The sequence below is a fragment of the Elgaria multicarinata genome, chromosome 3, assembly GCF_023053635.1.
Source record: "Elgaria multicarinata webbii isolate HBS135686 ecotype San Diego chromosome 3, rElgMul1.1.pri, whole genome shotgun sequence".
Taxonomy (NCBI): domain Eukaryota; kingdom Metazoa; phylum Chordata; class Lepidosauria; order Squamata; family Anguidae; genus Elgaria; species Elgaria multicarinata.
Genome location: NC_086173.1, coordinates 121,808,567 through 122,302,492, shown reverse-complemented (window position 1 = coordinate 122,302,492; position 493,926 = coordinate 121,808,567). Strand labels below are relative to the sequence as shown.

Below are 493,926 nucleotides of genomic sequence, written 5' to 3'. Positions count from 1 at the left end.
CCTGGGCTTACAGCTTCTCTCCTCCAATGCCACCTGCTTGTTCATCCGCTCCCTCCCAGGACCAGATAATGCTGCTGGTGAGAAAGGGAGCTGTAGATGCCACTGCCTACTTGCTCACTGTCAGGGGCATTGCTAGGGCTGGGCTCAAGGCACCCTGGTCGAAATTTGTTTAGCAGGGGCCAGAATCGTTTATCCAGAGCCCTGATAACCCATTGTGCCGATGGAAGTTCCCCCTTCCCTCAGCTTAATTGCCATGCACAGGGGAGTTCAGCTGGGTATATTTATTTATTTATTTTTGCATTTATATCCCACCTTTTTTCCTCCAAGGAAACCAAGGCGGCGTACATAACCCCCCCCTCCTCCTCCTCTCCATTTTATCCTCATAACTGAGGAAGAGGGTGAGGAGCAAGAGCAGCTGGTGACAATGGTGGTGAGAAGGTGAACTCACTAAGGGAGGGAGGGCATTGAGAGCCAGTGTGGTGTAGTGGCTAAAGTGTTGGACTGGTAGTTGGGAGATCCGGGTTCTAGTCCCCACTCGGCCATGGAAACCCACTGGGTGACTTTGGGCCAGTCACAGACTCTCAGCCCAACCTACCTCACAGGGTGGTTGTTGTGATGATAGAAACGGAGAGGAGGAGGATTATGTACACTGCCTTGGGCTCCTTGGTGGGAAAAAGGCGGGCTATAAATGCAATAAAGGTCCTCCCAACATCTGGGGGCTGCCTCAATGCACGGAAAGCCCTGAGGTGGGTGGATGGTGCTGCTGCGTCAATTATGTGATGCAGCACCCACTGCTCACCCACCCAAGGCTTTCAGGTTCTTTGGGTGTAGTGAGCTGCAGCAGGCCAGGTTCCCTGGCTCCTTGTAGTACTTTCATGATTTATTTCATGATTTATTTATTTATTTATTTATTTATTACATTTATATACTGCCCCATAGCCGAAGCTCTCTGGATGGTTTATAAAAGTTTAAAACAGTGAACGTTAAAAACAAATTGACAAAAATTTAAAACCATCAAAAGCATAAAAACAATGGAGTAACTTGGCTTACGAGATACGCCATTCAACTAGTGGAGGCTGGTGGCACCAATTTCAGTGGGGCTGTGAATCCATTCTGGGTTTCTGTCAGAACCAACCAGAACTCTAAAGGAGCTATCCAAGGTGCTGAACCAATATTGGGGGTAGGATTTAGCATTTTGGATAGCTCCTTTAGAGTTCTGGCTAGTTCTGACTGAAACTCAGAACGGATTCACAGCCTCACCAAAATTGGCGCCGTCAGCCTCCACTTCCCCTGTATTCCTTCTACCATGTTGTTGACGTTTAATAAATGTATTAGGGCAATGTTAGTAGTTAAGGATGTAATCCTATGCATGTTTAGACAGAAAAAAGTCCTACATCCATAGGATTGCGCTCAAACAGTAAAATACTGTTTGTAGTCAAAGGTGCATTCCGCCTCCGAATCAGAAATGATAGTTCTTTGCAACCACTGGGAGGCAGCATCAGCCTAGATTTGACTTCTTTGCTTCGTTGTGTGTTTCCTATATCACCCAGCAGGCGCTCAAATGTAAACTGGCTCACAAACCAATGAAAACAGCAAAGTCTGTCAGAAAAAAGTTGCTAATAAAGGATTCTTCCCATCTAGCTAAGCCTATTTAGAGATGAGATGACTTGGGGGAAAAGCTCTTACATCTCTACCCATGTTTATTACCCTATTTCTTCGATTCTAAGACACACTTTTTCCCCATATAAACATCTCTAAAAATGGGGTGCGTTTTAGAATCACAGGTGTGTCTTAGGGTTTGTTTGTTTTTCTGTTGGTGGTACTGAAATTAGTGTGCATCTTACAATCGATGGCGTCTTACAATAGAAGAAATACGGTATCTCACTCTTGGCTTTCAGCTATATATAACCCTTTTTGATGTGCAAGATGTCTTAAAATCTAAGATCATTCTAGTTTTGATTCGCAAGAAGTAACGTAACATAAAGCACAATCATAATTATGTCCCATTGAGATCCATGAGGATTACTCAGTGGTAAGTGAGAATAAGATTGTAGCTATAATAACTTAACCTCATTCCCAATGATAACCATGGTTTAAGCAAAGGTAAATAATTTGCCCACATTCTTTTGTACCGACGCTTGTCTCTCCTTATGCTATTTTCCCCACTGCATGCTTTAAATTGTAAACCCCTGGGAGCCAGAGACCTATCTGTTCTGCATATGTTACTCTATAAGGCACCCCGTGTTGGCTTTCCTTAGTTTTATTTAGAGTACACCCATTGAAATCACATGGTGGTCAAGGTACTTAGGATCCAACTCACTATGTACAATGATTGTTCTGAATAAATAACTATGGTCTGGACTGGCAACTCTGCACATGGGACTGGTGAGAGAAGAGAACTGGGGGAGAGGGCTGTTCCATCATCCACAGGAGGCAGGTGAGCTGGTGCAACTCCTCTGACCCCTCCACAGTTGCTTTCAGTAAACGAGGGGGGTTGTGTGTGAACCCTTCCTACAGTTTGAATGAATGCTGGCTGGTTCTTATTTATTTATTTATTTATTTATTTATTTAGCCTGGCCTGCCCAAACCCTGAAAATTAAGGGTACGTAATAAATTAACACATAAAATATAAAATAATTTAAACTACACCGCTCGGAGCTCTTCTCCAAGCCTGGCATCCCTGCTTACCTGAGGGCCTTTGTTTGCATGGGGAGGATGGGTGCCTTGGTCGGAAAGAAGGTGGGGCTGGGTCATCAGGAGGGTGTGTGCTTGTGGTTCTGGGCCTGGGGGAAGGCCCAGCTGCAGGCGGCTGGGGAGGAAGTCTTCCCTCCAGTCCGCTCCAGAGCTATCAGGGCTCGTGGCCTGGCTCCCCTCCTGCGCACACAAATTGCTGTCACAGGCTTGCCCAACCTACCCTCCCTGTAAACAAGATTGGTTATTGCTGTGAACTTCAGTCAGCCGCCAATTGATGGGGCTGGTAAGGAATTTTACCTGTGGGAAGAATAGGCATCTCACAGGGTATGCGCCTTCCTCATAACAATAAAAGTTGGTTGTAAAGTAAGCTGCAAAACATCACTGTCACAACTTTTTAGTGCAGGGTTGATGCTTTGGGGGGAAGGGGTTGGTCCAGGAAAGGGAGGGTCCTGGGGCTGGTATGCTGGAACCAGTCCCAGGGGAGCAGGGAAGGAGACATGCGAACGGCACACACTGTGGCATGGTCAACACCCATGCTCCAGCCTAAGTCCCACCCCCCATGGAGCCTCCCAGCATGTGGGGCTGTGATGTGAATCGGCCAGCAGGCAGGCTGACCAATTAGGGGATCCGGCCATCATGCCATGTCAAACTCTAAGCTGTAACCAAAAAAGTTGTGGCCAACTTATAACCCAACACTGTTCCTGTGTAAATTATTGTTTGCCTTTCCTGAGAGGGCCACCCAATGAGTGCTCCAGGTGCAAGAAGTCAGTCCAAATAAGCTCTTGCAGTGCTATTGACAAAGGTTCAGCACTACAGTTGCCAGGTTGCAACCCAGAGATTGTACCTTTAATTTAAATCGCGTAGGTGCAGGAGAGGTTTCTGTCACTGTGCTGTGCCATCCACCCTTCTGTTCCTTCCAGAGTTCCATTGCTCATCCTCAAAAAACTTCTTGTGGAAGAAAGAGGAATTTAAATTTTGCCACATCCAGAGAGTCTGATGAGGTGGAAAATCCAGCCAACTGGACTAGTACTATATGTATGTATACTGTATATGTATATCGCAAATAAAATAAGAATCTGTGTTTCAGCCATGCCATCAAAGAAGCAGAAAACAGCTCCAAATCCCCAAAGAACCACGTTATATAACCTCTATAATTAGACAGTCTAATTACACTAGTTACTTTTTCTGATCAATTTGTGATTTTGGGATCTGTAATTAATCTGTCAGAGTGTCATATGGTTCACAGCACACATCTCCTTCTAATGCCGCACACTCCTACCAATACTGCATTTTGTCCTCTATTTACATTATTTTATTTTTATTTATTTATTACATTTTTATACCGCCCAATAGCCGAAGCTCTCTGGGCAGTTCACATTATTCAAAACTTGGTACTATTCTCTGTCTCATGTGGACCAATACCTCGTATTCAAAGAAAGGGCTGAGTCCCCTGTCCCCCCACCGTTGAAGACTGAAAAGAAAGACAGGATTCACATATGCTGACTCTTGTGCTGCATCATATAACTTCAGAGGAAACCTAGGACAGCATAATCCATGTTTAAATGGAGCCATAGGTTGGGTGTTAGGGATGTCAGGTGGGAAAATGTGTTGTCCCCATGCATATGTTTGGTCCAGAAAAGGATCAGGTCTTCCCAGCTATTCCTTTTCTATCAGATAATTGCTCCCAATAAACTGAGCATTTCAACAATCTCTAGTCAATAGAGATAAGTATAGTTTCCGTAGCACCCTCCGCCCCAACTAAGGCTACTTGAAATTCTATGGAATTTACACATTATTGTTACATGGTGTTCCCTCATTTGCAAAAATGCATTTTACAAGGCAGTAAAATCATTTTATAGAATGGGGGGGGGGATCTTAATAAAATCTATATGACTGCAAATAACTATTGCTGGCAGTGCCAAATTTCCAAAGTTGAGTTTTTCATATGGTGGGCAGTGCACCTCAAATGACCCTTTTCTTGTTAAAAGCATTAAGTAATTTAAATGTAATATCTAAGTATGTGATCCCCTTGAATCTAGTGCAAATATGTTGTGATCATGGGGAGTATCTGTTGTGGGCAATTGGGAATTTGATGATGTTTCTTTAGTCTGAAGATGTTCCTCCTCTGTAGCGGCATCCACCCTCTGGAAAACCCTCCTCTGTGCAGTTGGGGAGGCAGAAAAAGTGGCATTTTCAAACGCCTCCTAAAAACACACCTTTTTACACAGGCTTTCCCTGGGCTGTAATTGCTGTTGGGGTTTAGTTTGGTTTTACATGCTACTTTTAGGGAGCAATCTTATGTCCCCTAGGCAGTGTCTGGGTGAAAAACTGCACAAAAGCAAGGGAAACCGCCAAACTTCAGTGGTTGGGGGATGGAGAGTGGCCTTTTGGGAAACTCCAGAGGGCCAGATTGGAGCCCTTAGAGGGCTGGATTTAGCTCCTGGATCTGAGGTTCTACATTCTTGATTACACCATAGGCTGCTTAGCTGGTCTATTTAACAAACTAGAGTTTGTTTTAAACCAGAATTTCTCATTCATATGTACTAACAAGCCAGGATTCATAGAAACTGAAACTGAATCATTGTTAAGCCCCCTTCCAGGCCACATATAAAAGGAAAGGGGTGTTTGCAAGCCCAGGGCTTCACTCATGCTCACAGAAGTTCATCCACATAGTGCTAAATCATGGTTTAGCATTATGTGTGCACCAGATCAGAGAGGTAGATATACTGAAAGACAGAGAGAGCAAGAGAGAGAGAGCTGAAGACTGGAAGGCATTTTGAGGGTGACTATGGGGATCTAAGCAGAAGCGGTGGGTTTGCTGCTTGTTGGGGTACCTATGCCCTACTCATATATTTGTAAAGAAATCAAATATTTTAAAACTACTGCAAGTCTCAAGTGATTTCCCATTCTAAAGAAAGCCAAATACTGGTGGCAAATGATACCCCAGCAACTTCTCACTGCCTGGAGAAGTGGGGAGTGTGTAACACTATGTTTACTCAAATGGAAAAAGAGCCATTGACAATGAAAAGATAAAATATAGAAGAAGGGTCTTCGCTCCATTTCTTTTCTAAAGTCAAAAGGAAGGAAGTTCAGTAGAAAATAATTAGTAGAAGCACATAATTAAGGGAAGAAATGGTTTGCATGGGCTGCGATAATTGATAGCAAGACAAGAAAACAGCACAAATAATTGCTTGAGAAAGGAGACACAGAAATTAAAAAGCTGAGAAGGAATAGGCTCTACAAGTTGTGAAATTACCTTTGAGGTGGTTCATAAAGAACTTCTGTGTCTGTATTTACATTTCAAAGTTTCAGAATGATCATGCTCAAGAGCTGGTTTTTGGATGACCACATTCAGGTTAAATGGGGCAGCTGCACAGAGAATATTAATGAGCTGAAATTGTGTGATATCTGAGAGAACGTATGAAGAACAGTGTCAGCTGTGCTTGAATTCCTGGATCCAGAGAATCCTGGGCCTTCGTATATATAAAAGACAATTGGCTTGTTCCCCCCCCCCCCTCAGTGGTTTATTAAGATTTACCCAGGTAGGCTGGAGAACACATGATCACCTACGTCTCCTAGCATCCCTCATCTTTAGCTATTTTGACTAGGGCTAATACATATAGGCCAAAACATCTCGAGGGCCACGAGTTGCCCACCCCTGAACTAGAACCATAACAAACAATAATAAAAAGGAGGGGAAATTCTTATTGTACATACAGCATACACACTACTGTGATGTCCTCAGCTTTCTCAGCCGCTATCCCTGCTACTTCAGAATTCAGATCTTTGCCTACATCTGCTTGAGTGAGGGAGAGGTCAGCCCAAAATGCTCTTCCCTGGCTCTTCACAGACTTCCTTTCTATTGTTTCTGTCAGCCCCCCTGCTTTCTCCATTCCAGCTTTCCAGGTCTTTTCTTGCCTCTGTTCCTGCCTCATTTTTCCTTTCCCTCAGGCCACAGCTACCTTGATCATCTTTATTTTCCCAGCATTTCCTCCTAGCAGGGCTCACATGAACGCTTTTGCACTTTCAATGAACAGGCTCAGAACAGACACCTGCCCATCACCAGAACCATGTGCCTCCTCCAGGCAATTGTTCATAAGAAAGAGTTCCCTGCGCATACAGATGTAAATATGGAGAGGAGAGACTGTGATTGGCCAGCATCAAATAGCTGTTTGTTGGGGTGTGTGCGTGTGCTTCCGTGGTGGGTGGGGCGGTCCCATGAACCCCTTTGTGCATTCATTGAAGATATAAGATATATGAATGCATTACACTCCTTTAACAGATTGCTATTAGCTTGCTGGAGGCTGTTTTGAGAAAATTGATTTTGGTATATGTATTTTACTCTCTGCTCTTTTATTCTGCTGAGGTTTAATGTTTTTGTTGTTACTATAAGCTCCATCTAACGAGCGTTTTATTGCATGCTCATTATTGGGCACTCACAGAGTTTGCTCAGGTCCCTCACATGACGTCGTCTGCCTCCCTTGCACAAGGTCTTCCTTGTGCAACAAAACCCTCATTAAGTCCAATGTTTTTTTTAAACTTGGAATTGCTGCTCTCTCCTGCTGTGTGCAGGAGAAGTAGCGCCATTAGAGCAGTGGACTCAATGGGCCTCGTGCTTGTTCTGTACTTCCTCTTTTGAAAAGAGGAAGTAACTGAGGAATGAAAACACGGGCAGAGAAGTGCAGGTAGGGAGCGTGTTAACCCCCAGCGTGATGTGTTTTGAATTGCTGTTGTAATTTAGTTCTCGTTAGCTGTTTTGAGCATTGCTAAGGAAAGGCATGATATAAATGGTTTTACACACACACACACACACATACACACACACTATGGAGTTTCTACAGACAGAATTTGGTTTTCCTTGCTGGATATTTTGGGCTGGAATATACCATATTAAACATTGATAGTTTTTTTTTTTAAAAAAAAATCTATACCGCACTTTCATTCAAAAAGATGGATTTGAGGACAGTGTACATTAAATTTCAACCATTAATATACTAAGAACAAAAGAACATAAGTGCCATGCTGGATCAGACCAAGGGTCCATCTAGTCCAGCACTCTGTTCACACAGTGGCCAACCAGCCGTTGGCCGGGAACAACAAAGCAGGACATGGTGCAACAGCACCCTCTCACCCATGTTCCCCAGCAACTGGTGCACACAGGCTTACTTCCTCGAATACTGGAGAGAGCACCGAAATAACAAATTACACATAATAAACAATAATACAATAAAAAGAGAGACCATAAAAAGAAAACCGTTCAACCAGCTAAAAACAGACACAAGCAATTTAAGATGCCCAGGCAAATAAAGGTTAACATTTCCACCCCTTTCCAAAAGTGATTTACATCAATGACATCTCATTGCTAGTTTATCTTATTTTCACTCAGCAAATGGGAAATTGTGGCTCTTCTCGGGCATATAAATGGAGAGAGGGGGGAGCACTGCTCTGCTGGCTCTACCTTTTCAATTGCACTTTAATTATAGAAACCTGCCACGATCGAAGAGCATTTTAGTTTTCTCCTACGAAATCAGCTTACTTGCTCGGTAAACATCTTCTCGGTTTTGCATGTCTTTCAGGATGACATGGAGAGAAAATCTTGACGAGGAAACATGGAGGACCATGAGAAGTTGATAATGACTTTCATTATGGGCAGAGATTGGGCCCAGATCATGCTGAGTCCCAGCTGAGGCTCAAATGAAGTGGAGGCTCCTGGCAGCATACTCAGCTCTGTTGCGCACCATCCGTCCCTGTCCAGCTTGTCTCCCAAAGTTCTTGGCAAACAGCGGTTGGCCGGGAGGTGCTGAGGCATTGCAGAACGTGCATCATGGCAATGGCAGCAAAATGAGCCCTGAAAGATGAAAGCCATAGAGTTAGCAGGGCAATTGTGAGCGCAATTTATTTATACCAGAACCAGAGATCAATGGCAACTATGGTACTAAGTGGTATATTTATTCATTAACATTTATATACCAGCTTGTTTCTTAAAAAGCTATCAAGGCAGTGAGCAACAAATTAAAACAATCAAACCTTAGTATAATAAAAAGAAGGGGGAAATCCAAGAAGAATAAAAACTGTAATACTTTAAAACAACAATGCAATCTAAAAGATTAAATTGAAAAGTTGTGTCTAAGAGTCAAGGGAGTTGGGGGGGCAGTTGTAGTTCTGGAGGGAGCATATTCCATAGTTTAGGGGCAACACTGGAGAAAGCCCTTTCACATGTGGTATGGCATCCTCAAAAGGTCCTCTCCTGCATAGCTTAATACCCAGGAGGTTCAGATCTTAATACTCAGGCAGGTGGGCCCTTTTATAGCACGCTCGTTACTGGCCACTCACATTTTTCCACGGATCCTTTTGACGATGCCATCTGCCTCCTGCATGTCTCCTGTGCCTTCTGCTCTTTTTTCTGTCATAAAATAAGGCAGAGAAAATCCAATTTGGGGGGCTACAGGGAAACTTGCCACTATTTCCTGCTGTATGCAGAAGCAGCCCGATAAAAACGCCCGTTGAATGGGCCACGTGGTCGTTGCTTGCTTCCTCTTTCTTCCCCATGTGAAGAAAGAGGAAGCTGTTCATCTCTTTTGTGGGACAGCAGCAGGAGGCAAAGCGATGGTAAGGACACACTATTCCACCCCGCCCCCGCCCCCGTCTGATGATGCTCTGAGATAGCAAGACCCTAAGCCATTTAGGGCTTTAACGGTTAAGACCAACACCTTGAATTGAACCCAGAAAGCAATTGGCAACGAGTACAGGTCTTTCAAGACTGGTGTAATGTGGTCCTGATATGGTGCACCAGTTACCAGCCTAGCTGGTGCATTTTCTACTGACTAAAGCTTCTGGATTCTCTTTAGGAGGAGCCCCATGTAGAGTGCATTGCAGTAGTCTGGTGTAGGTTTTTCTCCACGCAGAACCCTTTTTGCAGTTAGGCAGTATCTGTATGGGGTTTTGTTACCTGTGGTTTTGCAACCTGTGATCCACACCAAGCACCTTTTTCTGAGTGGGCATTGTGGGATTTCGCATCCACGTGAGGGTGTGTGTGTCCACAAACGAATTTCCCTCTCCCCTTGCCCCCTCCCCTTGCTCTGTACCCCTTCCGGAGTACCTTTTCTCCATTCTGGGTAGGCATATTGGTGAGTGTAGCTTGCCTTATGCACATCACTTTTCTTTTCTTTTTTGGAGCATGCAACTGTTCGACATCTGCTAACTTCCTGCTTGGTTTCCCAATGAACGTTGCTGATAGAAAGCAACCCTACCGGCAGGCAACTTCGTGAGCAGATTTCCCTCATCCTGATATATGCCTCAGTGCCTCCCTTCATCACAATTGTATTTATTTTTATATATAGTGCTTGTGCAAGTTTGTTCTTCTAGAATACCACTCTCTCTCTCTCACACACATTTATAGAAAGATAGAAAGACTAATAACAGAGTATTTTTAAGCTAAACATTTCGGCTTCCACCCTCATCAGTAGCTATGCTGTTAAATTTAGAAATCCTGTAGATGAAACTTCCTAAGAAGAAAAAGCAGAGGTATGATTGGTATGATGCGTATGAATTGTCCTGCAGATTAAGGCCATTTGGATGAAGAGTTCTTAAAATAAACCCACTTTTTCTGGGAGTAAATGCAATACACCCCATCCCTCATACCTCATCTTGGGTGACATGTTTGTCCAAGTCTCCCCCTTCTCTCTCTCTCTCTCTTGCACACATGCATTTTGTGAACCACCCAGAGAGCTTCGGCTATTGGGCAGTATAAAAAAGTAATAAATAAATAAATAAATAAATATTTCTTTTGGGGTCACTTCCAGTCTCCCTCATGTACAGCAGGGGTATCCACCCCCATCCTATTGGTCCATGGAGGTATGATGACTTCACCTAGGAGTCATATGATTCCCATCCAGTGATCCCTCCTTCCAGGGCAGGACTCTGGAAGTGGGACTTCCAGGGATGGGACTGGACTTCCAGCAGGGGCAGAGTTAACCACCTCTCCCATTAAAATAAGGCACAGGGCTTCAAGTTTTATGCGACGTAGCCTTTTTCACTCCTCTGGTGCATGTTGTGCCCAGGGCTTGTGTGGGGTTAAGACCTCTCTCTGCCCCATTGCAGGCTCAATGAGCCATAGAGATGGTGTCCTGATGAGGCACCTTATGGGCACTGTAGACTTGCATCAGTACCCGAGACCCAGTGGAGGGTGGCACCACTGGCATGCAGACTCCCATCTTGCCCTGAGAGGAGAAGAAACAGAATCAGCTTCTCCAAGACAAAGAGTTGTTTGTCTTTTTTGATTGCACAATTTTATTGATTTCATTGCTTTAAAAATGTCATGTGAGGTCAGTCTACAAAGCAATATATAAAAACCTTTAATAAATCAATATCCAGTTGCTCATTGTGTGAATGAATTCATGGCTTTTTTGGCCCTCAGATTGAGAGTTTCTGGAAGGCCACTGTATCTGCAATAAGTCTGATGACTGGTTTTCCTCTCCAATGTAATCCCACATTTCCTAACTGCATCCCTGTGGGGTGGTGGAAATCATGAGATCTTGGTTCATACAGTAGTGAGATGGGTAAGGGAGGAACTTGCTGACCCTAAACCAGACTGCACAGCCCTTGTAGTTGAGGGGATGGCAGTTTTAGTGTGAGATATACCGTTATTTTTCTTTCAGAGATCTGAACATGTGGGATACAGCACGCCCACCTAGAAATATGCTTTGCCCCTTCTGTACCCCCCCCCTGATTTTTTTTTCTGGTGCCACCACTGCAAACACAGTGAGAGTCCAACCCCCTTGGTGTGGAAATTGGGGGTGGGTGGGTTGGAGGACAAAGCTCATTAAAAGAAAGGAATGATAAGCAAGTGACATGAAGGCACACAGAAGCATGTAGAAACCAATCAACGGTCAAAACACACATCTTGTCCAAGTGCAAAGCAATGAAAGTAAAGGGAAGAAACTCGGTGGGGGGTCACTGCTGGGAGGGAATTTCACCTCTGCTAAAAGAAAGCTGCAAGTGATAATGTATGAGGTGTGTTTTTATAATCTTTTATGTCATGTTTTCATCTTGTGCTATACTTTGTTCATAAGGATCATGGTACTTTATATTTGTCATGTTTTAATGTGCTGCAGTACTTTTTGTCATTAAATGTTACAAATACAACTTTGCATCCATTTATGGAGTAATTGTCCTGCTTAATTCTAAGAGGGAACTTCTGACCATGCACCAGGTTTTTCCATGAGTTTCCTGTAGGGTGGGAATTGTAGGGAAACATCTGAAACAGGGCCTGAGCATTTTAAAGTCCATTTCGCTGTAATTTAATTACACAGCTAAAATTAACTCCTACATTACATATCAATCTCCTTATTGAATTAGGATTATAGGACTGGTATATGGGGCTGTTCTATTTTAATGCTGAAAAAGCCTTTGATAGGCTTGAATTGCTAAGTTATTTATGAGAGTTTGATTCTGCAAAATACAATTTAAAATGGGGGCATGACAATAGGTTTAAATCTAAGTACTACAGTGTTGTTTAATGAATATATGTTGTACATCATAGTACGACACAGATGTGTCCCCTGTCAGTATTGCTGTTTCCTATCTCTCTGGAGACATTTGTAGAATAAATTAGGCAGAATAATGATATTACGGGAGGAAAGATGAAGACTCTAAAAGTACTTGATATGCCAGTTGTTACATGTAACAAATGTTCTTAAACTAAGTGTAGACTTAAATACATTGTTTAACATGTTTAATGATGTTGCCAAGTATAAAGCAATGGGAGACATAGACCACCACTGTGGGTAGGGGGAGAGGGAAAATTCTACTTAGAAAATTAGAAAGTTAAACTAGACTACACACAATGTATTCAGTATCTGACAAGATGTGTTATTACAAGAATTTATAAAATAATGTGAACTGCCCCATTAATTGTAAACTGCCCAGAGAGCCTTGGCTATGGGGCAGTATAAAAATATGATTAATAAATAATATAAAAGCCAATTGTAAAAATGACTTCTAATTTTTCAGAATTAAAACACACACACCCCATCTGCATTCTGATTCCTCTGCAATAATTAAGCATTAGAACAAAACCAATCCTATGTGATGTCTACTTATAAGCAAGTCCTGTTCAGTTCAATAGGTTCTTGTTCTCGGTTAATGAGTACAGAATTGCAGTTTAAATAAGCTAACATTTCAAAGTGAAGCAGTGACTTATTAGTAATTCTTTCCATTAACAATTACCTGTCCCCTCACTTTCTGTTCCAAGACCAAGAGAGCCCCCTTGCAGGATGAATCTAAATGTTGCATCCTCTTAGGTGTGAACATCATTTCCCATCTGCTTCTAAGTGAAAAAAAATATTTGCCTGCACTTCATTTCCATTGCAAATGGAGAAGACTATTATCAAAGCTAAGACAGGGAAATCAAAGAAAGTAAACCAGGCTCTTAGCAGATGAAAGAGAGGAAGGCAAGTACAAAAGAGCACACTGGGAAGTGGAAGAGACATTTGCTGGTTCTCTGATGTCTTGTTTGCTAGATAGCCTCTTTGCATGATAATTCTCAAGCTCCTTCCAACTACCCATTAATGCACCAATGGCACTTATTGATCCAGCGTAAGGTGTTAGGTTTTTTTTTTTTTAATGTAATAATTTGAAGATAACAAGCAGAAGGAAATGTTGAATAATTCCTACTGGAAGTGTACACTTGATAGTGATAAAATGCATATATTACAGGTAAGTATTGTTTCCTTTTCACAGAACCAGTTTACAATCATACATAATTCATGGATATAGCTGCAATGGAGAAATGACTGGTTTTTAAATTTGATTTTTTAAGTGCTAGTTGTTATTATGTTTACAGTCTAAATGACAGGATATTTAAAGCACCATCTCTTTCTCAAAGAGTCTGCCCGTCCACATAGATCATCAAAAGAAGGCCCACTTTTTTGTCCCATCACCATCAGATATACGATTGGTGGGAACAAATGTATACCTGTTGTAGTGCCCATTTTGCAGAACTGCCTTCCCAACCTGGTGCCCGCCAGAGGTTTTGGACTACAGCTCCCATCATCAGGCAATAGCTGGAGGAATTTGAGGAAGGCTGCTGTAGAAGATTCATGTGGCGCCTTCCTTACTGGAGCTGTTGTTTACCAGACTCCTTATTAGAGCAAATGTCCTCAACATTTATTTTTTGGTTTATTTTATTTTTCTACCGCCCAATAGCTGAAGCTCACTGAGACAAACCCAAAACAATACACCCACCCACCCACACCACCATCACCACCAATCAGTTGAGCTACAAATGAATCAAATTAGCACATACTATTTCAATTTTCAAATTAATAAAACGCCGGGGGGGGGGGAATTGAATCAATACATGCTCAAGTCTATATATATATATATATATATATATATATATATATATATATAATATCTAATTTGTCATTCTCTCTCCCTGCCACCTCCTGTTCAATAGTAGGACTTGTCTGAAATCTAGGGAAAGATGTGCTTCCAGAGATCCCAGGGACAACAAGATATCATATGGAACCATGGGCAGGAAAACAGCCATTGGTTGTGTTTCTATTTGCAAAGAACTTTACTTATCTAAATTAAATGCAGAGGTGTTAATGAAGAAATAATATTTATTACACACTTCATTACCCCTCTCTGGTTAAATATAATTGAATTATGAACTTTGGTTGTCACTAAAGCAGACTGGTGAAGAACGTCACAGAATTAGAGCGATTTTACCAGCCACGTCTGCCATGCAAAATGCACCAGCAGCAGTTAATTAGATAAACAGTTGGAAGCTGGTTTTTCTTGTTAACAAATATTAATTCCTGCATTAATTAAGACATGTTCCCACAGCAGGCTTAATTGAAATGATGGGATTGGTGCATGCATCTGAGTGTGCATGTGTTCAGAGGACATACAACAATGAGGTCCATAAAGCTGAGGAGATTTATCCATAGTTCAACACATTCAGCCCACTTAGTGCTGGTCATAGCTATTACCCATTGGAAACAAATAAACAAACAAACAAATGACAAACAAATGCTGGCCTCAGACAGGAAATGAACCTGGGACCTTCTGGTTTCAGACCGCCTGAAATTTTTATTGAATCTCAACACCTGTTGAGATTTATTTATTTATTTATTTATTTATTTTATTTATTACATTTTTATACCACCCAATTGCTGAAGCTCTCTGGGCAGTTCACAAAAATTAAAACCACGAGGAACATAATAAAATAACCAGCAATCTAAAAACCCAAATACAAAATACAATATAAAAAGCACAACCAGGATAAAAGACAAGGAAGGGTAAAGTGCATGCTTTGCATACAGCCCTCCCGCGCCCTGTCACATGTAACCCAGGAAGGGCTCTTGTCTTGATCTCCAAAGGCAGTGGGGCGGTGAATCCGCTCCAGGTTTCAGTCACAACTCTAAGGGATGTATCCAGGATGCTGAATCTAGGTTGGGGCTTGGATTCAGCACCTTGGATAACTCCTTTAGAGTTCTGATTGGTTCTGACTGAAACCTGGAGCGGATTCACCACCCCAAGTCACATCAGAGCCACCATACACTGCTCAGAGGGGACAAGCAGATGGAAAAGTTTCCTTCTGTGAACTTATATACTTAACTTCTCTTAGTATCCAAGCTATACCCATTTTAGAAATGTCAGTTAGGGCTTTATTTCATTATATGATTACTAGCTGTACCCTGCCACGCGTTGCTGTGGCTCAGTCTGGTTAAATTGAAAAGAAAGAAAAGACAAAGCTGCCTGCTAGATGGACGCCTCTGATCTCAGAGGTGTCCCAGTATCCTTTGCCCTGCTGGGCTGCTGCCCACAGAGTGGGAGGGACAACAGAAATGATGTTCACCTCCGCATCCTCTTTTGATCCCCCCCCCCCGATGGGCCTCTGAGCACTGCTGAGGGGGTAGTGGTGAAAAGGCCACAGGAAACAGTACATCCCTGCCTGTCCTCTCCCCTCTCTTCCCAACACAGCAGAATGCCCCCTTTGACCTCTATGAGGTCATCCGAGGTCCCTTTTGGAACCTCAGAGTGAAGATGCTGCAGTTCTTTCTGTGACACCAGTGAGGGGCAGGGGTCATGCAGAGTCACCCCCCAAGTCATAGGAATGTCTACAGCTTCAGGAGGGGAATTCTCACATCTCCTATGGCCCCTGGGATGCTCCCCCAGGGACCATAGGATTGCTCTGCCCTAGTATAAATTTCCTTCCTCACAACTCAAAATGCATTGATTACATTCTTAACCTTCCTCTAAAGAGCACGGGCTGTCATACAAGATCCTCCCTCTATTATAACTTCACAACAACCCTGTAAGTTGAGAGATAGCAAACCAGTTTGCATGATCACCATGGATTAAAGAAGCTATGGTGGTTTAAGTCACAGCATGTGCTGGCCCCCCTTTGTTGAATCACCTGCCTGGGCACAGCTTTTTGTGTCACCTGAACTTGGGTGGCACGGCTTATTGGGCAGAAACAGCCCCCAAATGCTCCGTGTGCTGTTGTTGTGTTATTTCAGGGTTGTTTCCACCTCCATCAAGACATGCCACCTGGGTTTTGATGACATGGCCCTGGTGGGTGATTAGGCAAGTGGCACCCAGCACGTGCTGCAGCTTAAACCAGCCCAGTCACTGGCTCAAATCCATCTATTGCACTTGAGAGGCTGAGAGGGGATTTGGACCTACATCTACCTGGCCTTCCTCCACACAACAAAGTGCAAGATATGAATCCCCTCTGCACTATAATTGGAATCAAAAGGATGATGGGTTCCCCAAGTGCGTGTTTTCTACATGGAACAGATTCCACATTTCGTCAAATGTGCGATCAAAACTGTGTTCCACTACGTGCTTGTAAAAATTAGGAAACCAGAGAGCATTGTTTTCAAACCTTGCAGAAGAAAAAGAGAGTAACTTTTAATTCAAAGATGTCTGATCTTCTCAGGATCTTCTAAGTGGCCATTGATTTTTGTATTTGCTAGAAGATGTGTGTGTGTGTGTCCTGCTCTTTAGTGAGAAGAAAATGTTCATTATGCATGTTTGTTTATAAGATGAGATGGGGCAGAATCAGTAAAATGTCTACTTCAAAAGGTCAGCACTGAGTTGATTAAAAGTATGTGGATGGGAGTTCAGATTCCCCTTTGATTCATTTCTGTCTCTTTTTCATTTGCTTCTTCTTTTCTTCTTTTATCCTTTTATAGCATTGCTTAATAGCACATCAGTCTGATTATGGAATTGTGAGGATGAAAAAGGGGTATGGTCTTGTTTTATAAATAGAGTTTTAATGGAGGCAATGGTATATGGTCTTCTAAAAGGTATTGAAAAAAATGGATAAAATCTTTCTGGTTAGATCCAGATTTAAATTGGATGAACTGCTTCAGCGGATGTGGACTTCTTCACCCCTTCCATCCCAGGGCAGCCCTGCCAGCCCTCCAAAAAAGGCTAAACAGAAAGTGAGGGGACCCTGCTGCATGGGTTGAACTGCAGTGTGTGGGAAGGAGGTGGATATCCCCCAAAATTGGGCAGAGGGGCCTTCTGCAAGTGGAGCCCTGGAAGCAGGTCCTGGAAGCAGCCCATTGTCATGGCCTCCATAGGCAGGGGGATGTCAAAGCTGCCATCTTCCATGCTGAGGACAACACAAGAAGGAGACAGGTAAGTATTGCTAAATTATTTATTAGGCCATTAGCTGAATCTTGCAAGGCAAAATGGGATGCAGGGTCTCACTTCAGCCTGAAACTGAGCCCAGAAGACAAGCTCCCTGGGGTTATGGACTGGGTGATAGTGACTCTTGTTCCTGGAGTTGGAGGCAGCTCATGGCAGGAGTGGTGTGACTCAGCTGATTGGTTCCCAGAGGCTTGTGAACCACCCAGAGAGCTTTGACTATTGGGTGGTATAGAAATGTAATAAACAAACAAACAAACAAACAACAGCCTAGAGAAAAAGGACCTCCCACAGCATCAGGCTGGATAGCTGATTGGTTTCAGTCATACAGGAAGAGTTCCACTGTCTCCAAGACTCACCAGCACCTATTATATGTGAATAATAATGTTAATCTACCTTACAGCGTTGTTGTAAGAATCACTTGTGTAATGTATGCACAGCACTTTGAGTACTCTTAACGTACTTCTATACAAATCCTGGGTATCATTATTTGGTTCTGTGATTTAAAGTTAAAAAAAAGAGGAAAGGAACCTCTCGTGTAAGCGCGTGAGTCATTGCTAACTCCTAGAGGGACGCCTGCTTTCGCTGATGTTTTCTTGGCAGACTTCGTAGCGGGATGGTTTGCCATTGCCTTCCCCAGTCGCAGTTACTTTTCCCCCAGCTAGCTGGGTACTCATTTTACCGACCTCGGAAGGATGGAAGGCTGAGTCGACCTGAGCCGGCTGCCTGAGAACCAGCTTCCACTGGGATTGAACTCCGGTCGTGGGGAGAGTTTCGGCTGCAGTAACTGCCGCTTACCACTCTGTGCCACACGAGGCTTTGATTTAAAGTTAATCTGTATGCAAACGAAAAAGAATCATTGGAAATGACTGGGGCGGTGCCAGACCCTTCCCCCCCAAAAGCCTAAAGCCCAAAGAAGGAAAAATCTTGTCAACATCAGACTGATATTTGGGCCACTGTTGTGAGAAAGGAACCTAAAATAAATAAATGCAATCAAGCACTGGCTTCTGATAAATGCAAACTCTTCTATCAAACAGAGTGAGTCGTCATTTCAAAAATGAAGGCATTTTCTCTCTTGGAAAGGCTGGGCTGTCCTGAAGTCTAAACTTGGCCATGTGCTTGAGTGACAACAGCACTTGGCTTTTAGCCTGCCTCAATTGCCTGCAAGTTCCATCATTGTTATTCCTTCCCGTCATGCTTCAGAATGTCAGAGGTTCACGTAATTGCTTGCTTGCTTGAGAACGCATTGACCAAATCATTTATTTACCAGAGAAGCACTTAGGCCTACATGATGAAAGATACAGTGCAAACCTGTTGCTCAAAGAAAGTAACGTCTTCAGTGATGCTCTGTCAGCCTTGGTTAAAATAAAAATAAAAATACAACACAGCAGCTGAATGAAAGGAGTCAAGAGTACTGGGGTGGTGGTGGCTGGAGCTGGCTAAGGCATGGATGTCCAGAAGGTAGATCTCCAGACGTTTTGGACTTCAGCATCCAACATTCCTAGTAAATACAAAATAAATGGACTTTAAGACCTGATATTTCTACTATACAGTCAAAATGTCAATGATTCCTGATATAATTTATTATTTATTATTGTAGAAGATGGTGAGAAGAATTTTCGCTTTTTGTTTTTGTGTTTTTGGCTTTTTTTGTAGATTTATTTATATTTATTTATAATCTCTTCATTGGCTTCCAATTCACTTCAGAATCCAATATAAACTTCTCCTGTTGACCTACAAAGCTTTACACTGTCTAGCTCCTTCCTATCTCTCCTCTCTCATCTCACACTATTGCCCCGCTCGTGCTCTTCGCTCCTCTGATGCCATGTTTCTCGCCTGCCCAAGCGCCTCTACTTCCCTTGCTCGGCTTCGTCCATCCTCTTCTGCTGCCCCTTACGCCTGGAACGCTCTTCCAGAACATTTGAGAACTACAAGTTCAACCGCAGCTTTTAAAGCTCAGCTAAAAACTTTTCTTTTTCCTAAAGCTTTTAAAACTCAAATTGTTCTGACTTTTATACTGCCTGTTTGGTGCATTCTCTTCCCCTCCTTATTGCTTTATTATGATTTTATTAGAATGTACGCCTATGCGGCAGGGTCTTGCTATTTATTGTTTTACTCTGTACAGCACCATGTACATTGATGGTGCTATATAAATAAATAAATAATAATAATAATAATAATAATAATAACAATAATTTATTTATTTAACCATTTGTCTCCTACCCTATATCACAAGGATATCAGGGCAGCATATAGGTAAAAACATAGAAACAATATAAAACAATAAATATACACTAATTAAACAATTAATAAGTTAAAACCAGTATAGAATTTAAAAACAGTAAAACCAATTAAAAGAATTAGAACTATGTACAGGCTTGGTGAATTTAGCCATCAAAGGCTTTGTTAAAAATCCATGACTTAACTTGGTGCCAAAATGAAGCCAGTGCTGGCACCAATCAGGCCTCCAAGGGGAGGGCATTCCACAGCCGGGGTGCCACAACAGAGAAAGCTCTCTCACAGATCCACCATAGCATATGTCTCACGTTGGTGGGATGTGGAGGAGGAGGGCTCCTCCAACGGATCTCAAGTCTAGGGCAGGCATATATAGGGAGAGGCACTCCCTCAGGTATTGAAGTCCAAAGCTGTTTAGGGCTTTAAATGTCATTACCAACATCTTGAATTCCAACCGGAAGTGTATAGACAACTAGTGCAATTCCTTTAAGACCGGTGTTATGTGGTCTCTGTAAGATGTACTGGTCCACAGTCTAGCTGCTGCATTCTGCACTAGTTGCAACTTCCGAATCGTCTTCAAGAGTAGCCCCAAGTAGAGTGCATAGCACTAGTCTAATCAGGAATTTATGAGTGTGTGAACTACTATGGCTAGGTTACCCTGTACAGGAAAGGCCATAGCTGGCCGATCAGCCAAAGCTGACCCCAAGTATTCCGGGCCACGGAGTCCACCTGGGCCTCCAGTGACAAGGATGGATCTTGCAGTACTCCCAAGCTATGCACCTGCTCCTTCTGAGGGAGTGCAGCCCCATCCAGAACAGGTCACCTACCCAATTCCTGGACTCAGGAACCACCAATCCACAGAGCTTCCATCTTATCAGGATTCAGCTTCAGTTCATTGGCCCTCATCCAGCCCATTAGAGCCTCCAGGCACTGGTCCAGCACCTTCACCGCCCCAGCTGACTCCCACGACAAGGAGAAGTAGAACTGAGTATCATCAGCATACTGATGACACCCAACCCCATAATGACCTCACCCAGTGGCTTCATATCAATGTTGTACAGGATGTGGGATAGAATAGAGCCCTACGGCACCCCCCCAGCTTAATAGCCATGGGGTGGAACAGGAATCTCCCAATACCACTCTCTGGAATCAGCCCTGCAAATAGGAGCGGAAACACTGTAACACGGTGCCTCATACTCCAATCTTGCAGAGCCTATCCAGTAAGATTCTATGTTCAAGGGTATCAAAAGCCATGGAGAGATCCAGGAAGTTCAACAGGGTAGCACTCCCCCCTGTCTTTCACCCGGAGAAGGTCATCAGTCAGAGCAACCAAGGCTGTTTCAGTGCTGTGCCCTGGCCTGAAACCAGACTGAAATGGGTCCAGATAATCCATTTCCTCCAAGAACATCTGAAGCTGCCCAGCCACCATATGCTTTGTCATTATGGCTGTTGTAGTTTGTTGTGTGTGAATTGAATAATTGAATTAAATAAAATTATTTTTTTAAAAAACAGAACATCTAGCATTCCTGACCATTGACCATGCTGGCAGGGGCTTCGAGGACTTGAAATCTCAAACATCTAGAGATTTACTTTCTGTCCACTTCTGGGCCAAGACAGTTAGACTTACAGCTAACTGGGGAAGTGCAGGTGGCAACAGTGGACAGGAGTAATTTTTTTTAAAAAAAATCAGGCTAAGCTGGTACACCAGTTGTGACCCCAATCTTGCCCCAGTTATTCATGCTCAGGTGACAGTCAGGCTGGACTACTATAATGTGCTCTATGCAGGGTTGCCTCTAAAGATAGTTCAGAAAATTCAGCTGGTGCACAATACAGCCACTTGGATATTGGTGGGAGCCGGAAAGTTGGCTCACATGACACTGATGCTACACCAGCTGCCAATGTATTTCTGAGCCTAGTTTAAAGGGTTGGTTTTAACCTTAGGCCCCAGTGACTTGAAAGACCACTTTCTCCTGTCCCAGCCTGCCTACGCTCTGAGGTCATCAAGAGGCCCTTCTCATTGCCAACTTCCATGGGCAGTTAGGCTAGAGAGTATAGTGAGGAGAGAGGGCCTTTTTGGCAGTGGCCCCCCACCTCTGGAATGAGCAGCCTGATGATGATGAAACCCTAACATAATCTCATTTGCTAACAAAATGTCTTGGCCCAGGAGTGGACAGAAAGCAAATCTCTAGGAGCACAGGAAGCTGCCTTTCATCAAGTCAGGGCATTGGTTCACTTTACTCAATATTGTCTTCAGTATAGTTTACAGCAGAGATTTCCTCTGGTAGTCGTTCCTCCAGGGGATAGGGCTTAGAGACCAAGTCCTGCAGCCCGGAGGAACCCCAGCAGCTCCATGGACTAGGTTGGGGACCCCATCAGGCTGAATTAGGCTTGCGAGTTGGGGGCCGTGCACACCTGTTGTACAGTGACTGCCAGCAGCTGTCCAGGATTTTGAGCAGGGGGTCATTCCCCGCTCTACCTAGAGATGCCTTGAAAGGAAAGAAAGAAGCCCCCAGCCCTCAAATGAGAGCTTTGGACTTTATGAAATGCTCCCCTCTGTCTGAAAGAGTTAACAGGCTTTTAAAGCATCCAACAACTGGATGGCTTTTCTGACTGAGACAAATGAAAGATACGCTGCTACCTTCTTTTTTTGTATTTCAGAGATAATCAGTCTGGGGGAACGTTTGGCATACACAGCTCCAGTTTTCTAATAACAAACTCCATGCTATCTCCTGTTCACCAAATCACCACCACCTGAGCCAGGTCTCAAGATGGAACAAATGTATGGGAAAGAGAGTGAAAGTGATGTTAGTAGCTCCACTTAAAGCTTTCTCAATTTATGTATTTGAGGAAATGAAGAGATCATTGCTCTCTCTCTCTCTCTCCTTCCACCTAAAGAAAATAATAAAAGATATTCAGAATTAAACAAAGGCTTACTCAGAATTATTATGGGGTGTTTTTAAAGGCTTTTGGAGGCACCAGAATATTATATCATTAATTTGTATCATATATTTAATGTGCAAAATGCTTTACAGCCCTTAACTCCTTCACTCATACAATAACCTGGAGCTCAAGTTCATGTGCCTATTTTGCAGATGGAAAACTGAGGTTGCAAAGTACCCATACAGTCGTGTGAAAAAGAAAGTATACCCTCTTGGAATTGTATGATTTTACATATCAGGACATAATAACAATCATCTGTTCCTTAGCAGGTCTAAAAATTAGGTAAATACAACCTCAGATGAACAACAACACATGACATATTACACCGTGTCATGATTTATTTAACAGAAATAAAGCCAAAATGGAGAAGCCATGTGTGAAAAAGTAAGTACACCTTATGATTCAATAGCTTGTAGAACCACCTTTAGCTGCAATAACTTGAAGTAATCGTTTTCTGTATGACTTTATCAGTCTCTCACATCGTTGTGGAGGAATTTTGGCCCATTCTTCTTTACAACGTTACTTCAGTTCATTGAGGTTTGAGGGCATTTGTTTATGCACAGCTCTCTTAAGGTGCCGCCACAGCATTTCAATCGGGTTGAGGTCTGGACTTTGACTGGGCCATTGCAACACCTTGATTCTTTTCTTTTTCAGCCATTCTGTTGTAGATTTGCTGGTGTGCTTGGGATCATTGTCCTGTTGCATGACCCAATTTCGGCCAAGCTTTAGCTGTCGAACAGATGGCCTCACATTTGACTCTAGAATACTTTGGTATACAGAGGAGTTCATGGTCGACTTACTGACTGCAAGGTTTCCAGTTCCTGTGGCTGCAAAACCAGCCCAAATCATCACCCCTCCACCACCATGCTTGACAGTTGGTATGGGGTGTTTGTGCTGATATGCTGTGTTTGGTTTTCGCCAAACGTGGCGCTGGGCATTATGGCCAAACATCTCCACTTTGGTCTCGTCTGCCCAAAGGACTTTGTTCCAGAAGTCTTGTGGTTTGTTCAGATGCAACTTTGCAAACCTAAGCCGCGCTGCCACGTTCTTTTTAGAGAGAAGAGGCTTTCTCCTGGCAACCCTTCCAAACAAACCATACTTGTTCAGTCTTTTTCTAATTGTACTGTCATGAACTTTAACATTTAACATGCTCACTGAGGCCTGTAGAGTCTGAGATGTAACTCTTGGGTTTTTTGCAATTTCTCTGAGCATTGCACGGTCTGACCTTGGGGTGATTTTGCTGGGACGTCCTCTCCTGGGAAGATTGGCAACTGTCTTGAATGTTTTCCACTTTTGAATCATCTTTCTCACTGTAGAATGATGGACTTTAAATTGTTTGGAAATGGCCTTATAACCCTTCCCAGATTGATGGGCAGTAGCAATTGCTTCTCTAAGATCATTGCTGATGTCTTTCCTCCTTGGCATTGTGTTAACACACACCTGGATGCTCCAGACCAGCAAACTGAAAAAAATGGCTTTTATAGAGGTGGTCATACTTGCTGATGATCAATTAATCACAGGCATTTGATTAGCAGCACCTGTCTGCTACTTAGCATCTTAATTCCTATGGAAGCAGTAAGGGTGTACTTACTTTTTCACACATTGCGTCTCCGTTTTGGCTTTATTTCTGTTAAATAAATCATGACACGGTGTAATATGTCATGTGTGTTCATCTGAGGTTGTATTTTCCTAATTTTTAGACCTGCTAAGGAACAGATGATTGTTATTATGTCCTGATATGTAAAATCATACAATTCCAAGAGGGTGTACTTTCTTTTTCACACGACTGTATGTGTGCAGGGCAGATGTTCTGTGGATTACCTGCTGGAAAAGGTGTTGTATTATTTGTGTCTGCTTTGTACCTAATTTTACAGAACAGAATAAAAGAAGACCATCATTCTTCAACATTATCTTTGGGTTTCTAGCCATACATTTGACTGTATTAGTGATTTGTCAGATTTCACATTTCCAGATTCCCCTCTTCACCCTTTTATAACTCAGTATATACTACATAAAATGCAGTGTACACATGGATAAGAGCCATCTATGTGAGGACTAATTCAATTAATGAGCAAGTCAGTGCATTTTCTAAATTAATTCTTTATGACTGAGTAGGTAATGCATGTTGTGCAGTGGACTAATGTGGCTCAGATATTTTCTAAGATGGAAGATTGTTGTTGTTGTTAACAGGAAACCTTTAGATACTTAGGGCTGAAGTTTCCAAGAAGGCCAAGTGTAAGATACAGATGGCTTATATAAAACTGACATACCCCTAAACATACCCTTTTCTATGAAAAAAGGAAATTGCAATACATGCAGAGGGAAATGTCCTTGTGCTTCTGCAGTTTCCCCTTCTTGTGGAATAAAATGAGTAATCCAGCACCTTATGGGCTACCATCAAAGAACATTGCACGCATGCACGCGCACACACACACACACACGCACACTCTTTTGGCCATTCCACTGAGGCCAAAAGAGACATTACTTTAAACACATGTCTAGCAACTATGCCCCTCCCCACCATTTTTACTTTAGTATAGGTGCAGAGCCCCCAAACTGGTTCAGTAACCTAGCTTTTCTGCTGGGAAGCAGGGGAGCTTTTGAGGTTAAGATCAGGGCCCTTGTACCTTCTGTAAAGGTTAAAAATAAACATAGCTTCAAGCTACAGATTTAAAGTCATGTCTGTTTTGGCCATGATAGAAGCCTTCTGTCAGTAATGGGAAATTAGTTGGATTCCTGCCAAAATTATACACACACACACACACACACACACACACACACACACCAACAGCAAGAATTAGTGGTTAAACAACTAGCACCTGCAGTTTCTGTACAAAAGCAGCAATAGCAGTTCTGCTTTTGGCTGCTATCCCTGATAGCCCAGTCTCAGAGATAGTCCATCCTCACAGTCTTGACTCTGATTACATTTATGCTGACTAAGATAGGATGGTTTATTGGATTTTTCTTTACCTTGCCCTATAGGCACAGATACTTGTTGCAACTGCTCTTTGCTGCTTAGCGGGAAGTTAAGACAATTTGTTTGGAATCTTTTGGTATGGAAGGGCAACTCTCCCTAAGGCAACTGGTGCCAAGGTCCCCTATGAGGTTTGATAACCACTACTGACATCTATGGAGCTACTGGTTTTCAATGGCCTTGTGATCATGCCATGCAACTCAGTGAGCTGGGCTTGTGTGTTGCCTCGTTAAAAACGATTGAGAATTCAGTGGGGGAAGCCCATATCATCCTGCCAAGGGGTAGGGTTTGATCACACATCAGGGGAGCTGGGTGGGTAAATGTGTGGTAAAATGGTTGTCTGTATCCATCTAGTGTCTGCTTTTCTGCTAAGTGTGAAAGAACAAGAAATAGAATTTCAGTTAAGTTTATTTCAACAACAGCACGTCGTGGCCAGAGCAACAGCCCCAATGCCCATGAGTCATCTTATCTATTAGTGTAACTTTTTGCTAGGAGTTCATCAATAACACTCCGTAGGGTGGTTGAGCTGGGTGGATAGTCCAAGTCTGAAGAATGGAGGGGGCTTGAGAGTGAGTCACAACTCTTGAATCATTAAGCAATGACCTTTGATAAAGGGATGCCTGGAAATATCTTTGCTTAAATCAAGGATGACCAACATCTTCAGCCTGGGGGATTGGATTACACAACTGTTTGGGGTCCAGCCGATCCCTTGTGATATTTAGGGTGCAATCCTATGAAGATGGCCATAAGCCTCTGAACCCAGAGGTTTACCACCATCCAATGCAGAGCAGGAGGAGCAGCGGAGGCAATCTTTGCCTCTGTGCTCCCCCCACTCTGCATGTTAGCTACATGGGCATTTTTGCCCATCTAGCTGAGGCATCAGAGAGGAGGAGGAAAGGAGGATAGGGAGGGCTGGGGATTATTTATATCCTGCTTCCCCAGTTCCCTTCCCTCCCTGCACATGGGAAAGCCACCTGTACCTTCCCTCCAAGCTTGCTTTTGCGATCTCTGAGAGGCAGCCAGCATGGTTCTCTCTGCACTAGCTGTGAGGAGGAAGAGGGTGGGGCGGAGTGAGAAGCTCAGAATATGAGCCAACAGTGCAATATGGCTGCAAGAAAGGCAAATGCTATTTTGGGCTGCATTAATAGAAGTATAACTTCCAAATCACGTGAGGTACTGGTTCCTCTCTATTCGGCCCTGGTTAGGCCTCATCTAGAGTATTGTGTCCAGTTCTGGGCTCCACAATTCAAGAAGGATGCAGACAAGCTGGAGCGTGTTCAGAAGAGGGCAACCAGGATGATCAGAGGTCTAGAAACAAAGCCCTACGAAGAGAGACTGAAAGAACTGGGCATGTTTAGCCTGGAGAAGAGAAGATTGAGGGGAGACATGATAGCACTCTTCAAATACTTAAAAGGTTGTCACACAGAGGAGGGCCAGGATCTCTTCTAGATCCTTCCAGAGTGTAGGACACGGAATAACAGGCTCAAGTTAAAGGAAGCCAGATTCCAGCTGGACATCAGGAAAAACTTCCTGACTGTTAGAGTAGTGCAACAATGGAATCAGTTACCTAGGGAGGTTGTGGGCTCTCCCACACTAGAGGCATTCAAGAGGCAGCTGGACAAGCATCTGTCAGGGATGCTTTAGGGTGGATTCCTGCATTGAGCAGGGGGTTGGACTCGATGGCCTTGTAGGCCCCTTCCAACTCTTCTATTCTATGATTCTATGAATCCTGGCTCCAAGATGTCCAAGGTGTCTCTGACCCCCAGATCTAGGAATCCAAAGTATCCTATTCTCCTCCCCCACCCAGGGCCATAGGATTGCTCTCTAATTGAATTATTAATAATACCATCTTCAGGGGCTTGGCCAGGAAGTCTAGAGCCCTTTGGCTCAAGAACCTGGTGAGCCTCTTCTCCTTGTGCTGGTGGCTACTCTGCCCATTAGAAAATGTGAAATTCTTTGCATGTCACCTGCTTTCATTCAAAGTATTACATTCTACTTTCCAGAATTGAGGTGGAGAATTGATATTGCTGCAACTACAGTTCCAGAAATGGATGGTGACCACTGCTGGATTATCAAGTTACTCGAGCCTGGTTCACACCAATATTCCTCTGGGGAATCCGATACACAGGAAAGATGATATGGTGCATAAGTACCTGATGTGTGAAGTGGCTCTCTGTGCAAGCCAGCTGTGGCTATGCCAAACATCTAACCTCGGGCTGGGGATGCCCAAATGGTGAGTGATGAGCTGAAACAGCCACCAATCCTTCCTGGGTCACCCTCCCACAAACAAATCCTGTAAGGTGAGAAGCACTTCTCTTTTCTGGCAGACGTGTGAGTGTTGGTTTTACACGTTGCAGAAGCAATCAGCACCCTGGACAATGCTTGTATCATTTTAAGGAGCACTACATGAAATTAGAAGGGGAGATTTTGAAGATGCCAGTTTTGTGATGCATGCTTCCTGGAGCAAAACTCAGAGGGGGAGGGGGAGAGACACTTGCCAAATCTTCTGATGTAACGCAACAAATTACAGGAATGGTTTCAGGTTACATTGGTCATACTTGAGCAAGACAAATTAATCCTTTAGACATCATCTGCACTTTTGAAAGGACACACACACTATTACTTAGCACCTATTATATATTTTGAGTCTATATAATCATAGAGCAGGGTCATGGTACCTACACTATGTCTAGGCAGAATTCCTTTCCTTGTAATGAGTATGAAAAGACCGTGGATTGGGCTGGATTGGGCTTTGCACGTTCCTGAAACTGCTGGGAAGTAGAGATGTCAGTCACCCACACATAGCAGGACCATGCGGGGGAAGTGACTAGGAGGCAGGCCTGGGAGACAACAGGCAGCTAGATAGCAGGGAGGTGGGCTAAACAGCTTTGAGACCCTAGAGAGCCACGTGCCAATTACAAGAGATCATCCTAGACATCAAGGGCCCAATTCAGTCTAAAGCAGCTTCACATGAACAGCTTTCTATCCATACAGTTTTATTGCTGCAGAGGTTCAATCTCTCTTTATACACTTTTTGAAGAGAAGTGTATATAATGTAATAATCAGACATTTCATCCAGCCACTAACCTTTCCTTTTATCAATATGACAGCCAGCTTCCCAAATAGACAGACCTGGCTATGCTCACCTTATTCCCATGCTGCCTCTTTTTGCTGCCCTTAAAGTGAACAGGACTGCTTATAAAAATTGAGGCTAAATGGTACCGAAGAAGGTAGGCAGCCTCCACTAGAATGAGATAAACATAAACAATAATAATGAAAGAGGGTGTGAGTGTCTGTCTGTCTGACTGACTGACTGACTGACTGACACTACCATAGCTCCAAGACTGTGAAAATGAAGTACCTGAAACTTTGTATGTTGCTATGGGATGTCTGTATGAAAAACCTCACATGGCATTGTGGAGGCTGCAATCATGAATTGTGGAGGCTGTGATCACGAATTAATGTGCACCACTGAGATTTACTCCACAGTTATGCTGGGTCAATCTGATCTGTGTCAAAAATGGCAAAAATTATTATAAATAGTAGAGTGCAAGCCATTTGTTCTGGTTTTAGGTGTTTGTTTTTAGTTTAATCCACTGACCACAATCCTAAAAGTCACTTTGAAATAAGAGAAGGCTGTCAACCATCTAATAAATGCCAAAATGAAACCATTTCTATAAAGGAAAAAGGGGGAAAGAGCCCTAGACAAAAATGTCTGTTGTATTCTATTTTTTTCTTCCCCTTGTAAAGATTGTATTATGGATGATTCACATGAAATAAAAACATACTGGGCAAGATCCATAGCATAGACTTAACTGTGAAAATCATCATGATATACCAGGCAAGACTAACACAGCTACATTTTTAAAGGCAACGGATATGTTCTTTTCTTAAAACTCTGCCCACGTGGTCTGCCAGGCCCAGTGCAGGCCTGCCCACTGCCAGAGGCAGGAAAACACGCAAAGGGAAGGAGCGGGAGCTGCCACACAAATGGAGCAGAGGAGGAGGTTCTACATCCCTTGCACCTCCTTCATTCTATGCATGAGTAATGGTTCCTTACAAGGTAATTTTTGGTATTTGGGTAGGAATGCTGAGCATGAAATAGTTGTGTGGTTTATCAAATACAAAGGGCATTCACATATATTTTTAGTCCCACAATCGGCCGTTGCTTGCCTCTCAAATGCAGTTGGAGGAATGGAGCCATTTTGGAGAACCTCTCAGAGGCCATATTTCAGTGGCGGGCACAGCTGAAGGCAGGAGGGGTGGGGTCAACCCCTCCCTCCCAAAAAACAGCATATTTAGCTTACAGCTCTTACTGCCAATAACTGAGCCTTAGGAGAGATCATTCAGTCGTTTAGAATGGGCCAGTCACCAGGAAACCACTAAATGATTGATTGATAGGAGAAAGGGGTGGGGCCAGGAAAGGGAGCATGGGTTTCTGGGGAACCCTGGAGGACTGGGTTGAGATGCCTGGAGGGCCAGACTTGGACCCCGGTCCTGAGGTTCTGCGCTCCTGCTCTAAGGTTTCCATGGCAGTGGGGCATGTGAAAGGCTGGACCCAGCAGATGTCCTCCAGCTATCTTGGACTACAATGCCCATCTGTTGGCCATGATGGAAGGGGATTATTTGTAGTCCAACAGCAGATTGGGGAAGTCTGGTTGATATGAATTTCTATATTTTGCATGGCACTTTGAGCACATTTAATGTAGAAAAGCAGGATAGGAATGAGATGAAACAGATCAATGTCAGACCTGTCATCTACTAGTCCCACCTTGTACGATACAGCATAAGTGGACAGAACAAAATAATTATTTTTCCTTCTGCTGTCTCTCTTTCTCTGTAACATTTGAAATGGCCATGGGCCACTCCTGATGATCTGAAATAAAGCAACAAAGGGTTTTGTTTAACTTTTGCTCCCTGCATTTTCCTGCCTACTTGAGATGGAGTTCATCAAATAACTTATGGTCCTTTAGTGGCAAAGCGCAGAGGAAAATTAGAACAAATGAAATGAAATTAAGGAATTGAAACTCATGCCAAAGCATCAATTTGAGTGTAGAGGAAAGACCCTCTAGAACTGGAGGCCAAGGGCTAATGATAAGTGATGTTAAACATTTGGATCAGACTCCCTTCGCACTTAATGGCACTTAATATGTAAGTGGATCAGTGTATGAATCTTTTGCCACCTCTGATCAGGAAACGGTTTGCAGTTACAAAATTGGCTGCGGAGGTCCCTCAACATGCTTGGCACATGAATCAGAAATGGTTCGATAATCTATTCCTTTCCATCAGTGTTAAACAAAATTCACTTTCTTTTGATTTGAGGCTGATCCCAGGATAAATTACATCCATAATTGAGTCTATTAGTGAGGTATGTACTGTGGAACGGAGTGAGGGTGCCAAGCCAAAAGATCTCTGGGATGCATCAGAGCAGACCTGCTAAAGTTTGCATTAGCACAATTCACAATCCTCCTGGGCAAGGTTGTGCTGTGTGAAACCTCAACACCACGTCCGTTCAGGCTCGGCAAACACCAACTGTACCTGGCATCCAGGGATGTCAGAGAAATCTGCAATGGAATCAAATTAATCTGGATTTCTATGAATCTGACTTGTGGGTTCTGCAGCAGACCGGGTTTCCCCAAGTTGCACAGATTCCACAGACTTGGAAACTTACTGGAATTTTATGCAAATTTAGTCATAGAAAAATACATAAAATAAAATTTTAAAAAACCCACTAGCAACATGGAACCCACAAGCACTAGGGCACCCTTGGAGACCTGCTTGGTGCCCAAGAAGGCACACTAACCCTCCCGATTTCACTCTTGTTTTAGATTTATTTATTTATTTATTTTTCTTTATGGCAACAGGGATTACTTTGAAGTGAAGTGAGGGGCTCCAACCACCACCATCTTAATTTCCCATGAATGCCTCTGGGCCCCATGTGGGACAGAGAGAAACATTCCTCAGAAATGAACTTGAGGGGTGGCTGCAGGCCAGAGCTTCACTTTGCAGTGTGCTCAGTCACCAAGAAAAAGAAGGGGGAAAGGTAAAATGACTCTGTCATGCCTGCCTGATGAGATGCAGGGGGGTTGAGTAAGTGGGGGGTAGGTAGGAAGGGTACAGGAAGTGAAGGGAGTGCATGTGTGGTTTTGTATCTCTGTGGGGGTTTTTTGGGTTTTTTTTAGTAGAGTGAGTGTCTTGTGTCTGTTTACTGTTTGGGGTGGGCAGTCATGTTATTTGCCTTTTAGCCCCACCAGTTTGAATTTCTGTGAAATGGGTGTCTTGTGATTGGCCATACCCATCAGAACAGCCATTTTGTGAATATGCATACCCCCAATGGCAGCCATTTTGTGATGATGCCCACAACACTTTTCAGTATTTCAAATGTGGACATTGGAATAAAAATATTGAGGAAGCCTGATCTATATTATTCAGAGGCAATATGATTTTTCTCAAACACCTCCATAGAATAAGATCCCACAAGCTCCTTGGGCTATTGATTTGAGTGCTAAAATATTCTTTTGGTTAGGATAGGTTTCCAGTCCTAAGTTATCCATGATATGCTGAATTTTCATGAGGTTCGATTTTAGGTATAGTTGTTTATGTACCCACCTCAGCCAATCAATCGATCAATCAAATGCTTTTCATTTAAACAATGGTGGTTTCTGGCAATATTCCACAACATGGCTTCATGCCACACATCGTTGTTGACTGGTTGGCAACAATGACTGTTATGACTGTTTCTAGTCCTACTAACTTTAAGGGGACTTGTTCCCAGGTAAGTGTGTATAGGATCTCAGCCTTACAGTGCAATTCTAGGCATGTCTACTCAGAAGTAAGGCTCACTGAGTTCAATGGGTCTTACTTCTAGGTAAGTTTGTATAGGATTGCAGCCTAAATGTGCTAGATCCACTCCTTTGCTGTGGGATCTAATATACAGACTTTTGAAGAGAGGGGAAAATAAGGGGCACACTATCTAATCCAGCCTTCCCCAATCTGGTGCCTACCAGTCAATGCCCATGCTACCTGTGGATGATGGAGTTGTAATCCAACATAACTGGAGGGTACCAGGTTGGGGAGGCTGATTCAATCACTGTTGAGGAAGATTGGCATTGATGCCTCCATCTAAGCTATTGTTTCTCTTAATAGGTTCACTTACTGTTTCCTGAAGTCCAGCATCCAAAAGTCCCTCAACTGAGCAGCGAAGCTTTCTGAACATTTTCAAATATATACCTACAGTGAACAGCAACACAGGGTTTCCTCAAAATGGCATGCCTTTTTTCACTCAGGGAAAAGGTAAGCCATGTGCTAACTTGCATTATAATTATTTTGACCTGAAAATGTGGCTGCCAGAAGTGACGAAGCCACTGGGAGCAATGGAAAGCCAGCTTTCCAATTCCATCTCGTTCAGCTGTGTGTAATCGCACACCGTGGAGTAGCAGATCAGCACTGTTAGCAATGGCTGGGATATTATGGGACGGAGGAACTGGCAGGAGAGGGGGGAAAGTAACACCTTTAAGAGGCAACTTGGCAATCAGCCATAAAATCTATCCCTGTTCCCATACTTGTGGGAGAAATATCTTCTTTTTTTAATGGAGCCTATAAAAAGAAGTGCATAAGATGCAAATCCAGAGTTTAGTATCTGTACACCTGCGGACGTCTGAACTCACATTTTATCAAGACCAATCATATAAGGCTGTTTTTGTAATGTCGGCAAGCAGATGCCATGGTTCTTTCTGCAGTGGCTGTGAAGGGGAAGGGTGGTGGAGGAAACAGATTGTGTAGTCCCCTCTCCTGATGCTGTAACTATGTCTATGGCTTCAGGAGGGGGAATCTGAAAAATACTATGGATGCTCACCGGGGATCATAGCATTGTTCTATCCATCAATCAAATCATGGAAGTATCACTTAAAATGAATAAACATACATATGTATCTAGGAGGCGATATCTAAAATCAGCCTGGTTTTAATGGCTTGTGGCTGCAAGGCCTGGGAACATAAAACTCTTCAATGAATGAATGTTAAAAAATCTAGGAGATCCTCTCTGGATTAGGATGGCCTCCAATTGAGGCTAGTGGTTCCAATTTCGGTGGGGCTGTGAATCCATTCTGGGTTTCAGTCAGAGCCAACGGCAGCTCTAAGGGAGCCATTCAAGTTACGGAACCTATTTCCAAGATTGGGTTCTGTACCTTAGATAGCTCCTTTGGAGTGTTGGCTAAAGCCAGGATGGATTCACAGCCCCACCAATGTAAGATCCACTCATGGCCACTTACACATCGCCAAATAAGAACATAAGAAGAGCCATGCTGAATCAGACCACAGGTCCATTTTATCCAGCAATCTGTTCACACAGGGGCCAACCAGCTGTGAACCAGGGACCCACAAGCAGGACATGAGTGCAACAGCACCCTCCCACCCATGTTTCCTGGCAACTGGTGTACATAGGCATACTGCCTCTGATACTGGAGGTAGCACATAACCATCAGGGCTAGTAGCCATTGATAGCCTTCTCCTCCATGAATTTATCCAACCCCCTTTTAAAGCCATCCAAATTAGTGATCATTACTACATCTTGTGGTAGTGTGAAGAAGTACTTCCTTTTATTTGTCCTGGATCTTCCACCAATCAGCTTCATGGGATGACCCATGAAGAAAATGCATCCTCAAATAAAGGGCACAAATTTCCATAACATTTTCATATGGTAATTTATAGGTATCACTGCAAATTTAATGTATAACCTCACATTTGTAGGAAAGACTTGTTGTCTTCATGCTTGCAACTGATGGGCAACATTAAGAACTCTGCTCTCCCTTCATAGTATACTTTATTTCTAAACTGGACGTTGACTGGGCAACCTTTAAAATGGAAGATGCCTTTAAACAGAGGATTGTCCTCTCTAAACTAGGACTCATGACCATCCTCTTGTTGGCCACTAATGAAAGTACCTTCATGCTGGTCCTATATAGTCTTGCTTTTGTCAATCATGGTAACTAAAGAAGGCCCTCATTTCTAGATATTGCTTTATGGGGAAGAAGGTAATATATGGAGAAGAAAGTCTGAGATTTCATTAATCATGAACTGTTTCCCCCCCATCCACTGTAGGGTCAGTAGAACATGATAACCAGTCTTGACTTATCCTTGTCACCAAACCTGCATTCCTATTATCAGATCTGAGAATTCCAAGCTGAGATCTCTAGAATAGTACCTCATATCAATCTCCTTGATAGGAAGTCAGAAATCTGTTCATTTTTCCAGGTCATCCAAAGAGACAGGGATTTCTCTAAAGCCAATTATTGCAATTATACTTCCACAGATTAAAATCTGTGGCCTTGAATTTGTCCCAAAAGGATCTGCCTAGGCTGAATTTCATGATGTTCCTTGCAGCTGGAATTCAATTATATATTCTGTTCTGCAAAAATAAATAAATAAATAAATAAATAAATAAATCCAAAGCTACTTGGCAAACCAAATTCGGCTTGGCTTATCCCACATGTCATGAAATTCGTACCTTGTACTGAGCAAATCAGTGACCACATTTGTAATGAGTAAAAGTACAATAAAGTAGTTCCACAGAAGAAGCTATGGAATGAGCATTATGCATATTCTGCTTCAGGTTGCTTACAAACCTTTTTAGGAGTTCCTCACTGAGAAGGTCAGTAGTGGTGGAGAAGCTTTTAGTCCAGGTCCAGGTCCGGGCCCGATTCAAAGTGCTGGTGTTAACATTTAAAGCCCTAAACGGCTTGGGGCCAGGCTATCTGAAGGAACGCCTCCTCCCATATGTACCTGCCCGGATCCTAAGGTCATCCTCAGGGGTCCTTCTCCGTGAGCCCCTGCCAAAGGAAGTGAGGTAGGTGGCTACCAGGAGGAGGGCCTTCTCTGCTGTGGCACCCTGGCTGTGGAATGAGCTCCCTAAGGAGGTTCGCTTGGCACCTACATTATATGCTTTTAGACGCCAGGTGAAGACCTTTTTATTCTCCCAGCATTTTAACAGTCTATAAATAAATTTTAATTTGGTGTTTTAAAGTTGTAATTTTGCATTGCTGCTGTTTTATCTGGTTGAGCTTTTATATTGTATTTTATATTATTGCTTTATACTGTTGTTTTATACTTTGAATGTTTTTAATTTTTGTGAACCGCCCAGAGAGCTTCGGCTATTGGGCGGTATAGAAATGTAATAAATAAATAAATAAAATAAATAAAATTTATAGATGATGGCTTGCACGTCACAACTAACCTTCCCTTGCAATGCTCAGTCACAGAGCATTGCTGGGTATGTTCAAAAGTACATATGCAGTTCTCAGAAGGTAAAGGTGAGATCCAACAGATCAAGTCAGAACCTAGGGTAAACTGAGTGTGAAGTGTGTGGACATGCCAAAGAATTACCTGCAAGATGCAGGGGGTTTGCGCCAGATGTTAATGCAGGTAGTGAACATGGGAAGCTGCCTTATAGTGAGATCAGACCGATCTACCTCGGCATGTCTAGTCTGAGTGGAATTGGCTCTCCAGGATTTCAGACAAGAGTCTTTCACCTCAAAATGCCAGGGATTGAAGCTGGGCCCTCCTGCATGCAAAACATTTCCTCCACCATTGAGCTATGGTTCTTCTTTTCAAAGATGTTAGGGTGGCCATGGGCCCTGCTTTACAAAGGATAGCCCTCTATTTGAAGGATTGTCAGTGGCTAGTCCTCTATTTACAAGCATTCCCTGTTTGAAGGGCTGCCTGGCCCAAATCCAATTTAAAGATATAAAACCGTAAGAAGAGAGGGAAAATGCCCATCAGCCATGGTCAGCACCTGGACAACAGACTGATTAGATACACAGCAGGTCACCTGGTTGGTCTTTCCCTCTGTGGTGAGAGGTATTGTATTTCAAATGAAGTTCTAGTGATGATTTTGAAATTTGCAACTATACATAAAAGTTAGCATATGGAAATGTTACGCAAATCTATGTCCTCTGTTTTGGTGACACATTTCCTCTTTGGGGGCAATGCATAAGTGGCCACCCTTTCCTGGCGATGGAAAATTTGAAAACTTCTGCTACAGTGGCTAAGCCTGGCTACATTTCATATGTCAGGAGCTGCCAGGGTAGGAGCCAGGAACATGTGGTTCAGTGTGCAGCTGCCTCATTTGGTGAGCTATCGCAACTGCAGCTTAGAATGTTCTCCTGTCAATCAAAGCTCTTGATTGGCCCCACTCCAGGTAGCCATTGGGCCCTCTTGAACAGGAATGGCTTTTACAGGTTTCCTGTTTGAGCTGGGACCTTACCTGAGCAACAAGGTCTTCATTTTTCTGGTGTGTCTCTGTATGTGTCTCAGGTCTGACTTCCTGGCTGAACTCCTGGCTCACCTCTGACAGCTCCTTATGGCTCACCTTCAACAGACTGCAGCCTTAGTAAATAATCTGGGGTACAGCTGGATGGACCATGTCTCTGTCGCGAACCTTGGCAGATCCAAGTTGCTGTGTCAAAAGAGAAAGCAAAGGACAGCTGTCGATATGCAGCAAAGTGTATTAAGCCATCATAGGAGTGCCTTACCAGATCGCTGGTTGTGCTTGGGGCTTCTTTCTGCAGATCTACTTGCTAGATATGGAGCAGCTGGACCTTCCTATAGATCCATCATCCTTTTTGTTGGCTGCACATGGGATGCTGTTACTGATCCGTTGGTGGGGCTTCTTCATCATTAATCATCATGGAGTCGCTTGGGAAGCTTGACGCCCTGGATTATGTTTTCCATTCCCTTGGCTGTGAACTCCTACTTTCTCATATGGTTTGTGCCAGACATCCCTTGAGGGCAAGTGATGTGGCATCTTTTCATCTGCTGCATTTTCCAGGCTCTCATGATGTGCTTTCACATTCCATACTCAGCCCTCACCGTGTTCATTAGCAGTGAGCAGATTGAGCAGGGTTCTGCCACTGGCTACCATTTGACGGTGGAAGTCCTTAAGACTCTCCTGGGAACAGCCATTCAAGGACAGATTGGGGGCAAAGTGGGCACACCGTGCATTCCAGACCCACACCTGTTGAACACTGGCAACTCTTCTTCAGTGGCCATGGAGGAGGTCAACATCACCCATCACTCACAGATACAAGAAATCCCTACATTATTGCTGCTGGTGTCATTATGGGATATACATTATTTGTGCTGTCATCTTGTCTGTGGGCACACGGGAAAGACAAAAAAAGTAAAAAAAAATCTGATAACTTTTCTTTGAGAAGGTGTATTTCCCCACATGATCCATGCTAGCCATTGTGAACTGAACAACTCTGGACAACTTTAAGGTGGATTCCTGCATTGAGCATGGGGTTTGACTCGATAGCCTTATAGGGCCCTTCCAACTCTACTATTCTATGATTCTATTCGGTTGTGAATTTCTTTCAATTTATGACCAATTTACCGTTAGAGAGATGAAAAATATATGAAGTCAGTGGGTGACAAACCTGCTCACTATACTGCTTCTCAGAGGTACATTCTTATAAAGCAAATTTTCTCCATCCCCTTTCTTTCAAAACATCTATCTTTCTGATAAAACACATAATGCATATCTCAAAATAAAAAATGGTTTAATGCCTGAGGCCTGTTATAGAACATCAATCTCAAACTGAATTGCATTGTCTTTCTGAGTAATTTCTGTGGAGATTTAGGAACTGAATTGCCTGTGTGTGTGTGTGTGTGTGTGTGTGTGTGTGTGAGAGAGAGAGAGAGAGAGAGAGAGAGAGAGAGAGAGAGAGAGAGAGAGAGAGAGAGAGAGAGAAATAAAATGCACTCACAGCAAAGAATAGACTGGTGTCTAGAGTCTATTAAGTAAAATGGAAGATATTTTAGTCAATACATGGTACATTGCTTTGAGACACACTGCAATTTCAGGTAATAGAGATGCCACATCCTGTGCACAGAAGTAATTTAGGCAGATATATACTTCCAACTCTACAGGTGTTGAGCACAGAGGCTGACATTTGGAGAAAGAGAAAAAAGAAAAGTACATTCACAAACATGCAAGTCAGACAAATATCTAGTGGTTGGTTTTTTTTACTTTATGCTTACTTTTATTTTGGCATGACTTCTGTGCTTGCGATGTTAAGTACCAGTACAGCACTTCAAAGGTGGGCGTTCACTGGAATTCTCCATAGACCTGAACTGCTAGCATTGCTAAAAAGTTTCCATTTAAACCACATTTACCTTTTTTGAGAAATAAGGGAAAAGAAATAACCACAATAGCACAATAAGAAGGCGCCTCTGCTGTGAAAATTGGGAGATGCAACAACCAATCTGTTCTCAGGTCCATTATCATGATTTGTCAGTGATCCTCAAATTGTATGAGCTGGTGTTGATTTGTCCAAATTATTCCCAGATGCCCCCCAATATGCTACTACCAGTGGAGGCTCGTGGCTTCATTTTCAGTGGTGCTTTGAATCCATTTGGGGTTTTAGTCAGGTCCAGCTGGAACTCTAAAGGAGCTGTCCAAAGTGCTGAAACATAGCTGCAAACTGGGTTCAGCACCATGGATAGCGCCTTTAGAGTTCCGGCTGATTCTGACTAAAACTTCAAATGGATTCAAAGCACCACTAAAAACAGAGCCTCCAGCCTCCTGCTGCATTATGGGACAAGGGTTTCAGTTGCAGAAATGAAATGTATTTCTATTCATTGGTCCATTCCGTTCCTCTCATTAATTGTAATAGTTTGAATGATTGGTTCATCCAAAGTTAAGCACTTTCAACTCCCATTAATAGTGGGGGAGTTGAACATGTACTAAAATTTCACCCTTTGAAATGGATGGTACCTGTACTTAATTTTGACTGAACTGTGCCCATTTTCCCTATTGCATTATGTTTCTTTGCTTTTAACTCTACCCCACAATATGGGGTCAAAAAGAAATGTAGGTTATTCTTTTATTAATTTGCTAATTCATTCATTTTTCTCCTGTCTTTCCTTCAAGGAACTCAGGATGGCATCTGTAGTTCTCTCCCACATTCATGCTCACAACAACCCTGTGAGGTAGGTTAGTGCCGTGCTCTTTGGGGACACATGTACTTTCCACATGTCTGAAACTAGTTTCTGTGTTCAGGAAGTAGGTCTCTCAGGAGGAACCTCTTCTGTCTGCAATTCCTGTCTCTCTTCCTGCTGCTGTCAGCCTGGTAAAACTGGCCCAGAAACTGGCACATTCACCAAACTAAAAAGCACAGCATGGGTAACTTAGAAACTTTAGTCTAGACAGCAGATCATCACTGTAAGGTTTCCAGCAGGGAAAAACAGAGTCAAGACAGCAGGACTCAATCTAAAAATCAAAGTTGTATTAGATAAGTGACAAAAGGAGCATCCATTATGAACATTATGAAACAAGAATTTAAGACTATCCCAGAAACGGAAGGAAAAGTGGACTGAGTCTGACAAAGGAGATAAAACAAAAAGGGATTGTGCGAATAGGCGTCCAAATGCCAAATGTGGTTCAGTATTAGCAAGTATAAAATGACGCATGTTGGGACCAAAAAATCTCAACTTCATATCTCTTCGCTGATGAGATCTGAGCTAGCATTGAGTTACCAAGACTTACTAGGCAGGGACAGCAGCAGCATTGACATTTAGGGAGAGGAGAAACTTAATAAATAGAATAATAATAATAATAATAATAATAATAATAATAATAATAATTGTTTTTATTCTTTTACTATGTACAGCACCATGTACATTGATGGAGCTATATTATTATTGGTAATAATAATAATAACAGCAGCAGCAGCAACAACTTTCTCTTCTCTTCTACTTGGCCAAAGGGTCGGGTGGCCCATGGGAGCTGTAGTTCTCCCAAGGGCTCTTGCTGCCACCCAATGAGTCCTTACAGGGATGTCTGCATATCGGGGAATAGTAGGGAGTGCATTTTAGGGACTGCAGAGGGGTGCCAGGACAGTGGTTTATTTTCCACACTTTGGTTTGGCTTGGAGGTTTGTTGTATTTGGAAACAATTCATCTAATTTCTGAGCCCCTTCAACATGAGCAGAGGCAATCTCACCCACCTCTACCAGGGACCTGACTCTGAGACACAGGTCTGCCACCGTCACATCTACTTTGGCCCCGACCTGCTTCTGTTTCTTTGAACTTGTACATCAAAGTTGTTACTGGGAATTCATTCACCTGTTATTGAATGACTTCAGCTGAAGGTCAGCATGTTCTAGCTTTATCAGCTCCTTTTGTAAAAATAATAATAATATCCAAAGTAACTTACAAAAGTTTTAAATAGTTAATGCTACTCTTAGTTGTTTTATATAATTAATCCCGTTTTAAAATATATTTTAGATTTTTGCACTTCTATGTATTTTGATCTTTGGGTCAGATCCAGATTTAATCTATATCCACTGAGCTGGTGGAAGTGGACTTCCTCGCCCCCTCCCTTCTACAGCAGCCCCTCCAGGCCCTTTAAAATGTTACACAGAGAGTCAGAGATCCTGCTGAATGGGTTCAGCTGTGGTGTGTGTGTGTGTAGGGGAGGGATAGTGATCCCCCCAAATTGGGCAGATGGGCTTACCATTGTGTTTTTATGGTGCATTCTTTGGAGTACTAATTGGGCAGTATCCAATGGAGCCATGGCACAAGAGGCCCCTCCTGCTGATTTCATTGCACAAGCAGGACCCATTGCTTGTTCAATGGAAATTTAATGCTTCTCATAGGAAGCCCCGAAATGAGTGGAAACACTAATTTCTGGATTGGGCCAGGTTGGCAAAGCTCTCTAATGCAAGTGCTGCTGACCTGCTGTGTTCCAGAAATGAATATTTCTGCTTGTTTTTGGTTGCTCCCAGAAACACTAAGGGCATCATCAGATGAGCGTTTATTGCACACTCATTACTGGGCACTGACAGATTTTTACAGCTCCCTCTCATAATGTCGTCTGCCTCCCACGTGCCTCCCACCCCTTCTAGCCTTCTTCTCACAACAAAAAAAGCCCCCGGAGCACCATCAGATGGGGCAAAGGAGGAGGGAATCATGCTTGCCTACCATCGCTTCTCTGACCCCGCATTTGTTGCTCGATACTTCCTCTGTCTCTCAGGGAAAGGAAAGAAAAAGTAAAAAGTGCACGTGGCCCATTCAGGGCCATCTTTATTGCAGGACTTCTCCAGCACACAGCAGGAGATAGCGGCAACTTTAAAAATTATATGGACTTACTGGGGTTTTTTTTTGTCATGCAAAGAAGGCTAGAAGGGGTAGGAGGTGCCCAGGAGGCAGACAACGTCATGAATAGGACCCGCAACAATCTCTGAGTGCAATAAAATGCTCGTCTGGTAAGTCCGTATTATTTTTAAAGATAGCTGCCGCTATCTCCTGCTGTGTACAGGAGAAGTGGCGCAATAAAGACGCTACTGAATGGGCCATGTGCACTTTTTTTTACCTCCTCTTTCCTTTCCCTGAGAGACAGAGGAAGTATCAAGCAACAAAAGTGGGAGAAATCATGATCCCCCCCATCTGATGGAGCTCTAAATCTCCATTGTGCAAGTGGTGTGTGTGTCTCTCTTGTGGAATGGAATTGTGGGGGCACAGTACCACATTGGATAATGTCCATTGAGAGGAGGGACAATTCAAAATGCATTGCAAATAATATAAAGTTATAACCGACAACAAAAATACATCAAAAATAGGCAATGCGTTGTTGTTGTTTACATACCACCCCATAGCTGAAGCTCTCTGGGCAGTTTAGAAAGATTAACACCCTGTGGACACATATGCTGGTTAGGAAAGAGAAGCTCCCAGATCCCTAAGCAAGCCGCTGTCCCTAAGACTCAGCCCCACATCTGAAACAGGCAGATAATAATTGTCTACCATACAGCTTGTTGCAATGATATATCTGGTGTCTTGGGCCCTTATGGAAAAGTGCTATATACTGTAAGTAATAAGTAATGTTTCATGGTATTTCGTATGTGAATGTTATGGATTTAACATCTTGGCTATTTTCACTGTAATTTTCTGTGTTGATGGTGACATTTGCTTCTGTGTTCATCTGACTAAATAATGTATTGCACTAAATAACAGGACGTTAAATTGTCAGATGTGAGAAACAGTGTTGTCAAATGCTATCGTACCTCTTCCTTTTCTTTGGCAATTCTTCTGACAGTTATTTTGTGTGTGCGTGTGATTGACAAATCTAAGCTGTGTAACAAACTGTGAATAGAACAGAAAAAAAACTGTAATAGGTTAGAGAGAAACTAGTTTGAATCTGAATAATGGCAATATATACAGGATGGACACCTTTATTTTTCTCATTGATTCCCCAGAACTATCATCATCACTACGGAAATATCAGTAATTAGCAATTCTACAATATTTAAGTTTCATTCTAGAATTGTAATTATAAATGGCGAAATGCATATTTGTAGGTCATTCAGACTAGAGCTCATTGAATCTTCTAATGGTAAGAACATAAGGAGACACAGGCTGCATCAGACCAAAGGCCTAGTCCAGCACCGTTTCCCACTTTAGTCACCTACATCCCTATAGGAAGCCCACAACCCATATATTACACTAGCACCCTCCTGTGCATTTTTCCTTGCCACTGGTACTGAAAAGTGTATTGCCAATGATCAGTGCCAGCTCCAGGTTTTTGAGGGCCCTGGGGCCAGGCACCTTCCACGGGGCCACTCCCTCAGAGAGTCTACCTTCTCACTGTCATTATCACCAGTTGCTGTTGCTTCTTCTCTTTCTCCTTGCTATCACTTGCTTGCTTCACAGACTGAGACCCAGGGAGAAAGTCGCCGGTGGCATTGGCTCCTCCTCCTTCTCACCTTCACTGTTACCTGGGCCAGAGCGAGAGGCAGGTGAGCAAGTAGGTGGCAACAGTGAAGACTCTTTTCAGCGGTCCCCTGCTGGGGTGTGGACTCTCGGCAGGTGCCCAACCATGCCTACTCTTGATGCTAACACTGCAAATGATACTGGAGGTAACATATAGCCAGTATTATAAGTGTGGGGAGATGTTTCCCCACACCAAGCAGAATTCATTACACCTTTATCATGTAAGCTGAAAAGTCCCAAATATAACTTCTCATGATAGGGGAGATCCTCTAGGCATTACAATATTGGCAGCACAAGAAATCAGTCCAAAGAGAAGCACGAACAAAGAAGCACAGTTTCAAGGTGCTGGGAGCTGAAATAAGATGTTCCAGCAAGGAGCAGGTCTGAAAATTTAAAAGCTGGAGCACAGCTGCAGCACATAAAAGTTCACTCATGAGGACAGTCTTCATCACAAAGAGGCCTATGCTTTTGAGGAGACCTCTTCAGGAATCAGGTACACCTTTGCTTGGCCACTATGCTTACCTGAATCTCTAGGCGCTGGCATTCTGGGACTTTCGGTGGTGTTTCAGCATCCTGCTCTGCCTCAGAAGTTGAGTTCTCTGCTTTTTGGGAAGGCATCACCCCTGAGACCCACCTTAGGGAGTCCCGGGGCTCTTTGAGGAGGCCTGTTCCCTAGGGACATCTGGCTCTGATGAAGAATCCCCTAGGTGAGGCGTGATAAATCTCTTCCATTGCGCAATGAGAGCTATCATTGGCTAAAAGGGAGTGTTGCCTGTTGTTGTTGCTGCTGCTGCTGCTGATAACAAAAATATTCATAAAAAGTGCTCTTCTTTTGATTCAGGCCTAGAATTTGGTGAAGAATAGAGTAAGGTAGAAGGATTGATTTAAGAATGGTCAGGTGTGAGCAGATATTTTAGCCACCTGGCTACAGCAGAAGGTTTTCAGTCTATCAACAATATTTTGTATGGCCATATAAAGACAGTCTGTCATCAAACATGGGCTATCCCCCTTCATTATTTGAACAGATATCATAGGTACAGAATATCCAATCTTAGAGGAGGCCTGATTCTGTCAGTGAACTCATACTGATTGACCAATTGAACAATGGCATGATTGACTGCATTTTTTTTATCCCCATCTTCTTTTAAATAACTTAGGATGGCATGTATGGTTCTCCTCCCCCCATATTATAAAATTAAAATATTTATAGATAATGGTTATGTTGCAGAAAGATAGCAGTGGGATTGGGGTGGCTGTCCTCTTTACCCAGAAAAAAAGCAAACAGCTTCCCTTGCACGACAATATATTCTGAAGTTACTCAAGCGATGCTCACAGGCTCCCCAAAGAGTTTCAGAAATTGCTTCTTCATCGGTGCTGAACACGTTTGCTCCCAAAGTCTATTATTTCAGGACTTTAATCAAAATCTAAATTTTATTTACTCTGGGTTATACAAAGCATGACCTTTATTACCTAAGAGGAAAACAAACAAGAAGATGAAGCATTTTGCTCCGAGTTGTTTGTTACTGCGTTGCTGTTGCATTTAGAGAGATGCTAAATGGTGGTCAGGCTAAGATAGGGAGAATGGGCAAATAAGAAGACCAAACCCACCCACCCTCCTCTAGCTGTTCTAATGAAAGAATATTATTTGAGGCATTGCATTTGGGTGCTGCTGCTGTCATTCATTGCCTTTTATTTCGCATGCATTTAAATAGTATGTGTTTCTTCGATGAAGCCGCTTTAGAGACTTTTGTACTATTACTCATGCATATTCTGATGCTAGATCAGGGTTATTAAAAAGGAAATGCAAAACACCTGCTTCAGTATACTTCTACTGCATCTTTCTTGTTAAGTTATCTGTTTACCCAGTTGGTGTTTTTTTTAACTCATGGGTGAAGTTTATATTAAGAATATAAGAAGAGCCATGCTGAATCAGACCACAGGTCTATTTTATTCAGCATTCTGTTCACACAGGGGCTAAGCAGCTGCCCATGGGAAACCCATAAGCAGGACATGAGTGCAACAGCATCCTCCCGCCCATGTTCCCCAGCAACTGGTGTACATAGGCATACTTCCTCTGATACTGGAGGTAGCACAGAGCCATTGGGACTAGTAGCCATTGGTACCCCTCTCCTCCAAGAATTTGTCTAACCCCCTTTTAAAGCCATCCAAACTGGGGGCCATCACAACATCTTGTGGAAGTGAATTCCATAGTTTGACTACAGTATGAGCTGTGTGAAGAAGTACTTCCTTTTATTTGTCCTGAATCTTCCACCAATCAGCTTCATGGGATGACCCCGGGTTCTATTTTGAGAGGTAGAAAAATGTCTCCCTATCCACTTTCTCCACACCATGCATAACTGTCTGTGTATCTGTTGCAACTGCCCTCAGAGTCTCTGATACTGCAATGGGAACCATACATCAGACATGGGCATCAAATGGCAGGAGTTATGTGTTCAGTATCCTGCTGCATACAGGGATCATAAAACCAGCCATGCTGGATCAGATCAAGGGTCTCTCTAGTCCAGCATTCTGTTCCAACCAGCTGCCTGTGAGAAACCCACAAATTGGACATGAGTGCAATAGCACCCTCCTACTTGTGTTTCCCAGCAACTGGTTAACAGGGGCATACTGCCTTTGATACGGATACTAGGACCCCATCCATGTAGGCCATTCACTTTTGTATAAGGCAAGACCCTAATGACTTAGGTTGATTTAAAATATGCCACGCATATAAGCACATTTCTTTTTTAGTGGTGTGTGGTTGAAATTGGTTCAACCCACATGGAAAGGGGTCTAATAGACAGACAGACAGACAGACAGACAGACAGACAGACAGACAGACAGACAGACAGACACACACACACACACACACACACACACACATATATATATACTTGGCAGGAACTATACTGACTGCTTGGGTGACATAAATCAGGCCTCAGTATGAATACAAAAACTGATCAAATAGTGTTAAGGGACTGCCTGTTTATTTTAAATGATATGATATGCCTCCAGAATTTGTACTTGTCTTCCTGATAAAAAAATTGCTGATAAATCCAAGATGTTAGTACCATAATTCCTTCTTCAGATCAGTCAGGATTTCAGTGGAGGTAATATAACATCCAGACTGGACATGAGTGGTTTTTAAACATGACTGATGCTCATGTAATGATGTGTTTCTATGTGCTGGATTATGTCTTCAGAGATTAATTTTCTTTGTAGGTTCTGACATCTTACCAGTTCCCTGGCTTTTCAAAGCCACCTGACATTTTGAAATAGTATGCTAATGTGCCTTTAGAAGCCAGAAACGAAAACTCACTGAGTTTTACTTTTGCCATTATCACCACAAAGAGCACATTTAAAATGAAAGGCAGGATCTTAAATGAGTCCTGGGCTTTCCTTTGTAGAGCTGAAGCAGGGAACACAGCAAAGGCAGATTAGGTATAGAGGCAGAGGAAGAAAAATAAGCAGGTGTGTGTGCATTTGTGGAAAATGTTTCCTGACTGATCTTTACAGCAACAGTCCTCACTGAGGCAACAGTGGTAAACTCGTCTGTCCCAATATGATTCCGCACAATGACCACTCCTGCCCCAATGTTGCAGCAAACAGTTTTCCATCCTTAAGAATGCCTCCTTCAATCTTCCCTGTCTTCATGAAATCTTAATTTGCCAACTTCCTTACAGCCTTTTCCCATTAAAAAAAAAAAAAAAAAGATTCTTCAAGTTCTCTATCTGCTAACATTCCCCTGGGAGTCTCATCATCTCTCTTCCTTGATATCAACAGGGGTCAAGACCTGGAGAGGAGACTGAAAACTGACTTCTTTCTGTCTATAAGCATCACCAGAGGAGCATTTTACAGCACACTCATTACTGGGCACTCATGGATTTTTGCGGGTCCTTTTCATGATGCTGTCTGCCTCCGATGCATCTCCTGCTTCTTCTGTGCATTTTCCTGTCACACAAAAAAAGACCTGGATAATCTGACTTTTTTTGGCTGTAATGAAAGGTGCCTCCATTTTCTGCTGTGTGCAGGAGAAACAGCAGGATAAAACTCCCACTGAATGGGCCATGTGGTCGTTGTTTGCTTCCTGTTTCTTCCCTGTGTGAAGAAAGAGGAAACTGTTCGTCCCTATTGTGGGACAGAAACGGGAGAGTAGGGAAACATGATTTCCCTTCATCTGATGACGCTTTATAAATTAAAAGTATTTATTGGAAGGTCCATTTGTCAAAACCCAGGCGTGGGTGTGCTCAGGGTCTTGCTTGACTTTAAGTAGGTTCATTCCCCATAAGTTTATATATATGAAATTCTCTATTTTCCACAAAGAGTGTTGTGCCACATTAGAGTTCCACACATTTATTCTGGCATAACCTTTCCTGAGCACTATCCACTTCATCAGATGCAAGTGTATCTGATGAAGTTTTGCCCTTCTCTGCAGTAGAAAAAGAGCCCTTCGTAACTGCCCTGTACTCAGGAATCTTCTTCTGGAGGTATTTAATGAGGGAGTTCTGGTGTCTCTGGTGGGGCTGTGAATCCATTCTGGGTTTCAGTCAAAACTAGCCAAAACTCTAAAGGAGCTAACCAAAGTGCTAAAATCGTCTTTTAGAGTTCTAGCTGTTTCTGAATGAAACCCAGAATGGATATACAGCCCCACCAAAATTGGAGCCACCAGCCTCTACAGCATTTAATACAGTTAGGTTGCAATCCTTTACCCATTTACTTGGAAATAAGCACCATTCAACTCAATGGCACTCTCATTTTAGTAGACATTTATAGGATTGCACTGTCAGATGTTATACTGGGCTGAGATGGATCATTTGTAGGACCCAATAAGTCTGTTCTTCTTCCGAGGAGATAGACTTCACTTTGGGGATTAATTTGGCTTTTTAGCATTCAAGGCACAAAAGGAACATGGTCTTCAACTTTATATGCACTACTGCTTCTTTCTACCTATACAGTTGTTTCTCTTAAAGTCCGCAGTCTAGTCAAGCAATTTCCCTCATACAAATTCATGGCTTTATGTTCTGTAATTTGCTATTTTACAATAGATCCATGGAAGAACTGTGTGTATAATATCTCAAGGGAGTCTTGTTTTTAACATTGGTAGCAGAATAATGAATCCTAAATCATATAAATCAGCAGCCATTGCTATTCACTGGGGGGAAAGGAGATTTCTTCAGCCCCGGGCTGTATTTTGTATGCTCTGGCACTTGGCCTTCTCAGAAGAGATTTGAATTTGTATTCTGCAAAGTATTTAATAATGAGTGCACGTGTCTTCTTCCTAGTGCAAAATGTAGCCTCTATGTTTCCTTTGCTTCATTCAAAGATTAGCATTCAATAAATTTTGCTAGGTCTGCAGAGTTCCCAGTTCAACCAGCCATCTCTCTGAGACACTTTTGCCTTAAAAATATAATTGCTGTGTTATAGCTGCTTGAATCCATATGGGATTTTTACAATCTGTCCCACATACCAACAAGCAAGCTGTGCTGATTTTACAACTCTTCTAGAGGATGGCCTTCAGATCTTTCCCCACCTGCTGAATGGCTAGGAGAACATTAAAACAATTTAACCCTGTGGACATACCCCATGGAATTCACCCACTTTCTCTACTCACAGTGCTGGAAGTTTTGGTATAAAAGATCAAGCTGATTGTGCCCAGCCAACCTGGATCTACACTACTGCTTTAAAGCGCTTTATAACAGTTTTATAGCGCTTTAAAGCAGTTAAAGCGCTTTATAACTGTTATAAAGTTCTTTAAAGCAGTAGTGTGGATCCTGCCCTGGATGGGTCATTAGAACAATCTCCTTCTCACAAATAAGCAGCACCCATATAGCTAGAAGAACAACCAAAAGAGTACCTCCAGGGGTGTAGTGGCATCAAGTCTCACACGTCCCAGCATCCTGTTATTAGTAGGGATACTGACATCATCCCCAAAATGTTCCTTCTGAGCTTAACTGCAATCCTCACATTACGCAGGTAGTGGAGAGGAATTTTCCCAGCAACAATATATTTTCCTTACTGTAATGCAAAGTATTTTAGGGTGGCTTAGCTTTACAAAAGACTGCTCCTTGTGGAGATGAAAATGGATAGAACTGGCTTATTGATATGGATCAACATAGTGGCCTGAACATCTGGACTCTCCTTGGGGTCATGGCTGTGGGGATTGCAATGATGAGTGCCTGCAAGAGAGATGATTAACTCTACATGCTATTTGGTTACCAGCATGGTGACTGAACTTTGAGGTGCAGGGCTATTAGAGTGTCTTAACCCATCCACTCTAAGAGCTTCTTCAGATGCACGGGGGTGGGGTGGGGTGGGGAGTTACATTCCCTTCCCGTCGCTTTGCCTCATGCTACTGTCCCACAATAGGGATGAGCAGCTTCCTCTTCCTTCACACACTAAAGAAAGAAAAAGTAAACAAAGACCATGTGGCCCATTCAGTGGACATTTTAATGCACTGCTTTCCCTGCACACAGCAGGAAATGGTGGCACATTTCACTGTAGGATGAAAAATAGGATTTTCTGGGGTCTGTTTTTTTTAATGGGAAAATGACCAGAAGGAACGGGAGGGGCACAGAAGGCAGATGGCGGTGTGAAAATGACCAGTGAAAATATGTGAGTGCCCAGTAATGAGCATTATCCCTTAAACCACAACCAATTGTTTAGAAGACAGATATGTCAGACCCATACAGCCATGAATTGCAGGGTGTGGGACGGGGAGGTAAGTGGGGTAAGAAACTTAATAGAAAGAAATGCACATCAAACAGTAAGAAAGAATCAAATCTTTCTGCAAAATAGCACATCTCATTTTCCACAGATGTTATTTGGATGGGGGTGGGGGAATAAGGAAACCTATAATTGAGTTTTTATAGCGAATTTCCTCTCTCAACTAGTCTTTTTATTTTATTTTTATTTTCATGATTCTCATAAATAATTGCCTCATATGATCCAAAACTTCAATATCAAAGAGAAATCATTACAGGGAAGACAGAGTTATTGCTGCCTCCAAAAAGTGCACAGCTAATTTTGAATGGACAATTGGATTTCTTCCAGCAGCGGACTAGAGATCATTTGTAATTCTAATGTCAAAAAGACAGTATGTACATCAAGCAATGTTAACACCCACCAGTGCAATCTGTTTACAATGTAATCCTCTGCATTTCCATAATTGCTCCATGCAATAACAGTTGTCGTCTACCATTTTGACTCACAGAAAGAAAGACCTGGAAAAAATATTGAGTCTTATTGCTAAGAACTCCCAGAAGTTATTTTAAAAACAGCCCATGACAACCTGCTCCTGATGATGGGATTTCTAGACCAATTGAGAAATATTGTGATTCATTACTTCCCATAAGTAGCTACAGAAATGGCAAGAAAGAAAGATTTAACACCTTTTTACCTATAACTTCATTTCCAGCACTTCTGGCAACTTAATAATATTAGCTTGCTTAGTATTGGCAGATAAAGTTCCAACTCTAAACATGCAAGACTTGGAAAAAGAGAGGCCCTGGGTGGCCCTACAAGTGGAAATATTCATGATTTGTCTGAATGCTGTAAAATTAGTTTTGTTTATATAAAAAGTCACAAAGGAGAGGAAATCAAGTTCTCCATGAAAACATATGCCGCATTATGTTATCTGTTGAACCTTGCCCCATGAATTCAGACGCCACATAGGTCTTGGTAGCACAATTGGTTTATAAATAGGGTTTTATACAACTCCCTGAAAAGGCTCTTAATTCAGGCCTGCAGCAGGATTTCTCTGCAAAGAGAGAAAGGAAGGGAGAGAGGGAGGGAGGAAGAAGGCTGGGATGTGCTTAAGGGGACAGTGCACATTTAATTCATTGCACTTGAGTACAACACACCATCCATTTTTGTTTCTAGGCATGCTGGCTTCATTCTCTTAAGCCTGCTTCTATTACTTTTAGCATAGCAGCGTTACAGTGTACTCCCCGAGTATAGATATTGGCTTAATGAAGCCACTAATTGTAAGCAAGGCTTTCCGATTCTAGCCCTATGGGGGTGTTTGTAATATTTTAGAAATGAAAGTGTTATTATAATTACAGCTCATAAAAAAAGACGGCAGGAGTAGCTTGAGTAGCTGTAGTTTTTTGTTCCTCAGGCCACACATAAATGAACAGTTTTCTCCCTGGGGCACAATGGAATATACTAGTTGATGGGGACAATTAAAGTTAAGTATGCCATGAGATGCCCAAAGGGTTCCTTAAACCGTCTTTGTCTCCAGTTACTTGGAATGTATAGATGTCCTCAGGAAGTCATACCTGCCTGTTGTGAGGGTGGGAGGACTAAATACACATTTCTGTTAGCAGTGGCTAAAGGCCACCTCAGATATGAGATAAGATATCCAAAGACGAGGACAAGAAAGCTGAGTATGTGGCTATCAGAATTAATTTAATACAAAGCACTGAGTCATTTTTGAGCTGGGGCACTCTTCATCTGGGGATATAAAGAACTTCATTTAAAAATGAATGTATTCAACAGAGAGATGAAAGTTTGTCTCCTCTTCACTTAGGCTTCTGCGATAACTATCTTAGCATGACTCCAGCAAATTATGTTTCCCAGATGTGACCACAGCATGGATGGCTTTTCTTCAACACTACTTCCCTCACCTCAAACGGCCGCATCGATGCCATACACTGCACTGCAGATATGACTTTGAATTGGGCTTAGAAACAAACAGGTAGCCAATAAAGTTAGAGGAAGTTCAGAGATCAATGCTTCTGGCTGCTGAATTTTGAATGAGTTGAAATTTCCAATGGTGTCCTCCAGATGTGTTTGATTACAACTCCCATGACCGGGGCATGGTGGAAATTGTAGTCAAACACATCTGGAAGGCACCAGGTTGGGGAAGAGTGACAGAGACCGTGATGCAGCAGTCTTCATATTTATTATTATTATTATTATTATTATTATTATTATTATTATTATTATTAATTTATTTATATAGCACCATCAATGTACATGGTGCTGTACAGATAACACAGTAAATAGCAAGACCCTGCCGCATAGGCTTACAATCTAATAAGTTGTAGTAAACAATAAAGAGGGAAGGAGAATGCAAACAGGCACAGGGAAGTGTAAACAGGCACCGTGTAGGGTGAAGCTAACGGTATAGAGTCAGAACAAACTCAATATTTGAAGGCTATAGGGAAAAGAAAAGTTTTTAGCTGAGTTTTAAAAGCAGTGATTGAGTTTGTAGTTCTCAAGTGTTCTGGAAGAGCGTTCCAGGCATAAGGGGTAGCAGAAGAAAAAGGACGGAGCTGAGTAAGGGAAGTGGAGGTCCTTGGGCAGGCGAGAAGCATGGCATCAGAGGAGCGGAGAGCACGAGCGGGGCGATAGTGTGAGATGAGAGAGGAGAGATAGGCAGGAGCTAGACCGTGAAGAGCTTTGAAGGTCAGCAGGAGAAGTTTATATTGGATTCTGGAGTGAATTGGAAGCCAATGAAGAGATTTCAGAAGTGGAGTGACATGGTCAGAGCGGCGGGCCAAGAAGATGATCTTAGCGGCAGAGTGGTGGTATGTCTGACAGTGGCCAGCTCTACTTTTTTCAACATAGAACAAAGCTGGTGAACTAGCCTAAACTGGGGAAAAACACTTCAGGCCGTAGCAGTCACCTGGGCATCCACAAACAGGGCTGGATGCAGGAGAACCCCTAGGCTACAAAACTGATTCTTCAGGGGGAGTATAACATACAAAATATGCTTTACAACTACACCTAGATCAACAGAGAGCTTTCTCTACACACAGGGAAAAAAAAGGAAAAATCCTGCGGCCTTACCATGGCTTTCATCCTCACAGTATTCCCTCCATCACCACATGCTCCTTCACACGCATCCACATGATTTGGAATTGAAAACCTCCCTTCTCAGGAAACCCCCATTAGACAACACAATCTAGTGGCAGAGAGATTCCGTGATATCCTGGATAATACCACATTATATCTGTGTTTTTTCAATGTGCAATTTCCAGGGGATAGTGCACGACATGTCCTGGCAGTTGATGATGTCATGTAATGGATCCTCATACTTCTATGTGTGGCCAGTCATGAGTGTGCAATAAATCACTCATTTAGAGAAGCTCAGAATCTCTGGCCATCAGTACCTCCATCTCATCTCAATTAAGTCTCAATTTGCTCACCCACATCCACTGGCTTGTAATGTCTACCACTTCCTTAGGATCCAATAGGAAAGAGAGGGGGGAGGGAGAGGGAGGGAGAGAGAGAGAGAGAGATGAATATTGTCAACCTATATTAAATCCAAATCTCTGGATAATCTTACCCAGATGTTTCATGTGGGTATTCAACAGCATGGGGGACAAATTTATACTGCCAGTGTATAGCTATCAGTGTCTTTTGGTCACATACCTCTTGGAAACAGAGCGTTTTAGAGTAGAATCCTATACATATTTAGACAGAAAAAAGTCCTACAACTTCCAGCATCCCTTCAGCCACCTATGCTGGTTGGAGCATCCTGGAAATCATAGGAAATTGTGCTCCTGTCTAAACATGCATAGAATTTCACCCTTAGCATTTTCTCTTCTAATCTGAAGTTAGAACACTTCTGATTTTCATCTTAATGGACTAAATCTACTTTCTGGGAACTCTGTCTCCAAAGCGCAACCTAATGAAGCTATCATTCCTGAAAGTTATCATTTTTCTTGGTGGGCTTCTCTAGCACCATGGGCTTGAAAATCCATACAAATGACCATGTATAAATACTACACAGTTAGACAGAATAAAGAATCATTTCAGTGAGATCTGCCAAGATCTTTAATTCTGAAACAAACAGTGAGTTAAGCTGACTTTTAAGCATACAATTAAGTGTGTCAAGTGCTGACTTCATAATATGCTGTTTACTACGGAAAAGTCTGTCAGGGAAGTGAAATGGAGGATTAATGCCACAGTATCTTGGTTATTCTTTCTCATTAAAACGTAAATCAGTTTAGCTTCCTTAAGTGACATGCCAGTGAATAAAGGCAGTTCCATTGACAGATGTTTCTCCCCCTCATCCCACCCACACATATAACAGCCTGTCCTGCACTTTGCATGGATGTAAACAGTTAAGCCAATTTATTTGTGCTCTGTGAGGAATTTGCTCTGTAATTCTATTAAGAGCTCCCTTGCTCATAAAATTAATACCCTCATCTCATTCACTACAGCCCTCCTATTTATTACAGGAGGCAGAATATCTACTGTCTTCGTAGATAAATTTTCTCAAAGGGGATCCTATTAGTTTCAAGAAACTCAAGATATTAAGGGATTTACACTTCTGTGTTTGCAAAGCTACTGAATTGGATTATTTACTGAACTGAACTATTGCTGCGATCTGCAAAGAGAACAGAGCTACAACAGAATGAGCCCCAAGGTTCAGAGCTGGGTGACTACTGCCAGTTTTATTTATTTATTTGCAGATAGATGTGAGATTCATATTTAAAGGCAGTGGAGGCTAGTGGCTCCAATGTCAGTGGAGATGTAAATCTGCTCCAGGTTTTAGTCAGAACCAGTCAGAACTCTAAAGGAGCTATCCAAGGTGCCTTGGAGCAGATTCACCACCCCACTGACATCAGAGGAACCAGTCTCCATTGGTTAAAGGAAAATTCAGTGCTAAGCAGTGTTGTTTGCCAACGTTGTTCCCTAACACAAAACTGAAACAACCTGAGGAAAATGTTTTGCTCCTGTTTTCTAAATGATTGATTTGTTCTTGCCCCATGCTGACTGGGATCAAGAAATACGTCAGAGGAACCAGAAAATGACATTAAGAGTGCCATCAGACAAGCGTTTTATAGCACATTCATTACTGGCCACTTATGGGTGTTTGCAGGTCCTTTTGATGACACCATCAGCCTCCCATGCATCTCCCACTCCTTCAGTTCTTTTTTTCTGTGACAAAATAAGACCCAGAAAATCCTATTTTTTGATTAAAGAGAAACTTGATGCAATTTCCTGCTGTGTGCAGGAGAAGCAGCTCGATAAAAATGCTCACTGAATGGGCCACTTGGTCATTCCTTCCTTCCTCTTTCTTCCCTGCATGAAGAAAGAGAGCTGCTTGTCCCTATTGTGGGACAGAAAAGTGACAGTAGGGAAACATGATTTTATTATTATTATTATTTATTTATATAGCACCATCAATGTACATGATTTCCCCCCCATCTGATGACGGTCGGAGAGTCCGAGGGTTCAGGGATATACCGAAGGCTATGAATGTCTTCACCCTCTCCAAAATAAAGTCTCACCACTCCCCTTAGTTGCCTCCTGCTCCTGGATCTTACCACTGTTGTCTCAAACTATTGTCTATAATTCTAAACTGCCAGATTCTGGATCCAGCGAAAGCCTGGTTGTCTTTTCTTGATAAACAAGGCTGCTAATTACGGGTCAGAGTGGAGAAAAAAGAGTCTTTCCTCCAGTTGTTAAATGCTGGATCTAAAGTAACTGACAGGTCTGACCGGAAAAAAGAAATGGTCTTCCCAGAAATGTCTTATGATGTGATCTTTACTTAGTGAGAAGAAAGGGTGGCACAGTAGTATTTATTGCCCTACATTTCTTTTGGTTAAGGTTCAGAAGTGGGTACCAGTCAGTTGAGCAATGCAGTGTTCTAGGGGGAAATAGTTTCTACAGGGAAATCATTTTTACATTTGGTGTAAATTTATTTATGGATCTATTTCCATGGATGTCAGAGTGAGTGTACTACCCACGATGCATAAATACAGTCTTCCACATTGTCTCCCTGATTAGCCCCATGCAAAGAGAAAATTAGTAGGAAGAATTAAATTACAATCCTCTTCACGGTGTCCTGGCACAGAGAGGAAGCCTCTCAAAACTCACGGTAATGCATACGTGTGAAGGAAGGCATCAAACTCATTTTACTGAATTGGTAAAATACCACTAAACAAATCAAACAGTTGTGACTATTCAAATGTGCACATGTGAAGTTCATTGACGGCAAATCAGTGTCATTGGTTCTGGTGGACAATGGCTTTCCAGGATCTTGGCTAGGTTTTCTTTTTCTTTTCTTTTTTTGAGCCCCCTCTTCAGACATCTTTGTCAAACTATAGGTTGCTCAGCTCCTGTGCACCGCCCCTCCCCCAGGTACCAAGAATGGCAACGACGAAGGTGGTGTGGAGAAGTTGTGACTACATGGCTCTGTATAGCTTGCTGGGCCCTGGATCCCCCTTTTTGGTTAGAAAAATGTACTTGGTGCATGGAGAGAGAAAGACACTTGGATTTTTACAACTGTCCCCAATACCGGGGAGGACTTTGCTGATGCTGATGGTGACTTTGGGGGATTCTACACATCGTACTGAGGGTGCTTGCATGCGCCCCCAGTGCGCCCCCAAACGATCGTGTAGCTTGCCTGTTTGAAGAGACGAGGAACAGGCGGAGCAAGAGGCGGCTGGGGAATCCGGCCGCGTCCTTGCTGCTGCCGCCCACCTCCCCGCCGGCCTCCTGCTGCCGGCGAAAGAGCCAGCCGGGTCGGAGAGCTTCTTCCGCTCTCCGCCCTGCCTTCTTCCACCGAGCTCTCCGACCCGGCCGGCGAGGAGGTAGGTGGGCGGCTGCGGCAAGGACGTGGCCGGATTCCCCAGCCGCCTCCTGCTCTGCCTCTTCCTCATCTCTTCGAACAGGCAAGCTACACGATCGCTTTGGGGGCGCACTGGGGGCGCATGCAAGCGCCCTCAGTACGACGTGTAGAATCCCCCTTCTTCTGTTAAATGCCATTACCCCAATGAGGCATCAGAAGTAGTACGGGACTGGGAAAACCAGTTAGAGCCTCCATGCATTTGGTGCTTTCGGATCTCCAAGAAAGGATGCCAGTGGTGGTGGGGATTCCAGACAGCTCTGCTGTAGTGGGCTGCTCCTTCCGAGTCACCATCCCAACAGACCTAATAGCTTCCAATGGAGAAGTTATCCAGCTTTCACTTTGAAAACTCAAGGAGTAGCAGATCTGCCACTATCTTGAACTAATTGATCAGCTTCATTCCCAAGTTTATGCCTTATTGTAAATCCTTATTTGTGGCATCTGTGACTTGATATGTGCCTCTGTTAAATTCACTCTTTATTCTCAACTGCTTTGAAGCTATGAATGTGTTTAATCTCTACACTCATGTGACATCCTAACCTTTTTTGAAGTCTGCCATGTTGAACTCTTCACATTTCTCTTTAGTGGTATTTTCTGAGTTTTTTTTTTTTAAGTGCAAGTATTAGAATGGGATTCACTATTTCAGTTTTGTTAGTAAGTTCACAGAAATTATTAGTCATAAACATTTCTAGTAGCCTATTTGCCCCCCAGACACCTGTTACAAATTTGGATTACATCAGTGGCATGAAAGGAAGAGAAAATACACAAGATGTCCTGGTTGTGCTTTTATGGTTGGACTCGATGGCCTTGTAGGCCCCTTCCAACTCTGCTATTCTGTGATTCTATGTTTTTTATACTGTTAGTTTTATACTTTGAATGGTTTTATTTTTTTGTGAACAGCCTAGGGTGCTTCAGCTATTGGGCGGTATAAAAATGCAATAAATAAATAAATAAACCCAGGTATTGAACCTGGCACCTTCTGCATACAAAATATGTACTCTGCCACGAGGATATGCCTCCTTACTATTTAAATCAATAACGGAAAACATTCACAAAATGTTGCAGTGTGGATTGCTCCTGTTCAGGGTTCCTGCCAGCCATGTCCTCTTACAAAATATTCTATTCCACCAGTGAAGGAATGATGTGGAATGATGAACCTGCTCTGGGTTTCAGTCAGAACCAGTCAGAATTCGGATAGCTCCTTTAGAATTCTAACTGGTTCTGACTGAAACCCAGAGCGGATTCATCACTCCACTGACAGCAGAGTCACCAACCAGTGCATTTCACTACCCAGTTTTCCACACCCTAACAGTCAATCAGCATTCCATGCCTCTGAGCATGTTCAGTGTTCTTTGGACTGTTTTAGATTTTTTTTAACTACATTTTTTTCTCTCATCTGCAAACCCTACTGATACTTCCCTCGTGTGTAGACAGTTCCATTCTGGCTATATGGCACTCAGAGAATTGAGTTCTCCATTAGTATATAGGACGATATTGAATGAGTACATTTTCATGTAGAAATCAAATGGATGCACAGTTCTATCCACATTACCACTATTGTGACCTGAATATGATTTGCAGGGCAAGGAGATGGCTGGTAGGCATTGCTTTACCAGGAAATATTCATTTTTGAGAAACAGACAGAATAGCAAGAGAATATACTCTTTTATTTACTTTTTCTTCTTTTTACAAAGGAAAATTCCACAGAATATTGGGCAAATTACTTAAACTCTCGGTAGAATGGAATAGGTTGCAATCATATCATTGTATGTGGCAACTTTTCTTGAAATTCTGAACTTCAAAAGAGAAAAAGTGCTTTCCAATTATGAAAAAGAGATGGTGCATTCTTAGAGCACCTTCTCAGATCAGAGTAAGCAGAGCAATCATCATACCCTCACCGGGCCATCTGAGAGGGGTTTGGATGGGATGGAGATCATCCTCTACCTGTGGAGAAGAGTTTCACTGATGGAAAGGGTGTCCATCACTTAAACCCCAATTATGCCTACACAGTGCTTTGTGGGTATACATCTCCCACTAGTGGAAGGCGGAGGACGGCCAGAAAATGGGATGTCATTGGGTGGGGCAGCCTCTTCCTGTGCTGTGGAAGCCCCCAGATCCAGTCCTCCTATGCCATCCTGAAGCTGGCATTACGAATTTTCCCTATTGGGCAGGGACATTTTTAAAACAAAACTGTGTGGCACCAAACAAGTGAGTCCTGCCCTGGCAGCACACACTGGCAGGGCTTTGAAAGTGATGGGCAATCTGTCACTTTATTTCCCCACAATATTAAGTAGGATTGCAATGTAAAACTTGTGTGTGTGTGTGTGTGTGTGTGTGTGTGTGTGTGTGTGTGTGAGAGAGAGAGAGAGAGAGAGAGAGAGAGAGAGAGAGAGAGAGAGAGAGAGAGAGAGAGAGAGAGAGAGAGAGAGAATCCTGTCCAGGGTCCCTTTAGGCTCACAGGGTAAGCTGCTAACAAGTTTAAGGCAAGAATACAGTTCAATGCAGAAAGAAAGTAGGAGCCTGGAGAGCTCCAAGTGGGTCCTGCTGGCTGGAATTTTCTCCTACTAGGACAATAGGAGGATATTGTCTCAGCAGGAAGTTAAAGCCAACTGAAACTTTATGTAGGTTGAGAAGACCTGAAATTTAGTCAGCTCCACCCTCCCTGGAGAAGCTGACTGAATTGTTAAAGGGCCATTTCTTGATTTTGAAGCCTGAGGTTTGGAAGATAGAGGTTCTGCCCATAACTCATCCTCTGACTTAGGGCTGTGTCCCCTGAATAAAGCCCAAGTGTCGTACTAATGAGAATGTAGCCTATGCCTTATCCTCATCAGAATCCTCTGGTGCACATGGGAATTGCTGAGGGCTGGGGGTCATGACAATAATCTGCCTAGAGGGAAATGTCATGTTAGAAGCATAAAGAGAGACTCATAGGAGCCACAATGGAAGAAACTCCAAGTACAACAATTGTGTACATAATTTAAAAACAATTACATTGCCACATATACATGCATACATACTGGTACTTATATTTCATATTGGCACTTATACTTCCACTCATTCACATTACATAATAAACTTCTGACTTTCTTCACTCCACCCTTTCAGTTTATTATTACATGAAACAAAATCAGTTTGTTCCTTTCATTTTTCCATGATTACTGCAATTGCAGCTATTTGTCTCCTAAGAAGCATTTCTCTCTCAAACTCATTAGTATGCTCTGTGTTAGATATATAACTTAACTGATCCTACCCTTCTGCATACTACCCTTTGTGATCTCACACAAAACCGCCACCCATTACCACAATATCATTTTAAAAAGAGAAACCACCACCTAAGAGCTTTAGCACAAGCTGTTTATGAAAAATTAGCCACAGACTGGGAAGTAAACGGAGTCTACTGTATCATTAGTAAAATAAAACTCTTGGAGACTTTTAAGTAGAAAATGAGAGAAAGTAATGAAATGGTGCGTAGGCTTTGTTATAAACTAGGGAATGCTGGAAGTTGTAGGACTTTTTTCTGTTTAAACTTGCATAGGATTGTGCCTCAAATGTTCCAACAAAAAGATTATAGCAGCTAACTCTTTATGATATCACCATCATTATTGCGGGAAATGTTATGGGCCATCATAAAGAGGAGAAAACCTAAACAGCCTTAAATATAAAGTTTTTAGAACCTTGGTGATGAGTGAAAGGAAAATTAGAGTAAATTACAAATCCATTCAGAATTACTGAAGCCGTCAAACGTGATAAAAACATCCTCCATTTTTTAAATTTAGATGACATGCTTGGTTTCATTAACTAATCAAGCAAACCTTGCTGGAAACTGCCAGTCAAACCACTAACAATTTAACCGACCCATCTTACTTTCTCAATGGAATTTTTATAGAAATACATCAGCTCACTGGTTCCCATCTCCTGATACCCACTTTCATTTAGTGCAGTGTAAAATTATTTCCCTCAGACTCCATTGTGCTGCTGTCACAAGATGCAGCATAATTGTCTTGACTCTAACTTGATCACATAATGGAAACTGAGCTCTCTGTGTGTTTGTAAGAAAATATCTGCTGCTGCTTGCCTGACATCAGTTACCACAAAGCTCAGATCAGGAGCTCAGCCAGTCAGGGCCTAGTTTTTCAACTTCCTGCACCCCTGGGGCCACTGGACAAAGAGAGTGGGGAGACTGACACCATTAATTGCTGAGAATACTCTTGGTCCTGGAAGTTAGATGATCCCAGAAAGCCAATCCCATACTAAAGCCTGCCAAATCCTGCCATCCTCTCAGACTTTGCAGCCTTTTGCTGAGTCACCAGGTTCCCCCTCCCCTGTGACTGACTGACCACTCCAGGCACTAGCCAGCATTCTGAATGGAGTGTTTGTCTGGGCCCTGTAAACCCCATGGTTTGAAGGAGGAACTGCCTTTGTTTGAATTATCTGTGGGGATAGGCACACACCTGGCCAAGCAACATGTGATCATGGACATGCCACACATGAATGCTGCACATCTGGGAGCTTTAAGGCAGTAGAAGCTGGGATAATTGTTTCCTGTTGGCCAAGATACACCCACCCCAGCAGTAACTTGCTCATTGGCTGTGCCCCCTCCTGCAGAACACATGTACAGTGTAATAGAGCACATGATTCCATGCAGAAGGTCAATGTATTCAACAAACGTATGGAGGAGAAAGTCAGAACCTTGAGTGAATGCAATATTGTTGGAGCTCCAGGAAAATTACTGAAATGATATTCGCTCACATCAGTTAAGGATCTGGCCCTATCCTTTTAGCTTGCTGTGCAATACTTATCTAGAAAGCCTGTGTGCTTGGTCACTATCCCATGGTAGCTTTTTACCATTTTCTATGATGCTATCGAGAACCCTTTGCAATGAGTAGATCAGCTCACCATGGAAAATGCTAGGCCTTCATTGCATGGCAAATTCTTCACGACCAGCCCATTCATTGGAGGGTGATGAATACGTCTCTTAAATGTTTACAGCACATTCTTAAAATGGCAGTATGGCTCTAGTCCCCAATACTGAAGAGTAGTTTCCACCTGAATTTATACTGTGTCAACACCTCCCTTGTTTCAGTGGGGTACTCTTCTTTCTTATTACTGTTCCGACAACGTAAAATAGCTTGCAGATGCCTCAATCCAATTTTCTAGCAATATGGACCCTGAGAGTCTAAGGTCCTGATATCTAATGTTGTAAACAATAGTGACAGAGACCTAGATGAAAGATGACAGCCTCCTTATAAAGTCGTGAAGCTGTCATGCTCCTATTTTCATCACCCTTCAGGTTTCCTTAGTTTAAAAAAGGGAGAAATGATTTGAATCTCTTTCAAAAGGCCAAAAAGCGCCCTTTGGTATGACAGCTTTAAAATCAATTCAACTCTTCAGTGTAAGTTTAATGCACACATGAAAACAAAGCAGCTGCTTGCCATCCGTGGCTATAATATAGGACTGTAATATAGGACTGTATAGGATTATATAGGACTGCAATGAAGAATTTGAAACACATTCATAGACATCAGATGGATTTTCCACTTCATTAATCAATATGTGGGGCATGTTTGCTCAGTAATTTAATGTAGCAACCCCATTTGCATAATGGCGCACTGTTTGCATGCACAACCTCCTTCCTAATCTGTATGACATTATGAGCGGTACAAAACAAATGGCTGATCCCACCTGTTCTTTAATCTCAAAAAAGTGGCGAAAGAAACTCCATTTTTAGATTCTTGGACACTCACATGTACAGCCCACACCAAATATGGAGGGGTCACTCACATTACTGATGCTCAGCTATAAATTTACAAGATGGCTGCATTGGTGAGTATGTAAACTAGCTCTTGATGACTTGCAGGCAAATGTATGAACTGCTTCTTTTAAAAAGTATTGTGTTTACAGTATCGTGAAACATCTATCTGTAATGTTTGGTCTGCAATGTGTTCAGACATGCTTGATCTTGCAGCTAATTATCAGGCAATGAACACCTGCATGTGAACATGGACTTAAAGTGCAGTTCCACTAAATATGTCCCTTGTAGGGCTGTCAGTTGGGAAAAAGGTAGAGAAAATAGAAACCCCAAATTCCACACCAAGAGAGACCACATTTTACTCTCTAGATAAATTATTCAACAATTTTGCTAATTTTATATTTTTGCAAGATCTACATACTTTGTTTAAAACCATAGTATTTGGTGGGGGCCATAGAATAGGGTGTTAGCAAAAGGAAAGTTTATTATATCTAGATATTTACCTCCAAAAGAACTAGAAGTCTGCAATGAAACAAAAAGAGAAATGGACATGACAGCCATCTTTCTGTGGCACATACTAATTTCTTTCTTTTGACACCCAAAGCCAACACTAGATCCTGAAGTAACAGTGTTTTAACCATCTCAAAATCAGCACATTGTCTAACTGAATTTAACAAAACAGCAGATACTTAATATAACTTTCTAATTAGAGCTTTAACAGAGATGGATGCAGAGTTTTATCGCATGATTTAAAACAGATCTGAGTTGCCATCCAGTCAACCTCCCAGGACCCGTACGCCAGTAGTGGAAATGACCAGAGCCTAAAGTGGGTGGGCCACCCTCTCTCTCATGCACACTATTCACACACACACACACACACATTTTGGACTGAAGACCTAATAACACTATCAACATTTGAACACATGGTATATAGGCACTACTTGCGAATGGATAAATATATGGCTTTCTGGTCTGCTTTTCTTGAAAATTACAAATAATCTTCTGCCTTTTTTAAAAATGCTGTACTTGATGGAACATTGATATTTATATGCATGTAATTTCTTGTTCTGTTTTCATTCTTCTTCATGATTTGTTTTCTGTTTTGTTTCATTAATATTCATAAAAGAAAAAGTTTTTTTAAAAATAAAAAGCATATGTTTTGGCATGAAAGTAGCAGCACCAATTTACACATGTATATAAAATATGCAGCTCTCTCGCTGTGTGTCTCATGTATATATGTGTGTGCATTTAAAAAACAAACTGCCCACTCCTCTCCTTTGTACAATACTAGACTGGGGTGGTGGTGCACTCCACATCGGGGAACTGTGGGCCACTGCTTAGTTACCCAGCGGCAATTTCACTTGCCACAGGTGACCAAGGCATTGAAAATGTGCAATAGAAATAAAAATCCTCCAACAGAAAAGCTGTAAACCAATTTTTTTTCTTATTTCACCTCTTACATCTCAAGATGTGCTTTGGGCTTGACTCATAACACTTCATTCTCCTCCCCCCCCCCCTCTCTCTGGACATAAACTCATTCACATTTTATGCTATTTTCTGAAAATATTTTTTCCAGCAACCTCTGGCATTGTGAGGTCAGCTCACATCTGTCAATATTTTAACATGCACAGAAATCTCAGATCACTGACATCATCAGAAGGGGGCAGGGGGAACACATCACATCACATACCACACCTCACTGCTATTTGCATAATGGGTCCAAAGGCAGCACCGTATAAGAAGCGAAGATGAACTAATCCACAGAAGAGGACTCCGTGGCAGTCCTATTGGATGTCTCAAGTGATTCAAAGGACGACGGGCAACTTGGAAGCTCAGACTTGCAACTAGCTGCAGAAACATTGTGAGCTGAAGCAACTGTTTGGAAACCTCAGCCAAGGAATAAAGCACCAGGGCAGAAGGTAATTTCCATTTCCATTTCATTGCCAGGTTACCTGCATTGAAGTTTCCCCTTCTTATAAAGAATAAAGACTAAAGCAACAGCTCACAAGTCTACATGCAAATATAGAGCTGCTATTTAGTTACTCTGTTCTTGGTGGTTAGAAAATCCTGCTATTTATTGCGAGGGAATTGCCTATTTTGAATTGGAGTGATTGCTTTGTCAACATTTAAACCAGAAGGTGTGCATTTCCTTTAGCAAGGCATCCCATTATAAGGAGGTGAACTCCAATTACTAATCAGCAAAATATCTCCAGATTGATTTGATGGAAATAGATGCCTTAAAATTTATAGTTGCTCACTTGCCTTATACCAGATCAGGATATATATGGCATTATATTAAAAGAATGTACAATTATGTTGCTATTCTCAGCCTAAAAATATAGCATTTAATGAAAGTTAAATGTTGTTTTAAATGGATACTGTTGTTGTTTTTATACTGTTTTTATGTTTTTTAAAATTTTTGTGTACTTTTAATGTTTACTATTTTTAATTGTTGTAAACCGCCCAGAGAGCTTCGGCTGGGGGGCGGTATATAAATGTAATAAAATAAATAAATAAATAAATAAAGTTAAACTTTGATGAAAGGTGTGTTTCTTTCATTTTAAAATGTCCTGAGAGCTTTAGAAACTTCTCAGTAAAAACACTAAATATAGTTTGATTTTCATGGAAGTTGAATAAATCTGTACTGATTTAAAACAGCCATTAAAGAATGGAATACATTTTATGTGAGCCTTAATGCAGGTGCTGTATTTATACACATGCATGTTTGGTTTTTGTTACTCACAATATGTGCAGTATGAAACAAAATCTGACTTGGTGTCTTGAAATGCAACTTCAAAAATATTAGATCTTTGGAAACTAAAAAGCTTCAGATCAGTACAAGTAGCCATTCATCTCTTGATTGATCAATAGATAGATACATAATTAAATGATGTGGAAACAACACCAGCACGTATTTTTATACTGACTGAGCCTTCAGCTATGCTCAAAGGCAAACATTCCAATTCATTTGAAGATCTTCATGCAAACTGAGTGCTTCCAGAAAATTAAAAGCGACAAGTAATCATTTCCCTGGGTAACTTCAGCAGAAGTGGATAACAGCAGAAGAGCTTCCACTTGGCTCCTGGGCATGTTTCTCTGCATTATTAGGAGTGTTGCATTTATTACCGTATATTTGTTCCATTCTCTGCCACCCTGTTTTGCCCACAGGACCTTCAGTCCTACAATGACATCGCCCCCACTGCTCCTGCTGTTCTTCTCCCTGGCTTTCACCAGTGTCTGTGTCAACCTGGGGCAGCCATTCCCAGAGGGAGGTGAGAATGAGGACAAGAGTCACCTAGACGACATTGTCCAAAGGGCGGAAAGTATCATCTTGAGGTCTATCTTCAAGAAGGTAGAAGATGACAATGAGGATTCCAACAAAGGTAATTGTGACTCCAGGTGGGGCTGGGGGGAAAGAGTCTGGCTGGGGAAGGCTGGGAGTTGTAGGACATTTTTCTATCTAAACATGCATAGGATTGAGCCATTGTATTTATTTAGGTCTCCCCCTTTTTGCCTCAAAGGTCAGGGAAATTAATGACAGCTGTTAGTATACAAGAGACACCTCTCTCAATTGCTGTTTGCTGAGATGGTCAAATCCCAGCTGTTATTCCTTAAAGCAAGTTTTGCATCCTTTCCCCTCTGAGTTCAATATTGGACTGGGCTCTCTAGCAAAAGACACCGTCTTCACTACTACTTTCATTAAGGGCATATTACAATCAAAAGGTCTCGGGTTCAGTCCCCGACATCTCCAGGTAGGGGCTGGGAAAGACTTGTATCTGAACCCCTGAACGGTTGTCTCCAATCAGGGTAGCCAATATTAGGCTAGATAGATCACTTGTCTGACATGGTATAACATAGCCTCCATTGCTCCTTAAAGCACATGGGTTAATCTGTGTATGAAAATCATAGAATTATACAGCTGGAAGAGATCTTGGAAGTCATCTGGTCCAATGCAGGATCTACCACGCAGGATACAACTAGAACATCCCCGAAAGATGGCCATCTGGCCACTGGATAAACACTTCCAGTGAAGGACTGATCATTTCTAGTTCTGTAACTTAATTATGGGTCGCTTGCTTCTGATTACAACTTTTCAAATATATCCTCTTGAAATATATCCTCAGCAGCTCAGCAAGTTAGAAAATTGTAGGCACTTTCTGCTTGACAATCTGCAAGGACAACAGAGGCTTCCCCCCCCTGTAGGTCTCAGAGGTTTCTTGCCATAACTTAGGGTCTGGTGCTCAGTCAGCCCAAAACATTTTGCTGCCTGAATTAAAGGGCCAGAAGATCTCTGCTCGATCATCCCAGAGTGCAGGACATGGAATAATGCGCTCAAGTTACAGGAAACCAGATTCCAGCTGGACATCAGGAAAAACTTCCTGACTGTTAGAGCAGTACAATGGAACCAGTTACCTAGGGAGGTTGTGGGCTCTCCCACACTAGAGGTATACAAGAGGCAGCTGGACAACCGTCTGTCAAGTATTCTTTAGGGTGGATTCCTGCATTTAGCAGGGGGTTGGACTCGATGGCCTTATAGGCCCCTTCCAACTCTGCTATTCTGATTCTATGATACCCCCCACATTCAAGGTACAGAAGCCAATTGACACTGGTAAGTGTCACACTGGCAAGTGATAGGCTACATCCTTCATTACACCTGAGGGCAACAGGTTAGGTTAGGTGCAGGGCAGGTTACTTGATTCACCCAGCTCTGTCCTCCAACACCTTGCTTCCACTCCCCATTGTTCAGCATCCACTGCTTGAGGCAACTGCCCTACTCTGTCTCATGGAAAGGCCGGTCTTGCCAATGCCCACAGTTTCTCACCTTTCCACCATTTTCTCACCTTTCCATCTCCAAGAGCAAACAATCCTTTTTGAAAAAAGAAATGAGAGCACCCATGGAGCCAGGGTGGGGCAAATGGTGCACTGCTCCCCCTAGAGACCCCCTTGAGATGTGCTCACACCAGGAATTTTTTTTGGGGGGGGGTATTTTTAATTTGTGACATGACAGTGACAGCCTCCATTAGAGAATGACAGCTTGTCTTAAGAACAGGAGGAATTTAAGGATAGGACCCTTTGAACAAGGACAGTTTACCTTCATTTTGGTAAGTGTTTTCATTACTTCTAGGAAAAACCAAAACTTTTCTACTTTATAATTTTTAGATGTTATGCATTTTTTGCTCTCTGCCAAGGTGTATTGTGAACCTACCATTCAGAAAGCTTTCTTGCATGTTTATCAAGCATTTTTATAAGTTTACAAAAGGAAGACATGATAGAGGTATACAAAATTATGCATGGTATGGAGAATGTGGGTAGGGAGACATTTTTCTCCCTCTCTCAAAATATTAGAACCTTGCGTCATCCCATGAAGCTGATTCGTGGGAGATTCAGGACAAATAAAAGGAAGTGCTTCTCCACACAGCTCATAGTTAAACTATGGAACTCACTACCACAACTTGTAGTGACGGCCACCAAATTGGATGGCTTTACAAGGGGATTGGATAAATTCCTGGAGGTGAAGGCTATCAATGGTTACTATCCCTGATGGTTGTGTGCTATCTCCAGTATTCGAGGTAGTAAGCCTGTGTGCACCAGTTGCTGGGGAACCTGGGTGGGAGGGTGCTGTTGCACCATGTCCTGCTTGTTCATCCCTGGCCAATGGTTGGTTGGCCACTGTGTGAACAGAGTGCTGGACTAGATGGACCGTTGGTCTGATCCAGCATCAGGGCACTTCTTATGTTCTTAAGTCTATTATGCAGTAAATATTTTACAAATTTAAGGACTCAGAGCCTTTCTACATGATGCTCTGACTGTGCACTCGTGACTGCTCACTCAATATAGTTTGTGGCCAGATCTACACAAAGCAGGATACGACACTTTGAAAATGGTTTGAAAACTGCCTATGGAGTGTGTCCTGGGCCCCAACAGTTGTCACTACTGTTATAAAGCATTTTAAAGCAGTAGTGTAGATCCTGCCTGTGAGTCATTTAAATGATGTTGGATTTGCAATCCTGTGCTTTGCAATCAGTGTCACAGGTTTTTTTCCCCCTAAAGAAAGTGTGATTCATTTTTCTGAATGGCCTCTAAAACACCATAGAAATCTTGTATAATTGCATAATTCCACTACACCATTGTGCCACCTAGTAGTTGTATAATGAAACATATAGAAAGACAGAGAAAAACTCTAGAAAACACAATGTGTAAAGGAGCTGATCTTAATCCCATAAAGAATCTGGATGCAGAAGCCTCAGAAAAGGTGCAGTTAAAAACTTCATGTAGAAAAGCCCATAATTTCATTGACTTCAACAAAAAAACCATGCATATTCTCTGGTGGAATTCCCTCTTCACCACAACAGTTAAAGCTGCAGGAGCCCTTTTGACTAAAGATTGCTTTAACTGTTGTGATGAAGAGGAAATTTCATCAGGTGCTGCATGCATACAAATGACATCTGCTGAAATTATTTTTTATATAACTCTTAAAGATACAGGAGGAGCCCTGTCATCCTTTCCATATGGTCCACCCTAAAGAACCAGAGTTTGCAAATAAAGATCTGACACAAATGAGAGAAAAGGTGCTTCCACACTAGGACTCTTCATGGAGTTGATGCACTCTGCTTCCACTATTAACTCAGAATAGAATTAAAATAGTGATTGGACATCACTATACAATTGGCTGTGCTGGCTAGAGCTGATGGGAGTTGTAGGACTACAAGTTGCCCACCCTGATGTATTGAATTCCAACAATACCTGGGGACTCAGCATTGGGAACCACTATTCTAACACAGGATTATGCAATCTTTTGGGCCCATGGGAACATTTGTCAATTTAAGAAACTCTCCTGGGCCCCACCAAAAATGGCTGCAAGGACAAGTAAGCTATCACCAAAACGGAGTGCAAGGCAGAGGTGGGGGCTCAGCACCAACTAGAGTGACCAACTGTCAGGATTTCCCCATATTTGTCCTGTTTTTTTTTCTATCCTTGGTATCGGGGGGGGGGATTTTCTGTAATTTTCTAAGATGTCTTAGAATGACATGCTTTCCCCTTTAAGGCCACCATTAGCATGGCAGGGGGGGAATGATGCGCTTTCTGGAGGCCCCAGAAAGCCTCTTTCCGGAGGCCCCAGAAAGCCTCTTTCCTGCTAACCCCTCCTTCACTGGGCATCCTCTTTTTTGGTTTACCAAATTTGGTCACCCTACCCAAACCGCTAAAGAATTCCTTTGAACCCACACTTTTTGACACCGATACAAACAGCAAAACGTGTTAATTTTTAAAAAGTGGGAGGGATAGGGCACCTTGGCAGGCACCAAAAAAATGTCTGGGAGTGCATTGATTCTCTATCGCATTGCCTACCAGTGTTCTAACATCTACCAATCAATTCAGAAACTCATACACACACACACACACACACACACACACACACACACACACACACACACACATATTCCCCTTGCCTTGTCCACAGTACTACTTGTTTAAAGCAGCAGTGTAGATTATTACTACATTACAGTAATAATGTAATCTCTAGGGTGTATTAATGCTGCACATTTTTTGGACAGAGCCAGGTGGTTCTCAGCTGGACTGGATCTCCAAAAGGCAGCATCCAGGGAAGAGATCTTTAAATGATCTAGAGAAGAGACAGCATCCTGGGAAAAGAGAGGAAGATGACCAATTTGATCACTACTCAGAACAGCAGAAGAGGCAACATCCAGGCAGAAGGTCCCTTTGGGAACAATACCTTGACATCCCTAGCAGTCAGCTAGCATCTCTGAATGAATTATCTAAAAGGCAACATCCTGGCAAGAGGTATCTGGGTTACAGCAAACGGCAACATCCTGGCAAGCGAAGTTGGGATGATGAGATAGATGAGGGTGAGCAGATCTTGGAGAAGCGACAGCATCCAGGCAAGAGGCTCCTGGCATCAGAGAGTCCAGACTACAGTGTTCCCTGTGACCCTCAGGATTCCTTCGAATGCAGCAAAAGCAGCTTGCTTTTGGAGTTGCTAGATAATGTGAGCAAAGATGAGAAGCAGCAACATCCTGGGAGAAGGTCTTCATTGGATGAGGAGGTGGAGGCCGAGGAGTGAGAAACGGCCTGTGTGTGTTTGTGTTTGTTCATTGTTTACATTCCTTTGAATGATCCCCAATCTATTCAAAGTTCCACTCATTTTCCCTTTTGACTCTCTGCTTGCTGACCTACTCTGCCAGTAATTCTTTACAGTATGTTCCTTCCTGGTGGGCCATGGTCCAGACTTAGCAATGCATTAACATCAGTGGTCTCCTTGAGGGGTACATTACCTGGCTCATCCACCTGCTTAAAATGAAGCACATTCATGAAGGATGATTGTGACATTTCTTTTCTCTACTGACACAAATTGAGCGAAAGAGATTCATGAGATGAAAATATCTAAAGATGGGTGTTGTCATAATGTGAGAATAGTCAGATATGAGTCTTGATAGTCCAGCTCCAAAGAGATTTGCTAATAGCATGCTTCATACCCCTGCCTGAATATTCTCCCACTACAAAGATATGTGTCTGTCTTTAAGTTTACATTTTTTCCCCAGCCATTTCCCACTATGGCCCTGTTTAGAAGACACCTTAAACCATGACTTTAACCATGGTGAATGCCAATTGTTTACCTTATTAACCGTGGTTAAAGCCGTGGTTTAAGGTATCTCCTGAACAGGGCCTATGTGGCTCCCGGTAGAGAAATAGGATGCCAGAATCAGCCACAGATTCGTTGCTGTATTAGAGTCTATAGTCTTAATCCCGGGGGATGGTAAGTGCTTCCAACAAAGCTATTGTCGGCTCAGTCCATGTGGAAGCTTCTCCCACCCTCAGTAAAATGGAAGTGTGTGAAATGGACAAAGGGCGGGTCGGTGGGAGGGCTTCAAGCATGGCTCTTGCCATACAAATGGCATGGCCTATCGGTTCCATGCCATCCACTATGGCTACCACCTGCATGATAGATGGGTAAGGTAAGGGACCGGCACAGGATGAAGCCATGGAGACATGTGGGAATTCAGAGGTTGGATGCTCACCACATTACTTGTCACACATGTCTACCCTTCAAATCCACCATGTGGACAGGCTCTCTCACAATTCCATCAGAGTATTTCTCTTGCTTCTTCTCCATGAGGCCTAAACAAAGAGCCAGTTTTAGAGGGTATACCCACCATGGAGATCACCAGCATCACCACACCTCTCTGGCTGTATTGTTCTAAACCAACCTGGGGTTGAAAGGATTGTAGTCCAAGGCCTAATCTTCACCAAGCAGGATATTACACTGTGAAAGTGGTATGAAAGTGTTATATGATATGTGTTATTGGGCCCCAACAGTTGTTAGTGCACTTCAATACCGCTATAAAGCAGTAGTGTGGCTCCTACCTTTTATGTACCGTTTTCATAGTGCAATACCCTGCTTGGTGTAGATTAGGGCCAAGACATCTGGATGGCACCAGGTTGTGGAAGGCTGGTTTAGAACAACTTGTTACACTATATGGAGCCACAAGATCATGAATTTCCTCACCTCCAGTTGGTAAGCACCATGAGCTGTTATCAACATTAGGGGTGGGTGGGTTGGAAACTCACAATAACTATGTTGATCACCATGGCAAGGTTAACATCTGGACCATCTCAGTTGCCGGAGACTTTCAGAAGAGGAAAAAAAGAAAAAGCTGGAATGAAGACAAAACGATGACTGTTTTGTAAATGGCGGCTTCTTGTAATCTCCTGTTTGGAGCTTGCTTATGAAGTGAACAAAATGGCTTTTCTTTTTAAAGATGCCTCCTTTTTTATGGGCTTTGGGCACAACTCCTGCCACGCAGGCAGCAAGGACCATGCTGGTCCAAGCACTGTTGCTGCTGCCTGCACTGTGGATGATCAAGGCCAGGCAGGGCGGCTTGCTCAACTGGGAACTGCACCCAGCACTCTTAAGTTTTATGGGGAATGAGCAGAAATGGAGCCAAGCCCATCACATTCCAAGTGGCAGATCCACTAGTATGAGTAACAGCAGTGCAGTGAGTAGGGGAAGACTTATGGCTGCTATTGTTATTTCCGTCATTACAGTTATATATAGTTATTCCATCAATATCCTCATGGAGTCCATGCAACCATGTCTCCTGGAACATTTTATGTGGGGCCTCTAGCTCAGCTTTCCCCAACCTCCTGCCCTCCAGATGCAATGGGCTACCACTCCCTTCACCCCCCAGCCACTAAAATGATGGGAGTGGTAGTCCCACACACCTGGAGGGCACCAGGCTGGAGAAGGCTGCATTAGCTATTCCCCATAGGGCAAAGCTATTTAAAAACTGTCTTGCTAATAGGGGATTGTGAATAACAGTGGACCAGGCTGCCATCCTGCTAATGAAGAGGGCTGATGCACATAGTGAATTGGACATGCTGATTTTAGCAAACCAGACATTTGCTGCTATCTTTTGCCTTGCAAGTGATTCATTGTAGTGCAAGATTTTGCTTGGAAAATCCACAGCCAAGAGTCCCAGTACTGCCCAGGTTTCAGTCAGCTGACTTGGAATCCGTGCCTCACTTTATTTCAAAACAATGATTGCTAACAATAATAATGTTGAACTACAGCAAGCAGACCACTTTGTTTCATTATGTGGATTTGAGTTTAAAATACGGAAATCTTGGCCTGTCAGCCCCAAAAGAGATGTCTTCACTTGCTGTAGGTGAAAGGTGTTTAACCAGTCATTAACCATCATTAACAGTGTCCCCAAATCAGTTGTCCTTTTTGATTGTACAAAAGCAAATAAATAATGTGCTAAATGGCCAGTGTCCTCTTGAATTTAAAAAGAAACAACAGCAACAACTCAACATGTGGAGGTGGGGAAAACCAATATTTTTCTAGTCAAAACTTGTGTATGGTGGTAACTACATGTTCGCATATAGCACTCATTTATTATCTGTGTGGAAGGCAGCATTGTGTAGAAACAGCAGAGTCTCTTTTGAAACCTTCTGCTTGTGTGAGATCAATAAAAAGCAGAATGCAACGTAAATCAACCAAATAGCATCCTCTTTGGGCAGTTTCATAGTAAACTTTGGCTCTTGGGTCCAAGCCTTTGAAGTCCATTTCTGTGTTGAGGTTTGCATTCCCTTAGGGCCAATCTGTGGCAGAGGGGGCACATGCCAGCAGAGGGTAGAAACAGAACCCCAAATGGGTAGGGTCAGAGCCAAAAGTGGGCAGGGATCGCAACATTGCAGGGTTATGTAGCTCTCCCTGTGTGCTCCCCATTCTCCCCTCCCTGCTACTCCATCTCTCTGCATCACCCCATTTCTATGAGCTGTATGCAGGGCAAGCCCAAGACATTTTTCTGCCTGAGGTGGAGGACAAGATGGCGCCAATCTCCAGTCTATGGACAGAAGCTGATTGGATTGGGGGTTTATCTTATTTCAACACTGGCAATGGTACAGCATCTTCTGTAGGCAACAGGCTAGTTTAGAGGATTTAGGGCAGCCTTTCTCAACCTGAGGCGCTCCAGATATGTTGGACTACAACTCCCAGAATGCCCCAGCCAGCTCTGCTGGCTGGGGCATTCTGGGAGATGCAGTCCAACACATCTGGAGCGCCCCAGGTTGAGAAAGGCTGATTTAGGGGAAATTGTTGTTGTGTGGCATATGCAACTCTGTCGTCCAAACGAGGGGAAGAGCTGGAGACTTAGTGGGAGCAGCCACTACTGCCCCTCAGCATCTGCTGCCTGAGGCAGTTGCCTCATTCTGTCTAATGGTGGGGCCGGCCCTGGCTGTATGAAATTTGGGACACATTAAATTAGTCTGAGAGCTGCACATGGACCTCTGGCCAAGGGTTCCCCACCCCACCTTTAAGGACCAGGGTGTGTACCTCAACTCAGACTACAGAAAAAGAATCCTATGTCTGCCCTTATAAAAACAGTACCTGGCACCTTTTGTGCAACTTGGTAAGAGGTTTCTGTGAGATGCAATAGAAGGAAAGAGACACATTCCTTTTACAGGCGTCTAGAAGAGAAATTTCAATATGTACAGCTTTTCGCCCCCTGTCGAGCATGATGGTATGACAAGCTGCAACCAGCTATTTTTTTCTATCTTGAAAAAAGAACGGAATGAAGCAACAGAAAGTTATAACTAAATAAATGTGTTATTTCTTTGGTGAATGCTAATGTCAAAGCCAGGTAAATCTGCATGGAATGTCTATGGACCACAACATAAACATTATAGGAACATAATGAACGGAAGTTGGATCTAGAAGCTGCCTACTGTGAGAGGAAGGGACTTCCCCCCCAAGAGAAAGGACTCTGCTCATGGAATGTCTCTCTGCCTGATCCCCACATCACAGCTCACCCCATTCATCAGGGTCTTTTGGCTCCCTATGTAGCATTTTCAGGGGGCTGGAGGGGCTGCCCGGGGAGGGAGGGAATAAGGAAGTCCACTTCCACCAGTGCAATTGCTCATGCCCAAATCTGGATCCAACCCCTGATGTATAACTAAACTCCCTTTCAAAAGACTCCTTCAGGCAGGGGAGGGTTGATCATTAAATGGAGATTAAAGGGTTTGTTTGTTTGGGATGTGTGACAGCCCAGATCTAAGATTCTGTACCCCTGATTTAAAGTGTTATAAGTATAACCCTCAAGAGTCAGCCTTGCAGTGTCTGTTGATTTTGATACATTATTTTATTTATTTATTTATTTATTTATTTATTTATTTATTTATATCCCGCCTTTCCTCCCTCTGTTAGGAACCCAAGGCAACATACATAATATTCCCCCACTCCCTTTTATCCTCACACCAAAAACCCTGTGAGGTAGGTTGGCCTGAGTGTCTGTGACTGGCCCAAAAATGCACCCAGTGAGCTTTAATGGCTAAGTGAAGAGTAGAACCCGGATCTCCTGACTCCTGGTCCAACACTCTAACCAGTACACCACACTGGCTCTCATAAAGTAACCTGCTTCCTTAGTCCATGTATCCTTAAATCTAGCTGAAAACAGATACATGAGTAATCGCTAGCTACTTCATACTCTGAAGTTTAGGTCATGTACTCATGCCTGGAACTCAGCCAGTGTTTCAAAAGAGGGCACCCATTTCTCTCAGGGTACTTGAATTAGGAGTAGATTTTAATACTGTGATGGGCAGTAAGCAGATAATAAAACAAATGAAAAAGAATTCACAATGGATGGACAAAGGGATAACAACAAAGAGAAACAAGCAATCTGAATGTTGTCTCCAATTGCTGGTACCATATATACTAATTATCTAAACTCATTCTCTGTGTATTGAGCTTTATTTAGCCAAAACAGGACTACCCATGCACAAGAGGGAGGTATCAACAGGCTGGGGGGGGGAGTCCTATAACTCCCAGCATCCCCCAGCCAGCCTCTGTTAACATGCATAGGATTGCATGCTAAGGAAAAAGGAAAGGAACCTCTCCTGCAAAGCACTTGAGTAATTGCTGACTCCTAGAGGGACGCCTGCTTTCGCTGACGTTTTCTTGGCAAACTTTGTAGCGGGGTGGTTTGCCATTGCCTTCCCCAGTCACAGTTACCTTTCCCCCAGCTAGCTGGGTACTCATTTTACCGACCTCGGAAGGCTGGAAGGCTGAGTCAACCTGAGCCAGCTGCCTGAGAACCAGCTTCCACTGGGATCAAACAGGCCGTGGGGAGAGTTTTGGCTGCAGTAACTACCGCTTACCACTCTGCGCCACACGGAAGTCCTACAACTCCCAGCATCCCCCAGCCAGCCTCTGTTAACATGCATAGGATTGCATGCTAAAGAAGGAGGGAAATCAAAACAGTCCAATAAGAACTGAGCATGCTCAGTGGTGACAGTATGCTAGCTGATTGTGTGGGGTGGGAGTGGACACAGAAAAACAGGAGGGAGAGGGAATGGAATGGAGTATCCTAGAAGAGGACCTGGCTGGCTACCTAGAACCCTGAACAGGAACACTCTCCTGCTACATTTTGTTGCAGGTCCCACTGGTGGAACTCTATTGAAAATCCTACTGGATCTTACCAGAAAGAAGATCCACATGCTGTTAAATAAAAAGTGCCATTTTGGAAGCTAGAAACTGTCTTGAGTGGAGAGATCCTACATGTTCTAGAAGTAAGATGCGTCCACACAGGGCTGATTGGAAAATGCACAAATTCAGCTCTTCCAATGTCCACTGGTTACAAATACTTGGAGATCAGCCTGGTGCAAGGAAGCTAAGACATCTTAGACATGTTTCCACAGGATGGCTGTTGCTTGTAAGCTTCCCCAAAATATCTGGCTGGCCACGTTTGGAGCCCCTCCAGCTCAAGTGCACCTCTGAGGAGTGGAAAGGCCACTGGGTCCAATCTCAGTGTTGCCAGGAAGAGGTAGCGAAAAAGAAGGATGGGAGAGGGTCAAAGAAAGTAGTTTCCACTGCTCTCACAATATATAATCTCTACTTGAGCGGGTCCTACGGGGCTTAATTAAAATAAAATGTGCAAAGATATAATTGAACACACACATCTTTAATAAGAATTATACAAAACATGAAACAATTTCCCAGTACAAATAAATGCAACAATTGGGCCTTCTGAGTCCAAACAAAAATATGGAGTCCTTGCTTGCATCTCTGCCGTGGGCCAGTCCCAGAGTGCCTTTGGTTCATTCAAGATGCTGGATACTTCAGTAACCCTTTTGTAGATATCTTAACGTTAGACCATAGAACAGTCCACAATTAGTAACTTATACACTGTAGTTCAAGGTATTATCCCTGCAATAATCTTATATATATAATTCAAAGTCAGGAATTTGTAGGTCATCCCTTTTTGACTGACTTCTCATGAAACACACTTCATTGGAAAGCTCTTGACACACAGGGCATGTCTACACCAGCCCTATATCCTGGGGTAGTCCCTGGATCATCCCTGTGCATCCAAATGATGCACAGGGGATCCCGGGGACAACCCAGGACGACCACGGACTTTCCCCAGGATATAGGGGAACATGGAAAACCCAACTTTTCCATGGTTTTAGGGCCATCCTGTGGAGTGCGGGCCTTGTGGCCGCTGCTCCTGGGTCCTCCCGTCCTCCCCACGAGTAGCCGGGCACTTGAAATGGGCACGGAACTGCACAGGGGCAGTTCATGCCCATCGGGGGGGAGGGGGTCATTTTTTAAAAAACTCGCTTTTCCAGAGGAGCGCAAGTGCACTCTTCTTATTTTTTTTTTAAAATGGCGGCTGCAACATCCTTCCGGGCCGTCAAGATGCCCAGGGAGGATCGTGGAAGCCAGTAAGTCTGCGATCCTCCCCCTCCCTCCCTCTAGAGTCTACACCCATAGGTGTAGACATGGCCACAGATACTTAGAAAAACAACAGTTTTCACTATTTATTTATTTATTTATTACATTTTTATACCGCCCAATAGCCGAAGCTCTCTGGGCGGTTCACAAAAATTAAAACCATCATAAAACAACCAACAGGTTAAAAGCACAAATACAAAATACAGTATAAAAAGCACAACCAGGATAAAACCACGCAGCAAAATTGATATAAGATTAAAATACAGAGTTAAAACAGTAAAAATTAAATTTAAGTTAAAATTAAGTGTTAAAATACTGAGTGAATAAAAAGGTCTTCAGATGGCGACGAAAGGAGTACAGTGTAGGCGCCAGGTGGACCTCTCTGGGGAGCTCATTCCACAACCGGGGTGCCACAGTGGAGAAGGCCCTCCTTCTGGTAGCCACCTGCCTCACTTCCTTTGGCAGGGGCTCACGGAGAAGGGCCCCTGTAGATGATCTTAAGGTCCGGGCAGGTACATATGGGAGGAGGTGTTCCTTCAAATAACCTGGCCCCAAACCGTTTAGGGCTTTAAACTTCAATACCAGCACTTTGAATCGGGCCCGGACCTGGACTGGCAGCCAATGAAGTTGTAAATGGACTGGCGTAATGTGATCTCGCCGACCAGTCCCTGTTAGTAAACGGGCTGCCCTGTTTTGTACCAGCTGAAGCTTCCGGACCATTTTCAAAGGCAGCCCCACGTATAACGCATTGCAGTAATCCAAACGAGAGGTTATCAGAGCATGGATAACTGTAGCTAGGCTATCTCTGTCCAGATAAGGGCGTAGTTGGTATATCAACCTAAGCTGATGAAAGATGCTCTTTGCCACTGAGTTCACCTGTGCCTCAAGTGACAGTTCTGGATCCAAGAGCACCTCCAAACTATGGACCCGATCCTTTAGGGAGAGTGCAACCCATCCAGGACAGGGCAAACATCACCTTACCGGACAGATGAACCACCCGCTAACAGTACCTCTGTCTTGTCTGGATTGAGTCTCAGTTTGTTAGCCCTCATCCAGTCCATTACCGTGCCCAGGCACTGGTTCAGAACAGTCACTGCCTCAACTGGGTTTGATGAAAAGGAAAAGTAGAGCTGGGTATCATCCGCATATTGATGACACCTCAGTCCACATCTCCGGATAACCTCCCCCAGCGGCTTCATGTATATGTTAAACAGCATAAGGGATAAAATAGAGCCCTGTGGAACCCCATGGCTTAGGAGCCACGGCACGGAGCAATAACCCCCCAGCACCACCTTCTGGAATCGGCCATCCAAGTAGGAGCGGAACCACTGCAATGCAGTACCTCCAACTCCCAGCTCAGACAACCTATCCAGAAGGATACCATGGTCGATGGTATCAAAGGCCGCTGAGAGGTCCAGGAGAACCAACAGGGTCACATTCCCCCGTCTCTCTCCCGACAGAGGTCATCCCACAGGGCGACCAAGGCAGTTTCCATTCCAAAACCAGGCCTGAAACCCGATTGAAATGGATCTAGATAATCCGTTTCATTCAAGAGTGCCTGGAGTTGTCCATATAATTCAAATAATTCAAATTTTGGAGTTTATGTCCATAAGGATTTTTTAAAAAAGAATTAGGCTAACTTCTATAACAATGTACTATAAAGTTTTATTTTAAATATTAAAAAAATGTCAAGTATAAATAAAGAAACATAATTAATTGCAAATTGGAGCCAAATGAAATATCAAAACAAAAAAGTCCTTGAAACCACAGGTGCAGGCTGAAGTACAATGATATGCCAGAGACATACAGCCTGTAAAGAAATCATGAAGTGATTGAGAGACACCTACAGTTAAAAGTGACCCAGTCAAAGTTTAGTTATTGCTCAAAAAGGAAGTCTCTAGCAGTTAAATCTAACAAAATAACATTTAAAAATCTCTGTACACGTTTATAAACACAGGAGCATGCCAAAGTACAATGATATGCCAGTAACGTATTGTATAGTCTGTAAACAAATCATGAAGGGATTAAGAGACACCTACAGTTAAAAGTGACCCAAAGTTGAGTTAAACCGTTCATTAGATTTGATTTTTCTCAATGAACTGTGTTTGTGGGTAATCAACTGGTAATAGAAATATAACAAATATCAAAGGTACAAAATGATTCCCCATCGCCTTGAAATTCTGCTATAAGAAATATCAGTTCAGTTTACCTTATACAAGGTGATAAGAGCCTATAATCATAAATCCATTTCTATCATTCAGCTTCTCAAGCAAAACAAACTTTTTGAATTATTTTCTCTCTCTCTTAGCCCTCGCTCTGAGTGAGGATTCTGCCCCACGGGACTAAACCATCTATTATATAGGGGTTACTAACGTTGTCCCTATCTTCAAAAAGGGAAAAAAGGAGGAACCTGGGAACTACAGACCAGTCAGTCTGACATCCATCCCTGGGAAAATTCTGGAGCAGATTATAAAGAAGTCAATCTGTAAACACCTTGAAATCAATGCGGTGATCACTAGAAGCCAACATGGGTTTGTCAAGAACAAGTCCTGTCAGACAAATTTGATCTCATTTTTTGATAAGGTAACCTCCCTTGTGGACCGTGGGAATGCTGTGGACGTCATATATCTTGACTTCAGCAAAGCTTTTGACAAAGTACCACATGACATTCTGATTAACAAACTAGCTAAAAGTGGGCTAGATGGAACAACTATTAGGTGGATTCACAGTTGGCTACAGAATCGGACTCAAAGAGTACTTATCAATGGAACCTTCTCAAACTGGGGAGAGGCAACGAGTGGGCTACCGCAGGGCTCAGTCCTGGGCCCAGTGCTCTTCAACATTTTTATTAATGATTTGGATGAGGTGCAGGGAATGCTTATCAAATTTGCAGATGACACAAAATTGGGTGGGATAGCTAATACCCTGGAAGACAGAAACAAACTTCAAAGTGATCTTGATAGGCTGGAGTGCTGGGCTGAAAACAACAGGATGAAATTTAATAGGGATAAATGCCAAGTTCTACATTTAGGAAATAGAAACCAAAGGCACAGTTACAAGATGGGGGATACTTGGCTCAGCAATACTACAAACGAGAAGGATCTTGGAATTGTTGTAGATCGCAAGCTGAATATGAGCCAACAGTGCAATATGGCTGCAAGAAAGGCAAATGCTATTTTGGGCTGCATTAATAGAAGTATAGCTTCCAAATCACGTGAGGTACTGGTTCCTCTCTAGATTATTAGGCCTCATCTAGATTATTGCATCCAGTTCTGGGCTCCACAATTCAAGAAGGATGCAGACAAGCTGGAGCGTGTTCAGAGGAGGGCAAACCAGGATGATCAGGGGTCTGGAAACAAAGCCCTATGAAGAGAGAGTGAAAGAACTGGGCATGTTTAGCCTGGAGAAGAAAAGATTGAGGGGAGACATGATAGCACTCTTCAAATACTTAAAAGGTTGTCACACAGAGGAGGGCCAGGATCTCTTCTCGATCCTCCCAGAGTGCAGGACACGGAATAACGGGCTCAAGTTAAAGGAAGCCAGATTCCGGCTGGACATCAGGAAAAACTTCCTGACTGTTAGAGCAGTGCGACAATGGAATCAGTTACCTAGGGAGGTTGTGGGCTCTCCCACACTAGAGGCATTCAAGAGGCAGCTGGACAACCATCTGTCAGGGATGCTTTAGGGTGGATTCCTGCATTGAGCAGGGGGTTGGACTTGATGGCCTTATAGGCCCCTTCCAACTCTGCTATTCTATGATTCTATATCTTTGAGACTCCCCTCCCCACTTCACATGCTACCTCCAGTATCAGAGGCAATATACCTAAGTACATCACCTGCTGGGGAACATGGGCAGGAAGGTGCAGTTGTACACATGTCCTGCTTGTGGGCTTCCTATGGGCAGCTGGTTGGCCACTGTGTGAACAGAATGCTGGTCGGGATGAACCCTTGGTCTGATCCAGCAGGGCTCTTCTTATGTTCTTATATAAAGGATATTATGGCATAGAAAGGACATAGAACCAACTCAACTGGAAGACATAGTTGGGGGAAGTCAAGAAGTTTGTTTCCAAAAAATGTTTCTTTTTTCAGTAATGCCAACAAATGAAGCATAAAATAGTTAGATTTCCTCACTATGACCTTTACAATTTTCTCCAGACTTGATTCCCCACCCCCACCCCACCAAATTTGGTTAATAAATGTATAAATAGCTGTATAATTAGCACCTCTTGCAATTCATTTGGATCCGAGCTCATCACAGAAATTGTGTAGCCCACACAAGAAGATGCCATTGGAAGTGCCCAGCCCTATGTTAAATCATTATAATTACCATGTGCTGCACCTTCTTTAGGGATGTGCGGCACTCAGTAACCCTTTATTATTATTTTTAATGACTCAGCATCTGAAGGAGTTCAGTAGGAATACCAACCAATCAATCCTAAAGTTTCCATTTCAGTGATTAATAGTGCAACCATATGCATGTTTACTTGGAAGTAAGTCCCACTGTGTTCAGTGGGATGTACTCCCTAGTAAGTGTGAGCGGGTACTAGGGATTGCAGTTCAACAGGGCAATTTTATGTGTCAGGGGAATCTGCAGCTGAGCGTTGACCACATCCATGGCCTTGCCAGCTTGCTGTGGCCAGGGTGCGAGGTGTCAGGGAGCAGTGGTTTTCTTCTTTTTCTCCTTGTTGTCCTGCAATGAGGATTAACTGTTCCCACCCTGCAACTGTGATGCTGCAGGTTTTTTTGTTTTAATTTCCTTTCCTATTGTCTGGAAACTATTGTATAGTTTCAGGCCTGACTTGTGGATGTGTCAGGAGAACAAGTGGCCTTTGGATCCTCTGGATCCAAACCTGTCCTGAACACACCCCTACAATGCCCTACATGGGTACATTTATGCCCATAGAGCCTCCGGGACGCAAGTGTTGAGCCGCCAGGCCAGGTGTCCTCTTCTACAGAGGACAATCCTCTTTTTGAAGGGCTGCCAGTGGACTGTCCTCCATTTGAAGGCATCCTCTGTTTGAAGGGCTGTCCAGCCCAAGTCCGGAGGGCTGTCTATACATCCTATTTACCCCAAGGCGGCTGTGCAGCGGTGCTGAATTGGTTACACAACACAGCAGCAAACTTGCAGCGACCACGGGGCTTTTCCCCAAAACTGTGCATTTAAAAAGTTGTTACTGTGACAAGGTTTTTAAAGATATCTTTGAATTTTGAGCCTTCAGGTGCACATTGTTGTCACATTGGTAGGGTTTTCTCTAAACCCAGGAAACTTTCTAAACAAGACCACAGCAGAGTATTATGAAATACAGGGCTTTTCTACATGGAAGCAAAAATCCCACCCCCATACCAGGGCTTCTTCCAGAGTCTGTGTGAGATTACAATCGGTACAATACACACACTTCCCCTCGTATTTTGGCCCTATCCTTTGGTCCATATGTTCCATTTATACAGCCAATAGATGGCGCTGTGATATTGCAGCATTCCAAAAATACACCACCTCTTTGATGGTGGTTTATATTTATTACTGCATTTCTGGCGATTTAAAAAATGGTGGAATAAAGCTTAAAAATGACAGGAGAGGCACTGGAAATAGATGACTTCGTGAAAAGGAGCTGCAAACTTCAGTGAATGAACAATCAATAGTGCATGATAAAAGCCTTATGTGAAGACCCTCACAGAATTTCTAACCTAGTGGCTGTGAAGTCCCCATGGGGCACAACTGTTCCCATGGACCTCTGCATGAATCCTTATAATTTTCAGTACTGGGGAAAGCAGCATATGTACAGTGGATGTGTTTCTGGAGAATTCCCTGACATCTAAGAGAATTTCATGTCCAGTTACTGTTCAACAATAGAGTGCCATGTTTTTATGGAACAAAATGCAAAGGAGGAGCTCTGTGGTTTGTCAGCTCCAACTAACAAAAAGCAGCTTCAATTATAGGAAATATCGCAATTACAGAACAGAACAACCCTATACCTCAGGCATTGATGTGGGGTGTCATGAAATGGCAGCAAATTGTTAGTACTTTAGTTTAATGTTATTGCAGTTTGACTGCCAGGGAAGGCACAAGGTGGCTGTGGGATTTCTGCTTGAAGTGCCGAGGAAACTTGCTTTGCCTTGAGTACTATGTACCTTGAGCGGTGGTGGGTGGTGGATCCATTTGCTGCTCTTCCTGAGGAAGAGAAATGTCTTCGGCAGGCTCTGCCAAGTGGAGCACTTTAGAGTTTGGTAGAGGTCTCCCTGGGTTAGAGGATCTTGGGAAGATAGCAGCTTGGAGACTCTGCCGGCGACATCTCTTGAGGAATGCCTTGGGAGAATGGTATCGCAGCAATATTGCCACCATGGGTGGAGGAGCCCACAATGGGATGTATATTGGGTGAAGAGTGCACTTTGTACAAATCCCAAACTCTCTCAGATCTTGCTCCTGACCCCTATGCTGGCATGACCAGTGAAAGGTGGGGGTAAGTTAAAGTGCTTCCATTGAACTCAGTTGAAAGCCAAAGTACAGTGCCCCCCCCCCCCCAATCCCTTCCTGCTTCATCTAATCTGCTGGTTCAGAGAATAGGGAGGGATCATAGTTCGGTGGTAGAACACCTGCTTTGCAGGCAGAAAGTCCCAGGTTCAATTCCTGGCATCTCCAGGGAGAGCAAGGAAAGAATCCTGCCTGAAACCCTGGAGAGCCAGTAGTGGCCTAATCTACACCAAACAGGATATTGTGGTATGAAAGTGGTATATGTGCCAATGGGCCCCAACAGTTGTCAGTGCACTTCAATACCACTATAAAGTAGTAGTGAAGATCCCGCCTCCTTATACTGCTTTCATACCACTTTCATAGTGCAATATCTGCATGGTGTAGATTAGGTCAGTGTTGATAAAACATGGCTGGCTGGGGAATGCTGGAAGTTGTTGGACTTTTTTCTGCCTAATATGCATAGGATTTCATCCTTAATTTTCTCTTCTACCTTCCCACCAAGAGGGCACCCAAGGCAGCTGGTATGGCGCTCAAGGAGGCCCTTGGATTGTGGCTTTAGCTAGACCTAAGGTTTATCCCAGGATCATCCCAGGATCATCCCAGGATCATCCCGGGATAGTCCCTGCCTGCTCCCAGGATATCCTGTGTGTCATTTACATGAACAGGGATGACCCCGGGATGATCCTGGGATAAACCTTAGGTCTAGCTAAGGCCTGTGACTGCAGTCCACACTCCTAAAGTTTCCAGCACAACATAGTCCCATACAAGGTTCAGCACTGGTTTAGAGATAGAATCCTCACCCCATTGGCCATGCTGGCAGGGGATGTTGGGAATTGCACTCCAAAACATCTGGAAGGTGCCAGGTTGAGAACAGCTGCCCTAGACTCTCCCATGACACCTTCCACAAATGGACCGTAGCCAGGGGTGTAGTGGTAAATTTTGAAATGCAGGCACTCATCATGGCAGTCCCCCTAACCACGCCCCCAAGGGGAGTCCAAAACGTCATGAAGCTGCATTGGTCCATATCAACTAATCAGTTCTAGCAGTTGTCATCTCCACCAGGAGCAGGTCTTTTGTAAAGCGAATGGGTCTTAATTGCCCATTTGAAACCAAGCCACCCCAGAATACTTTGCATTGCAACAGGGACAGCTCACAACAATATATTGTTGCTGGGGAAATCCTCCCCACAGCTACTGTGAGAATTGCACCTAAGCTTGGAGGGAACAGGGAAGTCTAGGTGTGTGTGTGGCAGATGATGTCAGTGCCCCTGCGAATCAAAAAGTCCCAGCACGTCTGCCCTGTGAGCCCTGGCTGCACGTCTGGGACTGGGCTCTTGGGCTGAGGGAACGAAGTGAGCCTGAATTTCTCCCAAGCTACGTGGGGGCTCCACACCAGAGCCATCAAACAGTGGAGGCGGCTGGATCCGATGTCAGTGGGGAGGTGAATCCAGTCCAGGTTTCAGACAGAACCACTCAGATCTCTAAAGGAGCTACCCAAGGTCTTAAGCAGAGTTTCTGACTGGAACCATACTTCTGACTGAAACCTGAAGCGGATTCACCATAGAATCATAGAATAGTAGAGTTGGAAGAGCCATGGAATCCAACCCCCTGCTCAATGCAGGAATCCATCTTAAAGCATCCCTGACAGATGGTTGTCCAGCTGCCTCTTGAATATGCCTCTAGTGTGGGGGAGCCCACAACCTCCTTAGGTAACTGGTTCCATTGTCGTACTGCTCTGTCAGGAAGTTTTTCCTGATGTCCAGCTGGAATCTAGCTTCCTGTAACTTGAGTCCATTATTCCTTGTCCTGCACTCTTGGATGATTGAGAAGAGATGTTAGCCCTCTTCTGTGTGACAAACTTTCAAGTACTTAAAGCATGCTATCATGTCTCCCTTGAGTCTTCTCTTTTCCAGGAGAAACATGCCCAGTTCTTTCAGTCTCTCGTCATAGGGCTTGTTTCCAGACCCCTGATTATTCTCGTTGCCCTTCTCTGAACCCCCTTCCACTGACATCAGAGCCACCAGCCTCTACTGCCCTCAGTGTATTTCTTTCAAAGCAGCATAGAATGGAAAGCTTGGCAAATGGCGCTCTAGAAGATTCAAGGCTTTTGAAATGTGTGTCCAGAAAAGCCATAAGAGCCAAACTTCTGTTATGATCCCAAGAAGTAGCAGAGGGTTTGAATGAGCTGCCCACTCCCCACTCACCATAACTCTGAAATGTCAAAAATCACTGTTGCAGTTAATAGACAAATAATTTGAAAAGCACTTGACAAGTGCTCATTTACAGTGCCTATACATCACCATGTCCTGTCATATTGACAGACGGGTCTGCAAACGAGATAGCTAAATCACAAGGGAGTCCTTTTGCCTCTGAAGGAGCAAATCCTTTTCAGGCATCAAAATATTCAATCTGAATGATTACTTCTGGGCAGATGCAGGTTTTTATTTAAAAGTTATAGGATTGCGAGACAAGCTGTTACTCTAGTAGGACATGTTGACACCAGATGTAACTCGTTGGCCAGGCGAGCTAGCATTTTATATGCCGGAAGCAGGGAGAATAAGATAATGTAGATAATGTAGACTATGTAGATATATAGATGTATGTAGATAATGGGTTGTATGCAATGGAAGCTTTACACTAGTGCAGGGGTGGGCAACACATTTCAAGCTAAATTTGCCTATTGCCACAATCCATAGCAATTTGCCACCAAAAATTGGCAGCAAATTGGTGGCTTTTTTTTTTTGCTGTGAAATTTCAAATTCTGCAGAGCAGCAGCAGTAGGAGTGCAGCCTGCAGAGGTGTGTGTGTGTGTGTGTGTGTGTGTGTGTGTGAAAATGGCCTCTGGTCCTGAAGTTGCCCACCACTTGCACTAGCAGAAAGTACGTCCACTTGCATATGGCCAGGCAGCCAATTTTCACCTCTTCACGCTTCCCATTTCAGCCCCAAAGCGATTTACAATTTAGAACATTAAACCAATTTAGAAATCTTTAAATATCACACATACAAAAACCAACCTTAAAACATCACGCGTGAAAAACGTAAGAATAGGAAAAAAGCAATCTTATAACAATGGAGAGTGGAGTGAATATAGTTAAAATCACTCCGAAGTTCGTTTTACGCAGGACGTAAAATGTTTTAAACATCCTGCCTAAAATGAAACAAAAAAGGGGCCAGTCTAACCTTTTTGGGGAGAGAGTTCCACAATCAGGGTGCCACCACAGAAAAGGACCTATGGCCTGTGGTGGCAGGATGTAGGTTGGGGTTAGGCTGGCTTAACGTAATGTGTATTTTGATACTAAGAGTTTCCAATCTGGAATGCAGAAGATGCTGGGTTCTTTTTCATGTACCATATAGCTGCTTGTTGCCTCTCTCCCTTTTCTTTTCCTGTCAAATCACATAGGTCATGATGCACCTCATACCAACACTCAAACATATCCATTTGCAAGTCTTTTACTGCCGCTCTCAGTCCAGTTCCCCAAAGCCCAGCTTACATCTCTGACAAGCTTGATTTGTCCCTTCTCTGGCATCCTGCTGCATGAGATGTAAGAGGGGGAAAAGTAGGTGCCAGAAAGGGGATGGGGTGACCCACCCACTTTTGACTCTGGTACTGCCCACCTCTGGGTTTGGCCCCACTCCCTTGTTGACGTTCCCCCCTCCCTCCCAACAGTTTACCCACGAGCAAATGTGGCCCTTGACAGAAAAAAAGTGGCTCACCCCTGCTTTATCAGTTCAGGATTGGTGGAGGTTCCTCAAACGTCTATCCAATTCCCTGGATAGCTTGCCTTGTTCCGACCTTCACATTTTTCTTTTTTTGGGAAGGATGACATCCCCCCACCATTTTCTAACTTTCATTAATCCCCCCCAAACAAACAAAAGTCGCTCCTCTCCAAGTGGTATGTTTTGTGAAGCATCTGGGATTGGTGGTTTTTTCCCCCCTTTTCTTTTTGTGTGTCAATCTTGAGTTTCCGCAGAAGGACTTTTTGACACTTCGGGTACTTCCAGATGGATGGCTCCTAGCACTACTAAACAAAACACATTGAGCACCTATTCTGTCTCCTCCTCATGAGCACATTATTTTATAGAATGAAAAAAGATGGAAGAAACAGTGGGAGAACTCAAGAGTTGCAAACTGTTTGCTGCCTTCCACCCCCACTCCCTGGGAAAAAAAATCTGTATTTGGGACAGGACAATTATCCAATAAAAATCTCGTCTGAAAGCATCCTCTAAAGTCATTCTTCGATGTTAAACAATTACTGGCAGATATTACTGGTGATTTGCTTGTGAGCTATGATATAACTCAGATGGTTATGCCAGCTACAAAAGCAAGGAACCCCTCTATTCGTATTTCCCATTCCTTTGCCATAGGTAACAGATAATGTCTGCGGTCTTCCTTCATATGTGCTGATGGCACCACCTAGTGGCAGTCTCAAATCACATCACCAAAGACAGCAACACCCTGACTTTGATAACCACCTTCTTCATTCTCGGCTGCAATCGGGATAATTACTTTCGCTCTATGATAATTACTTTCGCTCTATGCACCTGCGCCAAAAGAACACAGAGGACCTATAGAAGTTTATGATTGTTCGTTTCTTGTTGGGGGAAATTTTCAGACTGCTTTGTTGGTGGATTGCTGTCTTTCACTCTGAGAAATCAGAAGTTTTGCCTTCTCCTATTTCCCTTGTATTTCCTAGTCCAGGCATTGCTTGTCTATTAATTCCTGGTGTGTGTGTGTGTGTGTGTGTATCTAAAACCACATTTAAATTTAAAAAATGAGACACAACCAATTGCTGTTCATGTGTCTGCTTACACAATTTAAGAGTTACATAATTTCATGAAATTCTCCCACTAAGGAAAAGGGCTTTAAAACCATTACGTTGAGAAACTGAATATTCTGTTGAAACAATGTGTGCTTTACAAAAAAAGGGACTGAATTTACATAGAACATCATTTTACTTATTCAGTGACTCATACTGTGGATGAACGCTTTGTGCTGGTTAGAATGCATTTTAATAACAGCACTATTCGCCCCTTGGGAGAGTGACAATCAAACATCTACTTCAACAGAATATTTAAATTACATTTCCTTAATGCACAATCCACCCAGTTAAGTATTAACTTAAATTCCCAATTGTACAACAGCTACACAAATTTCATTAGTGTATTGTAAAGCTAATGCTGAATTAATTCATTGACTGAGGGATAGCTTCTGTTCTGACAACACAATAATCCATGGTTAGGCCGCTGACCCTTTTGCAGCAAGTGGTTAGAGAGCATGTTTAAACTGTGGTGATGTAGCCCCCATGATTAGGAATGGTTCACACGATATGCTAAGTCATGCTTCACACGGCACACTAAGCCATAATGTTTAGCTAAAAATGCTTAACTTCCATGGCTTAGCGTGTCATCTGAACAGGTTCATCATTTATTATTAAATTTATATCCTGCCTTTTTCCCCTCTTGCCAGGAGCCCAAGACAGCTTTCATGATCCTCTTCCTTTCCATTTTGTCCTCACAACAACCCTGTGAGGTGGGTTAGGCTGAGAGTCAGTGACTGGCCCGAAGTCACCCTGTGAGATCCATGGCCTAGTGGGATTAGAACCCGAATCTCCCAAGTCCCAGTCCAACACCTTAACCACTGCACCACACTGGCTTCTTCCTCTCACTTCAACCCCATGCCTGAGGGCCAAACTGGATACTATGTTTATTGCATTAACAATCCCTCCTGGGTGGTTCTTTTTCTTTCTTTCTTTCTTTTCATGTTAATACTTCGTGCATCTTGCCCTTAAATTTATTGGGCCCACAGCATGTAAGAAGTGGAAGTTGAACCTTTTCCTCCCCAGCTGCAATCCCAATGTCTTCCTTGCCCCACTGCCCATGTGTACTACCATTAGCGTTAGGGAAAAAACCACCTATTGGCACCAATGGAAGCTCCCCTCCACCACAATGCTAATTGCAACACGGCATGTGTGAGGATTTTGGCTGGGAAAAGAAGGGTTAAATTTCTCCTTCCCTCATGAATTAAAGAGCCCTGCACTTAGTATTAATTTTAGAAATAAATAAATGGAGTGCAATAAAAAAATTTAAACTAGTTTGGCTCTGAGGCTCACTTTTGTGCTCTTTAACTAGTTTTCTTGCATGAAGTTCCATAGCATGCATTGACTCATATATACCACACTGGGTTGTCTAGAGAGATAATAGCTTGTTTCTATAGAGAAATGTTGCTAAGTTTGTCCCATATCTATTGCTGTCAATATGAGACTCAACTCTTCTAGTTGTTTCATACACATGAAGTCCTGACTAGCAGAATAAGATTTTTAAAATGATTTGATTTGTACCCCACATTTCTACTATGAAAATGGCAGCCTTATGATCTGCTCCTGCACTTATGAAGGGCACAATCCTATGCATGTTTAGATAGAAAAAAGTCCTACAGCTCCCAGCATTCGTCAGCCATTTTAGCATAGAATTACACCCTAAACTACCCGCTATAGTATAGAACAAACCAGTCAGTCAAGAGAGAGACGTATGGAAATATGTCATAATGAATCGTTGATAGAATATCTTCAGTCACAAGTTCTGCATGTCTGCAGGTTAAGTTAGGATGACCATATGGAAAGGAGGACAGGGCTCTTGTATCTTTTAACAGTTGTATTGAAAAGGGAATTTCAGCAGGTGTCATTTGTATGGATGCAGCACCTGGTGAAATTCCCTCTTCATCACAACAGTTAAGCTGCAGGAGCCCTGTCCTCTTGACCAGATACAAAACAGGGCAGGGCTCCTGCAGCTTTAATTGTGGATTCAACATCGTCAGTTTTTACACCCCCACACCTTATTTTGCTTACCATCCAGCTAACATTTGGTTAACTCAAAATCTCACTAACTATTTTATTACATTTTTGTTGGCCCTAGCAAACTTTAATATGTAAAGGTAATGCCCAATTACGGATGCCATTTTATGGTGTTTTCCAGGTGTCAGTTGCACTAGTTTCTGTGAGTAAAACAAGGCTTTATTATATTGTACTATTTATAGGCAATCAATAAAGGTGTTTTTTATGAATAAAAATTATTCTCACTCCTTTTGATAAATGTGGTATTTGAATTAACAAAGAAAAAGAAACAAGCATACCTTTAGAAAACTGCTGAAAGGGTTATGATGACACAGTAAAAGTTGCAAATAACAAAGCATTGTTTATGGCAGGAGTTCTTTTTAACACCATTATGCTTCTTATCTACTTTTAACACTAATTTGTTCATAAACATGCACTTCCAATATTAAGAAAAAAGTGATCATGAAAAAGATATAGCCTGTGCTCAAATTATGGGGAGATGGTAGAGGGGCCTTAATGGAATCTACAAGTCTCACTTTCTATCTCTTTATAGTTTTACTGTTCTAAAAACAGTAGGTAAAGGGATATTACACAATGTAAGGGGCCTGTCCCCTCACTAGCCCCCTGTAATTCAAGTGCTGGATTTAACATGCTTTACACATCAGCTTGCTTTTTTACAGTTGACAGTAAACCAAGAATATGCTGTTTTGGAAAAGCAGAGACAGATGTTTGCAAATTGACACTTGTTATTTATTTTTAACATTCAGTTCTTAGGGCAGTAAAGTTCAAACTTTGATGTCTGTATGTGCTTTTATTAAACAACAAAAAATATCACAAGAAGGGCAAAATAGAACAAATGGGAGAGCTTAAGAAAAGGAGAGCAAAAATAATAGAAGAGGTTGAGTTGTCTTGCACCAGTTCACATGGGCTATCAGAGTACGAGCATGTCTTGGGCTTATATGTTCCTCCTTCACAGTATGTACTAGGGCGATGTAAATACAAGACCAAAAATACTGATAGAGGAACTTGTCCATGGTCTTACAAAATATATCTGGGGCTTTGTATATTTATTTTATTTAACTTATTACATTTATATCCCGCTTTTTCTTCTTGCAAGGAACCCAAGGTGGTTTAAACGGTCCTCCTCCTCTTCTCCATTTTATCCTCACAACAACCCTGTGAGGTAGGTTAGGCTGAGAGTCAGTGACTGGCTCAAAGTCACCCAGTGAGTTTCATGACCAAGTGGGGACCAGAACCCGGATCTCCTGAGTCCCAGTCCTGCTTTTATCTGTTAATGCTGTCCTCCAGTGCCTGTTTACCCTACCCTGTGCCTGTTTCCATTCTCTTCCCCTCATTGTTTTATTATGATTTTATTAGAATGTAAGCCTATGTGGCAGGGTCTTGCTATTTACTGTTTTACTCTGTACAGCACCATGTACATTGATGGTGCTATATAAATAAATAAATAAATAATAATAATAATAATAATAATAATTCTACTGGCCAGCAAGAAGTGCCTATAAACACATACAGAATGCCTTTCCATCCAGCAAATGGCAGCTTCATCCTCCCACAGAATTAAGAAAAAGAGCTACTAGCCCAGGTGACATTATCCCAATTAGACTGAGTCCCCTGCAAGTCTCCTTCTGAAAATTAAAATTGCCCCCGCTTCCCTGACCAGCAATCCACAGCACAAAACCCATTTTCAAAACCTTAAGAACATAGGAACATATGAAGAACCCTGCTGGATCAGACCAAGGGTCTATCTAGTACAGCTCTCTGTTCACACAGTGGCCAGCCAGCTGTCAACCCACAAGCAGGACATGGTGCAACAGCACCCTCCCACCTATGTTCCCCAGCAACTGGTGTATATAGGCTTACTGCTTCTGATACTGGAGGTAGCATGTAGCCATCAGGACTAGTAGCTCTGATAGGCTTCTCCTCCAGGAAAAGGCTAGGAAACAGCGCTTGAATCAAATCAAAAGCCTACCTAATCCAACACTGTTTCCCACAGCGACAAACCAGATGCAGGACATGCTTCCCAGAAAATGATATTCAGAGAAACATGGCCATAGAAAGCCGTATCCTCATGAATTTCTCTAATCCCCCTTTGAAGCTGTTGGTGGCCATCACTACATCTTGAGATTGCGAGTTCTACTGTTTAACTATGTGCAGCACTTCTTTTAGTCTGTTCTGAATCTCCCGTCATTCAGCTTCATGGGATGACCCCTTCGGGTTCTAGTATCATGAGGGAGCAAAACTTCTCTATCCACTTTCTCCTTGCCAATAATAATAATAACAACAACAACAACGTTATAAACCTGTATTTTTCAGATTCCCCAAAACGTTTCTAGCTTTTGCTCATGTGGAAGGTGCTTCAAACCCTTGATCATTTGAAACTACAAAGACATTTACTCTGGCATAAGCTTTCGCGGACTCACTTTATCCGATGCTGCAGTCCATGAAATTTGCTTAAGGTGCCACACCAGCCTTAATTCATAGAACTGAAAGGGGCCATTAAGACCACCAAGTCCAGCCCCCTGCTCAATGCAAGAATCAAATTTAAAGCATCCCTGAGAGCTGGCTGCCCAGTCTCTGCTTGAAAATCTCCACTGAGGGAGAGCCCACCACTTCCCCAAGCAGTTGGCTTCACTTGACTGACCCCCAGGAAATTCTTCCTGATGTTCCACTGAAACCTGACCATTATTTCTTGCCCTACAGCACTCGATGAGAAAAGTGCCACCTATTCCCCCCTCAGTCTTCTCTTCCCAAGGCTAAACATACCCATTTCTTTCCATCCTTCCTGGTAGGACTTACTTTCTAGCCCACCACCCCAATCATCTTTGTTGCTTTTGCTGCAATGGACCAAGAGGGCCACCCCTCGGGGAATTGATCCTTTTGGTTGCCCTTGCCTGCGCCTTATCCACCTCAATACCCTCCGTTCTTTCTTTCTGAAGCGGGACCAGATCCAGGCGAGGGATCTTCTGGCAGCAGTGCGCGACGTCGCAGCATCCTCCCCCTCGCCCGCTTCCCAGCGCCGCGTCTTTCCCTGTGGCAACCACCCACGTGGCCGCCGCCGCGGAGGCCACCGGGCAAGAGTTCCACGGCCCCGCCCTTTCTTCCCATCGATTGCTCGGCGGTCGTCTCCACCAGCTCTTCCCCCGCCCCTCAGTTAAAGGCCTCTCCCTCCCTCCGTGTGATCGGTGCTCGACTGGTTGCCGCCCGTGAGGAGGCCCTCTCGCTACCCTGCCACCCGCCCCTTGCCCCGCCGTTCGGGTCACCACCTCCCTGGGCAGTTGGGGCGGGATTCGGCCCCTCAGATGCCGTTGCTCGTCGCCTCCTGCTCGAGGCTGAGGTGAGAACCGCCTCTCTCTCCCTCCACCCCCCACCCCCCCCACACTCCCGGCCTCCTTGGCGCGGCTGTGCGGTGGGCTCGCTTGCGCCCACTCCTTCCCAGGGGAGCGCCCGTGTGGGCGGGTGAGCCGTGGCCCCGCCGCCTCCCTTTCTCCCTTCTCTTCCCCCGCCGACCCCACCGTCCCTTCTCTTGCTCACAGACGTCGGTAGCTTCGGGCTTGGTCTCCCTCCCATAGAAACGGCCCTTGTCAAGACTCCGGGCTCTGATACCTCCGGCCGGAATCCCTGGGCTTGCGGCTTGCGGGCGTCTGTGCTTGGGCACTTTGCGGGAGGAAGGCGCCCAGTGGGCAGCAGAGGGAGGGGGGAAGTCACCCACAGACCCCCGCTTCCAAGGATTTCCATTAAGATTGTGGGTGCCCCTCCCAATTCAAAACAGCTGCCGTCTCTCTCTCTCTCTCCTTGAAATCTGCGGTGAGATACCAGGGATGGCTGCCGGTTCCCAAAGGCTGCCACTCCTTTCCCTGAGAAGCCCTTGTGGTTTTGTGTTTGTCTTTTTAACAGCTGTGCCACGTACAGCGATTGAAAGGATAATAAAGCCCCCGTCGCTGCATTTCTGTTCAGGGGGAAATGGCATCTGTCAAATGCCTCGACTGCCCTGCAGCTGCTAACTATACAGGAATCTTGCCTGAACAAAAGGGAGGCAACCTACCTAGCCACCCTTTTGCCGAGTACCTGACTGAACTATCAGTATGGGTGGGTGTGGCCTGGTGGCTTTAATTCACACACTGAATCAGGAGAGAATCTCATCCGGGCCTGGTAGGCATGCAGCAAAATGAGGTGGTGATACAGAAATGGAATGTACCACTCCAAATTGTAAGCGGAGAATGACATTTGTGAATATTCCTGATGGGTCTTTCCAAATTGAAAACCAGTACAGTAAGCAAAGGGCTGCCCTAGAACTTTTCTCGCTGATGTGCTAGATTTTTATTTGCAAGGAGTTATTAAATTACCACATTCAATAGTAGTGAATCTGTGTGGAGATGTTATCCACCATCCATGGCAGCTTTGAGTACGTCTCTCTTAATTGATCCATCCTTGTCCCATAGGCCTTTTCTTGTAGTAAACCATGGTCTTTTCTATTCTGTTGTTCATGGCATGCTGTTAAAGTGTCAAAATAGAGGTTTTTCCCCAGGAATTAAGAATATGTAGGATCATGCTTTTGTGTGTATAGATAGGTGGGTGGAGTAGGTTAACTAGATCTTTTTGTCTCTTTCAGGCTTGCACTACTATAATTCCTCTAAAGTACTGAATTTGTTCTCTTAGTGTGCATACACAAGAGCATTCCTCTTTACTTTGAATTAATCAACCTGGAATGTTTTTGCACCCTGATCCTGTTCTCACAATCCCTAGTGTAAATCAGAAACTTCACTTCATGCATTCAGAATATCTGTTAAATGTAAAAATACAATTAATTGTCCTACTTATTGCCTGTTCTGGAAAAAAAACCTGTCAAGACCCTGTAGATACCATTGTGAAATATGTTTTGGATAGTGGGAAGTAAAACTTGATTCATATGCCAGCTCAACTGCTTCCTTTTCCTGACTTCTTCCTCTGAAATTTAGGAAATTCTAGTAAAATTCTGACTTATGTCTCCAAGTAAGCAGTAGCTGGCATTGAGCTATGGAACTTGAATTACACCATAAGGGCTTTGAAACTAGTTGCAAGTTGTCCAGCTACAGGTGTGATTGTAAAAAGAGTATGTAGCATGTCATAAGAATAGTGTGTCAGAGGAGAATAAGGATGAAAAAATTGTCTTGGCTAGCTCCAGTTAATGAGTTTGTGAAATGAGCACAACTGTCATAATTCATTTGAGCAATTTAGAGCACAATCCTATGCATGTTTAGACAGAAAAAAAGACTTACAACTCCCATGCATAGAATTGTAAATGTAAAAACATTGAGTTGGATCCAGACTTAATCATGCTTAGAGTAGACCCAATGAAATAGATTGGACTTAAGTTAGTTAACAACCCATTTTGTGGAAGAGTAAGGGGTGACCTAAACACAACCTAAACTTACAGAGTTGGAATATATTTATAGAAAAAAACAGTCAAATATTGTGCAAGGACATGGTTTTGGAGAACATCTAACAGGTTTGTTTGTCCTGTCTGGTAAACTGTCCAACTCTTCCTCTCCTTTGCAACTCTTTCCTATTGCCTGTGCCCAACTTCTCCACCTTAACAGGCTTGTTTGTCTTGTCTAGTCAGTGGCCTAGTTGGAGTAGTTAAAAAGTACCTGGATGTTTATTAGGCATGATGAAATGTTAACCTCATCCTAGGCATGTGTACAGAGCTTCACTTGGTTTATACACATGGATTGCTTTTAACAAGTGCGCCCCCCCCGCTCCCCATCCTTCTCTTTTTTTATACTGGAAGCAAAGTTTTTGCAATGTGTGATTGATTTACACTCTAAATCAACCAGAGTGATTGATTTAGAGTGTAACCCTGTATATATTTACTTGAAGGTAAGTCCCATTGGACTCAGTGGAACTTACTTCTCAGTAAACATGCATAGGATTGTGAACCGCCCAGAGAGTTTCTGCTACTGAGCGGTAATAAATAAATAAATAAATAAATAATAAATAAATAGTGTTAGAATTTCAGGAAGTTTGTAGAAATCCTTGTCATACAGGATTTTTGAAGTTTCTAAAAGCCCATAAAAGAACATACGAACACAAGATGTGCCATGCTGGATCAGACCAAAGGTCCATCTAGTCCAGCACCGTCCCACCCATGTTCCCCAGCAACTGGTGCACACAGGCTTACTGCCTCGAATACTGGAGATAGCACGCAACCATCAGGGCTAGTAGCCATTGATAGCCTTCACCTCCAGGAATCTATCCAACCCCCTTTTAAAGCCATCCAAATTAGTGGCCATCACTACATGTTGTGAGTTCTATAATTTAACTATGTGCTGTGTGAAGAAGTACTTACTCTTATTTGTCCTGGATCTTCCACCAATCAGCTTCATGGGATGTATTTTGAGAGAGGGAGAAAAATGTCTCCCTAGCTACATTCTCCATGCCATGTATAATTTTGTACACTTCTATCATGTTTCCCCTTATCCTCCTTTTTTCCAAGCTAAACAATTCCAGTTGATGTAACCTTCCCTCATAGGGGGGGAGATACTCTAGCCCCTTAATCATTTTAGTTGTCTGAATTGATTTGGGGTAATACAACGGAATAGGCCTTAATTGAAACGAATTCCATACCAGTAGTATAATCTTCTTGGTTTAATGGGGAGAAAAATGGGTTAAAGAATTATTGAATATTCATATGCATAAAGTTACTTAGTTATGTAAAGCTGTTTTCTGGATCTCTTTCAGGACAATGTTTTGTACAAACAACAAGAACAAAAGCTACTTCCTTGCTATTAGCCCAATCCTTTGATGCTACTGAATGGCATACTATCGCTCCACTGCTGCTGAGACGTGGAGTGTGTCAGTATCTGTGGAGCCCTTGGAACACTATGGCAACAAGCTACACACCTCCATTTGATGACCCTGGAGAAGTGAGAGAGGGCTTTCTATGCCCCCTGTGTCTGAAGGACCTGCAGTCATTTTATCAACTTCAGTCTCATTATGAAGAAGAACATTCAAGTGAAGACAAAGATGTCAAAGGACAACTGAAAAGTAAGAAAAGCCATAGCTGTTCTAACTCCTGTAGTGTAAAATATGAGATAATTATCATTGTTTAAGATTTGTTGTCATGCATAATTAGGAAGAACATACCTGCGTAGAAGATATAATTAGCCACACCTAGGAGGTGCCAAGTCACAATATTGACACCAGAATTGTCCCATGATGTCATCCTGCCCTACTGTGCAGACATGAGACAAGCCAATAGACCGCAGCTCCCTCACCAGTGGGAGTCAGCATAAGCGCTTTGGTATAGTTACATAAGTCCTTTAACAGACACACTTCAGGGATCCCTGCAGATTGAATCCCTTATAAATAAATAAGCTACAAGCAACCACTGTTTTAAAAGGCAAACACGTAGGGAACGAAGGATAGACATCTAGATTGTAATCCCCCTGGGTTAGGGGTCTGTCATACCTGTTCTTTGTAACATAGCATGTACATCAGGAGTAGGCAACTTGTGGCTCTCTAGGTGTGTGGGCCTATAAATCCCATGATTCTTCACCATTGGCTGTGCTGGCTAGAGCTGATGGGAGTTGTAGGACTACAAGTTGCCCACCCCGATGTATGTTATACTCTTTTCGAAGCCAGGTGACCTTTTTATTTCCCAGTATTTTAACCTTTTACCATCTTAGCTTCCAGGTATTCAAAGTCACTCTTGGGAAACACTCTCATGGCATAAAACACGGCATGCAACCAGCCTTTAATGGCCATACGATTTCAACCACTGAACATATACATTAACAGCAGTAGCTGATGAATAGTTTAGGCTAGAAAATGTCAAAAGAAACATTGTGTGTTCAGTAGCTAATTACTGGGTATTTTTTTCCTGTTCAAAATAGTCAAGATTCTGCAGTCACAATCAATTGCAAAAAGCAAGTGGTTCTGTTGTAGTGTTAATTTCCTTCACTTGTTACAAGTTGTTTCCCAGCTCTCTTAAGGCTGTTAAATGCATAATTGTTCTACCTTTAAAGTACTCATCTTCTGCTTTGTCTGGTGTTCTGTTTCACAAATTGCTTCCCAAATTAAACCTGTTTCAGGGTACAAAATATTCCTGTGAGCTGCCAGTAATTGGACTGATCTGTTAATTGGCACATTTGTATTCCCACCAGGTTGGACCAAGGAGGAGTATTTTTTCAGACTAGCATTCTTTTTATCTTCAGGACTTTGTGCAAAGTTCTGATTAACGTCCACCCCATTCCTATGAGTAGGATAAAAAACCCAGCCGTCATATTGTGCAGATGCAGGAGGTGGAATGCAGAATGGTCAGATATCTCAGAGGCAACCATTAGGAAGTTCAGGAGAAGACAGGCAATTATTACAAGTATGTTTTAATAAGTTGTGTGTGTGATGTGTTCTGTTTGATCTTTCAGATCTCGTCCAAAAAGCTAAAAGAGCAAAGAATAAACTATTGAAACGAGATGATGACCGAACTGATGGGGCCCCTCAGGAACGATATGAAGCTTACTGCTATGGTGGAGTGGATCCACATATGTGGGAGCCCCAAGAATTAGGTAAACAAGAATGTTGCACATAATATGAAATCCTCTCTGGGAAGTTCCCTGATCTCCAGCGGTATCTATAGGTAATGATGTAAAGTTTTCAAACATACGTAAGTCTTTTAAATAGAGGGGATTAGTTAAACAGCTTTCCCCAACCTGGTGCCCTCCAGCTGTTTTAATCATTAACTTCCGTTAGCTCCAGCTGTTAGCTCTGGCGTGAGCTTTCAGGTTCTTTTAGGGAAACCAAGGAGACAAAGTAGTCAGACTCACAGGTTTGCTTACAAGGAGACTAATTTATTGGCCTATTTCACAGCCCATTAGCCATATCCCAATAAAAGTGGACCAGACTGCGAAAGCTTCCTGCACAGAAGACCCTTTGACCAGCCTGGACTCCCAGCCCTTGGTTGCAAGAATAATTATAGCATAACTTGGTCTTGGCACTGCTGCCAAGTTAAGCAAGTGATTGATTACTAGGTTTGCTAACAAGGTAGCATTAGTAATAATGAACCTACTGATAGTAAGGCACTTCTTGACAAGATGCACTAATGGGTTTCCAAGAGTGTTGTGGCCAGCTTTTTGACTGAACCACCTTGGAATGTTAGCTCATTAGTGTGCTCCGTGAGAATCGTGCGTTGACTCATCTTCCCATGGACAGAGGAAAAACAACAGTTTGCTAGCTTAAAAGCAGAAGCAGCCATTCACCCATAAACCTTTGCGGGTAGCCATGGTTTGCAGGCCATTCACTGGCCAGCATGGAGCAGTGGTCAGAAATGCTGGGAATTGTAGTCTAAAACATCTATCGGCACCAGGCTGGGGAAGGCTGCCCTAGGGCCATAATCCAGTGCAAAGTTATGCACATACTTAAGTTCCATTGGACTTTAGCTTGCCTGCTTTGTTCAGCTCACAAAATGGTATTCTCTGGCAACTCTTAAAAATGTATGCTTGAGCGAATTGAGAGCGTTGGGATCACCTAAAGAGTTCAGCTAGGGTGACCATATGAATAGGAGGACAGGGCTCCTGTATCTTTAACAGTTGTATAGAAAAGGGAATTTCAGCAGGTGTCATTTGTACATATGGAGAACCAGGTGAAATTCCCTCTTCATCACACCAGTTAAAGCTGCAGGTGCCCTGCCCTCTTTTAAATCTGGTCACTCTAGTATAGCTCCTGCAGCTTTAACTGGTGTGATGAAGAGGGAATTTCACCTGGTTCTCCATATGTACAAATGACACCTGCTGAAATTCCCTTTTCAATACAACTGTTAAAGATACAGGAGCCCTGTCCTCCTTTTCATATGGTCCATACCATGACTGCCTTGTTGGATTTCCACCCACATTGTATGGTGTGGCACGAAGTCACATTGGTGAAGTTTATGGAAACTTGTAGGTATGCAGTGAGGCTCCTTAGTGCTTCCCTTAAAGAAGCAGTTGTTTTTATTACCCAGAAACTGCTCCCAAAGCTCAGAGGAAATTTGGAAGCAGTCTTGGGCATAGCATAAGGGCCTGGGGTAGGGGTAGGCAAACACTGATGCAGGCATTTATGGTGCACTCCTTGAATTATGGCCAGTATTGTATTACTTTGTGGAAAGTTTGCAGTTTTATCTATTGTCAAGTGTGTTACCCTGAAAACAACCATAATGCTGTTGCTTTGCTGAGCTTGTACATATTTATTGGCTGATTTTGGAAACCCTTTCTGAGGTGTTTCTGTGTATTGTACTGTGGAGTCTAAAACAGAAATCTTTTAACAAGTTACAGTTGACTGGATTTTTAGTATGTATTTCATATTTTTTCCATTCTCAATTTGTGTGATAACATTAAAATTGTGATTCTGTGACTTGAACATCTCTTATTATAATGTGGTGGATTTGACTGAAGAGATTAAGGCTGCAATCCTGTACTCACATATCTGGGAGTGAGCCTCATTGAACTCAATGGAAACTACTTCTGAGTAGACATATACAGGATTACAATAGGTAGCCAATGAATTTTCCTGCTGTTGTTTTCTGTCATTGTTTTATAGGCAGAAATAAAAAGCACGATTTTAGGCACATGTTAGGCACATGTTCAGAACAATGCTATGAAAATATGAGATGTCATTCTTTAATGTTGAATTTTAGCCTGAGCAACAGATGAGAGCAAGAGAGAAACAAGGACATAGTAAACTTCCGTTAACTGAAGGTATATGGTTATGTGACTCTGCCAAGTTCCTTGACTGGGTGTTTCTTACCAGGTGCTGTGAGAAGCCATCTTTCTGATTTTAAGAAGCACAGAGCAGCCAGGATTGATCACTATGTTGTCGAAGTCAATAAATTAATAATCAGGTTAGAAAAGGTAAGGAAGTTACTCTTTTTTGTTTTTCCATGTATATTTGTGAAAATACTTTTTGAACAATATGCTACTGTGTTTGCCAAGTTATAATTCAATAGTCAGTAGTCTTTCTTTCCTGTGTGGTGCTAGACATAGAACAGCTAGCTCTGTTTGATGTCACCATTCTTAAATTTTCCTGTTGTGGATAAAAAAATGTGTTAATAAACTTAGAAGGTGTCCCTTTTCATACCAGTTCTGAAGGCAGGAAAGCTGGGAAGAGAGTCATGTTGGGTTCTGTAAAGAAAGGACCAGTGAAGACTTTTTGGTGACATGCTCCTTTGGCAGCAATACCAATTAATAGAAAAACTGTTAAGCGTATACCCTCTGCCTCCTGGTCCAAAGGTTGCACAATCAGGAACTGAATAGACATTGGGATTATGAAGGACCATTTTCTTTCCCTAGCAATGATTCCCTCTGTTTTAAGCAAGTGTTCACTGCGTTTTGAGAATTGAGACTTTTGAGTATTTTTTCTCCATCTTGCCATCTACTTTTCATAGTTCTTTCTTCAGATTCTTTCAGTTCTCAAACTTAAAGCTTTCTCTTAAATGTGCTTCATTTTTCTGTTTATTTTTCCACAGTTTGTATTCCATTAACCTGACTGCTTGTTACTAAGATAACTGACATAAAAGAGATGCACAGGGAAGGCGCCATGGTTCTCATGACCATGGCAACCCACCATAGCTTAATTTACCTGTGTGGGCTTTTGTGTTGTATGCTCGCGGGAGCCATTGTTGCACCCAGCTTGCCAAGTCTTGTGCCGTGCAACCCAGCCGACTGGTTCTTTGAGGATTAGTCAATCTTCAAATAAGTCATGGCTTGTTTGAGGGTTATTTGAGGTTTGACTAACCCTCAAGCAAACCCTGCCACCTCGGTGTGCATGACATGACAAGCCACAGCAAGCTGAGCGCCTGCAAGTGCCTGGCACGATGCAGCAGCCCCCGTTGGGTAAATTAAGTAACGGTGGGCTGTTGTGAAGTGTGAACAGGTCTGGAATCCGATTTTAAGAGAAATAAAGAAAGAAAACGTATTTTAAGACACAGATTTAGTAGACACAAGAATATTTGTAAGCGCTGTGGTGAGCTATGGTTAAAAGATTGGTCTTGGTCTTACTTCTCTGGTTGTTTTCTTGCCAGCTTACATCCTTTGACAGAGCCAATACTGATTCTGCAAAGATAAGAGGTAGGTGCCAGCATACTTGATCTTTGCTAATATTTCCCACCATGGATTTCACTGGTGATGTTTGATAGCTTTTCTCATCCTTTTACAGCAATAGAGAAGTCTGTTGTGCCTTGGGTCAATGATCAGGACGTGCCATTTTGTCCAGATTGTGGTAACAAGTTCAGCATACGGAACAGACGTCACCACTGCCGCCTTTGTGGGTCTATCATGTGCAAGAAGTGCATGGAACTGATCAGTCTGCCCTTTGCAAGTGAGTAAAGTGGTTTGGTGTAAATGTCCATACCTCTGATGTTTTAAACTTCTGGCTATCTGACATTTAAACATAGTAGTAGAATATAGTTGAAGGAAAATTTCTGCTTCAATTTATACCCCTGTAGCAAACATGATTAGTCCAGTGTAGTAACTGCCCCTTCCTTCCTTCCTCCCCAATCCAATATCCCTGAAGTTCTATGCTCAGAAAATATTCTGTTCAATACTATGTTGCACAAAAACTGTATTTACATCTAACTGTCTCTTAAGGCTGAAGATGAGGGAGAAAACATCCTGATCTAATTCTTCCTAACAACCACCCTATTAGGTAGGCCACTATTATTCCCATGTTTAGAGGAATAACTGCAGTTGAACTGAACTCAGTCTTTGAACCTGCGTTCAAGATCAGTGTTTTTTCACCTGGCCTTGTTGGCATTATGTTCTGTTGGTGTCTCTTTCCAGGCAAACTCACCACTGCCAGCAAGGAGGTCTTGGGCTCTCATACTAGTCCGAACTGCTCTCCCAACAGCATCCAGGGCTCTCGCCGTGGCAGCATCAGTAGCGTAAGCAGTGTGAGCTCTGTCCTAGATGAAAAGGATGATGATCGAATCCGCTGCTGTAGACACTGCAAAGACACCCTGCTCAAAAGAGAACAACAGATTGATGAGAAAGAGCACACACCAAATATTGTGAAACTATACGAGGTAAAATGATACTTGCTAATCAATAAAATGGGAGTGAAGTGGGACCAGCTTGCTACCCATAATTTATACTGTTCATTATTGTTTAGTACTTAATATGCTAGGTATTATGCTAAAATAAACAGCCACAAAATTCAGTTCGGACCCTGCTTCAGCAATTTGAAAACAGTGCAGTTTGGGTAGAATCACTTTACAGGCCATCCAATTCAACTCCAATCAGAACTCATTTCAGGAAATCCAAAGCTTTCTTTAATTATTATTATTTTTTAAAAAAAAGGAAATGCTGAAAGCGCTTTGATTTCTTGGCAGAATTTTGGATAAAATTTTCAGGCATAGTTGCCCCTTCTGAGGGGAGGAAGCCCTCTAAATTTCACACAGGTGCAGGGAGTTTTGTGCAAGAGCAGCCTGTAAGTGAAAAAGGATTCACTTACTCCCCTTTTCTGTGGGGTGTAGTTTGTATAAGATCTGATACATCATAGAGATGCCCCTAGAGAAAAAATCTAGAGAAAAAATGCTCTGGGAGCTTGATTTAGGTTGATGGAACTCCCCCTGAGTTGGGAAAAGTACAAAAGATTTAGAACTGAAACTTTTCACTTTGCTAGATCTGGGATCCAGATATGGTCCCAGATATTACCAGATGAAACTAATGGGGAAATGGCAACCTAAGCATAGACTGTCTGGGGCCTTGATGCTTCTGGTGGGCCCTGGTCAAACAACTAGATATTCTGAATAATAAACTTAGCAACTGCTAACAAAAATTTTATAAACGAAGGATAGGAAAAATAGAATGCCAGGCAAGCATTTTTGTGTCTGAATTCTTGCTGTGAATAACTTAATTTTAATTATTGATTTTATTGATTAATCAAGAAACTCCGACTTTGCATGGAAAAGGTTGAGCAGAAGGCCCCGGAATACATAAAGATGGCGGAATCATTGAAGTAAGCTTGTTCAGTTATATTTTCAATGAACGTCTGTTTTGTATGTAATGTACAGGAAGGAAGAAGGTTGTCTTACCTACAACAAATCACTAAAGCCAGACATTAATTGCATAGTAATAACTGGATTTTAAGGAAAACAAAAAATAAAGAGCGATGTTGATGGGCATTATGGAAAAGCTCCAGTCTCCAGATTGGAATCACAAATACCCTTTGTTTGCTTAACATGCAGCCTAAAGAAGAATGCTGAAAACATGAAAGCTTGCTTGCTACTTTGTGTCATCTCAGTAGGTCCTAATAAAGCTATTTCTGTACTATTGCTTTTTTATTTTTTTCTAGACCCAACAAGGATATTTATTTATTTATTTATTTATTTATTTATTTATTGCATTTATATCCCACCTTTTTTCCTCCAAGGAACCCAAGGTGGTGTACATAATCCTCCTCCTCTCATTTTATCCTCACAACAACAACCCTGTGAGGTAGGTTGGGCTGAGAGTGTATGACTGGCCCAAAGTCACCTAGTGGATTTCCATAGCATGTGGGGACTAGAACCCGGATCTCCTAAATCCCATTCCAACACTTTAGCCACTACACCACACTGTTATTTTTGTCATATTAATAACTAAGACAAAGACCCAGTCACTCACCACTTTTGGATTCTGACATCATGGGTTGCTTCACCAGGGTACAGAGGCGAGGTGGGGGAAGCGTGGACAGAAAATCCAGCTGCTCTTCTTGCCTGTACTACAACGTCACAAAGGCATTCGGGATACAGGGAGGGTGTTGGTGAAGGAGGAAGGAAACAAACAACCCCTGGATTGAAAACCCCCCAGCCTGCAGCAAATGTGCAAGAGTCCTTTGGGCAGTGAATGTGTTTTAAAATTGTTATTAATATGTTGGGAATGCTTCCACAAGTCATTTTTGTCTGTGATTTAGCTAAAGATATTTTGTATTTTAGTAAGATTTTTTGTTTTATGTATCCCTCCCCCCCGCCCCCAAATATCAGTTTCCTACGCTGCCCCTGCAGCAGGGTGACTCCTGGCTAACGCGAGGAGCTAGCAGTTCTAAAAGCAACCAGATATGAACAGAAATACTTTCCCCATCATAGACCAGCTCAGCAGGGCTCACAGAAGGGAGTCCCACTCACCTGCTCCAGTGCAGACAATGGCATTACTGCTCATTTGCAAGGCTGCTTTTAGAGCCGCTAGCTCCCTCTTGTCCTGCGTGTGGCTCCTGCTGGTGCAATGTAATGAGCGGGAGGGTAGCGGCTTCGTTGTTGCATTCTATGAGCCATTTGAAAGAGAGTAGCAACATAAACATCCATTATTAAATAATATATTGTAGTATTAACCGAGAATACTTGTTCACTTATTTATGCTAATTAATTGGAGCAAGCAGAGAGAAACCAGATTAAAATAGATGCTGAGGGAATGGGGAGTGGTCTGTAACCCTTGCAGTCACTGAAAGAACTAACTGTGTTTTTTTCCTAACTGTGAGTGATTAAATACCAATAAAGAATAGAATAGTCTTAAAAAATTGAAAGGGAAAAACTGTCAAGCTGTGGAAATGAATTGCATGTTCAAAGTATGTGGCCCTGTTCAGAAGACACTTGAAACCACGGTGGTTCTGAACAGGGCCTGTGTGTGGAATTAATGTTATCATCAACATACATAAGGCCTGAGCTATATATATAACTTCATCCATTTGATCTGACAATAACTATGTTGAAAAATGCATATAACAATGCTGCTCTGTCATGATAGGACTGGATCGTACTGCAGCTGGCTAGTGGAAACAAATGCTTGGCTATCAAGGCCAGCTGTAATTTTGTAAATCCATGGTTATATGTCTGCACCCAGCAGGTGGCCCTAAACTTTCAGATCATTATTTGACTCCTGGATGTTAATTCTGAGTAATGCTGCCTCATAATTTAAAAAGAGAAGTTGGTTACCACTGTAATGTTTGTTTTATAATTTCCAGATGTGATGTTGAAAGTAGTTAGTGTGCACAAAAAATCTGTAATCAGTATTGCAGAAGGTTTTTCCCCCCTCCTCTCTTTTTCTAATTCTTGAAATGTAAGTGGCCAGAATATGATTTAGATGAAATAATGACTATAAAACACTTTCTCCCAAATTAACCCTGCTATTGGTGAGGTTGACAATTTAGAAGAATATAAATAAATGTCCATGTTTTCTTCCAGTGCTGGGGAGACAACTTACAGCCTTGAAAATGCCAGCAGTCTCAGGATGGAGGTGCAAAAAATGTATGAGTTAATAGATGCTTTAAGGTAAGTGGGAAAACATGGAAGTAGAATTACTGTACTTGTATTTTGACTTTGTGCTTATTCTTCTTAAATTTCTGTAAATGGCACCAAAATCAATTTTGATGAAGGTACTATATAAATACATTAACTACCTTAAGTCACAGTCCAAGCATGTTTTAAGCCCATTAATTTCAGTCAATAAATGTTCCCTGTGGCCTTAGTTTGGGCATGCTTAAATTTGTATTGTGCTCTGACCTTAATGAAACTATATAGCTCAAATTCTGCATCTGTTCTAATAAATCAATAGCCAAAGAAGCAAAATTATAATGCTTTAGAAAAACTAAACAAAGCCAAAATGTCAGTGTGCTGTTTTTGTGTGTGGCATGTTACCTTGTTAGAGAAATGTGAGGACTTTATAAAGTGTTGATGACAAAATATTGTGAAGTACAGATTGCAAGCCAACCACACAACATAGGTTCTTTATAAATAATAATCACGAGCGTTAACATTACTTATAATTGGAAGACTTTGTGTGCCTGACTATGACAGTCTATTTAACATTCTGTAGTGTACTTATATAAATCATAGCTGACAAGTTGGTATTGCTAATACTCTTTGTGGATAATTTTTTGGTTCAGCAAGAAGATTTTAACTCTGGGGTTGAATGAAGAGCCACAACCTCATCCCAGAACATTACAACTTCAGAGAATGATCAGATATTCAGCCACACTTTTTGTACAGGTAGGTTATCTATGAGGTCTGAGGAGCTCTTAGTCATGTAGGATGCTGTTTTTAGAAACAGGGCACAAGATGCAGATGTCACAGACAAGTATTTTTCCAGATATTATAAGGCTCTAAAGATTTTTATATGAAAGAGAAATAATTGCTCTTCAGTTTACAAACACCTCCCTACCTGGTTGCCTTGTAGGTAATTCTCATTCACAAAAGGTGAGTTGCTGTTTACAAGCCTAACGAAGAACTTTGCATTAGCAAAAACTAACTTTGCAATGGTTTAATATGTTATTCTTAACTATTCTTAACTTGGCTTGTGATGCTATGGTTTTTCAATAAATAAGCTCATCTAATGGCATAGTCCTATTGGAATGGCTGTTAGCCTCTGAATGCATGGCCATCCAAGGCAGAACAGGAGGATTGGTGAAGATAGTCTTTGTCTCCATGCTCCTCCCGCTCTGCATTTTAGTTAGATGGGCTTTTTTGCCAGTCTAGCTGGGGCTCTGTAGATCTGGAGGGAAGGAGGCTGGGGAGGCCTGGAGGATACAACATGAAGCAGCCTTTCCGGTCCCCTCCCTTCCCTCCTCTCCGAGGTCACCTTTGCAACCTTGGAGAGGCAGCCAATGTGGTTCTTTCTGTGCAGGCTACATTGGCAGAGGGAGAGGGGATGGAGAGCTCGGATTCCTGGCTTCCAGGGCGGAGACCTGACTTCCACCTCAGATCCAGGAATCCAACTATCCTATGTCCCTCCCTCCAGTTTTCTAGGGCGCATAGGATTGTCCCTAGTCTTGATGTCTAATGGTAACACAGTGTTAGTCCTCACTTTCTTTGACAACCTTATCCCCTGCCCCCATTCTCTTATCTGAACATGCATTTTCCTTTTTATGGTTTTAGGAACTGTTTATTCTCAGCCGCTAACTCTTAGGAAGTATTTGGAAGTCATTTGTGAAATATTGGCACGTTAAATATATTTGAAGCTGACTGATACTTCCATGTTGTATTTGCATATTAGAGATATGAAAACAAAAGCAACTTCTACTTAACTCAATGTATAATTAAGGCTTTAATCCTATATGCATCTAAATTAAAATTAAAGGTTTTAATTACAAAAATGCTTACTTCTGAGTAGACATGCACAGGATTGCACTGTACAGAGGAGATGACTCTGATGGATTTTAAAAGGATTAGACAAATTCCTGGGCAATAGTTCTGTCAAGGAATAGAAACAGCAGAGGAGGATGGGCCGAGATGGATGGATGCTTGTTTTGACCTCTGAAGCCCTAAAACAGTTTAGGACTAGGTTGAATGCAGGGCTGCTTTCTCCTGTATGAACCTGTTGTTCACTATCATAGTTAGAAGCCTTACTCCAGTTTGGTGGAATAAAGCCTCTACTTTCAGAGGATAGGTGAGTGGCAATGGGGTGATAGGGCAATGGGGGATAGAACATCTTTCCCAGAGGTTACAACTGGAATCTACCCCTTTATCTTTTAGGTGTCAAGTGAAGAACTATTTTATTTTTTTCAATGAAAAAAATGGAATGAAAGATTTTATTAAATGAAAGATGCATTGATTTGTTTATTTGAATCCTGCTGCCTTTGCTGTTGTTGATCATATTCTTTGGCACAATTTGTATTATTATTATTATTATTATTATTATTATTATTATTATTATTATTATTATTTGTGATTTAACTTTGTATTATAAGCTGCCTTGAACATATTTCAAGATATTCAGTAAAAAAAAAGTATAACTATAATTATGATAGTTATACACACTCTTTAGTGCAATTTCAAATTTTGAATATACTTTTAGGGTCTAATAGCCTATACCTTCTTTAAGCAATGTTTTGAAAACATTTCCTCAGGAAAAATTGCTTGGCCTGATGTCCCTACCAACCCAAGACCAGTATGAAGAACTGAAGGAGAAAAGGAAACAAGAATTGGACAGAAAGCTACAGATGGAAAGACAGGTGAATATTTCAGTCAGCATTGGGATACATTTTGAAGAATTTGTATCTATGGGTTATTAGAACTGCTGGCTTTTTAATGTCATTTTGAAAGTCTTGAATCCCCAGACACACTGTGCAAATGAAATTAGTGGGGCATACTTCCACATAATGCATTTAGGATCTGAGCACCCTGTGTGCACACTTCCTCATACTTCTTTTGTGGTGTGGGAGCTGCTTTAGCTCGGCCCTTGGGCAATAAGGCATTGTGCTGGGACTCTTTGGAAGAGCCCACAACCCACCCAGAAGCTGAGACAATGCTGGCAAGGGGTGGAGCTGCGGCATGCCTCCTCATGTGGTCTGGTTTCTTCTGACTTCCTTTCTTTCATTCTGCTAGGCAACACTTGAAACACAGAGACGACTGGAGGAGAAGCCCATGGACTATATTTCCAGGTCCTCAGCAGCATCCAACGGTGAGGTGCCCCAGCCAAAAAGGGCTGCAGTAAAGAAAGCTGAAGGTTGGCTACCCAGTGCCAGCATATCTCGCCAGCAGGAACTTGCAGACCCACTTCTTCAGCAGATTAACAATATCACGTCCTTTATTAAGCAAGCCAAGGAAGCAAATCGCCTTGATGAAGTCCAGATGTTGCAGGAGAACCTGCGACAGCTTCAGGATGAGTATGATCAACAACAAACTGAAAAAGCCATTGAGCTTTCTAAAAGGCAGGCTGAGATGGAGGAGATGCAGAGAGAACAATTGCAGATACTTTGTGAAAAGGAATGGGAGAGGGAACATAAAAGAAGATTGTCTCAGCACTCACGGACACGTTCCCTGGATTTCAGAGACGTAAAGCACAATACGTCTGAGACCGGGAAAGAGGACATAAACCAAATAGCACAGGCGTTGGATCTAGATACTACTCCGAACAAAAGTAACCCAGGCTCTAAACTGTCTTCCCCAAGTGGTGGTGACAGACTGCCGGCTAGTGAGAGCCCAGTCTTCCCTTGTCAGCCTCTGATAGACCCAGAGCATGACAGGGTAATAGAGCAAAATAAGACTGTTCCCCTAAACCTTTTTGAAGATGAGGCAGTCACTGGCAGTGTAAAGAGGGAACCTGATAATCCTTTTGCTGAAGACTCCTCAACAGTGGCTCCTTTGCCCACCCAAGCCTTGCACAGTGCTAAAAAAGAATACAACCCGTTTGAAGATGAAGAGGATTGTCAGCAAGCAAATGGAGTAGCTGTCATTGCTTCAAACCCCTTTGAAGATGCAGTTGGAAATCCATTTCATGCACCCGTAGGTCATCAGGAATCTGGGAATCCATTTGAGGATTTGTCGTCGGCCTCCCTGAATCCTTTTGAAATTGATGATGATAATGAAGTGTCGGGAGAAGATGTCATAGAAGAGGAATTACTGCTCCAACAGATAGATAATATCAAAGCTTATATTTTTGATGCCAAACACAGTGGACGGATGGATGAGGTAGAAGTCCTGACTGAGAATTTGAAAGAACTGAAACGCACATTAGCAAAACAGAAGGAAAAATCCAGCTGCTAAACTAAGAGCTACATCCATGCACATACAACTTTATATAGTTCCCTGTTTGTCCCAGAGGCAGGGGACGTGAAATTAAAAGCACGTTACAAGAGGGAGTTCTGGGGATTGAGTCTAATCATATGCACTTTGGTGTAGGCATTTCCACTATTGTTCAAACTTTGCAAATAATGTCCATACAATTTATAATGCTGTAATAACCTAACACTGTTTTACAGATACTTTAAAATCTATTTTAAACTTATCATGACCCAACTTTAAGAGCATGGTCATGCTTCTAAGCACATGTTTTATTTCTGCTGTAAACTGCAGAGTATAATAGGAAACAGATGCTTTAAAATATAAGAAACTGTTTGCAAACCTTCCCTCTTTTGGTTGCTATTGCAGTATTACAGACCAGCCTTCTAAGCTGGTTTTCTACTAGCAAGGGACCCAGATTGTCCTGTAAATTCTGGGTGGAATCAGACTTGTACCCCTCTCCCAACAGATGGCAATTCCCCCTCCTCCTGCAGATCTGCACCAGAGGGTCCTCCAGCACTCCTGAGCAGATATTGGGGGATATAGGGACAAAATTGCCCCCACCCCCATAATGCTGATGGAAGCCTTCCATTGGTGGAGGCACACTAATTTGATTTCACCCTTTGTCAAGCATGAAAAAAGATAGTGCCTTTTAACAGAGGTGCATAACTGCCACATATGCTAAGAGCAAGTATTAGAAAGCAGGTTGCTGAAATGCAGTCACCTGCACAGTATAAAGGCCAATGTTCTGCCTGTGCAATACAAAAGTTCATATAAAGGGATTTTAAAGTAGATTTGGGTAGCTGTGGTATTAGATGTGATGTTGTTTTAGAAAACACAACCCCCTGAAGCTGTCTTGAGAGAATGAACTTCTGTCCCTTCCATGTTTTTCAGGGATTACCTATATTACAAGCTTAAACTGTTTTTACTCTGATGGCTTCCTCCAGAGAACTCTTGAGCTGCACGTTTTGTGAGGGTGCTGAAAGTTTCTTTGTTACCCCATCTCAGAACTACTATTCCTAAAATTCCTGGGCTGGTGGAAATGCCATAATGGTAACATTGTTTTCTGCATGCAGTGTAGACATGCTTCTGAATCTGGGGGTCTGCCCCAATTACTATAGGGCAGGGGGAGTCAACCTGGTGCCTTCCAGATGTTTCAACTACAAGTTCCATAGTCCCTAATAATTGACCCTGCTGCCCGGGGTTGATGGGAGTTGTAGTTTGAAATACCTGGAGGGCACTACCCTTACTTAACAGGGATAGCGCGCTGTGAGATCAAAGTGGGTGCCAACTGTGGTCTATAGCTCTGGTCATAAATGAGAGAATAGGAAGTCCTGCTCACAATTTTTAAAACAACATTTAGCTACCTTTGTTTAGGGGTTGAATTGACACCTCTCTTGAATATAAAAAATACTAAAGACTTGGAGTGCTTTCAGCCACTTTGATCCCTTTATCCTGAGCGGAAGAATGATCATAACAAGCACTTCAGGAGGCAGCAGTGTAATAATACCAAACAGTGTTGCTGTGCAACTTCCATTCATTGCTGTGTAAATCCAAGCCCAGTTGTACTAAGAAGAGGTTGTTGTTTTCCATTGGAAAAGGTGAAGAAATCCTCTTTTCTTGATCTTCTTTACTCTCCAATTGTGCACAGGATTTTTTTTGGGGTAGGGAATCAAAAGAATGGCAACTGGAGTTTTCAAACAATTTCTATTATCAGTTGTGCTGAACGAATCTGAGTTGGTCACGTTTTGCGAATGCTAGGAAATTTAAACGTTACACATGAATGGTGCACCTGGATAGCATTGTGCACTTTTAGAAGCCAAATTCTGCTTCAGTTTGGAATGGGAGGAAGACCCCCGCAGCTGACAACTGAGCCAATTTTGCTATATAAACCCACAGATTTTTGCTCCCATTTAAAGTTATTGACCTAAATATTACACAAAGAAACAAGGGACTAATCCAAGAGTAGCAGGATGCAAATAGTCAGTTAGTGAATTGTAAGCTTGCTATTGCAAACTTGTTGGGCTGTAGGGATCCCAGAAATATGTTTACAGTTATGTTTTGTTACTGGGTGGGGGTGGGATGATTAATATGGTCAAGAACTAAGGCAGCACTTTACATATTAGGCTTTATGTGTTACATTTTAATCTCTGTTTTGGTGGGGCTTTAGACTATATTCCTTCCAGTTCCCCTTTAAATTCCTTTCCTGAACTTCCTTTTCAGGGGGAGGGGGGGAACTGACTTAACTATAAGTAATTCAGTGTATCACGTCTCAGCTAAAGCTGCTATTTATGAATGGCAGCTTGTTTTGATAAGCACTCAATTAATTTCAGCCATCCTGTGGAAACTGACTAGAAAACAGAATTTAGGACTACAACAGTAAGGAACAGGTGCTTAAGTTTTTAATGTCCCCCCCCCCCCAATTGGGAGCAATTGGGTTGAGTTTGTGGTATATGTAACAAACCTAACAGCACTGAGACTGAACATCAGGTTATTAGAGTAGATATCTGGTAAAATGCAATTAAAATGATGGTTTAAGTGATCCTTAAAGTATTTAAGGGATTACCAGCTAAGGAACAGTGGTCCATCTAAAGCAAAACCTTTCACATTTGTTATAGGCAACAAGGCACCAAACTCATCTGGCATCCTTTGTATATTTCTGCCAAAGTAAATGTTTCAGTGGCTTTTTTTCTTTTTAACACGTAAAGTATTTTTCCTTGTTACATGCATTCTGCCTTGTTTGTAATTTGTATGTACTTCATAGTCTAATACTCTAAGATATACTTATAGTACAGTTGTACTTTTACTATTAAGCTATGTTGGTTTGTAGCTCCATGACTGCAAGTCAATGTGAAATGTAACTAGCCTTGATAGGATAGTGGTAGATCCACATTTTGACAGCCTTCCATTTGTACTACTGAATTGACACTATGAAAGAGAACAAAACCATGCCATTGTGAGATTTAGCATTAATGCCATCTGTTTATATACTTGCATGCACTACTCTAGTTTGCAAGCTTTCTGATGAAATAAAATAACATGTTTGTTTGTGTGGGTGCAGATAGATTGATTTCCCCATCCCCCATGAAATCATAGGTCAGCCTCAATTGCTGCGCTCCAGCAAGCCCCTTTCATGTGAGCTGCTGGATTCTTGGCATCTTCTGAATAGGATGTAGGAGCCTGCTTTATACTGAGTCAGACCATTGGTTTGTCTAACTGAAGATGTTCTACACCAATATTTCCTACGTCTGCCAGCCCAAGGATCAGAGGCTCTTGGAGGCTGCATTCCAGTGGTGGGTGTGGCTGAAGGCAAGAGGCGGTGTGGCCAAAGGCAAAATTCTAACCTGTAACAGGTTCCAAGCTTTGATCTAGTTAAATTATGCATTAGGTATAATCCCCTTGCAGTATTGTTTAAATACTAAAATAAAAAAAAAATCCCTACGACAGCTTGCTCAGATTATAGCTAGTGCCCAAAAATGTAAGGGTAGTGGTGAATACCTCTTTAGGGCAAGGTGCCATTCCATCTCGCCTAAAAGAGGTGGTCATAAAACTCGGGTTAAAAAAAAACTCCTGCCCAACCCCTGCTGTGTTAGGTAATTTTCAGCCCATGTCTACTAATATTACATTCGTGGGCAAAGATGCTGGAGTGTGTGGTAGCTTCTCAGCTCCAGGGATTTCTGGATGATGCAGATTATCTAGATCCATTTCAATCTTCAAGCCTGGTTCTGGCAGAGAGATTGCTTTGGTCATGGTGGGCAACTTACTCTAGGACCTGCACAAGAGATGTATGTCCCTGTTGGTTCTGTTGGACCTCTCAGCAGCTTTTGGTAGCATCAGTCATGGTATCCTTCTGAGGGAAAGCAGCTATGTGGTGGTCCTTGGAGGGAAAAACTCTGAAAGTGGTGCTGGGGGATACTTAACACCATAACTGTTGGTCTGTGGTGTCCTTCATGGTTCTATATTACCTTCATGCTATTTAACATATACATGAAACTACCGGGAGTGATTGTCTGGAGTTTTGAGTTACAGTGCCACCAGTATACAGAGGACTCATATCTCTCCATCTAAATGTGAAGAAGCTGTTCTGGTTCTAAATCGGTGCCTGATGTCAGTAATGGACTGGATGAGGGCAAATAAATTGAAGCTTAATCCAGACAAGACAAAGGTGCTCCTGTTTATTCAAAAGGCAGATCAGGGAATAGGAATTCAAGCTGTGCTGGAGGGGTTACACTCGTCTTGAAGATGCAGGCTTCCTGTGTAGGCCTGAACTCTGCTCTGAACCTGGATGCTGAGGTTTCAGTGGTGGTCAGGAGTGCATTTGCACAACTGAAGCTAGTGCATCCTTTTCTAGAGATATCTGATCTGGCCATGGTCATGCTTGCCTTAGGTACATCTTGTTTGGACTACCGTAATCTGCTGCCTTAAAAAAACACTTTAGAAACTTCAGCTGGTCCAGAATGCTACAGCCAGATTTTTTTTTACCAGCACTGGTTACAGGGAACAAGTGACTCCCTTGTTAGAACAATTCTTCTGGTTACTGGTCTGTTTCCATGCAGAATTCAAAATGTGGATTATACCCTACAAAGCCCGATATGACTTGGGCCCAGGCTATGTGAAAGATTCCCTTCTCCAATATGACCCTGCCTGGATCTTAAGATTTTTTGGACAGGCCCTTCTTTTGAGATCACTGCCTTCAGAGGCACGTTTGGTGGGGATACAAAAGAGGCTTCTTGGTGGCTGCTCCCAGGCTGTGGAACTCCCTACCAAGGGAGGTGAGGCTTGTTCCCTCTCTGCTGTCTTTCCACAAAAAAGGTTTTTGTCAACCAGGCCTTTGATGCACAAGTAGTTCTTTTGGATTGGATGCTGTTCTTGTTCTGTTACTGTTGTCCTTTTAATTGTGTTTTAAGGCATTTGTTTTATTATTGTTTAATGAAGTTGGCACGAAGGCAGGACACTAATAAAATCAATCAAATGTACCGTATTTCTTCAATTGTAAGATGCCATCGATTGTAAGACGCACACTAATTTCAGTACCACCAACAGAAAAAAACAACCCTAAGACACACCCCATTTTTAGAGATGTTTATATGGGGAAAAAAGTGTGTCTTAGAATTGAAGAAATAGGGTAGTATTTATTTTGGCAATAATTGAAGCTGTTTACAATATTTTCTGTTGAATACTACACAGACATAAAAACACGCAAATTGACAGGATCAGCAAGTTTAGATCATGTTTTTCTTTAAACTAACTTTAGACCTACATCCAAAGTAGTGTGCATAGGACCACATTCTTAATTTGAAAAATGTGCGATGAACAAAAGTGCTGTGAGTATGAGAGTCTTGCTTACTACAGCCTACAAGGCTGATGTTTTGTATAGGAAAGGATGGCTTTGACTATCATCCCTCACTGCCTCAAATAAGGGGCTGTTTTGTCCACTGTCATCAATAGGTGTTTTTTTAATAGTTTAGAACTATGTGTACTCCATTCTAAAAAAATTAAAATCCTGTAGCTGGGCAATTAAAGTTCTGCACCAAAAGAAACAAGTCTGCCACATGTACATATTTTTATGCTGGTTTGGCTAGTGGAGAAGGGCAAAGAGGTAGGCAGGGCATTGAATTTTATATTTTACATTTAAGATAGTTTCAGTCATACTTCTGGGGCTGTAGCAGCCATTACTTGAGAGTCCTTCACACATATGTCTGCAGTCATAAGCACTAAAAATGTGTTTCTTTTTAGTCATAAGTTGTTTAAGCATAAACATTTTGGGGAAACTGAATCAACCACTAGTACCAACTCTTGCTCTTTTCTTTGCCCTTGCAGAATTGTGGCCTGCACATTAACAAATCTTCAGATTAAGCTATAGAGAGCTTTCAACACTCTAGAGCGAGTTAAGTGAAAGGGAAGCACATCCTTCCAAGACTTACTGTGCACACACACTTTCTAGGCAGGATTCTGTACTTGGGGAGGTGTGTTTGACGAGAAAGAACATAATTCATTAATCCAAGAATTAATCAATATTCGTTCTTTCATTTAAAACATATGGCATTCACAAAATATTTACAACACAACCTAAGACATAAGAACAAGCCCATGAATTTATTTAAGATGCCCCCTTACTTGTATTAAGTCCAGCTATTCTGCTGTCATTTAAGTGGTCTCTTTATATATTCTATATGGTGTTCTCATCATATAACCAGTTTCTTGTCAGTTCTGAATGCTTTAATTCCTGATGTAGGTGAGCTTCATACGAAGTTGTCTTAGGAAGTTGTACTGTTTTTCATGGCAGTTTTATACTTGCCAGTCATCTCCTTTGGTAATGGCACTTTACCAGGGCAGGGAATTTGGCCTTCAATTTCACACATGCATTCTCGCAAGTGATATTTTCTGGGGCCAAATGTCGCAGGATGCCGTAGCTTGCTTTGCTCTTGTGCTTCCGTCTGGAGAGTTTCCCTACCAAATAAAATGAGTCTGCTGTGAGAAGAACAGCAAGAGCTAGACAGTGGTCAATACAGTCAAACATCACAAAGGAAGGCTTTCATAACCAGTTAAACCTAAAGATTTAAGGCACCATATTTTTGACATATTTTATTTATTATTTATTTAAAACATATCCCGCCCTATATCATTAAGATCTCAGAGCGGCGTACAGATAAAAACATACAGTATAAAACAATAAATATACACAGTTAAAAACAAACCATGATCCAAGTTAAAACAATATATAATTTAAAAGCAATAAAAGCAGTTAAAACAATGTGCCAGTGAGTTTAACCATCAAAGGCTTTGTTAAAAAGCCATGTTTTTACTTGGCGTCGAAATGCAATCAATGTTGGTGCCAATTGGGCCTCCAAGGGGAGGGCATTCCACAGTCGGGGTGCCACAACAGAGAAAGCCCTCTCCCTTGTCCCAACATAGCGTATATGTTGCATTGGTGGGATGCGGAGAAGGGCTCCTCCAACAGATCTGAGGTCTCAGGCAGGCATATATAAGGAGAGGCGCTCTCTCAAGTATCGAGGTCCCAAGCCGTTTAAGGCTTTAAACGTCATTACCAACACCTTGAATTCCGACTGGAAGCGTATAGGCAGCCAGTGCAGTTCCTTTAAGACGGGTAATACAGTATCACTCCATTTTTATGTCAAGTTGCTGACAATACTTCACTACCGTAATGTAGTACCCTGGGCTGTTCAGAGCTGAAGCTGGTGGCCTGCTACTTTATTCATCCAGCATCATGGACTGTTTCTCTAGACTGTGAGTGTTATTCCGTGCGCTGTTTTTGACAATGCCCTTCCCCTGTAGCTTCCCCAAGACTGGAATATTTTGGGATCTGTTGCAACCCCTTTGTCATGGCATTTAGTTATAGACTTATCATTAACAAATCACCTACACTAAGAAAAAAATCTCTTCCAAGTGACCAGGCAAAGAGGCTTTTGTAAATGTGAACTCTACTGTTTTCATTTTCTTCTTCTTTGAGTGTGCCGTACATGATTGACGTTACTTATGACAAGGTGTGTGCGTGGGCTACTTATTGAAGCTTGAATTCAATTGTACTGAATTGAAGCTTGTAGCAGCACATGTCTGTGTTCATGCACATGCATTTTATGTATTTTAATTCACTGGAATGGGGAAGGTTAGAAGTTTGGGTCTATAGAATAAAACAATCTGTACAGCCTGTTCATACATATGTTTACTTACTCGCTTTTACCAAGAATTTTTTTAATATGTTGTGCTATCTCTTTGTTGGTCTTCTCTTCCACATCAACCAGGACTTGCTCGCCTGTATCTACAGAGAAAACAGTTTTATAAATATCGTGTCTACAGGGGTTACATGGCATAAGATGTAGCCTGGCCAGTTGTCCATTTCATAGCCTGTAGGTCCCCAGTAAACCGGGGAGCTGAGTTGGCTCGACAGCACTGGAGAGGATGCTTGGGAATGATCATATTGGCAGCCTGATCCACCTCACCATTCCACAGTGAGACCAGGGCTTAAACGGGCACACTGGCCACGGCAACTAGAAATTCCCCAAGTGCAATTAAAAAACCTGCTACTTTCCATAAGCTTCCAGGTGTGGAGGACCATCTTAACTGAGGAGGGGCATGGCCACTGTCATTCTAAACTTTACCAGGAAGAAGACTAACCATAACAACAGGGTCACAGAGAACCCAGCACCCTAATTCTAGACCTCCACTGTCCCAATTCGCTGAAAACGGCTTAGCTATTGATTATAGTAAGTAGGATATATGTATTACACATAAATGAATAAATACGATATATATCCTGCAGAGTGTTGGGTCACTAACATATTGAGATTGACCAATGGTTGTCCTCTAAGGCAGCCACAGTATAATGTAGAACCTGGGGCTTTCCAACACCATGCTGGAGGCCACCTCAGCCAGGGAGACGGATGGACAGAGGGGCAATTAGTACATCAGCAGAATCCCTAAACTGTCTCTCTGTATGGCCCCAGGTACAAACATTCAAACCCAGTATCTGAGTGGCCTGGTCTGATGAGGGAGATGGGATTCCTTATAGATGAGAGCAACCCCCTCCCCGCCTCTTAGATTTGAAATCGTACTGTTTTTTCTGCTGCTTGTTTGTTTTTTATCCTTCATTATTTATTGGTTTTTGTTACATGTGCTTGTTAGCTGGCCTTGAACAATCTCGGAGAGGTGGGATATACATTTATTAAATAAATACAATACTGTACAATCAAAATTAAATAAATAAAATATCAAATCCCATTTTCTGTCCACAAAATCCCCTGATAACATTAGTAATGTTTATGAGAAATTGCATCCGCTGTTAAGGCACACAGGCATAATCCTCTGCAAATGGAGAGTTTTTATGTGGCACAAGTTTTTAGGCTAGTAAGGAGCAGGGCACTGCAGCCTTCCATGTGATGTTTGACTACAACTCCCATCAACCCTGACTGTTGGCCATGCCTCGCGGTGATTGGAGCTGGAATGCCATCAGTTCCCCACTCCTGTGCTCGTACAAGCCCCACCCCCCACCCCAGCACCTTCTGTCTGGAAGGGCCAAGGAAAACAACTGACTAGCGGTCTATAAAATAAAGATTTTAACACCAGTGCAGAGCCATGAAGAGGGAGGAGCTGGCATTTTGTCAGATTATTTAAGCACCCCCTTAAGATTAGTGTTTAGAGGAGACACGAGACTCGGGCTTACTTCACCAACATAGTTCTGGGCCTCTTTCCTGCAAGGCTCTTGTGCAGATCTCCGCTATCCCCGCCCTCCATCCTCTATTCCAAAAAAGCACAAGGACAGTTCTATCAAACTGTCCAGAAAATAAATGAAATGAAAAGCAAGCTATTGCATGAAATGCCTCCTAAGGCAAACGCACCCACTGATGCTTGTCAGAAGTAAAGCAAGCAGGATTCTGTCACAAGATTGAATACCCAAGTGTTGTGGCTTAGGGTGGCAGTCCGGAATGGATGATCACATCTGAGGGGCATCTGCCTCCACCAGCATGCTTGACGGCATGACTGGCTTGGCCTCCTTCAGTGGGCGATGTTTTACATTATTTCCCCCATCCGTCCATTGTGAAGTCTCAGAAAGCTGTTTGAAGATGCCAAAGGTATTCCGATCTACTTCTGCAGACGCAAAGGGTACTCCGATCCCCTTCAGCAAAAACAAAATTGCAAATGCTCATATATACCACTTACCTAAATAGAATTTTAAGAAGGGTGAGGGTGTCATGTTCTTAAACATCACAATCTGGAGCCAAGGGTTTTTGTACTGAATCTGAGGTATGTTGAAAAACACAAATTTTCTATGGGAAGAGAATAAAGAAGAAACAAAAGAGGATGTAACAGCTTTTTAAACTAGGACCTCGGTGGAATGTATGCTTTTGCCAAAGGAAAAGAACATGAGGGAAAGACTGATGAGCTAGTGGCGAGGAAAACAAAGCTAGAATCCGAACACATCAGATTCAGAATACCATCCTGCACTCATACACTGTGCAATGCAAGCATGGTGATGAGTGATTGGAGTTGTAGTCCAACATACATCTGGAGGTCCCCAGGTGTGGGAAAGTCCAGGTCGCCCAAGGTGGCCTACATGACACACTTCAACTATGGTTCTCTGTCTGCCCCTCACACGCGTCATTTCTTCAGCTTGCCTTTAGCCTGCTTCCACGGGCATCGACCTTCCCCAACCTGGTGCCCTCCAGATGCGTTGGACTAAAGCTCCCCTGGCTGGGGGATGCTGGGAATTGTAGTCCAACACATCGGGAGGGCAGCAGGTTGGCGAAGGCTGAGTGACATAATCGAGCCCCTACGCAAGCTTTCCGTCTCCCGCGGCCAGGAGGGCGACTCCGGCATCTGCACTGCCCAGGCGCGCAACTTCCGCGACGGGCATCCTGCGCCTGGTTGCGGCGAGGGCTCTTCGCGCTGCTCAAGGGCTCCCCCACACCACGCCGGCGCCTCGCAGCCTGCCTCCGGCGGGGGCTCCCGCGTAACAGCGGCACTCACCTGGCGCCTTCACTGAGCGCCCCCCCGGTGTTGTAGTTGATCGTCATCACCTTCACGGAGTTCTTAAAGATGATGTCGCCCTGGCTCAAGTACTGCAGCGTCCTCCGGATGGGGAACCGGCCCTTCATAGGCATGGTGGCGGACGGGACTGGGCAGCCGACACACGCCCGCTGCAGGAGAGAGGCCCTCCCTGCGCCACCTCTGACCCGGGGCGAAAGCCAACAAGAACCAACCCCGTCCTAGCACCGGGAGGGAAGAGGAAACTCAGCGGCCCTACCAGTTCGCAGGGGCCTGTGGGAAATGCAGTCCGCCCGAAGGAGGACTACGTGAGGGCGAGAGGCTGGATCCGGTGCAGAATCAGGAGCAAAAGCCCGGCTGGGGGCGTTGTTCAAGAGGACAAGTATTTCAGCTCCAGCCTATAGCCGTTATCCTGGGAGCAAGACCCATTAAATTCAAAGGAACGCATTTCTTGACCTTAAGTTCAGTGCGTGTGACATGGACCGCTATTCACACGACTTGCTGTTTTGATGACGCGAAATGCACACGGTGGTGTTTGAGGATGCTGTTGCATTCATTTCCTGCTTGTGGAGTCCTAGTTGGCCGGTGTGAACACAATGCTGATATAGATCGTCTTTTGTTCAGATCCAGCATGGCTCTTATATTCTAATGACTAAACTAATCACAACATGGGAGTTTCCAGTGGCAGCTTCCATGATCCTTTGTGCCTCTCTAAAATTTAACAAATAAATAAAAAATTAAATTTAAAATCATCTGCAAGTTCCTCCTCCTCCCACAAAGAAAAAGATAGAGATACCCACTCCCCACTATAGAGTGCATGAAATGTTGGATGTGATCATGTTAAATAAAAACCCACATCATTCTGGGATTTGAAGTGTTTCCAAGAATAAAATATTGTATTTTATATTATGGTTTTACACTGTTGTTTTATACTTTGAATGTTTTTAATTTTTGTGAACCGCCCAGAGAGCTCCAGCTATTAGGCGGTATAGAAATGTAATAAATAAATAAATAATAAAATTGCAAATCTCCCATCTCTCAAATAGATTCATGCCTCAGATTTAGGTATTTGCACTATGACATCATCACCAGAGCACACTGGATCCTTGATTTTTACTGTGTAATCTGTGAACTGGGATGTTGCATTTGGGATTTTGATGTTAAAAATTGATCCCTGCTTCAAATTTGTATTTTCGCAACACAAGGGTAACACAAAATATTGGATCTGTGTTATCTATGGCGAGTCCATGAACATGTATGTAAGCTGTGATTTGCTGGTGGATTTTTGTGGACTATGTATAAACATCACAAAAATTCAGGATTCATGTAAATTATATGAGGTTCAAATTTTATGAAGGCCTACAAGAACTGTGGAAAGGGTGTGAGAGGGGTGAGGGAATATTTAATTAAATTTTGCCTATTTATTACTCTATACTTCGACCAAAGTACATTGTATATCTTTTCTACAGAATCATAGAATAGTAGAGTTGGAAGGGTCCTATAAGGCCATCAAGTCCAAACCCCTGCTCAATGCAGCATCTCTGACAGATGGTTGTCCAGCTGCCTATTGAATATGCCTCTAGTGTGGGAAAGCTCACAACCTCCCTAGGTAACTGATTCCATTGTCGTACTGCTCTAACAGTCAGGAATTGTTTCCTGATGTCCAGCTGGAATCTGGCTTCCTGTAACTTGAGCCCATTATTCCATGTCCTGCACTCTGGGATGACCGAGAAGAGATCCTGGCCCACAACGTTTTAAGTATTTGAAGAGTGCTATCATGTCTCCTCTTCTCTTCTCCAGGCTAAACATGCCCAGTTCTTTCAGTTGCTCCTCCTCTCTTCCAGGATTCAAAGAGCTATGTTAGGCATGCCCAATGTGGATTTTGACCCCCCCCCTTTAAGTAGGAGCTACTCCTCATCCCCTTAACAGTATCTCAAAAATCTTTCCCATGTGGCTGTGGAGGGTTTTTTTTTCTTCTTTCCAAGAAACACTATGATATAATTCACTTTAGGCATCTAGATATACAGTAGCTGTGTGATTCTTTAGATCATAGCATTACTGTATTAGCATTTGTATTCTTTTAAACATTGTTAATTGGACCCTTCAGGGGCTTTAACTATTATGTCATAATTACATGCCATTCGAAGATATTAATAAAAAAAAGTTAAAAAGAAGATATCAAAGGCCATAAGAGTCTTTATTCATTTTAATAGTATAAACCTCCTGTAGGCAGCAATATTAAGCCACAACAATATAATGCCACATTTAGACAGCATTTAATAAAATGCATAAGCATGCACTGCAATACTCTATATACACACACAACAATGCAAATTTCTCTTCATGACTGAAGACACTGATTAGATATAAAAATCCAGATTTATTTTTTTAAAAAAACCATGCTATTTTAAATGCTATCACATTTACAAGGCTGATTTCACAAAATAAACCATGAGGGAGGAACAGCTTATGATAGGTTTTAAACCTGAAATTAAAAAACCCAAAAAAACAAAAAACCTCACAGAGACATTTTAATAAACAATGAAAAACACAGGCTTACAAAAGATACTGCAGAGAATTATCACAGAAATTCCTCTTGTGGTAAATAGGCAAGTATTATTGAAAGCTCAAAGCTTTAGGGGGATTCCAAATACATACAACAATTACATAATGGATACATATGCTGGTTCTCCTCCCCACACCCAGTTATAAAACTATTAAGAACATTGGCTTTACATTATGTTTAGAATGGTTGCTGTTAGACATCTTTTCAGCATATGAGTTCCTTAAGTATGAGTTCCATATGCTTTTCAGCATATGAGCTGACAGTACATCACTAAAACCCATTTTTTCAATTCATTCCCCCCCCCACCCAAATAAAATAATAATAATACATTACTTGTTTCTAGAAAAAGCTTAACATATTAAGCCAGAATCAAAAATCAGTTTAGTACCTTCAGTCCAGGGGGAAAGTTACTCTTTCCTTTCTATTAAAGGATGCTAATTGGCAATACATATTTCTCACCATTTACATTTGTTATGTTTTTAAAACAAAATGGTTGAATGATAAATGCCACATCCTTAACACATTTAAAACTGACTTATAAAACACGCACACAATTATCTCTTTTCTTTACCTTTTAAGGAACAATTGAAATGAGAAAATAATTTAATGATACGTTTTCCATTCAATTTTAAATCTAACAAAAGCAAGCAGAGTGTACTAATTGTTATGATACTAACAAAGCCATCCTATACATGCCTACTCAAAAGTAAGCCCTATTGTTCAATGGGACTTACCCCCAGGGAAGTCAGTATAAGACTGCAGTTTAACTGAAGGAGAACCTCATTTGGGATAAGTATAAAGTGGATTTTTAGTACCAAAAATGTTTCATAAGGTCAACAGTAAAAACAAAACAAAATCTATGTACATTTGTTAAGCAGTAGGTCCGGAAAGAAGAGACTGGACAGAAGCACACATGAGCAGTATCCAAACATCTCAATAGGGCTTCCGTTCCACAAGGATTGTGCCACTTATCTTTAGTACTTTTTATGGACTTTCCAATCAGAATCCAGCCTATGCAGGACTATGCTGGTGCTAGACTTTATACCTTTACCAGCAGCGCTCCTTTTTACACGAAGTCTGATCTTTAAAAGACAGTATTTTAACAGATTTTAAGCTGGCTCAACTGCATGGGTGGAAGTGGAGCTCATCACCCTGTCCTTCCCATAACAGTGCCTCTGCCCCCTGAAAATTCAGATTCAGGAGACATTGCTGAATAGGGTTAATGTGGAAAGGAGGGGGGTTCCCCAAAATTCAAGCGGAGGAACCTTCCACGAGAACCCCTTCCGTTGCAGAAGGCAGATGCTGTATCTAACCCAAGGCTTGGAGTGCTTCTTGTAAAAGGTATACAGTCTAAGATCAAGAGGTGATTTAAGTATCAAGAAGGTGGAGGACAGAATTGAGAAATAGAAAACTTCATTTTCCAACTATTAACTCTAGGCATGACCTTTTTTATTTTACGTATAATATCGGCATGTAGTGATCCTCATAGGGCTCAAGAGATCAGTTTCTCCCCTCACTCCCTCAGTCCACTTGGAGGATGCAGGTAGTGTGCCAAAGTGCTGTGGAAAACACAAGATCTGTGCCTCCCAGACCCTTCATCAAGCCCTTCCTTTCCACGCTCTGCAAATTATTTGAATTCTGGAGACAGTGAGGGCTGGATGAGGACAGGCAGCGCACACACACCTCCATACCCTGTAATAACCTGGCAGGCTGCCTCTGTGCATCCATTCCATCTACACACATCAAAAGGGATAGAGAGAGGGGATAATGCATTTGTAACCTATGAGGATCCTTCTGTACATGGGCACTGCATCTGGAAGGATTTTTCACTTTGTTTACTTGACAAATTGAACTTAGCTGAAGAAAATGGGGAGAAAGCCACTCTTTCATTAAGAGAAGTGGCTGAAACGTCTCCCTTAATATCTTCATAATTCTATTGGACCCCCATTCTGTAAGATCCCTGCATGATCAACTGTTGTTGCTGGCCAAATTATTCCATTTTAAATCAGGAAACGAGGGGCAAAGATGCTCAGGCAAGTGAGATTAATTAAATAAGCAGGGTTTAGGGAAGGTAGGATTTGCAAGCTACTTTTCTTCAGAGTTTACACGGAATATCTCCCATATACTTCACTACTAGTATAATAAAATTTCTCTTTGCTATTAATGTGTTGTGTGTCATACTTATTGGCCATTTGAAACAGATTTTTTTTAAAAAAAGAAGTTCCTAAAAAGAGAGTATTATATCTGCCAAGAGCATCATTTATTAACTATCTGATAGTTACATTCATGACACCACTTATTGCATTTTGCCTTGTACTCACTTATAACAAGATGTCAATTCAAAACTACTCATATCTTTTGTGCAACAGCCTCTTCTTCATTCTAATTAGCAATTTTAAGGGAAATACAGACAGCATTAAAATACAGTGATCACATCTGACATGCTGACAAAGACTACTTTCAGAAAAGTAGGGGGGGGGAACCTTTTGTATGTGTTGAGAATATACAGAAATGTTTGTGATCCACAGGTACAATCCACCAAACACTGTCATTGCACAACCTCCATTCATTCCAACAGGGCTTGTGTGTATTTAGAAATAAGACGTGGAACTATTAAATAGTTTCCCTCAGTATTTAAGACAAAGTGCAAATACATCCTGGGTTTAGAAAGTGCCCACTCTACTGAGGAAAGTGGGAATGCATATGATAATACCAGGGCTGAGCTTTGAGCAAGAAATAAAATTTAGGAAGCTCAAGATTTGCAATGCATTTATAAATCCTTTTTGTTAACATATAGAAATCTGGTATATATGATTACATGACTGTACATATTTCTATATACATACATACACACCTTATATTACACTGTACATAATGTAGTGGACAAATGTCAATACTAGCATATAAACATCATACACACAAATAAATATGGCCAGGATCCAAAGCACTAGTTTAGCTGTGCTTAAGAGCTTGGGCAAACCTTATGATTTTTTTGACTTTTTGTCCTTTGAGTGGCATATCTTCCCCACCCTAAATGCCATATCACAAAAAGGATTTGAAGAAAGAGGAACAACTATAGACACATACTTTAAAATTCCACAGCAAACTATTTACAGAACTCTTGTGTAATTTAGCACAAGCCAAACTCTGGGGAAAATGTTATGTAATGGCTTGCTATTGACTCTACAAGTTCTCCCATGATTTATTGAGGCTTCAGTTTTACATTTATACATGTTTAAGACCCTCTGATGGTTTTCCAGTGATGAAAACCTCCAGAGCAGATTTGGAGAGAGTGCAGAGGGGAGGAGCATGAAGGGAGGTCCATTTGCATAATGTTGGATGGAAAACCAATGGGATTAGACTGATGGAATGGGATTAGACTGATGGAATGGGAAAACCAATGGGATTAGACTGATGGAAGTAGGCACCATTATATCCCATCCAAAGTGCACTAGCCTCAATCCAGTGAAGTCCAAGGGGGAGATTTGTGTGCACATTGGGCTTTTTAATTTCTTTTCCTGAACAGCAGCTTCCCCATCCAGAATCACAAGCTGTTTTTTAAATGCTCCCAAATTAAAATTGTTTTTGGTGGTGGAAGCTACTCTTTGAGAGAAAAAAAAGCAAAGCTCTGCCATGACCACATTTTCTTGGGTGCACATGAGCATGACTTATGATTGCACCATTTTCTGAACAGTATATGCGGAAAGTACACTGGCAAGATGCGCAGAGGTAAAGGTGAGTAAGGATGGCTTCAAGCTCGCATTTGCACTACTTCTACACAAAATATCCCCTCTAAAAACTGAAATGGACATAAGGAACTCACTTGAGTCCCCCAAAGACAATGCTCAAACCTCATTCTCAGTAATGGCCACTTACTTTGTAGTTCATTGGGCAGATGCCTACTATAAAAGCCAGTCAAGTTCTGAGAAGCTGAAAGAGTCCATCATGCTGCATTAATCTCTCCTCCTAGACACTTACTTTAAAAAACACAAACGGCCTTCTGGTCCATACCACTGTAGATATCTGTTTCTTGAGTCCCTTTAAGTCACTATCCTTGGCCAGCATGAAAAACTGAAATCTATGAGTATCTCCTAGCTGTGGGATCCACCAATTGTTACTATTGCAGCAATACACAATTACAGAAACACTTTTGTTAACAGTATGGAAGCTAGGTTAAATGGGAAGTGAATAACCACTGAATGACAAAACAAGTGTTGTATAGACAAAAATTAACAACTGAAACAGTTTGTGCCAGCCATTAAATGCCCCTAGTTTAAAACAAACAAACAACCCACAAATATTTTAACTTGATCCAAAACTCAAGATAAGCAGAGTAGTTTACTTAAACTAATGTGGTTCCCCCCTCAAGCCAGTACGACTAAATTAATTTAAGCAGTTTGAGGATTAAGTTGTGTAACTCTATTAACACAGAGGCTTCCCTAACAGCCTTCACTTGAAAAACACATGTATGCTCATCTAAGCCTTCTGTGGAATTATTTTAGGTCTCAAAATTGGACTTTTGTTTTTAGGATATTATTCAAATTACATATTTATTAAAAGTGCATACTAAAGTCTTGACTTTAAATATTTTTTCTAAAATATTTAATTATATTTTATTTATACGTTATAATATTTCCTTTTGCCACAGATAGTTTAAATACAATATTTTCAATGATAGCATTTTGGCTACAACTAATTTTCAGTTTTATGAGTGACTCAACTCTATTCCAACATAGTGCTGCTACCACACAGCTACAGTAGCCTTCATAGTGTTGGGTTCTTTTGCCATTTTTAGTTAAGACATAATTTGAATTACGATTTTGACATCAAATTTCCCTTTACTTCAAGACGCACCCATACCCACATCTTATTAATTGGATGTGCACAAATGATTTTAGGATTTAAGTAGGAGCTAAACTGTAAATCAAGGACTATACTGTTTCAATTTCTCTGTAGTTGTTCTCTTGTGAAGTAAACTGTAGTTTGAAAGAAAAGGTAGGAAGTGCAATATATTTGGATACTCCTAAGAATTTGAGATTATGATCATTTAGGCTAAAATCCTATACACTGAGAGTAAGGTAGCCATGCAATGGATTGCAGTAGCATAGTTAAATTGATTTCTGGGTCTATGCTGGGTTGAATCACCAATGACTTGCTTCCTCAAATGTAGGCTGTAAATGAGATCCTTATGCTGGGGACAAAGTCACGGGACAGAATAGTATCTGAATCTGTAATAAGATCCTCTGACAGCGGAGAGCTTAACGAAAAAATAAAATAAAAAAAATAGCATGACATTGTTGGAATAGGTCTTTGAATAAAGGCCAATTTGAGAAATAAGTAATTTTTGTGAGAAATGAATTTCTGTGCCTTATATTTGAAAGACACGATGATAGTAGCAAATTACATTACAAATACAGGGCAGTATCCAATAATATCATTTCACTAATGCAAATTATACTGTGCTAGCATAACGTGTTGGATTTTGGTTTATAATAAACTACATCCTTAGTTCCACACCTTTGCTTCTGGCTTTTTTGGCATCTCTATTGGGGTTTTCCTTTCTTTTGTGCTAGTGTAAGGGACATCTTGCGCAACATCAATAGTGTTACCTTGCACAATGTTTTTTCTGAGGAATCCTGTCATGCAAGATAATGCTATTGGCATTGCGCTGGTTTAGTTTTCCTTACACTAATGCATCGTAATTTGAGTTAGTGGAATGATATTGCTGGATACTGTCCAACAGCAACATAGAACAAGCAGGAAAAGGTCAGCCCTAGAAAGTATTTTGACAGGCTAGAATATAAGATATAGTTCTTGGTACTGCAACTCCAAATAAATTCTCATGAGGCTGTGTTATGGTTGCAATTTTGCCACAATTATTTACATGTATTTGGTAGCTGTAGAACAAAGCATGCCATCTAAAACATGTGATCATGGAAAAACATACACTGTGTCATTTGCCCGAAAATGGAATATATAGATTATCATGTCTATGTAGGAAAAATGCCATGTGTGAAGTGATTCAGAAGAGAACATAATGGGTTGCAACTGGAGGCTGGGAAAATGACTAAGGCAGTGTTTCTGATCCTTAGGAAGAAGGCTGAGCCTTACATTCTGCAGTAATCACTGTACGGTAGTACTAGGTGATATGCCAAAATCAGTCTTCTCAAGATTCAGAGGGAAGGAATGAGTTTGAAATTATAATGTATATATAAGTACTAAACGGCAAACAGTTGTTATTAAAACTGTGACAGTTGTGCCACAATAAAAAAGGCATATTAGTACAGCGTTCATACGTAAACAGCACCAGGCTGGTACTGAACCTCTTAAAAATTTCAATGGTTCCTCATTACAAAGGCAAGAACTTAGTATGTTATTTTCCAGTGAATAATTTCTACTGCATCTATTATGCTGACAACATTGTTTCACTTATGCTGTAAACATTTACATTAATTTAGCCACATTTAATTTCAAATGGTATAGAAATATCCTTGAAAGAATCATATTACTAATAAACACATACAATTGAAATTTCATAGGATAAATGATTGTCTTCCACAGCTCTTCACGTTTTCATAGAAATCACTAGCATACGTCTGTAGTTAAAAGGCTATTATTCATTTACCCTGCTAATACAAGCAGGACGATGACAATGTCATAGCTTTAACAAGAAGTGCTTTGAAAGTGCTGATAATCACTAAATTGTGGTAATTTAGATATATGCTTGGATTCAAAGAGCTCTTTCAGCAAGTAGAATACATTTCTCCTTGTTCAAGGGAATATATGTTGCTAATTCTCACTGCCAGCAGCAACCCACCATGCTGCATTTCATACCATTCCTAAGGGTCCTCTGGCCCTTAAGAGTGGCTTTGTGGAGGCATGAAGAGCTACAAGTGGGGTCTGGGGAGCCCCATTGCATGAGCAAAACTCCACCTGCATTTCTTTGGATCCAAGACAATGTTCTTAATTTATTACTTTTTAATTAATATTCTAGCATTCCAGAACTTATTTTTGCTCACTGATAATTTCTAAATAAAAGTAAGTTTATGGACTGTTCAGCAACTCACCATAGTTTGTTTAGGAAAAGGTGTTAAAATATTTCTTCTGGCAGAATGAGTCCTAGAAAAAGTTTTTTGCAGAAGTTTTTTTTTTAAAAAAACCTTGTCTTTGACTACAGACAAGAATAGTTTTAACAATAAAATGGAACATGTTGAAAATATTTGTACACAGTATCGAAGTTAATCATGATTACTTAGATCCATCAAGATGCGCTGATCCCTTCTAGGAGGATGATCCTGTTATTTGGCCATTATACTCTGCAGTTTCCATTTTCAGGATGTAGGGGATGATGCTGTCAATTGGAACATTTCCAATGAGCCCAGTAAAAAAGAGTTCTTCAGTAATGCTAGAGCTCATCAGTCTAAGTGCTGGCAGACGTACTAGTATCCGGGCTAGCCTGAAATAATAAAGTCAGTAGAATATATATAGGTACATCTTAAGTTACCATTTTCTATAGCAACTCAAAAATATATGAAATGAAATAATTTAGACCCATTCGGCTATGGTTAAAAGAAATGTATTTTCTTATTTTTACATAAGAAGAGTGGTGAGGAAAACAGTGGTGATTTGGGCAGCAGGAGGCTTTGCAGCCAACAGAAGATTAGCTCTTGCCAGATGTCAGCAAAGGAGGATCAGTCATGATTTCCCTCCTTTCTCCAAGGCGAGGGTGTGTCTGCTGAGAGGGGGCTAATAAACAAACAGCCTTGAATCCTCAACTGCTAGACAATTTGTTGCTAGAATGTCCCACCAGCTGTCTTTTGGAACGCAAACGCCCAGCCACCTTTCTTTCAACCTAAGAGAGGCAAATGGAACCATCCGCAAATAAATGCAGGTGCCTCAATTCTCCTATTTTGTTCTTAATTATTGTTTCACCATTTATTCCACTTTCCTTTTAGACAGTTGCAGACCGAGCCTGTGCACGTTTACTCAGAAGTTAATCCGACTAAGGTCACTGGGGCTTACTTCCAGGTGCAGAGAATTGCAGCTTTATATTTCTTTTGTTTCTAGCGGAATGTCTCCTCTCTTTTATTTCTTCTCCTCCTCTATCTCTTAATTTTGTCTCTCTTACTGCGCGCGTGCGCACACACACACACTCTCTCATTATCTTCTTGTCTTAATTCTTTGTTTCTCATTACTTCTGCACCTACATTTTCTCTTTGTTACAGTGGCAACCTATACATTTTTACTTGAAAATAAATTTTGCTGAGTTTAACAGGAGTCACTCCTAAGTAAATGTGCAAAGAATTCTGATGTAACAAGACAAGTGGCTCTAAAAATATAGAGTGTTTCTCCCTAAATCCTGCATAACTGCAATTCATTTCCATACAAATAATGCCATGATCACTATCATGGAACCTGCCCAGCTTTCCATGGGGAAACCTATACATATGGTTACAGATACTTGTTTATTATTTTTTAATTTAAATATATATTATCCTGTTCTACCACAAAATGGTTCACTTCACATATAGCTCAAGGAACAAAACGATACTGTAAATTTGTAACTGGCAAAACATTAAACATTAAAAGCCTGATGGAACAAGACAACCATTATTTCCCATCTAAAGCAGAACAAGGAAAGAGCCAAATCCTCCAGCAAAACTTATTTGAAGTGAGGGATATTAAAAACAACAACTAAGAACAACGGTGTGTGTGTGTGTGTGTGTGTGTGTGTGTGTGTGTGTGTGTGAGAAAGAGAGGCACAAACACAGTACAGCAGTCTTATAAATGTCTTAAGATATTTTCTGGCACATGACAGAAAATGGTTCCCATTTTCTAGAATGATTTCCTTCATCCTGGAATAATTGGCGAACACCCTGTAGTCTCTATAGTGTAGACAGTAGAAATTAAGTATGTGGGGAGTGGCTTTTGCAGGGGGAGAAGAAATAGATATATCACTTTATTTTTCATATTGTTCAGCCATTTTTTACATCAGCTTTTGCATTACTCAAATTTTGAACTGCACAAATGTTCTTTTGGGACTGCAATTTTTTCTCCTGGATCTGCACATTTTGTGTCTGTTTTAAAGCCTTGTTCTGGTCAGTTGAGCAGTGCCAAAGAATGGGCACCAGGTCTACCAAGGTAAGTAGACCTGGCCTCTGAGGAATTTATATACCAGATCTATCCTCTGATGTTTTTCAATGAGCACACCTGATGTCCAGACAATGATTTTTCATCCAAAGTTGAAATCAAATCTTTCTGAGGCTCCCCAAACCATACTTTTTTGGGCATAGTTAATTGTGTGAGAAATTACCTGCTCAACGTGCAGTTCACTCTCCAGGCAACACACAAAAGACTCAGATACCTTCATAACAAACTCTTTATTACAACACTACATAATAAAATACTAACTTATGAGGAGTTGGACACACCACTCTAACTCCACTATCTCTCCAGCAAAATGGGCATAGCACTGGGCGATTTTGTAGGGCTGGCATAATCCAGAGTCTCTTGGCCACAGCCTAGGCTCATGCAATACAGGTGTAATAATGGTGGAATTTATCTGCATACACTGGCAGTAATTGTTTAAGCATTTACAAACTCAGGAAAAAAATCAATTATTTAAAGACTCAAATTAGAAAGATCATGAAATCCTGCCTCTTCTGACAATTTTGATTTTTTGGTAGACATACTACTGCCAAATCATAGTTACACTAAAATCCTGGATTTCTGTATTGTTTTTTATGGGGCAGAAATCACTTCCTATCAGAGAAGACCCAAAATAAGGCTTAAAATGAACCAGGAAGTTCATTATCTAGACAATAGATAAGTCAATCATTGCTATGACTTCATTAGCTTCATTAGATGCAAGAGCAGGCTAGTTTCTCACAAAATAAATTAGCAGAATAGTGCCACATATTTTGCCTCATATCGCAGGATCTCAGGTTCTATAAGGGTGAGAGAGAGACTTACTCTTTAACAAAAAGAAAACTGGGAATCTGGACATTCTTTCTCATTTGGTGAGGGGAACTGCCCCTTTTCTCTCCACGTGGATACTCATGGGTCCCACCAAATTCAATGAGATTTACATCTGTGTAGATATGCATAGGACTGTGCCTCTTCCAACTTGAACCTGCCTCAATACTATGATCAACATCAGAGGCCTTCCTCTGAGGGTGGGTTGGGAGGTGGGAACAAGGGGCCTTCTTAGTAGTCCCCCCCCCCCCCCGATTATGGAATGCTCACCCCACTGAGGTTTGCCTGGCACCAGTACTATCATCTTTTCAGTGTTAGGTTAAGGAATTTCATGAGGCATTTATGTCATTTATTTTGATCAAGCCCAGTATTGTTTTGTAACTGGTTTTAGCTGTTTAAATTGTTTTACATTTTTGTATATTAGAAATTTTATATGTTTTTATGATCCTGTAATGCAGTGTGTATTTTTGTGAATCACCCAGACAGCTTCAGATATTCAGTGGTATAGAAATGAAATAAAGAAAAATAATAATAAATGTAACGTAAGTTGGATTTAAAATAATTTTATACATTTCTATGGTTTCATATCTATCTGGCTGTTCTTTCATATGAGGAATGAAACTGTATAAATAGTGGTGCCTAAATGCAAACGTTAAGATTTAAAATTCTCCATCATTCCTTATTCTGCTTTTATGAATGTAGCAATAAGGATCCAATTATTTTATATGTTTTCACAGTTTCTGTTCTGCATAGTTACCATTGCTCACCAATCTGTAAACATGAATATTAAGTTCTACTTGTGGATTTTATGAACACTGAGCAGAATCTACTCAAAGTTAGCCAATTTTCATTCCCATTGATTTCAGTACATGATTTTCCTCACTTACCACCTTAATCCTATGCCTATGAACGAAGCAGCAATGAGCAATGAAACACACCCGGTAAGTGTGTTTCAGATTGCAGCCTAAAGCTTGACGATGGACACAAATAGGACTTAAAGTGGCTTTGGCTGGATTGTACCCACTGTTTTAATATATTTTTGCAGTGTTGTTTGTAAATCTCACCTCCACAAATCAAAACTGACCAAAAGATAAAATACCTGTAAGTATCTTCTGGATAGGTTTTTTGAACATAGTCTTGTAATTCCATCTGAGCTTTCTCCTGGAATTTTTCTATTTGGCTGGAACTTGTTAGACCAGGGTGATCTAAAGGAAAGAAAAACATTTAACTGAGCATTTACTTGTACTGAAGAATGTGACACTGATTTTTATTGGAAAACCTCTATTTAAAAAAGTCCAGAGGTGATTTAAGCTATCATGTGCCATGTCCTTCTGCTTTCTTCATAGGATAAATAGGTCAATCTCTAGTCCCTATACAAAAGAATTAAAGGTCCACAAATCTGACATCAGAAATGGCAAAATTCACAAATAAGTGGGAGATCATGCTGCTGCAAATTTGAAAGTTGCCATCCTTGAAAAAAAGGATTTTCAATGGGAGACTCCAATATGAAATTGCTGAATTAGAACTTATCAAGAGGTTTGGTTCTATCCAATTGGGCATAAAAACAATGGTTTACTATCCTATTATAAGTGTTAATTAACTTAGCAAAGATAGGATGATTGTGTAACCACCCATTACTGCTGGTGTGAATAGACACTGTGCTTATCATAAGCTTTACACAGAATTATGTCCTTCATACACATACCTCTGCCAACTGATAACACTTCATGCATCTGATGAAGCCAACACTAAGGCACCAAAATTACGGCATAGTAAATGTTAGTCTTTAAAAGTGCAATCCTATACACATTTAAGCCACTTATTTGTAGGTAAGGGTGTATAAGATTGCAGCCTAAGATACCACAAGCCTCTTTTTTCTTATTCAAAAACACATTCAAAAGTTTGTGTAGCTTATAGCTTATGCTAGGTATTCTTCACTATAAAGAGTATTCCAACACTCAGACACTCATTCCAAAATGATAAATGATGAGTATCATTATCTTTCTCTGTGGTGGTGTCCACTCTCGGGTATCCTCTCCCTACAGAAATAAAACACATGCCAATTCTGTTCAGTTTAGACACATGCTGAAAACTTTTTTTATTTGCCTTAACATTTACTCATTTATGATACCTCTTGTTAAAGTTTTTAATTTATGATCTACTGATTATGTTATATTGTGCTTCATTTAAGCCATAATGTATATTCATATTGTAGTTTTATTGCTGTGCACTGCTTGAATATGTTGTAGATGACAGGCACCACGGAAATACTTTAAACAAATACATATAAATGAAACTCAGACTCAAAAGGCAAAATCCAATGCTGCCCTTTCGCGCATGGCCAGACCTTTCAATTGTGTTCCGCAAGTGGCTCTCATCACTGCGGAATGGCAATTTAGCATTTCTGAGGCAATTTGGTAATTCTCACACTAGAGACTGGGGCCTCCACGACTATCAGTGACCAAAAGGATATGCCAGTTTGTTTCTGGGCCCAATTCAAAATGATAGTTCTTACCTGAAAGGCCTAAACAATTTGAGCCCAACATATCCGAAAGACCGCCTCCTCCCATATAAACCTGACTGAATTTTGTGAGTCATTGGAGGCCCTGTTACATGTCCCACCATCAAGACAGTTTAGGCTGGTGGGTACTTGATATGGTCTTTTCTGAAGCAGCACCCCATTTATGGTATGCATATAAATGTTTGATTATGTTGTGTATATTAAAAACTTTGTGGGACCTCTGTATTGACTATAATGCATCTGAGTAAGCCAGAGGCCTAATTTAGTTACTGTGTATGAAGCCTTAAATAGTTGGGATTGCTTCGGTTAGGGTAGATTATGAAGGGAGGCTCTAGGAGGTTTAAAACATTTAGATAGCGAAATTATTTTAGGTTTGATTGGTCTGGTGGATCAACAAAACTGGTTCACAGTTGGGATTTCCATGGGGAAAATGATTGGCCAGGAATTTTTAAAATTATTATTATTATTATTATTATTATTATTATTATTATTATTTATTTATTTATATAGCACCATCAATGTACATGGTGCTGTACAGATAACACAGTAAATAGCAAGACCCTGCCGCATAGGCTTACAATCTAATAAGTTGTAGTAAACAATAAAGAGGGAAGGAGAATGCAAACAGGCACAGGGAAGTGTAAACAGGCACCGGGTAGGGAGAAGCTAACAGTATAGAGTCAGAACAAACTCAAGTTTTAAAAGCTTTAGGAAAAAGAAAAGTTTTTAGCTGAGCTTTAAAAGCTGCGGTTGAACTTGTAGTTCTCAAATGTTCTGGAAGAGCGTTCCAGGCATAAGGGGCAGCAGAAGAAAATGGACGAAGCCGAGCAAGGGAAAGGAGACCCTTGGGCAGGCGAGAAACATGGCATCAGAGGAGCGAAGAGCACGAGCGGGGCAATAGTGTGAGATGAGAGAGGAGAGATAGGAAGGAGCTAGACAGTGAAAAGCTTTGTAGGTCAACAGGAGAAGTTTATATTGGATTCTGAAGTGAATTGGAAGCCAATGAAGAGATTTCAGAAGTGGAGTTACATGGTCAGAGTGGCGAGCCAAGAAGATGATCTTAGCAGCAGAGTGGTGAACAGAAACCAACGGAGTGATGTGAGAAGAAGGAAGGCTAGTGAGAAGAAGGTTGCAGTAGTCCAACCGAGAAATAACCAATGCATGAACAAGAGTTTTGGCAGAAGAGACAGACAAAAATGATCGAATCCTGACAATATTATACAGGAAAAAACGACAGGATTTAGCTACTGCCTCAATATGAGGAATAAAGGAGAGCGAGGAATCAAATATAAAGCCAAGACTACGAGCTTCCTTGACTGGAGTAAGTGTAACATCATTGACAGTAAGAGAGAATGAGAGATGAGGAGAAGGGTTAGGAGGAAAAACAAGCAATTCAGTCTTTGCCATATTAAGTTTCAAACGACGATGAAGCAACCAAGCTGAGATATCTGAAAGACATGCCGAGATACGATCGTGAACATCAGGAGAAAGATCCGGAGAAGAAAGATATAATTGTGTATCATCGGCATACAGATGATATTGGAGGCCATGAGATTGAATAAGATTACCCAAGGGCAACATGTATAAAGAAAACTGCAGCGGACCAAGCACCGAGCCTTGCGGAACCCCTACAGAAAGGGGAAAAGAAGAAGACGAGCTGCCATTAGCCAACACGCTGAAAGAGCGACCCGCTAGATAGGAGGCAAACCAGTTATAGACAGAGCCACAAAATCCAAGGTCATGAAGGGAATCTAAAAGAAGATCATGATCAACCGTGTCAAAGGCTGCAGTTAGATCAAGGAGAATAAGAACGGAATAAAGGCCTTTAGACTTGGCAGTAAGAAGATCATTGGTAATCTTAGTAAGGGCTGTTTCAGTGGAATGCAAAGGACGGAATCCAGATTGAAAAGGATCCAGAGCAGAGTTACTAGAAAGAAAATCAAGACAACGAGAATAGACCACACGCTCCAGGATCTTTGAAACAAACGGCAACAAAGAGACAGGTCGGTAGTTAGACAGAGATAGCCTATCAAGAGTAGGTTTCTTGAGAATAGGAGAGACTGTAGCATGTTTAAAAGCAGAAGGAAATGAACCAGAGGACAGAGAAAAATTAATAATATGAAGCAAGGAAGGGAGGATAGCAGGGATAAGATTAATAAAGACGCGAGAAGGAATCGGATCACGAGAACAAGTGGAGGGCTTCGAAGAGCGCAGTATTGTAGACAGTTCATCAGCTGAGACCGAAGGAAACGCAGAGAAATTTGCAGGAGGGACTGACAGATGAGGAACAGGAACTGGAAGAGGAGCAGAGCTGGCCAGATCAGAGCGAATAGTTTGGATTTTAGCATTGAAAAAAGAGGCAAAGTTATTAGCAGACAGAGAGGCGGGGAGAGATGGTGGATTAGGCTTCAGAAGAGAATTGAAGGACGCAAAGAGCCACTGAGGATGCTTAGCATTTGACTGGATCAACGTTGAGTAATACTGCTGTTTGGCCAATGAAATGGCAGAAGAGAAAGAGGAGAGTACAAATTTGTAATGGACAAAGTCCGCCCAGTCCCTGGTCCTACGCCAAAGGCGTTCAGCTGCCCGGGAACAAGAGCGAAGGTAGCAGAGGAAAGAGGTGAGCCACGGTTGGGGTTGAGAAGGGCGAACTATCCGAGTTGTAGATGGAGCAAGATTATCAAGAGTTGAAGATAAGGAGGAATTAAACAAGGAGACAGCTGAGTCCAAGCAGACAGCCGAAAAGACAGAAGGAAGAGAGGAGGCTAGAGACTGAGAAAAAGCCTCATAATTGATAGATTGCAAGTCACGACAAGAGCGAGAAGCGGGACGTGAAGGAGGATTATGAGTAGTATTGAAAGAAACTAGGTGATGATCTGACAACGGAAAGTGAGCAGTAGAAAAGTCCAAAACAGAGCAATTCCGAGTGAGAACAAGATCCAGACAGTGTCCAAGGGAATGTGTGGGTACATCAGACCAAAGCTTAAGATCATAAGAGGAAAATAATGAGTGAAATCGTAGAGCTGCAGCATCTTGAGGGTCATCCACATGAATATTGAAATCACCCAAGATAAGAGTAGGACAGTTATCAGAGAGGAAAAAGGACAGCCACAAATCAAAATCAGAGATAAATTTTGAGGACGAGCCTGGGGGGCAATACAGAACTGCAATCCGCAGTCGCAATGGAGCGAAAAGCCTCACCACATGTACCTCAAAGGAGGAAAAACAATGTGAAGGTGGAATGGAAAGAGGCTGGAACTGGCACAAACTAGATAATAAAAGACCCACACCACCACCCCGACCCTCTGGGTGACTAGTGTGAGAGAAAGAGAGTCCTCCAAGAGAGAGGGCAGCCGAGATGGCGGTATCGTGGGCAGGGAGCCAGGTTTCAGTAAGAGCAAGGAGGTGGAGAGACCTAGAGATAAACAAGTCCTGGATGACAGGGGCCTTAGAAGTAACAGAGCGACAGTTCCATAAGGAACATGAAAAAGGCAGCTGAGAAGAGGGAAGACACCGAATAGGAACTAAGTTGGGAGAGACGAAATTGGAACGAGCCATAAGGAACAGATATGAGGAGAAAAGAATTGAGAGGAGAAAATGAGAAGATTGGGTCCTGAATCAGAAAGTAGCAGCGACCAGACCGCGGCTGGGGTTTTCCTCTGGAGTAGAAGTTCTGCGTGACCGGCTTCGCGCCCACGGCAGAAAGCCTCAGGCCGAGAGCCCTTGTGCTCGCGCCTCCAGCTGACTGGAGGCTGAAAAACCTAAAAGAGGCGGAGCAGATGTTGAAATTCAAACAGACCAATCAATGTTGCTTCTCTGCTGAGCTTACTTGCAGCTGCTCTCCAAACTGCAAACTGGAGGCTGAAAAACCTAAAAGAGGCGGAGCAGATGCTGAAATTCAAACAGACCAATCAATGTTGCTTCTCTGCTGAGCTTACTTGCAGCTGCTCTTCAAACTGCAAACAGGAGGGAAAAAGGAGGGAGATGTTGGTTGGAGTTAGTTATAGACAGTTGGAGAGTAGATTACAGAAAGCTGGGCTTACTAATAGCTAGCTGAAGGGAGCTGAGCTTAGAGCTGGGAAAAGAGAAAGCTCGTCTGAGAGAACTCTTCTGCAGGGAGACCTGGAATATAAACATTGCTAAAAATAAGAAACCCCAAGGTTGGATCGTTTCCCCACACTCCCTAAGGAAGTCAGACTAGCTCCCCCTTTATTATACTTAGATAGACAGTGAAAATTATATTGTTCCATCAAGCTTGTAATGGTGTGTATTGTGACTTTCTGATTTTATTGTAATGTATGTTCCAGCTTCTGTTTTCATTTTATTGCTATCATGTGTTTGTTTATTCTGTTTTATTGTTGTATTTGTATTTGAATTTTGTATATTGCTTTGTGAGTCTAGGAGTGCTTTATAAATATGTCATATAAATAGAAAAGTGCCAAAAAACCCAAAAATATTCAGTGCAAGAAAATTCGTTGGGGAATAATTTTTTAAAAAAATATTCCTATAAATTTTCAGCAACTGCATTATTCTCAATGAAAACGACACAAATTAAACAATAGCTAATCATAGAAATGCTGAGTAAAACTAAGACTGCATTAATCTTCTCCATCTCCATTTGACAAGCAAGCTTAAAAGCCGTTTTGCTGACATCTACCCTGATTTAATTTATGAGAAGGGGATGAGAGAGGGAATAGGAGAGTGATGCAGAAAATGTGTACCACTCTTATTCCCTACTCCCCAAACAAGAGCTACTATATACTTAGTTTAGAAACATTCTATAGACACTGCAACAACTTTTCTCAGAGATTATGTTGTGTTTCTCTAGCTACTTACCTACCACCCACTCGCACATGCAGTGGGGGGAAGAAAAAACACCTGTTGAAGATGACAGTTTCTACTTAGCTGTTTGGTTAAGAAAAAATGCCCCACGGTGGCAACTTGTTAATTAAGCTTTGAAAGATGTTCTGTGCCAGAACGTTTGTATCCAATTTAAACTTCAAAAAGTTGTGTGTTAGAGCTGAAGAGGTACTTCCTCAACCTTATTGTTTTATGGCCTCCTAATCTTATCTGCCTGCAAAAACAGCTGCTACTGGATTGATGCTTTAAAGTGCAATACACAAATGCGGTTTCTGAGCCACTAAATGTTGTTTTGTAGTTCCATGGTGAAAGTAGGCTTCTTCACATTAGCCTCCAGAAAAATGGTGCTTCTTGTGGAGTACATCCTTCACACAATTACTTAAAGAAGCTGCAACACAGAGGCTATGCATGTGTATCTGTCAAGTGCTGCAGAAATGTTTATCATTTTTCTTGCTAAATCATAATTTCATATATATTTATTGCATCAGCAGAATCTTCATCTCAGCCATCCTGAATGAGAAGGATTTAAACTGTCTTGGAGACAACAGCCAGTCTGTATTTTAAGCTTTAGCAGCTTTTAATAATCCATTGTCCTTGTCAACCAGTTACAGGGGCTGGGGTAATCCTGTTTACCTTTGTTTTCTCAGTGTTTATTGGAAAGTAGATCCAGAGTAGTAGACTTTCAGTAGTAGACTTTAGCATTTTCCACGATTTGGGTGATTGTCTTAATAAAAAAATGTTAACACAAAGATTCTTTTCAGCCACTTTGAAAGCTACCAAATATATTTCTGTTAACCATTCTTTATTCCAAATCCAACACAAAACATTGACAATTGTTCAACCAGAGCCTTTCCCCAACCTGAGATGCTCTGTACAGTAGATGAACTGAAAATCAACAACCATGATAATGTCATCTGGGTAATTCCTTTAGCACAAGGATAGATAAATACAGGTTGCTTACCTGTAACTAGTTCTTTGAGTGGTCAGCTGTGCATTCACACATATGGGCTCTGCGTAGAGCTCATTTCAGAAATTTCTACAGCTGAGGCAAACATTTTTGGCGGGAACCCCTCCTCCGCCGTCTACTGACTCTGGGTTCCCACCCTTCTCCTCAGTTCCTTGAGACCGAATTGCTGGCCTCCTAACCAGGCGATAAATCACTTGGTATTGAAAGCACATTGACATCGACACCAAAGTGGGGACGATGGGTGGGTTGTGTGAATGCAGAGATGACCACTTGAAGAACTATGGTTACAGGTAAGCAATCTGCATTTCTCCTTTGTGGTCTCTGTGCATCACACATATAGGCGATTAACAAGCTCACTTCCCGGTGGAGATCCATTTCTCATCGCAAGATGGATGACAAAACTGCTCGCCTGATATTGTAGTTTGTCCTGATACAAGCATCCAAACAGTAGCATGTAATGAAGGTAGAGGGGGCTTATACCAAGTAGCTGCTGTGCAGAAGTCCGGGATCAACAGTCCCCTGCCTAAAGCTGTCAAAGTTGAGACACTGTGCGTTGAATGGGCTGTTACTGGGTTAACGAGTTGCAAGCCTTTCAACTCATAAACCAGTTTAATAGCATTTACAATCCACACTGGGAGTCTTTGTGACCTTTGAGTCTTACGACATGTGTCTGTTCTAGCCTTGTGTGGAAACCCAGGTAGGCTGCATCAATACTGAGGGATGCTAACTCACCTGATCTGCGTACTGCTGTTATAGTCATCAAGAAAACAACCTAAGACAATTATCCTGATATCCGAGGTTGCCATTGGTTCAAATGGTCTTGATGTCAGAGATTGAAAGATGAACTCCATCTCCCTAGGAGATGCGTTCCAGATCAAGTGAACCGGGTTTCTATTTACCTGTTTCTCTTGTTTTCCTCTCATTCCATGAGTACTACCAAAAAAACCCACATGTAGTCTACACTATCTACTTCATAGTCTCCTCTCAGTGGCCGAGACAGGTGTGGCTCACTCTACTTCTGAAGATATCACAGAGTAGAGTCCTCAGACTCCCATCAGTACTGATGTTCCGTACCTGACATTGAGACAGAGTCAGACACCTCGATCTATAGACTCATTGCTTTTGACTCACAGTTGGTAAAGTGACAGGTCATGTTAAGCTGCTGACAAGAGAGACGTATTGCCTCTGACTGAAAGCCCCTAGCCAACTCCCTCTGTTCCTCTGGAGGGTATTATTATTATTTTTTTCCAAATGAAAAGCTGATATCTGGACATTGTGGCTAGATAGTCCACGACTCTGAGGCCCAAGGCAGCAGATTAATATATTTGACGGCTCAGAAGGTCCAAGCGGTGACCCTCCTTGTCTGTCGGAGAGGCATGAACCTTCTGAGACTTCCTTTGGGAAAAACTCAACTATTATAGAAGTGGGAGACGGGTGCATAAAGAAAAACCCAGCATCCTTTTCCTGGACCTTGCATAAAGATTCTAACCTTTTCGATGTCAGAGCCATCGAAGAAGAGGCCCTCCAGGAATTTTTAACTGTCTGAAGCAATGTTAAGAAAGAAAAGCATTAACACTAGAGTTGATGTCTCAGTATATACAGCGTCAGCTATGGGGTCCTGTATCTTTTCACAGGTTTTTTGGGTCTCAATACCCAGAGCCTGGGCCACCCTCAAAATTTGATTGGAAAAGTGATATAGGTCTTCCAAAGGAGGCTCCATCCTGTGTAGCTATTACATCATTGGGCAATATAGAAGAGAGCAATGTTGAGTCTGACTGATAGCCCCTCTAAGGATTGAGGGGAATCAGGACTATTCTTATGCTCCAACTCATTTCCCCCAAACTGATCTCTTGATGCCCTACTGAGTGGGGTTGGAATGGGGCAAGAGCTAGGTGATCATACTGATGCATCCGCAACAGTAACATTAGTCAACAGCTGAGCCCTGCACACAGGTCATAACGACAGCGATCTCGGTGGAACTGGAGGGAGTTGCAAGAAAACTTCCTCTAGCAGCAGTCTCGGGTGGAGGTGCTCGGTGTTGAAAAATGTATCTGTACCGACATAGGCAGTTGATATCGAGGCCCGGTATCGAAGGTGTCCCCATCATAATATTGATGCCAATCTCTGTACTGGTACAGCATTCTTGGGGGAAGCAGCCCATTTGAAATTTTGTCCCATTCTCTTATGGGGGACCAAGAATGATGTCCCCAGACATCAGGGTCCTAAAACTCACTGTTGAAAATCATAGTGCTCTGAGTGTAGAGGCTCTGGAGAACAGCCCTGAAATTGGCAGCTAGCCTGCAGCGGTTGTGCTAATTAACGTGGTGGAGAGATGTCTATTGGCCTTAGAGGGGAGAGATCTCAAATCTCACCCTCTGATGTTGAAGCTGAATACGAGACGTCTGGCCTCGATATCAAGAGCTCCAACCTCAGTACCAAGCTTCGGCTATTGGGCGGTATAGAAATGCAATAAATAAATAATAATAAATAAATAATAAATGAGAGCAGATAGACTACGCTGGGTAGAGGACGAAATGAGTGATGTAGTTGGGAAAGGGTAGTTTTAGCTTTCTATTATTATGCATGAAGTTTTAGAATCACAGAGAGCCTTGGCCGGACCAGCTGGAAGGGGGAGGAAAGGCAGATAGCAAGGCCTTGGCGCCAGGAAGACGCCTCTTATCTACATCAAGGTCGTAAGTCATCTCAGCAGCCAAGGGAGGTGTGAAACGGAGGTAAGAGGCCGATGCCAAGGAAGGAGGCAGGAGGGAACCAGAGATGCAACAGGAGGAAAAGTATATAGCTGGGATCCCGCCCCAAACTGTTGTCTTGTCTTTTGCCTAAGGATGCGGAGAGATATAAGGTGGTGGTGGGGGCAACGTAAGGCCATGCTTACGAGTAAGTAGTCACAGCTAGGATTTCTTGTGTTATCAGTTACTGAGTTTTTATGCTATGCATACTTTTAGTTGTTTTATAGTTATTCTTCCCATGTATTTACCCTACCCTTAGTCTTAAATAAAGTCTTCTACCTCACAGTTGTGAGTCTTTTGATGTCTTGATCTTGGTTCTGTGTTAAATCCAGTGGTGACAGGTCACGGAAGGGCTTGTTCAACCTTTACACCGGTTATGTTATTGCTGCCAAGGAGGCAACCCATGGTATTAGAAGTCTAACAATGGTGGAGGGGTTGGAACCCGCTTTGACACGGTAGTCTCGGCATGAGACTTTCTTATGGTTTATCTTATTTTTCCTTTTTATGGGTGTCCCCATAAGGCCTAAGTGATCTGGCCTTCCTAGATATCTCTTTTGCTGTAGAAAAACAGCTAGAGAGCATCCAGATGTTGGAAGACCGGAAGGACCCACGGTTAGAGTTAGGCTTCAAGGATGCTGAGGGGACTTAGGTTGAGAGGCATCCACCATGAGTGGCTGCATCAAGTGCTTTGAAGAATCCATGGCTTCTAGAGCTTTTCTCTGTAGAATCGCCCCAAGCGATCAGCCCCAGAAGGCTTAAGTGACCCGGCCTTCATAGGTATCTCTCTTCTGCTGTAGATACAGCTAGAGAGTGTCCAGATGTTGGAAGATCGGAAGGACCCATGGTTAGAGTCGGGGTCTGAGGATGCTAAGGGGATGTAGGTTGAGGAGCCTCCGCCATGAGCAGCTGCATTGATCGCTTCAAAGAATCCATGGTTTCTAGAGCTTTTCTCTGCAGAATTGCCCCTAGGCGATCAGCCCCAGAAGGCTTAAGTGACCTGGCCTTCTTAAATATCTCTTTTGCTACAGATACAGCTAGAGAGCGTCCAGATGTTGGAAGATCGGAACAACCCATGGTTAGAGTCAGGGTCCAAGGATGCTGAGAGGGCATAATGATCAGCTCTATTCTTTTAGTCCGTTTTGTGAATCTCATACAATGGAGTCAGATCTCGACGACGTGAGCCTCTCCCAAACAAATCAGAGAGAATGTCTGGTGGGGAAGCTTGTTGCTGCACTCAACACATTTTTTGAAAAAGGGCCTTAACAGCCATGCAAGCCCCCCCCCCCCCATGCAATCCGAGATCGCTGGAGGGTAAGATAGCCAAAAAATAAAGTTCCCAACGAAATATCCTTTCAGCAAAGTGGTCGAAAGAGAACTGAAGAGAAGGGCGGGAAGAGAAGAGTGAGTGGACAGTGGGGGAGGGGTTCCTGCCAAAAACGTTTGCCTCAGCTATAGAAGTTTCCGAAATGAGTTCCACGCAGACACAGAGCCCATATGTGTGATGCACAGATACCATGAAAAAGAATGTACGAGCCTGCATGCTACCTCTACCCTATTAAGGCTTTCCTCCTGGATGGCTGGGTTAGCATACAGTGCTATGCAGGGTGTGAGAAAAGCCCTGATAGACTGGTTGTAATCCACCGGCCTTAAGCTGTTCTATGACAATCCTCAAGTGTCTAGTTTACTTAATTTCATGCTTCTGGAGTTAGTTTAGATGAGGATAGATTAAAAAGAGAGAGAGAAGGGGATTCAGAATATGGTTCTTAAGAAAATATGTGGCTAATATTTTCACCTTAAACAGGACACAAAAGTAAATTCCACTGAAATCAAGAGTTAAAAATCAACACAATAAATCAGTTAATTACTCACTGAAATATGTCACAAAGTGTCTTTTTATAGATCAGAATGTTATTCTCTTGTAAATTCAAGACCTAAAGAGCATGTAAGACAAGGGAACGCTATTGAAATAATTACTAAATGCCTTACCAGGACTAAAGAGGACTATAGCTTTTAGGTAAGCATATTCATATCCATCAATATCAAGTTTAGCCATGCTGTTACAGAACTCTTGAAGTTTCCAGATGTGTTCCATCACTTGTTTTATTCGGTCTCCGGAAAGTTTATCTACAAGTAGAGATTACACATTCTCTTAAGAGAGTGCAAATTTATTTTAAAGTCAACCAAATATCTATCCTTATTTGGGTCATAATCAACTTTAAGCTGTTCAAACTCATGAAAACATGGGTCAAATGGTTGGATGTCCAAAGTTCCTTTTCCAAATGCTTAGTTACTCATTGAGTTTTAATCTGTAAAACAGAGGCTTCCAGATATACCGAATTACAGAAGGCTTTGGGATATGACCAAATATTCACTGGAGACTTAGAAGCAGAATATTAAGGAATTTTAATATTTATCACCCAAACAGACATTATCTAGCTGTGTGAAAGGCCTTAGCTAGAACTACCTTTTATCACGCGATGGAGGAGAGAAGACCTCGAGTTGTGTTCAATGCAAGATTCCTCCTTCATTTACACGTGACGACCTCAGGAGGAGAGGCGTCGCGCCCACCATTTTTTGTTATTTTCTTAAAGCGATGGGAGCGCATGAATTCTCGTGCACAAAAGGTAAGTGGTTTTTAAAATTACATTAATTTCCCCGTTCCCCCCACCCTACCCCCGATGGGTGCGGAGTCGAGTCAACCCGCGGCAATGGGCCACACATTCCGCAGTCTCAGGCTCAGCCCGAGACCACGGAAAAACCAGGCCCAAAGTGTAGGGCTGTATCCTGGGGCAAGGGAGGGATGATCCCTCCCTGAACCCTGGATCCCCTGTGCGTCATGTGGACACCGGGATAAAGTCCCGTCTAGCTAAGGCCAAAGACAAAAGCTAACGTAATGATGTCTGACACTTTTCCTTATACCTGTATATTTAAAAATATACATTTTATATCCTCTAATAAGATGTCTTTTTCTTTTACATGAGCAGAACAAATTCTATTGCAGTTAAGTAGAGTTTTATCCACATACTATATTTTCCTCATGCAACTTGGGAATAACCCTTGTTTTCTCATACTAAAATTAGCAGGTTACCCACCCCTTTCTGCTCTAGTATTGAGTGTTTCTATAATTTCCCTCCATTCTATAAACTTACCCTTTGCCACTTACTTTAAAATGCAGACAGTGTGAGAAATAATGGAGCAGTGTACAAGGGGCAGGCTCCAGTGCTGCCCATTTGCTAGCAGAGCTGGCCACTGATTCCAGTCCATGTGTGATGAGCTCCTCCACTCACTTCTGGTCCACAAGTGCCCTCTACCACTTGCAGAAGAGTGATTCAGCAGTTATGGTAGAGGCTACTTGTGGACCAGAAGTGGTAGAGCTGGCTGTGCGCAGACTGGAATCAGCTGCCAGCTCTGCTAGCAGATGGGCAGCGTTGAATCCTGCCCAGAGTAAGACCAAATATGTAGTTCTAATTGGGGAAATATAGAATTGGTGCTAGAGCAAACTGTGTAAGAGAGAAACATAGTATGTGGCAATTCCTCAAGATTGTGGCTACTGCTTGATGCTACTTTCAATTCCTTTATTTTAGATGAATAAGGAAAACTTGGTCTCTTGTAAGTTTTCAGAAATCTAAGAGTATTTGACATTGGTCTTTCAGAAGACAGATAAAATGTCAGGGAGTTTAAACTGCAAACGTTTACAGAAAGATTCGTACTTAGTATGAAGTAAACTTTACTTCTTTTCCTTCACTCTGTGACATTTGCATTTATGTTAAGTCAATGCAGCATAAAATAGCACAGATGCTATTTATACAAAAATAATCTTGATACAAAATTTCCATTCAAGAACTTATTTTCCCATTATCCTCTATTAACTTTATATCATGGAACTTATAACATATGGTGTAAATATTTTATCTTGACCTTTTTTTGGTAATAATGGTATAGATATTTATTTTTATGTACAGTATTTTACACCACCATAACATAAAATTGAATGCTTCATAAATTAAATATTCTGTAAATTGCAGGCTGCAAAGTGTTCATGTCTCTTGATCTGGAAATAGCAACATCTCTGTTCATTTAATCTGACTTACAGCTCCCACTCCAGCCCCAAAATGTGGGGCAAGAATCAATATTATTCTACCCTATCCCTGACCATAAAGAGCTAATTTAAATTAAAGCATAGTACTCCACAACAATATAGTTGCAGCAGCCTCTCATATCTATTGTGATCCTTCACTTTCCATGAGGCCAGTAACTCCACTGTGTCTATTGCTTCCACAAATCTGTCTTAAACCCCCTCCAGCCTAGGATGCTGGAAAATCTTACAGCCCTACACTTAATCAAACGTAGGGCACCTACCTCTCCATGGCCTCTGAATATCCTGCCTCTTTCCTTGCACAGAGGAACTACATCAGTTCTGTTGTTTTTGAGGGCCTTGCTTGGGGGCGGAACCTGCCTATTATAATTAAGTTTGAAAGGATTTAACAAATTAAATCAGTAAATGATGGTAACTAACTTTATTTTTCTAGACCCAAAACAAACACAATAAAATAGCCAAAATCAAACCCATCATACTAAAAAGATATCCTGTTGATACATGTGCCTAAAACTTAATAACAACATTATTGCTCTAGCATACAGCTTTTGCACTTTAATGGGTATTTCCACTACCTGTTGATCACAGGTTAATATTCACTGGATAGACTGCTTCACCCAGAGATGAAAGCAGGCATGAACAGGGAGGTATGGAATTCTAGACAAACACTCAGCCCATGTTCATTACCAAACAGCATTTTATACAGGGTGTATAGCTATTCTATAATGAAGAATCTCTATATCCAACAAGTTATTTTCTAACAGGAAGTGGTTGCCTATTCCCTTTGGAAAGGATAAGGCCAAAAGTGTTGTATGTGTTTCTCAGGTACTCTTCGAACAGTTGAGTGACTACTCATTAGCTTTAAAAACTGCAAACGTTTACAGCCAAATGCTTATTAAGGTGTACTGAATAGGCTACAACTATTGTTCCACAAATGGGATTGGATCTAGAGATAGAACACTGGAACACCACTTCTGCAACAGGGCTTTCCTGGCTCCCCCCATCACTACAATCTCCTGGCCCGGCCCCAAAGCCACTCCTAACGGACCCTTTGGATCAGCATGTAACGAGGCATGGGGGGCTGCAGCAGGATGGGCAAGAGAACTTGGGGGGGCTGCCTTGCATCAGCAAAAATCTTCCACTCATGCAAGACATATCTGGATCCAAGCCATAGTTTTTTCAATATATTTCACTGCTCTGTTTAAAACTTTTGGCTAGAACTTTAAAAATAAACAAATAATCAAGGGCTCTTTTATTTTCTTGAAGAAGCATTTTGTTTATTCATTTATTTATTAAATTATTATTTACAATACGTAAATACCTCCCCATTCAAAGATTTCGGAGTGGTGAACAAATAATATTTATTTCTTTACAATATTTATAATTTGGTTTCACAATCTAGTTTTTCCCCATGATGGCAGCACTATGAAAGTTAGAAAATGCTTTAGGGATAAGTTTACAACAGGAAGCAAATATGTGTACAAGACAACAAATATTGCAGTGTTTCATCTACTTTTTCCACTTGCTGAGTGGGCAAGGTCACCTATCACAAAGTAGCAGCTAAATATAGTTCCATATGTGCAGAGACCTTGAAACTTTATGGCTTCAGGACCCTGGATATTGCAACTATGTCTGCAAATTCATTAGAAGGACAAGGGGAGGAAGAAAGCACATCCTTAGCATCTATCTATCTATCTATCTATCTATCTGCTTGCCTGAAATACACAGATGCTTTCTAAACAAGAGAAATATATGAAGTCAAAAGAAGCCCCAACCTATAAAAATAAAGAATACATAGAATGTTTCCTCCATGTACTATTGCTGATGAAACAATAGTCCTGTTTATAAGTTACTCACATGTAGGGCACTCCCATATTGAAGCAGTATTAGAACCAGGCTTTTAGCTTCATCCCCAACACCACATCTCCTTCCTCCAACATCCACACATCGAGTGCAGTTGTCTGCAAAGGAACTCCAACACGTGAGCCCGGGTGCCTAGTCATGTGATTCCCTATGCATTGGGGTTGCTTTGTAGACTATTACGTCCACCATGCAGATGTTGGAAGGGGAATCAACACTGGGGTGGGGTTAGAAGTGTGGCCCCATTCATGTTTCATCACGGGAATGCCCTGCATATGAGTAACGTGTGAATAGGGATAACATTTCCAGAAAATATTTAATAAAAATGTACTCCAACCCTACAGATTCTTTTAACAACATGAATTTTTCTATACATACACATGTACTTGGAAGTAAATCCTATTGATACTATAACTTGGTAGATATACTTAAACTCTCGGCCTTTACAAAAATAATATTAAATCACACACACCTTCCTGTATGCTGTTTTGCAGGTGGTTGACAATAGCTGCCAGGATAGTTGACAAGCTCATCACCTGTGCACATTGTGCAAGGCCTAAAGTAAACAGTTCATTCCAGCAGGCACGCACAAGGCTTGTATTACAGTCCTGCCTAAAGTTATAAAAGAAAATAATTATCATAAGACTCAAGATCAATTTTTGTGCATACAATTATTAAAATTCACTTTATGAGCATTAGGGCTGCTTCAGGATTTTATTGAAAGTAAATTCATTTCCAATGGTATTTCATACAACGATTGTCTGGCTTGTGTTGTCTGTACTGAAAACAACTACAGAATTAGTGCTAATCTGAAAGACAGCCAGTTCCCCCATTCTGAAAATATTTATGGGTGGAAGGCTTGTAAACTGGACTATGTGGCAGCTGCTTATAATCTCCTTTGCTTGCTCCCCTCATTTGAAAACATATGCACCCATATATATTTACACAACTCTGCTTTGGTAGTCATTGGCCCAGTCTGAATGTAACGATGACTCATGGTGCCACAAGGGAAGAAGTGAAACAAAGAATAAAGTATATCAAAACCAACAAAAAAGCCCTAAAACACTTAAGACCCGTGGAAACATCTTTAAAATGGAACTGCAGTTGCAACTTGGAATAAAGGACCTCAATGGGAAATATTGCCTGGCAATTGCCATTGAAGATTTGCCTCCATCATCAGCTGACTGAGTCCAACTCCACAGACCCATTCCCTTACCTCAGAAGTCCTCAAGTGAGTGCAAGCCTAGTAGATACTGGCCAAAGAGCAACACCAGGAAAGACCAAGCATAAGGGAAGGAAATGCTGCCTGGATAATCTTGTAATATGGATATTTGTTTTGTTTCCTGATATTAGATTTGAATGTGATTGTATTGTGCAAATCTTTTGTAAGCCACTTTGAGAACCTCTCAAGGCTATAAAGAAGGATATAAGCTTTCTAAATATATACCTAAATAAAAACCATTGCCTTCATCTTGCTTTTCATATTCCTGACAATTTAAAAAAGGTGGACTTTTGTCATAACAGAATAATTTCACTTTTGAAAGCTAGTATAGATTCATAGGAGTCTATTAATTCCTTATGTAAAAAAATCGAAAAAGAAACCATATTCTTACCCTAGTGCTTGAAAAGCAGGAATGGATCTAGCCCAGTGCATAGAAAGGAAAAGTAACCGGGATGCTGATTCACAAATATAATGCACATTCAGGTATTCTGGCATTGGGCTAGGCATGGTTAACTGAAATAGAATAAAATGTACAACGATGAACCTCACTTTTATTCATATTTTTTTGAAAATCATTAATAAATGCGTCTTGGTTTCTTTTGCCAAGAAACCATGAACCACAAACATTTACACTTGATATAGTTATTTAAACATTCAAATATTATAATTATTTAATTCAGTTTAGAGCCATTTTGAATTAAGTCTATCTCAGGCCTTAGCTAAACCTAAGGTTTATCCCGGGATTGTCCCGGGGTCGTCCCTGCTTGCTCCCAGGATATCCTGTGTGTCATTTACATGAACAGGGATGACCCCGGGACAATCCCGGGATAAACCTTAGGTCTAGCTAAGGCCTCAGACTCAAATGATAACTGAAATAAAGCTGTAAACTGTGTATTGATACAACAACTGCTTGAATTTAAAATAAATGCTGACCAAAGAAATGAAATAAATATATAACTCCCACGTCATGGCTGGGAATTTTGGTAAAAATAATAGTTCACTGTTGAAGAGTGATGAACACTTTCTGTGTTAAGCACACATACCAGCTCATAAGGAATCATAAATATTAGGGGCAGAGCTGAGGGATTTCAGGACAAGAACATCTTCATCACCTTGACTTCTATTTTCCTTTTGGGTCAGCTTAGACATTCCATTTGGGTAAGACATTTTACTCCTTTTAAAGAAAGGATGCCCCTGAAACAGTTCTGAGAAAGTTTTTTGAAATGTGTTTTGCTCATTACAGCCATTTTGTATTTTTCTATATGTTCTTTGCTCTTGTGCCATATTTTGTTATCATGTAAAGATTGCTTGATATTTTGAAGTAAAAGATTGAAAGCCAAGTCTGACCCTAGGGCCCTCTAAAATAATTTCTGTGTGTCTACACTGCAGGACAGAACCCTCAGATTCTTAGATGACATTGTAGACTTGGTAAACAGAGTTTGATCAATCAATTGTAGGCCTATGGCCATCTGCTTACAGAATACATTGTAATCTGATTACTGAGTATCAATTGAAATGTTACTAATAAAATAATGCATCCTCAAAGAAACAGACTGCATGAGAAGTGAAGGTACTGTTCAGTGACCTAATTTGCTTATTAAGGTTCTTTTTTAATGAAGTACTTCATGACAGATTTGCCCAAATAAATTAGGAAAAAAATCACCTTAAATGTCACATGGGTATCTGTAAGGAGGGGTCCTTCGACTTCAATGATTGGTGTAGACTGATCCCTACTGATTACATGAATATTCCCACCACTTGTGGGATCCATCCCATCTGCCAGATTCTGAGCTGCTGCACCATCTGTAGTGTTAAGTGCTTTAGCCAAAGTATCAAATGCCCTGCAAATAAAAGTAAGTCTATCAGAAATGTTATATAGGTTGATGGCAGAAGTTAAAGATAGACAAAAATTAATTAGAGCAGGGGTGGGGAAATTGTGGCCCTCTAGATATTTGGCCTACAACTCCTATCAACCCTAGCCAGGGATTTTTTTAATACTTTTATTTTATTTAAAGTGATACAAAAAAAGGAATGAATACAAACAATCCCCTAACAATTAATATCAAACCAACAGTTATATGAATATGTATGTACAATATACAAAGAAGAAGGAAAAAAGTTGATTGATACAACTTCTAGGGGAAGGAAACTTAATCAAAATAGAGGGGGGGAATAAAATAAAAGGAAAAGAGGAGACAAAAGAAAAGAAAACCCCCTCAAAATCATAAATGTGCTGTGTTCCTTCATTTGTTGTTACAATGTCCATATATTCAGAGCTGGAGCAGGCATACATTGTTGTACATTCGGATGTGATGCATATTGAACGAATCTCCCCCATATGACATCGAACGGTGTTAATTCTGATTTTCCTTGAATTTGAAGCAAGTCATAAGATATTTTTTTCTGATATTGCCACAGACCATATATTTCGATACCATGCAGATAAATTCAAATTATCCAATTTTTTCCACTGCTGAGTGATTGCCTCATGAGCAGCCGACAACAGGAATGTTATTAAGTCTCTACATTTCAATCCAATATTAAGTCCTTTGTATATTGATAATAAAAATAATTCTGGATCATATACAATTGTTTCTCTAGTAATAACCATTAATTCTCTATGTACTGTTCTCCAGAATCCCTGTATATATGAGCAAGACCACCATAAATGGAAATACGTGCCTTTTACCTTGCAGCCTCTCCAACAGAGGGAACTACAAGTTTTAGTGATATGCTCTAGTTGTACTGGTGTTTGATACCATCTATGCAGTGTTTTCAAACCCCCAAGCCAGGGATCATGGATGTTGTAGGTCAAAATATCAGGAGAGCCATGAATTACCCACCAGTGAACTAGAGAGATGTTCAAAATGAGGACAATTCCTATTATCAATAGCCTGGGTATGTTGCCATCATAATTCAGTCTAGGAAAGAACTATTTATAATGGATTGTGGGACCAGCCAGGTAATTTTCTAATGTTAAGTGCATACCGAGTGATCTCACTTGCAGATTGGTCTTCTTGCTGGATTTCAGAAGTATCTCCATTATTAAGTGACTCGTTGAGGCTGGCAAGTGATGTTACAACATTTGCTAGTGTTCCCAAGGCACCTTGGCTTGTTTCTGCCTACAAAAGAGAGGTTCACATATTACTGAAATGTTTACATTAAATAATCTTATTTATTAAAAAAAAACCATCTGTCCCTGTTTTCTAACACATGTTGAAAACTACTTACAACAGAGAGAAAAAACTAAAAACTACAGTCAAAACATCAATAAAAATAAATAAAACAAACAAAATGCACATCAGCCAGTTGATTAAGCCACGCCTATTGTTCATCATTGGGGAATGCTCTATTTCAAGTTAGCAATCTGAAGTTGTACTGAATTGTCTTCTAAAGAAGCAGGGAATGGTCATTAAGGGATTTGTTTCTACACACAGAAGAACTCAAGTTGGTGAAGCAACAAAATGTGAATTGCACATTGAAATTTAAGTAATGATACCTTAGAATCTGTAGCGAGAAGCACTGTACCATCATCTCGTATTAGTGGCTGCTGAATATTCACAAGCATCCCTGAATCAAGAAGACCAGTTGATCTGTTCAAAATTGGGAGGGAAATAGTATTACATTATAGAAAAGCTGCACCTTTTCTATAATGAAGTACAGTACTGTTGTGCCTTTCAATCTGTGTTTTCTCAATCAAAATCCCTTCTTGTTTTGTCTTTGCAGAAGCTGCATTTAAAGAGTGAACTTTGGTTAACGTAACAGGGTTGGATCCAAAGATCCTGTAAGCCAAACTTCATTTATGGCTTGCTATAACTGGAAGATGGGGGAAGGAAGGTGATTTTCATCAATTCTCCTTCCATTTACAACTAATGTCTCCACAAATCTGCTCTGTAGGATTGGAGGAGCCTTCAGGAAAGTGTAATAAGTTGCAGGGGAAACTGGTGAAAAACATACGCACACCCTCCCATCAGGGGAAACTGCTGCTAAATTATAAACTCTTCTGCAAATAAAAGGAGCCCTTCTGTTCATGAAACAGTCAGTCTGGATCCAAGCCATTAATCTCCACCTTAACTGTATTTTGCCTACTTATTGTGAAGTGGTTTTTTCCCCATTCCAACACTACTACTTTTTGAGCATGTTGATTACATAATTTACATGTTAGCTATAGATTCTTTGATAACAGTGTAAGATATGGCTTCAGATGAGAGAAATTAATCTCAGATTTTGCGTAAGCACACAAGAATATCCCCAAAACCGTTTTTTATAAAAAATCTTTTAGTTAATTAACATGCCTGTTTTCTGAAACTTTCTCTTTTTTGACCGTCTATATTTTATAGTCTGTTCCAGTGTCTAGCCTGCATCAAGGAAGTGTAATTTATATCTATCTATCTATCTATCTATCTATCTATCTATCTATCTCCATGGTTTTGCATGATACTATACAAATGAATTACACATGACAAGCATCTGCCTCAGGGAGTTTACAATCTCAGCACCTCCTCCTAGTCTTGACAGTACAAGTCCTTTGAGGTGAGGTCCTGTCATGCATTACTAAATTGTACATATGTTTACTGATTATATCATGGTTTAATATATGTAGTACCCTAATAAGTATGGAAAGCTCCAGACTGGATATATCACAACAGCATTTGAACTCACAAGAAGGAATTAATTATCTCAAAACTGAGCCTGATCAATTTAGCTACATTTTGAATGGCATTTTCTAGTTGCGGAAATTATACATTTGACATCATAACAACTTTAGATTGCACAGTTGAAAAAGGCCGATCTTACCTAGTTCCATCTTTATCTGCTACAAAAGTCGGGGTTGCTATTAGAGGACTTCTTAAGTCCTTTCTGATATAGATTTTTTCTGTTGAAGCAGCACAGTTGGTTGGTTTCTCACGCTGCACATCAAAAGGCTTCCTTTCACTCTGTACAGCTACATCACAATGTACAAACAGAGATTTGAAAGCAAATAATGAATTCAAAGTCTTATAAACATTATAGATTTTATAAACCAGGACACTAACTTGTGTAAAATCTCAGCTTTTCTGGTTTAACTCAAGGGAGCGCTTTGCACTAGGTTCCAGTTCCACCTGATAGGATGACCTCGGAAAGGTGGTGATGGGCAAGTATAGTTCTGATCTAGGCCATAGCTAGACCTAAGGTTTATCCCTGGATCGTCCAGGGGTCAAACCTGTTCATCTAGGTGACACACAGGGGATCCAGTGCTCAGGCAGGGGCGAACCCTGGATGATCCCAGGATAAACCTTAGGTCTAGCTGTAGCCCTATAGGAATTATCCTAGTGATCTCAAGATTAAATTATATCATCTACTTTATTTAACATCTATACATAGTTTTGGAATCCAATGCTACCAGGATGCTGATGGAACCAGCTCATTTTGCATTACAATATAATCAATGTATTTTAGTTATGAACCAGTATCTGGAAGTTTCATTATTTATTACATTTATACCGCCCCATAGCCAAAGTTGACATTGACTAGATCAAGGGTGCAGAATCATTTTGGAGGTGGAACGACCAAATTGCCTCCCACCAGGCCTGCTGTGGTCCAGATGATGTCATTGGATGTGACCCCGCCTGCTGATATCAATGCTCCTCTCCATTTTTCTCTTTCTCTGTGCATGGAGAGGCACAAAGAAAGGGATTCAGCTTGCGCTGGGAGGAGCAGATGCAGAGTCCCTAGGAACCCCTTGGACACTAGGTGCCCTGTGAAGATACTCAGTCCACCCTGGGAAAAGCAGCCAACCTTCTTTGCACAGGCCACGTCCCCTGGCTTTGAGTGGCACCCTGTGGAGATCGGAGATGATAGCAGAGATGCTCTCCAGTGGGATTCCTCTTCATACCTCAACCACTAATGTTCCTTTGTTGTAGCAACTAGCATTTTAAATCATTTACCATGCAGTCCTATGTATGTCTAGTCAGAAGTAAATCCCATTGAGTTCAATTAGCTCAGTAAGTCCCACTGAGTCCTCCTAGGTAAGTGTATATAGGATTATAGCCTTGCTGCATTTTCAACATCCACTGTCAAAATGATTGGAAGACTAAAGTTTAGAGGATAAAAGTTTAAAAAAATTCTGATTTGGGATGATGAAAAAATTGTAACAAAATAACTGAGAGATTTTAATCACAGAAATGAACAAGCCCATAAACCATACTTAATCCATCACTTCATTAGACAAAGAACTATTTTGTGTACTGTAGACTCACATTCCATTTTCATTCCCATCTCAAGGCATTTTTTTAGCCGACAAAACTGGCAGCGATTCCGATGGTGTTTATTGATGATACAGTCCTGGTTGCTACGGCAACTATAGGTCAGATTTTTCCTCACACTCCTTTTAAAGAAGCCTTTGCATCCCTCACAACTGACAGCACCATAGTGACGACCTTAAAAGAAAAGAAACCTAAGAATATACAATTTACTATGAAAAAGAAGGTGGATTTTTAAACTATTTTTGAAATACGCAGGACATACTATTCTGCTGCTCCTTCAGTTTGCTTTTCAATCTTCTCACATTTTTGTAACATTGAATACCAGTCATATGCCATTTAGTGATTTTTTAGAAGAAAATCCTCTTGCATCAAAACATCTGCCAGCATTTTAAGAGGTTTTACATAATAGCACTGCCTATGTCAATGCTGCACTACGTTTATTTATATATAACATTTCTTCTCCCGCATGTCAGCATGAAGGCTCTCAGAGCAACTAGCATTTTAAAAAATAAAAGTACAAGATACAAACAGAGTAGCTAAAGTTATGCCAGGGTCAAGCTAAGTTAACAATGTAAAAATAAAAAAGGCATGGTCCCCAAAGGACATCAGATGTTATACCATCTGAATTTCCCATGGAGAGCATTCCAGAGACAGATCACCACCCACCCCATATCTTAAGGTGGGAGACCTGAAGGATGGCCTCTGAGGATGATCTTAATATAGAGGCAAGTTTATGTGGGGAAAAGGTGGTCATTTAGGTACCCTGGGCACAATCCATTTAAGACCTTTAAACCAGGGATGGGGAAAGTTTGGCCTTCTAGATGTTAAGAGTGCAACTCTTATAATTTCTCACCGTTGGCTATGCTGGCTAGGGCTGATGGAACTGCAGTCCAACAATATCAGGAGGGCCACACCTTCCCCACCACTGCTTTAAAGGGTCAGTCCGTCATACTGCAAGCAATAAGTATTCACTGAACGTTAAAATGAACACTTTAAATTGTGCCCTGAAATGGACCAGAGCCAGTGCAATTGTTTTAAAGATTGGTGATATATGTCTCAGTCAGCAATTTAGCCATTGCTTTTTGTGTCAACATTAGAAAGGGTTTCCTCCTACTTCAGAACACAAACCAAGATAGAAGTTCTCCTATGAAAATTATGATTTTAGGGGAGAGCTTTTTGGTGCAATTTCTTCAAACAATGCTTTATTATTATTAGATAGCTATTACTAAGAAGTACATCCATGATAGCTTTTATATGTGTAATTTGTTTGTATCGCCCCTAGCATCTTGTCTAATATGCTTATTTTCTGGAAAAGGCTGTAATTGAAGCTCATGTCCTACGTAACTTCTACTGTAACTCAATGAAGAAGTGTTAGCCTCATGTGAGTAGAAAAACAATGTGAATGGTAGATAAATTTTTCCTGATAGCTAAGTCATCTAGCCAAACAACTCACAACATAACCTACAAATTGGTCATTCCAAAGCAGGAAATACCCTCCTATCCTGAAGTGTCCTCACTTCCACTTGGGTATCCCTTGTGGGTCTCTTTAGTTTCAAGAACTACCTGTTTATCCTATAAAATCTGACTTTTATCATGCTAAATCAGCCAGTCTAAAAAGAAGCCAGGAATCTAAGGAAAGCTTTTATTCATTCACCAGAACCAAGCTACTGAACTGTATGTTTAGCTCCATCCTGGGTAAGCCCAAAGTCATTGCCTCCTTTCTGCTCCTTGCCTGAATCTATAACTATCCTAGAGTCAAAACTCCTTTTGAAAAAATTAAGATGGTTTAATTTCTGGAACCAATGCACTCAGATGCTCCATTACATGGCTTAAGATCCTTTCTGGCATTCTCTCTCTCTCTCTTGCTCGCCTCTGGACCAGAGCTTTCCTTTTCTAATTTGCACAACCTTGCTGCCCTGTATATTCTGTGAAGGATCCACTGTTGCATTTCAGCAACGGCTATTTCAGTAGTGAATTCAAACCCACTAGGAGTGAGGATAACTTCCTGGAAGAACTTTGCACTACATATGTGATGTCAACACACGTTTTGTTACAGTGGAAATTAAGTAGTATGACTGTTAAGGTACCATATTTAAGCTCAGTGGTCTACCCTCCCAATGGCCAACTAAAGAAACAAGGGCATTCTGCTAACATTTTTCCAAGTTATTGAGCCAGGCATGCCCAACACTTTTGTATTATTATTTTTTTACATTTATATAAACATTAACTCTATGTGACATGGTAGATTTCATGCTTGTGTACAAACCAATTGATGTTTAGAAATCAGAAAACACTGACTATAGTGAGGTTTCATGCAGCTCAGGAAACAAGAAGGGATGGGATTCACATTTTTAAGTGTATAAATATGCATTTCTGAGAATTGGACACTTGACCAGTCAAAGAATATTTGGGTTACAAGCTTACACTCTATGCACAGAGATCAGGATGTAGAGCAGCTTTTTCAGCAGTCTATTTTAACCTCCTGTCTTCTGAGAAGCTGCTGTGTCAGGCACACCCAAATGAGGCCAGGCAATTCATATCATCAATCAGAGGTCTTACTGCACCTCATCCAGGAACATGTGGCAGCTAATTCTTCACCAACCCCTCAGAATGTAGGTTACTTTCAGGAAAATGTGGAGCAGAGATATATCCTATTGGGAAATATCTAATTTCGGCTGTTTTGCTAGCACAACAGTCTAGAATCAAAACCCATTTGTTAAACAAAGAAGAGATTTCTCAACATTCCACATGTGCCCACTGCCCCAAAAGTTTGATGACCCCTGTCTTACGATAACAAACCTGATGCTTTGTCTCCACAGACAACACAATATTCTACTACTTGTGGTCGCTGGACATCCGTTTTAGCCAACAAACGTTCCACAGAGGCAGAGTCAGTCACAATCTGAAATGAAACATCAGAATGCTTAAAATCCTTAAATAAATGCTTACAGTACTATCATGATATATACTACACGTATTGGAATGAAAACAAATAGTTAGACAAATAAATGTCTATGACAACGAAGGTACATTTTTCTTCCTGGACTGGAGGATTTCTTGCTTTATCAAAAAAGGAAAATTCCTGTTGGGAGTGGTTGTAGATATGCTACCCACAGACTTGCTGGTCATATGATAGCCCCTATTTACGGAAAATTGATCAGCCAGGGAAGCTGCATCTTGATAACTTTTAGGGTCTCTATCTTTCACCAGCAATCTTATATCCTGAGGGATTCAATAAATTAATTGATCTTTAATCATCAGATCAACTAAATCTTGTTTGGTTTTCACCTCAGCGCAGGTGATCCATTTCTCAAAATGATCCGCTAACTTGTGTCCCAACTCCACAAAAGATTTGGATGACACAGCATTAAGGCTTCTAAATTTCTTCCGAAAATATTCTGGCCCATAGCGAAATCTTTTATAAACTGCTTAACGTGCATTAGCCCTCATCAGATTGTGGCTTGATTAGGATTGTATGGAGCAACAATGTCACACAATGCCAGCCAATCCATGAGCTAGTGCCCTGTACACTCTTGACGCAATTACTTGTGTGTGGGGGTGGGTGGGGGGGGGGCTGTCATATGTATAAACAGTGGGATTTCTTTACTTTTCATTAGCTTGTTGTTAATTACCATATCCATTTCTCTTTGCTTTTAAAATACAATATAAACTTGCACCTCTCCACTCTTTTCCCTTTGTTTCTCACTATATTCCTATCCGTGTCCTTTGTTCTTAATCTCAGCTTTCCTACTCTTTTCAGCATTTTTGTTACTTCTTTGCTGCTGCTCCATCAGCTTGGTATGCCCTCACATTCCACATTCTCCATACTTGTTTCTTGTTAGCTCTTAAAAAGGACCTAAAAATCCATCTAATTTCTTTAACGTTTTCATGTTAATCTGAATAGACTTCTGCTGATATAACTGTGTGTTAAATTGATAAACAACTCTTTATTAATTGAATTTGAGGTAGTAAACTTTAGCTTCAATAGTAAGTTTTAACACTCTTTGCCTATATCATATCATGAAACAAAACATTTTATTTTGATAACGCTATATAATATTTCCTTGGCTTAACAGCTGACATATACAGCCTTCTTTAATTGTTGTGTTTACCTGTATTCTGCCTGGCACAATGTTATCTGTGGTGGTAAAGATAAGTTGCTTGGTATTAGATGCCTCAGGTGCAGCCAGAATCACTTTCCCTGTTCCTGTTCCATCTGGACTAGCCAAAATAAATTGTTGCTTTGGAGATACTGATGAGTCCACTGCTGTCACTATTTGGATTTTCTGCCCTGTTTGCTGATCTGTGACGATCTGTAACAAAAATGGAAATATTTTAATATGTGAGATTTCACAATTTAGAAGTTCATTTCTGGCTAAGGACTGTAAATTATCACTGTATAAAAGATGTTGCTTTTCTTCTATTGCTAGTTAGGCACAAAAGGCTATAGGAAAAGTGGAAAGCTTTTACGTGCAGGTGTTTTGAATATGTGACTAGTCAGAATTCAAGTCAATAGAAAATTTTGTCAATACATGCACCATGCACTCAATGCAGACATAAGCAAGCAAGATCTCTGACAAGATGTATACACAAAATACAGATTTAGTAATGAAACAAAAACTTCGCAGTGCTAAGATCAGAAATAACTCTTTGGTAGTAACACTGTCCATCAGCACTATTGCTTACAAAAATGACTACATAATAAATTAAGAATGAACTCTGCATATGAAAAAATAAAAAAAAATATGTTCTATGATTGCAAAGTAATTTGAAAATATAACTTCAGCACACAGAAAGAATACAGATAATATAAATTACATTTACAAATAAAACCTTATACCTGAATGCGCTGTGGTGAAGCTACAGAGGAATCTGTGGAGATTATCTGGATGCGTTGGGAAGGGCTGGTCATCACTGGAGATTCAGATAATGTTGTCTGTACAGTTTGCACCTACATTGAATTATGTAAAAATGGATTTTATGCATGGGGAAAAACATATTTGGAATATTATTTTATACCAAATGTTAGATCCTTCCAACAGAAAAGAAATATGAAACAATTCTCTCATACCACCACTCACCACTTCCCCTAATACGGTGGTCAACATGAAATTGGATGCCCTTACTTAAGACTTTGGATGTATATATAAACAAGCAAGCTCAATGGTTAAAGGGACTATTGTATACATGGCACTGACTGAAGAAATACCTATATTTCTTCAGTCAGTAATTTTGCATTGCTGCTGTTTTTATCTGGTTTAGCTTTTATATTGTATTTTATATTATGGTTTTATACTGTTGTTTTATACTTTGAATGGTTTTAATTTTTGTGAACCGCCCAGAGAGCTCTGGCTATTGGGCGGTATAGAAATGTAATAAATAAATAAATAAAATAAACACAAGAACAATTATGGGATAATACTGGCTGCATGGATGTATGAAATATATAGGGTTTTTTCTACTATCAACCACTATATATATAAAATATTTATGGCAATGCATAGCACATAGCAATGCGTGGCATACTGGAGGTTCCTAGCTAAGAACTTTGTGTTACTAAGCAACAGGATATATGAACATAGCTGGGAATGGGGGAACGTGACTGGAAGAGAGTGGGGGGGGGGCAGAGAGGAGGTCAGGACCCTTGCTAGGATGCGAGGAGGCCTGAGGTAAGTCCTGCGGATCAGCACACAGGTGAGCAGGGTGGAGTGGCTGGGAGGGAGTGTCGGGGAGTGGCTGGGTCAGCCTCCGGGGCAGCCTTGTGCCTTGGCTTTTCCAGGAGCCCACGGAAAAGCATGATACTAAGCAATAAAATACTAGCACGGAGATGCTCTCTGCATGAGTCAAGTTAGTACATTAAATATACTCTTTCCCTCTATTAGCAAATTTGAATATCGAGTTCCTAGGAGAGAAATGGAGCTACCTGATTCATTCATTCTTTCTTTCTGGTATGGACTATTCAATAATTGACACTCTCTAGGTGATGTACAGGTAAATTAAAAACATAAAATACAAAGTAACAGTAAAGCGCATTAACAAGGAGTACTTTAGTACTTAAGGGCACAGCAGAGAAAGGGAAAAGATTTTATTTTTCTTATTTACTTATTTTTATACCACGTAATAGCTCAAGCTGTCAAGGTAGTTCTCAAAATAAGTTTAAGACCATAAAAAGAAAATATAATAAAACAAAATCTAAAACAAATTAAAACTGTCAGAAATTAAAATCAAGATAAAACTGACTAAAGAATTTCCTGTTCCTATGTTAGATCCTTCCAGAGGACAACAGTGTAAGGATCTAAAAACATATTTTTAAAACTGAAAGATTAAAAAGCCTTTTCCACTCTCTTGAAGTGTCCCTGTTATGGTCTTGAATAGGGCAACACTCCTCCTCCTAGCTTTCCTCTTCCTACCCCCAAACTGACACTCGGCTTATTTGAACACTCCATCACCTCTGAAGGGCAATGTGTTTTCTGGACTATATTTTGGTAGGTGCTTTTTCTTTTTAATTTAAAAAGTAATATATGTTTGCATACCTGTCTACCCCAAGAATGCGTAAAACCCTACCTTTTCTGTGGGTGAGCCCCCTTCCCTCTGTGCTTGCTATATACAAATGAGGACCTGCAATAAAATGGTACAGGGTGTCTCGAACACTTAACTCAAGTTCACCTGTTCAAGGCTCGGGGGAGGGGAGATTTCTCAACTTTATACCCCACCCCATTCTTCATGGTCCCTCACCTTGCAGATATTTGAATTAATAAAAATGCAGGATTTCAGTTTTCACCACTAACAGTACACAAGGTGTTGAATGAGAGAGATCAATGTTTTATTGTTTTGTTATACATTGAATCTTGTTGTTTCGATAGGTTTCTCCAATAACATCAACCTTGACTTTCTTGCAGCTACATACTATATCCTTGGTTATGCATTTGAATCATTTGCCTTTAGCTTTATTTATTCCATTCCTTTTTTCGTGGCATTAATTGTTCTTCTTGACATGTATCTTTAATAAAACTCAACAAACATAATGTTTTTATTAAGAGTAAAATCAACTTGGGAGATCATTATTATCCAGTTACATTACAACTTTCAATATGTGCCACTGGATGCCTCATCACTCAGTCCAATAAAGTATTTAGAACACTACTTTAAATTTTATAAACTGTTTTGTGACTCTTGTACTCACATGGTGTACTACTCTTTTAGTTTTCTTGTAAGTTCAGCCCAATAGTATTAGCCATATGCCAGAAAAGGTAAATGCAGGTTGCTTACCTGTAACTGTAGTTCTTCGAGTGGTCATCTGTGCATTCACACATATGGGCTCTGCGCCTGCATGGAGCTTGTTTCGGAAACTTCTATAGCTGAGGCAAACGGTTTTGGCGGGAACCCCTCCCCCACCATCAACTGACTCTGGGTCCCCGCCCTTCTCCTCAGTTCCTTGAGACCGAATTGCTGGCCTCTTAACCAGGAGAGAAACCACTTGGTATCAACACGAAAGTGGGGATGGTGGGTGGGTTGCGTGAATGCACAGATGACCACTCGAAGAACTACAGTTACAGGTAAGCAACCTGCATTTCTTATTTGTGGTCTCTGTGCATCACACATATGGGCGATTAACAAGCTTACTCCCTGGTGGAGGGTAGGTGCAGATCAATGTGCCATCTCAAGATGGAAGACAGAATTACTTGCCCGAAATTGCAGTTTGTCGTGATACAAACATTAAGACAGTAGTGTGTAATGAAGGTAGAGGGCTTATACCAAGTAGCCGCTCTGCATAAGTCCAGGATCGACAGTCACTTGCCTCAGGCTGTCGATGTTGAGGCAGTGAGTACCGGATGGGATGTTACAAGGCAATTGAGTTGTAAGCCCTCCAACTCGTAGGGTAGTTTAATAGCATTCACAATCCACACCACAAATGTTTGTGACAATAGTAATTGTCCTCATTTAATTACAACGTAACAGGAAAATGGTATTTTAGTCTTACAAAATTTGTCTGATGCAGCCTTGCAAAACAAGAGCTTGCCTTACATCAGGTCAGTGTAATGAGACTTCCACTGGAGTAGAAGGAAACTGGCAGAAGGTAGTAACTGAAAAAGAACCTTTCCAAAAATGTAACCTGAAATCCAAAGTTGCCATTGGCTCAAATGGATTTGCTGTCCAGAGAGTGTAGCAAGTCAGATAAACTGCATGCTGGAATGAAACTTAGGCTCAGATAAAGCATCCAGTACAGACATATTGACAACTATTTCAGCCCTAGCATATAAGGAGTGTAAAGGTAAGTACATCCTTCAGGGAGGCTGAATGAGGATGGAAGTCCTGAAGATCTGAGTATTTAGAAAAAACATTCCATTTCATGGTAGATGATTTTTCTGTTGCCAGCTTACAGGCTGGGTGGAATATGGAATCGACCTCATGTCAAAATTAGTCATGGTATCAAGATTCTTCATTTGATGAGTCTGAGCATGAGTCTGAGCATTTGTAGATCAGGCTGTAAGGAAAAAAGGCTCAGTACTAATAGGAGTCGGAGGACCCTACTCTGTGATATCTTCAGAAGTAGAGTGAGCCATGCTTGTCTCAGCCACCGAGGGATGACTATGATGTAGTCTGTGTGGACCAGATGATTTTTATTTTTATTTTATTTATTTTTATTTTTAAAAATATATCATTTATTTATTTATAGCTTTACTCTTGAAATGAGAGGGAAAACAAGAGGAACAGGTAATAGATTCCACTCAATCTGGAATGCATCTCCTAGGGATTATTAATATATATATATATATATATATATATATATATATATATATATATAGTGATCTCTGCTCTCAAACCAAACAGGTAGCCAATCGTATTGTGAGGTGTCACCAGAACTGGAGTCCCATATTCCTGAGAAAACCCGAGATAGAACCAACAGATTTGACTGCCACCTGTGTGGGACCTTCTGAAGTCTGTTGAATGATTTTGCTTGCCTCGTTCAGCCAAGTGTAGGACTGAAGTGAGATTCCCCTGCTGATGGTCCCATTGGAATCTCCATTGTCATTAGGGTAGATCCAGAAGAGTGGGTTATTCCTTCCTTGTTTATATACGACAACACACTGTGTTGTCTGTAAAAACTCACACTCTGTGGCCCATCAGGTAGGTCCTAAAAGACTGGAGTGCCTTTTTTACCGTGCAATATGGAATTGCTATAGTTGGAGTGAGTCTGGATTGCTCTGTGGTTTCTACTATGAGGTCCAGAGAGCTCAATAAATTGAGGATTAGTCCCACTGCCTTCAATAGCATCCTCTTCTAAGATGCTACTAGAAGCCAGTTGTCTAAATACGGGTAGAGTTTCACCCTGTGTAGGCAAATGAACTGCCATATATTTTGCAAACATTCGGTGGGCTGTGCTTAGGTCCAATGGAAGCACCCAAACTGGAACATATCGATACCTATGATAAACCCAAGGTGCCTCTGGTGAGTGTTCTGAATGGCTATATGGAAGTAGGCATACTTTTAAGTGTGTGGGGGCAAAACATACTCCCTTCTGAGGAGCTGCATTAAGGACAGTGTGTCATCTGTAATTTGCTGGTTCTGATGCAGGAAACAAGACGAGCGATGGGACTGAACAACCCTTCGCCGTCGAATGGCAGGTCCTCAATCTATCTTACAGAGTGAGACCTGCTAATCATAGGTATGCATGCGAAACGCCAGAGCGCGCACTCACAGTTGGTGGGGCAACAGGTCATGTTAAGTTGCTGACGAGAGGAAAAGTTGTTTTCTGGACATCATAACTAGTGTATAACTCTGGGGCCCAAAGCAGATGAATATGTTCTGTGGCCTGGTAGGTCCAACATCTATGTTCTGAAAACTCCCCTTGGGAATAACTGAACTAATATAGAATTGGAACATGGGTGCGTAAAGAAAAACCCCAGTGTCCATTACTGGACCTTATGTAAAGATTCTGCCCTTTCCAATGTCAGAGCCATCAAAGAAGGGGCCTTCCAGGAATTTTTAACTGTCAGAAGCAGTGTTGGAAGGAAAAATATCGACATTGGAGTTGGCTTCTCAGTACATACAGCGTGAGATTTATTTACAGGGTTATGTGTCTTGATACCGAGTCATCCTCAATGAAGTGGTATAAGTCCTCCGAAGGAGGTTCTGGCCTATGTAGGCACTACATAGAATCATAGAATAGCAGAGTTGGAAGGGGCCTACAAGGACATCTAATCCAACTCCCTGCTCAATGCATGAGGTGATGCAGACAAGAGCAATGTTGAGACCGACTGATAGTCCTCAAAGGATTGAGGGGAATCAGGTCTATTCTTATGCTCCAACTCATCTTCCCCAAGTTGATCTCCTGATGCCCCACAGAATGGGGGTGGAATGGGGAAGAGCTAAGTAATTGTACTGACACATTGTGGCTGTAACAGCTGAGCCCTGTGTATCGGTCGCAATGGCAGTGATCTCGGTTGTAATTGTACCCATCACGGGACTGATGCCAGTATCCATGCTTGTATGGTATTCTCAGGAGACGTGGCCCATTTGTCATTATGTCCCCTCCTCTCACAAGGGGGGGGGGCAAAATGATGACATCAGACATCATGGTAATAAAACTCTCTCCATTGAAAGCAAAGCACTCAGAGTGTAGAGACTCTGGAGGGAGACCTTGAAATTGGTGGTTAGCCTGCAAGGGATATACTGCCTGATGTGGTGGACAGATGTCCGTTGGCTTTGGAGGGGAGAGAGATCACATCTCACCCTGTGACACTGAAGCTGCATGCGAGATGCCACTCTTGGTATCAAGAGTCTCAGCCTTTGTACCAAAGAAGCTATTAATGTTATTGCCAATCTCGGTATCAAGGATTCCAGCCTTGGTACCGAAGAAACCAGTTACGTTATTGTCAGTCTCAGTATCGAGAGTTCCAGCCTTGGTACCAAAGAAGCTAGTTATGTTATTGCCAGTCTCAGTATTGAGAGTTCCAGCGTCTGTACTGAAGATGCTAGTTGTTATTGCTACCCTTGGTATCGAAGGTTCCAGTCTCTGTACCGAAGAAGCTAGTTATATTGTTGCCAGTCTCGGTATTGAGAGTTCCAGGCTCTGTACCGAAGAAGCTAGTTATGTTGTTGCCAGTCTCGGTATCGAGAGTTCCAGGCTCTGTACCGAAGAAGCTAGTTATGTTGTTGCCAGTCTCAGTATTGAGAGTTCCAGGCTCTGTACCGAAGAAGCTAGTTATGTTGTTGCCAGTCTCGGTACCGAGAGTTTCAGGCTGAAGAAGCTAGTTATGTTGTTGCCAGTCTCAGTATCGAGAGTTTCAGGCTCTGTACTGAAGAAGCTAGTTATATTATTGCTACCGAGGAGGCCACCCATGGGGACTCTAACAGTAGTGGTTAGATCTGGCTTCCATATGGTAGGCTTGGAATGAGGCTTTTGTTGTTGTTGTTGTATGTCCCAAAGGCTTAAGTGACCTGGCCTTCCTAGATATCACTTTTGCTGCAGAAGCAGCTATTGCGCGTCCAGATTTCTGGAAGATCGGAACGACACACGGATAGAGTCGGGGTCCGAGGACGCTGAGGGGACCTAAGGGGCCTCTGCCACGATTGGCTGCATAAAGTACTTCGGAGAATCCATGGCTTCTACAGCTTTTCTCTGCAGAAATACCCCGAGCAATCAGTCCCAGAAGGCTTAAGTGCTCTGGCCTTCTAGATATCTCTTTTGCTGCAGATACAGCTAGAGAGCGTCCAGTATTTGAAGATCGGAATGACCCATGGTTAGACTCAGGGTCCGAGGACGCTGAGGGGACATAGGCTGAGGAGCCTCCGCCATGAGTGGCTGCATTGATTGCTTTGAAGAATCCGTGGCTTCCAGAGCATTTCTCCTCAGAATCGCCCCAAGCGATCAGTCCCAGAAGGCTTAAATGATCCGGCCTTCTTAGATATCTCTTTTGCTGCAGATACAGCTAGAGAGCGTCCAGTATTTGAAGATCGGAATGACCCATGGTTAGAGTCAGGGTCTGAGGACGCTGAGGGGACATAGGCTGAGGAGCCTTCGCCATGAGTGGCTGCATTGATTGCTTTGGAGAATCCATGGCTTCTAGAGCATTTTTCCTCAGAATCGCCATTACGCGTTTAGCTCTCAGAAGGCTTAAGCGACAGGTCTCGATGATGCGAGCCTCTCCCAAACAAATCAAGAGAATATCTGTCTGTTGGGGAAGCTTGCTGACACATCTTCAGGAAAAAAGGCCTTAACAGCCATGCAAGCCCTCCCTGATGCGATCCCAGATCGCTGGAAGGTGAAATAGCAAAAAATACTACAATAATAAATTAAGACTTAACAAAAACTGAAAACAAACTAAAAGAACTAAAAACCTCAACACTCTAAAGCTTTCTCCTCACGAGAAAGACAGAAGTTCCCAACGAGACATCCTTTCAGCAAGGCGGTCGAAAGAGGAGAAGGACGGGGACCCAGAGTCAGTTGATGGTGGGGGAGGGGTTCCCTCCAAAACCGTTTGCCTCAGCTATAAAACGTTTCCAAAACGAGCTCCACACAGGCGCAGAGCCCATATGTGTGATGCACAGAGACCACGAAGAACTAATCGTGCCAGTATACTCTGATGCACTTTCCTGATGCTTTAGTGCTTCTTTCTTAACTAATGTATTTGCAGATTCAAAAGCTTGCACATAAATTAATGAGCTTTACAGACAAAGGCAAGCCACCCTCTTGCATCTTTGGAATAAATAATGAAAAACATTATTAAACAAATATTTTAATAGCTCTTATAGACTTGTTCCCTGGTTTATAGATCGTTGGCAAAAATTATATTCAGCTCTCCTTTCCATCTCACCAGGGAGGTTATGCAGGTCCTGAACCTTTGCTGGAGTACAGTGATTAATTGGATATAGGCTGACAAGCCAAGACTTAATCCACATATGATAAGAGATGCTTGTCATTTAGTAAGAGAGCCTTCTGGAGTTTGGTATAAAGCCTGTTCTGGACGGGATTGCACTCCTCTTGAAGGATCAGATTTGTAGTGTGGGGTGCTCCTAAACCCAGCTTTGTTCCTGAATTATCAAGGAGTGGCTATGGCCAGAAGCAATTTCACATAGCTTCAGCTGGTTGTACCCTTTCCCATAAAAGATCTAACCCTGGTCCTATCTATCTAGATTAGATTAAAAAATATCCAGAAAAGTCAGTTGGGTCAAAATGTGGCAGCTAGTTTTCTGAGCACAATTTGAAATGAACTTATCACTACAGAGACCTAAATGGTTTGGGATCAGGATACTCTCTTCTCACATGAGTCTGCATACCCATTGCAATCATCATTAGAGGCCCTGCTTTGCATTTGCCATTAGAGGTTCAGCTGGCCAAGACATGGGAACAGAGCCTTTTTGGTTGCAAAGCCAGGTTATGAAACTCCCTACTCCAGAAAACCCAATTTCCCCCATCATTATTCATGGTTTGGCATCCTGCTGCAGATCATTTTATTTCATCACATATTTGGGTTAGTTTCTTTCTCTATTTCTGTAATGTCAACAAATGGCTGCTGATAAGTTTAGTTGTTTTAATAATTTTATTTTCCTGTATTTATATTTTTATATAATAGGACAACAACTGTCAGGACCTGTGCTAGTGCAGAGTATTTGCAGGACCCAGGTCCACTGTCAGGAGCTGTTCTGCTGTAGAGTGCTCTTGGGACTCAGGCCCTTTGCCAGCAGTACTCCATGGGGGCTGATGTGGATCTGCTGGGAGCAGCTAGGGTAAGGGCTATATAAGACCAGCATTTCTGGTCTAGCCTTTGCTGCAGCAATGCAATCTCTTGGATCTGCTGTAGCCTGTTCCTGCGACTCTGGACCCTGCCTTGCCTATCCCTGCACAGAAATACAGGCGGATGAGATTGGGAGCCCCGTCGAGAACGTCTGGATTAAAATAAATGGGGCAAGGAATAAAAAGAATATGATAATTGGAGTCTACTACCGACCACCCAATCAAGGAGAAGACGAGGACAAAACTTTTGAGAAACAAATTGCCAGTGTTTCAAGGAAGTGTGATGTAGTAGTGATGGGGGACTTCAATTACCCTGATATCTGTTGGGAGACCATTACTGCCAAAAGAGGCCCTTCCAAGAAATTCCTGACATGTATGGGTGATAACTTTCTCCTACAGAAAGTGGTGGAAGGAACTAGAGGATCGGCAATCCTTGACTTGTTATTGACCAATAGGGATGACTTAGTGGATAAAGTGGCAGTTACGGGAACTCTGGGGGAAAGTGACCACATCATACTTGAATTCTTGATTATGAAGGAGACAAAAGTTGAGCGTAGCCATACACGTACTCTGGATTTTAGGAAAGCTGATTTTAATAAACTCAGAACTATAATAAGTAAGGTCCCATGGCAAGGGAGCCTAAAGAGAAAAGGAGTGCAGGATGGGTGGGAGTATCTAAAAAATGAAAATTTAAAGGCACAGTTACAAACAATTCCAACAAGGAGAAAAGATAGAAGACAACAGAGGAAACCAATGTGGCTCCACAAAAAGCTTATTGATGAACTGAAAACAAAAAGGGATACATATAGGAAGTGGAAGGAAGGCCAGGCTACAAAAGAAGAGTACAGACAAGTGGCACAGAAGTGCCGAAATGGCGTCAGGAAGGCTAAAGCTGTGAATGAGCTGAGATTAGCGAGGGATGCTAAAAGCAATAAAAAGGCTTTCTTCAGATACGTGAGTAGTAAAAGACAGAGGAAAGAAATAGTGGTTCAACTGCTTAATGAGGATGGCAAATTGATAACAGACGACAAAGAAAAGGCTGAAGTGCTCAATTCCTATTTTGCCTCAGTCTTCTCCCAAAAGCGGGTCTATGACCCCCCTGGAAAAAGTGAAGCAGAAGTTGAGGGGGCAGGATTGCAGTTTGAGATTGATAAACAAATGGTCAAAGAACACCTAATTTCCTTGAATGAGTTCAAATCTCCAGGGCCCGATGAACTGCATCCAAGAGTAATGAAGGAGCTAGCGGAAGAACTCTCAGAACTCTCTGTCTATTATCTTTGCAAAATCATGGAAGACGGGTGAGGTGCCGGACGACTGGAGGAGGGCTAACGTTGTCCCTATCTTCCAAAAGGGCAAAAAGGAGGAACCTGGGAACTACAGACCAGTCAGTCTGACATCCATCCCTGGGAAAATTCTGGAGCAGATTATAAAGAAGAAGTCAATCTGTAAACACCTTGAAATCAATGCAGTGATTACTAGAAGCCACCATGGATTAGTCAGGAACAAATCCTGTCAGACTAATTTGATCTCATTTTTTGATAGGATAACCTCCCTTGTGGACTGTGGGAATGCTGTGGATGTCATATATCTTGACTTCAGCAAAGCTTTTGACAAAGTACCACATGACATTCTGATTAACAAACTAGCTAAAAGTGGGCTAGATGGAACAACTATTAGGTGGATCCACAGTTGGCTACAGAATCGGACTCAAAGAGTACTTATCAATGGAACCTTCTCAAACTGGGGAGAGGCAACGAGTGGGGTGCCGCAGGGCTCAGTCCTGGGCCCAGTGCTCTTCAACATTTTTATTAATGATTTGGACGAGGAGGTGCAGGGAACGCTGATCAAATTTGCAGATGACACAAAATTGGGTGGGATAGCTAATACCCTGGAAGACAGAAACAAACTTCAAAGTGATCTTGATAGGCTGGAGTGCTGGGCTGAAAACAACAGAATGAAATTTAATAGGGATAAATGCCAAGTTCTACATTTAGGGAATAATAACCAAATGCACAGTTACAAGATGGGGGATACTTGGCTCAGCAATACTACAAACGAGAAAGATCTTGGAATTGTTGTAGATCACAAGCTGAATATGAGCCAACAATGCGATATGGCTGCAAGAAAGGCAAATGCTATTTTGGGCTGCATTAATAGAAGTATAGCTTCCAAATCACGTGAGGTACTGGTTCCTCTCTATTCGGCCCTGGTTAGGCCTCATCTAGAGTATTGTGTCCAGTTCTGGGCTCCACAATTCAAGAAGGACGCAGACAAGCTGGAGCATGTTCAGAAGAGGGCAACCAGGATGATCAGAGGTCTAGAAACAAAGCCCTATGAAGAGAGACTGAAAGAACTGGGCATGCTTAGCCTGGAGAAGAGAAGATTGAGGGGAGACATGATAGCACTCTTCAAATACTTAAAAGCTTGTCACACAGAGGAGGGCCAGGATCTCTTCTCGATCCTCCCAGAGTGCAGGACACGGAATAACGGCCTCAAGTTAAAGGAAGCCAGATTCCGGCTGGACATCAGGAAAAACTTCCTGAATGTTAGAGCAGTGCGACGGTGGAATCAGCTACCTAGGGAGGTTGTGGGCTCTCCCACACTAGAGGCCTTCAAGAGGCAGCTGGACAACCATCTGTCAGGGATGCTTTAGGGTGGATTCCTGCATTGAGCAGGGGGTTGGACTCGATGGCCTTGTAGGCCCCTTCCAACTCTGCTATTCTATGATTCTATGAACCTATGATTCGTCGTGACCATGTCCCTTGCCTCTGGCCCTGCTGGAACCCTGCTGTTCTTGGACCTGGACCCCTGCTTGAACTCAGGTTTGCCTTTGGCCTCTGAAACCTGCTTATTTCTGGACTCTGCATTTGCCACTGCTTGGACTTTCTGTACCTTTGGCCTCAGAACCCTGCTATTCCTAGACTCTGCTTTTGCCTCTCGCCCTGCTTATTATTATTATTATTATTATTATTATTATTATTATTATTAATTTATATAGCACCATCGATGTACATGGTGCTGTACAGATAATACAGTAAATAGCAAGACCCTGCTGCATAGGCTTACAATCTAATAAAGTTGTAGTAAACAATAAGGAGGGAAAGAGAATGCAAACAGGCACAGGGAAGTGTAAACAGGCACCGGGAAGGGTGAAGCTAACAGTATAGAGTCAGAACAAACTCAAAGTTTAAAAGCTATAGGGAAAAGAAAAGTTTTTAGCTGTGTTTTAAAAGCTGTGATTGAGTTGGTAGTTCTCAAGTGTTCTGGAAGAGCATTCCAGGCATGAGGGGCAGCAGAGGAAAATGGACGAAGCCGAGCAAGGGAAGTAGAGACCCTTGGGCAGGCAAGAAGCATGGCATCAGAGGAGCGAAGAGCACGAGCGGGGCAATAGTGTGAAATGAGAGAGGAGAGATAGGCAGGAGCTAGACCGTGAAAAGCTTTGAAGGTCAACAGGAGAAGTTTATATTGGATTCTGGAGTGAATTGGGAGCCAATGAAGAGATTTCAGAAGCGGAGTGACATGGTCAGAGCGGCGGGCCAGGAAGATGATCTTAGCGGCAGAGTGGTGGACAGAGACCAGCGGACTGATGTGAGATGAGGGGAGGCCAGAGAGAAGGAGGTTGCAGTAGTCCAACCGAGAGATGACCAGTGCGTGAACGAGAGTCTTGGCAGAAGAGACAGACAAAAATGGTCGAATCCTGGCAATATTATACAGGAAGAAACGACAAGATTTAGCTACTGCCTCGATATGAGGAATAAAGGAGAGCGAGGAATCAAATATAAAGCCAAGGCTACGAGTTTCCTTGACCGGAGTAAGCGTGACATCGTTGACAGTAAGAGAGAATGAGAGATGAGGAGAAGGTTTAGGAGGAAAAACAAGCAGTTCAGTTTTTGCCATATTGAGTTTCAAATGGCGATGAAGCAGCCAGGCTGAGATATCTGAAAGACATGCTGAGATACGATCGTGGACATCAGGAGAAAGTTCCGGAGATGAGAGATATAGTTGTGTGTCATCGGCATACAGGTGATATTGGAGGCCATGAGATTGAATAAGTTTACCCAAGGGCAGCATGTATAGAGACTTTGTGTACTTTGTGTACTCCTGGACTCTGAATCCTGCTCACACCAGGACTTGGTTTTTGCCTCTGGCTCTGCCATACCTTGCTAGTAATATTAAAGTAAGACCTTTCCAGACTACCCATCTTGTGTGGGGCTCTGTTACGGTTTAGTTCTCCCGGGTCCTGGCGGCCTAGCCTTAGAGTCTGGCCGCCCACATCTGGGATCATTACAACAACTTACCATACGTAAACTATTAACTTAAATTCAAATCAATAAATAAAAACTGATTGGTTAAATTAACCCCTTTCATTACAACACTGTTAAAATGACCATTGGTGCTAAATCACTTGGTCTGTATTGATCCAAAATTAGGTAAATTCCAGTTTCTCTGAGAAGTTTCTATTTAATTATTTCTTTCTTCCCACAAATGTTAATAGGTGGTGAACTTGTTCATTAGCATCATTTTCCAAATTTTCCTTCTCGATTGACCAAGAGTGGGAAGATGTGCTATTCTATGCTATTGCTAGCAAATAAGTGTGCCACACAGTTAGCATTTACATAGACAATATTGTACATTCCATCCTAACATGTCTATTTATTGCTAACAACATCACATTAGGATTTAACTGAATATTGTATTCTAAACTTTCTTTAATACTGTGAAAGATGTTCAGTCAAATAACCTGACCGCACTACCACCAAATCTGGGCAAATGTACTCTTTCCCTTTCCACATCTCCAGCACAGGTCAAACATAATTGGATATTTTTGTGTGTGATTTTTACCACTTATATAATAACTTTCTTTTTTGTCCTTTCAGGTCACAACCCTTTGAAATTATTTTGGCTTATTACATATATCTTTATTCCACTCCTGTCCCTTTCACATTAACTTCCCTCTCACATTAGTTGTTTCTAACATTATTTGATATATTGCTGAAAATAATATTTATGTTTTGCTAGGGTTACCTTTTTAAAAGATATCAATGGCCTACTCATATATGCCTCTTATAACATTTTGAATATGGCCTTTAATCTGCTAACACTGAAAAAATGTTGAACATTTAGATTTCTCTGTGTGATAGTCATGACAGAATTATGCATGAAGTTCATAAATCGAAAAATACCAGCATTATCCAATACTATTTCCTACCATTTTTGCTGTTTGAAACCTTGTTTCATATATTACTAATACTACAGGGGATATATCTGGTTTATCTTTACTAATCTCAAAGTTTTGCTATCATCTCTTATCTCATTGAACTCTTTTTCATTCTTGAGGACTGCACTACATCCAGTCTAAGGAAGAGATATCCACCACTAACTCTTCTGCCATCCAGGTCAATATATCTTTGTATATCTGAAACCCCTGAGCCAATGTCACCAGTATTGTGTTTTAATTATTTTATTGATTATATATTGTTTTAATAATGTTCAGACATAATGCCAAACCATTGTACGGATTTGCATGAATGAGCGTTAGGCTGACACACTTCTTGCATCCTTGCATGCCCCAATTCTTTTTGTGACAAACCATAGCTTGCCCAGTTCATATGTACTAATAAATGATAGTTTTGCATCACAAAGGAAGGAAGGGAAAACGGAGGAGGGCATGTGCAAGTCTGAGTCTAATTCATGTAATGCAATCCACTATTGGTGTAATGTTTGAAATGAGCAATTGTGTTAAAACCTATTTTTGTATGCAAAGAAGCCAAGGGCAAAAATGTGATTTCTGAGTCAAGCATTATAAATATGACAATATAAGTTATTGACTGCATGTATTATCATGCAGATTAGTAGTATTTTTAGAATATCAACCAAACAGAATGGGCATTTACCTTCCTAGTCACAGAGAAACTATTTTGGAAAGTAACTATGCCCCCTTGTTGTAAAAAAGTGTTCATGTGCACGATAAACAAAAATCCTTAATTTCAAAAATGCTCCTCAAAGCAAATATCAATCCTATATAGTGCAAACTCCCCTAGCCTAGTGCCTTTCAGATGTTTTGGCCTGCAACCCCCATGATCCATGACCAATGGGGCCATCCTGACTGGGGCTGATGGTTGTGAAGTCCAAAACACCTGGAGGACATCAGGTAAGACAAGGCTGCTATAGTGCAAAGACGTATAAGCTACATCACTAATTACTCATGTAAAAAAGAAACAATCTATGTCCAAAGGAAGGGTCTTTCCATTTAAACATAGATTACAGTATTTGCCAGTTACTATTTCTTTTCTATAAAAAACGAAATCAACTTATCATTATACCCCCCAAAATAAAAAAATGCCAGTTGTAGTCTTTCATATATAATAAGACAGGAAGCATTACAGAACAAACAGAAGATGTCCACCAGCCATGGCATAGCTACCATATTTAAACTGTATACAAGATGTGTTAGAGTACACAAGTTATTTATATCTTTCAGCTTGGTCCTTAGGGTTGTATTATCCGCACATCTTTAAATTAGATGAAACAGACCTGCTGTGTATACAAACAGAATATATCATATAAGACTTGTAGTGGAATGCTAATGTTTTCTAGAACAAAGAAGATACATTGAAAGTTCAAAGGTGCAATCAAAGTAATTTGCATTCAAAATCCTACGATTTTTGGATACTGACACAAAGTACAGGAATTGCCAGAAGATGTTGCATTACATAACAACTTGTTACAAATGACATTAATTTAAAACATTTAATTGTAATATTAAAGCTAAACCATAAAGTCTAATAATTTTATTTTGACATCTTATATATTTGTAGTTTTACAAATATTATAATCAGCTTTTCTTTTTATCTCACCTTTACACAGATAGAGAAAGGTTATGCTACAGTATTTGGCAGTAGGTAGGGAAGCAGTTTGCTTGGTATCAGATTTATTCTTAAGCTATTCAGTGACAACCTGTAGTTAACCTTTAATGTTTGCTCAGCAAAAAACCCAGTACATTACAATTTATTGGAAAAATGTGAATTAATGCTTAATGCAATTGTAGAAACTGCTACATGCTGTAAACTAAAATTCTGTATTAACAACTATAGACCATCATGTGAAAGATTTAAATATATTTAAAAGCAATCAAGTAATTCTAATTATCATTAACACTGTTAATTAGAAGCCAGATTGCATATGATAAATGGCCTTTATTGAAAAACTAGAATATTCTGAATTTCAAATCAATTTAACTGGCAGCAACATTAATAACCCATTTTTAGTTAAAACTGCTGTGAAATTAAATTTACTAAATAAAGGCGTATGAAAACTATCCAGAAGCAATGTAAATTGACTATATATTTCTTTTTTAAAAAAATAATCCCATCTTCAATAACCTTTGAATCATTTGCTTCCTGGAGTCTCTAGCTTGATACTGCACAGACTCTAGTACTTACAGTGTCAAATCCTTCTGCAGCTTTATTTACATTTTTCCTCAGCAAAGATCTTTGGCCAAAACAATCGAAGAGAAATGAAGAAGTCAGTTTTATTCTATTCCCAAACGTTTGCATCCAAACTTCATTTATAAAGATTCCAGTCATAAAACCAGGCAGAATTGTATAAAAATGCCCTCTCTATGACCCTGCTCCTCTGAAGGTCAAGTACACTATCACTCCCTGTAACCAAGGAAGCAGAATCGACGTGTTCCTGCTGTTTTGCCAGCTGCTGAAGCAGTTTGTCTAATAATACAATTAATTTCATTGGGAGAAGATGTACCCAGGTTACAAAGCTTTTCCCCTCTTTATCTTTCCCATGCCCAGCTACCATTATTCAATAAACTATAATGTAGAAAAATTCATGAGAAAACAATCTATCCAGCTCTTGAATTTTTTTTCCAAAGAGGAAAATTAAAGAAAGAAAACTGATTTGTTCCCTATAGAGCATCCTTTATCTTTACAGTTCATTAAGCTAATATTATTAAAGAAACACAGGCCTCACTAAATTCTTGTGTACCTATCAAATATTATGTAGTGTAATCAGTTCTATTGCACATAATGATAAATATACATTAATTATATGGTATGTGTGAGAAGCTACAAGGCACCAATTCCATTCTCTGAAGGAAGAAGAAATAACTTGTAAATTAACTCAACATATTACTATTTCAAGGATCAGAGAAACTTAGAAGAGAAAAACAACATATGTTAATTCAACTTTGATTATGTTAAACCCTATCTAAAGTAAAATTTAATCGCATAAATTTATACATCACTTCATGTCATAATTGACTAGTAAAGTGGTTTAACATAAATATGCCATTCTCAGTGACATGGCAGTATGCCAAACAGCACTATTTTCCAGTGTTGGGCGAATTATTACATTATTAGACAAATTGCTTCAGTAGATTACAAAGCAGGACCACCCTTTCCAAACAAAATCCTATTCTGGATCAAATCCAGCAATTATGCTCATTTTTGTCTGAGTATGTCCACCTCCTTTGTTTTGAACCACTTGTTGACATAGCTGAGAGACATAATATTGTCTCAGTTGGTAATTTCATAGGATTTCAAAGACTGAGGGCCAGCGACCCTAACACCAAAACTGCCTTTATGGCTTCATGAAAGAGACTTACTTGTGAATTTTGCCCAGAACAATGGTTTGATTCGCTGGGACTGTACTCATGGACTATGGGTTAAACAAACCATGGGCTATCAGGGATGAACAGGAGAGAGTGGGCATGCTGCAACAACAAACTATGGATTAGCTGCTAAACAACCCATCAGTCCAATTTCAGACATCTTGCTCAACAACCTGTGAAGGAACAGATCCATTGGTTGCTGAGTAAAAGCAGAAGTGTTGGGTGGATAGAAGGCAGCATGCTCTCTCTTTCTCAACTCACTCATGCACAATAAGCTATGCATTAAAGCATGGGTTGTTACATCCAAACCAAGTCAATATAAGGCAATTTCCTATCTTCCTAACTTGTGAATGATCACTGCATTTTAAAACCCTAAAACAGAGGTAGGCAATCTTGCATCCCCTAGATATTCTAAACTGCAACTCCCACAAACGATGACCACTGACTGTGCTGGATGGGAGCTTTAATCCAAAGCATCTGGGGAGCACCAGGTTACCTGCCCCTGCCCTAAACACTATGGGACTAAGTTCCTGAACGACTGTAAGCACTACATTAAACTGCCCATCTGCTTAGGTCATCATCCAAGGTCCAACTACATGTTCTGCCTTTGACAGTGGCTACTATAGATAGGGACTTTTCATTGGTGGACCCAGGTTGTAGAACACCCCCTCCCCTGGAACATTTGTCTCACTTCATTCTCTTTCAAAAGATAAGACAAGATTATTCTGTTTTAGAGAGCTTTTAAGGATAGTGGTAAATGAGCACTATGCATTGATACTGCATATTTTCAGCCTTCTACAGAGCTATTATTTTGATGCTGTGTGTTAGTTTTTATGTAGCCACATAAAATACAATTTATTTTAGAACATTTTTATACTTTGTGACTATAATTTGTATGGCTTGTTGGGGCTTCTGATTATGCCAGTTTATGAAGTTTGCTTTGACATTTTAGTTTATTGCTAATCTCTTTGGGTAACTTTTAAGGCAGAATGGCATGATTCAAATATTTTGAATAAAATAATTTTGAATCAGCAAATACTTCTGTCTACACACAAATATAGGCGGTTTTGTAGTCATCTAGCCTCAAGAGATGGAAATCGGAATGATGGTCATTAGGTCTGAATCCGAGAAAAACAACTGTAGCCTTCTCAGCAGATGGAATTGGTGAGAAGAGCTCCTGGCCATCATTCCAACTTGAACTTCCAAAAGCATTCTCAGGCTCTGAACCTCATTGACCAAGGGAGACTGAACACCATCTATATTTGATATACAGAACCAACAGATCAAAAATCTGTAATAATAATAAAAAAAGTCTATGCTTTTGGAGTTTGAATGGGTGTTTGAGCTATTTTCCCCATTTTAGTAAGAGCGTAGTTCTTAAATCTGTGTTCTCACCACACCTTTGGTTAAAGAGCCCCTTAGACCTATGTTAGTCATTACATGCGTATTCACATGAGTTGTGTGTCTGTACGAGGACACAGAGCAACAGCCCTGTTAATAGACATTACTGCAGGCTCTACTGTATTCAGCCCCAAACTGTTTACCCTCACCCAGTTCTCTAAAATGGCCAGACATGAACATTCAGGTTAGATCAAATGGAAATGAGATACAGCTGCATGTAATAATCATACTGACAACACAAATACCTCTGTACAAGTTTGACCGCAATGGTTGCATAAACATTTTTAACAGAAGGATGAGACCCTGCGGAACTCTACAAGGAAAGTTCCAGAGAGAGCAAGGGCAACTACTCATCAAAAACATGATCTATGACCACACTCCAGAAATAAACAGAATCACTCAACAGCCTTTCTGTAGATACCATGAACTAAGTATCTTTAGAAACCTGGGATACAACTCTAAAATTCTGAACTGGTACAGTTGGAAGGTATGAAACCAGCCTAATGTGAAAACCATGGACACACCTCACTGCTGACAGCAAACAGACCTACTTTGTATAGTTCTGGCTCTAGAACCTAAAAGAAGAAGTTTCCATTAGGAAAGTGTGCTAGAAGCCCTTCTGCAGGCAGGTCATGGCTGAAGAATTAACTTTTTTTTTCACCAAATAGCCTTGTATGACAAGCTGCAGGCAGAGGTGGGGAAGGACACTCTCTTAGTTCTCCAGATGGTCATTCTGTTCTGAATAAATGAGTCCAGTACAAAACATCAAAATGGAAAAATATGGCTTAATATTTTCAGGTGCAATATTATGAAAATTTTCCAATTTAGAACTGAGTAGTTGTAAACAATAAACAATGATATTGTCTTTTTTAAAAACCGTAACTGTAATATCATCCATCACTCACCTCAGCCACCTGCTGTGTCTCCACTATCTGCTGAGCCAGCACCTCCATATTGGTTGTCATGGTGAAGGAAGATCATTAGAGAACCTGTTTGGAGGGATGCCAATAACTTCTATCAGGCACAGAAAAATCAGACCTTTTATAATTTTTATTACCAAGAATTAAATATACAGTATAACTCTATGTCAGTATAGAACACCGTTTCAAACATTTTATTAGAAAATGGGGCATATTATGTTACCATCGTTACATTCCTTTAATTATGAAAAAAGTAAAATATTATTTGTTTTGTAGACTAGGTACAGGGCTCCACAAATGCAGTCATGAGGACCAGGAATCTCTTCTTGTTAACCATATTTGTGGAGGAGGAGAACATGAAGCCCCTTTCCAAAGATCTCTACATCACAGGGAGACTGAACTCCTGATTTTCCAGTAGCATACAGAGGGCTTGAAGAGGAAGGGAGGAGTCAGCTTCACACTTTCTACAACCTGCAAGACATTTAGATGTGGTGAGAGATTTTCATTGCTTCAATCTCCCAGCCAAAACGTATAGACTTTTGAATAGCCAGTATTAGGCTGAGTTCAGATGGCATGCTAATCAACGGTTGTTTCCCATTCTGTTCCTATTACCCCCCCACCCCAGTTGATTAGCGTGTTGGTTGAATTCAGCCTTATTGTCTTCATAATAGCCAACATCTGTGTTTTGTGTATGAAATAGCAATAATTTTTGTCAGATTAATGACATAAGTTTGCTTAGTTCAGGAAAAACAACAATCAGTATCTCCATTGTATGCTTTGCAAACCCACTCTAGTGTGAACACTTTATTAATTAATTAATTACATTTCTATACCGCCCAATAGCTGGAGCTCGCTGGGCGGTTCACAAAAATTAAAAACATTCAAAGTATAAAACAACAGTATAAAACCATAATATAAAATACAATATACGAACAAGGTGGACTTGGTTGGCTTCCACATGCTTCCATATCGTGATTATGTGTTTAGCTTACACTACCAAGCATAATGTTTAAACTTCAATTAGACTTTTAACATCCAACAAGCAATTGAAATTACAAATGCTCTTAGGATTTTACTCCATATTATAATATAAAGGAACTATGAAATGCATCCCATTGTACTGTGTAAGGCAGAAAGAGAAGCAGAGCAGAGGTCTTCTGCATACTAGCAAGACCCCAAGGTGGCATGGACACTGTATCTTTCTGAGCCATAGATGATGACAGTGCTTCCCCAACTTTCTTCCTTCAGGGAACCCTTTCCACATCAATATGCCTGTCAAGGAGCCATGCATCAGCAACAGAACATTTTCCAGGTAGGGGAGAGGGCTAAATCTGTTCCTTGCTAGTAAGACTCAAGTCTGATCCTATCCAGATACTTCCATCCAAGGTTCTATTTTTTGGTTACTCTTGAGGGTCACAAAATATTCAGAAAGTAGAGTATGAATTGACATTTATTTATGAATACTATACTAGATAAAGGTAGATTCTTTCTCAGACTCTGTGCCAGTGCTCAGCATCATCTGGCAAGTTGCTTGAGGTTCAGCAACTACCAGCACAACTGGAAGGCAGCCCTCTAGGAGATATGTCAGGTATGCTTTAAGGTAGATTCCTGCAATGAGCAGGGGGTTGGACTCAATGGCCTTTTAGGCTCCTTCAAACACTACTATTCTATAATTCTATGAGATTTGGGCTCAATGCTGTACAGTGTTGCTGCTTGAGGCACTGGTAGCAACTACTCCCAGGAAGGCATATGGCAAGTTGCAGCTGCTGCTTGCTCACCAAAGTAGGCAACACTCGGCAGCACCATGGTGGGGATTGAGAGATAATACCCCCTCTTCTTGCTCACATTCTCTGGGCCCAATTCAATTGTTAATGCTGCACTACCCAGAGAGGAAAAAAAGACAAGTGAGCAGTACAGCAGGGGCAGTTGCCACTTCCTCTTGCTCACTCTCTATTCTGTCCTCTCCCTCTGAAAGAAGCAGTAGTGGGGAGTGAGTGGGAGGAGGCAACAGCTACTCCTCTCTCACATCCTCTGTTAGGTGAGACAGTTGCAAGGATTAGGCCCAAAGAAAGTGGACAAGGAAGAAGGCAGCTGTCCAGCAAAGAGCTGAGCCAAATCCTCCCAGAGAGCTCACCAAAGAGGCAATGAGGAAGCAAGAGCCACCGCATCTTCAAGAAACAACCAACCTCCTCCACTCATTAACAGTTTCTCTGACTGATAGAACAGCAAGGACTGGGTAGGAAAAACTTTCTGACAGTAGGCTTTCCAGAGCAAGTAAAAGTAGGAAATAGTTGTTTCTGCGAGGAAGCTGTGTCCTATCCCTACTGTCACATCACCCAGAAGGAAAACTCAAACAAGCGAGGAAAAAGAGCAACTACTGTCCCTTGTTATTCAGTCTGTGAGGTCAGGGAGGACTAGACAAAAAGATATGTTGCCAATGGTTGCCAATATCCTGCCTGGCTGCACCCACTGATATATTAGAGAGCAGGGCTCTCCAAGATTTTTCGGCCTGTGGGTGCACTTAGCATTTTGAAAAAGTACCCTGGGTACCAGCACAATTGACTGCTGTAGGGGGTCCTGGACCAATCATAAAACTGTTAGGAATGCCCCCTTATCTGTGCTTGTGTGCATGAATTTTCACCCTGTGTGCACTACCCAGTTTGCCCTCCCTCCCTTTCTCTCTCTAGCTCCTCTTTCTTTCTTTCTTTCTTTCTTTCTTTCTCCCTTTGGTTGTTCTTTATTCCTACCTTACCTTTTCCCTATCTCTCGCTCTTGTCCCCTGCTCTCTCTGATTCCTCTTTCTCCCAATCCAGCTGGCTGGCTGGCTGGCTTTCTTTCTTTTTCTTTCTTTCTTTCTCTCTCTCACTTTCCCCATTTTAAATAAATGAACGGAGCTATTTCTCTATTTGTTTGCATGGGGTGAGAAAAAGCCTCCTGTTGAAAGTTGAGAGGAGAGGAGACAAAGTCCACCCCCACTCCAAGGATCCCCTCCCAGCTGTTTTTCAGCAGAGGGGCTTTTTCGCTCCCTATACAAGCCTGTGATGAATCACTACATAGGCTTTTATAAGGAGCAAAAAGAGCTTTGTGGACACTTCAGCCCAGCCTTGTAGGCACAGTTGAGTCTGTGGGTGCCATGTTGAGGATCCCTGTTGTAGAGGAAGTAAGCCTCACTGTACCACATTTTCACACACCAGACCGTAAGAAGCCATTGTGTCTGTTCAAACACCATGCTAAGCCATGGTAGTTAAGCATTTGGGGCTAACAATGGTGGCTTAGTGTGTTATGTGGGGGAAGAAAAATGCAACGATGGTTATTAAACCACTCTAGGTAACCATCCTCCTGCAAAATGGTTAAGAGCCCCCAGGGTGGCTTACTGTTAAGTATGGCAGGCTCCGCAGTGATAAATAGGGGCTCTAGATGTTTTACAGGTCATGACCATAGAGACGGCAGTCTACAGCACCCCACACTTATGGCAATGAGCTAGCCTCTATAGACTTTCTATATGGTCACACAGCCTTACCCCCACCCCCTCCAACACAGTGCATTCGTGCCATGGAGGATGCGGGATGCTGTTAAAGCACACAGAAGTCTGTGAGATAACTATGTAGGATAGGTGGGTAGCGGAATCACACAGTGTCATGTGGTTCCTGATCATGTAGCATAAGAAAGAAGTGCCATGCTGGATCAGACCAAGGGTCCATCTAGTCCAGCACTCTGTCGACCAGGGACCAACAAAGCAGGACATGGTGCAACAGCACCCTTCCACCCATGTTCCCCAGCAACTGGTTCACACAGGCTTACTGACTTGGATACTGAAGACAGCACATAACCATCAGGGCTAGTAGCCATTGAAACCCTTCTCCTCCAGGAATTATCCAACCTCCTTTTAAAACCATCCAAATTGGTGGCCATCTCTACATCTTGTGGTAGTGAATTCCATAATTTCACTATGTGCTGTGTGAAGAAGTACTTCCTTTTATTTGTCCTGAATCTCCCACCAATCGGCTTCATGGGATGACCGCAGGTTCTACTATTTTGAGAGGGACATTCTCCACACCATGCATAATTTTGTGCACTTCTATCATGTCTCCCTTTAGCCTCCTTTTTCCAAGCTACCCAATCCCAGCTATTGCAACCTTCCCTCATGCGGAGATGTTCCACAGATCATAGAATAGTGGAAGGGGCATATAAAGCCATCAAATCCAACCCCCTACTCAATGCAGGAATCCATCTTAAAGCATCCTTGACAGATGGCTGTCCAGCTGCCTCTTGAATGCCCCTGTTGTGGGAGACCTGACGACCTCCCTAGGTAATTGATTCCATTGTTGTACTGCTCTAACAGTCAGGAAGTTTTTCCTGATGTCCAGCCGGAATCTGGCTTCCTGTAACTTGAGCCCATTGTTCCATGTCCTGCACTCTGGCATGATTGAGAAGGCCCTCCTCTCTATGACAACCTTTCAAGTTTTAATTGCTTTTTTCTGCACCTTTTCCAGCTCTATATCATTTTGTTGGTGTGGTGACCAGAACTATACACAGTATTCTAAGTGTGGTCGCACCATAGATTTGTATAAAGGCAGTATGATACTGGCAGTTTTATTCTCAATTCCTTTTCTTATAATGCCTAACATGGAGTTTGCCTTCTTTACAGCTGCTGCACACTGGGTTAACATGCCTGCTTCCCCTCTCCATAGTTACCATAAACGCCCCCTTCTCTTCGCACATGTGAATAGGGCCATTATAACTTTCTCTCCATCACCCAAATACAGGTTCAAGAATTGGACGGAGGTCAAGAACCAGCTTTGGTATGTGTGTAAGATTTATACTGTATTAAATCATTAAAAATACAAAGAAGTGTTATGCAAGACACTGGAACATGCCAACAGTACTATCATTTCTGGAACAGAATTAGCATTAATATCTAAGCTTACAAATTATATTTGGTTAAAAGAGCATTTCATCTACTGCTGTAGCACTTATTAAACTTATTCTGCTATGTTACCTCTTGCATATTTTTTATATGTTGTATAAATTTTTAGGCATTTTGAGTGACATATTCAACCATTTTAACATACTTGAAATAAATACATTTTTTTGAAAAAAAAATGCAAATTAGGGATATTGTTATGACCATTTCTAAACGACCCAAAAGCACAGAGATGCACAATTAGGTTAGTGGGCTACAACACACACCTAACACTGCAAGCCTATCCAGGTCTACTCAGAGGTCAGCCCCACTGAATTCAATGTGCATTACTCTCAAGTATATATGAATATTTATTTATTTATTGCATTTCTATACCGCCCAATAGCTCAAGCTCTACTGCAACTTGAGCTGTTTTAGTTCAAGACGCTCAATAAAAAAATTAAGTCCTGAATTAATCAAAGCCACCAAAAGCATTCCCAAATCAAAATTTGAGCTTTCCCTAATAGCCTTTGCAGAAGGCACTGCTCCTGAACATTGTGCCTTATTTTGAAAAGGGATTAATTCAAGCTGGAACTAAAACATTTACAGGGATGAAAGATTTATTTGATGAACGTACAAAAAGAGCTCGTTCTGTATGGTTTAGCCCCGCTACAACCGTTTCCCGCATTCTTCGCCTAACCAATAGGCCCTTAAGATGAGCGAAATAAAACCCCGCCACGCCAAGGCAACAATATTAATTGGCGGAGGCGGTCGCCGTTCAGGCCGCTTGCCCCGCCTCCCAATAAGGGGGCAAGGAGGAAAAAGGACACTTGAGGCACAAGATGGCGGAGCTGGCAGTCAGCCAAGTCCAGAACCTCCGCCATTTGTCTGCCCGCCCTCCTTTAGCGTCCTCTTCGCCCCCGGCGTGTTCCCTCGTCAGGCTCGGCCGCGGACGCCCAGAATGTACAGGGCGGCAGCTCTGAACTGTCAAGTGATGGGGGGAAACGTCCGCTAAGATGGCGACGGGCTGCCCCGTATGCAAAATACCCGCCGCCCCCTCCCCTCCGCCCTCCCGGTGGCAAAGGTAAAAGGGTCGGGTTCAAGCCACTGCCTCCGCCCGCTCAGACTCCATCTTCTTTCCTTCCTCACATGCTGCTGCTGGTCTTGTTTGGCAGCATCGCGGCTACAGCCGCCCCGGGAAAGAAAGACGCCGCACCCAACCCGTCCCTCACCAGGTGCGCGTCCCACACAGACACACGCCCGACCGACCGACCGACCGGACGCTCTGCCATTCGACACCACCCGCCTCAACCGCGGAGCCCGAGAGAACATTCTCCGCTCAAACCGAACCGCGCCGGCAGGAAGGGCTTCACGTTTATTTACCTTGGGGTTTGGCGCCAAGCGAGCCCGGCGGTGCTTGCCTCGTAACGGTCCGGCTGGGCCTGGATTGGGTCCCCCACCCCCCACCGCGCCCGGCAAGAAGCGGGGGAGAGGGAGGCGGAGATAGCGGCGTCGAATGGGTTAATGCGAGGGGGGAGGCGGAGGGGGTTGTTATTGTTTGTTTGGGGTGGGGGGAAGGTCGGCGTCTTCTGGTGAAAGGTCAGAGTTCGTGACCCCGGCAGGCGCTGCAGTCGTCGCCGTTGCCGCCTGGGAGCGTCGCCCCGTTTCCTCTTCCCAGCATTACGCCGGCCGCAGCCCCCACCATCTCTTTCCCCACCCCCCCTCCGCCTAAAGAGGCGGGGCCGGAGCAGGGGAAACGGCAGAGGAGAGGGAGGGGCTACCTGGGGTGGCTGCGAAAGCTCGCGCAGCGCCCGTTCCGTCCAACCGGCAATGCCATACCGAAGGTAGACCTGGCGGGGCCGGAGTCCCGCACGCGCGCGCGCCGCGGTTTGAAAATGGGGGGACGTGGCCAGGGTAGAAGCCTCGCGCGGGCCGTCCCCTGCCTTGCGCGCCTCCTGCAAGACCCGCTGCAAGCCGGAGGTTCCCAGCCGCCTTCGCATGTTTAGTCGGGGTCGCTATAAACTACGGTTGAGTGTTGCTCTAAGCAATGTCGACCTCGGCAGGATCTACACTACTGCTTTAAAACGGTTTATAACAGTAGTGACAACTGTTGGGGCCCAGGACAAACTCCATATACAGTCTTCAAAATGTTTTCAATGTGTCATATTCTGCTTAGTGTAGATCTGGCCCTCATGTGCTGAAGCTTCCGTAGCAAAGAAACCCGATGGAGCTAAACAGCGCTCGTAGTTACCGAGATTAGTTACTGAGCAGGACCCGATCCATGGCTTGCATCCAATGTTTGGCCTCCTTAGGTAGACTTATAAATACACGAGAGTTAGATTTAACATTGGGTACAACCCGAAGTTATGGGGCAGACCGTCGGAATCATACTTGTAGTGCCCCCTTCAATCTGCTCACGTAGGGAGAGGGTGACTGAGAGAAAGATGGTAGTAGCAAGGGGTAGTTTCCTTTATCTTGCGTGCTCATCGGGACTTCTCTGACTGGCATGATGGGAGGATTGGGCTTCTTTCAGGACCAGCCACTGCCTTTTGCTCTGGGCAGCTTCCTGGGTTCAATCCTGCCCGATGCATAGTCTGCATTTTTTCCTGCTGAGTAGTATGGTGGTAGTTCACCTGCCAGCCCAGCCAGCAGCAATGCACAGCATGGCCCAAAGTTCCCAGGGAATTTCCATTGGCGGTGGTGGCAGCAGCAGCAGTTGCTGCACCTCAATAGTATTTATTTATTTATAGTATTTTTATCCCACACTTCAGCCAAAATGCCTCCCGGAGCAGCTTACAATTGATCGGTAAAGAAGACAGTACCTGCCCTCAGGCTTACGTTCTAAAAAAGACATGAAACAAGGAAAAGAGGATGGGGAGGGAAGAGGGAGAAGTAGCTGGTTGGGGCTGGCATCAGTGGGCATATCTGAGGCATTGGGAGTTTGGCAGCTGCCTGATCATGCCACCCCATGCAGCCGGTCATGAGTAGAATTAGTCTTTTTACAGTAAAATAAAAATATAGGTATAAAAAAACACCTACAGCCACAGTCAGGTGATACCTTTTATTAGACCCATCTAAAATGTCCTTAAGTGGTGACATCTAGCCTGAAGAGTTCAGGAGAACTTGAAAGCTTGCTTATTACTTTTAATTAAATGCTTTTTGAAAAGCTAAGGAGGAGCCCATTCAATAAGCAATAGGAATGTATTGAGAATGAAATTGTGTGTCTTGGGGGGTATTAGGTGGTGTGGCTGTTCCCTGGGCAATTGAAGAGGGTACCTGATATCTGGGCATAGCTAAAGGGGGAGGTGTCTTGTTATGTCCAGCTGTAGGGAGGCTTCCTAAGTTAAAGGGGAGGATGTATTCACTGGAAAAGGTTTTACTGTCAGGTGAGTGAGAGGTATGAACCTGGCTCACACAACACAGTGCAGTTTTGTCATGGATTATTTAAGCGACAGTGTCGGTTATACAAGGGTTGCTGTTACTGGCATATTGTAATTTCTGTTGTACGTTTGAATGTTAACAAGTTTTATTAAACAGTTTTAAACCACAGTAGTCTGTGCTTGTGGATATTATAGAATTCTAACAGTGGAAAAGATTCAAGAGTTATTCTACAGAGGGTATTCTTCCTCTTTATAACTTCCTCTGCTAAGTTTTGTGAATAATTGAAGACTCTGTTCCTAAAACATCCTTGTAACATATATTTCCATGAATGGTTGCTCATTCTTTGAATGATAATGTCTGTTACTTAGGGCCTTTAAAATTGATGCAACATCAAAAGGACAAACTATTTTTAATGGAACAAAGAAATGGCCCACAAATGCTGTAGGCATGAAGTTATTCTATGAAACTTTAAAGCTTCCTTCTATAATTGCGTTCAACAGATGGGATCTTCTCTCTCTCTCTCTCTCTCTCTCTCTCTCTGTGTGTGTGTGTGTGTGTGTGTGTTCAAAGTTTATTGTACTAGCCAAAGGCCATGACAAATACATTAAAAGAAAATATTTATACATATATACAGTAATATAAATATTTCAAACAGTAGAAAATAATACAGATAACTTAGAATTTGCCATAACTAAAACTCAGCTTTTACTCAGCAGTCTGATTCTTCATGGCAGTTTATGGCAATTTTGTCTAGTTCTCTCTTCCTAATCTGCCAGAGCAAACAAAGCCACTTTATGTGTCACATAACTGTTGGTATCACTCAGAAGAAAAATAACCATTTCTGCAAGGGCATTCCTATATCCATGTGTAAATAAGGGTTTCAGGAATCTCTCTCTTGGGTCCCTATACAGAGGGCAAATTAACATGAAGTGAACTATGTCTTCTATTTGATGTTGGCCACAGATGCATAGTCTGCATTCAAATGACATCTTGTGACAGCATCCATCTAGAACTGCAGTTGGCATAACTTGGAATCTTAGTTCAATAAAAGCATTTCTCAGTTTGGACAAATAGCTGGCTCTGAAATGTTCTGTTTTCAAAGGAGGGAACCATCAGGAGAATTTAGAGTTTTTAATTAGTTGCCGATCTCTTCTAGAACCTATCAAAATAGCCAATCCTTTAATTGCTTCTTATCCATATCGAGGACACGCTTCAGCTCAGGAAAGTAATAGCTATGCAGGGGCTTTTGGAGTATTGCCATCCAATAAGAATTTTTGTTCATTTCCAGGTAACACATAGCTGGAAGATGTTAATTTGGCAAGGTGGCAATTCCTTTAAAATATTTTAACTGAGCACTCTCTATTCTTGTCCTAGGCCTTAGCTAGACCGAAGGTTTATCCTGTGGTCATCCCTGCCTGCTCCCGGGATCCCGTGTGTCATTTACATGAACAGGGATGACCCCGGGATGATAATGGGTTAAACCTTAGGTCTAGCTAAGGCCCCAATTGATGGCCATCCAGAAGTTTCCGAAGAAAATTGTTCTGCACAATTTCCAGGGCTTTAACGATGGGTGTTGTCAAACCCCCAAATTTCAGACCCATAAAGCATTTGTGTTATTGCTTTGATGTTGAAGACTTTTAGGGCAGGTTCAATCAACTGTCCCCTTTTATTATAATAAAACTTCATTAAAGCCTCTATAGTTTTCTGTGCCTTCAGTTTCACAGCCTCCCTATGCCTTTTCCATGAGAGAGACTCACTGAAAAGAACACTCCTACATTAAAAAAAAATCAAAATATTTATAGGAATTCAAAACTGCAATCAGTGATATGTGGTGGAAATTTTTCCATGGAATATTTTCCAAAATGGAAATTGTTGCAGTGTTTTATTTTTCTGCTAAAAATGTTCTGTTTCATAAGTTCATTAGTAACAATGAAATGGATGCAATTGCAAATACAACATTAGGCAGGCTTGGTGGTTTCAAAGTTGCAATTAATGTGGTTTCCCCTAGTAGTAGGTATGTGAAGGAATACATATATGCTATTGAAATACATGTAGCAGTGTGAAGTAGAATTAATAAGTAGTGACAGTAAATCTGAAGGTGCCCCAACAACGTTATAATAAGTAGTGACAGTAAATCTGAAGGTGCCCCAACAACGTTAGTGGAAGAGAGTTAAACTCGGCTGAAACTGATGAGTGGTTGTCAGCATATCATGTACAATTCTTTGGGTTGCTAAAATTAGTGTGTAATAATATACATAATATAACACGTAAATCACATGGAGAGAGCAAGCCTATTGTCCCTGGGCAAGCGTCCCAGAGCCAATAGTATATTTCAGAAAATCCCTTTCCAGTTGGAAACAGTGCTCAGACTTCAGAAGGGGGAGTTGAAGATCTGCCCCTGGCAATTGCTGCATGGAGAATCACATCAGCTGCCTCTTGGAGGTTGGAAAATCAACCTGAGAGAGAGAGAGAAAAGAGGGCATTCTGGTAGGTGGGGTGAGGAGGGGACCGAAGAGACCAGGATACATTTTATCCTGACCTCTTAACTTCTTTTTGGTATCTTAAATTATTGTATATGTCAAAAAAGTAGATGTGCCAAGAACCATGGGGGCCTCTTAGCATGAATAACATATATAAGACCTAGCTGCTAAGATAGGGCTTAGCTTTGTATTAAAAGCTGTCTTCAGATGTAGTTGTTTTTTTAATGGAAATCATTGTGTTGAAAGGAGTTTGGAGAGTAATTGGCTAGGTTTAGATGCAACAACCAACCAGAGTTTGGTTGTTATTTTTATTATGATTTTATTAGATTGTAAGCCTATGCGGCAGGGCCTTGCTATTTACTGTTTTACTCTGTACAGCACCATGTACATTGATGGTGCTATATAAATAAATAATAATAATAATAATAATAAGACCCTCAGGCTTGTGCCTCCCCTTATCTTATGGGGGATGATGATTTAAAACATCCATTGTGCAAGCTTCAATTTGTTGCTGCACCTTAACTCAAATTGTGGTTTGCTCAAAGCATACTTAAGCCAATATATCAAACAAGAATCCTGGAAAGAATGAACTGTCCCTATGGATGCTTGTCCTTTGGAGATAAATATTCCACCGGCCCTGTTGAAGACCTCCCTCATGAAGGCTCCTCCTCCCTCAGTCTTCACCACCAGCAGCCATTCCAGGAAGCTGAGAGGGAAAGTAGAGCCATTCCACCAGTCCTGTGAACAATTATTTTCCTCCTCTCCCCTCCTATTTTTCTTGCGTGTCTTGTTTTTTTTAGATTGTAAGCCTCCCAGCAAGCCAAGCCCTGCCTTGTTTAATTGATTATATGTAAGCCGCTCCGGGAATCTTTTTGGTTGAGGAGTGGCATAAAAATTAGATAAGGGTATATGATGCATGTCTGTCATAATGATACTTCTCTTTGACAGACCTTGAGAGGTTGGCCTAACCTTGCTTACAGACCGCGTTCTAATCTGAAATGGCTTCTCGGTGGCAATGATGGGCCACTGAATAGGGACACACTAACTTTGTATCCTTATGCACTCAGACAACACTATTACAGGGCCGAAGAACATCAGCCACGATACCAGCGGCTCATTCACCTGCTCATGTCCCACTTGATATATACTTGCCAACAATACCTTCCAGCTTTCTGCGTAGGAAAAACAGGTTAGTCTCTACTCAAAGTAATAAATGGGCACAAAATGCATTCAAAATGACAGCATTCAGAAACCAGTGGGAAAACATTTTAGTCGCCCAGGATGTTCTGCTGCTAATCTTAGTCACCATTCTTCAGCAAAAGAACATCAATGGGGGGGGAAGTGCCAGCATGAAATTGTTCAACTAGAATTTATTCGTAAACTTGATTCAACTTGTTTATGGCTCAGTTGAGACATTTGCTTGTACTTAGTTCAAGATAACCAACTACAAAATTTCAATTCAATCTGTTAAATATACTGAATGCTTTAAAACTTGACACTGAATTACGTTAAATACAACCCATGCTTGGTTTGGCCTGGTCGGTATACGTCTGCACAAATGAGAAGAGTGGTGGGCTGGTTCAACTGCTTATGGTCCTGCACATAGCCGACATGGGGCTCCTGACAGAAAAAAGTTCCCAACCCCTGCCACAGACAAATAGCTATGGGGCTGAACAGTAGCACCTCCTCAACGCCACCTGTTTCTGTTGGGCCAAGGGAAAGTTTCTTTAATAAAAGATTTACTACTTTCTCTTTCGAGCAAGATTGAACCTGTCCCTCTCTCAAAGAAGCACTGAACACTCCCCCTAGCTGTAGGGGTAGTCCCATCCTGGGTGATTTAATTAGCCAAATGGACAAGGACTGAGCAGACAAGTGGTAGCCTTCACCTCTACAAAAAAACTTGTCTACCTTGTGATCCACAAGCTGAAAAGAGTCCAAACCGTCAGGCCATTGCCAAGGTTACATCCACCTCACCTGGGAGTCTCTATGCCAAGGTGATTCAGAGTGACTTTATCCATTGTAATGCATGAAAAGAGTTTCAACATGATAGGGCTTATCCATGAGGTGAGCTCTTTCTGTCTATCTAAATAGTATAGGACAGTCATGTAGAACCCAAGCTACGCAAATAGATACTGATAGTATTCAAGATGTTTGATGTTAAAATTTGAATTCTACCCTATGTTTTATATTTATTCCCAAGCCTAGCAGGAGATGGTTCACCACTACCTGCAACTCACAGTTGGCCATTGAGCACCTTCCCCATATATATTATTGAGCACCTTCCAATATATTACAGCTTTATGGCAGCAAGAGTATGAACACATGAATGGCACTCATTTCAATATGCATTTTCTAGAAGAGTTGTAGCTTCTCCATCAGGTGTATGGGGATGGAGAGTGCTCTTGGCCACCTTAAAGCTGCAAATGTAGAGATAATTCAAGACTATTTATTTATTTCATTTCTATAACACCCCATAGCCTAAGCTCTTTTGTATTTATATCCTAATTAGTAATTATTTTTTATTTCTCTCTGGGGGTTAAGTAACTATTTTGCTACACCAATCTGTTTCTGAGTTCTAAGTGAGGATTTGGCTGAGCTGTATAATAGATTTAAAAGAATAAACTAGCCTCTTGCTATTGGCTGCTGAGTGGCTGGGGGAGTGAGTTGGCTAGCACCTTCTGCACCAAACACACATTGGGTCAGTTCAGACAACATGTTAGTCAACACAGTGTGAAAACTCCACTCAACAGTTGAGTTTTTTAGGAGGAACTCCCCAGGCAACGTGTTCTAACTCCACTGCTGTGTGACTGTGGGCTACCGTGGAGTTGAGTAAAATTCATTGTGATGTTTGATTGACAGTTCCTCCCCCCTCTCTCCTCCCCTGGTCTTCCCAATGGTATTCTATCAGTCATTGCTGCAAAAACAAACAAACAAAAAAACCCACACACCACAATCCTGGCAGCTCTCCTAGAGCGGCACTCACACGTTTCGCTGCTCTTGCCATGTGACTCTAGCCAATGGGAAAACTCAACGCAACAGAAAATCCCACGGAGCCCTCCACACAACATAACTGTTGTGCAGGGACTCTCCTCTGCACAGCATGGATATTCAGGGTGAAGTGTTTTCCAAAAAACCAAAACCCTCCACCATAGGGTGGAGTTTTCCCACCAGACAACACATTCCTCAATGTTGGTGTAAAAACTTCACTGTGGAGTTCTAAAACCACTGTTGAGAAACGTGATGTCTGAACTGAGCCATTGGGGCATTTTCCTAGAGAATCTGGAATTGATTGCAAAGTAACTACCACTCAACATGAACAGGGTTAACTTAGTAATACTGATACAGAAATCCAGAAGAAATAGTAACAAACTCCTATGGACCTGGTATTTTTTTATTCATGTTTCTTAAAACAAAACAAAAAATGAATAGTTACTGTATTTTTGCAACAAGATTTGAGTAGTAGTTTGTTTTTCTGTAGACTTAATACAACAAGTTAAATGCCAGCACCGATATCATAATACTGTTATTCTGTAGTGCATGTTTGTTTTTAAAACCTTTCTTATAGTGCAATCATATATATGCCTACTAGGAAGGAAGTCCCATTGAGTGCAGTGGGGCTTATTCCCACATAAGTCAGTATAGGATTGTAGTCTTCATAACTTAATGTGTTACAATTGGTATTTAACTTTCAGCTCCTGTCAGTGCATTTTTTTTGCCTCCTTCCCTTCTGTTCGCCCATATAACAATAGTGTAATATTAGCAAGGCCAAATCTGTGACCTGAAACATTAGTGAATACTGAAAATGTAATTTTGAGATTAATATTAAAGTTGTGTTTCTGTATCTCATCTTTGCTTACTACCTGCTTCATGAAATGGGAAAACTAATATTGAAATAAAAAAACCAGTACAACCAACTTTCCCCCCAACCCATATACATTCTTGAAATAAAACAAATAATTGAGTATTTCATTTGAATAAATGTAAACCTTTATACAAACAGGAAGATCTAACCCAGTCAAAAGTTTAATTAGCAGTTCAAATCATGGCACACAATATAAATATTAAGGTTATTTCACAAAATGTTTTTTACTGTACATCTGACACTTTCAACTTTTAAAAATAAATGAAAATCTGCTTCACTGAAAGGTATCACATGATATTGACCTCATGCGTTGTAAGGGTTGCATTACGGTCCTCAGGTTTGCATGCCTAGATGATCTTGCAAATCCCGTCACTACAAGTTTTTTGGACAGAGGCTTGGGCATAGAAATGTGCTGTAGTGTATCTGCCTACAGTACAAATGCATTAACACTAAAATGCCTACATGGGTTATGATATTTGATTAACACAATGCCAAAACTCCTACCTTAAACACTTACTTGGTAGCACAGTTTTGCATCATTAATTCATCAGTCGCGTTAGTGCAATGCTATAATTTTGTTTTTTTTTATTTGGATATAAAACAAACCCTTTCAGGCGAGATGGTCCACAAATGCTTTGGCTCAGTGATACTATAATTAAAATCTGGCTTTGTGGCAGTTTCCATGGAACTATGTTGCCTTAAACCTGATGCAGACCTTATAAAAACTTGTGAAAAGGCAGTCTATATTCAACCACTGGAGCTCTAAAATGCTTGTCTGAGAAAGACAGAGTAGAGTCTTAGATTGGTGAGCTTTTCTAAACCAGTATGGAGGTCTTAATTTAATTGTGTAATTGGCCTTGTTACTCGAGCATCTCATAATACTTCTAGATGGGTCCTGTTACTGTCCTCTGCTGATGCGGTGTGATGACGGAAAAAAAACCTTGAAGACCAGACTTGCAAATGAGCATTCAGGACGGGACACCACAATACAATCCAGCTGCCGCTGTGTGAATTCCGTTCATAAAAGTCAATGTACAAATACCCCTGGGAGGACACCATCAGGTGCGGTGGCTGTTGCCAATCTTGGTACATACACTCTGCTAGAAGAGGAAGCAGTGGTGGCAACGGCCACAGTGCACTTGCATTTGCCCAGCTGGCAGAGTACAATGGAATCACAGCTATTTGCCTTGAGTTGGGTGTGGCATAAGCAACAGGGCAAAGTTAGGCCTTAGCTAGACCTACCTGATAGTCCGCGACGAAGGAGGGAAGATCTCGCATTGCGATTCACACAAGATCCCTCCTCTGTTTACACGTGAGGTGTGACGACCTCAGGAAGAGAGGTGTTGCGCTTGCCATTTTTTATTTTTAAGAAAACGGAGCGCACAAATGCTCCTGCGCAAAAGTAGTTTTTTTTCATTTAACTTAATTTCCCTGCTTCCCCCATCCTACCCCTGATGGGTGCAGTGCTCCTGAAAAGCGCTGTGCCCCATACGCAGCTCCCGGCGAGGAATCATGCGGAGCTGGGTCAAACCGCAGCAACGGACCACACGTACTGTGGTCTCGGGCTCAGCCCGAGACCACGGAAAAAGAGGGCCCAAAGGGGAGGGATCCCTGATCCCGAGATCCCCTGTGTGTCATGTGGACACACAGGGGCAATCCCGGGGTTCATCCTGTGATAAAGCCCGGTCTAGCTAAGGCCTTAGTTGCCCCAAGTAAGTGGTAACTTGCATGGCTGCTGAAGACAAGGTTTGGGAAACTTTTGCCCTGGCTTTGCTAATCTATAGCCAGCATAGTTACGTGCCTTTTGCCCTGAAGTTGCGTGCTGACAACACCAGCTTTTGATGAATAATACTTTAGTAATAAGATTTATAAAATGAAATCTGATTCCCTTGGCTTTGCAATGGTATACTAGGTAAATCAGTTTCGCAAAAACGAAAGGTGTACAATAAATTAACATCATTTGGAGCGCAGACTGGTGAAGTCTTGAGTTGGGTTGGATTTTGTAGTACATTAATGATCTTGGCAAGGAAGTCTTGAGTCCTTACCAATGAACTAGTGTTAGGCTCTGTTTTCACAAACTTCCTGTGGTAACAATTCATATAAACATAGCACACTATTTTACCCTAGAAATGTAAATGGGCTAGTGGTGCAGACCTCTTCGGGCAAGAAGAAAGGAAATGGTATTTTAATAAAAATTTAGGGCATTGGATATCAGTTTCATGGCTGACAAACACGCAGTACTCTCAAAAAGTAAGTAAAACTAAACCACTTGTTATGAGTAAGCATATCTTTTAGAAAGAATGCATACATTTATTCTAAATCTTCAAAATACGATGCAGCTGTATCATATGGGAGTAAGAGTACAATGAAGGATGAACTTGCAAAGATAGGAAAGGGGCCATAAAGTTTCCACCTCCATGGAAATACGTTTGTGGAAGGAAAAAAATAGTCTTGTACAACTTTTCCCCAGTATGTTTAGCCAGAGTGGAATATCTACACAGTTTCTTCCAGTAGAAGGGTGCTGCTGTAAATATAAACATGTTCAAAGTCCACTTGGATGATGCTATAACACAGATGCTTCCTGCATGGCTTCAATCCATCTAAAATAAAAATAAAAAATAGAATCACATGTTTTGATGGATATCTATAGTTAAACCCATCAAAATATTAACATATATATGCTAGAGGACAGCACAGCTGTCATAGGCCTATCTTAAAAGCAAATCTTCTGATTCTTGAGGATTGTGGGAACATCATTCAGTTTTTACCATTGCCGCTTACCACTCTGCGCCTCGTGTGGCACAGAGTGGTAAGCGGCAGTTACTGCAGCCGAAACTCTCCCCACGACCGGAGTTCGATCCCAGCGGAAGCTGGTTCTCAGGCAGCCGGCTCAGGTCGACTCAGCCTTCCATCCTTCCGAGGTCGGTAAAATGAGTACCCAGCTAGCTGCGGGAAAGGTAACTGCGACTGGGGAAAGCAATGGCAAACCACCCCGCTACAAAGTCTGCCAAAAAAATGTCAGCGAAAGCAGGCATTAGGAGTCAGCAATGACTCAAGTGCTTGCACGAGAGGTTTCTTTCCTTTCCTTCCTTTTCATCAATTGTGTTGTAGTGTGGAGGCCAGATACCTTCCCCACTTTGTTACCTACAATAAAATATTGTGGAAGGAGTGCAATGAGTTTGAATAGATGTAGATATAAAGTTTCAAGCTGCAGTCCCATATACACTTACCTAAGAATACTTTCTGTTGCTTGGTGGTTCTTACTTCCAAGTAGGTATGTAAAAGATTGCATGGTAACTCTCTTGCTTGTATGTTCCAATATGCTTTTATCTTTTTCTTTTTTTTAATATAGAAGTGAAATATGGAAAATTCTCAACTAGAGTGATTCACATGATGCATTTTCCACCATAAGATCGCTTGTTCACATGATCCAGTGCCCTTACCTGTGCAAACACAAGTTAAGATGCAATCTTATGCATGTTTAAACGGGGAAAAAGTCCTACAGCTCCCAGCATTCCTCAGCCATTGCAGCTAGCTGGGGAATGTTGGGATTTGTAGAACTTTTTCCCCTTTCTAAACATGCATAAGATTCCACTCTTAACATTTATTAATGTGCATAGCTTCCATGCCAAGCAACGGCAGGCTAAAATCCTATGCACACTTAACTTGGAAAGAGCACCACTGAACTCACTTAATAAAGATGCAGCAGACTGGGCTACATGCACTGTAGGTCTTGGAGGCCAAGAATTCATGGGCTGGTAGGGAGGCAACCTACCGTGTTATTGATATCTTGCGTTCCCACAGATGTTCAAGTACAGCAAGATTATTGTATGTTTGAAAGACTGTGAAATGTAACATGCATTGGCTCCGTGTAATACTGGGATGCTTATGCTGAACAGCTCCCAGTTATTACACTAGAAATTTAGTAGCCTTCACAAAACTTCCCTGTCTGCAGCTGATCCAACCAAAATCATTGCAGACCTTTTGCTCTGGCCATGCAAATTCTGTTGCTGTGTTAATGCTTGTTGGATTGTTTGAGTTAAAGCTGGCACTAATTAAGGTTTATGCAAAAGCAGTTACGTCTGTTTAGCAGCATTCAGAGTTTCTAAAAGGAAGTGAGCGCATTAGAGGAGTGAGAAGCATTGCACACACTTTTTTCATTGGTTAGTATGTTATCACGGGCAGGTCAACACCCAGTACCTCTGTGCTGAATTGTTATCCTCTGCTCGGAAGCTATAAAACAGAGTTTGCTTGTGGTAAAGATGGAAAACTGCGTCCATATTTCTGTCTTCCTTTTCTGGGACAATTGTGAAACCCAGCAAAGGCAAACTCTCTGTGGCGACTTTATCCTGGAATCAGTGCAGAAGGGGAAATGGGCTTTAGAGGGAGGGAGCTCACCACACAGAGATATAAGCTGTTTTGCAAGAGATTTTCCATATGACTATACAGTAGAGACTCCAGTGCCTCATCTGGACTCCTCTGCTTGCTAGTGGAATATAAACAAAGTTGTGTTCTAGGTGATACTCTTTGGGATTTCCCATCTGATGAGAAGTCAATGGCACTTTTCAATGAGTCCAAAGAGCCCAAGAGGACAATCCAATGCATGTTTAGACAGAAAAAAGCCTAGTTGGCAGCTGTAGGCCTTTCACCCCCATCTAAACATGTATAGGATTGCACTTTACAGTTTAAAAATAGATACATTATTCTAGAGGATAGCAGTATCAGTTCCAGGGTTTTGAGGTAGGTGGGATTGGCCAAGACACCCCTAATGGGACCCCTCACTCAGTGAGCCTACTCTCTCACTGCCACTAGCTGCTCCTATTCCTTATCTTGCCAAGCAGAGAGCCGGTGGGCAAGCAGGCAGGGGCAGCTCCTACCACTTCTCTCCACTACTGCTTGCTAGCTTACTAGCTAGCTTACTCCATTTTGGCCAGAATCAGAGATGGGTAAACAAGCAGGTTACAATGCTGGAGAGGAACAGGTTGAGGGGGGCTCTTCTCAGTGCCCCTGAGAAGGTGTGGGGCTTTGGCAGGTGCCCCACCTTGCTGAGCCTGGGCGGTAGTGTCAAATGCTATTGGAGTGCCAGACACGCAGTTTCCAGTTCTGTGTATTATGTGAATACCTGAGAACACTCTCTCATGTGACAATCCTTACCTCACTTGCTGTATAGGTGTAGAGCACTTTGCCTTTGATAACAAACCACAGCTTCTTCCAGTGCCTTTTCCCCCTCCTGCATCTGCTGAGATAGCCACTGATAGAAGAACCCTCTCCTGAAGCTGCCACCTGTGGAGGCATGAGAACCGAACACCTCATGACAACAGATGCCTTGGAACAATATACACTTTGGTTTTCCAGCCTCATATTTATGTATTTCCTAAACAAGCATTCCTGCTGGTAGCAAGAATAATTAAAACATTGGTTTGCAACTATATAGGACCTTAGAAGTATTATCCAAAGCATTTGGTCAGGCAGTCCACATGCAATGCAGAAATGTATCTACATAGACATTTCTGTTTCCTGCCTCTCACATGCAAGGATACTAAGCAAGATCATTTAATTTAAGGCTATGCAGTCTTTATTTGCAATTATGCCCCACTGAACAAAGTAGGTCTTCTAAATAAAGATGCCTAGGATTGAGCTGTCAGTGTCCCCACATTTCCATAAATGTAGGCTGGTATACCTGGCAAAATAACATTTCTCAGTGAGACAAAGTATATCCATGCTGCTTAGCTGGTAGAACTAATTTTATTTATTTAAAATTATTTGTAGGTACTCTTTAAGGGTAGAACCCTCACAAGGCTGCATACAAGTTAAAAACCACACAAAATAGATACAATAAAAATAAGTATATGTTCAATAAAAATATATGAAAACAGAGATTATCAATAAAACCAGCAACCCAAGGGATTAGGATACAATCCTGGCTTATTTGAGCTAACCACAGTTTGAACTAACCATCATCCCCCAGGGTTCACATATTATGGGCCTGATTTCATAATCACAATGGGTGAAATAAGTCACGTGGCTTATTTCCCCCACCACACATGCCAATTGCATGCCAGGGGAATGAGCATAATTACTTTCAGCAGTGCAGCTTCCTGTGTTGTGTGAAAGTGACCAGGGTGGGTTGTTGCTGTGGTTAACAAACCACCCAAACCCTACAACAGCTCATAGGTCCTGGGTGGCTTGTTAACCACGGCAACCCAGCTTGGCTAGATTTGCACAACAGCGGAAATCATGCTGCCAAAGGGTAATTATGCTAATTCCCCTGGCACATGACTGGCATGCATAGGATGGTTAACAAGCCACAGTGGCTTATTAACCACCCTGCAATTGTGTGAATTGAGTCAATAAGAAGATGTGGTTAATTAAAACCAGAAGCTGCAGAGGGAACTTCAGGCTTGTTCAGTAATACTGTACTACACTATAGCTTACCATTGAACTGAAAATAGTCCCTTTTTTAAAAAAAGAAATCTGATCTTAATTTATACAAAACCTCGTTTATTTTTATCCCTTCGAATGCATTTTCAATTTCTTAATAGTGGTACAGATACGCAGATAACTTGCTGGGCAATTTTTAAAAGGCTGGGTCAACCAAATTATAAAATAAAAATGACAATCCATTACATAAATATGAGTTGTAGGAATAGGAGGCATATTCAAGTTGAAAACAACGGATGCTATTTTGATCACGGAGACCTGCTTCCTACATCTACTTTGGTCCCTGAGATTACTGGGTTGGAAATGCTATTAAAATGCAGCCCAGTTTTGCCAGAAGTTTTAAAGGAATTTTTAAACCAAAGGTGAAGATATATTGCACTTAGAACACAGGAACATGGGCAAGGTAACTTTGTGGCTTAGGGCTTTGTGCTAATTTACCACAAGGTAGATTTATTTTGATAGGCAGTTTCTGCCCTCTTGTGGTCACATAGAAGTAATTAATGCTTCATTTTTATAGATGTATATAGATAGTTGTGATAAATTGACAGCGAAGTCTGCGACTGGGGAAGAAAAAAATAAAAATGTTCCAAATGAGGGTAAGAATCTGTTTCAGTGTGAATTAAATTATATATATATATATATATATATATATATATATATGTGTGTGTGTGTGTGTGTGTGTGTGTGTGTGTGTGTGTGTGTGTGTGTGTGTGTGTGTGTGTTATTTTCAGATGGAAATAGAATAGAATATTTAGGGGCCACTTTGGGGAACATTTTTACTTTCCATATCAATACTGGGAAGGGACTTAATTCCAAAATAACCCCTTAGTACAATAATATACCTTGGCAAAAGCTTATGACACAAGTGGTGTACAAAGCCGGTTAGTTCTATATTATAGAAAATTATGAATATTGGTCATACAGCATGAACATCCTGTATTTTAGTTTCCTTGCCTTTTTGCAGGCATCCTTGCTCCTACCTCCAAAAGAGCTGAAGGGATTTTCTTTTGCCTTTTGAAGGATGAGTAGTGGATATTGTGGAAGACAGAAGAGAAGGCACTGCTTGAAAATCTGGATGAACTTGTAGGGAAGCTTACGCTCATTGGCCGCTCTGTAATAGTAGAAATGGGAAGAAGAAAAGATTATTTGGTACGTGGGTTGGCCCTGATCTACTCCAACTTCAAAGCACTTTGTTACTATTGATAAGGTGTGTTTTTGACCATTCGTCCAGAGGGCTTTAGATAGCATGCATGGATTTCCTCATTTTGCCTTCTCAATTACTCTGTGAGGTAGGCTAGGCAAAGAGAGATGGTGATTAGCATAAGGTTGCCGAGTAAGGATCTGTACTGGGACTCCTGCTCCGAGTCAAATGCTCTTGCTACACTGCCACCGCATTGGCCCTCCAAACCAATCTTCCTCAACCTGGTGCCCTCTAGATATGTTGAACTGCAACTCCCATCATTCCCATCATGGAAATGATGGGAGTTGGATTCCAACATCTAAAGGGCACCAGGTTGGGAAAGGCTTCTTTAAACTCTCGACAAGAAAGCCCATTGATCTGACCAATTAATGGCAAAGATGCTATGAGGCTCAAGCTGCATAAAAAGAAATAACTTCTCTAGGTGAGTTTCACACAAATTAATGCTTCTTGAGTATTATCCTTCTCCGGGACCAATTTTGATCTGTGCAAATTTCACTACCCTTACATCAAAACAGCATAAATCAGGGATGCACAATCCATGATCCAGAGGCTGCATGTGCTCCCCCTACCCCCGCCAGCCTTAACTGTGCCATCCTCCATGGGGCTAACCCCAGTAATCCTATACTGAGATTGTGAACCGCCCAGAGAGCTCCGGCTATTGGGCATTATAGAAATGTAATAAATAAATAAATAAATAAACAAATAAATAAATAATATACAGATAATTTCCCCACCATTGCTAACAGCAAGGAAAGAGCAATCTGTATTGGCTTCCAAATAAAGCTGTGTGTGGCCCTCAGGATTGGAACTGTTGTGCACCCCTTGCACAAATCTTTCCCCCAAGAAGTGGCAGGGTGTGGCCAATTGCTCCCAAAATATCCACATCAGCAGAAGAACGTGCCTACTACCCTGATCACTATCTTGATGAATGGCTGGTGAATATGATATTAGCTCTAGAATGGCTTCCTGTTGGGCTGGGGAAATGGCCTTGCAAATGGAACCAAGGTCTCCCTTCGTCTGTGTATACCAGCCAGGTTTCCACTGCTTCATCAAGGTCTCACCTCTCCTCCTCAGTTCTCCATAGCAGCCATCACAAACTTTTGCCAGTCGGTCTTTGAGGTACTTCAGAGGATACTTGTTTCTTGAACAATTTCGGCATATAATCTACAAGAACACAAGATGCAGTGTACACCATCTGCTTTAGACTGGACCAGTGAGATGTGAATCAAAGTTGGGAGGGAACTGAAGACAATCCAGTCCAACCGTGGGCTTCTGGGCAAGAACATCCAGTTTCACCACCACACAGACACATCTCAATAAATCTAGGCAACTTGGCTTTAAGCAAACACAAGGTAATTAAGCTCGGGATAGGGCAAAGAGCTTGACATAACTATGGATGAAGTCATTTCTGTTCTGTTTCTTGGATATCACTACACTCTATCATCCTCCAGTTACAAATGGCCATTTTCCTTGTTATTCTTTATAATGAAACTACTTCCTGCCCTCCATCTCCTAAAATGGAGGACAGGAAGACTATACCAATATTGTAACAGGCCTCAGCCTACAGGCCTCAAAGCTTTATAGACAGAACTGATATGCGCTTACTGTATATCTGGTAACCTCAGTTGTACAGAAGAGGCACAAGGCAAAACTCTTGCGAAATCCCATGTCTGAACTGAATTCCTGATAGAAAATCTTATATGGCGTAATGAGATTTTGACGAGAGGGCTCTTTGTTGCCAAAGGCTCTGAAGATATCCAAATTGAACTTGAGAGATTTACCTTCCCGCATGCGTGACAATGATGACGCCGCAATGTGAGCTTAAAGTCACAACCGCAGTTCATGCACATCATGACATGAGACACAGGTACCAAGGTTGGAGGCCTCTCACCCAAAGACATTCCCAGCCTTTCCCGAAGCTGAAAATAAAATGTAGAAATGCACAGGCTTATTCTTAGTTCAACTCCTTAATACAAGCTATGGCTCACCTGCAGCAATTTCTGGGGGAGGTGTGCTTCAATACTGGTCCTAGGCTTTTCATCTTTCAACATAAAAAAACTTATCCACAAGTACACCTGTCACCTGGTCACACATCTCCTTCTTCCTGATCAGTCTTGCAGTAGCAATAGTGATGTGTGTGTTTGTGTGAGTAGGATGTGCCTCTAAGGTAGTGTTCTGTACAAGCATTGTATGCGGACCTTAGAGAGTTGTTGCTCTAAGAACAGGGCCATCTTAGAAAACACAGTGCTTTCCAAAGCAGCCACACTGTGCAATACACATACACGGATGCACACAAAGTGATACCTTGGGAGCATTTTCCCTCTCCATTTTCACAAGGAAGGTAAGGAGTATGGGGAGAAGTAGACATATTGCCATTCTCAGAGCAAAGAGAATGTACATGGATAGCACTATCTTGTAGGTGCTTCCACTTTTCTACTGCCATTAGTTACTACAGCCGCAATTACAAGAGGCAGCATATTTTGTTCAAAATTTGCTACCCTGAAAAAATTAAGATAAGAGAAACAGATCAAGTCATGATCATTCCTGCAAAATGTGGAGGTAACCCAGGGGAAGGGGAACCTCTTTTCCTCTGGAATATGTCCCATGCTTCCAACAGACTGCTACAGAACTGAAATGGCTATTCAGGAATCTGGCCTCTAGATAAGCTAGATGAGGTATGGAACTGCTCAGAGCAGGCAACAATTGTGGGATTCAATTGAGGAAAGAAGGATACTTTATTGTTCAAGCCCAGACAAATCTACTTTAGTCTTTAAGTTTTCCTATAAGGACATTTCCATATAGGACAGCCACGTGCAGACCAAATACACATCCACTCTACATGAGAATCAACTTGAATCTGTTTTGTTGTATGCACAAATAAAGACATGTGATTTCCACACTTAGTAATGTAGACCCAATCTACATGCACAAAACTCATATCTAGGTTGGAAGGAACTCATATGTTAAGCAGTGCTAAACTCACTTTTTAGTATGATTTAGAGTTAATATCATCTCTAACCCCTAGGTTTTAATAGAATGCACTGGTTTTTATATCAAATTTTAGGTAGTACTCAACAACAACAACAACAAAGGAAAAAAATGTTCTGGACAGTTCGCTCTCAATTGCACAACTGCGTGCATTTAGGCAGATTTACGATCATCATCAGAGGTGTTCTTATGTGTCCCACAATCTAGAGAGGATAGGTTGGTGGGGACTCAGGCTGGTCTTTTCCATGGTGGCACCCTAATTATGAAACCCTCTCCCTAAGGAGATTAGGTTGGCACACTCTTTACTGTGTTTCAGATGTTAATGTCACTCTCTCCTTTGTATATTAGTGTTAGGGTGTGAAAAGGTTTTTTATTTTTTATTTTTGCTGGTGATTTATTTATGTTTTCTGTCTTATTGTTTTATTTGGTTTGTATATCACTTCATGTACTTATTAAGCAGAAGTGTGTGTGATTTATAAATGTATCTAAAAATAATAAATAAAATACCTGGGGAAAAGGGAGACTTTTGCAGGAATAAAAACACAGTTGTAATAGAATACTTTTTCTTCACATAGTTGCGAAGCATCTTCCAGGCCAATATTTACAAGCTTGTCTTATTCTTTAGAACTCAGTTTATTCTTTTACGTGACTTTGTAATGTCTTTGTTATTTTTGTGTTATAAATATTAAATTAAAAACAAAACCTATTGAGGCAGTCTTTCCCAGCTGGGGGCCCTCCAGATGTGTTGGATTGCAATCCAGATGTGTTGGATTGCAATTGTGGGAATTGCAGTTGAACATGTCTGAAGGACATCAAATTGGGGAAGCCTGTATTAAGGTATAGAGAATCAGGCTTGCAAACCATCAAAAGTCTATCTAGTCCAGCCTTCTGTTTTCAAAAAAGAAAGAGCCAAATAATGCCAGCCTCATTCCAGCAAAACACCGGGATCCTCTATATCTCATTGTATCTAACAAAACGGGGAAGTATTGGGAATTCTGGCCGCAACCTCAGCAGGATGAATATTAAACACACATGCTCCGATGACCTTTGCTGTCTAGGCTTCGCAGAGCAATTTACATGAAAATAATCTAAATGCCTGACCATAGGGGACTCCTTTCCTTAAATCTACTCAAATAGGTCAGGAAAGCTGCTGGGATGTGAATCTTACTTCAACGCTGTTGTGAAAACCAGCTGCACTGTGAGCCCGGTAGTCATCTGGGATGCTTCTGCTGATGCAGCTGAACCACTCATCCCTTTCAGAGCACGAGCTGTGGAGAGAAATGTAGCAACTTGGTCAAAGCCAGGGCTTGCTGTTTCTCAAGGACTGAATTTTCTCTTCAAAATGTCCTCTTCCCCCTTCTTTTTCTGAAGCATCAGATGTGGCCACAAAGAGAAGAGAGACACAGCCCTCAAATGCATGGCAGTCTGTCAATGTGCCCTTCGATGGGGGAATTTTTGAATTTACTTGGATTGGAAAATGAGAAATATAAACCCACACTCCTGCAGAATGGCCATTAGAGGTCACTGTTGCACTTTTGAAAGCTAGCAGAAGCCACTGTTTATTAATTAGTGAGGTCTACTCTTCTGCCTCACATCAGAACTTCCATCTGAATTGGCCCCTCTGAGCTGTTATTTACACGCTGGGTTCTATAAGGGCACCTGTATGCTTTGCCTCACAGGGCAAAAAGCAGCTAAATGGGGGCAGACAGAGTCACATCAGAAAAACCATGCAGGGAACAGGATTGAACCTCTCCCCCATGCCATGGCCCCAATCCAAATCACCCCCCCCCCCACAACGCACAGCTGCATATTTATTTATTTATTTTTAAAAAGGGAGATTCAATGATGGATCTCTTGCTGTCTCATCTAGTCATGGGGCATTGATTGGGTTGGTGTTGCTTGCCTAGATCACCACACTTGTGTTCCATTGAATGCTTTATTTATCTCACTGGGGCTCCAAAATTTGTTCTCTTCAGGCTGAGAGAGCAGAGCACCAATGCCTAAAGCAGGAGTCGTATTTTGTGGATCAGCAGCCTTAGAAGTGAATGAGGATTTTTAAGGAAGAGCCCATATGCCAGATCGAAGAGAAGGGAGAGAAACTCTTCTGATCCTGCCTCTGCTGCATTTCTACTTCTTTCTCGTTTCCTTGAGCAATATGTGTGAAATGCCACTTAGGATGCCTTGTATTTAAATTGATCTTAAAGAGTCTGTTAGATGTTACACAGCATTATTGTTCTGTGTGATTTGAATGTTGTGCATTGTTTTGGGGGTCTATGTACAGGCAGGGCATGAGGCCCATACATATTACTATCAGTCTAATTAAACTCTCCTTTGCCCAACCCCAACCCCCCAACTTCAAGTTTAGAAAACGGAGCTCCATATCTACATAATACAGGATTCTAGTGACCTTGGGCATTGCTCTTCAGTAGGTGTGCAATTCCAGTCTCTCTCACCTCTGTAGGGCATTCATCCTAAAGCTAACTGCTCTGTAGAGAGTTACCACTGGCAGCATTTCTGTTGTGAACTCCTCAGCCTGCACTTCACATGGTACCGAACAAAGACATCCGAGACTAGTATATCTTTTGCAGGAGAGAAGCAAGAGCTGATCAATGATGCTTAGCTGAGACTGAATCCCCACACCCTCATAAGTGAGCACTTAACTGTGAAAACCATCAGCCCCTATAAAACCCAATGACGCTGCTAGCAAAAAGAGGACCCAAGGCAGAGGGAAAATGTGATAAGATACTATAGTCACCTTGTGTCCAAAACTTCCAGCCTTATTTACTTTACACACTCTTTCTTCTGTGTCTACCCAGTTCTCATTTGCAAGATCATCTCAATATTGAAGACCACCCGATCTTAGCGTTGCCAACTTCTTTCCTGGCAGGACTCCTGTGCCTTTATTAACTGCTTAAACAAAAAATTAACAGCAGGAAGTTTCCACCCTTCTCACCTAACACTGTATCTGCATGCTAGGAAAAGCTTCACCTCCAGCATTTTACTTGACCACATAGCAAAGGGACAAGAGCCGTGTCAGGAAACGAAGTTGGCAACCCACTTGACATGCAAAATCAAGACTAGCTGGAATCTGTGCATATGGATTTTAGAAATAGATAGTACATAGTTACTTATTACTAACTGTGTTCACATCAAGGGCAACAAAATGTTGCCCTTGATGTGTGCTATGAAAGGGAAAAAGAGAAAGAGGATTTGGGGTGGGGAAAGGCAAGTTAAAGTAAAAAATGTGGATGTACCTGACATTAGTCAGTACAGCATATGGGTAGTTGGTAGAATCAGTTGGGGGTGCCTGTGTGTGCATAAACACCACTTACTCGCTTTCTGTACCATAAGCAACTACTACCTACTGTTGTACTTTTGGCTTTCTTCTGACACAAGTGTAAATGCTCAGAAGGTGTATGACACAAAATAGGAGCGTCCCTCCAATATATGTGTAGACAAGCTTCCACAGCATAAGAATAACCTGCCATAACAGTACAAAGTATTCCATGTGTTCTAGGTTGGCTTTGAGAAATGACCTATGGAACAATGGTGTGTTTAAAAGTAAGTTTAGTCAGAAGAACTGATTGGGGATTATATGCCAACAAAATCCTGAACTCCAGCAGATCCTTTCCTCTGCTCCATCAAACTGCTTCTAGAAGAACCAAAGATTGTTATATTGCTTAAGTCAGCCTTCCCCAACCTGGTGCCCACCAGGCGTTTTTGAACTCTAAATCCCATCAGCCCCAGCCAGCATGGCCAATGGTCAGGAATGCTGATAGTTGCAGTACAAAACATCTGGAGGGCACAAAGTTGGGAAAGGCTGCCTTAAGCAATAGAACAACCTCTGGCTTTGCTGTTTCTTAGCCTCAAGGGTAGAGAAAACGCGTGGCTACTGCTTTGTTAATTGACACTGTTCTCTTCTGTGCAGATACTTCATTGTGGGGAGAAAGAAGGCCGCACAGTTTTTAGGATGGAGTTTTTGAACAGCCCTGGATACACAGGCCGGAACGTTCAGAACGCCTGCATAAGGCATCGGATGTCTAGTCTTGCGATAGCTTTTTGATCCCTCATTGTGATTTTTATTACTTTTACAATGTGTACAGGCTAGCTGGAAACACAGAACCAGATTGCCACTACACAGCGCAGCAGGCAGCAGGAGATATTAGCACAGCATGGAAAATAACCATGAAGAGGAACCTGTTACAGATCTCCATGTTACAGCAGACTTCCAGAGCAGCCTGAAGATATTTTACTGAATAACCTCTTGCTAGACTATCTAAAGTCCTGTTGTTCCAGAGGCACAGCCGGGTTGCGATTATGTATGTGATGGACAGACAAAGCACAAAAGCTCTCATTTGCATTCTGAAAAGAGCCAGTTCTACTGCCAGCTAGCTAAAGAACAAAGATGAGAGGGTGAACCAGCTCTGTCTACAGATGATTATCCTATGGGCTTGGCCTATAGGGCATACCCAGGGGCCAGCTCATTTCCTAGAAGCTGCTTCTAATGGGCTTAGCCTGTGCATTCCTAAGATCTTTCCATTAAAACTCTTCCGGTCTTTTCTCAGTTTCCTTCTGAGTGTTTGATTACGATGTTCCTTGCCCTTTTCGTCTTCATGAGAATTCTCTAGGTTGCTGCTGCTGATCGTTCTGCTAAATCATGTAACCAAGCGCTTGTCGGAATTTTAATTTCTTGTTGTGTCACAATGCAACAGTGGCAAGTGACAGACAACAGAGCAGTCCAGTGTACAATAATGGTTCAGGATACAGGACATACATAGACAAGAACACCGTTTTACAAGAAACACAAGAGCTTCCCATTAGAACTGCCCCAGATTCAGTTCTTTCACCTGTCCCTCCATCATGTACAATGCAACTTTCCCTGTGTACTAACATCATTCTACTGTTTGCTTCCTCACTAGCAGCAACCAATGCTTCTCAGCAGGGATGGAGAACTGCACAGTGCAATGGCATCAGGACAATAAGAGGTACATTGTAATACACCGCCCAGAGAGCTTCGGCTATTGGGCGGCATAGAAATGCAATAAATAAATAAATAAATAAATAAATAAATAAATAAATAATACATGTGGCAGGGGAGGGAGGCTGAACCTACAGCTGTGGTTCTCAGCAGCCACCCTATGGTTTTTGTAACAGGTAGATCAGCCTTCTGCAACCTAGCACCCTCCAGAAATGTTGATCTACAACTCCCAACAACCTCCTATACTGGCTGGGGATGCTTGGAGTTGTAGTCCAATGCATCTGGAAGGTGCTGGTTTGGGGAAGGTTGATGCAGATCAACTCTTTACCCACGTTTAAGCAGAGTAGTACTTTCACTGAAGGAAAGGAGGGTGGAAATAGGTTGTCCAGATTAAGCAGGTTCAGTAGAAGTGGGCTCCACCTCCGCTACGAAATGCAGCATCACGACGAGGTAGGTAGCAGCAGATGCTGCTGCTGAGGTGTCCCTTGTGCCTCCGGAGAAATGGAAGAGGCTGGGTATTTCTAGACTGACAGCTCCCAAGAAAAGACATTGTGCAGGTATTCAGTCTTATCCTCTTGTTTTGTGGAAAGAAAAGAGACAGAAGCAGCGGTGGGAAAATGGGGCACAAACAAAAGCCACATCTAGAAGCATCCACTGTGTCAGAGAGAAGAACATGGTCTGGGAGCTCCTTAAAGCACCTGAAAGATCAATTCCAAGTACTCTTCGCCCTGCCTTTCATCACATAGAATCATAGAATAGCAGAGTTGGAAGGGACCTACAAGGCCAACCCCCTGCTCAATGCAGGAATCCACCCTAAAACATACAAGATTCTCCAGGAATACACCCGGGAAGGGTGCAGGGGGTGGGAGAGAAAGAACAGAGGGAGAGCACAGAAAGAAGGGAGATGCCTTACTTCCCCCCACCCCCACCCCCCACAATTATTCTTGGCCCCTGGAGAAATTGACACGGCATCCTGAGAACTCTCGGATGCAGTGCTGATGAACCACCCCCTTATCCTCTTGCCCAGCCCCTACACCTGGCTCTAGATAGAAGGGTGTGTGAGTTTGCTATCCCTCCCACTCAGCCCATCGCAGGAGTTGAGGAATGAACACACACCAGCAGGTTTAGTCCAGGTTGGTTCAGTGCTGAAGAGTGGAAGGGCAGAGCAAGCTCTCTCCCACTTCAGCCTCAAACCCCGTTGCAGGTTCTCGTGCTGGGCCAAAGGGAAGAGAATGGCCGTGCCTTCAGCCATTGAATGCCAGGACCCGACAGGCTAATGTTTACACCAGCGCACTGTTCTCTGCTGCTAGAAGATTTTCTCCTGGCAGCATGTGAGGGCAGCACATATGCATAACCCTGGGCCTGAAGCAAGTATGGGAATTTTGTGGGGCACAAGTATTTTGCTTCCAAAATGGGGGACCTTCACCAATACTGCAGAGCTGAACTGCCCAATGTTGATTCTTTATCTCTGCAGGTTCAGAAAGGAGTTAGATAGAGGAGACTCCCTCCTATGGCCCGTATACCCCTGTGATCTCACAATGGTTACTGATGCTGCCCCATGGACCCTAGCTGACGAGCAACTACACAGACACTGCAAGGATGTGCAGGCTGGTCAAAACTAGGAGAAACCACTTTGACTAATGTGCAGTTAACACCAGCAAGATCCGATTCATTCTGCCATCAAGCCTGTGATCTCAATGCACGTCCTAGTTGTGGCGGCTGCTAATTCATTAGGAAGGTTCCTTGTAAACAGAGACCCCATTACATTATCAGTAAAGTTTTTAATCTTTCTTCCGTCATTCAAGTGCTATAAAATGCCTTTAAACCTACTGTGCAGAATTGGCTAATTATGACTTTTCATTAGCCCTCCGGTTACCTCAAGGACATGGCATGACAAGTGACATTGTAAGAAATGAAGCAGGCAAAGCGTGACAGGGAAAACGTTACGAAAGAGCAAGGAACAGACCAGGAGTCTATTAGAAATAGATTTTCTGCGCTTCCCTCTCTGCCTGAGATGATCCAAAGTGCCTTTGGCTCATTAGAAACATTGTGAGAGTTGTGTCTTCCGTGCTATACATTTAAAATGAATGTCTTCTTTATAGTCAAACACTCGGGCCATTATCTGTCACAACGCTATGGTTGTTAATGGAGTTTAAATATAGTAAGCAGCCAATTAGGTCTTGGAGACCAACTGCTCTGGTCGAGAGATTCAATAATAATAATTAAAAAAAGAAGAGTGGTATGATAGTGCCTACCTTGCCGATAGAGTTAGGCAATTTTCAGCATATTCAATCTTCAGGACATTTTGGGCTTTTTCTGTCACTGGACGACTAACCTAAAAACAAATGACATTTGTGTGAAGGAAGGAAGGAAACGGAACCATGCAAAGACTCAGGGAGGGGGGGGCATAGCTCACTGGTGGAGCAGCTGCTCTGCTCCAAGTTCAATCCCTGACATCTCCAGGTAGGGCTGGAAAAATTCTTGCTTGAAACCCTAGAGAACTGCTGCCAATCAGTGTCGACAATACTGGGTTTTGTTAGCACAAAGAATAATCTTAATATCATGTTTTATTCTTTTTATAAATTTATCTCTTGTTGTTCATTGCTCCGGAAACTGTTTAGATGTGTGGGAAAGGAAAGGAACCTCTCATGCAAGCACTGAGTCATTACTGTCTCTTGGAGGGATGCCAGCTTTCGCTGACGTTTTCTTGGCAGGCCTTATAGCGGGGTGGTTTGCCGTTGCCTTCCCCGGCCGTTATTACCTTTCCCCCAGCTCACTGGGTACTCATTTTACCGACCTCGGGAGGATGGAAGGCTGAGTCGACCCGAGCCGGCTGCCTGAAACCAGCTTCCGCTGGGATCGAACTCAGGCCGTGGGGAGAGTTTCAGCTGCAGAAACTGCTGCTTTACCGCTCTGCGCCACACGAGGCTGTTTAGATGTGAAGTGGTATGCAAATGTTGTAAATAAATAATAAATAAATAAACCAATGGTCTGACTCAGTATAAGGTAGCTTCCTCTGCTCCACTTTCATCCCTCTTTTTCATGTACTTGCAGAAATGTGGTGGCTTCAGCAGCCACTCCAAAGAACTTCTTCAAATGTCCACCAACACATTTGGGTTTCCTAAGGTGCTTACGTAATATAGATGTAATGGTGTTCCCAAGGAGATGGATACTGCTTGCACACCATGTAAACATGTGAGGAAGTTCAAACACATTGGTGGATGTTTTTATACTTTGCTGGGGGTGATGTGGGAGAAACTGCATCACCACAGCAAAATGTAAAGAAGGCCTGAAATGCATATTCTGCAAGACCAACTATATTAAGTCTATTGTAGCAAAACCAGCAATGAATCCTGTAGCACCTGGAAGACCAATACATATACTGTTGCATAAGCATTTGGGGGCTAGAACCTGTTTTGTCATAGAATTGTTGAGTTGGAGACGGTCTTGTAGACCATCTAGACCAACACACATGCAGGAAATCCAGAGAGAGAGAGAGAGAGAGAGAGAGAGAGAGAATCCTCAACAGATGGCTTCCAGCCTCTGCTTGAAGACCTCTCTCTGCAGGTTCAGAAAGGAGTCTTTCTGAAACTGTCTTTCTACTGGTTCCATTGTTGAACAGCTCTTAGAAATGCCGGACCTGGCCATGGTGACACATGCCTTAGTTAGGGTGACCATATGAAAAGGAGAACAGGGCTCCTGTATCTTTAACAGTTGTACTGAAAAGGAATTTCTGCAGGTGTCATTTGTATATACTTAACACCTGGTGAATTTTCCTCTTCATCACAACAGTTAAAGTTGCAAGTGCCCTGCCCTCTCTTAAATCTGGTCACTCTAGTATAGCTCCTGCAGCTTTAACACACCATGATGAAGAGGGAATTTCACCAGGTTCCTAATGTTCAGTCCTGTAATCTCAGTTGATATTGGCCATCCTGGTTGGGACACATTGGGAGGGCACCAAGTTGGGGAAGGCTGGGATATGACATCTTAATTTGATTTACATGATTCATGCCCAACTTCCTTGCAAGCAGCCTCATTAGGCTTTCATTTATATGCTTGCTCAATGCTTCCAAGCTTGTTTTAAACTCCTGTGCTTTATATTTCTCCCTGCCCCATTTTCCTCCCATAACGAAGAAGGGTAATTTGGAGATAAAATGTCCCCTTTCCTTCCAACCAATGAGACCAAAGAGCTTCCAGATGAATTAAATGTAGCACTAAGCAACAGAGAGGAGATTAACTTCACCCTCATGCCAGACACAGCCAAGGTGTTCTTCAGCCGATATTTGCCATCCTTCTGGGGATATGTATACAGCAGAACGTCATTCATCTGTGTGAAGAGAAAAGCAAAATCAATTACTTGCAGCACACCTTATAAGTCTCACGGGCCTTCTGGGTCCAGTACAAGGATTACTATCTGGAATGTTACTGAAGAACAATCTGATCCCAAATTTTGTACAGACCAAACTGCAGTGTTAAGAACGTTGGTTGGGTGAATTTGGGCAGAGATGGGCATGTGATGGGGTGGCTAAGTTACTGCTTCACTACCAGGCTAGCTTGTAACCTAGCCCATGTTCATCAAACGTCGATATACCTGCTGCTAGTGGGCCACATGCCAATGTACTAAGAGCGTTTCCACATTATCAATATATCTATAATAATAAAAGAGGATGTGTTTATATCTGTCCATCAGCACCATATTACCAAGTCCATGAAACCTACACACCTGGAACTTGGCAGGCATACTATAAGGACTGTAGAAGTGTGCATGTCAGGATTATTTTGTCTTAAAATGCAATATTTAATTTTAATTAATATTTGTATGTCCATGTGGTTGAAGCCTACAGTAACAGCCTCAACCACCAAGACAGACTTTCCTAGCCAACAAATAGCTTTGCAGTCCATACAGTGGAATTCAGGTGATCCACATTCTAGTTCCCACTCAGGTCATGAAGATCACTGGGTGGCCTTGGGCAGACACTGATTCTCAGCTTAAACTACTTCACACAGTTATTGTGAGGACAGAGAGGGGATTCCTTGCAAGAGGAAAAGAGGCAGAATATGAACGTAATAAATAAATAAATAAATAAATAAATAAATAAATAAATAAATGCCAGTTGAAGCCAGGAGAAATTTGTATGGAGTTATAACAGAGTTATAACTCCATACAAATAACTCCCTGCCAGAAGAATGGAGTGGATAGACCCCTCTCTCTCAGGGGGCTACGGGACTGCCCCATGGCAGGGACCAGGCCTAAGAGTGCCAGAGGGCAAAGCTTCACTCAGAAGGGGAGGGCACAATATGCCCAACTCTGACAGCTATGTAAGTTTGCTTGAAGGCTTTGCTGTATCAAAGTATAGTTATTCCAACCTGCATGAAGCTGGGTCTGTTGACTAGTAGAGCAATTATGACAGTTCTTATTAGCTGTTATTGGCCGTGTGGGATCCAGACATCTTTCCTCCAGGAGGGGGTTTAACTGGTGGGAAAATGCAACATTCCAAACACTTCAACGATTTGGGGAGTCTTCTCCCAGCTAGCAGTTGATGTAAACAGCATAGCGGCACTAGTGTCAACCCCATAATCCTGCCTGTTGGATTCTGAGAGTGTTGCTAACATTTCTTTTAACCTTTTAAAATTGTCTTCAGTAGCTGCGTTTTCTCCTAGAGTGCTAACAAAGCACTGCAGGGCCTAACTAAGCCTGATTTTAAAACAAACAAACAAACAAACTGTACAAATCCAATCTTTCATTTAATCCCTGGGGAATACGGCATGAGCCAGGCCTTTGCTAACACTGCAAAGTATTGTAGAGCAACAAGGTTTTATATTATGGTTTTATACTGTTGTTTTATATTATGAATGGTTTTAATTTTTGTGAACCGCCCAGAGAGCTCCTTCTATTGGGCGGTATAGAAATGTAATAAATAAATAAATAAATAAATAAGTAAGTAAGTATTACTTTTGCCGGGCTCCACTTTTTGAGAACTCCCCACAGCTTTGGAGATCTCTTTGCTCCTCTAGTTCGGAATACTGAATGCTTCCAGATTTTTCAAAAGGTAACAGTCACAATTAGCAAGGGAATCAACACCTTCATTATCAACTATGTACATCAGGAATCTTCCATGCACTATTTATGCTCCTGACTGCCAATCTGAGCATGCAGTCTGAGGCATATTGTCCTGTTGAGTTCAGTGGGATTTACTCCCCAGCCAGCACGTTTAGGACTGCAGTCCACATCTTTATGTAAATATGGTAGTTGACCAGCCCTCTCACTGACCAGTGAAATCATTATCAGCTGGAGTCCTGAACTGCTATTTCTAGTCTTATATAATTACTTGTATATTTCTCAGTTTTGGATCTCACTATTTAACAGACTGTACCTCTGCATTCCACATAATTGTTTCTAAGCGGCCTTGTTTTACTGTACTTTACCCAATACTTCCAAAACATTTACTTAACCCTATTATAATTCTTGTTATGAAATAGATTCTATTCTCAGTATAACGCAGGGTGTGTTTTCTTGAGTGTGTGCATGCGTGGGTGTGGGTGTGGGGAGATTGTGTGAAGCTATGGCTCCATACCTCACACCTGGATTTATCAGGTTCTAGACAAGATGGCAGGTGATCCATAAATGGGTTTTACACTTTAAAAAAAGAAAAGAAAAGTTCAACACTGCCATTGGGGACGGCGGGAGGGCAAACCAGGGCTTTGTCATTCGATGAAGGGAGTTCAACCCTAATCCTCATGACTTTTACCAATCTAAAATTACCCCCTCAACAGCACCTGCATAATTATTTAAAGCAGGAGTGAACAACCTCTTTCAGCTGAAGGGCCGAATTCATTTTCGGAGAAGCTCCACGGGGCCCCATTCCTATGGTAGATGGAACCAAAGGCCAAAGGGCTGGTGCCCCAAATGCAAAACATGCTAACATATTGTAGATGAAAGCCATCTGAGGAACCCTGTAGGGCCAGACTGAGACCACTAGAAGGGCGGATTTGGCCCCTGAAGTTCCCAACCATTGATTTAAAGGATCAAAACATACAAAAACCCCAGGTATGCCACTATCTGACTATTTAAGCGGGCTGCCAGAATACCTTAGTAAAATCCCTGCATAAAAAGGCGCTCACTATTATCTGGAGATTAGTGTGGTAAGTAGGGCCCCAAGTGCTACACGAGCAGGTGAAAAACCCAAGGCGCAGAATTGTAATTCAAAAGTAAAATTGAATTTATTATAAAGGAAATAAGAATTTACATGGCATTTAAAAATAAAGAGGAAGAAAATGTTTCAAAAATAGCAAAACAGGTGGGTGGGTTAGTAGCTAAGAAAGCGAAGGGAGAGGAAAGAGGGAGGAGAGAGAGAGTTCTTCCAGCCCATTAAGCACCAATATGGGCAAAAAGGGAGAAAGACTCTGTTAACACACACACAGAGCTAAAGCATTCTTCTGCCTCATAAGAGATAAATCAGGAATGAGCAACTAGTAGCCCTCCAGATGTTTTGCAAGCATGGCCAATGGTGATGGAAGTTGTAGGCCAAAACATTTGGAGGGCCACAAGTTGCCCACCGTGGAGATAAATGATACAAGAACTCTGTGTAAATTAGGATCTGGAAAATGTAAACTTCAGCCACCTCAAAAGGCGATATAAGGAGCTGCCTTACGGGGAAAAATGCTTAGTCTGCCTGATTCAGTACTGTTTACTCTGACTGACAGCATGTGGTTAGGTTGTCAGACAGGCAGAGATATTTTTTAACATCAGTTCCTGCAGTTATTTTACTGGAGCTACCTTCCACCTGCAAATTATGTACTCTGCCTCTTTACACTGGAAAATGCATTTGCATAGAACTGGAATGATCCAAGCATGAGCACTAGTTCCCACCCCATACCACACACCCAACAGATTATTCTTCATCTGCCAGATTTGAGATCTTATTGTAGTACAGAAACTATAGATCTAAAAAAAAAAGTGTTCTCTTCATCTCCTTTAAGAGTATTTACTTCTCCAGTTTATTAAGCATCAATAGTTTTTTCACATGACAAAGTGACGAATGGCTTCTCAAGCAAGGTTTTTATGGTATCATTTACTTATTGATTCATAAATTACCCACCCTGCCTACATTAAACTAATCATCAGAGTGACCCCCACACTGTTGAGATCTCATAATAAATCCCAGTTTAACAAGGGCTGAACATACCCGGGGGTGGGGGAATCATTACAGCCCCTTGTAAACTGGGGGCTGGTGAGGTTATGGGAGGGAAAACCTCAGCTATTAAAGAACGGTTCCCTGAAATGAATTTCACTGGGTTATTCTTTTTATTCAGAAGATTATATGTGGGTTTGTGGGAACTAATGCCACAGGAAGAGCATCAAGAGAAGTTAATTTTGTTACCAAGCCACAAAAATGCTCTTGGTTCATGCAGCTAGTAATTTAGCCTCAAAAATGAAATGGTTCCAGTGCAGAAAATACATAAGAGAATTAGGTAGTAGCATCCTTTGAATATTCAAAGTTTACTTAATTACAGGGGAGGTTGTGTCCTTTCTTTGCCTGTTAATGCAATCAAATGGTTTGAGATCCCTCCAAGTCCCAGAAGAGATAGCTAATGAAGGGCACCCTACCAACCCTAAAATTAGTTCATGTGAGGCATTGTCAGGCTCTTCCCAGCATGCACTGCTGTACCCCTTGGCTACAAATTCTGCTTATTTTACTTCTATGAAATATTTCCACAAAGCCCAAGACATTATATTGTTGGTGATGATTAAGGAAGCCACCTTAGTGCGCTGTTGCTATGGCAGCCATGATTAGTATCCCTCAGTTTTATTAAACATTAATGGTGGTTGTGTTTGTTAATTGCCCATTAGAGGTATTCCCATCTGTTTTGTCTCTATATTTAAGGAAATGTGTCTATAATCTCTTCTAAGGCCTCACTAGCCATGACTTGCCACAATGAAATTCAAATTAACATTGCTCAGCTTGCCAGGAGGGGGATGGTAATGCTGAAGATTCATGCCAGGTTTGAATGTGTACACAAAAGAACTGCATGGATGAGTACAGTATCGGATTTGCACTACACTAAAGTCAGCTATCGTGTTTCAGGAGCAACATACAGACCCGTGCATTATAATATGTTGGCCAATCAGTAGCGCACTATCGCTTCCTTTGAATCATGCCCACCCACTTGACCAAGGTCTTTACGTTGATAATCTCATGTTATCTAGTGTTTGTGTATGACTCCCTTGTGCTGAATCTTCACTGCATCAGAAAGCTGAGCCCTCCTTTTGGCTTCCACTTTAATCGGTTGTGCTGAAAGCTAATAAATCCCCCCTTTCCTTCAGGTATTTCAAGTTAATAGGGTTTATTCTTTGAAAGCCTTAACATATACAAAGCTGTCTTTTCAGTGGTGCCCCCACAATTATGGAATGATCTCCCCGATGAGGCTCGCCTGGTGCCAACATTGTTATCTTTTCGGTGCCAGGTCAAGACTTTTCTCTTCTCCCAGGCATTTAACAATGCATGTTAAGTTTATTTGTTTTTTAATGGACGCCAGAACTGTTGTTGTTTAAATGGATACTGTTGTTTTATGCTGTTGTTTTTTATATTTTGATGGTTTTACATTTTGTATACTTTTTAATGTTCACTGTTTTAAACTTTTGTAAAGCGCCCAGAGAGCTTCGGCTATGGGGTGGCATATAAATTTAATAAATAAAAAAATAAAAAAATAAAAAAATAAAAATAATACCAGGCCAGACTGTTGCCTAATCTACACCAAGCAGCATATTGCACTATGAATGCAGTATGAAAGCAGTATAAAAAAGGCAGAGGCCACACTACTGCTTTATTTATTTATTTATTAAATGTATATACTGCCCCATAGCCGAAGCTCTCTGGGCGGTTTACAAAAGTTGAAAACAGAGAACATTAAAAAAAAAAAAGCAGTATTGAAGTGAACTGACAACTGTTGGGGCCCATAAGACACAGACCATATATACCGCTTTCATACTGCTATATCGTGCTTGGTATGGCTCCTGCCTTTTATATACTGCTTTCATAGTGCAATATCCTGGTTGGTGTAGATTATCTTTCCCATTCACCTATTACTGACTTCCTTCTGACTGGAGATGCCGGGAATTGAAGCGGAAGCTTCGTACATGCAAAGCAAGGGCACCACTATTGAGCTACGGTTCACCCCATAAAACATTCAGTGTATGGCAGCCTTGCTACGAGGGCTGGCATCAAGGGTAGGTATGGTTGGGCACCAGCCAAGGGTCCACATCCCTGCAGGGGCCCTCTGACAAGGGACCCCCCTGGAATTGCTCCTCCTCTACACCCTTGCAACCTGCTTGTTTCCCCTGCCTCTCATTCTGGCCCAGACAAAGGTGGCGGTGTTGGTGTAGAGGAGGAGAAGCTGTCGATGTCACTGCCTGCTTACTCACTGCTGCTCCATCTGTCAAGCAAGTAAGTGGTAGGACTGCTAAGAGAGAGGATGAGGAGCAATGGCAGCTCGTGACAATGGTAATGAGAAGGGGGACTCACTGAGGGAGGGGGGCATTGAGAGTGTCACGCCCTGAAAAACCTGGAGCTGGCACTGCCTGCTATTTTTCTTTTTCATTTGATTCTTCTGTCCTAGAACTTGGAATAGAATTGGTTGGTCTGCTGCTATTTTCCTCTCTCTGACTTAACTCTCCCCCACCCCCAAGGAAGAGCTATACATTAAACAGAATACAGGGTGAAGCCCCATGTCATGTTTTCCTCCTCCTTCTCATTCACATCATTGAGCCTGCATGATTACATTTCCACACCCAGACCAACGATAGGCAGGCAGGCAGGCAGGGTGCGGAAACCCACATTGTAATAACAACATGTTGGCTGACGTAGACGTGATGGAGGAGGAAGGGGGGAACTCAACATGGGGCTGCAACCACATGCTCTTTTGCACCATGTAGTTCTAGCATAATTAATGTGTCCCACAGAATCTTACGGGTTTCATTGAGTTTTTAATATCTACCTTCCAGGCAAATTAAAATGAGGGCCATAAATATGCCATCACTTGGCCCAAATATGCTGATGACTGTTAGCAGACATTCTTTCCAGATATCTAGCTCATTTACATATCTTACAATTTTATTTATTATGTATTCTGTCCTTCAAGGAGCTCAATGGGATGTACATGAATCTTTCCCAACCCTTTTATCCTGAAAATAAGACTACGGGGAAGGTTAGCTTAAGACGGCGATGGGGAATATGTAGCTCTGCAGCTGCTGTTGGACTGCTACTCCCAGCATCCTTCTCCATTAGCTATGTTAGTTAAGGTTAATGGGAGTTGCAGTCCAACAATAGCTGGGACACAAGTTACTAGGAGATAGTGTCTGGCCCCAGGTCACCCAATGAACTTCACAGCTGATTGGAAATTCACACCTAGGTCCCCTTAGTCCCTAATCCAATGCTCTTCACTATGCAGGCTTTCAGTAAGGGCCTTTTCTAAATATGATTATCTTCAGTGGTGCAAAAATAACAACAACTGAAGTTCAAAAGGAATGGAAACACAATTTCTAACTTGCCCAATTCCCCTCTTAAGAGGAGCTGTGATTTGTGGAGGCACGACAGTCCGATCACAAAGGGAAAAAGGCTGGTGGGGAGCAGTTGCACAGCTTCAGCAGCAGCATCTCCTTCCCAGGAGGAGACTGCTGATCCAATCAGCACTTTGATGGGGTGGGGCCAAAGAGGTGAACCCAGCAGAGTGTGATATTTCCTTTGTTTTGATTCCAGTTCAACCTGAGGCTCCTAAAGGCAGACCTCCCATGCAGCTCCAGGATTGCAGTTGCTGACTTTTCCACTCATCCATTCCCAGTAATAGTAGCAGAAGTAGTCCCCAGATAATGGGGCTTGGAAGTAATTTTACCACATTACCAAAGACTGTAGGTTTTTTGCCTTCCCCATTACAAGATTAATTCCACTGTAAGTAAGTTGATCTGGACTATCAGTAACTTTCATAACATTTGTCACAAATTAGGATTGCCACCCATCCAAGTCAAGGTGCTTAGTACCCAAGGCCAATTGACTTATTTGTGAGGCAGAAAACCACCCACCCACCCACCTCTCTCTATCCCTGGCAGGAAAAATGCAACAATAACAAATTAAATGACTAACAAATTGCTACTTTTTTATGACACCCCCAAATCTGCTGCCTGAAGCAGCTGCCTCACTCTGGAGAATGGTAGAGCCGGCCCTGTTCACAGCCACAGCCATTGTCTAGTATTGTTGAAGCTGGTATATCCCGGCAGGATGTTTGCTCTGTTTTCACTGGGTGTCTGTCTGTTTCCTGTCTGATCTCTGTTGACAGAGATGCTATATCTACTTTTCAGCAACAGCCAGGAAAAGCTGCTGAACTTGCTACACTCTTCAAGCACAAACACATGCAGATGATACCTTTGGAACACTCTGTCGGCCCTGACCAGAGACCCATTTCAGATGTAGAACATTAGATTCAAACTGCATAATTATTTCAGGAAAATAAGAATTAATTACTGTGAGCAAGCAAAACAACAGTTGCCTGTAAGGACCTTCAGTGGGGCTTTTCTTTTGTAAATAGTCTTTCTGCCACCTGAGGATGCTGAAATGCCTTTTGTATTGCAAGCCTAAACATACTTGCAAGGAATTGAGTTCTACTGAACTTAGGAGTACTTCCTTCCAAGTAAACATATCTACGTATGTTTCAGTCTCATACCAAACAATATCACAGGGGAGGTGCCACTTCTACTGCAGCAAGAGATCACATGCATGCATATTTTTTATCATCATGTAGATTAGAATTATCTGTCCAGATTGTGATATTCCTCCCAGATATATCAATGACTTCAAGGTCAACTGGGAAAAAATCCACAGGTTTTCCGAGCATTTTATTTTCCTATGGTTTATTATCTGGAAACCTTTAAAAAAACACACCACTGATCTGCGACTGCACGGCCCTGCTGTTTTGCTTCTTCTTTAATCCCAATTGTTATTTTTCAGTCAAACTCCAGATTGCCTTTCATGACAATACACATGCCTGACCACATCATTCACTTCTAGCAGGGAAGCAGATAGAACTGTCACTGGTGTATATTCATGTGTCTATGAAACCCCACAAGAATTAGCTTTTGCAATATCTCCAGCTGCCAAAGGATTATTATTATTTCCCCCCTGCAGTGAACAGCCAGTTCTATTCTGAGCAGCAGAACTTTCGACAGAAGCCTAAACTCATGTCTCATTTAGAAATGGCTGCTCTGTAGCCTTCTAATAGTAGATTTACCCGCATTTCAATGCACATCTTGTTCTAGCAACAATAGTGATTCTATCTCTGCAACTTTTATGGAAAGCATAATTGAAACTGGGGCTATGTTTATACCTCTTCCTTCTGCCTCATCAGTGCATCAGGAAGGGGGAAAGAGAACCTCCAAGAATAGTATTGCAAAAGAATATTCTGGTACCTGGAAGTTCTGCCTGCTAAACCAACAATAGTAGCAAAATGGAAGCTTTTATCCTGCCAGCACACTGAAATCAATGGGATGAGGCACACCTGCATAGTATCTAGTGTATCTATATCAATATCTATCTTTACAAAAGAAGGTATCACAATTCTTTGTGCTGAGTCCAAGTAACTTCCAAGTACATATGTATAGATTGCAGATTTACAGTGCCATTCTACGTTTACTCATAAGTAAATGTTCAATATAACAAACTCTCTAGGGGGCTGCCTACGTGGCGCTGGGTTGACACTGCGTTAAACAAAACCCTGCACTGTCTCTGCTGAGGGTGGTGGCGGGTAATCCTGACACAGAGGGAGGGCACGGGGTATTCAGTGGCGATTCGGCTTGCTGGACCTGCCCTCTGCCTGGGAGGACAGCGACCAATCAGGGGGCGCCATGCACCCAAAGAATGCCTCTGTTGCAACACCAGAGCAAGGATAGATGGTGGATGAACCGTATTCACCTCACTCTGGTGAAAAACTCGGGATAAATCCTCGACTTTTTAAAATCACAGCTTCATGGGAAAGCCCCATGATGGCTACGAGGTGGTTGCTGCATTGTATAACCAACGCAGTGACACCGTGCATCCATCGGGAGGCTTTCAGAGAGTACAGACAATCCCTAGTAAGTATGTTTAGGATCACAAACCTTGATTATCAAGCTTTGCTTATTTGCACCTATCTCCAATATGTGGTGCAGAGTGGTAAGCGGCAGTTACTGCAGCCGAAATTCTCCCCACGGCCTGAGTTCGATCCCAGCGGAAGCTGGTTCTCAGGCAGCCGGCTCAGGTCGACTCAGCCTTCCATCCTTCCGAGGTCAGTAAAATGAGTACCCAGCTATCTGGGGGAAAGGTAACCACGACTGGGGAAGGCAATGGCAAACCACCCCGCTACAACGTCTGCCAAGAAAACATCAGTAAAAGCAGGCGTCGCTCTAGGAGTCAGTAATGACTCAAGTGCTTTGCACGAGAGGTTCCTTTCCTTTCCTTTCCTTTCCAATATGAAAGAGGGGACGACGACCCATAAATCAAGTATTCTTACCAAGAACAAATGGCGAGGGTGCCTATTTTTCCCAGACACTTTCATTAACGTTCCTTCTTTAAGAAACACCTGAGAAAGAAAACAGAGGCATTAGTACATCCTGCCTTTTGATGCCACTGTTCATGCTCAATGGCTCAACATGCAAACTGGGCAATTCCCTTCATACACCCACATCCTCTCGCAACCCATATGCTGGTTTATTTGCCTTGTGAGTAAAAGCGAAATAATTGTAATAGCATCTACAGTGGCATGGTGCTGGTGTTAGTGCTGGTAAGTCACCTGAACAGCCTGGCAAGCCACTGCAAACAAACAGCTATCTGGACAAGGCCAGCCACCACATGGAATAAGAGAAAGTGGCTTCCAGATGTCCATCATAACATGTAGGTCAGTCCTGCAAAGCTCTTTCTCAAGGGAGAAATGTATGTTGAAAGTTAATAGCGCTTTGCATTCATTTAAAATATTTTATATACCGTCCAGTCTCAAAAACAGATTCCAGGGCAGTTCACAATTATGCAACGATTCCAAATACAACCTTATAATACCATAAAGCTAAGATACTGCAGAGAAAAGCTTCCAGATATATTATATTGAAAAAGACCATCTAAATCAGTGGTTCTCAACCTTCCTAATGCCGCGACCCTTTAATACAGTTCCTCATGTTGTGGTGACCCCCAACCATAAAATTATTTTCATTCTTCTCTACACGATCCATTGTCATGGGATGGTTTGCTAATGAAAATAATACATAACAATAGCTTTAATAATACAAAAGATGATACATGACATAGTTCAGTCAATACAGTTTCCTAAGACCATGGGAAATATGTGTTTTCCGATGGTCTTAGGTGACCCCTGTGAAAGGGTCGTTCGACCCCCAAAGGGGTCCCGACCCACAGGTTGAGAACCGCTGATCTAAATGAAAGCATTTTGACCTGGTAACCTAAAAGATAACAATGCTCGCCCCAAGCAAGACTCCTTAGGAAGGGTATTGTTAAACCAGGGGACCACAGCAAGATCAGGCTCATCTCTGGGGGAGGATGCATTCAGTGAAGGGAAACAGCAGCAGAAGTGCAAGTGCCAGCAGGTGGCCACTTTGGAGTGGCAGTCTAACTCAGCCTTCCCTAACCTCGCACCTTTCAACTAAACTACAAGACCAAAACAAACTAAATATGAAATATCTGTAACTCCTATGATTTTATTTATTTATTTATTTATTTAATTACATTTATATACTGCCCCACAGCCGAAGCTCTCTGGGCGGTTTACAACAATTAAAAACAGTAAACATTAAAAGTATACAAAAATTTTAAAAAACATAAAAACAGTATAAAAACAACAGTATCCATTTAAAAACAACAATTCTGGGGTCCATTAAAAACAAACTTAACGTTGTTAAATGCTGTTAAAATGCCTGGGAGAAGAGAAAAAGTCTTGATGACTGAAAGATGCTGAGAGCTGTAGTCCAATGCATCAGGAGAGTACCAGGTTAGAGAAGGGTGATCTAACTCAAGCAGTCCCTGAAGTATTGACTCAGTTGATACGATCACTGTGGCTTAAACAAGCCACGGTGGCTTGTTTAAGCTGTGGCACATGGTGATGCATGTTGGGTGCCATTTGCCTAATTACCCATCCAGGGTGTGGCTTGTTGTGTCATCCGAACAACATGGCTTGTTTGAGGAATAAACAACCCTCAAATAACCCATAGCCCATTGTTGGGTTATTTGACGGTTCTCTCTCCCTCCAACAAGCCACACCATCCGAGTTCAGACGACACAGCAAGTCATGCCCGGGTAGGTAATTAGGCAAATGGCGCCCAGCATGAGTGCAGCTTGTTTAAGCTGTGCTGATTGTGTGAACCAAGCCACTGTATCCCTTTATGTCAACAAGGCACAGAACTTACCCTTCCTGGTTGGAGGAGATTGCTCTGCCCCTTGACACTGTGCTCGATATGTACCAGCTTCTGCAAGTTTTCCTGTGACAAAGAAAGGACCAGAAAATGAGGTTTAGTATTTAGTGTTTGGTTCCAAGATCGTGATATAACCTTCCCCTTTAAGCCCAAGAGATGATAAGAAATACTTAGATGTCATTAAAAAGCTGCGCCTAAGATTCTTCCATACTACAGCCTTTCGTGCTGTTGAGGCATTAATTTTCAACAGTTTGCTGGAAGGAGAACTGAAATGGAGCATTTTAAAATATTGTCTTATATTATCCAGAAATTCCCTTTCCCATGACCAATGTCCTTCCGTAAAGTTTAATCAAAAGCAACTGCCATTCAGTAAAGGTTTGCAACGGTGTTAATTAAAAGTTTCTTCCTCATAGGTTCAGCCTGACTGGGCTCGGATGGTCGCACAGGGGGAAGAAGCCATCATGGCTTCTTCCACCTGAGTGATTGTCCAAATACATTTAGTGTTTCATTACTTCTGGATGTGGTCAGGAGGGTGATAAATGATGACTAGCCTGTAAACTGCCCCTTGAATAGGTTATTTTATATGCCTCAGTTTCTATTTCCCCCAGGGGGTAGGCATTAATATATATATATATATATATATATATATATATATATATATTACAGAAAAATAGCACAGAAATATTATAAAACTGGGGTGGGGGGAGATAATAATGAGAAGAAACCAGCCATTAAAGCCTGCTCCCCCTGTAAAAACAGAAAGTGACATTGATACAATAAAGAAAGATTATTTAAGAGGTCATCACTGTGGCATTAATCACTAATCCCTCACCCACAATCATCAGGCAGAAATAAAACAGGCTGAACTGAAAGTGTGTAATTAAAGACAAAAGAGCCCTTAAAAGCTTCAACTTCACTGTAATTGCATTTTTTTTAGCTACCACAAATCAGACCTGAAAAAAAATGATGTTGGTGGGAAATCCAGGTTTATCAGACATTTTATATTCCTAGAGTTTATTACCTGGAAATCTTTAAAAATCATAGATGTGGGACTTTATGGCCCTTCTGTTTTCATATTTATTTAATCCTAATTGTTATTTTTCAACTCCAGCAGAAAGACAAAAATACTGGAATGTAATATCTGGAGTCTCCATAAAAGTGAATGAAAGAAGGATAATTCTAGAGAAAGAAGTTTAGGGCCTGTTCAATCAACACACTAACCCGCTGAGAATCTCTCAAAAATGCGATCCACAGTGGGCTAGGGTGTCGTGTGGTGGGAGTATCCCATTCCTATGTTGAGTGGAGTACTGACACCTGCTACCCACCTTCTGCAGGATGGATAGTGGGTATCCATGGTGTCATCTGATGGGAACTTCATGGGGTTTTGTCCTCATTTCACCATACAGTCCACCAGCAAGAGTGACCACCACTTCCAGCAATACTCTTGCCGCTGAGGACTTTTTCCCTGGTTGGTGGCCCTTTTTTCACATTTTTTCAATGCCAGGTGCCCATACGGGGTGTGGAAGATGGTGGAATGCATAGTTAAACTGTGCAGATGTAACTATGAAAGGTGGGAAGTGGAATCATAGGTACAGCACGGTTGTGCGATGGGCTCACTTGTCATGGTTCTGTTACCCCTCCCCTCTCTGTAGGTCCCTTACCCATAAACCCCTCTGAGTGCATTTGAACAAGCCCTCAGTGTGGAAGCAACCAAAGGCCCCCGAGGGCTGCCATCTTTTGACGGATGCAGCACTGTACCTTAGTAGCTGCATCAGGTGAAGCTTTTCCTGGTACTGAGAAGCAATAATGAGAACCTCATTATTGATTATTTCTCGATTCTCTATGTTTTATCACATATGCACTTAACCTCAGCCTAGTTAACTGCTTTGTGTGTATGAACAAACATTCCTGCACTGGAGTTTTAGTTCCCTGAAAGAGGAGAATCTAATAAAGAATCACCTATCAAAATCATCACCAAACTACAATTCCCAGGACTACTCAGGGAGGGGGGGTATTCAGGACTGTAAAACTGGTATAAATATGACATAAGTGTTTACTCTAAATATACAAAAACCAGCAGCCATATTGGCCATAAGAAAAATGCCAAAATATGTATAATGTAATTCCTTTTTAGGTCAACTCAAAGATCAAAAAACTGTGCAAGCTAATGAGATCTGCAGATCTCTTCAACAGGCAAGGTTGGGGAAAAAGCAGTTGGGAATGGTGCAGGGGTGTGTGGATAGCAGGGATAGAAAAGTCTGACTGGATGCTGTAGTCAAGCTATCTGCATAATAAAGAGTCCTAAAAAGATATGGAGAAGCAGACATTTAAATTGGGCTCTGCCAGGTGGTGTGACCACCAGGAACACAGAAGTAGCAGACAATTCCTGATCCTCCAAAATAGCCATGTAACATCTTGCCTGATGAAGAGATCTCAAAAGCTTGCACATTCTATTTGACTTAGCCTAATAAAATATTACACTAGATGGATTTTGTAAATATACAGTCTCTCCACCAATCAAAGCTCTCAGATTGATTGACAGGAATTCAAGTCCACCTCCTCCTTTGCGGATTCCAAGCTCTCTCAATTAAGAACACTAACTTTTTAACTGCCCTCTGCTCCTATGACTTTAGGTCAGCTTGATCTGCAAACAGTAGATGATCACGTTTATCTTCATGCCTGCATAGCTTCATCTGCTGATTTCTGAAGATCAAGTTGCCATTAAAGGCACAAGAGCTGCCCAGGCTGCTTGTTTGTTTGTTTGTTTCTAGTTGGACAATCCTATCCTCAAAGCTTCACTGGCTTCAGGCATTTCCCCAGCATGGACAAGCCGGTTAGCATTCAACAGCTGGTCATGGGAGTCAAGAACACGGCCTCAGAATTGCAACCCTGACATGGATTCTGTTGCTGGCTTGAAAGGAAGCAGAAGGGGAAACAGCTGCATGACATATGGCTTGCACATCCTCTGCCGCCTTCTCCTCCTCAACCTTTGGATATAATGAACTTCCCTTTGTGGACACCTCACTGTTTCTCAAAGGCCATAGCTAGATGGGGCGATATCCTGGGGATCACCCTGGGATCGTCCCTGTGGGTCCACATGACGCACGGGATCCTGGGAGCAGGGAGGGAATGATCCCTCCCTTGGCCCAGGATATCGCTCTACCTTTTCCCCACAGTTTTTCCGCAGTCTCAGGATGCGTGGGTGGGTGTCGCAGCTTGTCCCAGCTCCTCGTGAGTAACCACAAGGAGCCGGGAGCCAGGCACAGAGTTCCTCAGGAGCTCTGTGCCCATTGGGGGTGGGGTGAGGGAGTGGGGATTTTTTTATATATATAAAAAAACCTTACTGTTTTTTGCTCTCGCATTCATGCACTCCATCTCCTATTTATATAAAAAATTGCCGGGCGTGACATCCTCTTCCTCCTAGGACGTCGCGCACCATGTGTAGACAAGGGGGAGATCTCACGATAACCATATTGCGAGATCCTCCCTCCTCTGTCGTGGTAGACCTGGTAGGTCTAGCCATGGCCAAAGTCATGGCAAGATGGGGAGAAAGAGGGCATTACAATGGGAAACACAAAGATGGGTCCCCCTTCCTCATGCTGTGAACTCAGATTGGACGGGGGAGACAGAGTGCACTGATTAAGGATCAAACTAGGTGAGGTGGCAAGCATGTAGTTAGTAATTGTGTGAATGGCTTTTAAAAAGTACATAGCAGGTTCAGGGTTGATCTGAATCAGGACCACTGCAAGGAACAAAGGGTTAATTTTAACTTAAATTTAAATTTTACTGTTTTAACTCTGCATTTTAATCTTATAATCAACTTTGCTGTGTGGTTTTATCCTGGTTGCGCTTTTTATACTGTATTTCATAATTGTGTTTTTAACCTGTTGGATGTTTTTTGTGGTTTTAATTTTTGTGAACCGCCCAGAGAGCTTCGGCTATTGGGCGGTATAAAAATGTAATAAATAAATAAATAAATAAATAAATAAATTAAAGCATCTCTGCCCCCACTAGGGTCCCGATCCAGACTTGGGGGGGGGGGCATGCCTGCTATTTTTAAAAGCCATACATGCAATTGCTAATTGTGTGAATGGCATCTCATCTAGTTTGACCCTAAAATTCCTGGGATTGTTCCTCGTGTTCAAGGATTTGTAGCAGTGTTGTTAGTTGAATTGTAAATGGGAGATTTTATCTTGGCATTTTTGAAATTCATGGTAATTTTTCTGGAGCTGGAAATAGCGCTGGACTGCGCTATTAATTTACATTTTAACACATTTTTAAAAATACCCTTCTTAATCTGTCCTGAAATTGCAGAGTTACAGATGCTTGTGTGACAAAGGGAACAGAAATCAGCTTTTAATGCCACAGTACTTATCATAGGATTATCTGTGATTTTTTACATTCAGTAGTAATGGCTGTACACTTGCGATCTTTACAAGTTAGGTTAGGTATTCAGTACATAATAAAACTGGACCTTCTTGCAGGTATCAGAGCGCTCATTATCAGAGTCTGACCCTATTAACTGCCTACCTGCATTGAAAAGCTTGGACACAATCAATGAGCACTGGCAAGCTTTGTAATCTCTCACAGTATGGTATCTAAAATGAATCTAATGAGACCTTTCTTCCCATTGAAGTGACAATATTGGATGGCACTTGGATATGTAAGGCCTTTTAATGAATTACTCTCATTACTTTCACATATTTGGTACGGTCTCCTGACATCTCTATCCTCATGTCTCTGCTGTGGTTTTTCTTTTCCTTTGAAACGTTTTAATAGGTCAAACTGTGCACTGAGGCTGCAACACTATGCACACTTATTCTGGAATAAGTACTTTTGAAAACTCGAGAACTTAATTCCAAATTAACATGCATCACAACAGGCTGTGAAAGAACACATTTGGAAAGGAAACAGGATCAGTTAAATTTTGATCAGTGCCAATAATTGAGATTGAGTTAATTGATTAATCAGTATTATAAATTGACTGATCACACATTAAAGGACTGAATTCTAATCATAGTGTTTAATCCTGTCTATAGTGTATGCATGCCTCTTGATATAAGCAATGCTTTTAAAATGATTTCCTGCACAATATATCTTTTTTGACTGGTATTTAGTTGCGTGAAATTGCTAACTTAATTAAACAACATGAAAATATCCCTTGAATTAGGGTAATAATTTAACTGATTAATTAAACAACTAATTAGTTAAAAGCAAGATATATAGTTTACTTTTTTTAAAAAACAACAACTTCCTATTAATTGAAAGTGATGCGATGAATCGAAGATTTAATCTCTCAGATTGTGTTTTTTTAGAGCTGTATTACATATTAATTCTTGCTTTTAAAAAGGGCACCCCTTGTTTAAGGATCCCTAAATGTCCTAGAGTTTAAAAAGAATCAGTTTCAGGGTTGGAGCTTCATGGGAGGCTGTTATTACAGTGCAATCCTAACCCCAGGGCTAGGATTGGCTGGAGGTATCCGTCTGCCCTCTCTCAGAGGGGCAGGGGCCCTGTCTGCCCCAGCAACCCCATTCTACCTGCGGGAAGCTTTGCAGGCAGCTATCAGCTTTTATTTGTACAAAGCACTTGAATTCCCCAAGCCTCAAGAATGTTAGACCCAAACTGGGTACGCTCCAGAAGTGTTGGGCCATCAACCCCAGCCAGCATGGCCAGTGGGAGTTGTAGTCAGACACATCTGCCTAAGGTTTTGAACGAAACATTTAAAACATTGATTCAGCTTCTGTTGACAAAGTTAAGGGTGAGACTTTTCTGGTGTTTTCTTCCTGAGACTCCATAGAAGTACTTCTCACTGGCAGGGTTGCCAGCTTTTCTGTGGTTTTCACTCTCATACCCTTAATAGCAGCCTGACGTGCAGAAATTAAAAAGGGGAAGCTTAAATAAGTGTAGCACTTAATCTCTGTGCGAGGTTTCACCTTCAAAATGACTGTGTCCCAGTCTGTCATTAAAAACAAAGGAGCTGAGAAATACATGTATTTATTTGAAAAGTGGCAACCCTAATCATGGGTGGAATTGTACCCAGCTCCAAAGAAGCAGTTTGCTCCCTATTTAAGGAAGTGGAAATCGCATCTTCCCTTCAACACTGCACAAGCATTCAGAACTTTGCAGTGCAAGGACCCATCTGTCTTCTGTTCAGAAGGAAAACATTACTGAAACCTGGGCAGTAAAACAGATCACAAAAATGCTGGCTGTGCTTAGCCTTGGCACAGGTTTCAGAGGCATGGATTTTAAATTCCACAATCAGAGATTCCCAGCTGTGTGGAAATGTGGGACATTCTTGGCTCTGTTTGAAGCAGCTGTTTTTACTTTCCATCCGGACAAAGCACATGGCTTTCATTTTTAAAAGGTGAAACTAAAGTTTGTTTCCTCTTTACAGATGCGACCATACTAAATTACAGCAGAGAAAAGGGAATCCACATCTGACTAGATAGAAGCTGTGGGGTGAATCTGCAGACGCTTGGCAGGTTACTTTCCCCATTCAGTCATTCATTCAGTCAGTCATCGATTACATTTCTATACTGAAGCTCTCTGGGCCAGTTTCCCCAGAGACTTTCATTTTCGAACACTTAGTATACCAGTCCCCAACATGTGGTTTCACAGAAGCTTCTGACCTCCATCAATTTTCTAACCGTAGTTGAAAAGTGTGTTCATTTCTCTTGGTGGGCATCCGCAGCAGGATTTAAAAAGCATGCAGGTCTGTGCTCTTGTGTGAGTTGTATCTGTATCTAGTGTAGCAGGTTGCAACCTGGAGATCAGTTTAGTTGCCTGATGCAGCAAAAGTGAAGTTCATTCCTTTTTGGTCCCATCATTTGCAGAACCTGTTCCCTACCTGCTCGGCAATGCCCTGGAGTTCTGCTTGTACAAAAGATGAGGCAAAGGAGTGGAAGATAGACCAAGGGGGAGAAACCTCGGGAATTTAATTTCCTGTGGGAAAGCCAAACTAGACATGACCAGGAGCTCCATCGGATAAGCATTTTATTGCACACTCGTTACTGGGCACTCACAGATTTTCATGGGTCCCTCTCAGGATGTCATCTGCCTCCTGTGCACCTCCCATCCCTTCTACCCTTCTTTGCATGACAAAAAAACTGACTTATCTTTTGAGGTGGAATTTGCCACTATCTCCTGCAGTGTGCAGGAGCAGCAGCACAATCAAAACAGCCCACTGAATGGGCCCCATGAAGGTTGTTTACTTCCTCTTTCCTCTCCCTTGAGAATGAGGAAGTAATGAGGGACAAATGAGTGGGCAGAGAAGCAACAGTAAGGAAATACGATTTCCCGCCATGAGATGACACTCCAGATCTCCTGGTATCTTTTTCTCTGCTAAAAAGCAGCTGCTGCAGGATCCCAAAATTGTACTGTTACCATGGTGATACCATTTCCCCACACCATTTCCCTGATTTAAACTACACACCTGTGCATGCTGAAGCTTGCACATCCAAATTGGCCCCACATAGCACCTGCTTTTAAGAAAAATAATATTGGGAGGCATGGTTCTCCTACATCATGTTTAGTTTGTCCCTATATGTTGTCAATATAGGATATAAAGTAGCAAAAAGAGGCTACTTTTTTGTATAAATGTAATACACCTTCAAGCCAATGTGGTTCTTAGAATCAACTAACATACATAGGAAAAAGAAAAACAAGGTATGCAGCCCAATCCTATGCATGTTGGCTCCACAATAAGTCCAACTTTGTTCAAGTAAGTAAGCAAGTCCAACTTTGTTCAATGTATGTAGCCCAATCCTATGCATGTTGGCTCCACATTAAGTCCAACTTTGTTCAAGACTTCCAAGTAAGTGTGTAGAGGACTGTGGCAAAGAAACCTACTTCTGAGCAAACATACATAGGATTAGGCTGCAATCCTATGCACATTTCGAGAGAGTAAACCCACTGATCAGAACTGAGCTTCCAAGTAGGCACCAATGAGGTTGGGATCTTGGTATTGTGTGTGAAAATATCCTTAGTGAAGAATGTGTTGTATCTTTCTCCTGCTGTGTTTTAATTAGTGAGGCTAAAGATGATCTAATATTGCAGACCATGTTCAAGAATTTTTTAACCCAATTTGTCAAACCAAACCAAATCATTTAGATTTTGCTTTACAATTAATACTAGCAATGCCCTGGTGGGTAAGATATATACCTGCACATTTGCTACCATTCCACAGGATGTGTAGGGAATCCATGGCGTTATTTTCAAGAATTAGAATTGTATAGAATTAGAATTTAGAGAGCAATCCTAGAAGGAGAAGGGAAGCTGTGAGCTCACAACACATAGGTGTAGTCCAATGGACTCCCCCCAAGGGGCCCTCCAGATGCTGCTTACTGAGCTTGGGGGGTGCTCACCATTCTGTGCAACATTTTTATGGCGGCTGTAAAGGGGCACCTCTAATGTTGCGAAATGGCTCTGAAGAGCCACCATTTTGAGCAATATGAAAATATGAAAATGACAGCGCCGCCATTTTGCATAAAAATGGTGCCTCGCATCAAGGAGTGGGCAGCTGCAAGGTACTCCTGGATCACCAGCTAGGGCAGGAGGTGGAAGGAGCCAGTTTTTCCTAGTCTTTCCCCCAGGTAAATCATCTTCTTTCTTAAATACCCCCTGCCCCCAATTGAAACAAATGGTGAATTATTATTATTATTATTATTATTATTATTATTATTATTATTTTATTACCCGCCTCTCCCCCTGGATCGAGGCGGGGAACAACATTGAATACAAAATATGCCAGAAGGACCAATCCTTGGGCCTCTGGGGGGACAGATGAGCTTTGGCTCCAGTAGATCAAACAGTACTTCTAATGCCTCCTCTAAGAACACTATCAGCAGGAAATTTAACTGGGGTGACCAAGGTAGACATGTCCTTGCCCACCAGTAGAATTCATCTCCTATGCTGACATTAAGTGTAGGCACAGTCAGACACCTGCCAAGGCCCACTGGACTTGCTCCTTCTCTTTCCCATTGCAATCTGTTTGTTCATCAGCCTCTTGCTCTGGCCCAGACAGTGGCGGTGGTGAGAAGGAGGAGCAGTTGATGCCACTGCCTATTTGCCCACTTGCTCTCTGTCTGTCAAGAAAGCAAGTAGTACCAATGATGGGGAAGAGAAGAAGGAGCAATAGCCTCCGGTGATAAAGATGGCAAGAAGGTAGACTCACTGAATGGCGGTGTGTGTGTGTGTGTGTGTGTGTGTGTGTGTGTGCCCATTGAGGTACTTTGTTAAAGTTTGCTGAAAAACCTGGAGCTGCTTCTCTTCAAAGGTAGAGAAGAGCCTCCACCCACTGTAACCTCCACCAGTAAATGGGTCTGGGGTCAGAATTGCTCTACCTATGCTAATCAAGCTATTTTGACAAACCTAAACTTTGACGAATATGTTTATATTATTATTATTATTTATTTATTTATTTATTTATTTATTTATTTATTTATTTATTTATTTATATAGCACCATCAATGTACATGGTGCTGTACAGATTACACAGTAAATAGCAAGACCCTGCCGCATAGGCTTACAATCTAATAAAGTTGTAGTAAACAATAAGGAGGGAAAGAGAATGCAAACAGGCACAGGGTAGGGTGAAGCTAAACAGTTATGTTCTGAATGTTGCAAAATATGAATGCTTCATTGCTTTCAGAACCCCATGAGATTAATTTCTGACAAAATAAAGACATCAAGATAATACTGATTTGATATTCATGAAAATGGGGGTAAATTAAAGACTATGTCAGCACTCACCCCTTGTTTCATGCTGTCATTGGCTCGGTCTGTAATTTCAGAGATGATGAGCAAGGCAGCTATGGTGGAGTGGAACAAAACAGAAAGTCATGAATGAGTTTCACAAAAGATAAGGTTTGCATACTTTCGGGGGGTGGGGAATCCCCTCAAGGATGCAGGGTGGCTTTAGGAGAAAGAGTTTATACTGCCTATGTGTAAGAGTTCATCAAAACTCTTGCTTCTAGTTATCCAAACTTTGGCCTTCATCCCCGAAAGATTAAGGTTGCAATCCTATGCACACTTATTTGGGAGAAAGCCCCACTGAACATAATGGGACTTGTTTCTAAGTAAACATACATAATATAAAGGTTCTGTTATCGTCTACATTGTTCATTCCAGATATTCAATATGACATATTTTGAGATCATTAGGAACTTAAAAATCAGAGAACAGTAACTTTTTGATGAGTGAATGGCTTCAGCCCAAAATGACATGAATTGAAGAGGCAATTTATCCTAATATCAAGCTGAGATCAGAGCAGAGTGATGTTGTTTCACAGACTTTTTCCTGGGCAAATCAAGCCACTCACTATTTGTCATGCAAAAGAAATATTTTTTTATTATTTTTATTTTAAATTACCTTGTGTATCTTCATACTCAGCAGAATCAGGGCAAAGATTATTCAAGTAATCTGTGGGAGAGAATCAGATACAAAGCATGTAATAAATCTCAGATAAACTCTTTTGATATATTCATTAATCTTGTATATGATCATCTACATAGCAGAGTGAGGGCGTAATCCTATGGTCCCTGGGAGGGCTTCTCGGGCGCCAGAGGATATTGCGGATCCATTGGCAGAGGAGGAAATCCATCTCTAAGGCCTCTTCCTTGTGGCTGCTGAAACCTCTGCAGCTGCCCCTCTTCCGCCACTGGTGCTCTAACAGCTGTAGGTGGAAAGAAGGGATGGACCTGGTGGTGGATCAGAGGCAGAGCGAGGAAGGCTTTGGGTCTGCAGTACCCAAAGCCCTCTCATTTCCCCAACGTGTCCTCACACAGGGTAGGAAATATAACAGCCGGCATGCTTACTTTATCTCTAGCACAAACCCAGTAGGATTATTTGAGGGTTGCTGACTGCTCCAAACAAGACATGCCACCCAGAATCAGGTGGCACAGCAAGCCGTGTTGGTGTGGGTAATTAGGGAAATCCAACCTGCACATGCCCGGTATGTATGGTAGGTGCAACAAGCCACGGTGGCTTGTTTCAGCTGCTGTGATCATGCAAACCGGGCCCTCCTACGACCTTAAGGATAATTCTGTAAACAAGGTTTAGGCAAGTTTTCAGCCCAGATTACAGAAACCAACTGTGCCTCAGAGAAGGGTGTGAAACTAAACCATGTTAAACCTAAGGACTCTGCTTAACTGTTTAGTGGACTGTAACTTTAATTCTCTTTTCCAAAGCTGTATATTGATTCTTCGTTCAGATTGAGCCCTCTTTGTGATTTTCATTCATGAAAGTAAAATATGCAGTGCACCAGTTCAACCTAACACAATATTTGCATACTTCTCTATTACAGGAAGTCCCAGAGTTCAATTCAACTTGATTCATGAACAGAACTGTTTTCAATTATTTCCTCTCTGTAAAATGTCCTAATTTTAAATTTAAATTAAACACTATTTTTTCAAATGTGCACAAATAAAGAACATTTTTGTTCTGACCAATGGTTTCCCAATGGAAAAGGGAATATTAGATAATATACATTTCCACTATGCTGAAAAGTATTTAGATTTACATGACAAATTAAAATATTCATTTTGAAATTACACATCTTGATGTTTTTAAATATATATATATATATATATATATAGAGAGAGAGAGAGAGAGAGAGAGAGAGAGAGAGAGAGAATGGAAATATTACATACAGAATAATTTCATATATGAAAGTGTCATTAGCAATAGCTATTGATTTCCTCTAGTTGCAATACTTGATGAAGGGTATATGAGAAAATGCAATGAATTCCCTACATTTCAAGGATCCTGGAATGATGCAAAACGTGGAATAGGGCCACTTTGGCCTCAAGGAATTGTAAAATGTAGTTGTTATTGAGAAATAGCTTTCATTGGGTTTCTATCCCTCATGGTTACAAAGAAAAATAAAAGGCAATTTTCTATTAAACCAAAGAAGGTCTGGCAAGGTTCTCTGAGAGAGAATCATGAAGCGTTTAATTCCACACAAATCTCAGCCTCAGTCAGACCTTCCATCTGCCCATTGCCATGCTTATTGCTCCCCCCAATGGCCTGCCCCTATTCGGTAAACAGTTTTTGCTGTTCAGTCTCTAACATAACTGGAATGACATCAAAGCTGAACAAAAAACGGAGCAAGCCAATAGAGAGCTACTTTGAACCCAGAGATCATCCCAGGAAGCTCATTGGTGGGAGATTCAGGTAAAAGCAAGTACTTCTTCACACGGTCCATCGGTAAACTATGGAATTTGCTACTACAGGATGTATGGATGGCCATGAATTTGTATGGTTTTAAAAGGGGATTGGATAAATTCATGGAAGCGAAGGCTATCAATGGCTACTACTCCTGATGGCTTTATGCTACTTCCAGTATCAGAGCACTATGTTGTGTACACCAGCTGCTGGGGAACATGGGTAGGAGGAAGCTGTTGTGCTCATGTCCTACTTGTGGGCTTCCCACAGGGAGCTGGCTGGCCACTGTGTGATCAGAATGCTGGACTGTATGGATCCTTGGTCTAATCCAGTAGGGCTCTTCTTACACTCTTAATTAAGAGAAACTTGCTGTAGAACATGCAAGATATCCTACATCCTATTCCTCTGCAACATCTTCAGGTTTGATAAACAGCCTTCACCTCTCCCCGTCCTTGTAGATGCAAGTTAAGCAGCATTTCAGTATTATTTATTAACATATTTATATCCCTCCACTCCATTTCAAATGGAAATGCCCAAAGAAGCTAACCTCAACAGTTAAAAATGATGATGTTTAAAAGCATCAACAAAGAATCTTGTGGCACCTGTTAGTCTTTCAGGTAGCGCAAGACTTTCTGTTGGTTTTTCTACAAAAGACTATCCTGGCTATCCCACTGGAGAGACACACTGAGAGCAGCAGATTAAAAAGAAACAGTAAAAAACAAACACAAAAAACAAACCCTGAAGGACACGAAGTATAACAAGTTCAACCATCAGTCACTCTAAGACTTGCCAGGATAAAAAGATCTTCATACAATGTCAAAAGGCTTACAATCAAAGAGGGGGCCAGACAGATCTCCCTGGGCAGGAAGTTCCACAGCCAAGATGTCGTAATAGAGAAAGGCCCTATAGCATGTCCCCACCAACTTCACCTCAGATGGCAGCAGCAGCAGGACACACCGAAGGGCCTCCCTAGCTGATTTAAGTGGATGGACAGAATCACATGGGAATAGACAGTCCTTAACATTGTTGTGAAGAAACAGAAAACACATAGTTCTTGCATGCTTTTCCTCCACACCAGGCAACGAAGCAAGAGAGGTTAATTCGTTCAACAAAATGTTACTTTATGGCAAAGAAGAAAAAAGAACGAAAAAAGAAAGGGATTTGTGTTGTTGTTTTTAAATTGCAGATTTACAAACTGCTTGAGACAACATAATGCTTTCTCCTTTTGATCCTTTTTCTGTTTTAATTATATTGTAGTTTAGTTCCTTTCCTTCCTTAGTTAAACTAAGAGTAGAGACTGGATTAAACACTGAGCAACATAAACTGATATGCAATTGAATTATGTTTAACTGGGGAATGCTGTATTTAATCCTTGTCTACGTGAAGCTTGGTACAGATTCTAATTCCTTTGAATTCACTAATATGAGTTGTGACTCATAACTGTATACAAGATGTTGAGGGACTCTTGTTATTTCTGGCCCGCTTTTGACCAAGGGAAGAACTGTTGCAATAATGAATTTGCAATGTCTGTGTAGGCTGCACACAAAAGCTCCCTCTGGTGACTTGAGGCATTGCTTATCCCTGCCTGATGAATCATTGTGGTCTACAATAATTTCTCCCAAATGGGTAGGGGAAGTCAGATATATTGCAGCTGTAGTGCTTTGGCTGGTCATCCTAAATCTATCCCACAATGCATTTTATTCTTCTTCTTTGGTAATATAAATGAAAACAATGCTGGGAGTGATGAGGCCCTGTCATCATACGATGAGGTGGTGCTTTAAGAGGGAAAAGGGGTTGTCTGGGCCCCTTTCAGGAAAAAGTCATCTGTCTACTAGGAAAATGAAAGTTAATGCAAAACTCTTCCCCCCCCCCCCACAGGGCAAACTGCCATCTTGGCCCTGTGGAGAAGAAGAAGGACCGAGGGGACAGGAGCAGGCAGAAGTAACATCGGGGCCTGCTCCTGCTGGACTCTTCCCCCACCCCCACAGGGCAAACTGCCATCTTGGCCCTGTGGGGAAGAAGAAGGACTGAGGGGACAGGAGCAGGCAGAAGTAACATCGGGGCCTGCTCCTGCTGGACACTCCCTCTCTCTCTCTCTCTCTCTCTCTTTCTCTCTCCTCCCTCCCTCCCTCCCTCCCTGACTCCTTTTCCTTGTGTGTCATGTCTTTATTAGATTGTAAGCCTGAGGGCAGGGACTGTCTTTTTTGCTAAGTGTAAGCCGCTCCGAGAGCCTTTTTTGGCTGAGGAGCGGGGTATAAGTATGATAAATAAATAAATAAAATAAATAAAACAATTTGGCTGCAGTCTTCTGCTCAATCAGATATACATGAAGTAAATGGGATAAAAGCATGACTTGCAGCTGAAATTGCGAGTTGCAGCTGAAGGTGTAAGTTCAGTGACAAAAGTTCAAGAAACAGGCTTGACATGAACCAGGCCAATTACTTTCTAGATCAGGGATGGCCAACATCCATATTTACAGGGGTCATTATATTCTCCAGACAGTGGTCAGTAAAGGGCTTCCCTAGCTATGAAGAATATACACTCCAGAATATCTGTCTCTTACTACTTCAGCACTTTTCCCTCCTCTTTTCCTAAAGAGAAAGGTTTTTACCAGAACTTAATTAAAATTTGGTGCCACCAGTTGATTATCTCCATTCTGGATGAATGCATACAAGATATAATACCCAGGCCCAAGCTACACATTATGTTAACTGTGTAGCATAATCATTTTGTTTACTTTAGTGTCAAAGTGTGTGGCCCTGGTTGGAGTCAATGGAGGCTCCCCCCCTTTTTAAATCCCTGTATTGAAGGGGAATTTCAGGAATAAAATGGGTAGGGTACAAGGAAGATTTAATCCTCTGCTCACAGTGCATGCTGGTCCCAGTCTGAATTGGGTCTGCACGCAGTTAAGAAAACTATCAGGCTCAGCTATAGGCTATGAAATTAACGTAACATGTAGCATAACCTTCAATTTAAAATTTATGGCCATATTATTCTCCCAATAGAGGCAAACCTATTTCCTGCCAAAATCAAAGCACCCCATGAGTGAAGGAGGACCACCATCAGCCCTGTAGAGAAGCCAGTTTCATCAGGTTTCTTCTCTCCCCCAGCAGTCATCCACCAGTCATTCCATCGGACTGTAGTTGCAGGAGAGATAGGAAACGGGGCCAGTCCATCTGCTCAGCTGAGAACAACAATTTATAGCTCCTAGGGCTCATCTACACCAAGCAGGATATTACACTATGGAAACGGTATGAAAGCAATATATAAAAGGCAGGAGCCACATGACTGCTTTATAGAGGTATTGAAGCACACTGCAGGATCTACACTACTGCTTTATAGTGGTACTGAAGTGCACTGACAACTGTTGGGGCCCATGACACATCTACACCAAGTAGGATGTAACACTGTGAAAGCGGTATATGGCATGTGTCAATGGGCCCCAACAGTTGTCAGTGCACTTCAATACCGCTATAAAGCCGTAGCGTGGCTTTTGCGTTTTATATACTGCTTTCATACCACTTTCATAGTGGAATTTCCTGCTTGGTGTAGATGAGCCCTACTCTCTTTGAATTTGTATCCATTCCAACCAGTCTTGATAACAAGGCCATCAACTTCTGACAGCGTAGCAGGCATTATAGCATCACACCTGTACTACAGCTGGTTGTTATAAGAACTGTGTACCATTAAGAATTGGTGCTTGCGTTATCTTTTCCTCCCCCTACCTCTAATCCCTTTTCTTTTATTGTCCTGTCTTTTTAGATTGTAAGCCTTAGGGCAGGTACTGTTATGTTTTGCTGATTTGGAAGCCCTTCTCTCTGAAGAGGGGATATAGTTGCCTTGAGCTCCTTTTTTTCTTTTTGGTGTGAAAAGGGAGGACATAAATTAAATAACTGTATTAAATAAATAAATACACACAGAAGATGTGGTTTTATGTTTCTTGAGCAATGTATAAACTATCATAATATTTAGACTCAGATAGGAATTACACATTATATCATACTGGATGAGGACTCTTATGCATGCTTGCATTACAGCTGGAAAAAAACAAACCCTAAGTTCTTTTTTTAAAAAAATGTTGAATATTCACCATATATATTATCAGAATGTTCACATTTTGATGCCAACAAGTTCTGACAGTTGATTTCAATATTTGATATCACTCAATATTTAATTGACAGTTGGCATTTTACTGTGTCCGATAGCTAACATGCAAAATTGGCATCTGACAGCATTGACTGATGAAGGTTTGAATTATGAAATCCATTGGTTTTGTTGTAGGACTGTCCGCTTGCTTAACAGCACACTGTAAGCTCATTCAGACAAATTATGCTGTTCAATGTATTAAACAGCTGCAGGGGCATATTGAGATAGTCCTACATCCGACTGAAATAATACTATCCCATGGAGGAAACCAATAATTCTGCAAAATCTTGCATTGTCATCTGGTAGTCACTTGTGCTGCTGTGCCTTAAAAGACCAGAAACAGCTGTGAAGAATGAATTCCTTTTGATTTTCAATCAATGTTTCTGGACCAAGATGAAACTACTAATCAGTTCTGTGAAGTTCACTTTGTTCCAGTCTATTGATTTAAGTTCTCTCTAATATGTTCTGAAGGTTATCAAGTGCAGAATGTGGGTGGAGTTTATTTCTTCTTTTTCACTGTCTCCATTCTTCATCTCACCACCCTCTTCACAAAAGACATATGTCCTCTATTTTTAAATTCTAAAGTCCTCCATGGTTGGAATTTCTAATCTAATATTTTTATTTATTTTATTAATTCAATTTATAACCCACCTATTGACAAAGTACTCTAGGTGGCAAAATATGTTAAATAGTCTCCTGATGCTTTGCTACATTCTGAAGATCCACAATTTCCTTTCCACACAACCTGCTGGTCTTTTCACATCTTCTTTTCTGATGGCCTCCAGGCTTCCTAGTCTACAACACTGGTGCTGAAGGTGACTTTTGGTGGTCAGCATCCAGCACTGGCAGAAACTGTCCTACCATCTGAGGTGGGAAAGTACACATCCCACTGCTGGCCGTCATTAAAAGGTATAATGCCTTCCAATTGCTAGTCCTAGCAGCCCTTCCTCTGGAAGCACCCTTTATGAACTCGCAGTATTAAAATCTTCACTTTTTATTTTGCTTCTATCCCATCTCACTTCAATGGAACTTAAACATAATTTTACTACATAATATTTTTAAATCCAATAGCCTACCCCAGGGGTGGGCAGAAGACATCAGTGTCTGGCAGCATTACAGCCATTACAGGTGTAATGTTTTAGATTTTAGATGTTCTGGATTCCCAGAAGCCCCTGCCAGCTTGGTCAATGGTCAGGAATGCTGGGAGTTGATGTCCAAAATATCTGGAAATCTACTTTCTGCCCTCCTCTGGCCTATCCAATCCATGTATTAGAAACGTTTGGCAAAGGCAATGCACTCCATCTCGTTGCCTTCCTCTATTAAGTTTGAAAGGGAATGCTATATATTGATGATTCTATCCCAGTTCTGCTACATCTAATGCTGAGATTGGCACAGCAACCAACAGTACAGTCTTCATTTTTTTGTACCAGCCAGGACTCACCTTTAACCATAATCTACAACATGGGACTCATTTTTTTTAACCATCTCTCTCTCTCCCCCACAGTCCCCATGACCTATGTTTTCTTCTCCATTTCTCACTCAACTCTATCTTTCACCCTCTCTCTTTCTCCTCTGAAGAAATCTTTTAAAGGTGAAAATAAAAGTAGTGTGAGCCATCTTAAAGGGTGTCTGTGTGTGAGGGCAATAGGAGATGGGGAGGTAAACCCAGTTACAGTTCACAATGTACCAGATAATGTACCAGTTGAGTACCAGTGACAGAGATTAAGCGCAAACCCTGGCAAGCAAAGACTCTCCTATTATGAAGGTGTAATCTTTTATGTCTTGCTGACCTGTGAGTAGCACATGGTACTGGAATATGCGCTGCACCACTTTCAAGAGCTGATGTTTCACATTCAAGGGACTGCCACCATGAAACTGCTGTCCTCAAAAGAAGGAAAAGAAAAAGGAGGGGCAAAGGTTAGAGTTCGAACATCCATAATCAGAAAATCATTTATTTATTTCGTTTCTATACCGCCTAATAGCCAAAGCTCTTGGGATAGTTCACAAAACTTAAAAACGCAAGGTACAGTGTAAAATATAAAACATGGAAGCTTAAAGCCACAATATAAAACCACAATACAAAAGTACAATCAAAATAAAACTGAGCAGCAATGCAGATATTTAAAATACAGATTTAAAACAGCAGAGCTAAAAGGCTAGGAGGATAAAATGCTAAAATACCAGAAAAATAAGAAGGTCTTCACCTGGAGCTGGAAGAAGTGAACCGTAGGTGCCAGGCGAACCTCTCATTCCACAGCTGGGGTGCCACAGCAGAAAAGGCCCCCTTCCAGGTAGCCACCTGCCTCACTTCCTTTGACAGGGGCTCATGGAGAAGGACACCTGAAGATAATCTTAGGGTCCGGGCAGGTACATATGGATGGGGCTGCCAGAGGAAGTGTGTTGGAGTGTGTTTGGGGTGCGGAGTGGGACTGCAGAGGTCTGCTTTTCTGCAGCTACCCCCACCTGTTTGATATCAGCCTAAACAGCTGCTAACCATCTGCTCCTTCTTCCTTCCCAGATACAAAAGGGCAGGGTTGCCAGGAGCAGTACCTTGGCATCACGCAAAGTGCGACGCAAAGTGCGCACTTAGCGTCGCACATCAAGTCACGCAGAGGAGCGCACGCTGGACCCACCATATTGCCTTCTCGGATACTTAACAACCAGCTCAAAGCAGAGGGAAGCAGCTTGAGGAACATGAACAAATGTGGATCTCCAACTGCTCCTTTTTAGCCAGTGCTCTCTCTTTTATACTATTTTATATCATTCTACAATTTGGTATAATCAATAATCTTTCTAGGTTTAAACAGCTGGCAGTAAACACCTTTAAAAAGGTTTCATAGTAGCGGCACATATTGGTAATATCCAGGAGCTGGCTGTTTGCACATGAACCTATTTTCAACATGAACCAGACATTAACTTTTCATGATGATTTATTTTGGACTGGAAACTGATATTTAAAACTACTCTTCCCAAACCTGTTGCAGCTGAACTCATCAGCAGGGCAATTCCCATAACTGGGGAGTGTGTTGGACTGCAGCTCCCAAAAGCCAATGGCCATGCTGGCTGGGAATTATGAGAGCTAGAGTCCGACACATCTGAAGGGTGCAACGTTGGGGAAGGCTTGTCAAAACGGAGATTAAATCCCACAAAACTACAGATTTCAAGTGGAATATTGAACCTTGCATACCATTACTACGTTCTTGAACTGCACCTTGCTGACTGGGGCCAGCTAGAGGGATCCTGCCATGGGCAGGATGATGAACAGAATGCATGAATATCTCAAGGCTAAAATGAAAGTGAAGAACTTTCCCAGAAGAACTTGACAATGGGCATGTCTACACCTGCCTTTTTTCTAGAGATCATCCCGGGATCGTTCCTGTGCATCCAAATGACACACAGAGAGATCATCCCGGGAGCAGACAGGGACGATCCTTCCATTTTCCTGGGATAACCCTTAGGTGTAGAAAGGGCCAATAGCGCTGTACTAAATCCATTGAACAAGTATCTCTCAAATTGGGTTCATGTCCTTTGAATACACTGTGGAGGTCCGAGACTCATTCAGTAGCCTACCACAGGGGTAATGGAAAAAATGAACGTCACATCATGACTATTTGACACATCTGGTGAGCCACGACCCATGGATCTCAACACTCTACTGTTCACAAATACTATTAAAAAGCTAAAGGGCCACTTTGCTTTGGAAATACATGCCAGGATCACAGATGTAAATGCTGAGCAGGAAGCAGGCTGTTCTTTTCCTTTCAGTATATAACTTTTGGCAGCAGTTTAGGACCCATTAGCAAAAGAAAACTATTTCATTTCCCCAAAACAGCAGCTTAGAATATAACCAGCAGCATGGAAAAATACACACCAGCTTGGCTGAAAAAACAATTAGGCTCACCATCATATGGTTCAAGCGGCTCAGAATACTTCCTCACAGTTCTGAGTCAACGGGTGGCAGGAGTTGGGTCACTAACAGAGAACCAATCCTGAATGAAGTCCAACACCAATTTAGGATTATTTTATCATTATTTATTGATTTGTTTAAGACTGTGTTTCTACATTATTTTATTGGTTTTTTCATCTTCTGTATTTTTGTTTTGTGGGAAAGCAGGATAAAAATAATAAATTAAGCTTAAAATGCTATCGTCATCTGGATCCACCTTTTCCGCAAAGCACGTGCAACTGAAACAATTGCACACTGCTTCCCCTATTTACCGCTGCTTCTCCTCTGTTGTTTCCTGTGTTGAATTTTAGATTGTAATCTCCTCAGGGCAGGGATTTTGCACACTAGTGGCACTAGTTTATTATTAATACCACTATAATATTGGAATGTTGTTTTGGAGCACAGGAGAGTGGCAGAGACAAAGGCTCAGCAGCACCTTCGATTACTTTCATACAAGACCTCAAAATGCTCTTTGAGCACATTTCATGTTTTCTGGTGGCGTTGCAGTGAAAGGTAAAAGGCATCTTTTGAGTTCCTGATCATAGTGCAATTGCTAGTGATGCAAGAAGCTTGAGATGCTTCCAGATGGGGCTTTTATTGCACCATTGCTCTGCCTCATTCAGGGAATTTTGTGTGTGTATCTAGATGACATCATATTCCATTCATAACCCTCCTGTTTTTTCCCTTAATTTCTTCGGTCTTTTTTCTTACCACAAAAAATCCATTGAGAAAAAGATGGAATAGCTGCATAATGCCTAACTGGTAGTGCTAGGAACCATACTTCACACCCTTGGATTTTATCATATTTAATTTTGATCAGTTTCCAAACCTATATACTTGGGATTTGCTGTCCTTCTCCCCTCTTTTAAATGCAGTTAGTATTTGACTACTTATTGCTATGTGGATGCTGTTCTGAGTGAGGAGAAGATCAACGATACCCAAAAAAACACACAGGAAGCTTCTGAGTTCAGATTTATGGCTCAAATAAAAATCCCATTAACTCCAATTGTAGCTGAACTGAGGGGCAACACACAGGCTAAGACAAAAGCATTAACACTGCAACTTTTATCCTTTACTTAATATTAGAGGCCATGATGTCCCCATGAAATACATTCTGACCCTGCTTCCTGGGGCATTGCGAGAGAGATGGGCACAGTAAGAACTATTGATCTGAAACACACCAAGGCATCTTCCGAAGAGCTGTACTGATTTATGGGCCAGACAATATGCGCAGGATTAAGGCAAGGCTCTGAATGACTCCCAAGGGAGCTCAGCACATTTAACTGCCATCCATAAACTCAAATGGAGTCAAGACCTTTCTGCAAGAAGAGTCAGTCCCTAACTTCTGGGTCGGTGGACTGAGAGACTAGTAAAAGTTTGGGTATATACTGTATCAGGACTGGGTAAAGTAGATTCTGAACGTGTATTACTAGGGATGAGACGAAATGACCTCCCTAAAAGTTCATGGTGAAAATTGGGGACTTCTGGATGTCACTTGGAAACAACAACAGGACAGAGCTATTGCCTTCATATCCTTCTTGTGGGCTTCCTATAGGCTACGATGGGCACCAGAATGCCGAACTAGATAGGTCTTTGGTCTCATCCAGCAGGACTCTTCTACTTGCCATAAGCAGTGGCGGCAAGCCCTTCCTATTTTTCTGTTTTCTTGTACATCACAATGACTTGCAGCAGTAGAAGTAAAATGACCACTCCTTATTGAGAGGCTGCTATTTTCTTGTGAAAGCACTGTTCTGGTACCCCAGAATGAGAGTAGCCCTTTCAGTTTAATGAAAGGACTGAGCATGTTAGGAGAAAGAAAGAAAGAAAGAAAGAAAGAAAGAAAGAAAGAAAGAAAGAAAGAAAGAAAGAAATTCTAAGGGGAGCGGAAATGCTTTGAAAACATATTTTCTGCCTAGAGAAGGAATCCAGCAAAAATGTGTTCAAGTTAGCTCCACCACACATTAGGCCTTGCTAGATCTACCTTTAAATCCGGGTGTGTAGAGGGGCCAGCCCGCGCTAGAAGTAGCACAGGCTGTCGCTCCTGTCTACACGCAACACGCGACAGGGTCTAGGAAAGGCCAGTTGTGTCCGCCATATCCTTTCCGGTGGCGATACTGCAGTCATGAAACTTTCCTTTTTCTAGGGCCCCAACCCACTGTCTTTGATACAAGGAGTTTTTGGCTCTGGTAAATAGAACACCTGGGCAACAAGAAGTACAGTCCACAGGGTTGCTTAAATTGAGATAATCCCAAAAACAATGTTTGCCATATAGAAGTCTGCATTTCCCAGCAAGACCTTTGCACAGCAGCATATTTTGATTCTTAAAAAAAATCCACCACACAATTTAGACAGTGAAATATCCATGGGCAAATGTTGATGAATGTTTGTTTTAATGAATAATCATTATTAATATTTCAGATGGGCTGCAGAGGGAGACATAATCCATATCTCAAAGAGGTGACAGCCCAAGCAACATTAAAAATACAACGGCCAATTTATTCTCATAACCTTTTCTGTCAGATAAATAAATATTACTACTTCTCCTACCCTATCCTTTACAACTGGAGCAAACTGATATACATTAAGGCTGACATTATATGTGCATTTGCACCATCAGAAACCACACTGCCATCACAGCAAGAAGCAGAAAGGAGTGTTGAAGAATGTATTATATTTCCTAAATCAGGAACGGCATGGCCTGCGATGACTGGCAATGGACACCACTTTCAACACCTTAGAGTCATTGATGAAGTTAATGTATGTAAGCCGCTCAACATTCACTCATGCATTTGGCACTGGTGGATATCTCCATGATGGAGGTGTTCAAGATCCCCTCTTGCAAGTAAGCTGCAAGAAAAGGTTACGTGTGCTTACTTGGACTTTTCATCACTTCTAAGCACAAGTGGTGTGAAACACAACGTGAACAGTACAGCAATTAAAGAGAATTAAGGATCTAGAATGTATTTGTTAAATTCAAATAATTATCTATGTGAACATGGCCCTAACAGAGATGATCCTGGACCTCAGTGGGGTGAAGCGACCTATTTCATGCAGGACCATTGGGGAAGAGAGAGTAGGTGATAGCAGGAATTGGTGTCAATAGCATAGCAATGTTGGCTCTAGGCAGGCCCGGGGTGGGCTGGCACTTGGGCTCTGCTTTAGACAGCAAAACGTCTTGGGCCAGCACTGGACCTTACTGAGGTCTGGTGACTTGGATGTGAAAGTCTGGGGTTTTGAATATAAGTCTTGGGTTTCCCTGCTCCAATATAAGCTGAGTAACCTTGAGCACTAGGTCTCTACTCCTCACTGAAAATGGATGATGATGATGATGATGATGATGATGATGATGATGGCTTTTGCACATTCTAAATACCAGAGCAGTCTTCCCCAATCTGGTGCCCTTCAGGTGTGTTGGACTACAGCTCCCAGAATTCCCAACCAGCATGATTGGTAATGATGAGAATTGCAGTTCAGCACATCTGGAGGGCACCAGATTAGGGAAGGTATTGTTACAATATAATTTTGCTGTTAATTACAGAATAAAGTTGTTTTTCCTTCTTCCATTTAGAAGGGAAAAAAAGGAGGCAGAGGCATGAAAAAGTAGAAAGAGCAGCAGGGTGCTGGAGATGGTTAAGTATAAAACAGGACCAAAAATGCTGCCAAGAGATCTGATCAGTTATCAAAAGCCAAGTTACAGGAATGTGGGGATAGAGGGAGCAAGAAATATATAGGCATCCGTATGTCTAGTATCAAAGATGAGGTGCCCAGTGAGCAGCTAATCTCTCTGATTTAGAATTCTTGCTGCTTGCCTCTCTACAGCCACTCACTACATGTAAGAATAGAAGATCACAGTTACATTGCTTTCGCTGTTGTTGTTGTTAAAGCATGTGGAATGATCTCCCCATTAAGATCAGATGGGCTGGAGTGCTTCCACTGAAAACTGAAAACTTGTTTGCCGAGCCATTTTCCTGAAGGCTAACACTGTCAGCTACCCTTGGTTATTTTAATAAGATTGTATTGCTTTTATCATGGTTTCATTTTTTTTAATGATTGGCTTTATTGTATTTTATCATAATTTTATGTAGAAAACCACTTTGGAGTGTATTTATTTTTAAATGAAAAGCAGTACAGAAATTCTCTGAAATAACACATGCATAAAAGGAATAGGTGACACTCGTTCTTCTTACACTTCTATGCTCACAGGAAGGTGAGCACATAACCTTTACATGTCCTTGTTTTCCTCTAGACTTACCCCCCCATCTAAAACAATCTCTGAACTGAGTTATCATGACCACCCCCCATGCCCAGTTTAAGCTCTGCTGAAATAGAAGACAGGCTACCTCAGGGAGGGAGAGCAAGAGCAATGAGGTACACAGCCACGAATTAGTGTGAGGAAAGAGCCGAAAGGGGCCTTACCTCGAACTCTCGAAAGACAGCATCCAGCTGGGAAGATTTCAGACGGCCTTCATCCAGCAAAGCCAAATTCCTGTCAAACTGCATAATGTAAGCCGTGTGGTGCCTGAACCTTGATTCTAGGGAGAGGAAAACGTCGGCCACTTTCTGATGTTCTTCCCTATAGCCACATAAGAACAAGCAAAGAAGGAATAGGAAAGCTCCCTCAGGCCTACTCCATGCTGCTTACAGACATTCCCGTTCATTAGCTTTTCATGACATATCCCAAAGGAATTGGCTTGTGAAGAGCAGTCCTTGTTTCCACTGCAGGTGTACATGTCTTGCAATGTTCCGATCTGAATGCAGTCCAGCAACAACTCAGTAAACCTTTTGACTGCAAGGGAATTATCACACACTTGGCAGGATCCAATGGGTTGGATCCAGATTTAAGCTGGATCAACTGTGCTGGTGGAAGTAGACTCCCCCCTCCATGGCTTTCCATGGCAGACCCTCGAGCCCCTGAAAAGGCAACACAGGAGTCCCTGTTGAATAAGCAAGGTGAGATGTGGAAGGATGGGCAAAGGGGCATTCCATGAGCAGAGCCCTTCTTGTTGTAGAATGCAGAGCCTGGATCTAACCCAGGATATGGCTGGTTGGCTGCATTTGCCTCGATGGAAGGAAAACAGGTTCTATTTATTTTAAAAGTTGACACCTTATCCCTTTTGGTTTGTTTGTTTGTTTATTAAGTCACTGGCAGAAGTGGACTTCCTTGTCCCTTAAGCCATCAAGGAAGTGCACAACAATTTAATACAATTAGACCTTAAAATGATAAAAACAACAACCAAGAACCTTGAAAACAGTAAAACACTAAAGCATTAAAACAACTACATAATTTAAAAGGCTGAATTAAAAGGATGTGTCTTCACACCCTTTTAAAAGCCAGGAGAGTGGAGGCAAAGCATAGTTCTTGAAAGAGAACACTCCTCAAATTGGGAGTGACACAGGAGAAAACACTTTCACTTGCGCCTGACAAACTGGTCTTTGCCTTCAAGAGGGTCTCTCCTGAAGGTCTTAATAACTGGGCAGGATTATAACAAGACAGGCAGCTCCTTAGATAGCCTAAGCTGTTTGGGACTTTAAATGTTAAAACCAGCACCTTGAATTGAGTCTGGAAAGCAATTTGCAACTAGTGCAGGTCTTTCAGGACAACTGTAACAGAGACCCAGTGTGGTGTAGTGGTTAGAGTGTTGGAGTAGGACTGGGGGGATCCGGGTCCTAATCATGAAGCTCACTGGGTGACTTTGGGGCAGTCATTGACTTTCAACCTAATCTACGTCACAGGGTTGTTGTGAGGACAAAATGGAGAGGAGGAGGATCATGTACATTGCCTTGGTCTCCTTGGAGGAAAGGCAGAACAAACAAACAAACAAACAAACAAACAAATCCCAGTACTATGCACTAGTTAGACACCTAGCTTCCACATTGTAGATTTTGCCTCTCTCCCTCTCCTTACACAGATATTGTACAAAATCTCTATGACCTCCTTTCTACTGCTAGAATCCTAGTGTTCCAGCAAAAGGTATCTCCTCTGCTGTTCAGTTAGAGCGACATCTAGAATCCATTGAAGATGAAACCACTGAACCATGTTTGAGTAGCCAAATATATTATTCTTAAATGCATCATATCTGGATTAAATAATGCTATCATGTTTCTGTGACAGTTATAAAGGGAAGGCATGGGGAGCCTCAGGCTTGCAGGACTTCCCCATCTGGGCTCCCAGCCCATCTGGCCTGCCTCTCCCCAGGTTCCCCTTTTCCATGCTGCGCAGTGAGAATGGGGCTCCCTTGTTAAGTATATGAAAAGAAATACTTGCTTAGTCATTAAAATTGTGTGTGTATGGCTATCTCAGGGTTAAACAGAGAAATTCTATCTGTGGGCAATTACCTTGAGATAGAGGCTGTTCTGGGAACCTTGCCAAGATTCTAAGTTAGCCTCATCACAGCTGTATGTAATGTAGATAAGAATTGTGTAAGATGTGTATATAGTTTCTCACTTGTGTAAAATGGAACTGATCACTGCTCTCCGATCACTGCTTACTGATCACTGCTCTCTGATCACTGCTCTCTGTGTATGCCTCAGTGTGCTGATCTGAACTGATCTGAATTGGACTGCACAGAAGCCTGAAGGAAATAAACCAGCTCTGCTGTGTAAGACCTGCGTGATGTGTGTTTGTTTTCTGAGCACAAACAGAGTTCCAGAGAGAGAAAAGTTCTGGCACAATAACCCAACATCCCTGTGTCCCCTTGCTGCACAGAAAGGCAGCAAACTGCCCATGGGGTGACGTGGAGATTACTTACCAGTTGAGAACCTTTTCTTCCAGCTCTCCCAGTATTTCTTGGTGCAAATTGTAGATTTCTGGGATCTCATTCAACCCTTCCTTGAGCTTTGCTTGTTCATCGTCATTGTCATCCTCATCTCCCAGCACTTTCAAGATGGCTTCGTGGAAATCCTGTGAACACATTATTTGGAATACTGTTTGTAGGCTGTTTGCCGAACTGTACTCCATATCTTGCTTTCTATCATCTTCAAAATCTGTCCTTCAGTACCAAAACTTTTGTCCATGTCTTAAGTCATTTCTCCTCTTGACTAATGTTACTGTCTTTCCCTCCTGTTATCTCACTTTTCTTCCACCAAGTTAAGGCCAATTCAAATAATCGTTTTCTGATGCCATACAGTCTTTTGATGTGGTGCAAGTGACCCTATGCCAACAGCTTACAACCCTCTCAAAGAGGTGAGGCATCATCTCGGCACTGAGGTGCTTTCATTTGGGTGCCCCTCATGTGAAATCAGAGAGAACTGGACCAGGTCAGACAATGATCTGGTGTTTGTTTGTTTGCTCACAATGTTATTGCTAAAGAGAATCTTTCTGCTAAAATCATCACTCTTTTTCTATCACCACAATAATATCACCTGTCTCCAGAAGTCTCTTCACAAGCTTTCTTAACTTTATGCATCAAATTTCAGCTCCTTGCCTTCATATTTAAGACTTTAGAGCAGCCTTCCTCAACCTGGGGCGCTCCAGATGTGTTGGACTACAACTCCCAGAATGCCCCAGCCAGCTCTGGGGCATTCTGGGAGGTGCAGTCCAACACATCTGGAGCGCCCCAGGTTGAGGAAGGCTGCTTTAGAGCTTGGACAGCAGACTGAGTAGGCACAGAGGTCATCCGGACACAATCTTCCCCACTATAGATGGTGAGGTGTTTTGTATTTTTATAGTAATTTAAAGTATAGTAATTGGATCAAGGATCTGTTTTCCACAAGAGGAAGGGTTCCGATCACAAAAAATCCCTCTGCCTGTTTTTGGGGAATCTCCCACCACAGCTCATCTCCTGACTCTCTGTGTAGCCTTTTCAGGGGGATGCAGGGGAAAAAAGGGACAAGGATGTCCACTTCTGCCAGCAACTTGATTCAGCTTAAATCTGGATCCAACCCATTATGTCTAGATTTGTATTTATCCATGTAAATAAGTCTACGTAAATTTTATGCAAATCAGTGCCCTTTTTTTGGTGATGTATTTCTTTTTTAAGTGGCCAACCAAAGAGGAAGTGTAGATTGAAATCAGAGCATGCAAAGGGAGAAGAGAGGGTGAGGAGGGAACTATGAGATGAAGACACAGCCTCAGTGCCAAATCTGACCCATTATTTTATTAATTTATTTATTTACAATATTTATATATTATTATTATTATTATTATTATTATTATTATTATTATTATTTATTTATTTATTTATTTATTTATATAGCACCATCAATGTACATGGTGCTGTACAGATTACACAGTAAATAGCAAGACCCTGCCGCATAGGCTTACAATCTAATAAAGTTGTAGTAAACAGTAAGGAGGGAAAGAGAATGCAAACAGGCACAGGGAAGTGTAAACAGGCACCGGGTAGGGTGAGGCTAACAGTATAGAGTCAGAACAAACTCAATATTTAAAAGCTATAGGGAAAAGAAAAGTTTTTAGCTGAGTTTTAAAAGCTGTGATTGAGTTGGTAGTTCTCAAGTGTTCTGGAAGAGCGTTCCAGGCGTAAGGGGCAGCAGAAGAAAAAGGACGAAGCCGAGTAAGGGAAGTGGAGGTCCTTGGGCAGGCGAGAAGCATGGCATCAGAGGAGTGGAGAGCACGAGCGGGGCAATAGTGTGAGATGAGAGAGGAGAGATAGGCAGGAGCTAGACCGTGAAAAGCTTTGAAGGTCAGCAGGAGAAGTTTATATTGGATTCTGGAGTGAATTGGAAGCCAATGAAGAGATTTCAGAAGTGGAGTGACATGGTCAGAGCGGCGGGCCAAGAAGATGATCTTAGAGGCAGAGTGGTGGACAGAGACCAGCGGACTGATGTGAGACGAGGAAAGGCCAGAGAGAAGAAGGTTGCAGTAGTCCAACCGAGAGATAACCAGTGCGTGAACGAGAGTCTTGGCAGAAGAGACAGACAAAAATGGTCGAATCCTGGCAATATTATACAGGAAGAAACGACAGGATTTAGCTACTGCCTCGATATGAGGAATAAAGGAGAGCGAGGAATCAAATATAAAGCCAAGACTACGAGCTTCCTTGACCGGAGAGAGCGTGACATCGTTGACAGTAAGAGAGAATGAGAGATGAGGAGAAGGTTTAGGAGGAAAAACAAGCAGTTTTTCCACACTCTCCATCCAAAAGTTTTTGGAGCAGTGAACAACAAACAGAAGAAAAGGATAAAAACACCAATTTAAAAATTACTATTTTTAAAAGAACGAAGTTCTCATAAAACCTGAGTTTTGGTAAAACAGCAGCCAGTCATTCAAGGAAAGCTTCCTGAAGGAACGATGTTTTCAGGAGATGCCGGAAGCAATACAACTTTGGGAATTCCATAGGAAGGAGGCCACCACACTGAAGGCTCTTCTCCTTGTGGACTCCAATTGGACCATGGGTTCATGTGGAACTACCAGGAACATGCTGGTTCATGGTGCTCTGTGCTAGTATTATGTTCATGGTGCTCTGCACTAGTATTTGAATAAAAATGCCAACACTACTGTCTTTATCCTTCTTACAGTAACAAAGCATGGTAGGGCTTGTGCAGAGAAGAGCTAGCGGAGTATTTCTATTGTGCCTGGCCAGTAACCTGCAAAACTAGTCATGGGTATAAATTCTCTTCTTTATTCCCCTGGAGCGGATACGCTTGGAGAGGACTCTGAGCCAGGCAGCTGGGTGTTCCTTGTTCTGGCCCAGGTTAAGGCTCTCGCAGGCAAAATTTCTCATTTTCTGCCAATGTAATCTTTATGGGGAAAATAACTGGATCTTACATTGTCTACAAAAATAAGTGTACACTGGGGGGAACGGGAAGCACATTTTAAGCTTCTGCTCGCACTGGAGGACCATATGGAATCACTTAAAAAAACAACAACATCCAGTGCTTTCCCAATCCTGTCTTTGTATCCCAGTAAAGCATGGAAGTGTCTGGAGATTTTATTGCACAAGAAAGAAAGAATAAGTGACTGAAGGAGGAAGAGTGGAAGCTGTTAACTGAAGAGCCGGCTCAAAAGAGATGCCCTGTGAAAGTGCGGAGTTTGAAAACTCCCAGTTGTTCCTCGCTGAGGGCAGCTGCAGCAGATGTGGATGTTACAAAGTTTCCGGGTTCCATAAGAAATGATTATCTGTCCTGATCTGACCTTCCTTTGCTGTTTGTGTTGGAGGGAGAAACACCATTAACGCTTGCAATAGACCAAGCTACCTGGAATATCAAACGACACTAGCTAATACCAGGAATATGCCTGGTAGGAAACATTAGCAGGATTTGGCCGTGGAAGGAGCGGTATTTCCAGCTGACCAGAGGATATCCTGTTTCTTTCATTACGTTTTCATGACAGGCACTTTTCCTCTTGCCCCTTCGGTCACTCTTTTCATGTGTCACATGGTTTTGTACTGTACATGTATGGTTGCTTCTACATTAGCAGCTTTCCCTGGAATTGCCACCCTTTCTTCAATCACACATCAATGTTAAATGGTTGCATTCCATTGTTTGTTGTTTTGTCCTACCATGTCCCCCACCCCCACCCCAGATCTGATTTATGGCAATTGATTTATGCTGTTGCAGTTGGGGTTGTAGCAAAGTCCTGCTACAGCTTTTAAGTTTAAAGTGAACGTTTCCTACTTGCAGGTTCAACCTGTTTTATTGCTTTTCTGGTCAGCATGGCTGGGACACTAGTGCTAAATTAACCCTTAATTTTCCTGTTTAGTCAACTCTAATCCCTTATCACTGGGGAGGGGATATATTAAATTACTAGTTTATTTCCATTTCTTTTTCTGTTTCATTATAATGGAAATAAAAGAAAGGAAAAAATAGAATGGAACAGGCAATTTAATACCTCCCCAAAGGGGACAAAAGCTATCTAAATAAGAGGCAATTAAGGGGCAATTCAGCTGCCACATTGCATATTCTACCCCCACCTGGGAGTTGTTGTATAAATCCCTTGCATAACCCATGGTCTGCTCTTTAACTCATGGTCAATGAATTCTTACAACACAACTTAGTAGAGTTGGAAGGGGCCTATAAGGAAGCCTTCCTCAATCTGGACCCCTCCAGATGTGTTGGACAACAACTTCCATTATCCCCAGTCAGCATGGCCACTGGAAGGCACTAAGTTGGGGAAGGTTGGTATAAGGAGTGAGCTAAAATTTAGGAAGTTAATGGATAGGTTGGTGGAAGGGAATGCAGCTGTTTTAACAATCCATTGAAAGCATGAGATTCAGTGGAGTTAATAGAAATAGCAAGACCCCCATCTTCTCAACCATTTCCCAGTCACTGTATATAGTATGGGAAAACATGATGTGAAAGGAAGAGAATGCTCTAAAAACTACTGTGGCCACATATCTCGTCCAAGGATGCTATACTTGATACACTGAGGTAGCAATATAAAATGGGTTTGACAGGCCGCAAAAATCAAACACTCCTGCTTTCAGTGAGTGAATTCTAAATTTTATGGGTGCTTTCAGAAACCACATTTCCTTTCCCTAGCAACTACAAAGCACCAAGTAAAAGCGAACCTTCTACAGGATACCAATTCCTCCACCACAACTTTACAGCAGTGGGTGAATTGCCCAAATGTTTGCCCCATTTCCTTCTATCTTCCTCTACCATTAATAACAGTGTACATCAAAATTGTGTATTTTACTTTGCCACTTTACCATGCGTCCTGTTTCCAGTCTTTCAAGCAACCGTAGAGAACCATAAATACATTCCAAAAATATGCAGCCCTTTTGATCTCAGATTAGTTTGGCCTGTTACTCTGTACTTGGGCTGTGCAGGGACCCCCCGATCCACCTTGGAGGCTGACCCAGAGCCCCCAAAGCAGCCCCAATCCACCTCGGGGCTGCCTCGGGGGTTCCCGACCCGCCTCAGCCGAGGCAAAATTCGGGCCCTCCGAGGCGTCTCGGAGTTTTCTGGGTGCTGGCTGTGCAGGGATATGCACTCAGTCTCTGGTGCTGGTTCCATCACTCTGAACCTCTTGAGTAAGAGTGAAAACAGAAGAGGAAGAGCACTATGCCGTGTCTTGGTGACATCATGTTATCATTTCACATTAAAGGCGAGGGATCAAATCTTGCACACAGTATCCAGATCAGATACAATGAAAGAGAATTCTCAGTTCACACGTCCCACTTCTTCCAAGTTGTGGGGGGTGGGCAGTGGGGCTAGCATGGCTGAGGGCCTCCCAAATGCTGTGGTCAGCAGTGGTTTGTCTTTTTTAACTTGAGTTGCTTTACAGTGCAGCCACAGGGCAGTGAACACTTTCCCCCACTGACTCTCTGCAATGTACCTCACTCTCCAATGTTTCATGGCATCAGAGCACATAAATGAACTGTTAGAAAACTGTAAGTTGGTGTCATGGTGTAGCCCCCTTGTAATAAGCACATCTTATTTGTTTAACCTCTTTACTCCAGACACTCCAGTGGTACTTTGGTTTTATACCTAGTGTGAGCCTTCATTGTAATGTATGTGTCAAAAGGTACTGACAGCCGTCTAAGCTTTATATCCATCAATTACTCTCGATTTATTTCTCTGTGTTCACTATACATCATATCATTGACAGCCAATAAAGCAATGCCCCAGATCTGCAAAATAATAATAATAATAATAATAATAATAATAATAATAATAATAAAATTCACAGTACTAAATATGACTGCTGAGTAACAAGAAAGTCCAGTTTTACTTTCTCATATATCCCCAGCAAATTAAATTAATCATTAATTGCCTTGATTAGTGTGTGAATTACTTTTCAGAGGAATGATTTAATTCCAGAAGTCTGGATAGCTAGCCTTGTAATGATTAATTTCCCAAAACTGAAGTCCAATAGTAATCGGTATAACAATCCATTTCAAAAAAGATAAAAAATATGCTGTTGCCTAAAGTGCTAAAGGCTCAGGAAATCATTAATCAAAGGTAAAGTACTTTTGCAGTCTCAATAACTCCAATCAATCACAATACCTGAAAGGCCTCCAAATCCATCATCTGAAAAACACAGCTCAAATAAAAAAGGAAGAAAAAAATAAAAGACACAAAACAGTCTTTTGGTCAACAAAATTTCCTCCTAGATTTAAAATACAGGAAAGATCTAGTGCTGTTACATTCTTAACTGCTCATAGGATTCAACCCAGAGTGCAAGTTCCTGGCACTATTTTTGTCTCTAAAAATTACAGCTGTAATTTCATGTTTATAGAATTCAGAACATAAACATGACATGGTCTCTAACTAAGCAAGAGAATTTGAATTCCAGCCTTTTGTAGTTCTCTCTGTTCCAAATGATGGAAGTATCAATTCATCGCTGACTGTCATGTCCCCTACTTCTGAGACCCAGCATTATCCTGAGGAGGTCTTAGATTTTAGATAGATTACAGGTTATCCCATTTCAGGCAGAGACTTGGAACCTCCTTCTCCCATGCAGTTTTTCCTGGTCTCAGCTGTGTAGGAGCATGAGACTGCAAAAGCATCCATGGACTCTTTTTGAATTAGCGTCCAACTGGGATGGTGCCACTGGAAGACCAAGCATTGCCAGACTTTTTAAGACTTCGATTGACTGCAGTCCTTTGCTGAGACAACATCTTTATTGAGCTCAGCTAACTGAGCACACTGGGAGCTATCCATGGTCCTGACTGCTGCTTGCCTGAACCTGCCAAGACTAAGCCTGTGGTAAAATGGCTTGGCTTGGCTGGTCCTGACTTATCATGAACTGGCTGACTTTCACCTGACATATAGTTGACTAAACCTGACTTAGAGCATCATCAGATGGGGGGAAATCATGTTTCTTTACCGTTGCTTTCCTCCCCACTACTGCCCCATGATACTTCATCTTTCTTCACAAAGGAAAAGAAAGAGGAAGTAAACAGGAAGTTTTAACGTGCGGCTTTTCCTGCACACAGCAAAAAATGGTGGGACATTTCGTTTAAAAACAACAACAATACAGATTTAAAGGGATCTATTTTGTGGCGTAACAAAGGCCAGAAGGAGCAGGAAATGCACAGGAGGTGGATGGTTTCAGCTAAAGGACATGTGAAAAGACATGAGTGGGCAGTAATGAGTGTGTGATAAAACACTTGTCTGTTGACACTCTTATACTATCCTACTGAGTCAACTTGTCCTACTAGATTTTATCTAATTTACATCACCTGGATTTGTCTGACACAGCCTGCCTCTTCAAGCTCCAAGCCTGTCAACCAGGGTAATGACTGCATTTTACATAATGAAAAACTATGTTTTTTCATTATGTGAATGAGCACTGGGCTTGTGCATTTCCCCACTCACTATGCCATGCAAGAAGAGATTACGTCCATTTTCATTAACCACAGTTTAGTATTATGCCCAAACTCTAAAGTATGGTTAATCTTAACCATGGTTTATTGAAACAAGCCAGCTTCATAAATCAAGGTTTGAAGTTGGCTTGTTTCATAAGACTAACCACATGCTGGCTGGTGAATGCTAGGTCTTGTAGGACTTTTTCCAGTCTTAACAGGCACAGGATTGTGCCCTAACTGTCACATTATTTTCAGTGGGTCCACTTGAAGCAAGACTAAGTCTGGATCCAACCCTATGTTGAATTAAAAATATCAGTTTATCCATACCATTAAAACTAACACCAAGAAGATCTAATAGGCTTCTTGGGAAATGATCTGGTTTAGACTTTGGTGAGTCATCATAGAAAGGAAGTGCTACAAGTGTGGACAGTTACCAAGAAACTTTCCTGACCAGCTCTTGGCATACAACTAATACAGTGTTTTGATGGGCCATAGGAAAGAAGCCAGTGCAAGCACAACTGAGGCTGCCTTGCACTTGCACAGAACAGCAATGTTCTTAAATCTCTCTTTTTGTCTTTCTAGCAGGAGATGCTGCAGTAAATTGTAACACAACAGACACAATTTGTCTGCTTTCCTCCAACTGCTGGGCAGAATCTAGGTCATGGTTCCTGACCTCAGTCTGTGCATGCGCACGTAGCCTCCCCACCCCACCCCAATCAGTTCAAGCACTGGCAAACTGTAGAATGCATATTTGAAATACTGCATCAGTAGGCTCTTTGCAAAATATTTGGCCCTGTGCCAAGTGGGGCTGGCACACACACACTGTGTGTGTGTGTGTGTGTGTGTGTGTGTGTGTTTAAGTGTTTAAATGAGGGACACCAAGCAGCTCAACAGCCATTTTTGGCTTCCTGTTCCCTCTGTAAAGATCCATAAAAAGTTCTTTTCCCACCTGCTGGTTAGGAAAAAATGAAGAAACAGAAAAATAAATGAATCAGCCAATTGAAACGGAAAACAGCCCATTGTTCTCAGAAGCTATATGCCTCTATGTTTTTGTCAAATGCTTTGGGCACCATAACGTTCGAAGTAGTCCTTTCATTTGGCTAGACTTCTCCCATTCATTGAAGGATTTCATTAGCAAAACGAGCACTTGATTAGTCCAACAGAACTTTCAACACTGTCCAAGAAATCCAAGGCAGAAGAAAGTATGCTTGCTTTGGCTCATCACTCAATACCTCTCCCCAGCATTTCCAGTTAATTATTACTGGCTCAAATCTCATTATGTTAGTAACATATATTGCATTGTATGAACATATTAGTTTCGGTCTTCATGTTTTAAAGTCTAACCTTGTTTTGTACTGCAATCAAACTATTTATGCCCATAATTATGGCAGGTAGTCTGTTGATGAGGAGGGGAGGAGAAGGGCTTATGGCAGTGCTATGGCAAAAGTTCTCAACTGAGAATTTTCAGCTTAAATTTTGGACCATGGCAGACAGTAGCAAAAGGGAGGCAAAATTCCCCAGCAAATCTGGAGAGGCAGGGAAGGAAATGAGTGGACAGCTTAAACATAATTCCTGCATAGAGCAGGGGGTTGGACTCGATGGCCTTTTAGGCCCCTTCCAACTCTGCTATTCTATGATTCTATGATAATTGCAGCTAGTGCTGCTCTCCCAGTGGCCACCAAATGGTGCCCATTTCGATCCCCAAAAGATCCCAGAGTGATGGTGTAAGTTGATGTCACAGAGGCTTCTGAGGAAAAAATGGCAGCTCCTGCTAGCAGACATATTTCCCCCAGCAGCCCCTGTCAGAGTGACTATATCACTGCATAGCACCACTCTGGGATGTGTATGTGAGGGGGAATGGTCCGGCTTCCTGAAGGGCTTATTCCTTGAATATGGAAAAGTAGTTTGCAGACAAGTTTAAGATACATGTCCTGAGCAAACGTGGTAACAGGACTTTTTGGGGCAGGGCAGCCACTAGGAGAGCAGCTCTGGCATCACCAGTAGTAATTTTAAGCAGGGACAGGCAACCCGAGGCCCTCCAAATGTTTTGAAGTACAACACTCATCATCTCTATGTAGCATGGCCCATGACCAAGTATTGTGGGAGTTGTGGGTTATCCAAAAAGAACAACAACAACTTAAGGACATGAGGTGGCCTATCCTGGTTTAAATTATGGCCACTGGCAAATTCCATCTCCTGAAAATTTCCCAGGATGGTCCTCCCATTTTGCTGCCTGCAAATGGGAGATGTGAAATCATTGAGAGGTGCATTTTCGTTTTGCTTTGTCTTGTATTGAGATTTGGGCTATCCAGGGCTGACGGATAGGTTTTGCCCCCTGGAGAAGCCCAGTTGTTAAGGAACGAGCCTGCTCCAATATGCATTGTCCCATCCTGGATTGTGTTCCTTTGTGAAGCTACAGTGTGACCGGATGCTGGGAGAGTGAAACACAATGGTGGAAACTGGCTTTTATATATACAGATTAACTAACAGTCCCAGCTTCACACAGGTTAGACTAACCCTTACTCTGATACAGCAAAACCTTCAAGCAAAATTACACAGCTGACAGAGTTGGACATAGTGTGTCCACCCCATCTGGGTACAGGCATGCCCTCTGGCACCCCTAGGCATGGCTCCTGTCACGGTGCACACCTATAGCCCCTAAGGGAGGGATCTGTCCACAACATTTCTCAGTGGGGAGGGGTGCCTCACAGCAGGGGGGAGGAGGGAGCCATATAAATGTGTCCCTTAGCTTCCTAATCTCCCCTGGCTTCAAATTGTATGGACTGCAAAGCTCTTTGTTGGTTAGGGAAGTCTACCCCTAGTGGCTGATGATACTAATACAGGCTTCAGCCACATAGACACATTTAAATTATTTAAAATTAAAGAATGCATTTTAAAAACAAAATAACTTGGAGGTCCACATCCCTAGGGGCCCTCTCAGTAAGCATACCCAGTTTCAGGTGTATAGGTTTCATGGTCTTGATGCTATGATACTAAAAGATGGACAGACAGACACACACACACACACACACATCCTCTTTTATTACTATAGATAATTGGTAGTCTTGCATAATAGATTTCCAAAATGTGGGACAAAGAAATCTGATTCCACAAAGCAAAACCACACAGCATTTGAGATGAGCAGCCCAATCTTACGCAACACTGTGCTCAAACCGAGGTTCACGGGATCAGACAGAAAATGTTACTGTGATTTGAGCGCTTGGAAAATCCAGTATTTCTACTGCAAAAGAAGCATAACTTTGAGGGAAGTCATCTGGATTGCCTGCAACAAGGGATCGTAATAATTCTACCAATAGCAGGGAGAATACTGTCAGCAGCTAAATAAAATTGTGTACAATTGTGCATGAATGTACATTCACAACATTATTAGTTTCAACAACATAGTGGGGTACAGTTTATTTTCTATCAAATCCAACAGGCATCAAAGAGTAATAGTTATGATTACACTGTGCAAGAAAAGCAATCTTCTGAAGTTTCAGCTTTTTGAGGTTTAACTTCAGAGTAGAACTAATTTGTAATACACCCACAGAAATAATTTCAGGTTTCAAATTAATTCAAAGTAAAAATAAATAAATTGAGGGAGAAATTCTAATTTATGATCATATTCCAAAGAACCTCATCAGTATTAGTAGAATCACAGGACTAACAGAATCACTAATCATCTTGTCCATTTCCGTACAATTGCCTCATTCTCTAAATGCAAATCTTGCAGGACAAAAATTATTATATCTTCACTAGGTACATTTTGCAGTTATTTTTAGAATGAGGATGTGTATTAAAATATCCAACCTAAATCCACTTTGCTAAAATTTTAAACTTATTGGAAAGTGTGTATTACCATGTACACTAATGGTGCTAAATAAATAAATAAATAGATAGATAATAAGGGGCACTGAACTGTTACCATGTCCTCTTAGCGTATGCTTTTATACATGGCACTTAAATTGTTATTTAATAGAATGAAAAAGAGACATTGGTGAGAATTATGTTAAATAGCTTGCTGCTTTTTGATCCCAGATTAACATTCATATGTGGTGCAAATAGCATACAGGTCCATCAAAGCCGCTTTTTGGCATCTCATGTAAAAGTGGTCTCTAGGACAGGCTAACATGCATTTGCATCACTTATTTTCACTTGATTTTCCACCACTCAGTTACTCAGTGCTTGATGGGGATTGACAGTTTAATGTGCTCTCTGACTCCACTGGAAAGTATTTCATTTGAAGTGGCATTCAGTGATAGTTACTGAAGCTGCCGAAATTTGTGATTTGTCAGCTTGCTAGTTGAACTTCTCCTGTTCATAATGCTCACCTTTTTAACAAATCAGGACCAGTATTTTGCAAATTCAGTATTAAGTTTGGAATTGATTGTGAGCTTCTGAGCATGCATAGTCTGCATCTAAACAATGTTATTTCCACGTGTGCACGAATTTGAATTACCCATTTTCTTGCTTATGGTAAACCGTCATGGTATAACATCTCTCTCTTACTCTTGTTGGAGTGGATTTGGGTTGTCATTTGTACAGTACTTTCTTTTATTTTGTTCAGTAAGTAAATGTGGTGTTGATGGATGTAGTGTTTCTGTGAGAGGCCATGGGAAAATAACCAATCAGGAAGGTGGTACATAGTGTGGTGACATCAAGATACACTACATATTTCCAAACTACAGTTTCCAAGATATGCAAAGGCTCAGTTATGCAGAACAAATGTACATTTTAAAGGAGAACTCTTGTCCAGGCTTACATGGGTAAATTTATTATAATCCAAGGAACTAAGTAATTCACCTGGGGTAAGTTCATTCATCACTAGTGATAATGCAAGTTCTCTCTGCATTGCTAGCTCGGTGGTGGATTATGTGTGAGTTCTTGATGCTGCAGTCATCATAGGATATATACCTTCCTGGACCCCAGGAAGAGACTCTTCTCTGGGTGCCCCCCGCCAAATCTAATGAGGCAAGTAGCTACTGAGGAGAGGGTCTTTTCAGTTATCAAACCCTGGTTGTGGAATGCCTTTCCCAGAGAAGCTCATCTGGCACTACATTGTGATCTTTTCAGTGCCAGGTGATGGTCTTTTTATTCTCCCGAGCATTTTAGTCCTTCAGTTTTTGTTATTTTAAATGTGTTATTGCATATTTATTTATTTATTTATTTATTTATTTATTTATTTATTTATATAATGTAATAAATGTAATAAATAAATAAATAGGACGAATATGGCATGTATAAACTTGTCCTTAGCTTTCTCCTGTCAAAAGTAATTTTGCCCAGTTTCCCTGCCCGACAATTTGTTGGTGTTCTGTGATCAAAACTGGATAAATAGCAGCTATGCTTCTAGATTATCATCACACTCGTTATTTTTGAGCCACACCAGCTGATATAAAGTTTGAGCTCACACAATGTTTCCACTCTTTCAGTTGAATAGCAGAGTGGGTGTATGGAAATGTCATCATTTTGGCAATCAATCAAACTATTAAGGTCTCTGCTGAAAGGCCAAACTGATTCTGTTATGTTGAATGGGATGGTGATCTGCTTTGCTTGAAGAGCGGGGCCAGAGAGAGAGAGAAAACGCGCTCCTGAGGCTTTGAGAAAATAAGAAGGGGGTTCGTCTGCTAAAGCAGGGTGTGGTGTGCACTTTGTTCTCTTTATTGAGATGTAAGAGAAGACACAAATTATTTAAAAATAGCATTCCCCACCCCCCTCTGAATGCTGTATTGGCAAAGACAGTGATAATGAAACAGAAATAAGTTTGTCAAAGGGTGGACAAACTTTTCCTGCAAGAAATATCCTGTTCAAAGATCACAAAAGCAGACTATTGTGCCTAATGCTGACACAACTACTCATGCTAAAATGGCTGAAATGGAAGAGGAAAACAGCCAAAGGGGGAGAGGTTGGCTCCATTCCTGTGCTTTTAATAGCAAACCGGCATTAAGAAGTATAGCAAATGAGGTGTTTCCAATCTCTTTCTCTCTCTGCATACCGCCCCCACCCCCCATGCACACTATACATTACATTATTGATTATGGTCCTTTCCATGTGAGGAAAGCACATTCCATGGAAGGTCCCTCTACCCAATTTTTTGGGATCCGTCCTCCCCCACACCACTGCTCATCCCATTCAGCAGGGTCACTTGACACTTTGTGTAGCATTTTCAGGAGCCTCGAGAGGCTGCCCTGGGAAGGAGGAGGCGAAAAAGTCCAGTTGTGCCAGCACAGTCAATCCAGCATATCCCATCTACATCCATCTATCTACATCAACAGCTATGGCAATAATTATAATAATGTTTTAAACACATGGCAGGAATTCTTACCAGTTGAACACATTCAGGTGGAAGTAAGGAAGCAGAGGAATACCAGTGAATATGCACATGAAACAGATGATTAGAATGGCAATACCCACTAAAGATCATCTTGCAAATTGTTTTGTGCTTGACGCAAAGCACCCTGCTCAATTACTCCACGTGTAACAAACTACTATCAAGAACTCAACAGCTCTGTGCAGCCATCACCGATATCCTTTCCCTACTGCAATGGTATTTACTGGCCATTCTGTGTATTTAAATAATCATGAACATAAACTAATTTCCTTTTTGTCTTTTAATAAAGACAATCGTGTTACATCAGTGACTGATGTTGTTTTACTGGGTTGTTGTTGTTTTGTAATACTATATTGGACATGTTTTTATGTATTGTAAGATTTTTTATTACATAAGCTGCTTTAAATTCACAACATGAAGAAAAAAGAAAGAAAGCAGATTTAAGTTCAATAAAGACAAAAAAATTAAAAATGTTGATTTTGGCCAAAATAGAAAAAGAAAAGAAAAGATAAACAATAAAACCCAATCACCACAAAATCAGCTTCTTCAGTACACATTAGCTATATTAAGAGTAAGCGATACTTATTTGCCTATGGGAAATCACAGAAATGTTAGCATTTTGGAGATTAGATAAAGAGCCACACATTTCATTTTTATCCACTTCTATTTTCTAGCCAAGTCTTTAGCACTATAGCAGTTAGAGGGCTGTGCAAGCTGAACTTTCCTATAATTAGCCAATTCTTTACAGGATGGTGTCACTCTTCTCATTGCAGATTTACCAGTCACCTAGGTTTTCTTCCAGCTGGAAAGCAATCCACACTTCCTTGTAGGAGTGTTACTTTGCAAATGCATTTGCAAATGCATTTTCTAAGCTTAGGCAATTAGGCATAAAACACGGATACACGGACGGACTGAAGGCAGGTAAAGGTCAGGAGAGTGGGGGGAACATTTTCTGTTCACATCCAATGGGAATTTTCATAGGAAAAAAAGGGGGTGCTGAATGAGGAGAGCATAATCCTTTGACTTCACCATCTAATTCTCTGGAACCAAGATGCATATTAAGACTCATCTAAGAAGTTGGAAGTTTCTCTTGGAATTGCCATTACACGATACCATGGCACTGTTGTGGATGTTACCTGGTCACTACCTTTAGGAGAAATGTAACTTTCACCCTGAGGCTAACAGTCTGCCATGGTCTAATGCCATTTTCCTCTCCTCTGAAAGCTAATCATACTTTTTGTTGACATTTGTGTCTATATCATGGAAAGGACAAATGCGTTTCAATAGAAGATAGGAGTGGGACACGAGGCTACGCCGTGAGGTGAACCTACCAAGTTTACAACTGCCTGGTCATTTGCACAATAGCAAGCCATCACTGCAAGTGCTCAATCAACAGTTTGAGCTATCCATTCACTTGGCTAGTTCATAGTCTGTGTAGGTTTGGGGGACATGCGAATTTGGCAGACTTGTCAGGAGAGGCATGAAACCTTTCAGCAGTGGTGTCCCTTTATCACATTAGTGAAGTTTGTAAGAAGTATATAATTACTAAGAAAAATGAGAGACATGACCAGGGGGTTGGACTCAATGGCCTTATAGGCCCCTTCCAACTCTATTGTTCTATGATTCTATGCTTCTACTACTAACTTCCCTGATAAGGAGTGACATGAACTAACTTCCAATCAACCCCTTATTTCCTCCCTTTTGAGAGAGATGACATTTGATCAGCCCCATAACACATAGGGATTCTTGGGAAAACTATTGTATTAGATAAGGCAGAAGTGAAGGAAGTAAGCAAACTTTTCACCAGAAGTATTCACACTTCAACTAGTGAGGATTGTTGTGTAAAACAAGTGGTAAGATAATGGGGTGATGCTGTTCAGGACACAAGGGGTGAGCACCAGCCCACTCCCTAGCTAATAGGTTCCAAATACTGATACTTTAGGGCAACCTCACAGAGAAACTCCCATCACAGAAGTCATGACAACAGTTCATCCCCATCTGATTGTGTCAGGGAACATAGTTTTGATTATTTTCCTAATAATAAGTTATTGCTTTTAGTCAAGAGCACTGTTGTCTCCACCAATCTTCATTAAATATCTTCAGCAAACCATATCCAGTGAGAACTATGTGCTGTTTACACATAGTGCAAGCCTGAGCATGTTTACTCAGAAGAAAGTCCATTGAATTCAATAGATTTACTCCCTAATAAGTCTGTTTAGGGCTATATCCTTAAGCAGTATATTAATTGGTTTATCAGTTAATGATGTTTGTTTTGCTTCTCTGCACACAAGTTATTCTGATTGCTGCAAAAAATGAGAAAATATCTTATATGAAGGAATGATAGATGCTTTTGGCTCCACTCACAGACTTGTGTGAACTGCAAAGCTCCAGGATCCAAGTGGGAGTTGATAGTGTCGGAAGTCAGTCAAGTTGATAACTCAACCATGCAAAATATTTGTTTGCACTGAGACAGGCGATGATTTGCAGAAGCCATCCCATGCCTAAAAATGCAACTCTATAGAAATATTCATTGTTCCCATCAAAAATTATAATGGACATCAACTATTCATACAGCCAACATTCAGTGATATCACTCTCTCCAACCTTATCTGTCTGAATCAGTGGCAGTCACCACTCAGTGGTAGTCACCCTCTGAATTTCTTTCTCCTCTATCCATGAAAGAGCCTACAAGAAAATTATTTTCTTTAGACCAGCCTTCCTCAAGCTGGCAGACTTGAGATTGTTGAACTACAACTCCCAGTATTCACAGCCAACACATCTGGAGGGTGCCAGGTTGGAGGTGTCTGCCTTAGACAAATTCCCCTCGCAAGCTGTGTGGCCAACGGTGCATTCCCACCGATGATTTGCTCCAGACTTCTGGCACATACAGAGGAAGATAGTTTTTATCATAAGACAGCTTTCTTTGCAACAGCTCAGTGAGCATTTATGCATGACAAGCCACTCCTAATAGAGTTCACCTCAGCCTCTTCAGTGCCCTTTCTGTCTCCTAAATTATAGCTAAGTAAGAGGGCAATTAGGTTTCAGCAATTAAAATGATTTACTTACCATATGTAGCAGCCGGAGCATCTCCACATACCTGTGAAAAAGAGACACCGTTTTATTAAATTGCCAACCAGCTACAGCTGAATGAATCAATGTGGAATGTGCCACTGCAAGAGAACAGCAAAACACATGCTTTGGCTGTTGGACTCACACTTTTTCTGAAGACACAAGCTCCTGGGCGATGAGGTGGGCTCTGGAGTGTCCTTCTTTCTGTTCAAAACAAAACAAAACAAAACAAAAGCTGAAAAATATTCAACAACTTCCTGGTCTTGTAGCTGTTTGGATCTTGTAGCCTAGAACCCCCCCTTGCTATACCATAACTCTTGATTGGTCTTGTAATTTACTTATAAATGTCTGGAATGTGGTACGAGGCTTGTTTTAGACCATTCCAAACCAGCCATGGTAAATGTCATTTTTTATTGTGGCATTTGATGACGAAATAATGGAAGTGAGGATGAAACGTAGGCATTCGGTTGGTGTTACTATTTGATGGTAACATCCCAATTCTCATAAGGAGGACTGTTGGTCTCTTCTCACCCCCGCTACTAAACATTGCTGAAAGTTCTGCTCAGCCCTCTGTAGTCTGTACACATAAAAATTGTAACCGTTCTAAAATAGGTTATCAACAGTTCAAAATATACCTCAGCAGCAGCAACAGTGTATGAAATGGCAGTGTATGTCAGTTCATGTACATGCTTTTATATGGCTGTGCACTAAAGCAAAGATGTATCCATTCGACCACTCACATATTTAGCTTCTAAAGACCCAGGGCAGGTAGCAGAGCCCTAAAGAATGGCAGTGCTAGCAACTCACACTAAAACATTTTAACAAGGCATCTGTAAAAAGCAAAAATAAGGACAGGAAAAGGGACATAGTGCTGGAAGACAGGGGGAGTCAACCTCTTAAAATCTGACAAATTACTATGAAATGTCAGCATTCTCTATGTTTTTGACATTTATCATATCACAGCTATTAGTTAAAGAGCTGCATCAAGAAAATGTAGTTTAGTTTAGCCATTGCATTTCTTGGTTTTGTGATCTGTTATGGGACATAACTTTTCCCAAGACCATAGATAATAAAACAGTGGCAATGCCATCCAAGCAGCAAGCCGTCACACATTAAATAGGAAATGAACAGAGTCCAGTGACACCTTAAAAAGCCCCAAATGTTACTATGGCACAGGTCTTCATAAGCTAGAACAAACACACACACACACACTATCCAAGGTTAGTCCTATTTAGTGTAGCCCCATTGAAATGAGTTGGACTTAACTTTGGATACTATATATTACAGAGACAGAGGCCTTAGCTAGACCTAAGGTTTATCCTGGGATCGTCCTGGGGTCGTCCCTGCCTGCTCCCGGGAAATCTTGTGTGTCATTTACAATCCCAGGATAAACTTCAGGTCTAGCTAAGGCCAGAGAGAGAAAACACACATATACATGGGTACATGTAAAAGCAGCAGGAAGTTCATAAGGAGTGGTGCCAGAAGACCATGAAATGTAAGGCGCAACAAGACTGGCCACTCTGCACGTCCTCTGTTGATGGGCTTGGTTCAGATCTGCCAAGGAGCAGCGCATATTTCACCACTGACCAAGGCTCACTCTCCCTTCTTGTATACAGTTTGTCACAGTCGATAATTCTGTTCGTGATTAATTTGTCTTGAGGCAAAAGTCAAAACACTGGGACCCCCGGTGTCACATGGCCTGTCTAGGGCGAGTTTGTGAGACAGTGTCTCTCTCTAGGCGTTGCCCCGTCTTGTGTTGTTTAATTGCTGTTTGTTTAACCAGGAAATGAACTCCGAGATTGACGACAGCGTGCGGAGACAGACTTCTGGGAACAGAGAGATGTAGGGAGCGCAGATCCTTCAACTCTCAGGTTCTTAACGCCGAACCCCAAGTGGAGGTTAAAAATATGAAGATCTGCCACTTCATTTTAGTGATCTTTGCTGGTGATTCTTTATCCATCCAGTGAGTGTGTGCTTTGTATGCTTCCTTTCCAGACTGTTTCCCAGTAGCAGCAGAGGCTCCAGTCCCCGCTGTTAAGTCTGAACTTTGGTGAGGGAAGCAATGGATCTGACAGAAAGTTCTGGCTCCTTGCCTAGTCAAGCCCCCATTGCTTTTAATAGCTTTATCTTCTTCAGAATCTAAGGGCCTTTCCAGATGACTTTTTTTTAAAAAATAAAAATACTTTTATCTTTAGTGCTAGCCTTGTCCAATGCCACTAATGCAATTTATCCCACCCTCATGTAATGGACAGGGAAGTAGTTCTACTGCAAAGGATAGCAGCACTGCCATTCTATTTTAAAGTTCAGAGGAGATGCGAATTTTAGCACTGGGGGAAAAATTGTTTAAAAAAGGAAAAGGCTCAAAACGTGGGACGTTGGGAGGTGGTGGCATTCACTGCCCACAGATGTTGCTGCACCTAAAGCAAAAAGTGAAAAAGGCTAACACACCCCTCCCCTGATCAATTCTTAAGGTCTGAGAAGGAGCTTGAAGTAGCAAAATAGAATCTGCCCCCCCCCCTTTCTGGAATTTCCTGCTGGAATGAGTGTTTCATATTAGCTGATGTTGAAGCCAGCTTGGAGGAGGCAGGTAGACTTCTTTATGTTAGTTACATTTTTAGAAAAAGTTGGTTTTGTTAAAAAGGAAGAGAAGGAGGGGGAGTTGTTGTGCTCAGACAAAAATAAAATGTTCTCAAAACTTGTTAAAGAAAATGGGGCTACTGTTGGCATGAGAGAAATTATTACTCATCATTGGTGAAATCACAAACACTGTTGAATAAATTAAACAAAACAAATCATCTGGTTAATGTAAGTTGCAATATTGATGTTCAATATAATGATTTTTTAAAGCTGCAAATTGACAATCTACTGATCTATATCCTTGGGCGCCAGTCTTCCATTTTAGAAAACTGAACAACACCTGACCGTAACAAACCATGGAAAGTACTACACTGACACAAAAGCTATCAGATAACTCAAGAACTTATTTTCTGTCTCCAGCTCTGCAAAAATAAAGTAATTGTAACATCCAGACCTGGCTGCTTATATTTGTGAGAAATAACTTTATGGAACGTAAAACCAGAGGCACATGAAAAAGCACACATAACTAAAACCAGCTAAAAAAGAATTCTACAAATCAAAACCTTTACATCATTGTAGTAATACTCCCTAAGGGCCACAAAAAACTTGATGGTGGGAGTCATGTTGGAATATATATTTGAGCACTACAGGGATAAAAGGTGTCTATGACAATTGTACGATCACATTTCATACCTTACTAAGAATCACAACTTTACACACTAGCTGGGGGAAAACAGTATTATCTCTGTAAAAAATATTACTGTTTGAGTGCTGGGGAAATGATCACAGCAAAACACGATCGTAAAAACACACACAACCATGTCTAGATCTCGTATAGTAAATGGCCTCGGTTGCATGGAGAGCCTTCTACCTGCTTCCGTTGGTGACTCAGCTATGCCCCTATCTTGTCAGTGATAACATGGTCTCAGTAGTCTATGCTCTGAAAACTTCCAAGTTAGATTACTGCAATGTACTCTACGTGGGGCTACGTAAGTCAGTTTGGAAGTTGAAGCTTGTGCAAAATGCAGCAGCCAAATTGACTGTAAGAACCAATTCTGGCCTGCTTGCACTAGTTGCCTTTATGTTTCTGAGCACAATTCAAGGTACTGGTTTGGTTTAGACCTATAATGCCTTACATGTCTTGAATCTGAAATTCCTGAGGGAACACCTTTCCCAGTACGAATCTACCTGCACACTATGATCGTCATCTGAGGTACCTCTGGAAGTGGGCAGCAAGTGAGAAGGCTTTCTCAGTGGTGCCCCCCTGATTGTGGAAGGCACTCCTGGCACCAACATTGTCATCCTTTCACTTCAAGGTAACACTTACGGGATTTTTATTGCTGAGTATTTTAAATTGTTTTGTATAGGGTGACCAACTGTCAGGATTTCCCCGGATTTGTCCTGGTTTTTGTTCTTTCCATGGTGTCAGGGGGGATTTTCTATAATTTTCAATAATGTCCTGGGATGACACACCTTCCCCTTTAAGGCTGCCATTAGCATGGCAGGAGGGAGTGACATGCTTTCTTGAGGTACATCATTCCCCCCACCCCGAGCTCCAATTGAGGTCTTAAAGGGGAAAGTGGGTCATTCGTGGACATTATAGAAAAGGCCCCAATTGGAGTGGATGGTGGTGGTGCAGAATGAAATCCTTTCCCCTCCTCCACTCCAATCGGGTTCTTTAAGGTGGCGGGGGAATAACATACTTTCTGCAGGACTCAGAAAGCTGCTTCCCCCCCCCCACACACAAGGTGTCCTCTTTTTCGGTTTCCCAAATATGGTCACCCTAGTTTTGTATGTAAATAGTTTATATTATATTTTATATTTTAATCTTTTGTAAACCATCCAGACAGCTTTTGTTATTGGGGCGGTGTAGACATGTAAACAACAACAACAACAACAACAACAACACTCGCTGGGCTGACACTACCATTAGACAGAGTGAGATGGCTGCTTCAGGCTTCTGAATGTGGGTGTTATGAAAGGGCATCAAATTGTTATTTAATTTATTATTCTTGTATTTTTACTCTCAGGAAGAGGTACTTGTTAGAATTGCTGCCTTAGGTGCAAAAATAATTTGGCCTGCCTTGGGTACTGTGCATAATTTGACATGGGAGAGGGGGCATTTGCTGTTTTGCCTCAGGCTGGCACATTGAGAGGTTCATCAGACAAATGTTTTATTGCACACCCACTTACGGATGTGCACGTGTCCTTCAGATGACATCATCTGCCTCCCGCTCCTTCTGCTCATTTTTCCGTCGCAAAATAGACCCTTTTAATCAGACTTCTTTAAAAACAAAAACAAAAACCGAATCTGCTGCAATCTCCTCCTCTGTGCAGGAAAAACAGCATGATGCAAATAGCACTTGAACGGGCCATGTTCACTTTGTTTCCCTCTTTCCCCTCTGGGCAGAAAGCAGAAGTAATGAGGGACAAAAGCGGGAGTGGAGAAGCGACAGTAAGGAAACAAGATCCCTTCCCCCACCCCCCCGGGTGTGAAGATGCTCTATGGAAGCTGGTCTCAGAACTGGTCTCAGAACTCTTTCATATAACTGTTTTGTCTGTTCAACTCATGCACTAGTGAAATGTCGTAATTGTGCTTAGGCTGCTCATGTAGCATGTCCTAAAGTTGCAAGTTCTCTGAAATTTGATAATTCACAACTCCTGATTATGCACTGTTATACTTATTTAAGTGTTACTTCTTTTATATGGCTTAAATCCAACATCAGGAGAGCGCAACAGGACTTCCCTGTCATTTCTGCCCCCCTGTAGCCTCTTCCACACACCCTAAATCAGCTACAGAGGGTTCCCCAACCCTCCAGAGTAGATTGGGGGGGGTTGCACAAGAGGCTACAGGGGAGAGTGAAAATTCCTTCCACCAGTGGTTTCTGTTCTGCTGACAAAAGGGCACCATTGGATTCAAACCTATGTATGTTAAAGGCACAATATGTTGTCTCATGTTAAAAAAATTGTGGGGTTATTAGTTCCCATACACTATTCTTGTAGCTGTTATATCCTTTACATTGGGGAGTATTATTGACTCCACGTACCAAGCTGACTTTGCAACTGTATGGTTTACTGAAAAAAGAAAATTCTCAATGAAGGCTTTTTTACTTATCAGTCAAGTTATGCTCAATACACCTGGTGTTCTATATTTATTTATTTATTTATTTATTTAGAATATTTATATACCACTCCCCATTGAAAAATTTCAGAGTGGTGTACAAGGTAAAAATGAAAATAAAAACAGAATAAAACAGTTAAAACAAAATTTAAAAGAAGCAAAAAAAAAAAGAAAAAAAAAGAAATCCAAGGCTGCATGTTAAGGAAAGGCTTCTTGGAATAAAGATGTTTTCAGGAGGCGCCGAAAGGAGTACAAGGTCAGAGCCTGCCTGACCTCCAGAGTCAAGGAATTCCACAGGAGGGGCGCCGCCACGCTGAAGGCTCTTCCCCTGGTGGATTCCAATCAGAGGATGGATCTAGGTGGAACCACCAGGAGCAGGCCCTCGGATGACCTCAGTGACTGGGCAGGTTGGTAAGGGAGAAGGCGCTCTCTCAGGTATCCTGGTCCCAAGTTGTTTAGGGCTTTGTACACAAGTACAAGAACCTTAAACCTGGCCCGGTAGCTAATAGGCAGCCAGTGCAGTTCCCTCAGCAGAGGAGTTATATGCTGGAAAGGGGCAGCTCCAGACAACAGCCGAGCTGCAGCATTCTGCACTAGCTCCAGCTTCCGGAGCAGCTTCAAGGGCAGCCCCACATAGAGCGCGTTGCAGTAATCCAATCTTGAGGTTACCAATGCCTGTACCACCGTGGTCAAGCTATCCCTGTCCAAGAGAGGCCGTAGTTGGCGAACCAACCGAAGATGGTAAAAGGCACTCCGAGCCGTGGCGGCTACGACAGAAATGGGTCTAAGAGTACCCCCAAACTATGAACCTGTTCTTTCAGAGGCAGTGCAACCCCATCCAGAACAGGCAATGAGCCTGTCTCCCAGACTCGGAAACCACTCACCCACAGGGCTTCCGTCTTGCCAGGATTCAGTCTCAGTTTATTGGCCCTCATCCAGCCCATTACTGAGTCTAGGCACTAGTCCAGGACCCGCACAGCCTCACCTGATTCAGTTGTCACAGGGAGATAGAGCTGCGTGTCATCTGCGTATTGATGGCATTTAGCTCCAAATCCCCTAATGACCGCTCCCAACGGCTTCATATAGATGTTAAATAACACTGGGGACAAGATGGTGCCCTGCGGCACTCCATAGCTCAATTGCCAAGAGGCTCAATTGCCAAGAGGCCCAATGCTACTCTGAAAACGACTCCGTAGGTAGGACCGGAACCACTGTAACACAGTGCCTCCGATGCCAATCCCATGGTGTCGATCCAGGAGGATACCATGGTCGATGGTATCAAAAGCCGCCGAGAGATCAAGCAGGATTAACAGGGTTGCATTCCCCCTGTCCCTCTCTCTATAAAGGTCATCCATCTGGGCGACCAAGGCTGATTCAGTCCTGTAACCAGATCGGAACCCAGACTGGAATGGATCTAGATAAACAGTATTCTCCAAGAGTGCCTGCAGTTGCTCCGGCTTTCTTGGGTTACATTTGACATGAAAACCTGATTGATTCATTATTATTTTCTGTTAACCTTTCTCACTTTAACTCATGATTTGTAAAGTTCTTTTTATGTCTCTGAAGGTGCAATCCTATGCATGTTTAGACAGTCCTGGGGCAAGCTGAACATTGTAGGACTTTCCTATTCTAGAATAGCAAGCTAGACTTTGTACCTGATAATGAGATCTATTATGAGTGGATGACCAGGAAAAACAGGCAACTACACTGATTCTTGTTGAACATGGAATCTTTATGGTCCTTCTAAACTCATTTTACTAGTTCAACAAATCTTTGGTGTGCAAAGTACAGTATTTAACAATAATGCTGGACTTTTCTATAGTGAAAACTAATGCTAACCGACAATGAAACCATGTTTAAGGCGATAACAAACTATTATGCATGCACCATAGCACCCAAGAGTCAGCAGCAGTAACTCTATGTAAACCATAGTATGTGATTATCCAGTTGTTGTTTAGTAGGTGGTTACCAATGCATAAAGATGCCCTTTTCACCAATTAAGGTAACTTTCACCACATTTAAAGACAGCTGAAATGATACTAGAGAATTCAAATTAAGATTTTACTAAATTTTATGAGTGTGTTGATTTCATAGGGGAGAATGACACAGATAAGTGAAGCATTTGGGGGCAAGCCCAAATGGTACAGCAGCCTTAAGACCCACATGCAGTAATTGTCAAATTAAAAGGATGCATGGGTGGGTGGGTTGTAGGGCTGCAATCACTAGCTGCCAGCCACACACTCGTTGTTGGCCACATGAAGCTAATCCATCCGAGAGGGGATCTTGGCCCAAGAAGAGTTCCTCCTCACATGGAAGAGCCCTAAGTGCATAACAGAATTACTATGAACCTGCAGAGATATTGTGGAATTAGAGTTACAAACATCCCACATTCCATACATGTGAGCACTTTTATGGTGTGCCTGTGAACAAATCTCTTCTCTTGTCCCTCTCCTAATCCTGTTTGTATTTAGTTAGGATCAGAAGCAAATGCCACATGAGAAAAACAATCTGCCTGTGCTTAGCATCAGACTGAAAGGGGTGGAGATTACATGCCAGCAATTGCTAGCACTGAGTAAATCTACAAAGTTCTCTCATGACATTCTTCTCATGGCTGTTTTTCCCTTCCTTTGTCTTCATCTCTGTGTGCTCAGGTGGCACCGAACAGATAAGACAGGAAAAGGCATAGACAACATGGCTAAAATAGCAAACTGCCACTGTATGTGAAATATACGTATCTTATTGATATTGTACCCCGCCTGCCAAAGGGCTGAGCAACAGGATGAATAATGATGAAATGCAGGCTTGTGTCTGATGTGCAGCGTTTGCAAGACCAATGTGTTTCAGGAGATGGCTAATGGTTTGCAAGTGCCTTTTATTTCATGAGCTGCTAACACGTTTATGGTTTGGGTACATGCACTTTTATTGATTACATCATTCTATCATTCTTGAGAGAGGGAGTCTTAGCTCATTAATGACACAGCTTCCTGTTTTCCTTCATGACAGTCTATTTCCAGGTAGCAAGCAACGTCTGAGGCGACTATTATTTTTAGCTGCTTGATGACTTGATAGGAACATACAGGTCAGATTGTTTGTCCATCTAGATTAGTCAGGGCCAGTGTCAAGGGTAGGCTTGGTTGGACCCATTGACAAGAACCCTCTGGAGTTACTCCCCCTCTTCACCAATGGAACCTGCCAATTCGCCAGACTCTTGCTCTGGTCCAGTCAACCGAGCGGGTGAATAGGAGGAACAGAAGATGCCACTGCCTCCTTACTCTGGCTCTCTGCCTGTCAAGAAAAAAAAGTGAGGAATTCCAGATGCCAATGATCAACCAATGCAAAGGACACATCGGAGTCGCTGGAGTGTCCTATGCACTGGTGAATCGTTATTGAAAACCTGCCCCTGAGGAAGGAATTCTGACACGCGTTGAGACTACAAATAAATCTTCTTTTGGTATCTGGAGTTCCTCCATCTCCCCCCCCCCCCCCGTTATTGGTGCCATCCTATTTTTGTTGGGTTTTTTAAAAATTTCTGCCTGTCAAGCAAGCAAGTGGTAGCAATCATGAGAAAGAGGATAAGGAACAATAGCAGCTAGTGACAATAGCAGTGAAAAGGTTGACTCACAGAGGAAGAGGGGAGGCATTGACATTGCCTTGTCCCACTGAGGCGAGTGCTGTCTACTATGGCTGGCAGCATCTCTCTAGAGTCTCAGGCAAAGCTCTTTCCCATCAGCTGCTACATGATAATTTACCTGAAGAGACCGGGGATTTGAACCCAGGACCTTCAGCAAACAAATGATGTGCTCTAGCACTAAGCTATGGCATCCCCCCTGTAGCGAGATTGCTTGCGCTTCTTACGCACAAGTGAGGTTGCTTACACTTTTGAAATAGCTGGATACTTTAGCCCACACTGTTCTACTTGCTTCTCTGATTTTATAGGCCCGGCATATGCATAAGGAAACACAAGAAGATTAATGACTGGACACATTATCATTCACTGGGAATCAAGAAATAATAATTTTACAAAGAGAATGCAGAAAAAAATAGTTTAACCCTGCAATCAAAACTAGGACCTGTCTTTGGCTAAATTTTAGAAAGCTCTTCCAAATGTTTATATGGGCAAATTGCACTGACAGTCTGTGAACTCTCCATTATTGTTGGATTTAAAACAAAGGCTGGGCAAATGTCTGCAAATAATACTTTTGGGTGAAGTTTTTTGCCTCAGAATCTAAGGGCGTTGCTAGACCAGGCCTTAGCGCGCCTTCCAACCCGGTTTCCCTGCTGTGCGTCCAGATGACGCACAGGGGAATCCGGCGGCAGGCCGCAGTGAGGCCTGGTCTAGCGCGCCATAAGCTAAGTCGCTTATGGCGCGCTTTTTCCCCAGCTACGGCCTCAGGGCGGGGCTGGGGGAAGTGTGGAGACTTCCGCAGCTTTTCGCGGGTCCTCGCTTACTCGCGAGGAGCCGAAAAAAGCTGCGAACCGGCCTGGCACAGTGCTCGTATAAGCACTGTGCCCATCGGCCTGGGGACGGGGGGGGGGGAAAGAGTGGGGAGGGGGAAGGATGGCAGGGTGGGTGGCAAGGGCGGCGGCGCGCGGCGCTCCCTCTGTCACCCGCCCCCCCTTGCCACCCCCCCCTGCCATCCTACCCCCCCCCCCCGGTTTTTTTTAAAAAAAACCTTACCTTCCCGGTGTCTTCGGGCCACCCGCGGCCCCTTTAAACAAACAAACAAAAAAATGGCGGACGCCGCAGGGCTTCCGTCCTCCCTGCGGCTCCGCCGTCTGGAAGTGTGGGGGAGGCGCACTAACGGTAGCGCGCCTCAGCCCTGCCTCCCTGCCGGCGTAAGCCGGCACGTCTAGCAAAGCTCTTAGACAACTGATCCAAGCACTAGATATTAAGCCTAGTCTCTGAGTGATACATAGACTTGAAGGCAATAGTGACTCTACTCCCACAGTACCTTCAAAGCCTCTTCTGACCCTGAGTGCTTTAGAGGTCACTGGATGAGATAATTATTAGAAGCCGATCTTCTTTTACAAAGAGAGGTTGCCACCTTACTCTACATAAACAAAAATGCTATTAATTCATGTTGTGAGATGAGGCATGAAGCCAATGGTATAAGATGATAACATTTCCCAAAGTTTATGGTTTTATTTTTATAAGCGAGGGAATGTAATACTGACAAACCTAAAACCAATAACTTTTGTGTCTACACACCCAAACAGATAATCAATTCCATCATTTGCCTGCAAAGCTCTGATGTGACATTGGCAGAGGCAGAGCAGGTACAAAGGCCAGAGGTCAGAAAGTGGAGACCCACTACGACGAAGGAACTTCATCATCCAGTCAGCTTGCCTGCTTCTAGGAGCAACAATATTCATTATTTATTAATTACCATATTTCTTTGATTGTAAGACGCCATCGATTGTAAGACGCACACTAATTTCACTACCACCAACAGGAAAAAAAAACCCTAAGACACACCCATGATTCTAAGACGCACCCCATTTTTAGAGATGTTTATGTATGGGGAAAAATGTGAGTCTTAGAATCGAAGGAATAGGGTACGTATTTATACTGCCCAACAGCCAAGGCTCTCTGGGCAATTCACAATTAAAGAACACAATGTACCAAACCACAATGTATATGTCACAAACCTTCTAACTGGATCACTCCTCGTATATATATTACTAACTCAAAGCCTATCCATACAATGGGCTATAAGTGTTATCAAAGTTCCTTCGTCGTAGTGGGGCTCCACTTTCTGACCTCTGGCCTTTGTACCTGCTCTGCCTCTGCCGATGTCACATCAGAGCTTTGCAGGCAAAGGTCTTGCCACTCCCATCCATGCTAGCTTTGGTAGGGCCAAAGGCAAAAGGAGTAGGGCTGTGCACGGATCCCCTGATTAGATTCGGATCTGTTTTAGGGCGGTCTGAATCACTCCAATTCGATTCGGATTCAGGATTCATTCCCGAATCAACGCACAGCCCTAAAAAGGAGTAGGGCCCGAAATACAAACCATGCCAGCATATTGTAGCATAAAGCTCATCCTTCTAGTAACTAAGCCTTAGGAGAGGCATTTCAACCTTTCAGAACTGCACATAAGAACTGCACAAAAGCCAGGAACCCCCCAAATAATTGGTAGTTGAGGAAAAGGTGATGGGGCCAGGGAAGAGGGCATAGCCATTTGGGCAACCCTGGAGGGCTGGATATGGTCCCCAGTCCAGAGGTTCACCTCTCCTGTCTTAGATGTTGTTATGTCATAGAGGGAGTGGGTACTGTGGGGCCAGGCAGCTAGAGGCTCAGGGAATGGAATTTGTAATTCAAGGCCCTTAAAGAAGGCTTAGTAAATCAAACCTTTTCATTTATGTGATCGCCTGAGCTTTTGAATGACATCTCCTTGGTGCACATTAGCTGAATGTTTCAGAGACTTTAGCCAGAAATGAACAGACAAAATTGGCTGTTTATGTATTGAGAAGCGGACCCTTAATTTTTTTTATTTTTTATTTTTTGCACTGTGCAGTTCTCCTGTTCAGGATGCCAGCCAGCCAGTCATGCCCTTTTCCAGGATACACCATTTCATTCTATCTCCCTTTCCTGTCCAAGCTTCCAAACCTCCCCCCCTCAGTGTTCTGTGGTCACTGCTCAGTCCTCACTGGGCTGTTCTGGGGATATTTTTTCCCACTTAAGTTTTTTTTTCTCCTAAAAGGATTTTTTAAAAATCTTTTTGTACTTCTGCAAACCTTGGATTTTCCCAAGCCTGCCAATATCTCACTCTTGTATGTGGATGGTGCCACTTCGGCTACATAAGCATCAACACTCTGAGAAGGAGTTTGCTTTTAGTGTATAGGATGGGAAATAACATCAGAATTATAGTGATGCGACACATATGTGCAATAAACCTCAATGTTATGTAGTCTGGAAATTTTGTCTCCTGCTCCCTTTCTTGGAGGGGTGTATTACACCATCTTCAGGGGCATTTGTTTAATTATGCACATCCTACGGGGGGGTGGGCGGTTAGGAAAGCTGTCTAAATTTGTCTCTTCCTTAAAGGGACACAAAACAGTCACTCCCCAAAACATAGCTTATGATAGAGATATTTTTTTTTAAGTGTGTGCACTTGCTTCATTATACGAAGGTTAAAGGTTTGCAAAACAGAATGATTAATGGAGCCTGGAAACCAATCCCACCCAGTAGAAAGATAAGGAACGGCAAAGACAATTTGACGTGCTGCAACAGTGAGGCTGTTGCTGCTTGGCTCTTTGCAAAATCTTTGTGGCCTGATCTGTTATTTCCTTTATTTGCAGACAAGTCTGTTCTGCATGCTGCGATTGTTCACCACCCTGTCCCCTGCTCTATTGTTGCCATACATTTCTGGCATCTCGCTGGGGTGGGGAATGGTGATGTATCATTCCCAATGATGACCTCAATATCAAGTCTGAAAAATTCTGAACCTATGTTTATTAAATTGCGGTGACACCCATGCATTCTGGTTTTCTGAAATGTACAAAGTTTTCTTCCTAGCCAGAAGGACAACGGTCAGAAACTCTCTGAAACAGAAGTCTCAGGCTTTATTTATAAAATATTTGGCACTTGGTTGTTACATTTTAAAAGCTTTCCCCAATTTTGAAGCCGATACAGCAGATAAAGTGTTGTCCAACATTTGTTGCAGACAGACAAAACCCATTCGTTCTGAGATTTGGGCCAATCTAGAGCTTCCAGGATCTTATTATAAAAGTTCTACAAAGAGAGGGATGAGAGAGCCCTCAGATGCCCGGGGTGGGGTGGGGAGGAGGATCGCATCTCCTTACTGTCACTTCCCCCCTTCTGTCCCACAATACTTCCTCCTTCTTCATACAGGGGAACAAAGAGGAAGTAAACAATGCCCCCACGGCCCATTCAGTGGCCGTTTTTATCATGAGGCTTTTCTTGCACACAGCAGGAAATGGCGGGACATTTTGTTTCAAAACAAAACACCGGATTTACTGGGGTCTATTTTGTGACGGAAAAAAGGCAAGAAGGAGCAGGAGACGCATGGGAGGCAGCCATTGACGTCAAAAGGACCCAGGAACATCCGTGAGTGGGGAGTAAGGAGCGTGCAATAAAACACTCATCTGATGACATTCAATAACTGTCAATTTTGGCTTCTCTTACTTCCTCATTTTCCCAATCTTAAAATCAGTTAGTCCAAACTTTGAGAATTACATTGTTTTTAAAATTCACACACACATTTGTGTGCATTTCTCCTAATACATGTGCACAGTTTCTTTCTTTTATTGTGTGTTTTAACGGTGTTTCTAATTTATTTGTTTTATGTTACATCTTAATGAAGATTTTGTTTTTATCTTGTATTTTATTGCTAACTGCCTTGCACACCACTTTTTGGTGGAATGGTGGGATAAAAATTAAATAATAAAATAAATAATCTACCATTGGACTCACGTCCTATCCCTACGCGTTGCACCCCAAATGTTTTTAATATGTCCCCCCACCAAGTGAATCTGATTTAAAGGGGTCTATTTTGTGATGAAAAGAAGGCAAGAAGACTTGAAACTGCAGGAAAGGCACTGACCTGAAATTAGACTTAACAGTCTTTAGTTCATGCTGAGCAGCTGAAGGCCTTGAATTAACAAAGCACACTGTTTTACAATCATATTTACAGGGCTTGTAAATTATATTAATAAAGTCTAAATGGAATATGCACAATAGATGCAGGTCTCCAATGCCTAGAGTGCTTTCTTAGGGTCCCTTGGTGTGAGAAAATGTTGCTTGTACTTTTCAGTGATAGTTATCCCCATGAAACCATATGTGTATCTGCACTATATACTAGGCATACAGTGATTCACAGACAAGTACCTCATTTTCCCCTTCCTCCCACATAAATGGGGATTCCCCTTGGAGAAGAATCAAGCTGAGTAGACATATGAGGGAGAACTTATGCTGTTTCTAGTTCCACATATCACATTAACTTTTGTACTGAAACCCTAGGCAGCCGTTAAGCATAATGAATGTTACTTTTTAAATTTTTCTTCTGCATATCAAGTAAATGGCAGACAGCACTATGCTGCAGTTGCAAACGACTTTCTATAAATCCAAAATCTCACTTAATTGCTTCTATTATGACCTTTAAACATCTGGATCCTGAGTTTTACCTTATAAACATTAGCATTATTGCTGATATCACATTAATACAGTTTAATCTTTACTGTGAAATCTTCCTACTTTCCATGTATCATCTTCAGCTGTGTGTTTGTACATATGCAGCTATTTTCTTCTAGATGCAATGAGGGCCGCCATGTTTGTTTATTCATGTCTGCTTCATTCATGTATAAAATTGAGAGGTGGGATGGGGTCTATTTTTTTAAAAAAATGAAAGGCACGTGTGGGTGACAGCTAAACATCCATGCTCTGATAACCTCTCGTTTGGATTACTGCAATGCGTTATACGTGGGGCTGCCTTTGAAAACGGTCCAGAAACTTCAACTGGTGCAAAACAGGGCAGCAAGGTTATTAACAGGGACTGGCCGGCGAGATCACATTACGCCAGTCCTTTTACAACTTCATTGGCTGCCAGTCCAGGTCTGGGCCCAATTCAAAGTGCTGGTATTGACATTTAAAGCCCTAAACGGTTTGGGGCCAGGTTATCTGAAGGAACGCCTCCTCCCATATGTACCTACCCGGACCTTAAGATCATCTACAGGGGCCCTTCTCCGTGAGCCCCTGCCAAAGGAAGTGAGGCAGGTGGCTACTAGGAGGAGGGCTTTCTCCGCTGTGGCACCCCGGTTGTGGAATGAGCTCCCCAGAGAGGTCCGCCTGGCGCCTACACTGTACTGCTTTCGTCGCCAGCTGAAGACCTTTTTATTCACTCAGTATTTTAACTTAATTTTAACTTAAATTTAAATTTTACTGTTTTAACTCTGTATTTTAATCTTATATCAACTTTGCTGTGTGGTTTTATCCTGGTTGCGCTTTTTATACTGTATTTCGTAATTGTGTTTTAACCTGTTGGGTGTTTTACTGTGGTTTTAATTTTTGTGAACCGCCCAGAGAGCTTCGGCTATTGGGCGGTATAAAAATGTAATAAATAAATAAATAAATAAATAAACCCCCATTTCAGAGGAGAAAAGTGTCTGAAGCAGTGGGGTATGGTGTGTGTGTGCGTGTTTAGCTCCACTCACCCATTCGTGACCTGTGTTGGAAAAAATAGGCCCTCTGTACCTCCTGCTTTATACACTGACAGTGAAGATACATACAGAATAAACACAGCTGCTTCAACACAGAGGTTGGCCCTTATGACTGTGGTAGAAGAAGTTAGCTTGGTTTCTCAAGAATCAAGGCCTAGTTATCCTTTTTTTGTAGCAAATGGAGCTCTGCCTTCCAACCTAGTAAGAACAAGCCTAAGGTCCAGTCAGTGCATGCTTATTTTTGCCACAAGGGTGCTGCCTCTGCTTGGGGTTTTGCCTTGTCCAGCCCCACTTCCTAGCCTTTTTGTGGTACTATATGAGAGGCATCATTGGTCAAGTCATACAGTGGTGTTACCAAGCCGGAGCCTGTAGATTCCACCTTTACTTTTGTATCTGTTGCTGAAGGGAGATGGAGCTTGGCCATTTCCCTCTGCTTCCTCCCATGCCCGCTGTGCCATATACCTGAAGTCCTGCTTGCCATCCCAGTCAGAGAAGAAACTAGCCAGAAAATGAGCATCAGAAACTGAAGCTGTGGCTGCTTTAACACCCAGCGAGGCCCCCCCTCCAGGCTGCAACCTGGCAAACCCTAAACTGAAAGCCAAATTTAGAGCCAGCCTACATGCTTCTTTGTCATGGGCCTGTTTAGGGTGACCATATGACCGGATTTGCCCGGATTTGTCCGGGTTTTTGATGGCAAATCCGGGAGGGGGGAGGGGAAATCTGGATTGTTTTTTTAAAGAGCAGCTCTAATGGGAATTAACAAAATGCTTATAACTCCGTCATTTTTTAAGATAAAGAGATGAAACTTTGTACCATGATAGGATTTAGGTAGAGCTTTAGCCACACCCAATTTGAAACAGATCCGTTCATCCATTGATTTTTTTAGGAATTTTTTTAAAAAATGAGGTTTTAAAATTATTATTTTTAAACTGTCATTTTTAAAGATAAAGAGCTGAAAGTTGGCACCATGATAGCTTTTACGCAGAGCTTTAGCCATACCAAATTTGAAACAGATCTGGGGCCAGTAGCAAACCCTGTTAACAACAACAGCAGCTTGCAATGAGTGAAGATACAGTCAGAAAAGATATTTGAGGGAAAGGGAGAATGTAACACACAGAGTATAGCAAAAGCTTCAAAGTACAGCAAAACCTACAAAAATAGGAGTGAGTGAAGTTAATTTCAGATACATTGAATCTCTCAATTGTTCTTTATTTCAGTGATTTTAACATTAAGATGTTATGGGTACTGGACACGCCCCCTTGAGGGCGACCATGTTGTCCTCCTTTTTGGTTTCCAAAATATGGTCACCCTTGGCCTGTTGCCATGGCAACTAATCTCACCTTTGGAAGGATTCCCTGCTACCATCAACATAAGAGCACCAAACCACATGACAAGAACATCCGAGCATTATAGTGTGGAAGAAGCAGCAGTCAGGCCGTTATTGGCACTAACAGAGGCCTCACACATAGCACCACACAAAAAAAGATTGGCTTAGCAAGTGGACAATGGAGGACAAGAACATACAGCCCTTTTTGCCAAGTTGACCTCAGATATTTGCTGCTGGGTTGGAGCTTCTTTGTGCCATTGATTACAAGCACAGTCGGAGGAGATAGTTGGTCCCTGGTACTACATCTATGTAAGTTATTTGGTTCTTGAAATGATGAGGAAAGCAACCTCCTTATCCCAGGCTGCAATTGCAATTTAATGAGGATTTCAGGGGAAAGGAAAGGATGTCTTTCTGTGCCCTGAGCTGACATTTTCTTCGAGTAAGCTTTTTGTTGCTGTTGTGTTGTGTTGTTGAATAAGCTGGAAAAGCCAAAGTCACCTTCACAGTGTGCAACCAAACAAGCATATAGAAGAGACACACCTGTGAAGGATGGCCCCAAAATGCCTCTCAGGTAGTTTGAGCAAGGTAAAATAGAGAGGAAATTCTAGCCGTGTGAAGAGCAGCCCTTTCTCTGAGGAGTTTCACAAAGGTTAAAAAAAATGACAACATCCTTAGCTGGGAGTTCTCTAGCCCAACACCATCTGCTAGGGATTCTTTTAATGGATTCAAATGCACAATTAACCCAAATGAGCAGACCCTCTAGATCCAATTTTAAACAAAAATAATTAGAGTACAATGTGACTTCTGAGGTAGATAAGGAGAGCTAAACTTCCATTTCAGAGGAGAAAAGTGTATTAAATTAATACACACACATGCCCCCCCCCACACAGAGAGAGAGAGAGGTCACAACACAACTCACCCACACCACACACAAGACAGAATGCCTGTTTCATCATATCATTTTTTAAAAAAACATTTTTACAAGTACGATATGATGAAACAGGCACACTAGAAGAAAGATGTACTGACGAAATGGAATTTAAAAATTGTAGGAAGGGGCAAGGAAGGATTCAAATTCCCAATAAAAAGATGTACACACTAAACAGATTGACAGATAGAGGTGTATGCATGTGCACAATGAATTTAAATTAGAGGGGAAATTAGAATTTAAATTGGAAGCAGAAACTGAAGTAGAATCAGAAGAAGTGAAGCGAATTGAAACTAGGATTGGCAGACAACAAAACTACAGGATGATGATGATGATGATGATGATGATGATGACACACACACATTAAAGGAAAAAACCCTGAAATACAAAGAACAGGAAGTCCCAGTGCTAGGGAGAAAGGGGAGGGGGTGTAAACTATTCTAGACTAAGAGCGTATCTACATTAAGGAGAAACATTGCTTACCCAGGGCTTTTCGCTTCTTGGTTCTTTGGCACAATTATTATGGCCTGCATTACATGTGTGGAGAGGGGTGACCATGTGCTTTGAACTGAATACTTCCCCTCCTTTCACTTCTCTGAGACAGCACCATCTAGTGGCAGAAGATCCTGCTTTTTCCCAGATGTTACCAAATTAAAAGTGGTTCTTTTCATACCAGGATTTTCAGGGGATACTGCTGGGAGACACTCTGGTCATTGACAATGTCATGTAATGGAACCAAAATCTTCCGTGAGTTGCCAATCATTAGCATGCAAAAAATCACTTGTTTAGAGGAGCCCTAAGAGAGAGCTCAGCCTAGGGGGAAATCATTTTGAAACCAACTAACAGAGTGGAGGAAGCTAAGATATATACCTCTTTTATGAAACTCACAAGCACTCACAATCCCTCCCACAAAGCTCAGTGATTGGAGACCCCCTGGTAAAATGTGCCCTATGATTCATTGGGCCTGTCAATCACTCAGTTCTTCTCCCTCCCTCCCTCCCATCAGTGTTTAGAGAAACAAACCCAAAGATGATATTCGATGACAGAAGGTCTGCAATTCCAAAGCCCAAGTGATAACACTATGCCTCATGGTAGTTTGGATCACTTCGGAGAGAAGCCTGTTTTGTCTCAGGAAGCACCAGAAATGGTCTGAAGGGGGCTGATTTGGTTCAGGTTTGGAGGTTTTGTTAGAGAGAGAGAGAATGTTGTGTTTTTGAAACTGAGCCTTGTTCAAGCCTGTGTAAAATTATACACGCAGATAGAATATAATCTAAACTCACTAAAACCAAAGAGCTAAATATCTCATGCATATCTCTTCTCCCACTCTCAGCTGGTTATCACTCTTTCAAACCCTCAGTAGAGATAGTTAAAAATTCTTTACAATAACTGGTGTTTTTTTCAAAGCACACTTTCCAGATAAAACCATAGATCTTATCTGCTAGGTGATCTCATGCCTTTATTCAGGCTGATTTCCCCCTGGGAGATGGAAACCATAGACCAAGAAGCAAAACATTAAAAAAAACAGAGAAAAATAAAATTAAAAACTCACTCTTGCTACTAGACCAACCCAATACTGTTTTCTCAAGATTAGCTCATTTCCAAATCCCTGGTACTATTTTTGGCATCTGAACCTACCTATGTCTGCCAATTCTTTTTAAATGATAGTGCACTGGAATTTGCTCATGTTTTACAGCTACTGCATCTTGGCCTAGGGATTTTCCTACAAAAGAGAGATGGTACTTCGCTGGATATTTTGACAATTAACTTTACTTTATCAGGCAGACATTGCTTTTCGGTAAAGAGGCTACAATTCCCCCAGAACACAGGGTCAGGGGGAGATGTTTTTTTGGATGAAAGCCTCAGAATGAGTCCCCATAATACATGACCAACTATGGCAAGTGTTATATTATAATATCAGTGATAGGCCACCAGTTCTGTTCAATGCTGTCAGGAATATGATACAATACATTTTGAAAACACAGATAATGCAAACTTTTACCCGTAATGCTTAGACATTTAAGAAGCCAGAAATGTCTGAAAAACCTCACATTGAGCAGTAAATCACAAAGTGAGCCAAGTGCCTTTTCAAACATGAAATTACACCCTAATTTTCATTCTTTTATCAGGCAATGTTGATCAAGACAAATTGGGAAGAGTCCAGTAGGGATGTGCTCCGCTCCGATTAGGAGCGTAGAAGCAGTAGCGGATTGGCCTGCTCCGCCTTACCCAGAGGCGGAGTAGGAGCGGACCGCGGACCCCCTAGAAGCAAGGCGAAGAGAAGCGGCCATTTTTCGGAGCTCCGAGTTCAGGCGGAGCGCTCCGGTCGCCATCTTGAAAACATTTCGCCATAGGATTGCATTGCGGCAAATAATCGCGCATAACTACGTTGTTTTTGAAGCTATCATTCTGAAAATTCTTGTGCACAGAGAGTCGTGGGTGGGGGTCATTTTGAGACCACTCTCACCTCTCTGCATCGTACGGGTCGCGGGCTATATTTTTGTGAAAATCGGGTCAACCGCGCGGCTCAAACTGCGTTTTCGGCTTTTCGCCCATAGGATTGCATTGAGGGAAAGAATAGGGGATAACTGGGGGGGGGGGTTTAAGCTATCATTCTGAAAATTCTTGTGCACAGAGAGTCGTGGATGGGGGTCATTTTGAGACCACTCTCAACTTTCTGCATCGTACGGGTCGCGGGCTATATTTTTGTGAAAATCGGGTCAACCGCGCGGCTCAAACTGCGTTTTCGGCTTTTCGCCCATAGGATTGCATTGAGGGAAAGAATCGGGGATAACTGGGGGGGGGGTTTAAGCTATCATTCTGAAAATTCTTGTGCACAGAGAGTCGTGGATGGGGGTCATTTTGAGACCACTCTCAACTTTCTGCATCGTACGGGTCGCGGGCTATATTTTTGTGAAAATCGGGTCAACCGCGCGGCTCAAACTGCGTTTTCGGCTTTTCGCCCATAGGATTGCATTGAGGGAAAGAATCGGGGATAACTGGGGGGGGGTTTAAGCTATCATTCTGAAAATTCTTGTGCACAGAGAGTCGTGGATGGGGGTCATTTTGAGACCACTCTCAACTTTCTGCATCGTACGGGTCGCGGGCTAGAATTTTTTAAAAAATCGGCGGGAAAAATACCTTTTTCAAAGGGCTGAGGGGCAGAGTCAGCTCCCGGTCATGATGATCCCAAAGTTGGAGGAGGGCATAGGCAAAACAGGTAACTTGGGATTCTGGGAAACTTCTCTTTCTTCATCTGAACGGGCTTTTCCCCGTGTTTTTTAACACACCTCGCAGGGATGTTGTGTGTGGGGTGCCCGATTTTCAAAAATTCGCCAAAAATCAGGGGATGATGGGATTGCTTTGAAACTTGGCGTGCGTGTGTATATCCCCATGAGGTGTCATGGTGCCAAACATGAGGTTTCTAACTTGAACAGAAAAAAAGTTGTATAATTTTTTAGCTTTCAATGCAAGCCTATGGGGGGGGGAAACAGAGCTCCGGATCCGGATCCGGAGCTCCGGGCGGAGCGGAGCGGAAGTGGGCGGAGCGGGGGCGGGGCGGAGCGGCCCGATCTGAAAAATGGCGGATCTGCAAGTGAAGCGGAGCGGGGGGTCCGTGCACACCCCTAGTGTCCAGCATACTGCTTTTCAGATATTTTCATGCACATATTACAATATTTTTGATAGTATTTTAAGAAATTCCTGTTGGGTTTTTTGGATGCTGTGGTGCAAATACTTTGATGAAAGATGCCCTTTGACTCTGGTGTTTGCTTATCTCCTGAAGCCCCTTGTCTTTGGGAAATAGATATTCCTCCTTTTTCTGCACTATAGTTGTAGATGTTTCATTTTTCTCTACACATATATATTACACTGTGGAAGTCACTGCCGAAGATGATAAGAAGAGAGAGATAGAGCATGGTACAGAGAGGAAACAGTGAGAATTCTGACATCACCAAGTAGTCCTGGCTACTGGTGCGTGCTGCCTGATGGTTCCCACTTGGCGCCTCCTGCAACCAGGAGCAGCTAAGGTAACCAGAAACTTGCCAGGGCAGAAAAACTTAGCATTACATCTGAACCCAGAATCCTGGCTTGTCTCTCCTCTAACTTTTCAGAGTTTGAAGCCAGGGTTTGAAGTTGGCTTGCATATACTCTGCACACATCGTTCTTATGCAGCTTTGTTTTATTTCTCCTGATGGCTTGATCCTGCACTTTTTTATTGTGGTGTTTTCATGTTATTGGTTAAACATCTTGATTTTAATTCATTTTACTTTAATTGTAACTTTGTTGTTGTTAAGCTGACTTGGGAACCTCTTGAACAGTGGGCTATAAACACTTAAACAGATTCCAGCTGGACATCAGGAAAAACTTCCTGACTGTTAGAGCAGTACGACAATGGAACCAGTTACCTAGGGAGGTTGTGGGCTCTCCCATGCTAGAGGCATTCAAGAGGCAGCTGGACAACCATCTGTCAGGGATGCTTTAGGGTGGATTCCTGCATTGAGCAGGGGGTTGGACTTGATGGGCTTGTAGGCCCCTTCCAACTCTGCTATTCTATGATTCTATGAACTAAGTACATTCTCTAAATTAGGTCACGTTGTTAGGGTTTGTCCAGTTCATGCTACTTAATCACAGTTTTATGTAAACACATGTGAAACTCAGCAAGCAGTGGCATCACCAGTTCCTAGTTGCCCCATCACCTCCTTTTAGCAGAAAGAAACATTTCAGCATGCAGTGGGAAGAAAGAGGAAAAAGGTATGCATGTATGCAAGTAGAAAAGACAGGAGAAGGGGGCCGACAGGCAACCCTAACAAGGTGTCTCTGTCTTCTTTTCCCCCTCCTTCATGTACACATCTGTCTCTCTACCTCTGCCTCTATGGTCTGAAGTATCTCTTTCTGGCAAGTGGAAGAGGGGGGCCTTGAGTTGATACCTATGGTGTTGTGTGGGGCAGATGGCAGCTCTCAGGAGTCCAGCTTTGCCTCGGGGGCTGCCAGTTGTTATCAGCAATGTCATGGTCCTACTTTGGATGAACTTGGGAGCACAACAGAATGTGCCTTCTTAAAAAGGAGCAACATTGTCAGGAATAAACACAAGCCAATGCTGTTTCTTACTGCCCACACAGTACTGACACCACACCTGATCCTGGCTGCTGTTCAGATAAGTGTGATACAGGTGCATGACACACTGTGGATGCCACAGGCAGCGGATGGATCCAGCCAGCTGGAAAAATCTGTTGCATGAAGTACTTCCTGAGATCGATTTGATTTGTCACATGATCAGCCCCGAAATAAAAACCTTGGCCTTTTACCTTGTGGATGAGATTGGAATCCCCCTGGTTACTGTCTTCATCTCCAGAACTTTTCTGTTCCTCATCTGATGTGACATCTTCCACAGGAATCACAGAGATAGGGCACACCTTGTAAGGCTCTGTGTAGGCACTGCAAAAAGAGGAAACAAGTTATCCCACGAATGCTCTCACCAGACATTAACAAAATGGGGGACTGTATGTACCATACTGTGAATTATAGGCCTTAGTATCCGTGTGCCAGGTCTAAAGACCAGGAGGCTTGTGTTGTAGGGTAACATACATTAACAGCAGCAGCAGCAGCAGCAGCAGCAGCAGCAGCAACCCCCTTGTTGGCAGATGGAGCTGCTGGATCAGTACTACCTGACCTGGTTCCCGCAAGATATTTTGGACTACAACTTCTAGCATTTCTGACCATTAGCCATGCTGGCTGGAGCTGATAAGAGTTGAAATCCTAAACATCTTGAGGGCTCCAGTTGAGGAAAGTCTGTACTAGAATCTCTGCCAAGACATGACAAAAGGAACTGAGAAAATTCAGGCACCCATTTTTTTTAACATTATACATTTCTTACACATGTAGAACATTTCCTCTACCACTGAATTATGGGCCGTACCTTGTCTTCACAACTCCATGAGGTAGGTTAGGCTGACAGTCATTCAGTGACTTGCATGGCTGAGTGGGGTTTCAACCCAAGTATCCCAAGTCTAACACCCCACCACACTGGCTGAGAACTTTCTAGTTTGAATAGTTCATATGTGCTGGTAAACATAATGTGAATATGTTGCATATGTGGGGAAAAAGGTTGTGTGATCCTCATCTTTCTCTCCAGAACAATACACTGACTTCAGGAAGGCTATTTGAGAATTATAGTCTAAAAGGATTTGGTACACAAGCTACCGTATTTCTTCGATTCTAAGACGCCATCGATTCTAAGACGCACCCCATTTTTAGAGATGTTTATTTAGGGAAAAAAGTGTGTCTTAGAATCGAAGAAATACGGTAAGTGGAATTTGCTTACCCTGATTTTCAGCTCTTGGATATCCATCTTGTCCCTAACTTGCAGTTGTCTCCTGCAATTTTGTAATCTAAAAATTCTGGTCCCATGATAATTTGGCCAATCCAATTCTAAAGGATAATCAAGATGACCATTTTCACATTTTAGTTGTATCATGAGTTGATGCTCTCATTCTGGAGCATTCAGCAGCCTTTTTAAAAATTTGCCAACATTGTCTAGAAATCCATAGATGTTGAATTTGTACCCTATGTTCATTTCTATATTCATTATTTCTTGTAAATAAGGAAATGATCTCCAAGTTCTTTATTTCTTCTACATAAGGAAATGATCCTTAAATTCCTTATTACTTGGAGGGATAAGAAGCTGAGGTGGAAAACCATCTAGCTATTTTTGTATTCTCATTCCAAGCAAGTCCTAGACTAATCATACCTCAGACAATAGCTCATAACAATTGTTGTTAATAATGTCTGGTGTGCATGATGAGGCCATAATGGCTTTAAAATGAACATCAACTGCTTAGGGAAGAAACCTGTGGAACATTTTCATGGAAAGCATAAAAGGCAACTGTGTAAATGCAAGTCATTATGATCCCCCCAAGCATGGTAGTAGGCAACTCATCACCTTTATGATTCCACCACCCCCACTCTCCTCCTGTTAGATACTTCAGCAAACAGCCTTTAATTCAGAAAATAGCTCCAGGTTGAAGAAGAGGCAAACTCTCTTTCACTTCATTGAGTGCTGATGTGCATGAGCTGGGAACCATCACTCATATCCCGTCAATTATGTGGTTCCCAATAATTTTGCTCTAAACCATGTTCATTTTGCATCATTTGGTCCAAGTTTCTTTTAGTATCTTTTTCAACCATAGAAGCCCCCCCTGTTCCCAAACACCCAGAATGTTGGAGTCAATGTTTACTTGATAACCAATTCCCCAAATGCTGCAGCAATCCAATTGTACAAAAATCAAGCTGAAAGCCACTCGGCCAGAATAGCTCTGTGAACAGATATTAGTACTTCTTTTCAGATTTTTGTCTATTCATATGCAACATCTGGACAAGATGTTTTTGGTCATCAGCACCTTTCCCTCTAAATCCACCATTCAGTTTAACCACTTCCACCATTTCTTTCAAGAAGAAGATGCCATAGCTCAGTGACAGAGCACACGCTTTGCACGCAGAGAATCCCACATCTAATCTCCGGCATTTCCAGTAAAAAGGATCAGGCAACAAGTGAGGGGTAACTCTGCCTAAAACCCTGGAATATCATTGCCAAATCAGACTGGGCTAGATGAACAAACAGCCTTGCATGCAAAAAAGTCTCAGGTTCCATTTCTTGGTAGGCATGGGGAAAACTCCCATCTGAAACCCTGGAGAGCCTCTCCCTGCCAGTGTAGGCTACACTGACCTAGATGAGCCAATAGTCTGGCTCAGTATAAGGCAGCTTCCTAGGTTTCTAACTTTTTCTCTGTGTCCTTTCTATCTGTATTTACATGGAGATGAGGCTTTTCAGCAAGGAACATCTAGGCCACATGTGTTGGGAGGATAAGCAAAATGTGAAATTGTGAAAAAGAAAAAGGAAAGAAACATGGTTGTTTAAAATGCAACATAAAAGATTAAAAACTTCCTCAAACCATTCAGAAAATAACATAAAAGCCAGTCCATAAAGGTTCCTGCTGGAAAGAAAGGAGACCCAGTATTCCACAGCTTCCTAAGGGTTGGAATAAAAAATACATAGATCACATTAATTCTGTCAATACATTTTTAAAATGACAAGTGATTTAGTAAGACCATCTCCCTGAATGGTCCTGGAATGAGATATGATGTTTTATGGCATAGATATTCAGGGCACACAAAGTATATGATTACAAATGCATCCCCTTTGCAAGCATTCGTCTTCTCTCTTGATTATTTATGATGGGCAATCTCTCCTCCAGGTTGGAAAGCTATTATTCTTTACAGTACAAGAATGTTAAGCAAAAATGTTCTCCAGAAAGGGCAGCAGAACTTGTCAACAAGCTAAGGATTCCCTTTGGCTGAAGGAGTAAAGTAGCTAGCAGCAATCAGGCACTAGTACAGTTGAGAAGTGCTTTGCGGTAACAGAATATCGACGCTCTGGCAGAACTTGAACTTCAGGAGTTAGCTACTGCTTTCAGCTCAACTTCTAAATGACAGCAGACCAGGTGTATGCTGCAGCCCAACTCCCTCAGTTTGGAATCCATACCCCAATACAAGGTGAGACTCACAAATTTGGACCTGGGCTCCTATTACTGCATACTGGATCTCCTCTGTCTGGCCCCACTACTCAAGCATTCCTAGTCAACTCTACTACTAGCCAACCGTTTCCTCAAATGGTGGTGGGTCAACAGGAGCAAAGTCTCTTTTTCCTTCCCATTTCACGCCAGGCATCATTAGAATGATGCAACAGTGCATCTCAGGCCAGTGGAAGCTGCTAGCTCTGATTTCCATAGGGCTGTGAATCCATTCTGGGTTTCAAACAGAACCATCCAGAATTCTAAAGGAGCTATTCAAGGTGCTTGACCTATGCTGGGGATCGGGTTCAGCACCTTGGATAACTCCTTCAGAGTTCTCACTCGTTTTGACTGAAACCTGGAATGGAATCACAGCCTTACTGAAATAGGAGACACCAGATTCCACTGTTTCAGGTGCAAGGAGTCCTGGTGTCTCCTTTGCACCTGGGCTGCTGCTTCTGCAACATTCTGGGCATTTTGATGGAGAGAAAGAGAGAGGGAGAGAGAGCGAGAGCGCTCTGCAACTGTGTCATTGCCAGACCAGTTTGGGAGAAAGGAAATCAGGGTGATTGGAAACCTGGTGGCATCCCAGTGACTTCCAAATTGCTCTCAGAAAAAGAGCAAGCAAGAACAGTTGAAATATTGTTTGTCATTTTGGGGAAAAAACTCAGTTGGCAGAGTCCAGTTCCAAACAGGGACTAAGGACATGGCTAGACGGGGCGATATCCCAGGGATCGCTCCAGGATCGTCCCTGTGCATTCACATGATGCACAGGGGATCATGGGAACAGGGAGGGATGATCCCTCCCTTGGCCCGGGATATCACCGTATCCTTTTAGCCCGCTTTTTCCTTGGTCTCGAGATGATCCCAAGACCATGGAATGTGTGGCCGGGCGTCATGGGTTGTCCAGCTCCTTGTGAGTAATCGTGAGGAGCTGGGACATGGGCACGGGGTCCATCTGGGTTGGGGTTGGGGGAGCGGGGAATTTGTTTTTTTAAAAAACCTTACGTTTTGCATTTGAGTGCTCGTGCGCTCCTTCTTAAAAAAACACAAAATGGCAGCCACAATGTCCTCTTCCTCTTGGGACATCGCAAGCCATGTGTAGACAGAGGGGGAGATCTCATGATAACCATATCGCGAGATCCTCCCGCCTCTGTCGCACTAGACCTGCTAGGTCTAGCCATGGCCTAAGTGAGCTCACCAATCACAAGGGTGGAATACATACATAGTGAATAATAGTGTTTCTGTTTTAAACACTAGTTTGTGTCCTGAGATTGTCACCTGACACATAATCAGTATGATTTCCATCTACATTGCTGGTTACCAGCATGGGGCAGGGGGAGCCCTACACTCAACCAAATTATGCGGGAAAAGTCCATCCTAAATATTGAGTATTTGCCCATTCCTGCTTTATGTAGAATACAAAGGCAGAACCTCTTTCCTCCTACATATATTTGCTAGTTTCCTCAGTCTGAAGTAGCACAATCCCAGAATGGCTATACCTCATGATTTTCCTGAATGTGTATCACTATGCTACCCCAAGACAGAATTCCCTTCCTTGGCTAGTGACTGTCCACTTAATGATGATGATGATGATGATGATGATGATGGTGGTGGTGGTTGCTTGGGATCCCTCCTAAAAACAAATGCGAACAATTTCTTCTGACATTACCCTGCAGTGGTTTTCATGGCAAAATGAATGACTTGACAGTATTGCTTTAGATTGTTCATAAAGGAACATAAAAATATACTCTGTTGTTGCTTTCTTACAATCCCTACTGATAACTTAATGAGCTCCAGTGGGACAAAAACTAGCTGTTCCCTCATTTAGATTTAACGACGATGAATTATATTTCAGCTACATAATGTGTCTCTGGAAGTAGTATCAGTGTTGATTCACTGATCTCAAGCAAAGTTCCATTTTGACGCTCCCTACTCATTTATTTGGTTGGAGTAGTAGTAGTTGTTATTCTATTAATGCTAAGAAGTCTTGTCTGTCAAACACGGCAAGCACAGTGAATATTTCAAGAGCTGTATTCCATTGTCAAGATTGCATGGAACAAGCTTACAGAGAGATGAGAATGAGAGAAGGCAGATATTAGAAACATATTTTCAGTTGACTGAGAACAGTACTAAAGGGGAGAGACAGTATTACGTATTTGAATACAGTGTTCAACGATATAAAAATCCATAGGAGTTGTTAACCTGAGCCAAACCAAATCTATATGTTCTTGAGTTCCATCAAACGTAGCATGCACTAACAATACTAATACAGTCCTTGGTTCTGTTCACACCACGGTTGTATATTTATTTATTTATTTATTTATTTATTACATTTTTATACCGCCCAATAGCCGAAGTTCTCTGGGCGGTTCACAAAAATTAAAACCATAATAAAACAACCAACATGTTAAAAGCACAAATACAAAATACAGTATAAAAAGCACAACCAGGATAAAAACCATGCAGCAAAATTGATATAAAATTAAAATACAGAGTTAAAACAGTAAAATTTAAATTTAAGTTAAAATTAAGTGTTAAAATACTGAGAGAATAAAAAGGTCTTCAGCTGGCGATGAAAGGAGAACAGTGTAGGCGCCAGGCGGACCTCTCTGGGGAGCTCATTCCACAACCGGGGTGCCACAGCGGAGAAAGCCCTCCTCCTCATATTTATTTTAAACCAATTTCATTGTCATGCTTCCCTACCCGCCAGAGAAACCTGAGTACCAGGGTGGTGAGAATTCTCTGTTAGAGACCCCCAGTCCTCCTTACCAAGAACAACTGTCCTCAAGGTTCCCTGGACAAAAGGGATGGTTATTAAACTAGTATGGTGGAAATATTCTTAGATTTCAGATTTAGGCTGTGTTCACACATAACACTAAACCATAGTTTAGTAATCTGTGTACAAGCAAGAAGGAGCCAGTGCGAGGCATTAGGCTCATGTGCTTCTCTGTCCCCTTTTCCTTTCCTGTGTGGCTGGGAGGAGGAATAAATCAGAATTCAGTTTTGCTTTAATGTTCAAGGATTGCTTTCTCAGGGTCAAACCACATGTTACATTAATTACTAAGCATGCAACAACTCCTCTTGATTTTGTTGGGTGCTGATCTTGATCAGGGCCACTGGGCAAGGAGAGGGGAGATTTCAGTCTTCCCCTACAACTGCTTCCTTCCCAAATTTCCATCATTGTTGTCGTCATCTATACCGCTCCATAGTCAAAGCTCTCAATGGTGCCAACTTTTCTCTTTTAACCCCTCATGGGTTTTGTGAAGGAAAGAGCTGTGGGAAAGATTTAAAACCCCCTCCCTCTGCATAGTTGTCCTAATCTGGATTAGGCTCTGCACACTTGCTTTCAAATAAATAAAAAGAAGGGGGCAGTTACACACAATGTAATTGACATCACATGATGTTTGACCTTCGGGAAAGCTTATTGTGTCTGTGGCCTTTGCTAGATGAGGGTTTAGCCTGGGCTGATACCCGGGTTCACCCCTGTGCGTACAGATGACGCGCAGGGGATCCCAGGGCCCGGGATAACTGGCACCACTTTTGGCCCGGTATTTCCGCAGCCCCAGGCTGAGCCTGGGGCCGCAGAAGGTCTAGCCCGTTCCGCAGCTTATCCCGGCTATGTGGCTTACTCACGAGTAGCCAGGAGAAGCTGCGCTGTGCTTATCGGGCCAGGGGGAAATCGTGGGGGGGGGGAGATCAGGGCCGGGGGGGGGAAAGAGCAGAGCCAGGGTGGGGAGATCGCGGGCGGGGAGGGGGAGGGAGATTGGGGGCAGGGGGGAGCGGGGAAACCTTTTTTTAAAAACAACAACAACTTACCTGAGTGCTCCTTTGCTCCGGTCCCTTTAAAACATATTTTAAAAATGGTGGACGCAATGGGGCTTACTTTACCCCGTCGCATCTGACGTCTAGCTAGGAGCGACAGCCCACGCTAGCTGCAGCGCGGGCTGGCCCCTCCACACGCCGGGATTAACAGGTATGTCTAGCAAAGCCCTGCATGTACTAAAGTCACGTCTAGGGTCAGCCCACAGCATACTCAGGCAGCTGCTAGGGCCCATGCACAATGGCAAAACCCATGAAGGCCAACTCAAGCCTAATGCTGTGCAGAGCTCTTCTGAAGTTTAGCGAGAAAAGCACAGAAGGAAAGGAATGACACACCAGCGATCCAGGAGCTTGGATGCACATCTGTCCTTCCAAAGGTAAAGCCAGGTTCCCCACTCCACCCCACCCCACCTATCTTAGAGCCCTATTCATTTATTCCCCCTCACACACACACATATACTCATGAGGGAAGCAAGATCATGCCTTCTGGCTCTCCTCCTCACCTCTCACCTTCAGTGGAAGGTGGGAAAGGGGCCTGTTTGCACATTCAGCTGTACATACAGTGCTTGTGTTTCACAGTACAGGAACCCTTGCATGATCAGGGCTCTTGTTAGCATGGAAGATTTTATTTATTTCCTTCCTCTGACAGGCAAAGATTCTGGCAGACCTTTGGTATACAAGCTGGTCTGTTGCTGAAGGGGTTTTTAATTGGTTGGGTGCTGTTTATTTCTTTTATTGTTGTGTATTTAATTGTGTTTTCAGTTATTTGTTTTTATGTGATGTTTTAATTAGAAGCTTGTTTTTAATCTCTCTTTTATTGTTTGCTACTGTGAACATAAATGTATCCCTCCGTGCTTGCCATGGTCCTGATCTGGATCAGGGTCCTAAGTGGCTGCTTTTTTCTTTTCTTTTTCAAGTAAGCAGCCACTGCTAAGCTTTCTTTTTATTTATTTTTCAAAGTGTGCATAACATAATGTTTAGTTTGACCCTTATGCTAAAGGAGTTCAGGCCTTTAACCTTGCCCAAGGACTGGTGGTAACAGCAATTGATCCAGAGAGTAGTTCCAGAATGCCCACTTTTACGGCCTTCCTGGGATGCGAGCAGCACAGTGCACTCAGGGCTATTTCCCTTATTGTTTTCTTGGCTTTGTTCACTTCCCCTTCTCCCCACACCACACCTGCATAAACTCTGGCCAAGCATGCAAAATCAATATTGTAGCACAGGGAGAACGAGCACCCAGAGGAAAGGTTGATACAGCAGAGCAGAAGTCAGTGGAAGAAAACAAGAGAAGAGCCATTTGGAAAGCAGAGCAATTTCCAAGGATCCAGTGGGCAGGAACAGAGCAATGTGACTCAGGACAACAGAACAGTCAACACTCTACTCCTGCACCCCAGCCCCATCTGTTGCAGCGATTTATTATTATTATTAGTAGTAGTAGTAGTAGTAGTAATAATTGCATTTATATCTCGCCTTTTTCCTCCAAGGAATCCAAGGTGGCGTATATAATCCTCCTCCTCTCTGTTTTATCCTCACAACAACAACCCTGTGGGGTAGGTTGGGCTGAGTATGTGACTGGTCCAAAGTCACCCAGTGGGTTTCCATGGCCAAGTGGGGACTAGAACCCGGATCTCCCGACTCCCAGTCCAACACTTTAGCCACTACACCACAGTATAGTGGCCACGATCCACAGTATTTTCTTTCCATCCAATGCCTTCTTCCCCAGTTGCAGAAGACTTCACGTAGACCTTCACACCTTAACTAGGCAGTAAATATCCTATGAGAATTAGCAGGACTTTGCTCAGGAAAGCAGTGCCGGTACACACAACACAACCTTGGGTGATACAAGCATGGAGGTAAGGGACGTATTTAGACAGTTTGGAGTTTTGGTTAACTAGCACCCCTAGAATGGGTGCTTTGAGGAGCAGCCCTTGAAGGTGCTGGCTAGTCCACTTTTCTCCTCCCTTTTTCTTCCCTGATTGGGGAAGGCACAGGAGAAGCAAAGCCCATTCAGAGTTCAGCTGGTTGCTGGCCACCAGCTGAGTCACTTTACTGCTGCTCGCCATCCCTATTATGATGACAAGTGACAGGTGATGCACCTGGGCACCCAGCTGACACTTGGAGAGTAGCACTCCCAAGTCATTTTTCCTCCCCTTCCCCCTGAAACATCCCTATTTAGTGCAAGGAAGGGAGCTGCTTAACATCGTAGCATGTTTGCCCCTGATCGCCGCTCCATGATGCTGTTCATAAGCTATTAAGCACTTGAGCTGGCCAAGTCTCTCCCCCCGCCCCGCTGCCTTCTTTTCTCAACTGACATCCTAACATGCTATACATCCTGTAAGCCCAAAGCCCTTTGGTCTCTCTTTTCGGAGGTTTAAAAGAATTCCCCCCCCCTTTCCACTACCTTATTTTTCTGTGGCCTCTTTTTCCTTCCAAACTGATGGGCACTAATCCATCTAAGTTTGATATTTGAGGGAAGGATGATAAATACTATTGGACTGGGAATCACGTTGCAAAGATTATGGCTAAAAGGAAATAAACCATCACAGTCCTTGCTTCTGTGATTGTTATTCTGATAACCCAAACTTAACCTGCTTTATCCTTAATTTTGCTTATCCAAGCAAGAAGGCAAACCTAAAGTATGTTAAATATTGGGGCAGTGGCGCGGGGAGAGGGAGATTCAGTTTTTCTCATGTGATCAGTTTATATTCCTCCCTTTCTAGTCCTTGAGCTAGAAGATAACAGAAGAGATGTCTTGACGTCGTCTTTCCCCCCGGGTGGGCCCCCCCTCCGAATATGCACTGTGTCACTTAGAAGACGCAGCCGCAGATTTGAAGCCATCCCGAGACAAAGAGGCGAAGATGCATGGCTGAAAAGTTAGGACTTGCCCTGACTTTTCCAGCCACAGCAAGGTCAGCCTGGCTCTTTCGCCAGTCTGTCCTCACTCAGATCCACTCCGGGGGGCATTTCCAGGTGGAAGGTGACCTCCTATTGGTTGCCAGAAGCTGTGGGAAGGGTAGGGGCATGGCGAGCCTAATGGCTGCTGGAAAGCCCGCACTGTCTCCCCTCGTTAGGACAACTTGCCACCACCCTTGCACAGGGTTTGGTGGTGGAACCTTGTGAAGACACCCCCAAAGTTAAACAGGCCTGGACTTCACTCGCCTCCTTAGCTATGCATTCTCCTCATTTCTTCAATGGTTAGGCAATAATCCAGTGGCACAATGAACCCCCATGTGTCCTTTTTGGAGTCAATACCTGGCCCTGACATATTCCAGCTTGGATTTTTTTTAGGTTGTAGTATTTTCCTCTTTCCTCCTTGTACTTAGCACACAGACACCCATATATATATATATTACATATGTGAGAAGTTATTTCCTGGTCTATTTCTAGCTGAATCAGTTGAAAAACTGTCCAGCTGCATAGCATTCCTGCACAATCTGTAATAATGGTGACTAATGATCATAAAAGGATGTTCCCGTTGCTCTGTTATCTTTCCCCATTAGAAGCTCATCAAAAGGAGATATGTTAAGAAAGTGCCCAGGAGGCTGCAAAGTGGCATAGCACAGAGATGAGCCGCTTGCTCAGCACAAGTGAAAGCAGCAGCAGCAGCAAAACAGATCTAGGAACAGATTGAGAACCGTTGTAACAGCTTTGCTGGTCTCTCTAGGAAACGGCCTTTTTGCAATTTGTAACAGTTTGTCCTAGCAGATGCAGAATTAGGTTTCGCTCCCTGTCTTTCTCCCTCGCTCCCTCTAAGATAAATGGCTGCATTACACTTACGTAGGAGCACATTCTCATTTGGTAAGAATGTCTCGGTATATTACGGCACTAATTGTTATGAATGGTGCTATTAATGACTGCTACAGTAGCAAACCTTGCAGAAATGCCTTCTTCCTGCAGCACGGGATCTCTTTTATGGCTGCAGCTCTTCAAAGTGCTGACAGTGGAGCCGACAGCATCAGTGGCCCCATTCAGAAGATACCTTAAACCATGGCTTTAACCATGGTGATTAAGCCAGAAAGCCAGACTGTGTTCAGAAGACACCTTAAACCATGGCTTTAACCATGGTGAATAAGGCCTTTTTGCTTTATTTACCGTGGTTAAAGCCATGGTTTAAGGTGTCTTCTGAACACAGCCTGGCTTTCTGGCTTAACCTCCGTGGTTAAAGCCAAGGTTTAAGGTATCTTCTGAATGGGCCGCTGATGCTGTCTGCTCCACTGTCGGCACTGAATGGGCTATGTGGTTGTTGCTTGCTTCCTTTTACTTCACTGTGTGCAGAAAGGAGAAGCGTTCATCCCTATTGTAAGACAGGAGCAGGAGGCAAAGCGATGGTAAGGAAACATGATCCCCCCCCACATCACAGCTAGATCCTGAGGCCTACTTCTTACGAACAAGAGCTGAGGTAATAATTCTATGTCTGATTTGATCTGCACAACTTCATACTGTAAGGGAGGTTTACCTGACAGAAGGCTCCAAAGTGTTAAACATGGACCTTTCAGCTTTGGCAATAAAGACCTATAAGTGTTGGCAATAGTTGGAGAATGTGTAACAAAATAAATGTTGTCCTAAGGAGGCATTTGGATAAATTCAGATTTTGCACCTCTTTATGCTGTAATATCCCTCACCTCTCACACACATATTGCCTAATTATAATTTCATTTGAGCTGAGTCACATATTATAGAATACTCATCATCATCCTATAATGGCAGAGAAATTCAGCCCTCGAACCTCTTTCAGTCCAAGGGCTGAATTCAATTTTGGAGAAACTAACTTAAGTCCCATTGATTTCAGTGGGTCTACTATAAATATGAGTAAACCTGAATCTACCCCACCCACAGGAGTTGAAATGTTTTCAAATGTTTGCCATATCCATGACCACAATGATCTTAAACCCAGGACTGCTACCATCTCTAAAGTAACCACAATTTAATTCACCCATACTTGGAATGGTGGCCGCTATATTGTTGCCCATGTTTATATTTCTTTGTTTTTCTATGGCAGAGATGGGAAACTTCAGAGTGTTCATGGGATAATTTCTAAGCCCTGGAACCCACCAGGATCGAAACCCCTGGCCACTGAAATTGTTGCCACTGAATTGCTTCTGAAAATCAGTGACAGCAAAAAAGAAGTCGTATTTTCACTTTAAAACAAGGTGTGCATTTTATTAGGGGGAAATTGTTTTCAGAAAAGTGTACATTAGGGGAAATTTGTATATTTATGTACAGTCTTAGAGCTGGATCCATATTTTGAGTACACCCATTGAAATCAGTGGAACAACTAACTTAAGTCCCAATGATTTCAATGGCTCTAATTTAAGGGTGGATTCATCTCCTAATTGTTAAAAATCTCAATTTCCATCCCATGTCCCTGAATAAACTCATGAATCTTTTCCTCTTTCAAATGAGCCTGCACAATTCATTTTATGTCCAATTTGGCTGGTGGCCTTTTTGCTCAAATCACAGCATATGCTGCATTAAACACTTGGAGCACATTAATATGCGTGCTAGCAAGGCCAATGTGTGAGCATGTCTGCTTCTCAGATATACTTCTTTGACTGAAGCACTATCAGTCAGCCCTCTGATATTCCCAGACTATAATGGCACAAAACTATTTCAAAGATAGGGGCCTATATAAAGTCAGATGACATATGGTGGGAATGCAAAAGGGATATAGTATGAAGACATTTAACGGGTCCCTTATGGCATAATATCTTCCTAGCCAAAACCCTTCTTGAAAGGTCAGTACCAGTGATATGAAGACAGGTTAAACCTGAGAATTCAAAGGACACCTGGAAAAACTTGGCCATTGCAAAAAGGTTTGCTCTGCAGCAATCTTGTCAAAGGGGCCTTCAGTATTTCAAAATGAAAGCTGTTACAAAGTGATTGCTGTATCCTGGGAATCTCCTTTCAAATTCTTAGCCTAGAATCTGAAATGTCCGTGAGAATGTCCGTGGGAATGCTACCTCTACACTCTTCCCCATCTACCACCAGGGAGCTCATTTCTTGTTTTATCAAACCATGGCTTCGCTCGGTAGGAGGACTCTAAAAAGGTAGATGGCCCTGTAGGAATATATCTACGCAAGGCAGACATGATAAAGCATCTAAGTATTCATCTCACTTCTGGGCCTTAGCAACTCTCCACAATAATCTTGGCTGCTCTAACAATGACAACGTGTTCTGCGCCTGCAATTCCATTCTGAGCTCCTCCTGATCAATGGGTTCAGTGCCTACTCCCTAAAAGCTGACATCTCCATCTTGCTCATCAGCTACAATTGCAGAGCGTTTTATCTGGTGCGTAAAAGCAGCAGGAGTCGGCATGGTTTAAATCTCAGGCAATCAGCCCAGCATCTCTCCACCTTTGCAATACAAATGACAGACAGACAAATTGAAACATGAACTTTGTGCTTAGTTTTGCTCCCACTTCTCCCTCTTAGGGTGGACTGTCCACCTTTTTATTGTTTAAACTTAGGGCCACTTATACATTTGTGGAATTAAAAATTCATTTAGCACTTTTAAAAAAAAATACATGCAAGGTTGTTGTTGTTATTGTTTTTAAAAAAAGCATGAAAATTGTTCTAGGGACAGAAAGACCTCATAATGTCATGGCCTGGCATGAACCACTCAGCACTGGGCATGGCCTGCTTCAAAATGGGAGAACTGGTTTTTCCTGGGCACACTCCTGAGGAAAATGCTGTACATCAGAACAAAAAACGGATGAGTGTGCCTCTACAGCTCAAATTATGTACATCAGTACACACCCTTCCAACGCCATCTTATGTATGTCTACTCGGAAGTAAGTCTCATTGAGTTCAATGGGACTTGCTCCCAGGTGAGCGTGTGATTCCTTAACTATTGGTACTAGGGCATATCTCATCTCAAATGCCATCTGGTGTTCCCAAGTGTCTCACTGAGAAAAATAGGGGAGGGTTATGGAAGATGATGAATAATATATATAGATATCTTTATTATTATTACCATACGGGGTTGCTTAGAGCACAAAACTAGCTGGAAGGGGGGATCTACACTACTGCTTTTAAAGCACTTTGAAAATGTTTTGAAAACTGTATATGCAGTGTGTCCTGGGCTCCAACGGTTGTCAAAACTATTATAAAGCGCTTTAAAGCGCTTTAAAGCAGTAGTGTAGATCCCCCCGAAGTCACACTATTTAACCTAAGTCATTTGATCCCTATTCTTAAACATATGGGGTTAGATCCAGACTTAGCTGCACTTAGAGTAGATCCTTTGAAAACAATGGGACTTCAGTTAGTCAAAGTTGCTGAATAGATAGTTGTCCCTGCTGATGTCATCAGCCTGTGCTGCAATGCCGGGTTGACCATGCACTCAGCAACCATGCATCTGCATGGTGCTAGCTGTAGCACTCCCTTCCACCACAACCTCCTGACATCAAAGTTAAGGGTGGGAATGCTTCATCAGCTGCCACTGGAATATGCAATAGCTGTAAACCTTGGGTTGGATCCAGATTTTATCAGGTCCAGTGGCACTGGCAGAAGTGGACTTAAGAAGGGCCATGCTGGATCAGACCAAGGCTCCATCTACTCGAGCACTCTGTTCACACAGTGGCCAACCAGCCATTGGCCAGGGACCAACAAGGCAGGACATGGTGCAATAGCACCGTCCCACCCATGTTCCCCAGCAAGTGGTGCACACAGGCTTACTGCTTCAAACGCTGGAGAGAGCACACAATCATCAGGGCTAGTAGCCATTGATAGTCTTCACCTCCAGGACTGCCCCACCCCCTCCTTCCCACAGCAGCCTCTTCTGCACCCTGAAAATGCAACACAGAGCATCAGGAGGCCCTGCTTAATGGAGTAAGCTGAGGTGTGCATGTGGGTGGGTGGGTGGGAAAGGGGGATCCCAAATCAGGCAGAAGGACCTACTGGGATTGGAGCCCTTCCTTTTGAGTTAGCGCTCTTGCCGTTGCAGAAGGCCGATCCTCCATCCAACTTAAAATGTATAACCCTGGAAGGTTCATCAGATGAGCATTTTATCGCACGCTTGCTACTCCCCAATTACAGATGAGCATGCATCCTTTAGACAATGATGTCCACCTCCCAGGTGCCTCCCGCACTCCTACTGCTCCTTCTGCTCATTTTTCTGTAGCAAAATAGACGCCTTTTAATCTAAGCTTTTTATAAAAAAACAGAATGTGCCTTGATCTACTGTGTGCAGGAAAAGCGGTGCGATAAACACAGTTCCTAAATGGGCCACGTGGTCTTTGTTTACTTCCTCTTTCCCCTATGGGCATAAAGCGGAAGGAAGGAGGGACAAAAGCAAGAGCAGAGAAATGATGGTAAGGAAACATGATTTCCCCCATGTGATGATGATCTAGGTTTCTGGGCTAATGATCACAATGTTGTTTGGCCCTCTGTGGTCCCATCCATTCATCCTTAGCTGACATTTCTTTCCCCTCATCATGCTGGATGACCCGGGACACACCCCTGCCTAGAGCAGAGTGCAGAAGAATCCATTCAGGCTGCCACATCCTTCTCTAGCATTTGGGTGGAGTAGAATGCAATCATGGGTTCTGCTCATGAGATTCCACTCATCCCTAGCTGGGAGAGAGAGAAAAGCACTTAACAGATACATCGAAAGAAAAGCACCTCCCGCTACCCACCAGGGTAAAACACTTTAGATGCTTTTGGGAAGTTCTGGCGAAACAGCGTTAAAAAAACAGAGCTCCTGATCATACACGTTTATTCAATCCGCTGTATGGGCAACTCTGATTTCTCAGCCTTTCAAGCAACTTATGCAGCATATTCTTTAAGTGTATATAAAATGTAGCCACATCCAAGTCATTATCTTAAACTACCCCTGCAACAAGCCTAAAATTTCCTATAAAATTAACCATTATAGACTCATAAAACGTGGGAAGCCTATGCAAAAAAGAAAAGAAAAAAGAAAAAAAAAAGGGGGGGGGAAGCCGCGTTTCTTAATTCATCTAAATGATATTCTTTCTTAGATCATTAAAATCACTGCTAAGTAAAACTTACTGCAAGCAATAAACTTTAATGCAGCAGCAAAAAAGAAAAAGAAAAAGAAAAGAGGAGTGTGCTAATAAAAGTGTGTTTGGGAGAGTGAGAAAGGTTGGGAAGAGAGAAGGACACACAGGTGACAATATCTCCATAGACTCTCTAATCCTCAACTAATTTGCTTGCTTGTAGCAATGATAAGGCTGAATGGGAGCAGATTGTGGGTGTATTATCTCCTGCTCTTCCAGCGATTGGTGGCAAACATTCCAAGAAGATAGACAGCAGACTAGAGGAAGAAATGGGCCTTCTGGGACAAGCTAACCTTAAATTGACTGCATCCGTGCAAGAGGAGGCATGGCAACAAAAATAACCCTTTAGCAGGCTTTACACCATAATTAGCTTTTTGGCAATATGGAGTAAGAAGGCATTCCACATGTCAGTCACCATTTGCCTGTCAGAGAGACATTGGACTGGTTCATGTATAACTCCAAAACCCTTGGCAGTCCTCAGGCTTACCTGCTGCCTCCTTTCCCCCTCTTCTCCTTATGTGCTCTAAATCACCTCCCACTGATATTCTTGTTCAGGCAAACCATCCTTTCCTGAATGAGCAAACTGTGGTTTGCATTTACCTTCCAAACCAGAACTGGAAACCCCAAGCGAATTTCCAATTTTGGTTTGGAGACCCAGTGCAAACCATAGTTTATCTACTCAGGTGCAAAAGCAAATGCTGGTCTGCCAAAAGTCCGAGAGGCAAACAGAGCATGTGTGTGGGGCTGGGGTAGGGGGATGGAGGCCAAAGCTCAGGCCCATCAGCTAGAGATATGTCTGAAGCAGGTCGCATTTTCCAGGTTAGCAGAAAATCTTACTGGAAAAAAGGTTAATCTGATTGTGTTAATTAGCCCAGGTGACTCACTACTCACCTGCACAAGGCTGACTGTCTCTCACTATGCTCACCAGAGTTAGTTCTAATAATTTTTTTAAAAAATCCTTTTTCTTGTGCAACTATTTCTGCCTTTGATCACCAGAATGGACTCTCTGTGCAAGCTAGGCCGTACATTGGTAAGTGAGCAATCCTGGCAAATTCCAGAACCTGCTGCTCCAAAGGAGCCAAAGTTGTCCATTGCTGATGCAGGAACATTGCTGGTCAGTTCTCAGGGGAGAGGAAGGCTGCGTTTGGATAATGCGATAATCAACGGTGGGTGAAGAAACAGTTGGTTATCTAGGGAGTACTTTCCACACAACATGATAATAATCAACTGCAGTGTGGATTAAGATCTGCGTTGAGTTGACTATTACTCTACGCTGGGTTGACTCACTCATTCCCCGCCCTCTCTCACCTCCTCAGTTCTCCTGGTAGTATCCCATCAGCCATTGCTGCCAAAAATCTATCATGCCAGCTGGACTACAGTGGCAGCTGCTGCTTTGACCACTCTTGCCTTGAGACTCTGTGGCTGATGAAATATGGTGGCCGAGGAAATAACCAACAGTGCCCTCCACACGACATGATAACCACTGCACAGCATTGGTTGTGTTGGTTACTTTGCCAAATAACGAACCACTGGTTAAAAAACTCCCACCACACAACAACATGTTAACCCACGGTGGGTTAAATAACCAACTGTTGTCTATTTAAACCACTGTTGGTTATCGTGTCGTGCAAATCCAGTCGGAGACTTCAGTAGGAGGCCAAGATTCTCAATGAGATGAAGGCTGCAATCCTATCGTGTTTTCTTCTGAGTTGATATTCATAGGATCGCATCACTAAAGGCCTGATCTGGAGTTTATTCAAGATTAAATTACACTCAACACTGCCTTTTCCAAATATTTGTCATGATTCCTTTTTAATACCTCATAATGAGTCTAGCAACATGTCAAACAATACAAGTGCATGAGCTTGTTGTTTAGCAAAAGATTCTGTATCTTTGGCATCCATACCTAGCAGGCTGAACTGAGGGAGAAGAGAGGGAGAGCAGGGCCATTCCACCAGCCCTGCTGAAAGGGCTGCCTCACAAAGACTCCTCCTCCCTCACCTGTCACCCCCACCAGCCATCACTCTAGCTGTGTATTTCCCCATAGCTTCATGCTGAATTCACAACAGAGATAACTGCTTCCTCTTTTTCTCTGGGTGGAGGGGTCTGATTTCTAGGTAAGATTCCTCACTGGAATCCCCTAGCCTTTAACATACCATTTCACTTGGGATACTGTTTGTTTATAAAATGAATAATTGCAAAAGCAAATCCAGCAGGAACAACAACAACAACAACATGCTCTTCTTAATCCTTACAGCAGAGGTGGGGAAACTTTTTCCTCCCAAGGGCTAATTTGCAAAATGGAAAAAAATCTCAGGGACCACCTTCCATCAGTGGGTGGAGCCAAATGTTATTATTACCATTTTAAGCCTATTCTAAGGACCAGGCTTCTGTGTGTCTAGTTAGATGTAAGCTAGGGTGACCATATTTGGGAAACCAAAAAAGAGGACACCTAGTGTGTGTGTGGGGAAGCAGCTTTCTGAGTCCTGCAGAAAGTACGTTATTCCCCCGCCACATTAAAGAACCCGATTGGAGTGGAGGAAGGGAAAGGATTTCATTCTGCACCACCACCATCCACTCCAATTGGGGCCTTTTCTATAATGTCCACGAATGACCCACTTTCCCCTTTAAGACCTCAATTGGAGCTCGGGGTGGAGGAATGATGTGCCTCAAGAAAGCATGTCACTCCCTCCTGCCATGCTTATGGCAGCCTTAAAGAGGAAGGTGTGTCATTCCAGGACATTATTGAAAATTATAGAAAATCCCCCCTGACACCATGGAAAGAACAAAAACCAGGACAAATCCGGGGAAATCCTGACAGTTGGTCACCCTATGTAAGCAGGACTGAATCACTCAGCAGCACTTTCAAATAGCACCCCCAATACCAAGCCCCTGCATCATGCCTGCTCACAAGGAAATACCTCTCGTGCCTGAAAAATGCACACCGTCTGTGCAAGTGCTCCATTGTCAACAGGGAATGTACAGTTTAATTGCCTTTAAATAGCCTCTCCCCCCATTGGAGTTAGCACCAAAAGAAGCTTGCGGGCAGGATGGGGACCCCCTCCCCCACTGCCAGAGGTCCCCCATCCCTGCCTTACAGCAACCCTGTAAGGTAGGCTGTTCTAAATATACATCTGTGCAGTCAGCTCCGGCAGTGGGAATCAAAGCCCACATGGCTTGCCTGAAGCTTTAAGTGAAATTAAATACTAGGAGGCTTTATCGTGACTGGTTTCAGTTGTTCAAGATAATGCATATGTTTGCTGAGCCTTTCTAGTTATGACACGTCTTATCAGCTAGCCAAGGATGTTCATCTTACTTGTCTTTGGCTTCATGACTCTTTCTCCTATCGCTCATGGGCTGATGCTTCCCTCTGATAAGGTCTCCGTAATGCACCCCACATGGCCTCCGTGATGTTTTATGATGCATCTGAAGCACAGGGCCTTATGAAAGTCTTAGGAAACGGGATGGTTGCTGACTGTCAAGATGGGAAAAGACCCATTATGAGCTCAGTTATCTGAAGGTCAGCTGTTTAAAGGCTTTGTAGCTCAAACAACTTAAGACACTTGCTAATGCTAGCCCTGTGCTGCTGTACTTGCAAAGGTCAGTTATAACAAACAGTGGCTGGGAGAAAACACAGCAGTCACTGGGAAGATGCCTGCAGTGCAATTTAGGTTACATTGGCCTGTTTCAGACAACACACTAAACCATGCTGCTTAACCACAAAATGGTTAATGGAATGGTTAAGCAGCATGGTTTAGCATGTTGTCTGAAACAGGCCAATAAAAATGACTTGAGCAAGCCAGGAGTAAAGTCTGAATTGGGATGAACAAAAACTTGATAGATTTTACTAGTGCTAGTACTTATCAGGCTCCATGAAGTACAAGCGTTGCCTCTGGATTGTGGCTTCCTAGTGCATCACCTGGCAAGCAGGAACGTCTTCCTTCATCTCTCACATGCTAAATAAGAATGGACGAATCTGCCCATTTTCTTTCTTGCATTTTTTCGAGCGCAACTTTGTTCCACCCCATTTCCTCCTCAGTTTGTGAATGGCTTGTTTGAAAACCCTGCACAAAAATTCATACGCATTTTTGTACGCAATTCCCCTGAATAGATACATTAGTTTTGCAAGCACATTCCCCTATTATACGCCATTTTGTAGGCATAATGGGAATGCACATTTGTACACATTTTTTGATTGGAAAACTGAAGTGCAAATCCTGCAGGATCATTGCTTTCTAGTTAGTGTATCAGTTTGGGAAGTGTGAAGTAATGTAGTTCAAACAATTAAATATTTAGGAATTAAGATTACAAAAAATTGGGGGGGAAAAACAGAAAAAGAAGAAGAAGAAGTAACGTAGTTCATATTAAAAGGTTCACCATCCCTACTGCTAAACGAAATATTATGATGGGGCTGGGAAGCCCCTGACCTCCAGACTAAGTATCTTGAAGGGTAAAGATCCAAGTAGTTCATGGGATCCTTTTCTTATTTTCTACTTGGACTGCAGTGTTTGGGACATGCACAAGTATTTTTTTTCCATATGGAAAAACATAGGATGATGAAAACCTACTGGGGATGGACTCTTAGGACAGAGTAAACTAACTGGGGATCATTTCATGGAGCAGCAGAGGTTGATCTGCCTCCAAGTTACAAGGGGGGTGAAAACAGAGGCATGCTTTCAATTAAACACATTGGTTTGGATCCACAATCTGCCTTCTCTGCTGTGGCACCCCAGCTGTGGAATGAGCTCCCTAAAGAGGTTCGTCTGGCACCTACACTATACACCTTTTTATTTTCTCAGCATGTTAACAGTCTAGCCATTTAATTTTAACTTTGCTGTTTTACATTTGTATTTTAAATCTGTAACAATTTCTGCACTGCTGCTCGATTTTATCCTGGTTGTGTTTTTATATTGTATTTTATATTATGCTTTTATACTGTTTGTTTTATATTTTGAATGGTTTTTATGGTTTTAACTTTTGAAAACCGCCCCGAGAGCTTCGGCTATTGGGCAGTATAAAAATTATATATATATATATATATATATATATATATATATATATATATATATATGAAGGAAGGGCCTTCCATGAGAGGAAGGACTCTGTAGCATTTCCAGGGGGCTGGGGGGGCTGCTGTGGGGACGAGGGGGCAGGAAAGTCAGTCTCACCCATCCTGAAGCTACTTTTCACACAGTGGTATTCCAAACTAAGCACTGAAATGAGTTCTTCTGGATCTCACAGCAAACACTATGATGACTAAAAAAGTAACAAAGGACCAGATTTTGGTTTGGCTTTTCTTTCTTTTTCTTTTTTTAGAGATGGGCTTGAAAAAAACAAGCTTCTCAAAATATCCTGGCCTTGACACTCCTGGGGTTTGCCCACAGCCACCATTCAACCAAAAGCTTGAACAAGATCTTCAGGCATCTCCCCCTGTAGTTCTGCCGGCTCCGTTGGCCCTTGTCCTGCATTTCCTGTAAACAGGGAACACTTCCTCCCTAGAGATGGACTGGCAATGAACCAGCCATGTCTGTTGTTAGGATGATGCACCACACCCAGAACTCTGCTGAGCTAGGAGGTACAATTGGGGGCTGAAGATATAGAATAGGTTATTAAAAGTCCATCATGCCCTTTATAGCCTTCTCAGTATCCAGTATTGGCCATGCATGACAGCAACCACTGCTGGAAATGCTAGTAAGGGCCATCATTGCTGCTCTTGGCCTAGCAGAAATAAGTGGCAGAATCGATACTAACAAAAGGTCTTTGGATGTTTCAGCATTGTGTTCTTTTCTCCTAAATCATGCTAAGTATCCAGCTCAGAATTAAGACGATATAAGCAGTAACTGTGCATCCATCCACACTAAGACCGTTTCTACAGCTGCCTTTTTCCACGGGATTGTCCCGTGATCATCCCTGTGCATCCAATTGACACACAGGGGATCACAGGAGCAGGCAGGGACGATCCCTCCATTTTCCTGGGATAACCGCCCAGAGAGCTCCGGCTATTGGGTGGTATAGAAATGTAATAAATAAACAAACAAACAAATAAATAAATAATCCTTAGGTGTAGAAAGGGCCTAAGGGCATGTCTAGACCTAGGGACGTGAGGGGGAGGATCTTGTGATACAGTCATCATGAGATCCTCCCCTTCAGTCTACATGCAATGCACGACGTGCCAGGAAGAAGAGGACGCCGTGCCCGCCATTTTGGGGTTTTTTTAATCGAAAAATGATACTGAGCAATAAAATACTAGCGCTCATATGTTCTCTGTGCAAGTCAAGCTAATAATAATAATAATAATAATAATAATAATAATAATAATAATAGAAATTCAGTGGTGAAACTTTACAGAAACAGACAGATTAAGATTACCATCAAAATGTTATACAGAACACTTTCCCCAACCTGGTGCCCTCCAAGATTATGACTCCCAGCATTCTTGACCATTGACCATGCTGTGTGGGGCTGATGGGTGTTGAATTCAAAACATCTTGAGTCAAAAAGTAATAGCAAAAGATTTCCTCCACATTCCTCAATAAAACTATGAGTATCAGTTTAACAGTATAGAAAAGTTATTGTGAAACAGGCAACTCAAGGGCAAGAGGATTTGTCACCCAGCTTAAGCTGAGCACCACACTGCTCCCCAAAAATACCGGATGGATTGACAGCACTTTCCCTGCACTTTGCCAGGGAGGCAAGAAAATGTCTGGAAACATTAAAGCAAAAATTGCTAACCTTTCTGGGTCCTTCCATCCCTCCCTCCTCCCTTAATTTTACACTCAATACTTCTTCCAAGGAGCCATTTGTCGGGATAGTTTCTGTACAAATATACACGCTAGACAAGGGCAGCAACCTTGGAAGATTTATCTAGTTCCACTTCCCACAGAATTGCAACTTGGGGGGGAAAATAAAAAAAGAGAAAAACTTAGAGAAGCATCTCAGTGAATAGAAAAGCATATAATCTTGAGAATGTGTCACGAGGCCACAAAGTCAGACAGACTGGAGCTGTATTCATGGCACATTCGGGCATTTGTTTTTACTGCAGGGGACTTAAAAGAGGAGGTTAATCATGGACCCTTGCTGAATGTGCCGCTCTCTTTCTGCAGGCCTACAATAAACATGCTAGTATTTGCATTTATAGAATTTCAATAGGGGGCAAGTGAAGGGACTGCTTACATACATACTTTTATATAACATGCACACTAGAATGGGAAATGTCGTGTTTAGTAAGTAGTTCTAGAGTCAGTTCTATTACCTAAAAATCTAAATTATCCAATAAAAGAACTCAAATTCTTCAAGCAAATTTAGGAGACATTGACCATGTTCATTCATAATGATATGCCAGGATTCCTGGTTTATTCTGGCTTACTCAGGAGCAGCACACAGCCCATTTGCTTTTACAACTAACCAAGAAGCAATGACTTATTGTGATTTGTTGCTCCCAAATAAGCCAAGGTTTGTAAGTCAACAAAAAATACCTGTGTTGTTGCTGGCTTATAATCCTGGCTTGTTTTGGAGCAACTACCGTAATCAGGTTGTTCAGACATTACAGTAAACTATTGCTTGTGGATAGTTTTATTCACTTGCATGAAGAAAAGAGAGAAGCCAAGAGAAGCCAGGAATCCTAGCTTATCATAATGTGCAAAAGCAACCTATATTACTTTATTATGCAAAAATAGATTCTGATATTAATTGATTGAGTAACTGATTCATCCATCCATCCATCCATTCTATTGTTCTCACAGTCTTTTCCTAGGGCCCAGAACCAATAAGAACATTACATGCAATAGTCTCCCCGCCCCCTACCCCGTCTCCCACTTCAGGCCACTGGGAGAACTGGAAAAACATGCTCAGAAAGATATTTTCATTTCACTAAGGAAATAACTATTCAGTAGATTTACGTAGTCAGTAACCCCACTGATCTTGAGCTCAACGTTATCTGCAACAATTCCTGCAATGTTTTGCTTTTTAAAAAAGTTTTGTTTTCTCTTTTGGTAAGGACACATTTAAAAAGCAAGACTCCAAATTCATTTCTGCACCATCAACGCTGTTTAAGATTTTGGGACTATAGCTTCCACTGTTCCTGCCTAATTTGGGGGTGGAATGATTGACCCATAAAAAATCATATGAAAAGCACCATGCAAAAGATTCAGAGTGGGTGGTGCAAAAAGGGGTATAATTTGTGGGTTTTTGTTTTTTTTTTTTTAAAAAAACAAAACCAAAAAAACTTTGGTTTTCAAATTTCACTTACAGATAAAATTGTTTATAGAATCCAGACAGATTGGGTCCAATGACTAGGTGTTATACATAGACCTGATTCTCATTGGCTTTCAGGTGCTATGCAACACGCATATTACAAACCCCATGATTCTTTGCAAAAATATATATGCTCTGAGTGATATTTCATCTAAGGAGCCATCCCACAACAGTTGTCTTATGCAGTAGTGCATCTTGCTATTACCTCTCCCTCCCTTTCTATAAGGTAAGGCTTTATTTGTTTGGGAAAGTGCAGGGGGCCCTGCAACTAAAAGGGAGAGTTTTGCTCATTTGGGTTTTTCAAGAATTCCTATCAAACACTCAAAATGTTCAATAATAATAATAATAATAATAATAATAATAATAATAATAATAATAATAATATATTTCTTACCCGCCTCTCCATTCTGATCGAGGCGGGGAACATCAGTAAATATGAAATACATAAAACTGAACTAAAACATAATATACATTGTTAAAACATCCTAAAATCATTTAAAAAACATCCTAAAATTGCATGGGATAGGCCTGCTGGAAGATATGTTTTTTGGACTGTTCGTCTGGACCACTCCAAAGGGGGAAAAAGGGGGGGAGGGGTTTGGGGGAGGGGTCAACGCAGTGCTGGTGCTGGTTTGCACATCACTAATCAAGCAAAGTCAAGCAAACGAAGTCACGAAGAGTCGGAAACAACTGAACGAATAAACAACAACAAAAAATCAAGCAAAACTATTCATCGTTCCTTGAAGGTATAAAAGCTATAAAGACTGATCTATTCCAGCAGGCCTATCCAGTGGAATTTTAGGATGTTTTTAGGATGTTTTAATAATGTGTACTATGTTTTTAATTCAGTTTTATGTATTTTATACTTAAGAACATAAGAACATAGGAAGAGCCATGCTGAATCAGACCAAGGGTCCATCTAGTCCAGCACTCTGTTCACACAATGGCCAGCCAGCCATCGGCCAGGGATGAACAAGCAGGACATGGTGCAACAGCACCCTCCCGCCCATGTTCCCCAGCAACTGGTGCACACAGGCTTATTGCCTCGAATATTACTTACTGTTGTTCCCTGCCTTAATCCAAATGGAGAGGCGGGTAAGAAATTATTATTATTATTATTATTATTATTATTATTATTATTATTATTATCTTGTAGTACTTTGCACTGCACTGCAATGCAGATGGGGAGCAAACGCATGTATACATTTACACTGATTAAAAATAATGAAGAATGCATGCATGTAATTTTATGGGGGAAATAACCTGTTTTGTATAGCAGCAGGGAAAGAGCACCTGCAGCACAAGCCAATACCTTGTTGCATTAACAGTAATATCAACTTTTTCCATCCTTCTACCGCTCTCCACCAGCTTTTTAATTGGTTGGGAGAGGACTGAGGTTTTCAACCACCTCCCTAAGAAAACAATTCATTTCCCTTCAAAATTATCAATGAGGAAGTATTCATCTGTTCTTCTCTAGCTGTTTTTCAGACATTTGTGTGAAAATTGAGAAGGTTAATCTATCCCTTAGAAGCTTAATTCTATCTCTTAGAAGCTCAAAAATAACTGCTTCTGTTCTCCACCCTGGCCAAGTAGTGCCCAAAGAGGTAAAAAGTAATCAATTGGGAAGGGTCTGCTGCTAGAAAATTGATGACAAACAGTGGAAAAGCCAGCTTCTTTTGTCATAAGGCATATTTGCCAGTGATGATATAGGTCAATGTGATGATACAGGTCAATACAAAACCCACACAAAAGCTACACATGGAACAGTTCATATCTCCAACTAAGGAAAGAGTATTTCTTCCTCCCCCACTATCATTCCCTCCTGTGGTTCCTCTTGGATTCCATAGTCTAAGCAGATGGTGGAAAAATGTTCATCAGGCAGTAAGGAAAAACAATTGAACAAGAGGGAGAGAGAGGTGGTATATATGGAATGAATGAATGGTTCACACATGCAGTATGAAAAATCTGGAGTTTAATGTGTCTGGTGGATTAGATCAAGAATTCTTCAGTCATGGAGTCTGATGTGGAGATTATTCATAGTATTCTTATTTGTTACCTTTATTTTTATGCTGCTTTTTGACTGTTGTCTCCAAAGTGGTTTACAATAGGGGTGTGATCCGCTCCAATTAGGAGCGTAGAAGCAGTAGCGGATTGGCCTGCTCCGCCTTACCCAGAGGCAGAGTAGGAGCGGACCGCGGACCCCTAGAAGCAAGGCGAAGAGAAGCGACCATTTTTCGGAGCTCCTAGTTCAGGCGGAGCGCTCCGGTCGCCATCTTGAAAACATTTCGCCATAGGATTGCATTGCGGCAAATAATCGCGGATAACTACGTTCTTTTTGAAGCTATCATTCTGGAAATTCTTGTGCTCAGAGAGTCATGGATGGGGGTCATTTTGAGACCACTCTCACCTCTCTGCGTCGTGTGGGTTGCATGCTATATTTTTTTGAAAATCGGGTCAACCGCGCGGCTCAAACGGCGTTTTCGGCTTTTCGCCCATAGGATTGCATTGAGGGAAAGAATCGGGGATAACTGGGGGGGGGGTTAAGCTATCATTCTGAAAATTCTTGTGCACAGAGAGTCGTGGATGGGGGTCATTTTGAGACTATTCTCAACTTTCTGCGTCGTGCGGGTCGCGCACTAGAAGTTTTTAAAAAATCGGCGGGAAAAATACCTTTTTCAAAGGGCTGAGGGGCAGAGTCAGCTCCCGGTCATGATCACATGATCCCAAAGTTAGAGGAGGGCATAGGCAAAACGGGTAACTTGGGATTCTGGGAAACTTCTCTTTCTTCATCTGAACGGACTTTTCCCAGTGTTTTTTAAAACAGTAGCCCCACCAAATGCACAAACACAACCTGAAATCATATACTAAGCCAAGAATAAGAGATAGAAACACAGCACTGCTACCCACCCTAACTTTGGGGAACAACTGAAAAGATGTGGTGCAAGGGGATGAGCTCCCCTTGGGCATCTCATCGTGGACGTGCCCCCACTCTCTTCTGCACTGGAAGGCCATCAGAGCCTTCCAAAGAGAGTAAAACGGTGGAGCAATGCCTATTATGAGTCGAAGTGAGCATTTACTTCTTAGTGGTGGAGCGATGCCTGTTATGAGTTGAAGTGAGCGTTTACTTCTTAATCTCAGAGCTGTTGGTGGCTGTCTTGAGTTGAACTGGCAGCTGCTTCCCCCTCCCCCGGGCACGTCCCCCTATTGCTGGTAAAAGACAGATATAGCCTTTTTTAAAAAGTTCTTCTTTCTGTTTATTGAGCAACACTGCTGCTTTTAATTCCACCCCTCCTTTGTTTATTTATTGATTTATTCCATTTTATATGCATTACTGGCTTATCCTTTGCTCACTTCCTTATGCCCCCAGAAATGCCAGCTGCATGCCTGCCTGCCTTCCCTCCCTCCTCCCCTGCCCACCTCGCAGGGATGTTGTGTGTGTGTGGCTTTGACTCAGGGGAGAAGTCCTTCCTGCGCTCACTTGGAGTTTTGGAAGTTCCAAATTTTGCAGGTTTAAGCCCCGCCAAAAAACAGGGGATGATGGGACTGCCTTGGATAAGCTGTCATGGGGGTGAGTTTGAGGTTTTTTTTTAATGTGCAAAATTGACGGAGCTATGGAAAGGGGTGTTGGATTTTCATAAATTCCCCAAAAATCAGGGGATGATGGGACTGCCTTGAGTCTCGGCGTGCGTATGTATCCCTGGATAAGCTTTCAGGGTGGCGTGTTTGAGGTTTCTAACGTGCAAATTGACGGAGCTATGGAAAGGGGTGTGAATGGGGTGCCCGATTTTCAAAAATTCCCCAAAAATCAGGGGATGATGGGATTGCTTTGAAACTTGGCATGCATGTGTATACCCCCATGAGGTGTCATGGTGCCAAACGTGAGGTTTCTAACTTGAACCAAAAAAAAGTTGTATAATTTTTTAGCTTTCAATGCAAGCCTATGGGGGGGGAAACGGAGCTCCGGATCCGGATCCGGAGCTCCGAGCGGAGCGGAGCGGTAGTGGGCGGGGCGGGGGCGGGGCGGAGCGGCCCGATCCGGAAAATGGCGGATCTGCAAGTGAAGCAGAGCGGGGGGTCCGTGCACACCCCTAGTTTACAAGAGATTAAAAATACAAAACAAGCCCACAACTGTATTAAACTACAACCATCATATTAGGGTGACCATATGAAAAGGAGGACAGTTGTAGAGAAAATAGAATTTCTGCAGGTGCCATTTGTATGTATGCAGCACCTGGTGCAATTCCCTCTTCATCACAGCAGTTAGGCTGCAGGAGTATAGCTAGTGTGACCAGATACAAAAGTGGGTAAGGCTGCTGCAGTTTTAACTGTTGTGATGAAGAGGGAATTTCACCAGGTCCTGCATGTATACAAATACTGAAGTGCCCTTTTCTATGCAACTGTTACATGCAGGAGCCCTGTCCTCCTTTTCATATGAACACCCTACAGAGAACAAAAACAGTACAGAGCGAAACCCAAGAGACTAGCAGTGCAATCCTATGTTTGTCTACTCAGGCGTGAGCTGAGCTCTAAATTTTGGGAGAAACTGAGACCTTAGCTAGACCTACCTGAAAGTCTGGGGGAGAGAAGGGGAGACCTAGCGTTGCGATTAACGCGAGATCTTGCCCCCGTTTACACGTAAGGCACAATGACCTCAGGAAGAGAGGTGTTGCACCCACCATTTTTTAAAAAAGGGGACGGAATGCATGAACGCTCTTGCGCAAAGGTAAGGTTTTTTTTTTTAAAAAAAAGATTAACTACTTTCCCCACTCCCCCCACCCTACCCCCTATGGGCGCAGCTCCTGGCTCTACGCAAGTAATCATGCAGAGCAGGGTAAACCTGCGGAAATGGGCCCAAAGGGGAGGGCTGTATCCTGGAGCAAGGGAGGGATGATCCCCCCCTGATCCTGGGATCCCTTGTGCGTCATCTGGACGTACAGGGACGATCACGGGGTTCTCGCTGGGATATAGCCTGGTCTAGCTAAGGCCTGTGGCTACAACTGGGGTGAGTTGGGTTGGGCAGGTGGACTTCTTCAATGGGACTTAGTTCCCAGTAAGCGTGTACAGGATTACAATCAAAAATATTGAAAAAAGCTTTATAATTTTTAAAAAAGCTTTTTGACTTCCCTTCTAAAGGATCTGGAAATTTTTCCTTGGGAAGAGATTCTACAAAGTGAGAACTGTCACCGAGAAGGCATGATTTCTAACAGATGAGAATCTGGCCTCTGTCAACAGTCTTGCAGCTGGGATCTGCAGTAGAGCCTTCTGAATACTGGATCTCAATTCTGGTGGAGGTGGGATGCATTTATATGATAGAAGACATTCTTTTAGTTATTCCAGATCCAGATCATTCAAGGCTCTAAAGGTCAACCCCAGCACCTTGTTTGTATTTGGGCTGGAAATTAACTGGCAGCCAGTAAAATTCTTTGCGTGTGGCCCCAAACTGCAGTCAAATGGCTGCATTCTGGACTAGCTGAAGTTTCCTGACTATCTTCAAGTCAGCTCCACGAGGAGTAGATTACAGTAGTCAAGTCGAGAAAGTGCCAAGGCACAAAATGACATTAACTGGGTCTTTGTCATTCCACAATTTGCAATTCACAGCTCAGGGGGCATGTAAGATGGATCTAGTCACTAAACAGGAGAACACTCGAAGACCTCTCAGAGTATGGTTCAGCATCAAAAGCCACCAGCATTTCTCCACAACTCATCTGCCAGGAGAAAACAGGATAAAGGATGCTTGTTTGGAAACTAACCAATTCACACAAGTCTCAAACACCACTTTGGTGCAGTCCGTTTTCAATGACCTCCTTATTAATAGACTTTCCTGCAATCCTTCCAAGTAATCCCAGAGGCTTCCGGCAATGGCTTAGTGGCTGGCAGAAGATGGAAGGACAATTTTATAGTGAGGATGAGTTTTTGATTTTTCTACAACTGCTGGGAAACATGCCAGCAAAGGGCTGCAAAGGTAATGCTCCAAACACCATTAGCACACTACTGCCACTGCTGAATTTCAGCTGTTTTCCAGATTTCTATGTTTTAATGCCATGTGGGTAAATTAGGGGGAATTGTGACTTGAAATAAATACACATTTTTGGAAAAGCATCAGTCAGTGGCCATGGATTGATAGTTGGATCCATTGAGTAAGGGCAACTTCACATTATATACTAGCAGCTGGTACATGTTAAAGATTCTGCATTTTCTCCCCCCAAAATGTGCCTTTTTTTTTAACACAATGTATAGATCTCAGAAACATGCTGCAGGGAAACTGTGGTTAACCCTAGCTTTCTATGCTCATTTTAGAGTGTTCACATGGTGAATAAAAGACACACGTTACAGGGCAAAATGTTGCAGTATAGGGTGCTCCCTCTTCAACCACTCCATTTCATTTCAGCTCCCCACCCCTGCCAACCATCAGACAATATTCTGTGGCTGCCGAGCACATCTCATTGGGCTGTTTTTGGATCCCTCCACCCCATTTGCCCTAAAGATTTGTTATACTGCTTCAGGCTTTGGGGTTTCCCAAAGCAAGTGGATCTCTCTTACTTGTGTGTGGGTGGTGCTCTTGGCTCCAATAAGGAACAGCATGCATAACCTGAACATCATTGAGAGAATGATGTAACTGCCCTAGAAAAGACACAAAACCACTCTACATGTTCCACAGTATATCTGCTAGATCATGGGTAGGGAACCGTACATAAGAAGAGCAATGCTGGATCAGACCAGTCTAGTCCATCTAGTCCAGCACTCTGTTGACACAGTGGCCAACCAGTCGTTGACCAGGAATCCACAAGCAGGATACTGTATTAAGGGGGAGGCCAGATGACCACCCTACTGAACCCTCCGCAGGCCAGATGACATCAGCGGGTGGGGCCACGTCCCCTGACATAATCCAGTTCTCGGCTGAAGTGCTGACTGATGTTCCCCAGCTGGTGAATTGGTTGGAGACCTGGATTCACTGTGCCCAGACTCTCCCTGGCTGGGTAAAGCCTACCAATGAAGCTGTCCAACTGAGGCACCAGCTGAAGAACACTCCTCCGGATAGTGTGTAGGCTGGGGTGGCTTTGTCAGCCTTGCACCTTCTCCATTGGGCGGGGGGAGATGTAGGGCAAGCAAAGCACTTGTTCATTTGTTTATTTATTTACTTCATTTATAGCCAGCTATTCTACCAGAAAAATGGCACTCAGGTGTCTTACAAAACAATTTAAGAAGGTTAAAACAATAAAACACATTAAAGCAGCAGTCCTGTGACCTCTAAACAGCATCTGAGAGGACACAGAATTGTTAGGTTTCCTGGCTCCAAGATTGTAGACACGGCTCCAAGGTGGGAGTCAGGAAACTGTGCTCCCAAACCCCTCACCCTCATAGCTTGCACACAGAGAACCACATTGGCTACAGCTCCACACTCGCAAAACAGAGTGCAAAGATGGAGAAAATCTGACAGGAATTATGATAGGATTGTGCCCTAAACTACAATAAAGCATAACAATTACAGAATAAAATCAGCACCCAACCCACAGACCCAATTACAGGCCAGTCAGGAATGTCTGCCTTTAACCATGTGGTTAAATACACGTACATGGTCCTGTCAAATGTGACCATGTATATATACAGTTACTGTGTTCCCAATGTAATACATGAGGTTTTAGGGATATGAGAATCAGTGAAATGTGAACTCATCAAGATTCTCAGAATTTTACCTTGAAGCTTGTTCTGACTTGTGTTCCTCTCAGATTGCAAGCTTTGCTTTTTTTTCGCATGAAAATGTGTATTTTTGTGTACATTTTCCCAGACGTGCACATTGTGAGTGTTTTTTAAATGTGCACACAGCTTTCTCCCATTTATCAACACATATTAGTACACAGTTTGTAAATGTATGCATTTTACAAACACATTTTTTTGTTCTGCGAATTGCATCTCAAGCTCAGAAACGTATGGACTTCAACTGCACTTTGCATTTGGGTCTGCATTCATTCCAGGAGGTGGAACTAGGTAAATTCTGATCAAAACCAAAATGAAACAAATTTCTCATACACCCCTAATAGTTACACATCATTTATTTACCATCTGCGAACCAAACCCAATCATGACTTCCACAGTATGTTCACATGGTGTACTCATAGTGTGCTCATCCTGTATGGTGGCCCCCAGCCTTCTAAATACAGAATCCAAGTGGTGAATAATTCTGTGTGACAATGGCAAATCACACAAGTAAGGGTGAATTATAATCAAAAAACAAATGCCAAGCATTACTGGAGAACTATTGATTTCATTTTCTCTTCAGCCGTGTGTAAAAAGGGACCAGATACAGATAAAAACTGGAAGAAAAAATGGAGAATAGGATGGGATCTGGAACTGTATGTGAACTAGTAAAGGAAATCGAGAATCCTTAGTTTGCTGCTCAGTTAAGGGAGATGAAGTATGTGACAGACACTTCCTTCAAAGCAGTAACAACGCCCAAATTCCATAATTATTACTTACACTGCACTTTTTAGAATCTACAATACTGTGCATTTTTCCTCTCATTTAGGCCTTAGCTAGACCTACCTTTTGTTCTGGGGTAGAGGAGGGGAGACCATGCATTGCGATTAATGCGAGATCTCGCCCTTGTTTACACGTAAGGCGCGACGACCTCAGGAAGAGAGGCGTCGCACCCACCATTATTTTTCTTAAAGGAGACGGAGTGCACCAACGCTTGTGCACAAAAGTAAGGTTTTTTTTTTTTAAAAAAAACCCTACTTTCCCCACTCCTCCCACCCTACTCCTGATGGGCGCAGCGCTCCCGAGACCGTGGAAAAAGTGGGCCCAAAGGGTAGGGCTGTATTCCTCGGCAAGGGAGGGATGATCCCTCCCTGTTCCCGGGACCCCCTGTGCGTCATGTGGATGCACAGGGACAAACCGGGACATAGCCTGGTCTAGCTAAGGCCCCAGACTCATGGCATTGCTGTGGGCAGTCCATTTTTATTTTGCCTTGTTGCAGGTGGAGCCAAAGAGAAAGGGCTTGTCCAGAATCAGTATGGTGCTATGGTTAGAGGACTGAGGAGCCCAAGTTTAAAGCACCATTCAGGTGTGATGCTCACAGTGACCTTTGACAAATCGCTATCTCTCAGCCTAACCTACCTCACAAGGTTGTTGTGAGGAAAAAGTAGATGGGTGAGAACCAAGCATGCTGCCTGGAGCTCCTTGGAAGATAGGCGAGAAGTGTACATGAATGAGCAACATTTCATGACTGCAACATCTCATGATGACTTGCAAGTGTAAAAGAACTATATTACAGATCTAACACCCTAGATGGAACTTTCATGCTGTCCAGAATGCAATTCTTCTTAATAGAGATACATTTGGCAGCCTGTCATCAAGTGCTGAGTAAATAAATGATTGTCATGTGTGAACCAGCTTATCATGGCTTGACCATCCATGGAATTGGTAACAAACCAACATGTTAAACTTGCAACCTAATGTAATGCAGATTTTTCTCTAAAATAAACCCCACTGAATTCAGTGGGCTTACTCCCACGTAAATGAGTATAGTTCTTCAGCCCGATCCTATGCATGTTTATTTGGAAATGAGCCCCATTAAGTAGCCCAGCTTACTCCCAAGTAAGTGTGAAAGGGATTGCATTTTTAAAGGTGGAACCCACTTCTCTATTCATTGCTTAATTACTATGACGAAAGGTGCTTTGGCTCCAACCTGCTTGCAATTTGTACCACATGGCATGGAAGCCATACCCTCCCTCCCACTCAAAAGCTGGGCATATTGGAGGAGAGCTGTAGTACTCTCAGATGAGGAATTCTGTCTATTCACAAAATTGCTCTTACTTCATTTTCCCAAGGCTGATACCATTGCTATTTTTTAAAAAGGCTTTAGATACGCACTATTCCAGACTTTACACTGTACTTTCTCTTCTCTGACCAGTTGGATTTATCTTTACCTAGGGATAGGAGAACGAGGTTGTTTGACCTCGCCTAAATTCTCCAAACAACACTTTGACGCTCAGTTCTGCTCACTCCCATTTCTACTTGTGACATGTTTTTCAGTATGTTTGAACAGGAAAAGTGTACATTTCTGTGCACATTTTCCAAACATGTGCACTTTACCTCCATTAACTAAAGCATGATCATCCGTATTTTTTTTAAAAATGTGCATCTCAGAGTACACATTTTTCAAGAAAAATATCCATTTTTCAAACATGATTGCAAGTTTGAGTGTGTGTGAACATCCCCTCCCTTAAAAAAAGGCACTCCCATTAACATTCATGGTTGCGAATGGGGTAAGTTCAGATGATTTGCAAACTGAAACAAAACCCTTATATATCCCTATTACTGTGTTGTTTGCAGCCATTCAGAGACTTCCAAGGCCTTTATCACAGACAGCAGAAAACAATTCATATAACTAGGCAGAACAAACTATGGAATTTTCCCTGGCAGGAGGTGAACAATTTGTTGATATAAATTCACAGTCAAAAGGGATGGAGAGTACAAAAAGGATAATTGTTTGAGTAATATTATTTCCAGATTTTCCAGGCTGTTATGGGCCAACACAACAACCAAGAGTTCACTATTCATAATAGGTGGGGGGGGGGGGATCCCGAATGAAAGAGAGCAATTCACAGCTCTCTTACAAAGGCGTAATCCTACTGAAGCCAATAGGATTGCACTGATGTCTCATGGCATGTGGATCACTCTGAAGCGTGCCTTGTTAGCAGAAGTTCACATGTGACAACAAGATGAAATGTTTCAGTTTAATGATGGATGTTTCAATCTTTAGGTAGAGCTATATACAAGTGAAACTCTATACCATGCATAAAATGACAGCCAAAGAAGCAGCAAGAAACGGCAGTGAGAGCAGTGAACAGTTGCACTGAACTTCACGTGGAATATTGATTTCAACTGTCAACACTTGAAGGCAGTCTTTATTTAAGGCAGATTATTTTGGCATTTGGTTTCCTGACTGTACAAGCTAATGTTGCTTTTTGGAGGAACTCATAGCTAAGAAGAGGCGAATCATGAAGCTTGAGCTCATTGACATTTTCAGACTTCCACGTCAAAGCTCAGTGTGCCCCATTCCTGAATGCAAGCTTTTGTCATTGTTGTTCGAATGGGAAACATGTGCATTTCCCCCAGTGATAAAAATCTTTCGTTATATTTACCAAATGCGCATTGTAAAAGTGCATGTGTTTCCAATGAATGCAGTTTGCAGATGCAATTGCAAGCTTGGGAATATGTGAGCTTTGCCCACCAAAATGTGTTTGCATTGGGGGGGTGTGTGCAAATGGGGCACATTCTGATGTTTAATGAACTGAAACAAAATTCTTGTACATCCCTGCCAATACCCTAGAATCATCCAATGGAGGCAAAGTCCTGTCATATGGGCTGGTGACACTGCGGCTATTACAGATCTGGAGCTACAAAGCTGCTCTCAATTATTCTTGCCTCCTCCTTTCCTTTCCTTTTGTTTTATAGCCAAATGATTACTCAGCCTTTATTTATATTTGGCAATATGACCCAAACATGAAACTTGAATCAAACATTTCTGCAGTTTGTTTTGAATATGTTGCCACTTCCTTACTCCATACTTTCCTTGGAAAGTCGTCACAGGGGTAATCAGTTCCATGCTGGCCTAAAGAATCGCAGAAGAGAACAATGGCTTTTGTCATGCTTAATCCATGATGGGGCCATTGCCCAGTGGTCAAGCACATGCTTTGCAGGCAGAAGGTCTCCAGTTCTCCACTTAGAAGACTCTTAGGTTACAAAGCTGGTGAAAGACCCTGCTTGATATGTATTTATGTATTACATCTCTATACTGTCCAATAGCTGAAGCTCTCTACTTTAGGTTTTGGATAGTTACTGTCTATCAGAGTAGGGAATACTGGGCTGGATGGACCAATGGCCTCATTCATAATAAATCAGCTTTATATGGCCATCATTAGAAAAAGTTTTCAGTTTGGAAACTTGATTCAGTTAAAGGGATGGTACATTCTGATTAACATGTCCAATGAAGAACAAGTGACCCACCATGCAGTAATGAACAATATTCCAATACACAGGGAGATACCACTCAAGATAAATCTTCTGAGCAAAGGTGAAAAACTTTGTCCTTCCAGATGTTGTTGGGCTACAACTCTCATTGTCCTTGCCCCAAAGCCATGCTGGCTGGGGCTGATGGGAGTTGGTCCAACAACATCTTGAGGGCCACAGGTTGCCCACTCCTGCTTTACTCAGTGCCGGCTCCAGGTTTTTAAAGGCCCTTGGGCAAGACGTAGGGTGACCATATTTCGGAAACCAAAAAGGAGGACATCATGGCTGGCCCCCAAGGGGGCGTGTCCAGCACCAAGGGGGCGTGCCCACCCAAACGTAGCCTTGGTCACATGTCTGATTTTACAGCACACATTTAAGACAAATCTGTTCTACATAACATCTTAATGTTAAAATCACTGAAATAAAGAACAAGTGAGAGATTCAATGTATCTGAAATTATCGCAGGGAGCCGCGAAAAGCCGCGGACATGGCACAGCGCTCATAGGAGCGCTGTGCCCATCGGTGGGGGGGGCGAAGGCTGGCAGGGGCAAGGATGAGAGGGTAGGTGGCACGGGGGAGGGCAGGTGCGATTGCGCTGCTCGCCGCCCGAGCAAGCAGGCGAGCGGCGCTTGCCCGGGCAATGCCGCCCCATCCCAGGCATTGCCCGGGTAAGCGCCGCTCGCCTGCTTGCTCAGGCGGCGGCGGCACGATTGCACCCGCCCTCACCCCGTGCCTCCCCATCCCTCCTCCCCCCCCAGTTTTTTTTAAAAAGTCAAAAAGCCACTTACCGTCTCCGGAGTCTTCGGGCCAAACGCGGCCCCTTTAAACAAACAAACAAACAAACAAAAATGGCGGACGACGCAGGGCTTGCGTCCTCCCTGCGTCTCCGCCGTCTGGAAGCCTGGGGGAGGCGTGCTAACGGTAGCGCGCCTCGGCCATGCCTCCCTGCCGGCGTAAGCCGGCAGGTCTAGCAAAGCCCTTGTTGTTTCAACTCTCATTTATCCCAGGTTAAGTAACCATGCTTGAAATCTTGTGCACGCTTATCCTGGAATAAGTTCCATTGCTCTGTCACTACTCTCTCCACAAGGCAAAATAATGACAAAATTGGGACAGTGTCTTTACCAGGAAACACAGAAAGCTGGCTGGGATGGAAATGGTGTGTGGTACTGAAAGTTGAACTGGGGATTCAAGAAAGAAAGCAAGGTATAGTCAGGCAATTTCCACTGGATCAAGCAAAAGAAAGAAAGGCGAAGATGGAGCTATTTCTACAGTGCGCTACTTGTATCCATTTGTGGTGAAGGACAGAAGATGCCCCCAATGACAGCTGCAGTCAAAGCTGATAGGAGCTTCATGTGTGGCCAAGAGAGCACTGAAAGGTGTTTGGTGGCGATAGGTCTAAATGTGCTTGCTTTAGGCAGTTGAAGAGATACCTTCTAATTAATCCAACCAATTACCCAAGTGAAAGGGTCCTATTATTAGCTCTTTAAGAGGGGGTCCTAGCAAAACAGACCATGCCTCTTAAATACATTCTTCCATCCATTAACTCTAATTGGTCCATTAAGATAAAATTAATTGTTGCATGCCAGTGAAAAGCCAATATTAAGGGGCTTTACATTAAACCCCCATGGGTCCCATGAAAGTGGAGTTCTTGCAGGATAATTAAAAGTGTACTGTATGCTATAAATAACTGTGTCGGATTGAACAACAGACCATAAACTATTGAATTAGATTTGTAACAACTGCAACTACAACAACCAAAAGCAATTGCATTTTTAATGCTATGGGATATAGGCACTGTGTATCATTAAGTAGCAAAGAAAAGAAGATTCACGGGCTGCCTCAGAGTGGTAATGTGCCATGCCTTATCCAATAAATCTTTGCAATAAGAGTTGGCAACAGCATGTATAGAAGATAACACATTCCTACAGGGTAGAATAGGAGTTGGTGATTTGGAATGTGAACTTATATTGGCCATCTTTCTATTTGTCTTCTCATTATGGGCAATACAGGCCTAGTTCTTCACGCTGATGAACTCCTTCTGTCTCATGTGTATCAGTTTGTAGAGTGGGTGACAAAGAGTTGTAAGACAAGGTATTATAATCAAGGTAGTATACCAGCAATGCTGCTTATGTGATTAGGGGTGAACATGAAACCATGTGTTCCAGTAATACTGTTGCTGTTGGGTATTGCAGAGGTCTCTGGTCAAAGGTGCTCAAATACCACTGTTGGTGGGAAAGGAAGAGAGCACTGGTGGGAAAGGAACAGCATCATATACTCAATTGAAGTGCCTCTGCTTATTATTGCTGGTATACCAACATTAGCTCCCAGAACATCTGGGATACTGGGGAAGTGAATCATTGCCACACATTCCTTCTTACTGGGCCAGCCTCCTTTGGAGAGATGAAAGAGCCAGCTGTAAACCATCTAAGATGATGAGAAGTCGTCCCCGCCCCACCCCAAACACTGAGCTGGGGCAATCAATCTTTTTGGGCAATGTGCATGTTTCAGAAATTGTCCTCAGCACTACCACAAAATGGCTGCCATGGCAAAGGACAAGCAACCTGCCCAAAAGACTGAGTTCAAGGCAGAGGTGAGGGCTGAGCTCCAGTACACTAAACAACTTCTTTGAACCCACACTTTTTGGCATGAACAAGTAAGAAAATGTACTAATTTAAAAAATGGAAGGGGAAGAGCGCCTTGACAAGCTCCAAGGAAGGTGAACAGGAGCGTTTTGTTGCCAATGGGCACCATCTTGCCTACCTCTGCTCTGAATTATATTTACTACAGATTTCTGTGGCTCCCTGGAATGCAGCACGATTAACACAAGTAGTGAGTGTTAGGTTTGATATTGTTAATTTTGCTTAATTTAAGAGACGATTGAACTGTTGATTTTGTTGTTGATTGATCTGTTGGTTTCATCTTATTTGAATTTGTTGATTCAACTCTGTTAAGAATTATTATTTTCAAAGGTGGTGCTGCATTTTGATAATACATTTGATGTTTGTTGTGAGCTGCTCTAGGTACAAACCATTGCAGAAAAGCAGCATACAAAATTAAATTAAACAAACAAACAAACAGGAGAGGCAACCATACAGCTACGTGTCAGATGGAGTTATAATTTATCTCATTTAATATGATGAAAACGTATAAATGAATGATGATGATGCGTATATCCAAAGGTGACATTTACTACTTTTAGCACATTATGATATATTAAGGAACGCTTTGAAAAACAATACACTCCTAATACTCATGTGCCCCTTTCATCAAAACTATGCTACAATTGTCTGCATAATTCAGATTCAAATAACTCCATGTTTGTATTTCTCCTTATAAGCTCCTAGCCCACAGGAGAATGATTTGTAGTATCCCAGCGGCTGAAACACACCACCACAAAGCATTTCAGTTCTTATTTAATGTGGCTTTGTTGCATGATCTTCACATTTTTTTACCAGTTCTTTTTTTTAAAAAGTGTTCCAGATTATTTGAATTTCAACTCCCATCAGCCCTAGCCAGTATGGCCAATGGTCAGGAATGCTAGGAGTTGTAGCCAAAAACATCTGGAAGAGAGTAGGTTGGGGAAGACTGACATACATCTTAAGGGGTATTTTACCACTCTGGAGGTTTGCATACATTGGGATGAGATACCATCTTAGGAAGGGTTTGTGACGACCCCCACCTTATACTGCTCCTTTATTCCTTTCCTGAATCAAAGGACCCAGCGCACGTGCAGGTGCCAAGAAGTTTGGAATGCAGTAGCTGTCCCTGTGACACGCCTTTCTCTACTTAGGCCCCACAGCTCAGCACCCTTACCCCAAATTCTCCCTTCCATTGCCACCATATACCTGTACCCTTCCCAGGTACTCCAAGGACCACACCAGTTGTAATTAAATGTAATTTATTAACAAGTATTTAGTGTAGGTACAAAAGCTTAACGGTTTCCTCAGTTCTCAAGTGTAATGGTTGTAAAGCACAATGTGTATTGGATTCAGTCAGTAATTTCTCTTAAACGTTTCAAACTTGACTTAAATTTTCTCTTGCCTACTCTACCCCTACTAGGCTACACTATTCTCTTTCCCACACTCTAATCCACCCAAAACAACAAAGCATGCAGACCCTTCCTATCTCTAGCCTCTCAAACCACCCAGCAACATCATACCTTCTCTCCTGTCAGCAGCAGCATATATACTCCACAGTCCTCCGACTCCTCCCATTCTCTCACACCAATCCAGACACTCCACACAAACATCCAATCGGCACTCTCCTTCCATCCAGTACTCACTCCCCCTCTATGGTTTTATACTTACCACTTCTTTAAAGTTTTCAATCATTATTATTAACTAATAACATTTATATTAAACTTAACATCTCAGCATAATGCAGTAGAACATCACATGACTATATCTCAGTGGGCGACACATCTGTTGTGCATGCAGAAAGCCCTGGCTCAATTCCTGGAATCTCAATAGGGCAAGAAAAAAATCCTGCCTGAACCTCTGGACAGCTGCTCCCAGGCAGCGTTGACAATACTGGGCTAGGTGGATCCTTGGTCTGACAACTTTCTATTGACCCTGTGATTTATGAACTGAATTCACACTTAACAAAACATCATGATTATGATATATCCGAGACAATAAGTGGAGGAGCTGATGCTTCACCCTGCCTCATGGGAGGGCTGGTCCTGCAGAAGCTAGTGATACACAGCTGGGCATGAAAAAGCACAGGCTGATGACGTTAGGTTCTGGGGCACTTCTTATCCGACATTATGGAATGGGAGAGGGAGGAAACACAGGGCTGGGAGCCCTGTGTTGAAGATAATGTGTCATCCCACCAAAAATAGGACTCTGCTTTTGACTGCCGTGATGTTAGCATTTCCCTTCCAGTGTCCAATGCAACATCTGCATAAACATGGGGTAAGGAACAACATCACCCCATGTAAGCTTGCTGCCTAAATTTTGCTTACTGGTGAGTAAATTGGCCAGGGTTAGATAAGCTGAACCTGACATTTAAATGGCAAGCTGATTACAGACCTTCTCTGCCAGGAAATCTGCTTGAAAGGGTGTTAATTTTAGAGGCAACTGATCCAGGCAGGCTGCTTTCTGGTCTAAGAACATAAGAAGAGACCAAAACTCCACCTGGTCTAGTATCCTAGGTAAAATCCAACATAACCTACTTACAGTAGACCTGTTGAAATGAATGGGACTTAAGTTAGTAGTGACTTAACTTAAGGCCTATTCAATGAGTTTACTTTAAATAGGAGTTACATTCCATTTCACCCCCATTTCCCATAGTGGCCAACCAGAAGCTTCTGAGAAGCCTGCATGCTGAACGTGGAAGTAACAGCCTTCTTCTGTTGTTTCTCTCCAGCAATTGTGAATCAGTGGCTTCCGATTCTGGAAGTACTATATAGCCACCATAAACCTCTGATCCTGGAGGTAGTATATAGCCATCGTAAACTATTCGCCATTGATAGCCTTCTTCTCCATGAATTTGTCTAATGTCTTTTGAAAGCCATCGAAGTCATGGGACATTACCACACCTTGCAGCAGCATATTCTATTAATTAATGATGTGTTGTGTGAAGGATTACTTCCTTTTATCTGTCCTGGATCTCCTGCCAGTTTCACTGGATGGCCCTGCATTCTAGTATGATGTGAGGGAAAGAACACCCCCTCACACACACCATGCATAATTTTCTAAATGACTGTCATGTCCCTCCCTCATTCATCTTCCCCCCCACTCAACTAAAATGTCCCAATTGCTTTAGTCTTTCCTCAAATGGAAGTTGCGTTAAAAATCCCTGATCATTTTGGTTGCCTTTTCTGCCATTTTTCCAGTTCTATAATTTCCTTTTTGTGAGGAGGCTATTTCACTCTTAATCAATTCCACTCAAATTGCGCTGAATGTGTGTGGGATCTATGGGTAGGCACACATGGAGCCAGGGAAGGAGAAGGGCTTATTTGTCTTCCTTAGAAGTGAAATTGACTAAATCAGAAACTGAATGAGGGCCCACATTTCTCACTATGAACCTGCCCTAAGATCTGTACTATGATCTGTAAGAAGGGCCCTGTTTAGGGTGCCATTACCCACAGAGGCCTGTTTGTCAGGCCTGCATGAGAGAGCTTTCTCCTGTGTTGCCCCCAAACTATGGAATGTGCTCTGTCAAGAATTACAATTGGCCCCCTACTCTTTTAGCCTTAGAATGACACATCTTTTCAATTTAGCCTTTTAAAATGCGTAGCTCTTAATGCTTTGCTGTTTTTATTGTTCTTGTTGTTGCAGTGGTATTCTTTTTAAATTGCTGTACACCATCTTGGTGGCTTTTTAGCAGATCAAGCGGTATATTTATTATTTTATTATTATTGAGATCCAGTGTGGTGTAGTGGCTAAAGTGTCAGACTGGGTGTCAGGAGATCTGACTTCTAATCCCCACTTCACTTTGGAAACCCACTGGGTGACTCTGGGCCAGTCACAGACTCTCAGCCCAACCCACCTCACAGGGCTGTTGTTGTGAGAATAAAATAGAAAGGAGGAGGATCATGTAATGCCAGGTTCCTTGGAGGAAAAAAGGCGGGATATAAATGCTATTATTATTATTATTATTATTATTATTATTATTATTATTATTATTATTATCCTGAGACTGTGTCTTGCAAAGAACAATTTCAGCTTGCCATATCATCATACAGTGGGACTGAAACCTTCCCTACTGCTAGATCGACTACATGTAAATGCCTTAGCCTGACACAAGAGACTGGGATGCTCCTTTGCCAGAAATTCCTGCATTCTCTTTTTGTGTGTAGACTGCAAATTTAGAAAGAGCAACTTGGGAACATACCAGGACAAGGGAGTGGGGAGGGTTGTCCTTCCTTATCCTGGGAAAAAAGCTGATAAGGCCACAGCCCAAGTGAAGCCCACTGCAAATAAAATCTACACAAGTGACAAGTCTTCATGTGGAACTATTCATCATGGGATGAAATGGCAGAGCCACATTGAACTGGCTTCATAGGGACCCTTACCCTCTGCTGGGACATCATCCCATTGTGCACATTTCCCACCTCTATCAGTAGTACCCAATTTTGCAAAATGGAGAAGAGAAAAATGCACAAAAAGGTCATTTCATCATCACACAAGATCAATGATCTTATGCATTTGTGTGGGTAGAGGGGGAATACTTGACAAGGGAAATTACTCTTGGCAAGAGCCCATATCCAGTGTAATGTGTATTCCTGGCCTTCTGCAGGTTCTTCCACATGAGAGCTGTTTTGTGCTGTTAAGGCACTGGCTACTGCAATTAGCTGGAAGTAGAATTAAAGAAGAAGACACCATACAGCACTTCCTGTAGCCCTATATTATTGAATAATCCTCCTTTCCATGGCCCAGATCCTCCTGTAATATGTAGTCACAAGTAAGTTCCTTTCAGCCAAGACCCCTAGCAATGGTAATTAAAGTTTCTTCATTGTAGAGTCAGCCTGTTTTATTGTTTTCTGATTAGCCTGGGTGGGGGTTGAGTGATGAATAGCATATTAACTGATTCTTTCTTAATAAGCTCTTTTAATGCCCCAAGTTCAGTTTCTGTTCCCACAGAGGGGGAGGCTTGCTTTTTTGTCATTTTTTAAAATTCTGAAACAGTGCAATTTTGCTGTAAAACAGGGAGGGGGGACCAATAATGTAAGGAAAGTAATAATTAAAGCACTACACCCACCCCTGTGCCACAACTGAAACAAAAACAGACTCTGGGGCAATTATAGAGGCTATACTAGGGGAAATTTCCTGCACCACTACTCATTAGGAAGCAATAAAATGGGTTGAATCTGCAAACCGAAACTATTTAATTAAAAGCACAGGAGCCCTTAAAGCATCAGTAGTGCCTTTCCTGTCCACAGTAGACAGGCTGGTGCTGCAATTTACTACCAAAAACTAAGAACTAAATCACCGCAAATTAGACTTCAAAAACATGGGAGGTCAACACAGAAAACACTGGGGCAACACCACCTGAATGCTCATTAAAAACATGAGTGAACCAAGTACAAGTAAACAAATGAGTGAACAAACTTAGGATTGCAATTCTGAAGCAAAAAGGCTAGTGCAGAAGCATCCACAATGTACTAAGCAGGAGTTATCAGAGCTGCATGAGCAGGCCAGGTGAGATCCAGCAACACACACTGGATACTGTGTTGTCATGGGAAATGTAATATATTCATTCATTTACTCAATTTGTGTTCTACCACATGGCCCATTTGAGTCTCAGGGAGGCTTATGATAATAAATAGATCATAAAACAACAATAAATATCAATTAAAAAGAACTGTTGCCAAGATAATATGAAGATAGATTTGCAGGCAGAACTGGATAATATTGAGCTCTGGAATGCAAAGGGCAGCATATCTGGTGCAAGCTCTTTTGCTGCCTGAGGCGGAAAAGCATATACCACGTTCCTGCCCATTGGGCGCAGCTGTCTCCTGATGCCCGGATCTGTCTCTATCTACCCACCCTGGCCATGTCTGTGCCTGCACACCCATCAGTTAACTGACCGGTCTCTCTCCTGCACTGCCCAGCCCAGCCCACTCCCCCCCTTTGGTGCTGCATCTTGTGTTGTACCATAAGCAATCACCATGGAAACCCCTCCTACTGTTAGATCAATGTTCTTTTCACCCAAGGACGAGATCCAAACAGCCCTTAAGCACGACTCCACCATTCCAACGACAGAGGGTTCAAAAGCGCTTTATTGATTAGTAATCAAGGCCTGGTCTCTTCAAAGGGAGCAATCAGACAAAAGACATAGGGAATATGGTACAGTATTAAAGCTTTCAAGGGCAGGGCCCAGTAGCAGCATTAACCAATCAGAACATAACAGCCAGGCATTTGGGTCTGGGTGGCTCTCTTAAAAGCTGCACGAGCCACTTTCCGGCCTACACAACTCTTCAAAGAGCTTGCCCATCCACCCACCCGCTGCTCCCTCTGAGAGTATCCGCAGCAGCAACAGCAATAGGGGTAGAGAGGGGGTGGGAGTCATGCAGCAGTGGCAGGTCTTCCTGGTGGTGGTAGTGGTGGTAATGTGCAATTTACTGCTCTTTCCCTTCAGCCTCCTGAGGCAGGGATTCACTCTGCCTCCTGAGAGGGCCAGCCCTGAAGGGCAGGCATGGTGAAAAGCGAGAGTGAGATGTGTCAGAAAACACTTTTGTGACAGCTGAAAAGCATACTTGCTGTCTATGCCTGGCTCAAATATTCTTGTGCTATTAGAAGGAAAGAGGTATTTGCTTAGAGAGCTTGCAATTCATTTTGCAACAAATTATATTGTCTGCACTTCTAGATCTTCAAATAGACTGATTGTGTGGGGTGGGTGGGTGGCAGGGGTAGACATATATGAGACGCTAACTCTTCTGTTTTGCCATGTTTTTGGATTCACACATTTCCCGCATTTACTATACATAATATGAATTTCATAGCTTTCCATAACTAATGAATCAACGCCAGATTTCTTCTTCTTTAAAGCGGTCACTTTGCTTTGCTTTGATTGCCACAATTGCCATTGTCATGGATTGGTGTGGATATTGTTCCTCGTGGAACAATTACAAGGCCTGACTTTCTCTGTCACTTTTTCACTCTGAGACCAATTAGCTTCTGCTGATGGCTAACGTTTGTGCTGACAACTGTATAATAGGAGCCATAAACACAATTGGCTATTTGAGAGCTCTTAAACGGTGCAATTTCCTTCCGGTAAAAACTGCCCAGTACTCTCCTCTGCCTGAAAGTAGTGACACAGCCCTGTTATCCTGATTCCCCAGAATCCTGAGGCCTAGTAAAATGCCAACATAGCTTTACCAATGGAAGAGTCACCCCTCCCCTTGCTCCAAACCAATGGAAACTCCTAGAAGCCTCCCACCACACACACACACACACATACACACTAATCTTCCCTAACAAGTAGCTACTCTTCCCTTGCAATAATCTTCTCTTTCTAGACACAGGAATTATCCCCTCTATTTCCGATGTTCAGGCTCTGAGTGCTGTTGCTAATGTAGCCATCGTGGCATTGCCAGTACATAAGAGGGTGTTACAAGTGAGCTTGAGTGAACCCCAAAACTTTCAGAAGGACAAATAATATATGGAGAGAGGGAAACCCTAACAGGGAACACCAAAACAGCCCAATGAGGACCCTGTAGAATGTTGACTGACTGTTGGGAAGGAAAAGAAACCATGGAAAACCAATGCAATGGAGGCCCTGGTGAATGGAGGCCATTCTGTTCTAACCAATGTAATGGAGTAGCAGGAATGCTGAACAGCAGCACTCCCCATTGCAACATTTTGTAACCACTTATATGGACTATAGTTCACACAATAAAGTGTGGTTTTCTGAAGCAGTGGCACTCATCAGGTGCCACTGCTGCTGGGTAAAGGAACTGCTTGGGTGAAGAAATGCCTTGTTCTTCCAAGCACGAAAACACCTGGTGCTACATGGCCCTGGTTGCTAGGTACCACACAACAACAGAGGGAGGGGAGCTCTCTTCTATGGTTACCGCGGAACCTTGGAAGAGCAGGAGTGGGAACAGCCACACCAGCAGCAATAGCTAAGACGCGGCTGGGAGCATACATTTGGAGTGAGGGCAAAGCTTCCTGGTCTCACTCTGAATTGTCTTTGTAAAACGGTTCACTTTATGGTTCACTTTACATTTTGTTTCTTTTAAAATCTATTTTAAAGTGTTTTACTCTGTTTTTATTTTATTTTATCTTTTACACCGCTCTGAAATTTTGAATGGGGAGTGGTATATAATTATTGTAAATAAATAAAATACTTAAAATAATGTCATCAGTGTACCCAAATCTGATTAGTTACAACGTATAGCAAGTTTGGAATATGCGTAGTAGGAATTGAATTGGGTTAAACCAGAAAGCACATTATCAATATCTTAATATTATATCCAGAAACATGGAATAACATAAGGACATGATTATATATCTGCCCATGTTAAAAGGCTCCCCGCAGATAGAAAATTTGCACACCAGGCTTAGATTTCTTCCTGATGTGCTAGGTTCTTAGGTTCCAGAGGGTAGGTTTTTATTTTATGTGTGAAGGAACTGTCAAAACACCCGTCCTGCAGCATAAATTCCTGTCTACTCAAGAGGGTTGTTCAATGGCATTAGACTGGCTCTATGAACAAAAGCATGCATTTTGCATGTCATCCACTCAAACTCACTTGTGGTGGTATGCAGAATTTCAGTTCCTGTTCCTCGTAAATGAATCAGAGTACCTGTTTCCTGGGAATCATCACCTATGGACACAAAAGAGGGGGAAGTATGTAGCCTCCATGAGTAGGCTGACCTTGCACATTGTCCATCAATGCAACATTCTTTCAGAATGTGTTATGGAGGTATTAAACTACCAGAAGTGATTGGAAAGAGAATGTTGCAGTTTCAGTGCCCTCTGCATCAGGGGTGTTGAATCTTTTTCAGCCTGGTCAGATAAGCTCTCAGGGGTCGTATTGCAGCAGTGGGAGGGGCTGAAGTAAAAAAGGGGCGGAGTCAAAATGAAAAACAAACACCCAGCTCTTACTGCCAGTAACTAAGGCCATAGCTAGACCTAAGGTTTATCCCAGGATTGTCCTGGGGTCAAACCTGTTCATCTAGGTGCCACACAGGGCATCCAGCACTCAGGCAGGGACGAACCTGGGATGATCCTGGGTTAAACCTTAGGTCTAGCTACGGCCTAAGCTTCATGAGAGGCATTTCAACTTTTTTGGATGGGCGGGGTCGGGGTGGGAGAATAGCACAAAAGCCAGGAAACCATTGAATGATCAGTGATTGGGTGAAAGCAGCATGGCCACCTGGGAAGCCCTGGAAGGCCAGACTGAGACCTTAGGTGGGCCAGATTTGGGCCAAGAGTTTCTGCACCCCTCTACGTTCAGCACTTCCAGTGTTCGAGGCACTGGGTTAGTACCTCCAGCCTGTGTGAATGTTTGCTAGTCGCCACAGAGGAGGAGGGAAAGCAAACCTGTGCTGTCAGCACTCCATTGTTGTGAGGACAAACCCCCTGCCAATGGGTGACCCGATTCATTGAGAGGAATCTCAGGAAAAGGGGGCCTGCCTCCTGCCCTTCCCATACACTGCTTCTCATAATGATAGCATTTTTCCAGGACAATATCAAACCTAGAAAAGTAGTACGTAAAAAACCCTGAAAGTATATATGCTCCTAGGCTGTAGCACACCATGGAGAACTCATCATTTACAGGCTTAGTGGGACCCAAAGGCCTTCTCCACATGACATAACTGACTACTTCTCACACAGCGAACAATGCTAACCGCATTTCTAATGTTGCATTACCAAATTGTATTTTTAATTATTAATACAACTTGACTAAATTTGGAGGGAAAGTAGTAACTGTCCTTCAGGGGACAATATTCTGGTCACTAACCCCCATATCAGTAATTGTAGGAAAATATTATATCGACCATGCTTTCATTATTGGGTTCTTTCCCTATAAATTTGATTGAATCTAATTAAAAATTATTGTCCACAATCTCTCTCTCTCTCTCTCTCTGTCTCTCTCTCTCTCTCTCTCTCACACACACACACACACACACACACACACACAGAGAGAGAGAGAGAGAGAGAGAGAGAGAGAGAGAGAGAGAATTTTTCTGAATACAACAAAATTAAGAAGTGAATCTTCTCTCTGGCCAGTTGTAATAACACCCCTACAAACACAGAATCTCCGGGCTTCAGAGGGTTCTAAATGGTATTATAATTTCATTGCATTATTTTCACATTCTGTTCCTCAAAACATAATACAGAGAAACCATCATAATGAGAACTAGAGTTGGTATAGTGTATGTATTTATTTAAAATCCTTACACCCCAGCCTTCCTCCAAAAGGAGCACAGAGCGGCTTATAAGATTAATATTAAAAAGTACCAGTAAAGTGACAATAAAATCCTACTAAAATAATTTAAAATCCAACAATAAGAATCAAACCTAAAAATATACAGCCAACAAATCAAGAGCGAAATGTTTTCGTAAATAAAACAATTTTAAACTCATGTTTAAACGTGTAGTGTCTAAAGGTGTACACCTATGCATGCTTAGACAGAAAAAATGCCCTATAACTTCCAGCACTCCCAGCCACCAGTGTGCCTTAAGAGACAGAGCTGTAAATAAGGAAGTCTCCAGTTCAGATCTTGCCTCTGCCATGAACTCATTGGTGGTCATAGACAACCCGGTCACTTGTCAACCTCAGTCCTCTCTCCCCCACCACCATTAACATAAACATATCTGCAATATGGGAGACAATAATACTGGCTTGGATCCTGAGTTGCCCATAGGAGGGAATCATAGAATAGTAGAGTTGGGGGGAGTGCTACAAGGCCATCAAGTCCAACCCCCTGCTCATTGCAGGAATCTACCTTAAAGCATCCCTGACACTCCAATCCAAAAGAGAATTCAAAAGGGAGGGGAGGTGAACTTCGCCAATTCGCCTACCCCCTGCATCCCTCAATGCCTTCTCTAATGCTCCGGAGCAGATTCTCAAAGGGCAAAGGGGGCTGCAGGCGGGAAAGAAGTGAATCAGTGAAAATTGCCTCCTCACCTCCTTCCGCCAGCAGGAGTAGCCCATGAGCAAAGCTCCTCTCATGGGCGTTTATGATCCAAGCCAATGCTGTACCCTGCGGGACTCTTACAAAACTAAGCACTGTATGTGAAATGCATCAAACCACTGAAAGCACTGTATGGTTTTAAAATTCTAAATATACAACACGCTTGCATTCCTGATTTCCTCTCTTACCCTTTTGTCTTGGGAATTTCTTAACGCCGAATGTGATGTGTTTCACAGTGCTGATGATACACGAGCTTTTCCCAGGGGCTGCTAGCTGGCAGCCACCATCCACCCCCCACCCCCACCCCAAAGAGGTAATCTGCAAATGATGCTACATGGTGATGTACTATGGCATTTCTAGGGAACCCCTGGAAGAAAAATATACTTAACCCACACATGATGTGTTAAGGGCAGCAGGTTTTCCAGAACAAAAGGGGAAATCATTGTCCCTTGTCTACTTTTTTTGCTTTTTACAAAAAATGTTTATTTCATCTGCTTAAGTTCCTTTTTAATTGATTTTTTTAAAGGGCCTATTTTCAGTTTTTTTCCATCACATCAGAGCTGGCATCCATAGCAGCAACCTTGAATTTTGTGCTGAAACTTCCTGAACCAGTTTTGTTTGGATCTCCTCTAGCAGCTCCATGCTTCCATGGGAAGTCCAGAACTGTCTCTAAGTCACAGCAAGTTAATATTTTTAACCTTTACCCGTCAGGAACACTCTGATGTGGGGTTGTGTTTCACTTGACGATGACAACAACAACAATAATACCGAGAAGCATCAGGGTTTTCAGTGGAAACCCAACCAATGAAAGGAAAGTGCCCAGACATAAACACTTATAAAGTATATTCAAATGCATGGTCTTGTACATAGCTATCAGTACATATCTAGGCCTTTATACTGATGCCCGTCATAGGCTATTCAGACTAGAAATATTAATTTAAAAATAGAACAGTGTATTAGTTGAACAAGGGAGTCTAAATACCAACTAATAATTGATGCAATTATTTGTTTGGTAAAATCCTCATCAAACCTATATGTTGAAATTCACCATCTGCGTTTGGCTCCAGATCTAAGCATTAGACCCAGATTGAAGTATTACTCCTACGTGGTTGGTCTACTTGGTTGGTCTATTCTACATTTTTATGGTATCTTTCCTTACTTAAACACTCCAGTTCAGCTGCGCATAATAATATTCTATTAACTGAAGCAGAGAATGGGAAACATGAATAATGTTCAACAAATGGTGATTAGAGTGAAGATCTCACTCAAAATGTTCAAGTGTGTGTGTGTAGCTGGTTGGTTGTAGAAATGTGTATAATGATGGTTCATACAGCCCATAATAGCCAAGGAAATTTATTATCCACACAGCTATTATGCTTTCGCTCCCCTTTCTCTTTCTACTTTGAGTCAAATGGAGACAGACATGCTTTCTAGTTGACCAGTGCTTTCACCCAGTTATAAACTTGCAATAAAATAATTGTTAAAAGAGTATGTCAAGACAATAGAACACCATAATCCAATGAAATGACACTGCTGTAATTAAATCCAGCTGTTGGTGTTTTTTTCTCTCCGAATGATCTGAAAGAAAATGACCCTTATTGATGGTTCACTGCACAGAGCTACTGCTACTTTTTGCAATTCAATTGGAACCTCTCCCAAACATCGATTATGAAGGATTTTGATACAAATAGTGAAACTTTATGCAGTTCATAATGGTTGAGTTTGGAGAAAAGTCTATACTATAGATTGATTCTTTTACTTGCAGGAACCCAGACTGCCAACGACCCCTAGGGGAACAGACAAGAACAATGGTATGAAAGCAGGAAGTGTTGAATGCCAGGTGGCAGCTAAGAGGCAGGTTCTGCCCCGGGGCTTCGATTCATTTCATTGCAACATGCATGAGACAGTCACGAGCCCTGCTGAAATGATAGCTTCTAATCAAATCACAATGCAGAAGCATTACCCAGAATAAAAATAAGCCAACAAGACTAATTCCAGTCTAGAAGTGAAAACTAACTTTGATTTACCAGTGCTTTCCATACACAAAATTCTATCGGCAACATTTTAATTGACAAGCATTTAAATTTGGGTATATTAAAACTTTCTAGTGTTTTGGATTGAAAAACATACACATGTACCTTTAAAAAAAATATTGTACTCTTCCAAACACTTTATAGAAAGCATTTCCTGAAAAAGTGAGATAAGCCAAGCAAAGTTGAGAATATGCCTACAACTCCCAATACACAGGAAGTCTAGCTTCTCCGGTCAAGGCTAACTGGCCTTATATAAATATGTATTACAATACCTTTCAGTTTCCTGGTTGGTAGGTTGCTGTTTATTGTTCTCAAAGGCCGTAAAACTGCTCATATCCACATAGCCGTCATTCTCATTTGCAGCAGATAATGCCCTGCTAGGATCTTCAAAAAATTCAGTAAATGTTCCTGCCCTGGTGGGCCTTCGTGGGGGAATTTGTATGTTTTCATAATCAGAATTCATCGCTGGGATATTCTCATAGTCAGAAGTATCAGCATTAGGAAAAGAAATAGACCTAGGCTTAGTTAGAGGAAGGGGCATGAAAGGAGGCCTTGAACGATCCTCAAAGGATTCCACCCTTGACACACTCCTACTAAAGGTTTTGGGTGTCCCCCGTCTCTTGCCATCCTTGTAGAAGAGAATAGTTGGAGACTCAGAAGCCCTCAGCTTCCCAGTTCGTGATATTAGCTGAGGTGAACTACTCAAGCTCCTTCTGTCCAGTTCCATAACCCGGGTAGGTCCATGATAGCTAGACTCTGAGGAGGACCTTGAAGAAGAAACGTGAACATCCACATGGACTTTATTTTCAGTCTTCTTCTTAAACTTTAAGGTGAGGAACTTTTTAAAAGAGGACTTCTTTTTCTTGCAGTATTTATCAGGAGATTCACTCTCTGTTAAAAGCGAGGGTGAACTTTTTGTGATGGGCTTTTTGGTGATACAGGCGAGTTCAAAAGGTGGCGGAATATCGACAACTGAGGATGGGGTGGACACCCCACTCGACGGAAGGTGATTTCTCTGGGAAAAGCTACCTGAGGAACCAATTACATATGGCAAAGAGAGGTCTTCTGTCCTGTTTATTCTATTGTAATCCAATATAGCTGTATCACTTTCTCTATAAACAGAGACAGGAATGTCTCTGCCTTCTACTGAGTAGGATCGGGGATACAAAACAAAGCGTCTTGGCTTTGCAGGTAATGCTCTATTCAGTTCCATGGGCTTTCCTTCTGACAGAGAGAACTTATGGCTTATATCATCAGTCATGGTGGAGGGTGTATTTAAGGGTTGTAGTTCAGTGTCTGGGCCTGTTTCTTCTGGAACTGTTTCTGGCACATAGCCAGGTACTTTCCCAGAGAGGGACCTTGTTCTAGTAACAATGCTTTTCCGATCAATGGACAGCAAGTGATTTTCACCATCCATACTCCCTCCCTCTCTGAAATCACTTGAATTACCTTGAACATCAACTTCCCCCACTTCTATTCCGGCATAAAGGGATTCGGTTGCTGAAGGCAAACTGTCTCCCAATACGTACGGGTCATCTAAGGAGTCATTGGCTATATCTCCATCCTTATCAGAAACAACCACAACATCAGGGACCACTGAAGCTTTCTCAATCGAATATTCACTGCCTGAGTTTGTGCTATGGTGGCATTTGTCCAGTTCTTCAGGTGACGTTTCATTGGGTTCATTTGGGGTGGTTTCTTCAACACTGCTGTGATCCAGCTCAAGCATTTGGCTATCTGACTGTTTGTCTTCCAAAGCAGATTCACTTGCACTGTGATCACCAGGTAAAACATCTGGCTTAGATCCTTCAGCCAGCTGTGAGTCAGATCTGAGCTCATGACCTTCTTGAAGACTGAACAGTTGGTTATCATTAGACAGTTCAGTCCCTTCTAAAGGCAAACCTTCACCTAAATCTTCTTCGGGAGAATCAGGAGCATCCTCACTGCAGTCTTTTTCAAAGGGAATGATTTGGCAGCTATCATCCATGGTCTCTGTGTCTACCACTTCATCTTGTTCTTCTGAATCTTCCCTTGTATCACATGCTGGCTCTGATGTTTCCCCCACAGTCTTCATCTCAGTGGTTTGCTCGCCATCATCTATATTGACTTCCTGTTCTATACTTGTTTCACATTCAGCATTTGGGCCTATTTCCTCTTCCTTGCCAGCAACAACTTCATGTGTGGTCTCTTCCAAAGTCAATTCAGTATCAGGCTCAGGTCTGTTGAGATCTAATCCAGTGTCTACTTCTTCAGAGTCATCAGCAAGTTGATCATCAGGACTTGCACAAACATCCTGCACCAGCTCCTTCTCTATATTCAAGGCTGATTCATCTCCATCATTATGTTTTGGGCCCATTTCTGTGTCAGCAGTATTGGATTTCTCCTCTTCTAATGTCTGAGGTGCAGCCTCCTCTCCTGGATTCTCACAAACTGATGGCAGATCCTCTGAAGCTGGAACTGGCTCCTCTAAATGCCTTAAAATGATATCTTCACATAAAGTGTCTTTCAAAGCCTCATCTCCATTCAAAATCTTAGTGTCCATATTATATTCATTATGATCCTTTACCAGAACCAGCTCTCTGAGTATTTCATCCCCCTCATCTGCACAGTTCAGTTTGGTCTCAGTGGGATCAATTTCATAGTCTACATTTTCATATCCATCTTTTCCCTTTTCAGGTGCTTCAGGGCTTCCAAGAGCTTGATCTGTGGTTGGTTCAACAGAGTAATCTTCCACTAGATCAGCGCCATTGTTCTCCAAGACATTTATTTCAAGATCACAGATCTCACTGTTCTCCTCTTCCTCACCTGCTGCTTCAGGGGTATGTAAGACTTCATTCTCTTCTGGTTCCTGCCCATGTTCAAAGTCATTACTAGTCGCCTCAGCTTCAGGGATTACAATATATTCATCATCGACTTCTGATTCTGGGCACTCAGTGTTGTCGCACTGATTCCCTTCATAAAGCTCTCCCTCCAGTTTTCCATTGGTGCATCTGTTGAAGGTATTGTTGGCATAAACACTGGATCTCTGTATAATTGCTGGATCGCTGTCAACAGAGATCTTTGGCTTAGGAGCAATGGGTGGTTTGGGACCCCTAGACATAGAGTTTGAATGGTGAAGTGTGCCAGCCCTTGACAGTGATGGAGGAAATTTTGAAGCAGCTATAGATGCAAGGTGGCTGAGGATCTTTGGCTTTGGTGCAAGTGGTGGTTTTGTAAGATCTAGAAAAGGAAGAAAGAACAACAAAAAAGCTCTGTTAGCAAGCTTCTAGCCCACTTCAAGAAATCTTCTGTTTTTAATATGATACTCAAAATGTGGAGATAGCTTTCATTGTGTCAACTTAGATTGTAGAACAGCTTTCCCCAACCTAGTGCTCTCCAAAGGTGTTAGAGTGGAACTGTCAACATTCCCAGCCAGCATAGAATCATAGAATAGTAGAGTTGGAAGGGGCCTAAAAGGCCATCGAGTCAAACCCCCTGCTCAATGCATGGGAAGAAGAAGGTTGGAGAAGGCTAGTGTAGAACAAGAACAGGAAAAGAGATTTGAGCCTAAACTACACCAAGCAGGATATAGCACTATGAAAGCGGTATAAAAGCAGTATTTAAAAGGCAAGAGCCACACTACTGCTTTATAGTGCTATTGAAGTGCACTGACAACTGTTGGGCCCCATTGACACAGACCATATACCGTTTTGATGCCATTATATCCTGCTTGGTGTGGCTCCTGACTTTTATATATTATTATTATTATTATTATTTATTTATATAGCACCATCAATGTACATGGTGCTGTACAGAGTAAAACAGTAAATAGCAAGACTCTGCCGCATAGGCTTACAATCTAATAAAATCATAGTTAAACAATAAGGAGGGGAAGAGAATGCGAACAGGCACAGGGTAGGGTAAGCAGGCACAAGGTAGGGTAAAACTACCAGTATAAAGTCTGCACAACATCAAGTTTTAAAAGCTTTAGGAAAAAGAAAAGTTTTTAGTTGAGCTTGGTGTAGATTAGGCCATTGTCTTCCTGTTCTGCTTGGGGGCTCCCCAAGAGACATTTGGTTGATCACTGTGGGAAACCATATGCTGGATCAGATAGGCCTGTGTTCTGATCCACCAGGGCTTTTATTATATTCTTTACCTTATTTTATTCTTTACCAAGCTGAATACAATATCCCAACCATAAATTGTGATCTCTCAGATACTTGACAAACCCTTCCTCCAGCCCCATTTTTGCAAACCCAGGCAAGTGAAACAGAAAAAAGGAGGTTTATTAAGTTCCTGGTCCACTGCTATACATGGCAGCTGGAGAGTTGCCCTTGGAGACTTACAAATTAGGCAGTCCTGGAAGTGTCACAAACTTCTATATGAAGCCACAAACTTCTAGGAATATATGTGCTTGAATATATAGACTAGGGGTGTGCACGGACCCCCCGATCCACCCTGCGGGCCAATCCGAAAATTTCAGATCAGGCCTGCTCCGCGCCGCTCCCCCCATAGTCCGCTCCTCTTAGCTGCGGAGCTCCGGCTCCGAATCGGAGCTCCACAGTGGAGGGGAGTGGCGCCAGGTAAGGCCCCCCTCCCTCCTCTCCCTTACCTGCAGAGCCCGGTAAGGGACCAAGGGGGAGGGGGGCCTTACCTGCGTCCGTCCACGGTCCCTCGGCTTCTTCAATTGAGCCCGTGGCTCAAGCAGGAAGTCTAGGAGAGGAGGGAGGGGGGTTTACTGGGCCCTGCCGCTGTCGCCGCATGGGCGACAGCGGCAGGGCCCGGTAAACCCCACTTACCTTTCTTGCGGAGCTCCGGATCGAGGCGAAGGATCCGCCTTCACCTCGATCCTCTTCGCAACGCTCCGCCGGCCCCCCAATCCTCTTCGCCTCCGCTTCTAATTCGCCGGTCCAATTAGAAGCGGAGCACATCCCTAATATAGACTATAAGTGAGTGACCATGAAATTTGAACCATGGCAGCATCCCCTGTACAGCATATTACATTTCTAAGAGAGGCTCAGCCTTTAGTGTGACAGGTGAAACAAACAAATGATGAGATTAGCCTTGTTGACATTTTTTACAAGTTACTTTTTAACAGCAAAATTTCATTATCAGTTGGTGAATCGAAGTTCTTCAGTTCACAGAGTTGGAAGGGACCTTGGAGGTCACTTGGTCCAATGCTCTGCTCAACATAGGATCTGCAATGCAGAATGCAATTGCAGCATCCCTGAGAGATGGCCATCCAGAGAATAAAAGCCACCACCTTTCAAGAAGCATGTTCCAATGTCCAACAACTCTTATCATTAGGACATTTCCTTCAATGTTTAACCCAAATCTGCCTCCTTGCAATTTTCACCCATTGGTTCTAGTCCTGACCCTGGGGCAAGAAAGAATAAGTCTGCTCCATCATCACCTTCAGATATTGGAAGACTGTTCCCATATGGTTTAATTTGTTTTTAACTGTGTATATTTATTGCTTTATACTGTATGTTTTTATCTGTACGCCGCCCTGAGATCTTAGTAATATAGGGCGGGATATAAATATTTTAAATAAATAAATAAATAAATATCTTCAGACCAATGGTAGTAAATACATCAAAAGATATTCTGTTGGCCAGCCAATCAATCAACAGATAAATAAACAAATAAATGTCAATAAAATGTGAGCATGATCCAATCCAGTTAATTTCCTCTTGTTAATTTCAATGGGGAGAGTTAAGCCTGGCCTCTTCCACCGAAACCAATAGGACTTAAATGTGTTTGAATCAAGCTCTTTATGATGGTCATGTTCATAGGCGAAGCAAGGGGCTGTAACTGGTGTCAACCCAAGTTCATTTTCCCCAAATAATTCTTCCAGTTGTTTTGCTTGTTCTAAAGAGCAACACTCTAAAGGGCAAGTCTCCTTGGCAAGCCACTTTCTTTTGTTTTAAAAGCCACTATTAGTGCTCAGAAAAACCTAATGATGGATGGTCTTGGCGGCTAATGGCTCTGTTTTAGTTGCAGAAGAAGAGGGAATAGCTTTCTTCACCACACCCTAGATCAGGATATCACAACAAGACTTGTTTGCTTTCTGCCAGTGTGAGATATACAGGAGAATTCCTGCTGTCTCTGAACCTTGTTTATTATCCCAAATCGCAATTTGGTGTGTGCGTTTCCCGTGCATCGCTGCAGGGCCACATAAACAAAAATCCAGTTTATCTTGGGTTTTGATTATTCAAACAGACTTAAGAGTGTGTGTTGTTAAACTCCTTCACACAAGCTAGTTCTGCCCTTTGGAGCAACTGTTTTTCAGACTTGAAAACAACAACTGAAGAAAGGGGTAAAATGTAAGTAAGAGCACACTCTTACATATTTAGACAGAAAAATCATACAACTCCTGGCATTCCCCAGCCAGCAATTTTTTTTATTTCTAAACATGCATGCACCCTAAGAAATCTACCCCCAATAGCCTGACATTCTATGCTTCTTTTCTGAGGCAAATGGTTCTCCATTATTATTATTATTTTATTTATTTTTTTATTTATTACATTTTTATACCGCCCACTAGCCGAAGCTCTCTGGGCGGTTCACAAAAATTAAAACCATAACAAAACAACCAACAAGTTAAAAGCACAAATACAAAATACACTATAAAAAGCACAACCAGGATAAAACCACGCAGCAAAATTGATATAAGATTAAAATACAGAGTTAGAACAGGAAAATTTAAATGTAAGTTAAAATTAAGTGTTAAAATACTGAGAGAATAAAAAGGTCTTCAGCTGGCGACGAAAGGAGTACAGTGTAGGCGCCAGGTGGACCTCTCTGGGGAGCTCATTTCACAACCAGGGTGCCACAGCGGAGAAAGCCCTCCTCCTGGTAGCCACCTGCCTCACTTCCTTTGGCAGGGGCTCACGGAGAAGGGCCCCTGTAGATGATCTTAAGGTCCTGGCAGGTACATATGGGAGGAGGCATTCCTTCAAATAACCTGGCCCCAAACCGTTTAGGGCTTTAAATGTCAATACCAGCACTTTGAATCGGGCCCGGACCTGGACTGGCAGCCAATGAAGTTGGAAAAGGACTGGCGTAATGTGATCTCGCCGGCCAGTCCCTGTTAGTAAACGGGCTGCCCTGTTTTGTACCAGCTGAAGCTTCCGGACTGTTTTCAAAGGCAGCCCCATGTATAACACATTGCAGTAATCCAAACGAGAGGTTATCAGAGCATGGATAACTGTAGCTAGGCTATCTCTGTCAATTTAAATATTATCAATTTAAAAGGCTTTCTGTAAACACTACAGATTATTGGAGGAGAAAAAAAAAGTGTTGTTAGAACAGTCCTACCCAAACTATCCACAAGAAGGTAGTGATTTCTCTGCTGGATTAGCCAAAGATCCATGTAATACTGCATTTTCATTCCATCACCATTTTCATGCAGATACATCTAGCAAGCTCAAAAACAGGGAAGGAATGCAACAGCCTTGCCTTGTTCCCCAATGCCCAATACTTCAGCATTTGCTGTCCCTGAAAATAGGGGTTCAGTTTCAATATCATGTTTAATAGCCATGGATATTTCTACACCTAAGGATTATCCCGAGCAAATGGAGGGATCGATCCTGCCTGCTCCCGGGATCCCCTGTGTGTTAGTTGGATTCACAGGGATGATCCCGGCTAGGGTGTAGACATGACCTTATTCTCAAGGTGCTTCCAGTCACGGCTTTTATCGCGTGCAAATTGTTCTGACTTATTCACGGAATTTTATGAAGGGTCCAGATGATGTCAACTTCAACTTGTAAACCCTCCTGAGTTTTCCCACCTCCTTTTCCATAAAAGGTAGAGTCCAACTGTGTCTCAGCATTAGTGCTAATGATGTTGCACTACAATAAACCAATGCTTGTGCAATGGAACCAGCATTTGCTAGGGCAATGGGAAAAAGTGGAAATTTACTGCCAAAATTTGGTGCTGTCGCATTTTCCACTGCACCAGCAAGTTCTAGTTCCGTTGCACAAGCATAGTCTTATGCTAGCACACCATCATTAGCACTAGTACTGGGGCACAACTGGATCCTACCCATTAAGGAAGAAAAGATGAAATAGCAATGCAGTATCTTTTGATTGTGAACACTAGGAGCTGTCTATCTGGAAGCATCCTAGAAAATGAGGGGTCACAGTCATTGAAACACAGCATCTTCATCATTTACCATTTAATTTTTGAGAACCACCCAGAGAGCTTTGGCTATTGGGCGGTTTAGAAATGCAATAAATAAATAAAATAAATAAATAATAATCCACGAGGCACATAGAGACTAGACTAGAGTATAAGGCCACCAATATGTGGCCTCTTTGACTTTAATCCCCAGACTAGGATTAAGGCTTTTGACTAATCTTTATGACACTGATGGGAAAAGTGCTGCTCACTACAAGGACTTTGTCAAAAGTTTCAGCCAGATGGTGTGAAACAGGGAAGCCTTTGGGGAGCCATTCACAGCCAGGTTCATGCAGCATCTTGCTAGCATTATCCAATATTCTGCCATATAGCATTTCTATTAGGGGTGTGCACGGACCCCCCGCTCCGCTTCACTTGCAGATCCGCCATTTTTCGGAGCGGGTCGCTCCGCCCCGCCCCCGCTCCGCCCACTTCCGCTCCGCTCCGCCCGGAGCTCCGGATCGGATCCGGAGCTCCGTTTTTGCCCCCCCATAGGCTTGCATTGAAAGCTAAAAAAGTAAACAACTTTTTTTCCGTTGAAGTTAGAAACCTCACGTTTGGCACCATGACACCTCATGGGCGTATACACACACACGCCAAGTTTCAAGGCAATCCCATCATCCCCTGATTTTTGGCGAATTTTTGAAAATCGGGCACCCCATTCACACCCCTTGGGATAGCTCCGTCAATTTGCATGTTACAAACCTCAAACTCGGCACCAGGGCAGCTTATCCATGTGTCCACATGCACGCCAAGTTGCAAGCAAATCCCATCATCCCCTGATTTTTGGCGCGGCTCTACCCTCTAACGCACCTCCCATAACCCTAATTCACACCCCTTTAGATAGCTCCGTCAATTTGCACGTTAGAAACCTCAAACTCAGCACCATGATAGCTTATCCACGTGTCCACATGCACGCCAAGTTTCAAGGCAATCCCATCATCCCCTGATTTTTGGGGAATTTATGAAAATCGGGCACCCCATTCACACCCCTTGGGATAGCTCCGTCAATTTGCATGTTAGAAACCTCAAACTCGGCACCAGGAGAGCTTATCCATGTGTCCACATGCACGCCAAGTTGCAAGCAAATCCCATCATCCCCTGATTTTTGGCATGGCTTAACTCACCCCAAATTGTCCCATTCTACAACTACGTCAATTTGCACGTTAGAAACCTCAAACTCAGCACCATGATAGCTTATCCACGTGTCCACATGCACGCCAAGTTTCAAGGCAATCCCATCATCCCCTGATTTTTGGGGAATTTATGAAAATCGGGCACCCCATTCACACCCCTTGGGATAGCTCCGTCAATTTGCATGTTAGAAACCTCAAACTCGGCACCAGGAGAGCTTATCCATGTGTCCACATGCACGCCAAGTTGCAAGCAAATCCCATCATCCCCTGATTTTTGGCGCGGCTTAAACTTTTTAACTCACCCCAAATCAAGTCCCATTCTACAACTACGTCAATTTGCACGTTAGAAACCTATCCTTTGGTCCCATGACAGCTTACCCATGTGTCCCCATGGACACCAAGTTTCAAGGCAATCCCATCATCCCCTGATGTTAGGGGAACTTTTGAAATTTGAACACTCCAGTATGTCAGGGATTTAAAGTTGCAATTGCAGACAGCTCAATGGGGCCAGTTCCAAGGCAATCCCAACATGCCACGAGATAACCCTAAATCTTCTGGCACATTTGAAAAAGGGATTATTGAATTTGATAAAGTCTAAGTGAGCGCAGGAAGGACTTCTCCCCTTAGTCAAAGCAAGACACATACACCATCGCTGCAAGGCGGGAAGGGGAGAATTATTATTATTATTATTATTATTTATTTATATAGCACCATCAATGGAAAGCAGGCAGGCAGCATGCATTGTAGTGCCGCAAGGATGGCTTGAGCACTAACGCATAGCAAACCAACCCATAAGTGGGCGCAAAGTGAGGCAAAGATGGCTGGTTGTTTCTTTCTAAGCCAGCAGTTACGCCTTGAGGGGCACAGAGGAGGACGATTGGGAGCAAACCAGGCACCAGGCGGGCAGAGAGGCAGGCAGAGTAGGCGAGGAGTCAGTCCTGGCAGATGCCCCACCACAGCAGCACCCCGGGGGAGGCGGGCAGGCAGGCAGGCAGGCTGCGGGCATTTCTGGGGGCACAAGGAAGTGATGGCTGGTTTCTAAGCCAGCATTGCAGTTAGTCACGCATTGCAAACGCAAACCATCCCAGCGAGTCGGTCACCGAGGAGGACAGGCTAGCAGAGGGGCAGGCAGAGTGACATGTCATAGATCTAGTATTGGGGAGGAGTCAGTCCCGGCAGATGCCCCAACACAGTAGCACCCTGGGTGGGCATTGGAAAACGCCATCTTGTGGGTCAATACTTCCCCCACCCCATGTCCTGCAGGGTTGCCTGCCTAACCCTTGTGGGGATGGGAGATGGAGAGCTTAGAGTGGCAGTGCCAGCAGCAGCCTTCGGCTTTCCCCTGGAACCAGTCGCCTTGCCCGCCTCTTTCCCCAGCAAGATCGCCTGGTGCTGCCTATGAAGATGCATCTTCATGCTGCTGGTTCCATAATGCCCTGTCGATGAACCCCTGCTTAGGCTGAGTTTGCAGTGGCGACAGACAGCAAAGCGGGGATCCGCTCCCAACTCAAAGTGGTCCCACACGATGCTTGTCTTTCGTTTCTGTGGTGACACCACCAATTGCCCGCCTGAGCTCTCTGGTGTTGCCACAGAAACAGGGGTGTGGGATGAGACTGGGGAGAGAGCCTCGGCCTGCTGCTGCTCCTCCTCAGCCCCCACATCCTGGAGGCCCACCGCCTCCTCCTCCTCCCCCCCCTCCACTGTGCTGAGGACCTCGTCTAGGTCCATCAGCGGGCTCGTGGGCTGAAAGGAGAATGAAGGAGTTGGGGATACTCCTCCTCCTCTAATGGCACTGCTGCCACGTGCCTCTTGCAAACGGGCACTTTTCCCATTCCCACCCTCAAAAAGAGAACGCCGGGCACAAGTTGCAGAAGAGAGTGGCTCTGCCTGCTGCTTGTCCTGCTTCTGTTTTGGAGCAGTCAGCCAAGGAGTTGCCCGTTTGAGTTTCACAGGAGGAGAGGAAGCCCTGCTGGCAGACTGAGCCTTGCTGCTTTCAGCACGCCTGCTTTCTCTTTTCATGATGACTAACAAAATATTAATACTACTAATACTATGTATAAGGTACTACTAAGAATATGTATAAGAAGAATATAATATGTTTAAATGTAGGGAAATGGGACAAGAACAATAAAATATACTACTACTAATATGTATGAGAATATACTACTAAGAATATCTACAAGAATATAATAATATGTTTTAGAATATTACTAATAAATGTAGGGAAATGGGACAAGAAATGGGACAACCACTACTATAAGAAGAACAAAATATGAATACTACTACTAATATGTATGAGAATGTATACTAATAGACTACTAAGACTATGTCAAAGAATATAATAATAATATGTTTAAGAATAGGGAAATGGTGTGCGTATGCTTTCCCCAAAATGCTCAATCTGTGGCTGCCTGTTGAACTTGACAAAAGCAGCCCACTCCGTCGAAGTTACACAGAGAAGAAAAAGAGAATCCAATTTTTTTGGTATATTTGGTATATAGAAGATAGAAGGAAACACAATCAGGATTTAAGAGAGGGGAGGGGGAAAAAGAACCAACCACTACTATAAGAAGAACAAAATATGAATACTAATATAATATGTATGAGAATATATACTAATGGACTATGTGAAAGAATATAATAAAATATGTTTAAGAATATAAATGTAGGGAAATGGGACAAAAAGTGTGTGTATGCTTTCAAAAGAAAGCTTTCACAAAAGCAGAACAGTCAGGCTTTAATACAGGGAAGGGGGGGGGCAACCAACCCAACCACACACTCCAAAATTCAAAAATAAAGTTTATATTAAATCAAAGTAAGGGGAAAACACAGGGCAAACTAAGCTACAAGTCAGAAAGAAGCAAACAAACACACACACGCGCCAAACTAAACCTATATTAAATTAATCTATCTCCAAAGCAGGAGCACTAGCTAAGTAAGTGTTCCCTCCACGAACGCCAACCCACAAAGAGACACAAAACAGAAAGTTCTCAGGGTGGGTCTGCCTTAGTCCCCCCTCCAACGCTGGGATTGGAGGAGGATGCTTTCTGAGGAGATGAATTCTCATCAGGATTGGGAGTTGAATGTGCCTGTCATCGCTTCCAAAAAAATAATAATAATAAAAAAAAAAACCCAAACCCCGATTTTTAAAAAAATATTGCACGTGAACCACAGCACGCAGAAAGTTGAGAGTGGTCTCAAAATGACCCCCATCCACGACTCTCTGTGCACAAGAATTTTCAGAACGATAGCTTAAACCCCCCCCCAGTTATCCCCGATTCTTTCCCTCAATGCAATCCTATGGGCGAAAAGCCGAAACGGAGCCCCGCGGTTGACCCTATTTTTAAAAAACTTCTAGCCCGCGACCCGTACGATGCAGAAAGTTGAGAGTGGTCTCAAAATGACCCCCATCCACGACTCTCTGTGCACAAGAATTTTCAGAACGATAGCTTAAACCCCCCCCCAGTTATCCCCGATTCTTTCCCTCAATGCAATCCTATGGGCGAAAAGCCGAAACGCAGTTTGAGCCCCGCGGTTGACCCGATTTTTAAAAAAATATTGCACGTGAACCACAGCACGCAGAGAGGTGAGAGTGGTCTCAAAATGACCCCCATCCACGACTCTCTGTGCACAAGAATTTCCAGAACGATAGCTTCAAAAACAACGTAGTTATGCGCGATTATTTGCCGCAATGCAATCCTATGGCGAAATGTTTTCAAGATGGCGACCGGAGCGCTCCGACTGAACTCGGAGCTCCGAAAAATGGTCGCTTCTCTTCGCCTTGCTTCTAGGGGGTCCGCGGTCCGCTCCTACTCCGCCTCTGGGTAAGGCGGAGCAGGCCAATCCGCTACTGCTTCTACGCTCCTAATCGGAGCGGAGCACATCCCTAATTTCTATGCCTGTCATCCTCCCTCTGTTGCAAGGTGTTTTATTGCTGTGTCCTGCTATTGCCTGAGCTTCTTTTAATCACATTTTCATTTGTATTTAGTACAAATGGGGTGTGTGTGCAAGTGTGTGTGTGTGTGTGTGTGTGTAAGCAATCAAATAATTAAAAAATAACATTAAGACACATCTCTCCAGGGATGAACTATTTCAACGAAACTTAGGGATCAACAAGGAAATTTAGGGATGTCCAAGTCAGCAAAACTCAAGCTTCTAAAATTCTCTGAATTCCAACTTGAAGCTAGTTGCAACTCAAGTCTGTGTCAGATTGTGAGCTTTGGGGAAATCCTTGGGGAAATTGCACATTTATCCTCCCCTTCCCAAGGGTGGGTGGGCTTAAAGGCCCTATTAATGCAAGCAGCCACTGTTAGGGTGGAGGGGGAAACTGCACAATTCTTCCCCCTCACCCTGGCCTGATGGTGGTGGTGGACTTTAAAGCCCCTGTTGGTGGCATTAATAGAGCCTTTAAGGCCCACAGCAGCAGCCATGGGGGAAGAAACACTTGATTTCCCCATGAATTGCAGCTGCCATTAATGCAGCAGGGGACGGGGGGGGGGGAGGGAGGGCATGATCCAGAAGCCAGGGCAGATCCACACCCTTGTTCTCTTGGGGGCTTGCAAACACTTGGGTGCACTTCTGTCATAGCATTGGGCACGTTCGCTGCCCTCATGGACATGGGAGAATTCTTGCAACAATGCCAGTCTTTTCATATATATATATATATATATATATATATATATATATATATTGCACGCCTCAATTGTGCACATCTTTGAAATGTACGCATCCTTCTTCCATTGATTAAAGTGTATTGTGTGCATTCCCCCTCCTCAAAAGAATGCGTTTTTCATGCACATTCTCCAAACATATGAATGTTGCTGAACACATTGTTGGGGGTCCGTGAATCACATTCCAAGCTCAGAAATGTACAAACCTTGATTGCAGGTTACATCCTAGTCTGTGTTTGGTCTGGAAGGTGCAAACTGGGGAAGTTCCGATCAAAACTGAACTGAACCCCTCGGGGCAATTCCACTCTTGGTACACTTCTGCTTCTGTTGCATCTGGCCAGTGCACAGGTTTCCGACTGTGACGTGGTGAAGGACTTTCATCAAGTCACAGTGGAGGACAAAAGCAACAATGTACAAATAGAACTGTGTAGGTGTAAACATGCTTATTTCAAGATTTGTGTCACTGAACTGCGGGGCTGGAGGAGGGAAAAACACCCTGTACCTAAGTAAAACCGTTTGGGATCAGACAATTTCTTATGTTCCTCCTCCCCTTATTGTTTAAGGTTTCCTCGCCAGCCTCTGCTTCTTCCTCCGCTTGTCCACTTTCCTCTGGGTGAGACTCAGTTCCAGCAGGGTGACATCCCTTTCCAGAAAGCCCATTCAGTCACAATTTCAAAGACTCAGAGGAATTCTCATGCAATGATCTCTAAGGCAGGAGACAAACCTTTTTTCGTTGTTTTTTAAAAAGTGAAAGCAGTAAAAAATGACAGGCTTTTGATTTTCGCTACAACAGCAATGGGGAGCACATGGCCCTCCAGATGTTGTTGGACTGCAACTTCTGTCAGCCCTAGCCATCATAGCCAATGGGGAGGAATTATGGGAGTTGAAGTCCAGCAACATCTGGAGGCCACACATTGGCCATTCCTGCTTTATGGTGATGGATACATGCTGGTGGTGACTTGTGTTCTCCTGTCATCTCTGGTCAAAAAGGCTTTGCAGTTGTCCTTGGAGACCAAGGACCCACCACAAGGCTTGTGAGCACAGACTGGAGTGGAATGATTGGCTACATCATGGTGTTGTAATGGAAGAGTGAAATGCAGCGTGGGCGAACATATCATCTTCAATTCGCTGAACAAAATTGTCTCTAATCACAATCCCTCCTACAGTGAAAAGCGGAAGATGCTATTGTCATGCCAAGGGTGGGGAATTGTGGTCCTCCAAATGTTGTTACTCCCATCATCCCCAGCCAGCTTGGCCAATGATGAGGGATGATGGGTATAGGGATGTATGAGAATTTGAAGCCCTGAACACAAGCGTAAGCAAGTGTCCATTGAAAACGTTTGCAAATTGCTGGACATATGCTCACAATTAATTTGTGCAATTTTCCCTCTTTGATATTGAGCAAATTTCCTAATTTACACAAATTTCCCTACAGACTGAATCAGCTCCGCTTTAGCCTGTGGAGGAAAGTTGTGCAATTTCCCCATCAAATTCTTGAATTTTGGTATTTGCGCAAATCTTGCATTCAATGGCTTCTTGATTTGCACAATTTTCCCATTCACGCAGAGCGAACAGGACCACAAACAGAAATCAAGCATGAGATCAGCGGCAAAATGATGTCCAGAGAATCCTAGCGATCTTAGATGTCACTCATTCACCCATCTCTACATGGAAACTGCAGCCCAATGACATCGGGAAGCCCACACTTTCCCCATCCCTGTTCTAGTTCTTCCATTTGGCAGTGAAACTGCCAGTGCTTCTGGACTTCCGTCTGGAATCCAGAGAGTAGAAGAGTGACCTTCTACAAATGCCTCCCACAAGCCAACTGGACTGGCAGTTGAACCTTACTACTGGTCATGGCCTAGCCTCCTCCACTGCACCGAGGCAGCAGGCTAGTTTAGGAAGCCCAGGACAGGACACGTGAGCTTTGTCCTCTAACAGAGGGGAACAGCCTGGGGCTGCTGCTGCTGCTCCCCAACATCTGCAATCTGAGGTGGTTGCCTCCTCAATCTGCCTTATGTAATGGCTGGCCCTGTGAGCAGGGGTGGGAAAAACCTCTGCTTGAGGTATGGAGGGCTGCTGCTACTGGGCTGAAGAACCAATGGCTTGACTTCATGTCAACTTCATGAGTTCCTTTTAAGTTCACGCCTTCTGGTCCCTTGCCCCTGCTCCCCCATTGCACCCTGTGAAAAGGCCGCTGTCCAGGAGCTGGGGAACCCTGTAGAGCAGCCTTCCCCAACCTGCAGCATTCACTGCAGTGAGGATGAAAAATGAGCAGAACCCCATTTCCAAAACATAGAACAATTTTAGGTCTTTGTACATAAACACACACACACACACACACACACACTCTTTGGATCCAAGCCATTAGCTTTCCCAATATTTGGAGAGCTTTATGGAAGGCATACTGACAAATCAATATGCTTTGCGTGGTGGTCAATTTATTATTATTATTTATTATTATTTATTGCATTTATATACCACCCCATAGCCGGAACTCTCTGGTTGGTTTACAAAGATTAAAAAAATCCCACCCTTGAACACACATGAACATGCTCTTGTGGCTGTACGTTGCAAGGGAAGATCCATTCCTGGAGGGCAAGCTGTCTTTCAGGGGAGCCCAGGACACAATTTGAGAATCACTACTCTAAAAAAACCCATAGGAAGTTGCCTGATACTGGGTCAGACCATTGGTGGATCTCACCCAGTATTGTCAATGCTGACTGGAAACAGCTCTCCAGGGTTTCAGAGAGGAGTTTCCCAGTCCTGGAGATGCCTGGGGTTGAACCTGGGACCTTCGGCATGCAAAGCAGGTGCTCTACCATTTGGCTATGGCTTCTTACATTAGATAAGCCTAAATCCATCATTAAGATTATGGTCACAGATGCATTATTATGCTCACTTATGGCCTATAGGACTTCACTCTGTCCTATAATCCCATTGCAAAGGTCCATTCCAAATGGACTTATGTACTCACTTTAATATCAAGATATGAGCACATGGAGCTACCCATAACATTTATGTTGATAAAGAAGCTTTTGGTCCTATGGATAGTCTATATTAGCTTTCCTAACCGGTGCCTTCCAGATGTTTTGGACAACAACTCCCACCATCCCTGATTATTGGCCACGCTGGCTATGCCTGATGGGAGTTATAGTGCCAAATGACTGGAGGGCACCATGTTGGCAAAGGCTGGTTCTATATGGACATCATAGCCTTTGAGTGTGTGGACATGGGCACAATCTGGATACGTTAAGATGTGCATAAATCCCATTAGAAATAATGGGTCTTCTTGGTGTTTAATTGTGCAGTTTCCATTGATTTTTACAACGAAGACTATTCCGTGTCATTGATACTTCCAGGCTCAGTAACACTGGAACCAACAGTGGAGAGCCACCATTACTGACTATAATAAAAAGAATAAGAATTTTTATCCTCATTTATTTTAACTCATTTCAGAAATACTGCACTGAGAGGAAGTCTACAAATGCTAATTTTGGCTCCTCAGGCTATCTTAACCAGACAATAAACCACTGTTTAATAGGGCTGTGCAGATAAGCCATATTAACATTGTTTTCAGAATTTAGATAAATCTGGAGCATATGCTTTGTGACCTGATTCCCATATGTTACAGAGATTGTTAAATTGATGGGCTGGAGTGATTTACAAGGAAATAATTCCAGCCAGAGGAGCTCTGCTGATGTTATAAACCATCTGAGCTGTCATCAACGATATCCCAGGATGAAACAGTAAATAATTTCAAGATGTCACTGATTTCACACACACACACACACACACACACACACACACACACACACACACACGAGTTTCACTTCAGGTGGCCTGTTTTACAGAGGCCAGTCCTCTGTTTGAAGGTATCCTCTATTTGAAAGGCTGTCCAGTCAAAGTCCACGTTAAAGATAAAGATGGAGAGAGGCGGAGGAGACTTGGAGTTACCCAATAGCAGACTGAGCTGGCACACAACTCACCTGGTCACTGTTTTCCCCACTATGGTGAGAGGTGTTGTATTTCTATTTAAATTATAGCCATTATGTCTACATTTGCATCTATTAATATAAATTAGCACATGCAAATCTTATGAAGGTCTAGCTTCTTTTTCTTGGCAATGCATAAGTGCCACCCTAAGGTTGTATCCAACGTTAGTCTAACCAATTCATTTCAATATGTCTACTCTAAGTAGGACTGACATTGGATAAAACCCCTAGTTTCCCTCTTTGGGTGGAGCAAGTTGTGTTTATATAGGATGGCCAAACTAGATGCTAGGATTATAACGGAAGTGTGGTACTGCCAAGGGAAGGAGACCCACATTTTCCCAAGAACATCATGTCACATTTGATGCAATACCATCGTGTTCTCAGAGTTTATCCGTCTCTGCTCAACTTCATTCGCTGTTGCTTCATTCATAATTTCTGACCCTAAGAACATAAGAAGTGCCGTGCTGGATCAGACCAAGGGTCCATTTGGTCCAGCACTCTGTTCACACAGTGGCCAACCAGCCATCGGCCAGGGATGAACAAGCAGGACATGGTGCAACAGCACCCTCCCACCCAGGTTCTCAGCAACTGGTGCACACAGGCTTTGTCATATCACATATCTTTTGCTAAGCATTACAGAGAAGATGCAGGGCTGCAGAACTGATGCTCTTGGTGGCAGCTCTGTGTCCTCCATGAGGACTAGTAGGCCAGGGATGTTGAACTTCAGGCCTGCAGGCCAAATCTGCAACTGGCCCCAGCTGTTTCCCCCATCTGCTCATCAATCAGTAGTTTTCTGGATTTTGCGCAGTTTCATCTCTCCCCATTTTTAAAACGTTGAAATGCCTTCCTGAAAGCTTAGTTCCTACCAGTAAGAGCTTTAGAGTAAAATATGCTAGTATTTTGGGTATTTTGGCTGCACTCCTTTTGCCTTTCTTCACACCCCCTTTTGCTTTCAGCCCTTCAAAGCTTCTCCAAAACTGAATTTGATCATTGAACTGAAGGAGACTAGGCTCTGAGAAATACTACCAAGATTTCACCTAAACCAAACTTGGGTGTGTGTGTGTGTGTCTGCCCCAGACAAAACATCTGAAAGAAAACTAAGAGAGCTTCAAAATGACTAGTGTAGCCTCTCCCAATCTTAGGGTGACCATATGGAAAAGAGGACAGGGCTCATGTATTTTTGACAGTTGTATATAAAAGGGAATTTCATTGGGTGTCATTTGTTTACATGCAGCACCTGGTGAAATTCCCTCTTCATCACAACAGTTAAAGCTGCAGGAGCCCTGTCCTCTTTTGTAGTTGGGCAAGGGGGCAGGGCTCCTGCAGCTTTAATTATTGTGATGAAGAGGGAATTTCACCTGGTGGTACATGCATACAAATGACACCTGCTGAAATTCCCTTTTCAATACAACTGTTAAAGATACATGAGCATTGTCTCCCTTTCCATATGGTCATCCTACCCAATCTGGCACCCTCTGGATGTTTTAGAATGTAAGAAGACCCCTGCTGGATTAGACCAAGGGCCCATCTAGTCCAGCACTCTGTTCACACAGCGGTCATCCAGCTGTCAACCCACAAGGAGGACACAAGTACAACAACAGCCCTCTCCCTCCTACAATACCCAGCATTCCTGACCATTGGCCATGCTGGCTAGGATAGATGGGAGTTGTGGCCCAAAACATCTGGACAGCAGCAGCTTGAGGAAGGCTGGACTAGTGTGTTTTCTCAGTGGGTGTACAAACAAGTGTCACTGGATTTTGACTAAAGCAGATTTCGAAGCAAATTGTGAGATTCCTTCTCATGAGAAACATCTGAGGAATTTAGAGGGAAGCCAAAATAGATTCAATAACATTAATGGAATTTCCCAGGGGGTGGACTAGCTGTATCAGCTGCCTGGATGGAAGACCTCCTAGGGAGGCTCTGAGGTCCGTGAGGGAAGAGCAGTGTGGAATCAAAATAAATAAGCAACACAGATTCCCTGCCTTCTTTGTATTCCACCACCATTTGAGGCTAAGCTGGCAGCCCTAATGGGCAGATCCTTTTTTGCAGTGGCACCACAATTTGCCCTCATGTGACCCACATAGTCCAATGTTCAAGGAGTGCCACAAGTACAGAGGTGTTTGGGTTTTCAAAAACAAAACAAAGTACGGCTGTTTTGAATTTACTTGAAGCCTGTTGTTTTATTTTAGTTTGTAAAGAATGATTCATCGTCATCATCTGAAATTTGTGCTCCCTACTAACCCTGACAACTTCCCCAAGTGGGGAGGCAGGATCTTGCCTGCGACCATACAGAGTACTCCAAGTGCTCCCAGAGCCCAGTGCAACGACAAGCTGCCTCCTTCCCTGCAGTTCTGAGTTGGGTAGGGTCTAGGGCTCCTTCCCTTTGAGCTTCAAACAAACTCAGAAAGAAGCAAGGCATCACAGCTCCGGAGGAGGCAAGGACTCTTGCCAGATTACAGCTGAAATCTTATCCCCACTTCCCTGGGAATGAGCCCCATTGAATGCAGTGGGACTTACTTCTGAGTAAACATGGATAGGCTGGAAAAGAAGAAGCTGTTAGCAACTGCTTGGTAAGTGCAGTTATGAACCCCGGCTTGAGTTCACTTGAGGAATAACGTTGGAATACAAGTGTAATCTTATATAAGAATAGGGTTACTAGAGATCTACCAGACCAGTTTTGCTCATGTTTCTTTTAAACTGAAGCTCGAGCAGTGTAGACATGCAGAAAATTTTGAAACTTTGAACTTAAGCTTTAGGCAGCTTGGGAAGGGAGAGGAATGAGGCAAAGTAGAGGTTAATGTATATGCCCCACATTGTGCATGTAATGTAATGTGTGACACAGTTTGTGTTTACATGTGTAATAATGCTTACTCCTAGAGTGCTGGGCCAATAAAATGACAGGGGTGGAAGAAAAGGCAATTGGAAATAGTTAGAGTAGGAAGAAGAGAAGCTGAGGAGAAAGAGCTGAAAAGACACCAGGGGGAGGAGAGAAAAACCTAAACACATTTTCAATCCCAAACTTCAAGAAATGCTAAACGATCTTTTTTAAAAGAACATCTTTTTATATTTTTGTTCTCACCTATGTTGGTTTATTTGTAGTATATGTATTTTAAAAGTGTAAAGTTGTTCCAGTCACAAAGGAAATGGGCAAATATATTTTTATCCAATCATTCTCAGACTCCTAGCCTCCATGGTGACACAGACTTTGCACTAGTAAAAATAAGAATAATGAAAGCCAGCTAACTCAGTTCATCAGGATGTGGGGCTAATATTGCTAAATCCATGGGTTAATCCAGTATCACACAAATGTACTTCTGCTCACACAATGAGACTTCCCCTTGGTCTCCTTCCTCCTGCAGCTCCCCCCACAATCTGCTCCAGAGGGTCCCCACAACGCTTCATAGCAGATTTGAAGGTGCATGGGGGGCTGCATCCAGGAGGGAAAAGCCCTTCTTACAGTGCTTTCTATTCTGCTGGTGGACAGCTAGCACTGGATCCAACCTCATGGGTTTGAGCCTTGGCCTCCCATCCATTATCTAGTGAGGACTTCATGCTTCCTCTTTTAGGAGAGGGGACCCTAGATCATTAGGAACACTTGTGTTTTTGATGCAGATGGTCCCAAATTCAATCCTTAGGATTTCTGTACATGGGGCTCCTGGTGGTTTGCCATCCAGATTACTGATCAGGGTTACTACACTTGCTTCAAGTCCCTGACATATCCAATTAAAAGGATCAGGTAGAATATAAACTCTGAGCTAGGTGTACAGAAGCTTCCTATTTTCCTGTATATAAATAAAAATAAATAAAAACGTAATAAAAATGGATACAATAAAAATAATAAAGTCTGAGCTAGGTGTACAAAAATAGTCTGACCTTGTGTACAGCAGCTTCCTATTTTCCTGTATATTTTATGGGTGTAAAACGTAAGCTGCCATGAGAGGAATGATGACAAAGCAATGATGGAAATGATGGGAAAGAAAACTATATTTGTCTTTATTCTGTCTCTCCCTTCCATTGCCCAGTCTTTCTTACATGCAGTCAAGCCAAAGCTCATGCAGAATTCATCTTTCTTCTACTTTTTAAATAGAAATATTCCTGTTAATCTCAGGGATGCTTTGGCTCAGTCCACAGCTTACTTTGGCTGGAATACCTATACCTGCTCACTTGGGAGTAAGCCCCAAGGAACTTAATGGGACTTCTGAATAGACAGGTATCGGATTGCATTGTTAATCACCAACTTTGTCCTAAATGTTCGTTTAAAGACTTCCCCAAGCATTTTTTTAAAAAAGAAAAGAAACACCTAACAGCCTTACTGTAAAGTTTAACTGGAAATTTAGGCAAGAATATAAGCACAAAGCTGTTTTGCAGAGATACCATGCACAATGTTTTAGTTACTTAAATTACTCCTCTCCTGCCATCAAAATGAAACCAGGGCTTTAGGGATACCAAATCTACAGGTCAGAACTTTTACCATGTAAGTTTTGTTATCACCCATAAATGTGATTCAGTCATGTAACCCCTGGCAGACAGACCCTGGCAGAGGAGGATAAAACCTGGCCCATGTGGGCAAAGAGCAGTAGTGGTTAAGCCAAACCTTAGTTCCCAAAACTCAATTATCTATCTAGAAGCAGGCTACGCATGTGCAGCCCTCTGTACATGTGCAGTTAGATTGGAGCTAAGAGGACAGAGCTGGGCGGACTTCAGGCTTGCACAATCTACTTTATTTTTATTTTTACTAAAACCTGAGATTCACCAACTGCAGTCTGATGCAGAAGACATATTTGGAAGTCTATGCAGGCCTCCTCCTGCAACACAAACAGACCCAAAGCAGGGGGCGGGGCAGGAAACACATGGGCGTGCATGTAAGCCTACCCCCCGCCCCGCTCAGCCTAGGATTCTGAACACCAGAACTGAATGGAGTTCACAGTCCTTTGTTGTTGCTATTGTTAAACAATTGAGAATCAGAAATCCATGATGATCTACTTCACATCATCCAGAGATCCAGCAGTAGAACCAGATCTACCTTACAGCCACTCCTACAACAAGGATATAGGAAGCTGCCTAATCCCGATTCAGACCATAGATCCATCTAGGTCAGTATTGGGCACATCTACACGAAGGGTTTGCTTTGCAGTAGCGGCACGTCATCTACACGACACAGCCGCCATTGTGAAGCCAGCCGGGCACAAACCCTGGAAACTCCACTCCAAAGAAGTCGGACACTTACCCCGACTTTTTTGGCAGCGGAGCCCATGCTGCCCCCTTTGCATCCAAATGACACACAGGGGATCCCAGGAGCAGGCAGGGACGATCCCTCCATTTTCCTGGGATAACCCTTAGGTGTAGAAAGCGCCCTGGTTACATTGAGAAAAATGGGAATGGTGGTGTGACCAGGTCCGAAACTAAAGATGAGGTCATTGGTGTCATGAGGGTTATAAAAGGCCAGAGTTTCATCAGTTTGGGAAAGAGATCCTAGGAGAACGAGAAACCTCACCATACGTGCTTAGGCTGGCTTTGCCCACCATGCCTTCCAGTAAGGTAAATATGAACCTTTGATATTGACTGTTAGATTGAGAGGAAGCTAGTTTTTTACTATGTTATCAATATGCTTGCCACTATTGCCATTGTACTTTTAGTGATTATAACTTGTGTGTATTTAGGGATGTTTGTAATCCTCCTCATTTTAGCTAAAGATCATTATTCTCTTAGACTGTTTGAGCAATAAAATGTATTAATACCATATTTGTGTTGTCTGGCTTTCAAGAACCACTATCTGTATACTTTAATCCTTGAAGCCCAAAACATTTGGTAAAGATTTGCAAATTTATCACTGTGGGGGCCTTCCCTTTAAAACCATTGGAGTCTCTCTTGATCTGCTGAATTTCAGATACACCTGTTCAAGTTTGGGAAAGAAGCTAGTCAGATGGAGCGAGAAGCAGTTACTCGTCTGTCATCTCACTGGGGAGAAGAAACACACACACCCTGCCTGAAACCCCAGAACGCTGCTGCCAGTCAGTGTCAACAATACTGGGCTGGATGGATCAATGACTCAGTATAAGGCAGCTGCCTATGTTACTAAGTGGGAAGGGACTGTTGCTCAGTGGTAGAGCACCTACTTTGCATGCTGCAGATCCCAGGTTTGAATCCCCAGCATCTTCAGGGAGGTCTAAGAAAAAACTTTGCCTGAAAAACTGGAGAGCTGCTACCAGTCAGTGGCCCCGTTCAAAAGACACCTTAAGCCATGGCTTTAACCACAGTGAATAAGGCCTTTTACTTTATTCACCATGGTTAAAACCGTGGTTTAAGGTGTCTTCTGAACAGGGCCAGTGCCAACAATACCAGGGTAGATGGATGAAGGGTCTGGCTTCATAGAATCATAGAATAACAGAGTTGGAAGGGGCCTACAAGGCCATCGAGTCCAACCCCCTGCTCAATGCAGGAATCCACCCTAAAGCATCCCTGACAGATGCTTGTCCAGCTGCCTCTTGAAGGCCTCTAGTGTGGGAGAGCCCACAACCTCCCTAGGTAACTGATTCCATTGTCGTACTGCTCTAACAGTCAGGAAGTTTTTCCTGATGTCCAGCTGGAATCTGGGAGGATCGAGAAGAGATCCTGGCCCTCCTCTGTGTGACAACCTTTTAAGTATTTGAAGAGTGCTCTCATGTCTCCCCTCAATCTTCTCTTCTCCAGGCTAAACATGCCCGGTTCCTTCAGTTTCTCTTCATAGGGCTTAGTATAAGGCAACTTCCTATGTTGCTATGATAGCTTTAGGAAGGCAGTTTGGATCAAGAAAATAGCACAGGTGGTAAATTTTAACTGCCAGCATCCAGCACCCTAACCCTTATCTGAACTGTCTCCCTTGAAAAAAAAACACAAATATGGCAGAGCCTATTCATAGATGTCTGAGACACCCAAATCACATCTACTGGTCCCTCCATGTTAATTGGCCAAGTGAATCATGTGATCAGTGACATGGGATGAGGAAGCCACACACCCTGCCCTCCTAAGCATTGGGCTCTTGCTAGGGTGGCATATTTTTGGAAGGTTACTATTGAACAAGAGGAGATCTTGAGAAGTCTATGGTGTGCCATATTCTTTGTGAGAGCAATCATATAATTGCCTTCTATGTAAGACTTGCACTTGCAAAGCTATTTCTTGCAGGAGTATAATGCACCCTATGTGAATAAATGCCAGGTATATCATGGATAAATATCCACGGTCCAAATAAAAAAGGAAAGAGAATATGAAATTTATCCAACATTTTCAGGGTCATTTTCACATCATTCTGGTGTTTGGGTCATTGTTCTCTTCCCCTTGGACTCAATGTCAATATAGAAGAAAAGTCAATTCTTAGAATAATCAAGTCTTAGTATTCTGCGGCTGCCACATACGTGAAGGTCATCTGCTCTAACATTTGTCTGTGTTCAGTTATTCCCCGAGGTGGTTATTCAAAGAGCAGTAACTAGTTTTTTTACCCATTTCCTTTAGAGCACCACAAAAACAAAACGAAGTGTTGACCTTTTTGGAGGCAAAGGATGCTTCCTAGTGCTACCAGTGCAACATTATTGTGCAGCGATGCCATCTTTTCCTACTTGATGGAGGTCTTTTCTGGTAAGAGCAAAGATGGAAGAAGTGGTGGGAAATCACAAGTGGAAGATATCGTCATCTGGACTCTCCACAAAATTTTGTGCATGAGGTAGGGCGATGGCATGATAAAAGCCTCATCTGGAAGCATCATTATATCAAATTCGCAAGAAACACAGCTGCACACAAACCAAGCTCACCAGGATGTTTGGAGAACTGGAGCAAGATTAAAGGGTCCACCTGATGGCCTAGTGTCAGTGAGTGCAAGGTGAGGCTTTTGTCCTGCAATCGCCCTGATTCAAACATGGAATTTTACAGGGGTTTCAGACAATGCCTTCCTTTTGTAACCCTCCATGTCCATCCCCCCTGCATCTTACCACATAAAATCTGTAAAGGAGGAAAAATGGAATAGGTGCACAATGCCTTTGGATCGGTACCTCTAGGAGCCTTCCATCTGGAAGCACCCAGAAACATCTGCCCCAGAATAAGTATAATGATGGCATAGACTCTTAGAATCATAGAATAGTAGAGTTGGAAGGGGCCTATAAGGCCAGCAAGTCCAAGCCCTTGCTCAATGCAGGAATCCACCTTAAAGCATCTCTGACAGATGCTTGTCCAGCTGCCTCTTGAAGGCCTCTAGGGTGGGAGAGCCCACGACCTCCCTACGTAATTGATTCCATTGTCATACTGCTCTAACAGTCAGGAAGTTTTTCCTGATGTTCAGCAGGAATCTGGCTTCCTGTAACTTGAGCCCGTTATTCCGTGTCTTGCACTCTGGGATGATCGAGAAGAGATCCTGGCCCTCCTCTGTGTGACCACCTTTCAAGTATCTTTGCCTAAAACCAGATTGGGGAGCTGCAATGGTTGAAACGGGGGAACTGGGTGCACTGAGTGAACACCTTCAATCCTCAAAGTGATCCAAATGGAGTCACAGGTGGTCAACCTCCAGCCCACAGGCCTCATCTGATCCATGGAGGTTGCCCCTCTGGCCCACAGAGGCTTGCCCTTGGTTTGTGGACTCCCCTCCCCTCCTGCTCCTTTTCAATCCCAGGTCTTAAGATGAGCCAAGTCCTCCTAAGCAATGGTAGTGAGGTGGAAGAAATCTGGGTTTGTTACAGAGTAATTCTGAGTAGCAAATCACACTCTAGTTACTACTTCAGTCTTCCCCAATCTGGCACCCAGCCACCATGACCAATGGCCAGGAATGCTGGGAGCTGGACTCCAAAACATCAGGTGAGCCCTAGGTTGGGGAAAGGCTGCACTACTTCCATTTCTGTTTGCGTACTGCAGCATTGTTTATGCAATTCTCTCCCCTGCGCACAGTGTGGCGGAGTTCGGACAACAGGCTAATCAACTGGGGAGGGGGGGGGGGCGAGAAGAAAGGTAATAGGAACAGAATGGGAAACAACCATTGATTAGCATGTCCTCCGAACTCAGCCAATGTCTCCTTTCCTGCATCTCATTTTGGGACTCACTTGCCGTGATGGCAAAGATTAAGAAACTCTGGAGCACACTGCCTTCGAGAAAAGCCTCTATAGCCAATTATTTCCAACGTGGAGGATGAATGTCATTACTCAAAACTCCTAGAACCATCATTTTTAGCTCTGCTTTCACTGGGATGATTGAAGTTGCTACAATAACTTCATAACTCAGTGCGATGAGCACTGCCACTGCAGCACAACCCCTGCAGAGTGCAGACTTAGGCAAGGTCTGTCCACCCACCCGTCCTGTGGCAGTCCCCCTCCCCCCACCCCACATGCATGTGAAAATTTGAATGGATGTCTTGTCTATCTATTTCCTGGATGCCACCCGGGTTGGGGGGGGGGGGGGATTTTGCAAAGAAAAAGGAAAAACAGACTGACTGACCGACCCCCAGTCATAACAATGGTGTCGCCTCCTGCTGGAAAGGCGTCTTTGTATGGCTTTGGAAACTCAAGTAGCAAACTAGGATGGGCCAAAGTGGTCAGAAAGAGAAGAATAATTGGAGGGGGTGGATCGTGGCTTTCCCAAACTGGTGCTCTCCAGATGCGTTGGAATACAATTCCCAGCTGGCTGGGAATGATGGGAGTTGCGGTCCAGCTTCTCTGGAGGGTGCCAGGTTGGGGAAGGCTCGTCAGTCCGTCTCAACGGCCGTTCACACGGTCAATTCTTCTGCCCGCTGCCCCAAGCGAGGCGAAGCGCGCGGTACCGTCCACACACGGATGAAATCCCGTCCCAACGTCTTCACTCCCCGCGCGCTCCCCCGCCCGATTCGGCCTCTTCTCCTTCGCCGCCCAGGGCGAGCAGAAAGCAGCCGGGAGCCCCCTCCCCCTCCCCCGCTCCGCCAATTAACCTCAAGCGCGAACGTTGTTGCCGAAGCAAATCGCAAAATAAACTGCAGCAAAGACAGACTCGGCATAACAAACAGCGCAGTGTCAGAGATCGGCGGCGGCTGGTTCTCTCCGGGCGGGCAGCGCTTCTGTGCCAGCCGGGGAAAGACCCGTTCGACGGAAAGGAGAGAAAGAAGCGGGGTGGTGGTGGTGGTGGTAGTGAGGGGGGGGGGGGAGACAAGATCCAAGGTGAGCCCCACTTAGAGTAAACCCATTGAAATGAATGGAACCTGAAGTCCCATTCATTTCAATGGGTTTACTGTAAATGGGACATGTTGGATTTTGCCCCCCCCCCCAATCCCGACTCCACTCCGTAGGGTGGCCCCGCTCCGTCCTGATTCAGACCAACAACGGCAGCTGCTCAGGACGGGACCCGACCACAAACTCTCGGCTCCATAAAAGGAGCAAGGGGACTCCTCGGCTGCGGAAGAGTCGAGAGCTGGCAGGGGTCGCGGAGGGGAAACGGGACGATCCTCACGTGCAGAAGGATCGGGTCGTCCCGCTCCCTCTTAATCCACTTTCCTCCTTCCTTCCCGCCCCCCCCCTCGCAGTTTATTTTAAGATAGGAAGAGAGAGAAATAAGGTAGGACAGAGAATGAATTAGAAAAGGCGGCAGAGGGCCATGGAGACCGAAGTTGAGGGAGGGGGGGGGGAGGCATCGGAAGTCACACACACCCCGAAATGCGAAAAGGGCAACCAAGGGATAACCAGACTCCCGATCCTCATCGGCCTTCGAGGAAGGAACCCCCGTGGCCGGGAAAGCGATTCGCTTCCTTCGCGTGGGGCAGGGGAGGCTGAAAGAGTTTCCCGAAGACGCGGAGAACAAGGCTGGAGAGTTCCGTGCCAGGAAGCGCTTCTCGCCCTTGTGCTCTGGGCAAAACCCTGCGGACTAGTAACCTGGGGAGAAGCGGCCAAGTGCGCCTTTCGCGGGGGTCCGTCCCCCAGCCTCCCCTCCCCTCCCCCCCCAGGAAAGCGTTCTCCGACGGCCCCTTCTCGCTTCCCCCACCCCACCCCAGCGTTGAGCCCCTCACCTGCGTGGCTCATCTTCCGGAGTCTGCCCCTGCGCAGCTCGCCCTCGCCCTCTCGCCTCGCCGGCTTCAAATCATGTTCCCGGCAGCCAGGCGCTCAGGGTGGCTCCCTCCGCCGGAGCCCCAGGGGCTGCTAAAGTTCAGGTCGGGGCATGGAGGGATCGGAAAGGGGGCGGGGGAGGAAATCTGCGCAGCCAACTTGCAGCCAGGCGTGGAGCGGCGGCGGGGGGGGGGGGGCAGGGAGGCAGCGAGCGAGCGAGCGCCGAGCTCTCGCCTCCAAACTGTCCGGAGCTCACTCCGGCGGCAGCAGCAGCGCGGGCGGTTAGTGCCTCGGGGAGCCGGCGTCGCCTTGCCCCAGCCTCGCCGCGATCAGCTTGTGGCAGCGAGAAGAGCCCTGCTCGCTCCTCGCCTCGCGCTGCCCAGGGCTGCGGCTGCGACTACAATTCTCCTCCTCCACCTCCTCCGGCCGAGAGGCATTTCCCTTCCTTCCCTGCAGAGGAAGCCCTTTTGCTCACGCAGGGATTGCAAAGCAGCCACGAAACCGAGGGGTGGGGAGCGGGAATGCCAAAACAAGCCGGGATTTAAAGAGACCGCGGACGACGACGCCACTTCCCCCCTCCTCCGGGCTTGGGGAAAAGCGCTCCCCGAACTCCCTCTCCTCGCACCCTCATCTCTCGGCTGCGGATTGAGGGCGAGCGGAGTGAAGGCAAATTTGGCCAAGGAGCGTGTGGCGCTCTCGGGTTAACCAGTGGAACTCACTGAAACAGGGTGGGGCGTGGTGGTGGTGATTGATTGCTACTAGGATACACGGCTTTGCAGGAGGATTAGATAAAGTGTTGGAGGAGGAGGAGGAGGAGGGAAGGGGGAACTCAAAGTGGCAATTAGCTACGGGCATTATCTCCAAGCGCTAACTGATAAAGATGTCACTGCTGTGAACTCTGGCTGGCCGGTGTAGGGGACAGAATGTTGAGTTGGATGGACCTTTGATCTGGCCCAGCCTAACCCTTTCATCGCTCGTGTGAACAGGTGTGCATATATCTATATCTATCTCTCTTCCACCCGAATAGTGATCAGTGGCATCACAACCATCTCTCTCTCTCTCTCTCTCTCTCTCTCTCTCTCTCTCTCTCTCACACACACACACACACACACACACACAGAGGTTTAGCACAAAAGCCACAGCGAGAGCAACTCCATTCCTCTTTCCACTGGGCAAGATTTTCACGCTGCCTGAATTAGCCCCCCACGCCCACTCAGACGAGTCACTGGCATTTGATTCATCAGTCAGTTTTCATCCCGGGTTGAGCTGGAACAGCGCAGCTCGCCTCTACGATCCTCAAGGCCTCTACGTCGCGATCGTCGCTGTCCTTACTCTAGAGCAGTCCCATTCTCCTCAACTGCTGGTGTAGAATCCTGCCGTGCCATCCCCAAACGAGCCAAGCCACTTTCTGACCTTCTAAGGGAACTCACTTGGACCACTTCAGAGGCTGAGCTCAGTTTGTGTGAAAGCGTTCGCTTGTTTCTTTTTTGGGGGTTGGGGTGGGGACTCCACATCCACTCTTCCACTAGAACACGCTGTCACGCCGGAGTAAGTCCCCCGGACTTCAGGGGATCCGGATTTAGAACGTTCCCATTGAAATCGTCAGGGCTGAAGTGAATCGTGCCTTGTTTCAGCCCAGTTGATTCCCAGGGGTCTCCCCTAAGCCTGACGCAGCCTGGCTCCGGCCCGGGAGATGGGGCCCCAGGCCCGTGCGCCTCAGAGGTCGGCAGGAAGAGCTTAAGATGCCGTAGTCCTCTTCCCCCCCCCCCCCCCGCGAGAAGGATCCGGCAGTAGGTGACTGGGTGACACTTCCAGCGCCGCAAGCCGGGGACGGGCGTCTGCCGGAGCGAGGCAAGGAAGGCGGCGGCGGCCCCTGGGGGACGAGGCGGCGGCTGCGCTGCTGCTGCTTCAAAGCGAGCGACGGAACTGGCCCTGCGCCTCCCGCCTGCGGGGTTTACCTGAAAGCCGATCGCTAGTCCAGCTCCCGAGGCAACGGGGTCGAAAGCCAAGCGGTTCCCTTCGGAGATAAGCGGGTCCTTCTGTCCGATCCAGCCTCCGCCTGGGCAGGCTGGGCGACGCGTTTTAAAGCGCGCGCTTGGGCTCCCCCCTCCTCCCTTCCGCGCAATCCTGTTCTTTCCGCGCTTAGGGAGGGTGACATAATTTCCTCCTCCTTCTCCTCCTCCTCCTCCTCTTATCCAGCCTCATGGATCATACCTGATCGCCCGGCTGCTGTTTGTTTCAGCTGGTTGTCATCATCATCATCATCATCATCATCATCATCATCATCATCATCATCGCCATCGCCATCGCCATTTTACAGAATGGCGAGCTGAGGCTGGCAAAGAGTTGCCAGATGGCGCTTTGCGAGTGCCGCGGATGGGGCAGGATTTGCACCTGCGTTAGCAGTGCTGCAACCAGGGTTGGACCTCGGGGCCAAAGCCTAGAGCCCAGTGCTCCCCACCCCCGCCAAACGACCAGGCGGAAAGTGACAGGTGATGAAGGCATCAGAAGTAAACTCCACTTCATACCTGTAGATATACCTGTACACCTGTATTTTTTATGAACCACCCGGAGAGCTTCGGCTATTGGGCTATATAGAAATTTAATAAAGAGGATGGTGCTAGGATTTAAAATGCAAAAGTGCACAAATTCAAAGTATTTTTTAAAACAGATTGGAAAAGCGTTTTGTTGTTCTTAAATCTCAGGAACGTAAAGAAGAGCAGTAAAGCATGAAGTGGAGGCTGGTGGCTCCGATTTCGGTGGGTCTGTGAATCCATTCTGGGTTTCAGTCAGAACCAACCAGAACTTTAAGGAGCTAGCCAAGGTGCTAAACCCCATGCCCAAACTAGCTTCAACACCATGGATAGCTCCTTGATAGTTCTGGTTGCTTCTGACTGAAACCCAGAATGGATTTACAGTCCCACTGAAATCAGAGCTACCAACCTTCACTGAAAGCATGGGGTGGCATTTGGGGTGGTGGGGAGAAGATAAATGTTGGTTGCATGCTTCACAACTGGAGTAATACACTTGGCTATCTAAAGCCATCCCCAATTATTGAGCTGTGGAGTACTGAAGAACAGCCTCACTATCACATGATCAGGACTAGGGCTACAATCCAATACCCACTCACCTGGGCTGGGAGTAAGCCTCACTGAACTCCACAATGCTAAAGGATGTGCTTCTGTTTGCACTTCATTTTATTTTGCTCACTGGATAGAATGTGGTTGTGGAAGTGTAATGGGGACTTGCTGAATACTGTTTCAAATGCAATTAATGATAAACTATGCAATGTCATCCTCCACCCCTATGCCTGCGCCATTTCAAAAATAAAAATCTCTTTTAAAAACCCTTTTAATATATTCTTTGGAGTCTGTTTTCCTTTTCCTAGCTCCAAGTAACAGATTTCCTGTCTGCCTATTCAAATTTTGGCCACTTTCATTTGCATTGGCATTTTTCAATGGTGCGGGTTGCTTGCTTCAGTTACAGTCAAAACATTTGCATGCACTTGTATTTTGTTCACGACCACCTTGCATCATGGGTTCTATAGTGTTAAGACTGCATAAATAGCTAGTTGCTGTTGTGCATGCATGATTTATTCGGGAGGATAAAGACATTTTAACACAAAAATGCTGATATAGAAAGAATTCAAAATGACTCCTAAAAATAGCACACACACAAAAAGAGACTTTCTTGGTTTTTATGAACTGTATTTGTTTTTTAATGTTTGTATGTCCCCCTTGGGTGCCTTTGTAATAAATTAGTGAATTTTCCACAAAATGGCAAGATGTCTGCACAGATAGAGCTTTAAAAGTTTCATAAAACCCAAACAAACCCAGCAGCATGGAAAGAGGATAGCAGCCTTGCTAGTGGTTATCTTTAAACACACACACACACACACACACACACAGAAAACACACGAGGGTTAAAAAGGGGCACTCACAAATTCAAGGGAAGAAGGGCTCTGCTCATCTCAAATCTGCTCATGGTTAGCCACTCCAAACCACCCACCCCCACTAATTTGACTGGTTACAATTTCCCTAACCATTTATTTATTTATTACATTTTTATACTGCTGAATAGCCAAGGCTCTCTGGGCTGTTCACAATTAAAACCATAAAATACAACAGACCAAAACATATAAAGCTTTAAAAGTTCCATAACACCAAAATAAACCCAGCAGCAGTTACAGCCCAGGGAAAGCCTGTGTGAAAAGATATGTTTTCAGGAGCTGTTTAAAGGACAGTATATTTTCCACCTCCTAAATTACATGTGATCACACAACTAATTCCCACTGAATTCAATGAGACTTGCACCTCATTAAGTATGTTTAAAATTCTTACAGGTTTGCGATGGTGCCATCTCAGGAAACAGATGATTCTTCTGACCAATCTTTTAGAGGTGCAGTGTCAGGTAGCTTGAGACAGCCTTCCCCAACCTGGCACCCTACAGATGTGCTTTGAACCACAATTCCCATCATCCCCAGCTAGCATGTCCAATGGCTATGTGGACTGGGGATGATCAGAGCTGTAGTCCCACACACCATGTTGGGGAAGGATGGTAGAGAGGGGGTCTTTGACTAGTTTTAGGATCAGATGAGGACCCAGTTCCAGGTAGTCACATTGCTAGGCATGTCCAGCTCAACAGCACACATCAAATAGCCTGCTGTGCTCATGCATAGCACACAGCTGTCTGTTTAATCCAAGCATGAGTTGGGTCTTAACTTGTTTTAGTGGGCTGCTGAATATTCAGAAGTAGGGTTTGGAGAGCTAAAAAGTCCTTGATCACAATATCCGACAACAACTGAGTTTACACCGAGCTGTTAGAGGTTCAGAGAAGTCCTTGTAAATATTTTATGTGCCCAGAGATTATTTGTGTTTTGGTGGATTACGTGCTAGGCGATGAGAATCACCAGCAAGGAAGATTTTGTCAGCAAGGTGAAAACACACAGTAGCCGTCTTTCTTGCTGCAGTATTTCATGTTTATTTCATTCTAAAACACGGAAAGAGTATGCATGCTCCTAGCCCGTTAACAGCACAGGCACCACATAAAACTATTCAATACTCTCATTTCATTATAATCCTGATTAACTGCTTTTTATGGAAAACACACCAGGGCAGACCTCAACTAAAAGTGAAACGAAGAAGAAGAAAAGAGATGACGATAAAACCATTTATCTGGGGCAAAGATAATTGAACTCCATATGTTATATCTTTAAAGCCTAGATACAGAAACCACCTGAGTCTAAATATTTAAGAATTATGTTTTTTATTCCATGGCCCTTTGTTTCACCAGTGGGATGCTATGCTTCTACAGGTCTTCCTGCTGCAACTGTCTGAGGTAATATAACCTAACACTTTGTGTGTGTCTGTGTCTGTGGGCCCATTCAGAAGATACCTTAAACCATGGCTTTAACCACTGTGAATAAGGCCTTTTGCTTTATTCACCATGGTTAAAGCTGCGGTTTAAGGTGTCTTCTGAACACAGCCTGGCTTTCTGGCTTAACCACGGTGGTTAATGCCATGCTTTAAGGTGTCTTCTGAATGGGGTCAGTGTGTCTGTCTACATTTTTCATACTGATAACGTGAATACAAATCCTCCAATGGCTAAAATGTGCCTTTGACTATGAACTGGCTCTTTTCTACCTTCTCTCCCTTTACATGAGATGGGAAGAGGTGTTTAAGAAAGGAAAGGAATAGAGAGACTGGCTGCTGATAATGCACTTAGCTAGCTGTAGAACTATGTTGGAGGTGAGACAAACAGAAGTTGTGGAATTTCTCATGGGAGAAAATCAAATTGGTAAATGCATGGGCAATAACAGGGACAAAAGGAAATTTAGCAGGTCCTGAGAAAATACTGTATGGGGAATGATAATAACCTTCATGCCAAATAAATATTTAGGGTGCAATCCTGTGGATGTTTAGACAGAAAATGTCTTACAATTCCTAGCATTCGCCAGCCAGCCATGCTAGCTGGGGAATGCTGGGAGTTGTAGGCCTTCTTCTGTCTAAACATCGACAGGATTGCACTCTTATTTATTTAGAAACATTTATCCCACCTTATCTCCAAAGGGCTCTCTATATAATAACGAACAAACATTCCTGCTGTCATATTGCCATTTCCGCACTCCATTTTCATTTTAAATAAGTATTGCCTACACCTATATAAACACATATAGGCCCAATAAAAGTTATCACCATACCTAATTTATATTTTGATCATTCTTCACTAAAATCTTTTCTAGCCGACAAGTAGAGGATTCCATCCAAACAGGGTCTCTTGGGACTAACTGCTATTTTTCCACCTCCAAGTGTTCCTCCCTTAAATAATTTTAAATAAAAAGAAACATCCCAACAGAACCCTGCAACTTGCCTGTTGATCACAAATCAAACAGGAAGTGACAGCCTTCTGTATTCCAAAGAGCATAGTTATTCTAGTAAGCTTGCAATTCTGCAAATACTCCTCATAGGGTCATCTGGTGTTTTTATGGAGGATCCGAATGTATCTAAAAATCTTCTTTGCATCCAAGTATGTCATTTATTGGATGGGGTGAGGTGGGGGAATGGAACACCCATATGATGTTCACATGACTGAGGCCTTAGCTAGACCTAAGGTTTATCCTGGGAACATCCCGGGGTCATCCCTGTTCATGTAAATGACACACAGGGGATCCTGGGAGCAGGCAGGGACGACCCCGGGATGATCCCAGGAAAAAACTTAGGTCTAGTTAAGGCCTGAAACATACATTAGGTGTGTTTTGAATACATTGGCTGGGAAGTGAAGAGATACTTGCGATGTATTCAGGGATTTGGATGTGGTTAGTGTTTTGTTTTATTTTGGACATTTTTTGTCTTTGGACAGCAACCCTCCTGCCCCGCTGTGCTATAACAATCTAATGTTGGCAGCTAGTTTCAAGCCAGTTGAAAGCGGCATCAGGACAGGAGGTGTGGGGGGGGGGAGGGGGGAGAGGGAAGCTCTTTGAGTCACAGGGATGCCCCCTACAACATCTTCAGCAAGCTCTGTTTTTCATTCTCCCTCTACTTGCCCCTAAATATTTGCTTTCTAAGAGCCAAACTAGATGAGAGGTGGGTGTGAATTTCCCCACGAAAAGCAGCCTCTGAATTAGATTAGAGGTGTGGCATTAGCGAATTAAACCTCCCCCCCAACTAAAAAAATGCCATTTGTCGTAATTAACACTGCAATCCTACAGATGTCTACTCAAGAGTTTGTATTACTGAGGTAAATGGGGCTTACTGTCAGGTAAGTATGTTTAGGGTTGCAGACTAAATTGCCTTCCCAAAGCTGCTATTTGCCCCACTGCAGAAAACAGTAGCATTCACAAGGCTTCCAGAGTAGCATTTTGCAAGTAATTACAACTGACACAGAGAAAAAAGTGGCAAAGAGCATAAAAATCCGAGCCGGTCCACAGACTGTATTTACTGGGTATGCATTCCTAAATTTCTTAATCCAGAGCAATGCTATCAAACTGAATCAGTTTGCTGATGTTTGAGCACTTCATTAAGCTGGTTATGAGATTTTGTTTGTCCACGTTTTTTAATTAATTTAGGAGCCATATTCTCTTTTATTGTTATTTTCTTCAAGTGTTCACGCAAAGGGAATTTGAGCACACTCTGAGCAGAGGGAGGTTTTATAGGTTGTTACATACTAATGTGGCTCTTCATATCCCCAGGTTTGTTTTTATAGCGGGCGTCCAATAAAGGAAACTTGGCTGCAGTTAGACTGGGGATAAGAAATCCCACACAGCAAAGATTATCATAACTAGAGCTAGAGGCTGCAAAAAGATCATAACAGGTTTTACTTTAAAAACAACAACGCTGCATAAAATACTCCACTGACATAATTTTATTACCTTTGTCCACAGTAGCAGTTATTTCCAATGGTATTGTACAGTATGGGTAATATTTTTTTACATGGCAAAGAGAAGCTGCTGTATTTTATGAAACTTTTCAAACTGGAGTAGGATCATTTTACCTAATTTTGCATTTTTGAACAACTCTGTAAACCAAAAGTTCTGTTTTCCTCCAAAATTTGCAATTTTCCAAATTTTGCAATGGAATTCTCCAGTACAAAAAATGCATACAAAAAGGCATATATTAATGGGAATATGTACAAAAATGCATTATATTAGGAGATGTGTTTGCAAAAAAGTGTACATTACTCAAATATACACACAATTATATATCTGTAAGGAGAAAAGTGCACAAACATGTTTATGAATTCTTATGCAAAATTTAAAAATAAATTCTCAAAGATTGAACTAAACTGAACTCAAAACTGGAGAAATTCTGCAAGTTCAAGATGAACCAACCTTAAGATTGGAAAAATGAGAACCTGAGAGAAACCAAAATGGAGGGATTTTGCTGTGCCTTCATTTGAGGCCGTTCTTCTGATTTTGATTATGTGAAATGGATATATCATCACTATGGCTGCAATCTTATTGCTCCTAGGACATGATCCCAGGAGTCATAGGGGAGATCAGATACCCCCTTGGTGAGGTCAGAGACAGAGGTCCAATCTTGGAGAAGGAGATCCAATCTTAGACCTCCCCTTCCCTGTTCCCTCAGATCTTTCTGCAGATCTTCCTTCTCTGACATTGAAGCTCCAATGTCAGAGAGGAGACAATGGGTGGATTGGGGGCATAGGATGTGCATGGTGGGGGAAACTCAGGATGTGCAATATCCAAAAGCCACCCCACCCCCGCCTTTTGCCATGCTCCCAGCATGGGGGAAATGTAGAACAGCCCAAGAGATGGTCTTACATAATTGCATCCCAGTGAAGGCATGATTTCTGCAAATGAGGGATGTCATGGGCTTGTGCAGACATCATCCATGCCCAGTATTCCCCTAGCCAGCAATGAGGGACACAAGAGGACAAAGAAGAGGAAGAAATTGTGGTGCACTGCTGCATCACTACTCCAGTTAATAAATAGTGATGATGGTCTAGGGAGAGTGGCTATAATTAAAACAGAAATACAGTCCATCTCACCACAATGCAGTGACTGTGGCCAGGGCCCTGCCTTGGTGGTGCTGGGTTGCTGCCATGTTTAAAAAAAACCCGTGCTTTCTCTTCTGCAGAGTGGAGGCAGCTAATGCTGACACAGAGGGAAGGCACAGGGTTTCCAGCAGACATTTGGCTCACTGGGCCCGGCCTCCTGCCCCCTGCCAAACAGGAGTGCAACTGGATTGGTTGCACTCCTGATTGGAGTGCAACCAATCAGGAATCACCGCCCACCCAGGAACGCCACCCAGGAATGTCAGAGCGAGGTTAGATGGCAGATGCACAGTATTCGCCTGACTCCGGCAAAAAAAGTTGGGTAAGTCTATGACTTTTTTTTTAGCTCGCAGCTTCATGGGAGATGGCTGTGAGGTGGCTGCTGTGTCATATAACCAATGCAGCACCTCTGCACACTCAACATGGGGCTTTCAGAGCATCTAGGCAGCCCCCAGGTGCCCTGTGTGCCTGCCCATTCAGTCTGCTGTCCTGATGTTCAGGACTGATGGGCATCTTCACTGCCCTACTCTCCCTTTATATGGTTCTTTATTTTTATACCAGACTGTGACTGGACAACCCTTCAAATAGTGGGTGACCTGAAATAAAGGACTGCCTGCTGACACCCCTTCAAAAAGGGTCCTGTCCTCTATAAAGTAGGACAACTGATTGCCCCAGTCCCTCCTCTAGAATGAAGTATTAGAAATCTGCTGTGGATGAAGGGATCCCTTCAGGCTCCGTGTGGAGGCCAAATATTTGAAAGCTCACTTACAGTAAAACCTCTCTGCAATGAGAAAACCAGCACAGTTTTTATATACCACCCCTTAACAAAAGTTCTCTGGTGATTTACACTTAAAAAAAAAGTCAATAAAATTTTAAACATAATAATAAAACATAAACATTACAAATCTAAGATAGAATTAAACCAGAAGCAGAATAAATCCAGTTTTAAAACCAGCAGCAGGATATAATGATAGTAGAAAATATTTTAAAAGCACTAAGGAATTTAAGATTGAAAAGCTTGCAAAAATAAAGGAATGTCTTCACTTGGCACCGAAAAGTCTACTGCATAGGAGCTGTGTGATCTCCTTCAGGAATAGTGTTCTGGAAGGATCTTCAGGGGAAGAGATATATTCTGTCTGCCATAGTTGGGTGCCATCTCATTTAGTTCTGGGAAGGGAGTGTTAATTGATTAATATTCTGAAAATTCCCCTCTTCTTTGTGGGGTACAGTATGCAATATTACCCCAAATGATAAAGGCTGGGGAAAGTAATCTGGGTATGATGCCAAAAATGGTTTGCTGGCTTTTTGACAACTACCATTGCCGAACTGATTCTTGATGACAGTTTTATATTGGTAGATTTGTAGAGATTTTGGTTTGCTGTTTCTTTATAAAAAAAATGTTGTACGAATTGTTAATGAAATATTATTGCAATGTTGATTATTTTATGTATTGATTATTGAATTGTCTTGAACACCATTTCTTTTGTGGAAAGCCAGCATTTCAATGAAAGTCTAATCTAATTCCCTTACTGGGGTGCCACTATTGAAAAGGCCCTCTCTCTGGTAGACACCTGCCAGAAAGCCTCAGAAGATTACCTGTTCCCTGCTGTCCCAGATTTCTATTTACAGATCATGTTTTTGTTTTGTTTTTTTAGGTGGAGATGGAGAAGCATTTGACACAGACCCCTCCCCACCTGCACTCTGTTCTATCTCCTACATGCATCGATCGAGACTCAGACAGACCCAAATAAGGGAATAAAAGAAGATCTGTACTGGATCAGAACAGGGCTTGGAGTGTTTTGCTTTTAAAAGCACTGTGTTTGAATCGCTGTGTATTCATCCAGGTTCTGACAGGGTCCTCATCTTTAACCGCTACATGGCAGGCAGTATGTCATGGCCCACTCCATTCTGGGAATTAGCTGTACCTGTTGAATTGGGATGGTGCAGATCGGTGAGAATTTTAGTTTTGATTCGGTTTTGATAAAAATTTACCAAAATGTGCGAAGTTCTTCATATTCGGGAAAGAAAGAACTTGAGATTTTAAAATTGCGAATGCAAGAAAATGAGAAACTTCACTGGATGGACAAGTAGCCTGCCCTGGCATCAGGCAGCTTCCTGTGTCCTTATGTGGTGGGAGACCGTAAAAGAGGCCTGTTATAATAATGTATAGTATATTATACATTATTGATGGGGTTAAAAGTATGCTAGAGGGCGAGTGAAAGGTGGGAGGGGCTTGTGTGTGAGAGAGAATTATATAAAGGGAGATTTGACAGTCGGGGTGGGATAAGGTTTAAGGATTGAAGAAGCAACATCTAACTGGTGGGGTTGTGTATAGAATTTTAGAAGGAGTAGAGTAGGTAGGGACTTTAGGACCAAGCATTGATTAATATCATATATATATATATATATATATATATATATATGACAAATAAATATATCTTTGTATCTTTGTATGACAAATAAATCTGTTTGTTTTTGTTTTTTGTTTTTTTAAAAAATACAAACTCCAATGTGTTGACTTACTTATTATGCTACCATTATTAAATCTATTTCCTTGTTACTTCTCCTGTACTTCTCCTGTGGTGCAGTGGCTAAGGTGTTGGACTGGGAGTCGGGAGAGCCAGGTTCTAGAACCCACTTGGCCATGGAAACCCACTGGGGGACTTTGGGCCAGTCACAAACTCTCAGCCCAGCCTACCTCACAGGGTTGTTGTTGTGAGGATAAAATGGAGAGGTGGAGGAGGATGTATGCTGCCTTGGACTCATTGGAGGAAAAAAAGGTGGGATATAAATGTAATAATAATAATAATAATAATAATAATAATAATAATAATAATGGGTTGAGGGAACCAATGAAGCATTTATATATGTTTTAATTTTGTAAAGCCGCCTTGAGGCCCAGTATTGGGAGAAAGACATAATAATAATAATAATAATAATAATAATAATAATAATAATAATAATAATAATAATAATAATGCTTTTTATGTTTTTAAACTTTGTATACAGTATTTGTTTTAATGTTTACTGTTTTTAACTTTTGTAAACCACCCAGAGAGCTTCGGCTATGGGGCGGTATATAAATGCAGTAAATAAATAAATAAATAAATAATGGGTGTCTTGGGTGCCAGTGGGGACGACTGGTCCAAATGAAAGCAGGCATTCTGAGGGGTTTCCTTCTCGGTTTCTGAGGTTAAAAAATTGGACAAGGGTGGAACCTGGGGGAGGAACGTCACCTGAAAGTTCTGAGCTGCTAATCTAAGGACTTCAAGTCTCATCAGTGGAGGCTGGTGGCTCTGATTTTGGGGGGCTAGGAATCCATTCAGTCAGAACCAGCCACAACTCTAAAGGAGGTATCCAATGTGCTGAACCCTATCCCCCAAAATAGGTTCAGCACCTTGGATAGCTCTTTTGGAGTTTGGGGTGATTCTGACTGAAACTCAGAGTGGATATTTCCAGCATATTTAACTTGCTTTGGATTGTTCTTGAATAAAATTTGGTCCATTTGGATTACTGTAATGTGAGGCTGCCTTAGAACAGTGTTCAGGAAGTCCAGCTCACTCAGAATGCTGTGGCAGACTATTGACCAGGGCCTACTATAGGGAACATATGATTCCCTTGTTAGAATAACTTCATTGGCTACCCATCCATTTCCAGGTACAATTCAAAGTGCTGGTTATAAAAGCCCAAAGAGCTCAGGACCATGCTATTTGAAAGACCACATTTTCTCATATGAGCCTTCCTGGGTTTTCAGATCTTCCAGAGAGGCCTTTCTCTCTGTCCTGCCGCTATCAGAGGCACATATGGTGGGAATATGAGACAGAGCCTTCTTAGGGGCTGCTCCCAAGCTTTGGAACTTCCTACCAAGGCAGGCCAGGCTAACTTCATCTCTGTTGTCCAGATGTTGGGCAGGGAAATACTTTTTTTTAATTATTATTCAGGAAGGCTTTTGGCATCTAAGCTGTTTTGCTGCTGTAATACATTTTAATCTGGTGGGATCTGTTATTTCTTTCTTACTGATGAGTTTTTATTTGTGTTTTTATTGTATGAGTTTTAATGTTTTAATTATAACTTTATTATTTATCTGTATATTTATTTTTAGCCATCTTGGGACACTATTTTAGTGGAAAGGAGGGATATAAATTGACTAAATAAATATATGCATTTTTTCTAGTTTAATGATCAAAAGTTATGTCATGGATTACATGATACTATACATTTGACTGGGTTTAAACTAGAGCTGCAAGCTTTAATCAATTGAATCAGTACATTAATCAATAAACTTAAATTATTGAGGATGAAATTGATGGCTCTCTTCACCCCATGCTGCATTTGAAGACAAAGAAATGTAAAGATAAGTTTCTGCTTCCAGTTCATATCTTAAACTACCAGATTTTTTAAAATTTTATTTTATTGCAGTTATGGTGGGAACACTGTGGCCTCAGTCTAGCTGATGTTAGTCAGGAGTGATGGAGCATACACCAATTATGCCAGAGGCAGAGATGAACCACCACTTCACTGGGGGAACAGCCACCATAGCCTTTACCTGCTCAGTCCAGTAGGGGGAAACACACAGAAATTCTAAAATGATGTCCAAACAGCGACTCTGGAAATTAGTGGTAAATGCTAAAGTGAGGAGTATCCAAAATCATAGGCAGCTGTGTTGATCCATATCAACAGATCAGGTTTAGCAGTTTTCATCTCCACCAGAAGCAGGTTTGTTGCAAAGCTAGTGGGTCTTAACTGTCCATTCAAGTTCAAGCCACCCCAAACAATTTACATTACAACAGGCATAGCTCACAATAATACATCATTGCTGAGATCATTCTCACACACACACACAAACACACACACACACTCCGCCTGCCCAGTGACTATGAGGGTTATAGCTTAGCTCAGCAGGAACAGATAATGTCATCAACCCTGCTAATCAAAATGTCTTGGAGTATTGATCCTGCAAGCCCTGACTCTACTACAACATGGCTGAAAACTCTGCGAAAGCAGTACAGATCAGGGACTGCGCTGGCACTGCTGCCGACACAGGGAGGGATCCAAAAAACCAAGGATAATGGGGACAGTGACCCAGCACACCTTCAGCATCACAACACACTCACACCATGCAAAATGATGCCAGACTGCCCCTCGTCCATCAGCCCTAGTGGTCGGCCAGCCACAACCATGCTACCGCTGGTTCACACAGGCTTCTGTATAGGCAGGAGTTAAATCCCCTATAGCCAGCTCTTTGGAGGACAATGCAAACAAAGGGGAGGAAGAGGAGCACACACACCACAGCACTCTCATAGCTCCCGGGGAGGGAAGTCTGCATAGAGTGTGAGGAAAGCCTCTTTTGTCAAGCTGCCAAAGCGAGGGGGCGGGCCATGCGACAAAGGTAAACAGAGACACAAACTGACAGAGACAGTGGCAGTCTCCTCCTCCTCCTCCTCCAGTGGCTCACTGCATAAGGCACAGAGGTGGGAAGAGCACACACCCCTATCTGAGTCAGTGGGGGTGTGGTCATAGTGTGAAGCAGCACAGGAAGGGGCATACCTGTGCCACACATGACTCCACCCCATTTTAGCCGTTCTGCCAGTGATCATAACCAGTGGCTGGGGCATGCTGGGAGTTGTAGGCTTTTTCTTCTTCTTCTGTCTAAACATTCATACTGTTCCCCCTTAGTCTCTAGGAATTAAGCTTTGAGATACGCAGTCACCACATCTAATTTGTTCCATTCATTTCAGTAAGAAGAGAGTAATCACTAAACTGGATGGGGGCCTACGGTTTTCCTTCCAGAAATAAAAATCACAGGCAACGGAGGCTAGGAGTGCTCAGTTGAACTAAACAACAATAACATGGTTCAAACATGTATTTTCTACATTGCTGATGGGGCTTGAAGTTACTTATTTGTAAAGGTGTTCTGGCTCTAAACTGTGGCTTTTATAGGTAATAGTCTAGATCCTAAATTCTTAAATTGATCAATATTAAAATGGCCTTTCGTTCTAAAAATGAGTGATTGCTTATAAAATAAGTTATTTCACACTTAAGAGAAACTGCACTCTGCCATAATATCCTCAGAACACCACTAACAGTGACATCTGGGTAACATGAACATTGATTTTAACTGTACTAAATAAATGTACTGACACCGAAAACTTTTCAAACAAATGATTTAGGAGTATATTTAATTTTAAGCGTCTGAGTAGTCTAGTATTGTCAACAGTTGCCTTAAGTTCAACACATTTTTGTAAGCGCTTCCCTTGGCTCTCTGCCATTTAACATAACTGGTGTTCGCTTTTTTAACGATTGTCACAGCATTACACTTTTAACCTGCTTGCCGTTTTAATGAACTTCTAAAACCTTCATCATTCTTATATGACAGTAACATACACATCTTAATAGCTTCTCTTCCCCCACCTTCCTTTGCTTACTTGTGCTTACTTTTACAGATGGAGTCATTTAACTACCAATAGATCTACAAGGCATTTTTTTAAAAATACCCTCCCTCCCTGCACATGGGAGGGAGTCTGCATTTTTTGAAGTCTGCATCAAATACTGTTCAAAGTTAAAATGTAAAGCAGACTCTAATGAAGAACAAAATGAAACTATATGGCACCAGAGCTAAACATGTTGATTTATTCTAAGAAATACTCCACTGCCCTATTCTTTCTGGATACCATATTTGATTCTGAGTTTTTGGCAGCTTGAAAACTCTGGAGAGTCGAATGTAAATAACGTTGGTTTTGAGGTCATTTAGAGCATGCTTGCTAATAGACACTACATACACACACACACACACACACACACACACACTGCACATATTTCTTTTCTTTTTTTGACCATCCTTGTTCTCATGTGAATTGGATTATTCTTATTTCCATTTTTGGCAGAGAGGCAGAATATTAATTAAATAATTAATTCATTAAGGGATGGATGGATGTCTATAATCAAAGTTAGATTTATTTTTAACCTGCTAGGGGGAAATAAAATTTTGCACCGAGCCAAGAAATGCTGAATTCTGCAATCTGTATGGAAGATACAATCCTTATGAAGCTTGCACTATTATTGAACCCCTGCTATTTTGCATAATTAATGTGGAATTTCCTAATCGTGGGGACAGGCAAAGAGCATATGGGACACTAAAGCTTTTCAAATATTGGAAATCTTATTCAGTCACTCACCGGGCTGTATCACCCACACATTTGTCAAGCATACTTTTGCACCCCATAAGGGCGAGAAAGTTTTTTCTTTTTCTTTTTTCTTTTTTAAGGCTGAAAGCTGAGATTTTCAAGAAGCACAGAATTCTGGATTCAGTGTAATAATCTGTGTGAGATAACAGTCCTGACTGTACTTAACACCATGGTATATATTTAGTCATTGTTGCTTAGAGATACCAGCTGCCTAAAGATAAGCCTAGTGGAAAATAGAATGTGTACATACACCCCCTTTGTCTGTTCCTGCTTTCCCCAACTTGGTGTCCTCCAGATGTTTTGGACTGCAATTCGCAGCATTCTTGACCTTTGGCCATGCTGGCTGGGGCTGATGGATGTTGAAGTCCAAAACATCAGGAGGGCATTAGGTTGGGAAAGGCTGGTACAAAGGTTCCTTCCATCTCTTGAGCTATTACCATCTAAAAGGGAGAAGAGGGGAGAGAGGGGGAAATGATTTTAAAAACTGAAATGCTGGGCAGAACTAGAATGAAGATTAGGAAAAAGCAATGAAAAAGTAGGAGCAGCAGAGACCAGAAAAAAGAGAAACTAGAAGGTGAGCGGGGGTGGGGTGGGGGTGGGGGTGGGGGAATGAACAGAAAAAAAGTTGTTACCGGAGTGTTATTTTGAGCTGCAGATCATAAAGTCTAGGCATGGCACTGTTACTCTAACAATTGTGGGTGTGATACATTGTGTGTAGCTTATATCTATGGAAGATGCAAAGCACACACTTCCTCATTCAGTTTTATGCTGGCCTCTGCCCAGTCTTCGTTTTGTAGTCACCTTCTTCCACAAAACGTCCTTCCCTTACGGCTCCCAATTGAGGTGTTGCAAAACCTGTGTTTATTTATTACCAAAGTTTAAGAGAGAGGGAGGGAGGGAGAAACACTTAATATGCCCCTGGCAGCTGTGTTCTCCATTTCCGGTTCATGAATCTGCTTTCTGATTGGAGAAAAACAGCCCTTAAGCCTTCTTGAAAACAGGAAACTGCTCTCCCTGCTTCCTGAAGTACAGGAACAGTTTCCTTGGCAACCTTTGGATAAAGAGAGCTCCTGTTAACCACTGGGGTGCCATAACAGATACAATAGGAGGCAATAAATTGCATGGTATTCCTATCTTGAAGGACTGGTTGACTCTTTCCATGTACTTCCCATTTGTTCTAGGTACTCCATTTGTTTTTCCAGCAATTAATCACAATACAAAGGTGCTGAAAGTAGTTTTATTCTAATTTATGAAAATGTTATTTTCCCCCACGCCGCCCCCATGGCAGACATAAATCGTCATGGCACTTTCTAGAGAAATCGCTGTGCCAAGAATCTTTCAGTCTAATATTTTGACCTAATGAGAAGATTCACCTTTTCTATCATATTTCATGTTTCCTCTAGTTGCTTCTGCTGCTTTAGTACTGTTCTTTCCTCCTGGTTATTAGTATTTCCTTTCTTGATTAGTCACAATGGTGATCCCAGCCCATCAGGGATCATGTCGTGAATGAGATGATCCCAGTACATTGCATAGCCAATCACATTCATCTACATGATGATGTCCCAGAGGGCAAAGTCAATTGTGAGTGAGGTAAATGCTCCTTGGATTAGCCATATAAGTGACCCCAGACAATCAAGTATCACACAGGGAACAAAATAGCATCTTTATATACCACATGCTGAAATAACTGAGACCAAACAAATTCAGGAATATGGGGAGAAATAAATCCAAGAGTGTGAGGAGAGATATTTATTGACTCTACCAAGATAAGATGTAGTCAATAAATAAACATTTTTTTAGGCAATAAAAAAAAAGGCCAGAAAGGAACACTGCTGGAAATGTTCCTGAAAAACAGATAATTTTGATTCATACTTATATGTGCCATTCTCCCCCTTGCCCTGCTTTTTAAATGTAGTTATTAATAACAAAATAGTGCCAATTCATTGTGTTACACAATATGCAATAAAACACATCTTATTCTAGTAATCCTCACAATTTCCATATAAAAATAAACTTCAGAGGAATATGAAAAATAAGGAAAAATTTATACTCAGTCTCAATAATAATAATTAATAATAATTCAACATAAAGTTATGTGTATCCAACACTGCATCTCTATTGTTTGCTGGAACACCCAATCTCCTTGACTTGGCATACATACAGAGATAAATTCAGATTATATCTGTGAGTGAAAGTTAAATATAATGTACAGAATTCATTGAAGCAAATATCTTTTGGTTCACAACTTATTGAATTGAAAAACAAACCTTTTTTAAAAACATCAACAACAGCAAATAAATCCAAAATGAAACTCAGCATAATGAATAAGAAACATGCTAAAATGGCAATGCAACTCTCTTTCTTTCTTTTTGGTATAGTTACATTTTGTTTTCATTCTGAGGGAAACTATTCTCAGAATTTGTTCCTTGTCCTGCCAGTGACCTGTCTTGTACCTCAGATAACTTCCCAACAATGATCAATCTGTTGGTGCTGATGGCATTGGTACTTGCACCCATCCCTTTCCTTCCTGTGTTCTGACCAGCCAATGGCTTTCCCAACATCTCACACTACTTCCAAACTGGTCCTGATGATGTCATTTGTTCCAGCACATACCTCTTCCTTCTCTGTGTTCTGGTTAGTTGATGGATTCTTTGACTCTTCCTACTTGTTCTGAACAATGGATGTTCCATTGACATTGATGACATCATTGAAACGAGTAACCGCACCCTTCTTTCTGGGAGTTCTGTCCATCCTGGCTATTCCATTCCAGGCACACCTTTTAAGGCTCAAAGCCCAAGCACATTTATTTGGGTGAGGGGGGAAGTCCTATTGAATGAATGAGGGCCCTGTGTTTGAGGAAACATGCACAGGATTGTGTTGTAAGGTTTGCTTTGTCTGTGTAGCTATCTTTCTGGCTCCTAAAATCAAGGGTTACGTGATCATAGTTAAAATCTACATGAATCATGTGGAAGTCCACTCATAGTGGTGCAGCTAGATAGTTTAAAATTAGGGATGTGTTCCGCTTCGCTAAGGATCATAGAAGCGATAGCAAAGCGGCCTGATTCACCTCTGCCAAAGGCAGAGAGGGATCAGGTCGGGGGAGCTGTGAATCGAGGCAAAGTGGTTCACCTCGATCCGGAGCTCTGGATGCAGGTAAGTGGGGTGGAGGGGGACTCACCTGGCGCTGCTGCCGCAGTCTGTGTGGCGATAGTGACGGAGCCAGGTAAGGGAGCAGGGGGGAGGGGGGCTTACCTGTGTCTGTCGCAGGCTTCAACTGAGGCCCCGGCTTCAAGCCAGAAGAGGCTGAATCGGGCTTCAAGCCGGGGCCTCAATTGAAGCCCGCGACGGACCGTGACGAACACAGGTAAGGGGGCGGGGGAGTTTGGCTTACCTGGCTCCACCGCCGCAGCCATCCATGCGGCCAGGTAAGAGGGCAGGGGGGAGAGGGGCTTACCTGCCTCTGTCGCGGTCCATCGCAGGCTTCAACTGAGAGCCAGGCTTCAAAGCGGAAGCAGGCCTGCTTCCACTTTGAGGCCTGGCCTTCAGTTGAAGCTCGTGCCAGACCATGACAGAGCCAGGTAAGGGGGTGGGGGGAGTTTGGCTCATCGGTCCCCATTTTGTCCCCCCTTCCCCACTTCCCTGCCTCCGCCATCTGCCATAGAGGCAAATAAGTAGGGAAGGGGGGGCAAAATCTCAATCCACTCCTCTGGATCTCGCTCCGCGGAGCAGAGCGAGGGAGGGGGCGGATTGACCGAAAGTGGTTCGGGCCCGATCTGGAAGTTCTGGATAGGCCACGAAGCAGTTTGAGGGGTCCATGTACAGCCCTATTTTAAACCCTGGGCATAACGGTCTTACGGGGACCTTCTTTCAATAGGCAAATGTATTGCTTCCCCTGTGATGCACAGAACCAACGTATCTCTTCTCCAGATCCCACTATTCCATGCTTCATATCTACTTCTACATTCCTGATACGTTAGAGCAAAGAAATGGAACAAAAGTGTTTGCCCACCTGGGTGAAAATAGAAATACTCTGAGTACGCACAGTTCTGTATTTTAAACTCATAACCACAGGAATTTGCTGCCCTGATGCTAAACACACTTACTTGGAAATAGGCATCATTTTGTTGTAGAAAATAATAATACATTTTTTAAAGTAAAAATAATACAATGAGCATTTGTAACCATGTACGCACCCATCCAGCTGCCCCCTTATCCTAATATGTTTTTTAAAAAAAATAAGAAGAAAGGATGCTTTGGCAAACAGTGTCCAGCCTGGTGAGCCCCACTTCATGCCCGTGCTGACCCAGATCCTGTTGCAAGACCTGCTTGCAACTGCCCCCATCACCTGCTACTCTTTGGGTGGCTGTTTGGGTCTCCCCCCACCCTGCACCAGCTTTGGGTTCCACTGTCCACACACACATGTGCCACGGCTGCAAGTACGAATTGGTTCTGATGTCAAGATTCCATTGGCAATGATGATTTTTTGGCAGGAATTTCTTAATACCAGAAAGTAGTGATTGAGGGCTTTTGTAGATGAAGCTTTTAAGCTGCATCTTGACTGAGGCCTCTGCTTCCAGATTCTTTGTGGGATTAAGATTGGCTCCTTTAAATATGTTTTTCTTTCTTTCTCTGTCTTTCTATTTGTTTCTTTGCACAACCACTAGATGGCACTGTAGTATAGTGGAATTGCGCAATTACATGGGAGTTTCTAAATAATACCACACTTTTGATCTTAAAAAAAACAGGCAAATGGTAGCAAAGAGTGGGAGAGGCCCTGGAGGATGATGACACTGTGTAAAGGACCCGCAAACTACTGTGCATGAGCAAGCATGAACGCCTCATTTAGAAAGGCTCCAAAAAGTAAATGCTGGCTTCATTTTCCCCAGTATTAGCTTAGCCCCTTTCCATCTACAACTGCTAGTGAACCGGATTCTTGTTCACACCAGGATGCTGCTCACCTGCTCTGCAAACTCAAGCCCCACCAACTGAATTTCTTGCCGGTTACTTCCTATTGCCACTGGCATTGCACCCTTGGCTCTTATGCAGCAGCCTCTCTGGCACAGCTGAAATGGGTGACCATGTGGCTTTTCCTAGACAATGCTACCTAATGTCATCTCATCATAATGTTGCCCGTAACACATGATCACATGTACAGGGATGTGTTAAAAAAAAAGTTTATAAACTCTCTGTGTGTGGTCTTCATTTTAAGCCCTGTACCACAGTGATCCAGCCATGGCAAGCAAAGAATTAAAACCAGTTCAACATTTAATGGCTCCCCTCAAAATACTGTTTTTTTGTGGGGAGGGTTAACCATGAATTCTGAATGCAGCTTTCACTCAGATCTGTGATCAAGAATAGGTTTCATCCTGCCACATGATAGAGACCCACTTATTTGTTGTCAGCTCTGCCTTGAACACCATTGGGTTAATAATGGGGTCAATAATGCAGTTAATAATGGGCTGAGTCACCCCACAACGCAATGCATGCATGTTAAGTGGGGAGCAATTGAGGAACGGTGTGAGGCATTCCATGAATACTGACTCACTTGTTCTTGCACTTGATGACAGTGGTTCCCCCAACACTCTTCAGATTGCTCTAGGGCACTGCTAAATTAATTAAATCATGCAAACATTGATCAGAAGTTGCAGGGTAAACCAGCAAAAAATGGTTGCGTGGGATCAGTGCCAACTCTGTCTGATAAACGTCTGGAGCACCAGCAAATTGTTTTGTTCTGCCGAGGGAGCACACCATCTCAGCTTCTGGTTGTTCTCAGTCTCTAAACTTTTCCTGTGGCCTATCAAGCAATTGCTGGCCAGAACTTCAGTCCTTTGGTCCAGAGAAAGAGGCCTACTGGTTGGCTGGGAGCAGTTCAGGACAACCCCTCTCTGTAGCCTTTGCAAGGCTGGCACCAAAGGTAGGCATTGTTGAATACTTGCCAAGGGCCCACGCTGCACAAGGGGCCTACTGACGAGAGCTCCCGTGGAGTTGGAGGATGAGATGGTGAGAAAGTAGACTCAAAATGGTTAATAGAATGCATTCGGTTAACCAATTTTTGGTTAAGCAGCATGGTTTAGCGTGTTGTCTGAACGGGGCCACTGAGGAAGGGGAGAGTGCCTTTCCACAAGCCCCTCAAAACCTGAGGCCAGCACTGAGCCTACACCTAGGAAGCCAAAAACTTCACCCCTAGCCTGGCTCGATCCCCCCAGTCCATGGTTCATCTATTCCATTTGCTTGCTTCTTAATGCTTATTGAATCGACTCCTCAGGCTCCTTGCCTGACTAAAGAACGTGCTTCCCATTATCACAGGGGTAGGCAATGTGGTGGTGGATACCTTCCCTGCTGCCCAGTGCCCACTGCCCCTGCCACTTTTGCTTTTTAATCAGCACATTTTCTTACCAGCAGCTGGGATTGCTGTGAAGTTTTGCTTAGTTTTCAAGCATAATAATGATGTTTGAATTTTTGTAACTTTTACTGTTTTAATTCCTATGTTCACCTCTCCAGAATCTGTTCCAGATATGGAACAATATATGTACAAATTTCTGTAAATAAATAAACAAACAAACAAACAAATAAATAATAAAGGAGTTGTTTAGTGTGCTGGGGCTCGCATCCCACCTCTGCTTTGTACTCAGCCTTTTGGGCAGGCTGCTTGTCCTTTGCCACACCTACCATGGCAGCCGTTTTGTGGTGATGCCCAGGAGAGTTTCTCAAATTGCCAAGTGTGCCAACGGTGGTGGCCTAACCCTGCATCATAGGATCCGAACCAGCAGGTAATTCTTGGACCACTGGTTCGGATTCTGCATAGCTTGATTTGTGATACAGTTTTCCTAGTGCATCTGATAGCAGAATATGAGGCTAGTGTGTTGGGCTAATTCCAAGGAAAGCAGGATTCAAATCCCTGCTCAGTCATGGATTTGCTTGTTAGCTTTGGGGAGGATAAGCTGGATAAGTGCATTAACTACAATCCTATAAACATTAGCCATTATTTAGCAGCATTCCCTGCTCCCCAAGAATGATGCACATGAATGATCCATGCAATAAATCTCAATGATACTTCTCTTCCTACATCAGTGGTAACATACTATTGGGTCTAATCATGTTAGATCCCTTGAGTTGTAATGCTTTAGGTTACTATTTTATTTGTTTATCTTATTATTTATTTATCAAACATCTGTGCTGCTTAATATATATATTTTTAAAACACCCTCTTAAGTGGTTCACACTAAAATGCATATATGATACAACAGAAACTCCCCCCCCCAATAAAAATAATACATAATTTTTAAAAATTACAGCAAAGACAACAATAAAGCGGAGCAGTGTCATAGTCCATTATGGGTCAGGGAAAGCCTGTGTAAATAAACATGTTTTCAAGGCATTTGAAGCTTGCCACGGTTTCTGCCTCTCTAACCATGTATTCTTATCTGATATGCTGCTGATGCTGCTGAATCAGCTGTTTTGCTTTCTTGTTTGTTTTTATATGTTTTGCTGGGACTCCCTTTTAAAGGCCAAAGATGCAAGATACAGACGGTTATCTAAATTAGCCTACCCTAACCTGGTACCCTCCAGATGCTTTGGACTACAACTCCCAGGATTACTAACCATTGGTCATGCTGGCTGGGGCTGATGGGAGTTGAAGTCCAGAAGACCTGGAAGGCAGCAGTTTGGGGAAGGCTGGTTTAAACGGACTAGTGCAAATCCCGTGTTGCCACGGGGGCGAGGAGTCTGAGAATGACTGGATAAAAATCTGTTTGCCTATTTCCCTTGTTCTTTTAAAAAAGTTCGTTTACTTTCCAAGCTGCCCAGAGCTTGAGCTTTGAACTTTTTCAAAGTTTCATTTTTTCTGCACATCTGCATTGCTCAAGCTTCAGTTTCAAACAAAAATGAGCAAAATCAGTCTGGTAGATCCCAAGTAATAAGCCAAATACACTACTGTATTCGATAAACAAGATGAAGCTCAATCACTACAGGTTGATTGCTGCTAAATCTGCTATTATGTGTCAGCAACGTCCTTTGATACCATCAAAGTAGGTCACGAAGAGGGTAGACATAGGTCATTAATAGGACGTTATTAGATAGACATAAGGATGGACAAACCTGTCATTTCTTTCCCAAATACTAACTTTGTGAATGTTGGTAAATTCTTATGAAAAATGAACTAAATCAAAAATTTCAGCCATCTGCACCAGTCCAATTCCCAACATGGGAGAGACCATTTTGAGCCTACCTACCATATAGCTGTTCAAGATGAAGAAATAGGTGGCAATCCTAATTCAGCACTAACATGGCTTAAAAATCCCAGGCTTCTCATCCTTAACAGCTGTATGGTCCTCTCCATGCTGACATAAGCTGTACCTACTGAATTTGGCCAGTGCAGATGGGTAAGAATGTCATTTCAATTCATTTTTTATAAGAATTTACCAAAATGTCCAAGAATATTCATATCTGGGATGGGAAGAATTTGAGATTTTAACACGTTTGAATTAAAACCAAAATGACAAATTTGTCGATTCTTGGATAGAAGATAAAAATGGCCAGCATCAGCATGCCTTTATAGAAATCTATAGCCTTTGGAACATTGTGTACCATTCTGGCCATCCCATTTCACAAATGATACTGTGGCAGTGGAGGCCGGTAGCTCGCATGGGAGTGAATCCGCTTCGATAGCTCCTTTAGAGTTCTGACTGGTTGTGACTCTGCTGAAATAGGAGCCTCCAGTTTCCACTGGGGGCCACCCAATGAGAATGACTGGCAATATATTCAGGGCAGACAAAACGAAGTACTGTTAGCCTCAGCTAGACGAGGGGGTCGGAGGGAGGCGATCTTGCGGTTTTATAATCGTGAGATTGTCACCCTGGTTTACACGTGACGCGCAAGACCATGGAAAAAGCAGGCTAGAAGTGCAGGGCGATATCCTGGGGAAAGGGAGGGATCATCCCTCCTGCTCCTGGGATCCCCTGTGGGTCAAGTGAACACACAGGGACAATCTCGGTCAATCCCCGGGATATCACCCTGTCTATGGCCTGGAAGGCGATTCCGAAATAATTATTAAAACTATCTAAAATACAAACAGAGCAAGCTTATAGTCCCTGGGCAGGCACACAGGGTGCAGCAGGTTTTCCCTCCCCTCCCCACTCCTTTTGAGGCTGCAGACAGAGCTACGACCTCAGATCCGCCCCCTCCCAACCATTGCAGAAGGCTCTGCTGAAGCTCCTCTTCCAAAGTTGCTGTGTTGTGACCCCCAAAAAGGTCAGGAAAGGTGGAAAGGGGGCCTACCAGTGGGTGGAGAGGGGAAAGGAGATGCCATGGATCTACTGGATCCATAAGCCTCTCTATTTCCATCCCCGCCCACAGCCAGGTCAGCAGTCAGCACGCTTCATGGGCCTCTGTTTTGACAGGAGGAACGGGAGGGGGAAATGCCTCTATTGTTTCTCCTTGCTCCACCTAATGGGCTCTATGCCCATAGGCTTGCTCTTCAAACCTCCATGTTCAGCAGCAGTTTCGCTCCAAATACTAGTTGGTAGGGAGGGTCTTGGCTCTTCTTGTAGTTTCCTGGGAGCCTTTTGAAACACAATCCTGGCCTTGGTGGACTGAACCAACGGGGACTCTTCTTAAGTGCTCACATTTTTCACTTCATGTGCTGTGGCTTCTGAGCCTTTTACAGGCCATCCTTGCAGGCAGGCAGGCAGGCCGTGATCACCTTCCCTCTGTCCCATTATTTTCACAGTTGCTGATGTTCTCATCTGAACCCCGATTTACAATGGACACCAGCTCTAAGTAAAAGAGGCCATTTAATCAAGCAATATTGATAAAGGCCATTTAATTTTTTTGAGTGTTCACATTTACCAGAAGACGGGATGACAAACTTAACCTCCAATTATTGATGGTGTGAAGTAGTTGAAGACTTAGCTCTCTCTCTCTCTCTCTTTTCTCCCATATGCCAATTAATATAATTAATTGTATCCAATAAATCGGGCAATTTTATACTTGGAGAGGGCAACCTGAGTCTCGGTATACTGCAGCACTATCCTCATCAGCTTATGGGAAAAGCTCGCAGAATGATTCTCATTAGAACAAGCTGCATGGTGTGTGTATGTGTTAGATGGAGGGTCTTACAGATGGAGGGATAATAGTAGCATGGTAGGGGCTCTGATGCTTATTCTGTAATTGCTTGCAACAGCCTTCCGCAACTTGGCGCATGGGCACCACTTGAGACAGGAGACCCGTTCCCGCTCCATCTGACTAGCTTGTTTCTCTTACCTCTCACCTGAGCAAGAGAGAGAGAAAAAAAGTGGCTGTATGGACAGATCTCCCTCAGCAACAGATGTGTGGATCCCAGCTGAGTGTTCTGGGCTTTAAGAAATAGTTTATATGGGTTGCAGTCCCTGAAGCACCTCTCAAGTCAAATATCTCAAAATTATACCACAAGACATATATTTATTTCTCAAACAGTATTAGAGAATAGCATATATATATATTTGAAATTATAAAACGAGCAAAAAGAATTTGCACTTAAAGCTAGTTTAATATATAGCCAGTGTAGTATAGTGAGAGCCAGTGTGGTGTAGTGGCTAAAGTGTTGGACTGGGAGTCAGGAGATCTGGGTTCTAGTCACCGCTCAGCACTGGGTGACTTTGGGCCACTCACAGACTCTCAGCCCAACCTATGATTCTATGATTCTACCTCACAGGGTTGTTGTTGTGAGGATAAAATGGAGAGGAGGAGGATTATATATGCTGCCTTGGGTTCCTTGGAAGAAAAAAGGCTGTATATAAATGCAAAAATAAATAAATAAGTAACTCTATACTTACAGCTGCCACACAGACATTATAATGAATAACACTGTAGTAACTTTGTTAGTGAGCAGAAACATGAACTTTACAGAATTCCAAAATGCTAAGAGACCTGTGTAGTCTAACACAGTGAGTAGATTTTAGCAGGCATTAGCTGACAAGAGTAGGCCTCATTCCCTTTTTTCTCATACAGTCTTATCTCTCAAGATGAGCTGAGAGGTTTTCACTCCTAACCAGGCATTAGAAAGGCAATTAGCTTCCCAAGCTGAGAGGCTTTGAGAACCTGTGAGAGGGACCCCCACTCCCCGCTTCGTATGAAAGGGGTGGTGGTAGATGTAGCGTGTCAGCTCCTGGGAGGGAGAGAGGCAGGCAGGCAGGCATTTAGCACAGGAGACTATAAAATCCAAACCGTAGGCTTCGTGCTTTGCTTCAGGGGGCCAATGTGCACAGTCAGCCTGGAGAACTTTTGTGGCTTATAGGACGGCTTCTGTCTATTGTGGGGACCCCTACAGATACCCAGTTATGAGAGCTTGAGTAGCTGGAAGGAGGCCTGGACTTTCTTTACATGTATATATTCTGCATCTGTTTTCTATCAATACACTGCCATCTTTTTGCACAAGTGGCTTGTTTTATCTCAGTAACCAAAAGAATCTGATTGATTACTGGGACCTGGCAGAACCAGAACCAAAATCTAACACAAATACTCCTATGAAACACAATTAATTCTTATCAACAGAGAGTTTCGGCTATGGGGAGGTATATAAATGTAAATGTAAATAATAATAATAATAATAATAATAATAATAATAATAATAATAATAATAGTTACATTCATACTTTGTGGCAATGCCCTTCAGATGTGTTGGAGATTGTGGGATTTATAGTCCAACATGTCTGGAGAGCCCCAGATGTGTGGAAAGCTGTCTTAGAACATGGGCAACCATTGCAAAAGAAATCAATCATTTATTTATTACATTTTTACCCTGCCTTTCCTACTGGGAACTAACAGCAGTGTATATAAGGTTCCTGGGCAGTTGGCCACACCAAGGCACTGACCGGAAGTAGACCCAGACCAGTTGCTGGGGATCATTTTATTTATTACATTTTTATACCGCCCAATAGCCAAAGCTCTCTGGGTGGGATGGTGCTGTTGTACCATGTCCTGCTTTGTTGGTCCTTGGTTGACAGCTGGTTGGCCACTGCGAACAGAGTGCTGGACTAGATGGACCCTTGGTCTGATCCAGCAGGGTTCTTCTTATGTATGTTCAGCAAGGCTGCCATACTACCACATTCCTTTAGACCAGGTCCTCTGAGCTGTGTCCATTTTTCACGTTGTTGATTATTATTATTATTATTTATTTATTTATATAGCACCATCAATGTACATGGTGCTGTACAGATTATACACAGTAAATAGCAAGACCCTGCCGCATAGGCTTACAATCTAATAAAGTTGCAGTAAACAATAAGGAGGGAAAGAGAATGCAAACAGGCACAGGGAAGTGTAAACAGGCACCGGGAAGGGTGAAGCTAACAGTATAGAGTCAGAACAAACTCAATATTTAAAAGCTATAGGGAAAAGAAAAGTTTTTAGCTGAGTTTTAAAAGCTGTGATTGAGTTGGTAGTTCTCAAGTGTTCTGGAAGAGAGTTCCAGGCGTAAGGGGCAGCAGAAGAAAAAGGACGAAGCCAAGTAAGGGAAGTGGAGGTCCTTGGGCAGGCGAGAAGCATGGCATCAGAGGAGCGGAGAGCACGAGCGGGAGAATAGTGTGAGATGAGAGAGGAGAGATAGGCAGGAGCTAGACCGTGAAAAGCTTTGAAGGTTAACAGGAGAAGTTTATATTGGATTCTGGAGTGAATTGGAAGCCAATGAAGAGATTTCAGAAGTGGAGTGACATGGTCAGAGCGGCGGTCCAGGAAGATGATCTTAGCGGCAGAGTGGTGGACAGAGTCCAGTGGATTGATGTGAGATGAAGGAAGGCCAGAGAGAAGAAGGTTGCAGTAGTCCAACCGAGAGATAACCAGTGCGTGAACGAGAGTCTTGGCAGAAGAGACAGACAAAAATGGTCGAATCCTGGCAATATTATACAGGAAGAAACGACAGGATTTAGCTACTGCCTCGATATGAGGAATAAAGGAGAGCAAGGAATCAAATATAAAGCCAAGACTACGAGCTTCCTTGACCGGAGAGAGCGTGACATCGTTGACAGTCAGAGAGAATGAGAGGTGAGGAGAAGGTTTAGGAGGAAAAACAAGCACTTCAGTTTTTGCCATATTAAGTTTCAGACGACGATGAAGCAGCCAGGCTGAGATATCTGAAAGACATGCCGAGATACACATACAGGGTTACAAGGAGAGCTTGCAGGTCAGAAATATGGTTACTATTAGGTTTCAGAAGACTGAACGTTGGAAAAGATCAATTTAAAGGACATCTTGAACAATATTGGCCTTTTCGCTGGAAGGAAAAGATGTGTGTGTGTGTGTGTGTGTGTGTGTGTGTGTGTGTTTTAATAATTATCTTCAGTCTAGAAAGCGCTTGTTTATATTTGGGAAAATGCAGAACATCTTCTTATTGCAAAAATACTTTCTTTGTTTTGTTTTTCGCTTTTGCCAAATGTTAGATTTTGCTAAATGGTAGACCTGCTAGCAATGCAGTGAGAGTCAAACAGAATAAGATGATTGGTATATAAACTTCCAAATAAGTGCAACGTTTATAATTCTGATCAGTCTCCATTCATTGCTCTCAACCGTAGTCGAAGAAAAAGCTCTGTACTGGGCAGAAGCCAACACAGGAAGGGAAAGCTTTAATGCTACCTTTCTAAATAGCTCTAGCTAGCCGATACAGTGATTTCTTTTTATCTGCTTTACCACTTAGCTCATCTCTTTTTGCTAAAGCCATTAAGATGCTAGGCATGGCAGCCCTGACTGGGAGATTTAAGTCGCCCTCCTATCCTGGCTCTTTATGTTTTGAAAGAGTTTCTTCTCTGCTGCTTAGTGAAGCACTCTCCGAAGTCTTGAAGACAGCTGTAATTTCAGCATAATGGACACCCGGGTGAGCAAATGAAGTGAGAACAGGAGCACAGAGCTTAGTTTTCTATCCTTCTCAAACTTCACATGCAGTCTAGGAAATAATCCGGGTACTGTCAAGGTCCCTCCTTTATCTGGACCCCTTGATCTGCTGCTTAAAGATGTTTTGCATCCTTAAGAGCCCTTCTCATCTGATATCAAGTTTTTACCTTCCCCTCTTAGTAACATGGGCTAAGGCTTTAGGCATAGTGTAATGACGCTCCTGAACACCAGGTTTTAACAACAAATATTAACTAGATTATGGGCCTTGCTAGACCTACCGGATAATGCATCTGTACAGCTAGCGCATGCCGTTGCCCTTTTCCAGAGGTCAACACGCGACGGGGCAAGGGAAAGCCCTGTCGCGTGCTCCGCGTTTTCCCCCCTTAAAGGGCCATGTGCGCAGGAGCGCACCGCTGAAACTGGTAAGTCTTTTTTAAAAAAAATTAAGGGTCCCCCACTCCCCGTGCCCCTGATTCCCCCCCACACAATGTCTGATGCCCCCCTGCCCGCCCGGCCTCCCCCCGTCCGCCATGCCTTGTCCCCCGTCCCCCTTCTTCTCCCCCATCCCCGCTCGCTATGCCTTGTCCCCCATCCCCGTTCTTCTCCCCACCCCCTCCGCCATGCCTTGTCCCCCGTCCCCGCTTGCCATGCCTTGTCCCCTGCCTGCTCGCCATGCCTGTCCCCTGCCCGCTCCCCATGCCCTGGCTCCACTCTCCCCCCATCTCTCCTGCCGGGTCAGCTCTTTCCCCTGGCCCCCATCTCCCCCCCGTGATTCCCCCCCGGCCCGATGGGCACAGCGCTCCTATGGAATGCTGTGCCCAGTCCGTGGTTTCTCCCGGCTTCTCCCGAGTAAGCAAGTAGCTGGGAAAAGCCACGGACCCTGCTAGACCTTCCGCAGCCCCGGCCTCAGGCTGGGGCTGCGGAAAAGCCAGGCCATAAGCGAATCCGCTTATCCCGGGTTAAGGGAGGTCTTAGCCCGGCCTGACCCCGGAATCCCCTGTGTGTCATCTGGATGCACAGGAGGGAGACCAGGCCTCACACCGCGCTAACTCCTCATCTAGCAACAGCCTATATGACATAAGGCAAAGATAGATAAACTTAAGGCATTTACTCAAACAGTGCTGTAAGGCTTTAAAAGGCATAAAATAAATAAAAATGCAGTTTCCTTGAGGGGGAAAAGTGAAATTGATAGATTTGTCCATCACTAGGTCAGGGCAGTACTCATAAACTGCCTTTTCTCCTACAAAACAACCAATACTGTGCACAATATAGTGTTTGTATTACATGCTGCTCATTTACTATTTAGGACTAGAATGAGTAGGCAATGGAAGATAACACTCAATGGGACCATTGTTCTGAACTCATAAAACTAATCTGATGAACATTTCAGGAATCTTAACATTGATCTGATTTTATTTTTAAAGTAACGGCTACTGAAGGGGCTGCCATTCTGCAAACTGCTACTATCGGCTTAGTTCAATCTCACTTTCATTTACATTGTGCAAGCTGTAGTTGTAGCGATACATTGATGTGCGACTCAAGCAATGGCAATACAGCTAAATAATGCATTTCTGCATGCATCTTTAATTCTGAAAGATCACTCAAGATAGGCAGTGTATATATCTTGATTTGTGAACTGCAGATCTAGCATCCCATGAAGTAACAAACTGGCCATCATGAATGTGCATCAGTGCCACCTACTGGAGAGCATTCGGAACAGAGCTAGTTGATTGTTGGGAATGGGGGAATTAGTGAAGTCTGAGCTTGTCACGATTCCCTTATTTTCACTTCTGAGCTCAGTTCATCTCATTCTCATTCCTGAATGCAAGTTTTCCCCCCCTCAACTGAAAAAGTGCACAGTTTGGTGCAGATTTTGTAAAATATGCACATAAAATGCACCCACCCACCCACCCACCTAACAAAATTCTCACACAGCCCTAGTACCAGTGAAGGAAACTGAAGGAGATTTTCCTTGTACAGGGTGCAAGCATCCATTTTTCTTGCCTGGGACAAACTTGCAACAGCCCTCCCACATATATACCACAACCCACCCACCCCATTGGATCGTGGGTCATGGAAGAAAAAAGTGTACATTTTAATTTCGGAATTATATTTTCTACATATCTGGAATCAGGGCTGGACGAAGACATTTTGCTGCCTGAGACAAAGAACAAGATGGTGCCATCTCCCATTCCATTTATGGGAGCCAACTGGACTGTTTCCTCCACACTGACAATGCTACAGTATCCTCCACTGCACCTTAATAACAGGGTAGTTTAGGAGGGAACAGGGCAGGCTGCATGGCCCACAGCACCTCTCCTTCAACACCTTGCTGCCTTCTCCAAGCAGCTGCCACCTGAAGTATCTGCCTCATTCTGCGTCATGGAAGGGTTGAACCTTTCTGGAATTACACCATGATCCCCACTGGCTTTTCTCCAATGCCGTCCCCCAGATATCTATTTTTGTGTAACGTAACATCCAGCCTGAAGAAGACACCTGCAAAGCTTGCAGACTATTTTGTAAGTTTTTGGTTGCTCCTAATAAAGATATTATCTTGTCAATGTTTTGTTTTTTTAAAAAATCCAATAGACCAACACAGCTGCAAACTTCTTATAAATAGATCAATTTATAAGATTGATTGATCAATCAATAGATCAATCAGCCTCACTCAATCTACAACAGGGGGGATAATATTGACTTTCCTTATAGGGTTGTTGGAAGGATTACAACTAGATCATGCATGTGAAGTAATGTGCATTCCTGAAAGTGCTATAGAAATGCTAAGTATTACTATTAGAATCTACACTTGGAAGCACAATTTATTTATTTGCAACACTTATATACTGCTCCACATCTAGACAGTTTCTGGAGCAGTGAATAATAAAATACACAGATAAGATAAAAGAATAAAACTCTTATTTATTTATTTATTTATTTATTTATTTATTTATTTATTTATTTATTTTGTTCTGATAAAAAAACCTTTGCTGGTCAGTCAAGGAAGGCTTCCTGAAATAAAGATGATTTCAGGAATCACTGGAAGCAATACAAAGTTGAGGCTACCTGACCTCCAGAGGTAGGGAGTTCCATAAAAAGGGGGCCACCACATTGTAGGCTCTTCTCTGGGTGGACTCCAATCAGGCCATAGATCCATAAGGAACCACTGGAGCATGCCCTCTGTCAATCTCAGTGATAGGGGAGAAGGCCCTCTCTCAAGAAACCTGGTCCCAAGTTGTTTAGGGCTTTGTGCACTAGTACCAAAAAACTTAAACCTGGCCTAGTAGCGAATGGGCATCCAGGGCAGTTCCCTCAGCAAAGGAGCTGCATGCTGAAAGGGGGCAACTTAAGGTGCAATGTTATGCATGTTTGGAGTTGTAGGCCTTTCTTCTGTCTAAACATGCATAGGATTGTGTCCTTAGGGATCAATACCCAGGGATTTTTTGTCTCTGGATGGAGATTCATGCCCCCTTTTCTATAACTCTACAGTTCACTTTCACTGAAGGCATGTTTTGTTCCTTTAAAATCTACTTTCAATCTTCATCATGGCAGTGGTCTTTATCTTGCTTTGAGGGTACCAGTGGAGTCATTCTTGCTATGGTGTAGTTAGTTTCTCACTAATTTCTCTTTTTCTCAGTCACCTGGGTTATTAAAAAGCCTACTTCAAGCCCTGATAAAATATTTAAATTCAAGCCATTTCATTTTACTTAAAAAAACAGCAAACTCCAAACATCTGTTGGTTGTTATTTCAGAAGACAGAATTATGTTTGAAGCTCAAAGCTTTCGTTCTGCTGCTGCGGCATCAAGTTCACAACTCCAAATCCTGTCAGTTTGAGTTTTGCTGATGAACAGTTTGGGATGCATCCACATTTTCATCTGCTCTTCCCTTCGGAACATATCTGAGATTTGAAACTTTGGTTCTGTAAACACAAACAAACAAACACCAAAAGTCACACCCAAGAGCACCTTGCTTATTACAAGCAAGTTTAGGTGACTGAAGTCCCCTCCAAAGTGGTGCTTCACAGGAGCCTCACACAAACTCCACCTGAGCATCGTGCTGCAAGCACTCAAAAGGGGACCCAAAATGAGAAAGATGAAAGATCACATGCATTGCCCCAGGAATCCTCAGAACAGGCATTTATCGGTAGTCGATATCTGTAGAACAGGGATGCACAACCTAGGGTGACCCTATGAAAAGGAGGACAGGGCTCCTGTATCTCTAACAGTTGCATAGAAAAGGGAATTTCAGCAGGTGTCAATTGTAGATATGGGGAACCGGGTGAAATTTCCTCTTCATCTCAACAGTTAAAGGTGCAGGTGCCCTGCCCTCTTTTAAATCTGGTCACTCTAGTCTAGCTCCTGCAGCTTTAACTGTTGTGATGAAGAGGGAATTTCACCAGGTGCTGCATGCATACAAATGACACCTGCTGAAATTCCCTTTTCTATGCAACTGTTAAAGATACAGGAGCCCTGTCCTCCTTTTCATATGGTCATCCTAGCACAACCTCTTTCAGTCCGAGAGCTGAATTCCATTTTGGAGAAGCTCTTGGGGGCCACATTCCAGTGGTGGACAGGGCTGAAGGCAAAAATGGGTGGGACCAAACTCAAAAAAGGGGGGCAAATACCCCAAATGCCAGCACATGTTTGCTTCAAAGTGTTATTCCTTAGGAGCTTCACCACAGCTTTAGCTGCTGTGATGAAGAGGGAATTTCACCACGTTCTCCATATATACAAACGATATCTGCTGAAATTCCCTTTTCTATGCAACTGTTAAAGATACAGGAGCCCTGTCTTCCTTTTCATATGGTCACCCTAATTGATGACCAGGGTGCTTGTCTACCTGAGGCTGTTTCTGTTCAAACATAAATTTCCATATGGTGTCCTACACGCATTCTCCATTCCTGCCAAAACTTGAGCAGGGGTGTTGAACCTCTTTGGAGAAGCTCTCGGGGCCACATTCCAGTGGTGGGTGGGGCTGAAGGAAAAGGGAGTGTAGCTAAACACAAAACAGGCAGGGCCAAAATACCAAAAAACACCAGCATATTTTTAGTTTCCAATTCTTACTCCCTGTAATTAAATGTTGGGAGAGGCATTTCAACCTTTTAGAAAGGGAAAAAAAAACATGCAAAACCTAGGGCGCTATCACATGATTGGTAGTTGGGGAAAAGGGGGTGGGGCCAGGGGAAAGGAATGTGACCATCTAGGAAATCCTGGAGGACCCGGTTGGGGCCCCAGGTAGGCTGAATTTGGCCTATGGGTCTGAGGTTCAACAACCCTAGACTAGAGAGATGAAGGCATCTTGATTAGGCCATCTACTTTAAGAGCAGAAATAAAATGAGCTATTAACAAATCTGAAATGGTGGTTATATCGGGAGAAACATGGAAGAGATGCCTTTGGGTTGTCAGAGGGAGAGCTACAATGTAAAGTAATGGAAAATGATTGATTGATTGATTAAGCTACTTCTATACCGCTTAATATATTAAAGTCCTTAAGCAGTTCATGTTGAAGTTCTGGTAATGTTATACAGATGTCATATTGAATATTTCTTGGTGGTGTTGGTGTTCAAAATTTCCTTAGCACCTGAAGAAGAGGAAATTGATGCTTCCTTGATAGATTCTTTAGAGTTGCATGCTTTAGACAGCCAATTTGTTTGATTTGTATGGACAAGTGTTAGGCATGGATGAATCAGTCAATTTTGGTTTATCTCAGTTTCTCATATCTTTTCTATCTTACCTTTGTTTCTGCATCAATTAGCCTTTTTTTAAAAAAAACACACACATGAAAATGTATATGTTTTTGTCCATTTCTCCTAACATTTGCATTTTTAGTGCAATTTTACCTGATATATCCACCCATAGAAGATAGGTTATTGGGTGGGTTAGAAATGTACTAAATAAAGCATTTTGCAAGCAAATTTTCCTAACATTTCTGTGCATTATTTTCAATAATGTACACATTTTTGTGCACGTTTACCCTAATAAACACATTTTTGTATGCATTTTTTTCTAATTGGAGAACTACTAATTCTGATGTATAACTACATTTTCATTCACTTATTAGGACCTGTAAATTAGTTAAGTTTGCATTCAAAATGTGAACCGAATGAATTTCTCTCCTTCAGTAATAAACATAGATCCCAATAAATTATCTTTGCCAATGGGTATCTTTGCCAAAAGGCTGGCTAACAAGTCATATCCTACTCTGAGAGAAGCTTGGAGGATGGCACCAAGGGAGAGGGCCTTCTCAGTGGTGGCCCCCCAATTATGGAACTTTTGTAAACCGCCCAAAGAGCTTCGGCTATGAGGCAGTATATAAATAATAATAATAATAATAATAATAATAATAATAATAATAATAATGGAATGATCTCCCCGATGAGGCTCGCCTGGTGTCAACATTGTTATCTTTTTGGCACCAGGTCAAGACCTTTCTCTTCTCCCAGGCATTTAACAACATATGCTGATTTTATAACTGACCCGAGAATAGTTGTTTTAAATGGGTATTGTTATTTCTATACTTTTAGTGGTTTTAATTTTTTTATATCTGTTTTAATGTTCATTGTCTTTAACTTTTGTAAACCACCCAAAGAGCTTCAGCTATGGGGCGGTATATAAATATAAATAAACAAATAAATAAATAAATATCCCTTGTTCTTTGTAATGCAATCCAGCCTTTTCGCATTGATCCATACCATGTCCAGAACTATACTAGCCTTTTCTTTAGTTTACCAAATAGCAAGAAACTCATTGGCTACGCAATGGATGTCAATAGTGCAACAGAGACTTCCTCTCTGGACAGCTACAGTATGGCGTCTGAAGATTTTATCTAACCAGAAAGAACTGACGTATTGTAGAATTAATAATGTCCAGCTTACCTGATAACAGAGCTGTGAAGCAGAAAAATAGCTTCCATAACCTTTAAAAAGGGGGGGGGGGAATAGAGGACAACTAACAATTCAAAAACATGTTTTTGCTGTGAAAATGGCATATATCCGGTGTTTTGGGGAAAATGGGCACACTTGTTTTCCTTTTCTTGCTGGTTAGGTGTTTTTGTAACAACTTATAAATATTCCTACAGCTCGATTTTTCAAAACATGTTTTGCAGCCTGTCCTAGCCTTTCACTTCCTTATTTTATTTTATTTTGCATAGGAAAGCGTAGGGGTATGGTGCCTTGTCCCTTAATTATTTCTTTCCCCAGTCCAATTTGCTTACAGATTAAAAGACAAGGGGAAACATGTTTTTCCCCCTATGCTATGAAAGGAAACTAGAGCAGTTGTTTTCTGACTTCTTAAAAACAAAAATAATCTCCTGCCCTGGTGGAAAGTACTTTGATGAGCCACTTTTCATTTGCAAAGAGTTTTGATGAGGTTTTCCTTGTAAAAGCAACACCAATGCTCATCCAGCCTGTGAACTGGATCTTATAGGCTCATCTGCTCAGGAGCTGACAGGCTGTATCACTCCCCCTCTCTGAAGAAGCAGGGGTGTGTGTGTCCCTCTCACAGGTTCCCAAAGCATCTTAGCTTGGGAAATTAATTGCCTTCTATAGTGCCTCATTAGGAGTGAAAACCTCCCAGCTCATCTAGAGATAAGATTCTATGAGAAAAGGATGACGTAACTAGGAGAAGCCCATCCAGGGGATGAGGCCTGCTCTTGTCAGCTAAAGCCTGCTAAAATCTACTCACTAACAAACTCACTACACTAGGTCTGTGTGTGTGCGTGTGAGCGAGCATGCCTTAGAAGAGGTGTGCATAACCAAATTCTATTTCAGAGAAGCTTTCAGGACCTGCATTCCAGCTGTGGGTGGCAAAAGGGGGGTGGGGCCGAAGGTAGAAGGGGCAGCGCAAAAAGTGCCAGACTATGTTAGCTTAAAGCTCTTTCTGCTGGTAACTAAGGGCATGTCTACACCAGCCCTATACCCAAGGCCGGTGCCAGGCTTTTTTGCGCCCTAGGCAAGGTGAGTTGCTTTCACCCCCCCCCCCCCCCAGATAGGTGGAGACAGGTTACCTGTCCCTCGCCTGAAGTCCTCCTGGCTGAAGTCCTCCTGAAGTCCTTCTGTCCGTTCGCAGCCCCCCCCCCAGCGTCCCGGCTTGTCTTTGGCTGGGAGCCCCCAGCCAAAACCAAACTGGGAAGCTGGGGGAGGGCGGTTAAACGGCTCCATGTGCTGACGTCCGGCACGCGCCGGATGTCAGAACGTGGAGCCGCCCGTCCCCGCCCCCCAGTGTCCCGGGTTGGCTTCGGCTGCTGGGTGGGCGCCCAGCTGAAGCCAAGCCAGGGACGCCGGGGAGCAGGGCGGAAGGCTGGGAGGGCGACTTCCGGGGGTGCTTACCTTGGCGCTCTAGGCGGCCGCCTAACTGGCCTCTATGGAAGCGCCGGCCCTGCCTATACCCCAGGATTGTTCCTGTGCATCCAAATGCCACATGGGATCCTGGGAGCAGGCAGGGACGATCCCTCCATTTTCCTTGAGATAACCCTTTGGTTTAGAAAGGTCCTAGGTCTTAGGAGAGGCATTTCAATGTTTTAGAATGGGGGAAAATTGCAACAAACCAGGGAAGCCACCCAGTGATTGGTGGTTGTGGGAAATGGGGCGGGGCCATCTGGGGAAGCACAAGTGAGGACTGGATTTGGTTCCCAGGAGTGCTGGATTTGCCTCCTGGGTCCTGAACATATATAAATGTTTTGTGATGTGTCTTAAACGTGTGTATTTTAAAAGCCATTTTGGCTTCCAAATTTGTTTAAAAATTCCCACTTGAAGATGTTTCTATCTTTGTTTATTAAAAATAAATGGTCTCATAATTTTGTTAAAAAAACTTCCTTCTAGATCCTTATAAAAGTACATTAATTGAGGTTAGCAGGACTAGTAATGCTATATGTGTATACTTGTATTTTCCTCTGTGTATATAATCGAATGCCTGAGTGACTCAGGAAAGATTGAAATCACTTTGGATTCACCAGGAGTTCAGATAACATTGTGATATCCTATATCCACTTACCTGGAAGTAAGCCACATTGAAATCAATGGGGCATACTTCTGAGTCGACATGTATAGGTTTGTACTCTCTACTTTATTGATTACACTGACAAATGAATTAACACAGAGAATGCAACAAAATGTCACTTCTAACGACAAGGAGATTGGGATAATCAAAATTTGGATCATATGTGAACTACTATTCATTTAAAATGTAGAAGCTTACACTTCAAGTTAATACTTTTGTAAACCGCCCAGAGAGCTTCAGCTATGGGGTGGTATATAAATGTAATAAATAAATAAATAAATAAATAATGCTGCACATGCCGTAAGAAAATATTTATTTATTTATTTATTACATTTCTATACCGCCCAATAGCCGGAGCTCTCTGGGCGGTTCACAAAAATTAAAAACATTCAAAGTATAAAACAACAGTATAAAACCATAATAGAAAATACAATAGAAAGCTCAACCAGATAAAAACAGCAGCAATGCAAAATTACAAATTTAAAACACCAAGTTAAAATTTATTTATAGACTGTTAAAATAATAATATCCCAATATAGACTGGGAGAATAAAAAGGTCTTCACCTGGTGTCTAAAAGCATATAATGTAGGTGCCAAGAGAACCTCCTTAGGGAGCTCATTCCACAGCCGGGGTGCCACAGCAGAGAAGACCCTCCTCCTGGTAGCCACCTGCCTCACTTCCTTTGGCAGGGGCTCGTGGAGAAGGACCCCTGAGGATGACCTTAGGGTCCGGGCAGATAGATATGGGAGGAGGCGTTCCTTCAGATAACCTGGCCCCGAGCCGTTTAGAGCTTTAAATGTTAATACCAGCACTTTGAATTGGGCCCGGACCTGGACTGGCAGCCAATGAAGATGGAAAAGGACTGGTGTAATGTGGTCTTGTCGGCCAGTCCCTGTTAGTAAACGTGCTGCCCTGTTTTGTACCAGTTGAAGTTTCTGGACCATTTTCAAAGGCAGCCCCACGTATAACGCATTGCAGTAATCCAAACGAGAGGTTATCAGAGAATGGATAACTGTAGCTAGGCTATCTCTATCCAGATAAGGGTGCAGCTGGTATATCAGCCTAAGCTGATAAAAATATGTTTTTCCTGTGTTCATAAGTACCTGTGTCTTCCCTCTGCCACTTGACGTATTGTCTTCTAATTCCACCAGAATTAATAGGTAGTGGTTACTTATCGTCAACTCTTTGCACTGCAAGCAAACGAGCATGCAGAAGTTGAAATTGCTCCTTTGTGACCCTGGCCATTTGAACCCATTGCGTTAATAATATTCAAAGTGATCCCACTGTTTACACCAATGCTGCTATGATTAGTGTTAATGTGCAAATACCAGCCCTCAGCTGAAAGCGGTACTAATTGCATTCTGCTTTACTGGCTATGCTACCCTTCACAGAGTATTTGTTAATTGCTCACCTGCTGGTGAGCATGCTGTGAGTTGTGTGCTTTCGTTACTGGCTCTAAATGTAATATGTTCCAGATGCTGAATAAGCCCTGCCTGAAGTGATTCTGGGCCTGAGTATGAGTGCAAGCAGGTTGTGTGGAAGCTGATGTATTGCATCCAAGATCTGCCTTCCTCAAGAGGAAGAGCCCTCTGCCCAATTTTGGGAGATCATGCTCCCACATGCCACAGCTCACTCCATTGAGCAGGATCTCCTGATTCCCATTTTCAGAGGGCTGGAGGGGCTGCCTTAGGAAGGAGGGGGCCGGGGAGGCCCATTTCTGCCAGCACAGTTGATGCAGCTTAAAGCTGGTTCCAATCCCTTGCATAAAAGCTGAACTAAGGGCAAGGGCCACAGATTCAAGATGAAACCAATTAAACTGTTTATTGATACACGATGCTCAGTACAAGAACTGTAGAGAAATACTATTATAGGCCCAAATAGCTACCCAAGAATGTAAAGGAAAATCAATCCAAGCAACTGAATATGATTAGATTGTAAGCCTATGCGGCAGGGTCTTGCTACTTACTGTTTTACTCTGTACAGCACCATGTACATTGATGGTGCTATATAAATAAATAATAATAATAATAATAATAATAATAATAATAATAATAATAATGATCAACAACATAAAGCAATGGTTGCAGAACGGGGAAAATGATAGTTGGAAAATGTGTATAAAGAAATTACTGTAATGGCAGAAAGACACAAAAATAAAGGAAGTAATAAAAACAAGGAGAATAAAATCGTGGCCTCTATTGTTGGGGCCCAATGCTGCATTTTCAGCATAGCTAGTTTTAAAGCAGTCTAAGTTAACCAGTTCTAACTGCCTAGCCTTTAAACACTGAATTCATGGCAGGGCAGGAGAGGAACAGCAAGACAAAAAGAACAAATGAATGGGAGAGTAGAGGAGGAAAACAAAACAAAAAATAGCTTAGCAAGACTGAGTCTAACTAGAATGTTTTTTTTTTTTAAAAAAAACATTAAACATTTTCATGCCATTCTTCATTCGATTTAGAATTTAGAATGGCAAGGAGGGAAAAGGTGAAGGTAGCATAATGAGTGGGCTCTTCTTTATAGTGACCAGAGATGGGACCAGGCCTCTATCATTAGGCCCAGAGAGCTTCAACTATTAGAGGGTATAGAAATGTAATAAATAAATAATTCTTTGAACTGGGCATAAAGGTGGTCACTAGAATTTTTCCACCCCTTCATACATGCCCCAAAACTTCCTAGGGGAAAGTGTAACTGGTGTGTCTGCAATTTGCCATCACCTTCCATTAATATATTTCATAGCGGCATCTTTTCAAAACAAATCAAGTCTGTTATGGTTTCATCATCTGCTGTGCTGCCTGAGCATTTTCTTCTTGGCTTCTTCTTCGGTGCAGTGTTTTCCTTATCCTTATCACCCACTCAGCTGCCAAGGTCTCACACTCTCTGTCACTTTGCCACAGCAAAAGTCGCATGCACCTTGCACAGAGCTGGACTTTTCCACTGCTCGCGCCTGGCGTCAGAGGTTGGCAGGGCAGGGCAGCTGCCCGGGCCCACGGGCTCAGAAGGGCCCATCCTGACCATGCCAATCCCTAAAATGGCAGGTGGAAGGTGCAAAGTGAAGCAGAATGCCAACTCAGCGCCCATTCAAAAGTGCTTCCTTATTTATTAATTTATCAAAACACCTGCATACCACTTGATATAACCAAAATCTCTAAGTGGTTTATATGCCAAAGTGTTTTTAAAAGACTATTAAAATACTCAGTTAATAAATAACAGAAACAATTAAAATATTTATTTATTTATTTATTTAAAATATTTCGCAGCTGCCTTTCGGGAAGAGATCAAAAGGACATGAGAAGAGACATGCTGGAGGAGGCCAAGGGTCCATCTAGTCTAGCACTCTGTTCACACAGTGGCCAACCAGCTGCCTGTGGGAGACCTGCAAGTAGGACATGAGTGCAACAGTACCCTCCTGCCCATGTTCCCCAACACAGGCATACTGATACTGGATACTGATACTGATATTGATATTGGAAGTAGCACAGCCATCAGGACTAGCAGCCATTCACAGCCTTCTTCTCCGTAAATGAGTCCAATCGCACTTTTAAAGCCATCCAAATTGGAAGCCATCACTAGGCTGACTATACGATGGGAGGACAGGGTTCCTGTATATTTAACAGTTGCATAGAAAAGGGAATTTCAGCAGGTGTCATTTGTATGCATGCAGCACCTGGTGAAATCCCCTCTTCATCACAACAGGTAAAGCTGTAGGAGCTATACTAGAATGACTAGATACAAAAGATGGCAGGGCTTTAACTGTTAAGATGAAGAGGAAATTTCTCCAAGTGCTGCATGCATACAAATAACTCCTGCTGGAATTCTCTTTTCTTTCCCTTTTTTAGAAGATCCAGGAGCCCAGTCCTCCTTTCCATATGGTTACCCTAGCACTAAGTCTTGTGGTAGCGAATTCCATCGTATACTTATGTGCTTTCTGACAAAGTACTTTCTATTATCTGTCCTGAATCTCCCACCAATCAGCTTCATGGGATATCCCCGTGTTCTCGTATTATGAGAGAGTGAGAAAGAGGTCTCCTTATCCCCTCTATCAAGACTGCTGTTACTTGCCTTTTCTCCAAGCTAAACAATCCCAGTTGTTATAACCTTCCTTCATAGGGGAGAGCCCTCCCAAGGCAGCTTACAATATAAAATTCACGTACCTGATACACTAATAAAAGAAGCTAATACTCATTAAAAAAATAAAAGCAACAAGAACCAAAACAATTAAAGCAACAACAATAGAAAACAATCAAATAACACAATTTGTTTCTTCTCTTTCTTTCTTTCTTTCTTTCTTTCTTTCTTTCTTTCTTTCTTTCTTTCAGTAGCAAGCTTCCTTTAAGTAGCTGGTATTTTTATTTTGTTTGTTTATCATTAACATTTATATACCATCTTATGCACAACAATTTTAAACAATAAAAACTGAAAACAATGAAAAGAAGAACAGTAAAATGTTAGAACGTTAAAATAACTACGTAATTTAAAGGGCTAAGTTTAAAAGGTATTCTGTCCATGAATTTTAATGCCACTGGCCTTTGTCTCGTGGTTGCATTTATTTATTTATTTATTTATTTATTTATTTATTTATTGCTTTTATTATCCGCATGAGTGCCAACTCATGGTCCAGAGTTAATTGGACCAACTTCTTGATTATGGCAGTAGCTAAACAATCCACGCTGAGTTTGCTTTCCACCACTACAGAGAACTACAGCTCTCATAAACCTGCCTATTGATTTTGCTTTTGGTCAGAACAAATGTAATGAGCTCTTAAAACTTCTTATGGGCAGCGGAGCACACAGAGAACAATTGCAAAGACTGTGTAAATCTGTATTCCCCAATCTGGTTCTCTCTGGATGTGTTCGACTGCAACTCCCATCATTTCCAGCCAGTATGACCATACTGGCTGGGAATGATGGGAGTTGCAATCCAACACATCTGGAGGGCCCAGGTTGGGGAAGGCAGGTGCACATAGAATCTGGTTTTTACAAGAGCTGTGTGCAAATAGCCTTTCGAAATTCTCCACCCCATTTGTGGGTGGAGAAATTGGAGGGGGGGGTAATTTCACCAAATTTCTCCAAGGGGAAAAGAAATTCTCCAACATTTTCTCACAGGGAAGTGTCACCATTGGCAATGGTTGGAGAACAGCTTCTTCCTTTTTCCTATGGGTTTTGGGTTGCATTTCTGTGGGGTGATTGTGGGTGCATCTTGTCTCTAATGCGTAGCAGGTGATATGGTGGGGGGAGGTAGTTTTTCATCCAGCTCCAGGGAAACAGTGCAGCTAATGCTGTGCCAAAACTGTTCCCCAATTTCCCGACAGTTTTCTTCCCCGTAAAAGAGGCTTCCACTTTTCTGCCTCATTCTCAGGGCATTTTATAATTTATTTTGAATGTGTGTTGGTGGTGTTTTAGGCCTTCCCTAATCACTGTGAGATGGTTGAGGGGACTGTCTATATTATTCTTTCTATTATGCATCTCACCATTATTCTACAGTCTCCCAAGCTGACTGCACTTCTTGATCTGAAAAGTCCCTATGCGAGGATGACGTCTTCCCCTGGGCGGGAAGTGCGGGAAGCCAAGGAGGCTACAAGCTGTCAGAGAGATGACTGTACAATGAAAGACAGGACACACACACACTCTCTCTCACACACGCACCTCAGTCACCTTATAAGTAAGGAAAGCACAAGAACCCTGAATATCAATCCCATGAGAATTTCTCTGAATTTTTTTCTCCTTTGAATTTCTTTTTGAAAGTAATTTCTTTTCTATCAATTTGAATGAGAATGGTCGAAAAATACATGAGATAAATTGTTGGCACAGTACTAGTTTTTAGTTTGTCCCTTCCGCCCTCTGACTTGAAAAAGAAAGGTTTCTGTAGCTAACCACTCTGAGAAATTAGAGAATGAGCCTCCAAATCAATACGTTATTAAACAACAACAACAACTAACAGCTTAAGTGCTGCTTAAATGGTTGCTTAGAACAATTAGCTCTTAATTAAAACAGTCTCACCTTATGAGTTGCAACAAGGATTCTGAAAAGGAGCAGATATGTGCCAAACCATGGAATCTCAGAAGTAAATCCCACGGAGTTCAATGAGTTGTTCTAGGATTGCAGACTTTGGGCTCATCTACACCAAGCAGATATTCCATTATGAAAGTGGTATGAAAGCTGTATATAAAATGCAGGAGCCACACTACTGCTTTATAGTGGTATTGAAGTGCACTGACAACTGTTGGGACCCATGACACATACCATATTCTACTTTCATACCACTTTCATAGTGTTATATCCTGCTTGGTGTAGTTGTGTCATGGGCCCCACCAGTTGTCAGTGCACTTCAATATCGCTGTGAAGCAGTAGTGTGGGTCCTGCCTTTTATATACCGCTTTCATAATGGAATATCCTGCTTGGTGTAGATGAGCCCTAAGATTGCATAACAAAGAAAAAACTAAATAGAAGAAGAGGCAGTTTATATTAATTGTATAACAAATGAATAATAACATAAGCTACTGCCATCTTCCTTGTGTTGGGCAGGTGTGTGTGTCCATGTGTGTGTCCTGCACAGCACAACATAAAGAAGATGGCAGTGGCTTAAGTTACTGATCATTTGTTTTATACACAGTTCCATCGCTGCTGAAATTATAGGGGAAAGGTAGTGCGCCCTTTATGAAGGTTCACAAGCCCCAACCTGAGTCCTCCCAATCTGAGGCCCGATTCAAAGTGCTGGTATTAACATTTAAAGCCCTAAACGGCTTTGGGCCAGGCTATCTGATGGAACGCCTCCTCCCATATGTACCTGAGGTCATCCTCAGGGCTCCTTCTCCGCAAGCCCCTGCCAAAGGAAGTGAGGCAGGTGGCTATCAGGAGGAGGGCCTTCTCTGCTGTGGCACCCCAGCTGTAAAATGAGCTCCCTAAGGAGGTTCGTTTGGCACCTACATTATATGCCTTTAGATGCCAGGTGAAGACCTTTTTATTCTCCCAGCATTTTAACAGTCTATAAATAAATTTTAACTTGCTGTTTTAAATTTGTAATTTTGCATTGCTGCTGTTTTTATCTGGTTGAGCTTTTCTATTGTATTTTCTATTATGGTTTTATACTGTTGTTTTATACTTTGAATGTTTTTAATTTTCGTGAACCGCCCAGAGAGCTCCGGCTATTGGGCGATATAGAAATGTAATAAATAAATAAATAAATAAATAAATAAATGGCTGCCCTGTATCCTCCAGAATATAGGGTGAGCATAAGGAAAGGAGGACAGGGCTCCTGTATCTTTAACAGATGAGTAGAAAGGGGAATTTCAGTAGGTGTCATATGCATGCCTGCAGCACCTGGTGAAATTCCATCTTCATCACAACAGTTAAAGTTGCAGGAAACCTGCCCCCTTGACCAGATACAAAAGAGGGCAAGGTTCCTTCCGCTTTAACTGTTGTGATGAAGGGGGAATTTCACCAGGTGCTGCATGCATACAAATGACACCTGCTGAAATTCCCTTTCCTATGCAACTGTAAAAGAGCTCTGTCCTCCTTTCCATATGGTCACCCTATTCAGAAACTGCTAATGGACCATCAGCAATGACAAAGGGGCCACCCCTTCCAATGTATTTTCATAATATTTCTAAAGGAGCTGGGGTGCTGTGTGTCTTCTTTTACAGAGGACAATCCTCTGTTTGAAAGCATCCTCTGTTTGAAGGGCTATCCAATCCAATTCCAGTTTAAAGATAAAAGAACCATAGGAAATGCTGACCATCATCAGCCAAGCCGCTGGATAGCAGACTAAGCTGGCAGGCAAGCACACGGGTCACCTGGACACAGCCTATGGTGAAATGTTCTATTTAAGTTACAATAATTCTTTTTAGATTTGCATCTTTACCTGTAAATTAGCATATACAAATGTAATGCAAACTGATGACATATTTTCTTTTGTTTTTTAGTGATGCATTTCCTCTCTTTTGGCATTTTGTAAGGGGCCACCCTAAAGGCACTGACGAACATGTGCTTTTGACAATGACTAAAAACTCACTTGTTTACCCTGTTCCCCCCCCCCCAACCATTAACGTATCTAAATGCTTTTATGCTTTTAATGATGTATTGTTTTGTAATATGTTGTGAACTGCTTTGGGATTTTTTTTTTAAACAGGAAGTTGAATATACATAGTCTATTTTTTTTTTTTTTAAAAAAAAGATAAATATCATAGCACATTTTCTGTGGCTTCTGTATATTCCTACCTCCATTGGGGACATAGCTAGAAATGTGTGGGTCAGATGATGAGGACAAAAAGTCACCATTTAATTCCAAAGAAAGTAAATTATTATTTTCATTTATCTGTTGTGTGTGAACATTACCATCGATTTACATGTTCCATTCTCAAGAGTCCCTCTCCATAAGCTCCCTAAACACCCACCAAAATGTCCACTCCAGGTACAGAAAAGAAATGTAATTGGGAGCTTACTTCTCCAACAATAAAATATGCCATGCAGTAGTGAAGGTTTGCTGTGATCAGGAGGCCATGGACTTCCCTACTAAAGAATGTCATGTACAAACCCTGTAAGGCAGCCTCTGTGCTGCATTGTACAAGACATTGTACACCTCTTTTTGCTCCCTTCTTGTGCCAGACTCTACTTTCTGGATCAACTTCAAACCCATTTGGGGTCCTGCACAGTTTGTGCCAGCAGGAGAATGGAACAATTTAGAAGTATTTTTAGGCTTGTGCCACATTAAGATTTCTGCTGCTTTTCTTCTCAAAGCTCGACATGTAAATACAGCTGCTGTTTACCTTCTTGTTCTTGTTTCTCAAGAAAAGCATCCAGAACACAGGGCTTCAGAAGACTTGGGGGCTTGGAGACTCAGGGAATTTCCATTATTATTCTCAACTTCCCCTTCCCTCCCCCTCATGTGTTGGCCTCCAGAAACACACACAGACACACACACTGTGTTGTTTTGACGTAATTTCAAGCAAATATTTTGCCACCAAGAGGCAGTGCTGGGTCATGGAGGTCTGAAGGCTTGGGGCTCGGAGTATCTCACTCCACTCCAGTAAACAATGGCTCTATAAGTCATTAAAACTCCCTTTTGATTACCTTTTCCTGTTTCTGATTGTTTTGGAGCAGCAGGGGTGGATTCCATAACTCAACACACTTCTTTTTCCTGCTACTAAATTTAAAGTGCCTTCTGAGTGAAACGAGGCTCTGGGCAAGGAAGACGGTTGTCAAGAGGGGACAAAATCGAAATTAAAAGTGTAAACAAATACGGTTCTGGGAGGGAGGCTCTGCATGAGATGCAGTCATTAATCCCAGTCCTGTTTTTGTCTAAATCACAGTCCGGGCATCAGGATTTAGAGCAGTGGAGGATAGTGGCTCTGAAGTCAGTGAGCCAGTGAGTTCACTCCAGGTTTCACTCAGAACCAGTCAGAACTCTAAAGGAGCTTTCCAAGATGCAAACTCCATTAGAGTTCTGACGGAAACCCAGAGTGGCTTCACCACCTCACTGACATCAGCCACCAGCCTCCACTGATTTAGAGAGCCCCTGAGTAAGAAGACAGATGTAAAGATTCATGACTAAGACCTCTACCCATCCCCCAGTTCTTTGGGTAAACTCCTGTACCTTTAAAGGGGGTACTGTGTTTCTCACCATTGCATACCAAACTTCTGTGAATTTTCTTCTTCTTTTTAACTATTAATGATGCGGGACTATACCCTGCTTTGTGTCTGGTCTTCCAAGACCTCCCATTATCATCAGACATTTTGCTGCCAAGACAAGATGGTGCCCCCTCCCATTCCATTTACAAAAGACAACTGGACTGGTAGATGAATCTGTCTTCAAAATTGATGCTGGGGGACAGCATCCTCCATGGCACCTGAAGGCAGCAGGCTAACTTGGGGAGTGCAGAGCAGGCTGCATGACACAAAGGTTTCTTCTCCACAATCCTTGCTGACTCCTTGCTGCCATCTCCTAGCATTTACCGCCTGAGGCGACTGCTTCACTCTGCCTAATGGTAGGGCCAGCCCTGATTATCGTGTTGGTCCCTCTTATGTGGGTCCTCTATGTTAAAGATTACGTGGCTAACACAGCCTCAACCTCCATGTTATCTTCACAACCCTGTGAGGGTTGGTTAGGCCTGATTCATCATCACCCAATGACAGCTTCATGTCGTGTGTGGGTTTGAACCTAATCTGATACACAACAGGCTAGCTAATTATGCAATTGTAGGCATAAAAAGAAAGAAAATATTTTGCTTTTATTAATTAAAATGATATCCAGCCTTTCCAGTAAAATTAGTGCTCAAGGTAGAGTGGGTTGTGTCTGTGTGTGTGGTAGGAGGGGGGGGAGTCCTTGCTTTGTGCTTCTTTGAATAAGCACCATGTAAAAAGCTAATGTGGTCCTTCAGAATCCCACTATTAATGTAACATCGTTTGCCTGCTGGCACAACAAAGCCGAAACAGCTGCTCATACAAGCAGCTCTTTAGACACTTCCACTAGCACAGTGGTGTTGAAGTTCAGGCCCGGAGGCCACATTTGGCTCACCTGCAGTCCAAATCTGGCCCTCCACGTTTCCCTAGATGGCCACCCCCCCTTCCCTGGTACCACCCCTTTCCTCAACCACTGGCCATTTTCTGGATCCTTGGCTTTTGTGGTTTCTTGCCCCCTTTCTAAAAGGTTGAAATGTGTCTCCGAAGGTGCTGTGACTGGCACTAAGAGTTTTAAGCTCAACTATACTGGCAGTTTTGATGTTTTGGTCCTCCCCCTGTGCCTTTGGCCTGCGCACCACTGGAATGCAGACCCTCTCTCTCTAATTGTGGGGAAAGGACAGTACAACAGCTACAATCTTCGTATCCGTAGAGTACGCAAGCATTGCTCATTTCAAGCTCTGAAGCACTTCAATCATTCAAAATCCTGAAAGCCAGCGTGATGTAATTCTGAAACATTTGCTGGAAGGTACACCTGATTGCTCATCACTTGGTGACTCAGCATTTGAGGATGAAGGGCCACTGAATGAGTGAACTGGTCCCATGGAGCAGCCTGGCATTCGAAGCAACACAAGGTGATGTGATGAAAAGAATATCGTATTTTCAAAGGTTGCAAGACAAAATACATGAAAATGTGGAAATGGCATTGGAATGAATTGTGTTTCCCTCTGTATGCTAGAAAGCATAAAGACAAGAACAGTTCAGCAACTCTGTGTCATATTGCTGGAATGCTTGACATAAAAAAATAAAATAAAGGACTATAATACCTTCCCTGAGGTCTTGGGATCCAAGAATAATGGACATTGCAGTGCTGGGTAATAATATAAACTTAGCTCTTTGCAGACATCTCCCATAAACCTCTCATCCCATTATGGAGGCACAAGAAAATGAACGAGAGTATAAATTCATTCCACAAGCCAGAGGGGGCGATTGACTCTACCAGTGACCCTTAGACTTAGAAATTTGTGATCCCACTGCCATAATGGAGCATCTTCATCCTTGGTGTCGCTCCACTCGCTCTGGTGCAATTACACCAGGTGCAAACTGATCCCATGGCACACTATTGTATTATCACCTTTCAGTTCAATAGCCCTGTAATTGAATAATTTTGAGTGCCACACAGTTGCCCTCAGTTCATTGAATTAAAGTGAATTGGTCAGTTGATTGCCCATTTGATTGATTATTGTATTAAAGGCAATGGTTCTGTTTGCACTTAAGCAATATGCCTGGACAACACCAAGCAGATCTCCCATGTATCAATAAACATGTCTAAAGCCATTTACAAATCTGTACAAATGAAAATGAGCTGTCATCCAAGAATGACAATGTCCACATATTATGATTTGTATTTTATTTTAGTTTTAAAATGCATTGTGTAAGAATGACTCACATGTTTTGGTGGAACAGATCTTGTTTTGAAAAGATCACAAGTGCGAGAGGAATACTGAGATTAACTCAAACACTTTCTTCCAACTTGACACCATGGAAAGAAAGTCAAATGCAAGAGCTGAAACACAATCAGAAATAATTGATTTTCCATTTACTAGACTTCTCCTACCTATTTGCATTTTCTATTTTGATTGGAGACAGGACTATTCTGATCGCTGCTTGACTTGTTAAAGATAGCAGTGTACTTCCTAAATGTCTTGGCAGCATCTCGGGTTGCGTACGAAGGTGACCTTCTCAGCTGTGAGATCTAGATGTGAAGGTCAAACATGTTTTTTTAATATTATTATTATTATTAATGTTGCAGTGTTTGCATCTTTTTTCTACTTTCCTGTCAGCTTTTTCCCTACAAAGATGACTCTAGGCTTCACTATTATGAGACTTGTGGCATACAGAAGGAAAGATCTTTGCTAATATTATTTATTCAAGGCGACAGGAGTGTATGACGGTCCAGAGCAGTGCACAAACAGCCTCTGTAAATTGTCCACCTTATTTGTGGGCAGAGAAATACAGTGAGAAAAAACAAAAACAAAACACAATACTAATTCAAAATCCCTCTGCATTCCCCTCCCCATGCTTGGTTCATTCCAGAGATTTTCTTCTTATGTCTTTTATTTTCTTTTTCTGTTCCAGGGTATACACTAATTGGTTTATTTATATTTATTCTTCTTTTCATGAGTCCCATCAATTTCTATGAGCTTCTCCCATAGTTATTCTGTTCAATCCTTTTTTTATATAGTCTATGTATTTTTCCCAATCCGTCCTGAAAGTATCTCTTTTCTTTATTCCTCTATGTACTCTTAACTTCTGTGTCAGCTTTTCCTTTATTGCTGTTTCCCAAATTTTCTTTTTCCACATAGATACTGTCAACATCTGAGCTGTCTTCCAATTACTTGCTATTAATTGCCTTGTGGCGGTCAACAAAAATCCAATTAATACTTTTTCTTTTATCTTCCTATTTTCTTTAACAAGCATATTCAGTAAAGCTAACTCTGGTGTTCTACAGATCTCTTGGTCGGTAATTTTTCCTATTTCCTGGAAAAACTTATCCCAAAACTTCCTAACCTTTCTACATTCCCACCTCATATGAATTAGGGTTCCATTGCTTTCACATCCTCTCCAACACATAGGTGACAGATTCTTACTGATTTTTGCCAACCTCACACTTCTTTTATTCTTGTGGATATTGTTTGAAAGGGGAATCTCTCTCTCTCAAAATTTTTTTTCCCATTCTCTATCCTCAATCTCCTCTTCTATGTCTGTTTCCCATATCTGCTTTCAACTATTTGTTATTTTTATTTATTTTATTATTATGCACCATTTTGTGGAAACATGATAAATAGGGGGGAAATAAATAAAAACAATATAAATATAAAATGAGTCTGCTCAACTGTCCCAATTTAGCTGGGATGGCAACAATTTTCAGATTTTTATTTGGGTAGAAATTTTCCTTTCTCTGTGTAATATATATGCCCACACTTGCACTTCTATGATCAGTTACCTGGGAGTAAGCCCCATTGAACACAGTGGGTCTGATTTCTAAGTAAACACAGTGTACGCTGGTGGTTCCTATTTCAGGGGAGCGGTGAATCCATCTGGCTTTCAGTCAGAAAGAATCAGAACTGTAAAGAAGCTATCCAGAGTTCTGAACCCTATTACTGCCGTTTAAGGATGCAAAACTTCATAAGAGTTTTGCTGTGAGTTTAGACATGTCACATTCAGCTCCCATCCTAAAGCTCCTGGAAGTTAAGTTATTAGAGCATTTCTACATGAGGCATTTATTGTGTTCTTGTAATTCCTCACTCAAGGTAGTTTGAAGGTAGTTTAGATGACGTTGGCCTAAGCTAGATGGGGCGAAATGCCGGGGCAATCCCCGGGATCGTCCCTGTGCATCCACATGACACACAGGGAATCCCGGGATCAGGGAGGGATGATCCCTCCCATGCCCTGGGATCTTGCCCTACACTTTAGGCCCATTTTTCTGTGATCTCGGGCTGAGCCCGAGACCGCAGAACATGTATGCGGGCGTCGCAGTTTGTCCCGGTTCCTTGCGAGGACCTGGGACCCGTGCACAGGGCGCAGAGCTCCTCAGGAGCACTGCACCCACAGGGGTGGGGTGGGGGAAGTGGGATATATATATATATATATATATATTTGCGCACAAGCACTCATGCACATCTTCTTCTTTAAGAAAAAAAACCCAAATGGCAGGCGTGATACCTCTCCCTCTGAGGTCTTTGCACGCCGCGTGTGAACAGAGGGGGGGAGGGATCTTAGCTAGACCCGGTAGGTCTAGCTAAGGCCGTTGTCATCCTCCAGATCCTCTCCTGTGTTTTGCACCCATTATAGAGGTTTTTTCTCCCTTTCGTAATGAGGAAAGTCTGGCATTTCTGTGAATGGCAGCATGCAACTCTGGTTATATTCATGCAGTTCTGCTATACTACAGTGCTACCTAGTTGTTGTGTAATGGAACATATAAAAGGGCAGAGAAAGAAAAAATCCTTGGGAAAAATGCGTGTAAAAGAGCTGATCTTAATTCTGTAAAAATCTGGAAGCGAAAGCTTTGAAAAAGTTGTGGGTTAAAGCCTCATCTAGAAAAGCCCTTGGAGTGGGGAGCAGATGCATAGTCTCTGGTGTCAACACAGGTGCTCTGGTGTCAACACTAAGGCACCATGCAGTGTGTCACCATCCAATTCCCACCTTTATTAAATATACAATAGCTCAAAATGGCAGCCGCCATTGCTACGAAAAGAGCCCCAGTCTAAATATGGGGCAGCACAAATGGATGAAGCATCTCAAGGGATCAGACACCGAGGTGAGCTGGCCAACGCCGAGGCTGCTATGGGCTCTCGGTGATGCTCCTGCTCAAATTCTTCTGATGCAGTCTGTAAGGCTCCAGATTTGGGGCAGACATTGCTGTAGCTCCCCAGAGAATGAAGGGCAGAGTGGAGCATCCTTGTGACTTGGAGGGACTGGAGCTTGCTGACACTATGTGGAGGACAAGTCAAACTTGCTTCTGCTGACTGGGGAGCATCAAGGCTGACCTGAACCTAGGGGGGAGAAGGGCTGCATGGCAAAACCCAAAGCCGCCTTATACTGAACTAGGCCCTTGGTCCATCTAAGCTCCAACTCTCTCATATACTGGGCAAAACCCCTATTTTCTGCTACTTGTTCCTGGCTCTAGTGTACCTACGTTGTCCATGTCCTTGCCTTTTGAGGATGTCTTGTGAAGACTTTTGCTGTGAGTCCATCTGGAAGCACCCTGAGAGTTACAGTGGGACTGCCTGCAAAAGTGGCATCTAAACCTTGCTATTCTTTTTACCTTTTGACAGCCTTTCCCAACTTGGTGCCCACCAGATGCATCGAATTACATCTACCATGCTCCTCCTGCTGGCTTGTAGGTAAAATCCAACACATCGCAAGGGCGAGGTTTGGGGAGGTTTGGGGGAGGGGCTGCCTTATGCTGGAAAAGCTATAGCCCTCTTCAGGTATTCCTGGGAACACATGAAGGCTTGAAGGGGGTAATCACAAGTTCAGTTTGTCCCAAACTCTGAGAATTTTTCCAAGCATTAATTCGGTTTGTCCTGAAGTTTGAGCATTTTTGTATGAAAGAATTTGGACAAAAATTTGTAGACATTTGTGTGTGTGTGCATTTTTCCTAGTAGATGCGTTTTTATATGCAGTTTTGCTGAGCAAACATTAAAGCTCTCCTGTATCCTCTTTTGGATGTTACTTGGAGCTTCTCTTTTGTTTCAAACTTCGTGATAATCCAGATATTCCTGTCTCTTCCTTCTTCCCTGTGGATTTTGACAGCATTACCTTGTTATTGCCACCCATTACCCTTGAATGTCGGTGAGGAATTCTTTATAAAAGGAAAAGCTCATTGTAAAAGTGAGGCAAAGAATTTGTGACATTTTCATCCAAGAGGCTACATAGAGAGACTATGTAGAAATTGATTTTCTCCTATATAATTACCGCCCATTAAATTGAAATTACTTTCCATACTGTGCTGGTGTCAATCATCATACTAGACCTATAGGGGAACGATCTGTAAAATTTCTTCTTCGACATTTGTTTCTATTTTATTTTGCCAAAGGAATTTCAAGAGTAACTGATAACGTACTCAAAAATAAACAGTTGAAGAAAGATAAAGGGTGCATGTTTAGACAGGAAAAAAGTCCTACAGTTCCCAGTATGCCCCCAACAAGCCATGCTAAATACAGCTGTTTGATGGAAGCTGATAGGGGTCTGTTTCGCCTCGGTCCTGAAGCCTGAATCCAAGTCGAAGTGAGCTGATCCGTCTGCCTCAACCCGAATCCGGTTTGGGACCGGATGGGGTTGCCTTGGCCCAAAGCAGCTGAAGTGCTCTGGGCCGATTCAGTCCAATGGCCATCTGCTGCCCCTCACCCACCATTGGCCAGCATGCAAGATGGTAGGGCTATGATAGAGAAAGGAGTAGATCCGCCATGAAGCTCGCCAGTCTGACCCCACTTAGGATTATATGGCTCCTCATTTGCACTTATTAAAATACATTTAGAGCACAGTCCTACGGGGCTGGCACTCATTAATTGGAGGTAGTGGAAGCTGGTGGGTCCTATTTTGATGAGGCTGTGAATTCGTTTTGGGTTTCAGTGAGAACCAGCCAGAACTCTAAAAGAACTATCAAAGGTGCTGAAACCTATCCCCAAAATAGGTTTAGCACCTTGAGCCATCCATTCATTCCTAACCCCTGCTGGCAAGAGCCTAGCCTCTCCACCCTTCATTTGTGCTGTTTTCACTAGACGGGCCTCTGGGTCTGTCATGAGATATATCCCATTTATTTCAAGGGGAACTAACAACGATCCGAAAGCACGTGGACAGCCACCTGAAAGAGATTGAAATGGGGCAGAGCAGCCTGTCTGTGGTCAGAGAGGAGCTCTGCTGGTATGTGTGTAGGGACACATCTGTCCTAGAGGTCCTGTTCACACATGCACACACACACACACACAAAGCTCCACAAGTGTAAATCTACCATGGGCAGGCTAATGGTACAGCCCAAATGTGGTATTCTATTGCAGGTCAGAGCCAGTTTTAGATATGCTGGATCAAAAAAAAAAAGTTTTTTAAACCTTTAAGGCCTGAAATGGCTTGGGGTCAGGTTACCTGAAGGAATGTCTCCACCCATGTTTACCTACCTGGACATTGAATCATCAACTGTGGTCCTCCTCCAGGTGCCCCCACCAAATGAGGCAAGGGCCTACAAGAAAGAGGGCCTTTTCAGTGGTGGCACTCCATTTCTGGAAATATCTCCCAAAGAGCCTCGCCTGGCACCTACCTTATTTATTTATTTATTTATTTATTGCATTTTTATACCGCCCAATAGCCGACGCTCCCTGGGCGGTTCACAAAAAACGCACCAGTTGAAACCCTTTTTCTGTTCTTTTTTAATTTTCCCAGCTATTTTAAGAACTGTTTTTAGTGCTTCTATTACTTTATTCTGCTGCTGGTTTTCATTTAGTTTTATGATATGTTCAATTGTTTTATTCCCTGCTGCTGTTTTTTTAATCATTATTTTATTCTGTGCTGTTCTTATTTTTTGTTCTAATGTTTGTACTTTGTTTTTAATGTATTGTACACTGCCCAGAAAACTTTGATTATTGGGCAAGTTACAGTAAATACATAAATAAGCACCTCCTTTTATCCAAGGGGGACACAAATTGCCTCCCTCAGCTACACCAGTCTAGAACTGGCATAGCTAATTCCCCTACCCATTGGATACATGGGGGTGTGTGGGCAAAGAAACACCATCTGTCAGACTGAGAAGCCTGGTAAAGCTGCCCCCCCCCCAACTTCCTTTCCTGCCTGGTCTCAGCTGGCTGGCTGGGCTTTGGAAGTGGCTAGTGACCTGCCCATTTTCTCCCCCACCCCATCTAACCTGCAAATTTAGGATTACCGTCCAAATTCAACTAACTGAATCTGGATCCAACCCATGCTATCAAATAAGCAATCTGTACACCCCTTGCTATCTGTTTTATCCTGAGTCCTGGCAAGTTCTGAATGAATTCTACATGAAATGTTGATGGATTCATTAGAATCTGATCCCACAATGTTTGTAAAATGTTCTTCCAAATAAATACAAAACTATATCACCCTCCACTTAGTCCTTCAAGCCTCTCATTTTTATATTGATCTTCTTGGTTTTGCTATCAAGAGGTTCCTCTTCCGTTTTAATTGAAGATTACGTAAGTGTTATTAGAAGGAGCTAAGACTCTATCTGGAATCCGTATTAGCTAGAGGACCTCTGTCATTGAAACAGAGTCTTCCTTACAGGAGACATAGAGTATTCCTCCGCCCTTTTTGTTGTTGTAGTTGTAGAGATGTAACAAAGACACTTTTGTCACAGCCTTGACTCTATAAAAATAGCCGATGACTGTCTGGAAAGAGAAAAATCTGTGTTTGTAATCACTAGTGTCATATAAAACTTGGATGAATTCATGCTGTAAACCCTGCTGTAACCATTCCAGCTCAACCGCAGCAGCCAAATTTTATTTTCAGGAGCCAGAATAAAGTGTATACTCCATTGTATAGTTGGGGATTCCTTGGCATTACGTGACTGTAGCAAATTTGTTTGAAACTGCATCTCAATGGAGTTTTGCTAATTTCAGCCTCACAAACAAACTGGCTTCATGGATCTAATTAAGACACGGCTTGGACAGCAATCACACGGATTATATTTGTTGACTTCGGTAAGCCAAGGACAGAAAGTAATGCTGGAAAAGAGGAAACACTAAAAGGATGATTTCTTTAAAAGAAGGCTTTAATAGTATTCTGTATTGTGTAACAAATATAATTACATGATCTTTCTTGGCATTTCCATCCCAACGAACGCCTTGCATTTCTTCTCATTCAGAATCATGATGTTGTCTTGAATGTTTTATATCAATTCCACAAGTCTTTGCGGGGTAAGAAGGGATTGAAAGATGCCAGCCTTTTTCTCCTTTTTTCTTTTATTTATTTGCATTTTTGAAAAATATATATCTGTGCCTGTCCTTCATCACCAAAGGTGATCACTGGGCAGTGTACATAAAAGTATAAAAGAAAGATATCTATCTATCTATCTATATATATATAGAGAGAGAGATATAATCAACAGATCAAAAACAATACATTAAAAACTGAGTTCACTTAGTTTGAAAATTCTCTTCCAAATGCCTGGGCAAACAGGAACAGTCTAATTTGATGGCAAAAATAATACAGAATTAACACCAATCTTATGTCTCTCAGGAGGCATTCAAAAGTCAAGACACAGCCACAGAAAATGCTCTCAATTTTGTAGATGCATAGTGCGCATATCCCAGAGATAGTACATGAAGAAAGGCCTCCTCTGAAGATCTGAATGCATAGGCAGGTCAGGTGGTATACATATATTGAGAGATATACAAAATTGTGCATGGTTGAAGAATATGGATAGGGAGATATTTTTCTTCCCCTCTCATAATACTAGAACCCGGGGTCATCCCATGAAGTTGATTGGTGGGAGATTCAAGATGGATAAAAGGAAGTACTTCTTCACAAGCGCATAATCATACTATGGAATTCGCTTCCACAAGATGCAGTGATGGCTACCAGTTTGAAGGCAGTGTGCATATGTACATCAGCTTTAGGGGATTATGGGCATGAAGGTGCTGTTGCACTCATGTCCTGCTTGTGGGTTTCCCATCAACAGCTGGTCAGCCCTGTGTGAACAGAATGCTGGACTAGACGGACTCTTGGTCTGATCCAGCTCGGCTGTTATGTTCTTATGGATAATGTAATCATGCCTGCTGAGATAATGGTAACAACTATGAACAAGGACCACCTGCTTCCACTTCACCTCTGAGCAATTAGGGATTATATTGGATGGGGATTGGAATAGTTCAATGCAGCTACCTTAACTAATGGTTTTGGTCTGTAAGGCCTTGAATCCAGCTTTGGTTTACATTGTTATGTGTAAGGGGTGACTTGGGTGGTGGATTTGCCCAGTTCAGCAAGAATTGGGTAGACACCACAATGCACCTTACAGAGCAACATATCTGGATGTCAGCTGCATTGAAACTAACCTCCCTTGCTGGATCGGGGTGTGGATTTGGACTGAATTTCTCTAGAGCAAGAGTGAAGAACCTCAGCCCAAAGGGCTGAATTCCATTTTGGAGAAGCTCTCAGGAACTACATTCCAGTGATGGGTGGGATCAAAGGCAAAAGGGGGCAGGGCCCCAAATACCAGCATATGTTAGTTTAAAGCTCTTACTGCCTTAAGAGAGGGCTTGAAATCTTTTAGTATCAAATGATCAGCATTTCAGGGAAAGGGGTGTGTGGCCCAGGGAAGGGTGTGGCTTTTTGGGGAAGGGGTGTAGCTTTCTGGATCCCAGGCCTGAGAGTCTGCACCTCTGCTCTAGAAGGGAAATATATGACACCTACCAAATGTTCTTGTTCAACAATCAATGGGCAAAATATATACTTTCCCTTCCAGTATTGCAGTGTTATTGATGTCTTACTGGTGTTTGAAAAATTCTGGGCATCTCATAGCTCAAACACCTGAACATTTTCTGCCAGGTACAATGATTTATGTCGTCCCAAACTCTTTATCCCTGACCTTGTTTCCCTTTGCTTGACTGATGCTGCTTCACCTGCAGCCTTCATTTTTCTACCCTCTCTGGCTGAACATTCTTTGGGAATGGGCCTGTCTTTTGCTTATGGCAGTCTGTCAAACCCCCTGTGTACTAATAGCCATATGTAAATAATAACAATCAATAATTAGTCAAGATCATTTTGCCGATGAGGACAGGGTTGCTAAATTTTCCTGGCAAGGTTCCCATCTCATTTACAGCTTCAAGATGTGCAGAAATTCAACAGAGGCAGCTTTAAAAAAAATTATCAGACTTACACTGCCTGTGCTCCATTCAGGAGAAAGCTTTATTATTATTTTTGAATTTAAAATATTTTTATATCGTCGTTCGAAGCAAAACTTCCTCAAGGCCATTTACAAGGCAATTAAAAACAAAAAACAATGAAATGTAAAGCGCAACTAACTAAAACAGCAGCATAAAACAATGAAAATAACAATAGTAGAGCAGCACCCATTGAAGTTCTGTCTGTCATGCAGCTCATAAACGCAAAAAACCTCCATGGGGGAAATAAAAATTAGAAACCATGCAGTTTCCTCCCCCCAAAATGTCTGCTCATCTGCCTAGCTCAGTGTTTGAGCCAAATAAACACTGGGGATGGGGGGGGGGAAAGCTTACATTCCCATGGACTCCCCGCATTACACAGAGGTGTAACTCTTTGTTTGTAAGTATACTTGTACTTAGGGAAATTTTCTTTTTTGAAACGCCCCAACGAAGAACGCTATATGAATGCGGCTGCAACGGTAACTGAGCGACAATAACGTCCGCTCTAATTTACCTAGAGGTTTGCTATTGGACCAGGTCCTGTTCCAGCAGGTGCCCATCAGACTGTGCCAAGACTGCATTTATAACGATTCTCCCTGAAGCCATTAGGCAAGCAGCATGCAAGAGCTATAACCCAGCACTGACAATAATGCCGGGGACTTTCTCCCAGTATCCCATTTGGTAGATGCATTGCATATGTTTTCAGCAGTTCTCTGCTGCAGAGAAAAGTACTTGTAAAATAAAGGAAATAATTTCATGGATATTTTAGTAGGGAATTGTTTTTTCTTTTGTTTTTTATTTGGAATCCTTTGGAAAACCATTAGGGCATAGCTTTTTTTCCCTTTCCCCCCTCCATTCTGTCTCACTGTTCACATAAACCTTACTCCCCATCCAGACATTCTTGGGGAGGGAGAGGGGGATTGCGATATTTTGTGTTTCCTCATCTTCTCATAACAACACAAAAAGAGTTCTGCTAGATCAGACTAGGGGGAGTGGGGGGTGGATGAAAAATTCAGAAAAAAAATGGATTTTCCCCATTCCCCCCCCCCCCAAGGAACATTTTTGGTTTTTTCCCGGAAAACTGGAAAAAACGAACAGGTTTGAATTATGAAAAGCTGTCTTTTAGAATTTAAAGCAAAGTATTTATATATTGTCTTTACTCCCCCAAAATGATTTCTAAAAATCTGTTTATATATAGATCTTATAGATTTATATATACTTTTATAGAAACACTAGAGATGCAAAATGTTTGGAAATAATGAAGCCATAAGGAAAATTTTTTTTAATCCTCTCTGTAAGATTCCCAGCATAGTTATTTCTTTCATTCCTTATTAAAATTATTGATCTAAAGTATATATTACTGATAGACATTTATGCTCCATTTCCCAAGACATGAGTAGAGTCAGCATTGTGCATTCTTGACAGTAAATGTGCAGTCTTGACAGTTTGGTTTTTGTTCTATACAGTCTTGTGTTTCTGACGCTGTAGCAGTCATTTAATGTAGTTCTAATCTATTCGGGCAATAATTACAAATTTACTAAGTTAATTTACTTTTAAAATTTTAAAAATATAACAATAATTTTATGATCAAAGTTATACATAGAATCAGAAAGGCTGAATACTTTCCATATCAGTCTAATGTCCAGCATTCTGTTCCCCCCAGTGCTCAGCCAGATGCCTAGGGAGGTTGTGGGCTCTCCCACACTAGAGGCATTCAAGAGGCAGCTGGACAACCATCTGTCAGGGATGCTTTAGGGTGGATTCCTGCATTGGACTCGATGGCCTTGTAGGCCCCTTCCAACTCTGCTATTCCATGATTCTATGCTTCTGGGAAGCACAAAACAAGGACATGAGTGCAGCATCCTCCTCTTGCTTGTGTTCCACAGCAACTGGGACTGAGAGACATACTTCTTCGGATACTGGAGGCAGTATATAGCCATCATGACTAGTAGCCATTGATTGATTTATACTACATGTGGACTGAGGTGCCATCAATATGCGGATGATACCCAGCTCTACCTTTCCTTTTCATCAAACCCAGGTGAGGCAGTGGCTGTTCTGAACCAGTGCCTGGGCACAGTAATGGACTGGATGAGGGCTAACAAATTGAGACTCAATCCAGACAAGATGGAGGTACTGTTAGTGGGTGGTTCATCTGTCCAGCGAGGTGATGTTTGCCCTGTCCTGGACGGGGTTGCACTCTCCCTAAAGGATCGGGTCCATAGTCTGGGCGTGCTCTTGGATCCAGAACTGTCACTTGAGGCACAGGTGAACTCAGTGGCAAAGAGCACCTTTTATCAGCTTGGGCTGATATACCAACTGCGCCCTTATCTGGATGGAGATAACCTAGCTACAGTTATCCATGCTCTGAACCTCTCACCAGTTAACCAGTATTAACCTCTTATTTGGATTACTGCAATGCGTTATACGTGGGGCTGCCTTTGAAAACGGTCCGGAAACTTCAACTGGTACAAAACAGGGCGGCACGGTTACTAACAGGGACTGGCCAATGAGACCACATCACACCAGTCCTTTTCCAGCTTCATTGGCTGCCAGTCCAGGCCCGATTCAAAGTGCTGGTATTAACATTTAAAGCCCTAAACGGCTTGGGGCCAGGCTATCTGAAGGAATGCCTCCTCCCATATGTACCTACCCGGACCCTAAGGTCATCCTCAGGGGTCCTTCTCCGTGAGCCCCTGCCAAAGGAAGTGAGGCAGGTGGCTACCAGGAGGAGGGCCTTCTCTGCTGTGGCACCCCGGCTTTAAAATGAGCTCCCTAAGGAGGTTCGCTTGGCACCTACATTATATGCCTTTAGACCTTTTTATTCTCCCAGCATTTTAACAGTCTATAAATAAATTTTAACTTGGTGTTTTAAAGTTGTAATTTTGCATTGCTGCTGTTTTTATCTGGTTGAGCTTTTGTATTGTATTTTATATTATGGTTTTATCCTGTTGTTTTATACTTTGAATGGTTTTAATTTTTGTGAACCGCCCAGAGAGCCCTGGTTATTGGGCATTATAGAAATGTAATAAATAAATAAATAAATAAATAAATTTGTCTAATTCCCTTTTAAAGCCATCCAAGCTGATGGTCAGCATACGCTTTGTGGTAGTGAGTGCCATAGTTTGACTTTGCGCTGTGAGAAGAATTACTTCCTGTTATCTGTCCTGAACCTCCCACCAATCAGCTTCATGGGATGACTCCGGGTTCAACTATTATGAGAAAAATGTCTCCCTATCCACTTTCTCCACACCATGCATAATTTTGTATACCTCTATCATATCTTCCTTTATTCACCTTTTTTCTAATCTAAACTGTCCCAGATGAGAGTTGCTCCAGCCCCTTGATCATTTGGGTTGCCCTTTTCTGGACCCTTTGCTTGTCGGCTGTATTTGTGGGCAGTATTTATTTGTGATATTTATATACCACTAAATATAACAAAATCTCTAAGTGGTTCACATATAAAAATTAAAATCACATTTAAAATACAATATTTATTTATTTATTATTTTATTTATTTATTTTATTACATTTATATACTGCCCCACAGCCGAAGCTCTGTTTTTAACAATTAAAAATAGTAAACATTAAAAGTATACAAAAATTTAAAAAACATAAAATCAGTATAAAAACTGTTAAAAACACAACATTAGAAACAATTCCAACTACAACAAAAGCAATGCAAGGAGTAGTAATATAGAAGCAGCATGTTTAATTTAATTACAACCCAGGGAAAGCCTGGGTGAACAAGTGCGTTTTGGGGGTCATTTGAAAGCTGCCATATTTTCTGCATCCCAAACTGCATGGGCGATGGTCTTCCAAAGGGCCTCTCCCCAAGAGTAGGCCAAAATCAGCCATCTCATTCTGCTAAGTGGTAAGGCTAGCCCTAGTTTTCAAGAGGGCATGCTGGGAATTGAAGGGCTTTTTTTCTAGGAATGCACCCCTAATTTAACTTCTTACATTAGAGGCTCCTCATTATTTTATAGATGATTTTACTCATTCAATTTGTTATTCAGTACTTCTTGATCTTCCTGTAGAGTGTTCACAATGTTAAAGCATTGGGACAATTTTTCTTCAGTCTCCTCAAAAGCTAGTAGGAGTCTTTCTGCATTGTTGAGTATGCTTTCTAAATATTTCATTTCACCAATTTATTGTGGCTCTTTTGTTCAAAACTCTTAACACTTGCCCTGAAAGATGACCAGAAAAAAGAAGAAGCACTACCTCCTTGTGCTGAAAGAGGATGTTGAAAATGCCACAAGCAGCCAATCATCATTCCATCTGCTTCCTGCATACTCTCTTGGTAACAACTTTACTGGATCCAAGTTTCAGTAAACAGATGCGATTTTATTGATGACCCAGGTCTAGTTACACAATTATAACAAGCATTATTGGAGGGAGAGACATCCTGTATATGCTTGCTTCTTTTGCAAGGTCTCCTCCTACACACACACACACACACACACACACACACACACACAGAGTTCTATGGGAGCACACTCAGTAAATACATTTAAGCACAATAATCTTGAAGCAACAGGGTTAGGGTGACCATATGAAAAGGAGGACAGGGTTCCTGTATCTTTAACAGTTGCATAGAAAAAGGAATTTCAGCAGGTGTCACTTGTATGCATCTTCATCAAAACAGTGAAAGCTGCAGGAGTCCTGTCCTCTTGACCAGATACAAAAGTGGTCAGGGCCCCTGCAGCTTTAACTGTTGTGATGAAGAGGGAATTTCACCAGGTGCTGCATGCATAGAAATGACACCTGCTGAAATTCCCTTTCCTACATTGCTGTTAAATGTTCAGGATCCCTGTCCTCCTTTCGATATGGTCACTCTAAACAGAGTTCTGCCCACACTTCTGCCACAATGATTGCCAGGACAGTCACAAATGTGGTGAAGCTCAAAGGAATAATTTTAAAGTCTCCAACAGCAATCAAAGCAAACGGTTTGACTTCCACCTTCCGGATATGACTGGTAATGATAGTTAAAGTTCAATCATAGGCATGTTTAGACAGAAAAAAGTCTTAGAACTCCCTCCTCCCTGCTCCCTTACCTGGCGCCGCCACCGCCGCTTGGATGGCAGCGCCGGCAGTGCCAGATGAGTCCCCCTCCCCCCCCACTTACCTGCAGGTGGAGCTCCGGATTGAGGCGATCCTGTTTGCCTCAATCTGCAGCCCCCCCAACTCTCTTCACCTCTGCCTTTTCCAGAGGCGAATCAGGCCGCCTCACTCCTGCTTCTCTGAACCAAAGAGAAGTGGTGCATAGCCCTACTATAAACTAATACGCACCAATTGACTCTGGATATTTCATCATCTTAAATACAGCAAACATAAGGAAGTCCCTCCTGGAACAGCCCAAAGGCCTATCTTGGTCCTGAATGGCCAAACAGAGGCCCATGGAAGCCCATAAGCAGGCCATGAGGGTAATAGCTCTCTCCCACTGCTGTTCCCCAGCAACTGATATTCAGAGCCATACTGCCTCAGATTCTGGAGGCAGCGGCATTTAATCATCATGACTAGTACTCACGGATAGCCTTATCTTCCATGAGTTTGTCTAATCTCCATTTAAACCCTTCCAAACTGGGGGGCCATCATGTCCAACTGTGGTAGTGAATTTCATAGTTCAACTAAGTTCTGTTTGAGTACTTCCTTTTGTCTTTCCTGACTCTCCCATCACTCAGATTTCCTGGATAACCTGGGGTTCTAGTATTAGAAAGAGAGAGGTCTCCCTATCCCCTTTCTCTACACCACCTCTATCATGTCCCCCATTACTCACTTTTTCCTAAACTAAAAAAGCCCCAGACGCTGTCACCTTTCCTCAAAGGCCAGTTGCTTCAGCCCCATGATCATTTTGATTGCCCCTTCCTGAAGCCTTCCAGCTCCATAATACCCTCTTTGAGATGCTGCAATGAAAAGTGTATGTGTGTCATCACACCGTAGACTTGCATGAAGGCATTTATATAAAGGCTATCAGCACCTCTATGTCTGTTGTGGTTAATTTGACATTTTGCCTTTTCTTTCTGAGAGACAAAGAATACATTTGCTCTTTGTCTTGAAGGAAGAGGGTTGCCCTGATGGCAACCTGCCTGTTTATCTCTTAATGGCTACTGAAATGTCACCTTGATACAGCGCCTGTTTCTGAGATGCTATTCTTCTCATACATATATAAACTGTACCACCTATTATTGCCAGCTTTGATTTTTACCCCTGCTCTTTAAAAGTTTATCTATAATTGCACATGTCTCTAATTCTTTCTGTTCTGATAAGTAATATGCCACTACAGCTACAACCACCTTCACTGATACACAGTTAATGCACTGCTGGAAGGTGGTGTAATGGTTCTTGAATGGAAATGGGTGGAATGCAGAAATTATAGATCAGGGGAAGCAAAGGTAGCTTAGCAGAAGTAGATTTCGTTGAGCTTTCTAAAAGATTGATAGTTAGAAAGAATAGGTAGGAGACAGCTCCGTGCATGGTCCTCTTTTACCATGCACACAGCATAAGATTTGTAGTGAAATGCTATCAGAAGTAAGTCCCACCGTATTCAATGGAACATAAGACAATGTAGATGGGATTCCCAGGAAGTCTCCCACGTAGACCTTGAGCATATGCAGACATGCTTAGGTTTGGCACATTTTGTTGCTTAAGAAGTTATTATGGTGTAAGGATAGGTGCAAATGACGGTTTGGTTCTATTTTTTGTTTAAATAAGAACTTTTCCCAGATGATATAATTTGATGGTATAACTTTGCCCCTATTACATAATTTGAGTGCTCTGATTTTGCCTGGATACATTGTATTGTGAAACTATGAATCCCACCCCCCGTGAATCTTGAAATGTAGTTTAAATGTTGGTAACCCTTTCCCTACAGTCAGAAATTGTGCAAGCTGGAAATGCATGGAAGGGGACAGGATTGTGCTCCCACTTTCACCATCCATACATTTGCCAGCTCTGTTGTGGCCAGAGTGGATGAATGCATGGGATTTAGGTGTCAAGAGAGCATGCAAAATCCTGCTCCCCCTCCATAGTCAGCCTGAATGGTTTCCAATCTGAATGGGCTCTTTCTACAGAAAACAGAAACAAAACAGCACTCCCAATACACATCCCCAACTCCAAAATGCGCATGATCCATCTAAAATTGATGCTCTTAAGACCCATTGACTTTAAAGAAGAAGATGTAAGCACATACCTAACCCAGAAATCAATGGAACTCCTAACTTTGGTCGAATTATTCCCAACATCCAGTGGATCAGATCTGTGCTTGATGTAAGCAGTTCCCCCTGACTTCAGTGGAGAGTAATGCATTGTGATGCCAGTGCTGGATCCCATACAGTCTTAACAATTTCCATCTCCTTCCTACCATGCTTATTATTTGGTTGTCTAGTAGTCTTGTTGCTGAGGCAAATTTCCATTCAGACTCTTTCCAGACTAGCTGATTCTGAATTTATGTACAGAGGTCTCCTGTCTCCTGTGTTGACAGTAAAAGTAATGAATTACTGTATTCCTAAATTAGAAAAACAGCAGCGGCCCTCATTAAATGTTAAGAAGGCAAGGGGAGCAAGTGAAAACGATCTCCTAAACTAGAAAAATAAGCAATAAACAGGAATTAGAGATGGAGTCTTATAAAAAATTGGAGATATTTGAGCCAAAATGGAGTCAGGCTGACCTAGGTTTGGTGTCTTATAAAATATCATTTGTACTATCATTGGGAAATGGTGTTCATTTTCTCTGATTTTATGTTGCTTCTCTTTCTGCTTGGAGCCTCAACATTAGGAGAAGGAGCCTGATTTGGGTCCCTTCAATACTGAAAATTTTGTGAGGTATTTCCATCCAAGAATGCCATGGATAATGTGCCTCTGAGTAGGGATGGGCAAATCTGTCAAGCCCAAACTCATTGTGGTTCTCATTTTTCCATCGCCGAACTAGGGATGTTTGTGAAATGCATTTCAGTTCATTTTTAGTGAAAATTTAACCTATTTCGTACCTTCTGGACCAAATACAGACTCAGAGGCAATCTGTGATTGAGGTCCATGCATTTCTGAGCTTGCAATGTGATTCGTTGTCCTGAAAAGCTGATTTCAAGAGCTTGCATACATTTATACAAATAAATAATAATAATAATAATAATAATTTGAAAAATGTGCTTGAAAAAAAATGTGTAGTTTTGAAAAAAATGTGCACAAATATGTTTTCACCAGTGGGAAAAGAATGTGTACATTTCAAAAAAAAATGTGCACAATTGATGCATACATTTGGAAAATAAGCACTCAAATATGGATGGATTTTCATGTGAAAAAAACAAACAAAGCTCACCGTCTGATACAGACTCAAGTCGGAACAAGCTTCAGGATGGAATTCGAAGAACGTCAATGACTTGAATTTCACTGATTCACACATCCCTATGTCAAGATCATTCTGACTTGGGACCACATCAGATTACAAGCCCTTTTACCCCCCCTGCACAGAAATTTATACTTATTTCCATGCACATTTTTCAAATTGTCTGTATTATTCATATGCATTGCTTAAATATATGCACCCCCATTCAGAGTAGTAGTTTTATGTGCATTTTCAAATGTATGCATTCTTTGTGCATATATTTCAAATGTATCCATTTTGGAGGTATTTATTTATTTATTTATTTTATTATATTTTTATATCCCGCCTTTTTACCTCCAAGGAACCCAAGGCAGCATACATAATCCTCCTCCTCTCCATTTTATCTTCACAACAACAACCCTGTCAGGTAGGTTGGGCTGAGAGCCTGTCACTGGCCCAAAGTCACCCAGTGGGTTTCTATGGCCGAGTGGGGAATAGAAGCCAGATCTCCCGACTCTCAGTCCAGCACTCTAGCCACTACACCACACTACACTTCCCATGTAGGCTGGCCAGATCTGCATTCCTCCCTATGTAACTTTTGAATTGTTCATTAACTAGTCTTCATGAAACTAGTCACTACTCAGTGGAGATTCTACTCCCAGAACTAAACAAGCAAACAAACAACATCAAAAAACCACTAGAGACTGCAAACTTTTGTTTTAGTGACCATTGACTCGTAGCTTCAGATGTTTGAGTAACTGAAGCTGTATTCAGGCATTCTGTATTCTAAATAGAGCAAACATAATGAGTAGAGGAAACACTCTCCTCACACATTTCCATCATCTTGTTCTTGTGGAGGTGATGATCTGAAGAGGGGAGCCTCCCATATCCATGGTGGCTCTCCACGGGAGACAGGCTGCTGGAGAATCCATGTTCTGACTCATGTGATGGTCCTCTTCAGATCATCACCTCCATGAATACAGGGTGACAGAAACCCACAAGGAGGGGGGCTTGCACTGGAGGCCTCCCTCTCCGCATGTGTTTTCTCTGCATGGGTAAAGAATGCCTGAATAGGGTTTGATTGTTGTCCATATGATTGATTTGATTTATTACATTTATATACCGCCCCATAGTCGAAACTCTCTGGGCGGTTTACAAAAGTTAAAAACAGTGAACATTAAAAAGCATACAAAATTTAAAACCATCAAAAACATGAACAGTATAAAAACAACAGTATCCGTTTAAAAACAACAGTTCTGGGGGCCGTTAAAAAACAAACAAACTTAGCGTTGTTAAGTGCTATTAAATGTCTGGGAAAAGAGAAAAGTCTTGACCAGGCGCTGAAAAGATAACAATGTTGGCACCAGGCGAGCCTCATGTGCATTTACTTGTGGCAATTAGTTAAAAGAATTCAACACTTTTAAATGCAGCAGGTATATGCGGTTGAAGGAACTATTTCGGAGGTGAGCATTCATTATCCTAGACAGTGTCCCATCTTGATTGAGATGTGCAGCCTGCGACTTGATTGCAGCAGTGTAGACGGAGACCCTTTCTACATCTGCCTTCCCCCCTCCCGGATCGTCCCTGGATCGTTCCTGTGCATCCAAATGCCACACAGGGGATCTGGGGAGCAGGCAGGGATGATCCCTCCATTTTCCTGGGATAACCCTTAGGTGTAGAAAGGGCCAGAGGCAGGTGAACTTTTTAATCAGATAAAATATCTTTGCCCAGCTACCAGTTTATCAAAATGCAAACTTTCTATTTTTCGGTTTCTCCCCAGGAAACAAATCGGTGCAAAAAGCAAAGACTGCATTATGAGTGGGCTTGTGTGAGAGAGCAAGGATTCATAAGGAAGAAGACAGTAACCATTGTAATATATTTGTTATAGAGTACAGCCTCAGAGAAATTAGCCCCTTGATGGTTTTGGACTGTGGGCGTGCGTGCCTACATGCCTGTTCCCTGCATATAACTTTCATTGAGTTTGAAGGGAAGAGCACAGGAACTGCAGGGAGTGAGGGAGTGAAAGGAACACCAGGAAGCTAGTTCCATTCAAAAAGCCATTTTGTGTGATGGATGGATATGAGGCGAAGTTACCACAAAGTTACTTTTTTCAGAGGAGTTTGGAGTAGTGGTCAATTTTGTGTAGACTCTTATCATGTGTAACAGCCTTCCTCAATTTGCTAACCTCCTGATGTTTTGGACTCCAGTCATCCCAGCCAGCATGGCCAATGGTCAGGGATGGAAGGAGTTGTAGCCTAAAAACATCTGGAAGAAACCAGGTTGGGGGAGGCTGATGTGTAGACTTACTATTCTCTGCATCAAGTCACATTTTGAAGGTTTCTCAGGTCTTGTGAGCTTGCCCTACTGTGGATATCAGAATATTTTCAAGATTGAATGCCAAAATCTCATATTTTTCATACATTGTCATATGAATTGATTCCAGGATAAGTTCCAGAGGGGTAGTCAGTGTCGCAGACTAAGTGATCTCACTTCCATTTCATAGTCTTTTGTGAGTGCCACCACTATTAACAAAAAATGGATGGATAGATAGGTAGAGCAATATGGGCTGTAATCCATAATAGCTTATGCTACAATCCACCTGATAGCTGTTTAAGATACCTCAAGACTCTTTGTTGTTAAGTAATAGATTGATTTCTCAAGGTTTTGAGGTTTCAAGTCACAGGATCACCTGGTTTATAAATCAGGATTTTATTTACTAAGTAGAAAAAGTCAAACTCTGTTCACATCACCCCATCTTGTACCTTAAGGAAAAGAAATTGGCATCCCTTAGTTAATAACAACATCCTGGTGAGCTGGAAAATGCCTTAGGCACACACCTTTTGTTGCCTGAGCCAAATGGTGAGTGTCCCGAACCCGGTTCTATGGAGTCTGAGCTAGAGGTATATTTCCTAACCTTTATAGAGTGTTCTAGCAGCATTTCCTTAGGCTTAAGGGTCACTCAGTAATTCCACTATAAACCTTGTTTTTAGAGTGTTTAGAATTTAGTTGTAAAAATGTGATTCAGACCCAAACTTGGAACATGTAGTAGTTACTATAACACCACAGCAGAACCACAAGTGTGTTTGGAAAGTCACCTTGTCAGTCATTGGGAAGGTAGAAAGAAAATAAGACAGGAAGGATAATGAACTGAAGTTTTAGATCCAATATTTTACTGCCTTTATGAAAGGGCTGATTAAAGAGCTGCATGAAATTGATCATACACCTGTGTATGACCTGATCCTCTAATAACAAGGAGAAGTTGGGAGATGAAGATACAGAGAATAGTAAGGGTACGCATAAACTCCTTTTCTGGTTTTGTATTCCATTAATTTTCATTATTCAGGACATTTGTTCCATTGGATTCTGTCCCAGGTTGGTCCAACTTCTATTGATTTCAGTGGGTCAACTCTAAGGAGAACAAATACTGGATACAACCCATCATTCATTCATAGAAAATATCTTCATTTTGATATCCATTTGTAGAAATCGCTTATGTTGTTGTTGCTATGTTTATTTTTGTAATTTTCCTTCTTTGTTCTATGGTGGCAGCAACAGCACAGCCGGTTTCAGTGACCCAGCAGCACTGGGGTGGGGGTGGGGGGTGGAAGGGGAAGGAAACAGCATCTGTCATGAAAAATGGCAGCCTAACTAGTGGCTACCATTTATTATTATTATTTTTCTGGTGGCTGCCATTCTCCCCCTGCCCCCCCTTTTAAATGTAAAAACAACAACAGTAAACCCCATTCATTATGTGATACAATATGCAAAATCTTATTCCAGCTATCCTCACAATAAATTTCTATATAAACATCAGTAGAATATGAAAAATAAAGGGGGGGGGACTCTGTTTCGGCTCTCTGGAACAATGCACATTAGGTTAATTATTTCATTTGTTCTGAAACAAACACACACCTCCATAGACCAGTGAAAACCCACCTTTTATTTCAACATAGTTGGGCTGAGCTGTAAAAGAATCAGAGTGGTGTGTGGGGTGGGGGTGGGGAGAAACAAAACATATGTAGAAGCCAAAGAGCTGGAATGAAGATGCAGAACTATAGAGGGAAAGGGCAAGAAAATTGGAAGAAGGCTGTGACCAGGGCAGGATCTACACTAAGGCTTTATAACAGTTTATAATGGTTTTGACAACTCTTCAGGCCCAGGACACTATACATATATAGCTTTTAAACCATTTTCAACTTGTTATATCCTGCTTGGTGTACATCTGGCCCAAGACTGAAATAAAGTACAGAACGGAGGCTGGAAATCAAGGACTTTATAAAATTGTCATTTAAAATGTTTTAATGTTTTAATATTGGAATAAGTTTAACATACTTTTAACTTTTGTATATCTCTATTTATAGGTTTTTAATGTATATGTTTTTAATTTTGTGATGTCGCCTTGAGGTCCAGCATTGGGCAAAAGGCGGGATATAAATAAATATAATAATATTAATATTATTATTATTAATAATAATAATAATAATAATAATTCAAAAGGAAGGGTGCTCATCCCGATCTAACACTCTTTCTGGGAGCCATTGTACTGGATGGGAGTTTCCATTCTTGACTTCTGGCTCTATATCAGGTGTGGGCAAGTTGTGGACCACTAGATGTTGTTGGACTGTAGCTCCACCATCTCTCACCCTTGGCTCTCCTGGCAAGCTGCACACCGCTGCTCTATATAGTGGAAATTGCTATATCAGGGACGGCTGAGAAATTCCATGGTTGGCACAGCAGCCTGAGCTTGTGTGTGAGAGGGCTGTGCTTATGAGGGTCATCATGGCAGTGTGGTGAGAAAATCTGCTCAGGGTTCATGTCGACGTCAGGGGTCAGCCCCTTAGAGTGTGCATAAAATTACTAGATCCTGTGGTGTATGCGCCACGTTGGCTGCTGAAACCGTCATTTCTTCCTCCCAGGAATAAATAGCCGTGGGATCGTGCAGTGCTGGAAATGTCCTCAGGTCACTTAAATACGGCTTTTGTATCCTTTCCCATTTTCTCACTTTGCCTTTGGTACAAAAGTAGTCTAGGCAGCTTTTCAAATGCCATATAATCTGTCTTGTCTGACTCTGACCTTGTGATATTAACAGACTTTGACTTCCTCCATAAAGATCTGTAGGACCAACTGTTCCCAGGGGGAGTTTATCTACATAATCTGCAATCTAAGCATTAAGTGTATACAAGCCGTCAGATGTCTTTAATGTTTTGAAGATTAATGCTCCTTTGGATTTTCTTTGGGGAGTATACCAGAAAAGTCAGGTGCCTAATGCAGCCAGCAGCAAGGCAGGATCTACACTACTGCTTTAAAGCGCTTTATAACAGTTTTGACAACTGTTGGGGCCCAGGACACACTGCATATACAGGTTTCAAAACGTTTTCAAAGTGCTTTAAAGCACTTTAAAGCAGTAGTGTAGATCCCCTAGTCTAGGCTTGTACATGCAACAAATGTTTACCACGTAGGGCTGACCAGGCTTGTTGCATGATATGCTATAACTGAAGCTTAACTGAAACTGAAACGTCTCACTTGCATACACTATCAACTCCATTTGGGAATGATAAAAAAGTCAGCCCTATATAGGAAACTTTTGTTGCATATACAAGCCTAGACTTTGGGCCACTGAAGAGGACCTTTAGGTCGAAACGCGTTTGGCCATAAGAAAAAGAGCACTTTTTATTAAACTATTAGATGCTTAATTTATGAATATAAGTGTTCTTATGAGAAAATATAGTTAACTTAATTTATTTACTTTGTATTAATTTTTATATTTTGTCTAATCCTTAACTTCTTTTTTATCGACTGTTCGTATCTGGTTAAGGCTAGCACCTTAGTGTTTGTGCGGAGTTTTGTTTCAATTCATTTTTATAAGAATTTACCAACATTTGTGAAGTTCAGGGAAGAAAGGAATTGAGATTTAAACCATTCAAATGTGAGAGGAAGCAAAACTGACAGACCCACCCATTCCTTTTAAGTAGGGGTGTGCACAGACCCCTCGCTCCGCTTCACTTCCAGATCCGCGATTTGCGGATCGGGCCGCTCCGCTCCGCCTATGTCCACTCCGCTCCACTCGGAGCTCCGGATCCGGATCGGAGCTCCGTTTCCCCCCCCCCCCCATAGGCTTGCATTAAGCTAAAAAAGTATACAACTTTTTTTCTGTGAAAGTTAGAAACCTCAAGTTTGGCACCATGACACCTCATGGAGGTATACACACGCACGCCAAGACTCAAGGCAATCCCATCATCCCCTGATTTTTGGGGAATTTATGAAAACCGGGCACCCCATTCACACCCCTTTCCATAGCTCCGTCAATTTGCATGTTAAAAATCTCAAACTCACCACCATGATAGCTTGTCCAGGGATACATACGCATGCCGAGACTCAAGGCAGTCCCATCATCCCCTGATTTTTGGGGAATTTAGGAAAATCCAACACCCCATTCACACCCCTTTCCATAGCTCCGTCAATTTGCATGTTAAAAATCTCAAACTCGCCACCATGATAGCTTGTCCAGGGATACATACGCACACTGAGACTCAAGGCAGTCCCATCATCCCCTGATTTTTGGGAAATTTATGAAAACCGGGCACCCCATTCACACCCCTTTCCATAGCTCCGTCAATTTGCACGTTAAAAATCTCAAACTTGCCACCATGAAAGCTTATCCAGGGGTGCACACGCACTTCAAGACTCAAGGCAGTCCCATCTTCCCCTGATTTTTGGGGAATTTATGAAAACCGGGCACCCCATTCACACCCCTTTCCATAGCTCCGTCAATTTGCATGTTAAAAATCTCAAACTTGCCACCATGATAGCTTGTCCAGGGATACATACGCACGCCAAGACTCAAGGCAGTCCCAGCGTCAGAGCCCGGTAAAGGACCAAGGGAGAGGGGGGCCTTACCTGCCTCCGTCCGTGGTCCGTCGCCGTCTTCAATTGAGCCCGCGGTTTCACCAGGAAGTCTGGGCCGCAAGCAGCCCAGACTTCCTGGTGGAACCACGGGCTCAATTGAAGACGCTGACAGACTGCGGACGGAGGCAGGTAAGGGAGAGGAGGGCGGGGAGGGGGTTACCGGGCCCTGCCGCCGTCACCGCATGGGCGACAGCGACAGCGGCAGGACCCGGTAAACCCCACTTACCTTTCCGGCGGAGCTCCGGATCGAGGCGAAGGATCCGCCTTCACCTCGATCCTCTTCGCCACGCTCCGCCGGCCCCCCAATCCTCTTCGCCTCCGCCTTAAGGGCAGGCAAAGCCCCCCACTCCGCTCCTGCTTCTCCGGTCCGATTAGAAGCGGAGCACATCCCTACTTTTAAGGTAACCATGTTCCGAAAGGCTGCATAGTGATGCATCCCAGTCTGCAGGCTAGATATAAGCCAGAGATGTTCTTTATGAATTTCTCTGTCTTGAAAGTGCAGCTGGCTATGCATCGCCACCCACCTGAATATCTCAGGGTGGAAAGAAGCCAAGATACTCAAGCACCTGAGCAACAATAACTGGGGCGACTTTTTCTCATTTCCAAGATCTGAATCTATCTGCATTTCGTCGTGTTCCCAACTGCTTTATGAGGCATCTCAAGCTGTGTAAACAGTAATGCAATAATGGCAGATCACAATGCACTTATCACAGCCCATGACGAATGGCCTACCAGCCAAGCAATATGCTCTCCCTAAACGATATAATGCTTCTTGCCGACAGGAATATTAATCACCTTGGGAACTGACAGGATCTGATGGAGCAGACTGTTATTAATACTATCTCCCCTGGAAGCATTTGCAATGGTAATAGTAATTTTAATAATGCTGTGGAAAAATAAGCTGGGTTGGGCTCTTTTGCGGCAAATGGGGGGTTATGATGAGAGAGGTAATACATAAATACAATGACTAATTCATGGAGGCGATGGTCTGGATATCTCTCTTCAGGGCACTGCCGTGGGGTGGGGGGAAACAGAATTTTATTTGCAAGGGCCGTAGTTGTTTCATCAATTGTCAAAATCTTGTTAAAAGTATAATTCAGTTATCATCTCCATGATGCCGTCCAAGGACTAGATGTATTAAAGAGACTTTATATACAAATCCTGCCTTGGGCAATTTGCTATTATTTTATTATTCTAATTTTCTGTTTCCCATGGAGCCTCTGAGAGCAAATCATATCAAAGGCAGATGAATATTAACGGTGCTTCAAAACCCACTTGCTGTCCCTGGAGGCCTAATAAAGAAGCAGGTCAATGCAGAGTCTTAGGAAATAGCCATTGCTATGTCAGCATAATTACCATGATCAATGCTTTATTTATTTAGTGGCACGGGTACAAATATGGGGGCTCTGAGAAACACCAATGACTATGACTATATGTTGACCTGAAGAGAGTCAAGTATAAGCCATGGATTTATGTACTAACAAACTGGAATTATCATAGGGGGAAAGATAAGAATGGTGTTCCCCCACCAGACATGTCACACATCTTGACACACCAGGAGAACTGGGTATAATTTCCACTTGCAATGCACACTTTCTGAGCTTTGCCATGCAGAACTGTAGACCAGACCATCATCATCATCATCATCATCATCATCATCATCATCAAAATCATCATCATCATCATCTAATAATGGTAAGGATGTTCACTGAATGTATAAATAGACTGCAAACTGCAATGTTAAGGACTTATTATGGAAGATTTATGGTTGATCAACTACTTTGCTTTGGATTAATACTGGATCAACTAGTCAATTAATGTAAATATCTCAGTATCTGCAAGTTTGAGATCAGATTGTTAATGAACATAACTTTCTTGGTTTACCAATACCAAAAAAAAAAAAAAAAAAACCTTTGAAAACTGCATTGCTTGAATCAAGAGTAGGACACAAAAATCAAAAACAGTGGATTATCTCCAATGTGAGTCTAATTGAAGTCCCATTCATTTCAATGGGTCTATTATAAGTAGAATTCACATTGAATAGAGTCCAATGTCCCCAATGATGAACCTCTTGAGCGAGAGGCTCAATTTAAAATCTGATTAAAATACCTTATTTTAAATCTGTGTTTAGTGAATTCATGTTCATGAGTAATTCGGTCCTACATTTTAATAATTGTTATAATATACTTTCTATGGATTAACCACTGTTGACTGCATGTTTGGTGGACAGTTTGGGAAGTTCTAATCAACTTTTAAAGCTGCATTTATATCCAACCTTTTTTCCTTCAAGGAACTGAAGGTAGCGTACATAATCTCCTCCTCTCCTGTGGAGGTAAGTTGGGCTGAGAGTCTATGACTGGGCCAAAATCATCCAATGAGCTTCCATGGCCGAGTGGGGACTAGAACCTAAATCTCTTGACTCCCAATCCAACACTCTAACCACTACACTGCACTGGTTCTCTATGATGAGCTTGTCTAATATGTTCAGATTGCAAAATAGCTTCAAGAGCTATTTAGCCTTGCAATCAGTTGGTAAGAGAGAATGAAGACCACAGAAGTTTGAAAAACAAACATCCCTTTTCATTTCTACTTTGCTTATATCCATAAACAGAATAAGAAGAATGCCTGAGGTTATTAGAAAAAAAATAGGCTACAGTTAGGATGGCCCCTAATACAAGAGAAGAAATGTATCACCAAAAAAGAAGACGAAAGAACAGATTTGCAAAACAATTGCATATGCCAATGTATATGTATAGATGCAAATCTAGAAATAATTACTGTACTTTAAATAGAAATGCAGTACATCACACCATAATGGGAAAGACTGTGACCAGGTGACACATGTACCTGCTATATCTGCTGTTTATCCACAGTTAGCACTTGGACAACTTCAGGTGCCCAGCCAGGGCTAGCCCTACCATTAGCCAGAGTCAAACAGTTGCCTCAGGCAGCAGATGATGGGAGGTGGCAGCAAGGTGTTGGAGGAGAGAGTTGTGGGCCTGTTCTGTATCCCCTAAGTTAGCCTGTAGCCTTCAGGAACAGTGGAGGATGCTGTTCCATTATCTATGTTAAAGACAGGTCCATCTGCCAGTCCAGTTGGCTTTTGCACATGGTATGGGGAGGAGTGCCATCTTCTCCTTTGCCTCAGACAGTAAAAGTCTTGGGCTGCCCCTGTCCCCAGCTCTGCATTCGACTTCTTCTTTTTCTTTAAACTGGAGTGGAGTGGAGTGGACAACACTTCAAATGAGGGTGCCTACAAATGGAGGGCTGTCTTCTGTAAAGCAGGACACCCTATCTCCTGTTTGGTCTGCATGGGAGAAAATGTTGGTTTCACTCTCTCCTGTACTTTTTTAAAAAATGTCATCAGTCCCCCCCCTCCAATCCCATTTATGAAGATAGTTGTGAATGTTTGTAAGTTCTTATCATAAATCAAACTCAACAAAATCCTCACCCATCTCTACTATTAAACATCGTAGAGGTGTTGACCATTCATACATTTATTTTGCAATTGCCCTGCCTCATTCATGGAATTTTATAGGGGGCCAGAGCATATTGCCTTCCCCTAGTAACCATCTTGTGTTTCTCCACCACTTCTTCTGTCTTGTTCCACAAAAAAATATGTTAATGAAAAGTTGAATAGCTGCACACTGTCTTTTTGATTGGTCATGCTGGAGCACATCTGTCTGGAAGTTGAATCATTATCACCTACTCACCTTTTCCAGTAACACAACAGAGGCAAGACAAAAGAAGACCATAACTTTTTATTACTTTCCAAACAAATCCATTAAGAAGGCAGCTAAATATTGGAGCACATAAAATATGATACAATGTTCAAAAAAGCAAACTATAGAGGAACAGTTTAATAAAGAGGGCATACTTAGAGCTTCCTCACAGAACCATTTAAATAGGCTACTAATGGCTACTAGTCCGGATAACTATGTGCTACCTCCAGTATTTATTTATTTTATTTAAGCATTTTTATGCTGCCATTCAGCCAAAAAAGGCTCTCATGGCAGCTCACAAAAGTATTTCTTGACAGTCCCTGCCCACAGGCTTACAATCTAAAAGACATGACACAAAAGGAAAGGGAAGGAGGAGGAGGAGGGGATGTACATCTGTGGCTGAGGAACATGGGTGAGAGGGTGCTTTTGCACTCATGACTTGCTTGTGGGTTCCTGGTCAACAGCTGGTTAGCCACTGTGTGGACAGAATACTGGAGAAGATGGACCCTTGGTCTGATCCACCATGGCTATTCTTATGTCCTTATGTTCTTAATTAACATAAGAAGAGTCATGCTGGATCAGACCAAGGGTCCATCTACTCCAGTATTCTGTCCACACAGTGGCTAACCAGCTGTTGACCAGGAACCCACAAGCAAGTCATGAGTGCAAAAGCACCCTCTTGACTGTGCTCCCCAGCAACTGGAGAAAATAGGCATACTGCCTCTGATACTGGAGGTAGCATTTAGCCTTCAGGATTAGTAGACTTATCCTCCAGGAATTCTTCCAATCCCCCTTTAAAGCCATCCAAAGTGCTGGTCATCACTACATCTTGTGGTAACCAATGGCATCCAATTGGTATGCCTGCTCGCCACCTAATCATTCTCTCTGTTTCTGATATTCGGATTGTGAATACCAGTGCTCATGTAGCCCAAATGGCACTGTCTGTTACAACAGGAATATATTGGCAGGCTTGGGGGAACTACCATGTTATCAGAAGTACAAAAAATCTTTAGAATACATCCTAATAGGTGGCTGGGTGTGTGTGTGTGGGGAAACAGCCCCGTAAAGATTGAGTAGGCTGACTACGGACTGACTGTTGTGGGGGACGGGAGGACAAGGAAGGGGAGGAAAGGAATTGAGTAGCTGGAACTGTAAATAGCAGCACACCACTCTGCAACCTTTGGTTGCAGGTCTCACTTGTCATGGATTAATATAGAACTGCATGAGATTTCACCCCCTGTCCAATAGTCTATCTGCCCAGCTTACAAGCAAACCTTCAAAAATGACTTTGAGCGATTTAGATTGAATATTTATTAGACTCCATGAAGATCCATGTAGATCTAACATTCACCTGTGTCCCCATCCCCTGCCCAAACTTGGGAAACAGTAAAGAAAAGAAAGAAGAAGGGGGTTGATCTGATCTGGGGAGTAGACAGGAAGATGTTGCTAAGCCTGCAGCTGCCACAGGAATATGAGAGAGAGATTAAGTACCTGTCTATCCTGTACCAAATATGTGCATTCTTTGATCCTATTGACCCTAACATCTCCTGACACTTACAGTGACGCTTACTTCCTGGAATGTGGGCATAGGATTGCATCCTTAGCCATTTTAAATGCAACTATGCCGTGTAAGTTGCTTGTGCATCACCACAGCCTAAGGCATCAAGCTAGATTGTTTGTTCTGCAGTTTCTCTCCACGGCAGCAATGCACACTGGAGGCCATGGGGATCGGAGTTACTTAGCAATCTCCTTTCTTAGCAATCCTTGGATGATCAGGGTTCTGACTCACATGAAACCTCTCCGCTGCAAGTGGATGTGGAGCCCTATGGGAGGAGCTTCATTGTGTGACATCATATCAGGGGTGGGGCTCATCATCACAGCCTTGCTCCTGCTCACATGGTGAGTCTATTCACTTTTATTCAGACTTGAATAGGGCTTTTGAGGAGGGACAATCTAATTTGGCCTGATTTCATGGTTGTACCCTCTGCCCTGCGCCTAGAGCATCAGCAGGCCAGTAATAAGCCTTCTTTCTAAAAGGAACCAGACAAAAACATTGCAGCGTTTTCTACTTTGGATTCCCGCCCCCCTTCATCTTCTGTTGTGAGTCATCCTGGTGCATGATCAGCTCAGTGATCATGCACCAGGATGACTCATGAGAGAACTTATGAACTGCCAAAGACGAGGAAGTACATCATCAACAAAGAGGGCAAAAGAAGACATAAATTTGCATAAAATGTACATATGCTAATTTATATGCACAAATGTGCATTTAGAACTATTATAATTTAAATACAATACATCTCACCATAGTCAGGAAGACTGTGAGCTGTGTGTGTTGCCCAGTCTGCTGTCTTGGTGCTGCTGCTGGGTGATTTCAAGGCCCCCACTTCTTACTTCTGATGGACTTTATTCTGGACTTGCACTGGGCAACCCTTCAAATAGGGGATGATCAAGAAAAGAAAAAAGGACACCTGGCCACCCTACACAGCCTTAGCCTTGCCACACTGCCTCCTTTAGAAGTGTACATGTGCCTATTAAGTGGCAACTGCTAGAAATCCACAGGCAGCAGGATTCAGAGCTGCAGCTTGCTGTCATCTTTCAGTGAATTAATCACAGCTAATTTACCAGCACTTAGAAGCTACAAAGGGGATCAGTAGCGCATACTGGAAGTAAGTCAGAAATTGATACCTTCACGGTCTCTTGGCTAACCTTATTGTAAATGTGCAGCTACCTGCGTTTTTTCAACTTCCAAAGTGCACCTATGATGAAAAGGGGCATGTCTTAGCCTATGCACATTTAGGCTTTGTATGTTACCATATGCCAATGGCTCTTAATACCACTTTATTTGCAACCCTGCCCCACTGAGAGATTGCTTGGTATCATATGTTTGTCGCTTCACTGCTTTTGCATTCGCAGAATGCTTGGAACTCAAGACCAAAGCTAAAAGCAAAGTGAACTGGAACAGGTTACACGGATGACTTTCAGATGTTCCAACCACAGGGAGCTCTTTCCAACTCCATTGTGGAACTTCAGGCTGCACAATCCACATGAAGTTCTGGACAGGTTTATTGAACTTCATTGTTGCAGATGGAGGGTGTTCCAACAGTCCATCTGTGGTTGCACATTGCAAGGGAAATTGGATCAGTGTTCTTTCAGTGGTGTTTCCTCCAAACTGAATTTCTCATTGAAGGAGCCCTAAAAACCTTCCAAGGGATCCCAGGAATCCCCTGAAGACAGTCTGAAAAAACACTGAGCATCACCTATCTAGGATAATTTTATTCAGACAGGCTTTTGTTTTTAAGAGGGCAGTCCTAAGAGATTCCCACTCAGTAGACAAAGGACTCTGTGGTCAGAGGCCATTGCCTATCCAGTCATCTTCAACTGGTCCAGACCCATGACCCACCTCAGACTCCCAGCCTGAAACATGGGACCCATTTTACAATTTCACAATTGCCAAACATGACAGCAACAGGCTTGCTGCAACCCATCTGGACTGATCTCACAACCCACTTTTGGGTCATGACCCACCAGTTGAAGACCACTGGGCTAGATCTACACTACTGCTTTATAATGGTATTGAAGTGCACTGATAACTGTTGGGGCACAATCCACATTACATATACCACTTTCATAGTGTTTCATAGTATTCCACATTCCTAATGATTTGACACAAGGTGTAGATCTGGCCCTGGTCTATCCTATGCCCTGCCAGCAGGAGCTTTCCCCTTTATATTTACAACTAGATGAACCTCTTTGCTCACCTAGTTGACCTACCTTGTTGTGGGTGGGACAGGCAATGGAGGGGCTTTAGGATCCTAAGGATCCTGGCATCTTCTCCTCCCTTTGCTCCCCACACTCCATCCTGGCCTCTTTTGCCCTCTCCCTGAGCTCTTCCAAAATCACTGTTGCAGCCTCAGAAGAGCAGCCACCACAGTACTTTCTGCTCTCCCAGGGACCATAGGATTATTCTGTAAACTGACTTGAGTCCTGGAGCAGGATTTAACCACTTGGTGCTGTTTATTTCTTCTTCTTTTTAATGGAAGTGTTTTAATAGATTTACTTTTAAAAATGATTAGGTTTTATGTTTTAATCATAATTTAATGTTGCATTTTATCTCACACGTTGATGTTGTTAGCAGCCTTGTCTGCTGTTTGTAGTGAAAAGGTGGGCTATACATTGAATAAATAAATACTGATCCAAACCTGTTTACAAATCCTGACCATGCTTAACCCAACTCATCTGGGATCATCTATATGACCATCTCAACCCATGGCAGCCAAGATTATTTTTTTATTGATTGATTGGATTGGATTTATAGCCTGCCCTTCCTCACAAATAGCCCAGGGAAGCTAACATCATGGATAAAACACAACACAACACATAAACAATATTAAAATTATAACTCTAAAATCCCAAATATATGATAAAATATAATAAATTTGTCAACTCAATCAATCAATCAATCAATCAGTCAATCAGAGCACTTGCCTATAGCCCCAAACCCTGCACAAATAATTAGGTCTGACAACAGTGTTGGGGATAGCTGAATCTATAGTGTCAGAAAGTTCCATAGTCAAAGTGCCACCACCAAAAATACCTTCTTTTTCACCATTGCAGCCTGCTCATTCACTTGCTTCTCACCCTGGCCCAGACAATGGTGGTTGTGTGAAGGAGGAGCAGGAGATGTCATTGTCTGCTTGCTGCCGTCAAGCAAGGAACTGGTAGCAATAATGGGTATGTCTAGACCAGGCCTATATCCTGGGATCGTCCCGGGATCATCCCTGTGAATGGTACACAGGGGATCCCGGGAGCAGGCAGGGATGATCCCTCCATTTGCCTGGGATAATCCTTAGGTGTAGAAAAGCCAATGAGAAAGAGGAGGAGGCTACTTCAAGTTATAAGTCAATCTTCATTTCAATGACTATTGGGCAGGATCTACACTACTGCTTTTAATGGTTTATAAGGGTTATGACAACTGTTCAGGCCCAGGACACATTACATATACTGTTTTAAAAGTGTTATATTCTGCTTGGTGTAGATTGGCCCCTGATCATGATGGCTATAGCATGGCTATATATACCATCACTCAATCGCTGCTTTTAAAACTCAGCTAAAAACTTTTATTTTCCCTATAGCCTTCAAATATTGAGTTTGTTCTGACTCTATACTGTTAGCTTCTCCCTACCCGGTACCTGTTTACACTTCCCTGTGCCTGTTTGCATTCTCCTTCCCTCTTTATTGTTTACTACAACTTATTAGATTGTAAGCCTATGCGGCAGGGTCTTGCTATTTACTGTGTTATCTGTACAGCACCATGTACATTGATGGTGCTATATAAATAAATAATAATAATAATATACAGGATCAGGTCTCTGAATAACAGTTGCTGGGAATCACAAGCAGGAGGGTGCTTTTGCCCACGTGTTCTTCTTGTGAACTTCCCAGAGGAATCTGTGGGAAGTAGGATGTTGTACTAAATAGGCCTTTGGTCTGATCCAGCAGGTCTCTTCAGATGTTCTTATGTTTTTATTCTTTCTCTTATTCCTGTTGAAATTCCATTTCCAGTTCAGTCCTTTGATTTCATTTGGATGGACCTACTTTTCTTCTGGATAAGTACGCAGACGAATGTATCCTAATGTTTTGGAATCGATAATACCATGTTCAGTAATGACTATGTTACAGAGGTAAAAGGAAACACAGGCCTTGCTTGCCTCAGTTCCAAGCCAGCTATGTGTGAAAAACTGAGGGAGAGACAGGCCTTCTCATGCAAAGCAACTTTCTGGAGGGTCGGTTAGCTGTCCACTCTACAATTCCCACTTTTGCCTCTCGGCAGGGTATAAGTAAAGTATTCACAAGTCCCTCATTCTTTATCCTGGGGCGCCAGAGTGACAAGTTCAAACAGGGAATGTAAAAGCAGCAAACTTGGCAGAAAATGAGAGCATTTCCCTTATTGATCTGTTGTAATGTATTTCCCCCCCTGCCTGTTAAACACAATTGCCTCGTTGGGAGTTTCTGTCTTCTGAATGAGAGATGCAGTTTAATTAGCACCCCGTCCCCCACTAGAGCTCCATGTAAATTATCTGTTGGCAGCACTGAAAGGTCTGCAAGGCTCTCTGCATATACCAAAATGAACTGGGGGATGATGACAGGGATTTGGGGGAAATCCCGAAGAGATAGAGCTCTGAAGAAGGGTCAGCTTGCTCCCTTGGATTATACCCAGGGAGAAAAGGAGATACCCTCTCAGACCTTTGCTTAGTCTTTGCTGAGTTTGCTTAGAAGGTCTGAGAGGTGGAAAAGGAGGTCGAGTGTGCTTAAAAGTGATTTTCCTAAAGTGAAATACTTGCCATAAGAAAGCTTGCGTGAGAATGGAGTCAGGATGGGCAAATTGACAGACGCCCAGTTTTTTAAAATACATATAAAATATGTATTTTATATTTACTGTTGTTCCCCGCCTTGATCAAAATGGAGAGGTAGGTAAGAAATAATAATAATAATAATAATAATAATAATAATAATTAATAATAATAATTCTACCACACCACCTGCCTGAAAGTACAGTATTTCTCCCACTTCTGAAAACCCCAAAGAGCAGAGCATTGGAGGATTCCTTGTGAGAGTTCAGCAGTGGTGCCTTTCGTAATCAAGAGATTATTTTCCAAATATACCAGTTGATCAGGCAGCACATCTTACTGCGACACGTTATTCTTATGTGTGCACACATGCGTTGTTGCTTAGGCCTTTGCTAGACCTACCAGATATCCCAGGATGGAGGAGGGGTGATCTCGTGTTGATCCCTGCCTGAGCCCGGGATCCCCTGTGCATCATCTGGATGCACAGGGGTGATCCCGGGTATCGGCCAGGGATAACCCCTGGTCTAGCAAAGGCCTTAGAGCCACATTCCATGACATTTAGAAGTCTATAGAGACTGGGAGAAAATCCTCAGAAATTAGAGTTTGACAGCACTAATGTGGAATATTTGAAGTAGTTACTTGAGTATGTGAAGAGTTTTGCTCACTGCTGATTTATAGGGCTAGCCCTCCCATGATGCAGGGTGTGTCCCCTGCTCAGACAGCGGATCAAGAGGGTGGCAGTTCCCCACCCCCCATTGCTCCCACGTGCTCTGCCATCACCACCACACTGGCCCAGCCTGCCCACTGCGACAAACGCCATAGCAGGAGAGTGGCCAGCAGGCTCCTTAGTGCATCCCTCCATCTCTTGCTCTAAATAGTCTACCAGAGTTAGAGATGGGTGGTCTCCTCCAAGGAGAGGCCACCTGACTAATCTCTTGTGTTGGGAGACTCCTCAGAATGAGAGGTTGGGCAGGTGGGCTTTCTGGAGCACCCACCCAATCTTTCATTCTGTTCAGTCAGGCATGTGGCCTCTCTGGAGAGCTTGCCTTCCCAATTTCTCACTCTGGGAGAGTCCTCAGAATGAGAGATCAGGCAGGTGGCCTTTCTGAAGAACCACCCAGACCCCAATGCCGTGCTTTAAGGGGTCCTTCCTCAGAGCAAGGCATTGTGAGGTGGCCATGGACACTGCCTGCACTGCCTCTGAAGAGGCCATCCACCCAATCCCTTGTTCTGTGGGGAAAAGGTGGCATCTTGCACCTTGGCTTTAGTTTTTGTGAACCGCCCAGGAAACTTTGGCTGTTGGGTGGTATAAAAATGCAAATAATAATAATAATAATAATAATAATAATAATAATAATAATATAACTTGTCTCTTCCTGTTTCTGATAGGCCACAAGCAAACGGACTGGACAAGTAAGGGAATCTAGGAAGGCAGCTGAAAGCCTTCTCTTGTCTTGAGAGGCACAGACTAGCCTTTTTATTTATTTATTTATTTATTTATTTATTTATTTATTACATTTTTATACCGCCCAACAGCCGAAGCTCTCTGGGCGGTTCACAAAAATTAAAACCACAATAAAACACCCAACAGGTTAAAAACACAATTACGAAATACAGTATAAAAAGCGCAACCAGGATAAAACCACACAGCAAAGTTGATTATAAGATTAAAATACAGAGTTAAAACAGTAAAATTTAAATTTAAGTTAAAATTAAGTGTTAAAATACTGAGTGAATAAAAAGGTCTTCAGCTGGCGACGAAAGCAGTACAGTGTAGGCGCCAGGCGGACCTCTCTGGGGAGCTCGTTCCACAACCGGGGTGCCACAGTGGAGAAAGAGAGATAATGCTATTCATTAAGAGAGTAGCATCTCTTTGGGAGCTTTTGGTGTGTGTACCAACGTTTCCTGGGTCAGCTGCTCTGCAGATTGGAGGATTCTGTGCATGTGGTCTAGGAAATTGGAGGATTCTGTGCATGTGGTCTAGGAAATTGGAGGATTCTGTGCATGTGGTTTGCCCAAATGAGCTATTCTGTTGATTGGAGGACTCTGTATGTTGGTCTAGGCTAAGGCATGGCTGACTTTGAATTTGGCATGTAAGAAGACAGAGATGTTTCCATCTAGGGTGAAGAGGGATCTTGGGAGAGCTGAGAATTCATATTTCCCAATTACCTCTTTGAAGTCAATATGTGGCTGACTTCTCATTACACTGATAAATCGAGCAAGATTTCTCTCTTAAAGCTTAATAACGTCATCCTTGAGTGTTGGCTCAATTTTTGGCAAAATTTGGCAAAATTTTTAAATAAATACCTTCCAGGAGGGTTTTTTCCTTGAGGACCAGGCTGCTATGTGGTGATAATACTTTCAGACACAAATGAGGGGAGACATGATAGCACTCTTCAAATACTTAAAAGGTTGTCACACAGAGGAGGGCCAGGATCTCGATCCTCCCAGAGTGCAGGACACGGAATAACGGGCTCAAGTTAAAGGAAGCCAGATTCCAGCTGGACATCAGGAAAAACTTCCTGACTGTTAGAGCAGTGCGACAATGGAATCAGTTACCTAGGGAGGTTGTGGGCTCTCCCACACTAGAGGCCTTCAAGAGGCAGCTGGACAAGCATCTGTCGGGGATGCTTTAGGGTGGATTCCTGCATTGAGCAGGGGGTTGGACTCGATGGCCTTGTAGGCTCCTTCCAACTTTGCTATTCTATGATTCTATGATTCAATGCAGGAATCCACCCTACAGCATCCCTGAGAGATGGTTGTCCAGCTGCCTCTTGAATGCCTCTAGTGTGGGAGAGCCCACAACCTCTCTAGGTAACTAGGTAATCAACCTAGGTAATTACCTAGGTAACTAGGTAATCAATTTGTGGCAATCAACCACAAATACACACTCAGAAAATACATAAATATGAATATTCAAAAACAAACTCTACAATACAAAGGATTTAAAATATTAAAAAGATGCTAAGAAAACTTTACATTAAGAAATTCCATAAGTATATAAAAGTTAAAGCTACTGTTAAATTGAAAGCTTCAAGTTAAATTTAAAATTTCATTAGCGTTCTTTTTACTATAGTAAACCTATTGTATTGTAGAGTTTGTGTCCATGTATTAGTATTTATGTATTTTTGGTGTATGCATTTGTGGTTGATATGACCATGATAGTTGAAACAACAAATACATTCAGATGTACACTACCTTTATAACATTGACAACTTCACATGACTGTCAAGAAAGGGGTGCCCATAATCTAGAATGATTTCTTCATCTTGGAAACACGGATAAACATTCTGTAGAGAGTAACAGTGGAGTCTGCGAGGAGTGTCTGTGGCAGGGGGATGAAAAATACCCATGCTATTGCCTGGGGTTCTAGTAGAGCCTGTACTACTCACTTTAGTTTTCATGTTGCCATCAGCCATTTTTTTTACATTGACTAACATAATGCATTTTTTTCTTTTAGAACTGCACTTTTTTTTTTTAGAACTGTACATTAAAGAAAAAGCCTTGTTCACCCAAATGGTGACCTATGCAGCTCCCATATGCAGCATCTTTGGTACAATGAATTCTTCTCAGGCTTTGGACTGGCCCTACCCATCAAGAATGCCCATTGGCCCACCTAGGCAGGATCTACCCTACTGCTTTATAACAGTTTGTAACAGATTTGACAACTGTTTGGGCCCGGGACAAATTCTGTATATCATTTCCAAACCATTTTCAAAGTGTTATATCCTGCTTGGTGTAGATCTGGCCCTAGACAGGAAAATCTATATAGGGGTTTCTGCTCGAGCTGTGACTTTGCCCAAACAATAATAATATTTCTGACTGTGGTGTGATTTGTTTTGTTTTCTGATTCCACCCCCCAACTTGCACACTTCCCCAGCTCTGGCCACTGCAGCCAGGATGTGCAGGCATGCAGTCCCAGCATATTATTATTATTATTATTATTATTATTATTATTATTAGGTACACAGCTGACCTCCACTCTCCAAATTCCCTGTTCCCCCTGAGCTACTGTGCACTGCAATCCTCACAGTAGCTGATGCATGTGTTTGTGTGTCTGTCAGGGAATGAATTTACCCAGGAACAATATATTAATATTTTTGGTAATGTGAAGTGTTTGGGGATAGCTTGGGGGTGTCTACACAATGCCGCTTTGGCACAGCTTCCCCGCCAAGATCCCATAGCATTGATGCTGCGGGGCAGGAACTATAAATCTAGATGGGGCACGCAGAGTCGCAAGCAAGGCGGTGAGGCAGAGCTCCCAGTTCCCTTGTAACTGTGGTCTGAGAGTTATGGAATTTGCTACCACAAGACCACCTATTGGGATGGCTTTGAAAGGGGGTTAGACAAATTCCTGGAGGCTACCAGTGGCAGCAAGCCTGTATACACTAATTGCTGGGGAACATGGGCGGGTGGGTGCTGTTGCACTTGTGTCCTGCTTGTGGGTCCCTGGTCAACAGCTGGTTGGCCGCTGTGTGAACCGAGTGCTATATTAGATGGACCCATGGCTCCTCTTATGTCTTTAAAAGGTTTCTTTGTGGGGGAAATGTGTGATATGACACAAAGTTGCATGCCCTGATATTGCGTAGGACTGCATGGCTAGACTACATGCATCCCTATTTGTCAGGCTTAGCCTACTTGGCTAAGATCTACACTACTGCTTTAAAGTGCTTTAAAGTGCTTTATAACAGTTTTGACAACTGTTGGGGCCCAGGACACACTGCATATACAGTTTTCAAAACGTTTTCAAAGTGCTTTAAAGCGCTTTAAAAGCAGTAGTGTAGATCCCCCCTTGCTCAACATATAGCATCCAATGAAGCTTCCATGGACAAGCATAAACAAACTGTGAACACTGCAGCCTGCCTGACTAGTTCCAACACTCAGAAATCCCATTCATTGAAAATGAATAGAGACCTCTGTGTCAACAGCTCCTACAAGTGCAGCTTGGCTCTGTTGACAACTTATTACTGTGTGTATTAAAAGATTGTTGCTGCATAAATAAGAGCAATAAGTCTGGGGAGCTGAGAGTTTGTCCCTACCTTGCAATAATTTATTAGCCTATTATCACTCCTTGCAAACCGCCTGCTCTCAGCACTTCCTCCCTTGTAGCTGGCTCTGAAATACTGCAGCACTTTTGCAAAGCTTAACCATCGGCAATAAACTGTTGCGTGCACTAACGTGGAATTAAAGCCTTTATTTTTGGGTGATTTATGTTAACCACACATGTGACGAGTGAGGCAATAAAAATCACCATCAGCTTGATTTTATTTTCTTCTCCTTCCATAACACTTGCAATGATTAGTTGGCATATTAAATAGGGGTACTTTATGATTTTGGGATTCACAAATAAACACTGACAACCTAATAAAGCTGATAAACTAAATAACAACTGTCAAAGTTATTACAGCCGATGTTTAAGTCAACATGCGGCTTAATTAGCCAGATGCTTGTCATTGCTTTACACTTGGTGTAATGAGGAGGAGATGATTGTGCTGCATAATAATAATAATAATAATAATAATAATAATAATAATAATATTTATTTGTTACCCGCCTCTCCCTTTGGATCGAGGTGGGGCACAACACAAATGCAACATCATGCAACTAATTAAAACATTTAAAACCAATACATCGCTAAAAGCAGCACAACATTAAAAGGCAAATTTAAAATACAAGTGGTTAGGCCTGCCGGAAGAGATCAGTCTTTAAAGCTTTCTTAAATTCCAGAAGACTATTAAGTTGACGAATTTTTTGTTGTTAGCAAAAAAATAAATAAAAAATGAGTGAGGCTAAAGGGTGCTCAAATGAAAATGAAGAGTGCACAATTGAAAACCATTACCAAACTCCAAGAAATTAATAAGAACGTAAGAAGAGTATGATGGATCAGACCATGGGTCTGTCTAGTTCAGCAATCTGTTCACAAAGTGGCCAATCAGATGCCCGTCAGAAGCCCACAAGCAGGACATGATAGTAACCTCCCACTCATGTTCCCCAGCAACATGTGTACATTGGCATGCTTATGATAGTACATAGTACATAGGCCAATGAAGGCGGCAGCTTTAGTAATCAGAGCAAGTGGCAATTTGTTGTTGCATTGATGTGGACTTTAGTTTTGATAATGTGGTATATTTGCCATGATATATGGCTGTGTTTATGCTGCGGGGAAATAGATGAATGCCATGAAGGAATACAATCAGGCCTCAGAAGTTTTAAGAAAATTGCAACTTGAAAAATTAACTGATTTTATGATTGTGTTGTACTCTACTCTGGGTACTATTAGTAGATCAGAATAATAATAATAATAATAATAATAATAATAATAATACCGCCAGCAACAACTTCATTTGAGTTCAGGGTGGCATAGATGAGATTCCTCCTTGTATCTTTTCAATAACTGCTAGGCTGAGCGATAATGGGCTTCTCTAAATGAGCGAGTCATTGCACGCTTGTGACTGGCACAGTCACAGAAGTTTGCAGGTCTTTTAAACGATATCGTGAACAACCAGCACATCTCCTGCAGCAACTGTTGCAAATTCTGCCATGAAAAGAACGCCTTTTAAAGTGGTAACATTCTTTAAAAAGCCAGATCTTCTGCCATTAGATGGCTCTGTCTCAATAGAACTGAACGGAGGGGGAAGTATTCAGTTCAAGCCACATGGTCGCCCCTCTCTGTCTGTGTAATTAAGCTCATAACAATTGCACCAAAAAGCAGGAAGTACAAACTACCCAGGTAAGCAACATGATTTCACTTTAATGTAAAGATGACCCAGGACATACTGAAGGCTACTGTGAATTAAGCAAGGATTTGAACTTACAACTCCCTGCTCCAAGTCTAACATTTGCTTTCTCCATTCCCAGTATTTCCTCCATCACTCTGAGCTGCTGCTCATTAATCTGATTCTAAGGGCTTTGCTAGACTGGGCTTTATCCCGGGGCAAACCCTGGGATCGTCCCTGTGCATCCACATGACGCACAGGGGATCCCAGGATCGGGGAGGGATGATCCCTCCTTTGCCCCAGAATAGAGCCCTCCCCTTTGGGCCCGCAGCAACGGGCCACACGTTCCTCCCGGGACCACGGAACGTGTGGCCTGTTGTTGCATTTTAACCCGGCTCCGTGCAATTCCTCGGGGGTAGGGTGGGGGGAGCAGAAAAAGTAATTAAAATTTTAAAACCCTTACTTTTAGCGCATGAGCATTTGTGCACTCCTTCCTCTTAAAAAAAAATGGCAGGCATGATGCCTCTCTTCCTGAGGTCGTTGCGACTCATGTGTAAACAGAGGAGGGATCTTGCGTTAATCACAACGTGAGATCTCCCCTCCTCCATCGTGGACTATGAGGTCGGTCTAGCTAAGGCCTAAGATTTGCTGCACCAGTTTGCCAGGGCGTTGTCTGCAGGCACATGATCCTAAGCAGGTCTGAACCTGCTCAGTACCTAGATGGGTGGCAACCTAGGAACCAAGGCAGGATATGGATGGATAGATAGATAGATACCCCCCCACACACAATAAATACATTTTTCTTATGTGATGTACCAACAGCTACACCTGTACAGCAGCACAAAAGATGATAATATGCCAGCACTAGAGGCAAATATGCCAGCAAAACTGTTTAGAATTGAAAGTGCAGATTTGTTCTCTGGGGGGTCTTCCTGAAAGCACATGAAAACTTTGAGCCTCTAATAATGAAACCTCAAAGCTATTCCTGTTCCAGTCGCAACATCTTCCAAAAGGATCATTTAATAAGGATGCTTTGCAAAAGAGCATCTGCTTTGCAGTGCATCTTCAATAAACTCGGTCATAATTCAGGCTGCAAATGTTGTTTTTCGCTTACTGGGAAGGCTGCTAGTGCACCAGACAGTAGGCATAAATCCTGCTATCATTTTACATAGCAGGGCAAATGAATTCCTCTGGCTTGGCAAATTAGCTAAAGATGGTAGGTATCAGTAATTGATATTTATTTACCAAGCCCTCCCAGAATGTTGACTGCATAATCACTATGCAAATCTGACACTTAAGAGCAACAATTACATCTCATAATTATTCATTTACCCCATCGGTTTACATAGAGGGCTTCTGTGATAGAATTCCTCCCTTCTTTTAATGCTAAGACAGAATTTGCATACACTTATGGTTTTATACCTTAAATCTCAAAATGATTGCATTGCAGTGCTGTATTGTATATGAGACATGGGGATAATAAGAGAAGAGGAGGAGGAGGAGGAGGAAGGAGAGGGAAGCAGAAAAAGAGGGGAAATGGACTGGTGGTGGTGATGATTGTCTTTTGGGAAATAATACTATTTGTGAAGAGTCACAGTAAGGGGATAATAATTAATATTAATTTATATTGATACTGCAATGCTATCTCTTTAAACTGACTATTATAAACAGTAATTAGAAAGACCTAATGGTATTACACTTTAAATCCCAATATGATTGCAGGCCACGGGTGGGCAGACTTCAGGCTTGCAGCATCTATTTTGCTTTTTACTAGAACCCCAAGATCCACAAATCAGAGCCAGGTGCAAAAGACATAGGGTAGTAGCCGAAGTTAGTCTAAAGTAGAGTACACCCATTGAAATGAATGGGACTTAAGTTAGTCATGATTAACTTAAGTCTCATTCATTTCAATGGAACTATTCTATGTATGACTAACATTGAGAACTGACTATAGACTTAGAATTAAAGGTTTTTAAACCCAACCATTTGTTTTGAGTACCAGATCTGAACTGATTTCACAGTCCTTCCACACCAAAATCCACTCCTGATTATTTTGATCCTTCTTCTCAACCAGCATTCTTTATTACAGCAGTATAATTTAGGATAGGAGGGAGTCATTTTCTTGTTGCCGTTGTTACACAGCTGGGAGTCAGAAATCCTTGCCAATCTACTTCTAATCACCCAGAGATCCCAGTCTACCTTCTGCCAATGCCTGTATTAGGTCATCATCATGCCCACTGCTCTTTTAGTGAACTGGTAATAAATAATTGCTCCCTACTTTGAAGAAACCCTACTTAAATGTCTCAGTAGCAGGATCTGCCATAGCTAGTAGAAAGAACCCACAGTCTTCATGACACACTGTGTGGTGATCCGTCGGGTCACAGGTTGGAGCATCTCCTTAATCAGTAGAAGGTTCTCTGGTACTAGAGTGACTCCACCCACTCTTGCTGCCCTTTGGCTCACTACAATGGGAAAGGCCAGCCCTACCATTAGGCAGAGTATGGTGGTTGCCTCAGGCAGCAAATGCTGGTGGTGGTGGCAGGGTGGTGGTGGAGACAGGGTGTCGACAAGACAGAGCTGTACACATGCCACAAGGCCTATCTTGTTCGCCCCTCCCCCCAGCTATCCTGAAGGCTTCAAGTGCAGTGGAAGTCACTGTCCAGTTGCCAATGTTGTGCTCAGGTTCAACTGCCAGTCCAGTTGGCTTCTGAATGTGAAATGAGGTGGTGGCAGTGCCATCTTGTCTTTTGCCTCAGGGAGCAAAATGTCTTGCATTGTCACTGTCAAGAGGAAAAGCTACAAAATCTTCCTGTTTGGGCTGGGACTCTGCCTGGACATTGAGAGTCTCTGGCTTGTTCTGACTCTTCATTTGGTGTCTGATTATTAGGGGTGTGATCCGCTCCGATTAGGAGCGTAGAAGCAGTAGCGGATTGGCCTGCTCCGCCTTACCCAGAGGCGGAGTAGGAGCGGACCGCGGACCCCCTAGAAGCAAGGCGAAGAGAAGCGCCCATTTTTCGGAGCTCCTAGTTCAGGCGGAGCGCTCCGGTCGCCATCTTGAAAACATTTCGCCATAGGATTGCATTGCGGCAAATAATCGCGCATAACTAGGTTGTTTTTGAAGCTATCGTTCTAGAAATTCTTGTGCTCAGAGAGTCGTGGATGGGGGTCATTTTGAGACCACTCTCACCTCTCTGCGTTGTCTGGGTCGCGTGCTATATTTTTGTGAAAATCGGGTCAACCGCGCGGCTCAAACGGCGTTTTCGGCTTTTCGCCCATAGGATTGCATTGAGGGAAAGAATCGGGGATAACTGGGGGGGGGTTTAAGCTATCATTCTGAAAATTCTTGTGCACAGAGAGTCGTGGATGGGGGTCATTTTGAGACTACTCTCAACTTTCTGCATCGTACGGGTCGCGCGCTAGAAGTTTTTAAAAAATCGGTGGGAAAAATACCTTTTTCAAAGGGCTGAGGGGCAGAGTCAGCTCCCGGTCATGATGATCCCAAAGTTGGAGGAGGGCATAGGCAAAACAGGTAACTTGGGATTCTGGGAAACTTCTCTTTCTTCATCTGAACGGGCTTTTCCCCGTGTTTTTTAACACAGTAGCCCCACCAAATGCACAAACACAACCTGAAATCATATACTAAGCCAAGAATAAGAGATAGAAACACAGCACTGCTCCCCACCCTAACCTTGGTGAACAACTGAATAGATGTGGTGCAAGGGGATGAGCTCCCCTAGGGCATCTCATCGTGGACGTGCCCCCACTCTCTCCTGCACTGGAAGGCCATTAGAGCCTTCCAAAGAGAGTAAAACGGTGGAGCAATGCCTATCATGAGTTGAAGTGAATGGTCACTTTTCAGTGGTGGAGCAATGCCTGTTATGAGTTGAAGTGAGCGTTTTACTTCTTCTCAGAGCTGTTGGTGGCTGTCTTGAACTGGCAGCTACTTCCCCCTCCCCCGGGCACGTCCCCCTATTGCTGGTAAAAGACAGATATAGCCTTTTTAAAAAAATTCTTCTTGCTGTTTATTGAGCAACACTGCTGCTTTTAATTCCACCCCTCCTTTGTTTATTTATTGATTTATTCCATTTTATATGCATTACTGGCTTATCCTTGGCTCACTTCCTTATGCCCCCAGAAATGCCAGCTGCATGCCTGCCTGCCTTCCCTCCCTCCTCCCCTGCCCACCTCGCAGGGATGTTGTGTGTGGGGTGCCCGATTTTCAAAAATTCGCCAAAAATCAGGGGATGATGGGATTGCTTTGAAACTTGGCGTGCGTGTGTATATCCCCATGAGGTGTCATGGTGCCAAACATGAGGTTTCTAACTTGAACAGAAAAAAAGTTGTATAATTTTTTAGCTTTCAATGCAAGCCTATGGGGGGGGAAACGGAGCTCCGGATCTGGATCCGGAGCTCCGAGCGGAGCGGAAGTGGGCGGAGCGGGGGCGGGGCGGAGCGGCCCGATCCGGAAAATGGCGGATCTGCAAGTGAAGCGGAGCGGGGGGTCCGTGCACACCCCTACTGATTATGACTCCCAATTCAAGATCTGGCTATTGCTCAATACCTTCCTAGGTTCAATTCTGATAGATACGGATACGTGCGCCAATACGAGGGAATTAAACTGTCATTCAGAACCCAACTTTACAGAATATTACTTCTACCATATACTTGCTGATTCCTGCCCAATTGGCTCCTGACCAACACACTCCTTCTAGTGAAAGCTGTGATTGTGTGGAAGATCCTTAGTACAGGGCCTAATACTATAATGTGCAATGTGGCCAGCCATATCTGTATACATAATAACTGATATAGTGAGTTCTGCACTTGCACAAATCGTAATCATCTTAATGGGGCTTGCACAACAGAACCTCTCCTGGTGGAGTCTACGCTTTGGTGACGAGAAGCAGCAGCAGCAGCAAAATATATAAATATTTGACAGTGAATGGAAGAATCTTGGAAGCAAACTAGCAAAGGCAGCTATGTTTCTTTCTCCTAGTAACCTCACCCAATACAATGTTCAAATATGGCATCTTGAAGGCATCCGAATGCTATGTTCAAGTTGTACAGAAATAGATGGTTCTTGAAAAGAGAAATGGGGAGGGTTGTTTCGAAGGAGGAAGAGGAAGAGGAGGTGGTGGTGGTGGAGGAAGGAAAGGGAGCAGAGGGAAGGGAGACGAGTAGTGTAGCCATTTACCTATAAATCCTCCACATGCACAGATTGGTGGGTGGATGTAGACCCTGTTCCTAGTTAATTTCACCCACTGTGATTGTGTTTGACGCATGCACTTCATGGAGCCACTGATTAATTGGTTAGTAGTGCAACATATTTATTATGATTCTTTACTATTATTTTTTTAAATTGATCTGCAACCTGTAAAATAAGTATCAAAAGCCTTTCATCACAATAATTTGTTGCCGTTGCACTGCAGTGATGAAAGGATAGCTACATTGCTATACCATTCAAGAACATTCAGCTAAATTTCTGGGAGCTGCTGTTTAAGGGATTTCCTGTGTAGATGTTTTCATGTGTACAAAATACGCATAGAGCCCATCGACTATGAAGAGGGTTGGATTGAGCAGTCTGTTTCCACTCCGTGACAATTTCACATATTTAAGTCCATTCCATCCCGCTTCTGCATTAATCTGCAATTTGGGGGGGGGGGATCAGCATGAACATTTGTATTTAAATTAATATTTTTGAATGTATTTTCTCACAAAATACTTGGTATCAAGGGCCAAGCATTCTTTAAGGCAGATCCTGGGGGTCAGATTTGCAGAGCTGAAGGCAACTGGATTATTATCATATTAACTGCATTATATTAACTGGATCATATTAACTGGATTATCTGCATCATATTATATTAGGGTCCTTAGTTTTAATAAATTGGACATCCCATTATGATGATGATGATGATGATGATGATGATGATGATGATGATGTTATTCCTTAGGAAAATATGCATTTATAAAAGTATTTTATTTCAAAGTATGCATCATTTATCCTAAAATGTGTATTTCCAAAAACATTTTGTTAAATTTTTGAGCCAAGAATTGCAATGCAAAAATCAAGAGAAATGTGAAATTTGAAGAATAATTACAGTCTGATCCACACATTGGTCCAGGATGTGTGGATCAGGGTAGTTTGCATCAGAATTTGCAAAGAGCCAGTTCCTTAAACATCCCTGAGATGGGAGACCCATCCCAGCTCCATCTGACTAAGATATAAACAGCAACTGTATGGACAGTAAATCCCAGCTGAGTGTTCTGGGCTTCAAGAAGTAATTTATGGGTTGTGGGCCCTGAAACACTCTTCAAGCCAAATAACAGAATTAAAGAACAACGAAACTCTGCAATGATGAAACAAGCAACACATTGCAATTGGAATAATTCAAAGCATAATAGAAATAGCGGCTAGATTATTTCTTAGTAAAATTAACATTCTCTTCCTCTCAACCAACAAAGCAGTCATCATAAAGATCTCATAGTTACTTAACTGGCAGGCATAGTTGGGAGGGATTAGATAATCATGTTTCGTAAGCTTCTCATTCTCCCAAGATCTCTCTCCCAAACAGATAAAACCTTTGCTTTTTATACCCCCAATGTTAACAACCTCATCCTAAATTTCGGACCTGGTCATACCATTACTCTTAGTTCTACCATCTAACCCTAATAATAGCTCTAGTTCTTTTATCTTAAACACACACCTGTGCATCTTGACTGTAGTCTACTTCTGTACTTAGGCCATGGCTAGACCAGGCCTATATCCTGGGTTTGTCCCGGGTTCATCCCTGTTCATGTAAATGACACACAGGGGATCCAGGGATCAGCCAGGGACGACCCCTGGACGACCCCAGGATATAGGCCCGGTCTACACATGGCCTTAGTCTCCTTCTAATGCAGCCAGGTTTACCACTGATTTCTGAAGCTCTTTAATGAAGGTATCTCTCTCCTAAGCCAAGCAACTTTTCGCTGTTGTGGAGCTGGTTCAACCCACTTGTGGCAACTCTCTATGCCCCATACCCAAGAACATTTCCTAGTCACATAGCTAATCACTCTATGCTAATCATTTACAGTTAACATACCCAGATTATTATGCATAGCACTCCTATTATATGAAATACAATGAATTTTTATCAACATTACATGTTAAGATCCATACTTTGTGACATCTGCATATGAGTAAATGTTGGGTTAAGAACATAAGAAGTGCCCTGCTGGATCAGACCAGGGGTCTATCTAGTCCAGCACTCTGTTCACACAGTGGCCAACCAGCCATCGGCCAGGGACCAACAAGGCAGGACCTGGTGCCACAGCACCATCCCACCCATGTTCCCAGCAACTGTTGCACACAGGCTTACTGCCTCGAATACTGGAGATAGCACACAACCATCCGGGCTAGTAGCCATTGATAGTCTTCACCTTCAGGAATTTATCCAACTCTCTTTTAAAGCCATCCAAATTGGTGGCCATCACCACATCTTGTGGTAGTGAGTTCCATAATTTAACTATGCACTGTGTGAAGAAGTACTTCCTCTTATCTGTCCTGGGTCTCCCACCAATCAGCTTCATGGGATGACCCCAGGTGCTAGCATTTTGAGAGAGGGAGAAAAATGTCTCCCTATTCACATTCTCCATACCATGCATAATTTTGTACACTTCTATCATGTTTTCCCTTAGCTTGTTTTCTAAGCTAATCCATCCCAGTTGATGTAACTTTCCCTCATAGGGGAGATGCTCCAGCCCCTTAATCATTTTAGTTGCCCTTTTTTGCACTTTTTCTAGCTCTATAATATCATTTTTTAGGTGTGGTGACCAGAACAGTACATAGTATTCTAGGTGTGGTCACACCATAGATCTGTATAAAGACAGTATGATACTGCCAGTTGTATTCTCAATTCCTTTTCTTATAATGCCTAACATGGAGTTTGCCTTCTTTACAGCAGCTGTACACTGGGTTCATTTTCCTTTAAAACACTACTGTCAAAGGGTGATTCAATATGCTTCCCGTGGTCCAGAAACATTCATCCTCTCACAGACAGAGTTTCATGCAAAAAGAACTCAACATGTAATGAGAGTATGTTTTCACTGCTGCTGTCATTTGTACTTCCCTTTTAGCAGCCACCAGATTACACAAAGCGAGGATATAAAGATTGGGAATGTCTGCTTGATTTGAAGAGTGCAATTCAGAAAGAAGCTTTAAGCACATTTGACGAACGTAGTTCATTCATTCCCATAGACTGCAAAGGGAGGAATGGGGAAGAACAGCACTAAAAACAAAAACAAAACCCTAAAGGTTTTCGAAGGCCACCTCCACCTCCTACCCTGGCCAAAGGGAAGTGGCAGGACTTAGCAAGTGGTGGTAGGGTCACCACAGAAGCTCACCACCACCACCATAACTACGACTGCAACCACAGGATTGCTCCTACAATACTAAAAATGGTATTGAGACATATTTAAACAATAAAAGAAATGGCAGTACAATAGAAGATTTTAAAAGCAAGAGCTAAGTCAAGATTAGTGATGGATGGATTGTGCAAAATCTTTTCCGTCTTGTGTTCCATGGATTGTCATCTGCCCAATGATGGAATTGGATTTTTTTCTCCCAATTTCTGAATTTGTACAAATGCGAATTTGCAAAAATCCCCCCAAAATGGACATTATCACACTAGCCTAAGGGGGGAAAGGCACATTTTTGGCCGGTGCGTCTTTGTGTGTGTGTTTGTTTCTACAATGAAACTTGCACAAAATTTACCAAAGTTTAGGAAAATGATTTACTGTGGAATCCATGGGGTCGTATTCAGAAAAATCAGAACTCATTTGGTTCTGTGGCAGATTTGTCTGACATCCCTAGTCATCATTCTTTTTAGCTAAATTTGTATATCACCTTTCACCCACAAAAAAGTTTCAAGGCATTTAGGAATACAGGAAGCTGTGTCATACCCTTGGTCCATCTAGCTCAGTATTGTCAACACTGACTGACAGCAATGGCTCTCCAGGGTTTCAGGTGGGAGCTTTTTCCAGCCATAGCTGGAAATGCTTGGATTGAACCTGGGAACTTTTGCATGCAACGCAGGCACTCTTCCACTGAGCTATGGCTCCTCTTCTCTCGCTATTAGCCCAAAGTAGGAGAGAATCAAATTGTCTTCACTTGACACCCAAATGATAACAGGGGAGGCACCAAGCAGATATTTGGGCATCAGTAAGGTGGGTAAATGGAAATGCCCATGCCCAGTTGCTATCTGCCTAACCTCTGAAGGACACAAAGAAGGTCCTCCAATGAAGATCTGAGTGTTCAGGAAGCTTTCCATAATGACTTCACCCCATTTTTTAAAAAAATTAAAACCATTAACAGCTATTGATAGGGAAGGTGCAACAGTTTTGGCTATTGGTTGCTATGGAGATGTAATAAATAAATAAATAAATAAATAAATAAAACACACACACACAGTACTAATAATATTCTATGCTATGATTTCTGCAACAAATAAAAAAATATTCTTGTCATAGCTGGCACTTTTAAAATTTGTGCATGGGACCAGGAACCAAGGATGCATCTGAAGCTTTAGCCCTGCACACACTTACCTGGGAGGGAGGTCAGCATCAAGGGTTGGCCTAATTGGGCACCAGCCAAGGCCCTGCTCCAACAGGGGGCACTGCCAGCCCTGAAGCTTTTTGGCGTTGCTGCATCCTGATCATTTGCCTGAACACCTCCTTCTCCTCTCCCTCTGGGAGATGGTGCCAACTGGGTCCATAGGGAAAGGCCAGCAAATGGACAGCAGCAACACATCCAGGATGGTTGTGGTAGATGGAATCAGGGACGGGGAAGCAATGAGAGCACTGCCTGGGAGTCATCCCCATGGAACTCAGTGGGACTTACTTCTGAGTAATGTCTAGGATTGCACTGTAATGTTGATTTGAACCTTATTAGGCTTCCGGCACAAAGATTGGTCCCACTCCAGCTAAAGTTGGCTGTCCAGAGAAGCTCCACCAAGACCAATGGAACAAGGTAGTCACAACTATCTGAAGGCCCATTGTTGTCCACTCATGACTCAGTCATGACTAATTTTGGCTGGCCTTGGGACAGAGTATTTCTCAGGCGTCTAGGACTTTGTGTGCAAGCTTTATATGCTCATTTGTGCAAGGTCACACAGGGCCCAAGCTCCTACAACTGCCCTCCATTTTGGACATAAAATATAAGCAATATCAATCCAGAGTTCTCTGAAATAATGCATAGCCTTTAGAAAAGAAAAGAAGAAAGCCTGAGTGATTTGGGAATGAATAGCAGCATTCCTCCGATTCACTGCTCTGTATGGAAGGGCAGTTGAGGAGGCCCGATCTCTTCATCACAGAGGTTGGCCATCAGCCATGGAAAGTGAAATCTCTCTTGTCAGCCTTTCCAGAGCTGTAGATGATTCTTTTAGCCCCCACTTGGCCCAGCGAGCACTGGAGATGATTGGCTTTCTTCCACATCCACGGCCATGTGGAATCTGACACTGACATTAAGAGCTCCTGTAGCTCATTTCCAGTTGGTATTTCATGCATCGCTAAAGCCATTTTTCCACAACCGTACCTTTCTGTCGAGGTGGATTTATGACATACTTCAAGTTCTGTTTTGCCTGTGTCTTACATGCTGCATTCCGATGATGAAAAGCGAAAGCGGATGTAATTGATTTGCCTGACTAAGTTGTTTACATGGGCAGGGAATCATGTGAATCTTGTGCACCCGGCATTTAATTTGTCATCACATCAGGTGTGCCTGATGGCAAGGACAGAGATGGGCGGAGCAGTGCAGCCCATCAGGGGTACCTTGGCGGCTGTATGGCTGAGATGGGAAAGGAGAGAGTCTGAGCGACCATCCCGTTGGTCTTGCATTGGATGCTGCTGCTAATTCTTCCCCCCCCCCTCTTTTTCTTTTAGTTGTAATTCTGTTCCATGCAGGCTCTGTCGCAAGGCATAAAAAATTCAACGGCTGCATAGTTAATTCCCTCCTGAGCTGTCCCCAGAAAGGTCATTCGTTGCATAAATGCTTACCATGCCAGATTTGACTGTCCGTCACCAACTCTCCCCACCCTGCCTCCAATGCACATTGACCGGACTTTGTTTTCAGCAAGGGAGCATAAAGACCCCTATGCAATTTTAATGAGCATGGATTATGGAAGAGGGGGAGGAGGAGGAGGAAGAAGAGGACCCCCCCTGGCTGCTCTGGGGCCTGACACCACACTCCCTTCCAGGTTATGGACTTTGGCTGGAGCCCAACAATGCGCCTACCATTGGCACCGGCCCTGGCAGCTTCCTATGTTCATTGGTGCCGCTGGTGCAATCCTATGTTGGTGTGGGTTGTGACCAGCAGCTGAAAGCCAATGGCTTAGCTGAAAGCCAACCACTCCTCACACCATCCATTCCTTTAAAGGTGAATTAGAAAGCAGGTTTGAGAACACTGGAGGAGGAAGAGGAAGAGGAGGAGGTGGAGGAAGAAGAAGAAGAAGAAGAAGAAGAAGAAGAAGAAGAAGAAGAAGAAGAAGAAGAAGAAGAAGAGAAATTAATTTAATAGATCAGTCTGTTTCCAGCAGATGCAATTTAAAGTGGGAAAGTTTTCTTTGTTTCTATGGCCTTTGCTAGACCTACAGGATATCCCAGGATGGAGGAGGGATGATCTCGTGTTGTCAATAACATGAGATCCCGCCCTCGTTTACACGTAAGGCGAGGCAACTCAAGAAGAGAGCTGTTGCGCCTGCAATTTTTTTAACTTTTAAAGGGGACGATGCGCATGAACACTCATACGCGAAGGAAGGGTTATTAAAAAAAATTAAATTGATTTTCCTGCTCTCCCCACCCTGCCCCCAATGGGTGCAGCTCCTGGCAATGCGCAGAGCCGGGAAGAGCCACAAAAACGGGCCACATGCTCGTGGTCTCGGGCTCAGCTCAAGACCACAGGAAAAAGCGGGCTTGAAGGGGTAGGCTATATCCCGGGATCAGGCATGGATCCCTGCCTTGATCCCTGCCTGATCCTGGGATCGCCTGCGCATCATCTGGACTCACAGGGATGATCCCGGGTATCACCCCGGGATATAGCCTGCCTAGTCTAGCAAAGGCCTATGTTTGAGCAGTATCAGAGAGTTCCTACAACCTATGATGTTCATCATAGGAAACACCAGCATACTTGAGGCAAACGTAGCAGCTGAATAAAGTGTAGGGATGGACAAATCTGTCCATTTCAGTTGCTCTCTGTTTCCTATTTTACTGATCTTATGTTTATTTCATGCCCGAACTATGAGAACATTTTTTAAAAAAAAGTTCAGGTGAATACACATTTTTGTCCCCATTTCTCCTAATACATGCATTTTTCTCTGCAAGTAGTTTTTCCGACTACAATACAGCTGTGAACATTATTTCCAGTAATATATATGCATTTTTGTGTACAATTTCTCCCAATTTACACATATTTGTACTCATGTTTTGATCATAGAACACCATTTAAAATTTTGGATGAGTGTAAATATCGAAGGATAGCTGAGTTTCTGTTCACGTATTGCTTTAAAAGTGCAAAGTTAGACAAGTGAAATGCCAGATCTGCTTGCCTGAACTAATTGCTTCCCCAGCCCTAATGAAATGTAGACCCAACCTGACATTTCCATTGAGCTCTCCACAATAATCCCAAGATCCGTTTTCTTTTTAGTCACCTCCAGCTCAGACCCCATTGGTGCATATGCAAAGTTAGGTTTTTGTGTGTATGAGAATAACTTACACTGAACTACATTTGCCATTTTGGTGCTCATTTACCCAGCTGATTGCATTGTTTTGTCTAAAAAAAAATTGATAGGATAAACAGAGTTTCTCAGATTTTGACCTACTGGTCATAAAACTTTTCATTAGTTATCCTGATAACAAGGTGTAAGCTACAAAGAGCAGGAAAGGAGGGAAAACAGTGAGGAAAAAAAGAAGACCCCAAATGGGCAGCAAAGGACTGAAGAGCCAATGAAGAACATTACACAGCACTTTTAAACAGCTAAATATCCCTGTCACTGCTCATATACACCACATAGAATCCAATTCACTTTCAGTTCTGGCTTCCAAAGTGAAATTAAGGCATTTACCCTTTGGGACCTGGCATTATAATGTGGTGGTAATTAAAACATGAACGGAATGATAATATGGTTGAGGTGGGTATATTTTAAAGCTGTTTTTTAGGGGGAAATATGCCAAAAGTGCATTTAACTTGTTCTCTTCAACCTGTCTCAGATCAATAGGTTTGTAATCTCTGTCCTGAACTATGGATGATGAATATGGAAAAATGCAAAAAGAAGATATTGATGCATAAGGTAGTTATAATTACTGGGTTAGTAAGGTGAGCGATGTGGCATTTAGAGGTCTTCTTGGATAGGAAAAGATGGTTTTAGGAAGAGATGGAGCAATCCAGTGTAGTCATGATGAACTGTAATTTACATGTCTGTTGCTGATCAGATGCCCTCACTTCTTAGAGCATACTACTGCAACTACACCCACCCACAACTATGGGCAAAATCCAGTGGGATTTCCCATTCTGCTCTTCTCCCCTGCCCCCCCATGCCTCCCCCCAGTCTGATCCAAAGGGTCTCCTAACCCCATGGAGCAGGTTTTGAGGAAAGTCATGGAATTGCCTCCTTCTACTTTTCACTGACAGATGCTGTTCTGTCTGTGGAAGGGGCTAATTGGGTATACCACATTATTTATATTAACAGCTCAATTAATAGCTAACATGCATCTTTTTCGTGATTGCTTTATTCATCATCCTTAGTTTTGAAAGAGATAACAAATTTGTATAATCCCCTCCATTCATTCATGTTCGTGCAGGAGATGAACCTGGGAAGGTTGTGTCCATCATGTGGTTCCTGTCCTTCCTGCCCAGAAGGTCAGAAAGTGTGGTGCTTGTTCGTTCACTGCCTCTGTGGTTTTCCGCAAGGTTATACTAATTCAGTTGTTTATCTACTAAGGATAAAGACATTTTCACAACGATCAATTTCTAAGTGTCAATTCCCTTTGGATATTCAACCTCTTGCATTTAATGTTGGATCTCATGGGCTTTGAAAATTTAAACTCTGAAATAGGTTGCTAGATCAGCCTCCCATTCAAGATGAGAGTGAGAGATAACCTTTAAATGATTTGAAGTCATGGTGGATACTTTTGGAGAGATTTAAGACTCTGGTTATTCCCTGCTTTTTCTTCCACATTCGTAATGATTTGACACAAAGTGTAGATCTGGCCTATAATTTAAATCTATACATCAGTCCTGTAGAAGAGCCACATTTGTTGGAAATATTTCACCACCAGAATACTAGGTGTGCATTTATTCAGTGATTTGAGTCATTCACTTGTGCCAATGTGATGAGCAGTGCTGTTAACTAAAACGGAGAAGAGCTGCTATGAAAACTGCCTGATTTTGACAGCTTCTCCTTTGTCTTTTTCTGTTACATGCCAGGCAAATGGACTGCGGGCATCTTAACCTGTCCCTGCCGCAGTATGATGACAGGCGCTACCTTAACTCATAGCGCTTAAGAACCTGACAGCAATTTCAGGGTCAGGAGATAACAGCCCTAGAAATGAGTGGCTGAGTTAAAGATCGCTACCAATACCTGAATTTGAGTGTCAGAAATAAATAACTAGAGGCCTGCAGCCTACATCCTGGATGGTAAATTCCAGAAAACGTTACTATCTCCCCAATTCCTATTCAACAGACTGAGGGAGAATCTCTTTCCACCCCCACCCCCCCAGCCCATTTCCCGATGTGAGCTCTCTTTGATAAAACTACATGTGATGTTACTTGCATAGCACGTAGCTGAACCATAGGGCCAATTGCTGATGCCTGGCCTCCGCTGCTCCTGGTACATGTGCCTGCCTCTTGCTCCTCGCTCTGCTGACGCTCCTGCTCTGTAGAAGCAGGAAATGAAAGAGGCCTGGGATGCGTGCAGGGCTTACTTTTAAAGGCAAGCACCGCCCATGCCTCACCTACTTCAGGTGTAAAACTGGTAAGTCATCCTTTTTCCCTCTTCTCATCCGCCAAAGCCTGCCCCCGCCCTAGCCGTGCTGGCAAGGCAGGAAAGGGACGTAGCTGAACCATTTTAATGTGTGTTTTTTAAAACTCTGCAGAGGGGGTAGGATTTTAGGAAACAAATGGGTGGGAGGGAAGGTTAAATCCTCCCCTCCTAGCCCATGCTGAACCCAATCCAAATTTTACTCTCAGTAAAATAATACTAATAGGCTAAGTTACATGCTACACAATTAATATAATGTATAGTTTGACACTCTGCCATCCATCTCTTTCTCTCCCCCCTTCTCCCATCTCTCAGTTGCTGGATTCTGTTCCATTCTGAAGGTATCTGTGGCTCACAGGGGAAACCAATAGCATCTAATAGGGCCAGACTGGAGAGCCCAGGCTAAGTAAAACAGGCAAGTGTAGGCAGATGAGCATTCAGTCATTGAAAGCACAGCAGGCTAAGGAAAGGCAGAAGCCCTCCTGTCTAAAGTGCAGTTGAAAAAAGGACAGAGTGAGCTTTGTTAGCTGGAGTTCTCCCCTACTGGAACCATAGGAAGATGTTGTGTCAGCATCAAACAAAAACCAACTGAAGCCTTCTTATTCAGCCTAGAGGAAAATCCTTCCCAGTACTCTCCCTGTCTTTTGAGAGAAATGGGACTCACTCTTTTGGACTACTCCATCTGAGCCAAGGGTAGCAGAAGCACATAACAATTTCTAGGTCAATGTTGCTGCTGCTCACAGTCTCACCTGTTCCTGGAGCTGCAAGTGAGCACCCACTCATCACCAAGGCAATCCAGCTGACATGGAGCAGTGGCTTCTCCTTCCTCAGAAATTCCTCTCACTCAGGTCTGACCACTCTCCTTCATAGTCCAGGAATGGGATGTATGTGAATTTCATGTTTTCTTGCACATATACACCCACACACCCATTCAAAGCTCTGAACACGTGCACACGCGTGAGCACCCATCCAACGAAAATATTCTCAAATTGTTGAACATTGCTCACATATGTCTCGTTCCCAATTCCCAGTTTGGTTTGGACAAATTTCCTAATTTCCACAAATTTCCTCTGCAGACTGAACCAACTCCGATTTAACCTGTAGAGGAAATTTGCATAAATTAGGAAATTTGCACAAATCTCCGATTTGTTCACTGCTTGCTTTGTGCAAATTTCCAGTTCTCGTGAAGTGAGCACCGAGAGCAAATACAAACAAGAATCAGGGAGATGATGTTCCGAGAATCCTGGCTATCTTGAACATCGTTCAGTCGCCCATCCCTAATCCATGGTCCTGCTCACTCTCTCTCCAATGCCAACCTCCCCCAACTGTTGTACACCACCCTCCTCTGGCTCCCACCACCACCACCATAGGTAGAAGCATGTCCTGTTTGTGGTGTGTCGTCCTTACCATGACTGCAAGACAGTCTAAGATTCACAGTAGGGCTGTGCATTGCCTTGGACCAAATCCCTGGATCCCAGGTGAGGCGGCCTGGCTCTCAGGAGGAGGATGCATTTGCATGGAAGTCCTGGCAGTGGTGGCTCTCGGTTGGGTGGAGGGGTGGTGGGAGGGGGGAGATGGGGGGAGCTGGTAGTTGGGAGTCCAATGAAGTCTTGGTCGGCCTTGCTCCTGACTTTGCTAACTTCACCCAGAAACCCACAAGGCTAAATTTGTGGTGGGCACTCCCAAAGCAACCTGAGTCAAATCGGGGCCATTTTGGAGGCTCTAAAATGGCCTCCAATGTGAGTTGGGGGGGGGCCTGTGCACAGGCCTAATTTGCAGTAATTGAAATGGCTGCTTTTCTCATGATTGCTCATAGATCGTCAAACATGTCTGTTTGAGAATTCAGAGAACTCTAGATCCGTCTCTGTATGTTATTAAATGTGTTACCTGAAAAACAATTGCAGAGACCTGGGCAGGATCGACACTACTGCTTCAAAACGGTTTCTAACAGTAGTGACAACTGTTGGGGCCCAGGACACCCTCCAGTAGTGGGTGTAGCTTAGTGTAGTTCTGGCCCTGGATGGGGAAAGACAGCACAAGCTTGTTTATGCTGGTATTATTAACACAAGCCAGCCTGGCAATGGAAAGGGATGGCAACTGCTGGGCTTGAGCAGCATTTATGGTAAAGACAAGTTGCTAGGTTAGACAATTACATAACAAATTAGTGCAACAAGCGTTCATCTCTTTGATTCCCAAGACGCGCCCTAGCTCCCTCATGTGGTGGCATTTAGGGACGCCTCCCTAAAAACATCAAGAAATGCACACTGAGGCTTGCTAAAGGAATTTTTAACCACGGTCCTTTAGCGTAGTGCAATGTCTTAAATATTCCACTCTTTGGTTGGTATTATGTATTCAGCTCACATTGCAGAAGAGGGTCTGGATCAGTTGCAGCCTCTCCTCCTCCCCTTGCAACATCTGGCTGTTTTCTAGAACCAACTCTTTACTGATCTCCTATTTATGAGTGGGTTAATGCCGTGCTTCTGCTCACTGAGGAAAGGTGGGCTGCATTCAGAATGAGTAAAAGGGTTGTTGTTTCCGGAATGATGGGGGGGGGGAAACTGGGGCATATTGTGTAGTTGCCCCCCCCCCATCCAATTCTTGTAACACAGGGTTGCCCTTTCATGGTCTTGTAACACAGGGTTGCCCTTTCAGATGTCACTGCCATAAGAACATAAGAAAAGCTATGCTGGATCAGACCAAAGACTTACCAAGTCCAACGTTCTGTTCCCACAATGGGGAATGAAAAAGATCCTCAAGGAGGTTTGTGTCATGTTTTGGGGCCTTTATCCCTCCTCTCTGATTCAAAGGAGGCCTTTGTGGTGGAGGAGGCATCACCCAGTGACCTACAGCCTACTACCCTGGGACTTTCCAGACCAGAGATATGTCTTTTCCAGAGGAACCAGGGTCTGGCACTGGGCCTTTAAGAGATTGACAGCTCATCAGAGGGGGTGGGGTTAATAGCAGGCTCAGATCACGGAGCCTTCATAAAGCTTGTAGTGGTGATTTTTTAAACACACACACACACACACACCAAAACCAAACAAATAGATTGAAGGATGTATTTGTGTAAATCCACCTTTGACAGGCAAAGGAACATCAAATCCATGGTATTATATGATGACATTCAATTATGATTATGAAAATAGAATTGAGTAAGTATCCAATTAGGGGAGCATTCCCACTCCCTTCAACAGATGTTATCTCCAATTTCAGATGGATGTTGGTTGGGGGTGATGGGAGCTGTGTTGGGAGTCAAACACATTTGGAAGGCACCAGGTTGGGGATGGATGTTTTAAGAACTTCCCTTTCCATTTGAGACACTGTATAAATGGTGAAGGGGGTATGGAGGCTATTCCTCATTGTTTGCTGTAATCTCTACCTATAAAGTCGAAAGTATGTGTGTGTCACGTATGTCCTGAAATGTTTACCCAGTTCCACATATGGTACTGCCTTAATGCTGTTCACCCAGACAGGTCTTTGTGTACATGGATCAGAAAAAATCTAAAAACATGAATTTGGGGGTTTTAAGTATTTTTAAAGAATTGGGAATTGTAGACATAAACCTTTTTTTTTTTTTTAATGAACCTTAGTCTCAGCAGCAACAGTTTTGAGGTTTGTTTGTTACAGAAAATTTCCTGAAAGGCTGCTTCATATGAAAACAATGATCTAATTTGTTCCATTAAAGGTGTGTTTAAACTTTTTAAACTACGCAGGTGATTGACCATTTTAATAAGGTAACTAGCTTCACCTGCACATAGCATCTGCACACTAGTACTTTATTGCTTGGATGCCCCCTCCCATCCACTCCCCCGCCCCGCTTGCCTACCCCCCGAATTATGGGACTTACCTCCGGGGGTGGGGTGGGGCAGCGGCTGAACATTGGGCCAAATAGGCCCAAAGCAGTTCGGCTGCTTCGGCAATGCCAGCTGCATCGTCTCTGTTTATATGTCCTGCTGCTTAGCAGCACTAAGTTCTTCTCATGGAACCTCCCGTGTGCCACACATTGCTGCATGCTGTGCATTGCCGTGTGCCACGCATTGCTGCGTGCCATGCACTGCCTTAGCATTTTATATATGGAGATTGTATATTTCATGCTTCTATACATGCCACATTTTCTACACTTGTGCATTATCGTACATTCCTCAACCTGATACCCCCCTCTCCAGATGTGTTGGTCTACAACTGCCATCATGGACACGATGAACACATGAACATTGGATGGAGTGATGGGATTTGTAGTCTGGCAGATCTTGAGGGTGCCAGTTGAGGGGAGGCTGCCATTATTATGACTTCTAGACTCTGCAAATAAATCTATGCACTCAGGCAGTCAAGGAGGGCAAAGGCTAGACCTCCTGTCTTTCATTTCCAACCATATGTGATTTGTTAGCATGGCTACTTCTCAAAAAGAAAGAAGACACTGAAGGTATAAGACCAGGAACACAGCCATTGTGGACTGAAAGAATGACGGGGTAGGAGCCATTAAAATTCACCGACACCTCACAGCCAATTTCAGAAGGCTTCTGTCATTGTTATATATCTACACGTATACTGCTGTGGTTTGGACTCTTTCATTTCCTACTGCTTGATCTTCTGGGAGATGCAGTGATTATCAACAGATACGAGAACATGCTGACACCTTGCTTGTTTTAAATGCTGCTGGATGAAATGAAATGTAGACCAGACTAACACTTTTGTTAGGAGGCAAGAGGTAGGTGTGTGTGTGCGTGTGTGTGTAAATGCTTGTTTGACAATGATATTAGAATATTGTTGGCAATAGATTAAAGTGGGGGTGAAAAAAGGCAAATACAAATGAATGAAATGATGGGGCACAGGGGACCTAATTTTGATGGGATCAACTTCTTTCTGGTACAGACGTACCGAGATCCCTTACGTCACATGCAAATAGCTTGTGCCATGTGCCATCTAAGATGGCAATGTCCCACAAAATCATCAATAGTGTCACCAGAGGCAAAAGAGGATGTGGCTCTACAGTTTTGTAGAAGATGGGATTTTTAGCAGAAGCCTCTTGTCTTGAAGGAGTAAAAGAAACTTCCCCTACTGCAGCCTTCCCCAACCTGGTGCCCTACACATGCTTTTGGCCATGCTGGCTGGAACTGATGGGAGTTGTAGTCCAACACATTTTGAGTACACTAGATTGGGGAAGACTTCTACACACAACTTTCAGAAGTTACAGGAGCCCTACCTTCCTTTATATCTGATAATAATTCTAGCAAGCTGACCTAGGAGAATTTCCTCCCAAACCTTAATATTTATTCACCCACATCTTCTCATTTCCTTCTGTAATAGCCCCATAGTCTGCATCTGCACTGGCCACATTAACACTTCCATTCTGTCTTCCCTCACGCACAGTTTTTGCACCTCAAAATGAAAGAGGGAAATTTCAAAACACATAAAAGACAACTGGTGTCTCACTGGCACTTTGAAATTTCTCCAAACTAAGGTCTTCCTCATCCATACACAAAGGAATGCATACATAGCTCAGAGCCCTCCACTGAAGTGAGTGACAGGAGGCATCTATGTGAAAAAGCTCTGAGCACACACGGAGCTTTGAACTGGCTGATTGCAATTGAGCTGGTTTGGTTGTCCTGTGTGTGCAAGCAGATTGGTTCCAATTGCCACGTAGTCCCAATCCTATCCCATCCCATGGTCACCTGCAATGCCCCAAATGCCTTTGTGCCAGCTCCCACAGCTCTATGGATGCAGAAGAGAGGACACTGTAATGTGCTCTCCATCACCCTAAGTGATGAGCAGTTCCAACAGCAGCGCTACTTAGGTTTGGTCTCTGGTTCAGTCGCAAAACATGCAAGGAGAGCATAAGTGGAGGCAGGTAACATTCACACCCCTAAAAGGCAAGAAATATGCTATCGTACTTCAGTCCCCAGACAGATTCCTCATCCCAAGGGGTGTTCAGCTTACAGCTCACTGTCTGCCTCTCGGCATCCTCTAACTATTCATTCCCACTAAAGGAACCTTCCCCACCCCACCTCCAGTCATTAGTTCCCATTGAGGATGCATCAGCCAGCCACCCTGAGCCATTAACTCCCCTTTCTCCAATCCCAAACTGTGATCCGGCATTGTTTCAAAGCAGACCCACAGTGATAATCTCACCCATAGCAATCTCAGAACAATTCTATGTTGCAAGGGGAGACCCCATGCCATAGAAGGAGAAAGAGCTCTAGATGTATGGCCGCTAGAATTGATTTTCAGCCTGAAGTGGTTCTTTTTCTTTTTTTAAAAAAAAGCCAGCTGACTGTTCCTTTTTTACCACCAAATATCACTTGGATCTGGCTGTGCAGCAATTGCAAAAGGTCACTGCAGAGTGAGAAAATTAGTTTTCTGAACCCACCCATTGGAAACCCCATTGTGCATCAGGCTGTGATGAATAGGTCGCTCTCATTTCTTTCTTTCTTCTTTTTTTTTTAAACCCACCTTGAATATTGAACGAAGAACTTTATTCTCTGTCATTGGCAGTTGAGGACATTTACTATGATCTAGTAGGCCTTTTGGATTTCTGATGCCCCTTATCCGGTCATTTTCCTAGGTGGGAAGGTTGAGCAGCTATTAAATGCTGCCTGTGAGGAGTTTATTCATGAGCAAAAAATATCACAAGACCAAGGAAAAGCAATAGATGTGACTTTGAATTATGCCAAATGAAGCTCTGTATATCAGCATCAGGTCAAAACAAGCAGCAGGAATTGAATTCACCTTGAATCACAGGGCAGTTTTCATCAAAAACATTCTAAACATATCAGCAAGAGGGTTATATGTGAACCTTTTCTTTTTATGGTGTTGGTTTTCCACACATGGCCTGAGAGCACATGATGGAAACCACCCGGCTAAATCTGGTTGCATCATGTGGGACTGGTCAGTAACTGGCTGGGTGACCACCTGGGAACTCTGTCTGCACCACCTTGGATTTCCATGATGGAAGAAAGAAAGAATATAAGTGTGCTTAATTAAATAAATACAAAACAAAATAAACTTTGGAAATGTTTATTTAGGGAACATTCAAAAGTGTGATTCCCCTACATGAAGCCTGAAATATTACAGTTGAATTTTACTATGCCAGCTACTCAACTACAGTCAATATTTGCAACTAAATATGTGATCAGCCTCCGCTGAAAAGCATCTCATTGTTTGACTGCACATAATTAAACTATGAAATTGACTACCACAAGATGTTGTGATGGCCACCAATTGGATGGCTTTAAAGGGGGGTTGGATATATTTCTGGAGCAGAAGGCTATCAATGGCTACTAGTTCTGACGGCTATGTGCTACCTCCGGGATCAGAGGCAGTAAACCTATATATACAACAGTTGCTGGGGAACATAAGCATCTGTGTCCTGCTTGTGGGTCCCTGGTCAACAACTGTTTTGCCACTATGTGAGAAGAGTGCTGGAGTAGAGGGAACCTCAATCTGATCCACATATAGGGTGACCATATGAAAAAGAGGACAGGGTTCCTGTGTCCTTAACAGTAGCATAGAAAAGAGAATTTCAGCAGGTGTCATTTGTATTTATGGAGAACCTGGTGAAATTCCCTCTTCATCACCACAGTTAAAGCTGCAGGAGCTATACTAGAGTGACCAGATTTAAAAGAGGGCAGGGCACCTGCAGCTTTAACTGTGGTGATGAAGAGGAAATTTCACCAGGTTCTCCATATATACAAATGACTCCTGCTGAAGTTCTCTTTCCAATACAACTGTTGAAGATACAGGAGCCCTGTCCTCCTTTTCATATGGTCACCCTACACATGTTTTTAAGTTCCTTGAGATGGTTGGATTAGGAACCACTGCTTGTGGCATTGTGCAGCTGGTTCACACATGCACATCATCCCTTGATACTGCAATTCAACCTGAGATTCTCAGTAAATGAAGTCCGGCAACAGATACCAGATTCTCTGTTAATCTGCATTAAAATTTGCATGGACAGATCTGCAAAATACGAGGAGCCATTCCTAGAAGGCATTTCACTGACCTCAAACCGAAGCGAGGTCATTACTAAGGTAATTTTTTACCATCATCTTACAAGCCATTTCCTCCCATATAAATTAGGCAGCTTGTTGGCAGTCTGACTTCTGGCGATTGTCCAACACATCAAATTAGAATGCAGTGATTTGTAAAACAGATCCCTTTCTAGTCATACAAATGGAGAGCTGTTCTTGCCTGTGGTGCTCACTCTGCGTGGGCCGAGTGCATTA

The 493,926-nt window shown here is 42.6% G+C and overlaps 5 protein-coding genes across 5 annotated transcripts; 2 read left to right on the top strand and 3 right to left on the bottom strand.

Moving 5' to 3' along the window:
* Positions 1–65,791: 65,791 nt before the first annotated feature.
* On the top strand, positions 65,792–70,687 carry TRH (thyrotropin releasing hormone). The gene is made up of 2 exons (XM_063123399.1): positions 65,792–65,990; positions 70,161–70,687. The coding sequence occupies exons 1-2, from the start codon at positions 65,792–65,794 to the stop codon at positions 70,685–70,687; spliced, it is 726 nt and encodes a 241-aa protein (XP_062979469.1).
* A 23,741-nt stretch (positions 70,688–94,428) lies between these two features.
* On the top strand, positions 94,429–114,701 carry RBSN (rabenosyn, RAB effector). The gene is made up of 12 exons (XM_063121409.1): positions 94,429–94,507; positions 97,891–98,196; positions 99,576–99,716; positions 101,932–102,032; positions 103,202–103,247; positions 103,336–103,497; positions 103,959–104,200; positions 105,065–105,135; positions 107,336–107,422; positions 108,037–108,139; positions 109,996–110,100; positions 110,474–114,701. The coding sequence occupies exons 2-12, from the start codon at positions 98,034–98,036 to the stop codon at positions 111,632–111,634; spliced, it is 2,382 nt and encodes a 793-aa protein (XP_062977479.1). The 5' UTR covers positions 94,429–94,507; positions 97,891–98,033; the 3' UTR covers positions 111,635–114,701.
* A 2,193-nt stretch (positions 114,702–116,894) lies between these two features.
* MRPS25 (mitochondrial ribosomal protein S25) lies at positions 116,895–122,333 on the bottom strand. The gene is made up of 4 exons (XM_063121417.1): positions 122,135–122,333; positions 121,328–121,434; positions 119,342–119,429; positions 116,895–118,099 (listed from the first exon to the last, which is right to left on the bottom strand). Exons 1-4 carry the CDS (start codon positions 122,266–122,268, stop codon positions 117,907–117,909), a joined length of 522 nt encoding a protein of 173 aa, XP_062977487.1. The 5' UTR covers positions 122,269–122,333; the 3' UTR covers positions 116,895–117,906.
* Positions 122,334–129,376: 7,043 nt separating this feature from the next.
* Positions 129,377–190,545, bottom strand: NR2C2 (nuclear receptor subfamily 2 group C member 2). The gene is made up of 15 exons (XM_063121408.1): positions 190,180–190,545; positions 183,879–183,962; positions 164,052–164,162; positions 163,324–163,524; positions 162,011–162,113; positions 159,206–159,385; positions 157,764–157,911; positions 156,466–156,559; positions 155,955–156,088; positions 154,630–154,807; positions 153,358–153,479; positions 152,217–152,356; positions 147,775–147,912; positions 135,793–135,898; positions 129,377–132,174 (listed from the first exon to the last, which is right to left on the bottom strand). Exons 2-15 carry the CDS (start codon positions 183,936–183,938, stop codon positions 132,000–132,002), a joined length of 1,890 nt encoding a protein of 629 aa, XP_062977478.1. The 5' UTR covers positions 183,939–183,962; positions 190,180–190,545; the 3' UTR covers positions 129,377–131,999.
* Positions 190,546–200,200: 9,655 nt separating this feature from the next.
* On the bottom strand, positions 200,201–379,003 carry FGD5 (FYVE, RhoGEF and PH domain containing 5). Its single transcript, XM_063121407.1, has 21 exons — positions 378,799–379,003; positions 350,126–353,072; positions 297,868–297,997; positions 274,581–274,639; positions 274,433–274,463; positions 257,572–257,723; positions 255,239–255,395; positions 248,667–248,754; positions 240,937–240,987; positions 240,319–240,377; positions 230,563–230,634; positions 228,663–228,731; positions 218,371–218,454; positions 216,383–216,462; positions 210,318–210,417; positions 207,943–208,080; positions 207,223–207,325; positions 205,941–206,071; positions 203,674–203,802; positions 202,720–202,868; positions 200,201–201,119 (listed from the first exon to the last, which is right to left on the bottom strand). Exons 1-21 carry the CDS (start codon positions 378,809–378,811, stop codon positions 201,083–201,085), a joined length of 4,779 nt encoding a protein of 1,592 aa, XP_062977477.1. The 5' UTR covers positions 378,812–379,003; the 3' UTR covers positions 200,201–201,082.
* Between the last annotated feature and the right edge of the window lie 114,923 nt (positions 379,004–493,926).

Excerpts from the sequence above, each read along its gene's own strand:
- TRH (XM_063123399.1), top strand. The coding sequence starts at position 65,792 with ATGACATCGCCCCCACTGCTCCTGCTGTTCTTCTCCCTGGCTTTCACC. Across the intron at positions 65,991-70,160 it reads CAATGAGGATTCCAACAAAG|AGCCAGGTGGTTCTCAGCTG; the intron begins GTAATTGTGACT and ends TTTTTTGGACAG.
- RBSN (XM_063121409.1), top strand. The coding sequence starts at position 98,034 with ATGGCAACAAGCTACACACCTCCATTTGATGACCCTGGAGAAGTGAGA. Across the intron at positions 105,136-107,335 it reads AAGATGGCGGAATCATTGAA|TGCTGGGGAGACAACTTACA; the intron begins GTAAGCTTGTTC and ends GTTTTCTTCCAG. Across the intron at positions 107,423-108,036 it reads GAGTTAATAGATGCTTTAAG|CAAGAAGATTTTAACTCTGG; the intron begins GTAAGTGGGAAA and ends TTTTTGGTTCAG.
- MRPS25 (XM_063121417.1), bottom strand. The coding sequence starts at position 122,268 with ATGCCTATGAAGGGCCGGTTCCCCATCCGGAGGACGCTGCAGTACTTG. Across the intron at positions 119,430-121,327 it reads CTTCTTAAAATTCTATTTAG|ATACAGGCGAGCAAGTCCTG; the intron begins GTAAGTGGTATA and ends TTTTCTCTGTAG. Across the intron at positions 118,100-119,341 it reads AAAATTCTTGGTAAAAGCGA|GGAAACTCTCCAGACGGAAG; the intron begins GTAAGTAAACAT and ends TTTATTTGGTAG.
- NR2C2 (XM_063121408.1), bottom strand. The coding sequence starts at position 183,938 with ATGACAACCAATATGGAGGTGCTGGCTCAGCAGATAGTGGAGACACAG. Across the intron at positions 153,480-154,629 it reads ATACCCATGTGACATTTAAG|TTAACCATGCCTAGCCCAAT; the intron begins GTGATTTTTTTC and ends ATTCTATTTCAG. Across the intron at positions 147,913-152,216 it reads GCAAAACAGCATACAGGAAG|ATAAACTTTCCGGAGACCGA; the intron begins GTGTGTGTGATT and ends CTCTACTTGTAG.
- FGD5 (XM_063121407.1), bottom strand. Across the intron at positions 218,455-228,662 it reads ACCCTCGCCATTTGTTCTTG|ATGAATGACGTTCTGCTGTA; the intron begins GTAAGAATACTT and ends CTCTTCACACAG. Across the intron at positions 208,081-210,317 it reads GTTTTCACAACAGCGTTGAA|CTTCGGGAAAGGCTGGGAAT; the intron begins GTAAGATTCACA and ends TTTTATTTTCAG.